This window comes from Mastigoproctus giganteus, chromosome 7 (assembly GCF_048544385.1).
Source record: "Mastigoproctus giganteus isolate SK-2022 chromosome 7, ASM4854438v1, whole genome shotgun sequence".
NCBI lineage: Eukaryota > Metazoa > Arthropoda > Arachnida > Uropygi > Thelyphonidae > Mastigoproctus > Mastigoproctus giganteus.
In genome coordinates, this window is record NC_143581.1 from 162321930 (window position 1) to 162873399 (window position 551470).

At 37.1% G+C, this 551470-nt stretch overlaps 2 protein-coding genes across 2 annotated transcripts; both read right to left on the reverse strand.

Annotated features, from left to right (window-relative positions):
* Positions 1 to 67491: 67491 nt before the first annotated feature.
* On the reverse strand, positions 67492 to 368105 carry LOC150083300 (uncharacterized). The gene is made up of 17 exons (XM_090378469.1): positions 368101 to 368105; positions 367903 to 367954; positions 367438 to 367521; positions 357325 to 357390; positions 333590 to 333642; positions 289581 to 289617; positions 277050 to 277178; positions 254903 to 254948; positions 209743 to 209833; positions 193708 to 193758; positions 178650 to 178737; positions 153520 to 153624; positions 138134 to 138324; positions 129979 to 130068; positions 121288 to 121390; positions 90297 to 90388; positions 67492 to 67665 (listed from the first exon to the last, which is right to left on the reverse strand). The coding sequence occupies exons 1-17, from the start codon at positions 368103 to 368105 to the stop codon at positions 67503 to 67505; spliced, it is 1446 nt and encodes a 481-aa protein (XP_090234595.1). The 3' UTR covers positions 67492 to 67502.
* Positions 368106 to 414558: 46453 nt separating this feature from the next.
* Positions 414559 to 537015, reverse strand: LOC150083301 (uncharacterized). Its single transcript, XM_090378470.1, has 7 exons — positions 536726 to 537015; positions 502750 to 502841; positions 479812 to 479880; positions 438645 to 438696; positions 416454 to 416549; positions 416222 to 416287; positions 414559 to 414701 (listed from the first exon to the last, which is right to left on the reverse strand). The coding sequence occupies exons 1-7, from the start codon at positions 536772 to 536774 to the stop codon at positions 414559 to 414561; spliced, it is 567 nt and encodes a 188-aa protein (XP_090234596.1). The 5' UTR covers positions 536775 to 537015.
* Between the last annotated feature and the right edge of the window lie 14455 nt (positions 537016 to 551470).

Genomic DNA, 551470 nt, shown 5'->3' on the forward strand with positions numbered 1-551470 from the left:
TCGCAACAAGGAGTCTTTTTCTATTTGGACTGAAAACATCCTTCTGTTCCCATGCCCACTGAAACTAATAAACTATGACTCAACAAATGCTCTGTCATTCAGCCAAGCAGTCGCCTACCTACGTCAACTCTGTCAGTAACAGGAGAAACATGTAGTGGGCACGTCTGTTACAGCAAAGCTATGATGAAGTCATATCCACTGACCAATAGGGTTTGTTGTGTCGAGGCTTGACTCCCCCCCCATATCAACTCTAAAGATATTGAACAAACATTTAATCAGGATCTGCAGATAAAGGTGCCTGTTCAGCTGATGCAAACGTAGTTAGACTATTCATCCTGTAAAACTGAATGTGCTGCCCACGTCCTTATAAGACCTAGGAATTCTAATGTGCAGCCGGTCCTCACAATTTAATGACATACAGAGAGTATAAACTCACAAACCACTCGACAAAAATGCACATCTGCGCTTGTCAGGAGGCCCTGCTTCACAACTTGTGTGTTTGTGTGTGTGTATATATATGTATATGTATATATATATGTGTGTGTGTGTGTGTGTGTGTATACACACAGTTATGCTGGACGATGACTACAGAAACGGATAGCTGGTTAATTATGGTTGATACATTGAAAGGGTTAACCCTCGAAAAAGTCCCTTTCAATGTATCTAATTGCCTATAATTAACATTTAATTTTATCTTTTAATGTTATTGATATGTAAGGTTTTCCTTACTGTATTTGGCATATATATATTTTTTCCAGTTTGCGTTGGGCACTTGCATAAGGCGTTGGGTTGCTTGAGATGCTATAACTTACTAGCTTTCGTAATATACATTATAGCCGGCTTAACTTGGTCTATTATTGCACTATTAGTACTTACCTCTACAACTAATATATATATATATATATATATATAGTATTACCAAAATGCATGCAGAACCTATAACAAACCCCGAGTAACTCATCTTATATCGGATGTTGGATAGAAACGGCTTGAATCGGACCGAGAATTACTAGTGCATCCACAGCTGGGTAAAATAAAAATTTGCAAATCCAGAGGAGGTGTGGCGATTTTAGTAAGAAATGGTATTGGACCTTTAGCGAATGCAGTCGTCAGTCACTCCCCATTTTTTGAATCATGAATTTCCACCATTAAGATGAAGACTTCCTTAATATGCAATGGGTCCCTATACATTTCCCCGGCCCCAAAGTGCAGACGCAGTTTGTTGGATTATTAATCAGTTCCATCATCTGCCATTCACTGATCTGTGGTGATTTCAACTAACTCGCTCACTTGCATAATCCTTTGTTAAGGAATTCCACTCCTAGTGGTTTTGATAATTGTTTTTGAAGACCCAACTAGAAATGCCAGCAGACTTGATTTGATCCTGTCGTCAGTGAAACGCAGTTTGGATTCCCGACGTTAGACAGCATTCAGCTTCGATCACTTGCCCGTTGTGATTTTTCTTCAACTTCTTGCATCTACACTGCTCCTCCACAGAATTAACAGAACACGTAGTAAACGTGGTGTAACTCGAGCAGTTTGCGATGAAGCGGGACAACATTTGGTATGGTGGTGTACCATAGAATAACGATGAAATGAGGAGACAGCGAGATACTTTGTACAGGTATAGGCAACATTTATAGGGGTTGTATAAAAATTACCAAAAAGTTAATATTACAGAGGTCAATACAAGATGATCGAAATGTGGTCATATGACATCAGTACAGTGTATAATGCTTTTCAACGGCTAAACAGGCCTGACAGCGGCGAACCATTCTCGACATAAGGATGCTTATACGATTCTTTGGCAACAAATGCCATTCTTCGACCAGCGCAGACCTTAGCTCAACAAGTGGCTGAGGAGTTGCTGTCGGCGTGCAATGCGATGCGATGCCCAAGGGCGTTCCATACATGTTTGATTGGATTTATGTCTTGTCATCGTGCTGGCCACGGTAGTTGCTGGATCGAGATATTCCTCTACCACTTGAGCTCTATGTGCAGTGGTGTTGTCGTGCATGAAAAGGAAATCTGGACCAACTGCACCCCTAAAAAGTCGCGCATAGCGTTCGGGATCTGTTCTCGGTACCTCGAAACCCTCGCTGTACAGGGAAGTCAGGAACAGGTACACAGCAAAAATAAGGAATGTTAGCAGCAATCCTGGGAAGCACTGGTGTCTGCCACAGGGAACACTGACCCTTGGGGAGTGGTGTATAAAGTCACCACCAACAATCTCTCTAGGGTAGAGATTCTTACTTCTACTAGGAACCCACAGGGCACAATTACTACCTCCTGGAAACAATGTTGGTAACATCCTGGATGTGACGTTCCAAAAGCTTGCCAGCTTCTACTGTAGAACAGTTCAAACTATGCCATGAGAACGACCACTATGATATGTATAACCTGGAGACCCCATTTAGTGTTGATGAGCTCCATGACTCAACTGCTCTGATCAAGGCCAGAGCAGCTCCCTGAAAGTTATAATTTAAGCACTGGTCCAGATCCTACTCCAAGAGGCCCAGGATCTGGACCTGTTGGAGCTTGAAATAATGAAAAAGACTGTCGATTATACCCTTGAGATCATTTTTAATCTGCTGTTTGCAAGCTGGAATATTCCGAAGCGATTGGAAAATAACCAACTTGAAACTCACCCTTAAGAACCCCACAAAACCTGCAGAGTTACCAGAATCCTACCGCCCGATCGCACTTATTCCACTCCTTAGTAAACTATTCGGAAGATTACTCCACAAAAGAATTTTACAGCACTATGAAAGTGCCAACTTGCCTTCACCAAATATGGGTTAGACATCGTTCCTCCATGGTTGATGCCTTACAGAATCTTCTCATAGCGGCTGCTGACACAGATAAGCAGCACTTCTTGATTTTTGGTATCAACTTCGCTGTGCCGTTCGACTCACTTTAGTGGCCAAGCCTTCTTTTGAAGAGCTTCCATCCCTAAAAATCTTTGAGACCATCAACTACTGTCCTGATTAATGCTCCCTATCACAAAGTCTCCAGAAACGTCTTCTGCAGCTGCCCGCAGGGTTTGGTCCAGGGACCTTTATTATGGAATATTGTTTTGGATGACTTCCTCAACATTGATCTTGGAGAGGTCAAATATCAAGCATATGCTGATAATCTTATCATCACTGTGGCCACAGACTCTAGGGCCGGGCTTGAGACCTTTGCTGATCATGCCCTTTGCATTCTTAAAAGCTGGTCAAAGGAGAATAACCTTCAAATATCTCTAACCAAAACTAACTATACTTTTGAAAGCAAACTAAATACTAAAGACCACCCCAAATAAAAATAGATGAAAAGATCATTAAATTGTCAACGCAAATGGAAGTACCTTGGAGTAATGCTTGATACCAACCTCTCATTCCAGCCACATCTGAAATACCTCCGAAGCAAAATCCGGAACTATGCTGCTCTTATTGCCATGGTCTCATTTGGGACTGGGGCCTTAAACAAATAACCCTCTCATTATTCTATAAGGCTGTTTTTATACCTATCGTCGCGTATGCTTTAGGGATCCAGTTCACCAAAGCTGTTATGGCCTCCAAGGAAAATATTAGATACTACTCTGCTTGTTATTACCCGCGCCTGGTGTACCGTCAGCACCCATGCCTTCCATATTCTGGCAGGTGCTCTATCCCTTGATTTGGAGATGGTCAGAAGGGCATTGCTATTCCAGATCTCAAAAAGAGTTTCGTGTACAACCTACTCAACTACACAACCAAACCCGCCTAATGGATGTAAGGAAGAGAAGCAACGCCTACTTTAACCACCTTTAGCAGAAGTGACATAGTACGTCGTCGAACTCTACAAAGGGTGAAATCACCCGGATATTCTTGCCGAATGTAAACATGATCTTTCCCAGACCTTCCCAATTATTCTCACAGAGTTTGTACACAACTTACGTACTTATTGGCCATGGATACATTAAAGCCAAGCTAGCGTCGCTGGGCATCATTGAAGATCCATCTTGTGGGAGTGGGGCTGGAAAGCTGGCACAATCTTATATCATACATACACCGGTGTGCAAAACTTAAGGACCAGTACTACTTCTAAAGGTTACAACCACAAAATGAAACGAAACAACCTGTGGCGATTTGCATAACTGTGACCGTTCAGTAGAAAGCTGGTGCACATACAAAAATTTGAATCGTGATGAGAGGGCTCACATAAACAGATGAAAGCAGCAGTTATGTGCAAATTACCGAATGGTGAGCACGATTCTTACAGACTTTCGATTGGTTTCATCTTGTAGGTGGTAGATGACTTTCATCAACCGGTGAAATACCACCACTTTACTTATTGGGGGCTTCAAGTGGTGAAACCCATGTTTAGTCTCTAGAGCAAAGTTTCCGGTATCCCCCCCCCCATACTTCTCCTTCAACCCATGCTTTTTTAACCCAAGCACGGTACTAAGTACTATAGGTTCTAATACCTCTCGTGTTTGGGGTTCACATAAAAAAAAAAAAAAAAAAAAAAAAAAAATGCAGTGTTACAGACAACGAAATGGCCAGTAGACAACATCTGGATGACTTTACCCGGGGTCGAATAATTGGGAAGTTCGAATTGCGAGGAATGTGGCTGCAGAGTTCGATATCTCCCATAGCATTGTCTCACGTATGTGTTCAGCCTTCAGAACAAAAGGTACAGCTGCTCGAAGGACCAGTGGTGGTCGTCCACGAAAAACAACGCCCAATGATGACCGCTGTATACTCCTACAGGCCAAGAGGGACCGACACCAGACAGCGGGATCCATTGTAAACCAGCTGCGCAGGACGCAGGATATCGCGGTTTACTGTGGCCAGGCGACTCCACATAGGTACTGGCCCGACAGCCAGTACGCTGTGTCCCTTTAACACCTGCCCATCGGAGACACCGTTTACAGTGGTGCATCGAACACAAGGGCTGGACAGCAGTGCAGTGGGGTAAGGTACTCTTTACCGATGAGAGTAGATTCAGTCTCAGCAGCGATTCTGGACATCAGCTAATCTGGCGAGAGGTTGGCACACGGTATCACCCTGCAAACATCACTGAAAGAGATCGATATGGCGGTCGGGGTGTTCTCGTCTGGGGAGGCGTTAACTTGGATAACGCCTCCCCAGACGAGTGGCGTAACTGGAACAGATACTGGAAGGCGGTACTCTAACCGGTGCACGCTACTGTAGTGAGGTAATCCTTCCCCATATGCGTTTGTTCCGAGGTGCCATTGGCCCCGAGTTCGTGTTTATGGATGATAACGCTACACCCCATCGCACTGCAGCTCTTGATATGCTTTTGGAAAGTGAGGATATTGTTCATATGGATTGGCCTGCCTGTTTAATTGATCTAAATCGCATCGAACACATATGGGACGCTCTGGGGAGACGCCTAGCGGTCCACACACACACTAGAAAATGTTCACCAGCTGAAGATGGCGCTGGCAGAGGAATGGACGTTGTTACCGCAAGAACTTGATAAGTTCTTGCGGTAACATCATCATATGGACCAAAGAAATGGAACAAAAATGGAACATGATACAGATGCAGTGATGCATCTGTATCATGGCAGCCAGTGCTATGATGCCATTTTTGAATAAAGTCCGTCTGTACCGTTTTGTTTCCGTTGTTATGTCGGTGTTGTTTCCTTTGGTATGTTTTTCCCATATCCAGGCCACTCCTACTAGCAGGTACAGGTGAAAACTTGACTCGTCCTTAAGTTTTGCACACCAGTGTAGTAAGATTGGCCCCCTGTATGAGGAACTTCATTCTGAATTAATCATCAAAATCATGTACAGTACTTACCCAGAAATCAGGAATTCCACCTACTTGACTATATACAGAAGTATAAGGCATTTGCAAATTTTGCCCGGGAGCTCTCTGCAAGATGAAGAAACAATGCTAATATCCATCCTAGGAACATACATGCCGATGAGTAATTACTGAATAGCGAATAATATACACCCAACTGTTGATATATATCGAGACCTACCAATTGTGACAAACACCTGGGTGCAATTAAATACCTTAATGTGACTAAAACCCCTAAACAAGATAGACTGAATCTCCAATTGTGACAAATACCTGGACATGATTAAGCCACTGAGGGGACTTGGTCTCCCGACCGTGACCTGCACATCTTCAGTTGTGACAGTTACTTGGACGTGGCTCACTACAGAAAGGACCTAGCCTCTAGACCATGACAAATACCTAGACATGACTAAACCACTGAGGGGATTTTTTCTCTCAACCGTGACCTGCACGTCTTCAATTGACAGTTATTTGGACATGACCGAAAATCTTGCCTCTCGGCCATGACTTGTGTACCAGATGGCGATCAACATCAAACTCTTGTCTGGTGTCTTTTGACTCCCATTCCCTTTTCCCACTCGCCTAGTGGAGTTTGCTCACCTAATAATTTTGAGGACGCCTTCCTCTACGCCGCAATATTTCTTAATATTTCCCTACACTTGACTTTCATATTCCCCAATCTCTATCTGTTTTTTTTTATTTTTTTAATATAGGTAGGTCCTGTCACTTAAAGCTCAGGCAATTAGGTGGCAGGACCTGCCAGAGAATAATGGGCAGCCTGGCTTACCTCCCAGCGGTGTGTATGGGCAACGTGAGGTCCCATTAGGGGCTCTGTGGCCAAAAGCCAGACCATAACAACAGATCCCAACATAATACTTCTCACATACAACGCACAATACTTTTGTCTGGCTTTTACAGAGTAATATACTTCACAAGAGTACGTATGGCGCAGCTGTGGGAACCACCGGTGACAGCCCCAGCCCCCTCCTCAAACACTATGCCCTCTATGCTCGCTTACGGTACCCCTATCTAAAACAAGAAGAGGAGTGCAGCCGTTGATTATTATTCCGCTCTACACGAGAACACCGCCTCCATCGTAAATGTCCGTTTCTGTGATGTTGGAGGGCTGGTACCACATTCCTCGTTGTCTCCAGATGAAATAGCATCCAGAATCTCTTTGTAGACGAAAATGGGACTCTTCAGAAATCAGAACTGTTCCCCCCATTTGTCAGGGCTCCAAGTTACATGTTCATGGCACTAGTTTCGATGAGCTTTGCGTGGTTTGGGGTTAATGAATTCAAATATTAGGGCCACCCATAATATCTTACATATACCCCTATATGTATTATGTCTGTAAATTACGTTTGTTCTCTGGTCGATTTGCCTGATTTTTGCTGGACGAAAAACCCTGGGGGGGGGGGAAACCTTGCTATCTACGCCTGAAACCGACTAATTCAGCCACGGAGTGAAAAAAGCCCATAAAAGTCCCTCGCGTCATCAATGGGATTCGAACCTGGGGTTTAATGGGATTTAAGTATTTAAAGTATTTGTGTATTGTACGGTGGTCTCCAGGGTTTCCCCTATAAGCCGCTGATGCATTTGACAAGACAGTGCCAATGCTGGCAAGTGTGTATGTGTAGGTATGTACAGAGTTTGTGTGGGTTGTGTTGAATGTTGAGTGCCGGCACCTGGCATTTCGCAGCCAGGGGGCAGAGGACACTTGGTCCCCCACACCCTAATTCCCATCGTAAGCCATGTGGAGGCAGCCAGGATCAACTACCAAAAAGTAGACTCTTACTGGGGCTATCAGGCAAGCATGGGAGAAAGGTAATCAAGGAAAGGGAATAGGATTTGGGTGGAACAGTACGGGGAAGGGAAGGGAAGGAAAGTGGACAGAAAGCAAGGGGAAGAAAGAAAAGACATCCCCTGAGTAATAAGAGAGAAGTGTGAAAAAGTTTACAGGAAAAGAAACATATAGTGGATTAATTTTAACACAGCCTTAAACACCTAAAAACCTTAAAACTACAATGTTTTATGGTGCAGGGCCAGCAACATAACTATTTACATATATATGCTCAAAAACCTTAAAACCAAAACTACAATGTTTATAGACCACAAATTAAACTAAAAGCTCCATAGACCAACAAAACCTCAACATCGATTACAAAAGCCATTCTTTTCCGGCAAACAATCCAGGTGCAGTCCGAGTTCCCAGAAAGACGCAGAAGACACTGACAATTTATTTACAAGTCTAAATAGGCACCATCAACGTTAGTCTGTCTACCATTATCCAACAATCCATCAGTCAAGGATGTCCAACCTTCAAACTATTCATCAAGAACTGTACTGTCTCAGGTCATCACAATTCCCTAAGTTTAGTTTTCTTTTTTTATTATTTTAATTAATTTATTTTATTTTATTTTTTTTATTTAAACGTCCACAACCAGTCTAACAGTCACAATACCTCATTTCAGCACTCATGACAAAACAGCTGTCACATCATTATCCAACTGCAAACAATTTACCGGTATTCAAAGTCAATTACACTCAGTTGACAGAATAGTTAGACTTCAATACAACCCATTTCTAATGCACAAAAAAAATATCCATTTTTTTGTCACTTTACCAAATCACTGCTACATTAATAATCAGTGCAACAGTCTCACTAGGAGCCTTTGACCCTACAGTCTCCAGCTCAGATACAAACATAAAGATCTGCAATTTAACAGTTCTATAATTTATAGAACATAATTTATGTTCCCCTGAATCCAACACCAGTGGTGTTCTAATCGAGCAAAAAACACTAGCTCAAAAGTTTTATTCTGATTCAATTTGTCAGGTAACCCAGAAACTCCAATCTCCAAGACATCAATCACAAAAATTTTCCTTGCAATTTTCAACAAGTATAATGCCTTGGCTTATAAGGACTTTCGTATATATTTACATTTACTACATCTTTTGATATAGTAAAACATAAAACTGAACACTATTCAGCATTAAATTTACTTACTATAAGTTAACCATTTGCATCTAATTCATTATCATAAATTCGCTTTCTTCGTCTATACAATTTATCTGCAAAATCTGATAAAGCATAAAACTTTTCCTTGCAGCTAAGAAACTGAGGCAAATGTAGCCCAGTGGTCAGGAGCGAGAGTGCATAGCACGCGTTCCTTGAGTGGACCGGGGTTCAAGCCCGTGACTACTAAATACGATAAATATTTGTATTGACGATTTATTGTAAACTCTACTGACTTGGTTGTCGTGCCGGAGTATAAACAGAAAATTTATTTATTTAAATCATCCTCATTGCACACATTTGTGAGGAGTTGGAGACTATTTCGTAAATCTAAATACAAATAACATTCAAATATTAAAGGGACAACAGTCTCCTCAGCCCCACATTTACATAATGTCGTGGCAGCCAACCCAAACTTGTATAGCTTAGAGTTAAGGCTACCATGACCAGTCAATAAAAATGACACATTCATACTTGGGTTAAACCAAGCAATTTGTTGTTTAGTGTACTCCCTCACAATTTGGGATAAATTTATTAGTTACTCTACCTTGTTCAGCAGTTGACCAGACCATTTGCCAGTCATTTATAAACTCTGATCTTATTCTAAGACTGCCCTCCTTCACCGGTGTGTCCAAATCAATAGCGAAATTCCCGACTCTAGCCGGCGAGGCTTTCCGCCTGAAATACTGAACATCGTGATACATCACTTCATGATTTATTGGTAGCTTTCCATTTACAACTTGCATGGCAAAAGTGGAGACTGTTCTAAAATTTCTAGTTATAGCAAGTAGAAAAAAAGCGTTGTGCTTGTATTATATATATTTTTTGACTTCGCAATTTGTGATACGATAGCCCCACGCACCTGCAGCATAACATATTATCGGAATAAAGATACATTTGTAATAAATCTTTAAAGTAACAGATTTAACACTCCAGACACATTTTGAAATTCTAATTATTTTCCCTGTAAGTGCCTTAATTTTTGAAGCAAATATTTAGCATGAGTAATAAATCTAAGGCGGTCATCCATCATAATCCCTAAATATTTATAAGATCTTACTATTTGAATAGCATTGTCATTGAGTCTAATATTTGGTGGTCTGTTCAAGTTTAAATAGCTCTTTAGAAGCATCTGTTTTTTTCCTTAGATGTTTCCTTAGACGAAGGTGTGGGAGAGCAGTGCTTCTCATTAGCTTATGAGTTGTGAACCAACAATTTAAATCACTTAGTATGTCATTTGCTCTCATTTCTTACTCGGGTCTAGATTCTCCAAATACTAAGACCATAAGGTCGTCAGCATACGCTATTTTCAGGACCTTCTCATTCTGAACAGCGCGCCACCCATCAAGGACCGCGTTCCAGCAAATTGGACCAAGTACGGATCCTTGAGGGCAGCCCCTAGTAACAGGTCTACATACAAAGCAATAGCCTGATGAGACCAAAAGATGTCTATCATTAAAGTAGTGAGATGTTAGCCTATAGATAGGAGCAGAGACTCCGGCCTCCCGGAACCTCGTCAGGACACTCTGCCACCATAAGGTGTCAAAGGCCCCTTTGAAGTTCATGAAGAGGCCGAGGACATAATTTGATTCCGTAGATGAAACAGAATCGATCACGCGTCTGATATCATAAACCATGCATTTACTCTTGTTAAAACATACTGGGATTGTACCTGCAAATTTTTATCCTGATAATACACCAAAAATCTGCCTGTGATTAACTTCTCTAACACCTTGCCCAACATAGGCAAGAGGGCAATTGGCCGATAGGACGATGCATCATTGGAAGACCTGTTCGAATGATTAAGGAATATTTTGAGATTGGCTCGTTTCCAAATACTGGGGAAAGAACCATCCCTTAGACAAGAATTAAGTAAGTTTTTTAAATGAGCTGTAAACACACGTGCCAAATTCTTTTCAAAATCACAACCTCGATAAGATCCAATCCGTGGCATTTCCCATCCCGCTTTGAATCAATAGCCCGTGTAGTTTCCTCATAAGTATAAGGCTCTTCAAGTGCTAGACCTGAATAAGTCAAGTGTTCAATCATCATATCTGTTTGTGTAGTTTCTAGAACGGTGCTGTCCTGATAGATGATATTATCCAATACAGTATTAATAGAATCTGCCCAGGAAAGGGTCTCCCTTCTATCAATCGTTAACATTGAAAATACCTCGCTGGTGTGAATTTTCTCAAGGTACTATTTTGTAAGGCATGCCCCAGGGTTCGCTGTTTAGTGTCTGCTCAACCATTCGTCCCCAAGCCGATTTTTTGTCTCTATATATTGTGTTAAAATATATACATCTGGCAGAATTGTAGAGTTCGGCCAAACGGCCCACTTCGTTGGCAGGTCCATTACTCCACTTAGGCCTTCGGAAGTTTCTCCTGGTATTCTTAAGACTTCTCAAGTTTGAAAGGTTTAAGGACCACCACGGCACATAGTTCCTGTTTCTTTTCTTCTTTTTAAATGTTGCATCGCATACTTTCCTTTTAAGATTTTGGACGATTCCGCCTGGGACTATGCGGGCCACAGGGCGAGACAATTTAAAATCTCAGGTGTTATTTTCTCTCTCAGATTCCTATCAAAATTTTCCCATGTTGTGCCCTGAGTATTATACCTGGGAAAATCATGTGATGATCTAAAAACAGGGGAATTAGTATCAGTATTGATACTAATTCCCCTGTTTTTAGATCGTTAAAAGTTAACATTATGGTCGCTTGACAGCCAGGAGGTATGTACCCTCCAATCACTAATGTGTCTACCAAAGGCACTGTTCAAAACTGACATCGATGTACGATTGCCCATTAGCTGTAACACAGGTTGGTGGGTGTCCTGCCGTATTCCAAAGGGTAAGATTCTTGGTCAGAATAAATTCTTCTAACAGATCACCTTTCGGGTTAGAAACTCGGCTGTTCCACATTCTGGAAGAAGCGTTAACGTCCATGCACATTATCACCCTCCTTCCAGCAAGCTTATGAAGCGCATTCTCCAAATAGTTTATGAAAGGTTCAATAGGTTGGTGATAGTGGCTACATTGAAAGTAAGTTGAAATAAAATAAATCTGCCCGAAAGACCCTTCAAGGCATGCACATGCCGAATGAGTTGAACAAAGTCCCACAAGTATAGTTACAGTGATGGTAGGATCCAGAACAGCCAAGGCCGCCCAGACCCAAGCCACCGCATTTGCTCTCACCCCGGTTATCTCAGTATTAGATTGAACAATTTTAGATCTAAAAGGTAAATACTTAACTCCTTTGTATGAGTAGGGTTCTTGTAAATTTAGGACCGAAATGTAATGTTTATCAATCAATTTGGAGAGATCATGCATTACCGAGACACTTCTCTGACAATTTAACTGCAGCACTTTAACTTTTACACTAACACTGTTTCCAGTTATGCTGTTATTATACAGGGTGTTTCAGTTAAACGTTTCAGAACTTCTAGGAGGGGTAGGGTACATCCTGACAACTCGAAATCATATAGCAATGTGGGGTCGGAAATGCTTTCCTGAAGCGGTGTTGTACACAGAAGCACCATAAAGAAAAGAGACCGTAAGTGAGAAATCGTTTTAATAATACATGAAAAGAAGCAAAAGGTACATGGATTAAAGTAAGTGTTCGAAGTTTCTTCCACGGGCTACAATGCACGCCTCACATCTCCGACGCATGGACATCCGAACATTCTGGAATACTCCAGGCGAATTTCTTCGGCAGCTACTGCGATTCTTGCAACCAGCTCCTCAGCATTGTCAACAGGGGTGTCATAAACTAGCGATTTCATATGACCCCAGAAATAAAAATCAAGACATGATAGGTCGGGTGACCGAGCAGGCCAACGCACGGGACCACCACGTCCGATCCACTGTTGACCAAATGTGACATCCAGGTAGTTACGAACATCTCCGCTATAATGGGCAGGGGCTCCATCGTGTTGGAACCACATTGTCTGTTGCGTCGATGCAGAAATCTGTTCATCTCTCAAAAGTTGTGGCAATACTTGCTGCAGAAAGATCAAGTAGATAGGTCCGGTTAGACGACACGGTAACAGGTAAGGTCCGATGAGGTGATCTCCTATAATACTGGCCCATTCATTGACCGAAAATCGAATCTGTGCTGCACGACGTCGCACGACGACTTCTGTGTACAATACCGCTTCAGGAAAGCATTTCCGACCCCACATTGCTATATGATTTCGAGTTGTCAGGATGTACCCTCCCCCTCTTAGAAGTTCTGAAACGTTTAACTGAAACACCCTGTATATAACTGATCCTAAGTTTGGTTGATTCTTGTGCCCTTATATATTCGGTACATTTCATGTCTTAATAAGAATGGTCCGCGAGCTTCTTCCTCAGTTTGAAATTTGGGCAAACTGCAGGGGACTCCTTTTTTTTTTTTACAATCATCTATTTTATGTCCTCACTCACCACAGTGACCATATGTATGTTCTGTTTTTTGACGACAGTTTCTTGCAGAGTGGCCATCATTTAAACATTTTTAACAACGCGAAGCGATAAGAAAGTCCTTCACACCATGGGATGACCAGCCTATATATATATATATATTTTCACACACACACACACACACAACTACCATTGTTAAAGATGATTTTCCTAATTATAGTTGGAGCTTCAAATATCAGTTGCAAGTTGTTTTTGTTTTTTGATTTTATCTTAAATCTTATTTTAACTGTATTTTTGAATTCTTCCCTACTAATGCCATGCTCAGCAATATTCTTATCAAACAGGTCATCCAAAAATTCGCCGTCCAAAACTTCCTTACTAATATCGTATGCAATTAGTGTGGGGTTTAATTTCCTTGGGTGGTCAATGTTTAATTTATGTTCTTTGACCTTTTTGACATTCTTTTAATTTTCCTAAGTCACTCTTTGAGGCCGTCTCAATTAAGATGCCTTTATCTCTTATTTTCCTAACAGATATAATTTTAACCTTCTTAAACTCCTCTCTGAAATCCCTAGAGACCACTTGTTTTATTTCATCGCTTGTTTTCAGGTCACAAGTCTCAGTTGCGCCGACCGGGCTAGCCGAGTGGGTAAAGTGCCTGCCTGGCAACCCAAAGGTCGCGGGTTCGATTCCCGCCTCGGGCTTGGATCAAAGTATTGCAAAAACCTTGGGAGGTGCATTATGGCCACAGAAGCCTATGCACCAACAACTACCGAAAAAAAAAAAAAAAAAAAACCAAGTCTCAGTTGCCCTTACAATGACCATATGTTTAACTTGTACCCCCGAAGGGAAAGTATTAACTGTCACCTGTCCGCCCGCATTTGAGGTAGCAACAGTAGCATAATTGGCTGCCATTAAATCTATAGGCGTGGTTTTGCTTTCTAATTTGGTTGTAAGTTTAGTGTTTTCCATGGTAAGGTCTAATAACATTCTTTCCATGGAATTAAATATCTTACTAATTTCTATAATCATTTTAGGTGTGACTTCTGCACCATTTTTAAGCACATCAAGCAAATTGTTCTTTAGTGCAAAAACGAAATAAAATTTTCTGTTTACAATCTGGGACGACCAAACAGTCAGGAGTTAACAAGATAGACAGAATACAAGAAACAGCACCGTATTCAACAGTCACGGACTTGAACCCCGGTCACTCAAGGCACGTGTACTTATGCACCCGCGCGCCTGAACACTAGGCTACGTCGTGAAGCAAACGCATCTGACTAAACTGAGTTGCTAGAATTATTATTAACATTTGGGGTGCTAGGCTCTACCTGAGCCTTTGGCAATGGAGGAAACTGTTCCTCAATATTTACAAGTCGAATAGAAGGTTGCTGTAAGTCTTGCAACTCAGCCTTCAGGACTTCTGGGACTAAAATTAGGTTATTTGGCATTGTAACAGTTGAAGAGGATGAGCTTTCAGCCGACATACTTCAGTTTTTAAATACAAAATTGAGGGATAAAAAATGTGATTGGTTAACGGGATACAATCCACTGGCAGTGAACAGAAAGTGTGATATAAATCGTGAACAGAAAGTTTGGGAACCTCTGCCATAGTGAAAGAACACTTCAAAAATTGCATTAAAGATAACAACTGATTACATTTGTCTTTAATTACGGTACCTTGATCCTCAGAGCACACTTATTAAATGTTTTTGATTACTTTTCAAACAGATGCAGCCCTTTTTAACCCGGAAAGGGACCGTTTTCAGAATTACAGGGAGCGTTTTTACGTCTAATTTAAAAATTAGACGTAAAAACGCTCCCTGCTTATTTATTCCTTAACTTCTGGATCCTTATATTTTTATATTGAAGAGTAGAAAATCAAAAATCCACTGCTCCATCTATCTAATCCACCAAAAGCAAAATAACAAAAAAAAAAAAAAAAAAAAACACCAAGACCCATTTCGAATTTAGGTTAATAGAGATATTTGTGCAAATTTTGCTGGCTAAAAAAAAAAAAAAAGTCGCGTCTGGTCTTCATAATTTATATGTAAATATGCAGGTATTTATTGCTTGACTTCCCGATGTGACTTATTGATACACGTTTGAGTTGAATGCAGCAGTTATGTCAAGCTGAAAGACGCGATGATGCAGTCTTCTCCAAATATAAATTAAGCAAACATAGCAAACTGGCATAGCGCAGCGTGCGGGGGGTGGTTACAACTAGTTCTGAGATATATATTCATATCTTCCGATATCTATGAAATTCTTCTTAAAAACGCAGTTCGCTGTCGATATTTTAGTTCTGTTTTCTTTGCGTGATGTTTTATTCACTGAATTTAAGAAGTTTTGCTGAATACAGTATTTTGTGTTATCACTGCATTCCAATTGATGTAAACTAACCTAATATGAAACTTTAGTAGATTTAAATGAATTCGTACGCTTTCGATTTCCGATCATGAGAATCGTTCTGCTCCCACTGCAGACCGACGCCGAGTGTTTGGCGCTAAAACTTGGGCTTGTATTCAACTTGTAGACAAATGTATTACCCACAGTTCTACCAAAATTTCTTAAAAAAATCAGCATCGCCTGAACAGGTGAATCTGCTAGACTTTTAGAAATCTGAAAAACTTCCAGGACACTGTTTCGAAGCTACTGACTTCTCATCGGCTGACGGGTGGTGACCATTAGGGGAAAAAAAAAAAAAAAAAAAAAATATATATATAGTGCTCAAAACAGAAGGAACTGGAAAGTTGCTGGAGAGGCCTTCATCCTGCAGTGGATTGAAAATGGCTGATGATGATGATATATGTCGAACTGTGAATAATGTACTATGTATAAATGAACAGCCAAGCATTATATTTATTTGATTTCCACTTTTGTGTTCAAATCCCCCCCCTTCCCCCGAAGTCCAATAGTATTGAACTGCATTAGACAGACGCAGCCCACACATAACGATTGTTATGCGTTACACAAAATACATTGTTCACAATTTGGTATACGTTAGAAACTACCCACCTGCCGATGAGGAAACCATAGCTTCAAACAGCTGTCTTGGCAAAATGTGAGGTTTTTAAATGTACAGCAGATTCACCTATTCGGGGTGATGCCATACAATTTTAAAAGATTATATTAGCAACTTAGGCAGGATTGTCGATAACTGTGTTTTTAAAATTATTGACCATAAGCCCAAGTCTTAGCTTTGGTCTTTAATGAGAGCAGGCTGATCCATATGATCGAAAACTGAACTCAGTAAAACGTATTTGGTTTCAACTTGAGCGTTGAAATATGCCCGTGCAATCTATAGTTAATGCCACGATTTTGATAATAAAAGATAACCTTAAATTAAACTAAAAGTACCATAAATTAAACTAAACAAACATTGGTTTTACAATAACTCGGAAAAAATAAGTCAAAATAGAGTAGTTGAAATATCAACTAACTGATTCTAATAAACTCATTAATTTTCAGATTAGCATCCTTGGGCAGTTCTTAATTAGCACGCTGGTCAACAAATTAAGTTTTTGTTGTTTTCCCCCCTCCCAGAATATGGTACACCTCATAGATTTTGATAATATGAGGTGCCTCTCTATAAAATCTTATCGGCGTTCCCCCCCCCAAAAAAAAATAATAAATAATTGTAGACACCATTCACTGATCATTTTCGTAATGATAAGTAAATACATAACAAAATACATGTTGAAGTTTAAAAAATAACTGTGGTCTAACACTGTATAACAAAAAGTTGCTTTTAACATTTGTTTCTTGTAATTTATGGCTGAAAACAAATTTTAGATAATAATGGGGTGGCGGTAATTTTTTTTTTTTTAGTGTTGTTTGTAGGAAAGTACAAACAAAAACTAGAATAATCATTCCCGTTTAATTTTTATGTATTTTAATTTTAAAATTTTAAACTATTAAACTCTGGGATATCATCACAGATTTAGAGATCATTGTAGGTTACGCTTATTGAAAATTTTAATGAAATTTTAACAAGTGTAACAATTTATATAATTGCCTCCACCATCCTCGGTAATGTTTCTCCATGTTCATCGACGTGTTCATGTTTATTTGGGAATAAATGGAGTAAGTGTATTTTCGGAGTCATTGCAACCAAAATGTGGGTACCCTTGTAATAAATTTTCAATCTGGATTTTATAGTTGTCTGTTCTGCTGTTGCCCAGAGAATGTTTTCACAAGCTTTCTTGAAGGATTTCCAAGCTTCCAGTTTTAAAAGGATATAACACACTTTCAAAATGTTCACCTTTCAGAACTCTGATTTGTGGAACAGCTAATACATCTTTGATTTGGCATCATTAATGCGTGAAAAATTTTAGTTTTAAATATTCACGTTAGGCAATCAAATTTTATTTTCGTAATGAATGGGTTTGACTGGACTGTTCCATTCTCTTAAAAACTAATAATATTATATTTTATTAATTTTTATGAGAGGCTACGAATTTTGAAAGTTGTTCATAATAGGTTAGTTTTTTTTTTGAAATGATTCTGAGTTATTATTATTATTTTTTTACTTAATTAGATACTAAAATTTTAGTCATTAAATAATCCTAATCACGTACGTTGGCTTATTTATTTTTTTATTTAGTTAAGGTATTAGTAAGTTACATGTAATATTCAGATAGCCTTTGTTATCGATATTTGGTCAGAAACTTCGTAACTTGACAAGTAAATTGTAGTTTAGCAAACCTTAATAGTAAATTTTAACATTCTGAATTGTAATAATTAGTAAGATATTTTCTAATTTAAAATTTTAATAAGAAGAAATTATGGATTCATCCAGAAAAGTTAGTCTTTTCATGCCAAAGGATGGCGGAATTTTTAGCCACGGTTCTGTAAATTTTTCTTTTTTTTGCACTTTTTTCTCGCATATATTGCAGGCTTTCGCTAGCTGATGGAGGGAGTTTTTTTTTTTTTTTTTCCTGCACAAGATGCAGAGAATGCGAGGAACTAAATTGTAAATTCAACACACTGTCAGGCGCGATTGAGGCTCTAAATAAAGCAGGTTGATTCCTAGAACAAATTCCAGCTGGGAGTGCTCGTCAGAAGCCTAATGCTGCGTCGGGCGACGGCGCTCTGGAATCCAGACCAGAAATGGATCAATCGGTGCACAATGCTTTGGTTCTTGTTTATAGTCCGGAAAGACCAGCAGGTCAGTGGAGTTTACAATAAATCAATCAATACAAACGTTAATCGTATTTAGCAGTCACGGGCTTGGACCCCAATCCACTCAAAGAGCGTACTGCACTCGCGCTCTTGACCACTCGGCTACGTCAGGTTCTGCAGGAGAGTAGTCTTAATTGGGGACTCAAAATAAGAAAGGGAATATATTATGTATGAAAGACTGATGGCACAGAACCAGAGTACGTCCACGGAGAGCAAAAGTTGGTGTAACAAACAATTTATCAGCTTGTAACGGGACAGTGGGTGTATGTGGGGATTAATTATTTAAAGCATAAACGAATTGCTTATGAAATACTGTATAAGGTCATGCTAAATGTCATGAGTTAGAATGTGTTCTTTTATCTGCAGTTCTGCCCAGACTCGACAGGAGGGATTTTATGATAGCCTTGTGGATTAACTTTATGCCTCGCAGAGATTTTCCTCCCACAAGCCTCAAAGGCATTAGAAAACGTTTTTACAAATTTCATTGAGGATGCAATTAATGGTTCAGAGAAACTGCTATTTTGGAGGTTAGGGAAATCGGCACAAGATCGGCTCAGATCAGTGGCATGGAGCAAAATTACATTTTCTCCCGCTCTCAGAGAAGGGTGCAAATGTAAGAATTTGTCCAATAGTTAATAACCTTAAACAATGAAAGGGAAAGTGTAATGGAAGCAAAATCTATCAACAGTCAAGGGCCATATGGAAGAACACTTCTAAGTGACTATTAGGGATGCATCAGAGCTGTCAAAAGCAATAAAGTAAAAAAAAAAAAAAAAAAAAGTTTGTTTGTACGGTAATGCCAGGAGTATTGTAAACAAAATGATTTGAACTTTTGTCAGGTCAAGTAATGCTGATGTTAGGGTTACTTGAAGAGTGTTTCATTTCAGTGAATGCTGTGTTAAGGAGAGATGGGGAAGGAGGGAGGGTGGGGAAGTGATCAAAAAGTTCTTGAAGGCATCAAGACTCTTTCCTGAGTCAGGTCGAGGTAATACAGGTGTAGTGATTTTAAGGAAAGATTGATAGTGGGGTATGTTATAGATGAATTATTCTAAGGTTTATGACAAAAATCCCTTCAGGTAATTCGAATGGGCTAAAGTACAACTGTCTCATTATGGACGACTTCAACCTTCCTCTTGTGGACTGGAAATACTGTATGGTAACAGGTTTTAGAATAAATTGGATGATTGCTACTTATCCCAGAATGCTGAGAGAGTAGAAGAGCACTAATATCCTAGATCTGGTCCTCACTAAGCAACCTAATTGTATCAAAAACTTGACAGTGGGGGAACAGTAGCAGGTGGTGACCACAGCACCATAAAGTGGATTGTTTCTAAAGAAACTTATGTAGTCAGAGGTAAAAGAGATTTAATTTCAAGAGAGGAGACTCAGTGGTCAAATTCCATAAACGTAAGATACCAAAATGTATGACGGTAAGGTTAATAGTTTGATTCTTCTGTTTTTTTTTTTTTTTTTTTTTATGAATCAATGAATCAAAATGTCAATCTCACCTGTCATCCATTTTGACATTTCGCCTTTGTGGAATTCGATATGAATACGTTTGTGGCATTAAGAATAAATTATGTCAGCATTTCACAAAGCGTATTTGTATCCAATCATACACCATACATTAAAAAAAAGAAAGTGAGATGACAAAATGGATAACAAATGAGGTTAAATGTGTGATTGAGCAAAAGAAACATGCATGAGACAGTTGTAGACAATCACGTCATTCTGATTTGTAAGAACATTTTGAGAAAATATGTAACAAAGTCATTGATGGAGTAAGACAGGCGAAACCTGATTATGAGAGCACTAGCAAAGAGTGCTAAGAACAGGGATAAGGAGCTCTTCTCATACGTGAATACGAGAAAGAAGAAAGCAAATCCAATAATCCATTAATTAGTTGCAGCGGTCGGGTTATTAGAAAGCCCAGCATAAACGGCGAATGACTTGAACAGATACTACTTATTGATATTCACAGTCGAAAGCAAGCTTTAAACCGATTAAGGTTTCAAATTGCTCTCGTAAAATACGTGTTCGTGTGGTAGCACAGTGATTATAATCACCGTTCTACCAACACCGGCTTTAAAAGACCCCGGTGCGAATCCCGTCGTGAGGTGAGGAACTTTTATGGGTTCCCGAACTCGGGTTTTTATTCTAGCAAAACGACCAAAGAACAATCAATTTATGGACATATTACACATGGGCAGATGAGTTAATTCTCGGGTGGCACTAATTTGACATTTTTATTTCGTAAAAATAAGTGATATAATGATTTCAGACAAGCGTTTTTTGCAAAAGCTACCGAGATTAAAGGAGGGCAAGGCTCCAGGAGAAGACGGTGTATGTTCAGTTGCATTTAAAAAGCTGCGCATGAGCGTATCAAACTGTTGGGAGTGTTAATGAGAGCATCAGTGGACTCTGGGAAATTCCCTTGGAATGGAGAAGTGTTAATGTCTCCCCAAACAAAAGTAGTAGGAAAGAGGAAATTTGAAATCTGTGGTAGGGAAGGCCATGGAGTCTATGGTTAAAGATGCCATTCAGGCCAATATGGACAAGAATGTAACCTTGTATATATCCCCGCATAGGTTTGTTATGGGGCGGTCATGTCTGGCAAATTACTATGATGTAGTTATTAAACAGTCGGATGCAGGTAACAATTTTGACATTATATATCTGGACTGTAGTAAAGTGCGGTACGTCATGGAAAGCTGCTGTATAAACTAGAATAAGTTGAAGTTATTGATAAGATTCTAGGCTAGGTAAAAGATAGGAGAGAGGACTGTTATAAATAGTCAGTCGTCAGGATGGATCAGTAACAAGTGGGGCACCTCAGGGATCGATGTTGGGTCCCTTTATTTCTGATTTTCATAAATGTTGTTATTATTATTATCAGCCATATGGTGCAATGAAGCTTTAGACTTATGCTGCACCAGCCAAAAAGAAAATTTCCGAGTTACCGTGTGTGTGTGTGTGTGTGTGTGTGTGTGTGAGAGAGAGAGAGAGAGAGGGGGGGGGGGGAGAGGAGTCGTCACCAAGAAAGAAGAATGATGATATCCAGCTCAGGACCCTGGGTGTGCGAAGCCCATATTCACCAGATGTGAGCCCCTGGGATTATTGACAAGGGTATCCAAGGTAAGCTATCATAGTGTGTTGATAATTTAAAGGTGGGAAGGGTGGTTAACGATCCGAACCAGGCCATGTTGCTTCAGAACGTCTTGGATTGATTTGGTTATATGTATGTTCCGAAAAAATGGACACTAAAGTGAGATGCTTCTGAATGTAAGGATATACATTTGGGGAACAGAAATACTGGAGTCGCGTATGAGGTTGTGGGAAGAGGAACTAAAGGTGATTCAAGAGGAAAGAGACTACAAAACAGGCAATTAGGAAGGCTCATGGAATATTGAAAAATTCTTGACGAAACAAACCATGTGCTCTAATTGTATTCACACAGATTTGCATCTTGCAAAATGTTTATTTTTGATACATATTTAGAAAAGTTAATACTGTGATTTTCAAAATGTAATTTCAAGTACGCAAAATATTCTAATTTTCTTTCATTTACTGAGTATAAAATAATCTTGATTTGTTTTAAATGATGAAATATCACTTTATTAAGTTGGTAAATAATTTTCAATTTTTTACTGCCTTGTTTCGTAATTTAAAATTCGATGCAATTAGATAAGTAGTTGTATATTATACCAGTGGCGGTTCCAGGATTTTCTAAAGGGAGGGGCTAAAGCAATGCTCGGTGAATCATTAAGCTTTAATATTATGCAACAGTAAAAAAAAAAAAAAAAAATTCTACATTATTTTGACCATAAGGTGAGGCTTTAACCCCTACATGTGACCGTTTCTGGTTATATTCTTATCTATGATAAGAATTTTTACCCTGGTAATTCCATTCCCCCCCCCCTCCAAAAATTCAAAAACACATTCTTTCAACTGCAAAAAAAAATTTTCAATAAAGCCATTGCAAATCATAATGAAATACTGTAAATAAATTACTATTTATTCTCGATGCAGCCGAGGCGAAAAGAGCTCACATGTTCGTTATGACTGCATACATACCGAATAATTATTTGTGTTAATTTTCGATCATCATCATCAGCCATTTTCAATCCACTGCAGGATGAAGGCCTCTCCAGCAACTTTCCAGTTCCTTCTGTTTTGAGCACTGGCCATCCATTTACTACTCAAAAACTCATGAATTTCATCTATCCATCTCCGCCTCTGTCTTCCAGGTTTTCTTCTAACTCCTCTTGGGTACCATTCTGTTATTTTCTTAGTCCATCTGTCATCATGTCTTCGAGCTATGTGTCCTGCCCAAGACCATTTTAGTTCTTTAGTTTTGATAAGAATGTCCTTTACTTGAGTTTGCTGCCTAATCCATGTGTTTTTCTTCTTATCTAACAGTCTTATTCCCAATATAATTCGTTCCATTCTTCGCTGTTTAGTTCTTAGCTTCTCTTCCATTCTTTTGGTGAGTGCCCAAGTTTCACTTCCATAAGTCATGGTGGGGAGTATACATTGATTCATTATTTTACGTTTCAGACAAACTGGGATATTGCTCTTCAGTATGTGACTATATTTCCTGAATGCTATCCATCCAAACTTTATTCTTCTCTTGACTTCCAGCCGTTTATCATTATTACAGCTAATAACTTGTCCCAGATAAGTATATGACTCCACCTTTTTAATTACTGCTCCTTCAATCATTATTTCCCTTTCCGTGGCATACTTGTTCATCATTACTTTTGTTTTAGCCATATTCATCTTTAGTCCAAAATTATTACTAACTGTGCATAACTGATTAAGATTTTCCTCTAATTCTTTGGGATCGTGGCTTATGACCACAATGTCATCTGCAAATCGTAAATGGTTTAGGTACTCTCCGTTCACATTGACTCCTTTCTGCGACCAGTCTAATCTTCTGAAAGCTTCCTCAAGGGCAGCAGTAAACAGCTTCGGAGATATTGTGTCTCCTTGTCGAACTCCTTTCTCGATTTTAAATTTGCTACTGTCTTTGTCTAGTCTAATAAAGGATGTAGCACTCTCATATACTTTCTTCAAAATCATAATATATGGAGTATCTATGCCTTGTCTTTCCAGTGCCCGAAACATTGCCTTATGCTGTATGGAGTCAAATGCCTTTTCATAATCCACAAATGCCAGGCATAATGGTGTTTTATATTCATTTGCTTTCTCCATTAGCTGTGATATTACGTGAAGGTGATCCATAGTTGAGAATCCTGTCCTAAAGCCAGCTTGCTCTTTCAGTTGATTCTCATCAAGTATTCTTTCTAATCTGTTAGTAATGACCCTTGTGAACAACTTGTAGATATCGGATAACAAGCTAATTGGTCTATAATTTCCAATTTCTGATTTATCTCCTTTCTTATGCAGCAAAACTATGATTGCATTATTCCACTGCTTAGGCATCACACCTTTTCTAATGCACTTTGAGAAGAGCCTTGCCAGTTTTTGTGTTATGTCTCTTCCTCCCAATTTTAACAACTTTACAGTAACTTCATCTTCCCCCGGGGCTTTCTGATTCTTCATTTTCTTCAATGCATGTTCTACCTCATCAGGAAGAATATCGGGTATGTTGTATGTATTGCTACTTTGCAATCCATCTTCCCCACTTCTGGCATCATTCCCCTGCTCCTTGTATAATTCTCTGTAGTAGTCTTCTGCTATTTGAATTATGCCCTCTCTGCTGTTTATAAGTACACCATTGCTATTCTTCAGTTTAAATATCATTTGTCTTTCTGTATTACTGCTCATGGCTGCTGATTTAAATCCTTTGTTTTCCCTTAATGCTTGTTCTACTTTTCTTGTGTTAAATCTTCTTATGTCCTCTCTGAGTCTCTTTCTAATGGCTTTGCATAACTCAGTATACTCAATTTTCTCCCTGTCAGTGTTTTTCTTGCTCTTCATTTGTCGTCTTTGGTTCATCATGACAAGTGTTTCTTGACTGATTTTTTTCTTCTTTGGATTTCTGTTTCCCTATAGGTTTCTTGGGCTTTATCACTTTCAGAAAGTTGTAATATTCCTCATCGATATCTTGGTCCTCAGCAGTCTGCAGAAGCTCAAACTTGTTCTTAAGTTCCAGTACATACTGCTTTTTCTCCTCCTCTGTTATTTCAAAGACCTTTGTATTATTTACTCGAGTCAGTTTTTTCCTTTCCTTTCCTACATCTATATCAAGTGTACATCTTACCATTCTGTGATCACTTCCAACATTTACCTTATTCAGGACGGTAACATCATTCACAATATATCTTCTGTTAGTGAGGATGAAGTCGATTTCATTAGTTGTTAATCCATTTGGACTCTTCCATGTCCACTTTCTGTTCACCCTTTTCTTGAAAAGTGTTCATTACTGACAGTCCTTGAGATTCTGCAAATTCCAGAAGTCTTTCACCTCTTTTATTTCTTTCACCAATTCCAAAATTTCCTATAGTTCCTCTTTCTGCGCTGTTTTGCCTTTTTCCAACCTTAGCGTTGAAGTCCCCCATAATAATAGTGTAGTGGGTTTTCTGCTCATCTAAAAGACTCTCAATTTCAGTGTACATTTCTTCAACCTCTTCATCATCATGGCTCAATGTTGGTGCATAAATCATTATAATCTTTAGCTTGTACCTCTTAGAAATCTTGAATATTAGTCGTGACACCCTTGGTGATGTACATTTGAATTCCAAAATGTTGTTTTTAAAATCTTTATGGACCAGAAACCCAACTCCACCTTCACTCCTTTCACTGTTTCCTGCTGTACAGCAGATTTCCACTTGATAAACTTATAAGTGATTCATTTCTTCTTCTTGTTTCAGCCAAACCGATGATATTCCAATTCACATTTTCTAATTCCTTTTCCAGCTCTAATATCCTGTCTTCACCAATGAGTGATCGTACGTTATACAAAGTACAAAGTACAAAGTATGTTGAGGGTCAAACGGCACCAGGAATTTCTCCCATCTCCGCGAGTGTTCGCTGTATCGAGGGACAGTACTCTGTCAAGACCAGAGATTTAAAAGTGTGTGGATCATGTGTTGTGTAGTATGTTGTGCCCATTGTTCTTCTGGCCTATTGGCCGTCGAGCCCCTGATGAGACCCGACGTTGTCCGTACTATGCCAACGAGGAGGCTGGCCAGGTGTACCTTGAAATTTATTATACTCTGGCAGGTCCCGCCGCCTAATTTCCTGGGATTTCAGCGGATGGGTCCTATAGAAAAAAAAAAAAAAAAAAAAAAAAGATAGATAATCGCGGTGGTATAATTGCAAAATCGCTATTAAGTTGGTATGTGGGGTTTGTTCCCCGAAATTACCATGGGATTGTACGCTAAAATGACAAGTTCTAGAGGCCTAATGGGGCGGGCAATAATTTTGGTGCTAATTTAAATTTGGATGCGTGGGGCTTTCGCGGTGAATAGTCAAAGAGAAGGGTAGGGAGACTGAAGGCTGGGGGGAAGAAAGAGAAGTAAGGGGCCGATAGGGTAGATGGCCCCTACAGTCAGTGGGGCATGCCCATGCCCCACCAGAGGGAAAGGGGGATGGCAGGAGGAGGAGAAGACAGCGAGCCATCTCCCCCCCCCCCTGCCAAGGAATAGGAGTGAAAGCAGGCTGGTCAAGGTTGCCAGCCCAGATCGCCATATGGCTAGGTGGCAGCAATGTGCTGCAATCATTTCTCTGAGCCCTTGCATGGTAGTATCTGGGAAGGTTTCCGTGGTTGTGTAGACATTCTGCTGGCCTGCACGGCATGGTTGTTTACTGCAGTGGTTGAGGCTGTGGGAGCGTCCTTCTCCTTGTGAAGAGGTCCTGGGCCAGCTGCGCGAATGCCTTGTATGTGTCAACTTCAGTTATGGCGAGGTCTTCTTGATTACGGAGGTTAAGCTGTGTTCTAGTAATGAACCTGCAATAGAGGTCCTCATATAGTGGGCAACTGTACATTAGGTGCTCCCACGTTTCACGTTCACCACAGAGGCAGAACGGTGTATCACTCAGTCCAAATCCTTGTAGTTTGTCTCTAATGGCCCCGTGTCCCGTCAGCAGGTAGGTGGTGTAGAGTCCTGGTGAGAGCCACGGTGGATAATTCGGGTATACCAGCCGTATGTTGGGTAGAAATTTTCTAGTTATTGCACCTTTGCTGGAGGTCTCCCAGCGGGCCTGCCAAGTTTGTTGGAGGTAAGCGGAGAGACGGCTCCTTTCTACTTTGGGATCATTTGACAGATCTATGGTGTAGTCGAGGCATGTTGCCGTTCTGCCTTTGGTCAGTTGATAGAGTAGCCCATGCTTAACAATCTCCAGGTCCAGAGGGAGGGATCCCGTTAGAGCCTGGAGTGCGTGGGTACTTACAGTGTTACATGCTCTCGAGATGGTTAAGAGTATGTGTCGCTGTGTAGTCTCCAATTTTTTCCGGTTCACTGCAGTGGTAGCCTTGCGATACCATATTCCAGAAGCATATGTAATCGCTGGCAGGAAAATAGCTTTATAGTAGAGGCTGAGGGTTTTCCGCCTCAAACCCCATTCCTTGCGTGTGATTCGCGCAAAAAGTGCGGAGTATCCTCTAATTTTCTTCCGTAAGTGCACTATATGTGGTGTAAAGCTCAGGTTTTTGTCTAGTACGACTCCAAGGTGCTTTAATTCGGTGGTAAGCTTGATTGTGTTACCTTGTATCTTGATTTGAGGGGGTCGTCTGGTGTCTAGGGCTCCTTTTAATAATATAGATCTTGTCTTCGAGGATGAGATGTTCAAGTTATTGTTGTTAGCCCAGTCCTCTAGAGTTTCTATTGCTCTGTTGGCGGTGTTCTCCAGTTGCGCCCTAGATCGTACGTTATAACAGGCCAAAGTTCAATTTCCGTGCATGGCAGCCTGGTCGTACCCAGAGATTCTTAGCACCCTCTGCTTCCACTCTGATCCTCTCGCTGCCGTAAGAGGGAGAGTGAAAGCTGCTGGGGACTGAGGGCCATTTGTTTCATCGTGCTGTCATATGCTGGAGGGTTTGGTCTTTTCCTCTTCACGCTGACCAGGCGTCTTGAAGAGACTCGATACTACAGGTCAAACTTGCTGTGTCTCGGCGAGACACATTTAGGCCTGACGTACCGAGTGGTCAGAGCAAGGGTACAGTAGCACGCTCTCATTCATTGGTCCGGGGTTCAAGCCTGTGACTGCTAAATACGATTAATGTTTGTAGCGATAAATTTTCTGTTTATACTCCGGCACGACAACCAAGTCAGTAGAGTTTACAATAAATCGTCGTTACAAATATTTATCGTATTTAGTAGTCACGGGTTTCAACCCCGGTCCACTCAAAGAACGCGTGCTATGCACTCTCGCTCCTGACCACTCGGCTACGTCAGGTCTATAATTTAATGTAAACTCCACTGACCTGGTGATCGTGCCGGAGTATAAACAAGGACATAAAGTATACATGTAGCATACAGGCTGTAGTAAATAGGTATAAATGTTTTTATGCCTATTTCAGATGTTTTTTTAAAATTTATTTAGTTTTATAAATCTGTTCCTCGCGTTATATATTTTTTTTTTTTTTTTTTTTAATTTCCTGTTTATGCTGCTGTGTATAATGACGATTACAGTCGGATCTCTTATTATATGTTAACAAAGTCCCACATACCAGTTATTTTGGCTTTGCATTTGGACCTACAATTTACAGAAACCCATCTCTCAGTCTTCTCATTGAATTCACGTTTATCGGCACCTCAGTATGTTTCTTTTATGTTGCTGATTCTTATTCATTTCATGGGCATAAACAGTTAACACCTTGAAAACGCACACGCAAGATCACATACAATAGAAATTATCAAACATTTTTTAATATCACCAACAAACAAGAAGCACAAAATAGAAAAAAAAAAAAAAAAAAAAATATATATATATATATATATATATAAACATGTACCATACATAAATAAATGGGTGAAAGACGAAGCATTAAAGAGAACCCTTGTGCTATGTTTAACCTCTCGTTCTCTTTGCTCACGGGTAACGCTGTTTGGCACCAGATATTGAAATATGATTTTTTTTTTTTTTTTTTTTTTTTTTTGCTTTGGTTTGAAGAATGTTAATGTGTCATTTATAGGGCCTTGATATACCACGACTGGCACATATGCCACATGTTGAACACTCCTGCTGTACATGATGTGAAAAACAAGAAAAATTTGAACATTTTAATTAATGTAATATAACCTTATTCAGATGTCTACTACAATATTAAACAAGAAAATGAAAATTGTAATTTTGCATTGATTGTATGGCGTAGTATAATTATTTTGTAAATTAAGTATGCAGAGTTATTGTATATAGTAGTACACGTGTACATACATTTATGTCAAGGTCTAATCAGAGACAGGGGAATTGCTTTAAGACTTTAAAATAATCTGTTAAAATGTGTTCACTGGAAGAGCATGTTTAAAAAAAAAAATTGAAGGCGCATGGCAGAGGTTAATTCAGTTTTGGCAGTTAGGCTGCGTTTGAGAGAGAAGGAAAAAAAACAAGGACGCACGAGTTCTCTAATCCTTGATGAGATTCCTTCAGCGAAATTTCTTGTTCGCCTACAGTAGGTGCCTCTACTTTATCGCTAAAAATTTCAGATCCCATTGTCTGAAATGAGTTCCTTTTCATTCGAGCACATCCTGAAACACGCACTATTCACATCCACTTCGGCGTGGTCTTCAAAACACGTTTCCTTTTAAGTTTAAGTAATGACATCCACCCTCAAAAATTTCTTTACTATTATTGGACTGTTCTTCGATTCGTAGAGGGAGAAACTTCATTCAAGGCGAGAAATCCAGCATGTTTTCAGCAGTTGGTGAACACTTTTTCTTAACCCCAGGCCGGATTTAAACTTGTTGTGGCCCTAAGCTTAACATGTATGAGGCCCTTCTCTATTACAGTCCACCTATGACAATATTAAAAAAAAAGCATTTTTTAAGATGCAGCGAGGCCCCTTGTAATGTGAGGCCCTAAGCTGTAGCTTGTTTAGCTTAAGTGTTAATTCGTCCCATGCGAAATACAGTACATAAATACATTGCTGCAGCACGTCAATTTTGCATTGCGTCTTGCTGTCGAGACATCGCAGCTTTGTTTAAATAGAATTCTTCGATAGTTCAGATTAAAGCACTGGATTATACCTTGATCAAGTGGCTGAAGAACTGATGTCATTTTAGATGGCAGGTAGTCAACAGTGATTGCAATCGCTTGGCGATGAGAGGCTCAAGTTACAGCAAAATTTTTCTATTCTCTCTTCTCTTGTGATTCAAGTCTCTGATCCATTCTTCGTAAATTTTTGATGAAATTCAAGGGTTTGCTGGATACATAGTCAATGTCTTCAAACCTTTAAAGCACTGGTTTTCAACCGGGGTGCTGCAACAACATTCCAGGGGTGCCATGTAATTTGAGTTTAAGTTATTTAAACTTTTTTTGAAATTTATAGTTATTTCATTATAAAAAGGTGTACGGTATCCATTGTACCGTATCTTTTTAATTTTGTGGTGATCTATAATTGATGTTTATTTAGCACCTCTACATAAAGAATAAAATTATTATATAAGTATATATAATTTGTATTATGAATTGTAATTTTGTTTATATTATAATAACTATAATGTAACATTTTTAAAAATATTAAATACATACGCAGAGAGAATCGGATTATTAAAAGGTCGAAAACCACTGTGTTAGGTATTTCTTTTGGCCTAGGGGTGCCGTGAAAAAATTACTGGGACACTAAGGGTGCCACGAACCGAGAAAGTTTGGGAACCTCTGCTTTAAAGCATTAGGGCTTCCCCAATGTTTAAGAGAGGAAGCTTCTCTGTACCAGGCATGTTTGCCTCTAGAAGAATCGTAGTTGTTTTTTTTTTTTTTTTGCTTTTTCCGCCACTTCATAAGTGTTTAAAAAAAAGAAAAGTTTCTGCGTTGAAGATGTCGTACGTCAAAAAAACATATGATTATCCTATTCCTTCGTAGCTTTAGTGTCGACGGCTACATTTTGTACGCACACTGTTTTGAAAGATAGCCATGACAAGTCTAAATTTTTGGAACCATCCATCGGAAGACTTCATATTCTTAATCACGTGCTGTCTCGAAATATTCATTCGATGCACAAACGATTCGGCCTTGGTTTTAAGATTTTTTATCTAATAGGAACATTTTTTTTTTTTGCACGTATCATCATTAGTCATTCTAAGATAATCTTTTAAAAATCAGCAGACTTTGCCTTTTGTGTTTTGATCCTTTTTTTTTTTTCGATCGATCACAATGGTTAAACGGTGTACTCCTAGGAATGCCGAACTTTTTAGCGCGTGGTCTTAGAACGTACCCCACATTATCTATATATTGTACAATCTTAATTTTGTCTGCCATTGGCAAAGCTACCCGCTTCCTAAGAGCCATCGATAAACAGTCTAAAAGTTAGGGTTCGTTCGTTTTGAAATGAGCTTGTGTTAAAAAAAAAAAAAAAAAGAAAAGAAGATAGTAGTGAAAATTTTTGGGATGTTATAGAGAATATATTCGTCTTTAAGGTCGTTAAAACGAATGTAAAATAGTATTCAAAGATAGCAAGGCTTATGAGAAACGTTCGGAACCTACTACTGTACATAGGTTGCTACGAGTTTCAGGGTTCGTAACTAGAAAGCCCCGTCACCTCGTTTGCTACTGCATCAGTGTGGGTCCAACATAAAACCAAGTGACTTGGATATACGAGGTACTGCAAGTAGGAACTGTACAGTGCTAGTATTATGTTATTATCTTACGCAAATTATCGTGGTTGTAGATTGGTTTAATATGCAATAACTTTTTTTAAAATTATTCAGCTTAAATTCTAATGCTAATAATTTTGCAATAAAGCGCGTTTTTCTTTTTTTTTTGTACAAACATTTAGTTGCTTTTCTTCTGTCAAAGTGAAATTATAAAGACTAAAATCACAAAGTGAAAACAAGTATAAATAAATTAATCTTTTTATTTTATGCAAAGTGTATAAAATAATGAAAATCCTTTAGAATGACATTTGCGCAATTAAGTCAGTAGAAGTGGTGCAAATATTTATAGTTGCATCAAGAGCAATTAATGTTGTCAGTGTAAGGCGCAGATTTAATATATATAAAAAAAAAAAGCTTAGTAATATTTTTGCTGTTTTCTTTTTGAAAAATATCGTAGGGTGGAGAATGGTTAAATTGTCATCTGAAATATTGGTACTTTTCATAACGAAGATTAAATATATATGGACTAAAAATGATTTTTAAAATCTTATTTGTTATGAAATGTTTGTTACATTACTGAAATTTTATTTCCCTCAATTCACTATATTTGCTATAGAAATACAGCAGTAAACCAGCGATTTCCAAACTGGGAGGCGCGGACTAGTGCAAAAGGAGGCGCGAAAAGTTTAACAGAAATGTAATTTTCATAACATATATAAATAAAAAAATATATACATATAAATAAACTTTCATAACATTAACTTTTATAACCTATTTTTTTAAAGAATTTACCGCCACCTATCTCACTCTAACTTCGATATAAACATGAGATAAACATTTATTTGGAAAACAAATATTATATTTTGCTGAAATGGATTGATGAATTATGATTGATATGATGTAACGTAATATATATAATTTAGTGCGTACTATGTATGACATGTATAGGTAGATTGCGTAGTATAGCATTAGCTGCATGGTTGAAAATATGGTTTCAGCGGTGTGCGATTGTGTTTTTTTATTGTTTTTAGCGTGTTTATTACTGATAATAATCGTTAGTAATTTAGAAGTTGTAGTTCTAAATTATTTTACTAACGTAATTTAGAACTACAGATGCTTATTATTTCATGTAGTATGTAGTATTAATAATTATTGTATTAACCTATTAAAAATAAGAAATTGCACAATTATAGATGCTTTACTTCAAGGGAGGCACCGGGAAAATTTTACAGGTCAAGGGAAGCGTGGGCTCAGAAAGTTTGAGAACCGCTGATCTAAACTATTTTTAAAACAAATATCAACGTCATCAATTTCAAAGCGAGGGGACGAGGAGGTTTAATCCCCTCTCCAGGGTACTCCAATGGTTTTCACGGGATTTTAGAGTATCCAAAAAAAAAAAAAAAAGGTTAAATGTTGATATTTGTAGCTTTTAATAAATCAAATCGGTCATCAACCCCAATACTGAAAGTTTATTTCCCTCAATTCACTATATTTGCTATAGAAATACAGCAGTAAATTTTAAAATGTCTATCAACTAAGTGAACAGTACTCGCAATAGGTTGTCAGATATTACCTACTGCGTGATACCGAAACCTACTTTTATGCTTTGTTTCCACAAACATGGACTGGAGAATAAGTTGCGTTCTGTACAACCTGGAAGCATTAACGACACCATAAACAAGATGCATAGAAGAAATGACTGTATCAGATGTTGCTGAAGTTCTCGATAAGATTGAAGAAAAATTTTTATGCACATAAAATATGCATAGGGAGAGTTTTTTTTTTTTTTTTTTTTAATTTAGTCACAGCATATTATTTATTCCGTTTCCTCGGCAATTACAGCCCTATCCCATGAACACCAGCCGCTGATAGAGATGCAGTGTACAACCGTGTTGATATGGAAGCGACCCCATCCAGACACAAGCTCTCAGGGCTGCAAAATGAACTGTATCAACCGTCTATTTTCATTGTTTTGGGCTACGACAAAATTGAATATACAGGTGGTTCCCGACTTGACGAGTTAATTCGTTCCTATCGCGCACTCGTAAAGCGGGAATTTCTTTCCCATGGACATAAGGTTAAAAATAGGGGTTAAGTTCTCAACAGTGAAATTAGTTAGCTAATTAGTTTGTTTCAACAATGATTGATTTATCGAAAGAAATGAAAACGTAGCCTGTAAAATCAAGTAAATTATAATAATAGAGAAATTTACGACTTACAAATGTTAAAGAATGTTTATTTTTCATCGTCATCGACTAAATGCACACTCGTTGATCACTCATTATTGGCTTGGCACTCGTTGGTTTAGGCGCCTCCGTAGCCAGGTGGGAAGGAGCAGCAGTGCGTAGCACACGCTTCTTGATTAGACCGGGGTTCGAGCCCGTCACCACCAAATACGGAGCATGCGGAAAGGTCAGGGAATGACCACCGCACCGGAGCAATATGGCCTTAGTTGCTAATGCTCCTAAAAACCAAATAACAACAACAACTCGTTGGTTTGTTGCACAAGGAGTCTTCTTCAGAAATGTTTCATGAGGCGTTTGTTTCCAAGATAATCTCTTTTAATTATAAATTTCACGATTGCACGCATAAGCATTTTTTTAACGGCACACACAAATTGCAACTAACACGATTCGCGTGGAGTTACAAGCTTACGAAGCATAAAAAAAAAAAGGAATAAAGAGAAGATTCTGAAAATTTATTTATATTTTTTATACGATTGAAGATTTCAGTAAAGGGGAAACACATTTCACCATAATAACGTAAAAAAACTACACAATTCCAGCTATCGGTATTTTCGCAAATGCAAGAAGATCGACTTTACTACCCGTTTATAATTGCTTGCAGTAACAAAAAAGTCCAATAAACTGTAAAGTGCAAATTGTTTTTGTTTTATGGTTGTAACCCAAGGCCTGAAATCCAGAATGAGTCAATAAGCAAGTCTATAGCAGATGAGTTGCAAAGAAATTTCATACCTGTGTTAATAGATAAACTGATGTCTGCTCTTAACGATCTGTATACTAATATGCAAATCAAAACCGGATGCTTCAAAATTCATAAGTTTTCCAAACAAAATGAACCAGTTAACAGAATCAACACCCAATCCACTGCCCAATCCGCAGAGATAGATATTTTGACCTCACACGATTCCGCTGAATTGGAATGTTGCCCAAATACTCAGAGAGCTAATCACCTTTCAGAGGAATCTCAATTCCCTAATGTAGCAAGCAGCGAAGTCCCGGTCATGAATTCGTGTCAAGAAGCTGAACAGAGGTGCGATCCACAAGTGGCAGCCCACCAAATTAGCATCCCACCTCCAAAATTGACCTCAGTTTTACCATCTGTGCTGCTGTCTGAAAGCAGCCATTGCCCACCTGTCATGAACAAACAATCTTGGGCAAAAATCGCTGCTACCCGTCCTGTTTCAGCTCAATTAACAGCTAATCAGAACCCTGATTTCCCCAGGTCACCATTTCAAATCAAGAGCCACCCCGCCAATATCAAGGAGAAGGGTCAGATTAGGATTGGTACTTCCACGTCCTCTATTCTGAGATCGATGAGCAAGCCTTCCACCTCCCAGCACAGAAGTCTTTTTATTTCCCGACTGGGGCCACTGACAACTGCTGAGGAAATTGAAGCTGCAATAAGTAAAGAACTGCATACCAAAGTATCTGCAAATTTACTCAAGAAAACGCAAAATTACTCGTCCTTTAGAGTAGTTTGCGAAAGCCGAGCATTCAGATCAGTTGCATCCACATCTGTATGGCCAGTTGGCACTCTAATCAGGCCTTTTTATGAACCGAAAGACCCAAAACCATCCAATTCCACTTCATCTTATGACCAAAACCGAAGGATGATACAGCTTTCCCCTGCATGACTAACTAATTGTGAAACTACACTAGTGTCTCTCGACTGTCGAAAAACAACGCACCACATGTCCAGCTCCAATCACTATCTTGCCCCAGCTATTGCTTATAAACATACAGATGTGATACCATATAACCCTGCTTTTCGACCACTTTCAATTAATAGTATAATTTCCACCAGGCCTAATCTGCTGAGGTGTTCAAAAGCATCTACAAAGAGATCAGCACTTATAAAAAATTCCCTTTCAACTCACCCTTAGAGTTTTCTACCAAAATGTCCGGAGCCTCCGAAATAAGCTTGAAACTCTCGAACAACTCTTGTTGTCCAACAGCATGGATGTAATTTGTCTATCAGAAACATGGCTTGAACCTGACCAGGAGTCAATAGCCTATGCTCCGGCCGCTGGATTTTCATCGTTCTTCACATCACGATCTGAATCTAGAGGCGGCGGCGTTGCCATCTTCGTCAAGGATTCCAACCTGAAATTTGTGCACGTCACATCTAGCAACTCCTTATTTTATGAAGCAATACTCGTGACTGTGAAGCTTAATGCCTGTTTAATCGATTTAGTGGCCATCTACATACCCCCAGCTCCAGATATTGCAACAATTGACGATGCTACCAGCTGGATAATGAGTAAGTTACACCCTTCTGCTACGCACATTCTCTGCGGCGATTTTAATCTTCCACCTCACCTGAGCCCTCTCCTTCAACGACTAATGAACAATCTCTCACCATTAAAGCTCACGATTATCAGTGAAGAGCCAACGAGAGGCGCCAATCGCCTTGACTTGATTCTATGTTCTGGAATTTGCAGAGTCGACATTCCACCAGAAACGTCCTTCAATTCAGATCATGACCCAATTGCATTACTTCTTGTTCTGCCTATGCCCAGTTTCAATTGCCGTAATACTGTTGAAAAGAAAATCATATTCTCTCCGAATTTTCTGGATCCAAAAAAGTGCCTTGAGGCAGCGCAGTCTATTCCATGGCATGTGCTTGATGGATGTGACCCAATCCTCGCAGTTGACCTAATCACAAGATGGATAAATACAGTCACCCTCTATGCGTCAGCCAAAACCGTACACATTTCTCCAAGAACTAGAGCTTGGTGGACCAAAGATCTAGCACGCAGTTTCCACAACAAGCAGTACCTTCACAGGCAGTGGAAAATCTCTGGCACAACCCAAGATCGAATCCTATACTCCAGAGCAAGAGCCATGTTCAACAGACTCAAGGCATCAGCAATAAAGAGATACACCGATACTGCCTTGTCTAAAGGAAAAGCGCCATACACATCAAGACACAGTTGCATTATTTCAAATCTTGATCTAAATAACTGGATGGACTACATTTCAAGATTCAAAACCAATTCCACTTCTGCTGAAATCCCTCTCCAAAACTTTCAATTTGCCTCTACTGATGACCTCTCCATAATTTCCATCACAAGACAACAACTGATATATGCTATTAACTCCCTGCGTCCATCTAGTACCGCAGGCTGTGATAAGGTACCTCATTTCATAATTAAATGCCTTAGCCCCTATATTCTAGATGCATTACTCTCAATCTACAACTCAGTTCTTTCCACACGAGTTTTCCCTGCTCAATGGAATGAATACTCTGTGAGGACACTACCTAAGGTTAAAGCACCAACAAGCCTAAAAGATTTCAGACCAATCTCAACTTCTTCCACCCTCCTCAAACTTCTAGAAAAGGTACTTCTTCCAGCATTAAACAAACAGCTGATGCCACAGAAGCCAAAACAGTTTCATTTCGCAGTCGAAAGTAGATCCACCATAACAAACCTCATGGCCGCACAGATATCAATTCTTCAAGCCTTCGAAACTAAATCTGAATTAGCTATAGTGTACGCCGATATTGAAGCTGCCTTTGACAGTCTAGATGTCACAGCCCTTCTCAGTCTTCTGCAATTCTTCTTCAGGATTAATGGAGATCTACTAGCTTTCCTCACCGCCTTATTGAAGAATAGAAGTGCCCACCTCACTTTGAAGAAGGCCCACTTTAAAAGAAAAATCAGTGCAGGTGTCCCACAAGGTGGTGTCCTGTCTGGCCTTCTCTTCTCAGCTATTCTGATTCCTTTCATGAGTACTCGTGATGATGCTATAATATATGCCGACGATATAAAGTTCCTTACATTAATCCCACCGTCTGCAAACCCAATGTTTGCAGACGGTGGGATTAATGTAAATTACGTCTTCCATCACAGAGAACTTGACCGCCCTTTCAACTTACTTGAAGATGTTTGGATTAAACCTTAACCCGTCAAAATCTGCAATAATGGCTTACTCATTGAAACAGCAACCAACAATAATTCAACCTTCAGTTTTAGGTACTCCCATCCCAGTAGTTACCTGCCATAAGGATCTCGGTGTCTATTTTGATCCGAAGCTGAAATTTAATGTCCACACAGAATACCTCCGGAAGCGATTTAACACCTTACGCTGGAGAGCGAAACAACACCTACTTCATTCCAAAGATGCCGCAACCACTACCAGATATCTTCAAGCCACTGTTTATCCGGCTATTTTATACGCCGCTGAGATTTGGGCATCTGCGTCGCCCTCACTTCAAAAACCGGTGTTCTCGTGTGAATACTGGACCCTAACATGGGCCACAAATAAGCATCGCCGACCCCCTCAACGGAGAACAACTGACATGGCTGAGCAGCTAAATGTACCCAGGCTTCCGAGGTTAATTGACAACAGGCGTTTAATGACCTCAGTAAAAATGTACACAGGAGTGATAAACACCCCAAACATCTGGGATTTCTGTCAGTGGCACAATCCTCCACCATCCTTGAGGTCAGAGCCCACACTAATCCTCAAACACAACCGGTTGAAACTGTGTAGTCGGTTCCTACCTGCCCAGGCACTCCCCAAAATTCAGGCACTGCTCCGTCTTGGAGTCGACCTACAAAAAATGGCTACCGACTACAAATACCGTCACATGCTCCTCGAGTGGATTACATCGGTGGAACTGGGATAATTCCTCCATATGACGTTCAAGTCCGCATATTTTCATTATTATAATTTCATTATTACATGTTTAATTTTGTGTATCTAATAATTTCTATGTAACGGTAAATTGTTTGCCAATTCATCTCATTTATAATGTAAAACTCCTGGCCATGTCGCCGTGATGAGTATTATTGTTTCTAGTGCATGTTCTGTACTTATCAGCAATAATAAAGAATTTATAACCTCCAGAATGTGCTTTAGAAAAATATCACAAAGGCGGTTAAAATTGATTCATATAACGGAACATATATATAGATAACGATGAAAGTGTAGCGCATTTTAATTATTTGAATTGGTAACTAATATAATTTACAAACCACGCTCACGACCTTTTATATGGCCTTTAGGTCACGCTCGTGACCTTAAAAATGACATTTTAGAGAGATAAATAGCTTAGTTATACAGCGAAAATTTCAACTTCCGAGACCTTGAAACGAATTACCAAAAACGTGTTATTGAGTTCACATTGCGATATTTTAACGATAACGATGGTGTCTCTGCAACTGATTAATATCGTAAAACGGGATACACTTTATTGTATTGTATAGCTACGCACGTGGTTTGGAATGCAGTATTTATGAATGTTTAGCATTCATTTTTTGCAATTAATGTTCATATTTTCGATTTTGTTGATACTTGGGGGAAAAAAAAAAAAAAACTCGTAAACCCGGGAACTCGTAAAGCGAGAACAGCCTGTACGACTTTTTCGTGTAATGAAATAAATTTTCTGTTTATATTTATCGACTGGTGTGGGGAACAGTGATTATATTAACTGTGCTACATGCGAGGGCTCTCGAGATCAAGGATTTTGGAAGTTGCCGATTAAAGTATGTTTGGGGGCTGAGGATTTCGTTAATGCGTAATCCTACACAAAAAATTCCTTAATTTTACAAGATTCATCTTTAAAATTTATTAGATTCAGACTGATTTAAAATCACTGGTTTAAATCAAGCTGAAACTAATACATAAATTTACATACATGCCTACCTAATACATCACTTCTCACAGCTGACACCTTAAAATTATGCACTATTCACGACACCTTTTAAACAGGGCCATAACTTGGGCAGCATGATGTAGGTCCCCAAATTTACGAATGCAAATTTTGAACAGCAGAGCTCAGTTGAGAGACTCATGTCTATTGTAAAAGAAGTCGTATTAAATTTCTTTTACAGTGGAATGATCAGCTATCTAAAGCGTAGTGCTACGCTGGACAAATTCCACAAAGTTTGTCTTTAAACTCAGTTTTATTAGAATAAAAATTCAGTTATGCCGTTACCAATTGTCAAAATAAATTTACATTTACTGAATCCATCAAAAAAATAAATTTTCCGTAATTGTGTTACACTGCTATGAAACATACCTGGCACCCATTTTGTGAATCACTACTAAAATTAAGAGGGTCTCCATCAATAATGCGAGGAATTTTTATGGACTGTATTCACAGAGTGGCTAAGTTAGTCGATTTCAGTTAGCCCCTCCCACGGAAACTCGAGTTTTTCGCCCACCGAAGAATACATGCTATTACAGACGCAATATGGTGATGTACCACAGCTTTAAGTTGCGTCGGCGCGTAACACAATATCAAAATAACAATATATCTCTGAAATCTGACAAGTCTAAATTTTACATCAACATTTTTAGTATTAGCCATGTGGTGCAAGGAAGTTCCAAGCTTTTGCTGCACCAGTTCTTAGCATATGTGGAAGTTTATTTTACCAATGAAAATTTGGTTAGCAATTTGACCTCCAAGGGTGCACAAAGTGTGATTAATTTAGAAAAAAAAATAACACAAATTTTTCACTAATCTTTATTGGTCATTAAATTTCTGTGTCTGTCGTTAATTTCTAATAAGCAATCTAAGGTGGGCATTGTTTCCGATGGGATGTTTACCTCCCAATGGGTGTATCCTTCAAAACTGAAAGAGTTGCTGTGGTTGAGCCTCGTCAAGTCTTTGAATCACTGAATGTAATGCTGATGGACAACCACTTCTTCGAACCCCATAAAATTCTCTCGCACTCCTCTCAAACAAGGAGGGTTTGACATTTTTCTGTCTATAAGTTTCGAGGGTGCTTTATCTGTGGGCAACATTTTAAAATGAACTTTGACTGGATTTGATTACTTATGTTATGGCTAAAACTTAGTGTTGTTTTTTTTTTTTTTTAATTTTAAACTAAGATTAAGGTCATGGTGACCAAGCACTTGAATTCTGCATTTTTATAATGAATGCAAAAGCTAATTGTTTTATTAAAGTAAATAAATTGCTTAGCACCCTGGTGCCAAATTCTGAACTGCTTTTTTTTTTTTGATACAACAGTTTAAGTTTAAAAGAGGGCAAAGGTGTTATAACCAATCTATACCTTGTTTCTTTGATTCGATTAATTTGATTTATATTAAAAGTGTGGGAGCATTCGTAAGCATCTTTAGCTACCTCAGGTGCCTTCATTTTCCTTTTATGCATGTTTACGATATTCGGAAACTTCGATTTCAGATAATGTCCCTTTTTTCCAACTTATATTTTATGGCAACTGTTCTTGTTTATGCGTACGATTTTTCTCCTAGTCTTGGGAATTGCTTCTCTAAAATATTGCCCATTTCGTTTATTGGCTTAAATACATCTATAATCCATATTTGTTACATATTTTGATGGGTTTCCCTGCCTCCTATTCCTTTTATGTATGATATTGCGACTGCTTTCTTTCCTCCTGCATTTGTCTCTGTTCTGTGTTAATTTTCTGGGAAGAAGTGTCCCTGTTATTCATATATTTCCCGATAGCTTTTTTCACTATACCAGTGGTTCCCAAACTGTGCTGCAGCGAGCTCATAGGGGCGCCGCGGGATATTTAATTTTTGAGGGAACCACAGCGATACTCGACATCTGTCGGACATCGTGCGAACTACTAGCTTGAAGTAGTTCGCAGTTTTAACATTACTTAAGTTGTTTGGACTAACTACTTAATAACTGGAAATGTTAGGCATTTCTTTTGGCCTAGGGGCGTCATGAAAAAATTACTGACGCTGTGAACCGAGAAAATTTGGGAACCGCTACACTATGCCCTGGAATCCCATTGTTGGTAAGGGTTGTGGAGATGCTTTAAGTTCATTCATTTTTTTGGATCGGGGAACTCGCTGTTTTGTGCATGTTAGCATTTTGATTATACTTCTTAATATTTGAATTAAAGAGAGTATCATGAAGTCTGGAGTTAATATTTTTTCAGCTGGGTAATATTAATATAATTTTAGGAGTGGCAAACGATGCAAGAAAGCAAGCTAATACAGCATCAACAACAAAAAAAAAAAAAAAAAAACCCTTCTCATATCACCTGTCCATCTGTCTATCAGTTCGTCTAGTTCTTTCTTGAATTTATGCAAACTGCCCACTTCCAAAAACACCACGTGGAAGTTTATTTCAGCTATCTGCCGACTGAACAAATTTTTGCACATCTTGCAACGATCCTTCCTCAATTTGAATTTGTCTCCTCATGTATGCAGTCTGAGCAAGATGACATTAGCATTTAGCTTATCTAATCAATGCCTTAAACATCAGCTTTCTCACAGGTGCCTAGCCTCCAACACAGCAATTTGCAAAATAGAAGCCTTTCCTGATAAAATCTCATTGATGTTCTCTGCACCTCTTCAATCTTTTCTCGCATTCTCCTCTCCAGTATTTTTTCATAGTTTCTCTAAAATACTCGGTGATCTTTCTATAATTCTCTCTTTCCTATCTCATTTTTTTTTTTATGTACAGGCACAATCAGACCTTTTTTTTCCATTCCCCTGGTATCCTGTCCTATACCGTAACAACTTTTGTTACTGTGTGCATTTCATCTCTGCTTGTCCCACACACCTTGCCCTTTCTATAGCCACTTCAGTGCTCCAAGGTAGTTTTTTTTTTTTTTATGAAAACCCCAAACACGAGAGGTATTAGAACCCATAATACTTAGTACCGTGCTTGGGTTGGAGGTTGAGAAGATGAAAGAAGATATTTAATACTAATATTTGTTGACATTAGACTTGAACTTCTGTAGACTGTAATTTTCAGGAAATACGAATGAAGAACGGTTGTTCCAGAAGGCAGTTGAATGAATAAACGAGGAAGATGAAAAGTTAGTTCTGTGAGTTTGAAGTTGGACAGTAAATGGATGTTGGCAGCACATGTTCGGACTGTTTTCAAAGAGAGAGCAGGAATTATAGAAGCCAATTCAGAAGAACAGTGCCCATGGAGGTATCTGTAGAAAATCCTTTTTACGAGATATAAGACAAGACTGAGTTTTGGAAGGATTGAAATCAACTAAGTTGTCTTTGCCCCACTGGAGAATTACCTGGAGATCGGCATTTAAGGAATTGGTAGCAGATATTTGAGAAGTTGAAGCTGATTGAGCAGGGCAAGATTTCTCAAAATGGAAAGTGGAATGCAATGTGCTATCATCGGCAAAACTATTGATAGGATTTCCAGTCAATGGAAGAAGGTCATTAATATACAAGAGGAAAAGAGTGGGGGAAAGAACTGAATCTTGGCGGACACCAGCATTAGTGGAGAAGTTAGAAGACAGAGCCATCTACCATCATCCTCAGTAAGTGATCAGAGAGAAAACTGGATAACCAATTACAAAAAATAGTTGGCAAACCATAAGATGGAAGCTTGTTTAGACCTTTATGCCGAACTCAATCAAAAGCCTTTGAGTTGTCTAGAGAAACTATTTGTGTTTCACCAAATTTGTCCATAAATGGGTACCATAAGCCAGAATATCACCAGTGGATCGACACTGACGGAATCCATACTGGCGATCATTGATCAGACGGAAGGTTTCTAGGTAGTTTAAGAGTTGGCGGTTAATTGATTTCTCCATTACTTTAGAAAGAGTAGAAGTAATTGCAATGATAATTGGATGGGAGGGATTTGTTACCCTTTTTAGGAACTGGCTAGATATGAGCAAATTTCCAAGCAGAAGGAAAAACACCTTTTGGAATAGGAAAGTGAAAAAAGGCAGCAAAGAACAGGAGTAAGTTCAGGAGCACAGGTCTTGAGAACAAGTGGAGAAATACCATCAGGACCTGGAGCTTTCTTTGCATCAAGATTCGTCAAAATCCTTCTGACATCCTTTTGACAGAAGACCACAGGAGGCATTGAACGGAGCGTGTTGGGAATGGTGGGAGGTGTTTTACCAAGATCATAACTACATGAGTTGGAAGAAAAATGGGATGCTAGCAGGTCAGCTTTATCCTTGGCTGAAGTAACAACAGAACCATCTGGTTTTGACAGAGGTGGGAGCAGAGATGGGCAAAAGTTGCGGCCAATAGCTTTGGCAAGAGACCAGAATGCTCGACTACCATTAGAGCAAGAAGCAAGTTTTCTACTCTTAGCCTGTTCAAACTCTAGTTTAGACTGATTAATAACTGCTTTACAATTGTTGCGAGCTTTGGAGTAGGCAGAAAATGAAACTGAAGAATTAGAAACTAGCCAATTACGATATACAACATTTATTTGAAAGCCTTGGCACATTTATTGGAAAACCAAGGTTTAGATAAAGAACGAGATTTTAACGTGGAGCATGGAATAAAGGATTCCATTCCTACTAGAATAATTTCACTCCCACGATCTGAGCAAACGTTGACATCAGAAGTTTTGAAACAGTAATCCGACCAAGGAAAAGAAGGAAAGAATTCTCGCAGGTCATCCCATTTTGCATTGTTCTAATGCCAAACAACACGAGGTTGGAAATAGCCATGAGATATAGGCTCCATTGCAGAAGAGACAATCACCAAGTTGTGATCTGAGGGTCCAAAAGGACCACTCACTTCGACCATGTACTTAGAAGGGTTGTTTGAGAGAAAAGATCAAGTATGTTGGCTGTATGGTTAGGATTGTCTGGTATTCTTGTATGTAAATGAACAATCTGTGGAAGGTCATTAGTAATTGCAAAAGCCTCAGCATCTCGACCAGCTGGGTCAGTGTGACTAGAAAACGGAAGCCAGCTGGAGTTGTGAACATTAAAATCACCAAGGAAAATTACCTCACTGTTAGGAAAGTTGGACTGGAGAAAGTCAAGTTGCAAATAGAGGACGTCAAAGACCTCCAAGTGATTAGTGGAGTTGGGAGAATGGTAGAGACAACAGATGAATTTGACACAATGAGGTAGACAGATTTTAAGCCAGAGATTAAACTGAGAGGAGATTCCAAATTGCCAAGTCTCTGACAGGGTATATCAGAACGGGCATATGCACAAGTACCACCTTTGGGGGGGGGGGGATTTTGTCGGCCTTTCGTCTTTTGAGTTTGTTTTGTTCAGTGTCGTGTGAAGTGCACAATGTCTTCTCGTAAACATTTAACTTTAAAAGATAAAGTCGAACTCACTAATGCCTATGATCGGCAAAAAAAAAAAGTGTTCGCAATCTCGCTGCAAAATTCAAAATCGGGAAGTCGCAGGTAAGCGACATCCTAAAGAAAAAAAAATGAGCTGCTCAAACAATTTTGGCAACACGTAAATGATCAGGTTCAAAAATCATTCCCGAAAACTGTTGGACTTGAAATTGACAATGTTATGTATGAGTGGTTTTGTCGCGCACGTGCTAAAAAAATTCCCATTAATGGGCCTATTATTAGGGAAAAGGCTTTGGAGGTTGCGAAATCTATGGGAGTAAATGAGTTCAAAGCTTCTGTGGGATGGCTAGACAAGTTCAAAACTCGGCATAAAATTTCTTGGAAAACCGTAAGTGGGGAAGGTGGATCTGTTGATACTGGGGTTGTAACAGAGTGGACCGTCAAATTGGAAGATTTATGTCGTGATTTTGAGACTAAGGATATTTACAACTGTGACGAAACAGGGTTGTTTTTTAAAGCTCTTCCTGAAAAAACAATGAGTCTAAAAAACGAAAAGTGCCAGGGCAGAAAATTTCTAAGGAACGCTTGACTGTACTATTGTGTACAAATATGCTGGGAGACTTTGAACAACCTCTTGTTATAGGAAAACCACAAAATCCTCGTTGTTTCAAAGCATAAAGTTGAATCTTTTGAATGTTGACTGGAAGTCTAATAAAAAAGCGTGGATGACATGAGATATCATGAGTGAATGGATAAGTCACTTTAACCAAAACATGATTCGTCAAAACAGAAAAATTATTCTTTTCATCGATAATGCTGCATCTCACCCGCACATTGAATTGTCCAACATTCAAATCGTTTTTCTGCCACCAAACACATCTGCAGAGTGTCAGCCCTTGGATCAAGGGATAATAAAAAAATTTAAACTTCACTACAGAAAACGTGTTTTAAGACATCTCACTGAAAACATGAACGATGTAACATGTGCGAGTGACCTTGCAAAGAAACTCGGCATCCTAGATGCGATTCAATGGATTTCCTCTTCAGTAAACGCAATTAGAAAACAAACTGTCGTGAACTGTTTTGTAAAGTCTGGCTTCTCAAACGCAAAAATTGAAGTTGTGAACAGCAATGTGGAGCACCAAGAAGAACAAGAACTTCAACATCTATTGATAATGTACGATACTTCCGCTACAAGTGACCCTGTCTACAAAGATATAGACTCGAACTACAGAAGATGGTGCTCTAGATATCAACGACATTATCATCGATATTTTTCAAGAAGTTCCTCATGAAGATGAAATGGAAGGAGGTCATTCTGTCGAAGAACATATTAACGACAAACCACCGATGAAAATAGAAGAAGCGCTCATACAAATCAATCGTTTAAAAATGTTTTTCGCCGCCGAAGAAGATACTGAAGGACTTTCGATGGTTTCTTCACTCCAAACAAATGTTGAAAACAAAATTATCAGCCGGAAGAAGGTGCAGAAGAAAATAAGTGATTACTGTATGTATTTTTCTTAAGATAAAGTCATAATATGTATAGCACAATTGTATGTATATTATTTACAAAAATATTGTGCAAAATCTGTATATAATTTATTTTACATTAAACGTTTAACGATTTTTCTTTATCTCTTGTGTATGTAATTGTATATTATTTACAAAAATATTCAAAATCTGTATATATTTTAATTTAATTTTACATTAAAAGTTTAACGATTTTTCTTTTTTTTTTTTCTCCCTCAGACTTCTTGTTAGCGGACACTTCTCTCTAACGGACACATTCTCATTCCCCATGGCTGTCCGTTAAAGGGAAGTTTCACAGCATCTCACTCGCACATTGGGGGTAAGGCAGGACTAAGGTTTAGAAGGACTGCAATTAACTAAATTTTCTTCACTCCATTGGCATATTACCTGGATAATCTCATTTAAGAAATTGGCAGTGAATATTCAAGAAGTTGAACCTGTTTGTGTAGGACAAGGTTTCTCAAACTGAAAGCTGGAATGTAGTGTGCTATCATCTACAGAAACTGAGGACAGGATTTCCAGTCAGTGGAAGAATGTCATTAATATGCAAGAGGAAAAGAATGGGAGAAAAAACTTAATCCTGACTGACAATAACATTACTGGAGAAGTTAGAATACAGAGAGCCGTTTACCATCATCCGCAGTGAGTGGTCAGACAGAAAACTGTATACCCAATTACAAAAAACAGTTGGAAATCCATAAGATGGGAGCTTGTTTAGAAAACCTTTATGCCAAACAATAAAAAGCCTTAAAAGCGTTGAGGGTAACTGTTTGAGTCTCACCAAACTTTTCCACTGAATTTGTTCCAAGAGGAATAACATAAGCTGATATATCACCAGTGGATCAACACTGGCAATCATTGATTAGATGGAAGGTTTCAACATCGTTTAGGAATTGGCAGTTAATGGATTTCTCCATTACTTTGGAAGTAGTAGAGGTAAATGCAATGGGATGATAACTGGTTAGGAGGAACACATTACCCTTTTTAGGAACTGGTTGGATATGAGCAAATTACATCAGGGGGCTCACACCTGGTGAGTATGGGCTTGGCACACCCAGGGTCCTGAGCTGGATATCATCATTCTTCTCTTTCTTGGCGATTCCTTTCTACTTCTCTCTCTCTTTCAGGGTAACTCGGGAATATTTTTGCTGGTGCAGTATAAGCCTCGGGCTTCCTTGCACCATATGGCTATTAATAATAATAATTTCCAAGCAAAAGAAAAAACACCGGTAGGATAAGGAAGTGTAAAAGGTGACAGATCAGGAGCACAGATTTTGAGAACAAGTGGAGAAAAGCCATCAGGACTTTATTTTGATATCATATACTTGGATTTCAGGAAAGCTTTTGACACTGTTGCGCATGGAAGACTACTGTACAAATTGGAGCAGAATGGTATTAAGGGTAAGTTGCTACAATGGATAAAAGGATGGTTAAGTGGGAGAAGACAGAGGGTGGTAATCAATGGGAGCTGCTCTTCGTGGACTAATGTTATTAGTGGAGTCCCACAGGGTTCGGTGTTGGGTCCACTGTTGTTTTGTGTATTTATCAATGATATTGATGAAGGTATATCAGGCTTAATGTCGAAGTTTGCAGATGACACGAAGGTTGGCAGGGTTGTTAATGACAGTAATGGCAGTGTGCTACTGCAACAGGATCTAGATAATTTGGGCAGATGGGCTAAGAAGTGGCAACTGAAGTTCAACCTTGACAAATGCAAAGTATTGCATATGGGGAGAAGTAACCCCAGGGAAACGTACCAACTGTGTGGTACTACACTTAAGGTGGTAGAAAATGAAAAAGACCTGGGAGTAATTGTGCAGTCAGATATGAAGTTTTCTGAGCAGTGCAGACAGGCTGCTAGGGCGGGTCATGGGGTTTTGTCAATGATATATAGGAATTTTGCTAGCAGGGAAAAGGAGGTTATTGTCCCTCTGTATAAGGCAATGGTCAGGCCACGCCTTGAGTACTGCGTACAGGTCTGGAGGCCTCATTTTAGGAAGGATGTAGATTTGCTTGAGCGTGTACAGAGAAGAGCAACACGATTGGTGAGGGGAATGAAGGGATTCTCTTACCAAGAGAGGCTTAAGTTCTGCAAATTGCAGTGGCTGGAGACTAGGCACCTGCGCGGTGATCTGATTGAGGTCTATAAGGCCTTGAATGGGTTGAGCACACTGAATTCTGATGGGATACTTCCACTTGTTCAGATTACGAACCTACGGGGACATAAGTTCAAATTAAGAAAGGACAGATGTAGAATAGATGTGCGGAAATTTGCCTTTAGCCAGCGGGTGGTTAATTGCTGGAACAAACTTCCATCTGTCGTTGTGGAAGTTGATAGGTTAAATAAATTTAAGGAGGAACTAGACAGGTATTTGGAGGGAATGGTGTGATTTTTTTTTTTTTTTTTTTTTTTTTTTTTGGCTGATGCTGCATAAGCTCCTACACTTGCTTTCTTGCATCATGTGCCACTACTACTATTGGCATCAAGATTTTACAAAATTTTTCTGACATCCGTTTGATGGAAGACCATTTTAATTTTTCTGTAGACAGACCTGTGGATGGAGCAATCTTGAAGCAACAGTATATTTCTTGACCTCATTTTTGTCAATGATTCAACTGATATTGCAAATTTTTGTATTAAGGAATGTTTAGCAGTTAGTGAACATAATATATTAACGTGGGGAATATCTAAAGAGGTAACTGTTTTCAAGGGTAATGGGAAGGGCTTTAATTTTTGCAAGGGAAATTATGATGCTTTAGGCATTAGTTTATTTTTATTCATTGGTGTAATGATTCTGACATGTAGAAATGCTAAATTGAACTATTCAAATAAGTAATTATAGAAACTATCTTTTTATAACTTTAAAGCAAAAGTTCCCATTTTTTTTTTTTTTTTGCTGATCTAATTACCAAACATTTACAATGGACAAAAGTACTAAATCACTGTTTCTTCTAATTTTTGTTAACAGAGTTTAAATTTTAAACTTGGTACATTTAAAAACAAGTGCCACTGTTGAACCTAGGCATTTACAAATTACAGGGCACAAATATAGTATAATGTTTTTAAATTTATTTAAGAATGGAGAAAGTTGCAAGAACTATTTTACTTAAAATAAAAATAAAAAAATAAAATAATTTTTTTGTGTTGCTCATCATTAAAGCATTTAAAGTGAGAATGAAAGAAGCAAGCTCAAGACATTTGACAAATAATTTATATCTGTAATTTATAGCAGCATGAACATAAAGGAAAATTTAAAATTTTTCTATTTTGTCCTAATACTTAGAATGACACAAAAATCATTAAGGGTAGTAACTATTGGTTTGGGAACCATTTTTTAAAACATCATCACTATTTCAGACTTACACAAATTGGATGACTGCTAAACTAAGGGAGTTAGTAACAGAAAAAAGGTGCGAGAGATGAATACGAGTAATCAAGAAAAGCTGAATGTTACAAGTATAAATTCTATAATGAATTTACTCAGGGAGTAAGAAATGTTAAGGAAGACTCTCAAAAGAGTGCAAAGGACAATAATAAAGAATTTTTTTTATATATGTAACATAAGAACAACTGGGGTGAACAAAACTGGTCCACTACAGATAGCTTTGGTAACATAATTGATGATCCTAAATCAGAGATTCTGTCTTTTTTCACTCAAGTCACATTTGAAGTTAAAGGATGAATAGTAGTAGTAGTAGAGGCATGTGATGCAAGAAAGCAAGCTTATGTAGCATTAACCAAAAAAAAAAAAAAAAAAATTTCGCACATCCATTCCTTCTAAAAGTTTGTCCAGTTCCTCCTTGAAATTATTTAAGCTATCAACTTCCACAATGATAGATGGAAGTTTGTTCCAAGATCACTACCTGCGTGCTAAAGGCAAATTTCCACGCATCTATTCTACAACTGTCTTTTCTCAATTTGAATTTGTCCCCTCAGGTTCGTAATCTAAGAAAGAGGAAGAATCCCATCAGAATTGAGCCTGCTCAACCCATTGATGGCCTTATAGCCGAGTGATCAGGAGTGAGAGTGCATAGCATGCGTTCCTTGAGTGACCGGGGTTCAAGCCCGTGACTACTAAATACGATAAATATTTGTATTGACGATTTATTGTAAACTCTACTGACTTGTTTGTCATTCCAGAGTATAAACAGAAAAATTATACACCTCAATCAGATCACCTCACAGATGTCTAGTCTCCAGATGTTGCAATTTGCAGAAATTGCACAATTACTTTGTAAGAGCACCCCCTTTGTTTCCCACACCAATCTCAAGCAACTCTACATCCTTACTAAATGAGGCCTCCAGACCTGTATGCAGTCAGTGGCAGATTAAGGATAGTTGGGGCCCTTAGGCAAATTATATTTGGGGCCCCCTCAAAAAATAATAATAAAAAATAAATAAAAGTTAGGTGGCAAATAAATGAAATTTTGTACTTTTGAATTTTTTGCTTAAATTTTCACTTAAATTAATCAAAATTTTTATGATGTTTACTGAAAACATTAATCTATTTTAGAACACTATAGGAAAATGTCTTAGCTTGGGGGCCCCCAAAGCCTGGGGCCCCTAGGCACGTGCCTCATTGCCTTAATGGGTAATCTGCCACTGTATGCAGTACTCGTGGGATAATCTCCTTTTTCCTACTAGAAAAATTCCTGTATATCATTAACAATACCTGATGACCTGCTCTGGCAGCCTGTCTGCACTGCTCAGAAAACTTCATATCTGACTGCACAATTACTCCCAGGTCTTTTTCATTTTATACCACACTAAGTGTAGTACCACACAGTTGGTACGTTTCTCTGGGGTTACTTCTACCCATATGCACTACTTTTCATTTGCAATGTTAAACTTCAATTGCCACTTCTCAGATCATCTGCCTAACGTTTTTAGATCCTGTTGCAGTAGCACACTGCCATTATTGTCATTAACAACCCTGTCAACCTTAGTATCATCTGCAAACTTGGATATTAAGCCTGATATACCTTCATCAATATCATAGAAAAATATAAAAAACAACAGTGGGCCCAATTCCAAACCCTGGGGAACTCCACTAATAACATTAGTCCACTAAGAGCAATCTCCATTGATAACCACTCTGTCTTTTCCCACACAGCGGAATTACTTAACAAGTACAGGCCAATGTTGGAAAAAAAAAAAAAAAAAAGCCGTGAGTTAGGGTTGAATTTGAAAGGGTCTGCAATTCTGTCCAGACATGATAGAGAGAGTATGATGAGAGCCTTGTCGATCAATTTTGTCCTAGAGAGATTGTGCAAGGCTCAAGGGGTAGAATTTTTCTTAGCCTGTTCTGTGCTTGTTAACAGAAGAAACTGCTTCTACAGGGATGGGATACACCTAAATAGAAAGGGTGCAGGAACATTTGTTGATGTTATCGAGGTAGTGTTAGGTAGGTCAGAAAACTGCTAGCTTGGGAGGTTACATGGACTAATAGATTAACAATAGCTGCTGGCAGAGGTGAAAGTGATTCTTGCATTGCTTCTATGGGAATGAGCAGAAGCCTGGAAAACAAGGTGCAGGGGATTTCAGACTGCTGGCAGTCATTGCGGTACAAGTAAACACACGGATTGTGCTAGGGTAGCTAATAATAGGAACAAACAGGTGCATGTATACTTGCATTTACACCAATGCTAGGAGTTTGGTAAATAAATTTGATCAGTTTGAAGTGCTGGTCAAAACATCAAAGGCAGATATTATTGGGATATTAGAGATGTGGTGTCACACAGAATGCAGAACTGAAAATTGGGGAGTAAAATGTGTACAGAAAGGATAGACAGGGTAGGAAGGGAGATGCTGTTAGGTAAGAAATGCAGAAAATCTAAGGAAGTGCATCCAGTTGACATGGGTGAACAGTGCAGTTTTGAGTCAGTTTGGTGTAACGTAAGCTCTGGAAAAATCAAGTTGAGAGCAGGAGTGTGTTTGGCCTAATGACTCTGAGTGCAATGAACAACTGTACAGGAAAATAGAGTGGGCCCGTAAATCAGATTGTCTTATAAAAATTTTAACCCCGAGGACTCACATCTGGTATGGGCTTGGCACACACAGGGTCCTGAGCTGGATATCATCATTCTTCTCTTTCTTGGTGATTCCCTTCTATTGTTGACTCTCTCTCTCTCTCACAGGGTAACTCGGGAACTTTTTTTTCCCGGTGCAGCATAAGCCTCAGGCTTCCTTGCACCCTATGGCTATTAATAATAATAATAAATTGGGGGATTTTGACTTCCCAGATATAGGCTTGAACTTGTGGGTTTAGTCACTCACACTTCAGCAAGACTTTTGTGGATTTATTGGATGACTGTTTTCTACAGCAGCATGTTCGGGAGGCAACCAGAGGCAGTAATACTTTTGATCTGATTATCAGTAGTGATTCTTAATGCATTAAGAAACTGCAGATACAGGAACCACTAGGTGGCAGTGATCACAGTGTGCTGATGTGAGATTTATCAAAGAGGTAGCTACCATCGGGATAAAGGGAAGGGTTTTTGCTTTCAGAAAGGTGACTATGGTGGTCTGAGACGGTATTTAAATTCTATACGGTGGGACCAACTGATGTTACCAACAGAAAATTCAAAATGGGAAGCATTCAAAGAATTAATCTTGGAAACTGCTAGGCTCTTCATACCAACTAAGAAATATTGTTCAAGGTTTAGGCCTAAATGGATATCAGATTAAATAATGAGATCTGGCAGGGAAGAAAAATGCATAGATATAAGCTGGTTTGTAAGCAAGTCACAAAGGAGGTTAGGGAGGCAAAGGCAGATTATGAGAAATCTTTTGCAAAGGATGAAAGAAAAACAGCAAACAGTTCTTTACTTACATACATTCCAGAAGGAAGGAGATGAATCAGATTGGTCCACTGGATATCGATGGTTCAACTGTTGATGATCCTGCTCAGGTAGCTAACAAACTAAATGAGTATTTTACATCTACATTCACACATGAGGAGTTATTCAGGGAGGGGAATGCCAGAGGTGAATTAAATTCTGGCGGTGAGCTAGATGATTTTGTAATAACTGAGAGCAAAGTGGTGGAGAAATTGTTGAAGATAAACATAAGAATGGCACCTGGGTTGACGGGACTATCCAGTTATATTAAAGGAGGTAGCAAACGAAGTAAGCAAATCCTTAACCATAATTAGAGCGCTTCCTTGGACTCAGGGGAGGTACCCATGGACTGGAGATCTGCAAATGTGACCCCAAAGGGTGGCACAAGTAATTACAGACCTGTTAGTTTAATTTTTGTTCCAGGGAAATTAATGGAGGCACTGGTTAAAGGAGCACTGCAGGATTGTCTAGACAAGACTTCAGTTATAGCTCAGACACATAATGGGTTTGTTATTGTTGTCTGACCAACTTGATTGGATACTATGATGTGGTCACAAAGGAACTGGATGCTAAGAATAATTTTGATATATATTTGGATCTTAGAAAGGCTTTTGATACTGTTGCACATGGAAGACTGCTTCACAAATTGGAGTAGTGTGGCAAATTGCTGCTAGGGATAAAGGGATGGTTGAGTGGGAGAAGACAGAGTGGTAATCAATGGACACTGCTCTTTGTGGACTGATGTTATTAGTGGAGTCCCCAAGGGTTTAGTGTTGGGTCCATTGTTGTTTTTCTGTATTTATTAATGATATTGATGATGGTATATCAGGCTTAATGTCCAAGTTTGCAGATGATAGCTAACAAAGTCGGCAGGGTTGTTAATGACAGTACACTGCTGCCACAGGATTTAGAAAAGTTGAGCAGATGAGCTGAGAGGTGGCAACTGAAGTTTAACATTGACAAATGTAAAGTACTGCATATGGGAAGCAGTAACCCCAGAGTAATGTATCAACTGTGTGGGACTATACTGACAGTGGTAGAGAATGAAATGGACCTGGGGGGGGGGGGGTAATTGTTGCAGGCAGATATGAAGTTTTTTGAGCAGTGCAGATGGTCTGCTAGAGTAGCTCATGGTGTCTTGTGAATGTTATACAGATTTATCTAGCAGGAATAAGGAGGTCATTATCCCCTCGTATAAGGCAATGGTCAGGCCATACCTTGAGTATTGTATACAGGTCTGGAGGCCTCATTTTTAGAAGGATGTAGAGCTGCTGGAATGAGTACAGAGAAGGGCAACAAACTTATTTAATGGAACAAAAGTCTTACGCAGAATGGCTTAAGTTTTCCAAATTAGTCTCTGGAGACTAGGCACCTGTGAGGTGATCTGATTGAGGTATTCTGAGCAAGAGGAAGAATCCCATCAGCATGCTAAATGCTGATGGGATTCTTCCTCTTGCTCAGAATAATTGCCTGAGAGGACAAATTCAAGTTGAGGAAAGACAGTTGTAGGATAGATGTGTGGAAGTTTGCCTTTAGCCAGTGGGTGGTTGATTGTTGAAATAAACTGCCATCTTTTGTTGGTAGAAGCTGATAGCAGAACTAGACAAACATGTGGATGAGTGAAATGTGAAGGCTTTTTTTTTTTTTTTGGTTGATGCTATATAAGCTTAGTTTTTGCATATGTGCCTATGCTAATTCAACCGCCCTTTTATTCATTGTAGCAACTTGCCCTTAATACCATACTGCTCCAATTTGTACAGTAGTCTTCCATTAACAACAGTATCAAAAGCTTTCCTGAAATCCAAGTATATGATATCAAAATTATTTTTTGCATCCTAGCCATGCTGTGTTTGAATTATTACTGCAGTCTTGTCTAGATTATCCTCCAGTGATTCCATTATTTTCCCTTGAACACAAGTTAAACATGTCTGTAGATACTTGTCACCTTTTGAACCCCCTTTTTGAATTGGTGATACATTTGCACACCTCCAGTCCATGGATGCTCTCGTAATTATGGCTTAGGGTTTGCTTACTTCCGTTGCTGCCTCCTTTAATATAACTGGATAGATCCCATCCGCCTCAGGTGCTTTTCTTGTTTAACTTCAACAGTTTCTCCTCCACTTTGCTCTCAGTTATTACAAAATCATTAAGCTCCCTGTTAGAATTTAATAAGCTTCTGTCCTCCACTTCCCTACAGAATTCTTTGTGTGTAGATGAAAAATACTCATTCAGTTTGTCAGCTATCTGAGCAGGGTCATCAACAGTCTAACCATCAGTATCAAGTGGGCCAATGTGATTCATCCCCTTCATTCTAGAGTTTTTATAAGTAAACAAGTCCTTGCTGTTCTGCTTAGTATCCTTTGCCAAAGATTTATTGTAATGTGCTCCTTTGCTTGCGTAACCTCCTTTTTGACTAGATTACAGAGTAGCTTTTATCTACCATAGGTTTCTGTGTCTCCTTATAATTCATATGTATCCTGTGCATTTTTCTTCTCCACCACGAGTCTCACTGCCATGACTCCCAGTTCATCTGATATCCATATAGGCCTAAATCTTGAACAGTATTTCTTAATTGGTTGGTATGAAAAGTCTAGTAGCTTCCATGATTAATTCTCTGAATGCTTTCCATTTAGAATTTTCTGTTGGTAACATCATCAGCTGGTCCCACTGTATAGAATTTAAAAACTGTCTGAGATCACTGTAGTAATCTTTACGAGAGCAAAATCCCTTCCCTTTACCCCCGATGGTAGTAATATCTTTAAGTAAATCACATATCAGTACAATGTGATCACTGGCACCCATGGCATGCCTAAATAATGATTTCTATTGAACTCAATGGAGTTTTTCCCAATCTTATGGCACACACTTTGCAAACCACTGTTCTAAATGGATAGCTAAACCTGAGACACAGGTTAAGGACCCCATACCAAGGGATGTTAGTAGTGGGGTTGTTTATGAGATTAGATGCCCGGATTGTGGGGAGTGTTATGTTGGTGAAACGAGGCGGCGATTCAAAGATCGTCTGGGGGAACACACGAATGCTATAAAATCTGTGGATTATGGGAAGTCCGCTGTAGTGGAACATTTTTGGGAGAAGCATCATGAGATCTCCCCGGACGAAGCTCTCATCGTTGACCATGCACATAGGTTTTGGGACCACAAGTGTGGCTTGAGAGCTTGCAGATTTGTTCTTCTGAGAACAATACCATTAACAGAGACAGGGGAATTCGTATTCATCCCCTCTTTGAGGCGGTGATTCTCAGACGGGATGATTGGTTCCACCTGGCACACTCCCGAGCCATTTCCGGTTCCAGTGCGAATGAAGAGAATACTGCCCATGCTCCTGTGGAACCACGTGCTGATAGCCGTGAGCCTGCTGTTATTTAAAGATATATTGTACCATAAAAATCTTACTGTTGAGAAAGGAGACAGATGCCTCTGAAAGCTTTGGGATTTTAGCGGTTTTAGTCTCATTGTTTTATTGATATTTTAGTGGTTTTAGTTTCATTATTTTATCGTTTATTTTCTCATAAATTCTTATATATTTTACATATATTTTTATTTTTATTGTAAATAGATTTTATTTTAATTCTACATTAATTTAAATAAAAGTTTTGTTATTTTAGTTCTATGTATATTTTACAGTATTAAAGTAAATTAAAAGTAATTATTTCAGCAACGGTTGGTGCACGTGTGTAATTTTTGTGAATATGAATTTTCCCAACCCCGGAGGCCTATTTGAAGATGCTTTCAGTGTACATTACCTGATGTTATTGCACTAGCCAACAAAATATTTTTTTCATACTGGCACGAAAATATGTGATTCTGGACAAAATAAACATGCTGATTCTGAGAATCACCATAGAAAGTCTATCACATCTATATCAAAATATGTACCATTTTTAATGTTAAAATAAAGGAATATTGATATTTTCTCTGATATATACAGTCCAGTCACAATATTATGACCTCCTCCAATGCAGACATCACACACGCCTAGCAAATTGTATAGTGTATGTGTGAAATTTTCACATGCTGCAGTGGTGAAAGTGTATCAAGACTGGACGAATGGGACAGCTTTGAAGACCTAATGTGCTAGTTATGGAGATTCATAAGCCATTGATTCCAGAGGTGAATGTCCGCTGAAACAGTTGGTCAGGACTGATCAGTGTGCTACTGTTGCTCAACTGACCATTCAAATGAACCGTGGGACCACCAGAAAGGTCTCCAACACAGCAATGCAGCGAACCCTGTTGCACACTGGGCTCTGGCGCAGATACTTGGTGACGGCACCCATGCTGATGGCCATTCATCACAAACAACAACCTCAGTTTGCACAGCAATACCGATACTGGACCCCGGCTGAGTGGAATTGGGTGGCCTTCTCCAACGAGTCATGGTTTCTGCTCCACTGAGTGGATGGACGGTGGCATATTAGGTGTGAAACCTCAGAGAACCGACACGATTGTTGGCAGAAGGCAGGCTTAAGAAGGCAGGTTAAGATCTGGGGAATGTTTTCATAGCATGGCTTGGGTCCATGATACCCCCTGAGGGCACCCTGAACACAAATGGTTACCTATCGATCAGGTACACTCGTACATGTTGCCAGTGTCTTCGGGAGCAATGGTATCATTCAGCAGGACGATGCGCCATGCCATGTTGCCAGAATTGTCCGTGAGTGGTTTGAGGAGCACAACGAAGACTTCAAGCTACTCCCTTGGCCACCAAATTCCTTGGATCTTAACCCATTTGAAAATCTACGGGACCGCCTTGATAGACACAGCAGACGGACGGATCCTCCACCAAGGAACCTACAAGAACTCTGGGGTGCACTGCAGTCTGCATGGTCACAGATACCCGTAGCAACCTTCCATGGACTTATTTGTTCCTCTCATGGCAGCTGGCTGCATTGCGTTCTGCGAAAGGCGTATATTCTGAATATTAGGTAGGTGGTCATAATAATGTGACTGGACCCTGTATATGTATAATTCAAGTTTGTAATAGAAGTGTAAAAAAAATTGTACGTTCTGTACAACTCATTTAACTTCGAAAAAATATATTATTGAAATAGTTATATTTCAATAATATATAATTAGCATACCTTTAATTGTCCTTAAAAATGTTTGCTACCAAGGGATTTTCTCTTGTAATCCTGCTTACTCTCCCTCACGAGGGACTAGCAGTAATCCCCCATCGTTACAGGATCTCAGTGACCTTGGTACCACTTTTCCATCATGGAAATATCTTGATGAAACTACTCCCCTTGTTCATCACTCATATCTCTCAGATTTTTGGGTAAAAATTCAAGGTGGGAATTGCGAAAATGAATTTTGAGCGACATTCAACAGCTCATGTTTTTGTAGCACTCAAGTAAATGAAACATGAACATTTCCTAGTTTTCTTCTTTCCTATTACCCAAAAAAAAAAACCATGTATTTCCTTAAATGATTGCCAAGCTGCCAGTTCAACCTCCTTTAACTGGGTTTCAAATATGTTGTCTTTCAAGTTTCCTAATTTGGGGTCCTACAAGAATTCCTTCCTTACTTCCTTAAGTTTGGCATATGTTAAATTAGGAAACATTTCTCAAGTATTGAAATCCGTTATCCCTTCTTTATCTAGTCCCTTCATTAAATTTTTTTATCAATCCAAGTCTGATGTGCAGGGATAGAAGGAGAACTTTGATTGCACTAAAGGAATATATTTTACATTACACTGTCTTGGTATGAACTCATCGCAGTGTTATACAACATAATGTTCTTCTGTTGCACGGCTGTCCCACGAACACAAAACAAAATTTTGTGAAACTCCTCTCCCCTGCAAACCAATAACCTTAAGATCACTGCATATGTTCCAACCATAATCCTGGTATTTTATAGCATGCAGAACTCTAGACATGCTTTCATGACAAGTCCAACTGAATGAAACACAGGAACTGATGGAAATTTGTTGGCATTATCAAGCTTGCTGTTGTTGTTTTTTGGTGCAAGGGCTACTTAGGCCATATTTCACTAATCAACGTTATGATTGTTACACATTCATAGTGACTTATGACATCAGTCAACCAAGATCATATAATTTTATCTGTTTAATAAAGTGGAAAGCCATTATGAAGCAAAACTGTTTTTAAACTTAATTTGAGGCATCTATGAATAAACGTCATTCATCTGACTTATGTGTGGCACCTAGTTCTTTCAGATGTCCAATAATGTCTTTGCAAAAACACATAGTATCCTCCGTAGTAAAATATTTCAAACTTTTCATGTCTTTTTCAAAACACTGAAATCTTTGTTCCTGCTGTGAGTATATTCCACTGCTGTAACCTGGAACCTAACAGTTTAGCTTGTTCTTTTGGCAAATTTAAATCTCGAACCAAATCATTCAGCTCATATTTTTTGATTAAATGTACCACACTACTTGAACTTACTGGCCGATAGTCGACATCTTGTGAAGTGGAGGCTTCCGGGGAATCCTAACTTGAACTTGATCAATATTATCTTTGCAACTAGTGTTTGGAGGATAGATTTACAACCCTTAGACTATGTCACGATCAGTTAATACTTGGAAAACCTTGACATAGCCTACAAAAATGCCTAGTATGCTTTCTTCAAATTGTAAATTGTTGCATCGTAATTTGAACCTAAGAACCATAGGTAGAAGTCTGATTATGTTTATCACAAGAAAACCGAGGCCAGAATTGATTGCTAAAATTAAGAGAATTAGCTTATATTTCTTAAAATAAATTAGTATGTCATACATTCTGGCTAAATTATGCAAAACTGGCATATTTTTGGTAAAACAACTCCCTCTATATTTAATAACTGTGACATGATGTGAAATGATCATGGTGATTTTCAAAATTTACACATAAAAATTGGTTAAAAACAGCATTTAAGTTCTTGGAGGTAAAATTGTGTTGGCTAGTGTTATTAGCTTACATTACTGGTGTGGGGAACTAGATGGTGATCACTGAAATTGGATTGGTAGAGAAAATGTCATGCTTGAATGTGAAAAAGGCATGAACTGGTGGGATTTATCCAATGATATTAAAGGAAGCAGAAGGACACAGTGCCATACCTTTGCCTATTATAGACAGATGTATGGCAGTGTGTCCTGTTGCTTTCTCTAATACCTGACTTCACTATAATCTGAGCATCTGAAGAATCGCATGACGTTCCAGTAGGTTGCATAATGTGTAATTAAGATGCCTAAGTTTCATCTATGTGGAAGGGAAAGTTATGGAATCCATGATTAAGGATATGCTTCACTTTAATAATCTGAGTATAAATGGAATTGCACAAGAAACACAGCACAAGTTCATTAAAGAGAAATTATGCTTAAATAATGTGATGAGAATTGAATGCAAAGAATAATTCAGACTTTTGTGAGTTTCAATGTCTTAGCCTTTTGCGTAATTTGCATTGGCCCTCCAACATTTCAAAATAAATACATGCCAAAATTATTCTTTCCCATTGTCTCAGGTTTGCTTAATTTGAAATTATATCATTATAATTTAAAAAATCTGTGAATTTTATTAATTATAAAAAAACTCTACTTTAGTCCATATGTCTAATCCAGCTGGTGAATTAGATTCAGATCATTCTTCAAACTGTATATATGTACTATATGGCATGTACTATATTTCATCAACTGTTTAGTTTCATGTATCAGCTTTATTCTCATTATCTTAGCTCTCTCAATTTGACTTATTTTATACATTTTATTTTCCCATTTTCATTTCTTTATTACTGGTATTAAAAATTTACATTTAAGTTTACACATAATAAACTTAGTAACTTCAGCTCAAGGTCCTTCAGTAGGAATGAGCAAGCATTCCTGGACTTATCTGAACATTACCCTATATCTTTTCTCTCACTTCTAACTATACTATATGCCTCATTTTTATTTCTCCAATATTATTAGGTTTATTAGAGGATGAACAAGAAACTATTTTTAATTAAACCATTATCTCTTTGCCATTTGGAGTGTAGACTCTTTCTTTCCTTTCCTTCAGCTGTTTTTACTACTGTACTATTGTCAAGTTACATTATGCCTGAACTTAATTGCCAAGTTCATATTGGGCTATATTCAGCACAGTATTACGCATTTTACCATGTCCAGCACAAAGGCTGTCCCTATCTTTAAAAAAATAAAAAATAAAAATCCTTAAATGTCACTAATACAGTTTAGCTCTACCTTTCCATTTCTTTCAATCAGCACCTGCAGTCTATGCATGGTTGCTTTCTTGGGCATGGTACTACTTTTTACTTTTGTTTTTAATTATTTTCATTTGGTTCTCTATTGGTCAATGATAACCAATATATAAGCATGTTAATATAATTAATTTAAGGCTTAATAAAAAAAAAAAATTCAGAGATAAAAGCCTCAGACTGTGGAAAAACTTAGACATAAGTTAGTGAAAATGCCTCATGTGTATATGTAGTAAATTAGCTGAAGTTAATTATAGTTATATGGGTGGTTGTATCCAATGAGAATAAGTAACAACAGTCTTCTCTATCAGGGAAGCATTACTTATTTGAAATATAACCAGAGAGGCAACTCACTGTAAAGGCATTCACAACTTGAAATTTAATGAAATTATGCCATTATAATTAACACAGTTAACTTACTATGTATAGACATGATGCATTTGCACTAACTTAATTAAATTTATAATACAGTACAGGTAACCCCCATATAACACTACTTCTACAACACTGTTTAGCTCTAACATGATTAATAAATTGCGGCAATTCTCACACAACACAGCATTTATACAACAGTTTTGCTTATATAAGCACGCTTAGAGAATTGTTGCCAACCTTGCATAACATGGTATTTTTGAGTTTTGAGCAGGGGAAATGCTATATTGGATGTAATTTTTCAGCATTTCCATTCTTTTTTGTGAATCCTCGCTGTTGATCCTCGCTTGTGAATCCGCGCTAGTCGTTATGCAAAAAAAAAAAAAAAAAATTGGAAAATCCTCAGGTTAGGTTCTGTGCTATTGCACTTGTGCTTGTTTGAGACCATAAAAAATTGTAACGTTGAAGCGTGCGGTTCGTGACTTGTAAGGTTTTTTGTAAAGTTATTTTGGTTTTTATTTGATGGTTTATAAATTTTTCCTGGTATGTAATACTTAACTTTGTTCTTATAAATATGGTTGAACTGGCAGAAAACGAAATTGGTGTGATAATAGAACTTGCCAAGTTGGTAGGAGGGGAAGGTTTTCATGATATGACTACTTAAGACTTTCAAGAATTACTAATAGAAAAAGAGGTTGGTGAAGCAAATTTGGTGTAAAATGCATTGGAGGTAAACAAAAATCAATTTAGAGGATGATAGTGCATTTTTTAAAATGGCTATCATTACTATTCTTGGATATAGGAAAACATAGGAAATTTCAAGATCATTAAATTTTTAAGGAACTATTATCGGTCACTGGGAATTATTAGCGGAATAGTTGTGCTACCTAATAGCTTTGCAGTAGAAGTTTTCAGGATACCAAATTATATGTAAAAATACTCATGTATTGCTGAATTATTTATTACTGTTATTTTCAAGGTCACAGTCATTCTACAGAGTCAGCCATTTTCATGAGATAAAAGAACTACAGCAGCGCCACCTGCTTGTTCAGTGGGATTAGAAATTCGGCATAAATTGCGATATCACCATTGTATAAGAGCTACCACTTCTATATAGCTGTGTAAGGCTTGGCAGATCGGTAGCTTAAATCCCTATCCCAGATAAATGGTGAGGGTTGACGTCAGGAACAGCATCCAGTCGTAAAAACTATGCCAAAACAAAAGGTGATTGATGGAAAGTAGATGTGTCAGGGCTACCGAACAAAGGACGGGTCCGGTTAAAGAAGTTAATTCAGCTAGAGATGGAGTTGAAAAGTGTTAGAATAGACATTGAACATTGATGAATGGAAAGAGCAGAGTGCCGACCCCATATGAACGTGGGAAGAAGGCAAGGACAAAGAAGAAGATAGTGCAGATAAATTCTGAAATTCCAAATTTTACACTAAAAAGCATACTGGAAGGCATAAACTTAGCTGAGCAATTAGAATCTTTTTTTTGAATGCAGATCCTTTGACTGAAAGGAGCATAAAGTTCAAAAGGGAGCTTCAAACATGCATAGCTCCATATCATGAAATTTACAAAGATCTATCACACAAAAGCAAACAAATCCAGATTACTGATTTTTTAAAGACAGCAGAAGATGCAGAAGATACACAAAATCTAGATGCTGCAGAAGAAAGTTCAGAATTTGAAGATATTCTGCAACAGAGAAAACATTCTCATTTGATTGTGCTTAGCAGTGATGAAGAGGAAGAAAATTAAATGAACATACATTATCTTACATATACGTATCACAGTTTGTAAGACTACCGTTACTATTTTTAATAAAAATTAAGTTCCGAGTGTTATAAAAAAATGGTGTATGTTTGTTAGATTTTGGAACCTAACTCCCTTTTTGTACTGGTTCTTAGTCCCATATAACACGGTTTCACACTACACGAGATTTTATAGGAACCTAACTACCATGTTATACGAGGTAGTTATAAACTTATGTATATTTCTTAACATAATTTAGGCCAGATTAATTCTTTTTGACATAGCCATGTGGCATATTGATTAATGCAGAAACAGGGAAATCCCCTTTATCGTTGTTTTTCCTTTCACTTTAGGTTGATCCTTGAAAATGTCATCTAGACTGTAGGTATGCAACAATAGGTATTTTGAGTGTAATTTTCAGTATTTTGTATATAGTTTTAAAGATTATCTTACTTGTGTTCACTCCACATTTATACTTCTTTCAGATATGAACTATTCTTTTTCACTGATTCGTATACATACATTTTCTATAATATACTGTAGATTCCATTGCAGTGATAGTGTTCATATTGCTACTGGAATGGCACTAGCCCATAATCTGTCCAATAAATATTATTATTTAGCCATATACTACATTTATTTCACACACGAGAGAGAGAGAGAGAGAGAGAGAGAGAGGTGCGTGTGTGATAGAACTACTTCACTTTTGTGAGATTGCAAAATCTCAAGCTGAGACATTTGCAAGATGGTGACTTGACTGATTTATTTAAGGCTTTAGTAAATTAAATAATGGGGGTATCTTTTTCTTTTCACAAATGGCACAAACTAGAGACCATAGGCTTAAATTGAGGAAGGATAAGTGTACAGTGAACATAAAAAAATTCTCTTGAAAAAAGTTATTAATTAGAATAAATTACTACCTAACCTTGTAGAACTGGAGAACTTATGTAAATTTAATTAAACAAAAATAATTTTTTTTAAGGATGCTAAATAAGTTTGACAGTGGTGACTGTATGTCATCATGAAGCAAGAATAATTCCCTCTGTCAATTCTCACAGCTGCTTGCATTTGATGTGTTAGATGGTTTAAAGTTTCACCAAACAAGCATGATAAAGAGCAAATAAAAGTAAGCAGTTCTTGTTATGAACTAATGTGATAATATATTTAACAACACAGTAATTTCTGCTAAATTCTATAATTTAGCTCGGGCTTTTGTAATGATATAGGACTTTATAAAATCTGGCACCGTACAGTCTAGAATTCTATAAAATCCATCATATTACACACACACACACACACACACACACACACACACACACACACACACACACACACACACACACACACAATTTTTTTACAATCCAGAAATATTGAAATAGATCCAGCACTTGTAATCAACAATTACAATGTTTTAACTTGTGTAGCACCTGACAGGTTGGCCAGCTTCTTTTTTTTTTAAGAATTCTGCTTGAAGTAAACAATGCAGATGGTATTATTTATTAAATATAATTTTTCACACCCTTTTCAATGAAATAAGTTTTATTAGTTCTGCTGGAAAAAAAAAAGTTATAAATATGCAACTAACAGACACTAGTTTTCAGTGCAGAAATTAAGAGTGTGAAAATTCAAACTTGCACATATACTGATTTTTGTCCAAAAATAAAATAGATAAAAAATAATTTTGTACAACAATCTTCTACAAACAAAGAGTATCTAATTTCTGTAGCAGATGCTACGTTAAGACATTATGCTAGTTTTGATTTCAGTAATACTGTTTATGTTTACTATAATTGAAAACAGAATGTTGAAGTGGAAGTTAAAAATAGTAAACAAGCACGAGATCCAACAGGTTCTTTTCATGTATAATCCCAAGTAAACAGTAACTGTTTACTTCCAGAACTGCTCAAATAATAAGCTGACTATGTTTCTTAATGGTTAATGCATAACAGTTATTTTCGACCCGTGTGACCAGTGCTGGGTTAAGAAAAGAGTGATATTTCTCTCTTTTAGTGCTATTGCTTATTCAGTAAACTTCATAACTTAGCATGAACTGCTCTGGCAAATTACAGCCTTGTGGATGTGTAAATGGCACTTTTGTTAGCTGGTGATCAGCTTGACATCAGCTGAGGGGGGGAAAAAAAGAAAAAGAAATAGAGAATGTCATGTGAATACAGCTGGAAAAAAATGTTTCATAAAATCAGTGGTTAATTTTTTCCATAAACAGTGACTTACTAGTGCACCCAAGGGTTTTTGCTAGCATTATAACAAGGTAAAATAACATTGTCAAAAATGGAACTTGGCAATGAATGTTATGTGTGAGAAACACTGAATATTACAGTACATTATTAAAATCAAAATGTCATGTAAGCTGATAAAGACTGCAGATATCTCATAATTTTTCCTTAAAAAGAATTGTTATTCTTCTTATCCTCCAATATGGAAGTATTCTTGGAAAAATATACACAGATACTCTATAGGCATGCATTTAAAACTGATATTACAGTACATGACAACATTTGCTTACATTTAACAAATTGAACTATTATTTACATTTGTAATCACTAGCACTAAATTTTAGTTATTATACATGTTTACAGATGTAAATAAGTTCAGTTGTTTACCTATAAAACTGGTTAGCCTGTCTCAGTTTTTCTCTAAAATTCGAAACATATTAGAGTTTACTGTATATAAGATTCATGATGGCAGCAATTATTTAAAAAGAAAGGAATGATCAACTTTCATAACTTAGTCAATTAAAGCTAGTTTGGAATAATGTAAAAGTGTGATCCACAGACTAGTACTGATGCGTGTGGTGGGGTGGGAGAAACTGATCCTTAGGAAATAGTTCCGTGATATATTATTATTGTAAAACATTTATGCATGCGGCAAGCCACAGCATATAAGTGTAAAACTAGTTTCTCATCTTTGGTGTTCTTCAAAAAGAAGTATAGAAATAGCATGAATGTTGACACATTTAATAATAAAAATTACCTTCTTTTGTTCCTGACATAAGGTTGCTAAGTAATGTTGAAGAATACCACTGTTCATGCTATTCTCTTTTTAGTTATTTAAAAGCTATAATGCAAACACATCAGTGACTTCCTATTATAAAATTAAGTAAAGAGTGAAAATTTATTTTTTGTTTTTTTATATGCACTTATTTTTGGGATGGAGAAAAAAAAATACCCAGTCCAACTATGTAAAATTTTGAAAAACACTACTGGAGAATAATGAATCATTATTGTAGTGTTTTCCAGTAAAACCAGATCAATTCTAATCCAAAAATTTGGGAGGGGGGTGAAAAGGCAAAATATGTAATGTTATTATTTTAAAGGGGAGTATCATATAAAAGGCACTTTGAACATGGTGAACAATTCTTTTTATGTTAATCTGAATCAGTATGGGACATCACTTTTTTTTTTTTTATTTAAAGGCATTTTTGTTGAAAAGCTTGTTGTAAGCAAGATAATTTAAAGGATTGATGCTTTGTTAGCTTAGTAAGAAAAAAGCTTATTTTTTAAGATATAACCACCAGTATACAAATATTCAAAAATCCCACTGAATATGGAATGAAACATGAGGCGCACAACTGTATATGTGTAAATTTGTTAGTCTTTTGTATTAAAATATGTACAGATTTAAATAGACTGCATTTCACTTATAATTTTGAAAAAAACGTTTCCCTTTAAACTTCCATGTTATGAGCAATACATCATCATGTGCAGCAATGATGATGTATTATGAGCAATACATCATCATTACTACACATGGTAAGAAATCTGAGTAATATTTCAGAAGTGTTTAGAAAGGCAATAAAATCGGGAACCTAAAATGTTCAGTTCAACTGACTAATAAAGTTTAGAGACTTTCAGACCTCCACATATTTTTTTACTCTGTCATGTATATCCAACTATCTGTATGAAATAGAAGTTGAGATAAGTTCCACAAGCCTCTAATGTTCTCCTAGTTGCAAATAGCACAAAATTTGGCAAGTCTTATAAGAGAGAGAAAAAAATATATAATAATAATAATAATACAGTAATTGATTATATTTCTTTAATTGAATCCCCATTTATGCAGTGATATATACTTAAACCAGATCAATGATATTTATTTTCCAAAATTGGCTTAAAAATCTATAAACTAATGTATATTTAGAATTAGCAGTAAAAATTTGTTTACATTTAACAAATTAAACCATTTTCTAGAAATAATTTCTCTCAAGAAATCTGAAATAAAGAAAAAATGTATTGTGGTAATATTCTAGGCAACTGAAGAAAATTTACAACCTAGCCTTTCCTAATCTTTATACATCAGTAAAAAATAACTATATACATAAAAATTATTTAACAGTTTCTTTTCTGAATTATTTTGAAAATCTTCAGAAACAGAATTTTCATTTGAAAATATAATAATCTAATTGTAAGGCCTCTCAGATACAATTCAAGAAGTTCTTGTTTCATGCCATGGTCTTTTGTCAATACCTTGATTTTCTTTTACATGTTTATAGCGGCAACGGGATCCATACAAGCATCCTGTAGTTCTCCAGAAATAACATTCATCTCCATTAACAGGCCCTATAACTTTTGCTTTTGGTTCAGACATCCTAGTTTAAAGTAAAACAAAAAAATAATAAATAAAAATAAATAAAATAAATGAATATACATGTAGGCTTTCAACAATCTTGCAGCCCATCTGTGTAACAAGTGGTGTTGCATATTTCACTGTAATATCTACCTGTCAGTTATATGGCATTCAGCAATTTATTAATATTCTGGAGATTGAAAGTGATTCATGGTTTTTGCAAGAGGAAGCAACTGCTCATTGCATTCTTTAGGGAGCATATGGATAAGCATAAATCTTTGATGCCAGTCTCCAGACTTAGTCACCTATTTCCTGTGCATGTACATGAAGGAAAAATTATGCTCTAACAATCCTAGAGATTTCAACATATCACAGTAAAACACAGCACTGGCATTATTCATGTGACCTTGCATCATGTTTCTGCAAGCATATCCATATGGTTGCAGGCAGGCAGTGGTCACTTCTTACAGCTGCTGTGATACTTTTATTCACAGATGAGATGTGTTCCTTCAATATTCAGACAGTTTTTTATAGATACTCTATGTAAATTACTTATATAGGGTTGCACAACTTTTGAAATATCTTGTATGATGGCTATTTATCAAACATGGTTGGAATCTTAGGGTTGCCAGGTACTAGGCTTTTTTGGAATTTGGAGTGCCAGGCTTAAAATATACTAAAATAACATGAAAAAAAAATTGAAAAATAAGAATAACATGCTTTCTAACTCAACTGTCCCTTTTCCACTTTCAAATGAAGGAATTCTGAGTTTGTAAATCAGTTATATGGCATTGTCTGAAGAAAAATCATCACCACTACCTAGAGAAGTTAGGGTAGTTGTGGCAACACACGCTCTGGAGAAGGGTGACACTCGGGCATAGATTTTGCATAGGTTTACTTAGAGGTGATTTGATGACTAAACACATCTTGTAACATATGTTGTTTTGAATATTTTCTTTCTTTTAGCAAAAGTCCTTGAATTTTCTGAGCAGAAATTCCACAAAATGAAATGCCTCTATCCTACCCCACAGTTCTTGTGTAATGCTTATCTTCTTAGTGGAAAATTTTTTTTTTCCCTACAGGTACGTGGCATTCACATTACCATTACTATGTGTGTCATCTGGAGTACCACTGACAATATTGAGGCTCTTTTACCAGTAACAGAGGTTCTCAACATGACAGGTTTTTAGGAAGTTTGACTAAGTGACAATTTCTTCTTCTCTGATACATTAAAGTAAGATTAATCGGGTTATTTTCATCAATAAAAAATGAATAAAAATAATGTAGTTGGCTATGAATTAAAGTGTCCCAATCAAACTCATCCTAGGCCTTTGAAGTGGCAAATATACAAGGCAATTCAAAAAGAATGATATACTTTCATATGTGTATTCCGAAGTTATTACCATTGGGCCTAAAATTATGTAATATACACTGCATGTTAGAAAAATTCAGTTTCATACTTTAAAGTTATGAGCTATCAATATGGGCACTCCATGTTTCTCGACACACACAAAGTCAATAGTTAAATTCCTGCCATACTTTCCCCAGTCTATCCCTGTTTATTGTTGCTACTGCTGTGATGATCTGCTATCTTAATTCCTCAGTTACAGGATGGCTCAGACAACTACATTTTCCAGCTGGGTTGCACTCTCTACCTCATTTTCATGTACAGATTTTCAAAATTTGCCATTACCTCAAGGAAACTATTCCAAACCAATGGATTTTTAGTTTTGTTGTTCTGCATTCTTCAAATAGGTCTCGGGGGTTGGGAAAGTTATGATTCATAATAACAGTAATGTAATACACCAACCATAGAACTGAAACTTTATTAACATAGAAATAATAGTATAATATAAGACCAGATCAAATTAAAAATGATAATTATGGTTTCAAAGAGGAGATGAATACGGATTCCCCTGTCTATTATTAATGATATTATGCTCAGAATAGCAAACCCTTGAGCCAACTGTGTGAACAATTGCTATGATGGCATCGCCAGGTGAAATTTGGTGGTTCTTTTCCCAGAAATGTTTGGCCACAGCAGATTTCCCATAATATGTGGCCTTTATTACATTAATATGCCCCCACCCCCATACTATCTTTGAAATGCTGTTTTGTCTCACCAACATAGCAGTTCCCACAATCTGGGCATTTAATCTCATATATGACCCCACTGGTACCTTCCATGGGTATGGGATTTTTGACTTGACTGTGTGCAATCTTCACCCTGGCAGTTGCACACAGTGTGTCTGGAAAGTATGTAACACTCGGGAGATTCGCTCAGTTAAGCCTGGATAGTAGGGAATGTATGTGGTGGCAATGGGTGTGAACGGCTTTCTTTGTCCATGTTCTGCTTCCGGAACATACTTATCCAAGACTTTCTAGGGTACCTGCATTCCCTAAGATCTACTGTGACCCATTTAATCTCCTCCTTTCTATCCCTGGAGGAACTACAGTTGGACCCAGCTTTATCCAACATTATTCTTGTGATCATTGTCTTGTGCCGTGTTATAATGTGTATACTGCCCCCAGCACATGGGTTTTCTATATACACTTGTTTTTACTCTGGGGCTATCTCTATAAACCAACACATCAAGGAAAGGGAGGGTACAGTCTATTTCCACCTCCGAGGTAAACTGAAATAAAGGGGGAGAAGCCATTAGTAAAACTGAGAACCTAATCCTCTGTACAATGGCGAATGTATCATTGATGCATCGTTTCCATGCACGCATGGGGGGAGCAGACCCATGAAAAATCTTATTCTAGCTCCACGGCTAGAATTACTACAACAGCACTAATTGTAGAGCCCATTGCCGCGCAGCAAACCTGCTTATAAATAGTGTTTTGAAATAGCATAGTATTGAAGAGACATAGTTCTACCCCTCTACAAATATCCTCTATGTTCAAGGGAGTCCTGTCCCTTAAGGTGTCATCCCTCTCTAATGCCATGTGCATGCATTTCTCCCAAAGATTATGGGAAGTCTGCTGTAGCCAAACATTTTTGGGAGGAGAATCACCAAATTTCACCTGGCGATGTCATCATGGTCGATCATTCACACAGATATTGGAACTGCAAATGGCTCGAGAGTTTGTGGATTTGCTCTTCTGAGCATAATACCAATAATGGAGACAAGAGAATCCATATTCATCCCCTTTGAAACCATAATTCTTGGATGGGATGAACGGTTCTCCCGAGCCATTTCCGTGCACATGTGGAGGATACTTCCCATGCTCCTATGATAACACATACTGTGAGCCACGATCGTGTAGTTATTTAAGAATATACTGGGACAAGTTAGGTCATACTGTGTTGATAAAGGAGGCGGTTGCCTGTATAGTATAATTGCTATTCTTTACATTTTATTTTTATATTTTTAATTATTTTACTGCTTTTTATTGTACAATCAGTGTATTCTTTTTTATCATTTTTAATTTCATCCAGTCATATATTATTCTATTTTAATAAAGTTTCAGTTATATGGTTGGTGTATTACATTGCAGTTATGAATTGTCCTTCTGCAATTGGCCTCCCAGGTCTCCAGACCTCATCCACCATAAACAGGGACGTTCTGGAGAAAGTATGCTAGGAATTCGAATATCGATTTGACGTGTGCTGCGTGACACAGGGTGCCCACACTGAATGTATTTCTTTAAGGTAGGAAACTTTGAGAGTTTTACTAATGATTGGTGCATATTACATGATTGTAGGTTTACTTTACAATAAATGTATGAAAGTGTATCATTTGTGAACTGTCCTGTGTAATAAATACATTAACTTAACTTTGGCTTATCAAAGACAGAGTTGTGTATCTGGGTGCACTGTGCAGTTGTTTAAAATAACACACACACACACACACATATATATATATCAATTTATTTCTCTATATTGAATATTGTGTAGCTAATTTTTTTTCTTATCTAAACTGAATAAATTTTTTTTTTTTTTTTAGTGGAAAGGGCAATCATTAAAGTGAAACTTTTCCATTTGTGTAAGAGTAGACTATCAAATATTGCATGATACTATTAGAATTTAATGTCATAGTCACAAATGTACTGTTAACTAATTTATGGGTACTGTACACTGCATAACTGTTGTAATGTATGTTAAGTTTAAAAATCAATATTAAAAATAGTAGTGGCCATCTAATATAACCCATAGATTTGCTTATAAAGTAAGAAAGCTGTAAAATAAATAAAAAAAAAATATAAAGAGAACATCAAAAGTCCAGAACTTTTCTGGAATATTTTTCAGTGTAGTTCACTATACAAGAAGCAAAAGGGAAATTAGTAGTGGCAAATGAAGCAAGATAGCAAGCTTATAGCATCAGCCCAAAAAAAAAAAAAAAAAAACACACTAACCTCACCTGAACAGCTCCTCCAAGAATTTGTAATGTGTTTAATTCTTCCTGAATTTATTCACACTATCCACGTCCACAACAGATGGAAGTTTGTCCCAACAATCAACCACTCACTGGCTCAATTTGAATTTATGCCCTCTCAAGTGCATAATCTGAGCAAGAGGAAGAATTCCATCAGCATTGAGCTTGCTCAAACCATTTAAAGCCTTAAACACCTCAATCAGATCAATCACCTTGCAGGTGCCTAGTCTCCAGATGCAATTTGCAGAACTAAAGCCTCTTTAGTTCTGCAAATCGTGCAGTCTTTAGTTCTTTGCAGAACTAAAGACTGCACGATTACCTCCAGGTCCTTTTCATTCTTCACTACTCAGTGTAGTACCACACTGTTGGTACTTTATTCTGGTGTTGCTGCTACCATATACAGTACTTTTAAATTTGTCATTGTTAAACTTCATTTGCCTCTTCTCAGCCTATCTGCCCAACTCTTCTAGTCCTGATGCAGTAGCATACTGTCTTTACTCTCGTTAACAGTAATGTTATTAAAACCCTGCCAACTTTTGTATTGTCTGCAAACTTGGTCAATAAGCCTGATATATCTTCATCAATATTATTGCTAAATATAGAACACAACAATGGGCCCAACACCAAACCCTAGGGGACTCCACTAATAACATTAGTTCACGAAGAGCAATGTCCAGTGATTACCACTTTGTCTTCTCCCATTCAACCATTCCTTTATGCACAGCAGCAACTTGCCCTTAATGTCGTACTGTTCCAATTTGTACAGCAGTCTTCCATTTGCAACAGTATCAAAAGCTTTCCTGAAATCCAAGTGCATGATATCAAAATTATTTTTTGCATAGTTCCTGTGTGACCACATCATAGTATCCAATGAAACTGGTCAGACAAGATTTCCCCATAATAAATCTATGCTGTTATGTTACTTTTTGCTTTCAGTTATTACAAAATCATTAAGTATCCTGCTACAATTTGATAACCTTCTACCATTTTCAGACCTTAATAATTCCTCATGTGTGAATGCAGATGCAAAATACTCATTCAGTTTGTTTGTTATCTGAGCAGGATCATCAACAGTCGAACCATCGATGTCAAATGGACCAATCAGATTCATCCCCTTCCTTTTAGAGTTTATATAAGTAAAGAAATCCTTGCTGTTTTTCTTAGCATCTTTTGCCAACAATTTCTCGTAATCTGCCTTCGCCTGCCTAACTTCCTTTGTGACCTGATTACAGACTAGCTTATATCTACCATAGGCTTCTGAGTTGCTTGATAATTTATATGCATCCCATGCATTTTTCTTCTCTGTTACGAGTCTCATTAGTTCATTTGATAACCATTTAGGCCTAAACCTTGAACAACATTTCTTAATAGGTATGAAACTTCTAGTAGCATCCACGATTAATTCCTTGAATGCTTCCCACTTAGAATTTACTGTTGGTAACATCGTCAGTTGATCCCACTGTACAGAATTTAAAAACTTTCTGAGACCACTGTACTCACCTTTACGGAAGCAATAACCCTTTCCTTTACCCCTGATGGTAATTAAATCCCACATCAGTACACTGTGATCAATGCCACCTAGTGGTTCCTTTATCTGAAAATTCTTAATACACGAATGATCACTGCTGATAACCAGATCAAGATTATTACTCTCTCTGGTTGCCTCTCGAACATGCTGTTGCAGAAAAGAATCATCCAATAAATCCAAAAGTCTGACTAGTGTGTGAGTGACCAACCCACAAGTTCCAGTCAATATCTGGGAAGTTAAAATCCCCCATTATAAGACATTCCGATTTACTAGCCCACTCTGTTACTCTGAACGATTGTTCACTGTACTCATTAGGCCTATAACACACTCCTACTCGTATTTTTGCTTTCGCAGTGCTTATGTCTCACCAAACTGACTCAACAGTGCACTATTCATCTATATCAACTGGGTGCACTTCTTTTGATTTTATGTTTTTCTTAATTAACAGCATAACACCTCCTCCCTGTGTATCCTTTCTGTACACATTTGTCTATCCTTTCTGTATTCCCCAAATTCCAGTTCTGCATTCCTTATATCTGTGTGACACCACGTCTCTGCTATCCCAACAATATCTGCCTTTGATGTCTTGACCAACACATCAAATTTATTTACTATACTTCTAGCATTGGTATACATGCAAGCATACATATTCCTAGTTACCCTAACACATCCCATATACCCACCTATTTCACGATGACTACCATCCGTCCCTGAAACCCCCAACACCCCTCACTCCAGGTCACTACTTATTCTAATAGAAGTTGTGCAAGAATCGCCTTCACCTCTGCCTGTGGCTACTGTTAAACTATTAGTCCTTGTATCCCCCCCCAAGCTAGCAGTTTTCTGACCCACCTAACACTGCCTCGATAGCATTGGCAAATATTCTTGCACCCTTTCTATTTAAGTGTATCCCATCCCTGTAGAAGCAGTCTTTCCTGTTGACAAGTACAGACCAGGCTGAAAAAATTCTATCCCTTGAGCCTTGCACAATCTTTCCAGGGCCGAATTGATCGACAAGGCTCTCATCATATACTCCCTTCTATCGTGTCTGGGCAGAATTGCAGACACTTTCAAATTCAACCCTAATTCTAGGCTTTTTTTCAACAGTGACCTGTACTTGTTAAGTAATTCTGCTGGTCTCCTACTCTTAATATCATTAGCGCCAACGTGTACAACTATATCATCTTTTGTGCCCTTAAAACATGATATCCACTCTACGTCATCAACCTTTGCCCCTGGCAGACATACCCTGGTCCTGTTCCACCTATCCTTTTTACAAAGCATGTTCCCCATTTTCCTGACAATAGTCACCAACAACAACTAGTTCCTGTGGGACCAACGCATTCTGCCTTGTGGGTTGCCGCTGTGTTGCGTGATGACCAAGTGCAAGCTCTGGCATTGCTTGATGGGTCCCTCAATTTAGATCCTTTGAGGGCATCCACCCTGGCCTTCAAGCTCTCATGTAGGCCCATAGCCACGCTGAGTTGTCGCCTGATTTCCTTACATTGCGCACACATACACAAAGACATCCCCCATGGCAATATCATGTTCCATTCCAGAGAGTTCGGCAAACATTTCACAAGCTGCACATTTTTTTAAGCTGTGATGCTTTGGAGAATTGCCCCCCTCAGTTCTCCCCCGAGTCACAGCACTCCTGCCACTTTGTGCCCGTTGCTTTGCTGCTCTAGTTTGGGGCATGATATTTTAAATTAATAAGATCAATTAAATTAATTAAATGTCAATACTATGCTATCTAATAGAAACAGAAGCGTATTACGCTATAAAATTATACGTTAGAGTTACCTAGTTACCTCAATTAAAAATTTGAATTCTCTACCACTATATACAAAAACAATGGCTGCAAGATTCAAACGAAATAACGGTTTTACGTATAGCATTAGCAGAGGCATTTGATGCAAGAAAGCAAGCTTATGCAGCATCAGCCAAAAAAAAAAAAAAAAAAACCCACTTGCACTTCACCCCTCTGTTCGTTCAAAATACCTGTCCAGCTGAGCCTTAAACTTATTTAGGCTATCAACCTCCACCACAAGGGATGGAAGTCCGTTCCACCAACCAACCACCCGCTGGCTAAAGGCAAATTTCCGCACGTCCATCCTACATCTGTCCCTCCTCAACTTGAACCTATGCCCTCTCAGGTGATTTTTCTGAGCTAGAGGAAGAATCCCATCAGCATTGAGCATGCTTAAACCATTCAAGGCCTTATACACCTCTATCAGATCACCTCGCTGGTGCCCAGTCTCCAGACATTGCAACTTGCAAAACTTAAGCCTTTCTCCGCAAGAGCACCCCCTTGTTCCATTCACCAATCCTGCTGCCCTTCTCTGTACTCGTTCCAGCAGCTCTACATCCTTCTTGAAATGAGGCCTCCAGACCTGTATACAGTACTCTAGGTGTGGCCCGACCATTGCCCTATACAATGGAACAATCACCTCCCTATCCCTGCTGGAAAAACTCCTGTATATCACTGACAACACTCCATGAGCTACTCCTGCAGCCCATCTGCACTGCTCAGAGAACTTCATATCTGCCTGCACAACCACCCCCAAGTCCCTTTCATTCTCTACCACTGTCAGTGTAGTACCACAGAGTTGACACGTTGCTCTGGGGTTGCTGTTTCCCATGTGTAGTACATTTGTCAATGTTAAACTTCATTTGCCACCTCTCAGCCCATCTGCTCAACCTTTCCAGATCCTGTTGCAGCAGCATAGTGTCAGTAGTGTCCTTGACAACCCTGCCAACCTTTGTATCATCTGCAAACTTGGACATTAAGCCCGATATACCATCATCAATATCATTTATAAATACAGAAAACAATAAATAATGGACCCAACACTGAGCCCTGAGGGACTCCACTAATAACATTAGTCCACGATGAGCAGTGTCCACTGATTACCACTCTCTGTCTTCTCCCCCTCAACCACCCCTCCATCCACAGCAGCAACCTGCCTCCAATATCACACTGCTCCAATCTGTGTAGCAGTCTTCCATGTGCAACAGTATCAAAGGCCTTTCTAAGATCCAAGTATATAATATCAAAGTTATTCCCCGCATCCAGTTCTTTTGTGACTGCATCATAGTATCCAATCAAGTTGGTCAGGCAAGACCTCCCCTTAACAAAACCATGCTGTGTCTGAGCTATAACTGAAGTCTTGTCTAAATGATCCTGCAGTGCTTCTCCAACCAGTGCCTCCATTAATTTTCCTGGAACAGCAGTCAAGCTCACAGGTCCACAATTACTTGTGTCAGCCTTTGATCCTCCTTTGTGAATTGGGGTCACATTCGCACATTTCCAGTCCATGGGCACCTCCCCTGAGTCCAAGGAAGCTCTCATAATTATGGCTAAGGGCCCGCTTACCTCCCTTGCTGCCTCCCTTAATATAACTGGATAGAACCCATCCACCCCGGGTGCCTTTCTTGTGTCTATCTTCAACAGTTCCTCCTCCACTTTACTCCCAGTTATTTCAAGATTCTGTAGCTTACTGCTAGGGTTGAATACACCTCTGGCATTCCCCTTGCTGAACAACTCCATGTGTGAATGTCGATGCAAAATATTCATTTAGTCCGTTAGCCACCTGAGCAGGATCATCAACAGTTGACCCATCAATATCAAGTGGACCAATCTGATTCATCCCCCTCCCTCCAGAGTTTACATAAGTAAAGAACTCCTTGCTGTTTCTCTTTGCATCCCTTGCCCAGGATTTCTCGTAATCTGCCTTCGCCCGCCTAACCTCCTTTGTAACTTGGTTGCACATCAACTTGTATCTATCATAGGCTTCTTGTCATGTGTTAATTTGTAAGTATCCCATGCATTTTTCTTCTCTGCCACATGCCTCATTAGTTCATCTGACATCCATTTTGGCCTAAACCCTGAACAATATTTCTTTGTTGGTATGTAAAGCCTAGTAGCTTCCAAGATAAGTTCTTTGAATGCTTCCCATTTTGAATTTGCTGTTGGTAACATCATCAGTTGGTCCCACTGTACAGAATTTAAATACTGTCTCAGTCCATCGCAGTCGCCTTTACGGAAGCAATAACCCTTCCCTTTACCCCTAATGGTAGTTACCTCTTCGAGTAAATCCCACTTCAGCACACTGTGATCACTGCCACCTAGTGGTTCATTTATCTGCAGATTCTTAATGCATGAAGAATCACCGCTGACAATCAAATCAAGAGCATTACTCCCTCTAGTTGCCTCCCGAACATGCTGATGCAGAAAACAATCATCCAACAAATCCACAAAAGCCCCGCTAGTGTGTGAGTAACCAGCCCCCAAATTCCAGTCAATATCTGGGAAATTAAAATCTCTCATTATAAGACTCTCTGATTTACTGGCCCACTCTATTTCCCTGTACAGTTCCTTATTATACTCATCAGAGTCATTAGGCCTATAACACACTCCTACTCTCAATTTTGATCTCCCAATGCTTATGTCACACCAAACTGACTCAACGCTGCACTGTCCAGCGATGTCGACTGGCTTCACTTCCTTGGTTTTTATGTGTTTCTTAACTAATAGCATAACCCCTCCCCCCCTTCCTATCCTGTCTATCCTTTCTGTAGACGTTGTACTCCCCAAATTGCAGTTCTGCATCCCTTATATCTGTGTGACACCACCTCTCTGATATCCCAACAATATCTGCCTTTGATGTTTTGAGCAATACCTCAAATTCATCAAATTTATTTACTAAACTCCTAGCATTGGTGTACACGCAAGTATACCTGCACCTGTTTCTATTCTTAGCTACCCTAACACAACCCATGTGTTTACTTGTACCGCAATGGCTCCCAGCAGTCTCTGAAATACCATGCATCTTGTTTTTCAGGCTTCTGCTCATTCTAATAGAACCAGTGCAAGAATCTCTTTCACCTCTGCCAGTAGCTACTGTCAATCTATTGGTCTTTGTCTCCCCCCAAGCTAGCAGTTTTCCGACCCACCTAACACTGCCTCGATAGCATCAGCAAATATTCTTGCACCCTTTCTATTTAAGTGTATCCCATCCCTGTAGAAGCAATCTCTCCTGTTAACAAGTACAGTCCAGGCTGAAAAAAATTCTACCCCTTGAGCCTTGCACAATCTTTCCAGGGCCGAATTGATCGACAAGGCTCGTATATTAAGTAGTAATCTACAAAAACCCTTTATCTAAATTAAAAATAAAAATAACTAGCGTAACTATAACTATAAGACTACATATAAAGTACAATATAAAATAACAATTATGTAAATAAAAAGGCAAACACTTATCGCTTTTTCGGAGCCTGTAATTCACAACTGTAATTTTTAAAGAGAGTCGGTGCCCTCATATGTTACGAAGTCTGCCCTAAACAAAAGATTTGAACAACTAAAACTACATAGCGATCAGTTTGAGTTTTTCTATGATATACATTAACCCAACAATTATGACCACGAAAACCTTTGACAGAATTATAACAATTTCCAAATACATTTAACAGATGGAGATAACTAAGACATAAATGGAACTGAGTTATTCAACTAATATGTGCATTCAGGGATCTTTTTAAATTATATTTAGATAAATTTAAAAATTGCTATGAAACATTAAAATTAATTTGCATAAATAAATTGCATTTCCCGAATCTGACAATAACCCTAAGAATTTTATTAACAATTCTGGTGTGTTGCAAGCGGGGAGAGATGATTTTAAACCAGGTATGTCACAAGATAGGCTTGTAAATCTGTTTCTTTGGAACCAGATTTATAAGCCTCATATCAATAGAACACGATATTTATGTTTTTGACAGAATTATATCTGAATTTGTATGTGATTTTGTCAATATTAAAGCACGTAAAGCGAGAAAGTAATTGATGTAAATAAAATTGATAAAAAAAAATGTATTTTCATTTCTATTTATTCAATCTTCAAGGGTGCCAAATAAATTTCTGCATAGGGGTACCAAAAACTCTAGTGCCGGGCCTGTCATCAACAGTCAAACTAGGCCTGACATAGCCGAGTGGTCAGGAGCGAGAGTGCATAGCATGTGTTCCTTGAGTGGACTGGGGTTCAAGCCCGTGACTACTAAATACGATAAATATTTGTATTGACGATTTATTGTAAACTCTACTGACCTGGTTGTCGTGCCAGAGTATAAACAGGAAAAAAAAAAAAAAAAAGTCAAACTATCGATATCAAGTGGACCAATCTGATTCATTCCCTTCCTTCTAGAATTTAAGTAAGTAAAGAAGTCTTTTCTGTTTTTCTTTACATCCTCTGCCAAAGATTTCTTGTAATCTTGTTAAGCAAAATCTAAAAGATTTCAATAACCTCCTTTATGACTTGGTTACAGACTAGCTTATATCTATCATAGACTTCTGTGCTGCCTGATAATTTATGTGCATCCCATGCATTTTTCTTCTCTGCTACGAGTCTCATTAGTTCATCTAAAGTTGTTTTAAGCACTATAAATAAATTTCTGTTAGCTGTAATCATAGGTGGACTGAGTCAAATTCTTACCAGAGAAAACTTGTAGCAGCCTCATACTAGTGTTTATGGCCATATTGTGAGGAAGTGTGCATGGGGGTGGGAAATCACAAATAACTAGAGTAATTATTGATCTTTAATTTTTTAATGAATTTTGAATATAAATCACAATTATTTTATAAAAAAAACCATTTTTTTCATTTATTCAACAATACTTAACATAAATAAGCTTTATTGTGGAATGAATGAAAGGGATTAACATTCCACTGAATTGGGGAATGTTAATCTCTTTAATATCTCTTAATTCTTAGGTAATCCAATTAACACAAATTACGAGCTAAAGGTGTTAACATTCTACAATCAGTGGTGTCCGTAAAGCCTATACAACACCTCTCTATACTGTACCGACAAGTCGTGCTTGTCATAGCCACACGTGTGCTACCTTGTATCAGTATGTATGGCAGCCACTAGCCGCAATGGAACCTGGTGTTGCTGCTTTTATCAAAAAAACTCTAACAGCATTGATGCAACTACTATACATTTCCAAACAACTTGACTCATATATTACTGTGGATATTAGTAAATAAATAAGAGGAGTTAACCTCAATATAGTACGTGGAACACTTCCGTATGATACCCTCCAGAAATTAAAACGGAAAAAACGAAAAAAATCGACAACTTACCGGAACATTAAAGTAAAATATAAATAATTAAATAATCAATTTAACACAATTCAAAATCAATTTAAAACAATTAAAATTCAAATTAACGCAATTAAAAGAATCTAACGAAAATATTCAAAACGATTTTCCTTCCTGAAGCTGACAATGCTTTTCGACCGACTGTCGTGATCACAGGAACGAAAATTCTCGTTCCTGTGATCACGACAGTCGGTCGAAAAGCATTGTCAGCTTCAGGAAGGAAAATCGTTTTGAATATTTTCGTTAGATTCTTTTAATTGCGTTAATTTGAATTTTAATTGTTTTAAATTGATTTTGAATTGTGTTAAATTGATTATTTAATTATTTATATTTTACTTTAATGTTCCGGTAAGTTGTCGATTTTTTTCGTTTTTTCCGTTTTAATTTCTGGAGGGTATCATACGGAAGTGTTCCACGTACTATATTGAGGTTAACTCCTCTTATTTATTTACTAATATTATTATCAACGTAGAACATATTGAGTTATTACAGCTCTGATTCATACTATCTAATTACTGTGGATAAGAAAGATCCATATTTTTGTTATTATGATTTTTGTGCATTTAGTTTTCATATATTAGTAAACAAATAAAAGCTATAGGAGGTCAGAGTGCAATACTGAAAATCACACCAGCCTTCACTGGGGAAATCAACATTCAAAATCAAGATTTCCCCCAGTAAGTTTTGTTATGGCCAGTCCACCCCTGGCCGTAATGCTTGTCTTATGACATTAATCATGAGTTGGAATATGTACAAATTGATGTTGCACCATTATTACAAACAATTAGCATTTGTTTCTCCCCCAAAACCATGCTTGCATGCATTGGTGATGGATAGTTAGTGTTGATTTAAGTGTTTTGTGTTGGTTGGTTGTCGGTTGCAACACTGCAAATTAAGTGCAATAATTTTGAATTCTGGCAACATTTATAGTTCTTGGAAGTAAATGGAAAGTATGTGTGTCTCATTTGTAAAGAATTGGTTGCAGTTTATAAAAAGTACATTCTTGAACACAGCCAAGATTATGAAAAACTGAGACAACATTCAGACAAGCTAACATTCACGAAAATACATAGATAATGCAAGCAAGTTATGAAACGTAAGAGCTAACTGCAAAGAAACTGAAACCACATATTGAAGGCGAGTTTATTAAAGAGTGTATAGTTGCTGTTGCATGAATTTTAACTCCAGAAAAAGTCAGATTGAGAATATTTGTTTATTACGGAGGATATTTTTTGGCTGTATAAACGACATGGCTAACGATGTCCAAGTGTCCTTGAAACATCAGAATTTGTGTTTTATTCCATAGCTGTAGATGAGACAACAGATATAGCAAATACAGCACATTTGGCTATATTTGTACACGCGATAACAGCAAACTTTACGATACGAGAAGATTTAATTGCTTTAAAATTGATGCACAGGACTACCACAGGTGAAGATCTCTTTTCTGAAGTGAAATCAGCAATACATGATTTCGATTTACCCTACGAAAAACTGAGCGGTGTAGTTACGGACAGTGACTACACCACTCAAAAAGGACTTGTTGCTTTAATTAAGAATTAAAGAAAGAATTGGAGAGCTATCAACTGTCTTATTCATCAACAAAATTTATTTGCGCATTCTCTAAGAATAACCAATGTGATGAAAGCCGTAACAAAATGTATTAACTTCATAAAAAATAAGGGATGAAGAACAGAGAATTTAAAGAAATGTTAAAGGGCCTTGAAGTTGAATATGGTAATTTATTGTACCATTGTGAGGTTCACTGGCTAAGCAAAGGGCACATGCTCAAGCATTTCTATGAGCTGAAAGATGAAATGAAACTCTTCATGGATATTAAAAGCTCCCCGATTATGGAATTAGAGGACCAAAAGTCATTATGTGATTTGGCATTTTTGGTTGATTTCGCTAGCCACTTAAATGATCTAAATTTGAAATTACAAGGGCCAAATCAGCTTATTACCTCTTTTTTTGTCTATATCAGAAGCTTTGAATTAATGCTGCAATTGTTCATAACTCAACTGAAAAAACACTGCATAGTATATTTTACAACACTGAAAGAACTGAAACCAGAACTGATAGTGGAGTATGTTGCAGAGTGTTCCAATCTTTTGATTGAATTTCAAGAGGTTTCAAGATTTACGAAATCATGAACTAAAACTAAGAATATGGGAAACTCCTTTTGATGTGATGCCAGATGAAGCTCCTGATTCCTTGCAACTAGAATTAATTCATTTACAATCAGATAATACTCTGAAATCCAAATTTAATAGTGTATCTATTTTGGAATTTTATAAATCCTATGTAGATACTGAAAAATATCCACTTTTGAGGAATCATGCATTGAAAATTGTATCATTGTTTTCTACCATGTACCGATGTGAACAGTTTTTCTCAATATTAAATTTAGCCAAGAACCACTTGTGTGCTAGACTTATGGATGATAATCTTGCAAACCAACTAAGAATTGCTGCATCATCAGTGCCATCTAACATCTCTGAGCTTTCTCAAGTAAAGCAGAGCCAACCTTCTCATTAATGTGCAAGGTAAGAAGTTTCATTAAAATTAAAACGTTAACTGTGGTGTCTTTGATGTTTCGGTAATTAAAGCATAACTGTGTAGTTAATTAATACATTATACCATTTTAATTAATATTGCTTAGTGTGATTGCATGCATACTTATGAATTTGTAAAATTTAAGATCCGTTATTTTTCTCAGCAAAAATGCACCCCCACAGGTTCTTATGCACTTGCAGCTTGTCCCTCGTACTAAAAGGTTTCCCCACCCCTGGTCTACAAGGTAAGCAATTTCCATATTCAATCATCTTAAAGCAACTTATTCTCTTTCAATGTTGAAAAAATTAGAACAATTAATTTTGCTGTTAGTCAATCTAAAAAAGTTGGAATTCTGAAAGCAGATGCCATTTACATCTAAGGAATTAGGAAGACGAAAGCAAACTTTTAATGTGTGACATAAAGCATTTATTTTCTGCAGGGAAGAAAAACTGTTCTAATGAGTCATGTATACTGTCAGTGTATTATTTAATATTTTCATATATTTTTGTCTTAAGGACATTTAAAAAGGTGCTAATTTTAGGATGGTAGCCACCTTAGTATTAGTAAAAAAACAAAAAACTTATTTGTAAGAAACATATGTTAAGTTTAAATTTTCAGAACTTGACAAGTTTATTATTTTTTTAAAAGAATGGCTTATGTTTTCTGTAATCAGATTTCATTTTGCAGCTGTGCTCATTCTTGCCAATAATTGTAACTTTGCATTTCAGACTTGTTTTGTTTTGGGAATCCCTTTTTGGTCACTTGGGAATAGCTAAGATATAATTACGATAATTGCAGTTGTTTGTAAGAATCTAATATTTGATTATAACTGTTCCTTGCAAATGATTTTTGTTCTCTTCCCATATGTCTTGATTTGTTTTGTTTTAGAAGAGATTCTGCAATCTATAAGATTTTAATACTGTGGAAACAATTGGTGGGGATTTAATTTATCATCATCCTGAGCCTGTACAAGTCACATCCTGAAGAAGCACTGTTTGGTAGAGCAGTGCTCCTTCAGGATCACTTGAACAGGCTGCAAGAATGGTCAGAAAAGTAGCATCTATATTTTAATGCAGCAAAATGCAAGGTCTTACACTTGGTAAATAGCAATCCCAAACTAATTATACATGTGGTGGGGTTGAATTAAAAAGAGTAGAGAAAGAAAGGGATCTGGGAGTTATAATATGGGCAGATATGAAGCTTTCTGTGCAGTGTAAGCAGGGCAGACAGGAAAGCCCGTGGTGTTCTATCAATGATTTATTGAACATTATACTGTAAAGATATGGAGGTCAAAGTCCCACTGTATAAGGTAATTGTAGGACCACATTTGGAATAATGTGTTCAAGTATGGAGGCCTCATCTGAAAAAAAATACACTGAACTTGTTGAAAGGGTCAGAAGATGGGCAACCATATGAGGAAAGATTCCGAATATGTGAGCTACAGAGCTTGGCAACTAGGCACCTCAGAGGTGACCTGATTGAGGGTTATAAGGCTCTGAGAAGGATTAGTAAAATGAACAAAGATGGAATTTTCACTGTTATGGAGAATTTCAGACCTCATGGGCATAAATTCAAATTACAGGGGAAGAGGTTTAGACTAGATTGCAGGAAGCTTTCTTTTAGTCAGTGAGTCATTGATTGCTGGAACAGGTTGCCTTCATGGGTAGTTGAGGCCGACAGTTTGAATAAATTCACAGGTTAACTTTTGATAGTTACCTATGTGAGGGGGGGGGGGAAGCAAATAATTTGCATTTTCTTACTGCACTCAGGTCTGGAAGCTTCATTTGCAGATAGATGTGAATTTGCTGGAGTGGATACAGACAGGAGCCACAAGATTGGTGAAGGGAACAAAATGGTGCTCTTACCAGGAAAGGCTTCAGTTTTGAAAATCACAGTGTCAGAAGACTAGACACCTGTAACTATAGAAGCTACTAAGTTTTTAATACTAAGAGATACTGTTCAAAGTTTAGACTTAACTGGATGTCAGAGGAACTGATGACACTAGTGGTAGAGGAGAAAAATGCATGGGATGATTAATAAATTAGCAGGGAGGGGTGCAGAAATGTACAGTAAGAATAAACTAGTTTGCACTCAAATCACTAAGGGAATTAGGCAAGCTAGGGCAGATTTTGAGAACTTGGCTAGGCATGTGCAAAGAATTCTTTGCTATTTTAACACAAGGAAAGGGATAAACCACATTAACCTACTAGATATGAATGGCATAACTATTGATGATCATGTTCAGTTGCTGACAAACTGAATAAACATTCTACATTCACCTGAGGTGTTTTAAGGGATGGGAATGCCAAAAGTACGCTGAGTTATAGAATTAAAGGTTTTTATGATAATTGAGAAGAAAGAGGAAGAGAAATTGTTGAGGTTAAAAGTAAATAAGGTTAAGTTAATAAGGTTAAAAGTAAATAATAGATTAACAGTAGCCACAGGCAGAAGAGAAAGTGATTCTTGCACTGCTTCTATTGGAATGAGCAGCAGCCTGGAAAATAAGATGCAGGATATTACAGAGACTGCTGGGAATCATGGGGGTACAAGTAAACACATGGGTTGTGTTAGGGTGGCTAAGTGGAAGAGCAGGTGCATGTATACTTGCGTGTACACCAATGCTTGGAGTTTAGTAAATAAATTTGATGAATTTGAGTTATTGCTCAAAACATCAAAGGCAGATATTGTTGGGATTTCAGAGACGTGGTGTCACACAGATATAAGGAATGCAGAACTGGAATTTGGGGAGTACAATGTCTACAGAAAAGATAGACAGGATAGGAAGGGAGGAGGGGTTATGCTATTAGTTAAGAAACACATAAAATCCAAGGAAGTGAAGCCAGTCGACATCACTGGACAGTGCAGTGTGGAGTCAGTTTGGTGTGACATAAGCATTGGGAGATCAAAATTGAGAGTAGAAGTGTGCTATAGGCCTAATGACTCTGATGAGTATAATAAGAAACTGTACAGAGAAATAGAGTGGGCCAGTAAATCCGAGAGTCTTATAATGGGGTATTTTAATTTCCCAGATATTGACTGGAATTTGGGGGCTGGTCACTCACACACTAGCAAGGCTTTTGTGGATTTATTGGATGATTGTTTTCTACATCAGCATGTTCGGGAGGCAACTAGAGGGAGTAATACTCTTGATTTGATTATCAGTAGTGACTCTTCATGCATTAGGAATCTGCAGATAAATGAACCACTGGGTGGCAGTGATCACTGTTCTGAAGTAGGAGTTACTCAAAGAGGTAACTACCATTAGGGGTAAAGGGAAGTGGTATTGCTTTCGTAAAGGCGACTACGATGGACTGAGACAGTATTTAAATTCTATACAGTGGGATCAACTGATGATGTTACCAACAGCAAATTCAAAATGGGAAGCTTTCAAGGAACTTATCTTGGAAGCTACTAGGCTTTACATACCAACTAAGAAATATTGTTCAGGGTTTAGGCCAAAATGGATGTCAGATGAACTAATGAGACATATGACAGAGAAGAAAAATGCATGGGATACATAAAAATTAACACGTGACACAGAGGCCTATGATAGATACAAGTTGATCTGTAACCAAATTACAAAGGAGGTTAGGCAGGCGAAGGCAGATTACGAGAGATCCTTGGCAAGGGATGCGAAGAAAAACAGCAAAGAGTTCTTTACTTATGTAAACTTAGAAGGAAGGGGATGAATCAGATTGGTCCACTTGATATCGATGGGTCAACTGTTGATGACCCTGCTCAGGTAGCTAACAAACTAAATGAATATTTTGCATCGACATTCGCACATGAGGAGTTATTCAGCGAGGGGAATGCCAGAGGTTTATTCAACTCTAGCAGTAAGCTAGAGAATCTTGTAATAACTGAGAGTAAAGTGGAGGAGAAATTGTTGAAGATAAACACAAGAAAGGCACCTGGGGTGGATGGGATCTGTCCAGTTATATTAAAGGAGGCAGCAAAGGAAGTAAGCATACCCTTAGCCATAATTATGAGAGCATCCTTGAACTCACGGGAGGTACCCATGGAGTGGAGATGTGCAAATGTGACCCCAATTCACAAGGGAGGATCAAAGGCTGACACAAATAATTATAGACCTGTGAGTTTAACTTCTGTTCCCGGAAAATTAATGGAGGCACTGGTTAAAGAAGCACTGCAGGATCATCTAGATAAGACTTCAGTTATAGCTCAGACACAGCATGTTTTTGTTAAGGGGAAGTCTTGCCTGACCAACTTGATTGGATACTATGATGCAGTCACAAAAGAACTGGATGCAGGGAATAACTTTTATATTATATACTTGTTTCTTAGAAAGGCTTTTGATACTGTTGCACATGGAAGACTGCTGCACAAATTGGAGCATTGTGGCATTGGAGGCAATTTGCTGCTATGGATAAAGGGGTGGTTGAGGGGGAGAAGACAGTGAGTGGTAATCAATGGACACTGCTCATCGTGGACTAATGTTATTAGTGGAGTCCCTCACGGTTCAGTATTGGGTCCTTTATTGTTCTCTGTATTTATAAATGATATTGATGATGGTATATCAAGCTTAATGTCCAAGTTTGCAGACGATACGAAGGTTGGCAGGGTTGTCAAGGACACTACTGACACTATGCTGCTGCAACAGGATCTGGAAAGGTTGAGCAGATGGGCTGAGAGGTGGCAAATGAAGTTTAACATTGACAAATGTAAAGTACTACATATGGGAAACAGCAACCCCAGAGCAACGTATCAACTCTGTGGTACTACACTGACAGTGGTAGAGAATGAAAGGGACTTGGGGGTGGTTGTGCAGGCAGATATGAAATTCTCTGAGCAGTGCAGACGGGCTGCAAGAGTAGCTCATGGTGTATTGTCAATGATATATAGGAATTTTTCTAACAGGGATAAGGATGTGATTATTCCCTTGTATAAGGCAATGGTCAGGCCACACCTAGAGTACTGTATACAGGCCTGGAGGCCTCATTTCAAGACGGATGTAGAGCTGCTGGAACGAGTACAGAGAAGAGCAACAAGATTAGTGAATAGAACAAAGGGGTGCTCTTACGAAGAAAGGCTTAAGTTTTGCGAATTACAGTGTCTGGAGACTAGGCACCAGCGAGGTGATCTGATAGTGGTGTACAAAGCCTTGAATGGTTTGAGCATGCTCAATGCTGATGGGATTCTTCCTCTTGTTCAGAATAATCACCTGAGAGGGCATAAGTTCAAATTGAGGAAAGACAGATGTAGGAGAGATGTGCGGAAATTTGCCTTTAGCCAGCGGGTGGTTGGTAGGTGGAACAGACTTCCATCCCTTGTCGTGGAAGTTGATAGCCTAAATAAGTTTAAGGCTCAGCTGGAGAGGTATTTCGAACGAACAGTGGGGTGAAGTGGAAGTGGTTATTTTTTATTTATTTATTTTACTTTATTTTTTTTTTTTGGCTGATGCTGCATAAGCTTGCTTTCTTGCATCAAATGCCTCTACTAATGCTAAAGACTACTGGGGCTTAATGTAATTTATCTGTTTATATATTATAAGCTGTAGCAAGAGTTAAGCAAACCTTAGCCATAATTGTGAGTATCCTCGCACTCAGGAAGGTGCCTATGGATTGGAGATTTGCATGTCTTCCACGTTCACAAGATGGGGGGGGGGAGATTATCAAACTGAGTCACTCCTTAAAGAAGTAATGCAGGACTGCCTAGAGAGGAATTCAATTATACAGCAATACAACATCGATTTGTTAAAGGGCAATCTTGTCTGATCAACCTAATTGGGTATTACGATTCAGTAACAAAGCAACTGAAGGGAAAAATTTAAACAACATATACTTAAATTTCAGAAAAGCTTTTTATACTGTTCCACATGAAAGACTGTTGTATAAATTGGAGATGTGTGGAATAGGGGCAAGCTACTGCTATAGATAAAGGGGTGGTTGAGTGGAAGAGGACCCAGAGTGGTTATCAATGGGTACTGTTCTTGGATTAATGTTACGAGTGCACCTGGGTTCAGTGCTGAGGCCCATTGTTTTCAATATTTATTAATCATATAGATGAGGGCATATCTGGCTTGATATCTAAAGTTTATACAGATGATAAAAAGGTTGTTAGGGTTAATGACAGTAATTGGAATATGCAACTGCAACAGGATCTAAAAAATTAGAGCAGATGGGCCGAGAAGGGGTGGTTGAAGTTCAACATTGATAAATGAAAGGTACCGCATATGGGTAGCAACAAACCCAGATTAACATACCCAGTGTAAGTTACCACACTTGAGGAAGTGGGGAATGAAAAGGATCCAGGTTCAGTCATGTAATTAGATATTAAATTTTCTGAGTAGTACAGATGAATGGGTAGGACTACTCGTGGGGTTTTGTTAATAACAGAGAGGAATTTTGCCTGCAGGGGTAATTGGAGGTGATTGTCCCATTATATAAAGCAACAGTTAGGCTGCAAATTGAGTACTCCATACAAATCTGGAAGCCTCATTTTAGGAAGGAAGGAAGTGGATCTGTTGGTATGGGTGCAGAGAAGTTCAACAAAATTAATCAGTGGTGCAAAGTGTACTTTACCAAAAAAGACTTCGGTTCTGCAAACGGGATCTCTCTAAACTTCCATGGAGTTAATGCCATCCTTATTCTTGCTCGGAACAACACACATAAGTGAGCATAAATTTAAATTGAGGAAGAACGATTGCTGGATAGAAGAATGTAAAATTTGCTCTCAGCCACTGATTATTTGATTGTTGGAACAAACTCCCATCTGGTGTTGTGTAGTGGGTAGTTTGAATAAATTTAAGGAAGGATTAGGCAAACTGTTAGAGATGAATAGATTTTTTTTTGTTGATGCTTGCTTCCTCCTTGCATCATTTGCCAATACAAATACTAATATTATTAGGTAAATATTCATTGCAATTTTAAATCAGTCAGTTGCTAAAATGTAAGTGAATAGAACAGTCCAAGTGTTTATCCACAAAGTACAATAATTTATTAATAGACATTAAAATATATATGTATGTGTGTTTGTACTGATTATCTTCTCTTTGCTGTATATATACGTACGTAGATTTAGTCTTCCGTAATACTGTAACATCTTTGTTCACAGGATTGTCTGGAAATCGTATCACAAGATTTTGTCCAAAAAGTTCCTTGCCCTAAAATAAAATCCAAGGAACAATAATATGAGTTAAGTAAAACTGGGTAGTGAAGAATTATATATGATGTCTGATTAATAAATAAGTTTACTGAGTTTATAGAAAGAGTAAAAATGGAGAGAAATTAAACTTGGAATGCACTTAGCAACAGCTGATAGATGCATTCCTGATTATTAATATCAGCAATTTTCCAAATTGTGTGGTGCAACCCATTAGAATAATAAAAAAAAAAAGAAAAAAGTTCAATTTTTATTAATTGCATTTTTATGTAAAATAGAAACAAAATTACTAAAACTTTTTAACATCCAAGTAACACATAAAGATCATTTAAAAGTTTTTTATATAAAAAAAATCCAATATTTATGGAGAGGAAATAGAAGATACCTGCTAAGCTGGCATGGTCTTGTCCTCCCCACTGTAACAAAAGTAGTTGTGTTACGTAACTACTTTGGGGGCACAACTATCTTTTTTATTTCTAAAAATAAGTTTTTAAATTCTGATCAGGTTAGGCTTGGAGTAGTATACCAATGCATGACCTTTTACTAATGGATTGTATTATTATTAGTCACTTCCATTTTCTACTCCTTAAATTCATTAAGCGTATAAAATTACAAACTCGCACAAGTGCACATATTTCTGTACCCACACATACACATGTGTAATTAGATAATTACTAATAAATAAGAGAAGCTAGTAGATGGGTGTTCAATGTATAGAAGTGTGTGACTTAGTAGAAGAAATAAAGGAAAGTGAGAAAAATAAGAAAATAAGTAAGAAAGTAAAAATCGGAGCATATTATAGCACCTTAAAAAGAAAAGGCAATACATTTCAGTATAGCAAGAGATAAAATGAATTAAAAGGAATGAAAATTTATAATAAATAAGTAGCCATGTTTTGCTATTTACCTATTTTTGTTCTTTTTTAATCAATAGTCTGGATGTTTGAAATGTCCTATCATCCCAGATAGATATAGCTAGGATTTTAACCTCCTGATGAAGTTAGCCATGATAATTTATCCATTTAGTTATTTTCATATTAACATTCCCTATTATTATCTAATTCTCCCTATCTGTTTTGTTTTTGGTCATTCATTTCAAAATAAAATATCCCACCCTAATTAATACTATTACTATTTTACAAATGCAAAGTACTGCATGTGGGTAGAAGTAACCCCATAGAAACGTACGAACTGTGTGGTTACTACACTTAAGGTGGTAGAAAATGAAAAAGACCTGGGAGTAATTGTGCAGTCAGATATGAAGTTTTCTGAGCAATGCAGACAGGCTGCCAGGGCAGGTCATGGGGTTTTGTCAATGATATATAGGAATTTTGCTAGCAGGGAAAAGGAGGTGATTGTCCTTCTGTATAAGGCAATAGTCAGGCCACGCCTTGAGTATTGCGTACAGGTCTGGAAGTTCCTATTCCACACATCTGGAAGCCTCATACAGAGAAGGGCAACAAGATTGGTAAGGGGAATAAAGAGATCCTCTTACCAAGAGAGGCTTAAGTTCTGCAAATTGCAGCAGCTGGAGACTAGGCACCTGCAAGATGATCTGATTGAGGTGTATAAGGACTTGAATGGGTTGAGTATGGTGAATTCTGATGGGATTCTTCCACTTGTTCAGATTACGAACCTAAGGCGGCATAAATTCATATTGAGGAAAGACAGATGTAAAATAGATGTGCAGAAATTTGCCTTTAGCCAGCGGTTGGTTAATTGCTGGAACAAACTTCCTTCTGTTGTTGTGGAAGTTGATAGGTTAAATAAATTTAAGGAGGAACTGGACAAACATTTAGAGGGAATGGTTTTGTAAATTTTTTTTTGGCTAATGCTGCATAAGCTCATATACTTGCTTTCTTGCATCACATGCCACTACTACTACTTAAAATTCATTCATTGTATAACTGGTTTCTTTACCTCCATCCCTGCAGTTAAATATACTTGTCACAGTATACCTTTTATATATATAATAATATGATCATACTAAGAATTTATAAATTTAGTTCCCAGTATGTAGTGTTAATAATGTATTTTAAATAGCCATTATAGCACACACATTATAAATTATAGCACACATGAAATATGCTATAATTTAGGTAGATTTATGTATTAGATATGTCCAACTTAGCATGAGATCAAATAGATTATACAGCTGCATTAAAGGCAGGTTTATGCTAGTTCTTGTTAGCTAATATGTAGGGCTGTTTGGACATTAGAAGGCTTGTCTTTTATGATTCACCTGTCTTCTGAGTGTCTGTAGTTCCCTAGACCACCATGGGTCTGCTCCCAGGAGGGGGTTTTTCTTTTTAATGGCAGCGTCAGTTGCTTGTTTGATTGTGCTGATGATGGTCAGGGTCCTGTTCTTGCAGGTTTTTAGCTTGCAGTTCTAGTTCATTGGCAATGATGGTCTCCCTAAAGTTCTCCCGGTCGGCCTTTTCCACAGCATATCGGTGTTTCCTTTGTCTGTCTGTTGGAATGCGGTTTACAAATCTGTTCAATGTAAAGGTGATGGTGTGGTGATCCAACCCCTCCTGCACAGTCCAGTTTGAAAGGTAGTGTGCAAAGGAATGTATTCCAAGGTCACGTCCAGAGTAGCTTCCCACAGGGTGCTAGAAAAGGTCGGCAGGTTCTTCGGTTGATTTATTCAGTTAATTACTTCTATTCCACTTCTGATCAGAAACTCTACAAGTTGTTGCCATTGTTGGTTCCTCTACGATCAGGGGCTTTAATAATCCAAAGGGGGAAAATGGGAATTGACGTCTGCTGAGACAAGTATCTTGGTGCCAGGCAGATCTGTGATGACTCTCTGGAAGTAATGTGTAGCAGGCAGTATGTCTTCCCCTGGTCTGCAGTAGAGAGACATTACGTAGAACTCCCCTAGTGAACTTATTATGTGAGCACATGCCACCCAGGGAGAGCAGAGACCTTAGTAACTGTAAGGTTGGGGTTACCACCACGGCTGCCCATGTGTCTCACCGCTCACCTGGACAATCTTCTGTGATAGGGGTATCCCCTAACCTTGTTGGCATAGATGCATGGCTCCTGCGGCAGAAGCACATCATAATTCTCCTCGTCGATCTTTTGTCTTAGTTGGGCAGCAACAGCTTTCGCTCTTCACACATTGTGTTGAAGGAATTTCAGTTTGTTGTGATTGTAGGGTTTAAGTAAAGTTCTCACAATCTATTCTGAGTTGATATGCACTCTTGGCTCTGAGGTAGATAGGGCACTTGTTATCACGTAGGGATTGGTATTGTTGCATTTTTTGGCTTTTTGCAGTTGGCGCAAACTGTATCTTTATCTTTGTTTGGGCATGAATCGAATCCATGGCCCTTCTCATTGCAATGGCTGCATGTGGGTGGTGTGGCCAAAGCGGCAACACCTAAAACACTTGGGCTGTCACATGTTCTCTAAAACGATGTGATCCCCAGTTTCTATAAATTCTAGTGCGATGTGATAGGACCTGCCATGCCTCCGGGGCCAGTTCCACCACCTAGTTGTGGGAGTTTTCAATCCATGATTTTTGTCTGATACTTGAGATTAATTAAATCTGCCGGGTCTTGTCAAGGGAGGTCCTGTCGGAGATTCCTTTGGTACAGCTCTTCCTTCAGGGTATTCAAGTAAATATCATTGTCCGTGTTGAGGATTAGGATCGATGGTCCCTTGTCCCATGGCAGTTCCGCCGAGAGCCCTAGAGTGGGTTTTTTTTGTTGTTGATGATTTTTTTCGGCATCCTCTTCGGAGTCAGTTTCTATGATAATCCTGGTGTTATGGGTTTTCCTGATGGATTTGATGTGGAAAACGTTAGATAGATTGGCTATGACTGACTTCTTAACTTCCTTGCTTGTTTTGGGTGCTTTTGGGGTCACTGGTTTGAGTACCACCAGATGAGGCTTGGGGAGAAGAGTTTTCCTTTTCATCAGCCGTCATGTCTGGCAGTTTGGTTGTGTTTTTCCTCAGCATGCTGTGACGCTCTGGCATTTGTTTTGCTCCACCTTCGAGGTATACCTCCAGCTTTGCCATAGCCTTTTCGTATTCTGTGTAGGTTCTGCTGCAGGATGGTTTCTAGTTTTAATCTGGGTGCTGAGGCATGTTGTAACCATATTGTTCTGATCTTTCATCAGGTCTTCCAATTCAGTTCTGAGCTTTAGAGTTTTCTCAGGAATAGTGCCCTCTGGCAGCGAAGGATCCAGAGGGGATTTGGAGAAGGTTGATGCCCTGTGGGTCTTTAAGTTCCATTTGTGAGCAGGTTTCCTGCTCTGATTTTGGCACAGTCATATTTTTGTTTGTTTTTTCTTTTGGTGAATGGGGGGAGGGGTCCTGTACCGGTGTCCTCCACATCCTCATGCTGTTCAGTTAGAGTAATTTCATCATTTTGTGTCTGCTGTGAAGCAATGATGGCTTTTTCTGACTTCCCCTCCATATTTTGTACAGTTTGGATGACCGAGTAAATATCAGATTATCAGGATGTGTCAGTTGAGTTACAGTTCTCCTTAGGAGCTGTAGAAGGCGACCAGTCATGTGTCTGTGCAACTATTTGAAACAGAGCAGTCCTATGCAATTAAAAAGGGGGTTCCCCCTGCAGAGAATTGGAGGGAAACACCCAGGTGGAAAAATGTCCCTAGAAGGTCGGGGCATTTTTCAGGGGTACAGAGAATGATAGTGATAACCGAATTGCTATTTGATGAGTAGAAAACAAGTTGTTGCCCTACCATGTAATGTCTATAGTGGGTGGGGGGGGGAAGACACATAGGTCACGATTTCCTCTGATATCACTTCAAACACAGCCCAGAGCTATTGGAACATTGTCTCTGTCCAAGTTTACACAAAGGGTAATCCTTAAGCTAACATATTACATTCACAGAGCATATCAAAAACTTGACCATTTTGTCGAAACCAGGTCATTTTCAGCGATATAGTCTTGTTCATAGGCTATTGGTACAATTTAGGTAGAGCCCCTTCCTTAATAGTGGAGGCCTTTCCCTATAATTTGGTGTTCTCTGTTCACTTTTATTCTATAGGCATGGAAAAGTAAAGTCCTAAAAATCGGAATTTTGATTTTGAAAATCAAAATCATTTGAGATCGCTGGCCTGGTGCGAGTTACAACCACGTGGTGCTATCATGACAGTTATAGCAAATGAATAAAATGGTAAAGTGCATGTTAAAATACCTAAATGTACAGTAGTCTTCCATGTGCAACAGTATTGACAGGTTTCCAGAAATCCAAGTATATGATATCAAAATTATTTTTTTGCATCCAGTTCCTTTGTAACCACATTATCGTATCCAATCAAATTGGTCAGACAAGACTTCCCGTTAAACCCCTGCTTTGTCTGAATTATTACTGCAGTCTTGTCTAGATGATCCTGCAATGCTTCTTTAACCAGTGACTCCATTAATTTCCATGGAACTGAAGTTAAACTAACTGGTCTGTAATTACTTGTCTCACCATTAATCCCCCCTTTGTGAATTAGGGATACATTTACACATCTCCAATCCGTAGGGACTTCCCCTGAGTCCAAAGATGCTCTCATAATTATGACTAAGGGTTTGTTTACTTCCTTTGCTGCCTCCTTTAATACAATTTGATAGATCTCATCCACTCCAGGTCCCTTTCTTATGTTTAACTTCAACAATTTCTCCTCCACCTTGCTCTCAGATTTGTATGTTGTGTGAGCTGAATAACTCATAGAGAAATGCCCTACTTCCTCTGCCTGAGATCAACAAACTAGTTTTTATTGGAGGACACTTTAGAAATTCCTTCCTTAATTAATGGGAATTGAATCCTCTTAAAACAACTAGTGGTGTCGGAACCTGTCGGTACCGACACCAGACTCGTGATACCTGATCACGCCCAGCTGACTTGTGCTATTGTAATCATTAATATATAATGAAGTACACCATTCGCACACTAGCCGATGAAGAGGCACTCTGCTTCAAAAGCTACTATCTATGTGTTTTAACGCTTTTATTTTATATATTTTAACTCTCTTATCTTGTTGTATTTTAACGCTTTTATATTATTTTATTTCTGTTTTATCTTATGTATATATCATTTTTATTTTAATAAATTTATTTTAACCAGTTAGTCAGCCGTTGCAAGAAACTTTGAAGTAATATTTCAATTTTGATACTGAGGTTTTTGCGCTTTACTGTCCAGCCTTTGTACTGGAGACGTTCTAGGCAGGGCACTGAATAACTGTAAGGCATACCAGTGTAGTAACCCTAGAAGAATCACAAACTGGTGTGCTAGAGTTCAGTCAAGATCTGATTAAATATAGTTGAAGCAATGTTTCTTGACCTGCATCCCAGGTTATAGCAGAAATGACCTTGAGCATATTTTTTAATTTTGTCTTTAGATGTTTAACTCTTAACTGGGTGCAATGGGATCTAGAGAAGCCACACAATTTCAGTGATTTCATGCCCATTGTTTACTTGGTCCACACAGCTTGAAATTGCACTTTCAACAAAAGTGTTTTCTTTGGAAATTCCAGAACTGTCTGTTAATAATTGCATAAACGGGAGGAAATGCACGATCACATTAATCCCATCTTAATAATTATATGCATGTACTGAGAAACACGGAATTAAAAAAATTAGCAGCATATCTTGCATTATTGACGTGCACGCTCTACATTTTATAGGAGCAACTCCAGTCGTTAACACTCTCTGGCTGGCATGAAGGTTTTTTGGTTGACAAGATCTCTTGCTATCAGTCAAGATAATAAGATAGATAATATTCAAAACTATTTGGATAAGAGAGGTAAAATAAAATGGCTACCGTGCATGTCACAGAGGGTGATTTATTTTCTGAAAATGTTTTTAATATTAAAAAAAAGTATTTTTCACAGTTGTGTTAATAACAGATTGAAAATAAAGGTTATAAATGAGATAAATAAACTTTATTATCCATTTTAACCAAGTCCATGCCTCAAAAAAACTGCCATACCCAGTTATGAGTTAATACACTCTAAGGAAGTTATTCTTTATTATCTTATTAACTTATTATCAAAATTAAGTCTAGGCAAATAGAATTTCCATGTGGCATAGGATAATTGGCCAAGTGCAGCTCAGAATCAGGATGCATCTTGTGCTTTTTACAGATGTTTATATCTTTTTGGCTGAACAATTTATTTTGGGCTATTAATAATTTGGTGCTCTTTATTGAAATTTGAAGATGTTGCTCATTGATGCCTGGATTTTGTGAATAACAAGACAGTAAATTCATTAGTGTAAAGTTGTGAATCCACAATGTTTGGAATATTTCTGATCATATGATTTATTCTTATTCAAATAAAGTAGCATTAAGAAGATACCACTGTGAAATTCCTTCTTGGACGTGGAATTAGGAGAAAATATATCAGTAGTGAACCTTGAACGTTTTGTGTTGGAAAAAATATTGGAAGATCTTTTAAGAGACCAAATTTTCATGTGGTGTTGAACACTTTTCTTTATCAAGACATATAATGAAGAGATGTTTATGATAAAATATTTCCTGATGTTTAATTCAGCTTTTACCAAGAGATCTAAGTTTGCCTATCTGTTTTCAAAAGTTATATTATTATTAGTAGTGGCAAATGATGCAAGATAGAAAGCATATTATATTCAGCAAAAAAAAAAAAAAAGCCAATAATTCCCATTTCATGTGGACATTACCTCTAAAAGTTAATCTAGTTCTTCCTTGAATTTCTTCAAACTGCCCACCTCCACAACACCAGATAAGCATTTGTTCCCACATTCAGCTGACTTCTCAGCCTAACTCATTTTGAATCTATGCCCCATGTGTGCAGTTCAAGCAAGAGGAAGGATTCCACTAGCATTAAGCTTACTCAATTCATTCAAGACTTTAAACAGCTCAATCACCTCTCCTTGCGTGGAGTTTGCAAAACTGAAGCCTTTCCTGGTAAGAGCAGCCTTTTGTTCCCCTCACTAATCTTATTGCTATTCTCTATACTCATTCCAACAGATCCTTCCTGAAACAAGGTGTCCAGATATGTATGTATTATTCAAGATGTGGCATTACCTTACACAAAGGGATAATCCCCTCCCTATCCTTGGTAGTAAAATGCTTGTATATCATTGAAAAAAACTCTATGAGCTGTGCTGGCAGCCTAATTGCACTGCTTAGAGAATTTCATATTTGACTGCAAAGTTACCTACAGGTTTTTTTCACTGTCCACTGTCTTCAGTGTGATACCACATAACTGGTACATTAACCTGGGATTACTGCTCCCCGTATGAAGTACCTTGCATTTGTCAATATTAAATTATTCAACTGCCACGTCTCAGTCCATCTGTTTAATTGGCTAGATCTAGTATTTTACTCTCGACAGTACCAAAAAAAATCTTTTCTGAAACCTAAGTACAGTCAGTCCTCGTATAACATGTGTTTACACTACACGAATTCGACCATACACGATTTATAAATAGGGTTGCGATATCATATATAACACAAACCGAATCTGTTTATGCATGATTCGCCTTTGTGTTTATAAGAAATGGCAGTCGAACGCGGAATCACTCCAACTGAACGCAACATGATAGGAATGAAGAAAAGATTCTGAAAATGTATTTTTTTTATATCAGTGAAGGGAAACATTTCACCACAATAACGTAAAAACCCACACAATTCCAGCTATCGGTATTATCGCAAATGCAATTAGATTGAGTTTACTACCAGTTTATAACAGATTAGCAGAAACGCAACTGGAAATTGTTTTTATTGTTTTATGATAGTGACCTCCAGAAATGTGCTTTAGTAAAATGTGAGCTAGTGAGGTGTTAATAGTGTCCCTGCCTTTAGTGTTTTTATTCAGTTGCTACACACGTACAGCTTTGTTTATATCTATCAAGCGTGCCTCCTTATTTTGTAATTGTGCTTTTTTCCCTAAAAATGAGTAAAATACTTAAAAGGTATGAAAAGGAAGCATCCTCGTGAAGACATTACAGATTCAGAGAGAAAAAGAAAAGCCACATCAACAGACTGAGGTGGATTGGGCCAAAAATTCTTACCCTGAAAAATCTGTAGTGGCCTCATACTAGCGTTTATGGCCAAAATCACACCGGTCTCCAGCCCACTGGGGTTTCCCCGGTAAGGCTTATGGCCAGTCTGTTGATAGAGAAAAAATATGAAATTGTGAAACGCTTTGAGCAAAATGAAAGAACATGTCATATTGCATGTGCTACAGGCCTAAATGAGGCAATGCCAAGAATTAGAAAGAATGCAGAGAAAATAAAAACAACTTTCATAGCAGGAACAACTCAAAGTGTAACAAAATCCATTAGATCAAGACACAAAGAATTGGAAGAGATTGAACAGCTGTCATCTGTTTGGATAGAAGATCAAACAAAGAACAAGTTTGCTTATGATAGAAGCAAAAGCATTGGCAATATTTTATTATATAATAGTTGTAATAAAATACTTGCGTATTTTATCACAATTATTTATTGTGTTTGGTAATGTTTTGGTTACAAATGTGTGTTCAATCTTGAGTGGTCAGCACATAACCCTATTTTTCCCAGAGGCCTGTTATTTATATTGCACAAGGGTTTCTAGGGACACAACTATCGTGCTATGCGAGGACTGACTGTATATGAAGTCAAAATAATTTTTTGCATCCAGTTCCTTTCTTACTGAGTCATAGCATCCAATCAGATTGGTCAGACAAGATCTTCCCTTAAAAATCCATGCTGTGAGTATGTTATAACTGCATTCCTGTGTAGACGTTACTACTTACTTTTTTAACCACTGACTACATTACATTCTCTGAAGAGAATGTCAAACTAATAGGTCTGCAATTACTCGTGTTTCTCTCGATCCCTTTTGTGAAATGGGGATATATTGACACATCTCCAGTCCATTGGGATCTCCCCTGAATTCAGGGATGTGCTCATAATCATGGCTAAAGGTTTGCTTACCTCCTTGCTCCCTGCTGGATAGATCTGAAACAAAAGCCTTTTTACATTTAGCTTCAATTTCTCCTCCACTTTTCTCTGTTATCACAAAAACACTCAGCTCACTGTCAGAATTTGATTCACTTATGGCATCACCATCCCTAAAAAATGTATGAATAAAGATGAAAATATCCATCCAGTTTGCCAGCAACCTGAGCAGGATCACCAACAGTTAATCCATTCATATCCAATGTGATTCAATATGTTTCTTCTGTTTGCATAAATTATTAATAATTTATATGCAACCCATGCACTTTTCTTCACTGCCACATGTCTTAAACAGTTTTTCATCTGACATCCATTGAGGTCTATACTTTGAACTGTATCTCTTATTTGGTATGAAAAGCCTATAGCTTCTAATGATAACATCCCTGAATGCTTCCTATTTAGAATTTACTGTTGAAAACTTCATTATTTGGTCCCACACTTCATAGAATTTAAAATCTATCTGAGACTGCTATAGCATTAGTATTATTAGCATTAGTAGAAGCTTATGCAGCATCAGCCAAAAAAAAAAAAGCTCCCATTTCACCCCTCCATTCGATCCAAATACCTGTCCAGCTCAGCCTAAAATTTATTTAGGCTATCAACTTCCACAACAAAAGATGCAAGTCTGTTCCACCAACAACAACTACCCGCTTGCTAAAGGCAAACTTCCGTACTTCTATCTTTCCTCAATTCGAATTATGCCCTCTCAGGTGATTATTCTGAGCAAGAGGAAGAATCCCATCAGCACTGAGCATGCTCAAACCATTCAAGGCTTTATACACCTCAATCAGATCACCTTGCAGGTGCCTAGTCTCCAGACATTGTAATTTGCAAAATTTTAGCCTTTCTTCGTAAGAGCAACCCTCTGTTCCATATTCCATTCAATAATCTTGTTGCCATTCTCTACTCGTTCCAACAGCTCTACATCCTTCTGAAAATGAGGCACCCAGACCTGTATACAGTACTCAAGGTGTGGCCTGACCATTGCCTTATACAAGGGGATAATCACCTCCTTATCCCTGCTAGAAAAATTCCTGTATATCATTGACAAGACACCATGAGCAGACCGTCTGCACTGCTCAGAAAACTTCATATATGCCTGCACAATTACCCCCAGGTCCTTTTCATTCTCTACCACTGTCAGTGTAGTACCACAGAGTTGATACGTTACTTTGGGGTTACTGCTTCCTATATGTAGTACTTTACATTTGTCAATGTTAAACTTAATTTGCCACCTCTCAGCCCATCTGCTCAACTTTTCTAGATACTGTTGCAGCAGCGTACCGTCATTAGTGTCCGTAACAACCCTGCCAACCTTCGTATCATCTGCAAACTTGGACATTAACCTTGATATGCCATCATCAATATCATTTATAAATACAGAAAACAACAATGGATCCAACACTGAACACTGAGGGACTCAAATAATAACATTAGTCCACAATGACTACCACATTGACTACCACTCTGTCTTCTCCCACTCAACCATCCTTTTATCCATAGCAGCAATTTGCCCCCAATACCACACTGCTCCAATTTGTGAAGCAGTCTTCCATGTGCAACGGTATCAAAACCCTTTCTAAGATCCAAATATATGATATCAAAGTTATTCCCTGCATCCAGTTCCTTTGTGACCACATCATAGTATCCAATCAAATTGGTCAGGCAAGACTTTCCCTTAACAAAACCATGCAGTGTCCGAGCTATAACTGAAGTCTTGTCTTGATGATCCTGCAGTGCTTCTTTAACCAGTGCCTCCATTAATTTTCCTGGAACAGAAGTTAAACTAACAGGTCTATAATTACTTATGTCGCCCTTTGATCCTCCTTTGTGAATTTGGGTCACATTTACACATCTCCAGTCAATGGATCCCTCCCCTGAATTCAGAGAAGCTCTCATAATTATGGCTAAGGGTTTGCTTACTTCCTTTGCTGCCTCCTTTAATATAACTGGATAGATTCCATCCACCTCAGGTGCCTTTTTTATGTTTATTTTCAACAATTTCTCTTCCACTTTCCTTTCAGTTATTACAAAATCATCTAGCTCATTGCCAGAGTTTAATTCACCTCTGGCATTCCTCTCCCTGAATAACTCGTGTGAATGTAGATGCAAAATACTTATTTAGTTTGTTAGCCACCTGAGCAGGATCATTAACAGTTGAACCACCAATATCCAGTGGACCTGCATTATGGCCTTAGCTGCCAATGCGCCATTAAAAACCAAACCAATCCAGTGGACCAATCTGATTCATCCCTTTCCTTCTAGAGTTTACATAGGTAAAGAACTCTTTGCTGTTTTTCTTTGTATCCTTTGCCACAGATTTCTCATAATCTGCCTTTGGCTGACTAATCTCCTTTGTGGCTTGGTTACAGACCAGCTTATATCTATGGTAGGCTTCCATGTCGACCATTAATTTATATGTATCCAATGCATTTTTCTTCTCTGCCATATGTTTCAGTTCATCTGACATCAATTTAGGCCTAAACCTTGAAAAATATTTCTAGTTGGTGTGTAAAGCCTAGTAGCTTCCAAGATAAATTCTTTGAATGCTTCCCATTTTGAATTTGCTGTTGGTAACATCATCAGTTGGTCCCACCATGTAGAATTTAAATATATCAGACCACTGTAGTCACCTTTATGAAAGCAAAAACCCTTCCCTTTACCCCGGATGCTAGTTACCTCTGTGAGTAAATCCCATTTCAGCACACTGTGATCACTGCCACCTAGTGGTTCCTTTATCTGCAGATTCTTAATGCATGAAGAATCACTACTGATAATCAGATCCAGAGTAATTACTCCCTCTAATTGCCTCCTGAACATGCTGATGTAGAAAACAATCATCCAATAAATCCACAAAAGCCTGGCCCACTCTATTTTCCTGTATAGTTTCTTATTATACTCATCAGAGTCATTAGGCCTACAACACACTCCTCTCAATTTTGATCTACCAATGCTTATGTCACACCAAACTGACTCGACACTGCAATGTCCAGCTATATCGATTGGCTTCACTTCCTTGGATTTTGTGTGTTTCTTAACTAACAGCATAACCCCTCCTCCCTTTCTGTCCTGTCTATCCTTTCTGTACACATTGTACTCCCCAAATTCCAGTTTTGCATTCCTTATATCTGTGTGACACCCCGTCTCTGATATCCCAACAACATCTGCCTTTGATGTTTTGAGCAATACCTCCAATTCATCAAATTTATTTACCAAACTCCTAGCATTGTTGTATTACACAAGTATACATGCACATGTTCCTATTCCTAGCTACCCTAACACAACCCATGTGTTAGGATACCGCAATGACTCCCAGCAGTCTCTGAAATACCCTGCATCTTGTTTTCCAGGCTGCTGCTCATTCCAATAGAAGCAGTGCAAGAATCACTTTCACCTCTGCCAGTGGCTACTGTTAATCTATCAGTCCTTGTATTCCCCCCTCCCCCAAGCTAGCAGTTTTGCACCCTTTCTATTTAAGTGTATTCCATCCCTGTAGAAGCAGTCTCTCCTGTTAACAAGTACAGACCAGGCTGAAAAAAATTCTACCCCTTGAGCCTTACACAAACTTTCCAGGGCAGAATTGATCGACAAGGCTCTCATCATATACTCTCCCCTATCATGTCTGGGCAGAATTGCAGACACTTTCAAATTCAACCCTAATTCATGGCTTTTTTTCAACAGTGACCTGTACTTGTTAAGTAATTCCACCGGTCTCCTACTCTTAATATCATTAGTGCCAGCGTGTACAACAATATCACCTTTACGAAAGCGAAAGCCCTTTTTCCCTTACTTTTGACAGTAGGGTCACTGCTGATAATCAGAATAATAAAAAAAAAAACCCGAATCAATATATATTAATTCTTTTTGATCAATTCTCAGGTCTCTGGATACCAAGTCAGTCTATGCTGTATAATTTTTTTCTAGAGCTGCTTGAAAAAAAAAAAATAAATAAAATAAATAAACTGCAACTGGTAAAAAAGACTATAGTTGTGTGGAACCAAATGATTTTTCTCTGGTTTTAAAATTATCAGTCCTAAGGAATAAAACCTGGAACAAAGGAATGTACATTAAAAAAAGAAATGATTAAAAAAGATCAGTAATGAAAATAAAAAATATTATATTTCTATCTGTGTGGTATATCACATCAGGCCAAAACAATGTCTTGCAATTCAACAAGTATTAAGTTACTGGTTGTAGGCTAAAGGATTGGCTATTGTGAGACTCACTTTAGATATCTCTGAATCGTTTGTAATGAATTTCTATGTAGCCGAGGCAGACAGTTACAAGAACATGACCCAAACACCCTGGGATGTTTGGGACAGTCTCTTGCTTCTGAACTGGAATAGGCAAAATTCAATTCCATTGGTGGAGAGAACACAGGAGGAAATTTATCATTTAACTGCTTTATTCTTCTCTAGCTTATTCGGATATCTGTACTGTAATAAATCAAGGAAGCAGATTTAAAATTCTGGAGACTTTCTAAGCTCTCTCTCCCCCCTCCATACTGGAGCTAGCTTTGGATCTAAGTCTCTAGTAGTTGACAAGATTTGTAATGACAGGCTGTTTATAGAATAGGTTCTGTGCTTTATTTTTCTCTTTTTTTTTGCAGTATTACAAATTTAATTCCCCCAATAATTATATAACTGTGATATGATCTTTGTTATGAGCTTTGAGGAACAGCTGCCGTTGCTACTATTAGTAATTGAGTAGCAATGTGCTCATTATTCTGTCAATAGGATGGAAATAAATAATACAATCACAAAAAGGGTTACTGGATGTGTAATTTGTCCCATAAACTTTGGAAAATTTCCATTTCATGTACTTTTCCATTATCATGATCAGGATGTTTGAATATTTATATATTAATGGGTAGTGACTGTTATTAAATGGATTGCCAAGTGTTATCTGCTCTGCACGTAGAAAGGAGATGAATGTGAGTTAGGTGTTGTCTGTCAAGAAGCAATTTGATGAACTCTCCTCACTGCCCTGAAAAGGGAGAATACCAAAATGGGTGTAATAAGGAGAAAGGAGATGGTATTTTCTGAGATTTTTGATGAATGGTACATGGATGGTTTGGCAAGGGATAAGTCAAGACAAGAATTAGTGTAATACCAATTACTACATATGTGTCAGTTTCTCAAAACAAAGGTTTGAAGAAGGGTGCATCTGGAAGGTATTTTTGAGTCCAAGTTAATCATTAATTAACTCACAGATGTCATCATTTAGTTTTAAATGAATCTGGTTTTTTGCACAGTGAGCTTGTTAAAACTACTCATGTCATCTGTGTTGAACAATAGGATGGGTACATCTTGAGAGGTTTTCTATGGCATCTATATTTGAAGCTGTAAGTGTTACAAGTGCTATTGGAATTGGAGTATTATTAGTTCTATCTGCTGCCTGATGGCTTAAAGGTTGTTTTCAGGGTCAAGTCCATTCAGTAAAAGAGAATTATGGAACAATAGATCCATCTGTCTCAGATGATACTGAGCAAATTCTTTGGAAAGCCTCAGCATATATAGAGTTTGGCATATTTTATGGCAGTTGCTTTTTTTATTTCTGGGTATGAGACTGTTTTCTGTTTTGTACTTAATTTTTTTCCCCCTCAGACTTCCAGTGTTCATAAGTTTCGGACAAGACTGGATGGTTGACTGCAGCTGACAGCATGAAATATTACAATCTACAAGAGCATGCTCCTTGGTTCCACATTTGGATATACAGAGGTGCCTGGCAGACTGAGAGGGTATAAATTTTTGTAGCTTGTTATTAAGTTAAGGATATATGGATGGATGTGACAGCTTTTTCAACTTTTAATAATAAAAGAAGGTTCAGAGTAATGAAAGTGGGTATAAAGTTATAGCAGGAATAGGCTTACCATTTTTTTACTGCAAGATAGGAATCCCCTCTCCGAGACATTCACAGTAATGTGAAGGATCACTCTAACAGGAATCCCACCAAAGGATGACAGTTTAACCCTGAAGTGCCAGTGCTATGCTGCATAACTATATAAAGTAACTCAAATAATGAGCCAATGTTAATTGTTGGCTGAAGATAAAAATCTGTGACTTTCTTTAGGAAATTTTTACTTTGCATAGTTTTTGAATTTTTTATTTATTGTTTTCCAAGATTTATAGAATGAGTACTCTCATTAAAGAGACAGTATTTAAATTCTATAGGGTGGGACTAACTGAAGATGTTACCAACAGCAAATTCAAAATGGGAAGCATTCAAAGAATTAATCTTGGAAGTTACTAGGAATCTAGGTTTTGCATACCAACTAAGAAATATTGTTCATGGTTTAGGCCCAATAGATAAAAAGGTCAGATGAACTAATGAGAATTCTGCCAGAGAAGAAAAATAATGCATGGGATACATATAAATTAACAGGTGACACTGAAGCCTATGTTAGATATAAGTTTGTTTGTAAACAAGTCACAAAGGAGATTAGGCAAGCAAAATCAGATTACGAGAAATCTTTGGCAAAGGATGCAAAGAAAAACAGCAAAGAGTTCTTTACTTATATAAACTCTGGAAGGAAGGGGATGAATCAGATTGGTCCACCTGTTGATGATCCTGCAAAGGTAGCTAACAAACTGAATGAGTATTTTGCATCTACATTCACACATGAGGAGTTATTCAATGAGGGGAGTGCCAGTTTATCAAATGCTAACAGGGAGCTAAGTGATTTTGTAATAACTGAGAGCAAAGTGGAAGAGAAATTGTTGAAGTTAAACATAAAGAAGGAACCTGGGGTGGATGGGATCTATCCAGTTATATTAAAGGAGACAGTTACATCAAAGGCAGATATTGTTGGGATTTCAGTGACATGGTGTCATACAGATATAAGCAGTGCAGAATTGGAATTTGTGAAGTACAATATGTATGGGAAGAACTGACAGAACAGGAGGGGGAGGAGGGGTTATGCTGTTAGTTAAGAAACACATAAAATCTAAGGAAGTGCATCCAATTAATGTTGGTGGACAGTGCACTGTTGAGTCTATTTGGTGTGAAATAAGCACTGGGAAAGGAAAAATGAGAGTAGGTGTGTGTTATAGGCTGAATGAATCAGATTAGTAATGAGCAATTGTGCAGAGAAATAGTGGGCCAGTAAATCAGAATGTCTTATAATGGGGGATTTTAACTTTCCATATATTGACTGGAACTTGTGGATTGCTCACTTGCACACTAGCAAGGCTTTTGTGGATTTACTGGATGACTGTTTTCTACAGCAACATGTTCGAGAGGCAACCAGAGGGAGTAATACTCTTGATCTGATATACAGAGGATGGGTCCTTTATCTGCAATTTGCAGATAAAGGAACCACTGGGTGACAGTGATCACAATGTATTGATGTGGGAATTACTCAATGATGTAACTACCATCAAGGCTAAAGGGGGGGGGGGCTTTGCTTTTGTAAAGGTGACTACAGAAGTCTCAGACAGTTTTTAAATTCGGTACAGTGGGATCAACTGATGATGTTACCAACATTGAATTCTAAATGGAACTTAAGGCCTTAAGCCTTCAGGGACTTAATTTTGGAGGCTACTAGGCTTTTCTTTCCAACTAAGCAATACTGTTCAAGGTTTAGGCCTAAATGGATGTCAGATGAATTAATAAGGCTCGTGGCAGAGAAGAAGAATGTGTGGGATGCATATAAAGTATCAGGTGACACAGATGCCTATGGCAGGTATAAACTAGTCTGTCACAAAGGAGGTTAGGCAGGCGAAGGCAGATTACGAGAAATTTTTGGTAAAGGATGCAAAGAAAAACAGCAAAGAGTTCTTTACTTATGTAGTCTAGAAGAAAAGGGATGAATCAGATTGGACCACTTAACATAGATGGGTTGACTATTGATGATCATGTTCAGTTAGCTGATAAACTTTGGTCCTTGAGGTTGTCACAGACATTCTCTCAGATATGCCAGACAAGCTGCACTTGCTACCTGGGAGTCTAAAACGCTGATGGAACTGATATTCGGGTGACACTCAAGTCAAGTGGACCCAATTTCGGCAAAGTCCGGACGGTCTGTGACAGCCAAATCCTCTGCTTGCACCTTCACGATGGTGGGATTGTTAGTAATCCTGGGTATAACCTCCATGCACAAATACATGGTGGGTGACCACCCAGGTGTGAACCAACGTAAGCAGGGGTCGAGGTGTGGTGCCCACACCACATGGAGGAACGCCGCCCCTCTATGTTACCAGGCAGTACTAGGTGGAAGATGACTCTCATCAACCGGTGAAATACCACCACTTTGCTTATTGGAGGCTTGAAGTGGTGGAACCCATGTTTAGTCTCTAGAGCTAAGTTCCGGTCAACCCTTCCCTATCTCTTCCATCATGCAGTATGATTGATGACTTTTGAGGTTATGATGAATGTCGTGGCGAGATCCAATATTCCTTACATTTCGCGGGTACAGCTCTAAAACGGTTTTTGCAGGCCGGCCGCTAGTTAGTACACCGGACCGGACCTATTGGTAACTCTCTAGGAGGCTTCCGAATCAGCTAGTGTATAATCTTGCTACCTCTACTCTGCCAGATAGTGACTGGAGGGAGTACGAGTAGTGTGTATGCGGGGAGCATTGTCGAGGCCACGTTATGTCAAGGATCTGGGTATATTCTTACCACATGTACTCCATATCCAAAAATTTCATTACTTCATACAGCATGTCCCACGCACTTTTTCTTACTATTGAATACACCATGAATTGTCAAACTAATAGAGCAAGCTTATCTGCGAAAAGATCTAAACCTCCCAAGGATTCCTAATTCATTTCACAAGTATATGTGGTCTCAATTCTAATCTCATCGATGTCCATTTCCACTTGCAGTCTGCCAAACCTCATGTACTTTTTCTGACAGAATCTCAGTTATCAGTTGATTCAACTACTGCTCATCTCAGATGCCCAAATTATTCGCTGTATGATTCCTTTCGCCTCAAAGGTGGTACTTGTGCATATGTCCGTTCTGATATTCCCTGTCAGAGACTGGCAATTTGGAATCTCCTCTCTTTGATCTTCTCTGGCTTAAAATCTCTCTACCTCATTGTGTCAAATTCATCTGTTGTCTCTACCGTTCTCAAAACTCGACTAATCACTTGGAGCTCTTTGACTTCCTCTCGTTGCAACTTGACTTTCTCCAGTCCAACTCTCCTAACAGTGAGGTAATTTTCTTGGTGATTTTAATGTTCACAACCCCAGCTGGCTTCCGTTTTCTAGTCACACCGACCCAGCAGGTCGAGATGCTGAGGCTTTTGCAATTACTAATGACCTAGCACAGATTGTTCATTTACCTACAAGAATACCGGACAATCCTAATCATACAGCCAATAAGCTTGATCTTTTTCTCACCAACAACCCTTCTAAGTACACTAAGTACACGGTCGAAGTGAGAGCTCCTTTAGGCACTTCAGATCACAACTTGGTGATTGTCTCTTCTCCAATGGAACCTTTATCTCATGGCTATTCCCAACCTCGTGTTGTTTGGCATTACAAGAATGCAAAATGGGATGACCTGCGAGACTTCTTTTCTTCTTTTCCTTGGTCGGAATACTGTTTCAAAAGTTCTGATGTCAACGTTTGCTCAGATCGTGTCAGTGAAATTATTCTTGCAGGAATGGAATCCTTTATCCCACACTCCACTTTAAAATCTCGTCCTTTATCTAAACCTTGGTTTTCCAATAAATGTGCTAAGGCTGTCCAAGAGAAGAATGTTGCATATCGTAATTGGCTTGTTTCTAATTCTTCAGTTTCATTTTCTGCCTACACCAAAAGCTCGCAACAATTGTAAAGCAGTTATTAATCAGTCCAAACTAGAGTTTGAACAGGCTAAGAGTAGAAAACTTGCTTCTTGCCCTAATGGTAGCCGAGCATTCTGGTCTCTTGCCAAAGCTATTGGCCGCAACTTTTGCCCATCTCTGCTCCCACCTCTGTCCAAACCAGATGGTTCTGTTGTCACTTCAGCCAAGGATAAAGCTGACCTGCTAGCATCCCATTTTTCTTCCAGCTCATGTATTAATGATCTTGGTAAAACACCTCCCACCATTCCCAACACACTCCATTCAATGCCTCCTGTGGTCTTCCGTCAAAAGGATATCAGAAGGATTTTGATGAATCTCGATGCTAAGAAAGCTCCAGGTCCTGATGGTATGCAACGTATCAACTCTGTGGTACTACACTGACATTGGTAGAGAATGAAAGGGACTTGGGGGTGGTTGTGCAGGCAGATATGAAGTTCTCTGAGCAGTGCAGACAGGCAGCAAGAGTAGCTCATGGAGTATTGTCAATGATATACAGGAATTTTTCCAGCAGGGATAAGGAGGTGATTATTCCATTGTATAAGGCAATGGTCAGGCCACACCTAGAGTACTGTATACAGGTCTGGAGGCCTCATTTCAAGAAGGATGTAGAGCTGCTGGAACGAGTACAGAGAAGGGCAACAAGATTAGTGAATGGAACAAAGGGGTGCTCTTACAAAGAAAGGCTTAAGTTTTGCAAATTCTAGTGTCTGGAAACTAGGCACCAGCGAGGTGATCTGATAGAGGTGTATAAAGCCTTGAATGGTTTAAGCATGCTCAATGCTGATGGGATTCTTCCTCTAGCTCAGAAAAATCACCTGAGAGGGCATAAATTCAAATTGAGGAAAGACAGATGTAGGATAGACGTGCGGAAATTTGCCTTTAGCCAGCGGGTGGTTGGTTGGTGGAACAGACTTCCATCCCTTGTGGTGGAGGTTGATAGCCTAAATAAGTTTAAGGCTCAGCTGGACAGGTATTTTGAATGAACAGAGGGGTGAAGTGGAAGTGGGTTTTTTTTTTTTTTTTGGCTGATGCTGCATAAGCTTGCTTTCTTGCATCAAATGCCTCTACTAATGCTAATTTCTCCACTTGTTCTCAAAACCTGTGCTCCTGAACTTACTCCTATTCTTTGCCGCCTTTTTTCACTTTCTTATTCTAAAGGTGTTTTTCCTTCTGCCTGGAAATTTGCTGACAAATCCTTCCCATCCAATTATTGTCCCATTGCAATTACTTCTACTCTTCCTAAAGTAATGGAGAAATCAATTAACCCGCCAACTCTTAAACTACCTAGAAACCTTCCGTCTGATCAACGATCACCAGTATGGATTCCGTCAGTGTCGATCCACTGGTGATATTCTGGCTTATGTTACCCATTTGTGGACTAATTCAATGGAAAGGTTCGGTGAAACACAAGTAGTTGCTCTTGACATCTCAAAGGCTTTTGATCGTGTTTGGCATAAAGGTCTTCTAAACAAGCTTCCATCTTATGGTTTGCCAACTGTTTTTAGTAATTGGTTATCCAGTTTTCTCACTGAGGGTGATGGTAGATGGCTCTCTGTCTTCTAACTTCTCCACTAATGCCGGTGTCCCCCAAGGTTCAGTTCTTTCCCCCACTCTTTTCCTCTTGCATATCAATGACCTTCTTCCATTGACTGGAAATCCTATCCATAGTTTTGCCGATGATAGCACATTGCATTCAACTTTCCATTTTGAGAAACCTTGCCCTGTTCAATCAGCTTCAACTTCTCGAAAATCTGCTACCAATTCCTTAAATGCCGATCTTCAGGTAATTCTCCAGTGGGGCAAAGACAACTTAGTTGATTTCAACCCTTCTAAAACTCAGTCTTGTCTTATATCTCGCAAAAAGGATTCTTCTGCTCCTATGCTTATCTTTAGTGACACTCCAATTTCTAGGCAAAAGGATATATCTCTTTTGGGGATTACCCTGACTTCTAATCTCTCTTGGCACAAGCACATTACAAATATTGCTTCCTCTGCATCTAAAAAACTTGGTTTTCTCTTTCGCTCTCGGCGTTACTTTTCTTCCAAACAGCTGCTCACTCTGTATAAATCGCAAATCCGCCCTGCCATGGAATATTGTTCCCACATTTGGGGTGGTGCCCCCAAAACCTCTCTCAGGCTTCTTGATTCCATTCAGAAGAGGGCAGTTAGGTTAGTTAATGATTCATCTCTAACAGAGTCTCTCCACTCGCTTTCTCATAGACGTACTGTTTCTGCTGCATGCCTCTTCTACAGATATTTCCATGGGCACTGTTCTTCTGAATTGGCTTCTATAATTCCCGCTCTCTCTTTCAAAACAGTCCGAACACGTGCCGCCACCAGCCAACATCCATTTACTGTCCACCTTCAAACCCACAGAACCAACTTTTCATCTTCCTCATTTATTCATTCAACTGCCGTTTTCTGGAACAACCTTCCTTCATACGTATTTCCTGAAAATTACAATCTACAGAAGTTCAAGTCCAACGTCAACAAATATCTTCTTTCGTCTTCTCAACCTCCAACCCAAGCACGGTACTAAGTACTATAGGTTCTAATACCTCTCGTGTTTGGGGTTCACATAAAAAAAAAAAAAAAAAAAAAAAAAAAACACAGATATAAGGGATGCGGACCTGCAATTTGGGGAGTACAACGTCTACAGAAAGGATAGACAGGATAGGAAGGGGGGAGGTGTTATGCTATTAGTTAAGAAACACATAAAAACCAAGGAAGTGAAGCCAGTCGACATCGCTGGACAGTGCAGTGTGGAGTCAGTTTGGTGTGACATAAACATTGGGAGATCAAAATTGAGAGTAGGAGTGTGCTATAGGCCTAATGACTCTGATGAGTATAATAAGGAACTGTACAGGGAAATAGAGTGGGCCAGTAAATCAGAGTGTCTTATAATGGGAGATTTTAATTTCCCAGATATTGACTGGATTTTGGGGACTGGTTACTCACACACTAGCAGGGCTTTTGTGGATTTATTGGATGATTGTTTTCTACATCAGCATGTTCGGGAGGCAACTAGAGGGAGTAATACTCTTGATTTGATTATCAGCAGTGATTCTTCATGCATTAAGAATCTGCAGATAAATGAACCACTAGGTGGCAGTGATCACAGTGTGCTGAAGTGGGATTTACTCAAAGAGGTAACTATTAGGGGTAAAGGGAAGGGTTATTGCTTCCGTAAAGGCGACTACGATGGACTGAGACAGTATTTAAATTCTATACAGTGGGACCAACTGACGATGTTACCAACAGCAAATTCAAAATGGGAAGCATTCAAAGAACTTATCTTGGAAGCTACTAGGCTTTACATACCAACTAAGAAATATTGTTCAAGGTTTAGGCCAAAATGGATGTCAGATGAACTAATGAGGCATATGGCAGAGAAGAAAAATGCATGGGATACATACAAATTAACACATGACACAGAAGCCTATGATAGATACAAGTTGATATGCAACCAAGTTACAAAGGAGGTTAGGCAGGCGAAGGCAGATTACGAGAAATCCTTGGCAAGGGATGCAAAGAAAAACAGCAAAGAGTTCTTTACTTATGTAAACTCTAGAAGGAAGGGGATGAATCAGATTGGTCCACTTGATATTGATGGGTCAAGTGTTGATGATCCTGCTCAGGTAGCTAACAAACTAAATGAATATTTTGCATCGACATTCACACATGAGGAGTTATTCAGCGAGGGGAATGCCAGAGGTGTATTCAACTCTAGCAGTAAGCTACAGAATCTTGAAATAAATGGGAGTAAAGTGGAGGAGAAACTGTTGAAGATAAACACAAGAAAGGCACCCGGGGTGGATGGGATCTATCCAGTTATATTAAAGGAGGCAGCAAAGGAAGTAAGCAAACCCTTAGCCATAATTATGAGAGCTTCCTTGGACTCAGGGGAGGTACCCATAGACTGGAAATGTGCAAATGTGACCCCAATTCACAAAGGAGGATCAAAGGCTGACACAAGTAATTATAGACCTGTGAGCTTAACTTCTGTTCCAGGAAAATTAATGGAGGCACTGGTTAAAGAAGCACTGCAAGATCATTTAGACAAGACTTCAGTTATAGCTCAGACACAGCATGGTTTTGTTAAGGGGAAGTCTTGCCTGACCAACTTGATTGGATACTATGATGCAGTCACAAAAGAACTGGATGCAGGGAATAACTTTGATATTATATACTTGGATCTTAGAAAGGCTTTTGATACTGTTGCACATGGAAGACTGCTACACAAATTGGAGCAGTGTGACATTGGAGGCAAATTGCTGCTATGGATAAAGGGGTGGTTGAGGGGGAGAAGACAGAGAGTGGTAATCAATGGACACTGCTCATAGTGGACTGATGTTATTAGTGGAGTCCCTCAGGGCTCAGTGTTGGGTCCATTATTGTTTTCTGTATTTATAAATGATATTGATGATGGTATATCGGGCTTAATGTCCAAGTTTGCAGACGATTACAAAGGTTGGCAGGGTTGTCAAGGACACTACTGACACTATGCTGCTGCAACAGGATCTGGAAAGGTTGAGCAGATGGGCTGAGAGGTGGCAAATGAAGTTTAACATTGACAAATGTAAAGTACTACACATGGGAAACAGCAACCCCAGAGCAACGTATCAACTCTGTGGTAGAACACTGACAGTGGTAGAGAATGAAAGGGACTTGGGGGGTGGTTGTGCAGGCAGATATGAAGTTCTCTGAGCAGTGCAGATGGGCTGCAAGAGTAGCTCATGGAGTATTGTCAATGATATACAGGAATTTTTCCAGCAGGGATAAGGAGGTGATTATTCCATTGTATAAGGCGATGGTCAGGCCACACCTAGAGTACTGTATACAGGTCTGGAGGCCTCATTTCAAGAAGGATGTAGAGCTGCTGGAACGAGTACAGAGAAGGGCAACAAGATTAGTGAATGGAACAAAGGGGTGCTCTTACGAAGAAAGGCTTAAGTTTTGCAAATTACAGTGTCTGGAGACTAGGCACCAGCGAGGTGATCTGATAGAGGTGTATAAAGCCTTGAATGGTTTGAGCATGCTCAATGCTGATCGGATTCTTCCTCTAGCTCAGAAAAATCACCTGAGAGGGCATAAATTCAAATTGAGGAAAGACAGATGTAGGATAGACGTGCGGAAATTTGCCTTTAGCCAGCGGGTGGTTGGTTGGTGGAACAGACTTCCATCCCTTGTAGTGGAGGTTGATAGCCTAAATAAGTTTAAGGCTCAGCTGGACAGGTATTTTGAACGAACAGAGGGGTGAAGTGGAAGTGGTTTTTTTTGGCTGATGCTGCATAAGCTTGCTTTCTTGCATCAAATGCCTCTACTAATGCTAATGCTAATAATTAAAATAATTCATCCTATCAGACAAAGCAGTCAACAATTATAGCAATGTATGTAAAAAAAATTCATACTCCACATTGTTAAATGAGCTCAATAATAGCACAACTTACAAAATGGTAACAACTATAACACTAACACCATCATTAAGAAATTACTGGCCATGCAGTAATTTGCACGGCCAGTAAGTTTTACTTATATTTGTTCTTAAGCCAGTAATCAATTTCATCTTTCACAAAGGAATTTCATTTCTACTTTGTAAAATATTTTTTAAAGGTATTTCATTTCAATTGGACTTGTTACCTGTCATTCTAAAAAAAAATTGAGAACCAACTATTTATTTTCATAGGACATTATCTGTATAAAGTTCAAATTTATAGTGTACTGTTATCTATAATTTCAGTCTATTAGTTAGTCTTAAAGTTACACAAAATTCAGAGGGTGCTGCTTTCATTGGTTTTATAAATTAATAATTATTTTTTAACTTATTTAGTTTGTTGTGCTGTTGTTGCTATTTGTTTTATAATAGGTAACATGAGCTCAAAAAATTCATTCTTTATACAGAATAGGGTGGCAAGCTGCAAATTCTTATTTATTCTTTTTTGGTTGTAATTGGTTATTTTTAATTTAACTGTTCTGTAATGATGATCTGCAATTCATTATTATATCAGATAGGATGAATTATTTTAATTATTATAAAATTCTTATAAATGTCATTTTATTTAAATATTCCTACATTTGGTAATAGTTATTTCTTTTATTTCCTTATTATTATCTACAATTGTTATTCTATATTTCTTCATTATTGTAATCCTGTTTTTGTCCATTAAATACCATCCTTTAACCCTTTGTAGCTATACCAGGATCCCTTACTAAAGGGTCGGGCAGTTACACTCCCGGTATATTTTCTTTGCTTTTTACTGTCTAACTCTAAAATTTTATACCTCAAGATCTATTAGAGCAATTCGAGGGAAATTGAGGTACTATTACTAAACTTATTCCTACCTCCTTTCTTCTTATGTTAGCATAAGCTTTCTTTTGCATATGTATAAAATAAATAAAACACAACACATCTGAAGTGAAAATTATGGTTGGCACTCTTTTTCAGTAGTATATTCTGTATATTTGTTTCAAAGCTATCTGTTGGACTAGCTGTTATCTTGCCTGTTGGCTGTTAAATTAAAATTTAGCATAGATAGCCTTTGTTTAATTATTTGGACCTAGTTAAACAGGCAGATAACAATCAGAAACAGATAGCCTTGCTAATTAGTGGTGGGATACATTGAATGGTGTTAGCCCTCAAAAAAGTGCCATTCAATGTATCCGATTATCAATAATTAGCTGCATCATCATCATCATCATCAGCCATTTTCAATCCACTGCAGGATGAAGGCCTCTCCAGCAACTTTCCAGTTCCTTCTGTTTTGAGCACTGGCCATCCATTTACTACTCAAAAACTCATGAATTTCATCTATCCATCTCCGCCTTTGTCTTCCAGGTTTTCTTCTAGCTCCTCTTGGGTACCATTCTGTTATTTTCTTAGTCCATCTGTCATCATGTCTTCGAGCTATGTGTCCTGCCCAAGACCATTTTAGTTCTTTAGTTTTGATAAGAATGTCCTTTACTTGAGTTTGCTGCCTAATCCATGTGTTTCTCTTCTTATCTAACAGTCTGATTCCCAATATAATTCGTTCCATTCTTTGCTGTGTAGTTCTTAGCTTCTCTTCCATTCTTTTGGTGAGTGCCCAAGTTTCACTTCCATAAGTCATGGTGGGGAGTATACATTGATTCATTATTTTACGTTTCAGACAAACTGGGATATTGCTCTTCAGTATGTGACTATATTTCCTGAATGCTATCCATCCAAAATTTATTCTTCTCTTGACTTCCAGCCATTTATCATTATTACAGCTAATAACTTGTCCCAGATAAGTATATGACTCCACCTTTTCGATTACTGCTCCTTCAATCTTTATTTCCCTTTCCGTGGCATACTTGTTCATCATTACTTTTGTTTTAGCCATATTCATCTTTAGTCCAAAATCCTTACTAACTGTGCATAACTGATTAAGATTTTCCTCTAATTCTTTGGGATCGTGGCTTATGACCACAATGTCATCTGCAAATCGTAAATGGTTTAGGTACTCTCCGTTCACATTGACTCCTTTCTGCGACCAGTCTAATCTTCTGAAAGCTTCCTCAAGGGCAGCAGTAAACAGCTTCGGAGATATTGTGTCTCCTTGTCGAACTCCTTTCTCGATTTTAAATTTGCTACTGTCTTTGTCTAGTCTAATAAAGGATGTAGCACTCTCATATATTTTCTTCAAAATCATAATATATGGAGTATCTATGCCTTGTCTTTCCAGTGCCCGAAACATTGCCTTATGCTGTATGGAGTCAAATGCCTTTTCATAATCCACAAATGCCAGGCATAATGGTGTTTTATATTCATTTGCTTTCTCCATTAGCTGTGATATTACGTGAAGGTGATCCATAGTTGAGAATCCTCTCCTAAAGCCAGCTTGCTCTTTCGGTTGATTCTCATCAAGTATTCTTTCTAATCTATTAGTAATGACCCTTGTGAACAACTTGTAGATATGGGATAACAAGCTAATTGGTCTATAATTTCCAATTTCTGATTTATCTCCTTTCTTATACAGCAAAACTATGATTGCATAGGCGTCACACCTTTTCTAATGCACTTTGTGAAGAGCCTTGCCAGTTTTTGTGTTATGTCTCTTCCTCCCAATTTTAACATCTCTACAGTAACTTCATCTTCCCCCGGGGCTTTCCGATTCTTCATTTTCTTCAATGCATGTTCTACCTCATCAGGAAGAATATCGGGTATGTCGTATGTGTTGCTACTTTGCAATCCATCTTCCTCACTGCTGGTATCATTCCCTCGCTCCTTGTATAATTCTCTATAGTAGTCTTCTGCTATTTGAATTATGCCTTCTCTGCTGTTTATAAGTACACCATCGCTATTCTTCAGTTTCAGTATCATTTGTCTTTCTGTATTACTGCTCATGGCTGCTGATTTAAATCCTTTGTTTTCCCTTAATGCTTGTTCTACTTTTCTTGTGTTAAATCTTCTTATGTCCTCTCTGAGTCTCTTTATAATGGCTTTGCATAACTCAGTATACTCAATTTTCTCTCTGTCAGTGTTTTTCTTGCTCTTCATTTGTCGTCTTTGGTTCATCATGACAAGTGTTTCTTGACTAATTTTTTCTTCTTTGGATTTCTGTTTCCCTATAGGTTTCTTGGGCTTTATCACTTCCAGAAAGTTGTAATATTCCTCTTCGATATCTTGGTCCTGAGCAGTATGCAGAAGCTCAAACTTGTTCTTAAGTTCCAATACATACTGCTTTTTCTCCTCCTCTGTTATTTCAAAGACCTTTGTATTATTTACTCGAGTCAGTTTTTTCCTTTCCTTTCCTACATCTATATCAAGTGTACATCTTACCATTCTGTGATCACTTCCAACATTTACCTTATTCAGGACGGTAACATCATTCACAATATATCTTCTGTTAGTGAGGATGAAGTCGATTTCATTAGTTGTTAATCCATTTGGACTCTTCCATGTCCACTTTCTGTTCACCCTTTTCTTGAAAAAAGTGTTCATTACTGACAGTCCTTGAGATTCTGCAAATTCCACAAGTCTTTCACCTCTTTTATTTCTTTCACCAATTCCAAAATTTCCTATAGTTCCTCTTTCTGCGCTGTTTTGCCTTTTTCCAACCTTAGCATTGAAGTCGCCCATAATAATAGTGTAGTGGGTTTTCTGCTCATCTAGAAGGCTCTCAATTTCAGTGTACATTTCTTCAACCTCTTCATCATCATGGCTCGATGTTGGTGCATAAATCATTATAATCTTTAGCTTGTACCTCTTAGAAATCTTGAGTATTAGTCTTGACACCCTTGGTGATGTACTTTTGAATTCCAAAATGTTGTTTTTAAAATCTTTATGGACCAGAAACCCAACTCCACCTTCACTCCTTTCACTGTTTCCATTGGTGTACAGCAGATTTCCACTTGATAAACTTATAAGTGATTAGCTGCATAATCATTATTTTATTTACTGCTAATTATATGTTTATTTCTAGGGTATAGCAATGTAAACCAATGCGGGCTATCTTAGTCTTTATAGGTTCTTTTGGCCTTATGGCCCACTGAGTACTTTTATGCCAATGTTTTACCTATATAGTACCAATTATACTCTTGAATACCTATATAGTACCAATTATACTCTTACAATAGTAATTACAGACTGATATAATGTTCAATCTACAATTGATGGCATTAAACATCTGACATACATTTTACATCTATTCCAATATTTTATAATAGATTATATCTATACACATACTGTATATACAGTACGACCCTCCCCCCGGTATCCATGGGGGATATGTTCCAAGACCTACCATGGATGGCAAACCGCGGATATAAGCGAACACCTGCTGACTCCATATATAACGTGATTTTCTTGTACATACATACGTATAATAAAGTTTTTAAATGATAAATTATACACACACACACACACACACAGTAAGACATTACCAACATTAAATATGGTAATAATAAAGTATAGTAGACTCGATTTACCGGGACTGGATTAACCAGGCCACTTCAAGACTCCAAATTAAAAAAGAAGGGAAAAAAATCAACCAGAAATCATAAAATTCAAGAAATAACTAGAATAGGTATAAACAGATATTTTGCAAGTTATAAATAAGCGACAAGAAACAGGAGTATTGGGAGATTAGTGTACCTATTATCTTGCAACCCTCGCTGTCTTCACACCTACTGCTCAAAACAAAAAAAAAAAAGAGACCATGTTTAGTTTGATTTAGTGCATAGTGTTCCATTGCACCGCAAAAGGACAAATTTTTGTTTCGTTATTTATGTCAGGTATGTCAGATTTTTTTTTATAGTAACTTTTTTTTTTAGAAATCGCGAAAATGATGGGCAAACGCAAGAGTTGTGCTTTCAAATTAAACAAAAACTTAATTATTCAAAAGTTTGAAAACGGTGCATCCGTTAAATCTCTAAAGAACCCTTATAATGTTGGTGACCAAACCATATGCAACATTATAAAAAACAAAGGGAAGCTATTCGATTTAAAATTGACATTTTAAAAAATAAAGGGAAGCATCGTATTGGACACGCGAGTAGTACATGTTAAGTTTTATTGTTTTTTTTTCCATGATTACCGCGGGTAACTGAATCAGCGAATATGGGGGCACAACTGTAACTTAAAGGGGCCTCTTTCATCCTTAATCTGGCCATGCTTACAAGTAAACTTACCTTAAAATTCTAACAGTAAGCATAACCTTAATTCTAACAGAGAGGATGTCTACATCATCAACATTCTTTATTTATTTATTTCTAATGTTTTCTTGTATTAGTTTTTCTAATTTTCATTAAGTCATATCTTATAAGATATAGTGATAAGTGCAATATGATCTTCATAGCCCTTGTGCTATTAAACAACAACAGAACTGTGCAAATCTATGTATATGTAAAGTCCTTTTTTCTTTCCAAAGGAGTTATATACATAAGCTTGCAAGAATGAATCAATTTTTTCAGTAATTTTGTACAAATAACTCATTCTGATATCATTCTGAAAATAGCAAATGAGGCTCACAAATCAGAAATGGTCAAATAAGTTTTCCAGTTGCAAGTCTCATGCAAAATGATACCGAATAAGCATCAATTTTTATATAGCATTGTACACTATATAATGGCACCTGTTTACATTTATCAAGTAATGAAAAATGAACACAGTTTATTTATAACATATTTTGAATAAGAACCTACTTGTAATGCTTGCATTGCTCGGCCTGCAGCCATTTTATCACTATAGTTGATAAAAGCACAAAACTTATCAGGAAGTGGTCGTATACTAAGTAGTTCTCCATATCTGTAAATTTAGTAATAGTAATTTAGAATTTCTGAAACAATTTTCTAAAACTTTCAGAAAATTCAACCATTCATTTGTTTCGTTGATTTGGAAAAAAAAAAAAAAACGTTCTTTGTTTTTATTTCAATAAATTACTTTATATAATTTTGCAATGCTGATTTCAAAAATAAACAGTTTATATTCTATCACTTCAGGTTTTTGTTCTTAAACCAAAGATGTATTTTTTTAATACTTGTCTATATTTATTGTTATAGTTTTGGGATTTGAAATTTTATATAATGAAATTTTTATATTAATTAATCTCATCTGTCAAATAAAGAAATAAAGCTGGTACATATGTTCAGATGAACATTTCATGAGTTCCATACAGTTAAATATACTTTTTTTTTTGTGTGTGTGTGTGTGTGTGTGTGTGTGTGTGTGTGTGTGTGTGTGTGTGTGTACATTTTTTTAGTGACCAGTAAGCAATCAACCATTTCACCTTCTTTGATATTTCTTCTCTACTGCCTCGTTGCAGTTTACAGATACTAAAACTACCAACGAAATATAATTAGTCCTAATGGGATAAAACAACTTTTGAAATCTAATTGGAATGCTTATGTTTTGGAGGATCATCTTGAAATTTGGATCCACTTCTTCCCCATGAAGTTCTGAATGATGCTTTTTATGCCAACCCACTTCTCTTTCAACCTGATTCACTCTTCCTTCAAACTGTTTGTAACTTACTGATATAAGAACCTATAATGGTGCCTTCTTTAACTGTCTCAAGGACAAGAGCTTAGAATTTACTGTCAGCCTATTTGAGTTATTCTCATCCATTGTTTTCATAATCTGTTCTGTCAAGTCCAATTTTAGGTGAAGTGCAGGTAACAGCACTGTTACCAAATAACAGTCTGACTGATGGCAGATAAATGTTCCAATGCTAGCTTCCTGTTCTGCTCTTTCATTCGTGCAAAAAGACAATTTTCATGTAATAACTGACCAATCGGTATGTACAAAACTTTCAGGTCTACACATAAATTCTGATTGTTTATTAATATTTTGAAAAAACATTGGATTTGCATGCTTGTGTGCATGCACACACACTACCGAGTCCAGTCACAATATTATGACCACCCCCAATAAAGACATCACACACGCCTAGCGAATCATACAGCATATGTGTCAAGTTCACACATCGCAAGCATATAAGGCTTGATGTTTGGCATCCGTGAACGCGGTAACAGCCTCTGCCATGGGCAAAGCACGTGACCTATCAGACCTGTAAAAAGGCATGATCATTGGCTATCGGGCCAGGAGTGCCAGCATTTCCAAAACAGTGCACTTTATGAAAGGCTCACATGCTGCAGTGGTGAAAGTGTACCAAGACTGGATGAATGGGACAGTTTTGATGACCCGACCCAATTGTGGAGCGCCATATGTCACTGATCCCAGAGGTGAACATCAGCTGAAACGGTTGTTCAGGACCGATTGGCATGCTACTGATACTCAACTGGCTGTCCAAATGAACCATGGGGCCACCAGATAGGTCTCCAACATGACAGTGCAGCAAACCCTGTTGCACATTGGGCTCCGGAGCAGACGTTTGGTGACAGCACCCATGCTGATGGCCATTCATCGCAAACGCAGTCAGTTTGCACAGCAATACCGACACTGGATCTCAGCCGAGTGGCCTTCTCTGATGAGTCATGGTTTCTGCTCCACCGAGTGGATGGATGATGGCGTATTAGGCATGAAAGCTCCGAGAACAGACACCCGGACATGATTATTGACAGAAGACAGGCTGGTGGGGGTGGCCTGTCTTCTGTCAATAATCATGTTATGGTCTGGGGAATGTTTTCATGGCATGGCTTGGGTCCGCTGATACTTCTGGAGGGCACCCTGAATGCAAATGGTTACCTATCATTCCTCGCCGATCAGGTACACCCGTACATGTTGACCGTGTTCTCTGGGGATGATGGTATCTATCAGCAAGACAATGTGCCATGCCATTGCCAGAATTGTCCGTGAGTGATTTGAGGAGCACGAGGAAGACTTCAAGCTACTCCATTGGCTACCGAATTCCTCGGATCTATGGGGAATTCTTCAAATTCCCCAATTGAACATCTATGGGACCACTTCGATCGACACATCAGACGGATGGATCCTCCACCAAGGAACCTACAGGAATTCTGGGGTGCACTGCAGTCTGCATGGTCAGATACCCGTAGCAATCTTCTGTGGACTTATTGAGTCCCTCCCATTGCGGCTAGCTGCGGTGCATGCTGCAAAAGGTGCATATTCTGGATACTAGGTAGGTGGTCATAATAATGTGACTGGACCCTGTATACTCAAGCTTTGCAAGATTAAGTTCAGGTATTTTCAACTGTTTATTTCAAATGAACAGAGTGAGATATAGAAAAAAAAAGTTAGGTGGTTATTATTATAAAGAATGCAGCTTATCAAGAAAAACTACAGTTACTCAAGTTGCAGTGTCTGCAAACTAGGCATCTGTGGGTAGATATAATTGAGGTGTTTAAGGATCTGAATGGATTGAGTAAGCTAAGTGTTGATGATGCTCAGACAACACATAAAAGGGCATAACTTTAAATGGAGGAAGGATGATTGGAGGAAAAATGTGCAGAAATTTGCTTTCAACAACCAGAGGGCTGACTGTTGGAACAAATTTCCATTGGGCGTTGTGTAAGTGCATTTCAATAAATTTACGAATGAATTAGAATAAGTTATTAGAGGAGACAGACAGGTGATGCAGGAGGTGGTCCCCCCAACTCACTTGGCTGATGCTGAAGCTTGCATCTTTTTTTACTAATACTACCCCAATGATGAAATATATCCATAATATCTGAGATGGTGTAGTAAGTAAAATAAACAAGTAAATTTAGGAAAAGCTCTTCTGCTATGAGAGAGCTAAAACAATTCCTATCTGTATGGTATTATTTGAAAAAAAAAAAAAAAAAAAAAAAAGGATTTGTCTGCACATTGCAGCTTTGTCCTAAATTTACTTACTGTTAAAATAAACTCACTAAATTTAGGACAAAGCTCTCCTGCTCTGAGAGAGCTAAAACAATACCATACAAATAGGACATAGCCTCATTCTACAAAGGGTACTAGGAAAGTTTTGCAATACAGCTTTGTTTATTTAATTTTTTCAAAGTAATTTCCTCTACATTCAATACACCTCTCCATCCTCCCAAACCAATCTTGAAACCAGTTCTGCCAAGTTTCACTAGGGAGTAAAGCACACTCGTTGTCCCAAGCCCGTAGAAGGTCCTCATCACTGGAAAACCGCCTCCTTTTTAGCTTCATTTTCACATGCGGGAACAGTGCAAAGTCGCAGGGAGCTCGAGAGGTTTCAGTCCTGTCGTGGTCAAATATTCGGTGCAGGCTTTGGCGCGGTGAGCTGCAGCATTATCGTGATGGAGGTACCAGGTGTCCATTCTTGACTTTGGCCGCAGGTTCTTCATAGATCCAATGACTTTAGGCAGGCATTGTTCAGTATACCACTTAGCTGTGACTGTCTTCTGCGTGTCCAAAACAACACGTTCCACAATTCTACTCGATTTGAAAAATACAGCTATCATTTTCTTCTTTACAGATCAGGATTTTCTGACAATTACGGGTGTGTCGTCATCATCAAAGACCCAAACTTTGTTTTGAGCCTTGGTCGGCAGATCGTAATAGTACAGCCAAGTCTCATCACCTGTCACGATGTTGTTCACATACCGAGATTGTCCCTTATCAAACTTTTTTAACATCTCCCGGCACCAAGTCACACGTCATGTCATCTGCTCTTCAGTCAGTTGATGCGGCACCCAGAGAGAACAAAGTTTCTTCACGTGCAAATGATCTTGCAGAATCGAACGAATTGCTGGTGCATTTAGGCCCAAAGTATCCTCTATCTGTTGGTAGGTCACTCGCCTGTTTTCGTCAAGCATTTTCCTCACAGCAGTAACGTTTTCCTCCGTAACTGACGTTCGTGGCCTTCCCGGCCTCTCAGAATCCTCCAGAGTGAAATTTCCCCTTTGGAATTCTCTATACCACCTGAATATCGTTGTACGATGTGGACAATCATCATCTAGTGCAAGAGTCATTTCTTCTAAGCACTGGTCTATGGTTAAACCACGCACAAAATTATACCGCAAAACTGTCCTTATCTCATTTCGTGACCACGATGCCATCGCAAGCACTTTACACTCTCACTACTAATGAATAACTGAGCCCATCGACTTGGTGCGGCAGCTACTATGCACGTATGAACATGTCTCAACATGCACCAACAAGCAGCTTCCTGTGATTCATTGTTGCGTCATATTGCAAAACTTTCCTAGTACCCTTTGTATATCTCACATTTTAAATATAGTGAATATATCTCAATACTGTTGTTCAGGTTTTCACAGGGGCTGAAATCCAAGTATGGGTGGGTAGTGCCATATACTTCTTTAGTGCAATGCTTACACAATATGAGATTTATATTATTAAATAAGCAGCAAGTTTAGTTTGCTCACTGCTAGATATAGAATGAGGTTATATCCAATTTATATAGTAATGTTTCTTCTACAAAGTAATTCTGAAATAAGTTCGGAAACATGTCATTAAATTCTGCTACCTCCATATTTGTTAAATTTCATATATGGGGAACAAGACTATAAGTGCAAAGTTGTAGATTTTGTTTAGGAAAACTCCATTCTGCACAAGTACAATGCATACAATAAAACAAGGCCCCTGAATTATTGCAGTTTTACTGTGTTGGCAAAATGGAAAAAAAAAAAAAGTTTACACTGGTGTTCGAAGAAAGTGCATCACCTATGAATTTCACATTTCTAACCCTTTTTCGCAATGGTATGTTACATTAATGACTAGCATCACATATAGAAATATAAACAAAAGATATTTATTAATAGTTTAGGCAGATCTAAGTAATATTTGACAGCTAAAACAATTCCTATCAGGTGCTCTCAAAATATTCCAAAATGAGCATTTGCAACCTTTATCCAACAGTTTTGGTAAACATGACAATTATGGCTGAAATGTTATCAGAAGCCCTCAATTTGCTTCATTTTAAATGGAAAAAAATGAAAAGTTCACCAGAAGCAAACTAATATTTAGTTGAACTGCCTCCGGCCATGATGACAACAGCACACCATTGAGGCATTGACAAGATCAATTTCTGAAGATAATCAACTAATAGTTCGTGGTTCCAAACACGAATTATGAAGTTCACAAAGGGTCTTTGGTTTCTTTCTGGAAACTGCAGATTCCACACAATGCCAACAGTTCTATAGGATTCAGGTCTGGCCGGGCTGTTTCCTGGTCAGCTAAGAGTTGTAATGGACCATTCTTCCAACCATTTTTTTCACCTGTCACAAATGTACTGTCGAACCTCTAATGCAGAAATGAAGCTAAAGTAACTACAAAAGTACCTACTTGCACTTTTCGCTCGATGACAAGGAGCAGAGTTGTCCTGAAAGATGCAATTACTTGGCAGGTTGAAATGGTCTCTAATGGTTGGCAGCAATTTGCCTTCCAGTATAGCCAGGTATCCATTGGCATTTGCGGAACTTTTTATAAACTGCAGGTGATAAGAAATATACCCCCATATCATTTGGCTGGTAGGAAATTTCACTGTAGACACCATACAGTCTGGATGGTATTCTTCACCACGTCTACGGCGAATCGTTTGTCTCCCATGAGAGCCATGTAGGTTGAATTTCTTCTCATCCGAGAAAATAATTGACTTCCACTGCTTGGGGTCCATTTGACTAGCTACTTACACCAAATTAATTGGGCCTTTTTCATTTTTTGTGTGAGGAGGCACTTCTTAGGACAACAGGCTAAAAGTCCACTTTTGAAGAAACAGTCTTCTGACTGTTCTTCCCATTCTCTTTTCATCTCAGACAAAGAATATTTACAGTTTTTAAGACATAAGCACTTCAAAATGTGGCGGTCCTATTTTGGCGTAGAGGCTCGTTTGCATCCAGTTCCTTTTTTCCTATCAACAGAACAGGTATTCTCGAGTTTGGAAAGAAATCTACTTGCTTTCGACTGATTACAAGACACTCTATAAGCAATATGACGGGAAGAACATCCTTTCTCATGTAAAGCAACAATAGCACTCTTTCTTCGTGGCGTCAACTGCATGTAACTCGCCATCGTGACACAAGCAAGGCATGACTGCAACTCTTGTAGAGTGTGCTTATATAGCTGAAAGTAATGTCTGATGCAATATTACGTCATAATTTACCGTGCCAATCTTATCCGATGCAATCTGTAAGAAATATTGCCATATACTTACGTTATTTAGACGACAATTATAATTTTAAGGGGTGATGCACTTTCTTTGAACACCAGTGTATATATACCACATCAACCAAAAAAAAAAAAAAAAAAAAAACACTTGATTATAACCTTGCTAATAACCTCTCTAATTCTTTAAATTCATTCAGTTTACCCACTTCCACAATACTTGGTGGCAGTTTATTCCAACAACCTTGGAACTTATTTCAACTAAGTCTTACAACTTATTTCAATTCTACAGCCAATTAACAGGCTAATAAATGCAAATCAAAATGCACTGGACTGTTCATGTGTATGAATGAATGCAATATAGGTGCTGGCATTATAACAAACTATCTATAACAAAATGCGTTAATTTAAAAATAATTAATGGGAGGAAGCAGGGAAAGAAAACTACGAAGAAAGTTTAGCATCTTGTTATACCGAGTTTCTAAACATAAGTCTTTCTATTAAACTGTAATTTTTACATTTAAGGGATGGTAGAAAGTTTTTTTTTTACTATACTGAAGTTTCCATTATGGAATGTAATTATAATGTATACACCCCGAGTGATCAGTGAATTGCAACCACCTACCTAATACCATGCGGGACCACAGTTTTCACGGGTAATAGCCACTATTTACCTAGGCATTGACTCTACCAGATGTGTGAAGGTGTCCATGGGGATCTGCAGCCACTTTGCCTGCAAGGCTTTCCAGTGTCAGAATAGATGATGGCTGCGTGTCCACACACCTCACCTCCCATTCCAAAACATCCCATAGGTGTTCAATCGGATTTAGGTCAGGAGAATTTGGAGGCAAATCAAGATGGGTGAGATCTGCACTGTGCTTCTCAAGCCTATAATGGGCTGTGTACTTCTCTAGTACACAGCCCATTACTGTCTTGGAAGATCCCATTTCTCTCCAGGAAAAAAAGCAACATAGAAGAGTGCACATGTTCTCCTAAAAGCTGTCGGTAGCCCCCACCAGTGAAATGTTGGTAGATTTGTACCAGGGTTTCTAGTTCTTCAGCAAAACATGCCCCATATTAAGCAACTACTGCCACTTGCTTGGATAGTGGGCATGATGGTTCCATGGACTGGTGTTGCTTGTGCCACACACAAAGGCATCCGTTGACACGTTGCCCCAGATTTTGGATTCATCCAACCAGCACACTTATTTCCAGTCCTCTACTGTCCAACCAGCATGTTATTGATACCACGGCATTTGCTGTAGATGATGATAAGCAATGAGAGGAGGGCATCACTTGGGTTGTTGCTGCAGAATCTCATATGTTTGATTGTGTAGCACATTGTCATTTAGGATACTGTTCTTGCATTCCCCATACTGTATTGCAATGTCAACTATTGCACCATGACCTGCCGCTGAGCCCATACACCACGAACATCCACCTTATGTAATAAAATAATTATGCAAGGTGGATGTTCTACCAATGGGAGGTGATCTGACCTTCGATACCATTCTTTGTACACATAACCACAATGTGCCATGAGCAACTGACAAGATGTGCTGTTTCTGACAAAAAAATCACCCACTGCACAAGCTCTCACAATTATGCCCCTTTGAAACTCCATGATATCTTTACTACATCCCATAACTGCTACTTTATCACTTTTACTTGCATAACCAGATGCAAAATACCTCTGCTCTAGCGTAAAAAGCTGTTTGGTTTTTTACACTGCGAGCTATGTGGCATAGTTAATTACAGATAGGGTGATCACTGAGTGAATATAAAATCATTTACTGCCATCTAATAAAGTAAGGGACAGGGTTTACATAATTTCAGTGACAATAACAAAATATAAAATTGGTGAATGTGGCTTTAACAAAGGAATAAAATAAAACTGTGACAAGCTCAATGAAACCAGAGATACACAAGTCTGAAGAATTATCAGGGTTACCCTACAGTTGTTAAATTTATCCACAGAATAAATTTGTAGTTAATGCAAATATACTAAATTTTTGAAGAATCATACTCTAAGAGTAACTTATATATAATTGATGCTGAAATAAACTTAATTAGAAAATTAATACAATGTATTATTCAAATATTAAAAAGACAATACAGCAGCGTAAATGAGATATAACAGGAAACTTAGATTAGAAAATGAAAATTGTGCTACTTGTAAAGTAGTGAATCTATGCAACAAGTTGTGCAAAATGCATTTCTCAGATTGTTGTTTATTACATTTTTCAATAAACTGCAGCTTTAATGTCTTACAAAATGAATTATTATAACTGTGTTATCTTCAAAGTCCCTTAATTTTTTTAGGCCAGGTAGAAACAACAACTTACTTGGAAAATATTGCTACTAACATCTTTTCTGTTACTTCCGGTTGAACATTTCCAACCCACAGAGATGTTGCACCTTCTGGATTACGAGGACTATAATTTAAAATGAGTAATTTATCAATAATATTATTGGTTAAAATTAAAGTAATTCTAATTTAATTTTATTAACAATACCTACTGAGAAATTATGAATGGAAAGTCTCCTGCACAATTAACATGGTCATAGCATTAAACTACAGTAGATGACTACCTTTACTAAGAATTTCAGCCACCGACATTCTCTACAAAATGCAGTCTACACATGTTACTTGATAACATGTCTGATTTGGTTAATTTTGTATTATTAATTAATATTAATACTAATTTTACACATATTTCAGGACAACAGCAGATATTATGAGGCCATTAGAAATTAATAAATAGGACAGTGTCAGGTTCCCATGAATTAAAGTCCATGCAACAGTTGATTTACTGGGTAAAACACATGGCAATAAATAAAATTGACATAAAACAATAAAATACAGTCAATTCTGCTATAATGCAGTATATGTGTTCCTAAAAATCTCTGCATTATGGAATTTTGTGCATTAAAAACAGGGCTTACAGGAAAAAATTGGGATAGGGGCAGAGCACCTATCCTGATTTCTATCCCAAAAAAAGTTCAGTGTGGTAAGTAAGACAAAAAAAAGTTAGAAAACCAATAAAATTGCTAATACAGGTTTAAACATCTTAAATTTCTAATAAATAAATACTACAGTAAATATAGCATTGTAATATATACATACTAATTGATATTTCTGTTCCCTGACTTTTTTTTTTTGAAATGTAAAATTTAAAACAGTATAAATGATGAGCAATCTATAACAATGAACAAGGTGCACACAAATTGCACAAGTGAAATGCACATTAAAAATAGGAAGCTTAAAAAATAAGAATGAAGAGAAGATTCTGAAAATTTAAGTTTTTTATATGATTGAAGATTTCATGGAAGGGGAAACACATTTCATCACAATAATGTAAAAACCCAGAGGATTCCAGCTATCGGTATTATCGCAAATGCAATAAGATTGAGTTTACTACCCTTTTATAATTAGACCGCACTAACAGAAAGGCCCAATAAACTGGAAACTGCAAATTGTTTTATGGTAGTGATCCCCAGAAATGTGCTCCTCTGCTCATGCCTCACTAAATTTCTGTTCGGACTGAAAAATGTGAGCTCCTGAAAACATGAGTCAGCCTACAATATTTTGAATTACAGCGAATGACAACGGTGTGACCAACACAACTACAGTAAATGGGAAATATATGACATTTTTAAGCCTCTTAAACTTGTATGCATTGCTGCGCAGGTTGCTACATTCTGCGGTCACCTGATGTTACTCGGAGACGAAATTGCACACGAGCCAATGTGAAAATCACATTATACTTGCATTGTTCCCTAATATATCAGTCGCATAGGAGCAAATTCGCTTGCCAAAATGCATGTTATAGCAGAACTAAGTTTACCAAAAATTAAATCTGTAAAATTGATAAAAACTGTAGTACATGAATAAAATAAATAAAATTGAGAGAAAAAAAAAAACCCGCAGAACAGCTTTACCTTCCTTTATCAACTTTTATAAGTGCAAGACATGTGATGGTTTCTAAACTACAGGGAATATATATACAAATAAAATATGATTTACTCAAAGTACAGAAATAAAAATGGGGGGGGGGACCCCAAAGGAAGAATGCTGCTGATGTTATTAATTACACTTTGAAAGTAGTAACTGATGGCCAGTCAGTGTCCTGGAAATACAGGGTGATTCAAAATTCATGCAACGCAAATTCTAAATTTTAATTGACACTTCAATAGAATTTGATTCTGATTGCTACATTAGCAGCACTGGTCAGCCCAGATGTGTCCAACAGTTGTTTCCAATTACTAACCAATAGTGTTCTGTTTAATAGACAGCACAGTACCTAATACCAGTATTCACATAAATGAATATCTGCAATCCAAGATTTTTTTTTTATCTTTCAAACTACTTAAAAGGAGTGGTGTACACTAACAAACTTGACATATTGGAAGCAATAAAAGTAAATACTGAATCAGAAATTTAAACAGCTGTTCAAACACTATGGTAGTTTATAAGCCATCATTTGTCTTGCACTTATAAAAACTGATAAAAAGGTGCACACAGCTCTGAAAACTACTATATCATTTTACTACGTGTACACATTTGCCACTTCTTTCAATTTAGTTTTCTGATAACTGAACAAATTTTCTAGTTTTTTTTAATAAGTTTATAGGTTTCGTCTTTTTTTTTTTTTTTTAATTAAAGAAAAGAATGGGATAATGGGGAAAAGAGTTTCTGCTTACATTTGGGATGGAGGACACTTTGCATTTATTACAATCTCTATTATATAATTTTGTTAATAATACAACTAAAACTTACTGTAACCTCTATAATAATATACTATAAGTTGCATGTTTTTTTTGAATCAGCCTGTACTGTGCCTTTGGTTGTCATGCTCTAAAATTTATTTGACAGCAGTCAAAGAATTTTTAGCTCCTGGAAATGGATATGTTTTTTGAAAAATTTTGCCACTTTTTTTTTTTTTGTTTTTACTTGACTAACATACTGAATTGTGGTCAGCAAATAGTTTTAATAGTCATAGTCATGTTTATTAGCTTATTTTTAAATTTAGCTAGGGATTTAGTAAGTCATGACAATGTTCATAGAACTTTTGTATCAGTGATTTTGGCATGAATGTTGTATCTTGTAATTAGTAGTTAGAAGATCCTGATCAGAAGACTGGCATATTTTTCTGTTTTCGGCTAAGAAATTAGGATGCCAGCAGCATTAGCATATAATACATTAGCATTAGCATTAGTAGAGGCATTTGATGCAAGAAAGCAAGCTTATGCAGCATCAGCCAAAAAAAAAAAAAACCCACTTCCACTTCACCGCTCTGTTCGTTCAAAATACCTGTCCAGCTGAGCCTTAAACTTATTTAGGCTATCAACCTCCACAACAAGGGATGGAAGTCTGTTCCACCAACCAATCACCCGCTGGCTAAAGGCAAATTTCCGCACGTCTATCCTACATCTGTCTTTCCTCAATTTGAATTTATGCCCTCTCAGGTGATTATTCTGAGCTAGAGGAAGAATCCCATCAGCATTGAGCATGCTCAAACCATTCAAGGCTTTATACACCTCTATCAGATCACCTCGCTGGTGCCTAGTCTCCAGACACTGTAATTTGCAAAACTTAAGCCTTTCTTCGTAAGAGCACCCCTTTGTTCCATTCACTAATCTTGTTGCCCTTCTCTGTACTCGTTCCAGCAGCTCTACATCCTTCTTGAAATGAGGCCTCCAGACCTGTATACAGTACTCTAGGTGTGGCCTGACCATTGCCTTATACAATGGAATAATCACCTCCTTATCCCTGCTGGAAAAATTCCTGTATATCATTGACAATACTCCATGAGCTACTCTTGCAGCCTGTCTGCACTGCTCAGAGAACTTCATATCTGCCTGCACAACCACCCCCCAAGTCCCTTTCATTCTCTACCAATGTCAGTGTAGTACCACAGAGTTGATACGTTGCTCTGGGGTTGCTGTTTCCCATGTGTAGTACTTTACATTTGTCAATGTTAAACTTCATTTGCCACCTCTCAGCCCATCTGCTCAACCTTTCCAGATCCTGTTGCAGCAGCATAGTCTCAGTAGTGTCCTTGACAACCCTGCCAACCTTTGTATCGTCTGCAAACTTGGACATTAAGCTTGATATACCATCATCAATATCATTTATGAATACAGGAAACAATAATGGACCCAACACTGAGCCCTGAGGGACTCCACTAATAACATTAGTCCACGATGAGCAGTGTCCATTGATTACTACTCTCTGTCTTCTCCCCCTCAACCACCCCTTTATCCATAGCAGCAATTTGCCTCCAATGTCACACTGCTCCAATTTGTGTAGCAGTCTTCCATGTGCAACAGTATCAAAAGCCTTTCTAAGATCCAAGTATATAATATCAAAGTTATTCCCTGCATCCAGTTCTTTTGTGACTGCATCATATTATCCAATCAAGTTGGTCAGGCAAGACTTCCCCTTAACAAAACCATGCTGTGTCTGAGCTATGACTAGATGATCCTGCAGTGCTTCTTTAACCAGTGCCTCCATTAATTTTCCAGGAACAGAAGTTAAACTAACAGGTCTATAATTATTTGTGTCGCCCTTTGATCCTCCTTTGTGAATTGGGGTTACATTTGCACATCTCCAGTCCATGGGTACTTCCCCTGAGTCCAAGGAAGCTCTCATAATTATGGCTAAGGGTTTGCTTACTTCCTTTGGTGCTTCCTTTAATATAACTGGATAGATCCCATCCACCCCAGGTGCCTTTCTTGTATTTATCTTCAACAATTTCTCCTCCACTTTACTCTCAGTTATTACAAGATTCTCTAGCTTACTGCTAGAGTTGAATACACCTCTGGCATTCCCCTCGCTGAATAACTCCTCATGTGTGAATGTTGATGCAAAATATTCATTCAGTTTGTTAGCTACCTGAGCAGAATCATCAACAGTTGACCCATCGATATCGAGTGGACCAATCTGATTCATCCCCTTCCTTCTAGAGTTTACATAAGTAAAGAACTCTTTGCTGTTTTTCTTTGCATCCCTTGCCAAGGATTTCTCGTAATCTGCCTTCGCCTGCCTGACCTCCTTTGTAACTTGGTTGCATATCAACTTGTATCTATCATAGGCTTCTGTGTCATGTGTTAATTTGTAAGTATCCCATGCATTTTTCTTCTCTGCCATATGCCTCATTAGTTCATCTGACATCCATTTTGGCCTAAACCTCGAACAATATTTCTTAGTTGGTATGTAAAGCCTAGTAGCTTCCAAGATAAGTTCTTTGAATGCTTCCCATTTTGAATTTGCTGTCGGTAACATCATCAGTTGGTCCCACTGTATAGAATTTAAATACTGTCTCAGTCCATCGCAGTCGCCTTTACGAAAGCAATAACCCTTCCCTTTACCCCTAATGGTAGTTACCTCTTTGAGTAAATCCCACTTCAGCACAGTGTGATCACTGCCACCTAGTCGTTCATTTACCTGCAGATTCTTAATGCATGAAGAATCACTACTGATAATCAAATCAAGAGTATTACTCCCTTTAGTTGCCTCCCGAACATGCTGCTGTAGAAAACAGTCGTCCAATAAATCCACAAAAGCCTTGCTAGTGTGTGAGTGACCAGCCCCCAAATTCCAGAAACTTCTTCGTGGGAAGAAAGAAGTAGTATTACCAAGTGGGTGGAAAGTTAGTTAATCATTGATTATCCCAGTTTTATTTTGAAGGGGATAACTTGTAATGTACAAAATATTTCATTATATTTATTTTATTGAACAGGCTTGTTATTTAATAGCCATACGTTGTATGTAACTTATTGTTAAACTGCATATAATCTGAATTTACTTTCAAAGTATAGTCAACCTTTCTTTTTTAAACTGGTGTGCTCTTTGACTAATAATATTTAGAAATCAACAAAGAGAGAAAACGTAGGCTTTTTTGACCTATAATATTTAACAGGGGATCAAAATTAATCAAAACAAGTAGGAATACAATATAAAAAGTTAAAAGGTAGTCTTTATCCTCAAAACTGCATGTCAGCAATCCTGTCAATTAGCAGATTACTTTCGGAGAAACCACAGTGGGTTCCGCTGTGGTTTCTCCACAAGTATTTCTGCAGTTACAAAATTTAGAAATCTACAAAATTTAGAAATCATAAAATATAAATGGTAACACCTAGACCAATTTAAACATTGAATTCAAAAATTTCAACCCAAATATAACAAAAAATTTAAACACCCTACATATGTAAATATTCTACAGAGCCCAGATGCAGAAAACATATATGTATGTATGTAAGGGATAAAAACATTACACAAATATAAATTTTGACACGTACAGGTGACCCCCGCTTAACGCTGATCATTCATTCCAGAAAAACAGAGCGCTAAGTGAATCCGCGCTAAGCGAGCGCCGCTTTCCCATAAGGTAACATATGTATTTGTGAGCTGCGGTCGGTGCCATAGGATATTTCCTAATCAATAATAAACGGTAATGAAAAGATGCACAAATGTCGGTCAAAATATTTAATATTCAAATATTTGCACATATAAAATATTCTGCATTACATACGTATAATTATGTGGTAACTACTTGCGTATCAAAAGTAAACTTAAAATTCCAATTAAAATAATGAATTTAATTGATTTAATTTAATGGATGAATTTAATCATGAAAAATGTGTGGATTTTGAGTTGAACTTTGGCCCTCTTCCAAATAAACTAAAAGGGGTATTAATTTTAAATGGCCCACAGCGTTACCACCCAGCAATAACGTCAACTGATCCTTCGCCGCTTTGAAACTTGGCATGTTTTTTCTTCTTTCAATATGAAACTTCTTTTAGGCCGTTTCCACAAAAGTCCTGCTTCATCTATGTTAAAAACTTGTTGAGAAGTATAACACACAATACCCCTCTTCAATAATTTTAACAGGTTCTTTTTTAAAAGTTTCGGCTCCTTGATCTGCACTCCCTGGATTCTAAATCTATTCTACCAGCCCTTACCAGTTTTAAATGGTTCCACATTTTTTTTTTTTTTTTTTTTTTTTTTTTTTTAGGCGATTTTCTTCAGATCATCATATTGGCTAATCTCTCTCTCTCTCTCTCTCTCTCTTTTTTGTTAATATTTAACTTAACTGAATTCTGCATTGGACATTATCTTCAATAAAATTAAAGTCTTTCCATTTCAATCCTAATAGCTGGCCTAGTCCTAGTTGCTTGCAGTGGAACAGCTACCTTTCCCGCTGCAAAAATTAATTCTTTATTTTTTTATAATTGTTCTTACAGTTAAAGTTGCAAGTCCTAAATTATGGCACACATCCGCTTGTCGTTGACCGGAATCGATTCGCTTCAAAACGTCTAATTTTCAAATTCAGTCTTTTTCTTACATTTATAGTCTTCGTACTGTGCTCAGACGTTGTTGATTTTTCATTCTTTTTTCATTCTTCGAAAATGTAACTGCGTTGGTTGCATTAATTATGGTACAATGTTCAAGTAAACTGTCTGTTTCGCACGTTGTCTAATACGGTACTGGGTGATGAGTAGACTTCGGATAAATGCATATAACGCAAATATTACAAGCAATATACTTCGTCATTTTTTAAAATATTGATCTAGGAACTACGTAACAAGTCACTGTACTGCAATTAAATTAGCGTGCGAGAAAATTTCACTGAGCGTGGGAAAATTTCTCAAGTCGGCGTGGGAAACGTTTTAATGCTGTTTTGCTATTCATTTTCAAGCTATCGACTTCATCAAATGAAACGATTTCGTTAAATATGTCAAAAATGTAATCTGTAAAAGAGCGTTATAGTGATCTGTGACAGCGTTATAGTCAGACACGGGTTATAATATAATAACAGCGTTATAGCGAATCAGCGTATAGCGAACTGCGTTATAACGGGGGCGTGCTGTATTAACATCTGTGTCTATGTACATGCACAGGGTTGAACTCACCTGTGAGTTCAACCCTGTGCATTACTTCATCCTTTACACACCATCCATTTGACTTATTTCTTGTGGGAAGTCAGCAGAAATTTTCATTTTCCATAGTCTCGTTTTCATATGGTCTTACTATGTATGCTTTAGCCTATTTTCGCCTAAAATTTCAGAATGTATAGTTTGTAAAGTAATTCTATCTTCCCCAATAAATTAAATCCTAACAAAAATGGAGAGAGAGAGAGAGAGAGAGAGAGAGAGAGAGAGATGATGTCATGCAGTTAGTTTGTTGATGTTTTTTGTGAAATAAATTATGGGGGAACTTTATTGCTAACCAAAAAAGTTGTTGATTATGTAAATTTTAAAGTTAGAAATCTTAAAATCATGCCTGCAACCTTTATCAGTTTGACCAAATATCTTAAAAGTTATATAGCATAAATGGTCTTCACATAAAATATCCTAATATCAAACCAAAGCAAATTAGCAGCTGGTGCATCTTGGTATAAAATGTATAATGTATAAAATTAAAACAAGTTTCTAGTAGCAATTAACCACATTACCAGTGAGATTTTATGCATTAAATGAAACTAATATACGTACTCCATTTTGTCAGCAGTTGGTAGGGAAAGTCCTCCAGAAGGTGCATGAACATCTTCATCAGAGTGATATAATTCACCAGCAACAGAAAGCTGATTTAATGTACTTCCTGTTAACAATGAATCAAGTGCTTTCTGTACAGTTCCATAACAATTGATAGCAACTTCAGCTTGCTGCTTAGAAAAGCCCATATCCTGAAAAAGAAAATTAGATTTTGGCATTTCTTTTAGACAGATACACATGAATGAGAACTTTTTGGTTTCAATTTTTTTTTTTTTTTTTTTTTTTTCAAATTGAAATGTGTTAAATGGTAACAAATCCTAATAACTATGCAGTTGTTAATCTAAAATAACAAGCTTATAAAAAAACAAAACAAAACACCATTTAGTTATCCATTGGTTTATTTCTATTTGTTATTGCAGCAAGTAATGAAGGTATGTTTAAAACAAAGTTAATGTATACAGTGCATTATTACATTTCAGTTGCATTGTTTTTTTTTTTTTTTCGTTAAATTTATTGAATTTTTGTTATTTTTCTGATTAATAGAGGCAAAAGTAAATATATTTATCTACTTATCAATTAATTACTAATATTATAACTTTATACTTTTAATAAAGCTCTATAGTTTTATGTTCTCTAAACTTAGCCATTTAATTATAACTGTATATTATTTATTTCTCTTCTTCTATTACTCTTCAGGGGTGGTACACATGGACTGGAGATGTGCTAGAAATCAACTAAGTAATATTGTTCAAGGTTTAGGCCTAAATGGATGTCAGATGAACTAATGAGACATGTGGCAGAGAAGAAAAATGCATGGAATACATACAAATTAATGGGCAACATGGAAGCCTATGATAGATATAAGCTGGTCTGTAACCAAGTCACAAAGGAGATTAGGCAGGCAAAAGCAGATTATGAGAAATCTTTGGCAAAGGATGCAGAGGAAAATCAGCAAAGAGTTCTTTACTTATGTAAACTCAAGAAGGAAGGGGATGAATCAGATTGGTCCACTGGATATCACTGGTTCAACTGTTGATGATCCTGTTCAGGTAGTTAACAAACTAAATGAGTATTTTGCATCTACATTCACACATGAGGAGTTAATCAGGGAGGGGAATCCCAGAGGTGAATTAAACTCTGGCAGTGAGCTAGATGATTTTGTAGTAACTGAGAGCAAAGTGGAGGAGAAATTGTTGAAGATAAACATAAGAAAGGCACCTGGGGTGGATGGGATCTATCCAGTTATATTAAAGGGGGCAGCAAAGGAAGTAAGCAAACCCTTAACCATAATTATGAGAGCTTCCTTGGACTGAGGGGAGATACCCATGGACTGGAGATGTGCAAATGTGACGACAATTAACAAAGGAGAATCAAAGGGTGACACTAGACAAGACTTCAGTTATAGCTCGGACACAGCAGGGTTTTGTTAAGGGGAAGTCTTGTCTGACCAATTTGATATGGTCACAAAGGAACTTCGATATGGATGCAGGGAATAACTTTGATATCATATATTTGGATCTTAGAAAGGCTTTTGATACTGTACACATGAAAGACTGCTACACAAATTGGAGCAGTGTGGCACTGGAGGCAAATTGCTGCTATGGATAAAGGGATGGTTGAGTGGGAGAAGACAGAGAGTTGTAATCAATGGACACTGCTCTTCATGGACTAATGTTATTAATGGAGTCCCCCAGATTCAGTACTGGGTCCATTGTTGTTTTCTGTATTCATGGTATATCAGGCTTAACATCCAAGTTTGCAGACAACACAAAGGTCAGGAGGGTTGTTAATGACACTAATGACAGTACGCTGCTGCAACAGGATCTAGAAAAGTTGAGGGGATGGGCTGAGGGGTGGCAACTGAAGTTTAACATTGACAAATGTAAAGTACTACATATGAGAAACAGTAAACCCAAAGTAATGTATCAACTGTGTAGTACTACACTTACAGAAGTAGAGAGTGAAAAAGACCTGGGGGTAATTGTGCAGGCAGATATGAAGTTTTCTGAGCAGTGCAGACGGTCTGCAAGAGTAGCTCATGGTGTCTTGTCAATGATATACAAGAATTTTTCTAGCAGGGATAATGAGGTGATTATCCCTTTGTATAAGGCAATGGTGATTATCCATTCAGGCCACACCTTGAGTACTGTATACAGGTCTGGAGGCTGCATTTTAGGAAGGATGTAGAGCTGCTGGAGCAAGAGCAGAGAAGGGCAACAAGATTAGTGAATGGAACAAAGGGTTGCTCTTATGAAGAAAGGCTTAAGTTTTGCAAATTACAGTGTCTGGAGACTAGGCACCTGCGAGGTGATCTGATTGAAGTGTATAAAGCCTTGAATGGTTTGAGCATGCTCAATACTGATGGGATTCTTCCTCTTGCTCAGAATAATCGCCTGAAAGGCACAAATTCAAATTGAGGAAAGATAGTTGAAGGATTAATGTGCGGAAATTTGCCTTTAGCCAGCGGGTGGTTGATTGCTGGAACAAACTTCCATCTGTTGTTGTAGACAGCTTAAATAGATTCAAGGCAGAGCTAGACAAACATTTAGAGCGAGTGGATGAGTGAAATGAGAAGAGTGTTTTTGTTTTGTTTTTTTTCTTTTTTTTGGCTGATGCTATATAAGCTTGCTTTCTTGGATCATGTGCCTTTACTAATGCTAATGATGCATACTTTCCTCTGGCTCTTGTCTGTTTCATGTAAGTGCACCAGTTCTACCTTCTCTTGTGGTATATAGTCACTCATTTTTCAATATCTACAAAACAAAATTAAATTATAATAATCATAAAAATAGGTATTAATGATATCAATAATAACATAATATACCTATGAGTATGGACTGCTTATGGAAATTTTTCTAGATAGAGAAAGACATATAAGGTGTGAAGCCTTTCATTATGACTTCATTGCTTTTCTTAGTGATGCTACTGGTTTTTTAAAACCATTTTCCTTACTCATATTTACAATATGAGTTTTATTAACAAAAACAAACTAGTGTAACTTTTGAAAGAAAAAATGTACTTGGAAATAAAGTTTGATGTATCAGTTTTCTATGTATGGTCTAAATAATTCAATACATTTCATTCAGCATGTAACAAGTTTTTGTATGATGTTCAAGCAAAATTCTTTTGGCTGAAGGAGACCAACCATCTTTTCATGGCTGCTTTATGCTTTTACTTCTTCAAAGTAACATCTACTGCTTTTCTTCAAGCTATGGGAACAACAACAAAAAAAAAAAAAAAAAAAAACCAAGACAAAATCAGGACTCTAGGGAGGATGCAGAATAATTACAACTACCAGTGACAAAAAAGCTTACCAATTTTACATGGTTGCAGTGAAATCACACTGTTTTGTGTTAACGCAACATTGCTGTATTGCCAAGCCTTATTTGTTTGAATTTGTCTAAAGTACAAGAATGAAATTATTGTGATCCCTTATCTTTCTAATGTTTTTACACAGATAGCATCCACATAGTCCTAAAAAACAGTCAATATCACATTTCTTGCCAGTGTTTGGACTTCAAAGTTTTTTGGAAATTGAGATGTTACATGGTGAAATTTTTTTGATCATGTCTCTTGCTAATCTTGATCATGTCTCTTAGCCTTCTATACCATGAGAAACAACCCCACACCACTTTCACAATTATGAAAAGATAATGTACTCACGTGGTAAGTGTTATACAGGCATCCTACATATCTATACATAGAGGATGCCGGTACAACATCAAACTTGTTGATCAAATAGCATGACTGGTCACTCCACTGACTTCAGCTAATTCACGGTGTCTTGCACCACGCATAGCTGCAAACCTTTGATATTCAAAAAGTAAGAATGAAAGCAGTGGATTTTTTTTAAAATCCAGACATTGGACTTGAAATTAAATTTCACTGAAAACATATGAATTTCATATTAAAATGTAGTTTTAATATGAAATTCATATGTTTTCAGTTTACTACTGCACTATGCTTTCAAATTCTGGTGCATCTACAATTTTTTCTGTCTGTGGGCATCATGTAGATTATCTGTTAGATATCACCACCAGATTATTATTGCTTCAAGAAAGATACTGATGTTGACTTTGTCCTCTTCAAAAACGTTGAGTAAAAGTCTTGGTTATAGTTTGGTTTTCTTCGGAAAGAGAATATTTGGATGGTATTATTATTATTTTTTACCTATATTTTTTTTTTTTTTTTTTTACCTTTCATACTCATTACTAGGAGGAAATATTGAAATGCCAAAAAATGGCTTGAGCTAATTTATTATATTTCAAGCCGCTTTCTGCACTTGTCAGTTCCTCAACCAGGACCACCAATTCTTTCTTCTTCTTTCATTGATATAGCATCTGGTAGGTTCTCACACTGAAACTCACAGAACTAATACTGCAAAATATCAATTCAATTCAATTCAATTCGCTTCAAAAACCTTGTTCATGAAATAATACTATGGAAGTCCAAATTCAATTATATTTACATTAAAGTTAAATAATATTTAACTTAATGCTTCTGACACTGGATGATAACTTGCTAACTATTAGTTCTGTTTGGAGTCAGCGGACCTTTATACTTCTGTAAGGAAACAAGCTCTGATTTTAGGAATTCATGACAGAAAGTCAGTTAGTCAAACTAAGTTTAAATTTTACCATCTTTATATTCCTAGAGTCATACAGCTTCTGCTGTGAGTATATTAAATATATGAAGTCGTAATACTTCATTGTACTGTATCAGCACACAAATCACCGTGAAGGCTCAACATTGGTAGAAATGCACATTTTTAAAAATTTTGTCAACTAACTGTCAGTTTCACTGACAGTTGCTCATGTTCTTTGAGATCCGTATTTTTTTGCTATTTTACTATCAGGAAACATTTTTGAAGAACATGCCTTTATGATTAGAACAATTCAGAAAATGATTGTCTTACAATAAAAGATAGAATATGCATTTAGCACTGACGACACTATCAGGGATATCTTTGTGGGGAATGTTCCTTGTTTAAACATAAGTCAGGTACTGGTATAACAAAATTCACTAATATACCAATGAGATGTGGGACATTGTAATTTATACACATTATTATATAATTTATAAATAAGTAAATTGTTTTGGAGAGGTTTGACTATTATCTTTTATTACCACCTATGTCATTTAAAAAAAGGAAGGGGGTTGAATCACACTAGTCCACTTGATATTGATGGTTTAACGGTTGATGATCCTGCTCTGGAATGGGTTATCATTTGATGAACTTCTGGCATTCCCCTAAGGGGAGTGCCAGAAGTTCATCAAAGTCTAAGAGGGAGCAAAATGATTTTGTGATAATTGAGAGGAGAGTGGAAGAGAAATTATTGAAGCTTAACATAAAAAAGACATCTGGGGTGGGTAGGATCTATCCAATTATATTAAGGGAGGCAGCAAATGAGGTAAGCCACCCTTAGTCATAACTATGAGAGCATCTTTGGATTCAGTGGATGTGGCTATGGACTGCAGATGTACAAATGTATACCCAGATCAAAAGGTGACATGAGTAATTACAGACCTGCCTGCTTGACATCTGTTCCAGGGAAAATAATGGAGTCTCTGGTTAAAGAAGTAATGCAGGACCACATAGACAGAAATGCAATTATACTACAGTCACAGAATGTATTTATTAAGGAGTGAGCTTGTCTGACCAATCTGATTGGATCTTGTGATGTAGTAAAAAAAGGAACTGGATGCAAAAAATAATACTGTTATCATATAATTTGATTTCAGGCAAGCTTTTGATACCATTGCACATAAAAGACTGCTGTACAAATTGGAGCAGTGTGGCATTAAGGGCAAGCTACTGCTTTGGATAAAGGGATGATTGAGTGGGAGAAGACAGTGGTTATTAACAGACACTGCTTGCTCTTCATGGACCAGTGGAGTCCCTCACAGTTCAGTGCTGGGCCCAGTGTTGTTTCTATATCTATTAATGATATTGCTGAAGGCATATCCTTAATATCTAAATTTACAGATGATACAAAGGTTGACAGGGTGAGGGTGGTCAATGACAGTAATCACGGTAAGCTACTGCAAAAAGATCTAGAAAAATTAGGCAGATGGGCTGAGAAATAGCAGTTGAAATTTAACATTGACAAATGCAAGGTACTGCACATGGGTAGCAGTACTCCCAGATTAACATATCAACTGTGTGGTACTACACTCAGTAGCAGAAAAGAAAAAGACTTGGTGTAATTGTGCAGTCAGATATGAAGTTCTCTGAACAATGCAGACAGGCTGCCAGAACAGCTTATAGCATTTTGTTAATAATATAGAGGAACTTTGCTAGCAGGGATAAGGAGGTGATTACCCCATTGTACAAGGTGGCAGGTAGGCCACATCTTGAGTACTGCAGGCAGGTGTAGAGACCTCATTTTAGGAAGGATGTAGATCTACTGGAATGAGTACAGAGAAGGGCAACGAGATTGCTGATTGGTGAAGGAAACAAAAGGGTGGTCTTACCAAGAAAGGGTTCAGTTCTGCAAACTTCAGCATCTGGAGACTAGGCACTTGTGAAGTGATCTGATTGAGGTGTTTAAGGCCTTGAATGGATTGAGTAAACTAAATGTTAATGGCATGTAAGACTACACACACAAGGGGCATAAATTCAAGTTGAGGAAGGATGGTTGATTGTTGGAAAAGGCTTCCAACTATTGTTGTGGAAGTGGATGGTTTGAATAAATTCAAGGAAAGACTAGACACATCTTTGGAGGGTATGGGTGTGTGTGTGTGTGTGTGTGTGTGTGTGTTTCCTCTTTTGCTGGATGCTTTATAAGCTTTCTTTCTTGAAAGAAATCTCTACTACTAATAATAATGAATGTAATAATAATTAATAATATTGAGCTACAGTCAGATGGCTTCATGTCTGACTGAATCACTGAAGAAAAGAATCAATAACAGTTCAGAGTATAATGGGTAGGGACATTCCATAAACTTTTTTTATTTATTAAAATAGCACCAGACACTATTATCTGCACTCAAATGCTACATCTCCTGCATATTTTTTTTTTCTATACACTACCCATTGTTTTTATGCCTATTTGTTTCCAAACATCTGATTACATTGAGTTTTCTATAACTTAAAACTGAAATTACATCCACATATGGTAACAAAGCAAGTGCATTACCTTTTACAGATATTCTAATACATATAAAATCTTGCCTATATGTCTTTTTAAACACAAACTGTGTTTAAATTTTTGAATGCCATTTAACTGCCTAATGTTCGGTCACAGTGCATTCAGTGCTTCTAAAGATAGAAATCTTGCACACACACAAGATTTTTTTGAGCCTGGGGAATAGATTGTAATCACAATGACTCATACCAGGACTGCGGAGGGATTGTGCTTTGCACTTATGATCAGTGAAAACAAGGTGCACAGACTGTGTGATATGAGCCCTTGTATTGTCATGGAGTATAAGCACAGAAGCTTCCGAAATTTGTGGCTGCTTCAGACAAATTTTGAGCATAATTTATGACAAAAAATGTTGCACAGTAGTCTCCAGTTACTGATCTTCTAAGTGGGACATAATTAGTGGCAATAATGCCCTCATAATCTTAGGCCATGATAACCATTTGTTTCACCTCTGATCACTGTCAGTTACATTTAGAGGGGGCATTGCAAAGACGGATGCTTCCAGTAAGCTGATTGTGATCTCAGTTCAGGTTGAAAATTGCTGTTGTTGTTGTTGTTATTTGGTTTTTAGGAGCATTAGCAACTAAGGCCATATTGCTCTGAGGATATGCGGTGGTCATTCCTCTGACCTTTCCACATCCTCCGTAATTGGTGGTCATGGGCTTGAACCCCGGTCTAATCAAGAAGCATGTGCTACGCACTGCCGCTCCTGCCCACCTGGCTATGGAGGTGCCTTGAAAATTGCATATCCATGTCGCATCAATAGCAACAATGAGTTTTAAAAATACCTCACTGTCTTGTTGGTAAGATGCAAATAACTGTATGTGTTGCATTTACTTTATGCTTTATTCATTGTTCACCTGACAGCAAATGTGGGACATAATGGGTGATGACCTTTTGCTTTTGTAACAAAATTCAGTGAACTGATTATTTTGGTTTTTCAGGTTTCTTGGCTATTTCTTCACAGGTCATATGTCTGTATTCTTCCAAAATGGTGGAAATAATGACTGTTGATGTGTTGTCTGTAAATGTTCTCAATCTATGCTTGCTTGTCTTCAACACTGGTATGGCCTTGATGAAACCTTTGCCAATATGAAATCACTAATTTCCTGCAACAATTTATAAACTTGTGTTAGAGTTCGACCACATAAAGTTTCAATTCTGATAAAAGATCTTTGATCTGAAACTGTAACCTGACCTGAAGCAATATCATCATCAATTTTTTAAAAGCCTCTATATCAGTGTTTTTCAACCATTTTTTGGTAGCGGAACCCTTTTTTTGTCAACTCAGTTTATTTGCAGAACTCTAATATTTAAAAAATAAAATCAGAACATTTGAAGAACCCTAAAGATAATTTTGGGAACATCAGAGTTCTGTGGAATACACTGTGAAAACCACTGCTTCACACAAACATTCAGTGCAGAATTCTGTTTCAAGAAAACTCATATTGAGGCTAAACTTCAAATTATTATCCTGATAATTGTCAGTCATTCAGCCATATGGGATGAGCATGTGCACCTTGTGAATATTACCTGGGATAACCCTTGTACATTCCTCAAAAATATACACTGTTTACTCACCCTTTAAAACCAAGAAGCTACTTATCTTCATTAGATCGAATTTGTCAAATGTTATATTTTCAGGTTTACTTCGAGTTCTCAGACAGTAAATTTAATTTGAGGTTGTCAATTTATATATAATAGCAAATTCGCTTCCATATTGAGGAACTATTTACAGAGAAATCAATTAGTATTATGGGACCAAACAAGGTTGCATAATCAAAGCCTCTAATGTATACACAGCTTTAATATTTGTTGTCATTGTCACCTATGTCTGTAGGTTTGGTTTTGTGGAAAAGAAAAAGATATGCTTATCTTTTTCTTTAGTTTCTGTGTAGTTAATAAAATGTCATAATGTAAACTTTTAAAAGAAAAAGTAGAAATAACTGAATTAAAAAGTAGAAAATAATTCTTTGTGCAGATCTTTCATATAGAAGGATTACTGTAAAAAAAGAATTGACATATGGTGAATATAAGGTGACTAATGGTGACTAAGGATGAATTTCTAAGGCAAAAACTTTGGGTTGACTTATATGCCAAGTTGACCTATTCACCAGAATGTATAGTTGTGGCTATATAAGAGAGTGCATATGCAGCCACTTGTTGAAAATTATGAGTTATGTCAAGTTTATTGGGAGGATTCTATGTCAAGAGCTTGCACATTTGAATGGCATAAAAGATTTTTAGGAGGAGAGAATGTGAAGACAATGAATGACTAGGCCATCTGGTATCCATGAAAACTGATGAAAATGTGGACCAGGTATAGACATTGAAGTGATCGTTGTTTAAGCATTAGAATGGTTGAATCAGAACTCAATATAGATATGAGACAAACAAATTAGACATATTTTAGGTGAAAATTTTGGCATGAGAAAAGTGTGACAAGATGCTGCCAAACATTTTGAATGAAGATCAAAAGATTGAGAAAACTTCAGTTTGTGAAGATGTTTTGAAAAAAACTGAAGATCCAGACTTTCTGAGTACTGTAATTACTTGCAATGAAAGTTGGCTGGTTCAGTACAACCCAGAAATTAAAAGACAGTCAGTACAATGGAAGACAAAATCCACCACAAAAAAAAAAAAAAAAAAAAAAAGCAAGAATGTCAAAATCAAAAATGAAAACCATGCTGCTTGTTTTCTTCAATATTAAAGCAATTATGGCTGAATATATCCCATCAAATCAGACTGTCAATCAAACATATTACACTAAAGTTCTGAAAAGGCTGCATGAAAAAAAATTCAAAAAAAAAAGAGAGACCTGAATTGTGGAAGGATGGTTAGATGCTCCATAAGACAATGCTCCAGCAGACAGTGTGCTCTCTGTTTGCCAGTTTCTGGCCAAAAAACAAATCCCTGTGTGTGAACATGCATGCACCCCATTAGCCAGACCTAGCCACTTGTGACTAGTTATATCAAGGATTTAATGTCTTGCTGGGTGTACATCATATTCAAAAATTTCATTAATTTGTACATCATCTCCCCCACTCACTTTTACTATCTACTGAATGCATCCTGAATAGTCAAACTAACAGAACACATTTATCTGTAAAAAAATCTAAGCCTCCCAAAAACTTCCTCATTCATTCACAAATAAGTGATCTCGATTCCAATCTCAATGATGTTCATTTCCACTGAAACCCGCCACGTCCATTACTTTTTCTGACGGAATTCAATTGCTGGTTGCTTCAACCACTACCCAACTCAGTTTTTTCTGATTATACTGAATAACAAATTTTGGGTTGGGCATGAAAGTAAGTTTACTTTATAGATTTTTCGGTTACATAAACACAGAAACAGTGCTTAAAATGGCAGATTGACTCATGTTTTAAAAAAAAAAATAGTTTTTTATATTTATACAAGGTATTTTTTATTTGTGGCAGTAAGATGTAGCTACAAACATACCTGTATCAAACATGGGACCTTTTTGGTTTTCGCTTGTATTCAGCTTTGGGAGCATCCCTTGTCACTATTCAACAATAATCGGCTAACATAGAAGCACTCCATTTGCTTTTGTATCATTGTTCTATCGCTTCAATGTCTTAATGGAAGCACCCACCACATTCGTTGCTGATGGCACCATGATTTGTGGGAAGAAATGCATCTTCAGTGACATGTTGCACCCCAGTTTTTCTTAAAAAGTAATGAGATCTTCCACAAGCTGCTCATAGTTGCTGGCTTTAACATTTCCTAGAAAACCAGATGAAACATTTCGAAAGACTTTCCACGCTGATTTCTTGCTACGACTAAGGTCACATTTGAACTGTTTGTCTTTGAAAAGTTGCCTTATTTGTGGACCAATGAAAATGTCCACCTTAATCTTCTCTGTACTAAGTTTTAGGAATTTCTCTTACAAGTATGTGAATGCAGGACCGTTCACTTCCAAAGACAACAAAATTTTCATGAGCCCCAGTTTTATGTGGAGTGGTGGAAGCAAAACTTTATTTGGATCTATCAGAGGTTCAAATGCTACGTTCTTCATTCCAAGTGTTAATGATTTTCATCGAGGCCAACTTCTCTTCTCATAGTGCATATCCATGGCACAACTATTCCACTTGCAGAGAAAGCAACAATACTTAGTGTAACCCTTTTATAGTCCTAATAAAATAGCGATTACCTTTAAATCACCACATATCTGCCACTCATACTTCTGATAGTGTACGCCTAAGAGTATGTTCTCCATGTTTGCACATGTTTCTTTTTTGTGGATGGCATATGCAAGAGGTATTGAAGGCAGCATATTTCCATTGTGTAATAACACAGCCTTAAGGTTAATCTTAGAAGCATCTATAAATAGTTGTCATTCTTCGGGAATGTGCCTCATGTTCATTGTTGCCATTAGACCATCAAAATCCTTACAAACAGTGAGTTCTGTTTTATAGAATTTATTGTAGTCTTTATTTTGAGTACGAAATATCACTTTCACAGAATGATCTAGATTCTGCTGTTGTAGCCTTGATGCCAAAAGCTCTGCCTTATTCTTTGGCAGTTCAAGATCCCTGATGAGGTCAGTAAGCCCATTTTCTTAATCTTATGTGGTTCAGAAGGATAAAGGTTTGGATAAAATGGTGGATCCTTTGACGTAGACGGCCTGTATTTCATGAATATCAAGTTGATCTTCATCAGGTATACTTCACTGTGAGGCACAGAATGAATTGCAGATGGTATATTTAGGTATGTCACTGTCCACTTTTCTTCATTGTCATCCCTTTTCTAATAAGAGGCACCATACAGAAGTAACAGTCTGTGACGTGATTTGTTGACTCCCTCCATATCATGTGCGCTGCAAAAAGGCATAAAATGCCCCTTTCAATTCACCCACATGCATTGAGTTGTGACAAACAGGTAATGCAGTAGTTGTGTGGAGCCCAGTTCTTGTCCTGATTGCCTACTTTACACCCAAAGTACAAGGAGTAAGCCTTTTTATGCCTCAAGTTAAGAGATGCTTTCTTGAAGCTAACATGACTTCATATATGTAACAGAAATCATCCAGACTATTCACACGATTACGGGGCATATTAATCTTACACAACAAATACTGTGCGAAAAGTAAGAATCTCACAGAGAACTGTTAACTGAGAACAAATCACCTAGTACCTAACCGTATTCAAGGATTACTGGAACAGAGTTGAAGACACATTTGAGGCGACAACTTATCATGTGATGCAGAGTGAGGTGACAGTTGCAGATCATGTGATAAGAGCATAGTGGTACCGAAACTGCAGTGTTGCCATGTGTTTTGCCGAGAGCCGTAGTTGATAATGTAGGGTAACTCTCTAACATGAGACCAACTGTAATTCAAAAACAAGAGGCAATCGATAAATTTTAATGTGATTTTCGTGTTCAGCAGCATGAAATTATTCAAGATTGGGTATTTTATTTTTGTAACGTTTTACGTGTTCACCAATGTTATTTATTCATGATTCCTTTCTCTTCAAAGGAAGATGTGCATGTATCTGCCCTGATATTCCTTGTAAGACTTCCTAATTTGAAATCTCCTGTTTTTGATCTCCTTTGGCTTAAATTGTGTCTACTCCGTTATGTCAAATTCATCTGTTGCCTCTATTGATTTTTCCAATTCTGATAATTGAAACTCTTTGGCTCCCTTGCTTTGAAACTCTACTTTCTGCAGTCCAATTTTCTTACGAGTGAAGTAATTTTCCTTGGTAATTTTAATGTTCTTTACTCCAGCTAGCTTCAGTTTCCTAGTTACACAAATTCAGCTGGTCAAGATGCTGATGCTTTTGCAGTTACTAATGAACTTATATAGCTTGTTCATTTGCCTACCAGAGAATCCTAATCAGACACCCAACACTCTTGATCTTTTTCTCATCAGCAACTCTTCTAAGTACACAGTCAATGCTACTCTCTCTCTCTCTCTCTCTCTCTCTCTCTCAACCATTTCTCAGCCTTGTGTCATTTGGCATTATAGGAATGCAAAATAGAGTAATTTTAATGATTTCTATTCTTCCTTTCCTTAGTTACTGTTTTAAATCTACTGATCCAATGTTTGCTCAAACAGCATCAGTGAAATCCTTTATTATGTATTCCACCCTAAAATATTATCCTTCATCTAAACCAGTTTTACGATATATGTGATAAACATGTTCAAGATAAGAAGGTAACATATTGTAATTGCCTTGTATCCAAATCTGCAGCTTCATTTTCTTTTTATAGTAAAGCTCGCAAAAATTATAAAACAGTTATAAATCAATCCAAACTTGATTTTGAACAGGCTACACATAGAAAACTTGCTTCTTGCCCAAATGTTAATCAAGCATTCTGATCTCTTGCCAAAGCTACTAGATGCAAATTCTATCCGTCTACACTCCCACTCTGTTACAACTTGTATTAATGATCTTTGTAAACCAGCTCCTACCATAACTAGTATGCTACACTCAATGCCTCTCATGGTCTTCCAACAGATGGATTTTAGAAGAATTCAGAACAATCTTGATGACAAGGAAGCTTCAGGCACTGATGGAATTTCCAAATTAGTTTTCAAAACCTGTGCTCCTGTTTTGCCTCACCTCTTTACACTTACTTTTTCTTATGGTATCTTCCTTTCTACTTGGAAATTTGATCAAATTCATTCAGTTCCTAAAATGTGTGACAAATTCCTCCCTTCCCATTACTGCCTCATTGCACTTACCTCTACTTTTTCCAAAATAATGGAGAAATCTATCAACTGCCAACTCCTCAAAACCTTCCATTTGATCAATGATTGCCAGTATAGATTCTGCCAGTGTCGATATACTGACTCTACTCAATTTTGGCAAATTCAATGGAAAACTTCACTGAAACTCGAGTAGTTGTTCTTGATGTTGCTAAAGCTTTGGCGTAAAGGTCTTCTAAACAAACTACTATGGATTGCTGACACTGTTTTTTGCAATTGATTTTTTCTCTGACCACTCAGTGTAGGTGATGGTAGATGGCTTGTCTTCCAATTACTCCACTAATGCTGCTGTTTTGCAAGGTTCATTTCTTTCTTAAACTCTTTTACTCATATATTAAAGACCTTCCACTGACTGGAAAGTCATTAATATGATTTGCTATCATCAGCAAAACTATGGAAATCCTGTCTATAGTTTTTCTGATGATAGCACTGTGTTCCACTTTACAGTTTGAAAAACTTTGCACCACACAAATGGCATTAATTTCTCAAATATTCACCACCAATTTGTTAAATACCAATCTCCAAAGGGGTGAAGAAAATGATGAAACTCACTTTTCTGGACAAGATCCTATATCTCAGGGATTACCTTGGCATACTAGCATGCACCACACCTTTCTAACTGTTGTGTTTGTAAGATGCTGTCAAGAAACCAAGTCATCACAGTGCATCTGCAGTCCTAAAAACCATTCTCTCTTTAAATAACAAATCAGGCCATGAAGCCAAACTATGTAATTACTTCTACTTTGTATAGTGACTCTCCAGCAGTCTCATGTGGGTCCTCCTTTGTGCAAAGTATCCAGCTATTGCATTAAAACAACAAGTAAAAAGTCTGAAGATGTTAGGCTGCAAACTGCCATGAAATGCTGAATCAACAGGCTCAATAGCTTGTTTTTGCTGAAATCAGTACGAGAATATCCAAAATATCTACAAAGTGGTCTGAAGTAATTTTTATACTGTTAAGACTGGTAGTCTACATTTCAACCAACAGCAAGGGTGCTAACTCTCCCTCAACATCTACAACAGATCACGGTAACTGGTTACTCCCACTTTCAACATGCCCATACATCCCCTATCACATGCACACAAGCTTTTCCTCAGACCACCTCAAGAGGTCAATAGACAGATTGATAACACAATTAAGCTCTTCTGGATACTAATACAGAGTATAATGTCCGGAAGAGATTTCAAAAACCTAGCACTATTTTCCTGGATGTAATATACCATTACAATTTGTTTTCTTTCTTCTTAATAGTATTAGTGTGAGGGAGGAACTGAGTAGACTACTTATTTATATGATGTATGGAAATTAAATTGAAAAAACATGTGAATGTTGTTAGTGCTTGAGAATTCAAAAATTTTAACTGTAACCATTTTGCAATCAGCTTATAAAATTTCATATGTAATGATTTGAGATTTCATAAATGCACCAATTGTGCAATGCCAAACTGCCAGAATTTCTTTGACAAATTTGCCATTATTAAAAAAAAAAAAAAAAAACCACTCACATTTAACTGTAAAATTCTGATATTTGTTAATTCCTGTACTGCATCTTCACAATCTTTATCTAGTAGTAAAACTTCTTTGAAGGATGCCTCTGCTTCGGTGTACTTCTGAAGAAAGGGATGAAAAAATTTGCATTAGTTCCATACATTATGCTGAAGTCATAGTTAGTCATCTTTTTGTAAAATGTATTTTTGTATGATAAAAATCAAACAACATATGAAGAAATACAAAAGTACCACAAATACAGCATTTTTAAAGTTACTGCCTTTTACCAATTGACTACTTTATTGTATCAAACAAAACATGGCATTCACATATGGCTGAATACGTTAACTGCTTTTCCACATAATCACCCAATTTACTTATGCATTTGTTAGCGCATACAATCAAATTGTATATACCACCCAAGTAGAGAGTTACATTCTTCTACCTAAGCCATTTCTCCAGTTCTAGGTTTTCAGGACAGCCTGGGTTTTGGTGCAACATTTGTCTGCCCATGATGGACTGCCATTATATTCTTGCTCTATGCTGACAAAAATACCTAAAATTTTGTTGGGATTGAGTCATTAGACAACACAAAAATAAATGCATGTATTTATCTGTAAGTATATTCTTGTCATTCTCAATAATTACTGCATGAACAAGTTGCCACCTGTAGGTAGTTTCCTCAGAGTTAGTGGTTAATGTTTTAAATGTCAGTAGAGGGCTGTCGTCATTGTAATAACATTAGGGAATCATCAGTGTACCCACTGCTCTGATAAACCTTCAAAGCAGAGCTGCAAACCAACCACGAACCTAACCCATTTTTCTGAACTGCGAACCGAAACCACTGAATGGATTTTTTTTTGAACCGAATGAATATTTTTTGGAAAAGTAGTTGGAGTTTTGGCTGAAACATCGACTACGGCTTACAGGTCAATGAAAACTTGGAAAATTTTCATGGGGAAATCCAGTGAGTAGGAAACATATACTCCTTCCTCTTTCTTTTTTCCATTGTTCATGGCTAGGCTTTTAGAATGGTTATTAAGAAGACGTGCAAAGCACTGTATCGGATTAGGAGCCCATCTCAGGGGGTAGGGAAAGAGTTTTTTTTTTTGCTTTGACCAAGAAATGAATTGCAGAGGGACTCTGTGGCCCACAGGGACCCTGCTGAGCTATTTGAATAGAAGCACTACAGTGGAGCATGTGGGAAGGGATGCTCTCGATGCAGCAGAACACTTACACTAATCAAATCAGTGATAAGGAATTGTTGTTGTTATTTGGTTTTTAGGAGCATTAGCAACTAAGGCCATATTGCTCCGAGAATATGTGGCGGTCATTCCCTGACCTTTCTGCATCCTCTGTATTTGGTGGTGATGGGCTCGAACCCCGGTCTAATCAAGAAGCATGTGCTACATACTGCTGCTCCTTCCCGCCTGGCTACGGAGGCGCCAGTGATAAGGAAGTGAAAGGACGTAGTACTGAGAATCACTCATTAGCGTTTTTCTTTGAAAAGAGTAGCATGTTTCATTTCTGAGGTTTTGTTCTGAGGATTTATCATTCCTATTTCTGCTCTGGCAGAGTGCACTTTGGTTGCGATATTAGGTTATGCATGGGTGTCTTGGAGGAAGGATTCCCAAAAGAAGTGTCTTCAGTAAGTGTATATGTATTATTTTATTGTAACCTTTACTTATTAATTAACTTATAATAACTCCTGGAAATTCTCATTTGTATTGGATGAATTTTTATTTTATTCCGGATATTTTGAGTCGTAATGATGAGAAATTCATACACTGAATTACAGAGAATCTTCAGTATTTCTAAACATGCTTAATATTAATATAGTTCCAATAACTATGTACATAAATGGAAAACTTCTCTGCAGTATTTTTATTATTTATTATTTTTAATGTTTTATTTTATTTAATATTCAATTTTTTTAAAATTGATTATTTGATTTTTTTATTTATTATTACTCGATTTTTAAATTTTATTAATATTCAGTTTTTTTTTTATTTATTATTATTATTATTAAATTTTTAGTTTTAGAGAAAAATAGTGGATTTGAAGGAATCTTTGTATTTATCACTTTTTTGTAGCAGGTAAGCTCAGAAAAAATCAAAAATGTAGCCCCACTGTTAATCAAAGATTATGCACTCTTATTTACTGTAAGTGCTGTGTAATATTTAAGAAATAAAGGATATTCTAAGTAATTTAATGATGATGCTTTTGTTTATTTTATTTACATACTTTGATAGTTTTTTGTTTGGAACATTTGGTAGTTTTTGTTTGGCATGCTTCGACTTTATTCAGTTGAGTTGTTACAACTTGTTAGCGTATGTCTCTTAAATATTTTTGTAACAATTTAAAAATAAATATTTATTTCTGTTTTTCCCTCCCTCACATAACAATGAATGGCAATGGAAAAGGGCATCCTGTCCCCAAAAAATTTCAATATAACAGTGACACGGAAGAGAGTACTGTTTGTAAAATGGACTTGAAGGGGAAACATTCAGAGAACTTACTGAGACATTTAAAAAAGAAAGCATGTCACCAATTATGAGGATGTTTTAAAAAAGAAAGCAAAAATAGTCTCCACAGCTACCTACTATTACAAAATTTGTTATATCTTGTGTTAGAAAAACCGTATAGGTTGAAATATCTGCAGAAATAGTTAAAATTGCATGCGTAGAATTAGTGACTGTAAATGGTAGACCATATTCTCTGCTTGAAGACGTGGGATTCCAAAAATTACTGGATCCAATTGTTATGGGACTTGGTAGTAAACTTCAGCTAAATTGTCAAAACATTGAAGATGAGATAATCATTTGCGTAAAGAACTTACAGCTGTTTTGAAAGGGAAATTAATTTCATTGAAAATAGATACTGAAACTCGATTTGAGAGGTCAATTTTGGGAATAAATGTACAATTTTTTTGATTGTGACAAGATTATTCTAAAAACACTTGAAATGCGAGAAATGAATGATCGGGCTAAGAGTGGTAATTTACGCAAAATAGTTTCAAGTGTCTTGAAAGAATTCAAAATTAAATTAGAACAAGTGTATCCTTTAACAATGGACAATGGAGCTAATATGATAAAGTCATTCAAATTACTTGCTCAGGAACAATCTGGGAAACTTTATATGGAAGATAATGATACTGAAGATATCGAAGAATCTGAGACTATAGACTCTAGTGATATAAATGTATACAGTCAGTCCTCGTATAACACGTGTTTACACTACACAAATTCGATCATACACGATTTATAAATAGAGGAACGATATCTTATATAACACGAACCGAATTCGCTTATGCACGATTCACCTTTGTGTTTACAAGAAATGGCAGTCGAACGCAGAATCATCCCAACCAAACGCAACAAGATTGGAATGAAGATTTGATTTGATTTGGTTTTTTATGGCGCATTGGCAGCTAAGGCCATAATGCGCCAAGTCAAATTTTAAAATGCTATTAAATATTTTGGTAGCCAAGGCTACCACGTCAAACATTTGTGTTAAAAAGGTATAATAGTAAAAGCATAAAACTTAGAGCTTTGTATAAAAATTAACAAATTGTAAAAAATTAAAGACGTCAGACGTATTGTGTCTGTCACCTATAATCTGACTGAGTGTAAATGGCTCAGTCAAATTATTAAAAGCGGTAAAATACAAGCGTCGGGCTTCTATAAAAACAGGACAGTCTATTAAAATATGACGAACGGTTAAAATAACATTACACATCTCGCACATAGGTGGGTCATCCGCCCTCAGCAAGTAGGAATGAGTTAGATGACTATGACCTATGCGGAGCCGAGCAAGAACAACTTCCTCTCTTCGGACCCTGCGTAGACTGGACTGCCATTGCGAAATTACAGGCTTGATTTGATGTAATTTATTTGTGGTCTGTCCGTGCCAAGAATCTTGCCATTGGGAAAGCAGTTTAGAACGTATTATTTGCCTGTAGTCTGTATAGGGGACTGACAGGCAATGATTATCCAGGGAAATGGCTGATTTGGCAGCAGCATCAGCCGATTCATTTCCCCGGATCCCAATGTGGCTTGGGATCCAGCAAAAGCGAATATCGAATTCTAATGTCTTGAGAGAAAAAAGAATCTGCTGGATCCTGGACAGGATCGGATGAGGGTTAAAACCCACCGATACCAGAGCCTGTAACACGCTCGATGAATCGCAATAAATCATATACCTCTGGTAGTCACAATTTTTAATGTGATCTAGGGCTGTTTGTATTGCATGCAACTCTGCAGTATAAATGCTAGTTTCTTGTGGGATCTTATAGGATATTGTTTTGTGAGGGAACACAACAGCAGATCCCACATGACATTCTAACTTTGAGCCATCTGTATAGATTGGCAGAAAGTCAGAATACTGCTGTCGATGTACTGCAAAGAGTTGCTGGTAGACAGATGGCAGTGTAGTAGCCTTCTCCCAGATCTTAAGGGAGAAGTTGCAAGTTGGAAAATGAGCATGCCAGGGTGGAAAGAATTGCCTTGGTGACTGGGCAACATTGTCTACCGTCAAGTTCAGCTCATTCAGCAGCCCTTGAATGCGAATACCAAATGGTTTGTTGGCAGTCCGACGGGTGTTGTAGAGATTTTCCCAACGCGGCTGAAAAACGGATGGCCACGTGGGATGATCGGGCAGGGATTTTAATTTGAATGCATACTGTAAGGACAACTGCTTACGTCGAAGAGACAGAGATGGTTCATTTGCTTCGACGTAAAGGCTTTGGACAGGAGATGTGCGAAATGCTCCAGTGGCTGTCCGGATGGCTTGATGGTGGATTGGATCTAACCACCGAAGGGCACTATCTCTAGCAGAACCATAGACCTGAGACCCATAGTCGAGTTTGGGACAGACAAGTGCCCGGTAGAGACGAAGAAGGGTAGCACGATCTGCGCCCCATGAGGTTGACGAAAGGGCACGAAGGATGTTAAGCCCTTTGACACATCTTGTCCTCAGCTGACGAATATGTTGTAAGAATGTCAGCTTTTTGTCGAAAATAAGTCCAAGGAATTTAGACTATGTATATAAAGTGCTTAGCATCATAATACACAGCCATTTCTGAATAAACAGAAAATTTTTAAGGTGGCATCGTTTTAGGTTATATCTCATATTGTGAATACCTTCACAACGAGTTGCCATGATATTGCACTACTTCGAATAAGTAACGCTTCACCTAAGGAGAAGACTAGTGTTACTTATTCTCAGATAGGTACCACCACCCAGACAGCACTGTTTCAGGGCTATTTGGCCCTTCGTCAGTGAGTGGGTAGGTACCCAAGTGATGCAATGATGGCAAAAACAGTTATGAAGTATAACTCCACAATATGAGAGATGCCTGATGGTGTATGATGTATTTAGACTAAGGCGCATTTAGGGCTAGAGCCTCAAGCTGCGAACAAATTTAGACTATGTATATAAAGTGCTTAGCATCATAATACACAGCCATTTCTGAATAAACAGAAAATTTTTAAGGTGGCATCGTTTTAGGTTATATCTCATATTGTGAATACCTTCACAACGAGTTGCCATGATATTGCACTACTTCGAATAAGTAACGCTTCACCGTCAGTGAGTGGGTAGGTACCCAAGTGATGCAATGATGGCAAAAACAGTTATGAAGTATAACTCCACAATATGAGAGATGCCTGATGGTGTATGATGAAGGGCCTGACGAAGGGCCAAATAGCCCTGAAACAGTGCTGTCTGGGTGGTGGTACCTATCTGAGAATAAGTAACACTAGTCTTCTCCTTAGGTGAAGCGTTACTTATTCGAAGTAGTGCAATATCATGGCAACTCGTTGTGAAGGTATTCACAATATGAGATATAACCTAAAACGATGCCACCTTAAAAATTTTCTGTTTATTCAGAAATGGCTGTGTATTATGATGCTAAGCACTTTATATACATAGTCTAAATTTGTTCGCAGCTTGAGGCTCTAGCCCTAAATGCGCCTTAGTCCAAGGAATTTGAATTCTGCTACAACTGGGATGTTATTTTGCCCTAGCCTTAATTCTGGGTCAGGATGAAGATTACGTTTGCGACAAAAGTGTACGCAAACAGTCTTCTGTGATGAAAATCTGAACCCATTAGCCAAAGACCAAGCTGTAAGATGGTCAATGGTTTTCTGCAGTTGCCTTTCAATGACCCTCATATTGCATGAATGACAAAATATAGCAAAGTCATCAACATAGAGGGCATTGTTTACAGTGGGTGGAAGTTGTTCTGCGATAGAGTTTATTTTGATTGCGAAAAGCGTGACACTTAGAACGGATCCTTGTGGGACTCCCTCTTCCTGAGAGAAAACTCGAGAGAGGGTGGATCCTAAACGGATTTGAAACTGGCGATTCGAAAGAAAGTTTTTAATAAAAAGAGGAAGATTACCTCTAAGACCAAAGTTATAGAGGTCTTTTAAAATCCCAAATCGCCAGGCTGTGTCGTACGCTTTTTCAATATCAAAGAAAACTGCTACCAAATGCTCGGATTTAATAAAAGCATCACGAATGGACGTTTCCAATCGGATTAAATGATCCAGAGTGGATCTATTTCTTCGGAAGCCGCACTGTGTCCTGGAAAGCAGACCATTTGTTTCTAAATACCATACCAGGCGAGAATTTACCATTCTTTCCAGGATCTTGCACAAACAGCTTGTCAGAGCAATAGGACGGTAGTTACTTGGATTTCTAGGATCCTTTCCTGGTTTTGGGAAGGGAAGAACGATTGCCTTCCGCCAGGAATCCGGAAATTGTTTATTAAGAAAAATTCTGTTAAACAGAATTAACAGGTGATCCTTACATTGTGGTGTTTTACCATTTCATAGTGGATGTCATCGGGCCCCACAGCACTTGCATGCGTGAGAAAGAGTGCAGCATTTAATTCCTCCTGTGAAAAGGGCTTGTTATAAGATTCAAGCCCTTTTGAATAGAAGTTCAGGGGGTTTTTCTCATTTTTCTCTTTCAGGGCCAAAAACTCTGCGGGAAAAGATGTTATTGCAGATATTTTTGCAAATGTTTCCCCTAGAGTATTTGCTACTGCAGTTCGATCTGCAATTGGACATCCGTTATGCTCGAGGATCACAGAAGGGCATGGTGGATATTTTCCCTTCATTTTCCGGATCTTATCCCAGACTACTTTTGAGCTAGCAGCCTGAGTTATGGAAGATGTAAAACGAATCCAAGATTTCCTTTGGCTCTGACGTCGTACATAACGTGCTTTTGCACGTGCACGTTTGAATGATATTAAATTTTCAGTGGTGGGATATCGGCGGAATATCCCCCATGCTTTGTTTTGTGCTTTTTTTGCTGCTATGCATTCGGAATTCCACCAAGGTTTCGGAAATAGTGGGAACCGGCTAGATGATTTTGGGATTGCAATTGCAGCTGCTTGGACAATTGTTTCTGTGACGTACATGACTGCATCATTGATCGGCACCTGACTGACTGTAGCGATGTCAAGATTTGCCAGATGGTGAAAGGCATTCCAGTCAGCCTGATCAAGCTTCCACCGCGGTAAACTAAATGGAAGACACGGTCTACCGCTAGTTAATGTGATTATCACAGGGAAGTGATCGCTTCCATATGGGTTCTCCTCTACCTCCCAAGCAAGTGAAGGAAGGAGAGAAGGGGTGCAGATAGAAAGATCAATGGCAGAGAAAGTACGGGTAGGCATGTGGAAGAAGGTGTTTGTTCCCACATTTAGGAGGGAGAGATCATTGTCAGTGAGCATATGCTCTATGACTCGTCCCCTTCCATTGATGTCAGCACTACCCCACAGAGTGTTATGTCCATTGAAATCCCCAAGAATTAAACAAGGGGAAGGCAATTGCATGATAAGATCATCAAGGTCTTTCTGGGGGATATCAATCCCAGGTGGCAAATAAACAGAGCAGACAGTTAATAAGAACCCCACTGTAAGGCGAATTGCTACAGCTTCAATGCTAGTTGTAAGCTGCAAAGGCTGAAATGGGATCTGGTTGCCGACAAGGATTGCGACTCCTCCGTGGGCAGGACCATCCACAATTCTATCCTTACGAATGATGGTAATGTTATGCATGGTGGGGTCATCATTTGCCTTTAAATAAGTCTCCTGTATGCAAAAGCAAGCTGGTTTGTGCTTTTGCAGGAGTGCCTTGATGTCGTCAGTATTTTGCCGGAATCCACGACAATTCCACTGTAGGAATTTAGCCATTATTTCGACTTGGTGGGTCCATCAGGCGGCTTCCGAGGTGCTGAGGGCTTAATTTTGTCAGTCTTGGATTTATCTTTCCTGGGGAAGTATGGACGCTGTCCTGTGTCCATTTCTTCCTCCGCGAAGAGTTCCAAAACTGACTCATCATGTACCTCCTTCTGCTCGACATCCATGTTTTCCTGGGTACTAGGTGTTACTTCCCCTTTCTTATTCTTTTCTTTTGCTTTTGTTACTTGTGGAGCATTAGGAGGTACCGATATAGGAGTGGCAGCTGATTGGTCCTTCTGTGCAGGTTTTTGGGAGCTTAAAAGATAACGTGCAATGGGAGTAAATGATTCTTTTGGGGGGATGGACATGTCCGTCTGAGTCCCAATCGAACATTTCCCTGCTACCTTCTGGGCGTAGGTAGGTTTTTTGATGTTAAGAGGTTTCACTGCTTTTCTTGCCTCCTGGTACGATATGTTTAGCTCTGCCTTCAGCCGTTGGATTTCTTTTTCTTCTTTCCACCTCTGGCATGCCCTTGAATAGGCTGGATGTTCTCCCTCACAGTTAATGCAGGTGGGTTTGGTGGCTGAACATGCTGTTGTTTCGTGGTCCTTTGCACCGCACCGGGCGCATGCAAGGACTCCACGGCAGGCCATTTGAGAATGTGCATACTTCTGACATTTAAAACACCGTAAAGGGTTCGGAATGTATGGACGTACTGGACAGTTGATGTATCCAGCTTTGATCTCATCAGGAGGTTTGGGAGAGTTAAAAGTCAGGATAACACTCCTGGTTTTAACAATTTTCCCATCCCTTCGCGCAGTGATTCTCTTGACGGCAGTAACTCCCTGTGGTTTTAGTTCGGAGCAGATTTCCTCCTCGGTGACGTCAAGAAGGTCCCACTCCGAAATGACACCTCTCGATGAATTTAGTGTTCTGTGTGGTGTCACTGTTACGGGTATACCTCCAATTGATGTTACTCGGAGTAGATGTTCAGACTGCCCGTCATTTTTTGTTTCAATCAAGAGGTCCCCAGAACGGAGCCTCTTAACTGACTTGGGTGTACCTGCTAACCCATCCAACCCTTTTTGTATAAAAAAGGGCGACATTTTACCAATCGGTGTTTCATTGGTGGAATGCATTATTAAGAACCTTGGGACTGGCCCTGATGGTAGTTCGGTTCGCTGCCTCTTTGTAGCAATAATGCTATCTGCCTCTCCGTCGTTATTTTCAGATAGGGACCGGGTTGGGGCCCCTGAAGGAATACGTTTATCAGGATTCATGAAGTTATTTAAATTGTTCAGTGCCCGGACTCCCCACCCACCACGGAGCCCAAAGGGACGCCCACTACCCGGCATGCAATAAATGCGCTCGGGAGTGGGACGCCAGGGCTATCCAGACACTATACCCGCACCGCCGCCAGCCTGAATCCTGTCCCTCGGACCATGAGGGTAGGGGCGTGGCATTGACACGGTTGACCCTCGCAGGCGAGCCTACTAGCCGATTGATCCTAGCCGGGCCTTCCAGGACCACCCGTCTTGTCGAAGCAGGGGCCAAAGTGGTGTATTGAAGCTGGGCCCCTCAACCACCAGGATCCCCCTTTCCGAATTTCCACGGGTCGCAGCGCACGGCAAACACGCCGGATTCCATTGATGTAAGCCCGGAACCTAGGCTGTGGGCGTTGGATCCCAGTGATGCTAGTCTGGAAGTCCAGCAGCGTCACTGGGAGGTCCCCTCACCACGTACAGGTGCCCATGTCGAGGGGATTGGAATGAAGAGAAGATTCTGAAAATGTATTTATGTTTTTTATATCAGTGAAGGGGAAACACATTTCACCATAATAATGTAAAAACCAACACAATTCCAGCTATCGATGTAATCGCAAATGCAATTAGATCGAGTTTACTACCAGTTTATAACAGATTCCACTAGCAGAAACGCAACTGGATTTTTATTGTTTTATGGTAGTAACCCCCTAGAAATGTGAGGTGTTAATAGTGTATCTCTGCCTTAACGGTGTTGTTTATTCAGTTGCTACACGCGTGCAGCTTTGTTTATGTGTATCAGGCGTGCCTCCTCGTTTTGTAATTGTTCTTTATTCCCTAAAAATGAGTAAAATATTTAAAAGGTGTGAAAAGGAAGCGTCCTGGTGAAGACACTGCAGATTCAGAGAGAAAAAGAAAAGCAATATCGATAAACAGAGGCGGACTGGGTCAAAAATTCTTACCCGGGGCCTCATACTATTGGTTTATGACCAAAATCACACCGGCCTCCGGCCCACCCCGGTAAGGCTTATGGCCAGTCCGCCTCTGTTGATAGAGAAAAAATATGAAATTTTGAAATGCTTTGAGCAAAATAAAAGACCATGTGATATTGCACGTGCTACAGACCTAAATGAGGCAACGCCGAGAATTACAAAGAATGCAGAGAAAATAAAAACAACTTTCATAGCAGGAACAACTCAAAGTGTAATTAAAATCCATTAGATTAAGACACAAAGAATTGGAAGAGATGGAACGGCTATTATCTGTTTGGATAGAAAATCAAACAAAAAACAAGTTTGCTTACGATAGAAGTAAAAGCATTAGCAATATTTTATTACGTAATAGTCGTAATAAAATACGTAAGTATTTTATTACGACTATTTATTGTGTTTGTTAATGTTTTGGTTACAAATGTGTGTTCAATCTTGGGTGGTCGGCACCTAACCCTATTTTTCCCATAGGGCCTGTTGTTTATATTGCACGATTTTGCATTGCACGAGGGTTTCTAGGAATACAACTATCGTGCTATACGAGGACTGACTGTATAAGGAAAATTTCCACGATCTACATGTTCAGGGTATTATGGTATCTGTTTGTTGTTTGTTTATTTGGTTTTTAGGAGCATTAGCAACTAAGGCCATATTGCTCCGGGGATATGCGGCGGTCATTCCCTGACCTTTCCGCATCCTCCGTATTTGGTGGTGACGGGCTTGAACCCCGGTCTAATCAAGAAGCATGTGCTACGCACTGCCGCTCCTTCCCACCTAGCTACAGAGGCGCCTATCTGTTTGTTGTGCTGCACTTTCTCTGCAGTTGGCTGTTAAAGATGTTCTGAAAAGTGATGAATTGAAACTTCCCTTGGCTAAAGCACAAGGAGTGGTGAAAAAGCTGTGAACCTCTTCTATCCTTATACACATTAAAAGAGAAAAGTGTAGGAAACCAATACTAGACTTCAAAACCAGATGGAATTCCACTGTTAATATGTTGCAACGTCTTGTGGAGCTAAAACAATTTTGCATCATTTATCTGTGTCCATAAAGGAATTGCATTTGTCAACCAGTATGTGGCAAAAGATTGAAAATATTGTAGAAGTTTTGGAACCTGTTAAGGTAGCATGTGAAGTGCTGCAGTCAACAGTACCTCACGATGACTGATTTTTACTACACACGAATGAAATGTAAAATGGAAGTTAGAAAAATTTAAAATGAATTGTCATCTTCTTTGGTAACCTATCTCATGCTACGAGAAGTAAATTTGATGGAAAGCAAGACTTTTTTTAGCTTGTATGTATCTGGACCCAGGTGCCAAATATTACTAGATAATATCCAAAAACAGAAAGCCAAGGAACATTTATGTGACATTTATGATAGCTTGTGCCAGCTGCAGTCTACAGAAAAAAAATCCTGAAACGAAAAGTTCAGATGAAATTGCATATATCACTGTAATGGGTGAAACCATAGATGACATCAAAAAGATGTTAATTGAAAAAGAAATGAAAAAGAGACAGATAGTGGAAACAAAGAAATTCAACTTAATGGCCCAACTGAACGAAATTCTGATATCGAATTTTGATGATATCGAAAGGGTACCAATGAAAACAAGCATCTTAGGATACTGGAAAGCAAAACAGTTTAGTCACCCAGAACTTTATCAGCTAGCCAAAGTAATCTTTGCAGTTCCTGTCACACAAGCAAATGTAGAAAGATGCTTTTCGACATTAAAGATCATTTTGACTGATAAGAGTAGTTGTGTAAGCTCAAAGTTAATGGAGGACATTTTATTTCTAAAATTAAATAATTAATTTCAAATTACGCATGTAATCTATGTTGTTTTTAAGATTTCATGATCAATTTTCAAAGTAAAATTATTTCGATACATTAATTCCTTATGTCCATTATCTGAGTAACTGATAATATTTTGCTTGTAACTCATGTATGTTTTTTCCGTTCTTAAAGTTTTATTGTCATTTTCTGTGATTTTTTATAATATCTGCCTTACTTAGTAATATTATATTATATTAAAAATTTTGTTTGAATAATTATTTTCTTTCCAAATTAAATGTTTCTTGTATACGTTTATGAGTGCTGAATATGAGAAGAGATTAATATTCAGAGTTAATGTTCTGGTAATTTCTGCTCCTTATTCAATCAGAATATCTCAAAATGTCATAAAAAAAAAAGTCATAAAAACCCAACTATTATAATGGTTGGTTAATTTTTTCTCATTACTTAATTTTTACTCGCCTGTACTGAAAAGACCTTCAGTTATATGTATTTCATTTTTAAATTCAGTTAAATAAAATGTCATTCCTTATTGAATGAATTAAAATCACTAATATACCTCAGAAACCCTTATTTACCACTCTAATCTTATAGCCAAAATAAGAAATGTTTTGTTGATTTTTCTGAAGACGAAAGTCAAGATATCTGTTGGATAAGGCTGTTTAAGTCTATAATTCGGTTTATCATCGAATTAGATCATATTGGAATTTCAGAAATTATGTATTTTCAAAAAGCTTGAACTTTTTATTTCAATTGTGGAAATAGAATGTTCAAGAAAAAAGTGGTTTGCTCATGAATCGAAGAATGGAGAGCAACCACGATGTATTCAAAAATAAAATAAGAAAAATGTTGCTAAGATCTTTAGCTTATTAATTACTCAAGTATTCTTTAGAATGTTAACAACTATAAATTTAATTGAAATATACTTTTTATGAAATAATTTCATAAAAACTGGTATTTTTTCCTACTTTAGTTCGATTTATATTTTGATATCGAGGTCTCATCACTTTAAGCTGAAATGATTAACATGTGATTTTATTACTGGTTAAATATTATTAATATAATTTACTTTTATTTAAAATAAGATTTTATAGTAATATTTTATTATAATGTGATATTATTACTATCATTAACGAACTGAGAAACTATATGAATTATTTCAGATGATACACTTGACTGAACTGAACCGCAAGCTGAACAAAACCACTAGTCAAAATTGCCTTTTGAACCAGACCACGAACCAAACCACTTCAGAAATTTTTGAACTGAACCAGTCCAAAATTTTAGGTGGTTTGCAGCTCTGCTTCAAAGTATAAATACCTGAATATATGATAACATAATTAGGTAATTCAATTAATATTTGATTAAAAAATTCCATACACATTGCAGTACATCAATTTATTATATGAATTTTGGCTGGACCATTTCTCCAGGAGGTGCTATATGCTGCTGATTAATGTTCTGATTAGTCATTATTTGGCACAAGGCATAGCAAATCAATTGGACTAAGAACATGTGAGATACTGCACTAATTAGCTATCATAATTCTAACTATGCTGTGATATTTTTTAATAAATATTTAACATACCAAAAAGATCAGTGCAGAAACAGAGAGATAATGCTATACCAAATGCATGAAAGTCGTGCAACATACCATCAACTATCAACTCTGTTAAATTATATTTAACTGAGAACAGGTTAAGTGTTTTGTATATTGGAGACTATGGTAAATATTTTTATCTATTTTTTTTTTTTTTTAGACTCTACTACTTACCTTTAACTGGGAGTGAGAGAGAGGATCAAATCAGAAATTCATTTTAGTTAATTTGGTTATATTAATGTCTGCTAAACAACTTAGGGTTCCTATTCACCAGAATACAATTGCCACTAATGATTAGATAAGTAGATGGATGTTGGTGTTTTTTTTTTTTTTTTTTTGGTAATTTGACTACTTTGGTCATTATGTGTCAGTTCATATAGTTTATTGTATATTATGTTTATATGCGTGTATTCACAGGCAGGCTAATTTGCATGTTGTGTGGGATGAAAAATTTGGAATAATTCACAGGAAAGCCCTATTCCCTCTCCTTTCAGACCTGATTGAAGAGGTCTTTAAGAATTGCTCCAAGTTTCCGATGGTACATGAACCCAGATCTCTCCAAATGATAAGTAGCAAATTCAGCACACTATCACAGAGGATGAGTGCAGGTGTGACTTGTCGCATTCAAGTTATCACTTGAATGCGAAGTGATAACTCAAAACATTTGTTACAAGCTTAATTAACTAAGCTTAAGTCCAATTCTGAATAACTTCAAAAACTGCTGTAGAAATATAAACTGATTATTATTTAAAAAACAGTATATATACAATAAACATACATGAAATTTATTTGTTGTGAAATATATTTTGATTTATATAATGAAATAACTGTGTGGTATGTTCTTTCTTTATCTCATTTACAGCAAACAGCTTTGGGAGGACCCCACAAATATAAAGTAAATTGTAAAATAATGTAATTACTTTAATTCTATCTTAACAAAGTAACCTTCTTTGCAACTTTTTTATGTATTAATGCATGCATTATAATATTCCAACATAGGAATAAATACTGTTTACACTTTTTAATCTTTATGTGATATCTAAATATCCAAGTTCTTACAGTTCAATTAGGGTATGTATATCCCCGGATGTTTTTCTTCGGATACAATATTATAAACTAGTATAGATTCTGTTCTGAGACAAGTTTTTGTATCTAAAATGCTACCCAACTGTATAGCAACTGTTGAGAGACAGGATTTTGTGTTTTCTGCTTCTCATCAAGAATGGGAAACAACATACAATGTTTCGAGATACAATGATGGAGATGAGACATTTTTGTTAATATATCCAAATGCCTGACAGATATGCTTGTTGCATGGTCCATACACAGACTGGCATGATTTTCCAAATCCAGAGATATACTTCCAGTGTCTAAATATTTCAAAACTAAGTTGTTTGAGAAGGTTGTTTGAAGTGATGGTTTAAATGATTTTGTTTGAAGTGATGCTAAGTACTTGGCACTTGTTTTGATTAAAATAAAATAAATGCTAAGTACTTGGCCTTCTTTGGGGAAAGAAGACCGGTCTCTACGATCATACACTGAATGCAACAAAGTGTACAAAATTTATTTAATTTCAACTATCGCATTGAAATATCTCTCTGCAATCCTATAGACTGTACTGTGTAGAGGAAATGTAGCCCAGTTCCAGTGGTTAAAAGTTCACCTAATGGTTTATGTGTTTCAGTAAAAGTTTTGCTTCCAAACAATCCTTGGCTGTTTTACTTAGGCACAATAGATTATTCATTTCGACATACATTTCATAATAGAGAACACACTCCAGCTGATGACAAGCCAATAAGCTTTGAAACAATGGTGGTGTTTGAGATTTTAAATGTATAATGCGTTTGCCATTTCAGGCGATCCTATACAATTTAAAAAGATTAGCAATTTAAGCAGAACCAGGATAATGCTATCTGTCTCTAAACTGAATATAAGACCAAGCTTTAATGCTGAGTACTCAGCCTCCATCTTCAGTGGGAGCAGAATGATCATCACAATCAAATATCAAGTGCAGTAAGCATAAGAATTTTATTTTATTTTAGATAATGCACTAAACTATTTGCTTGCAGTCTTATAATATTTTTTAAAATCAATCTTTTCTTTTTCTCATATGAACACATTCAAGTTCTAATTCCTTTTTATTATTAATTATAGGTGAGTTTGAAATAACAGATTCAATTAGCTATTCAAACAAAATCAGTGATACTCTCTGAATTTATTTTCTAATAATTTCAGAACATCCCTTTTTTATCAATATTTATACACTAATGTGACATTGATTGAAGGAATACACAGAAAACATTAAAGCCAGCACTACAATCAGAATCACTATAAAAAGCACTTTTATTAGTTATAGGCTGTGGGCTGACTGGTTGGCTGTGGCAGCTTTTTCATTTATATCCCTAGGCAATAATTCAAGAATATTTTAAATGCAACTAGTTCTGAGAATAAAGACTAAAGGTTGTTTTTTGTAAAAGATGTTATGTTAGCTTACATGGAGCTAAACAGGTGTTAATTCTGTGAAAACAACCCCTTTTATCAACAAATCAGATGCACTCACTTTTTACGTGAGATGCCACTTCTCTTTTAGATGATGCTTTGGCTTAGTCTCTTCATTTAATTTGTTACTGACAGATTTTTATGTATATGAATATATATATTAACTGGCAATGAACTACAACATAATGGTTCTCATTTAAGTTTTGCTTATAAAACTATATTAACTTTATTACTGATTGAATTTCAAGCAGAAAAAATAGCTATTTCTGAAACCACAGTTCTTTGAATCTCTAGCAGCTTAACAGAAGTGTTAACTTCTGTTTAGATAACTCTAATTTGAAAAATGAGAGGCATCTAAACAGAAGTTAGAAATCAAACTGTTCTAACTTCTGTTAAACCGATACAAACTTCTTAAACAGTTACACTTCCACACATGCAGTGTCCTAAGAGACCCCAATTTTAAAAACACAGTGGCACATCAGCATTTATGAGATTTCTTAAAACGTTTTTTTTTTTTTAATGATAGTTAAAAATACTATCACAAAACTAAAACATCACATTAATAATCACAGTAATTATTTAAAAAAAAAATCACATTTATTCAATTTCTGCTACATTACTAAATTAATCTTGTTTTTGGAAGTTTATAACACTGCTTTCAATAGAATATGTTCCCCGAAATTTTGTTATTAAGTCAAATATACATTGAAGTAAAGATTCTATAATAATACAAATTCCAAAAAAAAAAAAAAAACCCTTATGGGCAGCAAAATGTGTTAATCGAATAAGTAATGCTTCACCAATAGAGAGGACTATGTTACTTAGTCTCAGTGAGTACCACCACCCAGACGGCACCGTTTCAAGGCTATTGGCCTATCAGTGGATGGGTAGGTATGTTGGTATTGCAGACATGCGACCCAGTTGTGAAGATAATCACACAATGTGAGAGATGCCAAAAGGTGTATATGGCAATATTTAAAAATAACTAAATGCACAAGGCATAATACATTAAGAGTTTATTATCTATATAATATCGGTGTAAATACACCATAGACAACTCTTAAGAAATTATGAAGTATTTGTTGTAGTAGGCATCATTTGCTCTGTTTCTCATATTGTGCTCTTCCTTCACAATGAGTTGCCATGATATTGCACTACCTCGAATAAGTAATGCTTCACTAATAGAGAAGACTATTGATACTTATTCTCAGTGAGTTCCACCATTCAGACGGCACCATTTCAAGGCTATTTGGCCTATCATCAGTGGATGGGCAGGTATCCTGGTATTGCAGACATGACGACCTGTGAAGGAAGAGCACAATATGAGAAGCAGAGCAAATGATGCCTACTACAACAATTACTTCGTAGTTCCTGAAGAGTTGTCTATGGTGTATCTACACCGATATTATATAGATAATAAACTCTTAATGTATTATGCCTTGTGCATTTAGTCATTTTTAAATATTGCCATATACACCTTTTGGCATCTCTCATATTGTGTGATTATCTTCACAACTGGGTCGTCATGTCTGCAATATCAGGGTACCTGCCCATCCACTGATAGGCCAATAGCCTTGAAACGGTGTATGTGCAGCTTAGATGGTAATGATCAGTCTAGGCTAGGGGTGTTACATACCAACCAGATTAGCTTAGTTATTAGGGAATAGGGGCCAAGTCAGCTGCAGGCATTTGGTCTCTCTCCTGTATGTACGGCGGCTAAGCTTTGAAAGCTGTAGGTGGTAAAAGGAGTGTGTAAGAGGGGGATGACCCTAGAACCCATGTAGGGCAAGCCTGCTCCAGGCGGCCGCCAACTTGGTGGTCACATGGACTGGGCCTTCCTCGGAGTGTGTCAGTGGACGCCCAATTGGGTTGAATCATATAGAGATGAGTGAATAAGGGCGCTGTCCCTTTTCGGTTTTTTTTTTTTTTTTTTTTTTTAAGCCATACAGGCCACTAGATAGTCCCAAAGCAGAACCAATAAAGGGTCCCTGAAGGGTTAATTCCATAGAAATATCCGGGAACTGGAAAGCACGTCTGGTCTAACCAGTACGCCTATCTACCCACTGATGAAGGCTAAAGAGCCAGAAACGGCACCAGAGGAAGATCTTAATCATCTTCGCAGGACTCTGGGTAACAACAGTCCCCGAGGGGGACTCATTGTCCAGCCCGGGCATGGAGCTCTGAGTTCGTACGAATTATAACTAATTATCCCTTTCATTCTTCTACGGCATCTTTTCCTCTCCGTCTCTTACTATCACTTTCCTACCTCTTTTTTTCTTTGCTCAGTCTTATAGGGATATTGAGGATAGCTGATATCTTTATCCCATACTATATTTCAAAACGGTGCTGTCTGGGTGTTGGTACTCACTGAGAATAAGTAACAATAGTCTTCTCTATTAGTGAAGCGTTACTTATTCGAGGTAGTGCAATATCATGGCAACTCGTTGCGAAGGAAGAGCACAATATGAGAAACAGAGCAAATGATGCCTGCTACAACAACTACTTCGTAGATTCTTAAGAGTTGTCTATGGTGTATTTACACTGATATTATATAGATAACAAACAGATTCTTATCATATTCATGCAGTCTGTACCACACATCTCATTCTCAGCTTTTCTTTAGCACCAAGTACTGCATGCCATATAGGCAGCTTTTTATAAGTAAAAATCTCTCCATTCTTCTCTGTCCTTTCCGTTGTGCATTCCAAAATGAAACTCATCATGATACCAAGTGGAGTCGCTGTTTAAAGAAGCATTGCAGGATCATCTAGACAAGACTGCGGTAATAGTTCAGACACAGCATGGGTTTGTTATGAGTTTGTCAAATCTGACCAATTTGACTGGATAATACAATGTGGTCACAAAGAAACTGGATGCAAAAAATAATTTTGATATCATATACTTGGATTTCAGTAAAGCTTTTGACTGTTGCACATGGAACACTACTGTACAAATTGGAGCAGTATGACATTAAGGGCAAGTTGCTACAATGGATAAAAGGATGGTGGAGTGGGAGAAGACACATTACTGTTATTAATGACAGTAAAGGCAGTATGCTACTGCAACAGGATCTAGAAAAGTTAGGCAAATGCGCTGAGAAATGGCAACTGAAGTTTAACATTCACAAATGCAAAGTACATATATGGGTAGCAGTAACCCCAGAGAAACGTACCAACTGTGTGGTGCTACACTCAGGGAAGTGGAGAATGAAAAAGACTTTGGGATATTGTGCAGTCAGATATGAAGTTCTCTGAGCAATGCAGACAAGTTACCAGAGCAGGTCATGGAGTCTTGTCAATGATATATAGGAAATTTGCTAGCAGAGACAAGGAAGTGATTATCCCATTGTATAAGGCAATGATCAGGCCACACCTTGAGTACTGCGTACAGGTCTGGAGGCCTCATTTTAGGAAGAATTAGGAGTTGCTAGAATGAGTACAAAGAAGGGCAACAAGATTGGTGAGAGGAACAAGGGGTGCTCTTACCAAGAAAGGCTTAGGTTCTGCAAGTTGCAGCGTCCGGAGACTAGGCACCTGCGAGGTGATCTGATTGAGGTGTATAAGGACTTGAATGGCTTGAGCAGGCTCAATGCTGATGGGATCTTCCGCTTACTCAGATTACGAACCTGAGGGGGCTTTCTTATGTACACCTACCTAAGAGTGAGTGGGTTCAATTTCAGCTGGTTTGGTTTTTTTTTTCAGGAGCATTAGCAACTAAGGCCATATTGCTCCGGGATATGCGGTGGTCATTCCTTGAACTTTCCGCATCCTCCGTATTTGGTGGTGACGGGCTCGAACCCCGGTCTAATCAAGAAGCGTGTGCTGCGCACGCCTGCTGCTCCTTCCCACCTGGCTACGGAGGCGCCGGGTTCAATTTCAGCCCTCCCACCTGCTGGATGGATTCATCACGGACTCAATGAGGTGTCTAACTAGATGACCGGTATGTCTGCTGGTCTGCGTTGACCCAATTATTACTTCTTACAGTTTTTGCAAATCGGTTAGCTGCAGATGTCTATTCCAATCCGTAGCTGAGTAAGGAGCAGAAGTGCAGTAGCACATGCTGTTTGAGTAGACCGGGGTTCAAGCCCCTGAGTGCTAAATATGGCCAACCTGCCAACTCGCACTAAACCAGCATGGCAGATTATTGTCCATTTCCCTCAACACGAATCATTGAGGAGGCTTCTATCCTGCAGTGGATTGATAATGGCTGCTGTTTTTTTTTTTTTTTTTAAATTCAATTCTACCTCTTCCCACGGGAGTTTAATTTGATTGTGACTGGTGACTGAGGAGACCACTGCAGTAGGCTGGATTCACCCTCATGCTCCTGGTACCAGTTATGTAAAATCTAGTTTTCTGAGATGATGCATCTGTTGGGAGAATCCATCTGCAGACAGATACTACTACAGCCATAAAGGATTATGCCTGGTTGGAAACAATTTTCAGATAACCCCGTGGCATCCAAACGTTGCACTGGTATCAAGGGCTCAATGTGCACTATAACTCTTCAGACCAATACACTGCTATCAACAGTCTGCACTGTCGACAGGAAGGATGTGGACTTGTGCTATTTAGCCATATTCTGGGCATCCTATCATTGTGAAATAGGAGGGACCAGGATTCTTCACACCAAGCAATATTTTTCCAATCCTCCATTATCCAATGTTGGTGTTCCTGTAACTATAGCTTCTTGTTTTTTTTTGACAGGATTGTTTGTTTGTTATTTGGTTTTTAGGAGCATTAGCAACTAAGCCATATTGCTCCAGGGATATGCGGTGGTCATTCCCTGACCTTTCCGCATCCTCCGTATTTGGTGGTCACAGGCTCGAACCCCGGTCTAATCAAGAAGCGTGTGCTACATACTGCTGCTCCTGTCCACCTGGCTACGGAGGCGCCTTATGACATGAGTGGGACCTATTTAGTCACTGGCTATGATACCTCGTTGATTAAAATGTATGAGTTGTAAATTTGAAATGCCTCACTGGTTACCATTGTTATGCTGGGCTGTTATTTGATTGCTGTAGCCTTTCTATTACCCTGCACATCTTATCATGCCTCCATTAGCCACTTGCATCAACAAGCTGTTGCCATCAGCTGGATATTATCTGGTTATTATCATGTATGACTGAGATACAGTCATACATGAAATCTCCAGAATGGTAGCAGTTTCTGAGATATTTATACCAGCATATTCGGCGCTGACTCTAATGCCATTCTCAAGGTCACTTAAATATTTCGTCTTGCTAATTCTCAAACTGAACTACAAAAGCACAACATCCCTATGTATCTTTTGACCTGCTTTAAATTGCATGGTACAATTTATGCTGTTACAAAGGGGCACTCCTTTAGTGAAAAAAAAAAAAGAAAAAAAAAGTGGATACTCAGTGTATAACAATGAAAAAAAAAAGTTTTCCTAAGACAGTTTGGTAAGACAAGATTTGGTATTGCAACATATGTGTAACCTGATCATCAACAAAATGAGTTGGGTAACCCCGAATATGCTATATGTGCTTCACCTGGTAAGTTGTGCTCACCAGATCTAAACTTCAGCAAATACCACTGTCATTTCCTCACACATAGTGCTAACCAAATATACTGTATTCTAATGCTTTTTGTGAATGCAATTGTGTTATTTTAAGTTCATAAAATATTATATGCATAATGTGTTCTTCCAAAACCATCTGGTTTTTGTCTAAAAAAACAGAGCACTGTGAACTTCTTAAAACCTACGTGTTCTGTGACACAGACGCCTATGATAGATATAAACTGGTCTGTAACCAAGTCACAAAGGAGGTTAGGCAAGCAAAGGCAGATTATGAGAAATCTTTGGCAAAGGATGCAAATAAAAACAGCAAAGAGTTCTTTACTTATGTAAACTCTAGAAGTAAAGGGATGAATCAGATTGGTCCACTTGATATCGATGTTCAACTGTTGATGATCCTGCTCAGGTAGCTAACAAACTAAATGAGTATTTTGCATCTACATTCACACATGAGGAGTTATTCAGGGAGGGGAATGCCAGAGGTGAATTAAACTCTGGCAGTGAGCTAGATGATTTTGTAATAACTGAGAGGAAAGTGGAAGAGAAATTGTTGAAGATAAACATAAAAAAGGCACCTGGGGTGGATGGGATCTATCCAGTTATATTAAAGGAGGCAGCAAACCCTTAGTCATTATTCTGAGAGCTTCTTTGGACTCGGGGGAGGTATCCATGGACTGGAGATGTGCAAATGTGACCCCAATTCACAAAGGAGGATCAAAGGCTGACATAAGTAATTATAGACCTGTGAGTTTAACTTCTGTTCCAGGAAAATTAATGGAGGCACTGGTTAAAGAAGCACTGCAGGATCATCTAGATAAGACTTCAGTTATAGCTTGCACACGGAATGGTTTTGTTAAGGGAAAGTCTTGCCTGACCAATTTGATTGGATACTATGATGCAGTCACAAAAGAACTGGATGCAGGGAATAACTTTGATATTGTATATTTGGATCTTAGAAAGGCTTTTGATACTGTTGCACATGGAAGACTGCTGCACAAATTGGAGCAGTGTGGCATTGGAGGCAAATTGCTGCTATGGATAAAGGGATGGTTGAGGGGGAGAAGACAGAGTTGTAATCAATGGACACTGCTCATCGTGGACTAATGTTATTAGTGGAGTCCCTTAGGGTTCAGTGTTGGGTCCAGTCTCTAGAGCAAAGTTTCCGGCATCCCCCCCCCCATACTTCTCCTTCAACCCATGCACGGTACTAAGTACTATAGGTTTTGATACCTTTCGTGTTTGGGGTTTTCATAAAAAAAAAAAATAAATAAAAATAAAAAAATAAATGATATTGATGATGGTATATCAGGCTTAATGTCCAAGTTTGCAGATGATACGAGGGTCAGCAGGGTTGTTAATGACATTAATGACAGTGCACTGCTGCAAGAGGATCTAGAAACGTTGAGCAGATGGGCTGAGAGGTGGCACCTGAAGTTTAACATTGACAAATGTAAAGTACTGTATATTGGAAGCAGTAAACCCAGAGTAATGTATCAACCGTGTGGTACTACACTTACAGTGATAGAGAATGAAAAGGACCTGGGGTAGTTGTGCAGGCAGTCTGCAAGAGTAGCTTAAGGTGTCTTGTCAATGATATACAGGAATTTTTCTAGTAGGGATAAGGAGGTCATTATCCTCTTGTAAAAGGGGATAATCATCTCCACACCTTGGGTTCTGTATACAGGTCTGGAGGCCTCACTTTAAGAAGGATGTAGAGCTGCTGGAATGAGTACGTGGAAAGGCAACAAGATTAGTGAATGGAAAGTGAATGGTTTGCTCTTATGAAGAAAGGCTTAAGTTTTGCAAATTACAGTGTCTGGAGACTAGGCACCTGCGACGTGATCTGACTGAGGTGTATAAAGCCTTGAATGGTTTGAGCATGCTCAATGCTGATGGGATTCTTCCTCTTGCTCAGAATAATCACCTGAGAAGGCATAAATTCAAATTGAGGAAAGACAGTTGTAGGATAGATGTGTGGAAGTTTGCCTTTAGCCAAAAGATGGTTAATTGCTGGAACGAAATTCCATCTGTTGTTGTAGAAGTTGATAGCTTAAATAGATTCAAGGCAGAACTAGACAAACATATGGAGCAAGTGGATGGGCGAAATGAAAAGGATTTTTTTTTTTTTTTTTTTTTTGCTAATGCTATTGCTATATAAGCTTGCTTTCTTGCATCATGTGCCTTTACTGATGCTAATGTCGACTGTTGATTAACAACTGCACAAGTTAGCATAGAAATATTCCATATAACATGCACAGATACGCATATAAATAAGATTTATTTATCAATGATCCTTATATGTTCATAGTGCTCACAAAACATTAACTTCTTGGATATAATCATCATTCCGTATAATGTGCTTTTGAAAATGTAGGGTTTCAAAGGGTTCAACTTTGCCCACAAGGTTGAACCCTTTGAAAACCATGCTTTTTGTTTGAGCAAGGTACTGACATCTCAAATTAATGATGGTCCCAGAGGGGCTACTTCCATACAAATCTACTCATGTGCTTAAAGTATGATTCACTGGTTGAGGTCTCACTGGATTACCAATTCTGGCAAACATTTGCATCATTACTCCACTGAGTATCAAGACCGTAGTGGTGATCGGTTTCTAATCTAGAAAAATAACTTGAATTTATGCTTCATGTTCACAAATCTTTTTTAATGATATTTTGGCCATGGTTCATCAGTTCATGTGGCTTATCATGTAATGTGTACATCATTGTGTGATCACAGGTTGATCCCCATGTCATGTAAGCTGAAAAATGTCACAGAGTTATCGCAGTCTGACAATCAGACCTGACTTACACTAATGTGTATACTATTTAGAGAAATTTTTACACTTCAAACCTGTTGAAAGGTAAACTGTATTAAACATTCACCAGTTTCTAAATTTTGGAATGTCAGTATATGGCTTTCTATACCAGAAGCTATATTACCCACTATCTCACGAGAGATCAGTAAATCGTGAAAGAGAATGTTATAATGGCTGTCCCATATTTTAAACAAACGGAATTACATTTTGGTTGTGTTTTCTTTATTATTTTTTTATTTTTAGTGGTACATTTTGAGTGAATAGTGAAAGCCCTTCTGTCATGAGTTTATTGATAGCAAGGCATTTATTGAGAACATCTGAAAACTGCTGGTTGCCAAACAGATAAGTAGACCTGTAGTAGCAAGGTAGTCCCAAGTTACTAAATTTAAATATGACAATAAAAATGAAATACAAAACATTAATAATGCTACGTCTACTTCAAAAACAAAAGTACATTACTTTTAATCCCGCAAGAGCTCGTCCTCTTCGAAAATATCCTTTTGCTGATTGTGATACGCTGAGGGCTTTTTCTGCATCCCTTAAAGCTCTTAATAGAAGGGAATAAAAAAATTACAAGAAACAAATGCAAACACAATAAAGTTAATAAAAATAAAAAAATACATAAACAAACAGTAATACTGTTTTAATGTGATCAGATAAGAAAGGTATATCTTTAGATACCACAGCAATATTATTAAATGGTTTAAAAACAGGGCGTCTGATCCATGACCCACAGTGCTATTTGATGAGGTATGCTAAATCAAGTCCAGTCTAATAACGTGATGTTAAATCAATATATAACTAAGGTATAAAACAACTGGAAATTAATAATCCAGAAAGGGAAAAAAAGTCAAGTGTTAGTTGTCTGATGGCACCAGGTCAGTGGGATCCAGATGGAAATCAAACCTAACTGCAAAAATATTACAGTGAAATAAAGCTAAATGAATTGATGTTTAGTGAGGATCAGCTGGGCAGTGGTGTAGGAATGCCTTGGTATTGGGGCAGGTGCCAAGGGCGCTGACAGGAGAAGGGCTGCACTGACAGACTACATAAGTACAATGTCAAGCTATTTTGACACCGGAGGCTAGCTGACGAAATGGCGCCCCTCGATGATGTCGAATCAAGATGACAGCACAAGGAGGGTGAAAATTAATTTTCACACAGTGGTTCAAGCCTGCATAGCATCCTTACATCTGAGTACATACTGCATAGCATCATAGATCTATTTGCTGTCCAGAATGTAACTTTGAAGGGACCAATCAGGCGATCGCTTCATCAGCGCATGCTCAAATGCATAGTAGTTCGGAATTCAAACATCGTGTACAAACTGAATAAGTTATACGTTTTTGTGATTGCTATATAAACAGGTAATCGTGAATATTGTGATTTATAATTTAAATAAAACAATAAAGGCCAAATTAATTTTAGACATGCCACCAAAGAAAAAAGTGGACATCAGTACCACGTAGAAAGACTGCATAAAGAGGAAATTAGAAAAAAAACATTCCGCTAGTTTACAAAACTGGCTTACAATAAGCCACTCCAAACCTGCAAGTGACAAAGAAAACGAACATGATTCGAATGAAGATGAAACAAAATGATGATGCCACTGAAATGGAAGTCCAAGAAAAAGCTGAAACAGTTGAAGTTATTTTAAAAGAATTAGAAAGTGTGGACAATAACCAACAACAGTTGGCAGAAGAAAATGATGGCAGCAATAATATTAACATGGAACATGTAAGTCTGAATTTTAATGATCCGACCACATGGAACTTTAACATTCACAAAAACAGATCTCTTATGGTGCAACACGGTCCCGAACATATAGTCTTAAATACGAATCCTGTCACTAATGGCCGATGTTTCAATAATTCGTGGAAATACAAAAATGAAGGTATTAAAAAAAAGAGGAAATGGTTATTTTATTGCAAAAAGAAAGATGCAATATATTGTTTTCCGTGTCTCTTATTTGTATCTGGCACAAATAATGTTCCATTTTGCAGCTCAGATGGATTTAAGAATTGGAAACATCTAAATACAAACGTTCTTTTTCCCGAGAATTCATTACAAGAACACAATTTCACAAATTGGAAATTATTAGAAGAGAGAGTCTTCAAAAAGGTGGACTAATTGGCGACACTGCACAAGCAGCACTAAGAAGTGAAATTTCGAAATGGCATCATATATTAAAATGTATATTGTTCTATGCTGAAAATAATTTGGCATTTCATGGACATGCTAGTAATATCGATACCGAAGTAAAAAAATTGTGGTGTATTTTTAACTTGATAAAATTTGTCAACCAATTTGACGTTGGTATGAAAAATGTTCTGGAATTGCATATGAAACACCACACTAATTATTTATCTCCAGAAATTCAGAATGAATTTATTAATTTGTTAGCAACAAAAGTACAAAGTGGATACACCATAGATAACTCTTAAGAAAAAACTATGATAGTAGCGTGGGAGGCATTATTTCCTGTATCTCATATTGTGCTTGTCCTTCACAACGAGTTGCCATGGTATTGCACTACTTCGAATAAGTAACGCTTCACTAATATGGAAGACTATTGTTACTTATTCTTGGCGGACACCATCACCCAGACGGCACCGTTTCAAAGTGTGGGATAATAACTCTACTATCCACTTGTCCCCATTAGACTTATAAAAGCAAAAAGTAGAGGGAAAGTTATAGTAGGAGTGGAAGAAGAAAAGAAACAGTGTAGAAGAATGAAAGGGACAGTAACTCCTTCTACTCACACCACTCAAAAACTCCTCAAATAGGCAATGCTTCCCCAGCAGAGAAGACTGTTGTTACCTATTCTTGGAAACTCCGTGAATATCAGCTCCCCCCCCCGACCATTTCGAGGATTTTTGGCCATTCATCGGTGGGCGGGCAGGTACTGTGGTATTGCAGACATGACGACCCAGTTGTGAAGATAATCACACAATATGAGCGATGCCAAAAGGTTTGTATAGTAATATTTAAAATAACTAAATACAACAAGGCATACTATGTTAAGAGTTTTATATCTACATAATATCAGTGTATATACACACCATAGATAACTCTTAAGAAAAAACTACGACAGTAGTGTGGGAGGCATCATTTCCTCTCTATCTCATATTGTGCTCAATGATAGCCCAATAGCTTCGAAACGGCCGTTTTACTTCCACGAAACAACAGTTGACCGCTTGTCGGGATAAAGGGAAACCACTCTCTTCTAAATCTCTAACAGGGTGATTACAATAGAAGGTTGACCAGAGCCTATTGTCCGAATGTTTAATACACCTTGGTCTGCTCACTGGCTACGGATACACAGAAAGTAGTTGACCAGCTCAACTTCTCGGTATGTGGGACAGGTAGTTGAATATGTTTTATGGGTTCCCACTGAGTTGCAGATGGTAATCTCTTTATCTTTTAATTCGGGCGTAACAACAGCATTATTGCTTGCTTGAAGGCCATGGGTACGAACGATGTGTATCCAGTTAAGTCTCTTAATGCAGTCGTAATATGGAAAATTTTCTTCGTTCTACAAATGAAGAAATTTTTCGTTTCCATAAAACAAAGAAATAAAAAAATTCGGTAAAGAATAAAATTCTATTTAGCAAATTCTAAAAAAATTCTGGAAAAAGAAAACATTTATCTCTAAATAGAAAAATTCGCTATAAAGAAGTTTGTTAAACAGAGGTCCGAATGTATTTATTATTTATTATGATTTTACCAATTATCGAAAAAAGGCGCGTAGCCACAAATTTGCCAAGGGCACCAAAAACATAGCTACGCCTCTGCTTCTGGGTACCTGCATATTATTACCATCACAGACCTTCAACTTGTTTCAGCTTGAAAATCCAATTAACTCATATATTACTATCAAAGTTTCTGGAGATCACATGGCCTTTGCACACTGTTATGCATTTAATAGCCTGGTACAGTGTGTATTTAAGAGGCTGGCTACCAAAATGTTTTATGGTTAACAAAGACAGAATATGTTTTGATTTTATTTCAATAAACCAGTTTGTATATTAGTATACTATTTTTTAATTCAATAGCATGGACAAAAAATTAGAGTGAACTTATCTTTACAGGTTCTTTCAACAATCCTAAAGTTGCATAAGTCACATCAGACAACCTTCACATACCAGATTGTTTAAATTTCACATTAATATTAATATTTCTAAAGTTCTGCACAGGTATCATATTTGTTTTTTTGTAGGCAATGTGTTGTGTAGATAAAAATATAACTTTATATCAGGGTGGGCAACCTTAACAAATTGTGGGCCATAATATTTTATTAGCTTTCCATGATTTTGAGGATTATTAAAATGCTGTATAATGATAAAATTGTCATAAACAGTTTTATGTTATTTATTGTAATATTTATACATACATATAATTAAATTTATTAATAAGTAAAATGTAATACAAATTCAAGATCAAATTACAAAAACACAATTATGTAACAAAAAACAAATACAATTCCAGTAAAAAAAATTTACAATATTTTATTTTATAATATTTAATGATGGATTTGACTGTTTATTTTTATCATTGAATCAATATCTGGATCGATATTTGTCATAGCAATGCACAGAATATTTTCTAAATTACGTCAGAAATTCCATTAATTCAAAAATATATTCAAAAATAGCAAAAGCTTAAATTTCCAGTACTCACCTTTGATCAATCTGCAATTGTTTTGGTTTGAATTATAAGAGATTGGCTATATTTAAGGTAATTGGTTTATTAAAAAATTAAGGGGATGAATAAGTGGTAATTACGATGAAAACGGGATTAAAATATGCGCAAGGAAGTAGAAGTGCACTAACTCCGTCCTTGGTTGTCGTGAAGTTGATTAGAGTTGAAATTCTAAATAGTGAATAAACCAATAGTCGTAACGGTGGACTTTCGTTAAAATGTCTTCAGTTGGCAAGTTAAGTGAAAGGGAAAGCGTACTGCATTTAAGAAGAATTTTGTAATCCCGTGATGCACTTTGCCGCTTGCGGGAATCTCAAATCGGTGAGATTCCAAACCGGAGAAAGATTGAAGGGGAGTTTTGCATTTAAAATGTTTAGATCAGAGTGGTGATGGAACCATTCTATAATGAGGGCTTCGTATTGCAAGATTTTGAAATTGTGTTTTAATTTTAATATGGTGATAGCTGAATCAACTAGGGGGGTATGGTTGTTGCAGCGTACGTGTAAAGTAAGTTCAGTGCTGGATTGTCCTGTTCTGAAGCTATTGTAGTGATAATAAGCTCTTGTATTAGATGACTGGGTTGAATCGAATTTGGTTGTAGTACTGCCAATGTAACAGGTGTTACAATTTTGTTGACATTTAATTAAGTAAATAATATTATTCGTTTCGCTTGTTGGATATTTATGTGTTTCTTTATATTTATTGAAAAGTGATTCAAGTTATTGTAGGTAGAAAAAATAAGTGTAATGTCCGTGCCTGCAAATATTCGCTGAAATTGTCCTGCAAGATTACTATGGTAAGGGAGAATGAGATGTGTTTTGCTATTTGTAATGCGTTTTATAGGGTTATTAATATTTTTTACGATGGAAATAGTGTGTTGAATTAAGTGTTGTGGTTAGTTACTGGCTATGAATTTTTTTGTGAGGTATTGTAACTCTTTGGATAAGTCGTCTTGTGAGGTACTGTATTTAATGGCATTGTGGATTTGGTTATAGAGAACAGACTTTTTTACGTTAAGAGGGTGGTGTGATGTAAAGTGTAGGAATTTCCCTGTATGCGTATGTTTTCTAAAAATCTTAGTTCCTAGTTTAGTACCTGTTTTATGTATGGTGAGATTGAGGAAGTTAATTTGTTTATTAGTTTCTATTTCGAGTATGTATTTTAGTCTGTCGTGAATTGAAGTAAATTTTGTGAAAAGATTATCAATCATAGTTTTATTTCCTATTATGAGTATATCATCAGCATATCTCATGTATAGCTTTATCTCGGAAGGATAAGGTTGTAGGATCTGATTTTCAACTGTAGCTAAGTAAATTTCAGATGGGGGGGCGGAAATGCCTAAGCCCATTGGTAAACCAAATGTTTGTTGAAAAATCTCATTATGAAATCTAAAATGTCTGGCGTCTAATAGTAAAGAGGTGAGTTCTAAAATATCGTTTATAGAAAGGGAGGTACGGTTGATAAGAGTATTGTCGGTGGTTAAGTATTCACGTAGGTAAAAGGTATATGTACATTGGTGTATAGTGATACAACATCGAAGGATGCTAAAATGTCATCGTCAGTGATTATGGCAGTATTAATTTTCTCAAAAGCTTGGTTGGTGTTACTGATTTTAAATTTAGAAAACCTGTTAAGGGGGATATGATTTTAACTAGAAAGGAAGATAGGTTTGCGAAGGTGGATTTACTGAAAGAGATTATTGGTCTTAGAGGGTGGCCTGGTTTATGTAGTTTGGTGATTCCAAACATATGGGGAGAATATTATTTCGTATGCCAATCTGCTGTAAGGTATGTAGAGTAATTTCTTTGTTAGCCCTAAGTTTCCTAAGGATAATGTCAAACTTATTTTTTAGTTTAGATATATTATAAGAATTACTGATTATATAAGTGTCTTGATCTGCGAGGATTTTTTCCATTTTTTCTATGTAAGTAGCTTTATCTAAAATTACTATTCGATCTCCTTTGTCTGCTTTTTGGATAATAATGTCAGAGGTATTACTTAATTTATGTACAGTAAATCTCGCTATTTGCGGTATCTGTATTCGCAGTTGCTGATTTAATATAAAATGAAACCTAAAAAAATGTGAATTTTAAAGCGCTGTGAACATTTTCCGCCATAAAAAAACATGGGCGTGGTTAATTTCCCGATCAAAACAGCGCTCGGTGGGTGTGGGTGAGAGGGATGACAAAATCGCGAGCGTGGATGTTTCTCGCTAATCTTTGTTCAGTATGTGTTATGCGCTTGTCATGGAAGGTTTCGTCGTTTGCTTTTAATTTATACGCTTATAAATTGAATAAATTGATAAATTTATAAACTGCTGATAAATCTACCGTTTTGCAGTGTAAAACAGACTTTTTTCGAGTGTGTTAACGGAAGAAAGTGACTTTTTTGGACAAGTTCTTTCTAACCTGTACAAAAATATGGCTACGAATAAAACAAGGGAAATGTGAAAAGATCAAAGAAGGTGATGACATTAGCGAATAAAATTGAGTTATTAGACAAAATTTCTAATGGTGAAAGTGCCTCCTCAGTGGCAAAACATTATAAAATCAACGAGTCAATGGTACGATCAAACAAAAATTTGGAAGAAAAAATTTGCCGTAGTGACCGTGAAAACGTGCTAATTGCTTCAAAAATTTGCTCTGTAACTCGTGATGTTAAATTAGAAAAAATGGAAAAGGCTTTAAATCTGTGGATAGAAGACTGAACTCAAAATAAAATTCCCTTAAGTTCACTCATCATTCATGAAAAGGCAAAACTCCTTTATCAACACTTTAGCGAAACTGGTGATAGCACTGGTGGGATAAGTTTTTTAGTTGGCAAAGGTGCTGGTTTGAAAGATTTGTTTGAAATTTCTAATAAATATTACATTTAATATTAAATTGTTTCTTATTTTCATTTCGATGCCATATGCTTGCATTTCTAATGGTCATATTATGAAGGTACATATAATACATACATAGACAAAATTTTAGACTAGTTTTTCTTATATATTTCATACTTTGGAAAGGAACTCCTTTATTACTATGGGAGCCATAACTCAGTATTCACGGCATTTCTCAGGAACGTAACCCCTGCGAATAGTGGGGGTTTACTGTATATCGTTGAGCTGTTGTTTGGTTATATTGGATTGAAAGGGGAGTTTTGAATTAATTACGGAGTTAGTTTGATGTAAAATACGCCATTTGTCTGGATGATGTTCATGTTTTGTTTGAATTTCTATGATGCATTCTTTTATGGGATATTGGTGGCTTTTAATAGCAAAATTGAAACCATGTTCTAAACCTGCAAGTTCAGTAGGAGTGAAAGTTTTTGAAGAAGTGTTAACGGTGGAAATTTGTGGAGTGGTTTTTGTTTTTTGGGTTCTTTGGGTAAGTATGATCCATTTCTTAGAATGTCTTTGTTCAACTTCCTTGAGGGCTGCGTTAATACATATACTGTTAAGGTTTGTGAATTCGATCCAAATGTTAGGATGCATGTCTCTCTTAAGTTTAAATTTTAAATAATGTATCTGACGTAAAAGCTGATATTTCTTGTTAAACCTTTTTTGTAGTTCCTCTTGTATAATGGCGATGGAAGTTTGATGTACGAGTATTTTTTATAAATTTTATTTGGGAATATATGGGCAAATTTCAGAATCACGTGATTTAGGCATTTCTGTAGAAACGAAATATGTAATTTGTTGACAAAATGTTTGATAAGTATTCTTAAAAATTGTGTCTTACTATCTGGCAAGTTCAAAGGCATCGGGATAAAAATTAAATAAATAGGCGGTGCAGATTAGGTGTATTTATAATCATTAAGGATATCTAATAATTTGACATTTAGAAGTTATAGTATGTCTTAAAGTACTGTTTTATTGGACTAAATTCAAAAATAGCAAAAGCTTAAATTTCCAGTACTCACCTTTGATCAATCTGCAATTGTTATGGTTTGAATAATAAGAGATTAGCTAAATTTAAGGTGATTGGTTTATTAAAAAGTTAAGGGGATGGATAAGTGGTAATTATGATGGAAACGGGATTAAAATATGCGCAAGGAAGTAGAAGTGCACTAACTCCATCCTTGGTTGCCGTGAAGTTGATTAGAGTTGAAATTCTAAATAGTGAATAAGCCAATAGTCGTAACGGTGGACTTTCGTTAAAATGTCTTCAGTTGGCAAGTTAAGTGAAAGGGAATGCGTACTGTATTTAAGAAGAATTTCGTAATCCCGTGATGCACTTTGCTGCTTGCAGGAATCTCAAATTGATGAGATTCCAAACCGGAGAAAGATTGAAGGGGAGTTTCGCATTTAAAACGTTTAGATCGGAGTGTGACAGAACCATTCTATAATGAGGGCTTTGTTTTTTAATTTTAATATGGTGATAGCTGAATCAACTAGGGGGTGGGGATATGGTTGTTGGAGCATACGTGTAAAGTGAATTCAGTGCTGGATTGTCCTGTTCTGAAGCTATTGTAGTGATAATAAGCTCTTGTATTAGATAACTGGGTTGAACTGAATTTGGTTGTAGTACTGCCAATGTATCACTATACACCAGTGTAATTTTAGCATCCTTTGATGTTGTATCACTATACACCAATGTACATATACCTTTTACCTTACAAGCCCTACGTGAATATTTAACCACCGACAGTACTCTTATCAACCATACCTCCCATTCTATAAACAATATTTTAGAACTCACCTCTTTACTATTAGACGCCAGACATTTTAGATTTCATAATCAGATTTTTCAACAAACATTCGGTTTACCAATGGGCTTAGGCATTTCCTCCCCCCTATCTGAAATTTACTTAGCTACAGTTGAAAATCAGATCCTACAACCTTATCCTTCCGAGATAAAGCTATACATGTGATATGCTGATGATATACTCATAATAGGGAATAAAACTATAATTGATAATCTTTTCCCAAAATTTAATTCAATTCATGACAGACTAAAATACAAACTCAAAATAGAAACTAATAAACAAAGTAACTTCCTCAATCTCACCATATAAAACAGATACTAAACTAGGAACTAAGATTTTTAGAAAAGACGACCTATCCAAAGAGTTACAATATCTCACAAAAAAAATTCATAGCCAGAAACTAACCACAACACTTAATTCAACACACTATTTCCATCGTAAAAAAATAATATTAATAACCCTATAAAACGCATTACAAATAGCAAAATACATCTCATTCTCCCTTACCATAGTAATCTTGCAGGACAATTTTGGCCAATATTTGCAGGCACGGACATTACACTTATTTTTTCTACCTACAATAAACTTGGATCACTTTTCAATAAATATAAAGAAACACATAAATATCCAACAAGCGAAACAAATAATATTATTTACTTAATTAAATGTCAACAAAATTGTAACGCCTGTTACATTGGCAGTACTACAACCAAATTCGATTCAACCCAGTCATCTAATACAAGAGCTTATTATCACTACAATAGCTTCAGAACAGGACAATCCAGCACTGAACTTACTTTACACGTACGCTCCAACAACCATACCCCCCTAGTTGATTCAGCTATCACCATATTAAAATTAAAACACAATTTCAAAATCTTGCAATACGAAGCCCTCATTATAGAATGGTTCCATCACCACTCCGATCTAAACATTTTAAATGCGAAACTCCCCTTCAATCTTTCTCCGGTTTGGAATCTCACCAATTTGAGATTCCCGCAAGCAGCAAAGTGCATCGCGGGATTACAAAATTCTTCTTAAATACAGTATGCATTCCCTTTCACTTAACTTGCCAACTGAAGACGTTTTAACGAAAGTCCACCGTTATGACTATTGGCTTATTCACTATTTAGAATTTCAACTCTAATCAACTTCACGACAACCAAGGACGGAGTTAGTGCACTTCTACTTCCTTGCGCATATTTTAATCCCGTTTTCATCGTAATTACCACTTATTCATCCCCTCAATTTTTTAATAAACCAATTACTTTAAAGTTAGCCAATCTCTTATTATTCAAACCATAACAATTGCAGATTGATCAAAGATGAGTACTGGAAATTCAAGCTTTTGCTATTTTTGAATTTAGTCCAATAAAACAGTACTTTAAGACATACTATAACTTCTAAATTTCAAAAATATATATAATAAACAGCGGGCCCTGTATTTTGAAAACAACCGCAAGCAGGATTACACACTCTCACAGGCTGGAGGTTGTCCACCCCTTCTTTATAAAATTGTAACATTGACTGCAATAGCAACCAATGTTACAATGCCATAACATTGGTTGCTAACCACCCAACGTTATCATGCCATTACAAGCTGGGCCACCAGAAAAGACAATCTTATATTTGTACTGGCATTCAAAGATTTCCTTAAGGAATAGCAAGAAAATAATTATAATCATGTTCTACTTATATCTAATTTTACTTATTTTCCTGGCAAAAGAAGCCAAGTTTCAGTTGTTGGTGATACATGAAGTAGGTAGATTCTAATCCTGAATACTGTGTCACTCGTGAGTCTTACAACTGTGAACATGTCACAGCACAGCCAAGAGTGATGGATATACAATTTATTTACTAATTAGAACCTCCAAATTCTAGCCTTTGTAGTTCAGTGCGGGTAAGTTAGGTATGAGAAGCATTCAAAAAGTTATCTATCTTGGTAATAAAGAAAAAAACATGGCCTAATTTTTTTTTTCTTCTCAATATATATCCTCTTCAATACATGTCCATTTTGCAGGCAAAGAGGGCACAGTGAAAAAAAAGAAGTCTTGTTCTGGCCTCTGAAAAAGCCATTTCACATCTTCCTTGAGAATGTCATCACTTAAATTGATGCCCATGCAGGTGTTTCTTCTGATTTTCAAAAGAGGAAATAATCACTAAGTGCCAGATCTGTACTGTAGAATGGGTGGTTTAGCCCCTGGAATCCACAGTCTCTCAGCAGGAGTGGTAATTGCTTCATGAGACTTGTGCACAGGAGCCTTTTCAAAAATTTAAGAAGGACCTTTAAGGCCTCTCTTGAATATTTGAGGGCAGCAGCAGCAGCAGCATAAGCTTCTCCGCCAGTGATTATTTTCTTATGTGACATAGTCCATAACTTGCTGCCATGGCCATTATTTTCCTTTCCTTTATTTTTTTTTGCCCATGGTACATTCAATAAAGATGTAATTGTTTAGTCTCTCCAAAGAAGTGCAATTTAAAAAAAAAAAAAAAACCACCCATGTGTCTGTAGCAGCTAGATTTAACACTTTATAAAACATTTGTAATTGATACCTAGAACTTACTTTAGCAGAATATTTATTTACCATATAATCAACCACATGTCACATTTGTTGAATTATGAAACTTTACAATTGGATTCTTAATTTTTTTTTTTCTGTCTTCAGATTACTAATTTGAATTCTTAGTAATTCACGAACATTATGTTTCATAATGTTTGTGAAACATTATGAAACAATGTTTCTTAGTAATTTAAGAAATATTATGTTTCATAATTTTAGTAGAATAATGATCACTCTTTTTTTTGCTTTAATACAGGTGGTCCCCAGTATCTGAGTGCTCATTATCCTAGTCCCCGTAGTTATGCGGTTGCAAATAATACATAAAAAATATAATAGTATCTATGTACTTTGTTTCGACTTATATTGACGCACTCCCATTACACACTTGACTATTCCTATGCCACTTTTCCTGCGAGTTACATTATATGATATGACTCCCTCTATCTACAGTCAGTTTCTCGTTTAGTGTTGCTTGTAATAGATGCATCTGATATTTTTGATAATTTTTATGTTAAGTGAATTCTTAGTTTTCTTATTTTTATTAACCATGCATTCAAAGTGAAATGCTGATGATAAAACATCATGAAAAACAAAAGACAATGCAAAAATTATGGTTTAGATGTTAAATTAGAAGTTATATGTTGTAAAAGAAGTGGAGAATAAGTAATATTGTAAAACTGAAAAATAGCATAACTTCAATAAACTTTACTTAACCTTACATTGTTCAACATATTATAAAAAAAAAAAGTCTAATAAAATAATTGTCATATTTTTCAGTTCCTTCAATCCATTTTTAACTATGTACAAGTACATAATTAAAACCAGAGCTACACGGCTCAATAAGTTATACGTTATATAACAATTTATAGTAGAGTAAGAGAAATTTACCTCCATATTGTTCATAGAACACTTCGCTACAATATTCTCCAAAATTTAAAAGGATATAAAACTACATTAAATGAATTCTCACACCCACCAAAACACTGATGATATGACATATCCCAGAATCGATGGCCAAGGCATCATCGTTTCCAATGCATTTGTTTTATATCCTTTAAATTTTTGAGAGTGTTGTAGCAAAGTGTTATATTGAGGTAAATTTCTCTTATTCTACTATATAAAAGTACATAATATAGATTACAAAAATTTGGTCCCCGTTTTAAGTGGAATTCTCTAAAACCCATTATCCTTGGATAACGAGGAACCCCCGGCATCGTTTGATTATATCTCATATTGTGGCTACCTTCACGAGATACCAGGTATTGCACTACTTCGAATAAATAACGCTTCTCTAGTAGAGGAGACTACTGTTATTTATTCAGTAGGCACCACTGCCCAGATGCATTTCGGAGCTTGTTGGCTCACTCATCAGTGGGCGGGCAGGTACCCTGATGATGCAGACATGCCATCACACAATATAAACATCACAACATTCTACTATATAAAAGTACATAATATAGATTACAAAGATTTGGTCCCCATTTTAAGTTGTTGTTGTTATTTGGTTTTTAGGAGCATTAGCAACTAAGGCCATATTGCTCCGGGAATATGCGGTGGTCATTCCCTGACCTTTCCGCATCCTCCGCATTTGGTGGTCATGGGCTCAAACCCCGGTCTAATCAAGAAGCGTGTGCTACGCACTGCTGCTCCTACCCACAGAGGCACCACTCTTAGAATAGTAAAAAGGAATGGAACAGTTTCACAATTTTGCATGAATCCGTATCTTTTACTTTTCTTGGACTCACCTTACCTTAGATTTTTCTAAAATTATTGTCCTACAGTTTCCGTTATTAAATATTTTTAATGAATATAATCACCACTCTTATCTTGAAAAGTAATTTTCTAATATATATTTCCTTGCTTGTTTTTTTGTTTTTATGATTTGTTATATATGAGTAAGGCATGAAATACTTGATGGCATCATATCCATACAAAAGAGAGTTGTTTGTATAAGTTTTATTGTATTTCAAATTATGACAGTTGCTCCAAAACTAATTCCTCTAAACTTTTTTTCAAATACCAGTGCATGTATATAAATTTAAATTATGTTATATACTTCAAGTGTTTAAGTACTTGCATTTATTTTTACATATATTCAATTTTCTCCAACACTGAACCAGAGACTGCATTCCTAGGTTTGAAAAGTCACTTGTTGATGGTAAATATACAGCATTGTCATTGACAAAATGTTCCTCACAAAGGCCATCCTCCAAATGGTAATACAGGTGAAAATCTGAGGGTATAAGGTCAGGATGTAAGGCCCAGAATGGTCTTTGTTAGGATTCTAGTACGGGGTCTTGCATTTCTGTGCTGAAGTAGAAATTTTCGTTTCTTTTCTGTCTCACTTTTACAGTGTGTCTCCACACAGTAAGACAAACTGATTGTGTCCCTCCATTCCAGAAACTTCACAAGGATAACCACACCTTGTCCCAGAAAAGAATGTTATGATTTTTCCAGATAGCCGAGTTTCAATTTTTTTTTATTTTTTATTGATGAAACCTTTTGTCACCATTCCACAGACTGCCATTTTGACTCTGGTTCATAGTGGTGTATCCAGGTCTCATTTTTCGGTGCCAGTGCTGTCAAGAAAATTGTTGCCCATGATCTCATGCCACTCCAAGAGATCGGCACAAGACTGCACTCTCCACTCCATTTTGTCTGGCATTAATGTTCATGGACTCACCTGGCACACAACTTCCTGTAGCCTAGATAATCTAGAATATTTTTTTCAATGCATTAAAGCCACTACCACACTGCAAGGACAGCCGGACATTGACATGTCCTTCAAACCACTACCACCAACTTTGCAATGCCTAACCCAACCTCAAGCTGTGCTTATATCAATTACAGGTACTTATAATAATTCTTCAAACATCACTGAATTTCAACCAGTGCAATGTCTCCTGAATGCAGGAACTCAATAACACACCACTGCTTCATAAAACCATCATCAGTATCACTATCCATTTTCATAGACTACTTATAGCTGTTGTTGTTGTTGTTTGTTATTTAGGAGCATTAGCAACTAAGGCCATATTGCTCCGGGATATGCGGTGGTCATTCCCTGACCTTTCCGCATCCTCCGTATTTGGTGGTGACGGGCTCGAACCCCGGTCTAATCAAGAAGCGTGTGCTACGCACTGCTGCTCCTTCCCACCTGGCTACGGAGGCGCCTACTACTTATAGCTGCATCACCTGGCATGCAGTGCTGAAACTTGTAAGATATTGGTAGTAACATTTAAATTTTCATCTGCTATCATTACATTTTGTATGCAATATCACACAAGCAGAAAAAATATTTGGAGGCAGTTTCATAATGGCTGTAATTAAAAAAAAAAAAAAATTGCATTTTATATCACGTTGATGTGGATAAGAGAATTATTGCATATTTGTTTAGTTACCCTACTAAAAAATACACACAGAATAAAACATAATGTAGAGAGACTAATAAATGAAAAGCAGATATCCATCTGGAAAAATATAATATGAAAGACAACTAGATAAATTCTTTGAAATAATTTTCTTTATGGCAATTTTTTTTTTATTAAAAATAAGTGGATTACCTCTCAAACTGTCCTAACCTGTCATAACAGTATGATCGATTGCCAAAAAACCTAAAAATAAAATTAATAGTGGAATTAATATTATACATAATAAACAAAAAAGCTATATGAACAGCACATATAAATTGAACATCTTTATTTTTGAACAATATGTTAAACTGTTATTTAAGTTGGTCTTTCACAAATATATAATATTTACTTGGATAAATTGCATATTTTTTCATAACATGAATCACATCAGTAACATTCAATAATGCACAATGATTTGCACAAATTGTTTATAAGAAGCTTTCTCAAATGCTAATGGAGTTTTGGTATATATTTTATTTTTGGAAATTCATAAACAAAGTGAACTTAATTTGAAACTAATATTGATTTTCGATGCTGTTTCAGACAATGGAATGTACCAGGTATTATCAAAAATGTTTAAATTGCATAAGGGGTTTATGGCAACACAACGGTAGATGCCAAGTTTGTTTCCTTGTGTTTTTAATATAAATGCAATATCCTCCAAGTGACAGCTGGAAAAATATCCATTTTATACACTGACAGTTAAACTTTTTCCATGTATGCAGTTTTTATTTATTGTTTTATTTTTAAAAACTGGAAGAAGACACAGATAGACATTTGCTCTCTCAAAATAGTGAATCCTCAAAAAATACATTATCCTGAGTTATAAAGACTATATAACCAGTCTCATACCAGTGCACTGTTAGATAGCACTGAACTAATTCATTGTGAGTTAGTATGGTATAATGTATAGTGCTATTTGTAATGCAGCTCTGGGGGTTTCACCCAACTCTGTGATGAATACAACCACTGTAAAGTTTAACTCTGTGATGAATATAAACACTGTAAAGGCCAGACAGTGTAGCTTAGTGTATGTTCGTGTAGTGTCAGTCTGTTGGTCATCCAGTCTGTTAGCCTAGGGGCTTATGGGGAACACAAAAGCCCCTAGTTTACAGCCCATTGCTACGAGGAGGTGGGCCAGGTCAGTAGGGAATGAAAGCTTTGGTGTGGCAAATCCCGGGGTGGCCAAAGCGTCCAGGGAGAGCCCAGAAAAAAAAAAAAAAAATTTCCCCACCCTTCTTCCACCCAGGCAAGGGGAGAAGAGGACTCAACTGCCCCTGGTGGTGGGAATAAAAGAACATAGGGAAAGGGAGCCCTATATGTTAAGCACGTGTAGGCAGGTCCCATACTGGTCTGTGTCGGTATCCCACACCATGCCAGCTAAGAAAAAACAGCATGGTTTTATCATGGGGTCTCTAGGGCTCCCATGGCCATCAGTCTGTCCGGTGAAGAGGCTGAAATAGGACATGCAATTAACAACATCATGGTTTCCCCTCTACATTTTCCATTTTATGCTTTTCTTACATTTTTATATTTTGCAATTTTTTCTTACAATTATATAGACAACACTTTTATATTTTTACCTAATTACAAATTTTTATACTTTTTTTTTTTTTTTTTGCTCATTCATCCATCGACTCTTTCATGTGGGGGTGTCAGTCAATATAATAATAATATAATATATATTTAAAATTAACTAACAACAATATTTAATTTAATATAAAAGGATAACTTACTGTAGATAAATAGTCAACAGAATAAAACTCACTCATTTCTGTAACATTTATATAATAAAACTTCCTTTTGTACCATGATTTGTCACTTCTGTTCACTCATTTAGTTCTTTTGCTCAGTAACATACAAACAACCTCTCATACAATCTTTTTCACTCTTGCGCTTCAACATTCATTCAATTCTTTTATTCATCTACACATCCATTTGTTCACTTACTCAATGCAAGTTTCAGTTATTTACATTCAACACAACATTCTGTCATTCACATTCACCACAACGTTCACTCATTCACATAATCTCACACACACCTCCACTCACTTCATTCACTCTCACATTTAAGTTTTCAAATTTACTCAATCACACAAACTATTCACTCACACCTGGTCACCACTTCTTTCACCCTCACAGCCACATATTCACTCATTTTGTTACATTTATACTTTCTCATTCACCCTAGCACACCACAGTGACTCTCAGCTTACTAATATTTTTTCAGCTGAGGAGAGCTACAGGCACCATTCAGCCTCTTGATGATTATAATAGTTATGTAGTCTGTTTAGTTATGTTATCTGGCCTAGTCAGTGTGAAGACGTGCTATGACTGGGGCAGTACCAGCCTGCCCTAGTTCTCATTCAGGTTATTTTCCTTCTCCCAGAGTCCCCCAACCATAGGCAGGGAGACCACAAAGGCAGGAGATAAATTTTGGTTGTCCAATCCAGTATCAACATCAACATCTTAGCTGTGTGGATCTACTTGTAAATTTTTTTGATAGCCACAGCCAGTGACTGCACAATGACTACAGACTGGGTATTTTTGCTGGCACTGCCTGGCTATGTGACCAAATCTGTGGCAGTGATTGAACTTTGTAATATCATAATATTCCCTGAATCTATTGCTGGTCCAGTCAGCATAGATTCTCTGCTGAATTTTTAAGATTGTCCATAACTTTGGTGAAAGTTCCATGTTTAATGACAAACTCATTTTCCATTTCATCTAAGGTTAGATGTTCACTTCACTAAAATTGTTATAGTAAAAATCCATCATGATGTCTCTCATAGGGGTGGTCTTAGGCATATCAAAAATAATTATATTAGGATTTCTACCCTTTGGCTTTTCAGCATGTAGCCCCAATTTTTTCACTCCAGGGTGATTCTGTATTGTTTCCATATCTTTTTTGGAAGTTGCCTCAATTAAAACTCTATTCTTTCTGAGGATATTAACTTTAACTTCCTTCAGGTGTGGTTTCAATTTTGTAAGAATTGTTTCTTTGACTTCCTCACTGCTTTTGAGTGAGGATTCTTCTGCTGCCTTTAAAATTATAACATTCACATCCTTTTTGGGGGGTTCAGAATTCTTGGTCATTGTTCTTGCCTCCTTCAGTTGTGTCTGTTCCTTGTTTGTTGAAGTTCTGACAGCCTGTGAGTTTTGCACAAATACAACATTGTGCTTTTGTGCAATTGGAGTTTAAGCATGTGTCTGTAGACCAGCATTTCCCAAACTGGGTACCACGGAACACTAGTGTTCTGTGAGATATGAACAGGTGTTCCGTAAAAAATCTTAATTAATAATTAAAAAATAAATAAATAAAAATAAACACTACTTTTAATTAATAACAGCTTTGGAGACTTATGAAATGCTTAAAACAAATATTTGGTGATGGTGCTATGGGTAGAACACAAACTTTTCAATGGTATTCATGTTTCCAAAGAGGCCAAATTTTAGTTGAGGATTTTGAAAAAATTATGTATCATAATTTTTTCGGTTATTAATATACTGGCATAGACTAATAATCAAAGAGACCACGGAATACTTTATTTTGGGTGGGGGGTGCATAGAGAAGTATGTGTAGAGGTAATGACATCTACAAAAAAAGTAGCATTGTAGTGTCTAATATGCCATTCGTATGCGATTTAGCCTGGAGTACATGGGTTAAACTCCAGGAGAGGGAGAAGTGAACCGATATCATAACTAAACTCGCTTCCTTGCATAAATTTTTTTTGATAATTTTCAGTATTTCAAAATATTATTAAAATAAATGATCATGGATTTATGGTTGAAAAAAAGGAACTTTAAAACAAGAAGCAAGAACTTCTGGTATTTGTGGTCAACCATAAACTAACACAATATTATCACACTTCAAGTGAGGATGAACAATCGCAGCCCTTTGTTCCACAGAAATCCAAAGTGAAAAAACAGGAACCAACTAACAAAAGACCAAAACGAAAGTATTATGACAGTCACTTGAATTTCGGCCTTACATGTGTTGAAAATAACGATGCTCCTGATGCACATGCGTTGTATGTAATAAAATATTAGGAAACAGTTTGGCTCCTGCTAAACTTGTGTTTTGTAAGTGTTCCATAAATATATTGTGAGATGAAAAGTGCTCCTTGACTAAAAAAGGTTTGGGAAACGCTGCTGTAGACTGTGTTTTGATTTTTGTGGCCAAGTAAGATGGCCATGTTAAGGAACAGCGAATTTGCATAAAATTGGGAAAAACAGCTTTGGAGACTTATGAAATGCTTAAAACAAATATTTGGTGATGGTGCTATGGGTAGAACACAAACTTTTCAATGGTATTCATGTTTCCAAAGAGGCCAAATTTTAGTTGAGGATTTTGAACACTGAGATCAACTTGTCATCCATTGTCAAGTTGGACTGATGAAGATGTTGAAAAAGTGAAGCTAGATTGGTGTACAATTAATGGTATTTATAACATTCTAGGCCTATTATATAGTATATGCCAATGCACTTTAACCAAAAATTTAAACATGAGGCAGATTTATGCAAAATTTGTGCTCCATTTACTGAGTGACAAACAGAAAAGAGAACCATCTTTCTCTGTGCCGGAGACTGCAAGTACAGGACAGAAACTTCCTTTCCAAGGTCATAAGAGTGGATGAAAGCTGAGTTTATGGTTATGACCCAGAAACAAGGTAGCAGCCCTTTCAGTGGAAAAAATCCATCATCTCTATATCCAAAAAGGCAAGGGAGGTCAGAAACATTAAGAGCATGCTGATTGTTTCCTTCGATAATGAGGGAATCATTCATAAGGCGTTCCTTCCATCAGGCCAAACTGTAAATCACCAATTTCATAAGGGGTTTATGGTTCTACATCAGGATTCTAAGGCATTTGAGGAGGTGAAAATGTGTACTCAGAATTGGTTTCTGCATTGTGATAATGCACCAGTCCACATGGCTTTATCAGTTCAGCAGTTTGTAACAAAGAACAAAATGGTGACAGTCCCACACCCTCTCTATTCTTCTAACCTGGAACCCCCCCACGACTCCTTCCTGTTCCCAAAAATGAAAATCTAATTAAACATATGAAGATTCAAAGACACCATAGAGATTAAATAAACTAAGTGTAGAAAGAGGTGTGTAAGATTAATCAAAAAGATCATACAAGTGAATTTTTTTAAGTAACTGTAGAATTCAATAAGTTAGATCTGGTTCCTATGAGGTGATGTAATGCTATTAGCTAAGCTATATTTCACAAAGATATATACTTTGTCTCAGTTTGCTAGTGCAGGCATTCTATGGGGATAAGTTTCATGGTTAACAAACAGTTCCAAATATATACATGGTGGAAAATCTTTGCCCACGAGAAGAAAAAGATTTCTCATATGCATGGTGAATCCATGTTCTGACATGGACAACTTCTTCATGTCTACTTTTTGATAAACTGGATTTCCATGGTTGTGGCTCATGCTTAAGCTGTAAGCATTTATTGTTAGTTTGAAATTACCATAGGGGCTTGTATTGATTGTTTGATGATTGGTTTATATGGATGATTTTTTTTTATATGCTGCGGAACATAATGTGGAACATTATGTTCCGCAGCATAAATTTTATATAATGTGGAACGTACATTATGAATGCATACTGATGATTGGATGTTTGGCATCTTTATACATTTTCATTTATGGGGCAATCAATGTGCTTAGTGAACCTCTATAAATTATGACCTATGGATCAGGAAAAAATGTTAATGTCATCTAGGGCTAATTTAATTGCATAAAATTATGCAGTGTTGCAGAATTGTATGCAATTAAATTAAATTCTATAGTGTTGCAGAACTATATGAAATTCACCATTACAGGGCTGATTCTGTTGGGATTATGCTAACATGGTGAAAGTAGAAAAATTGCTGCTGAATCTCCATCTGAATCTGTTTTAGTTCAATCAATATTTTTGATATTTATATTTGCTACAGATTACTTTCCCAATTTACAAAAATGGTTATCACAATATGGTGAATATATTAAGGGGGCAGTCAATAAGTATCTTTCCTCACCTAGAAATATTTGAATTAAAGATTTGAATTAAGGATTTGAGTGAAGGGTAACAAGGTTAGTTATAAAAAGAAAAGCATACCTTTTAAGTTTTGTGAGTTGCCAAGTCACAAAACCAGTGTCTATGTGGGGGCTTGACTGAGGTTATTAGTTACTTAACACTTATTAGTGATCCAGTTGTGGCAGCTGCAACATCATAAAACTCCACTTCCCATCTGATGTGGAGAAGAGGCAGTGTGGGTCAGTGTTTCATAAATTTCATAATTTGCTAATTATGAAATTTATGTTCCTGCTGTGTTGATGTAATTATTATACTGCTAACCATTTATACTCCATATACACAATGTGTAAAACTAGACTAATATCTATATTTAATTGTTAGGAGAAGTTTTCAGGCAGCAGTTCCCCCACCCCCATTTCAGAAATCCTACAGTATCTTATATGCTGTGTTAGAACCAAAGTTTTTAGACAGGGTGCCAACATCTTGTAACAGCCTTTCTGATGAAGACATTAAGAAAATGTTAGAACTCTAAATCAGAATTTGAATGGGCTAAAGATGTTTTTTGGTGTTAACATGGGACTAAATGAAAAAACTAATATAAAGGAATACTTGTCTAAAGAATGGATAAACAGAATTCCATTTTTCAGGAATTTAATTAGCATGAAGATATTTCAGCAAATATTTTACATGTTTCATCTTTTCTCACCAACAAAAAAAGTAACAAAATGAATTAAAAATAGGAATCTAATAAGTAAAAAATATTTTTGGTAATCTGAATGAAACATTTTGTGAATAGTTTGTTCTGGGAAGGATTAATGCATTAGATCCATGGTTCTCAAATATTTATCAGCTAATTACAAAAATTTACTGATTTTATCATGTATTTATTTCTGAAACTTGAACATTTATTGTGTTTTGTAAAAACTAAATCAAAACCAAACTGTCTGGCCTATCGTAGTGCTGAAATGAAGTCACATGACTTCTCCATAAATAACTTGTCATATATATTTTTGTTTAGTTTAGTCCTTAGCAGTTTTTTCTATCCTAAGTATAAATTTTATTTGACAAAAGGATATCATATGCTGTTGTTTACAAAAATTTACTTTGTAAATAATGTACTGCACTTGACAAATGGTAGCTGTTTGTAATTAGTGTTCTACTGAAATACTCTTTTAATGCATCTCCAGCTGAGGGGAGAAAGTGGGTATTTACAGTAATTATTCAATGTTGAGTCCTGTTGTTTACAAAAATTACTAGGCAACTGAATATATAGAAGCAAATATACAACTAATTTTTAGCTAATTTCCCCTCTTAGAAATACCAATGTACAGTCAATACAAGTCCCGAAAATGCTTTGTGTTGTGTTTGTGCTGGAGCAACATGGTGGTTTCTCTGCATAACTATTTTTAATATTTTTATTTCACAACATCCAGTCATGTATAAATTTTTAGTTAGAGAAACAAAGAGAAAATTCGATTCACCAAGTCTGTCTATGAGCAAATCAGCTCCAGATAAAAAAAAAAAAAAAGAGAACATCATCAAAATGAATATTTGAAATATGGCTTCTATTATTGTGATGAGCAGAATAATCCCCCACTTGTTTAATATATAAACAGAAACTCAGCAATAACTGTATGAAACCCTCTATGTTGATGAGACATTTTGAAATAAATCATCGAGAACAGCAAGTCCATTGCTTTGAGAAAAAAAAAAGAAGTATTACATAAAAAAAAAAAAAAAAAAAAAAGACTTTGTTGGTAAAATCTATATTTGTGAGTTGCAAAAAAGAATTATTAAAAGCCTCACTGAAAGTGAACTATCACATTACTTATCAAGGAGAGGCCCACACTAAGGGTGAAAATTTGATGATGATGCCATGTGCTACTGACCTGTGCAAGACAATATTCAGACACAATGAATCAGCAAAAATAAAACAGGTGCCACTCTCTAATGACACTAAAAAAGAAGAATTTTACTTTGCTCAGCCAATCTTCACAATAAAGTAGACTTAAATTGTCGGCTTATTTTACCTTGCAGCTCAATGAAAGCACTGATGTCAGTAGCCTAGCCATGCTGTTAGTATTTTTTTGATATCTGTATAATCGTGAGCTATGCAAAGACATTCTTATCTGTGATAATTTGAAAACCGCTACAACAGGAGTTGATATTTCTGAAAAAAACTGACAGCTTTTTTTTTTTTGTGCTCATTAACTTGACTGTTAGAAGCATATTGATGTCTGTACTGACAGTGCCAAAGCTATGCAGTGTCCCATTTCAGGTGTTGTTACGAGAATCAAGTAGTCACTGTATACTCCACAGGGAAAATTTAATTGTGAAAAACATTCCTGCAAAACTGAAACATATTTTTAAAACACTAATAGAAATCATCAATTGCATGAAATCTAGTGGCCTAAATACAGGGCTTTTCTGGCAGATTTGGGATGAAATGGGCAGCAACTACGACTGCTTACTTTTTTACACACTTTTTTTTTACCGAAATGTGCAAAGCAAGTTTTGCACATTTCGGGTGAATTGAGGTAAAGTGCAAAATTACACTCTGAAATTGTGATGTTTCTTACTAACTGTAAAGCTGGAGCCACAAGAGAAAAACAACTTGAGATAAGCTGCAGAGATTCACTGACTTTATGTCTAGTGACTATAATCCACAAGGAGTTGCATACCTTGCCGATATACAGGTCGACCATCACTAATCCGGCAGCGTGGGGACCTGTGAGGTGCCGGATTAGTGAGTTTGCCGGATCACCGGTTTACCGGTAGTTATTTTAGCACATACATTTTACCCAACAGAAAAAAATTCCCCAGGGGCCAAAAATAATTAGGAAATAATTTGATTAGTAATTCTAAAATAAACACTGACTTTTAGTAATTCTAAAATAATGTCAGTGTTGTAGTTTTTTCGCTTAAAATATATATAAAAAAAAAAAAAAATTCTTTTTTTTTTTTTATGTTGCATATATGTGGCCACATATGTTGGTTACTTTATTTCATGAGAAGCCGTGTCGGCCACATATGTGTGATGCTATTACGGCATACATATGAAGGTTGTCTGCGAGCGCTGCAATAAAACTAATTGCGATAAAATAAACTCTCAAATGTCGCAATACGTTTGTCAGTATTGTTAGAGATTTTGTGAAAACAAGTTCGTTAGGGCACTGTATTATCTATCATATTGTGTTGTGTTTTTCCGAAAGTTTGTACAAGTGTGTTGTAAAAAAAAAAAAAAAAAAAAAATCTAAAAAGGAATGGCTAAAAGAAAATTGCTAAGATAAGAGGAACTGAAAGAAGTTGCTGGAATTTACAATTAAGCAGAGTTAAACTTCTCGCAGACACACTGCTGTCGGGTTTTTTTCAGAAGTTCAACTTTATCTGTTATGGACAATGTACGGTGTTTGCATTTTACACCACGAGAGGCAGTTCCTTTATGCACTGGAACCATGGCTGGGACTAAATGTGAGCAGGTTATAATAATAAATGCAGAAAAACAAGTGGGAATGGCTTGCCAGTGTTTATGAGTTTGCGCCAACAGCTGATGCTATAATCAACACCACCAAAACAGTAGCAGCAGGTCGGGTGAACCCGGGAAACTTGAAATTACGTTCGCGGAAATTATGTCCGAATTAGCGGTGGCCGACCTGTATTTGAAAAACTGATTGCACTGAATCTATCAACATAAAAAAACAATACTTTTCAGGACTAATGATAAAATCTCTGCATTCAAAGAAAAATAATTCTTTGGAGAAAGAGAGCTGAACATGACATGATACCTTCGACACTTTTACTACATCTTGTTGAAAAAAATATCTCAGCAGAGTCAGACTTAAAGAAAGCAATAATTGACCACCTGTAATTTTCGATGTCAATACAGACATTGAAAATTACAAGTGGATCATCATCATTAGCCATTTTCAATCCACTGCAGGATGAAGGCCTCTCCAGCAACTTTCCAGTTCCTTCTGTTTTGAGCACTGGCCATCCATTTACTACCCAAAAACTCATGAATTTCATCTATCCATCTCTGCCTTTGTCTTCCAGGTTTTCTTCTAGCTCCTCTTGGGTACCATATTGTTATTTTCTTAGTCCATCTGTCATCATGTCTTCGAGCTATGTGTCCTGCCCAAGACCATTTTAGTTCTTTAGTTTGGATAAGAATGTCCTTTACTTGAGTTTGCTGCCTAATCCATGTGTTTCTCTTCTTATCTAACAGTCTGATTCCCAGTATAATTCGTTCCATTCTTCGCTGTGTAGTTCTCAGCTTCTCTTCCATTCTTTTGGTGAGTGCCCAAGTTTCACTTCCATAAGTCATGGTGGGGAGTATACATTGATTCTTTATTTTACGTTTCAGACAAACTGGGATATTGCTCTTCAGTATGTGACTATTTCCTGAATGCTATCCATCGAAAATTTATTCTTCTCTTGACTTCCAGCCATTTATCATTATTACAGCTAATAACTTGTCCCAGATAAGTATATGACTCCACCTTTTCAATTACTGCTCCTTCAATCATTATTTCCTTTCCGTGGCATACTTGTTCATCATTACTTTTGTTTTAGCCATATTCATCTTTAGTCCAAAATCCTTACTAACTGTGCATAACTGATTAAGATTTTCTTCTAATTCTTTGGGATCGTGGCTTATAACCACAATGTCATCTGCAAAGCGTAAATGGTTTAGGTACTCTCCGTTCACATTGACTCCTTTCTGCGACCAGTCTAATCTTCTGAAAGCTTCCTCAAGGGCAGCAGTAAACAGCTTCGGAGATATTGTGTCTCCTTGTCGAACTCCTTTCTCAATTTAAAATTTCCTACTGTCTTTGTCTAGTCTAATAAAGGAGGTAGCACTCTCATATATTTTCTTCAAAATCATAATATATGGGGTATCTATGCCTTGTCTTTCCAGTGCCTGAAACATTGCCTTATGCTGTATGGAGTCAAATGCCTTTTCATAATCCACAAATGCCAGGCATAATGGTGTTTTATATTCCTTTGCTTTCTCTATTAGCTGTGATATTATGTGAAGGTGATCCATAGTTGAGAATCCTGTCCTAAAGCCAGCTTGCTCTTTTGGTTGATTCTCATCAAGTATTCTTTCTAATCTGTTAGTAATGACCCTTGTGAACAACTTGTAGATGTGGGATAACAAGCTAATTGGTCTATAATTTCCAATTTCTGATTTATCTCCTTTCTTATGCAGCAAAACTATGATTGCATTATTCCACTGCTTAGGCATCACACCTTTTCTAATGCACTTTGTGAAGAGCCTTGCCAGTTTTTGTGTTATGTCTCTTCCTCCCAATTTTAACAACTCTACAGTAACTTCATCTTCCCCTGGGGCTTTCCGATTCTTCATTTTCTTCAATGCATGTTCTACCTCATCAGGAAGAATATCGGTTATGTCGTATGTGTTGCTACTTTGCAATCCATCTTCCCCACTGCTGGTATCATTCCCTTGATCCTTGTATAATTCTCTATAGTAGTCTTCTGCTATTTGAATTATGCGTTCTCTGCTGTTTATAAGTAGACCATCGCTGTTCTTCAGTTTCAGTATCATTTGTCTTTCTGTATTACTGCTCATGGCTGCTGATTTAAATCCTTTGTTTTCCCTTAATGCTTGTTCTACTTTTCTTGTGTTAAATCTTCTTTTGTCCTCTCTGAGTCTCTTTCTAATGGCTTTGCATAACTCAATATACTCAATTTTCTCCCTGTCAGTGTTTTTCTTGCTCTTCATTTGTCGTCTGCGGTTCATCATGACAAGTGTTTCTTGACTAATTTTTTCTTCTTTGGATTTCTTTTTCCCTATAGGTTTCTTGGGCTTTATCACTTTCAGAAAGTTGTAATATTCCTCGTCGATATCTTGGTCCGGAGCAGTCTGCAGAAGCTCAAACTTGTTCTTAAGTTCCAAGTACATACTGCTTTTTCTCCTCCTCTGTTATCTCAAAGACCTTTGTATTATTTTCTCGAGTCAGTTTTTTCCTTTCCTTTCCTACATCTATATCAAGTGTACATCTTACCATTCTGTGATCACTTCCAACATTTACCTTATTCAGGATGGTAACATCATTCACAATATATCTTCTGTTAGTGAGGATGAAGTTGATTTCATTAGTTGTTAATCCATTTGGACTCTTCCATGTCCACTTTCTGTTCACCCTTTTCTTGAAAAAAGTGTTCATTACTGACAGTCCTTGAGATTCTGCAAATTCCAGAAGTCTTTCACCTCTTTTATTTCTTTCACCAATTCCAAAATTTCCTATAGTTCCTCTTTCTGCGCTGTTTTGCCATTTTCCAACCTTAGCATTGAAGTCCCCCATAATAATAGTGTAGTGGGTTTTCTGCTCATCTAGAAGACTCAATTTCGGTGTACATTTCTTCAACCTCTTCATCATCATGGCTTGATGTTGGTGCATAAATCATTATAATCTTTAGCTTGTACCTCTTAGAAATCTTGAGTATTAGTCTTGACACCCTTGGTGATGTACTTTTGAATTCCAAAATGTTGTTTTTAAAATCTTTATGGACCAGAAACCCAACTCCACCTTCACTCCTTTCACTGTTTCCATTGGTGTACAGCAGATTTCCACTTGATAAACTTATAAGTGATTCATTTCTTCTTCTTGTTTCAGCCAAACCGATGATATTCCAATTCACATTTTCTAATTCCTTTTCCAGCTCTAATATCCTGTCTTCACCGATGAGTGATCGTACGTTATAACAGGCAAAGTTCAGTTTCCGTGCATGGCAGCCTGGTCGTACCCAGAGATTCTTAGCACCCTCTGCTTCCACTCTGATCCTCTCACTGCCATAAGAGGGAGAGTGAAAGCTTCTGGGGACTGAGGGCCATTTGTTTCATCGTGCTGTCATAGGCTGGAGGGTTTGGTCTTTTCCTCTTCACGCTGACCAGGCGTCTTGAAGATAACCTCTACACGTTCGTTGCCACCTAAGTGACATAACAGGGCTTACCATCGAGAAGGTGTGCATGAGTGGATTTTAGGGAGGCAGGCCAAACGGACTTCTCCTAAATCTTCTGTAATAGAGAGATATTGGATCCATCAGTGTTTTAGGCTGAGTGTCTGATAACACACAGGATACCTGTTCCCCTCTAAGCCCCTGTGGATAGCTAACCCTTTGTAGAAAAACCAAAGTCCTCTGTCCTATCCACAAAAGAACTGATTGATATTTCTTGTGATACATCACTTCACTCCAAGAAAAGTTTTTTAGTGTTCCACTGTCTTCATTCTGGATTAGTTTTTTGGACACTCGCTAATATATCAAACAAAACTTTTATCATTTGTGATGACTTTATGTGAACAGGTTTGTCAAATATTGATACAAAATCTAAAAAGAGAAACACTTAATGCTTCAGCAGACAATTGCTGTCAATTATCAGCTTTGCACCTAATTTCAGCAAAATCACAGGTCTCTCATTATATTCACTGTCTATTTTTTAATTTTAAGTCTTAATAATACTTACTTTTTTTAGTTTAAAATTATAAGAGTAGTGACTATTTTTTGCTTCCACTATAATACAATACACACATGCAAAAAAACAAAAAATTCCCCTTTCTTAGTGTTTTATGCCTACTATAATCTTAGGGGGTACTTGAGTATTTTGCCAAACTTCCAGGGGTACCTTGGCCAAAAGGTTGAAAATCACTGTATTAGACCAAACTGTTGGTTTCTAGGTTATAATTTCAAATGTTATAACCCTCTAAAGCCAACAAAGTGGCTTTAATTTTAAAAAAATGAAAGCCACTTTGTTGTTTCATTTTAAAAAATGAAATTTTATATATCTTTCCATATTTTGGGAAGCCTATTATGCTCTTGACCTTCACTTCATTTTTCATTTAATCCAAGGTTCATTCTTCATTTAATCCAAAAACTTCTTTACAATAGTGGAAGTACTCTAAAGCAGATTTGGAATGAGTTGGTGGATCAAGTTGTTTTTCTGACCTTTAAAAGACTCGATTGCAAACAGTTTCATCTTGACAAAGGTGGCAGATCCATCTAAAAAGAACCTTCATTCACAAGCAGTTTTGAAAAAAACCACTTGTTCAGCTAGTAAATGTCCGTTCTTTCTTGAAAAAGGATATTTGAGTCAGATGCAGAAGATAAACTGAATGTCCATCCTCATTTTGTAATAACATGAGAATACAAATAAGAAGAAAGACTGTGCAGTATGTAGTAAGAGAATGTCAGAAGTGGAAGAAAAAGACTACCTGGTATTGTGAGACACCCTTGAAAACCAGTACTGCAAGATTTTGAATTAACATATAACTATCAATCAATATCATATAACTATTAATATAACTATACACTATTACACTGCAGTTATTACAGGATAGTGCATGCATGTGATCAAGGAACTGGTAGAAGTTCCAGAATGTGGTGCTAATAAAAAAATAAAAAATAAAAGTAACAATTGTGATGTAATAGTGTATCAATTAGTAGCTATCTCTTAACACATTTCCTGCCACTTATATTTGTGAGGTCCTCTATGTGTGCCTGGAGGCACTTTTCTGGTGCACTGAAACAGGTAGGCACTGATTTTCAGTAAATGGATTTCATCTGCAAAGAATCATTACTCCAAGTAATGCTGCCATCTGCTTTATGTAGCATTCTAACATCAACAGATGCACCTGAATAAGATTCAGAACCTGCATCAGTTGAATAGAATTCTATTTCAGTATCAGATGACATATTATAAAGAGGTGATTCAAGCTACATCAGCTACAACATAGTGTATTGTCCATCTTGTTTCTTTTCAATTCTGATGTCCCAGGCTGTGAATCTATCATTACAACCCTTTAGGAAAGGGGTTGTTATAATGGATCATTTTAGAGGAAAATGCTTTTTTCATAAAATTTTAACAGAAGAAATACACTAAGGATAATGTTTTGTTTTGCACAAACTAAAGAATTAAAATTTAGCAAGCATAATCTTCAAAAATTTTTACCTTTTCTTCTTGTGGAAAATACTAAACTAGATAAAATAACTTCAACATAAGCAAAGAACATATGAAACTGGAATCAAGTATACAGCTTTTATAGCACATCTAGACAGTACGATCAAACCCAAGCAAAATCCCAGCCGTAATGCAAAAGCCCACGGTCCAGTCAGCATGCTGATATTGCTTATTTATTGACTGCAATTGAGTGGATGCATATTTGCATTATAGTTTAAGTCAATTTTTATACATTCTGGCAGTGAACGTGCTAAATGGAAATAACCTGCAAAGACTCTGTACAGTAAATTATTACACATTTGAAAGAAATTGGATCATTTTATCTACCATTTAAAAGTTTAAATTTCCTCATTTATATACTACTCAGATAATTTAATCCCATAATCCCTCTTTGGAACAATTAAGGACTGAAGTTTACTTTATTTGATTTACCCAAAAAACAAACTATAGTTCTTTTTCTACATGGTGGGGTCTCAACAATACTGGCGATATGGTATTACAATAGATTTATTTTCAACATTTCCGACTAATTTATTTTTCAGGTATTGTATACTGTATTAGTTTTCTACATTTATAGGTTTCATATTTAGTGCAGTCTTTAAGTGACAGTAGGAATAGTTTTGCATGTGTGCACATTATTTTATGTCAAAAATTATGCAGCTTCAAAAAAAATAGATATTTTTTTCATTTCAAGGCTTTTTGGAGTGTGACTTAAATTTGGGCAGATATGGCACGCATGAACACACAAAATAGGATATCATGGAAGAAAACTGTGAAAGGAAGACCAATAGCCTAGGAGGATTGAACTGTACACCCACTGGCTAAAACAGATTTAGACAATGAAGATAAATTTTATCAAATATGGGCATAAAGATCCTTATTGGCAAAAATTGTACTTTATAAGCAGTTACAAAGGAAATCATGAGCTATTGAATAACAATAAGTGTTCTTTTACATACATGAGACATGAAAAATAAATGCTCAGCTAAGAAAGAGATATAGGTTGAGCTCTTTAAAATAACTGCTGAAAAATAAGTAATTCAGGCTGAAAGTAATGATTCATTAAGATTAATTTGTATAATGATGTAACTCATAATAAACCTCCAAATAAAGTTTACAGGAAATGCCGATAAAATTAATTCCACTATTATTTTAAAAACTTTTTGCCCTTTTACCTGCAGTCAGAAGGATCTAATTTTATGGCTTCAGAAAAAAGTTCAACTGCTTCTTGATAACGGCCTACATTAGCCATTTCATTACCACGAACTATTAAAAAAAAAAAAAAAACTATATATATATATATTTATACAAACACACACATTACAAACAATACGTAAATTAATTAAAAAATTAAATAGCATAATTTTTCATTAAACAAAATTTACTTTTAAAATTAACAGGTTTAACATTTTCGCTGCTACCAAAATATAAGAAGACTCATTCAATGTGCCATAATTTTTGGAACATTTAAAAAATGAAATGTTTTGGCATCCCCACTATTCCAAAAATTCATACATCTGGTTGGAAATTAAAAGTTTGGAATTCACTGCTAAATGCAAACACTTACTTTTGTGCTGTGCTGTCAATCAGAACTAATCTTAAAATTTTATAAAAAGTTTATTCATGTACATAAACTAACATCAACAGAGACAAAAAACAAATAAAACTGTGCCAAGTCTATAAAAAAATGGCAAGCATTACTGCAAAGCATTCAATCAGTATGCCAATATCAAGTATTGTTGATAAATTCATGTGCCTTTATATTTACAACATTTGTTGGTTGACTGCTTAAGAATGACCACTTGTATACATTATGGCCCACCACTTGGGTGCATTTTCAATGGCAGCACAACATGCAAAGTGCCTTTTTATGCATTATTTTATTGGCAAAAATTGTACTTTATAAGCTGTTACAAAGGAAATCATGAGCTACTGAATAACAATAAGTGTTCTTTTACATACACAAGACATGATTATGCATTGAAGCAGCAACCGTTAAAAATTTTCCTAAGAAAAATATAATATGAGGGGCTTTTGAAAAGTTTGTGGCCTGAGTATGAAGTGTTTATTTTAGGAATCTGGTAGCATGTTACTTTTTCAACATTTCAAGTCAATTTATTTCTTTTTTATTTATTTACCCTTTCTAGTCAACATATTTTTGCCATCGGTGCTGCAGTGCATTCAATCTAGCTGCAAAGAAAGTTTCCCCTTGGATCTGGCCACGCCTTGAGTACTGTGTACAGGTCTGGAGGCCTCATTTTAGGAAGGATGTAGATTTACTTGAGCATGTACAGAGAAGGGCAACAAGATTGGTGAGGGGAATGAAGGGATCCTCTTACCAAGAGAGGCTTAAGTTCTGAAAATTGCAGTGGCTGGAGACTAGGCACCTGCGCGGTGATCTGATTGAGGTGTATAAGGCCTTGAATGGGTTGAACACGCTGAATTCTGATGGGATCCTTCCACTTGTTCAGATTACGAACCTAAGGGGGCATAAATACAAATTAAGAAAAGACAGATGTAGAATAGATGTGTGGAAATTTGCCTTTAGCCAGCGGGTAGTTAATTGCTGGAACAAACTTCCATCTGTCGTTGTGGAAGTTGATAGGTTGAATAAATTTAAGGAGGAACTGGACAGGCATTTGGAGGGAATGGTGTGATTTTTTTTTTTTTTTTTTTTTGGCTGATGCTGCATAAGCTCATGCACATGCTTTCTTGCATCCTATGCCACTACTATTATCTCCAAGAATCCATCTACTGCAGCATTGACATAACTGCTGGTCAGTGGAAAATGGATGCTAACCAGGAATTTTTTCAAAATAGGTAAAAATCTGATATTGCTTCTGGTGAATATGAGGATGGTTCAAGATTTCAAAGCCGTCTCATATAGTGCAGCCATAGCAATGACAGACCCATGAGCAGGCATGTTTTCCTGGTGGAAAAAGACTCCTTTGCTGAGTTCCCCTTGGAGTTTGTCTTTGATGTTTCCACAAAAACACCTAACAAGGTCCACATAATATGTCCTTGTGACTGTATGGTCTTTCTGAGGGCAATCTTTCATCAACATCCCGATAAACCCAGGCATGCTGGTTTTCTTTTTTTTCAACACTTCTTGACTTGACTTCTGTTCACTTGACTTGACTTGACAATTCTTCTGCATTTCTGATCTATTTTGTCAGTCAATTTTGGTACCTATTGTGTGCTGGCACTTTTTTTCATGTTCCATGTAATATTTTCTTCAAAAATATTACATGGTAAACATGTTCATATGAGATGTTCAAGATGCTGGAAATGTACCAAACTGTCACTCGTTTCATCACCCATTGCCAGATTATGCACACTGTCAACAACTTCTGGAATGATGGAGGTTGCAGGTCTTCCACAGCATGGGTCATTTTCCAGACGACTCTCCCTCCCTCATTTGAATTCTGCTGCCCACTTCTTAATCATGGAATAAAATCGAGCATCCTCCCTCAGTGTTGTAACCATTTCCTCATGAATTGTCTTTGCCGTTAGTTCCTTTTTTTCTCAAATATTGCATGGCTGCAACGTGACTGATTTTGTCCGTCTTTCCTCACTCACACAAAACTTTGTTGACTTTAGGCCCTGCAATTTAAAAAAGACGTTATTGAAACTGGATGAAACTTGGTGGGTTACAATTAAAACTGTTATACATTAAGAACAGAAATTTTTAACACTGTGCCACTAGAACAACGTCCCTTTTTGCGTATTACCTGAAAATTACAATCTACAGAAATTCAAGTTTGATGTCAGCAAGTATATTCTTTCTTCTCCGCCTTCAACCCACGCATAGTACTAAGTTCTATAGGTTCTAATACCTTTTGTGTTTGGGATTTTCATGAACTTTTCATACCTCCACCTTGTATATTAGAAGCAATACAATTGTGTTAATTTTTTTATTGAAAAAAAAATTATTTATATATAATAAATTTAAAATAATCATTCTTCTTTAAGAAAAGTATGTTGTTTTCTTATATCTACAAACCATAACCCTAAGAAAAACTTTAACTTATATAAATACCTGAAACATTTTCCAGTTTTGGCATTAGACATCAGAATTTCTGTGTAAGCTAAGAGCTAATGAGGCTTTCAAGCTACAGAAGTTAATATGTAGTACATTCAAAAAAGTTCCCGGAATCACACACTGGTATTTAAATTGTTTGTGCTATGTCAGTAAGGTTTTGTGGGGGGTTGATGTCGTTCTTGGTATGAAAACATGCCAAGTGGAACTGGCTCAACCACTTCACTCCTGTGTCACAGCTGATTGTGGAATGTTGCAGTTTGAACAGCGTGCTAACATCAAATTCTTCTTTAAGCTTGGGAAAAGTGCTACAGAGATACGATACTGTAAGCATTACAGAAAGTTTATGAAGATGACACTTTGAAGAAGACAGCAGTTTATGAGTAGTTTAATTGGTTTAAAAATGGACAGAAAACTCTGGAAGATGTACCTTGCAGTAAATGCCCTTAGAAATGCTGAAAATGTCACGAAAATGAAGGAACTTTTGCAAAATAATAGCTGAATGACTTGTTGAGATTGCTCATGAAGTTAAACTGTCTGTAGGCTCAGTAAACATAATGTTGACACAAGATTTAGGGGTGCTTTGTGTGTGTGTGTGTGTGTGTAAAATTTGTTCTGCACTTGCTGTCAGACAATCAAATGGATTGCAGGGAAGCGATCGCAGGTGATTTGTTTGCAAAATCTATGCATGATTTGAGCTTCTTAAGAAAAGTGGTCACCGAGGATGAGAGTTGGGTGTTTTCCCTGATTTTTACATAAGGGCATAGTGCACCATGAATTTGTGACTGGGGTAAGAAGCATTACTGCTGCTTACTACGCAGCAGTAATGCTTCTTACCTGCTGCTTACTATGTCGAGGTTTTGAAAGATTTGTGTGAAAATATGACGCAAAAGTGACCTCATAAATGGAAGGATTGCTGGATCCATCCTGCATCATGACACAATGTGGCAAGCAAAGGTGACCTCATAAATGGAAGGATTGCTGGATCCATCCTACATCATGACACAATGTGGCCTGGTCACACAGCAATGGCAGTTCAGCAGTTCTTGGTTGTGGGAAAAAATCATAGTCATGCAGCAGCCTCCTTACTCTCCTGACCTTGCACTACCTGACTTCTGGCAGTTCCCTAAACTAAAAATGAGGCTTCAGTGTCATTGTTTCGTTATAGTAGATGACATCGAAGAAAGTACTAAAGCACACTTACGTGCAGTAAAAAAACACAATTTTAAAAAATGTTTGAAATCTTGGGAAGACCGATGGAACAAGTGTGTGCAGGAGGAAGAAACTTTGAAGGTGATTAGGTTAGTAAGTCCAACTGTTCACTCAATAAACTTTTATAGTAAAATTCTGTGAACTTTTTAAATGTACCTCGTATAACAATTATGTACTTGTCCTAAAGTACTAAAGACACTATTTGTATACATAAATAAATCAATAATAAAGGAAAAAAACTATGTGTAAGTTTGTAGTAAGAGGAAGCACTAACCCTGAGAAAGCATTTCAAAGAAGGGCAACAAGCCGTCCCTAAGAAGAGCAACTTTAATGTGGACTGCAGAGATGGCGATCATACATTTTATGGGTGATTTGATCAAGGTGTTTCAAGTGCATTAAAGGAATAAGCAGAATGAATGAGGGAAGTACATTCACAGAGGCAGATAAAAATAAAACAGGGTGACATACAAATAATATTTTGGGAAGCCACTGAATATTAAATCTCATGAAGTTCACCTTCAGGAAACAAGTTGTTATCGCTGTCATCCCTGTTGATTTGGTTTAGACTACAATTAAGCCAGTCTCACAAGGTTATTCTTGTATTTCTCTCTTTTTCTGGTGAACTGTAAAAATAGTTTGAATCAGACGGTAAACATAAGTACTATGAACAGCCAGTTTTTACAGTTTTATCGGTAGTCATTTTGTTTTTGCACCAAAGCAATTAAAGCTATGAAGCAATTTACTATGTCAGTAAACTATAAACTTAGTGTATTTTATGGGCGGTTTGCTCTTTTTATCTTGGAAATTTGAGTGTTTTCAGCTGAAAATTTGAATTTGAGATAAAACTATGCAACCCTTGCCCTGAACTGAATAACTCACCCATGGTGTGAAGAAAATATATGATTTTCTTCACACCATGGGTGAGTTATTCCCTAAAGGTATGTAGGAACAGCAATGATAACTGCTACACCACCAAGTGTTCAGAATGGGGCCCATAATTTTCATACCTTCTGCTAGGTTGGCTGTTTTCCAAGTATTTGACACATTGGCTACTTTCATCACAATGTGCCAGTTCCCATGGTATGCTAGTTCGTATCATCTTTAAAGTGTGTTGTTATTATTATTATTAGCCATATGGTTCAAGAAAGCCTGAGGCTTATGCTGCACCAGTGGAAAAAAAAAAAAAATTTTTTTTTTTTTTTTCTGTGTAACCTGATAGAGAGAGAGAGTCAGAAGTAGAAGGGAATCACCAAGAAAGCAAGAAAAAGAAGAATGATGATATCCAGCTCAGGACCCTGGGTTTGCCAAGCCCATACTCATCAGATGTGAGCCCCTGGGCTTAAGTGCATGTACACAGTCCAATCTGTATGTTGCATGAGATGAAAACCCAAATAAGTTGTGGGGAAGGGTTTTCACTACATCAGCTTTGAAGGAAGAGACCTTCCTTTGAACTCCCCAACAGAATCTGAATCAACTCCTCCAAATAATTGGCAAACCCACTATATTGTTATGAAAACCTAAAGTTATATTTGCAAATTTCATTTTTGGGTTCGAGCCCGTGACCACCAAATACAGAGGATGCGGAAAGGTCAGGGAATGACCACTGCATATCCCCGGAGCAATATGGCCTTAGTTGCTAATGCTCCTAAAAAACAAATAACATATACTGTGTAAAGCGACAAATTGCTTGGGCCTGTTTCTTGTAAGCTGGATAGAACGGCTCCTTGAGGAATGCCTGTTGAGGTTGTGACGAGAATATTGTCAGTACTAGTGGGGAAGAGAAGAAGTCTGCAATTTAGGTTGTATTGAAGATAGGAAATAATCATTGTGTCAACAAAAAAATGATTTTTCAGTATTTCAAAAGCTTTTTTGAGATCTATGTTGTCGAAAGCACCTTTGATGTCAAAATAAAATACATCGCATTGTGCCTTATCTTGAAACGCAGTTTGGATGCGTACAGTGGTGTCAGCTAAGCTTGTTGTTGTGGAGCACCCTCTAGGACCAAAATGCATATTGACAGGTGCATTAGCGAAGATTGCATGTTGAAGATATGGTAACATAGTTTTATCAATAATTTTAGCAATTATTGATGAAACAGCAATTGGTCGATGGCCAGGGTGGTTATTTCTGCAAGCTTTTTTAGGAATCAGCATAATCCTGAAAGTTTTCCATTGTCTTGGAAAGAATGGCTGGGAAATGCACCTGGAAATGATATGCACTAACGAATCAATGATGTATACGCTGAACAATCTAATAATAAAACCAGGGATGCCTTCAAGACCTTCACTACTATCAGGGTGTAATTGGTTAACTGCATGCTGAACTATATCCTTGCTCACAAGTTGGTTAATTAGCAGGGCTTGACCCAGAGACACATCATGTTGCACTCTGTCTGCTTGTTCATAAGAATTAAATACTATAAATCTGTTTTGTATACCTTCAGTGCAAATGTCATAATTGCTTGTTTCCATATTGCATCTTATCCATTCAAAAACAGATCATGCTGTAAGGTAGCTGTTGTTTTTGTAGAAAGTGCTCTTTTATTGTGCTTTAGGGTGGACATAACATAATATTTGTATGACTGAATTTTTTTGAGTTGAAACAATGCTCTGCTCTTTTTATTTAGAAGACTACAAAAAAAAAGGGCAATTTGAATAGGTCTGCCAGGGGCCAAAGTTCATAATATTGTACAACAGTTAATATCTTTTAAGGGCACAAAAGGTAGTTGTTACTGTAGATATAAGTAACAATGATAGTACGCACAGGCAATCTGATTATTTACATTACAGATATGAAGCAATGTTAAGAAAAAGACATGAGTTAGGGGTAAATTTTAAAGTGTCAGGAAATTTGTCCAGGCATGATAGGAGGAAGTATGTGATGAAAGCAATGTCAATAAATTTGACTATGGAGAGTTATACACAACTCATGAGATAAAAGGCAATGGTTAGACCCCCATTGTGAGTTGGCATACAGGTCTGAAAGCCTCATTTTAAGGAAGTTGATCTCTTGGAATGGGTACAAAAAAAAGCAACCAGTTAGTTAAGGACACAAAAGGGCACTCTTGCCATAAAACACCTCAGTTCTGCAAATTACAGTGCTTGGAAACCATGCACCTACGAGGAGACTTCATGAAATATTTAAGGATTTAAATGGATTAAGAAAATAAATGCTGATTAGATCCTTTCTCTTTATCAGAAAACATGTATGGGAGATATAAACTTAAAAAAAACTGGACTTTAATGTTACTGAAACATTACCGTTTCCAGTTACTTTAATGTTTAAGTTTATATGTTCCAGTAATTTATATGTTACTGGAACTTTTAAACTTAAACTGGAAAAAAAAAATAATAAAAAAGGGATAGCTACAGGATTGTGTCTGGAAATTTTCTTTCAGAGAGAGTAATCGACTGTCACAACACACTTTTGTCTGACGTCGTGGAAGTGGATATTTTGAATAAATTTAAGGAAGCATTAAAAAAATTATTAGATGCGAAAGATAGGAGGGTGGTGGTTTTTTTTTTTTTTTTTTTTTGCTGATGCTGTGTCAGATTGATTCCTTGTATAATTTGCTGCTCCCAATACTAATTTCTTAACATGACCTGCCCTCCTTAACAGAAGAGGCTATTTTTTTATACAGACAGAATATTAAATAGAAGAGGTGAAAGAATATTTTCTGACGCTGTCAGGACAGCCTTAGGTGGGTTAGAAAACTGCCAGTATGATAGTTGAATGACAGCCAGTAACAGTGATGAAACTGATTCTTACATTGCTTCTGTTGGAGACATGCAGCCTGCGAAGCAGAGGGGAATGAGGACCTGCTGGGGGGGTGGTCCACATTTATATGGGTTGTGTTAATTACTAAAAACATAAGCAATCAAACATTTACTTGCTTATACACACACTAATGCTAGGAGCACAGAAATAAAGTTTATGAATTTAAAGTATTGGTTAAGTCATCAAATGCTGACATAATAGGAACATCAGAAACATAATCATTCTAATATAGGGGATGAAAGATTTGAATACAGCAAGCCCAATATGTGCAGAAAAGAGTGACAAAACAAGAAGAGGGGAGTTAACCTCTTGCTCAAGAAGCACACATTCAAAAATAGTACATTATGCCCAAATGACAAAGGTTGCCAATATAATATTGAGTTGACATCTGGTGAGTATGGGCTTGGCACACCCAGGATCCTGAGCTGGATATCATCACCCTTCTCTTTCTTGGTGATTCCTTTCTACTTCTGACTCTCTCTCTCAGGGTAACTCAGGAATTTTTTTTTTTTTTTTTTTTTGGCTGGTGCAGCATAAGCCTCAGGCTTCCTTGCACCATATGGCTAATAATAATAATAATAAAATAAAAATAATAATAAATTTCTATTTATTTTTTGTATTAGAAGAGGAAATGTACAAAGCATAATTTCTTATAGGTTTAGCTAACTATGTAATATCAGTGTAGATACACCATGAATACAGCAAGCCCAATAAATTTGAACTATGTATGTAGTGTAAAAGGCATCGTTTTAAAAAATTATTTCGCTCTCGGCTTTACAATGAGATAGCTCATATTGCACTACTTCAAATAAATAACACTTCTGTAGTAGAGAAGACTGGGTGGTGGTATCCTCTGAAAATAAATAACAGCAGTCTTTTCTACTAGAGAAGCGTTATTTATTTGGAGTAGTGCAATACCAACTATCTCGTTGTGAAGGCAACCACAATATGAGATACAATTAAAACGATGCCTTTTGCACTACATACATAGTTCAACTATGGTGTATCTACACTGATATTAAGGCGCCTCCGTAGCCAGGTGGGAAGGAGCAGCAGTGCGTAGTACACGCTTCTTGATTAGACCGGGGTTCGAGCCCGTCACCACCAAATACGGAGGATGTGGAAAGGTCAGAGAATGACCACCGCATATCCCGGAGCAATATGGCCTTAGTTGCTAATGCTCCTAAAAACCAAATAACAACAACAACAACACCGATATTATATAGTTAATTACCTAAACCCATAAGAAATTATGCCTTGTGCATTTCCTCTTCTAATACATTACTATTTATACATCATTTGGCATCTCTCATATTGCTGAAATAACTTTGCAACTGTGATGGCATTACCAAGGTACCTGCCCATCACTGATGATGAAGCCAAATAGCTTTGAAACAATTGTCTAGGTGGTGGTATCCTCTGAAAATAAATAACAGCAGTCTTCTCTACTAGAGAAGCGTTATTTATTTTAAGTAAAACATAACTTTCTGTGGCATATGCATATTTAAAGGCTAGATGGTTAGCTGTGGCAGAATATCACTGGAATATCCCCCCAAGCCTTATTCTGTGTGTTTCTTGCTGCTGTGCATTCTGTACTCCACCATGGTTTGCAAAATGATGGAAACTAGAAAAACGTTTTTGAAATTGCAACAAGAGTAGGATGGGCAATATTTTCTGTGATACATATTCCACTGGGATAGACTTTAATTCAATAAATAATTTATCACAAGGAAGTGATTGCTACCATATGGGTTCTCCTCCACCTCCCAAGTAAGTGGAGGGAGCAGACAGAAAGATCAATGGCAGACAACTTTCAAGTAGGTATGGGGTAAAAAGGTGCTGGTTTCAATGTTTAACATGTTCACTTCCAGAATGCAAACTTGCGTCAAAAAAATATGAATTGCAATTTTTGTGCCCTAATGCAAATATGTGTTCACTCAATTGAAGTCAATAAATGACTGCTGTAAAAGGAATAGCACATGAAATGAACAACTGAGTGATACTGGCACAATGATTGAACCATGGGCTATTGCATTATAGCCGGGATTTTGCTTGGTGTCAATTGCACTGTCTAGACAGCATTATGATAGTTGTATACTTGGTTCATGGTTGCACATGTTCTTTGCTTTGGTTGATGCAATTTTATCTAGTTTAGTATTTTGATGCTAATCTTGATGCTAAGAAAGCTCCAGGTCCTGATGGTATTTCTCCACTTGTTCTCAAAATCTGTGCTCCTAAACTTACTCCTGTTCTTGCGACCTTTTTTTCACTTTCTTATTCCAAAGGTGTTTTTCCTTTCAATTGGTTTGAAATTTGTTCATATCCGGCCAGTTCCTAAAAAGGGTGACATTCCCTACCATACAATTATCGTCCCATTGCAATTACCTATAATCTTTCTAAAGTAATGGAGAAATCAATTAACCGCCAACTCTTAAACTACCTAGAAACTTTCCATCTGATCAATGATTGCCAGTATGGATTCCATCAGTGTTGATCCACTGGTGATATTCTGGCTTATGTTACCCATTTATGGACAAATTCAATGGAAAAGTTTGTTGAAACACAAGCAGTTGCTCTTGACTCTCAAAGGCTTTCGATTGTGTTTGGCATAAAGGTCTTCTAAACAAGCTTCCATCTTATGGTTTGCCAACTGTTTTTTGTAATTGGTTATCCAGTTTTCTCTCTGATCGCTCACTGAGGGTGATGGTAGATGGCTCTCTGTCTTTTAACTTCTCCACTGATATGCCGGTGTTCCCAAGGTTCAGTTCTTTCCCTCACTCTTTTATCTCTTGTGTATTAATGACCTTCTTCCATTGACTGGAAATCCTATCCATAGTTTTGCTGATGATAGCACATTGCATTCCACTTTCCATTTTGAGAAACCTTGCCCTGCTCAATCAGCTTCAACTTCTCAAATATCCGCTACCAATTCCTTAAATGCCGATCTCCAGGTAATTCTCCAGTGGGGCAAAGACAACTTAGTTGATTTCAATCCTTCTACAACTCATTCTTGTCTTATATCTTGCAAAAAGGATTCTTCTGCTCCTATGCTTATCTTTGGTGACACTCCGATTTCTAGCAAGTTGGTATATCTCTTTTGGGGATTACCCTGACTTCTAATCTCTCTTGGCACAAGCACATTACAAATATTGCTCCCTCTGCATCTTAAAAACTTGGTTTTCTCTTTCGCTCTCGGCGTTACTTTTCTTCCAAACAGCTGTTCACTATGTACAAATCGCAAATCCACTCTACCATGGAATATTGTTCCTAAATCTGGGGTAGTGCCCCAAAACCTCTCTCAGGCTTCTAGATTCCATGAGGGCAGTTAGGTTAATTAATGACTCCTCTCTAACAGAGTCTCTCCACTTGCTGTCTCATAAACGTACTGTTTTTTTCTACAGATACTTCCATGGGCACTGTTCTTCTGAATTAGCTTCTATATTTCCCACACTCTCTCTCTCTCTCTCAAAACAATCTGAACACATGCTGTCACCAGCCAACATCCATTTACTGTCCAACTTCAAACTCATAGAACCAACTTTTCTTCTTCCTCATTTATTCATTCAACTGCTTTCTGGAACAATTTTTCTTCATACGTATTTCCTGAAAATTACAGTCTACAGAAGTTCAAGTCTAATGTCAACAAATATCTTCTCTCATCTTCTAAACCCAAGCACAGTACTAAGTACTATAGGTTCTAATACCTCTCGTATTTGGAGTTTTCATTAAAAAAAAAAAAAAAAGCAATGGTATAACTTCCTTTGTTTTGGGCCAAAAACATGCAAAGAATAATAAGAATTGTGTACTATTAGGCACAAGCTTACCAAAGCTATTGGACAAACTCAACTAGGTCAGTTATTAGCTTTCAAAAAAAAAAAACCGAGACCCACCAATCTCCAATCACGAAGAAATAAATGTCATAACTGATAGAAATCCATCAATTATATTAATATATGCAGTGAAAGGAAATAAGACAGATGGGGAAAATACAATACTGGTACGATTTCAAAATTTGGTGACACTTTTTTGGCATGAAGCGACACATCCTTCGGTAAGTCCTGCTGTATCTTCTAATTTTTCAAAAACCAATTGTGGGATTTTTTACATAACGTTTTTCATATTGGGAAGTGGGCCACTAACAAGTGTTGTGCAGGCCACAGGTGGCTTGCATGCCGTGGGTTGGCTACTACTGATATAAATTATCAGAAATTAAAGGGTTTATTTTTTTTCAGTGCCTGGGCTCTTCAACCACCACAGACCCTGAAGTTCAGTGCGGTGTGGGTAGGTGTATGACAGAAATCAAATAATAATAATTTAGCGTTTGACACTACAGCTAACGAAGTTGGAAAATTGTGCTATTTTACTTATTAACATACTAAATTTTGTTCGATAAACAGTTCAATAATCTTAGTTGCTATGTGCTGGGGCTATCCAAGCACATAGCAACACCTGCACCAGCCTGGAACCCGTCCCTTGTACCATGAGTAGGGACATGGCTTCACAATTGACTCTCTCACAGGCAAGCCTACTAGATGACTGATCCTAAGCAAGTCAACACAAGACCACCTGTCTTGTTGAAGCAGGGACCAAAGTGGTGTGGGTTGAAACCAGGCCCCTCAACTACCAGAATTCCCCTTACCAAGTTTCCACAGGTCACAGAGCATGGAAAACATACCAGATTCCTATAGTGTTAGCTGAAAACCTAAGCTGTGGGCACTGGATCCCAGGGATGTTAACATGGAGAGCCAGTAGCATCACTGGGAAGTCCCCTTACTATGTATAGATGCACATTTCAAGGGGTGGAGAAGAGTCAAAGACATTCCAAGGTGCAGTGTAGTGTGGGTAGGTGTATGACAGAAATCAAATAACAATATCTTAGTGTTTGACATTACAGCTAACGAAGTTGGAAAATTGTGCTATTTTACTTATTAACATACTAAATTTTGTTTGATAAACAGTTTAATAATCTTAGTCAAGTTGTGTTCATTAGCTTACATTTAAACTGAGCTAAGGATTTAGTAAGTTATCACTTAATAGTCACAGAGCATTTGTATCAGTGATTTCAATGCAAATATCCTATCTCATAATTGTAATGTTTCAGTTGCAGTAAGTAGCTCAAAGGTTCTAATCAAGTAGCATTAGCATTAGTAGAGTTTCTTGCATTTGATGCAAGAAAGCAAGCTTGTGCAGCAAAGTAAGTTAGTATTTTTTTTTTTTTTTTTTTTTTAGCTAAGAAATTAGAAACTCGGTAGCATTATTTAGTAATGTAATAGCATAACAATACTAAGTAACAAAATCTTGTTACAGTGTGTGTTGTTATACTCTTATCTCTTAGATTGTGCTGTAATTTTAAATTAAATTTAGACTAGAATCATGTCTGAAACCAAAGCAAAAAACCAAAATGCTCAACAGTGGGAACATTAGCTTGGGAGAGAACCATCGATGGCATTCTCTTGTGAATCATAGCTACATTTGTTTTAGTATTAGTATCAGTAGTAGCAAATGATGCAAGAAAGCAAGCTCAAAAAGAATCAGAAAAAAAAAAAAAAAAAAATCTTCCCACATCACCTCCAATAATCTGTCAACAGTTTTGCTAGTTGTGGCCTTTTTTGTAGAGTTAGCTGTAGAGGGACATGGTCCAACCAAGGGTAAGGTCTTTATGTGTTTTTGTTGCAAAGAGTATGAGGCACCAAATCAGCATTCTGAAAGGCTTATATAAGGATTTGAGGAAGAGGGTTAATGTCATTGAAGAAAATAAAAAGAAGGACCCTTTTAGCACTCAACTGCCCAGCACAATGCTGTAAGTTACATTCCTACCACACAAGATACACTGAAATCATGGCAGAGTATGCTGGTCCCATAGGAAGTAGCTATTGTCAGGTCAGGGAAATTGAAAATATGCTTTGTAAAAAGGACAGGTGGAAAAGGACCAAAGTATGTCTGCCTGGAGCAAAAGTTCACGACTTAGTTGATCACACTACTGTACACGCTGGTATTAATGATATTGAATAGTGAGGATTTAATCAACAAGTACCGGGCAATGTTGAGGAAAAAATTGAGCTGGATTAAATTTGAAAGTATATGCAATTCTGCTCAAACACAATTGGAAGGTATACATGAGAGCCTTATCAATCAATTCAGCCAGAGATATGCAAGGCTCATGGGATAAAATTTTTCTCAAGTGTGGTCTGTGCTTGTTTATAGGAGACTGTTTTTAAAGGGATAGAATACACTTAAAAGAGAAGGATGCAAGAATATTTGCTGAGGCTATCAAAGCAGTGTTAGGTGAGTCAAAAAACTGCTAGCTTGGGGGGTGACTGAGCAGAGGGAGGGATTAACTAACCTTATCAATTTAAATACATGTCCCTTAGTTTGTGTTATCTATGAAAGAAAATGACATCCCCATTATTCAATTTACTGAAGCCTTTCAAACCTTAAATACCTCAATCAAGTTTCAATGCAGATGCTGCTCCTGAAACTGCAACAAAAAGAACTGAAGGCACTCACAGAATGATTCTTCACATCAAAAACTAACCTTATTATTCTTATTACACCTTTTCCAGCATATCTATCTCTTTTCAAAAATAGATTCCAAACCTGTATACAATATTCAAGATTTCTTATAATGGAATAATAATTCCTGAACATCACAGATAAACACAATGTGCTTCCATACTGTCCAAAGCTCTTCTTGTCAAATTGCATATTTACACTTAAGTTATTTTTCAATGGCAACTGCTTTGAGTTTGTTACTTCCTGAGAAGTGGGAACGTTTCTAAACAGTGTGAGAGATACAAGTATAATTCTTAAATATTTTATTTTATGTAATTCAGTAAGTATATAATTAATATTCTACAATAAATAAGTTTCTCCGTAAACTTTCAGACATAAATAGTATATCTGACAATTTTAATTTGATTGTATAACCACCCAAAGCAATACTGAAGGAATGCTGTAATGAAATTCAGAAAATAATTAATGTAGAGAAGCCTAACTGTGAAATTGTTCTGTCTATTCATCTGCTTGTTAGAAGAAGAAAGAAAAATTTAATTTTATAATAAAATAATTTTTTTTTTTTTTTTTTTTTTTACGTGAACCCCAAACACGAGAGGTATTAGAACCTATAGTACTTAGTACCGTGCTTGGGTTGGAGGTTTTTTTTTTTTTTTTATGAAAACCCCAAACACGAAAGGTATCAAAACCTATAGTACTTAGTACCGTGCATGGGTTGAAGGAGAAGTATGGGGAGGGGGGGGTTGCCGGAAACTTTGCTCTAGAGACTAAACATGGGGTTTCACCACTTCAAGCCTCCAATAAGCAAAGTGGTGGTATTTCACCGGTTGATGAAAGTCATCTACCAGGTTGAGAAGACGAAAGGAGATATTTGTTAACATTGGACTTGAACTTCTGTAGATTGTAATTTTCAGGAAATACGTATGAAGGAAGGTTGTTCCAGAAAACGGCAGTTGAATGAATAAATGAGGAAGATGAAAAGTTGGTTCTGTGGGTTTGAAGTTGGACAGTAAATGGATGTTGGCTGGTGGCGGCACGTGTTCGGACTATTTTGAAAGAGAGAGCAGGAATTATAGATGCCAATTCAGAAGAACAGTGCCCATGGAAGTATCTGTAGAAGAGGCATGCAGCAGAAACAGTACTTCTATGAGAAAGCGAGTGGAGAGACTCCATTAGAGGTGAATCATTAATTAACCTAACTGTCCTCTTCTGAATGGAATCAAGAAGCCTGAGAAAGGTTTTGGGGGCACCACCCCAAATGTGGGAACAATATTCCATGGCTGGGCAGATTTGTGATTTATACTAATTCTAAAGATTATAAAACTAAATTAAAACTTTTTCACTCTATGGAATTTTTACTGATAACTGCAAAAGGTTATGCATGTAAGGTGCTATTACCACTACAACAAAAGCTGTGATTAAACAAACTAAGCTATTCAAAAGAGAACAAATTAATTAAACAATATGAGAGAATAAATTAAACAGTGACAGTCATCAATCATTCAGGGAAGTACAATAACACAGAACCTTGAAATGTCAAGAGAACCTGCTTATTTTAATTTTGTCTCCTTTTTAATTTCCATATTTGCCTTGTGTTTAGGCTTGATTGTTTGAATGATTCTTGATGACGGTGAAACTTGCACTGGCAATTTTATGTTTTAGAGCAGCATTTCTCAAATTGTGTTCCATGAGATGTGAACAAGTGTTCCACGAAAAATCATAATTAATAATTAAAAAAAAACATAAAATAAATTTTGCATATTTGTAGCACACACCACTTTTATATCATTATAATATTTAACATAATTTTTTTTCAGTTATTAATATACTGGGCATAGACTAATAATTAAATAGACGAGAGAACACTTTATTTTCACGGGCTTTGCACAGAGACGTATGCGTGGAGGTAATGACATTTAAAAAAAAGTAGCAATGTGGTGATCTAGTATGGTATTCGTATGCGATTTAGCCTGGAGTACACGGGTTGAAGGAAAGGAGGAAGTGAACCAATATGATAATTAAACTCACTTCCTTGTATACATTTTTTTTGATAATTATTAGTATTTTGAAATATTATTATTAAAATATGTCACTGTTGAAAAAAAGCCATGAATTAGGGTTGAATTTGAAAGTGTCAGCAATTATGCCCAGACATGATAGAAGGGAGTATATGATGAGAGCCCTGTCGATCAATTCGGCCCTGGAAAGATTGTGCAGGCACAAGGGGTAGAATTTTTTTCAGCCTGGTCTGTACTTGTTAACAGGAGAGACTGCTTCTATAGGGATGGGATACACTTAAATAGAAAGGGTGCAAGAATGTTTGCTGATGCTATCGAGGCAGTGTTAGGTGGGTCGGAAAACTGCTAGATTGGGGGGGATACAAGGACTAATAGATTAACAGTAGGCACAGGTGAAAGTGATTCTTGCACTGCTTCTATTGGAATGAGCCGCAGCCTGGAAAATAAGATGCAGGATATTTCAGAGACTGCTGGGAATCATTGGGGTACAAATAAACACATAGGTTGTGTTAGGGTAGCTAAGAAAAAGAACAGGTGCGTGTATACTTGCGTGTACACCAATGCTAGGAGTTTAGTAAATAAATTTGATGAATTTGAGGTATTGCTCAAAACATCAAAGGCAGATATTGTGGGGATTTCACAGATATAAGGAATGCAGAACTGGAATTTGGGGAGTACAATGTCTACAGAAAGGATAGACAGGATAGGAAGGGAGGAGGGGTTATGCTATTAGTTAAGAAATACATAAAATCCAAGGAAGTGAAGCCAGTCGACATTGCTGGACAGTGCTGTGTCAAGTCAGTTTGGTGTGACATAAGCATTGGGAGATCAAAATTGAGAGTAGGAGTGTGCTATAGGCCTAATGACTCTGATGAGTATAATAAGAAACTGTACAGGGAAATAGAGTGGGCCAGTAAATCAGAGAGTCTTATAATGGGGGATTTTAATCTCCCAGATATTGACTGGAATTTGGGGGCTGGTCACTCACACGCTAGCAAGGCTTTTGTGGATTTATTGGATGATTGTTTTCTACATCAGCATGTTCGGGAGGCAACTACAGGGAGTAATACTCTTGATTTGATTATCAGTAGTGATTCTTCATGCATTAAGAATCTGCAGGTAAATGAACCACTAGGTGGCAGTGATCACAGTGTGCTGAAGTGGGATTTACTCATGGAGGTAACTACCATTAGGGGTAAAGGGAAGGGTTATTGCTTTCGTAAAGGCAACTACGATGGACTGAGACAGTATTTAAATTCTATACAGTGGGACCAACTGATGATGTTACCAACAGCAAATTCAAAATGGGAAGCATTCAAAGAACTTATCTTGGAAGCTACTAGGCTTTACATACCAACTAAGAAATATTGTTCAAGGTTTAGGCCTAAGTGGATGTCAGATGAACTAATGAGACATATGGCAGAGAAGAAAAATGCATGGGATATATACAAATTAACACGTGACACAGAAGCCTATGATAGATACCAGTTGATCTGTAACCAAGTTACAAAGGAGGTTAGGCAGGCGAAGGCAGATTACGAGAAATCTTTGGCAAGGGATGCAAAGAAAAACAGCAAAGAGTTCTTTACTTATGTAAACTCTAGAAGGAGAGGATGAATCAGATTGGTCCACTTGATATCGATGGGTCAAGTGTTGATGATCCTGCTCAGGTAGCTAACAAACTAAATGAATATTTTGCATCGACATTCACACATGAGGAGTTATTCAGCGAGGGGAATGCCAGAGGTGTATTCAACTCTGGCAGTAAGCTAGAGAATCTTGTAATTACTGAGAGTAAAGTGGAGGAGAAATTGTTGAAGATAAATACAAGAAATGCACCTGGGGTGGATGGGATCTATCCAGTTATATTAAAGGAGGCAGCAAAGGAAGTAAGCAAACCCTTAGCCATAATTATGAGAGCTTCCTTGGACTCAGGGGAAGTACCGATGGACTGGAGATGTGCAAATGTGACCCCAATTCACAAAGGAGGATCAAAGGGCGACACAAGTAATTATAGACCTGTTAGTTTAAATTCTGTTCCCGGAAAATTAATGGAGGCACTGGTTAAAGAAGCACTGCAGGAACATCTAGACAAGACTTCAGTTATAGCTCAGACACAGCATGGTTTTGTTAAGGGGAAGTCTTGCCTGACCAATTTGATTGGATACTATGATGCAGTCACAAAATAACTGGATGCAGGGAATAACTTTGATATTATATACTTGGATCTTAGAAAGGCTTTTGATATTGTTGCTCATGGAAGACTGCTGCACAAATTGGAGCAGTGTGGCATTGGAGGCAAATTGCTGCTATGGATAAAGGGGTGGTTGAGGAGGAGAAGACAGAGAGTGGTAATCAATGGACACTACTCATCGTGGACTAATGTTATTAGTGAAGTCCTTCAGGGTTCAGTATTGGGTCCATTATTGTTTTCTGTATTTATAAATGATATTGATGATGGTATATCAAGCTTAATGTCCAAGTTTGCAGATGATACGAAGGTTGGCAGGGTTGTCAAGGACACTACTGACACTATGCTACTGCAACAGGATCTGGAAAGGTCGAGCAGATGGGCTGAGAGGTGGCAAATGAAGTTTAACATTGACAAATGTAAAGTACTACATATGGGAAACAGCAACCCCAGAGCAACGTATCAACTCTGTGGTACTACACTGACAGTGGTAGAGAATGAAAGGGACCTGGGGGTGGTTGTGCAGGCAGATATGAAGTTTTCTGAGCAGTGCAGATGGGCTGCAGGAGTAGCTCATGGAGTGTTGTCCATGATATATAGGAATTTTTCTAGCAGGGATAAGGAGGTGATTATTCCCTTGTATAAGGCAATGGTCAGGCCACACCTTGAATACTGTATACAGGTCTGGAGGCCTCATGTTAAGAAGGATGTAGAGATGCTGGAACGAGTACAGAGAAGGGCAACAAGATTAGTGAATGGAACAAAGGGGTGCTCTTACAAAGAAAGGCTTAAGTTTTGCAAATTGTGATGGGATTCTTCCTCTTGCTCAGAATAATCACCTGAGAGGGCATAAATTCAAATTGAGGAAAGACAGATGTAGGATAGACGTGAGGAAATTTGCCTTTAGCCAGCAGGTGGTTGGTTGGTGGAACAGACTTCCATCCCTTGTCGTGGAAGTCGATAGCCTAAATAAGTTTAAGGCTCAGCTGGACAGATATTTCGAACGAACAGAGGGGTGAAGTGGTTATTTTTTATTTATTATTATTTATTTTTTTTTTGGCTGATGCTGCATAAGCTTGCTTTCTTGCATCAAATGCCTCTGCTAATGCTAATGTGATCATGGATTGGTGGTTGAAAAAAGGAACTTTAAAATGAGAAGCAAAGTACTTCCGCTTTACATGTGTTGGAAATAAAGATGCTCCTGATGCACAGTGCATCAGTAAACCCCCACTATTTGTGGTATCTGTATTCGCGGTCGCTGATTTAATATAAAATGAAACATAAAAAAATGTGAATTTTAAAGCGCCGTGAACATTTTCTGCCATAAAAAAACATGAGCGTGGCTAAAATTATCTTTTTCGGTCAAAACATCGCTCAGTGGGTGGGGAGAGAGGGGGTGACAAAATCGCGAGCTGAACAAGGATTAGCGAGGATGTTTCTCGCTAATCCTTGTTCAGTATGTGTTATGTGCTTGTCATGGAAGGTTTCGTCATTTGCTTTTAATTTATATGCTTATAAATTGAATAAATTTATCAATTTATAAATTGATAAGCTTACAAAAGTGATAAATCTACCGTTTTGCAGTGTAAAACAGACTTTTTCGAGTGTGTTAATGGAAGAAAGTGACTTTATTGTGACAAATTCTTTCTAACCCGTACAAAAATATGGCTACGAATAACAAAGGAAATGTGAAAAGATCAAAGGTGATGACATTAGCGAATAAAATTGAGTTATTAGACAAAATTTCTAATTGTGAAAGTGTCTCCTCAGTGGCAAAACATTATAAAATCAATGAGTAAATGGTACGATCAATCAAGAAATCGGAAGAAAAAATCTGCCGTAGTGTCCGTGAAAACGCGTGAATTGCTTCAAAAATTTGCTCTGTAACTCATGATGTTAAATTAGAAAAAATGGAAAAGGCTTTAAATCTGTGGATAGAAGACCGAACTCAAAATAAAATTCCGTTAAGTTCACTCATCATTCGTGAAAAGGCAAAACTCCTTTATCAACACTTTAGCGAAACAGGTGATAGCACTGACAGGATAAGTTTTTTAGTTAGCAAAGGCGCTGGTTTGAAAGATTTGTTTGAAATTTCTAATAAATATTACATTTAATATTAAATTGTTTCTTATTTTCATTTCGATGCCATATGCTTGCATTTCACTATGTATATAGTCATTATGAAGGTGCATATAATACATACATAGACAAAATTTTAGACTAGTTTTTCTTATATATTTCATACTTTGGAACGGAACCCCTTTATTATTATGGGAGCCATAACTCAGCATTCGCATTTTCGGTATTCGCGGCATTTCTCAGGAACGTAACCCCCATGAATAGTGGGGGTTTACTGTATTAGCAAACAGTTCTTTGGCTCCCGCTAAACTTGTGCTTTGTAAGTGTTCCATGAATATGTTGCGAGATGAAGTGTTCTGTGACTAAAAAAGTTTGAGAAATGCTGTTTTAGAGGATGGCTGCTGTATTTAAGCACAATTTTTTAGTTTATCGGTCTTTCTTGTCTGTACAGTGGTGCCCATAGTCGGTCAGCTTTCTATAAGCAGAACATGACTGAAATATATCAGTTTTTTTTTTCGGAAAGCACAAGAAAAACAAATAATGAGGGTTAGGGGTAAGTTATAAGACAAATGACTGTGATGAGTATAATACACAGACAAATAGAGTGGCCTGGCAAATCAAAATGTCTTATAATGGGAGAAAAACTTTCCAGATATTTACTGGAACTTGTGGGCTGGTCACTCACACAGTAGTAGAATCTTTCCTCAATTTACTGCATAACTGCTTTCCATACCAGAATGTTAGAGGGCAAACAAGGAAAAGCAATACTCTTGATCTGATTATCAGCAGTAATTCTTCATGCATTTAAAGTTTTAGGTGGTCCATACTTAAAAGTCACACCAAATCATCACACCATCTGAGTTCTCCATGACAGCATGGAAATGTTTGTAAATAAAGATAATGAATACTTCTTAATGTATTCATTATCTTGACAGTATAATGGATATAAGAAGAATTAATATATATAATTTGGAATTAATTTTTTTAATAACTTAACATTAAGAAAATGCAGTTAGTAGGTATTTTCAGCAGCATATAAATGAAGACAGTTGTTGTTGTTATTTGGTTTTTAGGAGCATTAGCAACTAAGGCCATATTGCTCCGGGGATATGCAGTAGTCATTCCCTGACCTTTCTGCATCCTCCATATTTGGTGGCTCGCGGGCTTGAACCCCTGTCTAATCAAGAAGGGTGTGCTATGCACTACTGATCCTGCCCACCTGGCTGTGGAGGTGCCAATGAAGACAGAACTATCCTATGGAATAACCCCCAGGGGCTCACATTTGGTGAGTATGGGCTTGGCACACCCAGGGTCCTGAGCTGGATATCATCATTCTTCTCTTCTTTAGTGATTCCTTTCTACTTCTCTTGGGGATTTTTTTTTTTTTTTTTGGCTGGTGCAGCATAAGCCTTAGGCTTCCTTGCACCATATGGCTAATAATAATAATAATAATATCTGTTGAGCATGGATGTCAAAAATTGATTTTTAAAAGTTTTAAAATAAAAGTTTAAGAATAAAACACTAATGAATAAAAATTTTTAAATAAAGAGTCTTATAATAAGTTTTTCATTATATATTTTATAAGGGCTTGTTTTAAAACTTATTTCAAAAAACAAAGAATTTGAGATTCAGATTTGCTCCCACTACTTTCCCATACTTGACTGAATTTCTGCAATCAAGCACATAACATATATGAAGACTACAAATAAAAGTCAACAATAAATCAACAAATAAATAAATCAGCAAATAAAAGACAACAAATGAAATCAATAAACTTGTATTCTGATGTATTTATAAAGATTTAATATTTTATTTTTTAGACTGAATAATAACAAGAGCTGAATGTAGAACTGAAGAACTGTTTGGAAATTTTATGTCATATCAGTGATCCATTAGTGACTTCTGTATTTTGCATGCTTAGCTGTGCTATCTGAATAGTAGCACTAAAAAACTGGCACAACATGAAAATTAAAATAATAATTTCACTTTGTGCAACTAACATGGTTAGCTACACAAAATGTAAATTCTGCTAACAACAGTAAAACAAAAGTTGTCCAAACAACATTAACTAAAAACTTCTAATCAGAATTACATTATCCACCAGAAAATTATAATCCAACTAATACACTTAAAATCGAAACAGTGGCATGTAGGATATGAAATGAAAACCAAAATTAATTAATTTTGGACATCTACATTTCAATTTGTTAATACTGGCCAAAATTTAATGTTTAGATTTGGAAAAAACAAAGTCATAATAATAAAGTCATCGACACCATGAAATTAAATGCTAAATCTCCTGCAGGTTAAAGGTTTCTCAAGTATGGGTAAAATTTTGTTCTATATCAAATAATTTGTAACAAACAGATTTGTAATTACAGAGATGAAAATAACTGTTGTCAGTCTACTGATTACACTGTTTTAGTTTCGTGGATGAGAAACATATGCTAATGTTGACAAGCACAGGAGAGATTGAAAAATACTTAGATGAATAGACACTTCCAAATGTTTTGCTTAAAGGAATTCCATCTTGGGTGAGGACAATGCAAGATGTGACACTTTGTATAATAGATTATTCTGAAAAATATAACTGTTTCACAAGGAACTCATGCTATTGTTAATTTTCTAATGATAACACAAAAATCAATGAAGGCAACCTATTCAGAAAGTATAGTCAGTAATTAGCAAACTTTTTTTAAACTTGGCTTGATACACAACAATATTATAAGCATTTTATAAATATTATGTACTATATAAACATATTGCTACAACAGCTGGGAATAGTATGGTATTATTATATATGGTCATAAAGCATATGACCAGAGTCAATGACTGAAGGGATTCTCAATGAAGACACTTTTTTTTAGAAGAGGGGACTGCAAAGGCATTTCTCATATGAATCAAGATCTTACTGCTAATTAGCCCAGTACACTGCTGTCTATACAGTGCACAGTAATATCAGTCACTTGTCTAGAAAGTGACTCAGTTCAACTGCCATCAACAAATGGAGGAATTTCTAAAGTTCTCTTGAAGCTGCATAAAGCCATCTCAAGTGGAGAGAGCAAGTGCTTCCCCTGCCTGAGTTATTTCAGATTTTTCAGCCCACACAAAGCGAAAATCAGTACATGAACATGCACACTTCTACAAACCAAAACATACAATATGAATGTGACCAACAAGTTCTGGTGGCATTAAAATAATAATTTGAATTTTTAGCTGAACATTGCCAAAGTCCAGATTTAATTCCAGTCAATGACTCAAGGAATTCTCAAGTCCTCTTTAATCAAAGCTATAGTTAGCCAATATCAGAGTGACTAGCTATAGCCATTTTGAGACTGGCTATAGAATGAGTGGGTTTCCCTTGGGAGTTATTCAATTTTTTTCAGCCTGTACAAAAGATTAATTTTTATGTAAACACACGCACTACATAAAAATACACAAATATACTTTCTGAACAACAGAGGAAAACTGATTGTGCCCAATTGTGCCACAGAAAAGATAAGGAGAGGCAATGGTAGGTGACATTGTCCTTACATCAATATCAGTTCATCAGGCTGGCAAACTTACCAATTTCAAGAAATTATCAATAGTTATGCATTACTATACAATACAAAACAACAAATGGAAATTCTCTAACAAATCTACTTTCCAGACCATGTAAAGTTATTGGTTCTGTCAGAGACAACATTAAACATGCAGAAATATGAAAAAAATATATATATATTATAATTATCCTCTTTATAATTTTTTATTACAGTAATACCCCGACTTACGTGAACTCGGAGTTACGCGGTTCTTGATTTTTTCGTTTGGCAACGCTGCCGCCCACTATCTTCAAGGTCGTTTTTCATATGTTATCGATATACGGCGAGACGGCGGAGAATGAGAGCGAAAGATGAACAAAATTCAACTTTGCTGCTTTTATGTTTTTTATATCAGTGAAGGGGAAACACATTTCACCATAATAACGCAAAAACCAACACAATTCCAGCTGTCGGTATAATCGCAAATGCAATTAGATCGAGTTTACTACCAGTTTATAACAGATTTCACTAGCAGAAACGCAACTGGATTTTTATTGTTTTATGGTAGTAACCCCTAGAAATGTGAGGTGTTAATAGTGTATCTCTGCCTTTATGGTGTTGTTTATTCAGTTGCTACATGCGCGCAGCTTTGTTTATGCATATCAAGCGTGCCTCCTCGTTTTGTAATTGTGCTTTATTCCCTAAAAATGAGTAAAATACTTAATTAAAAGGTGTGAAAAGGAAGCGTCCTGGTGAAGACACTGCAGATTCAGAGAGAAAAAGAAAAGCAATTATCGATAAACAGAGGCGGACTGGATCAAAAATTCTTACCCGGGAAAATTTATAGTGGCCTCATACTATGGTTTATGGCCAAAATCACTCCGGCCCACCGGGGTTTCCCCGGCAAGGCTTATGGCCAGTCCACCTCTGTCGATAGAGTAAAAATATGAAATTGTGAAACGCTTTGAGCGAAATGAAAGACCATGTGATATTGCACGTGCTACAGGCCTAAACGAAGCAACGGCGAAAAGCACATGACAATTGCAAACTTGACAGGTTGAAAATTGAAAAGGGCTCAATTGTAAAGGGCTTAAAAATTTTAGAAAACATAGACTCCAACGAAGAACGTGTTATAGCTACAAAGCAAGGAATAAAAAAATTATTAGCTTGCTACGAAGAAATTCTGGGTGAAAAAAAGAACGCGCTGTGTCGTCAGACGAATTTGTTAGATTTTATGAAGCCATCGACATCGAAATAACTTTTTAACGTAAGTCATTTGTTTTTTAATACATATTTTGTATTAATATGTATAAAGAACTGCAATTTTATTAATATTTTTCTTCTAAACTAGTGTTTTTGTTAGTCCTTGGTCCCAATTAAGCAAAATTTATATGTATTTATATGCAAAGTTGTACCCCGACTTACGCGATTTTCGTCGGACCCACCTATCGCGTAACTTCGGGGTATTACTGTATTTTCGCCCTTTTGATGAAAACATTTCATTGGTACGTGAAGATCCATATTCCTCTAGAGCGAAAGTATGGAATGGAATAATGAATAATGGATACAAAACAATGAATTAAAACAGGACAACCCAATGGTGGATCATAGGATATTTTAACAGAAAAATTCTTAGTTATTTTTTACTATGCAACATAAAATAGCATACTGAACTTCTCTAACTTTTTCCTGTACTTTTAAGACCACACAAGGGAAGTGATTGTGCAAGGTACAACATCAAATAAGCAGAAGATATACAGACATCAGCAGGTTTCACATTCATAATGGGGATTTCCAGGACTGCTGGGGTCATAGCAGAACAAGTAAATACATGGGCTGTGTTAGGGTAACTAAGAGTAGAAACAGGAGCATGTATACTTGCATGTACACCAATGCTAGGAGTATAGTTAATAAATTTGATGAGCTTGAAATGCAAGTCAAGACATCAAATGCAGATACTGTTGGCATATCAGAGATGTAGTATCATACAAACATAAGCATTGCAGAATTGGAATTTGGGGAGTACAGTGTGTACAGAAAGGATAGACACGACAGGAAGGGAGGAGGGTTTATGGTGTTAGTTAAGAAACACATAAATCTAAGGAAGTGCATCCAATTCATGTTGGTGGACAATGCAATGTTCAGTCTGTTTGGTGTGACATAAGCACTGGGAAAGGAAAAATGAGAGTAGGTGTGTGTTATAGGCCTAATGAATCTGATGAGCATAATGAGCAATTGTGCAGAGAAACAGAGAGGGCCAGTAAATCAGAGTGTCTTATAATGAAGGATTTTAATTTCCCAGAGATTGACTGGAAATTGTGGGTTGGTCACACACACTAGCAAGGCTTTTGTGGATTTATCGGATGATTGTTTTCTACAGTAGCATGTTCGGGAGGCAACTAGAGGGAGTAATACTCTTGATCTGATTAGCAGTACTGATTCTTCATGCATTAAGAATCTGCAAATAAAGGAACCACTAGGTGGCAGTGATCACAGTGTACTGAAGTGGGATTTACTCAAAGAGGTAACTACCATCAGGGGTAAAGGGAAGGGTTTTTGCTTTCATAAAGGTGACTACGGTGGTATGAGATATTTAAATTCTACATGGTGGGACCAACTGATGATGTTACCAAAAACAAATTCAAAATGGGAAGCATTCAAAGAAATAATTTGGAAGCTACTAGGCTTTTCATGCCAACTAAGAAATATTGTTAAAGATTAGGCTTAAATGTATGTCAGATGAACTAAGCAGACATGTAGCAGAGAAGAAAAATGCATGGAATACATATAAATTAACATGTGACACAGAAGACTATGGTGGATATAAGCTGGCCTCTAACCAAGTTACAAAGGAGGTTAGGCATGCAAAGGCTTATTAGAAGAAATCTTTGGCAAAGGATGCAAAGAAAAACAGCAAAGAGTTCTTTACTTATGTAAACTTTAGAAGTAAGGGGATGGATTAGATTGGTCCACTTGATATCGATGGTTCAACTGTTGATGATCCTGCTCAGGTAGCTAACAAACTAAATGAATATTCTGCATCTACATTCACACATGAGGAGTTATTCAGGGAGGGGAATGCCAGGGGTGTATTAAACTAGCAGAAAGCTAGATAATCTTGTAATAACTGAGGGTAAACATAAGAAAGGCACTTGGGGTGGATGGAATCTATTTAGTTATATTAAAGGAGGCAGCAAAGGAAGTAAGCAAATCCTTAGCCATAATTATGAGAGCTTGCTTGGACTCAGGGGAGGTACCCATGGACTGGAAATGTTCAACTGTGACCCCAATCCACATAGGAGGATCAAAGGGACACACAGGTAATTACAGACCCTGTTAGTTTAACTTCTGTTCAAGGGAAATTAATGGAGGCACTGGTTAAAGAAGCATTGCACGATCATCTAGACAAGAAGCTCGGACACAGCATGGTTTTGTTAAGGGGAAGTCTTGTCTGACTAATTTGATTGGATACTATAATGTAGTCACAAAGGAACTGGATGCAAAGAATAACTTTGATATCATATATTTGGATCTTGGAAAGGCTTTTGGTACTGTTGCACATGGAAGACTGCTACACAAATTGAAGCAATGTAGCATTGGAGGCAAATTGCTGCTAGGGACAAAGGGATGGTTGAGTGGGAGAAGACAGAGAGTGGTAGTCAATGGACACTGCTCTTCGTGGACTAATGTTATCAGTGGAGTACCCCAGGGTTCGGTGTTGGGTTCATTGTTGTTTTCTGTATTCATTAATGATACTGATGATGGTATATCAGGCTTAATGTCCAAGTTTGCAGAGAATACGAAGGTCAGCAGGGTTGTTAATGACACTAATGACAGTACGCTGCTGCAACAGGATCTAGAAAAGTCGAGCTGAGAGGTGGCAACTGGTATTGACATATGTAAAGTACTGCATATGGGAAGCAGTATCCCCAGAGTAACGTATCAACTGTGGTAATACACTGACAGTGGTAAAGAGTGAAAAGGACCTGGGGGTAATTGTGCAGGCAGATATGAATATTTCTGACAGTGTAGAAGGGCTGCAAGAGTAGCTCATGGTGTCTTGTCAATGATATACAGGAATTTTTCTAGCAGGGATAAGGAGGTGATTATCCCCTTTTATAAAGCAATGGTCAGGGCACACCTTGAGTACTGCATACAGGTCTGGAGGCCTCATTTTAAGAAGGACCTAGAGCTGTTGAAATGAGTACAGAGAAGGGCAACAAGATTAGTGAATGGAACAAATGGTTGCTCTTACGAAGAAAGGCTTAAGTTTTGTAAATTACAGTGTCTGGAGACTAGGCAACTGTGAGGTGATCTAACTGAGATGTATAGAGCCTTGGATGGTTTGAGCATGCTAAATGCTGATGGGATACTTCTTCTTGCTCAGAATAATTGCCTTAGAGGGCATAAATTCAAATTGAGGAAAGACAGTTGTAGGATAGATGTGCAGAAGTTTGCCTTTAGCCAGCGGGTGGTTGATTGCTGGAACAAACTTCCATCTGTCATTATAGAAGCTTAAACAGATTCAAGGCAGAACTAGACATGGGATTCTTCTTCTTGCTCAGAATTATCGTCTTAAAGGGCAAAAATTCAAATTGAGGAAAGATAGTTGTAGGATAGATGTGCAGAAGTTTCCCTTTAGCCAGCAGGTGGTTGATTGCTGGAACAAACTTCCATCTGTCGTTGTAGAAGTTGATAGCTTAAACAGATTCAAGGCAGAACTAGACAAACATTTGGAGCGAGTGGATGGGTGAAACGAGAAGGAGGTATGTGTGTTTTTTTTTTTTTTGGCTGATGCTTGCTTTCTTGCATCAGGTGCCCTTGCTAATGCTAATAATAAGTGCAATAATATTACAACTGTATTATTGCAGTTGTAGTATTAGTAAAAACAGGATTAAATTTAAACTGGTAAGAAAATAAAATACACTGTTTATAGAATAAAACCATAAAAATAAAGCATATAAAATGTACAAATGAAATAAAACCCGGTATAAATACCCAATAAAAACACAACCATAGCTTTCAAAGGCATACGCCTCCTTTATCAACAGTAATACTTAACGTGCTATAGTACATCCTTAAATATCTGCAGGATCATGGTTCACAACACGTGTTACTGCGGGAGCATGGGCAGGTTTTACATTTTAGAAGAAGATATGTTTAAAAAAAGAAAGCACTCTGTCAGAATTGACAAATTTCTTAAAAATGAAACCACTATGGAACTAAAGATGTAATATGTAGCCTAGTATAAACATATACATACATCCTTCTATTATAACATTCAGATGCAAACAGCATTTTGCTGGTAGTTAATAGTATTCTTTATTTGAACAAGAAAAGCTCTTTAATCTGTTAAGAGAGAAAATTCTATCCTACCATTCAATTTATTATAATTATCTTCACCCTTTTGATGAAAACACTTAATTGGTACATGAAGATCAATATTCCTCTAGAGTGAAAGTATGTAATGAAATTATCAAAACAGAATGAATTAAACCTGATGTCAGCTTTTAAACGTGCTGAGGATAATTGGCACCAAGAAAAGGTTACTTAAAGTAAATCCATGGGAATCAAAATTCCATACAAAATACATAATGAAAACAAGGATCTTAGATATTACAATAAGAACTAGGATCTTAACACAATAAGTCATCCTTTAAAATAATAGTAAAAAATTTCAGAAAAATAATATTTTTTAACATTTAGGTACTTACTTAAAAATATTTGATATGAATGCAGATGGATGCTATAAGACCACTATGTGGAGGAAGAGGAGGGAGAGAAAGGGTTATTGGGGGGGGGGGGTCCACTCTGTAAAGATCAGCTCAAAGAATGAATTAAATGTTGTTTGTTCTTTGTCATAATTTTTCAGATAAAATTGTATAATAGAAAGACAAAACATTTTTAACTTCATGTTTAGCCTTACCAGCATGATTGTACAGACATTGTTGCAATAATAATCAAGCTTCGTTGATTTTTCTGAGTGCCAGCTCATAAACTGGATTCTTTTTCTTTGAGGAATTTTATCATCCCTGTCAGCTCTCTCCTTCAACAGTTAACTGGCCTAACTGTGCCAGATCTTCATTTGTGAACAGCACTGCATACTATCTGAGCAATTCTCTGATGTCATTTTCATCAAATTCACAGCCTGATGTAGCCCAGTGGTCAGGAGCGAGAGTGCATAGCACGCGTTCCTTCAGTGGACCGGGGTTCAAGCCCGTGACTACTAAATACGATAAATATTTGTATTGACGATTTATTGTAAACTCTACTGACTTGGTTGTTGTGCCAGAGTATAAACAGAAAAAAAAAAAAAAAAAAAAAAACAATTCTACATCTTTTGCAAGATCTGCGATTTCAGTTTGCATTCAATTTACCATTCGAATTCTTCAAAGGCATAAACAGCATCAGGATGTTGTTTTTCAGCAGCTTTTCATCAACTGAATAGAAACTTCCTTCCAAGTCTTCCAGTAATTTTAACACAATCAAGACTACTAAATTTCCTTCAAAAATCTTCTACATTGTTTTCATTGCTCATGTCAGTTTCAGCAATTAATTTCCTAAAAAGTGAAATGTAAATTAGTATTAGTAATGGCCGCATGGTGCAAGAAACCCTATGGCTTATGCTGCACCAGCCAAAAAAAAAAAAAAAAAAAACCAGACCAAAACAATGATAAAAAAAATAATAATAAATAAATAATAATAATTAATAAAAAAAAAGGAAATTAAACCTATCATCCTATGCGCTTCCCTGACTCGAAGGTACTATCCAGATGACCTTCGAATTTCCCCAAATTGTCAGCCTCTACCACCGATGTAGGCAACTTATTCCAGTAATTTATAACTCGATGGCTAAAATAAAACTTCCTGCAGTCCAATCTAAACATTCCCCCCCCCCCACCTTGAATTTATGTCCCCTAGTTCTAGGGAACATAATCTTTATAATCTTGAAAAATTTCATCCTCATTCATTTTACTGATGCCTCTCAGAGCCTTAAACACCTCAATCAAATCTCCTCTAAGGTGTCTAGTTTCCAAACTCTGGAACCCACATAGTCTTTCTTCATAAGGACGCCCTTTTGCCGATCTCACCAGGCGAGTGATCCATCTTTGCATCCTTTCAAGAAGCTCGATATCTTTCTTTAGGTGTGGTCTCCATACTTGAACACAGTATTCCAAGTGTGGTCTAACAAAAGCCTTATATAATGGGATTATCACGTCCCTATCTCTACTTGCAAAAGTTTGATAGATCATCGATAGGACACCATGGGCCTTCCTTGCAACCTGTTTACAATGCTCAGAGAATTTCATGTCTGACCGTATCATAATACCCAAGTTCCTTTCCTACAGTACTGGGTTTAGTTGAACTCCACCAAGTGAATAAGTTATTTTCGGATTACTGTTTCCCAGGTGTAATACCTTACACTTTTTTTGGATTAAAGCATAGCTGCCATTCTCTCTAGGTCTCTCTGAAGAAGTTCAGCTTGACAGTGATCATTAACCACTCTACCAATTTTAACATCATCTGCAAATTTAGACATCATGCCCTCTATCCCTTCATCAATGTTGTTTATGAAAATTAAAAACAACAGTGGTCCTAATACTGATCTTTGGGGAACCCCACTTCTTACATTAACCCAATCTGAGGCATAGCCATTTATTACAACTCTCTGCCTCCTACCCTGAAACCATCCTGCTATCCATCTAAGGATTTTCCCAGCGATTCCAACCTGTTCCAGCTTATAAAGCAACCGCTCATGTGGGACTGAGTCAAAAGCTTTGCTGAAATCTAAATAAACAATGTCGAAATTATTCCCTAAATCCAGCTCGTGAGTGACCCTTTCGAAATAGTGAACCAGATTTGTTAAACATGATTTTCCCTTTACCAAACCATGCTGAGTATCCTTGAGAATTTCAATTTGATCCAAATGATCCTGAATTCCACCCTTGATCATTGCCTCCATGATTTTCCCTACCACTGAAATCAGACTGACAGGTCGATAATTTCCCACTTCACTTTTAGAGCCACCCTTATGTATGGGAGATACATTGGCACTTTTCCAATCCAAGGGAATCTTCCCAGAGTCTAGTGATGCTCGCATAATTAGCCTCAATGGTTCAATGCACTCACTTGCCGCCTCCCTTAAGATTATGGGGTATATTCCATCAACTGCAGAAGTCTTACTGGCTGTCGGCTCGAAAGTTTTTTCATTAAATAATCTTGCGAAATTTCAATATCATTAATTACATATTTTTCAAATTCGCTCCCACAATTTCCCACTGCCACGAACCGCCCTTCACTATGTTAGAGATGAATATGGCTCTGGCTAAAATGAAAGATGGCAAAACGCCAGGTGCTGACTTACTCGAAGTCGACGTAGTCAAGAAATTCGCTGAAGTCTATCCCACCACACTCTTGAGCCTCCTCAACAGGTGCCTTGCTGAAGGAACTTTCCCTGTACCCTGGAAGACTGCTACTCTCAAGCTGATCCTGAAAAATCCAGATAAACCGCCCCAACTTCCTGCTTCCTACCGACCAATTGCTCTGCTCTCCGTTTTGGCCAAGCTTCTAGAACGACTTCTGCTGTATCGCCTTTCCATCTGCTATACCGATAAGCAACTCACCTCACTATGTCAGTTTGGATTCAAGACAGGCTCCAGCACTGAAGACGCTATACACAACTTGATTACCCAGGCCACACATACAACTTCAAAGTATACTCTAGCCATCATGGTGGACTTTGCTGGTGCCTTCGATCGACTGTGGTGGCCCAGTGTCCTTCGGAGGCTTCGGCAGGCAAACACGTCCAAAAACCTATACAATAGTCTAAAATCCTATCTCAGCAATAGAAAATTACAAGTTGTAAACAAATACCAGACTATGACAAGATGCGTTCACTGGGGTTGCCCCCAGGGCTCTGTCTTTGGGCCATTTCTCTGGTCCATTGTTCTGGACGAGTTCCTGGGGTTTGACCTGGGTGGAGCCAGACCCTTAGCCTTCGCTGATGATCTTGTTCTGGTGGTGCAAGGTGACACAAGAGCGGCACTGGAAGCAAAAGCAAATACAGCTCTGGAAAAGCTCCAAAACTGGGCAGCACTCCACAACCTCTCAATTTCTGGTGAGAAAACAAAATCGATTCTCCTCAAAGGAAAGCTACAAATACGCAGGCCTCCAACAATGAAGTTAAATAACATCCCTATACGTCTCTACACAGAAGTCAAATACCTGGGAATCTACATTGACACCGGTCTTACCTTTCACTCTCATCTGAAGTACTTATCCACAAAAATCCGAAAGTATACGGCTATGATAAGAAGAGTCAGCAGAGCGGACTGGGGTTTGAAGCATAAAGCTTTGTCACTCATCTATAAAGCGGCGTTTCTCCCAATTGTGTGTTATGGAGCCTCAGTTTGGTGTACAAAGGCTATCCTGGAAAAGAACAAGCGTAAACTTGACTCAATACAAAGATTCATGATGTTATCTATCTGCAGGGCATGTCGCACTGTCAGCACCCCTGCCCTACAGGCTATTACTGGATGCTTGCCACTCTATCTTGAGGTGATTAAAAGGGGACTTTACCATCGATTAAAGAAGGGAATTCCGACACAGTTGTTAAATCTTCAACTGCAACTTACCAATGACCTGAAACAAGAAAGAAAACGTATCTTCACACACCTTCAAGGAATTTGGCAGCATTCATGGGAAACCACGCCCAAAGGAGAAATTACCAGAAGATTCCTCCCATCCATTGACATGACTTTCCCGAAGTCTCCTTCCTGGTTTTCACCTGGTCTGCAAGTTACATTCCTGATCACAGGACATGGGCCCTTTCAACAAAAATTGACAGCAATGGGAATTGAAAGCAATCCATTCTGCCACTGTGGCGAAGAGGAGTCATGGGGGCATCTCATGTATGAGTGCCCTGCTTACGATGATTGTAGGCTCAAATTTTTAACTGAAATCCAGGAGAACCCTCGTAATCATGAAACATACCTGCTTCAGAATGAAACGACATACAAAGCCTTAACGAGTTACGCACAAGCTGTCTTTACCATCAGACGGGCAAAGTTTGCTGAACTTAGAGCTGCTCAGAACAACGACCTTCAAGTGCAAACACAAACTGGGGTCGGATAGCATTTTCCCAAACTGATAAAAGAGTAAGACTGAAGATTAAAATACTATGCTGGCATCATCATGGTTGGCACTCCTTGAAAAGCTGACTCCCAGAGAGTGCTTGGCCTTTGGCACTCGCACAGTGGCGCCTGCCCCTGTGACTTTTGATCCCTCTACCCATCCCCTATTTCTCCTTACTCGGGTGGACTGCCTTCTCTATCTGTCCACTTTAGCTTGTTCCTCACATTCAGATCCCTCTTCCTCTTGTTCCCCAGACCTTCTCTTCTCTTCTCTTCTTCTCTTTTCTTTTTTCTTTTTTTTTTTTTTTTAACTTGGTCTTCGTCCAGGACGCTCAGGCGACCCTGGCGGAGACTAGCCAGAGAATAATGGGCAGCCTGGCTACCTCCTAGCGGTGTGTGCGGGCAACGTGAGGTCCCACCAGGGGCCCTGCGGCCAAATGCCAGGACACCCAACAGAACCTAACGCAATATGTCATATACAACAGACAACACTTTTCTGGCATTTACAGTAGTTCTGTATTTCTTCACAGCGTACATATGGCGCAGATGTGAGAAATCACAGGTGGCGCCTGACCCTAACACTATGCACACTATGCCACAAAAGGTTTTTCATTTGTAAATATCAATGCAAAATAACTGTTGAATTCATCTGCAACAGCAGCTGGTGTATTTAATAATATCGCCTTTCCCTTACGTAAAAGTCCGATCTGGTTTGTCCTGCTCTTCTTGGCATTTATATATGTGAAGAATTCCTTATCACCCCCCCCCCCTCTTTGCTCTGTTTGCTCGTGATTTCTCATAAACTGCCTTTGCCTGTCGAACCTTTTCTGTGGCTCTATTACAGATCACCTTGTAGCTGTTATAGGCTTCAGTATGAAACCTGCAACCTTTCTATGCCACCTTTTTCTGCTGAAGTAATGTGGCAACTTCACTATTCATCCAACTTGGAACCCTCCTCGTGGAGTATTTTTATAATAGTATATACGCATTCAAGGAAAAGCTGACTCCCAGAGAGTGCTTGGCCTTTGGCACTCGCACAGTGGCGCCTGCCCCTGTGACTTTTGATCCCTCTACCCATCCCCTATTTCTCCTTACTCGGGTGGACTGCCTTCTCTATCTGTCCACTTTAGCTTGTTCCTCACATTCAGATCCCTCTTCCTCTTGTTCCCCAGACCTTCTCTTCTCTTCTCTTCTTCTCTTTTCTTTTTTCTTTTTTTTTTTTTTTTAACTTGGTCTTCGTCCAGGACGCTCAGGCGACCCTGGCGGAGACTAGCCAGAGAATAATGGGCAGCCTGGCTACCTCCTAGCGGTGTGTGCGGGCAACGTGAGGTCCCACCAGGGGCCCTGCGGCCAAATGCCAGGACACCCAACAGAACCTAACGCAATATGTCATATACAACAGACAACACTTTTCTGGCATTTACAGTAGTTCTGTATTTCTTCACAGCGTACATATGGCGCAGATGTGAGAAATCACAGGTGGCGCCTGACCCTAACACTATGCACACTATGCCACAAAAGGTTTTTCATTTGTAAATATCAATGCAAAATAACTGTTGAATTCATCTGCAACAGCAGCTGGTGTATTTAATAATATCGCCTTTCCCTTACGTAAAAGTCCGATCTGGTTTGTCCTGCTCTTCTTGGCATTTATATATGTGAAGAATTCCTTATCACCCCCCCCCCCTCTTTGCTCTGTTTGCTCGTGATTTCTCATAAACTGCCTTTGCCTGTCGAACCTTTTCTGTGGCTCTATTACAGATCACCTTGTAGCTGTTATAGGCTTCAGTATGAAACCTGCAACCTTTCTATGCCACCTTTTTCTGCTGAAGTAATGTGGCAACTTCACTATTCATCCAACTTGGAACCCTCCTCGTGGAGTATTTTTATAATAGTATATACGCATTCAAGGCATCTGTGATTAATGTTTTAAAAGCATACCACAGTTCAAATGTGTTCATTCTCTGCGCGGTATCTACCCAGTTAATAGAGGCAATGTAGTACCTTAAGGCATCGTAATTTCCTTTTCTGAAATTAAAATCCATTCCTTTGCCTTTTACTGCTGCTACCTCTCTCATCATCATCCACCGTAGAACTCCGTGATCACTTCCTGCTACTGGTTCCTCTACTGTCAGCCCTGTTATGTCATCTGATTCATGGGTGATGATGAGGTCTAGGATATTCTTTTCTCTAGTACTTTCCCTGACATGTTGATACAAATAACAGTCATCTGGTTGATTTAAAAATTTTGTTCCCCATTTCGAGTTTCCTTCCCATTTTCTCCAATCAATTAGAGGCAAATTGATATCCATAATAAGACACTGACGCTTGCTGGCCCATTCCATTTGAATGTAGAGGCTTTTGTCATAATTTTCACAATCGCATGGTCTGTAGATTACTCCTACTCGCATTATACCTTTGTTTCCAACTATCTCACACCATACAGATTGTGTACTAGCATGTGAAACGTCTGAATCCAGGAAAGCTATCATCGCACTCAGGCTGCTTCTGATAAGAAGCATTACCCCACCACCCCTTCTATTTACCCTATCCTTCCTAAATACATTATACAAGCCGTACTGAAACTCATCATCCCCAATTTCCAGGTGGCACTATGTTTCCGTAAGCCCTATTATGTCCGCGTTACTTGTTTTAACCAGCAATTCGAATTCGCTCATTTTATTGACGACACTTCTAACATTACTGTATAAACAATTAAGACTTACTGTTCTTGTAACAACCCTAACACAACCCTTGAAGTTTTTTAGGCTCTCTTCCTGGCATTAGCTACCTGCTCACGTGAAACGTTTCTGCCTCCAGAACATCTAGATAATATGTCCAGTTGGAGTAACAGATAAGAACTCTTAAGGTGTGTGCAAGAGTTACTTTGACCAATATTATCAGATAAACGGGTGTCAGTATTACCAACATCCCCTCTAACTAGCAGTGTCCCTGAAACTTTAAGGTATCCTCAATAATACTGGCAAAAACTTTTGCACCACGTTTGTTTAAGTGTATCCTGTCTCTACAAAACAAATTCCTTCTACCTACAAGTGTGGGCCATGCTGACAGAAATTTTCCCCCTAAAGCCTTGCAGAGTCCTTCAAGTCTTGAGTTAATCCACAAGGCTTTTAACATATAATCCCTCCTATCGTGTCTGGACAGAATTGCAGACACATAGACATTGTGGCCTAGCTCGCGGCATTTCCTCAGCATGGTCCTGTAAATAATAAGCACTTAACTACCTAATCCACGAGTTGCATTGTGGATGTTTTATGAGGTGGTAAAAATGCTATTTTAAAGTTAGGACACAAACTATCAGTTGGGAATATGAGCAGTGGCATTGTCTGAAATTAGCATTAGTAGAGCAGGGGCTCACATCTGGTAAGTATGGGCTTGGCACACCCAGGGTCCTGAGCTGGATATCATCATTCTTCTCTTTCTTGGTGATTCCCTTTTGATTTCTTCTCCTCCTCCTCTTCTTCTTCTCTCTCAGAGTAATTCAGAATTTTTTTTTTTTTTTTTAGCTGGTGGAGCATAAGACTCCGGCTTCCTTACACCCTATGCTAATAATAATAATATGATGCAAGAAAGCAAGCTTATGCAGCATCAGCCAAAAAAAAAAAAAAAACTTCCAGTTCACCCCTTTGTTCGTTCGAAATACCTGTCCAGCTTAGCCTTAAATTTATTTAGGCTATCAACTTCCACAACAAGGAATGGAAGTCTGTTCCACCAACCAACTACCCGCTGGCTAAATGCAAATTTCTGCACATCTATCCTACATCTGTCTTTCCTCAATTTGAATTTATTCTGAGCAAGAGGAAGAATCCCATCAGCATTGAGCATGCTCAAACCATTCAAGGCTTTATACACCTCTATTAGATCACCTCGCCAGTGTCTAGTCTCCAGATACTGTAATTTGCAAAACTTAAGCCTTTCTTCATAAGAGAAACCCTTTGTTCCATTCACTAATCTTGTTGCCCTTCTCTGTACTCAAGGTGTGGCCTGACCATTGCCTTATACAAGGGAATAATGACCTCCTTATCCCTGCTAGAAAAATTCCTTTATATCAATGACAAGACACCATGAGCTACTCTTGCAGCCCGTCTGCACTGCTCAGAGAACTTCATATCTGCCTGCACAATTACCCCCAGGTCCTTTTCATTCTCTACCACTTTCAGTGTAATACCACAGAGTTGATACGTTGCTCTGGGGTTGCTGTTTCCCATATGTAGTACTTTACATTTGTCAATGTTAAACTTCATTTGCCACCTCTCAGCCCATCTGCTCAACCTTTCCAGATCCTGTTGCAGCAGCATAGTATCAGTAGTGTCCTTAACAACCCTGCCAACCTTTGTATCGTCTGCAAACTTGGACATTAGGCTTGATATACCATCATCAATATTATTTATAAATACAGAAAACAATAATGGACCCAACACTGAACCCTGAGGGACTCCACTAATAACATTAGTCCACGATGAGCAGTATCCATTGATTACCACTCTCTGTCTTCTCCCCCTCAACTACCCCTTTATCCATAGCAGCAATTTGCCTCCAATGCCACACTGCTCCAATTTATGCAGCAGTCTTCCATGTGCAACAGTATCAAAAGCCTTTCTAAGATCCAAGTATATAATATCAAAGTTATTCCCTGCATACAGCTCTTTTGTGACTGCATCATAGTATCCAATCAAATTGGTCAGGCAAGACTTCCCCTTAACAAAACCATGCTGTGTCCAAGCTATAACTGAAGTCCTGTCTAGATGATCCTGCAGTGCTTCTTTAACCAGTGCCTCCATTAATTTTCCTGGAACAGAAGTTAAACTCACAGGTCTGTAATTACTTGTATCAGCCTTTGATCCTCCTTTGTGAATTGGGGTCACATTTGCACATCTCCAGTCTATGGTTACCTCCCGAGTCCAAGGAAGCTCTCATAATTATGGCTAAGGGTTTGGTTACTTCCTTTGCTGCCTCCTTTAATATAACTGGATAGATCCCATCCACCCCAGGTGCCTTTCTTGTGTTTATCTTCAACAATTTCTCCTCCACTTTACTCTCAGTTATTACAAGATTATCTAGCTTACTGCCAGAGTTGAATACACCGCTGGCATTCCCCTCACTGAATAACTCCTCATGTATGAATGTCAATGCAAAATATTCATTTAGTTTGTTAGCTACCTGAGCAGGATCATCAACAGTTGAACCATCGATATCAAGTGGACCAATCTCATTCATCCCCTTCCTTCTAGAGTTTACATAAGTAAAGAACTCTTTGCTGTTTTTCTTTGCATCCTTTGCCAAAGATTTCTCATAATCTGCCTTTGCCTTCCTAACCTCCTTTGTGACTTGGTTACAGACCAGCTTATATCTATCATAGGCTTCTGTGTCACATGTTAATTTATATGTATCCCATGCATTTTTCTTCTCTGCGATGTGTCTCATTAGTTCATCTGACATCCATTTAGGCAAATAAAAATAACCTTGGAATCAAGATTTTCATCTTCAAAATATTTCTTTACTTTTGGTAGAAAAGCTCAATAAAATCAGTTGCAAAAGGTTTTTGTTTTGTTGTTCATGCTTTAAGCTGTGATTTCCATATTACTTGTAGAAAAGCTTCTGATTTTCTTCAAAGCTCTAGGATTTTCTGCTATTTACTAGCAAAGCTTCAATTTTTGTAACCATTTGCACTACTACCAATAATGATTTGAAACCAGGTTTGGCCTTTTTTTATTTGTACATTCTTGATGTTATTTGTTTCCAACATAGCCGAATCTGATCAACATTTAAAATTTGTTTCAGGCTGTATCTGCCTTCTCCAATATATTTTTTTTAAAATTTGGTAGGATAGATTCAGTTGTTGCTCTATAACTGTGCTTCTCAAAGTGGGCTACATTGTCTCCTGGGGGCGTTAGGCATGAAAGGGGGTGATAGGCATGACGGTGTACGAAAGGGAGGCATTAGGTATGATTGTGTGTAACAGGTGGCTTGCAATAATTTTCTTAATAATTAATGATACGTATATCCTCTTCTTATTATTATTTTTTATTTTTTTAAATAGGAAGAAAAATGGCTGAGCCAGAAAAGAAAAAGAAATGTAGACAATATTCTGTGCAATATCTAAAATATGGATTTATATCAGCACCAGCAAACAATCAACTTCCAATGTGCCTTATTTGTGAAAAGACATATTCAAACGAGACTATGAAGCCTTCCAGATTACTGGAGCACTTAAATAAGGTGCATTCAGATAAGGCAAATAACAACTTATCTTACTTTCAAAAGCTACGTGGCAAATTTGAAAAGCACCCAACATTATCGAGCATGTTTTGTTGTGCGTCGCAACAACAAAACAACAATGGCTTGCGGGCCTCGTACAATATTTCACTGTTGATTGCAAAAGCTGGTAAGCCTCATACAATTGGTGAAAAATTAATTTTGCCTGCAATTTCTGAAGTTATCAGTACTGTTTTACATAAATCACCGAACAATATAATAAAATATATTCCACTTAGCAATGATACAGTTCAGAGACAGATAGACGAAATGGCCAAAAAAACAGAAAATACCCTAAGCATGCTTTAAGCTGTGATTTCCATATTACTTGTAGAAAAGCTTCTGATTTTCTTCAAAGCTCTAGGATTTTCTGCTATTTACTAGCAAAGCTTCAATTTTTGTAACCATTTGCACTACTACCAATAATGATTTGAAACCAGGTTTGGCCTTTTTTTATTTGTACATTCTTGATGTTATTTGCTTCCAACATAGCCGAATCTGATCAACATTTAAAATTTGTTTCAGGCTGTATCTGCCTTCTCCAATATATTTTTTTTAAAATTTGGTAGGATAGATTCAGTTGTTGCTCTATAACTGTGCTTCTCAAAGTGGGCTACATTGTCTCCTGGGGGCGTTAGGCATGAAAGGGGGTGATAGGCATGACGGTGTACGAAAGGGAGGCATTAGGTATGATTGTGTGTAACAGGTGGCTTGCAATAATTTTCTTAATAATTAATGATACGTATATCCTCTTCTTATTATTATTTTTTATTTTTTTAAATAGGAAGAAAAATGGCTGAGCCAGAAAAGAAAAAGAAATGTAGACAATATTCTGTGCAATATCTAAAATATGGATTTATATCAGCACCAGCAAACAATCAACTTCCAATGTGCCTTATTTGTGAAAAGACATATTCAAACGAGACTATGAAGCCTTCCAGATTACTGGAGCACTTAAATAAGGTGCATTCAGATAAGGCAAATAACAACTTATCTTACTTTCAAAAGCTACGTGGCAAATTTGAAAAGCACCCAACATTATCGAGCATGTTTTGTTGTGCGTCGCAACAACAAAACAACAATGGCTTGCGGGCCTCGTACAATATTTCACTGTTGATTGCAAAAGCTGGTAAGCCTCATACAATTGGTGAAAAATTAATTTTGCCTGCAATTTCTGAAGTTATCAGTACTGTTTTACATAAATCACCGAACAATATAATAAAATATATTCCACTTAGCAATGATACAGTTCAGAGACAGATAGACGAAATGGCCAAAAAAACAGAAAATACCCTAAGCATGCTTTAAGCTGTGATTTCCATATTACTTGTAGAAAAGCTTCTGATTTTCTTCAAAGCTCTAGGATTTTCTGCTATTTACTAGCAAAGCTTCAATTTTTGTAACCATTTGCACTACTACCAATAATGATTTGAAACCAGGTTTGGCCTTTTTTTATTTGTACATTCTTGATGTTATTTGCTTCCAACATAGCCGAATCTGATCAACATTTAAAATTTGTTTCAGGCTGTATCTGCCTTCTCCAATATATTTTTTTTAAAATTTGGTAGGATAGATTCAGTTGTTGCTCTATAACTGTGCTTCTCAAAGTGGGCTACATTGCCCCCTGGGGGCGTAAAATTTGTAAAATGTTGTAAAATGTTGGCTAAGCAACATTTTACGAACAACAGAATTTGCCTTACAAATAGACGAATCAACTCTGCCTGGTAACGAATCTTTACTACTAGCATACGTACATTTTATAAAAGGTGAAAAGTTGAACGAAGAATTATTATTTGCAAGATATCTAGAAACGTATACCAAAGGCGAGTCTACATTTCAGGTTACTGAAAAGTTTTTTAAAGACAGGGAAATTCCACTTACAAATGTACTTGCTTGCGCAACGGATGGAGCACCATCAATGATTGGCCGTTACAAGGGTTTTATGGCTTATTTAAAAAATGCTGTGCCAAATATTATTACTGTTCATTGTGTGATTCACCGTCACCATTTAGTTGCAAAAAAACTTGGTGATCAACTGCACAATTCTCTACAAACTGTTATTACTGCTATAAACAAAATTAAAGCACATTCATTGAATGATCGTATATTTCGAAAGCTTTGTGATCAAAACAGTGAAGATTTAGAACGATTGCTACTTCACTCCAAGGTTCGGTGGCTGTCAAAAGGCAACTGTCTCAACAGATTTTATGAACTCTTTGATACAGTTGTCGAGTTTTTTGAAGATAGGAACAACGACCTTAGTAATGACCTCAAGAAAATGAAAACTGATATTGCTTATCTTGCAGATTTATTTACTAGATTCAACTCAATGAACCTACATTTACAAGGACAAGATGTAATTCTTATTAAGGCAAAAACTCAAATTTCAGCATTTATTTCAAAATTAAAGCTTTTTATGCGCAACGTAGGATGATGTGAATTGTATCAATTTCCAAATCTGTTGGAAATAGAGAAAAAGAAAAAAATAGCTGATGAAACTCTACTAACTTTTTGTAATCATCTAGAAATGTTGCACAGAGATATGCAGGAAAGGTTTGAAGATCTCCTTAATTTGAAAATTCCAGATTGGGTTATAAATCCTTTTTTAAATAATGACGATGGTGAACGTTTTGTAGAAGAAGAATTGATTGAGTTACAAAATGAAGTTGAACCGAAGCCAAAATTTCAAAATTCATATCAGAAATTTTGGTTACAAAAGAAAATCCCTGACCATTATCCTGCATTGTGGGGAATTGTCAAAAAATTACTTATTTCTTTTCCAACATCATATCTACTTGAAACGGGTTTCAGTGCTGTATCTCAATTGCTGACAAAACAAAGAAATTGTCTGGATTGTTGTTAAACGTGGCGATTTACAACTTCTACTTACAGATATTAAACCTAATATTGATAAGCTAATAAATCTCCACCAAGCTCATCCATCACATTAAATATTAAAATATAATTAACTATTTCCATTAATATCATGACTTATTTATGTAATTAACTTTAATTTTTATGACTTAATTTAAGTGACTATAACTGACTTTATTTATGTAGTTGTAATTTTTTACGAAGAAGGAATAAAGTGCAGTAAATAGTTTTCTTTATAATTCACACACATATATGGAGGGCTGCATTTACGTTTTTGGAGGCAAACAGACAAATATTCATTTCAGTTATTTAGCTTCACTTTATATTGGTGGGCTAAAAAAAAGCCCTGGCGAGGGCGTTTTTTTTAGGGGGGGGCGGTGATTCAAAAAAGTTTGAGAAGCACTGCTCTATAAGCTTCCCTTGAATCTTAACATTTTTGAAACAAAGCATACCACTTTTGGAAGAGATGAAATGAGCCATTAGAGGCAGTGAAATTCTCAAGGTTCCCAGTTTTGTCCTCCCCAACTCCCGAATATCTTTGTGTAAGCTTAACGCTTTCTCTTGGATGAAGGTCAAGCTTAACTTGCCAGGCAGTCGTGAAAAGGACTGTTCTTCCTCTAAGCATGTGGAATCACTTTGACCCCACATATGTACATTTGAAAAATTAGCAAAAAATAATTCAAAATTGTTCATGCTTTTGATGCCACCTTTATTTTCAATCTTTTCTGAAGAAAACTGAAACATTCATATTTTATAATAAAAGCATATATTTTTAATTAATTTTTGAAATCAAAACTCCCTTTAGAAATGTCTGCAAGTGAAATGCAAATTGAAAAACCTGCACACGTCAATGAACACGTGCAATCAAACACCAGCCTGTCAATAAATGGAGCACCTGCTACATGAAATATGAAGCAAATTTGTCAAAAGTTTGATTCCAGACAACACTTCAATGCCATGAAGTCAAAAAGTGTTACTGACTGGAGGAAAGTGAGTCAGTAAAGCCAACTTTATGAATAATTGTAAATGACAGATGCCACTCAACATGGATATAATTACATTTAACTTTATTCTTGAATTTTTCTTAATTTTGTAGCAATTAACAGAGACGACTAGCATTTTCAGTGGAGAAATGAAAGAAAATATTTTTTAAAATGGCTTTTATGAGTTATGAGTTTTAAGAAGTTTCATGTGGATGGAGTAGACGCAGAACACAAATTGTTGAAATATTATCTGGGATCTCACTGACTGCACATGACAGGTTCATAGTTAAAGGTATATGTTGCTTATAAAGATCTATCCATGTTGCTAACTGTCTTTCCATAATCTCCACTGCATCATTCCTTCTATACATCAACATCGGGGTGTCTTACCATTGTCAAAGCTCTGTTTTCTAAATCTGCTACATTTTTACGTATTGTATGAATAGTTGTCTTTGGCATGTTAAGAAAACATGTCAAATACTTGTTTTAAATTTTTTTTTTTATGACCAGTAACTTTTGATTTCACATCAAACACCTATAGTTTGTGCACTTTTTTTTTTAATGATTGAGAGGTGCTCTTCTACTAGCATTTCACTTGGAACTCATGATCATAAATATTCACAAAAAAAAAAAAAAACAACATTCAAATTATGCTGTCCATTACAATAAAATCGATAAAATTTAAATTTTTAAGAAATATAACAAATGATACTCACTGGCTACTTGTCGGCTACGTAAAATCTGAGGATTAATCTCTGTTCCCTAGAATAAGATAAAATTTCTAGGAGATTAAACTGTTACTATAATTAGTTTTACTATACAATAAAAAATGTATTATAAAAACTGTTTTGTTAACCTAAGTAATGAAAATTGCACATTTCAACATCAATTTTATAATTTTTATATAATTTTGTAAGCTAAGTGGTTGAAAATAATTTTCGACCACTGCCAAATAATTTTCAACCATTATAATACTGCCATGTGCAAATATTTCTCAATGAAATTATTTTTCTGTCTGTAGTAGTAGAGGCATGTGATGCAAGAAAGCAAGCGTATGAGCTAATGTAGAAAATATGTTTTTATTTTATTCGGTATTTTCATTTACAATCAACAATAAAGGTTTGTGGTAACTTTTATTGTTGCATGTTTACACTAGGGCTTGCATAAAACCGAGAAATTTCAAAACCGAGTTTAACTGAAGTTTACTCATAAAACCGGTTTTAAAACCGATTTTCTCAGACTTAGGGAAAATAATTAAAAGCTTATAACACAGGTATTTATTTTATCTTGGGTAGATTGTACAAATCGCAATCAAATCTTTTAAACAAAATCTATCACCTCATAAAGTAAAAAAAAATAAAATAAATTAAAATGCTCCGAAAAAGTAACCAGCTTGAGATTATACAAAATTACAAATTGTATTCAAATCCTTTGAATAAAAACTATCTTCTCGTATAGTAAACAAAAAAATAATAAGCCCTATAATAATAATAATAATAAATAAATAAAAATAATGTGAAAAAAAAAACAGATTAAAGTATTTGTAAAATACTTTACAAATAGTAAAGTATTTAAAAATAAATACTTCACTATTTATTGCTCAGCTGTTTTCTGAAAATTATCCTTAAAAAAAGTAGTATATTAATCATTTTTCCTGATAGACTTGACCTTATTTTTGTGTTAAAGAGACCAGTGATCGAAAACACTCTCTCAGATTGGACACTTGTTGGTTTAATGGTCAGCAGTGCTCAATAAACTTTCTCCAGCTTTTCACTTCTACTGCTAGTTGCCTCCAAAATTTTAAATTCTTTGCTGATTTCCAATTCACTTGGATATTTTGAAGGCTCTTCAGTTAATCTCTTTATTACACTATCATACTCTCGCATGAGTGTATCTCCAACATCGGAACTAGACGAGTCTTCGTTTTCTTCTAAAAGAACAGTTCGTTTATTTTCAGTTTCTTCATTCAACGCTGACTCCTTTGGAATGTTTTGCAAATAATCTCTGATAAATCTCTTCAGCATGCTTTTTCAAAACTTGCTTACTTGAAAAATCAAAAGTTCTTGAACCTGAATCTTCTTTCCTAAACTTTTTGGGGTTGTGTAGATAGCTCAGCAAAGCCACAGTTGGGCAATTTCGTCTTGCATTGTAATGCTGCAAAAGGCTTTGGTGAAATTTTAAAGCAAATGGGTTTTCTGCTGTATCAAGCTTAGTAAGCAGAAATTCTATTGAAGACTCTGCTTTAAGTAAGTCTGTATCTTCTGAGGTTATAGCCTTCAGAATCATTTCAACTGGTCGCAAAGTTTCACATAACAATTCAAGTGTTTTCCAGTCATCGTCAGACACAGCTTCAGTTGACAGTACTGCACATAGAGCATTTGGAATGCAATTTTTCAATTTCAAAAATCTCTCAATCATACAGAATGTGCTATCCCATCTAGTCTTGCAATCTAATATAAGTTTATATTCTTTCCTATTAAATTTTGCTTTAACAAAATTTTGTAATATGTCATTTTTGGTAGGTGATTTTCGAAAAAGCTTGCAAATTTTTCTGACTTTGTTAATAGTTTGTGCAATATTGGCCATTGGATTGAAGAAATCAATGAGCTCATCGGTAAAGTTGGTTTGATAAAGCATGCCTTTCTGTCTTTCTTCAACTTCTTCATCATCACTACTGTCTTCATTATTTTCATTTTCTTCATTGTCTTTGGAAGACTCAGAGACTGTGGCACCATAATTGATTGCTTTTCATAAAGTACATCTATAACTGACAGATGTATACAATGGGCTATACATTGTTGATGATTAGGCATAATTTACTTGCCAAACTTAATCATCATTGCTGCTCCATCGGTGGTGCAGGCAACAATATCCTCATCCAAATTCAAACCAAATTCCTTCAAGTGTCCATTCACAATTTGCTCAGTTCTTCTGCTATCAAGTGAACCATTAATCTCAATAAGACCTAACGACCAATGATTGTCTTCTGAATGCGCATTTATATTCATATAACTTTTATTTTGTATAGACGTATATTCGTCTAGAGTCAATGAATACCGTGCACCCAAAACCAATGAATTTTTGAAATTCTGAATGAGTTCTTCTTTCTTAGTTTTATAATAATTCAGAACCATATTTTTAATTCCATTCACTGAGGCTGGTGGTAATTTATCGTATTTATTTCTCTGAAGGTGAAGGCTTGATTGTATAAACTCACTCTTGGCAATTGAATTAAAAGAAAATCCATCTAAAGCAGCTAATTTTGAAATCTCTTCTTCCATAGATTTTTTAACGATAAAGTTTTTTTAATGTTCTTACCATTTTTACGGGAGGTTCACTGTTATCTTGTTTAATGTCAATCTGATGCATTTTCTTTAAATGCAACATCAAAGATGATGTTGATCCTCCAGACGACTTCATTATCTTCTAACATTTCGAACATTGTGCTTCATCTTTGCTTTTTCGAGCAAAATAATTCCATACATTTGATTTCATCTTAGACATATTAAGAGTAATAAATATTAATTAGTAGGAATTTATATCACCGACAATTTTAAATAAAAATATTGAAGATAACACAATACTATGAGTCACTCCCGCAAGCACTGAATGAAGGTCTAAACGAGGCAAGTTTCAAAATTTTCACAAGAGAAATTTTTTATTTATTTACTTGCAATTTTTTTTTACTCAATTAAATCTATTGTATTTTCAAAATTACATAAAAGCCAAATTTGGTGAAGCTGCTTTTTGGAGAACATTTGATCGCAAATTTAATAGGAATAAAGAAGAAAAAAACTTTCTACGATTGAAATTTGATGCAATATTCAGCGAATCTGTTTCTAGTTGGTAACCATCAATAAGGCGCGTTCCATAACTTGCCTGGCGAACAAGATAGATGGAACGGAGAAATGTTGAGCATTTTATTTTACGCTATCGGTCCGACTCAGTCATAATGAGTACACCTGCATCGTGATACAGGTGGGAAGATAAAAGGTACTGCTCCTAGATTTGGGCCACTTGCCCATGAGATTCGTACCTAACCATAAAATAAAATAAAAAACATGTTTAAAACATAAAGCAGTTGAACGATCCAGACAAACGAACAAACAATAGAAAATGTGCGCAACAAAAAACTATATTCAAGGGCTAACTAAAAAAATATTCGAATCCGGTTTTAGAAGCTCGGTTTCGGTTTTTACAACTCAATATGAAAACCGGGTTTAACCGGTTTATAAAACCGGTTTGCAAGCCCTAGTTTACACTGTTCTTTTCAATGTGGATGGCTGGACATCTGTCTCTAATTGATCTTGCTCGCATTTACACTTACGACTCTCTCTCTCTTGCATTCCACCACCAACTTTGGTGCTTGCTTTTTAACGTTAGATTTGTGATTTTGTCAAAATCTTTGAACACGTTTAGTTGATGTAATTTTCGGCATCGTCACAACTTAACTAAATGAAACACAACCGCACTGCTCGACAAATGCGAAGTAACTGAATAAAGCAGTTATTTAAAGAGTTGCTCAACTCTCGAAAACTAAAAACACAATTTGAAATCTAGTTTTTTTTTTCTTGTAGGGCTCTCAAAGGGCAACAATATTGTTGCTTACTGGTTTTGTCTAATATTTACAGTTTTCAAGATATTGTGAAAACAAACTTGAAAATGCCTGAATTTTTCAACTCTCTCAACTTTGCATTGCTATTACTCGGGAACCATAAGAGCTACATCAAAACTATTTATGGATGTAAAAACTACATTTCTTACTAAACAATTTTGTCACTTACTGTTTGTATCTATCTGTCATAGTTTAGAAGTTATTGAGAGTGAAAATAACCAAGGTGCAACAACAAATGACCAAATGTGAACCTTCTAGTTTTTTCGAAAAAAATTATATTAAATATCAAAATTTCTAATTTTTTTCTTGCACATTCGTTGACGGAATTATATACCTGAAAAAAATAAGTACAAATTGTATATACTGTTGTCTATTAGTTTCGGAGATATAACAGCAGTTAGACGTTTTTCACTCTTCGTGAAAGACTGAGCGCTGTAGGGTACCCCCAGCATAGACTTTATTTGCATCAAAAATTTCACACATCCATTCCCTCTAAAAGTTTGTCCAGTTCCTCCTTGAATTTATTTAAGCTATCAACTTCCACAACAACAGATGGAAGTTTGTTCCAGCAATCAACTACCTGCTGGCTAAAGGCAAATTTCCGCACATCTATTCTACAACTATTTATCTTCAATTTGAATTTATGCTTCCTCTGAGCACGAGGAAGAATCCCATCAGAATTGAGCCTGCTCAACCCATTCAAACCTGATACACCTCAATCAGATCACCTCGCAGGTGCCTAGTCTCGTCTCCAGACGATGCAATTTGCAGAACTTAAGCTTTTCTTGGTAAGAGAAGCCCTTCGTTCCCCTCACCAATCTTGTTGCTCGTCTCTGTACTCACTCAGGCAACTCTACATCCTTCCTAAAATGAAGCCTCCGGACCTATGCAGTACTCAAGGTGTGGCCTGACCGTTGCCTTATACAAAGGCATAATCACCCCCTTTTCCCTACTAGCAAAATTCCTGTATATCATTGACAATACACCAATGACCTGCTCTGGCCGCCTGTTTGCATTGTTCAGAAAACTTCATATCTGGCTGCACAATTACTCCTAGGTCTTTTTCATTTTTTACCACCCAAAGTGTAGTGTTAACATTATAACTATTTTAAAAATAACACTGTTAAGTTCATTAGAGTTTAAATTTTTAAAATCGCTTAAAAAAACTGATTTTTTGTCATTTTTCCGATATTCACAGTATAGCCCTGAATTACTGAAAATTCCAAATACAGAATATAATTATATGCATATATTTTAAAGTTACAGTTAAAAAAGTTAATTCATGTTGTTTCTCTTAAAAAAAAAAAAGAAATTTATTCACAATCCAGAAACATTTTAATTTAGCTGGTATTAGGATACAAATATGATGAAAAGAAAATAGCTTGCTCCATCAACGCTTCTCCATTTCATAAATGCAGATCTGGCTGAATTGTGGAACATCTCTAACAGAATTAAACTGGTAATTCCTTTCTCCATGGTTCCACCTCGTATTTGGGTCATATAAGAGCTTCTGCCACCTTGAAAGTCCATGTTTTCAGCATTAAAAGACATGGAGGCATAAAGATTGTTGTAGACTTGAACATTTTTGCAGAAGTGTCTCTCTTTTTCTGTGTTGTCAAACAACAAGGTCTTTAAAGCATCTGGATATCTGCCATCAGCAACTGTGACAACACGAATGTGTGGCTCTTCCAAGTTCGCCATGAAAAGATAATCCGCCACAATGTTGAAGTATCATATCGCAATATGATACTTCAGTGGTTTCTTCATTATCAGTATCGTGTGAAGATCTTGCATTACGTCTGAGTCGTTTAACGGTTCGTTGAGTTTCTGCCTGTTTTTCATCCATATTTAGGTACCTGCTTCATGTATCTAAATATGGATGAAAAATCTTCCACTTGCTCCATCGTCATTGAACTTATTCTATGATTAGTTCGTAACCTTTCAGCAAGTTTCTCTCTATACTTCCTTAAGACTCATGATGGTGTCATTTTCTCTCTGAATCAGTGACTGCCAATTTAGAATGTGGCATTGTGTTAATTATTATGTTAATACGTATAATTAGCAAATCAAACATCACAGATTCCACACACACCTGTCGAAATGCACTGATCGATATCTAATCAGGAAATGACCTATGTAATGCATGAGCAATATTGTTGCATCCAAAAGAGCAGAGCAGGACAAAAATATTTACAAACCATACAAATATTTAAAATATTTACAAAATACTAAACTATTTACATATATACAAAATATATCGAATCCGTTCATCAGCTAAGATTACAATGCCGGGCGTGGTCACGTATTAGACAGTGAATCATAACTGCCTCCATAACGTTCACCAACCACATGCACGAGGTTGGTTAACGTTATGGATGCAGTTATGACTAAATAAGCAACGTAATTGCCTCGCCCTCTTCTCCCATTGGCTCGAATAAATATCACTAGGAGGAAAACTTTTTTAATGTATAGAGAGATAATAAATAAAATTTACAATAGAAATAAAAAGAAAATATATAAAAAGTAAAATGAAAATAAAAAAAATCACACGTACCCTGTATGCATGAAAGATGTTTTAGGCGTAAACATCTTTGACGACACCTACTAATTTCGAACAGCTAGAACCGAAATCATGAACAATGTAATTTATGCTCATACCCGCTATTACTCTACCAAATCAATGTTAGTGATAAATACATACGCCCACTGCTTACTCTAATGAATCAACATTTGGAAGAGGTTAGGCCAATAGCTTAATTACCCATTTGATTGTAGCCATTTATTGAATAGTATGATTAAAACAGTACAAGTATCTATATTGTTATAATCATACCATCATGTAACTCTGTCATGCTTTGTTGCAAATTACACATGCAGCGCTAACGAGATTTGTAAAGAAACAACAGTATCCATGCATAATACACTATCGAAACTTTGACTTGGCTCAGGATCTGAACAAGTACAAGTGCGAGATGGTAACGCTGCCCATTCCATTTCGCAATGAGGAAATGGAGATACTGTAAGAGATGAAATATGTCAAGATCTACGACGACAACGAAGAGCTTATACTAGATTGTAAATTCTTTGAATTGGACTTGGACATTCACAAAACTATTGAAATATGTAAGACAATGTGTCAATACAATGACCCTGATGAAGCATGCGGTAAGGACCTGCATAGCCTTGTAATGTGACTGCAAGAAGGACACCCCTTTTGAAACTTTTACAATCATCCAAACAGCAAGATGAATGAGGATCTAAAGCTCACTACGCTCAACCGACTCGGTGCAATTGCAAAGGAACGTGAAAACTTGATAACCGATGAGGACTTCTGCAACTTAATGAGAATAGCCAATAACAAGCAAAAGATTCTACTCATTAGCATTAGTTGAGGCATATGATGCAATAAAGCAAGCTTATACAGCATCAGCATCAGCAAAAAAAAAAAAAAAAAATTTCATTTTCACCAATCCCGTCACTCCAAATGTTTGTCTAGTTCAGCCTTAAATTTATTTAAGCTATCAACTTCCACAACAACAACAGATGAAAGTCTGTTCCAGCAATCAATTACCCACTGGCTAAAGGCAAACTTCTGCACATCTATTCTATAACTATCTTTCCTCAATTTGAATCTATGCCTCCTCAGGTTCTTAATCTGAGCAAGTGGAAGTGTTCCATCAGCATTGAGCTTGCTCAAACCATTCAAGGCCTTATACACCTCGATCAGGTCACCTTGCAAGTGCATAGTCTCCAGATGCTGCTTTTTTTTTTTTTTTTCCTTTGGTAGTTATTGGCACATCGGCTTCTGTGGCCATAATGCACCTCCCAAGGTTTTTGCAGTACTTTGATCCAAGCCCGAGGCGGGATTCAAACCCGCGACCTTTGGGTGCTTTACCCACCCGGCTAGCCCAGTCGGCTCCAGATGCTGCAACTTGCAAAACTTAAGCCTTTCTTCATAAGGGAACCCCTTTATTTCTCTTAACAATCTTGTTGCACTTCTCTGTACTTGTTCTAGCAGCTCTACATCCTTCCTAGAATGAGGCCTCCAGACCTGTATACAGTACTCAAGGTATGGCCTGACCATTGCCTTATACAAAGGGATAATCACCTCCTTGTCTCTGATAGCAAAAGTCCTATATATCATTGACAAAACTCCATGACCTGCTTTGGCAGCCTGTCTGCACTGCTCAGAGAACTTCATATCTGACTGCACAATTACCTCCGGGTCTTTTTCGTTCTCCACCTCCCTAAGTGTAGTACCACAGAGTTGATACATTTCTCTTGAGTTTCTGCTACCCATATGGAGTACTTTGCATTTGTCAATGTTGCCACTTCTCAGCCCACATGCCTAACATTTCTAGATCCTGTTGCAGTAGCATACTGTCTTTACTGTCATTAACAACCCTGCCAACCTTTGTATCATCTGCAAACTTGGACATTAATAAGCCTGATATACCTTCATCGATATCATTGATAAATACACAAAACAACAATGGGCCCAGCACCAAACCCTGGGGGACTCTGCTTATAACATTAGTCCATGTAGAGCAGTGTCCATTTATTACCACTCTCTGTCATCTCCCACTCAATCATCCCTTTATCCATTGCAGTAACTTGCCTTTAATACCATACTGCTCCAATTTGTACAGCAGTCTTCCATGTGCAACAGTATCAAAGCTTTCCTGAAATCCAAGTATATGATATCAAAATTATTTTTTGCATCCAGTTCCTTTGTGACCACATTGTAGTATCCAACCAAATTTGTCAGACAAGACTTCCCCTTAATAAACCCATGCTGTGTCTGAACTATTACTGCTGTCTTGTCTAGGTGATCCTGTATCACCTCTTTAACCAGTGACTCTATATATTATTTTCTCCGGAACAGCAGTTAAACTAGCAGATCTATAATTATTTATGCCACCCTTTGAACCTCCTTTGTGAATTTGGGATACATTTGCACATCTCCAGTTCATGGGGACCATACATGTAATTTGGAGTTTGTTATCTCCCAATCGCAAACTGATTTGAATATTCTTGACGTCATGTTGTATATTTCAACCAGCCCAGCTGGTTGAAATATACAACAGCTTCAGTAATACAGATGGTACTGTACTGTAATGCCTACATTACATGAGTGTCAACTGGTAAATCTGAAGCGCATGTAATGTAATGATCTTGGATGTGCTCAGAGCTGGTTTATGCCAGCGCTGAGCACATCCAAGATCACTACTCTCAAGATATACATTTCTTTGTTTAGCAAAAAGTTTCTGCCACGAGTGGCAATGATTAGCCCAAAACCACCTAAGTGGTATACCCTAAATCATAAATGTTTTTTCGCAATGAACTAGTTTATGCCAGCTCTGAGCATATCCAAGATCACTTCCTATGATCCTTTGCATGATCTCCTCTCCTGACTTCATTTTTCTTTGTTATGAAATGGAAATGGCGTCAAATGCTGTCATTTCTGCGTCGTAAAATCGTTACAAATTGATTTTACTACCATCTGAAATTTATTAGGTGCAACCAAAGATGTTTACACATCAAAAAACAAAATGAACTACCTATATTTCTCTCCTCATGAAGATAACCATTCAGCTGCCTTTTAATTTACCCAAGATGTCAGCCCCAAATATACATATTTTATTTTGGTAACTAACAAAATAATAATAATAATAATAAATAAATAAATAAAATTTCTATAATCCAGTCTAAACCTTTCTCCATAATTTTAATTTACGGATCCTACTTCTGGAATCATTTATGACAGTGAAATTTTGGCTTCATTCACATTTTACTATTCCCTCTCAGGGCCTCACAGACTTAAATTAGGTCTCCCCCTCCTCTTAGATGCCTGGTTGCCAAGATCTGTATCCCACACAGTTGAAGTTTTTTCTCATGTATGCATCCCTCTTCAGACTGCACATACTGGATTACTTGCCTTTTGACCCTCCCAAGAATCTCAGTCTTTTTTTTTTAGATATGGTATACATACAATTTTAATCTAATTATAATTAATATTTTAACTGGTATTTGATGTTTCTGGCTTATATATTTTGATCTCTGTAATATTTATCAAATTCAGTCTTCTGAAGTCACCATTAATAGTCAGAAAATATTTTCATGCTGGCATTTAAAACAAAATAAAAATGTATCAATATCATACTGTGAAAGAAGCCACCATGAGCTACTTCATGGTTATGGCAAATCAGGTGACTTGCTTTGCTAAATGAGAATAATGCATTCTGCAGCAAACTTAGTTTGATCTTTCCTACAAATACAAATCCAGCACTTGCCAATCCCTGAACAATTGCTTTTTAGTTATTATATGCATGAAGCTATTGCTGAAAACTATAATCCACTTTGACATTCCTTTGGCTTTTATATATATAAAAACAACCACAAAAAGTTCATCAATTATAACCAATCAGCAATGGTGTGGTGCCAATTTCTGCAATGCAAAGTGCTAGGGGTGAGGTGGAAAATTAATTCCATCTTAAAATGTTTTTAAAACAAGCAGTTCTGGATATTTTAGACTGAATTTTTTTTCAGTAAACAATTTTTCCCTGTAACTTTAAGATATTATAATCATAACTGCAGGAGTTATATTTTTACGTAGTTTTGTAATTTAAGCGGTTGAAAATGATGATTTTTGCATATGCCATAATTCAGAAGTTTATAATACTGCTATGTGCAAATATTTCTGAATGAAATAATTTTTCTGTTTGTTAATGTTATAACTATTTTAAAAATAATACTGTTAAGTTCATTAGAGTTTAAATTTTTAGAATCATTTAAAAAACTGATTTTCTGTAATTTTTCTGATCTCTACAGTACAACCTCACTAATTTGGACAAAAGGGGTAAAGGGATTAGTTCTGAATTAGTGAAAATTCCAAATACAGAATATAATTATATGTAAACATTTTTAAATTGTAGTTCAAGTTGCATTTGTCTTAAAAAAAAAACAAAAAAAAACAGGCAAATTTATTCACAATCCAGTAACACATTATTTAGATGGTACTAAAATACAAATATGATGAAAAGAAAAATGAAAATTTTATAAAAATGTCTATATTCAAAGCAACTATATACAAAGAGTATTCTGCTGCCTCACTGTTTCATTTGTTTTTCTTTTCTCTTAAAGTGTAGGAATATTTTTCCAATTCCTCATCAGAATTTCCAAATTTAATAATACTAATTGAGATGACTTCTAATTTTTACCTACAGATTTTTCTCCTGAAATAGTATTACTGTTTCATCTTCTTCCAGCCATGTTCTTACATTGCCCAAATTACCTCCCTTTTTGACACCGTTTAAAACACATTTTGATAATATATATCACTGATTCCTCTAAACAAATAAGAACATCATCATCATTCTTACTTGCAACTCAGTTGAAATTAGCACATTTTAAGTTACAATTTTTATGATTGGCCAATGTCTTATCACCCTTTGTCAGAATCATCAAAGCAATTAAACATTCTTCAATGATTCTTTTGATATAAGTATTTACAGCTGAGTCCATTACCATTATCACTTGATAAAATGCATCAGAAAGACGTGCAGAGACATTATTTAACAATAAAAATGTCAATGTTTTCATTTGCATTTAAGTTTTCCTTTTGAGTGATTTTTCTTCTTTTACAAAGTGATTGTAAAACCATTATAAAATACTTATATAACTTTTTAAAAACTTCCATAAATTAAAATAGGCTTAAAAACTGAGTTCTTTTTTACTCCAACTGAACTTATACGAGTACAACTAGCTTTCTAGACTTCTTGTTTTAATTAATAAGTAAATAAATAAGGAATATTTACTATATTCCCAATGCAATACAGAACAGCAGTGTATAATCACCACATCCTGCAAATGCTAGGGATCTTACAAAATATAAAAACTAATTATAAAAGAATAGTTGTCATACAAGCTAATTACAACATTATAATAATAACATAATATAAAATATAAAATAAAATAAGCTACAGTAGAACTTCGATTGTCCATCAACCTGTTTACTGTCAGTCTCTGTTAACGCACTGTAATATTGGTGCCATGTGTCACTCAGTCTTCGTTTACAACTCACTGTATATGGTTGTACTTTAACTTCTTGTTTCATATTTTAATAATTTTTATTTAGTAAACCCATTGAAATGACAGAGAAATGTGAGCGAGCAGTGTTGGGATTATCACAAAAAACTGAAATAATCGATCGTCAAAGAAAAGGTGAAAGTGCTGTAAGTATAGCATCACTTTATGGAATAGGAAGAACAACAGTAAATGATAGAAAGCATGATGCAGCTAAAATTGAAAACCACATGTTGAAAATGAAAACTAGTGATGGTAATGTTAAAAGTAGTAAAACAATGAAGCTTGCTAAAAATGAACAACTGGATTTTTCAATGGTTTGTCCAAAAAACGTAGCCAAGGAATTCCATTGTTGGGACCTATAATAATCGAAAAAGCCATTAGGCAGAGATCCTTCATTCAAGGCTAGCATAAGATGGTTGGACAAATTTAAGTTTTGCTATGATATTCGACAGTTGTCAATCCAGGGTGAGAAGCTAAGTGCAGATAGCACAGTAATTTCTATTTACTGTGAAAAATTACAGAAGGAAATAGCTGATTGAAGTTTGGTTAAAGATCAAATATACAACTGTGATGAGACTGGCATTAATTGGAAGGTACTATCTCAAAAGACACTGGTCTCAATGACTGAACATATGGCATCAGGATATAAGATGCAAAAAGATCGCATCACTATAATGGTATGTGCTAATACCAGCAGTAGTCAAAAATTTGATTGTTATAGAAAAACCAAAAAAGCCTAGATCATTTAAAAATATTAATTTAAATGCTTTGCCAATTAAATATTTTTCACAAAACAATGTGTGAACGAGCCAAGATTTATTTCATGATTGATTTCATAAAATATTTGTACCATGTGTAAGATCACATTTGGCATCAAAAGGTTTACCACAATATGCAATACTACTGATTGACAATGTGCCTACTCATCCCATACACGTATGTGATTTAAAAAGTAATGACAGCAAAATATCATACCACTTTCTGCCAACAAACACATCTCTCATTCAAATGATGGACTGATGGATGGCATGACTGAGAGTATGAAACATCTTTATCGCAAAATGTTCATTCAAAAACTTCTTTCAGCAGAAAATAAATTAGATATGATAGAGTTTTCGAAAAGTTACACTATAAAAGATGCAATTTTCAATGTTGCTGATGCCTGGAATGATTTTATATATTCAAGTGATACAAAAACTAATCCAAAAGAAACTGAAATTTTGTGGATTTATTGGATGATTGTTTTCTACATCAGCATGTTCGGGAGGCAACTAGAGGGAGTAATACTCTTGATCTGATTATCAGTAGTGATTCTTCATGCATTAAGAATCTGCAGGTAAATGAACCACTAGGTGGCAGTGATCACAGTGTGCTGAAGTGGGATTTACTCAAAGAGGTAACTACCATTAGGGGTAAAGGGAAGGGCTTTTGCTTTCATAAAGGCGACTATGGAGGTCTGAGACAGTATTTAAATTCTATATGGTGGGATCAACTGATGATGTTACCAATGCAAATTCAAAATGGGAGGCATTCAAAGAATTAATCTTGGAAGCTACTAGGCTTTACAAACTAACTAAGAAATAGTGTTCAAGGTTTAGACGTAAATGGATGTCACATGAACTAATGAGACATGTGGCAGAGAAGAAAAATGCATGGGATACATAAAAATTAATGGGCGAAATGGAAGCCTATGATAGTTATAAGCTGGTCTGTAACCAAGTCACAAAGGAGATTAGGCAGGCAAAGGCAGATAATGAGAAATCTTTGGCAAAGAATGCAAAGAAAAACAGAAAAGAGTTCTTTACCTATGTAAACTCTCTAGAAGGAAAGGGATGAATCAGATTGGTCCACTGGATATTGATGGTTCAACTGTTGATGATCCTGCTCAGGTGGCTAATAAACTAAATGAGTATTTTGCATCTACATTCACACAGGAGGAGTTATTCAGGGAGGGAATGCCAGAAGTGAATTTAACTCTGGCAGTGAGCTAGATGATTTTGTAATAACTGAGAGGAAAGTGGAGGAGAAATTGTTGAAGATAAACATAAAAAAGGCACCCGGTGCGGAAGTTTGCCATTAGCCAGCGGTTAGTTGATCAGTGGACAGACTTCCATCTTTTGTTGTGGAAGTTGACAGCCTAAATAGATTTAAGGCAGAGCTGGACAGGTATTTGGAATGAACGGAGGGATGAAATGGGAGTTTTTTTTTTTTTTTTGGCTGATACTGCATAAGACTGCTTTCTTGCCTCGTATGCCTCTACTAATGCTAATGCCAATAATGTAAAAGTGATATGACAGGTTAAATACTCTTTATCATACTTTATGGAACCTAATAGGCCAATATAAAAAAAAAAAAAAAAAAATTATTTTGGTGTATCAAGAGTCAGTTTCCTGAATGAATTTTTGGGAAAAAATTTTTACCATAGTATAACAGACTCACCGAATAATAATTCATTCTAAGAAGAAGGTTGGATGGGATCAATCCAATTACATTAAGATAAGCAGTAAAGGAGGTAAGTAAACCCTTAACCATAATTACGAAAGCAACCTTGATTCAGGGGGAGTCCCAGTAGACTGGCAATGTGCGAATGTATCCCTAATTCACAAAGGGAGATCAAAGGGCAATGCGAGTAATTAGACCTGTTAGCTTAACTTCTGTTCCAGGGAAAATTATAGTCACTGATTAAAGAAGTAATGCAGAGCTATCTAGATGGCAGTGTGGTTATACTTTAGCCATGGTATGGGTTCGTTAAGGAGAGATTGTTTGGCCAATTTAATTGAGTACTATGATGTGGTCACACACCAGATGCAAAATATAATTTTGATATACTTGGACTTTAGGAAAGCTTTTCATACTGTTGCACATAAAAGACTGCTATACAAACTGGAGCAGTGTGGCATTAAGGCAAAGTTACTGCTATGGATAAAGGGATGGTTGAATTGAAGAAGACAGAATGGTTATTAACGGACGCTATGCTCTTCATGGACAGGGTTCAGTGCTGGGTCCACTGTTGTTTTCTGTTTTCATAATGTCTAAGTTTGCAGGTGATACAAAGATTGACAAAATGGTTAATGACAGTAATGACTATGGTATTGCAACAAGAGCTAGAAAAAATTAGGCAGTTTGGATTAGAAATGGCAATTGAAGTTTAACACTTGCATTTACAAATGTAAAGTACTGTATATGGGTAGCAGTAATCACAGAGCAATGTACTGTGTGATACTACACTCAGGGTAGTGGAAAATGAAAAAACTTGCGGGAAATTAAAAAAATATGACGTTTCCTGAGCAGTCCAGACAGACTGACACACCTTATGGGGTTTTATCAATGATATACATGAATTTTGCTAGCAGGGATAAAGAATGATTATTCCATTGTATAAGGCAATGGTGTCAGGCCACATCTTGAGTACTGCATACAGGTTTGGAGGCCTCATATTTAAGAAGGAAGTAAAGCTGCTAGAATGAGCTGCTGATAGTGTCGAGTTCGAGTGTAGCCTGTGCGGACGTACATTTTTGCCGCTTCTGGAACAGAGAAGTTTTTTCTGATTTATTTTCTGTTTTATTAGCTTAAATTGGCATATTAACTTATTTTCTAGAGTAGCTTTATATTCCTATTTACGATACCCAGATTAAAGTAACTTAGATAGAGATTTTGTAGGTATTACTTAGTATCGGTAAGGGTATCAAATCCACGTGTTTACCGTTCGTAAAAGCCGCCATTGTTATGCGATACAAAATATCTCGAAATAGATAGCATAAGCTTAATATAGTATAGTATAGTACATAATATTGTCAATTAATTAGATAATTAATCTTGTTGAACTTCATTGTCAATTAAATTGTACTTTTAACTATACATATAACGAGTTGCGTTACGTAACATAAATAATTAGTAAAAAATAAATAATTAATACTTAACTTGATATGGAAGTTATATAAAGGGATTTCGTAGATAACACTCGATACTGAAACATAAATATAGCATTATAACTGTGTTGGGATATAAGTTTAGGGTTTTAATTTTGTACTGAAATTGAAATTTTATTGAAATTAAATCGAAATCATGACTCAGACCAGAGCAGCAAAGCAAAAGGCTCAAGCTAATGGGAGTGCTGTGGCTCAGGGGAGAACTGAGGGGGCAGCAGTTGACCTCTGAATCACAGCCTATTAAAATGCACTACTTGCTTGATGTTTGTGGAGCAGTCGGGTACGGGACATGATACTGCCATGGGGGATGTGTGCACGATGCAAGGAGTGTAAGGAAATCAGGCGACAACTCAGCATTGTTATGGACTTATATGAGAGCTTGAAGGACAGGGTGGATACCCTCGAAGGATTAAAAGTGAGGGCCCATCAAGCTCTCAGCTGCCCACACCAATGCCAGAGCTTGCACTTGGTCATCACGCAACACAGCGGCAGCCCCCAAGGCAGAATGCGCTGGTCCCAAAGGAACTAGTAGTTGTTGGTGACTCTATTGTCAGGGAAACAGGAAACATGCTTTGTAAAAAGGATAGGTGGAACAGGACTAGGGTATGTCTGCCAGGGGCAAAGGTTGATGACGTTGTAGAGCAGATATCATCTTTTAAGGGCACAAAAGGTGATATAGTTGTACACGTTAGCACTAATGATATTAAGAGTAGGAGACCAGCGGAATTACTTAACAAGTACAGGTCATTGTTGAAAAAAAGCCGTGAATTAGGGTTGAATTTGAAAGTGTCTGCAATTCTGCCCAGACACGATAGGGGGGAGTATATGATGAGAGCCCTGTCAATCAATTCGGCCCTGGAAAGATTGTGCAAGGCACAAGGGGTAGAATTTTTTTCAGCCTGGTCTGTACTTGTTAACAGGAGCGACTGCTTCTACAGGGATGGGATACACTTAAATAGAAAGGGTGCAAGAATGTTTGCTAATGCTATCGAGGCAGTGTTAGGTGGGTCGGAAAACTGCTAGATTGGGGGGATACAAGGACTAATAGATCAACAGTTGCCACTGGCAGAGGGTGAAAGTGATTCTTGCACTGCTTCTATTGCACTGAGCCGCAGCCTGGAAAATAAGATTCAGGATATTTCAGAGACTGCTGGGAATCATTGGGGTACAAATAAACACATAGGTTGTGTTAGGGTAGCTAAGAAAAAGAACAGGTGCATGTATACTTGCATGTACACCAATGCTAGGAGTTTAGTAAATATATTTGATGAATTTGAGGTATTTCTCAAAACATCAAAGGCAGATATTGTGGGGATTTCAGAGACGTGGGGTCACAGATATAAGGAATGCAGAATTGGAATTTGGGGAGTACAATGTCTACAGAAAGAATAGACAGGATAGGAAGGGAGGAGGGGTTATGCTATTAGTTAAGAAATACATAAAATCCAAGGAAGTGAAGCCAGTTGACATTGCTGGACAGTGCAGTGTCGAGTCAGTTTGGTGTGACATAAGCATTGGGAGATCAAAATTGAGAGTAGGAGTATGTCATAGGCCTGATGACTCTGATGAGTATAATAAGAAACTGTACAGGGAAATAGAGTGGGCCAGTAAATCAGAGAGTCTTATAATGGGAGATTTTAATTTCCCAGATATTGACTGGAATTTGGGGGCTGGTCACTCACACACCAGCAAGGCTTTTGTGGATTTATTGGATGATTGTTTTCTACATCAGCATGTTCGGGAGGCAACTAGAGGGAGTAATACTCTTGATTTGATTATCAGTAGTGATTCTTCATGCATTAAGAATCTGCAGGTAAATGAACCACTAGGTGGCAGTGATCACAGTGTGCTGAAGGTGGGATTTACTCAAAGAGGTAACTACCATTAGGGGTAAAGGGAAGGGTTATTGCTTTCGTAAAGGCGACTACGATGGACTGAGACAGTATTTAAATTCTATACAGTGGGACCAACTGATGATGTTACCAACAGCAAATTCAAAATGGGAAGCATTCAAAGAACTTATCTTGGAAGCTACTAGGCTTTACACACCAACTAAGAAATATTGTTTGAGGTTTAGGCCTAAGTGGATGTCAGATGAACTAATGAGACATATGGCAGAGAAGAAAAATGCATGGGATACATACAAATTAACACATGACACAGAAGCCTATGATAGATACAAGTTGATCTGTAACCAAGTTACAAAGGAGGTTAGGCAGGCGAAGGCAGATTACGAGAAATCTTTGGCAAGGGATGCAAATAAAAACAGCAAAGAGTTCTTTACTTATGTAAACTCTAGAAGGAAGGGGATGAATCAGATTGGTCCACATGATATCGATGGGTCAACTGTTGATGATCCTGCTCAGGTAGCTAACAAACTGAATGAATATTTTGCATCGACATTCACACATGAGGAGTTATTCAGCGAGGGGAATGCCAGAGGTGAATTCAACTCTGGCAGTAAGCTACAGAATCTTGTAATAACTGAGAGTAACGTGGAGGAGAAATTGTTGAAGTTAAATACAAGAAAGGCACCTGGGGTGGATGGGATCTATCCAGTTATATTAAAGGAGGCAGCAAAGGAAGTAAGCAAACCCTTAGCCATAATTATGAGAGCTTCCTTGGACTCAGGGGAAGTACCCATGGACTGGAGATGTGCAAATGTGACCCCAATTCACAAAGGAGGATCAAAGGGCGACACAAGTAATTATAGACCTGTTAGTTTAACTTCTGTTCCTGGAAAATTAATGGAGGCACTGGTTAAAGAAGCACTGCAGGATCATCTAGACAAGACTTCAGTTATAGCTCAGACACAGCATGGTTTTGTTAAGGGGAAGTCTTGCGTGACCAATTTGATTGGATACTATGATGCAGTAACAAAAGAACTGGATGAAGGGAATAACTTTGATATTATATACTTGGATCTTAGAAAGGCTTTTGATACTGCTGCACAAACTGGAGCAGTGTGGCATTGGAGGCAAATTGCTGCTATGGATAAAGGGGTGGTTGAGGGGGAGAAGACAGAGAGTGGTAATCAATGGACACTGCTCATCGTGGACTAATGTTATTAGTGGAGTCCCTCAGGGTTCAGTATTGGGTCCATTATTGTTTTCTCTATTTATAAATGATATTGATGATGGTATATCAAGCTTAATGTCCAAGTTTGCAGACGATACGAAGGTTGGCAGGGTTGTCAAGGACACTACTGACACTATGCTACTGCAACAGGATCTGGAAAGGTTGAGCAGATGGGCTGAGAGGTGGCAAATGAAGTTTAACATTGACAAATGTAAAGTACTACGTATGGGGAACAGCAACCCCAGAGCAACGTATCAACTCTGTGGTACCACACTGACAGTTGTAGAGAATAAAAGGGACCTGGGGGTGGTTGTGCAGGCAGATATGAAGTTTTCTGAGCAGTGCAGACGGGCTGCAAGAGTAGCTCATGGTGTATTGTCGATGATATATAGGAATTTTTCTAGCAGGAATAAGGAGGTGATTATTCCCTTGTATAAGGCAATGGTCGGGCCGCACCTAGAGTACTGTATACAGGTCTGGAGGCCTCATTTCAAGAAGGATGTAGAGATGCTGGAAGGAGTACAGAGAAGGGCAACAAGATTAGTGAATGGAACAAAGGTGTGCTCATACAAAGAAAGGCTTAAGTTTTGCAAATTACAGTGTCTGGGGACTAGGCACCAGCGAGGTGATCTGATAGAGGTGTATAAAGCCTTGAATGGTTTGAGCATGCTCAATGCTGATGGGATTCTTCCTCTTGCTCAGAATAATCACCTGAGAGGGCATAAATTCAAATTGAGAAAAGACAGATGTTGGATAGACATGAGGAAATTTGCCTTTAGCCAGCGGGTGGTTGGTCGGTGGAATAGACTTCCATCCCTTGTCGTGGAAGTTGATAGCCTAAATAAGTTTAAGGCTCAGCTGGACAGGTATTTCGAACGAACAGAGGGGCGAAGTGGAAGTGGTTATTTTTTATTTATTTATTTTATTTTTATTTTTTTTTTTTTGGCTGATGCTGCATAAGCTTGCTTTCTTGCATCAAATGCCTCTACTAATGCTAATGAGTACAGAGAAGAGCAACAAGATTGGTGAGGGGAAGAAAGGGGTGTCCTTACTAAGTAAAGCTTTAGTTCTGCAAATTGCAGCATCTGGAGACTAACACCTGCAAGGTGATTTGACTGAGGTGTTTATGACAGTGGGTGGATTGAGCAAGTTCAATGTTGTTGGGATTGTTCCGCTTGCTCAGATGACACACACACACACACACACACACACACACACATGAGGAGGCAAAAATTCAAATTTAGAGGGATGTTTGCACAATAGATTTGTGGAAGTTTGCCTTTAGCCAGCAGGTGGTTGATTGCTGAAACAAACTTCCATCGTTTGTTCTGGAAGTGCTTGAATAAATTCAAGGAAGAACTAAACTATTGGAGGGAATGGATAGGTAAAATGGGAAGGTTTTTTTTTTTTTTTTTTGGCTGGTGCTGTACAAATTTGCTTCTTTGCGTCATTTGCCACTACTAATACCAATATTAATAAAATTATAGAATAAATTATAAATAAAACAATAAGACTAAACATTATATTGTAAACTATGTGAAATTAAATGAAACTGACTGCATAGAGCATTATAATCTCTACAATGGAACTCTTTGTGTTCCTTGAAACAAAGGATCCAAATAAATTTGATTTGAATACATTCAATTATGGTTGAAAGGTACATGCTGGGAAGAAGACCAAATAATGGCAATAACAGTAATAACTCATAAAAGTAATTTCTTAAAAAGGATCAAAACAATAACCTCACTATTTAAAGTTGAGGTAATTCATTTAATGAGACCAAGAAGTTCAAAATGTTTTAAGAAAAATGGCATCTATATCAGCAAATGAATGAGACCATGTCACATGGTAACATTAAGATCTTCAAGAGGATCAACAACTTCGATCCATTCTTGTGTATAATTTATATATACTAATTTTAGCCAATGTTTGAGAAAAAGCTGAGAGAGCTTACACATACTTGTATTTAAACGCATATTGTTTTCACTAAGCCAAGATGAGATCAGTTTGAGACAAAACTGTAAAATATGAGAATCAGAAATCAAATCAATAACCCTGTAATGTTTAAGGTCATCAAGAGCACCTGCCATTGCCATTTGACACTGAAAGTTTGGAGTGTTGTTGCAAGGTCATTGAAGTATTGTATATGACGAACAGTCCAGGACCCAGAGAGAGGTGGGGGAGGGGACCCATGGCACTCACAAGAGCTAAAAAAAATGAAGGGTAAAGCTCCTTTGACAACATTTACTGATCTGTTATTTAGATGAATTATACAGTCATGTAAAAGTGTATGGTGTAATACTCCATAAGACAATAACTTACACCAAAGCACTGCAGAATAAGAAGAGTCAAAAGCTTCGGTTAAGTCTAAGAACAGAGAATCAATCTAGGAATCCTTTTCTAAATTAACAAGTGTAGAGTGCAAAAACAAGGTCAAATTTAAGCAGATTAAGAATCGAGATGGGTTGTTAATTATAGAGATCAGATTTATCTCCATTATTTTTGAAATCTGTATTTCCTCTAGTCACTAGAGGAAATACAGATATTGAACAATTTAGTAAAACTGGAACTAATGTATTTTAGCATTTTTTTAAACAGCATGACTTATAGCTCATCAGGGCCTGTGACAATGTAGTCACTGACTTTAAAATAGCAGTTAAAATATTGTTGGGCTGAAATTCAAATGAACTCAAACAACATTGAGCACCAACTATAACTGTGAATAATGGTCAGGATCAAAGTCACAACTCAGGGAGGAAGCTGAAAAAACTTTTGCACCACAGAAAGGTTTGACATCGGAATTATGTAAAACATATACAGTGGATTTAAGATATTGACTGAACTGGAACTGGTTAATTTTTTAACATCTTGTCTTATGAGTTTCAAGGAAACTGCTCAGAATGTCTAGACACAGTCCCTTAATAAAATGTTTGTGTAAAAGATTCTTGGATTATATATTTATAAGCCTATTAGATATCCAGTAATAAAAGACTTCCCACTTTGAAATTAGATTCTCTTAATGTAAGAAATTACCAAATTCTATCATAGAGCTTATCATAAAAATAATCAATGTAACAATCAATTACAATGTTGCTGGATTTACAAGAATCCACTGTATATAAGTTAGATATATTTAGGAAAATTAATACATACTTCATAATCATCTTCAGGAATTGCTTTTATATGTTTTTCTTGATTCTTCTTTTTATTTTGAGCAGAAAAGTTTGACTTTTTATTTTTATTAGCAATTACAGATACAAAAGCACTACTGGGATCTAAATCCTGAAACATAAAAAGAATTTTAATGAAATTCTAATGAAATGGGTTAATGACCAAACATCTTTAAGCCTGATTATAATACCTAAGAGTTGGTAAAATCTTATTTCTTCATAACACTCACTGTACAAAACTGCATACAGATTTAGAAGGAACAGTTTTTAAAGTATAATGTAAATTCTGTGAAATTAGCTTTGCAATAACAATAAATAATTAAAATTTCTTAACCAAAATATTTAGAAAACCCATGCACATTAGCCATAATTTCATTATCATGAAAATATTCAAGTAAAAAAATTGGTTCTCTGTGACTAAGTTTTTAATGAGTTCTTATAAACTTTCAATTTAAATGACCTTAACACAGCAATTACTTATATTAAAAATAGGTTTGGAGAATGAAATATCCTATCAGTCCAATTAATAAAAAAATAATTATGTTCAAATGTAGATTTTCTAGAACTTTCATAATTTCATTTATTTGGAGAAGTCTGGTTTTGACCTAATCATAGACTGTGGAATTTCTATCGGTCTCTTCAACCATGGCTACAGTTAGATGATCTCAGGCAGGAGCAGAGCCACCCTCCCCCAAAGAGTTATTCTGGGGTTTTCTAGCTTCTGTAAAGTTCAACTTGGTCTGTGAATACTTGTGCAGAGACATAATACACAATGGAGCAACATGGCCAAAGTCACAGATGAGCCTAAAAACCCAACAACCAAGCAGTAAACTGGATAATAACAAAAATACATATTATATTATGTTACATATTTTTTGATAGCTCAACACTTGAGGGAAGTCTTTCTTTTGTTTCATATGGGAACTGAGTAAAGTGTTTAATTTCATTAAAAATTTAAATGGTATGGACATACAAAAACTGCAGAATCTGGGCAACCACAACAAGACCTGACTGAAGTATTAAAAGCTTTAAATGGATTGAATAAACTGAATGGTGATGGCATCCTTAATTTTGCTGAGTGACACGCACACACACTTAAACTAAAAAAGGATAATTGTAGGATAGGATGTGCAGAAATCTGCTTTCAGTAAGAGAGTAATTAATTGCTGGAATAAATTGTCACTTGGTGATGTGGAAGTGAATTGTTTGAATAAATGTAAAAGAAGGATTGGACAATTTTTAGAAGAGATGGGCAACTGATATGGGTAGTTTATTTTTTTTTTTTTTTTTAGCTGATGCTATAGTAGCTTTCTTCTTTGCATCATCTTGCCACAACTAATATTAATTAAACGATACTGTATATATTACTGAGAGTAGTTACCCACAAAAATACACAGGTAATACTTAAAGTTACAAAAGGAGAGCAAATTACCATATGATTGTAACTGGCGGTTTTTTTTACCTCCAGTTATGCACAATAAGAGTTTAGTGGGCATGCATGTCAAACTCATGAGGCATACTCCTGCAGACTGGCAAAGCTAGTATAGTCCTTAAACTCCTTTCTGTTTACAAATTAAAAATATACACAACATTAGCCATTAAAATATTTCAATCCCACACATTTAATTTTTTTAATTACTAAACATGATATAACTGGCTAATGTTTCTGATTCATTGACAATAGAAAACATTATGTTTCCACAAAAGGCATTTGCAAAGAGAAATCACACTGGCACTATGAGTAGTGCCAGTGTGATTTGTCACAATGAGGAAGCTCATGGCAAAGTACATGACTTTGGCATTAGCTTCCATTTTCTCACTTTTGCTCTGTTTCATATTCGTTTCAGTTAAGAAACTAAAACATTTAATATATTGACCTTACAGGTTTATGACCTTAATGCAATTTTTTTAATTTTATTATCAAAAATTACTCATATTATACTATTTAGGTAAATAGCAATAGAATTGTAAAATGACAGTGCAATAGAAATTTCTCTTCCTTAACTATCAAATAGTCACATTCAAAAACAAGTTTTGCAACAATCATGTTGGAGTATAAAGTGCAAAAAAAAAAAAAAGACCAGAAATAATTTAAAATTTTGCACTTTGCAGAGCCATCCCTTATTTTAACTATATAAAAGATATAATTATCTCTTAGAGCAGAGTGTGGCAAGAAATGCAGGAACCAGCATTTCTTGACACTCTCAGTTGGCTCACTCCAGCAGACTGTGCCAACCATACTAAGTGGAAGCATTCCATCCATGCCACTGACCCCTAACTGGGACAAACAGCATGGATAAAGTAAAGTAAGAGATATAATTATGAAAAATTTATTTATTTTTAATTGAAACAGTGTAACAGGATGCTAAGAATAAAAATACTTCTTTCTCTGATTGAAACATGTTACATAAGCAAGAAAGGTGAAATGATGTATGAAGTATGTCACCAATGAAAGATTTATGAGATTTTTTTTTATTATGGAGATACTTATTAAATTTTAATATAAATAATAATACAGATCAAAAGATCAAAAGATAAACTTGTGGTAAGCACTTTATAACAGAAATTTTTTTCCTTTTTTTTTCTTTCTTATTTGCTGAAATCATCACTGGTGCAGTGATGATTTCAGCAAACACCTGCTTGCTGTTCCAAAATGTCACTCCTATAATTTCAGACCACATAATTTATTTGCTATATTCAAAAATAAACTACCTAAATTTTTCAACTACATCAAAATAGATACCTAAAGTTTTCTGTATTATCATTTTCTTAGTGTGTGATTGACTAACATGTGAGCTAATAATAGTGCAAGAAGTTTCCTGGTTGCTGACCAAGTTTACATCCCGTGGCCACCAAATACGGAGGATGCAGAGAGGTCAGGGAATGACCACCGCATATCCCCGGAGCAATATACTTGTTTGTTGGTTTTTAGGAGCATTAGCAACTAAGGCCATCTCATCATTGCAACAATGATACAATGATGATGTATCAACCTGAATATCTGGCCTTTCTTTTGCTGTCTCAATTACCACCACAAAGACTGAAATTGAACATAAAGTTATTATTATGTTGATATAAAATATGGTATATTTATATCATATTAACAATGGCCTCTGTAGTGGGACCTGTTTGATTGGTTAGAAATCGACAATTTGATCATCTGCTGTTCAATTTTAACTGAAGAGGAACAGAGCAGCATCATCGTTATTTCACATATAATACCATGTACAAAGGATGGCCACGACTTTCACTTCACTCTTAATAGAAAACAGTTTCCTGTATAGCTGCTTTTGCTGTAATAATCAACAAATATCAGGGGCAAACATTTAATCAGTTGATCTTTGCATAGACCAAGGTAGGCCACTCTTTGTTCATGGTCAGTTGTACATGGCTATGTCTTGATGTAGAAATACAGCTGGCATGGAAATACAAATTATAGATGCCAAAGGTCTCATAGAGATCAATACAATTTACAGCACCACATATAAAGAAGTTTTCAGCAATGTAGCTACAGGTTACGAAACAGCTTATATACATTTTTACTTTTTCAATTTATCCTTTAATTAATAGTGACAAATGGGCCTGGAGTACTGGGGTCCATAGTTTAACAGATATTTATTTAAAGTATACCCAGTAAAATAAAATAAAATAAAATATTTCCAGAAGCTTTCGGAACTCGTGTCCCTTTCTCAACTGACAGAATTTTTAAATACATTACAAGCAAACTGTGGCACGTTACTCATTCGTCATTGTTGTAGCACGGACGTGTGCTGCCTTGCGCCAGTGATCTGGCGCAAGGCAGCACACGTCCGTGCTACAACAATGACGAATGAGTAACGTGCCACAGTTTGCTTGTAATGTATTTAAAAATTCTGTCAGTTGAGAAAGGGACACGAGTTCCGAAAGCTTCTGGAAATATTTTATTTTATTTTATTTTACTGGGTATACTTTAAATAAATATCTGTCCTTTAATTAATATTTGATTGATCCCACCAAATATAAAATTCAATGAAGATCATTGATCAAGGTTTAAAATACATTTTTTTTTGTTAACTATTTTACAGATCTAGGATTTGATGAACAAGGTGTGAAGTACTCAAACTCATTATAGAATTTTACCCACTCTTTCTAATGCAAATCTTCACCTAACGTTTGCAAAAATAAAAATAAAAAAAAACCTTCAAATACTGAGGCAGGACTTTTCCTAATTTGATAACACACTCAAATTCTCATCCTTAATTCAATCATATTAATTTAAGGATTATGCAGACTTTTAAAAGCTAAACATTAATAAAGCTTGCAAGTGGACCATCTCTTAAAGAGTTTCTTTAAAATTAAAGGGTGTAAGATAAAAAAAAAAAGGAACTGTTAATTGAAATTTCAAACATTATTAAATCTTTCTGTTTTTCAGATGATACAAAGGTTGGCAGGATGGTTAGTGCAACAGGATCTAGAAAGGTTGGGCAGAGAAATGGCAATTGAAGTTTAACATTGATAAATGTAAAGTACTGCACATGGGTAGCAGTAACCCCAGAGTAACATACCAGTTGGGTAGTACTACCCTCAGGATAGTGAAAAATGAAAAAGAACTGGGAGTACAGGCAGTTCTCACTTTACGAGTTCCCAGGTTTATGAGTTTTTTCCCCAAGTATCAAGTATCAACAAAATCGAAAATATGAACATTAATTGCAAAAATTAATGTTAAACATTCATAAATACCGCATTCCAAACCACGTGTGTAGCTATACAATAGAACTTTACGATATTAACAGTTCCAGCGACACCATCTTATCGTTAAAATATAATGTGAACCCAATAACACTGTTTTTTGGTAATTTGTTTCAAGATCTCCGAAGTTGAAATTTTCGACGTATAACTAAGCTATTTATCTCTCTAAAATGTCATTTTTAAGGTAACGAGTGTGACCTTAAGGCCACATAAAAGGTCATGAGTGTGGTTTGTAAATTGTATTAGTTACCAATTCGAATCATTAAAATGACTATACTTTCATCGTTATCATATGTTCCGTTATAAGAATCAAAAGTCTTTGTGATATTTTTGTAAAGCACATTTCTGCAAGTCACAATCATAAAACAATAAAAACAATTTTGCACTTTCTGGTTTATTGGGCTTTTGTTACTGCAAGCAATTATAAACGAATAGTAAACTCGATCTTCTTGCATTTGCGAAAATACCGATAGCTGGAATTGTGTGGTTTTTTACGTTATTATGGTGAAATGTGTTTTCCCTTAACTGAAATCTTCAATCGTATAAAAACCATAAATAAATTTTCAGAATCTTCTCTTCATTCCTTTTTTTTTTAAGCTTCGTAAACTTGTTACTCTGTACGAATCTTGTTAGTTGCAATTTGTGTGCCATTAAAAAATGCTTATGCATGCAATCATGAAATTTATAATTAAAAGAGAAGATTATCTTGGAAACAAATGCCTCTTGAAACATTTCTGAAGAAGACGACTCCTTGTGCAACAAACCAAGAGTGCCGAGCAAATAATGAGTGATCAAGGAGTGTGCATTTAGTCAATAATGATAAAGAATAAACATTCTTTAACATTTGTAAGTCATAAATAATTTCTGTATTATTATAATTTGCTTGATTTTACAGGCCACATTTTTATTTCTTTTGATAAATCAATCATTGTTTAAACATAAACTAATCAGCTAACTAATTTCATTGTTGAGAATGTAACACCTATTTTTAACCTTATGTCTATGGTAAATAAATTCCTGCTTTACGAGCGCACGCTAGGAATGAATTAAATTGTAAAGTCAAGAACTACCTGTAATTGTGCAGTCAGATATGAAGTTTTCTGAGCAATGCAGACAGACTATCAGGAAGCGCATGGGATTTCGTCAATGATATACAGAAATTTGGTTAGCAGGAAAAAAGAGGTGATTATCACATTGTACAAGGCAGTGGTCAGGCCACACCTTAAGTACTGCATACAGATCTGAAGGCTTCATTTTAGAAAGGATGTACAGCTGCTGGAATGGGTACAGAGATTGGTGAAGGAAACAATGGGGTGCTCTTACTAAGAAAGCCTTCAGTTTTGAAAATTGCAGCATCTGGTAACTATGCAAAGTGATCTGACTGAAGTATTTAAGGCTTCAAATGGCTTGAGAAAGCTCAATGCTGATGGGATTTTCCTCAAACTATGCACACAAGAGGGCATAAATTCAGATAGAGAAAGGATGGTTGCAGAAAATATGTAGAAGGCCTTTAGCTAGTGGTGGTTGATTGCTAGAACAAACTTCCACCTGTTGTGGAAGTTGATAGCTTAAAAAATTCAAGGAAGAACTAGACAAACTATTGGAGTGAATGATAGGTGAAATGAAAAGTTTTTTGTGTTTTTTTTGCTAATGCTGTATAAGCTTGCTTTCTTGCATCATTTTCCACTGCTAATGCTAATGCTAATAGTGTTTTAATTTTTTTTTTTTTAATTAAGGTTTCACACATGCTATTTAAGTGGGTTGTGGTTCAAGCCTGCATGACTACTAAATTCGATTAATAATTGTATTCATGAATTATTGTAAACTTCTCTGGCCTGGTAGTTGTGCTGGATCATAAACGTTTTTTTTTTTTTTTTTTTTATATATACCACTCCACTGGATTTCACTCTACTACATAATCTTTTTCTCATATTTGATAATATGCACATTTTACTACCAATGGAGCCATAAAACATTAGATTCCAAACCTTTGAAAGTTTTAAAAATTCAGGAAGGATCAAGTTCAGATATTGCCAGATTTATGGGGTCCCATTATACATAAATCTATTAATTACTTTATAATTTTTTTTGAAGTTTGGCATTCTAAATATGGTAAAAAGACATGTTTCTTAGCACATTTTTTTACCGGGTTATACCTATTATTCAACTTTTAGTTGTAAATTTGTCTTCAATAAATATTATCAAGTAATTTTCATGAAAATTACTTTATAATCATACCTAATACTTGATTACCATACTAATATTCAAGCAAATATTAGTACAAGTAGTTCTCGACTTCACAAGTTAATTCGTTCCTAGCATGTGCTCATAAAGCGAAAACTCTTAAAGCAGGAATTTATTTCCCATAGACATAAGGTTTAAAATAGGAGTTACATTCTCAACAATGAAATTAGTTAGCTAATTAGTTTATGTTTAAACAATGATTGATTTATCGAAAGAAATGAAAACATAGAATGCAAAAGCAAACAAATTATAATAATAGAGAAATTATTTACGACTTACAAATGTTAAAGAATGTTTATTCTTGATCATCATCGACTAAATGCACACTGGTTGATTACTCATTATTGGCTCGGCACTCGTTGGTTTGTTGTACAAGGATTCGTCTTCTTCAGAAATGTTTCAAGAGGTGTTTGTTTCCAAGATAATCCCTTTTAATTATAAATTTCACGATTGCATGCATAAGCATTTTTTAACGGCACACACAAATTGCAACTAACAGGATTCGTGCAGAGTAACAAGTTTTCGAAGCTTAAAAAAAAGGAATGAAAAGAAGATTCTGAAAATTTATTTGACACTACGACTGAAGATTTCAGTGAAGGGAAAACACATTTCACCATCCATAATAACATAAAAACCCACACAATTCCAACTATCAGTACTTTCGCAAATGCAAGAAGATAGAGTTTTCTATTCGTTTATAATTGCTTGCAGTAACAGAAACACCCAATAAACCGGAAAGTGCAAATTGTTTTTATTGTTTTATGGTAGTGATCTCCAAGAATGTGTTTTAGAAAAATATTACAAAGGCATTCAAAACTGATTCTTATAATGGAACATATGATAACGATGAAAGTGTAGTGCATTTTAGTGATTTGAATTGGTAACTAATACAATTTACAAACCACGCTCACGACCTTTTATATAGCTTTAGGTCATGCTCGTGACCTTAAAAATGACATTTTACAGAGATAAATAGCTTAGTGAAATTTTCAACCTCCAAAGATCTTGAAACAAATTACCAAAAATGAATTTGTTATTGGGTTCACATTACGATATTTTAACGATATGATGGTGTCTCTGGAACAGATTAATATCGTAAAGTGGGGTACACTCTATTGTATAGCTATGCACGTGGTTTGGAATGCGGTATTTATGAATATTTAACATTCAATTTTTTGCAATTAACATTCATATTTTCGATTTTGCTGATACTTGATACTTGGGGGGAAAAAACTCATAAACCCGGGAACTCGTAAAGCAAGAACTGCCTGTACAGCAATACCCTGCATAGCACTAATAACTGGTACCGAAACTGTTCCGTGTTACGTGAAACCGTGCTGATTGAGGTATAATTATAATGGGTTTTAATTGAATGCATACCAGAGAAACAGTCTATAAACAAATTATAATAAATCTATAAACAATTTGCGGTTGATAACCAATTAAAAGAATTAATTAAAAATATTGCAAAAATTTTATTAATGAAAGGTAACATCATTAGAGATGAGAAAAAAACTTTATTGCTTATTTAGGTATTTCAATAATAAAGTCTGGTGGAATGGTCTCTTCTTTTTCTCGGTGTACAAGTTTTTGAATGCACCTTAAGGTGCAGTCAAAAACTTGTACGCCGAGAAAAAGAAGCACAAAAGAAGCATTTTTGTAGCATCAAAACTCATCTTGTAAAATTTGCCATATCTTGATGCTATGTTCAACATTCTGACCTCCATTCATAATTGCCTTGCAGGACATGTCAACCCCTCCGAAAAACTTTCTCCAATTCTTCTGCTGAAAATTTTTTTGGTGACACTTCAGTGTTATCCACTTCAGAATTGTTTTCCTCTTCTTCACATGCAGTTTGCTCGTCAATTGTGAGGATACTTGCATCATCTAAGTCATTTGTATGTGAGTCAATGCAGTCAAGTACAGTGGCAATGTAAAAAATTTAAAAAAAAAAAAAGTCTCTTCTGATCTTCACAATGTCTTTGGCAATTGTCTGAATTCATAATTCAAAACCAGTGAAATAATTTGCCAAATGGGGAAAAACATGCTGCTAAACAGAATGCATGTTGTTGGCAGAAATTTCTACCCAAAATGCAAATATATTTTTGATCGTATTTAAAGGAGTAAAAAATAAATTGTGAAATGAAAAGCTATCATGTCATCTTGTCAGGATGGAATTAAGAATACTGAACACTGTTGCACTTTGCCAGCGACTGCCTAAGGGAAGCTATTGGCACATGTGCATGTGAGACAAGAGTGGGCACTGCAGCATATATGTATGCATTCCTAGGCTACAACAATGTAGCATATATGTAGAGTACATGTCTAGACTTTTGAATGAGTTTTAATAGGTACAGTAAATTTTTGACTTAAACTTAATTGAAAACCGTGTTATAGTGAAACCCATGTTAAGCGACATATTGCTGTATTATAATCTCCATAATTAGTAATGTGATAAAAAAATGCATGCAGATCATTTGCTATTTTGTTATTTGTGTTTATTCGGTATAATTATTAATTAGTGTGATACATATAGTGAAATAGTGAAACCCATGCTAAGCGACATATTGCTGTATTATAATCTCCATAATTAGTAATGTGATAAAAAAATGCATGCAGATCATTTGCTATTTTGTTATTTGTGTTTATTCGGTATAATTATTAATTAGTGTGATACATAGAAACATATATAAAAAATTTCACTTTGTTGTTTCATAAATGTTTTTAAGAAGATGAGGAATGTGATATTATCAACCACATGGTTGATAATACCACATTCAAGCCACAACAAGGTTGATTTTTACCACAACAAAGTTGATTTTTACCACATGGAAAATTGCTGCTCTTGCTCAAGCAAATAAAATTAAAGGTAAAATAAATAAACAAATATAAATAAATTTAAATTAAGATAATCAATGCCCACCCTGGGAAGTGCTTCAGTACAGAATTCTGCTATAAAAGGCATAACTAAAGCTTGGATAAATGTGAGAAGACAAATACATATCAGCCAAGCCAAAGATGAATTTGTGTTTATGTCTTAATATAAATTTATGAAAATAATAAAACTTTGTCTTAATGCTAATCCCATTAAAAAAAAAAAATTAATAATAACACAAAAGAAGAAAGGTGAAGGAATCAGGAGGTATTTACCACTATGAGTTCCTCCAAAGGTCAGATTTCCATTGTGACTACTGTTCATTAAAAGAGTTCACAGATGCCTCTATACAATCATTCAATTCCATTCAATGCTTCCTGTGGTCTTCTGTCAAAAGGATGTCAGAAGGATTTTGACAAATCTTGATGCTAAGAAAGTTCCAGGTCCTGATGGTATTTCTCCACTTGTTCTCAAAACCTGTGCTCCTGAACTTACTCCTGTTCTTTGCTGCCTTTTATCACTTTCTTATTCCAAAGGTGTTTTTCCTTCTGCTTGGAAATTTGCTCATATCCAGCCAGTTCCTAAAAAGGGTGACAAATCCCTCCCATCCAATTATCGTCCCATTGAAATTACTTCTACTCTTTCTAAAGTAATGGAGAAATCAATTAACCACCAACTCTTAAACTACCTAGAAACTTTCTGTCTGATCAACGATCGCCAGTATGGATTCTGTCAGTGTTCCATACTGACATATGGAAAAGTTCGGTGAAACACAAGCAGCTTCTCTTGACATCTCCAAGGCTTTCGATCGTGTTTGGCATAAAGGTCTTCTAAACAAGCTTCCATCTTATGGTTTGCCAACTGTTTGTTGTAATTGGTTATCCAGTTTTCTCTCTGATCGCTCACTGAGGGTGATGGTAGATGGCTCTCTGTCTTCTAATTTCTCCACTAATGCTGGTGTCCCCCAAGATTCAGTTCTTTCCCCCACTCTTTTCCTTTTGAATATTATTAACCTTCTTCCACTGAATGGAAATCCTATCCATAGTTTTGCCGATGATAGCACATTACATTCCACTTTTCATTTTGAAAAACCTTGCCCTGCTCAATCAGCTTCAACTTTTCGAATATCTGCTACCAATTCCTTAAATGCCGATCTCCAGGTAGTTCTCCAGTGGGGCAAAGACAACTTAGTTGATTTCAATCCTTCTACAACTCATTCTTGTCTTATATCTCGCAAAAAGGATTCTTCTGCTCCTATGCTTATCTTTGGTGACACTCCGATTTCTAAGCAAAATGATATATCTCTTTTGGGGATTACCTTGACTTCTAATCTCTCTTGGCACAAGCACATTACAAATATTGCTTCCTCTGCATCTAAAAAACTTGGTTTTCTCTTTTGCTCTCGGCGTTACTTTTCTTCCAAACAGCTGTTCACTCTGTACAAATCGCAAATCCGCCCTACCATGGAATATTGTTCCCACATGTGGGGCGGTGCCCTCAAAACCTCTCGCAGGCCTCTAGATTCCATTCGGAAGAGGGCAGTTAGGTTAATTAATGTCTCATCTGTAACAGAGTCTCTCCCCTCTCTGTCTCATAGATGTTCTGTTTCTGTTGCATGCCTTTTCTATAGTTACTTGCATGGACATTGTTCTTCTGAATTGGCTTCTATAATTCCCACTCTCTTTCAAAACAGTCTGAACACGTGCCACAACCAGTCAACATCCTTTTACTGTCCAAGTTCAATTCCACAGAACCAATTTTTCTTCTTCCTCATTTATTCATTCAACTGCCATTTTATGGAACAACCTTCCTTCATACGTATTTCCTGAAAATCACAGTCTACAGAAGTTCAAGTCTAATGTCAACAGATATCTTCTTTCATCTTCTCAATCTTCAACCCAAGCAGTACTAAGTACTATAGGTTCTAATACCTCTCATGTTTGGGGTTTTCATAAAAAAAAAAAAAAAAAAGAATTAAAGTAAAAGAAAATATAAAATGAAAATTTAAATGTCATCCAGACCATATTGGCTAACCTAAATGAAATGTAAATATGCAAATAAATTTATAAACAAATCACAAAAAAATCTAAAAAGGGAGTATACCAAATAATTAAATCAATGTAAATTTTTGAATAATTAATCACAACTTCATTCAGTGAGAGCAAAAACATACAAATATAATTTTATTGTTTTCTTATTTTATTTATTATTATTTTTTTTGTGTAAAAGGGACATTACTACTGATCTCTGGGTTAATATGTGGGTGTAACTTCTTGTACGAAACCAGGCTGCAGTTGCACCTTTCATAACAGAATTCTGTAGCACAGTGCTTTAAAGGTGAGTGGAGTGCTGGCTCTATTAATTTCAATTAATTTATGTTTATTTTGTTTTAAATTTTATTTGCATGAGTATAGATAGCAGTGAAAACTGGAAAGCATTGCAGTTGCAGCAATTTTTCATGTAGTAAAAAAAGTGCTTAATTTAGTTTAATCATTTAAGTGTTTTATTTTTTTAACTATAATTCAAACTTATGGTGCAACAATTTAATATGGAAACAACAACTTGCAACTCTGGCCTTTATGATTATAATCAATTGAATGTGAGAGGGTTATTTTTAATTAAAAATTTCAATTTAACTAAATACAAAAGAATGGAGAATACCATTACCTCTTCTACATCATCTGATAAACTGCTTTCAGTTATTCTAAAACAAATATCAAAATAAAAATACATTAGTACAAAATAATACATAATCATCTTTTTAAGAAGCAGTACTTAAGAAAGCTCTTTCTTGTATGAAATTTTGTCATACTGTAATATCTGCACTGAAACATCTGCCTTCCTCAACAATATCTAACAATCAAAAATATCAAATTTAATGTTCTATTAAGAGATAACTATAATTTAAATAAAGAGCATCACATTCTGGAACTTATACTGGTCCCTTGATCACATGCACATCTCCTCTCTCAGTGATCGGGATGTCCAGGGAGGTAAGAGAAGGGAAATGACATCATAAGAGAGTAACTAACTCCTGACCAGTCAATCAGAGAGACCCAATAACCTATCCTATCCTCTAAAGATCAGTTCTCTTGTATTTAAATACATGGACTGTAACTCCCCCACCCCAAGTTAAAAAGCACACACATGCACACATTTTTCATTGTAAATTTATATTCTCTGCAGCCATGTAAGTGACTTACACAATCTTTGAACTTTATATATTAAATACACCACTCATGGCAGAAGCTGTATGGCTTACGAATGATGATAAACTGTGGACTTAGTTTGGTGGCCAACTGACCTCCTATCAATCATTCCTAAGACCAAAGAATATTTCCCTAGAGTAGTTGAAAGTATGGTGGCTTGAAACAGAATTTATATTTTTCGAAAGTCTAAAGTTAGCCAATTCAAAAGTAATTGATCCAGTGCACTAACTGAAGCAGTCAATACAAGTAATCTTCACTTTATAGATTATGGAGGAATGTAATGGAAATTGTGTAGTTGCAGTGTTATGCGGCAAGATTAACAATGAATATGCAGTTTAGTTTAACAGAATAGTAATTATGACTTTAAATGAGTTGCTATCTTTGTGGGTTATTCCAATTAATTCATAACTACAATTTAAACCACTGTTATTCTGTGATAATTAACGCTATAAAGAACATCATGTAAAAAAAAACAAATTTTCATTATAAATTTATATTCTATTATAAAAAAGATGCATCCACAATGCAACTATATCTTTCTCCCTTAACTTTAAATTTTCTTATGTAGATAGCTTCTTTAACTTTTCTTTTAATAAAATCTCCTGGCCTCAGATAATTTCTAAATTTTTTTACATTAAAAGCATGGGAGCATCTGTAGATGTGCTCTGCTATCTTGGATTTCATGGTTTTCCTCTTTCTACATGTCTATAATATTCTCCAACCCTCATTTCAAATAACCATCCTGTCTCACCAATGTAAATTTTCCCATAGAAATGCATTTTTTGTAATTAACATGTCTAGTGTCTAAGCAGGGAAATTGTATCTGTAGAAAATTAAATTCCTCAACTAGATGCGGACAAATTGGTTAAGTGCGAGAAGACAGAGGGTGGTAATCAATGGGTGCTGCTCTTCTTGGACTAATGTTATTAGTGGAGTCCCACAGGGTTCGGTGTTAGGTCCACTGTTGTTTTGTATATTTATCAATGATATTGATGAAGGTATATCAGGCTTAATGTCGAAGTTTGCAGATGATACAAAGGTTGGCAGGGTTGTTAATGACAGTAATGGCAGTCTACTACTGCAACAGGATCTAAATAATTTGGGCAGATGGGCTAAGAAGTGGCAACTGAAGTTTAACCTTGACAAATGCAAAGTACTGCATATGGGTAGAAATAACCCCAGAGAAACATACCAACTGTCTGGTACTACACTTAAGGTGGTAGAAAATGAAAAAGACCTGGGAGTAATTGTGCAGTCAGATATGAAGTTCTCTGAGCAATGCAGACAGGCTGCCAGGGCAGGTCATTGGGTTTTGTCAATGATATATAGGAATTTTGCTAGCAGGGAAAAGGAGGTGATTATCCCTCTGTATAAGGCAATGGTCAGGCCACGCCTTGAGTACTGCGTACAGGTCTGGAGACCTCATTTTAGGAAGGATGTAGATTTACTTGAGCGGGTACAGAGAAGGGCAACAAGATTGGTGAGGGGAATGAAGGGATCCTCTTACCAAGAGAGGCTTAAGTTCTGCAAATTGCAGTGGCTGGAGACTAGGCACCTGCGCGGTGATCTGATTGAGGTATATAAGGCCTTGAATGGATTGAGCACGGTGAATTCTGATGGGATCCTTCCACTTGTTCAGATTACGAACCTAAGTGGGCATAAATTCAAATGAAGAAAAGACAGATGTAGAATAGATGTGCGGAAATTTGCCTTTAGCCAGCGGGTGGTTAATTGCTGGAACAAACTTCCATCTGTCATTGTGGAAGTTGATAGCTTGAATAAATTTAAGGAGGAACTGGACAGGCATTTGGAGGGAATGGTGTGATTTTTTTTGGCTGATGCTGCATAAGCTCATACATTTGCTTTCTTGCATCACATGCCACTACTACTATTTCCCTTACTAGACAGACACAGGCACAGTATATTAATAAAGGCTGAATTCCTTGTCAATCACAATTTCAAAAGACAAGTAAGTAGTGCCTATAAATAGCATAATTTCACCTTCTTCCAGCAAAACTTCTCTGGTGCATAGAGGTAGTACATCATGAACATGAAAACAGGTTGATGGATGATGAACTGATCATTAGTACCCAACAACATTCACGACAAACTTTACTGAAAGTGCTTTATACATATGGTAAAAAATGTCATTGCCATTTACAGGAAAGAAAGAGATCTTATATAGTATTCAGCAAAAAAAAAAAAACCTTCACTTATTATTATTATTATGTTATTTGGTTTTTTTTAGGAGTAGTAGCAACTAAGGCCATATTGCTCCGGGGATATGCGGTAGTCATTCCCCGACCTTTCCGCATCCTCCGTATTTGGTGGTCACAGGCTCAAACCCTGATCTAATCAAGAAGCGTGTGTTACGCACTGCTGCTCCTGCCCACCTGGCTATGGAGGGGCCAAAAATCTTCACCAGATGGAAATTTGTCCTAACAATCAACTACCTGCTGGCTGAAGGTAAACTTTCACACATCTATCATGCAACTATCTTTCCACAATTTGAATTTGTGATCAGCCAAAAAAAAAAAAAAACAAAAAAAAAAACCACTTATTTCACCCATCGCCCCAAATGTTTGTCAAGTTCTGCCTTGAATCTATTTAAGCTATCAACTTCTACGACAGATGGAAGTTTGTTCCAGCAATCAACCACCCGCTGGCTAAAGGCAAAATTCTGCACATCTATCCTACAACCTTCTTTCCTCAATTTGAATTTATGCCCTCTCAGGTGATTATTCTGAGCAAGAGAAAGAATCCCATCAGCATTGGGCATGCTCAAGCCTTTATACACCTAAATCAGATCACTTCACAGGTGCCTAGTCTCCAGACACTGTAATTTACAAAACTTAAGCCTTTCTTCGTAAGAGAAACCCTTTGTTCTGTTCACTAATCTTGTTGCCCTTCTCTGTACTCATTCGAACAGCTCTACGTCCTTCTTAAACCAACGCCTCCAGACCTGTATACAGTACTCAAGTTGTGGCCTGGCCATTGCCTTATACAAGAGGATAATCACCTTCTTATCCCTGCTAAAAAATTCCTATATATCACTGACAAGACAACATGAGCTACTCTTGCAGACCGTCTGCCTGCACAATTACCCCAAGGTCCTTTTCATTCTCTACCACTGTCAGTGCGGTAGCACAGAGTTGATACGTTACTCTGGGATTACTGCTTCCCATACACAGTACTTTACATTTGTCAATGTTAAACTTCATTTGCCACCTCTCAGCCCATTTGCTCAACTTTTCTAGATACTGTTGCAGCAGTGTACTGTCATTAGTGTCATTAACAACCTTGCCAACCTGCGTATCGTCTGCAAACTTGCACATTAAGCCAGATATACCATCATCAATATCATTTATAAATACAGAAAACAACAATGGACCCAACACTCAACCCTGAGGGACTCAACTAATAACATTAGTCCACGAAGAGCAGTGTCCATTGATTACCGCTCTCTATCTTCTCCCACTCAACCATCCCTTTATCCAAGCAGCAATTTGCCTCCAATGCCACACTGCTTCAACTTGTGCAGCAGTCTTCCATGTGCAACAGTACCAAAAGCCTTTCTAAGATCCAAATATATGATATCAAAGTTATTCTTTGCATCCAGTTCCTTTGTGATTACATCATAGTATCCAATCAAATTAGTCAGACAAGACTTCCCCTTAACAAAACCATGCTGTGTCCGAGCTATAACTGAAGTCTTGTCTAGATGATCGTGCAATGCTACTTTAACCAGTGCCTCCATTAATTTCCCTGAAACAGAAGTTAAACTAACAGGTCTGTAATTACCTGTGTCTCCCTTTGATCCTCTTTCGTTGATTGGAGTCACATTTACACATCTCCAGTCCATGGGTACCTCCCCTGAGTCCAGGGAAGCTCTCATAATTATGGCTAAGGGTTTGCTTACTTCCTTTGATGCCTCCTTTAATATAACTGTATAGATCCAATCCACCCCAGGTGCCTTTCTTATGTTTATCTTCAACAATTTCTCTTCCACTTTACTCTCAGTTATTACAAGATTATCTAGCTTACTGCCAGAGTTGAATTCACCTCTGGCATTCCCCTCCCTGAATAACTCCTCATGTGTGAATGTAGATGCAAAATATTCATTTAGTTTGTTAGCTACCTGAGCAGGATCATCAACAGTTGAACCATCGATATCAAATGGACCAATCTGATTCATCCTCTTCCTTCTAGAGTTTACATAAGTAAAGAACTCTTTGCTGTTTTTCTTTGCATCCTTTGCCAAAGATTTCTCGTAATTTGCCTTTGCCCGCCTAACCTCCTTTGTAACTTGGTTAGAGACCAGCTTATATCTGTCATAGTCTTCTGTGTCACATGTTAATTTATATGTATCCCATGCATTTTTCTTCTCTGTCACATGTCTAATTAGTTCATCTGACATCCTTTTAGGCCTAAATTTTCAACAATATTTATTTGTTGGCCTAGTAGCTTCCAAGATTAATTCTTTGAATGCTTCCCATTTTGAATTTGCTGTTGGTAACATCATCAGTTGGTCCCACCATATAGAATTTAAATACTGTCTCAGACCACGGTAATCGCCTTTGCGAAAGCAAAAACCCTTCCCTTACCCTTTATGGTAGTTAATTCTTTGAGTAAATCCCACTTCAGCACACTAAGATCACTGCCACCTAGTGGTTCCTTTATCTGCAGATTCTTGATGCATGAAGAATCACTACTGATAATCAGATCAAGAGTATTACTCCCTCTAGTTGCCTCCTGAACATGCTGCTGTAGAAAACAATCATCCAATAAATCCACAAAAGCCTTGCTAGTGTGTAAGTGGCCAACCCACAAATTCCAGTCAATCTCTGGGAAATTAAAATACCCCATTATAAGACACTCTGATTTACTGGCCCACTCTATTTCTCTGCAGAATTGTTCATTATATTCATCAGATTGATTAGGCCTATAACACACACCTACTCTCATTTTTCTTTTCCCAGTGCTTAAGTCACACCAAACAGACTGAACATTGCATTGTCCACCAACATCAATTGGATGCACTTCCTTAGGTTTTATGTGTTTCTTAACTAACAGTATAACCCCTCCTCCCTTTCTGTCCTGTCTATCCTTTCTGTACACATTGTACTCCCCAAATTCCAGTTCTGCACTGCTTATGTCTGTTTGATACCATGTCTCTGATATCACAACAATATCTGCTTTTGATGTCGTGACTAGCATTTCAAGCTCATCGAATTTATTAACTATATTCCTAACACTGGTGTACATGCAAGTATACATGCATCTGTTTCTACTCTCAGTTACCCTAACACAGCCATGTATTTTCTTGTTCCACTAGCAGTCCTGGAAATCCCCATTGCCTTGCTTTTCAGGCTGCTGCTCAATTGCATTTCAATAGAAGTAGTGCAAAAATCACTTTTACCTCTGCCAGCGGCTACTGTTAATCTATTAGTTCATGTAAGAAACGGTGCAAGAATATTTGCTGACGCTATCGAGGCAGAGTTAGATGGGTCGGAAAACTGCTAGCTCGGGGGGATAATTTAAGTGTATCCCATTGCTGTAGAAGCAGTCTCTCCTGTTAACAACACAGACCAGGCTGAGAAAAATTCTACCCCTTGAGCCTTGAAGAATCTCTCCAGGGCCAAATTGATCGACAAGGCTCTCATCATATACTCCCTCCTATCGTGTCTGGGCAGAATTGCAGACACTTTCAAATTCAACCCTAACTCATGGCTTGTTTTCAGCACTGACTTGTACTTTTTAAGTAATTCCGCCGGTCTCCTATTCTTAATATCATTAGTGCCAATGTGTACAACAATATCACCCTTTGTGCCCTTAAAAGATATCAACCTACAATTTCATCAACCTTTGCCCTTGGCAGACATACCCTGGTCCTGTTCCATCTATCCTTTTTGCATAATATGTTCCCCGTTTCCCCTGACAATAGAGTCACCTACAACAACTAGTTCCTTCGAGACCAGTGCATTCTGCCTTTGGATTTGTCGCTGTGTTGCTTGATGTTCAAGTGCAAGCGCTGGCATTGATCTGGGCAGCTGAGAGCTTAATGGGCCCCTCGATTTAAATCCTTCGAGGGCATCCACCCTGTCCTTCAAGCTCTCATATAAGCCCATAACAATGCTGAGTTGGCATCTGATTTCCTTGCACTTCTTACATCGCACACACACAAAGACATTCCCCTTGGCAATATCATGTCCCATTCCTGATTGCTCCACAAACATCAAACAAGCAGTGCATTTCAATAGACTGTGATTCAGAGGCGAACTGCTCCCCTCAGTTCTCCCGAGTCACAGCACTTCCATTAGTTTTAGCCTTTTGATTTGCTGCTCTGGTCTGAGTCATGATTTCTATTCAAGTTCAATAAAATTCCAATACAAAATATAACCCTAAACTTATATCCCAATGCAGTAATAACACTATATATATATGTATTTCGGTATCGAATGTTATCTCCGAGTTAAGTTATATGATTTTCTTATCCCCTGTCAACTTATATGTATTAATTTATGATGTTACGTTTTTTTTACATTCATTTAGTTAAAGTACAATTCAACTGACAATGAAATTTAATAAGATTAATAAATTTTAGTGATGAATTGATACTACTATACTCGCTATCTAGTTTTCCGTTAAACATTATGCTATCTAGTTCGGTGCACACGTATCGTATAACAATGGCGGCAAGTTACGAACGGTTAATCTACGGCCATGAGGTATTATTTACTTTCCAAATTGAGCTATCTAAATTCAAAATAAATCACGGAGCTTGACTAGGTCTATAAGCTACTTATAGAAATAATTTAATCTAACAATTAAGTCAATAAAGTTGCTAAGTATAATTAAAAACTTGGTGTTTGTGGGAGCTGCAAAACCTGTGCAACACGTGGATTTGATACGCTTACCGATACTAAGTAATAACCTACAAAATCTCTATCTAAATTCAAATTAAACTAAAGTATTGTTACTAGGAATATAAAGCAGCTCTAAAAAATAAATTAATATGCCAATTTAAGTCAATAAAAAAGCAAAACTTCTCTATTTGCTGGAGCCCGTAAAAACTTCGCCTGTTCACTTGTACTCTCGCACCCCAATGGTTCTGGCTCATATTTCCAGATTCTTATCAGCAACAAGATTCATAGGGATTTGCCAGCCCATACATTTATTTTATTTGAAAATAAACTTGTATGATATATCTTTAGTTTATAATAAACTTTTAAGATCTTTTATTATTCTTTATTGCTTTCTGAATTGAGAGAATTTATCATCACTGGGCTATATTGTATGCACTGTGTTGGAAATTAAAAATCTGCAGAATAAAGTTTGCTTTTTTTATGGCTAACTGAACAATTACAGTTAAACTACTCTCAGATGATTTTATTCATTAACAAAAATAAGAAGAAATTCAGAGAAAAACATGTTATTGCAAAAAGACAGAGGAAACTATGTTACAATGCTGAGACAGAGAAGGGCTCAAATTAAGTCAGAACAATGGTTTCTCTGTGGAGAGTAGGCAGCAATAAGTATGGGTTATTGTGTATTGTCTATATAAGTGCATGTCCACAGGCTTAAATATTTGCATGCTGTGTGGGCTAAAAAAACCCAGAATAACTTATAGGGAAAAAATTACTTCCTCTGGATAAGGTCAGCTAACTACAGCCCGAAATGAAGAAATCTTCAAGAAATCCTCCACAATTCTTATTTAAGAATTCTTTGATATTTGAAAGAATTCAAATCTCTTGAAATTTACAGATGGAAATTTCTCTTCTTGAATCAGGTGCTAGGAACAGCTATTTCCAAATTTATCAGATTCTGTCAATCCAGAAGATGCCAATGAAGATGATTTTAGTGCAAGTATACAATTTTGTACTCTAAATCAAGTGTCATAAATTTTATTTTTGATCGGAGTGGAAATAGAAGAGTTTCAAACAGACTGCACCTATATTTTGAATTCTGACCATTATTTCAAAATGGCAGATCAAAACAGAACTATCCCCATCAGGGTGCACTCTTCCCCCCGCAAATATTGGAAATTTGGTTTGGATTAGATTTTCTGTGGCAACCTAGTTTACATTATACATTACCATCTTCCAGCCATATAAAGAGGTCTAAGGGTGGTTCCCACTAACAACTAGAGGAATTCCTAAATTCCATTTCAACTGGGGCTGTAATTAACTAATTTCAGGTGGAGGGAGTAAAGTTTTCCTCCATAGTGTGTTATTTCAGGTTTTTCAGCATGCACAACATGCTAATCAACTTATGAACACACGCTTTTAGAGACAAAATAAACATACGGAAAGGAATGACAAGCTCTGATAATGTTAAAATATTCGCTATATAACTAAGCTATTTATCTCTGTAAAAGGTCATTTTTATAATGGAAATTGCACTACACTTTCATCGTTATCATGTGTTCCGTTATAAGAATCTATTTTGAATGCCTTTGTGATATTTTTCTAAAACACATTTCTGGAGGTCACTACCATAAAACAATAAAAATAATTTGCACTTTCCAGTTTACTGGGCTTTTCTGTTCGCGCAATCTATTATAAACGGGTAGTAAACTTGATCTTATTGCATTTGCGATAACTGGAATTGTGTGGGTTTTTACGTTACAGTTTTATGGTGAAATGAGTTGCCCTTCACTGAAATCTTCAATCATACAAACAAACATAAATAAATTTTCAGAATCTTCTCTTCATTCCTATTTACTTATTACAATGGTGAAGGGAAAGGGACCAATGGAAAGTGCAAGTGCTGGCAGTGCTAGCAAACGAAACAAAATTGATTTAGAAATGAAGATGATTAATTAAGTACGAAGCAGGACAAAGTTTGTCATCTATTGCACGGAATTAGGTCTTGCTGCTTCAACAGTGAATACTATCTTAAGAGACAGTGCGCATATAAAATAACATGTTAAAGGATCAAAGCTTGGTTTTTGGTTTTTTTTTTTAGGAGCATTAGCAACTAAGGCCATATTGCTCCGGGATATGCGGTGGTCATTCCCTGACCTTTCCGCATCCTTCATATTTGGTGGCGACGGGCTCGAACCCCGGTCTAATCAAGAAGTGTGTGCTATACACTGCTGCTCCTTCCCACCTGGCTACGGAGGCGCCAAGGATCAAAGCATTTAAGATCAAAAGTGATCACAAAACAGCATTCAGGTGCTATATCGAAGATGGAAAAGCTATTAATAATATGGATGGAAAATCAGATTCAGAAGCAAGTGCCCCTGAGTCCAATTGCCGTTCAAGTAACAACAACAAGTATTTATGAAGATATTAAGGATAAGTATGGCGAACCCCAAGCCAAGTTCGTGGCAAGCAATGAGTCGTTTAATCGGTTCAAGCATCGCGCTGGTTTCCAAAACATTAAAGTATGCGGTAGAGTCGCAAGTGCCGATTCTGCAGCTGCAGAGAAATTTTGTGATGTGTTGGAAAATACCCCTTCTAAATCTCCACAGCTCTCAACTTCTGCAGCAGCATGCTTATCAGCTGGAGAGTTAATTCTGGCAACAAGGCTCAAAAGGTAAAACTTGCTGACATTATGCCTGTCTCCTCTCTCTTTTTGTACACTTTTGTAATTTTTCCTGCGAATGAGATAAAAAAATTGAATAAATAATTCTATTTACATGTTCGTCACACATTTCTTTTTTGCTTCAATCAAATATGCGAGTACTGCATAAGCATTTAGGGAAATTCCGACTTACATAGAATTTTGTGGAACACAACCATTACATAAGTCGGGGAGTGGCTGTACAGGCATCTCCCTACTTACTGCTCTCAACAGGAGCAATAAAAAGAGCATGTTAAGTGAATCTGCATCATGCAAAGAAGCTTTGTCCACAGGAAATAATGTAAATAATTTAAAATGGTTTGCGCAAATAGCATTTCTGGCTAATTTTAAGGCAGTGTTTCTCTATATAACAATATTAAATATAAACTTTATGTATGTTTTATATAAACAAAATTATTAACTATGCAATACAACATAAACATATATTCAAGAAAATGGAACAAACTTAATTCAAAATTATGGAACTTTATATACCGATTTACAATAACAGCCTGTGCTATGTACTGTTAATTTTGAGAACACTCAAAGTCAGTAAATATCGTGCAAGAGCTTGAAGATGGGCAAGAATATTTTCTCACTTGGGTATTTGCAGCAGCAAGCAGATGTTGAACGTTAATTTCCTTTAGAGCTGAAGAAGGAATGCATAGAGAGTTGTATGAGGGCTGTTCAATAAAGAATGATCATAATTTCTCATGAACAACCATACTGCTTGCTATTTCTAGCTGAACTGTAGAATTTAAGACCAAACCAAGCTGCATCACATAGCAACTGTGCAATTTACTCATTTACGACCTTGGCAGTCTGTCAAGTTTATGTCTGTTCAGTTTCGCCTATGTAACAATGGACGTGACATGCGAGGAACAGCATGTTGCCCTCAAATTTTGTTTCTTTTTCAAGAAAATATCAACTGAAGCATATGAAATGTTAAAAGATGCTTACAGTGAATCTACACTTCCATACAGAAGAGCTTGTAGGTAGTTCAGAACGTTTAAAGACGGATGTGATTCAATCATAAAAATTGCCGTTCCCAGGGCAATTCCAACCACTGGTGTCACCACAGAAACCATAAACATTGCTTCTGTAATCATGAGAGAAGATCATCAAATAACAGTAAGCCAACTGGCAGAGATGTTGAGAATACCAGTAGGAAGCATTCATGATATTCTCCATGACCATTTGCACATGACACATGGTTGTGCACGGTAGGTTCCAAGCCCATTCACACGTTACCAACAGTTCACATGGAGGTTTGTCAGAAACTACAACAGATGGTTGCAGTTTCTGACAAACCTCCATGTGAAAAACTACAACAGATGGTTACTAAATACGGTGGGGTTCTGCACATGATGATAACGATGGATGAGACATGGCTTCATAATTTTGACACAGAGAGTAAGCAACAAAGCTCTTTTTGGAAGCCAACACCAAAAAAGCAGATTTGTGGCTTCTGCAGGAAAGGTTATGGTCACCTTTTTTTTGACATTCAAGGAATGGTTTACCAGCATGTTGTGCCACATCATACAACTGTTATAGGACCTTACTACAGAACTGTACTGAACATTTTGAGGGATCACATTTGCCACAAACAACCACAACTGAATGCTGGTGGATGGATGTTGAATCAACAATGCGAGACCTCACACTGCTCATACTGTCATCAAGCACTTAGCCAGCATTAATGTCAAATGTGTTGTTCATCTTCCCTACAGCTGTGACCTTGCACAGTGCAAAATTTTTTTTTTTATTTCCAAATTTAAAGAAAGGAGGAGCTGTGAGAAAAATGTTTCCATTCAATAAATAAAGTTGCAAAGCCATCAGAGGCAATAAATAGCTTCTGCCATGTTTTTTTAAGAATTCCATTTTTAGGAATTTTTAAGACCACCCAGAACCACAGTGTGCTTCTGAGTGGTCACCCACAAGCACACTGTGGGTGACCACCCAGGTGTGAACCAATGTAAGCAGGAGTCGAGGTGTGGCGCCCACACCACTTTGCTTATTGGTGTAATTGCATTTCATCAAATGGGGACTATTTTGCAAAAGGACCATCAAATTATGAATGATTAGTACAGATTTGTTGTGAAAAAAAATTATGAGAAGCCCTCGTAGTTTGTTTTTTTCTTGTTGTTAAAGATTGCCCTGCAACAGCTCATAGCATTTTCAACCATTCTAGACAGTGAGAGAACATCACTCTACTTGATACTCTGTATCCACATCATTATCTCTGAAGTAAGAAAGGCATCCATCAAGCTTCTGAAAAGCCTGAGCCAGGCCTTTGGTCATCAGGTTTGGGAACCCATGTTTTTCTTGTATGCCTTCAGATTCTACATAATACCCTTGGCACTGTGCACACAGGTATTTTGCAATTAGTATATTGGTTGATATATAATGATGGTGTCTGCTACAGAAAGTAGTTCCTCTTAGTTTCCTGTTTAACTTCATCCTTGAGGTTGTTACAGATATTCTCTCAGACAGGCCAGACAAGCTGTACTTGCTACCTGGGAGTCTAAAACGCTGATGCAACTGATATTCGGGTGACATTCAAGTAAAGTGGACCCAATTTTGGTGAAGTCCGGATGATATATGACAGCCAAATCCCCTGCTTGCACCTTCATGATGGTGGGATTGTTACTAATCCTGGATATAACCCCCATGCACAAGCACATTGTGGGTGACCACCCAGGTGTGAACCAATGTAAGCAGGAGTCCAGGTGTGGCGGCCACACCACATGGAGGAACGCTGCCCCTCTGTGTTACCAGGCAATACTATGGGGTAAATGACTCGTCAACCGGTGCAATACCACCACTTTGCTTATTGGAGGCTTGAAGTGGTGGAACGCATGTTTAGTCTCCGAGCTAAGTTCTGGTCAACCCTTCCCCATCTATTCCATCATGCAGTATGACTGATGACTTTTGAGATTATGATGGATATCACGGCGCGATCCAATATTCCTTACATTTCGAGGGTACAGCTCTAAAACAGTGTTCGCAGGCCGGCTACTGGTTAGTACACCGGACCAATTGGTAACTCTCTGGGAGGCTTTCGGATCAGTGTATAATCTTGCTACCTCTACTCTGCCAGACTGGAGGGATTCTGAGTAGTGCGTGTGCGGGGGGGGGGGGGGACATTGTCGAGGCCATGCTATGTCAAGGATCTCGGTATATTCTTACTATGTGTACGCCATATCCAAAAATTTCATTACTTCATACAGCATGTTCTCCCCCCCCCCCCCGACTTTTTCTTACTATTGAATACACCATGAATTGTCAAACTAACAGAGTAAGCTTATCTGCGAAAAGATCTAAACCTCCCAAACACTGCCTAGTTCATTTCACAAATATACGTGGTTTCAATTCTAATCCCAACAATGTCTATTTCCACTTGCAGTCTATCAAACCCCATGTACTTTTTCTGACAGAATCTCAGTTAGCAGTTGATTCAACTATTGCTCATCTCAGTTGCCCAAACTTTTGCTGTATGATTCCTTTTGCCTCAAATGTGGTACTTGTGCATATGTCCGTTCTGATATTCCCTGTCAGAGACTTGGTAATTAGGAATCTCCTCTTTTCGATCTTCACTGTCTTTAAATCACTCTACCTCATTGTGTCAAATTCATCTGTTGTCTCTACCATTCTCCCAACTCCACACCGACCAGCTCTTTGAGATGCTGAGGCTTTTTCAATTATTAATGACCTCGCACAGATTGTTCATTTACTTACCAGAATACCAGACAATCCTAACCATACAGCCAACACACTTGATCTTTTTCTCACAAAAAAACTATCTAATTACACGGTCGAAGTGGGTGGTCCTTTAGGCATCTCAGATCACAACTTGGTGATTGTCTCTTCTCCAATGGAGCCTTTATCTCATCGCTATTCTCAGCCTCACATTGTTTGGCATTACAAGAATGCAAAATGAGATAACCTGCGAGATTTCTTTTCTTCTTTTCCTTGGTCACATTACTGTTTCAAAACTTCTGATATCAACGTTTGCTCAGATTGTGTCAATGAAATTTATTCTTGTAGGAATGGAATCCTTTATTCCACATTCCACTTTAAAATCTAGTCATTTTTCTAAACCTTGGTTTTCCAATAAATGTACTAAGGCTGTGCAAGAGAAGAAAGTTGCATATCGTAATTGGCTTGTTTCCAATTCTTCAGTTCCATTTTCTGCCTATAGCAAAGCTAGCAACAATTGTAAATGAGTTATTAATCAGACCAAACTAGATTTTGAACAGGCTAAGAGTAGAAAACTTGCTTCTTGCCCTAATAGTAGCCAAGTATTCTGGTCTCTTCCCAAAGCTACTGGCCACAACTTTTGCCCATCTCTGCTCCCACCTCTGTCAAAACCAGATGGTTCTGTTGTCACTTCAGCTAAGGATAAAGCTGAACTGCTAGCATCCCATTTTTCTTCCAACTGATGTATTAATGATCTCGGTTAAACATCTCCCACTATTCCCAACACGCTCCAATCAATGCCTCCTGTGGTCTTCCGTCAAAGCTCCAGGTCCTGATGGTATTTCTCCACTCGTTCTCAAAACATGTGCTCCTGAACTTACTCCTGTTCTCTGTCGACTTTTTCACTTTCTTATTCCAAAGGTGTTTTTCCTTCTGCTTGGAAATTTGCTCATATCCAGCCAGTTCCTAAAAACGGTGACAAATCCCTCCCATTCAATTATTGTCCCATTGCAATTACTTTTTCTTTTTCTAACGTAATGGAGAAATCAATTAACCGCCAACTCTTAAACTACCTAGAAACCTTCCGTGTGATCAACGATCGCCAGTATGGATTCCGTCAATGTCGATCCACTGGTGATGGATTATGTTACACATTTATGGACAAATTCAATGGAAAAGTTCGGTGAAACATAAGCAGTTGCTCTTGACATCTCAAAGGCTTTCAATCATGTTTGGCATAAAGGTCTTCTAAACAAGCTTCCGTCTTATGGTTTGCCAACTGTTTTTTGTAATTGGTTATCCAGTTTTCTCTCTGATCGCTCACTGAGGGTGATGGTAGATGGCTCTTTGTCTTCTAACTTCTCCACTAATGCTGGTGTCCCCCCAGGGCCGGTTTTACCATTAGGCAACCCTAGGCGACTGCCTAGGGGCACCAGAACAATGGGGCGCTTGTCCATCAGACGAAGCTGCCGTTCGTTCGTCGGACTTCCGCCCCTGAGCCGTGAAAAAAACGAAAATTTCTAATTCACTTATTTACCGGTCAATTTTCGCGTTTTCTTTACTTTTGAATAGGACTGTACTGAATGCGTGTGCTGTCCGCTGTGCCGCTACCATCGTCGTCCGGCTACGAGTGTGAGGCTTAACTAACCTATAAACAAGCTGTAGTATATCTACTCTTTTCCACAATCTTTTTGTATCAATCAGTCTCATATTATTGTGTCTTGTGCTTTGTCTTGTGTTGATATAAAACAAATCGGTAAGTACCTATAAAAGTTCAAGTTCAGTACTGATTTTTTTTAACGTAGAATATGTTGTATCGGAGGACCATCGACATATAGAATGGACTGCGCATCATGCGGTTTGATCTGTTCCCGGTTTAGATAAAGAGGGTAAAACTGTAGGGCACATACCGCTCTTTTTTTACATCTTTTTATTGGTGCAAATCGTTTCCAGGGTCACATATTATCAATGTACAGTACTGGAAAAGAGAGCGACATATGCTCCACAGTTTTACCCTCTTTATCTAAGCCATGAACAGACCAAACCGCATGATGCACAGTCCATTCTATGTCGGAGCGGAGGACCAACCTGGAATATCCGTTACATTATGTTTTTCATGTTATATTTTTCACGTTATGTTTTTCTTTTTTATAATTGTCCATATCTAGTAACAGCATATACGCAGGGATGAGGTAGGCATATGCAATCTTCAACTAATATTATCATTAATATTTAAATTAAACAGTTCAAGTTTTTGACCGTGTAGATAGCGGATCTTCCCTTGCGTGCAATCGAAAGTTATATTGCTTATATGCTAACTGCATACAGTGTGCGGTGCAAAACTTTTAAATTACTTAAAAACTGTCAAATTAATTTTTATCTGTCAAAATTTGGAAAAATCTTCTACAATATTGATTAACATATTTTTAGTCAACTACACATCTTAATTATTATTACATTAATATAAACTTAACTTAAATATTTTAATATAAAAATAATTATTAAACAAAATAATACATACCGGATCGCGGCCAGCTGATTGTGTAATCGGTAATCAGTTATATAAAATAATTTCGGTTCGAATCTCGCATCTGTTTAATTTTTTTTATTTCTGTTGATTCTCTATTATTTTACAATAATTATATCTCAAAAAATATTTTTTAGAGACCTTCAAAATGAACAAAAACTATCTTGTTACCAATATAGAAAACAAAAAGCTGAAAAAGACAATGTTTTGAAAAAACAAGAAGGTGCTTTCTTAAAATATTTGTCAAGAAGATCGTCAAAAAGAAAATTTGAAACTCTTAATACAATATCTAAGGAGACAGTGACCAAAACAACAACTGAAGAGGTGAAATCTTCATCAATTGTTCTGGATATTGTCGAGGTCGATTCCGAAGCTGAATGTTCGGCAGGTAGTACTGTTGGTACTGAAGAAATCAATTTTCAAAATTTAAGGTATGATGATCCAGAAACATGGAGTAAATTAAAGATTTTAAATGTTGATAAATTATGTCAACTGTTTGTTGAACATGGACCAAAACAAATTTATAATTTCGACTTTCCAAAAGATAACAACAATCAAAGATTTTCAACAACACACTATACTCGAAAGTTATTTAATGGCGAGACAATACAGCATTCGTGGTTAATGTATTCGAAATACACAGATTCTGCATTTTGCTTTTGTTGCTTGTCATTTGATCATTGGAATATTAACATTGCTGATTCTGGCTTAAAAAACTGGAAAAATATTTCGTCAATTATAAATGCTCATGAGAAAACCCAAAGGCATGTCAAAAATTATCATAAATGGAAAGAACTGGAGATAAGAATTAAAAAACACACAACCATCGATGAACAAAACTTAAAAGTTATTAAAAAATAAGAAAAACATTGGTTGCAAGTTCTAGAACGACTGTTTACATTAGTTCAAACAGTGGCTGTACAGAATTTGTCTTTTGAGGACAAATGAAACATTATTTGCTCATGGAAATGAAAATTTTTTGAAATTCGTTGAATTCTTAGTGAAATTTGACCCAATTATGAATGAACATTTGAGAAAAATAAAAGATAAAAAAACATATCTGCATTATCTCGGAAAACATGTGCAAAATGAAATAATAAAGATTATTTCTGATGCTGTGAAGAAAAAAATTTTGGATTTTGTTTCTGTCGTCAAATACTTTTCTATTATTACAGACTGTACTCCCGATATTGCTCACACGGAGCAAATGAGTATAGTAATACGTTTTGTGGACACCACTAACAATAAAGTTTCCATAAATGAACACTTTTTGTGATTTGTAGACATATAAAGTACTACTGGAGAAAGTAGGGCAAATGAAATAATATGTTTTTTATAAAATTTATGTTTACCTATCCAGAATCTACAAGGTCAAGGATACGACAACACCAGCAACATGAAAAGAGATATAAAAGGTGTGCAACGAAGAATTTTAAATATAAATCCAAGAGCAACATATGTACCTTACAGCTCACATTCACCGAATTTAGTAGTGAATTGTACTACTAATAGTTTAGATGCCACTGTATTTTTCGATACAATACATCGTTTGCATGTATATTTTTCCGGCTCAACTCGTTGATGGGAATACTCGAAAAAGCACATATCTAATTTTACTCTTAAACCAGTCTGTGACACACAATGGGAAAGTCGAATTGAGTCACTGAAACCTTTGAGATATAATTTGTCCGGTGTTTGCGATGCATTGGAAGAGATATCTCAAGATGATCATTTGTCGGGGTTAAATGGCAATACTATGAAAGTAGAAGCAAATGGACTTCTTTGAAAATTTTTTTTTTCCTTTTTTGTGCAATTTAAATACTGTTTTGTTAATTAAAACAAAAAAAAATCAATAATTTTTTTTTTTATATCAAATTTGTTTATATTTGGCTATGTCATGTTTGGCTATGCATGTGAATATGTAAATACGTATTGATAAGGGGCACATGAATTTTTCTTTGCCTAGGGGCACCAGGTACCCTTGCACCAGCCCTGTGTCCCCCAAGGTTCAGTTCTTTCCCCCACTCTTTTCTTCTTGTATATTAATGGCCTTCTTCCATTGAGTGGAAATCCTATCCATAGTTTTGCCGATGATAGCACATTGCATTCCACTTTCCATTTTGCATATTGAGAAACCTTTCCCTGCTCAATCAGCTACAACTTCTCAAATATCTGCTACCAATTCCTTAAATGCCGATCTCCAGATAATTCTCCAGTGGGGCAGAGACAAATTACTTGATTTCAATCCTTCTAAAACTCAGTCTTGTCTTATATCTCGCAAAAAGGATTCTTCTGCTCCTATGCTTATCTTTGGTGACACTCCAATTTCTAGGCAAGTTGATATATCTCTTTTGGGGATTACCCTGACTTCTAATCTCTCTTAGCACAAGCAAATTACAAATATTGCGTTACTTTTCTTCCAAACAGCTGTTCACTCTGTACAAATCACAAATCCTCCCTACCATGGAATATTGTTCCCACATCTGGGGCGGCGTCCCTAAAACCTCTCTCAGGCTTCTAGATTCCATTCAGAAGAGGGCAGTTAGGTTAATTAATGACTGATCTCTAACAGAGTCTCTCCACTCGCTGTCTCATAGACCAGTGGTGTGCAAACTTATTTCGCTCGTGACCCCCTTTATTAAATATAAAATTGACGCGACCCCCCCATATAAATACAGAGGTGGGATGACCAGATTTTTAGAGAAAAAATAGCATTTTATAAATTATAGAGTACACAATTTTATTCGAGTACCGAGAAAGGAATAAAACATTTCTTTATTTTTAATTTACACATTAAATAATTGTTTAATGGAATACAATAAAAACAACAAATCAAATTCTTATTCTTCAATTAAAATTATAAACCAATAAAAAATGAACAATTACAAAACAAAACAATAAAAAAATGAATAATAGCAAAACAATAAAAAATTAACAATAACAAAACAATTAATGAGAAGGATGAGCCTGAATAACCGATAATATTTGGTACATATTTGGCTCAATATTTGAAATTGCTAATCTCATGTCATCTTCTGGATCAGGTCTGAAATGCTGTTTTGTTTTTATAGCTGTTAATTTTGAGAAACCAACCTCACATAAATATGTAGACCCAAAAGGTAGCAATGTTTGTATCGCCATTTTTGATAATTCTGGATACTTGTCTCGAAGAGAAAACCAAAAATTTTCACAAGTAGTAATGTTGAAACGAGCACGTAATGCTTCATCACACGGCAGGTCAATAAGATCTTCCTTTTGCTCAATGGTAATTTCGTGGCATGAAGAAATATCAAAAGCAAAGGGATCGTGAATCCAATACAATTTTTTTTCTGGAGAAACATGAAATCGTTTGGAAAATTTCTTAATTAGCATTTTCAGGTGGGTGACAATGATATCTCTAAATTGTAAAATGTCAATATTACTGCTATTAACAAAATCAGAAAAACATGGGAACATTTCGATGTTATTACGCTCAAATTCAGTTTTCCAAAGATTAAGCTTCTTTTTGAAAGCTTCTATTTTATCACTGAGTATTAATATATTTGTTCCCTGTCTTTGAAGACTTAAATTTAAATCATTAAGTTTTTCAAATATATCAACAAGATAACTAAGTTTTCCAAGCCATTTTTGATTTGTAAACAATTGGGCAAGGTTCTGATTTGTATCTGATAAAAACAATAAAACTTCATGTTTGAGGTCAAAAAGACGTCACAACACTTTACCACTGGACAACCACCTCACTTTTGTATATAAAAGAAGCGTTTCATAAGCAGATCCCATTTCATTACAAAGTATAGTGAAAATTCTGCTATTTAAGCTTCTACTTTTAATAAAGTTGATCACACTTACTACATCTTTCAAAACTTCGTACAAATCAGTTTGCATTTCCTTCGCTACTAATGCTTCCCTATGTATAATGCAATGATTAAAAACTGTATTTGGAGCAAATTCCTTTACTTTGGCCTTTAAACCTTTATTTTCTCCTGTTAATGCAGCCGCACCATCAGTACAAATCGCAACACAGTTCTTCCACGTCACATTATTTGTTTGAAAGAAAATATTTATAACATCAAAAATATTCTCACCCGTCATTCTTCCTTCCAAAGCTTTTCAAAATAAATAAATAAATCTTTATTTATTTATTTTGATAAATAAAGTGACAAATTCCCTTCACGGCAGAAAATGCCAGGGGATTACCATAAAATGTGAATAAAAGAATGTCTAAAATATACAAGAAAGGTTAAATATACACGAAAAGATGAAATATAAACTGCATTACTCATCACTACATTTCTGTCTAGAGTCCTGGCAATTGTAATACAAAAGTTCATCTTAATATCACATCCACTGAATCAAATTGTGCGACATATACATTATTTGATTGCTATATAATATCGGTGTAAATACACCATAGTTAACCCATAGATTTGAGCTACAATTGTAGCGTAGAAGGCATCGTTTTAATTGTATCTCATAATGTGGTTGCCTTCACAACAAGATAACTACTATTGAATTACTTCAAATAAATAACGCTTCTCTAGTAGAGAAGACTACTGTTATTTATTTTCAGCGTACCACCACCCAGACGATCGTTTCAAAGCTTTTTGGCTTCGTCATCAGTGGGCGGGTAGGTAATACAACAAGCCATCTCAGTTGCGAAGTTATATCCACATTATTTTGCATTTAATTTTGATGATGTTGATGATGAGCAACAAAGGATGTTGCTCATCATCAACAACACTGTAGGTGAAGCCATACTTCATAAATTCCTCTTGATATTTTCTATTCTTTTTCGTTCCTTTGATTTGGAATATAATGGCTCTCTACCAGAAACTGGTGGTTGCACTTCACTTGAAATAACGTTAGTGTCCAAATTTTCACATGATATAATATTTCTTACCTTATTAGCTTCTGAAGTACCTGTAGCAATATTATTATCATCACTCCTCGGCCTTTTTGTTCTGATTACCCAGTTGTCCATGGTAAAATATGTATTTTTTTCTTCTTAAAAACAATGATAATAATAATGAAACGTTCAACAGTAAAAGTAGCAGAAGAATGAAAAACACATCCAAGTTGTATGAAAGCACCGAATTACGAAGCAGAATAAAGCGCAGGTGCAACAACACTTGCTATATATATTTACTGCTACCGCATATTCGCACCTCTGGCCTTAGGCAATTTGAGAATTTGTGCTGTAGCATAGCAAACACAAATTAAGAGCTAAAGGGATTACAGCAAAGGGATTAATCGAATAGTACTTCTCAGTACTATTCGTTGCTGAGTTTTACTGAGAAGTATTAATATATTGTATACTGAGAAGCTGCATCAGTCAGCCGCTTTTTGTGTCCATGGTCAGTGAACAAATTAAGGCAAATTGCAGAAGCAGTAGGGTTCATTCGTATCTCAGACTTAGTCCAGTAGTAAGATTTCTACACATACAGTATTGAAAAAGTAATTTTAACAACAGCTTTAGTAACAACAATAGCTTCTATATGCACAAAAAAATAAATTTATTTAAAAATTTCCACAACCCCTTTCATTTATCCGGCGACCCCTCTAGGGGTCGCGCCCCACAGTTTGTGCACCACTGTCATAGACATACTGTTTCTGCTGCATGCCTTTTCTATAGATACTTCAATGGGCACTGTTCTTCTGAATTGGCTTCTATAATTCCTGCTCTCTCTTTCAAAACAGTCCGAACACGTGCTGCCACCAGCCAACATCCATTTACTGTCCAACTTCAAACTCACAGAACCAACTTTTCATCTGCCTTGTTTATTCATTCAACTGCAGTTTTCTGGAACAAACCTCCCTTCATACGTATTTCCTGAAAATTACAGTCTACAGAAGTTCAAATCTAATGTCAAAAAATATCTTCTTTCATCTTCTCAACCTTCAACCCAAGCATGGTACTAAGTACTATCGGTTCTAATACCTCTCGTGTTTGGGGTTTTCATGAAAAAAAACAAAAAAAAACAAAAAAAAACTGTTGTATAAACTCTGTATTTGGCCTGATTATTATAGTTTCTTGCATGATTATTATTATAATTTGTATGTTTATTCTTTTATTTATTTGATAAAGGAAATTACTATGTATGCAATTGTAAATGTAATTTGAAAATTTGCACTCTTAATGGTTCTTTGAACAGGAAAGTGTAAGACTATTTCATGTTGATATTTTATGAATGTAAATTTGTTTTTTCATTTTCAGCAGAATAAAATTTCTTTAAAAAAATAATGTGTAAAAGAACAGTTTTTTTTAAATATTTAAAATTTATGTTAAAAAGTAAAAAATTACATACAAAAAATGAACGTAATACATTAAGATAAGAAATATTGGCATACTGCAAGAATTAAAAAAATAATAATAAAAAAATAAACTTTTTTCCAGAAATAAAAAAATAAAGTTGGGCACCTGTCAGGTTCTACAAGACTGTGTTTGTAACAAACTGAGGCATGACTGCTGGCAGACTAATATTGTATGCTTTCCAAAATTCCTTTAGGCTTGGTATATTCCCACCTCTCATTCACCGGCTTAACAGCCTGAGAGAATATCTGATGTAACAGGCCTTTAAAGCTGCTATTATACCATAATCCATCAGGTAGATGAGGGAGGTGGTATTGAGCAGCACAAAAATAAATTTCACGTTAGCACTAAACTCAGTGAGAGAGGTAGGTTGTCCTAGTGCATTACCCAATATCAAAATAGTTTTACTGGATATGTTATTAGCTGCACAATGCTGTTCAACTGCTGGACAAAAATAATCTGGAAAACGTGTTTGGAAGTGACTTCTACTGAACCGAGCCTTCCTATTATATTTCAACATGACTGGAAAAACTGCTTTAATTAATCAATTTTTCCAGTCATGTTGAAATTAAGAATCCTAGGGTTCCTGAGTGGTACACTAGCAGGTGCTTCAACTTGAAGATGCCTGCAGCATTCCCAATTCAGCATCACACTAATCTACTTTTTGATAATTTAGATGTTTCTCCCCTGGAAATACAAGTTCTATTTGGCATTTCCAAAATAAGCCACATTTATCAACATTAAATACCTGTTGAGAGATGTAGTCTCCTTCTTCAATAATGTCTAAAAGTGGCTTCTTCAGCACCCCCACATGGCTGCTTTCCCACAAGAATTCGATCATACATGATTTATAAATAGAGGAACGATATCTTATATAACATGAACCGAATTCGCTTATGCACGATTCGCTTTTGTGTTTACAAGAAATGGCAGTGGAATGCAGAATCATCCCAAACGAATGCAACACGATAGGAATGAAGAGAAGATTCTCAAAATGTATTTATGTTTTTTATATCAGTGAAGGGGAAACACATTTCACCATAATAACGTATAAACCACCACAATTCCAGCTATCGGTATAATTGCAAATGCAATTAAATCGAGTTTACTACCAGTTTATAACAGATTCCACTAGCAGAAATGCAACTGGAAATTGTTTTTATTGTTTTATGGTAGTAACCCCTAGAAATGTGCTTCAGTAAAATGTGAGGTGTTAATAGTGGCCTTTACGGTGTTGTTTATTCAGTTGCTACACGTGCGCAGCTTTGTTTATGTGTATCAAGCATGCCTCCTCGTTTTGTAATTGTGCTTTACTCCATAAAAATGAATAAAATACTTAAAAGGTGTGAAAAGGAAGCGTCCTGGTGAAGACACTGCAGATTCAGAGAGAAAAAGAAAAGGAAAAGCAATATCGATAAACAGAGGCGGACTGGATCAAAAATTCTTACCTGGGAAAATTTATAGTGGCCTCATATTATGGTTTATGGCCAAAATCACACCGGCCTCCGGCCCGCCGGGGTTTCCCCGGTAAGGCTTATGGCCAGTCCGCCTCTGTCGATAGAGAAAAAATATGAAATTGTGAAACGCTTTGGGCGAAATGAAAGACCATGTGATACTGCATGTGCTACAGGCCTAAATGCGGCAACGCTGAGAATTAGAAAGATGCATAAAAACAACTTTCATAGCAGGAACAACTCAAAGTGTAATTAAAATCCATTAGATCAAGACACAAAGAATTGGAAGATATGGAACGGCTGTCATCTGTTTCGATAGAAAATCAAACAAAAAACAAGTTTGCTTACGATAGAAGCAAAAGCATTAGCAATATTTTATTACGATTATTTATTATGTTTGGTAATGTTTTGGTTACAAATGTGTGTTCAATCTTGGGTGGTTGGCACCTAACCCTATTTTTCCCATAGGGCCTGTTATTTATATTGAACGATTTTGCATTTCACGAGGGTTTCTAGGAACACAACTATCATGCTATTCGAGGACTGACTGTATCAATGTTATGTAGGTTAAAACACTAACTATCAAACCAGCAGTTTGCTGGTACTGAAAGGTTCAGCTGTGGTTCCATTCAGCAAATTGTTCTTCAAATTTCAAGCACACTACTTACCTTCTCTTGAATTATCGTAGAATTTAAGGGAATTCTATGCTACATATTGTCCTACAATTTGCCATCTGAATCATGACTGACGGTCTAGATCAATTTAATTTCGTTGCACTTAAAGGAGTTGCTACCTTACATCAAATGTTCTACCAAATCAAATGTACTGCACAGGTCAGTCTGGTTCCAGAATCCAGTCATTTCAGAATGGCCAATTTAGTTTCTAACAACATGCTTTTCCAGTGATTTTATCTTTTTTTGCATTATTAGCATTTGCTAACTTGATCACTTTGAAGCCATTAAAAAAAAAGAAGTTGAAACTACCTACATGGTAAACTAAAATCAATCACACAGACATAAAATGTTCATAAACGATATGTAAACCAGAACTGGCTGGAAACCAAAACTAAATTTAAAGTGACATTGCTAAGTGATGTCTGCATAGGTGTGCAGCTCTAAGCAATTTATTGTGGGTAAGTGCAGAGGAACAGTACAGTTTTAATTGTGATAAATAAGTAGCTCGAAGGTTCTGATCACTTGTTGGACATATATCTTTTTAGTGTATAGTATGGATACAACTAATTTAACATTGTGGTCATTACAGTATAATCAAACGTACATCTCAAACTTGATAGCATAAGGTATAACATAAAATTAGATAGTGTAACACATATCACTGCATTTAGGAATCTATTAGCTTAGTGAAGTATTATCAATTAATCAATTAAATCGTATTTGAATGGAAATCATGCCCCAGACTAGAGCAGCAAAGCAACGGGAGTGTTGTGGCTCGGAGGAGAACTGAAGAGGGTGATTCTCCAACACATCACAGTGTAAAAAGTGTGCCACTTGTGAAATATTTGCAGACCTTTATGGAGCAGGACATGATCTAGCTAAGGGGGACCTTTTTATGTGGGCTAGGTGCAGAGTGTGTGAAGAAATTAAGCACCAACTCAGCATTCTAATGGGCATCTAAGAGAGTTTGAAGAGTCAAAAGAATTAAAATGGTGGACCGATTAAGCTCTCAGCTGCCCAACTCAATGCCGAGTTCACTCTTGTGCATCAGGCAATACAGCAGCAATCTTCCAGGCAAATGAGCTGCTTCCACAGTAGCTAGTTATTGTCGGTGACTCTATTGTTGGGAAAAATGGGAAATATATTATGCAAAAAGGATAGGTGGAATAGTACCAGAGTATGTCTGCCAGGTTCAAAGGTTGATGAAGTTGTAGAGCAGATATCTTTAAAGGGTACAAAAAGTGATACTGTTGTACACTGTGGCACTAATGACATCAAGAATAGGAGATCTGCGGACTTACTTAACGAGTACGGGTCAATGTTGAAAAAAAGTTGTGAGTTAGAGTTCAATTTGAGTGTCTGCAATTCTGCCTAGACATGATAGGAGGGAATATATGATGAGTCTTTCAATCAATTCGGCCCTGGAGACTCTGTGCATGGCTAATAGGGTAGAATTTTTCAGTGTGGTCAGTGTTGCTAACAAGAGAGACTGCTTCTACAGGGATGAGATACACTTAAATAGAAAGGATGCAAGAATATTTGCTGATGATATCGAGGCAGTGTTAGGTAGGTTGGAAAACTGCGAGCTTGAGAGGATTCACAGACTAATAGATTAACAGTAGCCGCAGGCAGAGGTGAAAGTGATTCTTGCACTGCATCTACTGGAATGAGCAGCAGCCTCAAAAGCAAGGTGCTGGGGATTTCAAGATCTGCTGGGGGTCATCATGGAACAAGTAAATACATGGGCTGTGTTAGGATAACTAAGAGTAAGAACAGGTGAGTGTATACTTGCATGTACACCAATGCCAGGAGTAAATATATTTAGTATTAGTAATGGCCACATGGTGCAAGGAAGCCTATGGCTTATGCTGCACCAGCCAAAAAAAAAAAAAAAAAAAACATATATATATATATATATATATATATATATACAGGGTGTTTCAGTTAAACATTTCAGAACTTCTAAGAGGGGTAGGGTACATCCTGACAACTCGAAATCATATAGCAATGTGAGGTCGGAAATGCTTTCCTGAAGCGGTGTTGTACACAGAAGCACCATAAAGAAAAGAGACCGTAAGTGAGAAATCGTTTTAATAATACATGAAAAGAAGCAAAAGGTATGGATTAAAGTAAGTGTTCGAAGTTTCTTCCACGGGCTACAATGCACGCCTCACATCTCCGACGCATGGACATCCGAACATTCTGGAATACTCCAGGCAGCGTGTCCAGACACAGCAACCGGAGGATTATGCACCTCGTATTGCTTTCGCACAGTGGTACCTTGGAAAATGTGCTACAAATCCCCTTTTTCCTGCTGAAGTGTTGTTTTCCGATGAGGCATCCTTCACAAGGGAAGGAATTTTCAACACGCATAACGACCATATCTGGGCGGTCGAGAACCCGCATGCAATACGACGTCGTGCAGCACAGATTCGATTTTCGGTCAATGTATGGGCCGGTATTATGGGAGATCACCTCATCGGACCTTACCTGTTACCGTGTCGTCTAACCAGACCTATCTACTTGATCTTTCTGCAGCAAGTATTGCCACAACTTTTGAGAGATGAACAGATTTCTGCATCGACGCAACAGACAATGTGGTTCCAACACGATGGAGCCCCTGCCCATTATAGCGGAGATGTTCGTAACTACCTGGATGTCACATTTGGTCAACAGTGGATCGGACGTGGTGGTCCCGTGGTGGACGTGGTGGTCCCGATTTTTATTTCTGGGGTCATATGAAATCGCTAGTTTATGACACCCCTGTTGACAATGCTGAGGAGCTGGTTGCAAGAATCGCAGTAGCTGCCGAAGAAATTCGAAATTCGCCTGGAGTATTCCAGAATGTTCGGATGTCCATGTGTCGGAGATGTGAGGCATGCATTGTAGCCCGTGGAAGAAACTTCGAACACTTACTTTAATCCATGTACCTTTTGCTTCTTTTCATGTATTATTAAAACGATTTCTCACTTACGGTCTCTTTTCTTTATGGTGCTTCTGTGTACAACACCGCTTCAGGAAAGCATTTCCGACCCCACATTGTTATATGATTTCGAGTTGTCAGGATGTACCCTACCCCTCTTAGAAGTTCTGAAACGTTTAACTGAAACACCCTGTATACATACATACATGGTGTCTCAAAAATATTGGTACAAACGTTAAGGGGAGGTAGGTAACATCTAAAGGAATGTGAATCGCATAGGAACCCATAACCGGAAACGTCAACGTAAGTCGGTACAGGGCACTGTTCATCACTTCGCGAGAGGGAAAATTTCTGGTTTACTCAATTCAAGCAGTAGTCGTCGCACAAAGGGCATGCATCGATATACAAACTGTGAGCTGGCAGACATGCATCTAGTGTATGGATTAGCAGAGGGCCCACACGGTGTGCGCCCCCATGTGGCACAACATCGCTTCGCAATAAATATGTGGGCAGGTATGGTCAGTGACTCCTTAGTTGACCCATACCTGTTACCATCCTGCATGAACTGCACTAAATATCGAATCTTTCTTGAACAAGTTCTACCAGGGTTACTTGACGATGTTCCAGCGAATGTGAGATGCAACATATGACGGGGTGCCTGCCCATTATGGAAGGTGTGTTCGTGACCATTTGAACAGGCATTTTGGGCGTTGATGGATTGGCCATGGTGGACTCGTTGCCTGGCCCCCACGCTCACCTGATTTATCGAGCCTTGATTTCTTGCTGTGGGGGGGGCCCTCGAATCTATTGTGTATGAATCGCCTGTGGAGACGGAAATGGATCTCGTGGCGAGACTCATCTGCACTGCTGCTACTGTCTAAGAAACTCCAGTTGTGTGTTCGACCGTGTCCGCCAATACATGCTGCATTGGTGTTATGCATGCATCGCGTCTCATGGTGGAACCTTCGAGCATCTGTTGTAACATCATGAAATGCATCCATCTCGTACTCCATTGTTAATATTATGTCAAATAAATGTTTGCCACTAATTACTGTCTTGTGTCATTTCTGCTTCTTGTGCCTCTGCTACTACTTTCCCATGGCGTTTCCGGTTATGGGTTCCTATGCAATTCACATTCCTTTAGATGTTACCTACTTCCCCTAAACGTTTGTACCAATATTTTTGAGACGCCCTGTATATATAAAAATTAAATAATAATAATAAGAAGAAAATTAAAATAAAATAATAATAAGAGAAAAGGAAATAGACAACCTATGCATTTCCCTCCTCCCGTAGATAATTATCCAGCTGACATTTGAATTTCCCTAAACTGTCAGCTTCTGCCACCCATGTAGGAAACTTATTCCAGTAATTTATAACTCGCTCGCTAAAATAAAACTTCCTGCAATGCAGTCTAAACATCTCCCCTCATAACTTGAAATTATGGACTCTTGTTCAAGTATCATTTATAAACATAAAAATTTTGTCTTCATTCATTTTGTTTATGCCTCTCAGAGCCTTAAACATCTCAATCAAGTCTCCTCTAAGGTGCCCAGTGCCGAGCTCTGCAACCCACATATTCAAAGTCTTTCCTCACATGGACACCCTTTTGCTGATCTCACCAGGCAAGTTACCCGTCTTTGGACCCTTTCGAGAAGCACAGTGTCTTTCTTTAGGTGCGGTATTCCAATTGTAGTCTAACAATAGCCTTGCATAATGGGATTATGATATCCTTATCTCTACTAGCAATTGTTCGATAAATCATTGATATGACACCATGGGACTTCCTTGCAGCCAGTCTACAATGTTTGGAGAACTTCATGTCTGACCGTATCGTAACACCCAAGTCCCTTTCCTCCACTACTGGCTTTAGTTCAACTCCATCAAGTGTATAAGTTATTTTGGGGTTACTGTTCCCCAGGTGCAATACTTTCACTTTGCTGGATTTCACTTTGCTGGCAGAGCTGCCATTTTTCTGACCATTCCTGAAGTCTATCTATGTCATTATGACGAAGCTCTGCTTGGCGGTGATCAGTAACTACTCTACCAATATTTACATCATCTGCAAAGTTTGACATCATGCCCTCTATCCCTTCATCAATGTCATATATGAAAATCAAAAACAACAGTGGTCCTAATACTGATCTTTGGAGTATCCCACTTCTTACATCAATCTAATCTGAGGAATAACCATTTATCACAACCCTCTGCCTCCTGCCCTGAAGCCATCCAGCTATCCATCTAAGGATTTTCTCTGTGATTAGAACCTGTTCCAGCTTATAAAGTAACTGCTTATGTGGGGCAGAGTCAAATGCATTGCTGAAATCCAAATAAACTATGTCGAAATTATTCCCTAAGTCCAAATCTTGAGTGATTCTGTCAAAATAACTAAGTAAGTTAGTTCAACGTGATTTTCCCTTTACAAAACAATGCTGAGTATCCTTCAGAATTCCATCTCTATCTAAATGATCTTGTATTCCACCCTTGATCATTGTCTCCATGATTTTCCCTACTACTGAAGTTAGACTACTCGGCTGGTAATTTCCCACTTCACTCTTAGAACCGCCCTTACTTTGGAAATATACTGGCACTTTTTCCAATCCAACGGAATCACTTCTGAGTTCGGTGATGCTCTCATAATTAGCCTCAATGGTTCAATGCATTCACTTGCTGCCTCTCTTAAGATTATAGGGTATATGCCATCAACCCCAGGAGCCTTACTGGCCTGTAGGCTCAAACGTTTTTTCATTAAATAAACATGTGAAATTTCAACATCATTAATTACATTTTTTTCAACTTCCCTCCCATAATTTCTCATTGACATAAAAGGTTTTTCTTCTGTAAATATCGATGCAAAGTAACTGATGAGTTCATCTGCAACTTCAGCTGGGTATCTAATACTATCCCATGTCCATTACATAAGGGTCTAAGTGGTGTGTTCTCTTGTTCTGTTCTTTGCATTTATATATGTGAAGAATTTCTTATTCCCTTTCTTTGCTCCCTTTGCCAGCGATTTCTCATAATCTGCCTTTGCCAGCTTAACCTTTTCTGTGGCACTATTACAGTTCAGTTTGTAGCTATTATAGTCATATAACAGCTACAAATCAATGTCAAAGGAGACTAGAAGATTGTCATTATTGATGTTAGTATTTTCTAGCTGGTTGAGTAAATATTGCGAGGTTTTTTTTTTATCATTTTAAGATTTATAGGTAAGCCTGGTGTGATGTTTTTTAGCCATTGGGCTACATTTCACCCTGGGTGGTTTCTACTGTTAATTATGGGTCTGATGGGAAAGTTAGCGATGTGTACTTTGATATTTCTGAACAAGGATGGGGACTCAGGATTTGATAGAAGTTGTTTGTAAGTGGTATCATTAATTTTATTCTGTGTGAGTAAGTTTTAATTTTGTTTTTATCCTTTCAGCTATGGAATTAATAGGGTCCGTTTTCATCTGCTAATAGGAGTACAGTAAACCGCCGCTATTCGCGGGGGGTTACGTTCCTGAGAAATGCCGCGAATGCCGAAAACGCAAATACTGAGTTATGGCTCCCATAGTAATAAAGGGGTTCCGTTCCAAAGTATGAAATACAGTATATAAGAAAAACTAGTCTAAAATTTTGTCTATGTATGTATTATATGTACCTTCATAATATGACTATGTACACAGACAGTACATAGTGAAATGCAAGCTTATGGCATCGAAATGAAAATAAGAAACAATTTAATATTAAATGTAATATTTATTAGAAATTTCAAACCAGCGCCTTTGCTAGCTAAAAAACTTATCCCACCAGTGCTATCACCAGTTTCGCTAAAGTGTTGATAAAGGAGTTTTGCCTTTTCACGAATGATGAGTGAACTTAACGGAATTTTATTTTGAGTTCGGTCTTCTATCCACAGATTTAAAGCTTTTTCCATTTTTTCTAATTTAACATCACGAGTTACAGAGCAAATTTTTGAAGCAATTAGCGCATTTTCACAGACACTACGGCGGATTTTTTCTTCTGATTTCTTGATTGATCATACCGTTGACTCATTGATTTTATAATGTTTTGCCACTGAGGAGGCACTTTCACCATTAGAAATTTTGTCTAATAACTCAATTTTATTCGCTAATGTCATCACCTTCTTTGATCTTTTCACATTTCCTTTGTTATTCATAGCCATATTTTTGTACGGGTTAGAAAGAACTTGTCCAAATAAAGTCACTTTCTTCCGTTAACACACTCGAAAAAGTCTGTTTTACACTGCAAAACGGTAGATTTATCACTTTTGTAAGCATATCAATTTATAAATTGATAAATTTATAAGCATATAAAATAAAAGCAAACGATGAAACCTTCCATGACAAGCGCATAACACATACTGAACAAGGATTAGCGAGAAACATCCATGCTCGTGATTTTGTCACCCCTCTCCTCCCACCCACTGAGCGCTGTTTTGACCGGGAAAGATAATTTTAGCCACACCCATGTTTTTTTATGGCGGAAAATGTTCACGGCATTTTAAAATTTTTTTAGGTTTCATTTTATATTAAATCAGCAACCGCGAATAGCGGGGGTTTACTGGATTTAACAAATCATATGTTGAAGTGATGTATTTAAATTCTCTTATATTCCTAATTCCATAATAATAATAATTACTGTCTTTGCAGTCACTGAAGAAGTGGTAAGAAAATATCACAAAACATTTGACTCCATTATATACATATTTCCAGTTCACAAATAAACATAATAATACCAGTAGTTTTATAAGATTTTGAGAGCTTTATTATCTTCAAAAACACAGTTTACTTACATATCATGCAGCTGAAGGTACATGTTTGCTGTTTGCATATTCTGATTATTTTTTTTATTGTTGAAAACTCCATTGTCAATTTTTAAAATTCAAACAGACATAGCCCTATAATTATTTGGAATCCAACACATTTATTTGAGCTGGTTTTTTTTTTTTGGTCCTGAATTTATCTGAAAGTGACCCACATGTTATGAAACATGGATCACTTATCACTTTCAGACTTTCAAATATATACAGACAATATTTCATACCAGCTGTACCTGATATAACATAGCCATCTTTCTGATTATGGAGTAAATAGTTTAATCTAGATCCCTCAGTCTTCACCACTTTTGTTTAGCAATGAAACAGTTCTACAGTAGTCACTTGTAGGATATATGCATATGTCTCTATTTGCAGGTGGTTCCCCGTCTTCACCAATAAATATTGCAGTAACCTCCGTTTTGCATATAGGTGCATTATATCGTTTCCTATCTAAGTCCGGATTTTTTATAAATGCCATGCACACATTCATTGTTGGATTGGCCTGGATTATTTGATGCATTTGTCTATATGACTCAGAAAATGGGTTAACTTGTCACAGTACCTTGTCCAATTGTTGCATTACTTCAGCCTTACACCCTTGGTTTGATTGTTTTCAAGCTGTTTTGTTGTTGCTTCAGCAGAATTGAAAATATCAAGTTGTCCATATCCTGGCTTATTTGTCTTGTTTGGATATAGCAGTGAGACCAAATGGTAAAACAGTATGGGCTATTTCCAAGTGGTGATTTAATCTCTGCACCTGTTGATGCGAATGCCATTGCTGAGTTGTACGACGAGACTATTACGAGAGCTGCTTCACGTGTATCCCCTTGTAAGCAGCTCTCGTAATAGAGTAGGTGTCTTAGACAATGGGTCAAGTGAAACCTTTCGTCACGACAGCATTTAGTGTATTTATTCAATGTGTTTAACTCATGTCCCCAATATCTTGCATTGCAATACTCACAGTTATAACATATTTCCTAAGTCATGCTCTTCCACATTAATTACAGCTTGTTGATTATTTGCATCCAGTACTTCTATTTGATTAATCCTACGGCGTTTTGCCCGTCTTCTCATTTCCAATCTTGCTTCTCTTTCTTCAATATTTTCTGTCCTTCTTTGTAGTTATAGAGTCTAGTAGATCTCTCCTCTGTTTCATTAGCATTTCTTCTACATTTTCTCAAAGTTCTTGCACTGTTCAGCCATTTTTACACTTCTTAAAACCTAGAACAGTTTATTAAAATTGAAGACAGATAAAATAAACATACATTGATAGCTTTCAGGCATTTCTTCATTCGAAAAACGTTAGTACAAAAATTCATAAAGAATGCCCGGTATTATGGTGGTCATGCAAGGTGAACCAAGTGAATGGGTGCTGGCAACAATTAGCAGTTGGAAAAATTTGGCAGCATACCTAAGCATTTTATATATATAGATGTGGGCTGTTACATGACTCACCTGTGTATATTTGTACACGTGCACATGCACTTCATGTATACTTACTATTAATAGTATTTAACAAACCATATGTTGAAATGTGCTTTTAATTTACTTGAAAAAAACAATTGTTTCTCATATCTTAGTGATAATTTTTGAAATAGTGGATGGGGGAGATTACTGTGTACCATGTATTTACTGGAATAAAAGAATATAAAAAAATTGAATCAGGGTACATGTAATCAATAGAAATCTTTAAAATAGAAAAAGGACAAAAATACTATTTTTTAAATAAAAGGTAAAAAAAATGCTCTTGCTTTTGATGAATTTGAAGTGCTTGTCAAGGCATCAAAGGCAGATATTACTGGAATACCTGCAAGGTGGTGCCACACAGCTATAAGGAATACAGAACTGGAATTGCGGAAGTACCATGTGTACAGAAAGGATAGTCAGGATACAAAGAGAGGATAAGTTATGCTGTTAGTTAAGAAACACAAAAACTAAGGCAGTGCATTCAGTTGATATGGGTGAACAGTGCAATGTTGAGTCAGTTTAGTGTGACATAAGTGCTGGGAAAGCAAAAATGAGAGGAGTGTGTTACAAGCCTAATGACTATGATGAGTACAATAAACAACTGTGAAGAGAAATAGTGGGCCATTAAATCAGAATGTCTTATAATGGGAATTTTAACTTCCCAGATATTGACTGGAACTTGTGGATTGGTCACTTGCACACTAGCAAGGCTCTTGTGGATTTATTGGATGATTTATTTTCCACAACAGCATGTTTAAGAGGCAACCAGATGGAGTAATACTCTTGATCTGATCATCAGCAGTCATTATTTGTGAATTAAGAATCTGCAGATAAAGGAACCACTAGGTGGTAGTGATTACAGTGTACTGATATAAGATTTACTGAAAGATGTCAGGGGTAAAGGGAAGGATTTTTGCTTTCATAAAAGTGACTACAGTGGTTTCAGACAATTTTTAAATTCTATACAGTCGAACCAAATGATGATGTCAACAACAGCAAATTCTAAATGGGAAGCATTAAAGGAATTAATCTTGGAGGCTACTAGGCTTTTCATACGAACTAACAAATACTGTTCAAGGTTTAGGCCTAAATGAATGTCAGATGAACTAATGAGACTTGTGGCAGAGAAGAAAAATGCATGGAATGCATATAAATGATCACGCGACAAAGAACCCTATGGTAGATATGTTAGTCTGTAATTACGTCACAGGAGAGATAGGCAAGCGAAGGTAGATTATGAGAAATCTTTGGCAAAGGATGCAAAGAAGAAGAGCAAAGGCCTCTTTGTGTGTGTAAACACTTTTTTTTTGAAGGAAGGGGAAGAATCAGATTGATTCACTTCATATCAATGGTTCGACTGTTGATGACCCTACTCAGGTAGCTAAAAAACTAAATGAGTATTTTGCTTCTACAGTCTGAGGAGTTATGAGGAGTTATTCAGGGAGTGGAATGCCAGAGGTGAATTAAACTCTTGCAGATGATTTTGTAATAACTCAGAGCAAAGTGGAAGATATTTGCTGAAATTAAACATAAGAAAGGCACTTGAGGTGGATGGGATCTATCCAGTTATATAAAAGGAAGCAGCAAAGGAAGTAAGCAAACCCTTAGCCATAATTATGAGAGCACCCTTGGATTGAGGAGAGGTCCCCACTGACTGGAGATGTGCAAATGTATCCCCAATTCACAAAACAGGATCAAAGAGTGACATGAGTAATTACAGACCTGTTAGTTTAATTTGTATTCTGGAGAAAATAATGGAGTCACTAATTAAAGAAGCATTGCAGGATCATCTAGACAAGACTGCAGTTATAGTTCAGACACAGCATGGGTTTGTTAAGAGGAAGTCTTGTCTGACCAATTTGATTGGATACTACGATGTGGTCACAAAGGAACTGGATGCAAAAAATAATTTTGACATCATATACTTTGATTTCAGGAAAGCTTTTGACATTGTTGCACATGGAAGACTGCTATACAAATTGGAGCAGTATGGAATTAAGGACAAGTTACTGCTATGGATAAAACGATGGATGAATGGCAAAGACAGAGATGGTAATCAATGGACACTGCTCTTTGTGGACTAATGTTATTAGTGGAGTTCCCCAAGGTTCAGTGTTGGGCCCATTGTCGTTTTCTGTAGTTATAAATGATATTGATAAAGGTGTATCAGGCTTAATGTTGCAGACAATACAAAGGTTGGCAGGATTGTTAACAACAGTATGCTACTGCAACAGGATCTAGAAAAGTTGGGCAAATAGGATGAGAGGTGGCAACTGAAGTTTAACATTGACAACCGCAAAGTACTGTATAATGGTTTCAGTAACCCCAGAGTAACGTACCAACTGTGCTGTACTACAGTCAGGGTAGTAGGGAATGAAAATGAATGACCTGGGGATTAATTGCAGATAGACTGGCCCTGAAATTACTCCTGTTTTGTGTTGTCTTGTTTCACTTTCTTCCAGTGGTATTTTTCCTTCTGTTTGGAAGTTTGCTCATATCCAGCCAGTTCCTAAAAAGAGTGACAAATCCCTCCCAATCAATTATCATCCCATTGCAATTACTTCTACTCTTTCCAAAGTAATGGAGAAATCAACGATCGCCAATATGGATTCAGTCAGTGTCGATCCACTGACGATATTCTGGCTTGTGTTATCCATCTACGTACAAATTCAATGGGAAAGTTTGGTGAAACTCAAGCCACTGCTTTTGACATTTCAATGGCTTTCGATAGTGTTTGGCATAAAGGTCTTCTAAATAAGCTTCCATCCTATGGTTTTCCACCTGTTCTTTGTAATTGGTTATCCAGTTTTCTCCCTGACCGCTCACTGCGGGTGAGGGTAGACGGCTCTGTCTTCTAACTTCTCCACTAATGCTGATATTCCCCAAGGTTCAGTTCTTTCTCCCACTCTTTTCCTCTTGTATATTAATGACCTCCTTCCATCGACCGGAAATCCTATGTTTTGCTGATTTTGTGGTGATAGCACATTGCTTTTCACCTTCCAGTTTGAGAAACTTTGCTCAAACAGCTTCAACTTTTCGAGTATCCACTGTCAATCCTTAAATGCCGATTTCAAGTAATGCGACAGTGGAGCAAAGAAAACTTAATTTTAATTCTTCCAAAACTCAGTCCTATCTTATATCTCACAAAAAGAATTCCTCTGCTCCTATGCTTATCTTCGATTACACTCCGATTTCTAGGCAAGGTCTTGGGGATTGCCCTGACTTCTAATCTCATTTGTCATAAAACATAATAAAAATATTGCTTCCTCTGTATCCAAAAAACTGTGTTTTGTCTTTCGCTCTTGGTGTTACTTTTCTTCCAAACAGTTGACTCTGTAGAAATCTCAAATCCATCCTACCATGGAATATTGTTCCCACATCTGGGGTGGTGCCCCCAAAACCTCCCGTCTTGGTGGTGGTATCCGCCGAGAATAAGTGACATTAGTCTTCTCCACTGGTGAAGTGTTACTTAATAAAAGCAGTACAATACCTCGGCAACTCGTTGTGAAAGTATTCACAATATGAGATATAATCAAACGATGCATACATACTACCTGGGTAGTAGAAAAGATGAAAGTGTAGTACCCATGCATAAACAACCTTTTTCATACTCTTAGGCATTTAATAGAGAAATAATTTTAGATATTTATTTAACATGATATACTGTAAGATAGTAAAGTAATTATAAGGAATTGTGGAAGATGTGGTTTCTTTCCTTGGCAATTCTTTAATTTTTATTTAATTTTATTTCACATTATTGTTTATTATTAATTATATTTTGTAGTTTACAATAATATACCTATGTAAATCTAAGCACATGCTATTACAGAATTTTTAGTGCGAACTACCGGTTGGGAACCGCTGCTATAGAGGAATTTTGTTAGCAGGATCAGGAGTTGACATCCCTTTGTATAAGATAGGTCAATGGTCAATTTCTCTACTAACATAAGATCAGGACAAGGCACACCTTGAGTACTACATACATGTCCGGAGGCCTCATTGTAGAAAGGATGTAGAGCTGCTGGATAAATTACCCCCAGGGGCTCACATCTGGTGAGTATGGGCTTGGCACACCCAGGGTCCTTAGCTGGATATCATCATTCTTCTCTTTCTTGGTGATTCCTTTCTACTTCTCTCGCTCTCTTTCAGGGTAATAGGGAAATTTTTTTTTTTTTTGGCCGGTGCAGCATAAGCCTCAGGCTTCCTTGCACCATATGGCTAATAATAATAATAATAAGTACAGAGAAGGGTGACAAGATTGGTGAGGGGAACAAATGGTTGCTCTTACCAAGAAAAACTTCCACAAACTGCAGTTTGTGGAAGGTCTGGAGACTAGGGTCTAGAGTTTGTGCAGGGTCTGGAGACTAGGCATCTGCGTGGTGATCTAATTGGGGTGTATAAGGCCTTGTGTTTGAAAGCTCAATGCTGATGGGATTCTTCCTCTTGCTTATATTATGTACTTGAGGGGACATAAATTCAAACTGAGGCAAGACAGTTGCAGAATAGACATGCAAAAATTTGTCTTTAGTCAGCAGGTGGTTGATTGCTGGAACAAACTTCCACCTGTCATTGTGGAAGTTGACAGCTTAAATAAATTGAAGGAAGAACTGGAAAATCTTTTGGAATGAATGGAAGTGTGAAATAGGAAGGTTTTTTTTTTTTTTTTTTTTCCGTTGATGCTGTATAAGTTTGCTTTCTTGCATTATATGCCTATACTAATACTAAAGTTAGTTTCTAAAAAGCAATTTTATACCCAACATTTGAATAAACTTCAAATAATCAGAACCCTCAAGCGGCTGCACCCTTTTCCATAACACAAACAGGTAGAAAGATGAATAAGAGAGAGAGAGAGAGAGATCTTCATAGCAACAGTATAGAAAAGAGGGAATTAGAGCAGGATTAGTGAAGTAGAGCAGGATTTTAAAGGTTATTTAGTAAAGTTTAATTTAATAAGTTTTTTTCCTGTAATAGTTTGTTTTTTAATATTATAAATATAACTCTTTGAAAGTTTTATTAATAATTAGTAAATTTTAAAATGGTTATTACAAGATCCACCTTGAACACTTCGTCAGAGGGTGCCATGACTCTTCCAGAAATAACTGATGGCAATTTCTGTGTGAGTCATGATTTTATCCTTTGCAAAACCTGTGGCAAGGTTGACCTAGTAGATAATCCTAGCTCACTTGGAGATTATTTTCTTTGTCACTGCTGTAAGAAGTGCACCGATCTTAAGTTACAATTTGGTGCATTGCTAGAACAATGAGTCACTGTAAAAACGGGTGCTTGCCCTCGAGAATAATGTAACTGGGAACTCGTCAGGGACTCAAACTCTAGTAACCTACCACGTGATGCACTCTCAATTTGGGCCCCAGAACACAATAACCAAGTGTAAACTATTCTGGTTCTAAGGGACCTAGTTTTATTAGGAGACTCCATTGTCAGGGAAACAGGAAATATTTTTTGTAATAAGGATAGGTGGACTACAAGAAGGGTATGTCTGCCAGGAGCAAATATTAATGATGTCACCAACAAACTGTCAGATTTTAAGGGGGTAAAGAGAATATTATTATTCATGTGGGGACTAATGACATTAAGCATACATGATCTGACAATTTGTTAGACAAATATAGGACCATGCTGAAGAAATTCCGCGAGTTAGGTCACAATGTCTATGTGTCTGCAATTCTCCCCAGGCACGATAAGAGGGATTATATGTTGAAAACCTTGTGGATTAACTCAAGACTTGAAGGACTCTGCAAGGCTTTTGGGGGGGGGGGGATTTCTATCAGCTTGGCCCGCACTTGTAGGTAGAAGAAATCTGTTTTGTAGAGACGGAATACATTTAAACAAAGGTGGCGCAAGGGTTTTTGCCAGTATTATTGAGGATACCTTAAAGGTTCAAGGAACCTGCTAGTTTGGGGGACAAGGGTAATATAGATACATATTTATCTGATAATATTGGTCAAATTAACACTTGCGCATACCTCAAGAGTTCTTGTTTGTTAATGCAACAGAACATATTATTAAGATGTTCTGAGGGCAGAAACATTTCAAATGAGCAGGTAGCAAATGCCAGGGAAGTCAGCTTAAATAACTTTAAGGGGTGAGTCAGGGAAGTTAACTATACAAGAACACTAATTCTTAATTGTTTATATAATAATGTCAGAAGTGTTGTTAATAAAATGAGTGAATTCAGACTGCTGGTTAGGACAAGTAACGCTTACATAAATAGGGCTTACGAAAACGTGGTGCCATCCTGAGATAGCAGATAATGAGTTTCAGTACAGTATGCATAATGTATTTAGGAAGGATAGGGAAGATAGAAGGGGATGCTGGGGTCATGCTTCTTATCAAAAGGAGCCTGAGTACGGTGAAAGCTTTCCCAGATTCAGACATTTCGCATGTATAGAATCTGTATGGTGTGAGATAGTTGGAAGCAAAGGCATAATGACAGTGGGAGTAATCTACAGGCCAGGTGATTGTAAACATTACGATGAGAGCCTCTATATGCAAATGGAATGGGCAAGTAAGCGTGAATGTCTTATTATAGGTGATTTTAATTTGGCTCTAATTGATTAGAGTGGAAGGAAACTCCACATGAGGGACAAAATTTTTAAATCAACCTAGATGATTGTTATTTGTATCAATATGTCAGGGAAAGTACTAGGGAAAAGAATACTCTAGACATCATCATGAATCATGAACCAGATGACATAATAGGGTTGACAGTACAGGAACCAGTGACAGAAAGTGATCACAGAGTTCTACGGTGGAAGACAAAGAGAGAGACAGCAGTAGTTAAAGGCAAGGGAATGGGATATAATTTCAGGAAAGGAAATTATGACGGCTTAAGATGCTACATGGCCTCTATTAACTGGGTAGATATCTCACAGAGAACAAATACAATTGAATTATGGTATACCTTTAAAACATTAATCACAGAAACCTTGAATGCATATATACCATTAAAAAAATACTCCATGAGGAGGATTCCAAGTTGAATGAATAATGAAGTTGCCAGATTACTTGAGCAGAAAAAGACAGCATGGAAAAGTTACAGAGCAATAAAAAGTACTGAAACCTATAACAGCTACAAATTGATCTGTAATAGTGCCGCAGTAAAGGTTAGGCTGGCAAAGACAGATTATGAGAAATCGCTGGCAAAGAGAGCAAAGAGTGGGGATAAGGGATTCATCACATATATAAATGCAAAGAAGAGAAGAACAAATCAGATTGGACCCTTATGTAATGAATGTGGGATAGTATTAGATATGTCAGCTGAAGCTGCAGATGAACTCAACAGTTATTTTGCATCAATATTTACAGAAGAAAAACCTTTTATGTCAACGAGAAATTATGGGAGTGAAGTTGAAAAAAATGTAATTAATGATATTGAAATTTCACATTTATTTAATGAAAAAACTTTTGAGCTTATAGTCCAGTGAGGCTCCTGGGGTTGATGGCATATACTGATAATAATCTTAAGGGAGGTGGCAAGCGAATGCATTGAACCATTGAGGCAAATTATGAGAGCTTCACTGGACTCGGGAGCGATTCCAATTGGATTGGAAAAGTGCCAATGTATCTCCAATACATAAGGAAGGTTCTAAGAGTGAAGTGGGAAATTACCAGCCAAAAGGAGCTGGTAATTTCCCACTGCCAAAAGGAGCTGGTAATTTCTAACTTCAGTAGTAGGGAAAATCATGGAGACAATGATCAAGGGTGGAATTCAGAATCACTTATAGAGAAATGGAATTCTAAAGGATACTCAGCATGGGTTTGTAAAGGGAAAATCATGTTTAACTAATCTGGGTAGCGATTTTGAAAGGTCACTCAAGAGCTGGACTTTGGGAATAATTTCGACATTGTTTATTTGGATTTCAGCAAAACATCTGACTCAGTCCCACATGAGAGGTTACTTTATAAGCTGGAACAGGTTGGAATCACAGGGAAAATCCTTAGATGGATAGCTGAATGGCTTCAGGGCAGGAGGCAGATGGGTATGTGATAAATGGATATTCCTCAGATTGGGTTGATGTAAAAAAAATGGGGTTCCCCAAGGATCAGTATTAGGACCACTGTTGTTTTTGATTTTCATAACTGATATCGATGAAGGGATAGAAGGCGTGTTGTCTAAATTTGCAGATGATGTAAAGATTGGTAGAGTAGTTAATGATTGCCGCCAAGCAGAGCTTCATCAGAATGACCTAGACAGACTTCAGGGATGGTCAGAAAAATGGCAGCTATGCTTTAATCCAGGAAAGTGTAAGGTATTGTACCTGGGGAACAGTAAAACTAAAATAACTTTTACACTTGGAGGAGTTGAATTAAAGCTGGTAGTGGAGGAAAGTGACTTGGGGTATTATGATACGGTCCGATATGAAGTTCTCTGAGCATTGTAGACTGGTTGCAAGTAAGGCCCTGGTGTCCTATCAATGATTTATTGAACAATTGCTAGTAGAGATAAGGATATCATAATCCCATTATATAAGGCTATTGTTAGACCACACTTGGAATACTGTGTTCAAGTATGCACCTAAAGAAAGACATTGTGCTTATTGAAAGGGTCCAGAAACAGGTAACTTGCCTGGTGAGATCAGCAAAAGGGAGTCCATATGAGGAAAGACTTTGAATATGTGGGTAGCAGAGCTTGGAAACTAGGCACCTTAGAGGAGACTTGATTGAGGTGTTTAAGGCTCTGAGAGGCATAAGCAAAATGAATGAGGATGAAATTTTTATGTTTATAAATGATTCTTACAAGGTGCCATAATTTCATATTATGGGGGAAGGGGATATTTATCTACGGATGGTAGAGGCTAACGGTTCAGGGAAATTCAAAGGTCAGCTGGATAATTATCTTCGGGAGGAAGGAAACGCATAGGTTGTCCATTTCCTTTTCTCTTATTATTATTTTATTCTTATTATTTTCTTTTATTTATTTTTTTGTTATTTTATTTTTTATTTTAATTTATTATTATTTATTTATTTTTGGCTGGTGCACAGCATAAGCCATAGGCTTCCTTGCACCATGGTGCCATTGCTAATACTAATAAAGTGTATGTAAGAAGTGGCACAGGTTCACTTTGATATATTTTCTCCCTTAGAGCACTGAATGAGTGTAGTATTTTACAGCCATGGACACATGGCTATAAAACAAGCCATTGCTACCTCTTCTTTCTCTACGTGTACAATTTCACCAATAAAACTTGCTAATTTTGTTCTTCCAGAATTGTATTTTTTTGCTATCTTACTATTGGATGTACTATTAAGGCATTTCTGAACAATACACCTGCATGATTAGCACAACACGGAGAAAGATTAAGTTCTGTGATAAATGATGGGAATAAACATTTGGCAGGTAAGACAGCATCACTGTCACTATGAACTTCTATATTTATTTTTGAATTTTTTTCCTATATAATATGTTTTCCTTATGATTATTTGTCTACAAATGTCTCATGACACTCCATTTCCCACCACTTGAAATCAAAAAATCACATCTACGTAGAGTACACAAAGAAAATGTGTTACCTCTTCCAGATTTTAAGATACATGGAAAATCTTGTAATCTTGTATATGTCTTCTAAAATTTTACACTGCATTTTCTTGGCATCTTACTGAAGGAATACAATGAAATAGTTGCACATTGCAGAGAACAATGCTGTTAATCCTGCATTCCCATTTTGCAATGTAATCTAGCACATCTGATAGCCAATCTGTTAACAAAAACAAGCAGAAATTTATAAATATATTTTTTAAAAATCATGATTTTAGCATAGTTTTACTATGAAAAAAGATGGAGAGAAACTGTTACTAATTTTGTTATGATGGTGAAATGAAGAGGGGATCAAATCAAGTATCAAAAAAATGGATTTTCTGTCGTAAACCTAGAGAACTGGCAGCCTATGGTATATTAAAACTAACAGAATGAAGAAGGAATGCAATATATAAATTATATATATGCAACATTCTTATTAATATTTTGTCTCAAATAAATATACATGGTTGAGGACATGAAATCTTACCCTTTATCTGCTTCTAATTCACTTTCAGCTAATATATTTGATGCACCATTTACCTATAAAAGAAGGAAATAAATAACTGATAGCTAATAATTGGCAAAGGTTTAATAAAATAAAATGTATTCTATATATTAATAGGATAGCTAAAAATTTGTCTCTTATTTGTACAATTTGACATTTGTTGTAGAAGGTCTTAACAAATAACCAGAATCATGTAAATAAGTGTTTCTCAACCAGTGGACTGTGAAAGCATTTAAGATGAGTCCAAAAAAAAACTTTCTGGTGTTATTTGTAATTTGTATTCACTATATAGCAATTCATGTTAAATTAGTGTTATTTATAGTTCAGATAAAATCCGTTACAGATTTATTCTTAACTACAAATAACACTAATAAAGCCACATGAACTGTTAAACAGTGAATTGGATTGTGCACAAAGGTTTAGTTTATTTATAATTTACTATAAATAAGCTCATCAGATATAAATATTGGTATATCAAGCTTAATGTCCAAGTTTGCAGACAATACGAAGGTTGGCAGGGTTGTCAAGGACACTACTGACACTATGCTGCTGCAACAGGTTCTGGAAAGGTTGAGCAGATGGGCTGAGAGGTGGCAAATTAAGTTTAACATTGACAAATGTAAAGTACTACATATGGGAAACAGCAACCCCAGAGCAACGTATCAACTCTGTGGTACTACACTGACAGTGGTAGAGAATGAAAAGGACCTGGGGTGGTTGTGCAGGCAGATATGAAGTTCTCTGAGCAGTGCAGACGGGCTGCAAGAGTAGCTCATGGTGTATTGTCAATGATATATCGGCGTCTCCGTAGCCAGGTGGGAAGGAGCAGCAGTGCGTAGCACATGCTTCTTGATTAGACCGGGGTTCGAGCCCGTCACCACCAAATACGGAGGATGTGGAAAGGTCAGGGAATGACCACCGCATATCCCGGAGCAATATGGCCTTAGTTGCTAATGCTCCTAAAAAAAAAACCCAACAACCCAACTCAATGATATATAGGAATTTTTCTAGCAGGGATAAGGAGGCGATTATTCCCTTGTATAAGGCAATGGTCAGACCACACCTAGAGTACTGCATACAGGCCTGGAGGCCTCATTTCAAGAAGAATGTAGAGCTGCTGGAACGAGTACAGAGAAGGGCAACAAGAGTAGTGAATGGAACAAAGGGGTGCTCTTACGAAGAAAGGCTTAAGTTTTGCAAATTACAGTGTTTGGAGACTAGGCACGAGCAAGGTGATCTGATAGAGGTGTATAAAGCCTAGAATGGTTTGAGCATGCTCAATGCTGATGGGATTCTCCCTCTTGCTCAGAATAATCACCTGAGATGGCATAAATTCAAATTGAGAAAAGACAGATGTAGGATAGACGTGCGGAAATTTGCCTTTAGCCAGCAGGTGGTTGGTTGGTGGAACAGACTTCCATCCCTTGTCATGGAAGTTGATAGCCTAAATAAGTTTAAGGCTCAGCTGTACAGGTATTTCAAACGAACAGAGGGGTGAAGTGGAAGTGGTTATTTTATTTATTTATTTATTTTATTATTTTTATTTTTTTGGCTGATGCGGAATAAGCTTGCTTTCTTGCATCAAATGCCTCTACTAATGCTAATGCTAATATTCTAAAAACAGATTAAATCACACAAGCATAGCATACATCTTAAGTATAGAGACTGCAAAAGAATCCTGTGATGAGATGGCAGTCAAACTGAGAACTGCATTCCTATACTTGCAGTACATAACTGGGCAGCTGTAGCATACAATTCATCTTCCATGTTATTATCAGATCCTATTGTAAACTCAGTATGTATGCAAACTTCGTGTTTGTCTCATTGATAACCCAATCCTCAGAGCTGCTGATAGGATTTAACACAATGATCAGAAACATCACCAATTAGTAAGTAGTTGTGTTATGTGGGAATTTTAGCTTAATAGCAAACTGTTAACTTTAACACATGATAACACTTTATAATAATTCAAGTGGATTAAAATTAATTGATTAAGTAATTAAAATTAATCACATTTCTAAATATCTTATTATATACATTAATTCTTAGATAACACAAAAATTTCAAAAGTCCCAAAAAGGGACTTCAGAATTTTTTAATTCTGAAGTCCTTTTTGGGACTTCAGAATTAAAAAATTAATGGCGGTGAGTAGCAATGTAAAGTAATAATGCTAACAGAATAATGAAAATACAATTCACTGCATGGAGACAAAACATTAATGGCTTTCTTGTAAGCCCTTGCGCCAAAAATAACAACAACAACAGCCTTCTTGTACAGTCCAATTGAAATAATTACAAAGCTATTCATTATGTACTTTTATTTTGGGAACTTCTTAAGTAGTCCATTGCATTAAAATCAGCATTAGCAATTTAGCATTAGTAGAGGCATATAATGCAAGAAAGCAAGCTTATGCAGCATCAACCAAAAAAAACCACTCCCATTCCACCCCCTCTGGTTGTCCAAATACCTGTCCAGCTGAGCCTTAAATTTATTTAAGCTATCAACTTCCACAACAAGGGATGGAAGTCTGTTCTACCAACCAACTACCCGCTGGCTAAAGGCAAATTTCCGCACATCTGTCCTACATCTGTCTTTCCTCGATTTGAATTTATGCCCTCTCAGGTGATTATTCTGAGTGAGAGGAAGAATCCCATCGGCACTGAGCATGCTCAAACCATTCAAGGCTTTATACACTTCTATCAGATCACCTTGCCAGTGCCTAGTCTCCAGACACTGTAATTTGCAAAACTTAAGCCTTTCTCCTTAAGACCAACCCTTTGTTCCATTCACTAATCTTGTTGCCCTTCTCTGTGCTCATTCCAGCAGCTCTACATCCTTCTTGAAATGAGGCCTCCAGACCTATATACAGTACTCAAGGCGTGGCCTGACCATTGCCTTATACAAGAGAACAATCACTTCCTTATCCCTGCTAGAAAAATTCCTGTATATCATTGACAAGACACCATCAGCTACTCTTGCAGCCCATCTGCACTGTTCAGAGAACTTCATATCTGCCTGCACAATTACCCCGAGGTCCTTTTCATTCTCTACCACTGTCAGTGTAGTCACCACAGAGTTGATACGTTGCTCTGGGGTTGCTGTTTCCCATATGTAGTACTTTTCATTTGTCAATGTTAAACTTCATTTGCCACCTTGAAGCCCATCTGCTCAACCTTTCTAGATCCTGTTGCAGCAGCGAACTGTCATTAGTGCACTTAACAACCCCGCCAATCTTCGTATCGTCTGCAAAGTTGGACATTAAGCTTGATATACCATCAACAATATGATTTATAAATACAGAAAACAACAACGGACCCAACACTGAACCCTGAGGGACTCCACTAATAACATTAGTCCACGATGAGCAGTGTCCATTGATTACCCCTCAACCATCTCTTTATACATAGCAGCAATTTGCCTCCAATGCCACACTGCTCCAATTTGTGCAGTAGTCTTCCATGTGCAACAGTATCAAAAGCCTTTCTAAGATCCAAATATATAATATCAAAGTTATTCCCTGCATCCAGTTCTTTTGTTACTGCATCATAGTATCCAATCAAATTGGTCAGGCAAAACTTCCCTTTAACAAACCCATGCTGTTTGTTATGTTGTTTGTTATTTGGTTTTTAGGAGCATTAGCAACTAAGGCCATATTGCTCCGGGATATGGAGTGGTCATTTCTTGACCTTTCCGCATCCTCCGTATTTGGTGGTGACGGGCTCGAACCCCGGTCTAATCAAGAAGCATGTACTACGTACTGCTGCTCCATCCCACCTGGCTACAAACCCATGCTGTGTCCGAGCTATAACTGAAGTCTTGTCTAGATGATCGTGCAATGCTTCTTTAACCAGTGCCTCCATTAATTTTCCTGGAACAGAAGTTAAACTCACAGGTCTATAAGTACTTGTGTCAGCCTTTGATCCTCCTTTGTGAATTGGGGTCACACTTGCACATCTCCAGTCTATGGGTACCTCCCCTGAGTCCAAAGAAGCTCTCATAATTATGGCTAAGGGTTTGCTTACTTCCTTTGCAGCCTCCTTTAATATAACTGGATAGATCCCATCCACCCCGGGTGCCTTTTTTATGTTTATCCTCAACAATTTCTCCTCCACTTTCCTCTCAGTTATTACAAAATCATCTAGCTCACTCCGAGAGTTTACTTCACCTCTGGCATTCCCTCCCCAAATAACTCCTCATGTGTGAATGTAGGTGTAAAATACTCATTTAGTTTGTTAGCCACCTGAGCAAGATCCTCAACGGTTGAACCATCAATATCTAGTGGACCAATCTGATTCATCCCTTTCCTTCTAGAGTTTACATAGGTAAAGAACTCTTTTCTGTTTTTCTTTGCATCCTTTGCCAAGGATTTCTCATAATCTGCCTTTGCTTGCCTAATCTCCTTTGTGAATTTGTTACAGACCAGCTTATATCTATCATAGGCTTCCATGACACCCATTAATGTATATGTATCCCATGCATTTTTCTTCTCTGCCATATGTCTCATTAGTTCATCTGACATCCATTTAGGCCTAAACCTTGAACAATATTTCTTAGTTGGTATATAAAGCCTAGTAGCTTCCAAGATAAGTTCTTTGAATGCTTCCCATTTTGAATTTGCCGCTGGTAACATCATCAGTTGGTCCCACTGTATAGAATTTAAATACTGTCTCAGACCATCACAGTCGCCTTTACGAAAGCAAAAACCCTTCCTTTTACCCCTGATGGTAGTTACCTCTTTGAGTAAATCCCACTTCAGCAAACTGTGATCAGTGCCCCCTAGTGGTTCCTTTATCTGCAGATTCTTAATGCATGAAGAATCACTACTGATAATCAGATCAAGAGTATTACTCCCTCTAGTTGCCTCCTGAACATACTGATGTAGAAAACAATCATCCAATAAATCCACAAAAGCCTTGCTAGTGTGTGAATGACCAACCCACAAATTCCAGTCAATATCTGGGAAATTAAAATCCCCAATTAAAAATTATAAAAATAAAATACCATTACAAAGAATACTGTTTTAACAGAACTTTTCAGTATAACGAAAATACATTTCTATGTCCCACACAACTACCCTTACTATAAGTGATGGTCCATCTTGTTTGAAAAAAACAGTTTTGAGAAAAATTTCAATACAATTTTGTCCAAAGTACACATATACCTAATATGTACTTGTTTCATAATGAAAGAAAAATTTTAGTGAAGGTTTATAAATGGCATTATGTAATCCATATTCTAAATACAGTCATGGACACATTTTTTTGAAGGGAAAAAAGTGTGAGTTTTAAAAAGGTGTAGCAAAAGAATTTGGTATCATGCTGTCTAATATGCTTTGCACATTTTTAAATCTTTGCACTTAGTTCAGCTTTATCAGTATCCCCCCTCCCAAACTGGACAACATGATGATGAATTCAGATACTGGTAGTTATTTATAATCATTTTTTTTTTTGGAAAAGAAATTAATAAATGTTCAAATCAAAGAAAACATATGAAAAGCAATTATACAAACATAATAAAGGAGGTGTTTTCATGATTTGTCTTTTGCTCTAGAAATATTTCCATAAGCAGTTCACTCAAATCAGCAGGAATAATGCCGGAATTAGTAATCAAATTGAATTTATTTCAATCTAAGTCCACACATTTTCAATTTTACTAAAGTTAAATTTTCTTATTAATGCAGAAAAAAAATAAGCATTAAAATCAAAAATTAACTATTAATATGGAGAAAATAACAATAAGCTGTAGCTACTGTACTGTATTTCTGAAAGTATGCAATTTCTTTTAAATAAAATATGCTTTCAAAATCCAAACAAAATATTTCTATTCTGCAATATATGTATTTGGTCATCTTATTTATTTATTATTGATTTTAAAGTATATAGTTAAGTAAAATTAAACCAGAAATTATCATTTCTATATGTTAGAGAAGTGCAGCAGAATTTATTTGAACAAATAATGATTTTTGAATTAATTTCCAGTGATATTCATTACAAAGAAAGAGCAAGAGGGAAGGTTTGAAAGGAAGAGGTATAGTATAGTATATCTAATGAGAGAGAATTGGTTTCCCTCCACTTATCAGAGGTTGCACAGGACCTTGAAAGCTACAATGACGTCTCTTCCTTTGGCAGCACTTAGGATTTTTGTCTGCATTGCTCAGAAAACTTCATATCTGCCTGCAAAATTACTCCCAGGTCTTTTTTATTTTCTACCACCCTAAGTGTAGTACCACACAGTTGGTACTTTTCTCTGGAGTTACTTCTACCCATATGCAGTACTCTGCATTTGTGAATGTTAAACTTCAGTTGCCACTTCTCAGCCCATCTTCCTAAATTTTCTAGATCCTGCTGCAGTAGCACACTGTCATTAACAACCTGGCCAACCTTTGTACTACCTGCAAACTCCGACACTGAGCCTGAGATACCTTCATCAATATCATTGATAAATATACAAAACAACAGTGGCCCCAACACTGTACCCTGTGATACTCCACTAATAACATTAGTCCACGAAGAGCAGCACCTATTGGTTACCGCCCTCTGTCTTCTCCCACTCAACCATCCTTTTATCCATTGTAGCAACTTACCCATAATACCATTCTGCTCCAATCTATATAGTAGTCTTCCATGCGCAACGGTGTCAAAATCTTTTCTGAAATCCAAGTATACGATATCAAAATTATTTTTTGCATCCAGTTCTTTTGTAACCACATCATAATATCCAATCAAATTTGTCAGACAAGACTTTCCCTTAACAAATTTCCCTTAACATATTGATGGGTCAAGTGTTGATGATCCTGCTCAGGTAGCTAACAAACTAAATGAATATTTTGCATCGACATTCACACATGAGGAGTTATTCAGCGAGGGGAATGCCAGAGGTGTATTCAACTCTAGCAGTAAGCTACAGAATCTTGAAATAACTGGGAGTAAAGTGGAGGAGAAACTGTTGAAGATAAACACAAGAAAGGCACCCGGGGTGGATGGGATCTATCCAGTTATATTAAAGGAGGCAGCAAAGGAAGTAAGCAAACCCTTAGCCATAATTAATGAGAGCTTCCTTGGACTCAGGGGAGGTACCCATAGACTGGAAATGTGCAAATGTGACCCCAATTCACAAAGGAGGATCAAAGGCTGACACAAGTAATTATAGACCTGTGAGCTTAACTTCTGTTCCAGGAAAATTAATGGAGGCACTGGTTAAAGAATCACTGCAGGATCATTTAGACAAGACTTCAGTTATAGCTCAGACACAGCATGGTTTTGTTAAGGGGAAGTCTTGCCTGACCAACTTGATTGGATACTATGATGCAGTCACAAAAGAACTGGATGCAGGGAATAACTTTGATATTATATACTTGGATCTTAGAAAGGCTTTTGATACTGTTGCACATGGAAGACTGCTACACAAATTGGAGCAGTGTGACATTGGAGGCAAATTGCTGCTATGGATAAAGGGGTGGTTGAGGGGGAGAAGACAGAGAGTGGTAATCAATGGACACTGCTCATCGTGGACTGATGTTATTAGTGGAGTGCCTCAGGGCTCAGTGTTGGGTCCATTATTGTTTTCTGTATTTATAAATGATATTGATGATGGTATATCGGGCTTAATGTCCAAGTTTGCAGACGATACAAAGGTTGGCAGGGTTGTCAAGGACACTACTGACACTATGCTGCTGCAACAGGATCTGGAAAGGTTGAGCAGATGGGCTGAGAGGTGGCAAATGAAGTTTAACATTGACAAATGTAAAGTACTCCACATGGGAAACAGCAACCCCAGAGCAACGTATCAACTCTGTGGTACAACACTGACAGTGGTAGAGAATGAAAGGGACTTGGGGGTGGTTGTGCAGGCAGATATGAAGTTCTCTGAGCAGTGCAGACGGGCTGCAAGAGTAGCTCATGGAGTATTGTCAATGATATACAGGAATTTTTCCAGCAGGGATAAGGGGTGATTATTCCATTGTATAAGGCGATGGTCAGGCCACACCTAGAGTACTGTATACAGGTCTGGAGGCCTCATTTCAAGAAGGATGTAGAGCTGCTGGAACGAGTACAGAGAAGGGCAACAAGATTAGTGAATGGAACAAAGGGGTGCTCTTACGAAGAAAGGCTTAAGTTTTGCAAATTACAGTGTCTGGAGACTAGGCAGCAGCGAGGTGATCTGATAGAGGTGTATAAAGCCTTGAATGGTTTAAGCATGCTCAATGCTGATGGGATTCTTCCTCTAGCTCAGAAAAATCACCTGAGAGGGCATAAATTCAAATTGAGGAAAGACAGATGTAGGATAGACGTGCGGAAATTTGCCTTTAGCCAGCGGGTGGTTGGTTGGTGGAACAGACTTCCATCCCTTGTGGTGGAGGTTGATAGCCTAAATAAGTTTAAGGCTCAGCTGGACAGGTATTTTGAACGATCAGAGGGGTGAAGTGGAAGTGGTTTTTTTTTTTTTTTTTTGGCTGATGCTGCATAAGCTTGCTTTCTTGCATCAAATGCCTCTACTAATGCGAATGCGAATGCTAATGCAAACCCATGCTGTGTCTGAATTATTGCTGCAATCTTGTCTAGATGATCCTGCAATGCATTTTTAACCAGTGACTCCATTATTTTACCCGGAACAGAAGTTAAACTAACTAGTCTGTAATTTCTTGTGTCACCCTTCGATCCCTCTTTGTGAATTTGGAATACATTTGCACATCTCCACTCCGTGGGGACCTCCCCTGAGTCCAAGGATGCTCTCATAATTATGGCTAAGGTTTTGCTTAGTTCCTATAATTGGATAGATCCCATCCATCCAAAGTGTTTCTTATGTTTACCTTCAATTTCTCCTCCACTTTGCTCTCAGTTATTACAAAATCATTAATCATCCTGCTACATTAGCATTATGCATTAGTAGAGGCATATGATGCAAAAAAGCAAGCTTATTCAACATCAGCCAAAAAAAAAAAAAAACAACCACTACTCCCATTTCGCTCCTCCGTTCGTTCGAAATACCTGTCCAGCTGAGCCTTAAATTTGTTTATGCTATCAACTTCAACAACAAGCGATGGGAGTCTATTCCACAAACCAACTACCCGCTGGCTAAAGGCAAATTTCCGCACATCTATCCGACATCCGTCCTTCCTCAATTTGAATTTATGCCATCTCAGGTGATTATTCTGAGCAAGAGGAAGAATCCCATCGCCATTCAAAGCCTTATACACCTCTATCAGATCACCTCGCTGATGCCTAGTCTCCAGGCTCTGTAATTTGCAAAACTTAAGCCTTTCTTCGTAAGAGCAACCCTTTATTCCATTCACTAATCTTGTTGCCCTTCTTTATACTCGTTCCAGCAGCTCTACATCCTTCTTGAAATGAGGCCTCCAGACCTGTATACAGTACTCAAGGTGTGGCCTGACCAATGCCTTATACAAGGGAATAATCACATCCCTGTCCCTGCTAGAAAAATTCCTGTATATCATTGACAAGACACCATGAGCTACTCTTGCAGCTCGTCTGCACTGCTCAGAGAACTTCATATCTGCCTGCACAATTACCACCAGGTCCTTTTCATTCTCTACCACTGTCAGCGTAGCACCACAGAGTTGATACGTTGATCTGGGGTTACTGTTTCCCATATGTAGTACTTTACATTTGTCAATGTTAAACTTCATTTGCCACCTCTCAGCCCATCTGCTCAACCTTTCCAGATCCTGTTGCAGCAGCATAGTATCAGTAGTGTCCTTAACAACCCTGCCAACCTTGGTATTGTCTGCAAACTTGGACATTAAGCCTGATACACCATCATCAATATCATTTATAAATACAGAAAACAACAATGGACCCAACACTGAACCCTGAGGAACTCCACTAATAACATTAGTCCACGTTGAGCAGTGTCCATTGATTACCACTCTCTGTCTTCTGCCACTCAACCATCCCTTTATCCATAGCAGTAATTTGCCTCCAATGCCACACTTCTCCAATTTGTGCAGCAGTCTTCCATGCGCAACAGTATCAAAAGCCTTTCTAAGATCCAAATATATAATATCAAAGTTATTCCCTGCATCCAGTTCTTTTGTGACTACATCATAGTATCCAATCAAATTGGTCAGACAAGACCTGCCCTTAACAAAACCATGCTATGTCTGAGCTATAACTGAATTCTTGTCCAGATGATCCTGCAGTGCCTCCATTAATTTTCCTGGAACCGAAGTTAAACTAACAGGTCTATAATTACTTGTGTCAGCCTTTGATCCTCCTTTGTGAATTGGGGTTACATTTGCACATCTCCAGTCCATGGGTACCTCCCCTGAGTCCAAAGAAGCTCTCATAATTATGGCTAGGGGTTTGCTTACTTCCTTTGCTGCCTCCTTTAATATAACTGGATAGATCCCATCCACCCCGGGTGCCTTTTTTATGTTTATCCTCAACAATTTCTCCTCCACTTTCCTCTCAGTTATTAGAAAATAATCTAGCTCACTGCCAATGTTTACTTCACCTACGACATTCCCCTTCCTGAATAACTCCTCATGTGTGAATGTAGATGCAAAATACTCGTTTAGATTGTTAGCCACCTGAGCTGGATCCTCAACTGTTGAACCATCACCATCCAGTGGACCAATCTGATTCATCCCTTTCCTTCTTGAGTTTAAATAGGTAAAGAACTCTTTTCTGTTTTTCTTTGCGTCCTTTGCCAAGGATTTCTCATAATCTGCCTTTGCTGCCTAATCTCCTTTGTGAATTGGTTACAGACCAACTTATATCTATCATAGGCTTCCATGTCACCCATTAATTTGTATGTATCCCATGCATTTTTCTTCTCTGCCATATGTCTCATTAGTTCATCTGACAACCATTTAGGCCTGAACCTTGAACAATATTTCTTGGTTGGTATGTAAAGCCTGGTAGCTTCCAAGATTAGTTCCTTGAATGCTTCCCATTTTGAATTGGCTGTTGGTAACATCATCAGTTGGTCCCACTGTATAGAATTTAAATACTGTCTCAGACCATCATAGTCGCCTTTACGAAAACAAAAACCCTTCCCTTTACCTCTGATGGTAGTTACCTCCTTAAGTAAATCCCACTTCAGCACACTGTGATCACTGCCACCCAGTGGTTCCTTTATCTGCAGATTCCTAATGCATGAAGAATCACTACTGATAATCAGATCAAGACTATTACTCCCTCTAGTTGCCTCCCGAACATGCTGGTGTAGAAAACAATCATCCAATAAATCCACAAAAGCCTTGCTAGTGTGTGAGTGACCAACCCACAAATTCCAGTCAATATCTGGGAAATTAAAATCCCCCATTATAAGACTCTCTGATTTACTGGCCCATTCTATTTCCCTGTACAGTATCTTATTATACTCATCAGAGTCATTAGGCCTATAGCACACTCCTACTCTCAATTTTGATTTACCTATGCTTATGTCACACCAAACTGACTCGACACTGCCCTGTCCATCAATGTCCACTGGCTTCACTTCCTTGGATTTTATGTGTTTTTTAACTAATAGCATAACCCCTCCTGTCCTGTCTATCCTTTCCATACACATTGTACCCCCCAAATTCCAGTTCTGCATTCCTTATATCTGTGTGGCACCACGTCTCTGATATCCCAACAATATCTGCCTTTGATGTTTTGAGCAATACCTCAAATTCATCAAATTTATTTACTAAACTCCTAGCATTGGTGTACACGCAAGTATACATGCACCTGTTTCTATTCTTAGCTACCCTAACACAACCCATGTGTTTACTTGTACCGCAATGACTTCCAGCAGTCTCTGAAATATCCTGCATCTTGTTTTTCAGGCTTCTGCTCATTCCAATAGAAGCAGTGCAAGAATCTCTTTCACCTCTGCCAGTGGCTACTGTTAATCCATTAGTCTTTGTCTCCCCCCCAAGCTAGAAATTTTCCGACCCACCTAACACTGCCTCGATAGCATCAGAAAATATTCTTGCACCCTTTCTATTTAAGTGTATCCCATCCCTGTAGAAGCAATCTCTCCTGTTAACAAGTACATTCCAGGCTGAAAAAAATTCTACCCCTTGAGCCTTGCACAATCTTTCCAGGGCCGAATTGATCGACAAGGCTCTCATCATATACTCCCTCCTATCGTGTCTGGGCAGAATTGCAGACACTTTCAAATTCAACCCTACTTCACGGCTTTTTTTCAACAGTGACCTGTACTTGTTAAGTAATTCTGCTGGTCTCCTACTCTTAATATCATTAGTGCCAACGTGTACAACTATATCACCTTTTGTGCCCTTAAAAGATGATATCTGCTCTACAACGTCATCAACCTTTGCCCCTAGGAGACATACCCATACTACAATTTGATAACCTTCTGGCATTTTCAATCCTTAATAACCCCTCATGTCTTAACAATATTTTTCAACCTCGGGAATGAAGCAGCATTAAAACCAATCCTCAATGAGAGATATTGTTATCCATGCTCTCTGGTTTGTTCGGAAATGCACAGGTAGAGTGGCTTTATTGATACCCTTAAATGCACAAGGATTTCCAGAATGGTACACAAGCAGTGGTTTTAATCTGTAATTGGTCATTTAATCTGTAATCTCCTGCTGCATTAGCCCCAAGCAAGAGTGTGGCACTATCTTTTGAAGCCTTGAAAACTGGCATTGTCTCTTCCTCTTTGGCAATGTATGTTCGATCCGGTATTTTTTCCAATACAGAGCAGTCTCGTCAAAGTTAAAAATTTGCTGCATTGAATAGCTGCCTTCATCAATAATTTTTTTCCAACACATTACAAAATTTCTCTGCAGCTGCAGAATTGGCATTGGCAACTTCACCACATACTTTAATCTTGTGGAAACCAAGCAATGCTTGAACCTATTAAACCACTCGTTGCTTGCCACAAACCTGGCTTGGGGTTTGCCGTACTTATCCCTAATATCTTCATAAATACTTCTTCCTTTTGCTTGAATAGCCATTGGACTCAGGGGCACTCACTTCTGAATCTGATTTTCCACCCATTTATTAATAACTGTTCCCTCTTTGATATAGCACCAGAACGCTGCTGACCATAAGTGCATTGATCCTTTGACATGTTCATTTATACGTGCACTGTCCTTTAAAATAGTATTCCCTGTTGAAGCAGTGAGACCTGTTGTTGTTATTTGGTTTTTAGGAGCATTAGCAACTAAGGCCATATTGCTCCGGGGATATGCAGTGGTCATTCCCTGACCTTTCTGCATCCTCCGTATTTGGTGGTCATGGGCTTGAGCCCCAGTCTAATCAAGAAGCATGTGCTACGCACTGCTGCTCCTGCCCACCTGGTCAGTGAGACCTAATTCCTTTGCACTAAATGACAAACTTTGTCCTGCTTAGTACTTCTTAATCATTTTCACCTTAATTTCTAAATAAATTCTGTTTGGTTTCCTAGCACTGCCAGCACTTGCACTTTCCATTGGTGGCTTTCCCTTCATCATTGTAATAAGTGGCGACCAGGCTAGCCGGGTAGGTAAAGTGCCTGCCTGGCAAACCAAAGGTCGTGGGTTTGATTCCCGCCTCAGGCTGGATATCACGATGCCGAACCAACCGGTTGGTTGGATATCCCGGCCACGATACAAGGAAGCAAGAAAAATCTGGTTCCTTCATGTATTGATCACATCATACGAAATAAATAAATAAATTGTAATAAGTAAATAGAAATGAAGAGAAGATTCTAAAAATTTTTTTTTTATATGATTGAAAATTTCAGTGAAGGAGAACGCATATCTCCATAATAACATAAAAACCCACACAACTGCAGTTATCGGTATTATCGCAAATGCAATAAGATCGAGTTTACTACCCGTTTATAATTAGATGCACTAACAGAAAAGCCCAATAAACCGGAAAGTGCAAATTGTTTTTATTGTTTTATGGTCGTGACCTCCAGAAACTTGCTTTACAAAAATATCACAAAGGTGTTCAAAATTGATTTTTATAACGGAACATATGATAACGATGAAAGTGTACTGCAATTTTCATTATAAATATTACCTTTTATAGAGTAAATAGCTTAGTAATATAGCAAAATTTTCAACTTCCAAGTACTTGGAACGAATTATAAAAAAAAAAAAAAAACAAATGTGTTATTGGGTTCACATTATGATATTTTCACAATACCTCCATTTATCTCTACAGATGCAAAATACGTTTCCATTTTTTTTTTTTTTTTTTTTTTTCGGTTTGCACCAGCCGACAAAAACTTACGTAAAGTCAAATTTTCGTAAGTCGAATATTATGTAAGTCGGGGAGTTCGTATATCTTTCTAAATGATTTAGCCCTATTTTCTTTCCAGTGCTTTTCTCATCCTCAGTTCTTTGTAAGTGGTTCTGTACTTAAAAGATCTTGAGTAAGAATCCAGAAAGGAAAATCACCTTTCTTTTCCTGGTATATTTATTAATTTTTACATTAAAAAAACTAACTTCTCCTGCTGCTTGGTCATTAGGTAGCACCGCTCCTGCCTCCCCATGGCGGGGCCAGAAACCTAAGAGGAAAAGTTCTCACTCCCAGGTCTAAAAGGAGCAACAATGAACTGCAATTCATATCAACCACTACAGCCCAACAGGCTCTCAACATACTGAGATCCACAGAATTGAAGATGATCTCAGTCTTCTGAAAAGAATGAAAAAGGACTCTAACAAATCAGAACCACCAGCTTTTCTGATATTGCATTTGTTACCGACTCAGCTGGTAAGCAAACTCTCTCCCTCTGTCATCCAGAGGTGTCTCGAGAATTCAGCAGACACACTAAAAATGGTGAAAAGGCTCCAGTAGAGATCTTTTAATTGAGATCATGCAAGCACAGCAATCTGAATTATTATTAAAAATGTCCTCTATAAGCAGAATCCCAATCAAAGTCACACCACATAACACACTGAACTCCACAAAGGTAGCGATAAGTGAGCAGGATTTATTTAACGTCACCGAAAAGGAGATAGTCATGGAATTACTAGAAAGAAAGTAAGTCAAGCAAAGAAAATCATGATACGGAAGCACGATAAGCTTGTCCCAACACGTAATATTATATTGACCTTTAGTACACCAAATTTGCTGACCTCAGTTAAATAAAGCAGGCTACCTCCACTGCCGTATCCGACCATACAATCCAAACCCTTTAAGATGTTTCAAGTGCCATAAGTTTGGTCACACCCAGATAACATGTAGAGGTGAAACTATTTGTCCTAACTGTGGGTCAAAAAATAATTCACAAACAGATTGTACTGCAAAGGCTCCAGAATGTCCAAATTGCAAGAGCAACCATCCAGCATATTCAAAATTATGTGACCTCTGGAAAATTGAAAAAAGAATATAAAAGTATAAGATTGAGAACAAGGTCATATCAAGAAGCAAGAAAGCGAATAAAGCCAACAGTCCCAATACGCAAGTACGCTTCCACTACACAAAAGCGTCAAGCTGTTTCAACCCAAACTGAAGTATCAATTCCGTCCAATACATCCATTGCAGAATGGGCACGATCTGTACTATCAACACATCAGCCTACCATCAAACCTGTTCTAGTTGATGAAATAAGTAATACCCCTATCACAGTTCCGCCTAAAATTTCATCATGTGATAAAATGTCTAATAAATCATGAAGCCAACAAGCTACTGAATTGTAAAAGCCAACCTCAAATAGAATGGACTCTGAAAATATAACTGCACACAATGAAACAGTTTTTGATCTTCATGCAGAAGATGATATGGAGACTGGATTTTCACCTGGTCAAACTGATGATGTTGAAGAGAGTACAGATTCCAGATGTCCCAATTTTCCCAGAAAAGATAAAACAAAATATGACCATCAAAAGCAAACCACTCACAAGAAACAGACACACTCACCTTCCCTCCTCAAACCCAGATAATGCAGCACATTGTACAATGGAATTGTAGAGGTTTATTGTAGAGGCAGCAAACCTCAGACATCTATGATTTAATCTCCCCATATAATCCTGTAGCCACTTGCTTACAAGAAAGTAATCTAACTCCAAAAGTAACTCCATAAATCAAAAATTATACCATTTACAAAAAAGATAGAAACTCTTTGGATGCCGCAGGGATCATCTGCTGGTATAGACCATACGTGCGAGCGTACGACACATGGTCATGCTAGATATTGTTCCAGGTCGGCCCATGTTGTATTAGGTAGTCAATTGTTCAACAGTGCTGCGCCTGTTCGCCTGTACGAGTCATCAGACCCAGCACTCACCTCTAACATCAACCTTTCGTCGACCTTTGAAGTTTTGCCGTCGGGTTATTGTTTGACCATTTTGACACCAGTCCTGGTACACTTTAACTACGGTGGTTCTCGAACACCCTACCAGTTCAGCCATTTGGGAAATCGAGGCACCAGCTCATCGAGCACCCACAATCTGCCCTTCATCAAAGTCTGATAAATCCTTCCTCTTATCCCTGACGCTTGGAATTTTACTACCTACTGAAACACTACACCTTATCTATGCTATGTAGGTTGACTAATTGCACACTCTCATACCTCACGTGGTTAACGGGTCGCATTCAGTTTTCATAGGGGTGGTCATAATTCAGTGATCACTCAGTGTATATCTTTGTGAATGAAATCCAATAAAAAAACTCCACCTGATATACTTAATTGCCATAAATATCTTCCCAAAGGGTAAAATGCATAATTAATGGAAATATGAGAAATTATGCGAATGGCAATCATGACAACCAAACATATTTTATTGCATTTATGTGTACAAACTGAAATGACAAGTTAACATAATAGTATTATGTACTATAAATCAGCAAAATAAGTCCTCAATATTTTGTTGTTCCTCCTTGAGCTGCAATTACAGCCTTGCAACGATCTGGCGTAGAGATAACCAACTTCTGGATATTGGTTGCCCAATTTCGTGGTACCACATCCTTATAATGCTCTCCTGCAGCTGAACCTTACTCGTTTCTTTAGAGCAATTTTAGACAACATTATGTACCAGCAATTTTCAACAGGCTTCAAATCTGGACTGTTGCCGGGTCACTGTAATCTCAGCATTTCTGAGGTATGTCTGCACCTTAAGGGAGAAAAATGAGGGAAAACACTGGTAAGTATGTTTTAAGCCTTGTGATACAAGAAGACAAACTGATCATTAAATCTAAATAGCATAACAACTTACCAATTTTGCCGTGTGGCAAGGTGCTGAGTCCTGTTTAAAAATGCATTTGGACATCTGTGTGGTGATCAATAATAACGGGTTTCAGACACTCCTCCAAGATAGCAGTGTAGGTTTCTGCATTCATCGTTTCATTAATAAACTTAATTTGCTCGACCCCTTTATTGTTATGCATCCTCAGACCATCTGACTGCCGGGGAACTTTATAATTGATGTTATGCAGTCAGGATGGTATGCCTCCAATTTTTGCCGAATCTGGAAAAAGATTCGGCAATTATCTACCTCCTCCTCCAACCTTAACCAAAAATGGACAGGAAATATCTTCTTCTGAAGAAATAGCTAACACCCTTGCAGCGACTTTCTACCAAACATCTTCCACTTCAGCATATGGCAACTCTTTTCTTCAATCAAAGCTTCTGATGAAAGGTACAAGATAAAATTACATACTACCCAATATCTTGCCTATAATCAACCATTTAACTTATTTGAACTGCCAACAGCATTAAACAGATCATCCGCCAGTCAGCTGGACCTGATGGAATATATTATGTAATGCTGAAACATATAAACAGTACAGCCTTGAATTTACTATTAACATTCTATAACCGAATTTTTCTTGAAGGTACATAGCCAGCTTCCTAGCACCACTCTGTTATTTTAGCCTTTACTAAACCACAAAAAAATCACTCACTTCCAGAAAATTACCGATATCTCTCTAACTAGCTGCCTAAGCAAAATCCTAGAAAGAATACACAGACAGCTTACCTGGGTTCTTGAAACTAAACAATCAGTTTGGATTCTCACAAAATAGATCTAATGGTGAAAGCTAAGACTAACATCCGCAATGCTTACTCAAAAATGAATATCTTGTAATGGTAAGTTTCGATATAGAAAGGGCTTTCAACACTACCTGGAGGTATTGCATATTGAGAAAACTTTATTCCATAGGATTGCAAGGGCACTTACCAGAATTCATTAGAATTTTTCTTCAACACAGCACCTTTCAGGTCTGTTATCAATCTGTACTTTCTCAGTTCTAAACTCAAGAAGGTGTCCCATAAGGATCAGTATTTAGCTCTACCCTTTTTTTCACTTAGACTGAACACCATAACACAGAACATCCCCAATACTGTAGAACTATATATGCATGCTGATGATCTTACTATATCTTGCCATTCACAAAGTATTCATACCATTGAAAGACAGCTGCAAATTTCCATAAATAGGTTGAACACATGGACATTTATCAGAATGAAAAACAATTGCAGCTCACTTCTGCAAAATGTGCAAGATACACTCAGAACCAGAACTCAGATTAAAAAACCATTTGATCTCTCTTGCTAGTAATCTTTGTTTCCTAGGTTTAATATTGGTCACCAAACTTAACTTTGTTTCAGATATATATCACATACCTCCGAACTGTTTGTTTCAAGAAACTTAATATACTCAGGTCCATTTCTGCTATGATATGGGGTGCTGATGGATACACTCTATTACATTTGTATCGTGCCTCTTATCAGGTCTCATTTAGATTATGGTGCTGTTGTATATGACTCAGCTAGGAAAAGTGCATTAATCAGTCTTAATACCATCCAACAACAGTGCCCTTCATACTGATCTGGGCGCGTTTAGAACATCCCCTGTCCAGAGTCTGTATGTACAGGCACACGAACTTCCACTTTACCTTAGAAGGAAAATGCTGCTTCTAAATTATGCAGCTAAAATTCAAAGCTTTCCACAATCCACCCTGTTCGACCGTTGCTTTCCAACCCTGAATGGACAACGATCTATAACAGTAAACCGATTGAAAATAAACCACTGGCATTAGAATAAAAGATTTCCTTCACATCTGGAATATTGATTTTGATAACATACTTCAAGAAACCAATGTTCCTGATCCACCCTGGTCTGTATATCTCCCCCAGTGTGATACCCACACTGGGGGAGATGGGGTAAGAAATGGGGTAAGAAATCCCTGGCAGACGAAAATATTAAACAATTACATAAAGACCATGCCCTCAACAATATACAAAGCTGCCAAATATATATAGTTGGCTCAAAAACAGGTTCTGCCATTGGTGCTGCAGCTGTCTTTCCTTCTTTTACAGTCTCCGTATCACTACCAGTTGATTGTAGCAGTTATACTGCCGAGTTAGCATTAGCATTTAGCATTAGTAGAGGCATATGATGCAAGAAAGCAAGCTTATTCAGCATCAGCCAAAAAAAAAAAAAAAAACACACCACTCCCATTTCACCCCTCCGTTCGTTCGAAATACCTGTCCAGTTGAGCCTTAAATTTGTTTAGGCTATCAACTTCAACAACAAGTGATGGAAGTCGGTTCCACCAACCAACCACCCGCTGGCCAAAGGCAAATTTCCGCACATCTATCCGACATCCGTCCTTCCTCAATTTGAATTTATACCCTCTGAGGTGATTATTCTGAGCAAGATGAAGAATCCCATTGGCACTGAGCATGCTCAAACCATTCAAAGCTTTATACACCTCTATCAGATCACCTCGCCGGTGCCTAGTCTCCAGACACTGTAATTTGCAAAACTTAAGCCTTTCTTCATAAGAGCAACCCTTTGTTCCATTCACTAATCTTGTTGCCCTTCTCTGTACCCGTTCCAGCAGCTCTACATCCTTCTTGAAATGAGGCCTCCAGACCTGTATACAGTACTCACGATGTGGCGTAACCATTGCCTTATACAAGGGAATAATCACCTTCTTATCCCTGCTAGAAAAATTCCTGTATATCATTGACAAGACACCATGAGCTACTCTTGCAGCTCATCTGCACTGCTCAGAGAATTTCATATCTGCCTGCACAATTACCCCCAGGTCCTTTTCATTCTCCACCACTGTCAGTGTAGTACCGCAGAGTTGATACGTTGCTCTGGGGTTACTGTTTCCCATATGTAGTACTTTACATTTTACATTTGTCAATGTTAAACTTCAGTTGCCACCTCTCAGCCCATCTGTTCAACCTTTCCAGATCCTGTTGCAGCAGCATAGCGTCAGTAGTGTCCTTAACAACCCTGCCAACCTTTGTATCATCTGCAAACTTGGACGTTAAACTTGATATCCCATTATCAATATCATTCATAAACACTGAAAACAACAACGGACCCAACACTGAACCCTGAGGAACTCCACTAATAACATTAGTCCACGTTGAGCAGTGTCCATTGATTACCACTCTCTGTCTTCTGCCACTCAACCATCCCCTTATCCATAGCAGCAATTTGCCTCCAATGCCACACTGCTCCAATTTGTGCAGCAGTCGTCCATGTGCAACAGTATCAAAAGCCTTTCTAAGATCCAAATATATAATATCAAAGTTATTCCCTGCATCCAGTTCTTCTGTGACTACATCATAGTATCCAATCAAATTGGTCAAGCAAGACCTGCCCTTAACAAAACCATGCTACGTCCGAGCTATAACTGAATTCTTGTCTAGATGATCCTGCAGTGCTTCTTTAACCAGTGCCTCCATTAATTTATATGGAACAGAAGTTAAACTAACAGGTCTATAATTACTTGTGTCAGCCTTTGATCCTCCTTTGTGAATTGGGGTTACATTTGCACATCTCCAGTCTATGGGTACCTCCCCTGAGTCCAAAGAAGCTCTCATAATTATGGCTAGGGGTTTGCTTACTTCCTTTGCTGCCTCCTTTAATATAACTGGATAGATCCCATCCACCCCAGGTGCCTTTTTTATGTTTATCCTCAACAATCTCTCCTCCACTTTCCTCTCAGTTATTACAAAAACATCTAGCTCACTGCCAATGTTTACTTTACCTACATCATTCTCCTTCCTGAATAACTCCTCATGCGTGAATGTAGATGCAAAATACTCGTTTAGATTGTTAGCCACCTGAGAAGGATCCTCAACTGTTGAACCATCAATATCCAGTGGACCAATCTGATTCATCCCTTTCCTTCTTGAGTTTAAATAGGTAAAGAACTCTTTTCTGTTTTTCTTTGCATTCTTTGCCAAGGATTTTTCGTAGTCTGCCTTTGCCTGCCTAATCTCCTTTGTGACTTGGTTACAGACCAACTTATATCTATCATAGGCTTCCATGTCACCCATTAATTTTTATGTATCCCATGCATTTTTCTTCTCTGCCACATGTCTCATTAGTTCATCTGACAACCATTTAGGCCTAAACCTTGAACAATATTTCTTAGTTGGTATGTAAAGCCTGGTAGCCTCCAAGATTAGTTCCTTGAATGCTTCCCATTTTGAGTTTGCTGTTGGTAACATCATCAGTTGGTCCCACTGTATAGAATTTAAATACTGTCTCAGACCATCATAGTTGCCTTTACGAAAACAAAAACCCTTCCCTTTACCTCTGATGGTAGTTACCTCCTTGAGTAAATCCCACTTCAGCACACTGTGATCACTGCCACCCAGTGGTTCCTTTATCTGCAGATTCTTAATGCATGAAGAATCACTACTGATAATCAGATCAAGAGTATTGCTCCCTCTTGTTGCCTCACGAACATGCTGATGTAGAAAACAATCATCCAGTAAATCCACAAAAGCCTTGCTAGTGTGCGAGTGACCAACCCACAAATTCCAGTCAATATCTGGGAAATTAAAATCCCCCATTATAAGACTCTGATTTACTGGCCCACTCTATTTCCCTGTACAATATCTTATTATACTCAGAGTCATTTGACCTATAGCACACTCCTACTCTCAATTTTGATTTCCCTATGCTTATGTAATACCAAACTGACTCGACACTGCCCTGTCCAGCGATGTCCACTGGCTTCACTTCCTTGGATTTTATGTGTTTCTTAACTAATAGCATAACCCCTCCTGTCCTGTCTATCATTTCTATACACATTGTATTCCCCAAATTCCAGTTCCGCATTCCTTATATCTGTGTGACACCACGTCTCTGATATCCCAACAATATCTGCCTTTGATGTTTTGAGCAATACCTGAAATTCATCAAATTTATTTACCAAACTCCTAGCATTGGTGTACACGCAGGTATACATGCACCTGTTTCTATTCTTAGCTACCCTAACACAACCCATGTGTTTACTTGTACCGCAATGACTCCCAACAGTCTCTGAAATATCCTGCATCTTGTTTTTCAGGCTTCTGCTCATTTCAATAGAAGCAGTGCATGAATCACTTCCACCTCTGCCAGTGGCTACTGTTAATCTATTAGTCCTTGTATCCCCCCAACTAGCAGTTTTCCGACCCACCTAACACTGCCTCGACAGCATCAGCAAAAATTCTTGCACCCTTTCTATTTAAGTGTATCCCATCCCTGTAGAAGCAATCTCTCCTGTTAACAAGTACAGTCCAGGCTGAAAAAAATTCTACCCCTTGAGCCTTGCACAATCTTTCCAGGGCCGAATTGATCGACAAGGCTCTCATCATATACTCCTTCCTATCGTGTCTGGGCAGAATTGCAGACACTTTCAAATTCAACCCTATTTCACGGCTTTTTTTCATGTAGCAGAGAAGAAAAATGCATGGGATACATATAAATTAATGGGCGAAATGGAAGCGTATGATAGATATAAGCTGGTCTGTAACCAAGTCACAAAGGAAATTAGGCAGTCAAAGGCAGATTATGAGAAATCCTTGGCAAAGAAAAACAGAAAAGAGTTCTTTACCTATGTAAACTCTAGAAGAAAAGGGATGAATCAGATTGGTCCACTGGATATTGATGGTTCAACAGTTGAGGATCCTGCTCAGGTGGCTAACAAACTAAATGAGTATTTTGCAACTACATTCACACATGAGGAATTATTCAGAAAGGGGAATGCCAGAGGTGAAGTAAATTCTGGCAGTGAGCTAGATGATTTTGTAATAACTGAGAGGAAAATGGAGGAGAAATTGTTGAGTATAAACATAAAAAAGGGACCTGGAGTGGATGGGATCTATCCAGTTATATTAAAGGAGGCAGCAAAGGAAGTAAGCAAACCCTTAGTCATAATTATGAGTGCTTCTTTGGACTCAGGAGAGGTACCCATAGACTGGAGAAGTGCAAATGTGACCCCAATTCACAAAGGAGGGTCAAAGGCTGACACAAGTAATTATAGACCTGTGAGTTTAACTTTTGTTCCAGGAAAATTAATGAAGGCACTCACTGAATTTAAGATAAATCTTGTTAATGGAGTAGCAATAAGGACACACATATTAATGATACAAAAATAGAACAATGGGATCTTATTTTAACCCCAGGGGCTCATATCTGGCGAGTATGGGCTTGGCACACCCAGGGTCCTGAGCTGGATATCATCATTCTTCTCTTTCTTGGTGATTCCCTTCTATTTTTGTTTCTCTCTCTCTCTCTCTCTCTCTCTCTCTCTCTCTCTCTCTCTCTCTCTCTCTCAGGGTAACTTGGGAATTTTTTTTTAGCTAATAATAATTATACAAAGGATATTATGGGGTTAAGTCCAATAATCCCCTTTCTCAATATCTGAAGTGCATAGCAGAATCCTACTTATAAATAATAATTTCATGAAATTAAGTAAATTTTAAAATCTACATTTAATGTCTAAAAATATGCAATGGATAAAAAACATTATGACGGAATATCATTTGTGTTATAAACTCACCTGGTTGCTTTCTAATTTATCCTTATTGTCTAATTCTTTTTGCAACTTTCTTTTTAATTTTTGCCTCTAAAAGAAAAATAACTGAAATTGAATAATTATACATCTACACAAGACAGTTATAATGGAAGTATATTATTCACAAAAATATATGGGACACTAGATGAAAAAAAGAAACTGATTATGATAAGAAGTTTTTCATATTAGGTATGATCCCCCTTCCATGGGGCAATAGATTTAAAATCTGTCGTGCTTAATGATTTCAATAACCCTCTGGAGGACACTTTATATGAGTTTTTAGTATTTGAAGGCTGGAATCTTGCTCTACCATTCCATACAGCTGTGGTTTGGTCTGGCCCTCTGTTGTTCCGAACATCCATCTGAGGTTTTTCTGGTGATTATTGATCCTGCAGATAACTCAGTTCTGTTGGCCAATCTCTCAAGTCAGCTCATTAAGAGTGTTCTTCCAGTTTTCTCTTAGTATCTGTTTCAACTATGATATGACCTGGGAGACATTAACCCAGCAGTAGTGGCAGGTGACCCTTGAAAATTGATGATTAAAAATCTAAAAATTTTCCTACTTTCTTAAATATAGTCAAACTCTTAATGAATAGGCTCTGAAGTGTTTTTTTTTAATGATTTTCCTACAGAAATTAAGCACGAGAACCTGCCAAGTTACCTGCTACCATCTTTGCAGCAATTTGGCTTTTTTGATTGAAGAGAAGCGCGATACTGAACAAGTTCCAATGCTGTGTCTGTTTAAAGTTTCAGGTTACTGGCTTTTCTTTCTCCCACTAGCTCAATAAACATCTACATTTCTAGTTGTTTTTGAAAGACTTATTATTATTTTCATAGAGTAAAGATGATATAGTATAGTGTATGGAGTAATGAGGCACTGGAAGCTCCCCTCCAACTCTGAGAAGATTACAAAACTCTCTAAAGGCCAGATTGTATGGGTTAGTGAATCTTTGTGTAGTTTTAATGTTACATTGTGATGATATGTTGTTCTGACCTCTTAGTCTCGGGAGAAAGGGAACACCATCAACCACTAGTTACTGTTGAGCACTATGGGGGAGGCAGGCCAGGTAGCAGAGATAAAGGTTCTAGCAGAGGAAACCAGCAAATTTCTAAATTATTTTAGGAACATTGCTTCAACAGTATCCTCTTCTTCTTTATTTCACCCCCCCCCCATTTTATTTTTGTTATTTTATTGGTTAAGTTCATTTTCACTCTACTGGTTTGGGAGGCTACTGGCATATACAGGCAGTTCTGACTTTACGAGTTCCTGGGTTTATGAGTTTTTTTTCTTTCAAAGTATCAAGTATCAACCAAATCGAAAATATGAACAAATTTTCGAAAATATTTGAATAAATAAAAAAAAATGAAAAAATATAATTGCAAAAAATGAATGTTAAACATTCATAAAACTGCATTTCAAACCACACGCGCAGTTATACAATACAGTGTACCGTGATTTACAATATTAATCTGTTACCATCGCAAAAATATCGTAATGTGAACCCTATAACACTAAAGATAATTCCGTGGGAACTGTTCATCTGAATTGGCTTCTAATCTCAACGATGTCCATTTCCACTTGCAGTCTGCCAAACCCCATGTACTTTTTCTGACAGAATCTCAGTTATCGGTTGATTCAACTACTGCTCATCTCAGATGCCCAAATTATTTGTTGTGTGATTAATTTTGCCTAAAAGGTGGTACTTGTGCATATGTCCGTTCTGATATTCCCTGTCAGAGACTTGGAAATTTGGAATCTCCTCTCTTCGATCTTCTCTGGCTTAAAATCTCTCTACCTCATTGTGTCAAATTCATCTGTTGTCTCTACCATTCTCCCAACTCCACTAATCACTTGGAGCTCTTTACAACTTGACTTTCTCCAGTCCAACTTTCCTAACAGTGAGGTAATTTTCCTTGGTAATTTTAATGTTCATAACTCCAGATGGTTTCCGTTTTCTAGTCACCAACCCAGTTGGTCGAGATGCTGAGGCTTTTGCAATTACTAATGACCTTGCACAGATTGTTCATTTACCTACAAGAACACCGGACAATCCTAATCATACAGCCAACACGCTTGATCTTTTTCTCACAAACAACCCTTCTAAGTACAAGGTCGAAGTGAGAGGTCCTTTAGGAACTTCAGATCACAACTTGGTAGGCGCCTCCGTAGCCAGGTAGGAAGGAGCAGCAGTGCGTAGCACATGCTTCTTGATTAGACCGGGGTTCAAGCCCGTCACCACCAAATACGGAGGATGCGGAAAGGTCAGGGAATGACCACTGCATATCCCCAGAGCAATATAGCCTTAGTTGCTAATGCTCCTAAAAACCAAATAACAAACAATAAAACAAACAACTTGGTGATTGTCTCTTCTCCAATGGAGCCTTTATCTCATGGCTATTCCCAATAGTGTTGTTTGGCATTACAAGAATGAAAAATGGGATGACCTGCGAGATTTCTTTTCTTCTTTTCCTTGGTCGGATTACTGTTTCAAAACTTCTGACGTCAATAATAGCTCAGATCGTGTCAGTGAAATTATTCTTGCAGGAATGGAATCCTTTATCCCATACTCCACTTTAAAATCTCGTCCTTTATTTAAACCTTGGTTTTCCAATTGGCTTGTTTCAAGTAGAAAACTTGCTTCTTACCCTAATGGTAGCCGAGCATTCTGGTCTCTTGCCAATGCTACTGGATACAACTTTTGCCCATCTGTGCTCCCACCTCTGTCCAAACCAGATGGTTCTATTGTCACTTCAGCCATGGATAAAGCTGACCTGCTAGCATCCCATTTTTCTTCCAATTCATGTATTAATGATCTTGGTAAAACACCTCCCACCATTCCCAACACGCTCCATTCAATGCCTCCTGTGGTCTTCTGTCAAAAGAAGGTCAGAAGGAATTTGATTAATCTGATGCTAAGAAAGCTAACTTTAACATTGACAAATGTAAAGTACTACATATGGGAAACAGCAACCCTAGAGCAATGTATCAACTCTGTGGCACTACACTGACAGTGGTAGAGAATGAAAAGGACTTGGGGGTGGTTGTGCAGCCAGATATGAAGTTCTCTGAGCAGTGCAGACGGGCTGCAAGAGTAGCTCATGGTGTCTTATCAATGATATATAGAAATTTTTCTAGCAGGGATAGAGAGGTGATTATTCCCTTGTATAAGGCGATGGTCAGGCCGCACCTTGAGTACTATACAGGTCTGGAGGCCTCATTTCAAGAAGGATGTAGAGCTGCTGGAACGAGTACAGAGAATGGCAACAAGGTTAGTGAACGGAACGAAGGGTTGCTCTTACGAAGAAAGGCTTACGTTTTACAAATTACAGTGTCTGGAGACTAAGCACCGGCGAGGTGATCTGATAGAGGTGTGCAAAGCCTTGAATGGTTTGATCATGCTCAATGCTGATGGGATACTGCCTCTTGCTCAGAATAATCACCTGAGGGCATAAATTTAAATTGTGGAAAGACAGATGTAGGATAGATGTGCGGAAATTTGCCTTTAGCCAGTGGGTAGTTGGTTGGTGGAACAGACTTCCATCCCTTGTTGTGGAAGTTGATAGCCTAAATAAATTTAAGGCTCAGCTGGACAGGTATTTTGAACGAACGGAGGGGTGAAGTGGAAGTTTTTTTTTTTTTTTGGCTGATGCTGCATAAGCTTGCTTTCTTGCATCACATGCCTCTACTAATGCTAAGCTCCAGATCCCGATGGTATTTCTGCACTTTTCTCAAAACCTGTGCTCCTTAACTTACTAATATTCTTTGCAGCCTTTTTTCATTTTTTATTCCAAAGGTGTTTTTTCCTTCTGCTTGGAAATTTGCTCATATCCAGCCAGTTCCTAAAAAGGGTGACAAATCCCTCCCATCCAATTATCGTCCCATTGCAATTACTTCTACTCTTTCTAAAGTAATGGAGAAATCAATTAACCGCCAATTCTTAAACTACCTAGAAACCTTCCATCTGATCAATGATCGCCAGAATGGATTCCATCAGTGTCGATCCACTGATATTCTGGCTTATGTTACTCATTTATGGACTAATTCAATGGAAAGGTTCGGTGAAACACAAGTAGTTGCTGTTAATATCTCAAAGGCTTTCGATCGTGTTTGGCATAAAGGTCTTCTAAACAAGCTTCCATCTTATGGTTTGCCAACTATTTTTTATAATTGGTTATCCAGTTTTCTCTCTGATTGCTCACTGAGTTTTTTCCTTGTTAGTTGTTGGCGTATCAGCTTCTATGGCCATAATGCACCTCCCAAAGTTTTTGCATTTTACTGTGATCCAAGCCCGAGGCGGGAATCGAACCTGCGACCTTTAGGTTGCCAGGAATGCACTTTACCTACCTGGCTAGCCCGGTCGGCTCGCTCACTGAGGGTGATGGTAGATGGCTCTCTGTCTTCTAATTTCTCCACTAATGCTGGTATCCCCCAAGGTTCAGTTCTTTCCACCACTCTTTTCCTCTTGTATATTAATGACCTTCTTCCATTGAATGGAAATCCTATCCATAGTTTTGCCGATGATAGCACATTGCATTCCACTTTCCATTTTGAGAAACCTTGCTCTGCTCAATTAGCTTCAACTTCTCGAAAGTCTGCTACCAATTCCTTAAATGCCGATCTTTAGGTAATTCTCCAGTGGGGCAGAGACAACTTATTTGATTTCTACCCTTCTAAAACTCAGTCTTGTCTTACATCTCACAAAAAGGATTCTTCTGCTCCTATGCTAATCTTTGGTGACACTCCTATTTCTAAGCAAAATGATATATCTCTTTTGGGAATTACCCTGAATTCTAATCTCTCTTGGCACAAGCATATTACAAATATTGCTTCCTCTGCATCTAAAAAACTTGGTTTTCTCTTTCGCTCTCAGTGTTACTTTTCTTCCAAACAGCAGCTTACTCTGTAAAAATCGCAAATCCGCCCTACTATGGAATATTGTTCCCACATCTTGGGTGGTGCCCCCAAAACCTCTCTCAGGCTTCTTGATTCCATTCAGAAGAGGGCAGTTAAGTTAATTAATGATTCATCTCTTACAGAGTCTCTCCACTCGCTGTCTCATAGACGTACTGTTTCTGCTGCATGCCTCGTCTACAGATACTTCCATGGACACTGTTCTTCTGAATTGGCTTCTATAATTCCCGCTCTCTGTTTGAAAACAGTCCGAACACGTGCAGCCACTAGCCAACATCCATTTACTGTCCAACTTCAAACTCACAGAACCAACTTTTCATCTTCCTTGTTTATTCAATCAACAGCCATTTCCTGGAACAACTTTCCTTCATATGTATTTCCTGAAAATTACAGTCTACAGAAGTTCAAGTCCAATGTCAACAAATATCTTCTTTCGTCTTCTCAATCTCTAACCCAAGGATGGTACTAAGTAGTATAGGTTCTAATACCTCTCGTGTTTGGGGTTTACATAAAAAAAAAAAAAAAAAACACACACCATTGTTTTTTGGTAATTCATTCCGTGAGCTTGGAAATTCAATTTTTCGCTATATAACCCCCTAAAAGGTCGTTTTTATAATGTAAATTGTATTAGTTACCAATTCAAATCATTAAACGCACTACACTTTCAACGTTATCATATAAGAACCAATTTTGAACGGCTTTGTGATATTTTTCTAAAGCACATTTCTAGAAGTCATGACCATAAAACAATAAAAACAATTTGCACATTCTGGTTCATTGGGCTTTTCTGTTACTGCACGCAATTATAAATGGGTAGTAAACTCGATGTTATTTCATTTGTGAATATACCGATAGCTAGAATTGTGTGGGTTTTTACATTATTATGGTGAAATTTGTTTGTCCTTTACTGAAATCTTCAATCATATAAAAAACATAAATTAATTTTCAGAATCTTCTCTTCATTCCTTTTTTTTTTTTCTCTCTCTCTTCGTAAACTTGTTACTCCGCACAAACCATGTTAGTTGCAATTTGTGCATTCCGTTAAAAAATGCATATTAATGCCATTGAAATTTATAAAGAAAAGAGAAGATTATCTTGAAAATAAGATAAAGCATTTCTGAAGAAGACGACTCCTTGTCCTTCAAACCAAACAGTGCCGAGCCAATAATGAGTGATCAACAAGTGTGCATTTAAACGATGATGATGATGAAGAATAAACATTCTTTAACATTTGTAAGTCATAAATAATTTCTCTATTATTATAATTTTCTTGATTTTACAGGCTAGGTTTTAATTTCTTTGGATAAATCTATCATTGTTTAAACATAAACTAATTAGCTAACTAGTGTTAGCGTAACGTAACTCCTATTTTTAACCTTATGTCTATGGGAAATAAATTCCCGCTTTACGAGCGCACGCTAGGAACGAATTAACTCGTAGAGATGAGAACTAGAGAACTACTGTACTTTATTTTAGTGTATTATACCCAACATGTAGTGGTTTGTGCTTTTCTGCTGCCACAGATGTTAGCCCTTCTACTATTTTATCTTATTTATTTTTTATTACTTTACTTTTTACTTCTTTATTTAATTTTTGGATTACAGGTAGCACTCATTTTGCACTGGTGCAGTTTGTGCCGATTCACAATAGCGCCAATCACTAACCACAACGCCATTTTTATTTTTATTTATTTATTTTTGCAAATTTTTTATTTTATTTTATTTTTTTTTATGAAAACCCCAAACACAAGAGGTATAAGAACCTATAATACTTAGTACCGTGCTTGGGTAGGAGGTTGAGAAGAGGAGAGAAGATATTTGTTGACATTAGACTTTAACTTCTGCAGATTGTAATTTTCAGGAAAGATATATGAAGGAAGGTTGTTCCAGAAAATGGCAGTTGAATGAATAAACGAGGAAGATGAAAAGTTAGTTCTATGAGTTTGAAGTTGGACAGTAAATGGATGTTGGCTGATGGCTGTACATGTTCGGACTGTTTTGACAGAAAGAGCAGGAATTTTAGAAGCCAATTCAGAAGAACAGTGCCCATGGAAGTATCTGTAGAAAAGGCATGCAGCAGAAACAGTGGGAGAGACTCTGTTAGAGATGAGTCATTAATTAACCTAACTGCCCTCTTCTGAATGGAATCTAGAAGCCTGAGAGAGGTTTTGGGGGCACCACCCCAGATGTGGGAACAATATTCCATGTTAGGGTGGAGTAGTGATTTGTACAGAGTGAACAGCTGTTTGAAAGAAAAGTAATGCTGAGATAGAGAGAGAAAACCAAGATTTTTAGATGCAGAGGAAGCAATATTTGTAATTTGCTTGTGCCAAGAGAGATTAGAAGTCAGAGTAATCCCCAAAACAGATATATCAACTTGCCTAGAAATCGGAGTGTCGCCAAAGATAAGCATAGGAGCACAATCCTTTTTGCGAGATATAAGACAAGACTGAGTTTTAGAAGGATTGAAATCAACTAAGTTGTCTTTGCCCCACTGGAGAATTACCTGGAGATCGGCATTTAAGGAATTGGTAGTGGATATTCGAGACGTTGAAGCTGATTGAGCAAGGCAAGGTTTCTCAAAATGGAAAGTGGAATGCAATGTGCTGTCATCGGCAAAACTATGGATGGAATTTCCAGTCAATGGAAGAAGGTCATTAATATACAAGAAGAAAAGAGTGTGGGAAAGAGCTATACCTTGGGGGACACCAGCATTAATAGAGAACTTAGAAGACAGAGAGCCATCTACCATCACCCTCAGTGAGCGATCAGAGAGAAAACTGTATAACCAATTACAAAAAATAGTTGGCAAACCATAAGATGGAAGCTTGTTTAGAAGACCTTTATGCCAAACACGATCGAAAGCCTTTGAGATATTAACAGCAACTACTTGTGTTTCACCGAACCTTTCCATTGAATTTGTCCATAATTGGGTAACATAAGCCAAAATATCACTAGTGGATCGAAACTGACGGAATCCATACTGGCAATTGTTGATCCGATGGAAGGTTTCTAGGTAGTTTAAGAGTTGGTGGTTAATTGATTTCTCCATTACTTTAGAAAGAGTAGAAGTAATTGCAATGGGACGATAACTGAATGGGAGGGATTTGTCACCCATTTTAGGAACTGGCTGGATATGAGCAAATTTCCAAGCAGAAGGAAAAAACACCTTAGGAATAAGAAAATTAAAAAAGGAGGCAAAGAAAAGGAGTAAGTTCAGGAGCACAGGTTTTGAGAACAAGTGGAGAAATCCCATCAAGACCTGGAGATTTTTCAGCATCAAGATTCATCAAAATCCTTCTGACATCCTTTTGACGGAAGACCACAGGAGGCATTGAATGGAGCGTGTTGGGAATGGTGGGAGGTGTTTTACCAACATCATTAACACATAAGTTGGAAGGAAAATGGGATGCTAGCAGGTCAGCTTTATCCTTGGCTGAAGTGACAACAGAACCATCTGGTTTTGACAGAGGTGGGAGCAGAGATGGGCAAAAGTTGCAGCTAATAGTTTTGGCAAGAGATCAGAATGCTCAGCTACCATTAGGGCAAGAAGCAAGTTTTCTACTCTTAGCCTGTTCAAAATCTAGTTTGGACTCATTAATGACTGCTTTACAATTGTTGCGAGCTTTGGTGTAGGCAGAAAATGAAACTGAAGATTGGAAACAAGGCAATTACGATATGCAACATTCTTCTTTTGAACAGCCTCAGCACATTTATTGGAAAACCAAAGTTTAGATAAAAGACAAGATTTTAGAGTGGAGTGTGGGATAAAGGATTCCATTCCTACAAGGATAATTTCACTGACATGATCTGTGCAAACGTTGACATCAGAAGTTTTGAAACAGTAGTTCGACCAAGAAAAAGAAGAAAAGAAATCTCTCAGGTTATCCCATTTTGCATTCTTATAATGCCAAACAATATGAGCTAAATTGGGAATAGCCATGAACTTAGCTCTGGAGACTAAACATGGGTTCCAGCACTTCAAGTCTCCAATAAGCAAAGTGGTGGAATTGCACCAGTTGATGAGAGTCATCTACCACCTAGTATTGCTGGCAACACAGTGTGGCGGCATTCCTCCATGTGGTGTGGGTGCTACACCTCGACCCCTTCTTACGTTGGTTCATACCTGGATGGTCACCCACAGTGTGCTTGTGCATGGAGGTTATACCCAGGATTACTAACAGTCTCACCATCGTGAAGGTGCAAGCAGAGGATTTGGCTGTCACAGACTGTCCGGACTTCACCGAAATTGGGTCTACTTGACTTGAATGTCACCCGAATATCAGTTCCATCAGCGTTTTAGACACCCAGGTAGCCAGTACAGCTTGTCTGGCATATCTGAGAGAATGTCTGTGACATCCTCAAGGACCAAATCTAAAACAAATCTAAGCAATGTGCACGCATTGTTTGATTATATCTCGCATTACCTATGCATAAACAAGAAATAATTTTAGATATTTATTTAACATGATATACTGTAAGATAGTAAAGTGATTATAAGGAATTGTAGGAGACATGGTTTCTTTCTTTGGCAATTCTTTACTTTTTATTTAATTTAATTTTACTGTTTATTATTAGTTATATTTTGTAGTTTACAATAATATACCTATGTAAATCTAAGCAGATGCCATGATAGAATTTTTAGTGTGAACCCCCTGGAACACTTTCGCAAACCCCTGGGGGTTCGTGAACCACCAGTTGGAACTGCTGCATTAGACAATGCATTTTGTAAGGAAATTAAACCTGTGGAACCTGCCATTTGACTCATTCCAGCCCTCTTTTGCAGCCCTTTTTTCAGACTACTTGGAAAAACTGTACTTCTAAGTGACTGTCCAACACATGCTGAACACTTATATTTTCAGCTGTACTATGCTGACATGTAAATCAGGATGACAATAGCTCAACTCATAGCAAGCTTCTTTTTGACTTATCTGACAGGTGATAGTGACTTAATAATTTCAGTTTCTGTTAAGATGTATCACTGGTCATTCTGTTTAAATGCTAGTTATCTCAAAAAGAAAAAAAAAAGTAAAAAGAGATATCAGCAAATTATATGGAACCACATTTTCTTTACAACTTAGAAATAGTACAAAATATATCAGTAAATTATATGGAGTTGGATTTTATTACTTTATGTCAGTAACTATGCCTTTTACTAAAAAAAATAAAATCGTATATCACATTCACCTTTTTCTTTGCTCTTCTCCTTTCTGCTCTTTTCTTTTCCTTTTCTTCCTCTGCAATTAAGGCTTCACCATTATTATATGCCTCCTGCAATCAACAAAACTACATGACATACATAGAGAAACACAAACATCATGTTTTCAAGTACTGTCTCATTTGAAATAAGCTTGTTTGACTAAAAGCCTCTACTTTTTTTATAGATACATAAACAAAATGGGAGTTTTAGTTTCCCATTCCATGCAAGAAATAAAAAGTCTGCCATTGTGTGTTCTATTGAGAAGTGAGAATCATAGTAAACATGCACAGGATACACATGTGAATGTTCAGAGAGCTAAATAAGTTTTGATGGTGAAATTCATATAAGATGAAGCATAATCTAATTTTTTTGGTTTATCAAGCTGAGTACTGAAGCAACAAAATGCTGTAAATTTTCTTATTTACAGGAGTGTCATAAGTATGTATGCATACTTTAAATATCCATATTTTGTAGACAGAATGACTAGTTTGAATACAAAGTTCACTTTAAAGATAAAATAAACAATTAGATTTAAAGTTTTCATTATTTTGCAGTTTATCATTATATTTGCATTAGCAGTGGCAAATGATGCAAAAAAGCAAACTTATACAGCATCAGCAAAAAAAAAAAAAAACAAAAAAAAGACATACCTCATTTCACCTATTCACTCTCTCCAATACTTTTTCTAGTTCTTCCTTGAATTTATTTAAACTATCAACTTCCATAACAACAGATAGAAGTTTTTTCCAACAATCAACCACATGTTGCCTGAAGGCAAACTTCTGCACATCTATTCTGCAACCGTCCTTCCTCAATTTGAATTTGTGCTCCCTCGTGTGTGTGGTCTGAGCAAGAGGAAGAATCCCATCAGCATTGAGCTTTCTCAATCCATTCAAAGCCTTAAACACTTCAAACAAATTACCTTGCAGTTGCCTAGTCTGTAGACCAGGGTTTCTCAACAGTGTTTCTTTCCCACGGAACCCTAGGGTTCCACAAGACGTCTCTAGGGGTTCTGCAAGAAATCATGATTGAAAAAAATTTGTGGTCTGTTGTTGTCTCTGGCTGCTTGGCTGCAGGGTCCCTAGCTGGATCCTACATTGCCTGCCACCACCACTGGGAAGTGAGCCAGGCTGCCCATCATACTCTGATGGTCTCTGCCAGGGTCACCTGGGCTTCCTGATGGAGTATGGCAATGTGTAGTAGGACCGTGTTCATTTGGTTGAGTCCATTCTCAGTTTTTGATGCGAGATAGGGGAGACTGTTGATAATTGGTGAGCACCGTATTACATGGAGGGGAGGATGATAGGCTGATGACATCGGTCTTCTCTCTCCCGAATTATCTCCCTCAACTGCTGTTGTTGTAAACTTTGAAAAATGTGGATATTGTGGGTGAGAAGTGAATTGTATTGTAAAGTTTTCGTATTTTTTGCGATTTTCTGATTTAGTTATTTCTTATGCCCTTATGTTTTATTAGCGTTTGTGTTTTGCAAACATGACTGAGGGTCCGATGTGGTGATTTTTGAAGAGGTGTGAGATGGAAGAGAAGGATTTTAGGTCTAGGCCTATGGACAATTCTTCTAAGTCATTTCACTGCACGAATGCAACAAGGGACAGAAAAAAAAAGTTGGTCTTTACAATGAAAGCTATCAATGGGTTTTACATCAACTGGTGATCAAAGACGTCCTATTCCATTGTGCGTTGTCTGTGCCAAACAACTTACAAATGCAGCAATGGCTCCAGCAAAATTGAAAAGACACTACAAATCACAGCCATTGGAATCTTAAAACAGAGTAAAGCTTTTATTAAAAAAGTCACATTCAGTGAAAAGGCTCATGAAGCAAGTATTTAGTAGCAGAACTTATTGCCCAAAAAGGAAAAGTCTCATTAGGTGAGAACCTAATAATGCCAACATGTAAAATTATAGTCAGTATAATGCTAGGACAAGATGCATTATGAGAAATTGAAAAGGTTCCACTCTCAAACAGTACAATAAGTGGACATATTGATGACATGTCACATGATGCTGAAGAGGTTTTGCATAATAAACTGAAAAACGACAGTTTCTTTATCAGGTTGATAAGTCAACAGATTTCACCAATAAATGTCATGTTGTAGCATTTGTAAGATTTGTAAATGATGGTGAAATTCAAGAAACCATTTTCTGTTGCAAAGAGCTGCCCAAAACAAGCAAAGGTCAAGATATATTTAATGCTTTGCCTTCATATCTGGAAACAAAAGGTCTGTCTTGGAGGGACTGTGTTGGCATCTGTACTGATGGCACCCCATCAATGGTTGGTTGGCTCCATGAAAGGTTTCACCGCTTTTGTAAAAAAAAAGAAAATCCTGACGTTGTCACAACACACTGCTTTCTTCACAGAGAGGTGCTGGTGTCAAAAACTCTTGGAGACGAAATGAAAAAAGTTCTGGATGATGCTACAAAAATGGTTAATTTTATTAAACAAAGACCAGTTCAATCGAGAATGTTTGAAAAACTGTGTGAAAACCTGGTGGCTTAGCAAAGGAAGAGTTCTCAACAGGGTGTTTCAAGAAAATAGTAGGCCAGATTTTGCTAAGTGCTTTGAAGATGAAGAATAGCCGCGGAAACTAGCCTACTTAGCAGATATTTTTCATCACATGAATCAGTTGAACAAGTCTCTGCAAGGCCCTGGAGAAAATAGTAATAGTGGCATGTGATGCAAGAAAAGAAGTTTAAAATAAATAAATGCACATGGCATAATACTTTAAGAGTTTAGTATCTATATAATATCGGTGTTTTGATACACCATAGACACTCTTAAAAAAACTACAAAGTAGTTGTTGTGGGCATCATTTGCTCTTTCTCATATTGTGCTCTGCCTTCATGACGAGTTGCCATGATGCTGCACTACCTCGAATAAGTAACGCTTCACTAATAGAGAAGGCTATTGTTACTTATTCTCAGTGAGTACCACCACCCAGACATGTTTCAAGGCTATTGGCCTATCATCAGTGGGTGGGCAGGTACCCTAGTATTGCAGACATGACGACCCAGTTGTGAAGTTAATCGCACAATATGAGAGATGCCAAAAGGTGTATAAGATAATATTTAAAATAAATAAATGCACATGACATAATACTTTAAGAGTTTAGTATCTATATAATATTGGTGTTTTGATACACCATAGACACTCTTAAAAAAACTACAAAGTAGTTGTTGTGGGCATCATTTGCTCTTTCTCATATTGTGCTCTGCCTTCACGACGAGTTGCCATGATGCTGCACTACCTCGAATAAGTAACGCTTCACTAATAGAGAAGGCTATTGTTACTTATTCTCAGTGAGTACCACCACCCAGACATGTTTCAAGGCTATTGGCCTATCATCAGTGAATTATTAGTGAAGCGTTACTTATTCGAGGTAGTGCAGCATCATGGCAACTCGTCGTGAAGGCAGAGCACAATATGAGAAAGAGCAAATGATGCTCACAACAACTACTTTGTAGTTTTTTTAAGAGTGTCTATGGTGTATCAAAACACCAATATTATATAGATACTAAACTCTTAAAGTATTATGCCATGTGCATTTATTTATTTTAAATATTATCTTATACACCTTTTGGCATCTCTCATATTGTGCGATTAACTCCACAACTGGGTCGTCATGTCTGCAATACTAGGGTACCTGCCCACCCACTGATGATAGGCCAATAGCCTTGAAACATGTCTGGGTGGTGGTACTCACTGAGAATAAGTAACAATAGCCTTCTCTATTAGTGAAGTGTTACTTATTCGAGGTAGTGCAGCATCATGGCAACTCATCGTGAAGGCAGAGCACAATATGAGAAAGAGCAAATGATGCCCACAACAACTACTTTGTAGTTTTTTTAAGAGTGTCTATGGTGTATCAAAACACCAATATTATATAGATACTAAACTCTTAAAGTATTATGCCATGTGCATTTATTTATTTTAAATATTATCTTATACACCTTTTGGCATCTCTCATATTGTGCGATTAACTTCACAACTGGGTCGTCATGTCTGCAATACTAGGGTACCTGCCCACCCACTGATGATAGGCCAATAGCCTTGAAACATGTCTGGGTGGTGGTACTCACTGAGAATAAGTAACAATAGCCTTCTCTATTAGTGAAGCGTTACTTATTCGAGGTAGTGCAGCATCATGGCAACTCGTCGTGAAGGCAGAGCACAATATGAGAAAGAGCAAATGATGCCCACAACAACTACTTTGTAGTTTTTTTAAGAGTGTCTATGGTGTATCAAAACACCGAAAAGAAAAGAAGTGCATGAACTTATGTAGCATCCGCCAAAAAAAAAATTCACACAACCATTCCTTCTAAATGTTTGCCTAGTTCTTCCTTGAATTTATTTAAGCTATCAACTTCCACAACGACAGATGGAAGTGTTCCAGCAATTAACCATCCGCTAGCTAAAGGCAAATTTCTGCACATCTATTCTACAACTGTCTTTCCTCAATTTGAATTAATGCCCCCTTAGGTTTGTAATCTCAGCAAGTGGAAGAATCCCATCAGAATTCAGCATGCTCAACCCATTCAAGGCCTTATACACCTCAATCAGATCACCTCGCAGGTGCCTAGTCTCCAGCCACTGCAATTTGAAGAACTTAAGCTTCTCTTGTTGCCCTTCTCTGTACATGCTCAAGCAAATCTACATCTGTCCTAAAATACGGCCTCCAGACCTGCACGCAGTACTCAAGGCATGGCCTGACCATTGCCTTATACAGAGGGACAATCACCTCCTTTTCCCTGCTAGCAAAATTCCTGTATATCATTGACAAAACCCCATGACCTGCTCTGGCAGCCTGTCTGCATTGCTCAGAAAACTTCATATCTGACTGCACAATTACTCCCAGGTATTTTTCATTTTCTACCACCCTAAGTGTAGTACCACACAGTTGGTACGTTCCTCTGGGGTTTTGACTTCAAGTGACAAGATTCTTGGATAAAAGGAAATTTAATCTTTGTAAAAATCATGTTGCAAAAGGAAATCTTGAAATGTTTCCACTGCTCAGAAAACTTCATATCTGACTGCACAATTACTCCCAGGTCTTTTTCATTTTCTACCAACCTTGGGCTTGAGAGTGAGGAAGGATATCAGCAAGTCTCAAGTCTTATTGATTACCACCTGGAACAACTTTTTTTAAAATTTTTTTGTTAGTTGTTGGCACATTGGCTTCTGTGGCCATAATGCACCTCCCCAAAGTTTTTGCATTTTTACTGTGATCCAAGCCCGAGGAGTGATTCAAACCCGCAACCGTTGGGTTGCCAGGCAGGCATTTTACCCACCTGGCTAGCCCAGTCAGCACCTGGAAGAACTGCAGAACAAAACTGAACAGTATTTTCCCTCCCTTTCAACATGTGTATGACTGGGTGAGGGACCCTTTCTCTGAATCTTCTGTTCGCCCTGAGAATTTGACTTTGAGAGAAGAGGAAGAACTTTGTGAGCTGCAGCCTGATTGTACACTCAAGATGGGGTTTACTGGTCTGCCCCTAGACAAGTTCTGGATTTCTTTGAAAGAAGAGTATCCTGCCATTCATTGAAAAGCAATGAACATTATGCTGTAGGTTTCAGCTTCTTACATGTGTGATCAAGCTTTTTCTTGTTTAACTAGCATCAAGGGCAAGGACAGAAATTGTCTCATTTCAATTGAAGATGAAATCTGTGTGCTTGTCTCAGGTTTGACCCAGAATTTAGTATTTTTGCAGCAGAAAACAGTTTAGTATTTAGTATTTTTGCATCACAAATTTCACATTAAAGAGGTAAATTTCATTCTTTATTTTAGTTTCAAATATAACACTTTTTACCTATAAAAAAGATCAAGAAATCAACATGTGTATATAATAATTTTGTAACTGCTAGGCCTATATTTGAGCCTGATCATGCCACTCAGTAAGAAAACGTTTTTACAAAATCTTGAATAAAATTGTGTCTTAGGGTATATTTTTATTCATATTGCTTTGGCTTATGGTTTTAATAGCTTTACTGTTCAACACTGTCAATAAATTTTCATGTTGTAAATAACATTAATTAAAATAAATTTACAACCTTTATTTAAATTAAATCTACCACACCTACCTTTAGAAAAATTAAATCCCGTTTTGGCTTAAGCCAGTTATTTAACAGAAATTTATTATGTTTGAATTGTGAATTTTTAAAATTTATGAAAAGGAAAGAAAGATTAATTTCGAGAAAGATAAGCTAACTTAACCAGCTGTTTTTTTTTTTTTCCAAGAAAGGTTGGCTAAAAGGTCATTTTTAGTTTTAAATAAATGAAAAAACTACTCTTGCACATACCGCACCTCATTAGTATCTTGTATAGCAGAAATTTGTGATAAGACTTTTAGGTCTATTGGGATAAAGTAAAAAAAAAATTCAAGTAGAAAATTAAAAAAAAAAAAAAAAAAAAAAAAGGATAAACTGAAGTTTCCTCTACCTACACTACTGATTTGCATTACAGCTGATATCCTTTGTGAGGAGGGGAGGGGGGGGGGGACCACACAAAAATAGTAGGCTAATAAGTTGGCCAAAATAAACAGATTCACAGAAAAATATCATTCTCTACTCAAAAGAGCACTGACAATTATTATTTTTATTATTACATCTACAAATTACTGATCACTCTAATGTACCGTGAGCTGTAGATATAATAATATTTATGCAGGGATTCCTTCAGAGTAAAAAGGTTTAGAAAGGCTGTTCCAGACACAACAATTTGCAGAAGTGAAGCCTTTCTTGGTAAGAGCACCCCATTGTTCTGCTCACCAATCTCACTGCCCTTCTCTGTACTTGTTCCAGCAGCTCTACAATGGGATAATGACCTCCTTATTCCTGAAAGCAAAATTCCTGTATATCATTGACAAAATCCCATGAGCTGTCATGGCAGATTGTCTGCATTGCTCAGAAAAATTCATATCTGATTGTACAATTACTCCCAGGTCTTTTTCATTTTTCACTACCCTGAGTGTAGTACTACAATGTTGGTATGTTACTCTAGAATTACTGATACCCTTATGCAGTACTTTGCATTTACCAATGTTAAACTTCAACTACAATTTCTCAGCCCATCTGCCCAAATTTTCTAGATCCTGTTGCAGTAGAATACTTCATTAACCACCCTGCCAACCTTTGCATCATCTGTAAACATGGACATTAAGCCTGATATGCCTTCATCAATATCACTGATAAATATAGAAATTAATTGGAAATATGAATTAATATGAAAAGATTTGGGAGGGAAAAGAAATCAAGAAGACAATGTTCCTGAGAAACTTACTTAAATCAATTGAGTAAAGCCACTACCCAACTTATGTAAGAGTTGCGTTCCGCAGAACTCTACATAAATCGAATTTTAGGCAAGTAGGAATTCCCTAAATGCTTATGCAGCACTCACAACTATGTGCGCTGAATTTGATTGAAGCAAAAAATAAATGTTTGACAATCATGTAAATAGAAATATTCAATTTTTTATCTCTTGCGCAGGAAAAATTACAAATATTTTATTTCAAAATTACAAAAAGAGAGAGGAGACAGGAATAACATCAGCAAGTTTTACCTTTCAAGCATTGTTGCCAAAATAACTCTTCAGCTGATAAATACGCCACTGTGGAAGTTGAGAACTGTGGAGATTTAGAAGGTTTTTTTTTTTTTCCAACACATCACAAAATTTCTCTGCAGCTTCAGAATCGTCACTGGCGACTTCACCACATACTTTAATGTTGTGGAAACTAGCATGATACTTGAACCTATTAAACCACACATTGCTTGCCATGAACTTGGTTTGGGGTTCGCCATACTTATCCTTAATATCTTCATAAATGTTTCTTGCTTTTGTTACAATGGCCATTAGATTCAGGGACACTTGCTCTGAATCTGATTTTCTATCCATATTATTAATAGCCTTTCCATCTTCGATATAGCACCTGAAAGCTGTTTTGTGATCACTGTTGATTTTAAGTGTGTTGATCATTTAACATGTTCTTTTATACACTCATTGTCCTTTAAAAATAGCATTCACTGTTGAAGCAGCGAGACCTAATTCCCCTGCAACAGATGACAAACTTTGCCCTGCTTCGTATTTCTTAATCATTTTCATCTTCATTTCTAAATCAATTTTGTTTCGTTTCCTAGCACTGCCACCACTTACACTTTACATTGGTCGCTTTTCCTTCACCATTGTAATAAATAAATAGAAATGAAGAGAAGATTCTGAAAATTTATTTATGTTTTTTATATGATTGAAGATTTCAGTGAAGGGGAACATATTTCACCATAATAACGTAAAAACCCAAACAATTCCAGTTATTGGGAAATTGCAATAAGATTGCGTTTACTACCCGTTTATAATTAGATGCACTAACAGAAAAGCTCAATAAACCGGAAAGTGCAATGTGCAAGATGAAAGTGTAGCACAATTTCCATTATAAAAATGGACCTTTTAGAGAGAGAAATAGTTTAGTTATATAGTGAAAATTTCAACTTCCAAGGTCTTGGGGGGGAAAAAAAAAAGTGCTATTAGGTTCACATTACAATATTTTCATGATACCTCTATTTATTCTTACAGATAGAAAATACGTTTCCATGATTTTTTTTAAGTTTGCACCAGTCAGCAAAAACTAATGCAAAGTCAAATTTTCTTAAGTCGAGTAGTACGTAAGTCGGGGAGTGCCTGTATTATGAGAACCTAGGACAAACTACAAAATTTTCATATCTTTGCTACTACATGCTATTCAATAAGACAATCCTAATCAATGAGCATACCTTTGGAATTGAGTTGCCAACGGAACAGAAAGCAGGTGATTTACAAAATGTAATTATATAGTCGGATGACGTAATGTTCAAATTAAACAGTTATTAAAATCATCACAACTTTGTTTATTGGGCCAGCAACAGTTCTCACCTCTATCTACAGAAAGATGTTAACTGCCGAGCATCAGTGAGTGGATGGACCTATCTTTTTGTGGATCATATCTTACAGATTCAATGATAATGTTACTGGACAAAGTTAGGAATTGTTGGATATCCTTTGGAGTTGCTAAGCCGTATCATGGGAACCATGCATGGAAGATTAGAAGAATGCCAGTACAGACACAAAGGTTGCCTCAAGGATATCATCTTCAAAAAATAAACTTTAAGATGACATATATTAAAGGCCTCCGTAGCCGAGTGGGCAGGAGCGGGAGTGCAGTAGCACACGCTCTTTGAGTAGACCGGGGTTCAAGCCCCTGACTGCTGAATACGGTCGATCTGCCAACCCGCACTGGACCAGCGTGGCAGATTATGGTCCATTTCCCTCACCATGAATTGTTGAGGAGGCTTCCATCCTGCAGTGGGTTGATAATGGCTGCACTTTACTTTTTTTTTTTTTTTTTTTTTTATCTTAAAGTTTAAACATTAAAAACTTTAAGATGGCATATCTGTAATTTGACAAACACAAATTCTTTATTTAATTATCGAGTTTTTAAAATCGCCTGCTTCCCTGCCTCACCCTGTATAAGTATGTATTCCTGTGATCCCAATAACATATATTAGAATATATTACTTACTCTTCAGTAAATTAAGAAATCTTCCAGTGCTCAATGGGATGCAAACTCATATCTTTCTAAATGAGTGACAAGTGGCAAAACCAGTATATACTATCATGACCAATAAACAATGATTTTGAAAGGAGATTCTCATCAGTGCGGCAAGCTGAGAAAAGAATGTTAACTCTCCCTCTGGAGGCAACATGAATGGAATAGAGAAGCTACTTGGTGTCTAAAAAATACTCAGAGTTGCAATGTTTTCCTGGTATAAAAATACTCCCTAAGAAATATGCTGCAAATCATAAACTTGATGACAGTCAAATTTTATTTTCTAACTGGCCACAGAAGTTAGATTGCATCATAGCAAATAATAAAAGAAATTATTTTGTTTGTTGATAACTGCACAACTCACAATGTTAATCCAACATCAAATGCTGTTTCAATTAAATTCCTATCACCAAACACATTAAAGCTTCAGCCCTCAGACTACGGAATTATTCTGAATTTTTAAAAAAAATAATGGAAGTCAATTTATTGCAAGCAACTGGAATAGAGAAAGGAGAGCAGGGCACATTATTATTATTATTAAAAACACAATTGCGAACTCATTTCAGTTTGGCTGGATTTCCAATAATAAGTTCTACTATAGAAGATGAGGAAGATATAAATTTTTCAGGTAACAGCTGGAATGCTGTCATTTCTACTTGGGGAGTAAATGACATGTTTTCATTTGATATTTCAAAAATAATTATTTTAATATTGAACTCTGTGGATTGCATTTAACTGATGTAGAGGTAGTTTCCCAGACAGAAACACAAGATGAACAATAGATTCAATCGGAAGGTGATGACAATGTAGAAGGAATTAATGTGCCTGGATGCTGAAAGCTCAGAAGAGTCCAACTGGAGAACCTTCTGAGCTTGTTAGCAAGTAGGCATATTAATTCCCATTCCACAATATGGTTATTGCAGAGAAAATAATTTCTCTGCAAAATATTAGGATGTTGCAGAATGGGAATCAATGAAGAAAATGCACTAGATCAGCAGTTCCCAAACTGTGTGCCAGGGCGCCGCAGCTAACTCACAGGGGGTGCCACGGGATATTTAAATTTTTGAGGGAACCACAGTGATACTCAACATCTGTCAGAAACTGCGCGAACTACTAGGTCGAGGTAGTTCACAGTTTCACCATTACTCATTAAGTTGTTTGAACCTAACTACTTAATAAACAGAACTGTTAGGTATTTCTTTTTGACTCAGGGTGCTGTGAAAAAAATTACTGAGATACTAAGGGCACCATGAACCGAAAAAGTTTGGGAACCTCTGCACTGGACCCGTGTTACTGAATAACTTTATCTAACAGAAACTTAGCAAAATTTAACAAGTTGAATTTTCAATAATTCAAAGTGACATTAATTTTCCTCGAATTAAGAAGTCTATTATTTATACAAAGTAAAAAGTACATAATCATAAAATTTCATATAACAAATCAATACTGAATAGCAAGATCTTCATTTTATATAACAAAATGATTGTAAAATAAAAATAAAGAAAGAGAAAGGCAAGCAAAATTAGTATTAATAACAAGCAAAATTACTTAATTATATTAATTGGTATTAATAATAATTAGTATTAATTTTAATAGCATTTAACAGTTGTAATCAAAATTATAATGAAATATATTTTTCACCTGTAATATAAAGTTAAATCATCAATAAGAATTCACTCACCTCTGCAGAAACTTCATTGAGTGCCCCAATTGAGGAGAGGAGAATAAAAGAGAGAAAAAAAAATTGTTAAAATATTCATTTATACGCAAGCCCTTCAAATTTTTATATAATAATTTACATAAATATAAAAGCACTCCATCCCATTGCTATGTAATAAACATTAGCAATGGCAAATAATGCAAGAAAGCAAGATTATATAGCATCAGCAAAAAAAAAAAGCCCATTTCACCTATTCATTCTCTCTGATAGTTTACCTAGTTCTTCCTTGAATTTATTTGAACTATCAACTTTCATAACAGCAGATGGAAGTTTGTTCCAACGATCAAACACCTGTTGGCTAAAGGCAAATTCTACACATCTATTCTGCAACTGTCCTTCCTCAATTTGAATTTGTGCCCCCTCGTGTGTGGTCTGAACAAGAGGAAGAATTCCATCAGCATTGAGCTTGATCAATCCATTCAAAGCCTTAAACACCTCAATCAGATCACCTTGCTGGTGCTTAGTCTCCAGACGCTGCAATTTGCAGAACTGAAGCCTCTTCTAGGTAAGATCATTCTACTCACCAATCTTGTTGCCCTTGTCTGTACTCGTTCCAGCCGTTCCACATCCTTCCTAAAATGAGGCCTCCAGACAGTACCCAACATGTAGCCTGGCCATTGTTTTATACAATGGAATAATCACCTCCTTATCCCTGCAAGCAAAATTTCTGTACAGTGCCTCCTGCTTAACGCTGATAATTCGTTTCAGAAAAACAGAGCGCTAAGTGAGTGAGATTGCTTTTCTTCTTTCCCTTGGTTGGATTACTGTTTCAAATCTTCTGATGTCAATGTTTTCTCAGATTGTGTGAGTGAAATTATTCTTGTAGAGATGAAATCACCATAAAATCTCATCCTAAACCTTGGTTTTCCAATAAATGTGCTAAGGCTGTTCAAGATAAGAATGTTGCATATTGAAACTGGCTTCTATCCAATCTCCAGGTTCATTTTTTGCCTACACCAAAGATTGCAACGATTGTAAAGCAGTTATTAATCAGTCCAAACTAGATTTCGAACAGGCCAAGAGAAGAAAACTTGCTTCATGTCCAAATGGCATCAAACATTCTGGTCACCTGCCAAAGCTACTAGTGCAACGTTTGCCCATCTCTATTCTCACCTCTGTCAAAACCAGATGGTTCTATAGCCACTTCAGTCAAAGATAAAGCTCATCTACTAGCATCCCAACTCGTGTATTAATGATCTTGGTAAACCACCTCCTACCATTCCCACTACACTCCATTCAATGCCTCCTGTGTTCTTCTGTCAAAAGGATGTCAGAAGGATTTTGAATAATCTTGATGCTAAGAAAGCTCCAGGTCCTGATGGATTTCTCCATGTGTTTTCAAAACCTGTGTTACGGAACTTGCTCCTGTTCTGTGTTGCCTTTTTTTTTTACTTTTTTATTCAAAGGGTGTTTTCCCTTCTGCTTGGAAATTTGCTCATATCCAGTGTTCCTAATAAGGATAACAAATCCCTCCCATCCAATTACTGTCCCATTGAACTTACTTCTACTCTTCCTAAAGTAATAGAGAAATCAATTAACTGCCAACTCAAACTATCTAGAAATCTTCCATTTGATCAACGATTGCCATTATGGAACCCAGCAGTGATCCACTGGTGATATTCTGGCTTATGTTACCCATCTATGGACAAATTCAATGGAAAAGTTTGGTGAAACTCAAGCAGTTGCTCTTGACATTTCAAAGACTGTTGATCGTGTTGGGCACAAAAGTCTTCTAAATAAGCTTCCATCTTATGGTTTGCCAACTGCTTTTTGTATTTGGGTATCCAGTTTTCTCTCTGGCTGTTCACTGAGGGTGATGGTAGATGGCTCTCAGTTTTCTAACTTTTCCACTAATGCTAGTGTTCCCCAAATTTCAGTTCTTTCTCCCACTCTTTCCTTCTTGTATATATTAATGACCTTCTTCCACTGACTGGAAATTCTATCCACAGTTTTGCTGATAATAGCACATTGCATTCCACCTTCTTCCAGTTTGAGAAACCTTACCCTGCATAAACAGCTTCAACTTCTCAAATATCCATTACCAATTCATTAAATGCTGATCTCCAGGTAATTCTTTAGTGGGTCAATGATAACTTAGCTGATTTCAATCCTTCTAAAACTCTGACCTGTCTTATATCTCACAAAAAGAATTCTTCCTGTCCTACACTTATCTTTGATAACACTGATTTCTAGGCAAGGTCATATATGTCTATTGGAGATTACTCTGACTTCTAATGTCGCTTGGCATAAGCACATTACAAATATTGCTTCCACCACTGCATCTAAAGAACCGTTTTTTCTCTCGCTCTCGGCATTACCTTACTTTCAAACAGCTATTCACTCTGTACAAATCGCAAATCTGCCCTACCATGGAATATTGTTCCCACATCTGGAGTGACACACCCAAAACCTCTCTCAGACTTCTAAATTCCATTCAAAAAGGGCTGTTAGGTTAATTGATGACTCATCATTAACAGAGTCTCTCCATTCTCTGTCCATAAACATTCTGATTCTGCTGCATGCCTTTTCTATAGATACTTCCATGGGTATTGTTCTTCTGAATTGGCTTCTATAATTGCCACTTTCTCCTCAAAAGCAGTTCAAATGTGTGCCGTAATCCGTCAACATCCTTTTATTGTCCAGCTTGAAACTCACAGGACTCACTTTTCTTCTTCTTCCTCATTTATTCATTCAATTTCCGTTTTCTGGAACAACCTTCCTTCATACATATTTCCTGAAAATTACAATCTATAGAAGTTCAAGTCTAATGTTAACAAGTATCTCCTTTAATCTTCTCAACCTTCAGCCCATGCACAGTACTAAATACATGTACTGAAAGTTCTAATACCTCTTGTGTTTGGGGTTTTCATTAAAAAAAAAAAAAAAAGTTGGATTTTTATGCCAGAGAGGTTAACAAATGAGATAACTTATTGAATTGCATCAACAAAGCTGCCACTGCTATTAAAAAAATGCTACTTGCAGTACACAGGATTTCTTCTTGTGTCGTGTTGAAGCCTGTCTCATTTTGAACATCTTTTGTGATATATTTTTTTCAATCATGCTTCAATTTGATTGCAGTACTAATAAAATTCATTTACTCCTGCTGTACAACATTACTGAATTTCTGAATGCACTTCAATTCATAGCTAAATTTTAGTCAAAGAACATCTGGATTTATTGATAACTATGCACGGTACAAGTAAAATTACTCAGATACTTAGTAATGATTAAAATAAAAACGTTTTTACATAAATAAAGCCTTTTGAATTAAAGTAAGCTTTTCATAATGAGTGCTCTTCATAAATTTACTATTATATGCAAAAAGCTAGAAGTGGAAATGATGTCACTAATCTGTTTAATGCTCTAATTCAATTGAAGTATTGTACCTACTTCAAACTGAGTGTAGGCTTCCCTTCTTATATTTTAATGTACCATTCCCTCAATAAATATCAACTTCAATTTCAAGAACACTCTGTATATATTAATATATATAATAATAATATAATAACACTATAATACTATGTGAAAATTCTTAACACAAGTTTTTATCAAACTCATATATAAATAAGCTCATTAACAAACTATTTTTTTAGCAAGTAACGTTTCAGAATTTTTTTTTTTTTTTTTTTGTTAGTTATTGCCGCATCGGCTTCTGTGGCCATAATGCACCTCCCAAAGTTTTTGCATTTTACTCTGATCCAAGCCAGAGGCGGGATTCGGACATGCGACCTTTGGGTTGCCAGGCACGCACTTTACCCACCTGGATAGCCCAATCGGCTCAGAATTCTTACTGAACCCCATCTTCAGACCATAAATGCTAAGGGAGAATATAAGAACATTCTTAAAACATGAAAATTGCTATGAAATTAATTAAGAAATTACAACTAACATTAAGTGTAGTAACAAATTTGGCCCTGGAGAGATTGTGCAGGGCTCATGGGATAGAATTTTTTTTCAGCGTGGTCTGTGCTTGTTAGCAGGAGAGATTGCTTCTATAGGTATGGGATACACTTAAATAGAAAGGGTGAAAGAACATTTGCTGACACTATTGATGCAGTATTAGCTATGTCGGAGAAACTGCTAGCTTGGTAGGATTTACAGACTAAAAGATTAACAGTAGCCACATGCAGAGGTGAAAGTGATTCTTGCACTGCTTCTATTAGACTGAGCAGCAGCCTAGAAAGCAATGTGCTCAAGATTTCAAGGATTGGTGGGAGTCATCATGGAACAAGTAACAGGCCTGACATAGCCAAGTGGTCAGGAGCGAGAGTGCATAGCGTGCGTTCCTTGAGTGGACCGGGGTTCAAGCCTGTGACTACTAAATACGATAAATACTTGTATTGACGATTTATTGTAAACTCTACTGACTTGGTTGTTGTGCCGGAGTAGTAACAGAAAATTTATTTATTTATTAAAATATATGGGCTGAATTAGGTTAACTAAGCGTAAGAATAGGTGCATGTATACTTGAATGTATGCTAATCCTAGGAGTATATAAATAAACTTGATGAATTTGAAGTGCTGGTCAAGACATCAAAGGCAGATATTGTTGGGATATCAGAGACATGGTGTCACACAGATATAAACAGTGCAAAATTGGAATTTGGTATAATGCATACAGAAAGGATAGATGGGATAGGAAGGGAGGAGGGGTTATGCTGTTAGTTAAGAAACAAAATCTAAGGAAGTGCATATAGTGAGCATAGATGGAATGTGCAATGTTGAGTCAGTTTGGTGTGACATAAGCACTGGGAAAGCAAAAATGAGAGCAGGAGTGTGTTATAGGCCTACTGACTTTGATGCAGAGTCGGATTTAACGGCAGGTGAACCGGGTATGTGCCCTGGGCCCCGACTTCTGAAGGGCCCACGCAAAACCCCAACAAATTAGTTGAACTAATATGTTCAACTATTAGTTCAAAACTTTGTGATTATTATTATGCTATTATTAATTATATTATACATATATTATATTCAAATTTTATTGGAAATAAAACATTAATAGTACCTAATATTTTTTATTTATTTAAAAAACATGGTTAACATGTATCTTTATTTTCCCTGTCTCTCTTGTTTTTTTAAGGGGCCCAATATTTTCTTCTGCGCCCAGGGCCTCAACCAACCTTAATCCGCTACTGCTTTGATGTGTTCAATCAACAGTTATACAGAGAAACAGAGTGGGCCAGTAAAGCCAGTAAATCAGAATGTCATATAATGAGAGATTTTAACTTCCCAGATATTGACTGGAATTTGTGGGTTTGTCACTCACACGACTTTCGTGGATTTATTGAATGATTGCTTTCTACAGCAGCATGTTCAAGAGGCAACCAGAGAGAGTAATACTCTTGCTCTGATTATCAGCAGTGATTATTTGCAGATAAAGAAATCACTAGGTGGCAGTGATCACAGTGTACTGATGTGAGATTTACTTAAAGATGTCACTACCATCAGGGGTAAAGGGAAGGGTTTTTGCTTTCGTAAAGGTGACTACAATTGTCTCGGAAGGTTTTTAAATTCTATACAGTGGGATGATGTTACAAACAACAAATTCTAAATGCGAACCATTCAAGGAATTAATTTTGGAAGCTACTGGGCTTTTCATACTAACAAAGAAATACTATTCAAGGTTTAGGCCCAAATAGATGTCATATGAACTAATGAGACTTGTGGCAGAGAAGAAAAATGCATGGGATGCATATAAATTATCGGGTGACACCAAAACCTAGGGTAGATATAATCTAGTCTGTAATCAAGTCACAAAGGAGGTTAGGCAAGTGAAGACAGCTTACAATAAATCTTTGACAAAGGATGCACAGAAAAACAGCAGACTTCTTTACTTATGTAAACTCTAGAAAAAATGAGATGAATCAGTTTGGTCCACTTGATATCGATGGTTTGACTGTTGATGATACTGCTCAGAGAGCCAACAAACTGATTGAGTATTTTGCATCTACTTTCACTTATAAGGAATTCTGTAGAGAAGTGGAGGACAAAAGCTTATCAAACTGTAACAGGGAGCTAAATGATTTTTTAATAACTGAGAGCAAAGTGGAGGAGAAATTGTTGAAGTAAATCATAAGGAAGGCACCTGGGGCGGATGGGATCTATCCAGTTATATTAAAGGAGGCGGAAAAGGAAGTTAAACCCTTAGCCATAATTATGAGAGCATCCTTAGACTCAGGGATGGTCCCCCACGGACTGGAGATGTGCAAATGTATCCCCAATTCACAAATGGGGATCAAAGGGTGACATGAGTAATTACAGACCTGTCAGTTTAACTTCTGTTCTGGGAAAATAATGGAGAGTCACTGGTTAAAGAATCATTGCGGAATTATCTAGACAAGACTGCAATAATAATTAAAGCAGTCTGGATTTGTTAATTCATTGAAGAGGCCACTGAAGCGAGAAACTCTATGATTCATCTATGATGCTACTAATACACTAACTCAAATCGCTAAAATGCCTTTATTAAACAAAAATTAAAAATAAAATAAAAATACACATACTGACTGTATAAACTGTATATTAAAATAAAATTAAAATGAAATAAAATGATATATAACAAGAATAAAATATAAAATTAAAAGCACTAAAAAGATATTTAAATCACTAAAAACCACTAAAACGAGCTTTCGGCAGCAACGGCCACTTCATCAGCAATAATGATTGCAGGTTATCCGACAATCTATATATGTATACATATACACCCCAGCAGATCCGTGACATGAACTATGGCACCTGTGCAGGGTCCACTTCTCGTGCGTTGGAACTGGAAATGGAACGAACCACTCTAAACCGTTTGTCTCGCCTTAGGATAAGGGCTTCAAAGAGTGGATGAATGCGATAGACCTCATCATTATTAAGACTATAGTGTCCAGACAAACATATCCTTAAACTCTCCAGCCATTTCCGGTTCCAAAAGCAATGCACTCTATCCACGATCACAGCTTCTTTAGCTGTAATGCCATGCCCAGTTTCCCAGGCATATTCAGCTATGGCTCAACCCACGTAATTGGCTGTCTTGAGGGCCCTATCGTGTTCCCCCAGGCGATCACGCAGCCTACATTTCGTTTCCCCCACAATCCGGACACTCAATTTCATATACAACCCCACTAGCGTCATTACCAGCAATAGGATTGTTGATTGCAGACACTACTGCGTGCCATCTCCGACCGGGCAGCTGCACACACACCGTATCTTACACGAATGTAAAATACGGGAAATTGGTTCTGAAATGCCCGGATAGTGGGGAATGTATGCGGTGGCAACAGGTGTAAAAGCATCCCTGAGACTGTTACTTGTACCTCTTAAACACTCCTCAATAATTCTCTGGGAGTAACCGCACATTACTAGATCACCTGTAACCCATTTAATCTCATTGCCCCTCTCCTCAGATGAAGAGCAATAGGACCCCACCCTTCCCATTAAGGCCTTAACCACACTATTTTTGTAGCAACCGGCCTGAGCAGTTTTAAAGCGTGTGTATTGGCCACAACACATAGGTTTTCTATAAACCTTAGTTTTCAAGTGTCGGCCTTCTCTGTATACACACATCATATAATGGAGTCACTGGTTAAAAATGCATTGCAGGATCATCTAGACAAGACTGCAGCAATAATTCAGACACAACATGGGTTTGTTAAGGGAAAGTCTTGTCTGACAAATTTGATAGGATATTATGATGTGGTTACAAAGGAACTGGATGCAAAAAATAATTTTGATATCATATATTTGGATTTCAGGAAAGCTTTTGACACTGTTGCGCATGGAAGACTATTGTACAAATTGGAGCAGAATGGTATTAAGGGTAAGTTGCTACAATGGATAAAAGGATGGTTAAGTGCGAGAAGATAGAGGGTGGTAATCAATGGGTGCTGCTCTTCTTGGACTAATGTTATTAGTGGAGTCACACAGGGTTAGGTGTTGGGTCCACTGTTGTTTTGTATATTTATCAATGATATTGATGAAGGTATATCAGGCCTAATGTCGAAGTTTGCAGATGATACAAAGGTTGGCAGGGTTGTTAATGACAGTAATGGCAGTGTGCTACTGCAACAGGATCTAGATAATTTGGGCAGATGGGCTAAGAAGTGGCAACTGAAGTTTAACCTTGACAAATGCAAAGTACTGCATATGGGTAGAAGTAACCCCAGAGAAACGTAACAACTGTGTGGTACTACACTTAAGGTGGTAGTAAATGAAAAAGACCTGGGAGTAATTGTGCAGGCAGATATGAAGTTTTCTGAGCAATGCAGACAGGCTGCCAGGGCAGGTCATGGGGTTTTGTCAATGATATATAGGAATTTTGCTAGGAGGGAAAAGGAGGTGATTATCCCTCTGTATAAGGCAATGGTCAGGCCACGCCTTGAGTACTGCGTACAGGTCTGGAGGCCTCATTTTAGGAAGGATGTAGATTTACTTGAGCGTGTACAGAGAAGGGCAACAAGATTGGTGAGAGGAATGAAGGGATCCTCTTATCAAGAGAGGCTTAAGTTCTGCAAATTGCAGTGGCTGGAGACTAGGCACCTGCGCGGTGATCTGATTGAGGTGTATAAGGCCTTGAATGGGTTGAGCACGCTGAATTCTGATGGGATCCTTCCACTTGTTCAGATTACGAACCTAAGGGGGCATAAATTCAAATTACGAAAGGACAGATGTAGAATAGATGTGCGGAAATTTGCCTTTAGCCAGCGGGTGGTTAATTGCTGGAACAAACTTCCATCTGTCGTTGTGGAAGTTGATAGGTTGAATAAATTTAAGGAGTAACTGGACAGGCATTTGGAGGGAATGGTGTGATTTTTTTTTTTTTTTTTGGCTGATGCTGCATAAGCTCATACATTTGCTTTCTTGCATCACATGCCACTACTACTACTACTACTATTACATCCGTAATGGGGGTGGACTAGAGCTCCCCAACATCCTGTCTTCGAACTCTTTCATGGCTAAATTGGCTATAATTGCACTAATAGATGAACCCATGGCCACTCTATGGAACTGCTGGTATATAACATTTTGAAACAACATGGTGGTACTAGATAAACATAAACTAACACTTTCACAAATGTCTTCACCACTTAGGGCTATCCTAAGGAGGTTTCCTGGAGGTTGCACGCGTCGGGTTTTAATTTGCCTAGATTTTATGGTCTGACTAAAGTGCACAAGGCTGAGGTACTTCTCAGACCCATTGTGTCGTTTGTGGGCAGTCCGACACATGCACTATCCAGGTTTTTGGCTGAACTTGTATCCCCCTTAGTGGGGCACTCAGATTACACCATTAAAAACTGCAGGGAGTTTGTGCAGTTCGTCCGAGCTCAGGAGGTAGAAGAGGGTGAGATTATGGCATCTTTCGATGTTGTTTCCTTGTTCACATGTATACCCGTTGAACATGGCTTGGCTTGTGTGCAGAAGGCTTTGAGTAGGAATGATACTTTGAAGGATAGGACGGTCCTAAGTGGTGAAGACATTTGTGAAGATGTTAGTTTATGTTTATCTGGTAGCACCATGTTGTTTCAAAATGTTATGTACCAGCAGTTCCACAGAGTGGCCATGGATTCACCTATTAGTGCAATTACAGCCAATTTAGCCATGGAAGAGTTCGAAGACAGGATGTTGGGGAGCTCTAGTCCACCCCCATTATGGGCATGGAAGAGGTATGTTGATGACACTTTCACCGAAATACAAAGGGGATACAAAACAGAAGTACTTAATTAGTTGAATAACGGTTCCGCCCTATATTCGGTTCACCTCGAAGGTTAAACAGGGGGGGGGGGGACCTTCCATTCCTAGATGTGTGTGTGTGTGTGTGTACAGAGCAGAGAAAGCCGACACTTGTAAACCTATGTGTCGTGGCCAAAACACACACACTTTAAAACTGCTCAGGCAAGTTGCCACAAAAATAGTGTGATTAAGGTCTTAATGGGAAGGGTGGGGTCCCACTGCTCTTCACCTGAGGGAAGGGGGTGACGAGACTAAACGGGTTATGGCTGACCTAGTAATGTGTGGTTAACCCCAGAGCATTATTGAGGGGTGTTTAAGAGATATGAGTAGCAGTCGCAGAGATGCTTTTACACCTGTTGCCACCGCATACATTCCCTACTATCCGGGCATTTCAGAACCCATTTCCCATATTTTACGTTCATGTAAGATACGGTGTGTGTGTGTGCAGCTGCCAGGTCAGAGACTGCACACAGTAGTGTCCACAATCAAAGATCCTATTGCGGGTAATGATACTAGTGGGGTTGTATATGAAATTGAGTGTACGGATTGTGGGGGAAACAAAATGTAGGCTGCGTGATCGCCTGGGGGAACACAATAGGGCTCTCAAGACAGCCAATTACGTGGGTTCAGCCGTAGTTAAACATGCCTGGTAAGCAGGGCATGGCATTACAGCTAAAGAAGCTGTGATCGTGGATAGAGCGCATGGCTTTTGGAACTGGAAATGGCTAGAGAGTTTAAGGATATGTTTGTCTGGATGCTATAGTCTTAATAATGATAAGGGCTGTCGCATTCATCCACTCTTTGAAGCCCTTATCCTAAGGTGAGATGAACGGTTTAGAGTGGTTCATTCCATTTTCAGTTCCAATGCACGAGAAGTGGACCGTGCACAGGTGCCATAGTTCCTGTCGCGGACCTGCTGGGGCATATATGTGTACATATATAGATTGTCGGATAACCTGCAACCATTATTGCTGATGAAGGTGGCCGCTGCTGCCAAAGCTCCAGTTTTAGTGGTTTTTAGTGATTTTAAACATCTTTTTTTTAGCACTGTTAATTTTATATTTTATCGCATTTTATTCTTGTTATATACCATTTTAATTTTATTTTAATATACAGTTTATACAGTCAGTATGTGTATTTATTTTTTGTTTAATAGAGGCATTTTATCAATTTGAGTCAGTGTTTTAGTAGCATCATAGATGAATCATGGATTTGTTAAGGGAAAGTCTTGTCTGACCAATTTGATTGGATACTATGATGTGGTCACAAAGGAACTGGATGCAAAAAATAATTTTGATATCATATACTTGGATTTCTGGAAAGCTTTTGATACTGTTGCACATGGAAGACTACTGTACAAATTGGAACAGTATGGCATTAAGGACAAGTTGCTACAATGGATACAGGACGGCTGAGTGGGAGAAGCCAAAGGATAGTAATCAATCAACACTACTCTTCGTGGACTAATGTTATTAATAGATTCCCCAGCATTCAGTGTTGGGCCCATTGTTGTTTTGTATATTTATCAATGATACTGATGAAGGTATATCACGCTTAATGCCCAAGTTTGTAGATGATATAAAGGTTGGTAGGGTTGTTAATGACATAATGACAGTATGTTACTGCAACAGGATCTAGAAAACGTGGGCAGATGGGCTGAGAAGTAGCAACTGAAGTCTAACATTGACAAATGCACAGTACTGCATATGGGTAGTAGCAATCCCCAAGAAATATACCAACTGTGTGGTACTACACTTAGGATGGTAGAAAATGAAAAAGATCTGGGAGTAATTATGCAGTCAGATATGAGGTTTTCTGAGCAATGTAGACAGGCTGACAGAGCAGGTCATAGCGTATTGTCAATGATATATAGGAATTTTGCTAGTGGGGAAAAGGTGATTATTCTTTTGTATAAGGCAATGGTTAGGCCATGCCTTGAGTACTGAGCACAGGTCTGCTGTTGTTGTTGGTTTAGGGATTTATTAGGCGCATCGGCAACTATGACCATAGTGCACCATACAGATCAGAGAAGGGCAACCAGATTGGTGAGGGGAATGAAGGGGGTCCTTTTACCAATAAAGTCTTAAGTTCTGTAAATTACAGCATCTAGAGACTAGGCACCTGTGAGGTGATCTGATTGATGTGTGTAAGGCCTTGGTTTGAGCACTTTCAATGCTGATGGGATTCTTCCTCTTACTCAGATTACGAACCTGAAGGGGCATAAACTTAAACTGATGAAAGACAGTTGTAGAATAGATGTGTGGCCTTTAGCCAGCGAGTAGTTGATTGCTGGAACAAACTTCCATCTTTGTCATTGTGGAAGTTGACAGCTAAAATAAATTCAAGGAAAAACTGTACAAACTTTTAGAGTGAATGAATGGGTGAAATGGGATTTTTTTTTTTTTTTTTTTTTTTTTTTTTTTGGCTGTATAAGGTTGCTTTCTTGCATCATATGCCTCTACTAATGCTAATGCTAAAAATCAGTTTAATAAAACCTATTTGTTAAGAAAAAATCAGTTTAATAAAACCTATTTGTTTCTCGTGGTATAATAGTGTTATTTTATTGTTATTATTATTATTATATATAACTGATATTAATTATTAAATTAAAATTAATGCCAGTAGCATGACAAAAAATATATTTATTTTCTTAATTTTCGTATTATATTTTGTACCATTTTTTATTTTTAACTACTTCATTATGCTAATATATATATATATATATATATATATATATATTATATATACATATATATATATATATATATCCAATATTTTAAATTAAATAAAATAAAACATTTCGCTGCATAAGGACCACCGCCGTGCAAATCCTCTGCACTGGTGGATCGATCGGAGGAGGGAGGGTGAATTGGTACTTCGATATTTTCACCATGGCGACGATTTGTATAGCGATTGAAATGCAGCGATTCCATGACCATTATTGGCCTTGTGGTCCTCTGTCGATATGGGGCATAATGGTCAGTCTATTTTATTTTAATTTATTTTGATTTTGTTATCGTTTGGTAGTTCCTTTAACCCTCTTTTGGTGATATTTCACGTCTTTCGGAACTGGTACCTCTCGGGGGGGGGGGGGGTTACCGCTAAATTATTATATAATTGGCATTATTCTAAAATTTGTATAGTTTTTGTTAATCGGATTTAAAACTCGAAATTATACAAGGGTTTCCGGGCTACTATTATGTCTATTCTTTTTTTCGTTCGTTTGTTTATTTGGGTTATTTTTATGTTAATTTTCGCTCTACAGTTTTTGCCATACTACTGGCTTATGTTTTATTTTATTTAATTTAAAATATGGATGTATTTCAGCTTCATATGGAGGAATTGCATGTCGCTGCCTCTAATGAACGCCTAATTATTTATTTATTCATTTATTCACTTTATTATAATTTAACTTATGTTAATATTTAATAAATTCAATGATAGCATATATATATATATACACACACACACATTAAAAAAGTTTTCCTCTTAGTGATATTTATTTAAGCCAATGAGAGAAGAGAGAGAGGCAAATACATCACTACAAACATGATTAATTATTAACAACTGCCTCCATAATGTTCACCAACCTCGTGCACATGTTCTCTGTCTAACATTTGATGTTCCATTGTAACGTTTTTTGTATATTAATGAATATTGTATATTTGTAAATACTGTGGTTTAGTATTTTGTAAATATTTTAAATATTTGTATAGTTTGTAAATATTTCAGTGAAATATTTTAGTCCTGTTCTTTCGGATGCAACAATCCGAAAGTTCCATAATGCGTGGAACCCGAAACAAAAGGCCTTTTCCTAAGTGACTTATGTAAATGCAGGTAAATAATTAAATAGTGATATTGGCTGAAGTCCAGGATAGTATACACCAGCAGGAAGTTCGATGAAAGTGAGGAAGACTGTGATAATTGACCCTTTTCTGATTGTTTTGTGTCGTTGAGGAGGGGGAGGCTTATCTTAGGTAGGGTGTTTATCACTCCATCCTGCTGTTTTAAAATGGGAAAACAAGTTCCCAATTTAAAAACAGTGGCAAATGTGGGGTAAAACACCCTAGGCATATCAGCCTAAGATGGGTGGGGAAACCAGTGGCATCTGCCAATCACTGCTTTGTTGCTGTCCGTCTGTTGAAATATGGGAGTCAACTTGTCAATCACTGCTTTCCCACTGTTTTGCTTGCTGCCATATTGGAGGGTGTACACCGTTCTGGAGATTTACTGTGATATTTATTTTACTTTAAGAATGCCGTGCACTACAAATGCACAGGTAAATAATTACATATGTCATTTCTTGATTAGATATCGATCAGTGTGTTTCACAACAGGTGTCTTTTACGTAGAAAATATTTGACTTACTCCATATACCTCTACATTTTATGTAGAGGTATACGGAGTAAGTCAAATATTTCCTACCGTGTGTGAGGGTAGGTGAGCAAAGCCCCCTAGTATATATTAATATACAGGTCGACCATCGGTAATCCGGTTCCAACGCTAATTCGGACATAATTCCCGCGAACGTAATTTCAAATTTCCCGGGTCAGCGCACCGACCTGCCGCTACTGTTTCAGTGGCGTTGGTTGCAGCATCAGCTGTTGGCGCGGACTCGTAAACACTGGCAAGCCATTCCCACCTGTTTTTCTACATTTATTATTATAACCTGCTCACATTTAGCCCCAGCCATGGTTCCAGTGCATAAAAGAAGTGCCTCTCGTAGTGTAAAGCGCATACACCGTACATTGTCCATAACAGATAAAGTTGAACTTCTGAAAAAACTCGACAGCAGTGTGTCTGTGAAAAGTTTAACTCTGCTTAATTGTAAATTCCAGAAATTTCTCTCAGTTCCTCTTATCTTAGTAATTTTCTTTTATCCATTCCTTTTTAGATGTTTTTTTTTTTACTTATACTGTACTTAATGAAGGAACACATTAAGTGTTCCTTCATTAAGTACAGTTCCTTCATTAAGTAAGAACACATTATACAAACTTGCAGAAAAACACAACACAATATGATGGATAATACAGCGTGCTAACAAACTTGCTTTCACAAAAACTCTAACAATACTGACAAACTTATTGCGATGTTTGAGAGTTTACTTTATTGCAATTAGTTTTATTGCAGCGCTCGCTGTGCGTGCAATAAACTAATCACAAACAACCTTCATATGTATGCCGTAATCACAGAGTAGTATCTTACTTCTCTGTGGCCGTAATAGCGTCACACGTATGTGGCCGACACGGCTTCTCAAGAAATAAAGTAACCAACATATATGCGACATTAAAAAAAAAAACTTTTTTTATATACAGGGTGTTTCAGTTAAACGTTTCAGAACTTCTAAGAGGGGTAGGGTACATCCTGACAACTCGAAATCATATAGCAATGTGGGGTCGGAAATGCTTTCCTGAAGCGGTGTTGTACACAGAAGCACCATAAAGAAAAGAGACCGTAAGTGAGAAATCGTTTTAATAATACATGAAAAGAAGCAAAAGGTACATGGATTAAAGTAAGTGTTCGAAGTTTCTTCCACGGGCTACAATGCACGCCTCACATCTCCGACGCATGGACATCCGAACATTCTGGAATACTCCAGGCGAATTTCGAATTTCTTCGGCAGCTACTGCGATTCTTGCAACCAGCTCCTCAGCATTGTCAACAGGGGTGTCATAAACTAGCGATTTCATATGACCCCAGAAATAAAAATCAAGACATGATAGGTCGGGTGACCGAGCAGGCCAACGCACGGGACCACCACGTCCGATCCACTGTTGACCAAATGTGACATCCAGGTAGTTACGAACATCTCCGCTATAATGGGCAGGGGCTCCATCGTGTTGGAACCACATTGTCTGTTGCGTCAATGCAGAAATCTGTTCATCTCTCAAAAGTTGTGGCAATACTTGCTGCAGAAAGATCAAGTAGATAGGTCCGGTTAGACGACACGGTAACAGGTAAGGTCCGATGAGGTGATCCCCCATAATACCGGCCCATACATTGACCGAAAATCGAATCTGTGCTGCACGACGTTGTATTACATGCGGGTTCTCGACCGCCCAGATATGGTCGTTATGCGTGTTGAAAATTCCTTCCCTTGTGAAGGATGCCTCATCGGAAAACAACACTTCAGCAGGAAAAAGGGGATTTGTAGCACATTTTCAAAGGTACCACTGTGCAAAAGCATTACGAGGTTGAAGAAACTTCGAACACTTACTTTAATCCATGTACCTTTTGCTTCTTTTCATGTATTATTAAAACGATTTCTCACTTACGGTCTCTTTTCTTTTTATGGTGCTTCTGTGTACAACACCGCTTCAGGAAAGCATTTCCGACCCCAGATTGCTATATGATTTTGAGTTGTCAGGATGTACCCTACCCCTCTTAGAAGTTCTGAAACGTTTAACTGAAACACCCTGTATATATTTTAAGCGAAAAAATGACAACACTGACATTACAATATTTATTTTAGAATTACTAATCAAATTATTTCCTAAATATTTTTTGGCCCCTGGGGAATGTTTTTCTTAAACTAGCTTGGCAGTCAACATGTTAAAGGTAGAAGGATATGGTTAGCTGTTGGGTAAAATGTATGATGCTAAAATAACCACCAGTGATCCCACAAACTCACTAATCCGGCACCCCACAGGTCCCAACGCTGCCAGATTAGTGATGGTCGACCTGTATACAGTATAAATTTTATTCTCGTGTTTATCTTACAATTATGGGTAAATAGTTGCATATGTACCAATATATCTTTTTCATTACTGACTAACAATATTATCTTATACTTGTAGGTAATTGGCTTATATCATCATTTTCATTTCCAGAATTTAAAACAAATACACCAACCGTTTAACTATAGTGGTTTAATACTGAATGTACCAAACAATACTACACTGTAAAATAATATATGCATAAAACTGATTTACAAAATAAAATTTGAGATAAAAATTTTAAAATATACAATAAAATATAAAATATTTAAAATACAATAAAATTAAAAGCGATAAAACATTGACTGAAGCTTTTGGGGGCTTCCGCCTCCTTTCTCAACAACAATGATGTTTAAGCGACACATCCTTAAGTAACAGGCTCACAGCACACGTGGCTGACCAGGCGCATGCTCAATATTTCTTCCATGTGAACCAGAACCGGAAGTGGCTCGGGAGCGTGGAAATATAAAACGCTCGTCTTTTGCCAGGACCACGGCTTCCAGCAGGGGGTGAAATCGAACACCCCTGTCCCTATTCATACTATTGTTCTCAGACGAGCCTATCCACAAACTCTCCAGCCACTTACGGTCCCAGAACCTATGCGCCCAGTCAAGGATGACAGCATTCACAGGGGAGACCTGATGATGTTTCTCCCAATAATGCTCAGCAATGGCGGACTTATTGAACTCTGCGGTCTGTATAGCTCGCATGTGCTCCCCCAGACGGTCTTTTAATCGCCGTCCTGTCTCCCCCACATAACATTCCCCACAATCCGGGCATTTGATCTCATATACGACCCCACTACTGGAATCCCCAGGAATGGGGTCTTTGACCTGTGACAACACTGTGTGCAACCTCCGGCCCGGAAGTTGCACACAGCGTGCCTGAAAGTCACGAAGCATTCTTGACATTCGATCTGACAAGCCCGGATAGTAGGGAATATAAACTGTGGTGACTGGAACGGACGGTGTTCCATGATTAGGCTCCACGCCTCTATTATATTTATCAATGACCCTCTGGGGGGTAACTGCATTTCATAAGATCCGCCCTAACTTGCCCAATTTCTCTCTCTCTCTCTCTCTCCTCAGAGGTACTACAATGTGTCCTAACCCTACCCAAAAGTGCCCTGGCCACACTGTTTTTATGCTGCGCAGTCTGTGCTGACCTATAATGGGTGTACTGGCTCCTACACATGGGCTTCCTAAACACTGTAGTACTTAGCCTGGAGCCTTCTCTATACACCATTACGTCCAGGAATGGGAGGGAACCATTCACTTCTACCTCTGAGGTGAACTGTATAAAAGGAGAGAAATCATTGAGAAAACTAACTATATCCTCTTCTCTCCCCTTTTGCACCAAAGTGAACGTGTCATCTACGTATCTCTTCCACTTGTGCATAGGGAACTCCAAATTTGTAAAAACCCTATTCTCTAACTCTTCCATTGCCAGGTTTGCGACAATGGCGCTAATAGGAGAATCCATAGCTGTGACGTGAACCTGTTTGTACATCACTCCTTTATATAACAAAGTCGTACTCGAAAGACATAATTCTACGCCACAGCATATATCCTCTACACTTAGGTGCGATCTAGTACTTAGGGTATCATCTCTTTGTAGTGCCACCTTTACACATTCCACGCCATGGGCTATGGGTATACAAGTAAATAATGACACCACATCTAGCGACACCATTATTTCATTCTCCCCTACATTTTGACTTTTAACGAAGTTCACAAAGTCCACACTGTCTTTAACAACAAACATGGACCGTCTCACTATAGGAGAAATCAGCTGCGCCTAATAAGTGCAATTTTGCCTAATAAGTGCAATTTTGCCTAATAAGTGCACTTATTAGGCAATATTTTGCCTAATAAGTGCAATCAATAAGCTTTAACATATTATTATGAAAGCAGCATTTATTCAGCTGTCATTAACAACAGTGTATATATAAATATAAAGTTGTGCCCCCATTTCTGAATTGACCACGGTTAACAATGGAAAAAAAACGAAAAACTTAACATGTACTACTTGTTTGAATTTCAAGTTTGTGTTTAATTGAAAGCGCAACTCTTGCGTTTGCCCATCATTTTCGCAATTTCTAAACAAAAACGAAAAAAAAAAAAAAAAAACAGTTACTATAAAAAAAAAAAAAATTCCGATATCCGACATATATAATGAAACAAAACTTGTCCTTTTGCGGTGCAACGGAACACAACAACTGACGCGATACACTAAATCAAACTAAACATTTGGTCTCTCTTTTTTTTTTTTTTATCTTGAGTGGTAGGTGTGAGGACAGCAGGGGTTGCAAGATAATAGGTATACTAATCTCCCAATGACGACTTATAAGGCCGGTTCTTGTCGCTTATTTACGACTTGCAAAATATCTGTTTATACCTCTTCTAGTTATTACTTGAATTTTATGATTTCTGGGTTGGTTTTTTTTTTATTTTTTTTTTATTTGGAGTCTTGAAGTTTCCCGGTTAATCCAATCCCAGTAAATCAAGAGTCTGCTGTACTTTTATTACTATTTACTTTTACTATTTACTATTTACTATTACTTTTATTGTATTATTACCGTATTTAATGTTGATAATGTCTTACTGTGTGTTTAATTTATCAATTAAACTTTATCATACGTATGTATGTACAAGAAAATCACATTATATACGGGATCAGCAGGTGTTTGTTTATATCTGCGGTTTCAGCCATCCACAGTAAGTCTTGGAATGTATCCCCCATAGATACTGGGGTCTTACTATATATACAAAATGGGATTAGAAAGTTGAAGGGACTGAACTAACATTTGGGAAATTAATTTTTTACCAGCTTTTCATTCAAACAGCCAGATGTTTACTGGCTATTTGAATAGATCTTCTTCAAAGTAGTCTTTGTGACACTACATGCTAATTCCAATGCTTCTGGAAGTGTTTCTGATATCCTTCTTTGGGAATTGTTAATAGTCATAATTTCCACATTCATTGCAAATTTGTAATCTTTCAAGGAAGCTTAAAATTACTCTATGAAAACCACAGAATAATTTTTTTCACTGCACCTGAATAGCATAGCACAACCACACCTAAGTTAATGATGTTGTCTATGCATACTCCTCAGCTAGTGCTTTTGAGTATTGGAAACATCATCAATAATGTAAAAAGTGCAAGGGGTTAATACTGTGGTCTTCTTGCTAGAAATGATCTGTGACTGCTGAATCAAAAATTTTAGCATCAAGGATAGCTCTGGCAAAATCCTTCAACCTATCTTCTAAAACAATGATTAATAGCAACAATAGCAATGCAATTTAAGACAGTTTTCAGAGGTTTCCAGAAAACTGGATTGCTTCACATCCATCCAAGTTTCTGGATAGGAGGCAATCCTACCCAGGCCATGGAGGATTCCATTGTGCCTTGTGTTGCTGAGTGCTTGTAGGGTCCCTCTTTTTAATTGTTTCGAGGGCATCCCTTTCTGTTTCTCAAGCCATATAAGACCATTGGAGTGTGCTGCTCCCACAGGAGGCATCTGTTGTTGATGATTACATTATTAGAGAAACAGGAAATATGCTTTGTAAAAAGCATAGGTGGAAGGGGACTAGGGTATGTTTGCCTGGAACAAAGGTTGATGACATTACAGAGCACCTATCATCTTTTAAGGGCACAAAAAAGTGATATTGTTGTACAGTTTGGTACTAGTGATATTTAGAGTAAGAGATTTGAGGATTTAACAGGTACACAGTAATATTGAACAGTCAAGCATTAATATTAAATTCGAAAGTGTCTGCAATTCTGCCCAATGTGACAAGATCCCCAACAATCAGTTTGGCCATTGAGAGACTGCACAAGGCTCATGAGGTAGAAATTTTCTAAGCATGGTCTCTGCTTGTTAACAGAAGACTTTCAACTTTCCTATGATATTTGGTGGTTGTACAAACATAAGCAGCTTCTATATAATGATGATCCATCATACAACTATAAGAAAATACGAACGAATGTTTATGTGGATGTTAAACCGGTGTCACATCATGAAGTCCAGAGCTGCAATTGTATTAAGCCTAAACATATATTTGAAAGAGGGTGTGGAGCAGACTGCTTAAACAGAATGATGTATGTTGAATGCTCACCACAGCTCTGCCCATGTGGTGAACAGTGTTCAAATCAGAGAATCCTGAAACATGAATGGGGTCCTGGATTGCAGCGCTTTATGACAAGTGATCGAGGTTGGGGAATTCGAACAACTGAATCAATTAAATCATGTGTGGATGTTAAACCGCACTTAAATAGAGAGGGTGCAAGAATATTTACTGATACTATCAAGGCAGTGTAAGGTGGATTGGAAAACTGCTAGCTTGTGGGGGGATACAGTCTAGTACTTTAACTGCAGGAACAGGCAGAGGTATAATTCTTACACTGTTTCTACCAGAACATGCAACAGCCTGGAAAGTAGGATGCTGAGGGTTTCAAGGCCTGCTGGCAGTCCTAATGGGACAAGCAAATAAACATTCTTGTTAAAGTTACTATGGGTAAAAACAGTTGCACCTATATTTGCATGTACACTAATGTTAGGAGCATAGTTAATAAATTTGATGAATTTAAAGTACTGGTTAAGTTATGAAATGTGAACATTGCAGGATTATTGGAGACATGACACCCTCAGACATATAAGGGGAATGCAGAATTTGAATATGGGAAGTACAATGTGTACAGAAAGGACAAACAGAACAGGTGGAAGGGAGAGAGGAGTAATGCTCTTGGTTAAGCACACACAAAATCTAAAGCAATGCACCCAGATGATGAGGGTAGCCAGTGCAGTGCAATGTCGAGTCAGTCTGTTGTGACATAAGCACTGGACAAACTGAAATGAGAATAGCAGTTTGTTATACGCCTAAAGACGGTGATGAGTACAACAAACAACACAACAGTTAGTCCCCAATTTACGTAATCCCAAGTTATGTAACTTTAGACTTAGATAAATTTTTTTTGGTAAAATCTTAAAGATACTTTCTGTATAGTTTTTAAGAGTGAAGTCAAATGAAGGAACAATAAGTATAAGTTTTTATTTTTGTTCCCAAACTATGTTGGATAATAACCTGCAGTATAACTAAAATCTAGTTAAATAACTAGAGTTAACATTTCACTTTCTGCTTTAAAAATTCTGAAGAAAAATTCAACAATGTGTTTGAGACAGGTGAACTGCGTAGAAGCACTTCAGAGAAACCCCCACAACGTTCAAGTCACATGGACTGTGTACCATCAGCTATTTCTTAGGAGAATTACACTCTAGCCCTTTGTCTCTACATCCTTTCCTTCCTTTCTTTCTTTCTTTCTGGATTGTAGAGTCAGTTCAGTTTTGTTTGTGAGCGAAGTGGGAGCTTTTGTTTGCATTTTGTATGTAATATTTGTTACATATCTTGTTATTGTGATGAAGTTGAAATTCACGTTGTCCAACCATTTTCAACGACTTCACGTTAAACTATCATTGTTTAGTGCATGCTACATTCACATGTCACAAGGTATGACAGCATCGCTTGTAACTTAACCCTCTGAAGTTCTTTAAAGGAAATGTCATTTTGACTGTTATCATGGTGCTGCCTACGAGAATAAGTGAAAGCGGTACTGCTTCACTGCTGTCCCACAGAAAAATTTTTTAATTGTTATGGTATATAACTATTTTTCTTCATTCTTCTGAGGATATTATGTGGTATAGTTGCAATATTTTATTAGTCATTCCCAAGTTACGTAAAACCCGACTTATGTAAGAAGTTCTGTAACGTATCTCTTACGTACATCGGGACAGGCTGTACAAAGAAATAGAATGGGCCAGTAAATCAGACTGCCTTATAATAGGGGATTTTAACTTTCTAGCATATCCAGATAAAGGAACAATTAGATGGCAGTGATTATAATATAATGATGTGGGATATACTTAAAGATATAACTTCTGTCAAGGGTAAGGGGAAGGGATTTTTATTCCGTAAAGGCAACTACGGTTGTCTAGGACAGTTTTTAAATTCCTTTCAGTGTTAATGTTAAGGTTACCATCAGTTAATGTTAGCAAATTCTATATGGAAGCATTCAGAAGTAGTCCTGGAAGTTACTTGGCTTTTTATTCAAACTAAGAGATACTTGTTCAAGCCTTGGAACAAAATGGGTGTCTGAATAACCACGAGACTCATGGCACAGAAGAAAAATGCATGGGATGCATATGAATTATCAGAAGATAGAGAAACCTATAGTAGATAAAAACAAATCTGCAATCAAGTCACAAAGGAGGTTAAGCAAGTTAAAACATATGAGAAGTCTCTAGCAAAGAATGCAATGAAAAGACTTCTTTACTTATGTAAAGACCAAAAGGAAGGGTATGAATTTCATTGGTCCACTAGTTATAAAATGGTTTAGCTGCTGATGATCCAGCAGGGGTTGCTGATAAACTGAATAGGTATTTTGCATCTACATTCACACATGAAGAATTTTTTATCAGTGCGGATGCCAAAAGTTTACCAAATTTAAAAGAGAAGTGTATAATTTTGTGATAAATTAGAGGAAAATGGAAGAGAAACTGTTGAAGTTAAACATAAAAAAGGTTCCTGGGACAGATGAAATCCATCTAATTATATTAAGCAAAGTAGGTAAGAAACCTTTATACATAATTATGGGAGCATTCTTGGATGTGGGAAGGGCACTATGGACTGGAGATGTGTGAATATATACCCAGTTCAGAAAGGAGGATCAAAGAGTGACATGAGTAATTAAAGACCTCCAGCCACAGTACCCTTCCCACATCCAAGAATGCTCTCATAATTATGTATAAAGATTTCTTACCTACTTTGCTTAATATAATTAGATGGATTCCATCTATCCCAGGAACCTTTTTTTATGTTTAACTTCAACAGTTTCTCTTCTCAACTACTGCATAGCTGCCTTCCTATATAGATAGTTCTGATTAAAGAAGTAATGCAGCACTATCTATATAGGAAGGCAGATATGCAGCAGTTGAAGAATCAATTTGTTAAGGGGTTATCCTGTCTCACCAATCTAATCAGATATGATGACTCAACAACAAAGCAACTGGATGCAATAAATAATTTTGACATCATATACTTAGTTTGAGAAGAGTTTTTGATACTGTTGCACATAAAATATTGGTGCACAAATTGGAGCATACAGCATTAAGGGCTAATTATTGCTATGGATATATGGATTATTGGGTGGGAGAAGACAGCGAGTTGTTATCAACAGTCACTGCTCTTCTTGGATTAATGTTATTGAGTCCCAGAGGGGACATCACTAATAACACTGATCCAACAGATCCACATCCTTCCTAAAAAGAGGTTTCCAGACCAATATTCAGTACCCAAGATGTGGCCTAACCATTGCCTTATACAATGAGAAAAATCACCTCCTTATCCATGCTGAAAAATTCTTGTATCATTGACAAAAACCCCATGAGCTATCCTGGCAGCCTGTCTGCACTGCTTAGAGACCTTCATATCTGACTGCACAATTATCTCCCCCAGGTATTTTGGTGCTGTATGCTTCCATCCTCTCTAATAGTTTGTCTAGTTCTTCCTTGAATTCATTCAAACTACTCACTTCTACAACACCAAATGGAAGTTTGTTCCAAAAATCAACTACTCACTAGATGAAGGTAAACTTCTACACATCTACTATGTAACAACCCTTTCCTAATTTGAATTTATGTCCCCTCATGTATGTCTTAGCAAGAGGATGGATTCTATCAGTATACTGTGCTTACTCAATTCATTCAAAGCCTGAAACAACTCAATCAGATCTCCTTGTAGGTGGCTAGTTTCTAGACACAGCAATTATAGAACCGAAGCCTTCCTGGTAGAAGCACCCTTCTGTTTCTCACTTCAGTGCACAGACTGGTATTGTGGCACTTCTCTGCACCCATTCCAACAACTGTGTCTCCATATCTGCTTAATATTTTATATTTTTCCCTTCAGTTTACCTTTACATGTTCACTTTTTCTTTATTTTTCAACACACACACACTATATATATATATATATATATATATATATATATACCTAACACTTGGTTACCATATGTCCAGTTAACATACACATGACATGTACATTCCATACTAATATATATGTGTACATTTCATACTAATGCAGTGGTTTTCGACCTTTTTTTTAATAACGGCACCCCTAAATAATTTATTTTATTTTGCGACACCCCTACAAAATTTTCTGCCTATTAGATCTGATTCTCACTCTGTGTATATATAATTTTATTCTTTATATAGAGGAACTAAGTAAATATTAATTATAGATCACCACAAAAAGATACTATACATCTTTTTATAATGAAAAAAATATATATAAATTTAAAAAAAAAAAAAAAGTTTAAGTAACTTAAATCCGAATTACGTGTCACCCCTGGAATGTTGTTGCGGTACCCTGGTTGAAAACCACTGTACTGTCTGTCTGACATTATTATTATTATTAGCTATATGGCACAAGGAAGCCCGAGGCTTATGCTGCACCAGCCAAAAAAAAAAAAAAAAAAATCCCTCCCCAAGTTACTCTGAGAGAGAGAGAGAGAGAGAGAGAGAGAGAGAGAGAGAGAGTGTCAAAAGTAGAAGGGAATCACCAAGAAAGAAAGAGAAGAATGAAGATATCCAGCTCGGGACCCTGGGTTTTATATGTACATTTATCCATATTTTCACACACTTTCACATCTCTGGTGCACTATGCTAGTAAATGATTACAGTAATTGTACACTCCTCACTCCACAATTGTACACTCCTACAGTCAATTACTATAGGAGTGTATAATTGCTGTGTCTAGTCAGAGTAGGAGCAAACAATTTATTTATAAGATTAGATACTAATGTGCCTTATAAATCTGAAAGTGAAACTAAAACATATGTTTTGGCTTCACTTTCAGTATCATTCCAACAGTCTCACTCACCTTGCTGCTCTGGTTGTTTTCTCAGTTTTCATAGTTTCAGCAGAACAAACTTGTACAAGTGCTTTTTACTGTGTGATTCACATGAGTGAAAAGAGAAAAGAAAGTGAGAGGGCCCTAGGAACTAGTGGAGCAAAAAAGAAAAATCTATAGATCAAGGGGTCATTTTCACCTTTAAGCAATATTATCTAGTGGGATGGGGGGTTTAACTACTATGCAGTTTTGGAAAGGGTGTAACATCCTTATGGCAGTGGGAAACAAAGCTGAAATGATATCAAGCAATCAACTATGAAGAGTTCTTTGGAGAAAATTTTGCCTGTAGTTTGATTATAGCTATGATGATTTACAAAAAAAAGTAAGAAAATGTCACAGAGGAAATTTTAGTCATAGCAAGAAACCTTAAAGTGGAAGTGGATACTGAGGATGTGAATGAATTGTTAGGGTCTCATAGAGAGCCTCATGACCAATGATTTGATTAAGCTGCAGACGTCGACCGGGCTAGCCAGGTGGGTAAAGTGCCTGCCTGGCAACCCAAAGGTCGCGGGTTCGAATCCCGCCTCGGGCTTGGATCAAAGTACTGCAAAAACCTTGGGAGGTGCATTATGGCCACAGAAGCCGATGCACCAACAACTACAAAAAAAAAAAAAAAAAAAAAAAAAAGCTGCAGACACAAATACAGATTGAAGAAAGGGATGACAGTGATGACGAAGTCTCCAGTATTCCTTCAAAGAGCCTGAACCTCAAACATTTAAGAGAAATCATGATGAACATGAAAGAGACAATAGAAGTCATAGGTGAGAGACCTTCATGACGTCACCATTTGCTATGAGATTCTTTATAATGAAAAGAAAACAACTCACCGGCTTTCTTATCAGGTACATAGAGTAATCATATTTATTTATATTTCATTTTAAAAAATCAAATTATTTGCAAATCTTCAAGAACATCCTTGGCAAATTAAATGAGTTTATATGGAAATTTAATTAACATATGGTTTCAAGAATGCATTTTGTACATTAACCGAGTATTAGGTGTATATATATATTTAAATATCTATATAGTTACATATAAATATTTAATACATTTATATCAGCCACATAGAAAGAATGAATCCAGACCGGATCCCAAAATTAGCCTTTAACCACAAACCTACAGGCAAGAGAGATGTGGGTTAAGAAAAGACAATGATGGTGAGATCAAGACCACCTCCAAGAGGTACAACAGAACAGATCTTAAAAGACCTAAGCCGGACCAGGTTCATGATGATAATATTTTATATATATTTATATATTAAATAGTTCTTTTCTGTTTATTATATTATTTAATTTTTTATATATATAATCATTTGTGTTTAGTCATAAAGCAAAGTATGTGCAGTTTTCCAGGCAAAACTGTTACATTTAGGGAAAATGAAATTAATTTATTTATTTACACATTACACAATTCTCCCAATTGCAGCATGTAAAGTCATATTTACAAAATTAAATGTACAATGATAAATAATAATTACAGTTTAGAATGAGAAAAAACAATAATGTTAAATAAATAGGAGCACTATGCTACATCATGAAATATGTTATTTAAATTAATATGAAAAGAAAAACACCTAAAATCCATTAAAAATCAAGAATATAATTATTTATAGCATAATTATTTATATTTATAAAATTATGCTCATGTAACAAGGCTCTTTACAATTTCACAAATCAAACACAGTAGCCTCTATTTGATTTTGGAAAGAGGTAGAGCTGAAAAAGGAATCAAGATCATAGCATTTAATTAGCATAAGAAAGTCTTATGCTAATTAACTGGGGAAAGTCTTACATATTATGTTCTAAAATTTATTTTAAATAAATATGCCTGCATGTATAATGTTGGGGGATATTAATTGTTATGTTAGATAACAAACAGAGATTAAATGTGATTATTATTCTGATTATTCTATATATAAGTTGCTTCTGTAGGGAAAGATAAGATCCTGTTTCAAAATCATGCCTATATTTTATCATTATGGTTTAAATTCATTAAATCAACTTCAACTGACTCTATTTAATAAATTTGCTTATACAAATTTAAAGGCAGCTTTTTTAAAGTTGTCTGTGTTTTATTATTTTCAATATTAGAATATTATTTTAGTAGCACAGGAAAAGAAGGAGAGGAAATTTATATGCTTAAAACATTTGATTTCATTTCAGAACAATTAATTAATTTCTTTTAATTTCATAAAAATCATTATTTGATCCCACCACTTTTTATTTCCAGCTTTTATTGAATGAATTAAGTTGTTATGAAAGGCATAAAAAAATTAAAAAAATAAATTTTCTGTTTATACTCCGGGACGACCAAACGGTCAGAGGAGTTCACAAGATAGACAGAATACAAGAAACGGCACCATATTTAGCAGTCACGGGCTTGAACCCCAGTCACTCAAGGCATGTGTACTATGCACCTACGTGCCTGACCACTGGGCTAAGTAAGCTGCCACTGCACATTATCTCTGTTGGTTTGTAAAGATTAGCATGTCTGTTTGTTTGTTATTTGGTTTTTAGGAGCATTAGCAACTACGGCCATATTGCTCCGGGGATATGTGGTGGTCATTCCCTGACCTTTCCGCATCCTCTGTATTTGGTGATCACAGGCTCGAACCCTGGTCTAATCAAGAAGTGTGTGTGCGCACTGCTGCTCCTGCCTACGGAGGTGCCATCAGAGAGAGATTAGCATGTAATGTAGATAATGGACATGTGGTATAAGTGTTTCTTTGAATTCCAAGAAAATTTACTGTACATATTTATGAATGAATCTATTCATTCTGTTTAAAACCTAGGTCAACTAATCACAAGTTTTAGGAACTTCCTTAAATGCTGTAGTATAACGCCTAATGCATTAAGATAGCATAGCTTAATTTTCAGCATTCACCTCTTGAATGATCCGCTTGGATGTAATGTGATTATAGAAGACGCATAGTTAATGTGAATAAGAAACTTATTTATATATAATCATAGCTATAAACACGATTACAATTTGGAATTTATTAAGGATTTGAAATAATTAATTAAAACTATTAAAATATGTGCGAGAATGAGAAAGAGGGAATGCACATTCCATTTCATGGTTGTCAATTAAAATCATTAAGATAAATAGTTCTGAATGGATTAATAAACAAGCTAATAGTTGCACACGAGCAACTTTCGATTTATGTCCTCAGTTAGCATTGCGTGAAGAGAAAAACGCGAGCAGATTTATAAGAAAAAAAGTCGACTCCCAAAATGCAATTCAGTGCACATAGAAACTTTATTGATGTGAAATTCCAAATAGGGGAAAGGTTGATTGGGAGTTTTGTGTTTAGTATGTTAAATGACGCATGTCACCGAAAACCGTTCAATAACTAGTGCTTCATTTTGAAGAATTTTGTAATTAGACTCTAATTTAATTATTGTTATAGCTGAATCTATTAGTGGGTTATGATTGGAGGAATGAACGTGTTGTGTTAACTCTGTATTAGATAGGTTAGATTTAAAACTATTAAAATGGTAATATATGTGCATATTAGCGATTTTAGAAGTACCAAATTTTGCCATAGTGATCCCAATGTAACAGGCCTTACAGTCCAATTGACATCGAATTAAATAAATGATATTATTGTAATCCTGCATAGTGTATTTGTGTGTTGTTCTATATGAATTAAATTTGGAGCCTAATTTATTGTATGATGAAAAAATTATGGTTATGTTTGTGTTTGTAAAAATCTGTCGGAGTTGTTTTGCATATCTGTGATAAGGGAGGACAATGTGGGTTCCTTGTTCTTTATCATGATGATTGTTGCGATGATGGGGTTATTAATTCTGTTTTCAACTCTGGAAATGGTCACTTTTATTAACTGTAATGGATATTTTTTAGCTATGAATTTTTCTGTAAGGTATTTTAGTTCTATAGATAAATCATCTTGTGTATAGCTATATTTAACGGCATTGTGAATTTAGTTAAAAAGAATTATTATTTATAAAGTTGGTACAAGGTTAGGTACCAAGATTTATAGGAAGAAAACACATATGGGTAAATTTTTACATTTTTATTCACATCCTCTATATATTAAAGAAGCAGTTCTTTTTAACCAAATTCACAACGCTGTTAAATATAGCTATACACAAGTTCTATATCAATAGAACTAAAATACCTTACGGAAAAATTCATAGCTAGAAAATATCCATTACAGTTAATAAAAGAGACCATTTCCAGAGTTGAAAACAGAATTAATAACCCACATCATTGCAACAATCATCATGATAAAGAACAAGGAACCCAAATTGTCCTCCCTTATCACAGACAATACACAAAACAACTCCGACAGATTTTTACAAACACAAGCATAACCATAATTTTTTCATCATACAATAAATTAGGCTCCAAATTTAATTCACATAGAACAACACACAAATACGCCATGCAGGATTACAATAATATCATTTATTTAATTCGATGCCAATCGGACTGCAAGGCCTGTTACATTGGGAGCACTACGGCAAAATTTGGTACTTCTAAAATCTCTAATACGCACGCATATTACCATTTTAATAGTTTTAAACCTAACCTATCTAATACAGAGTTAACACAACACGTCCATTCCTACAATCATAACCCACTAATAGATTCAGCTATCACAGTAACTAAATTAGAGTCTAATTACAAAATTTTTCAAAACGAAGCATTAGTTATTGAACGGTTCCGGTGACATACGTCATTTAACGTACTAAACTTTCCACTTTCCCTTCTGAGAAACCTTGCCATGCTCAATCAGCTTCAACTTCTCGAAAATCTGCTACCAATTCCTTAAATGCCGATCTTCAGGTAATTCTCCATTGGGGCAAAGACAACTTAGTTGATTTCAACCCTTCTAAAACTCAGTCTTGTCTTATATCTCGCAAAAAGGATTCTTCTGCTCCTATGCTTATCTTTGGTGACACTCGGATTTCTAGGCAAAATGATATCTCTTTTGGGGCTTACCCTGACTTCTAATCTCTCTTGGCACAAGCACATTACAAATATTGCTTAGTCTGCATCTAAAAAACTTGGTTTTCTCTTTCGCTCTCGGCGTTACTTTTCTTCCAAACATCTGTTATTATTAAAATCATTAAGATAAATAAAAATTATTTATCTTAATGATTTTAATTGACAACCATGAAATGGAATGTACATTCCCTCTTTCTCATTCTCGCGCATATTTTAATAGTTTTAATTAATTATTTCAAATCCTTAATAAATTCCAAATTGTAATCGTGTTTATAGCTATAATTATGTATAAATAAGGTTCTTATTCACAATAACTATGTGTCTTCTATAATCACATTACATTTAAGGCGATCATTCAAGGAGGTAAGTGCTGAAAATTAAGCTATGCTACTTAATACATTAACCTAGGTCAAATTAAGTCAACTTAGAATTTCATCCAAACACTTCTTCTTCTGGCATTATAACCCAGAGTGGGTCTTAGCCTTATCAACAATGTTCCACCACTAAGCCCTCCCAGAAGTCAAACTTCTCCAACTTCTTATTCTCATGATCTAAGTCCTCTACTATGTTATCCATCATCCATCCATCTTTTCTGCAGTCTTCCTCTTTCCCTCCTACTGGTAGGTTTCCATTTCATTATCCTCTTAGTTGTTCTGCTGTCATCCATTCTCATGACATGTCCCAACCACACAAGTCTCTGGCTCTTCACAAATCTGACATGTCTGCACCCTGAATAAGATTGTCAAGTTCATGGTTCATTCTGATCCTCCAGGATCCATCAACATCTTGTACGGGCCCAAAGGTTGTTGCTTTGTGGGTGCCACCCATGAGAGAGAGCCTTCATTAGATCATAGATATTCACCAATACTGCTTAAATTTAATGCTTTTACAATTCCCACATACGACATACCTTATTTTAACAGAAGAGGTTCAATCAGATCGTTCTTTTGGAGGCAGACTGCTTATTATCGATTTTTGACTTTGTAATCTAGGAAAGACTGGTCATCTATTATCTATTATCTACTACATGTAATTCTACTACAGATTCATGCTCATTTGGGGGAAAGGAGTGACAGCAACATCCATGCATGAAGCATCAAGTTTAGTTAACTTTAAAAGATCAGAGCCTCTCAGTTTTCCAACTTTTGAAGGAGTGAACAAAATTATCAATGGATTTATACCCAGGGAGTTTTTGGTATGTTCAGTTATTCACTGTTTAGAAACCTGAGTGGCTGGAAGTAGGGTTCAAGCTCATTCATTAAGTGATATGTTGAGTAGTACTGAGGCATCTATTTGAATTACAGATAATTGACATTTCTGAGTAAATGCTAAATAAAGTTTAAGTTCTGAAGCACTTATCATGAGTTATTTTCTTGCTTCTAGATATGCCAGTTTGTTGTCTATTTTATACTTTTGTATCTTATTCCCTACTTCCAATGTTCACAAGATTTGGAGGACTGCATGATTTATCTTCAGAATATGAACAAGATGGTGACAGCTTGGTAGTCTGTCTGCACCCATAGTTTGAATAAACTGCATCCTCTTGACAGGCAGTTTGGGTTTAGCCAAATTTTTGGCATTTAGAGTACCTTATGGGATTTGGGATGTATAATTATATGCAAAAGCCTAAATAACCAGCCTTGACGGTGGTCAGCATTTTTAGTGTGCCAAATGTAAGAAAGATACAACATGTATCTTTCTTAACCTTGTTTTCTGGTTCTGCAGGTCACCAACTATTTTTCTGTGTATCAAAGATAGGATCTCTTAAGAGGTATTCAATGTAGTGTGAGGAATAATTTTGATAGCATTAACAGAAAAGATTGAGTTTGAATAATGATTATTTTGGGTGTTTGTGATATGTAGTTTCTATGAGAAGAAAAACTGACCACAGTCATTTAACCATTTCAAGTGGACCGGCAACATTTTCAGCATTTTTAGATAAGCAACAGCAAGAGATTGCTCTTAGACTCAATTATAAAGGTGAGAAGTCTTTCTGAATTCTTTTCTCAAACTTCTGTAACAAGATGTTGCATATTTGATTTGAAGGAGATCGCAGAATCGTCCAGAGCATGTGCAAGTGGTGGAAAACTTTTACAGTCTATAAATGCTTATTCTGGTTCTTGGGGGGGGGGGGGGTTCTCTTTACCTCTCAGGTTTTTGGAGGCAGGAGCAGTGCCAATTCATGACCAGTGAACAAGTGGTAGTTAACATTAATGGAGTTAGTAGTAACAATTAATCTGGAGTCAGGAACTCTGTAATTCATCTGTAATGCTACTAAATATAGTAGCATTACAGATGAAACTAGTGGTATCATATATGAAATCGAGTGTCCTGATTGTGGGGGGTGTTATGTGGGGGAAACGAAACACTGACAGCAGGATCACCTGGGGAACACAATAGAGCCCTTAAGACTGCAAATTACGGAGGTTCAGCTGTAGCGGAACACGCCTGGGAAACTGGGCATGGTATTACTGCTAAAGAAGCCGTGATCGTGGATAAAGCACATGGCTTTTGGAACCGGAAATGGCTGGAGAGTTTAAGAATATGTTTGTCTGAGAGCTACAGTCTTAATAGGAATAAGGGCTATTGCATTCATCCGCTCTTTGAAGCCCTTATACTACGAAGAGACAAACGGTTTAGAATGGCCCGTCCATTTTCCGGTGCCAATGCATGAGAAATGAGCCATGTGCAGATGCCATAGTTCATGTCGCAGACGTGGTGAGATGTGTGGTACACATAGATTGTTGGTCATCCTGCAACCACTATAGCTGATGAAGGCGGTCGCTGCTGCCGAAGGCTCCTGTATTAGTGGTTTTAAACAACTTTTATCACGTTTAATTTTATATATTTTATTGAATTTTATTCTTGTGATACAACATTTATTTTATTTTGTTTTAATATTTTAACATATAGTTATACAATCAGTACGTATGTATTTTATTTTATTTTATTTTATAATAAAGATGTTTTACAGATTCGAGTCAGTGTTATTTAGTAGCATTACAGATGAATTAGTAGTAACAAATTTTTAAAAGAATAGTCATTTCCTTTTCTGGACTTCTACTTGCTGCTTTCAAAGTAAGGAACTTCGTAAATGAACAAATTTAATATCAAGAAAAAAAAAGAAAAAAAAAAAAAGAAAGAAGTAAATTCTGATCATGCTTAAAATTGCTGGATCATTTGTTTTTGTCAGTTTTGATGTTCACCTTACACAAGGTAATTATCTTTCTTTATCTTTTACAAGATAAAATTCTGCAGAAGATGATTGTTCAGAATCTGTTTCTTTCATTCATTTTTTAATTATAATTTCTTCATCTTCACTTTCATTGCTAGTTGTGAGCTCCCTGATTTGGAAATGTTATCAAATAAGTTCTCAAATAATCAGCATCTTCCTCCAAAAACAGCTTTTTTTTTTTTTTTTTTTTTTCTTTCTTTTTACCATTGCCATTTCAGATCAAAAGACAGATACAAAGCTATGACTATCTATAAAGTTTTGAAAAACACTCACTGAGCACATTCATCATTCACTTAACATTTGTTCCACTTTGACTAAACAGGAAAGTATGAATTAGTAGTAACCTGCAAGACAACCAATTACTTACAGAGTAATTAAGAACTTTAGCATATAAGTAAAAGAAAACCAAAACTAAAATATTATGTCACAAGATAATCTCTCCTCCTCAAATTTATTGACGTAATAGACAAAACTAGACTAAAATACTCTCTCTGGTGTCATGTGGGATCTAGAGAGGAATATAAATTATACAAACACAATCACTCATGTAGCATCTATTTAGATGCCAAAAAAACAATTAACTCTCATAATCAACAGTAAACTGAAATGAAAACAGAAAATACTGCATCATTATTTATAAAAAAAAAAAAAAAAAAGGTTATATATATATATATATATATATATATATATATAAATAAAAGTAGTGGAATGTCTTAGACTTCATATGATTCATGGAAGGTTAAAATTAGTGTCACTCAGAGTGACCAGACACAAATCATCATTCTATTGAGAATACTAAGACCACAGTGCTCATTTATGCCACACAAATAAGCACAAAAAGGTTGTGATAGTCCTCAGTTTAGTGAATTTATTTTTAAGGCCACATAGTTTCTGCTATTAATATTAGCAGCGTAAGGCAAGGAAGCAAAGCTTATACAACACCAGTCAAAAAAGAGAACACTCCCTTTCCCCAATTATTTTCAATAATTTGCCTAAACCTTCTTTAAATTTATTCAAACTGCCTACCTCCACAACAAAAGGTGGAAGTTTACTCCAACAATTGATTATTCTTTGACTGAAGCAAATTTCCATACATATTCTGCAATCATCCTTTTCCAATGTAAATTTATGTCCCCTTCTGTGTTTCATCTGAGGACAAGTAAAGGATGTCATCAACATTTAGTTTACTTAAACCTCTTAAAGCCTTGTACACTTCAATTAGATTACCATGCAGATGCCTATTTTCTAGACACTACAATTTACAGAAACCCAGTGTTTCTTGGTAAAAATATCTTTTTGTGCTACAAATCATTTACTCTTCTCTTCATTCTTTCCAACAGATCTATATCCTTCCTAAAATGGGGTTTCCAAACCTAATGCAATATTCCAGACAAAGGATCCCCTCCCCCCACCTTGTTCTTGATGGTAAAGTTCCTAATTAATGACAAGACCCACAGCCTGTTCTGGCAACTTTCTCAGAGAATTTCAAATCAGACAGTACAATTACCTAGATTTTTTTCATATTCCATTATCTTAAGTCTGGTACCACTCAAATAGTTTGCTCTGGGATTATTGCTGCTCAAGTGCAGTACTTTCCATTTATCACTGCTAAACCTGTTAACCTCTGTGCCTACCTTTGTATCATTAAACGTCAAACTTGAAATACCTACATTAATATCAGTAATAAATATTAAAAACAGTAATGGATCCAACACCAACCCCTGTAGACCCCCACTCATCATGTAAGTCCAAGAAAAGCAGTGGCCATTTATAAACAGTTTGTGTCCTGCCACTAACCACACCTTTATCCATAGTTGTAAATTTAACCCTAACGTCACATTGCTACAATTTATATAAAAATTGTACATGTAGTACAGTATCAAAGGATTTACTGGAATCTAAGCACACAACATTAAAATTATTCTTTACATACAGTTCTTTGTAACAACGTCACAATAGTTAATTAATCAGGCTGGTGAAGCATGATTTCCCTTCAAAAAAATGATGCTTCATATTATGATTGCCTTATAGTTCCGCTCCTATCAAGACAATCTTGCATTACTTCTTTACCTATTGATTCCTTTAGTATTTTCCCTGGAACAGAGGTAAAATTTACAGGTCTGTAGTTACCTACCTAACCTTTGAACCACCCTTGTGAATAGGAGATATATTTGCAAATCTCCACTCTGCAGATACTTCTTAATTTAAAGATGCTATCATTATTATGGTTAAAGGCATAACTACTTCATTTGTGGCTTCTTTTAATATAAGTGGAGAGATTCCATCAGTTTGAGTGTGTTGTTCACTTTTAGCAGCACCAATTTTCTTTTCCACTTTACTTCCTGTAATTATAAAATAGTTTAATTCCCAATCAGTATTAGACAGACTTCTGATAGTCCCCAACCCGAAAAACTTCTTCATGAATCAAAACAGATGCAAAATATCTATTCAGTTTATCAGCAATCTGTACAGGACCATCAACACCTATGCCATTCATATCAATGGGCCAATGTGATTCATCTGTTTCTTTCTATTGTTAACCTACACAAATAATTGCTTGCTGTTTTTCTTTGTAAGCTTAGGGAAAGACTTCTCATAACCTGCCTTAGCCTATCTACCTCTCAGAGTAACTTTATTATATGCTGGTTTTTACTTATAAGACTCTGTATCCCCTAAAATCATACTATATATTTTTCTTCTCATCACAATATCCTTAATCAGTATAACACACTTAGTGGCCTCTATGATTATCTCTCTGAGCACATTTATGAAACCCATTTGACATTTACATTTTTTAACATCCATTGTCCCAATGAAAAAGAGTTTAAAATACGTGTGAGCTCATTATAATCACTTTTGCAAAAATAAAACTCTTCTCTTTATGCTTAGCAGTATTTATTTTTTTGAATAAATCATCCTGTGATCACAGTCACCTAAAGGTTTCTTCACTTGAAGATTTTTATTATATGATGAATCACTGCTGATAATTAGGTTTTGTTGCCCTTCTAACTTGGTGTAGAAAGCAGTCATCCAGCAAATTGAGAAAAGTTTTGCTACAAATGGGCTGCCGACCCACGAGGTCCAGCTGATACCTGAAAAGTTAAAATCCCCCATGACAACACATTCTAATTTGCTGGCCCACTCTATTTGTCTGTATAACTGTTCATTATACTCATCACAGTCATCTGGCCTACAACACACTCCAACTTTCGCTTGTTTTTCCAGTGTTTATGTCACATCAGACACAGTGCCTATTACACTCTGCTTGGTTGTACTGTTTCTATGCTGTACTGAGTCTATGTGCCTTTTACCCAAATTCTTCACTTCCCTCTAAGTCCGATCATGTCTGTACACATTATAATCACCACACTAGAATTCTACATCTCCAGTATCAGAGTGACACCTTGTTTTTGTTATACCTCTTGATGACTTAACCAATTGAACTGCTTGAATACCAGCACTTGATGACTTAACCAATACTTAAAACTCATCAAATTTATTTATGATATTCATGCCATTAGTGTGTAAAGAAATAAATGTGTGCCTTCTTTTGTTTTAATAACTCTTACACAGCCCACAAGAGCCTCATCAGGAGGCCTTGTAATCCCACCCTTCCTGCTTTTCATGCTACAGCATGCCAAAATAGAGCAATGTAAGAATCAATTTCACCTCTGCTTATAGCTGTAATTAAATTATTAGTCTGTGTATCCCATCCTAACAAGCTAACTGTTTTCTGACCACTAAAATGCCTTGACAACATCAGCAAATATTGTTTCAACCCTTCAATTTAAGGGTATCAATCCTTGTAAAAACAACTCCTAACAAGCACTGGCCATACCAAGAAAAATTCTACTGCACAAACCTTGCACATTTTCTGGAGGGCTGAATTGATGGCAAGGTTCTATCATAAACTCCGTCCTACTATGTCCTGGGGAAATTTTTTGAAATTCAATTATTATCAGTATTTCATTATTTATAAATATTTATATTTGCTCAATTATTATCAGTATTTCATTATTTATAAATATTTATATTTGAGAAAAAGCAGTTTTCTTATAAAAGATTATAAATTGGTAAATATAAACTGAACTTACTTTTCCTGCTTACTTCAAAGTCAAAAGTAGTAAAATCAATTGCATCATCTGTTTCACTATCAAACGAGCCACTTTCTGAAGCATCACTTTCTTCATCTAAAAATAAGATAATCTCTTTTTATTTTTTAATCTTTTAAATAATACGGGGATGTATGTATATATGTATGTACACGTATAAACACACACACACACACACACACACACTGGCCAATAAAATATGAATCTTTCTATTAAGGCAGTCACAGACAGAAGAAATGCAAATAGATGCAAAGAAAACTGTGACATGACGTGTTGCCTTGTTGAGTAAAAAGACTGCACGGCTGTTCAACTACAGTAAGCAGAAACCAGAATGGGGAAAATGCAGATCTATCAGACTTTGAAAAAGGTCTTATCATGGATGTATGTTTAGCAGGAACCACGATTCAAGAAGCAAAAGACAACCGGTTTCACAAAAGCATCCATCTCAAATGTTTTTAATGACTGGAAAGCAAGCAGTTCTACCACATTTCAAAGGCATAAATGTGACAGAAAAACAAAACTTCAAGAGCAAAGTCGTTGAATTCAAGGAGGACTGTATGGATAAATAGGACATCCGGTGTGCAACATACAACATCAGAATTCAAAAAAGCCCAAAATTGTCAGCAGTGGTACCATGGTACGGGGATGTTGTGTTGGCAGAGACTGGGCCCATTGATACCAATGGAAGGTCAAAATTCAGGTACTCCCTGGAACACCTCAATTTTGTATCAGATCTACTGCACCCTGAATTATTACACTTTTAGCCCAAAGGTGAAGGCCACTTTATGGGTGACAATACAACAGTGCATCATATCAGATTCACACAAGAATGGCTTGGACAAAGTGATGTATTTTCACCATCTTCCCTGGCCCCCCACATTCACCTGATCTCAATCCTATTGAGAATGTGTGGGATATACTGGAGAGAAAGCTATTTGGCAATGAAGCCCTCTTCCTTCAAATCTGTTGCAGCTGCACAATATTTTGCTGGAAGAATGGTTACAATTAGACCAAAACACTAAAACATCTTATAGAACTGTGCTATGCTGCACACTTGCCGTCATTCAAAAAAAAAAGAAAAAAAGCAGCCTAATTCAATACTGAATGAAGGTTCATATTTTTTTTGCCAGTGTGTGTGTGTGTGTGTGTGTGTGTGTGTGTGTGTGCGCGTGCGTGTAATGATAAAAGTTGTTGAAAAGAAAAAGTAAAATGGAGGAAGACAAAATGGAAAGATAAGAGGAGGTAACTGAAAAGTAAAAAGCATAATAATAATAAAAGAAAAAAAAGTTTCCTCCTCTATCTTCCTTTTTCCTTTCCAAACAATTTTATATATATATATATATATTTTTTTTTTGTATTGACTTTTCTAAGTGTAGGTTGTTTCCATAAGCAGTCCATGTCTGGCTATATAGCTAATGGGAGGCGAAGTTAGGAAAGTACTTAGGATAGCAATAGACACTCCTGCCCTCGTATTGCACTAATAGCTCAGAGTGTTGAAGAATTTTAGGGGAAGGACAGTGGATAGAATATGATTGTAGAAAATACAGTTGGTGCTCAGGAAATCCGGGAGCGCAAGTTCCCGTCCGGATTAGTAATGGCACTGGATTGGGTAAGTATTTGCAATTTGGAAAGAGTTGTCTTTGTCTCTCTGTATATCCAAAAAGTTATGTCAACTCTAATGTTTAAAATAACTACAAGCTTTTAACAATAATAGATTCACTAGCATTAAGAGCTCAATTTTTAAATTTAAAATATTACCCATTAAAATTACATTCTGAATTGTATTAAACATGAAAATTAAACGTAAAAATTAACCTAAAATTAGAAATTAGCAGGTAACTGGCAGATATATGTGAAACGGTATCTCTTCAGGATGCCACACCGTTTCACTATTTCCAAATATGCCGCCATTAACGTTTCAATAGTTTCCTGTCCATATAATTTAGTGTTGGGGCCAAAAGTTTAAAAATGTAGATTTATTTGATGTACAAGAAACTGTGGCATTGACTGTAAGTTACCTATACTTTTAAGTTGTTGACGGTAGCTGCAGTTATAATTAAAACAAAAAGACCAATTATCAAGTTAACTTCCTGCTAGACTTCCTTCTTTACACGCTGTAAAGAGAACACCCTCTGGGAGGGCAGCTTCATGGTGGCTTATTTCTTTGTTGTATTTAGTTTCATCTTAGTAAGTTTGGTTTATTTTGTAATTTTTTTTTTTTTTGCGAACATTATTGTGAGTGCCTTTACCACATTGGTAGGTCTTGGACCATGAGAGGTCACCACCATTTGCCCTTGACTAGGGCAGCAAACTCAAACAATCATTCTGACTTTTTGGTTCTGTTTGCCACGTGCAGATTGGTAAGTCCTAGTAGGAAGTTAACTTGATAATTGGTCTTTTCATTTTAATTATAACTACACCTACCGTCAACAACTTAAAAGTATAAGTAACTTAACATTGATGCCACAGTTTCCTGTACATAAAATAAATCCACGTTTTTAAACTTTTGGCCCAAACACTAAATTATATGGACAGGAAACTATTGAAACATTAATGGCGGCATATATGGACTATTTCAGTATATGTACTGAAATAGTGAAACAGTGTGGCATCCTGAAGAGATACCATTTCAAATGTATCTGCCGGTTTCCTGCTAATTTCTAATTTTAGGTTAATTTTAACGTTTAATTTTTATGTTTAATACAATTCAGAATTTAATTTTAATGGGTAATATTTTAAACTTAAATATTGAGCTCTTAATGCGAGTGAGTCTATTATTGTTAATAGCTTGTAGTTATTTTAAACATTAGAGTTGACAAACTTTTCGGGTATACAGGGAGACAAAGACAACTCTTTCCAAATTGCAAATACCTACCCAATCCAGGGCCGTTACTAATACGGACGGGAACTTGCGCCCCCGGATTTCCTGAGCACCAACTGTATTTTCTACAATCATATTCTATTCACTGTCTCTCCCCTAAAATTCTTCAACACTCTGAGCTATTAGTGCAATATGAGGCAGGAGTGTCTACTGCTATCCTAAGTACTTTCCTAACTTCGCCTCCCATTAGCTATATAGCTAGACATGGACTGCTTATGGAAACAAAGAAAAGTCAATACAAAAATATTTACTTACCAACTCTATCTTTGCAGCCTGTGCAAGATAGGTAAGTATTTTCGAACAATTACAATTAGAATTGATATAAAATAATAGCTAATAAACCACTTGAATATATATATATATCGATCATGTCGACAAATTGATATGTGTCGATCAATTCGGCCCTGGAAAGATTATGCAAGGCTGAAGGGGTAGAATTTTTTTCAGCCTGGTCTGTGTTGTTACCAGGAGAGACTGCTTCTACGGGGATGGGATACACTTAAATAGAAAGGGTGCAAGAATATTTGCTGATGCTATCGAGGCAGTGTTAGGTGGGTCGGAAAACTACTAGCTTGGGGTGATACAAGGCCTAATAGATTAATAGTAGCCACTGGCAGAGGTGAAAGTGATTCTTGCACTGCTTCTATTGGAATGAGCAGAAGCCTGGAAAACAAGATGCAGAGTTTTTCAGAGACTCGGGGGGGGGGGGGGGGGGTTGTCATTGCGGTAGTAGAAAACACATGGGTTGTGTTAGGGTAGCTAAGAATAGGAACAGGTGCATGTATACTTGCATATACACCAATGCTAGAAGTTTGGTAAATAAATTTGATGAATTTCTGGTATTGCTCAAAACATCAAAGGCAGATATTGTTGGGATATCAGAGATGTGGTGTCACAGATATAAGGAATGCAGAACCGGAATTTGGGGAGTACAATGTGTACAGGAAGGGTAGACTGGATGGGAAGGGAGGAGGGGTTATGCTATTAGCTAAGAAACACATAAAATCCAAGGAAGTGAAGCCAGTCGACATCGCTGGACAGTGCACTGTCAAGTCAGTTTGGTGTGACATAGGCAAAGGGAGATAAAAATTGAGAGTAGGAGTGTGTTGTAGGCCTAATGACTCTGATGAGTATAATAAGAAACTGTACAGGGAAATAGAGTGGGCCAGTAAATTAGAGTGTCTTATAATGGGTGATTTTAATTTCCCAGATATTGACTGGAATTTGGGGGCTGATCACTCACACACTAGCAAGGCTTTTGTGGATTTATTGGATGATGGTTTTCTACATCAGCATGTTCGGGAGGCAACTAGAGGGAGTAATACTCTTAATCTGATTAGCAGTAGTGATTCTTCATGCATTAAGAATCTGCAAATAAAGGAACCACTAGGTGGCAGTGATCACAGTGTGCTGAAATAGGATTTACTCAAAGATGTAACTATCATCAGGGGTAAAGGGAAGGGTTTTTGCTTTCTTAGAGGCGACTACGGTGGTCTGAGACAGTATTTAAATTTTATATGGTGGGACCAACTGATGATGTTATCAACAGCAAATTCAAAATGGGAAGCGTTCAAAGAATTTATCTTGGAAGCTACTAGGCTTTACATACCAACTAAGAAATATTGTTCAAGGTTTAGGCCTAAATGGATGTCAGATGAACTAATGAGACATGGCAGAGAAAAAAAGGATGGGATACATATAAATTAATGGGTGACATGGAAGCCTATAATAGATATAAGCTGGTCTGTAACCAAGTCACAAAGGAGATTAGGCAGATTATGAGAAATCTTTGGCAAAGGATGAAAAACAGCAAAGAATTCTTTACCTATGTAAACTCTAGAAGGACATGGATGAATCAGATTGGTCCACTGGATATTGATGGTTCAACTGTTGATGATCCTGCTCAGGTGGCTAACAGACTAAATAAGTATTTTGCATCTACATTCACACATGAGGAGTTATTCAGGGAGGGGAATGCCAGAGGTGAATTAAACTCTGGCAGTGAGCTAGATGATTTTGTAATAACTGAGAGGAAAGTGGAGGAGAAATTGTTGAAGATAAACATAAAAAAAGGCACCAGAGGTGGATGGGATCTATCCATTTATATTAAAGTAGGCAGCAAAGGAAGTAAGCAAACCCTTAGCTATGATGTGAGAGCTTCTTTGGACACAGGGGAGGTACCCATGGACTGGAGATGTACAAATGTGACCTCAATTCACAAAGGAGGATCAAAGGGCAACACAAGTAATTATAGACCTGTTAGTTTAACTCTTGTTCAAGGCAAATTAATGGAAGCACTGGTTAAAGAAGCACTTCAGGATCATCTAGACAAGACTTTAGTTATAGCTCAGACACAGCATGGTTTTGTTAAGGTAAATTCTTGCCTGACCAATTCGATTGGATACTATGCTGTGGTCACATAGGAACTGAATGCAGGGAATAACTCTGATATCATATATTTGGATCTTAGAAAGGCTTTTGATACTGTTGCACATGGAAGGCTGCTGTACAAATTGGAGCAGTGTGGCATTGGAGGCAAATTGCTGCTATGGTTAAAGGGATGGTTGAGTGGAAGAAGACAAAGAGTGGTAATCAATGGACACTGTTTATTGTGGACTAATGTTATTAGTGGAGTCCCTCAGGGTTCAGTGTTGGGTCCATTGTTGTTTTCTGTATTTACAAATGATATTGTTGATGGTATATCAAGCTTAATGTCCAAGTTTGCAGACGATACGAAGATTGGCAGGTTTGTTAAGGACACTAATGAACAGTACGTTGCTGCAACAAGATCTAGAAAAATTGAACAGATGGGCTGAGAGGTGGCAAATGAAGTTTAACATTGACAAATGTAAAGTACTACATATGGGAAGCAGTAACCCCAGAGTAACATATCAACTCTGTGGTACTACACTGACAGTGGTAGAGAACAAAAAGGACCTGGGGGTAATTGTGCAGGCAGATATGAAGTTTTCTGAGAGTTGCAGACAGTCTGCAAGAGTAGCTCATGGTGTCTTGTCAATGATATACAGAAAGTTTTCTAGCAGGGATAAGGAGGTGATTATCCCCCTGTATAAGGCAATGGTCAGGCCACACCTTGAATACTGTATACAGGTCTGGAGGCCTCATTTTAAGAAGGATGTAGAGCTGTTGGAACGAATACAGAGAAGGGCAACAAGATTAGTGAATGGAACAAAGGGTTGCTCTTACGAAGAAAGGCTTAAGTTTTGCAAATTATAGCGTCTGGAGATTAGGCACCGGCGAGGTGATCTGATAGAGGTGTATAAAGCCTTGAATGGTTTGAGCATGCTCAATGCTGATGGGATTCTTCCTCTTGCTCAGAATAATCACCTGAGAGGACATAAATTCAAATTGAGGAAAGACAGATGTAGGATAGATGTGTGGAAGTTTGCCTTTAGCCAGCTGGTAGTTGGTTGGCGGAACAGACTTCCATCCTTTATTGTGGAAGTTGATAGCCTAAATAAATTTAAGGCTAAGCTGGACAGGTATTTGGAATGAACGGAGGGGTGAAATGGGAGCTTTTTTTTTTTTTTTTTTTTTTGGTGATGCTGCATAAGCTTGCTTTCTTGCATCATATGCCTCTACTAATGGTAATGGTTATTTATATATATATATATATAGAAAAAAGGTAAATATCAGTGTATTTGTGTATTTGGTAGTGGAGTTGAGCTATCAGGTGTAATAACCATGGAAGAATTGAGAGAACCTGTATGCTAAAAAACAAATTACCTGAAATAAAATGCAATTAATATATGCATAATTATTGTAACTACCTAAAGCTGTGGATTCTAGGACTTTAACTACTTCGTCTGGGGGTCGGCAGTGAAAATCATAGGAGCCACAGCAATAAGCCAGGTCTCTGTTTCTGTTATGATGTATACGTAAAAAGTATACATATACATCATAGCCTACCCGACAGAGACCAGAAGGAAAAATAAAAGAATAAATAAACTTTAAAAAATAAAAATAATAATAAATAAATAAGTTCATGCCGATAGAATCCTGTGGGAAAAGAAGAATGAGATACAAAATCAAAGAAATCTAAGAGATGGGGGCAAAACAAGAAAACTTACTGTCTGTATGGTGACCAAAGAAGAGAGTAGAGTGTTTACGTGCAGTGTATATATATCAGTTCACAGAGAAGTAAGACACAGAGTGGACACTTGCTCAATTACTCCTAGCGCCCTCACTTTCAGGACATGAAACTAACACGGCTATCTGTGGCCATCAAAACTCACTGAGTAATAACACGCATGCCCAACACTAATAAAGTTGCTACCACGTGGTTGCTTCTGTGTCTTGAGTTCTAATGTCCATTGAACGTAGCAATTTTGTTTTACATAGCTTTTTTTGTACTATTATAATTATTTGTGCTTTTTTTAAACTATTATTATAATTATCTGCTGACATCATGCACAGAAATAAGTGTATCGTGTGCGATAAATCTGGAGTTCAATTGTACCAATTTCAGAAAGAACATTTAAGGTAATTTATCAGAATTGATAGAACCTGGAAATGTTTAAAAAAAAATTCTGAATAGCTAATTAATAACTAATTCATAACTTATTACATTAATTCATATGAATAGTGTATTGATATTAATCAAAGTAATAGTTTATGAAATAATTAAATTATTCCATAAAAAACTTCCTGAAATATGTTATAGCATCTTTACTGTTTCTGAAATCAAGTCAGCCAGAGTCTCACTAACAAAGTGAGAGTTATAATCACCCAGGTACTGTGAGGATATGGATATTTATGAAAAATGTACTGGCATATGTCTCAGGTTACCTAACTAGAAATATTTTAAAGAGCAATAATTGTGAAACAAGTACAGATTTATTATTAGGCCCAAAAGATTGTGATATGGGCAAATAGTTGTATTAAAAATGTTAATGTGAGAGAGAGAGTATGGATTAAAATGGCCATCAAAGTAATTGTTGAATACAATGAGAAGTGTATCAAATATTTTGTTTTTCTGAAGTCTATTTGGTATTTTATAAAGAAAAAGTTCAACAAAATCTTTATGCTAAAACAAGTTTTATTTTAGTGGTTTGGGAACCAGGAATACCAAGCACATGTGCAAAAAGTGCTTATTCAGTCTATCTTATAAATTATGGGAAAACAAAAAGTAAAAAATATGAATTTGGCTTGCCTGTCCAGTCAAGCATAAAACTCCCTTAAAAAACTATTTAAACATGTTAAACACATGTAACTGGGAAATGTTAAGCATGTGCTGTGAAAGATAGAGGGGAAAATTGTGTCATGATTTCTCTTTTTATAGAGATCACTTGTATCAAAGCAATATTAACTGATCAATACTGGATTAACTGACCATTCTGAACTCCATATACCTTAATAATAAATAACATATAGCTCCATAATCCAGTTTGAATTCTATTGTCTGATGAATTCCACACCGCTGAAGTATTTGCCAAACATTTGTCAAGGATTGAGACTATTGATACGGAGCCTTTGGTTTCATTTCCTGGTTGAGATCTGTTGATCGATGAGGATGACCAAAACTCAGCATCAAAGAATATGAAAAATGACAATACAAAAGACCCAGATGACTCACCAACCGTATTTTGGAAAAAGTCTGTCACTACTCTTAATCCTGTCATGCTTCATATTTGCAACTTATCTCTGAGACTGGGCATTTACCCAAAGCATTTCAATCAGGTTAATCTCTCTCAGGGTAACTCAGAAATTTTTTTTTGGCTGGTGCAGCTTAACCCTCAGGCTTCCTTGAACCATATGGCTAATAATAACCATAACATACTTCTGGTATTCAAAAAAGGTGACAAGTGGTCTGTATAAGATTTCAGACCACTCCCCAGCAAAAAAAAAAGCCTTTCTAAACTATTTGATACAGTAGTGCATAAACAACTCTTCAATTTTTTTCAAGCCATACATACATCAAAATCAACATGGCTTTGGTTGTGGAAAATCAGCATGTGTATGTAAGTTTTCTCTGGGAGTCCTATTGCTGTTATCTAGGGTCACATTGCTGTTGTGGCTAAGGAGCTGTATAATACAATGTTCCAACAGTGTCATCATCCACCAAGTGAAGCCTGAACCATTTATCTAACTCTCTGTATATGTATGTATGTGTCCTCTGTGAACATATTGCTGCTGACTGTTATGTAGGGTCACATTGCTCTTGTGTCTGAGAAGCTATATAATGCAATGTTCCTGATTGTCATTAACAATCAAGTGAAGTCAACTTTTTATCCAACTCAGTGTATATGTTTGTGTGTGTTCTCTAGGAGCCCTATTGCTGTTAGGTTGGGTCACATTGCTCTCTGGAGTCTGAGGAGCTATATAATGCAATGTTTCCACATTGTCATTAACAATCAAGTGAAGTCTGAACCTTTTATTCAACTCTGTATATATATACGTATGTTCATAATGATTACACAATACACCAACCGATGTTATAAATAGTGTTATGTTTATTAAAATAACATTGTAAATAAAATAAAATAAAATAAAATTCCAATAAAAACTGACAGTACAATATAATATGAATTTAAACTGCAAAGAATTATTTACAATAAAACAATGTAGATGAAACACAGGATGATAAAAGCGTTAAAATACCGTGGCTTTCAGAGGCATCCGTCTCCTTTTTCAACAGTGAGGCTTAATAAATAGTACCAATAGCTTAATTTTTGGTACTTACCTTAATATAATCTGCAGTTGGGCTTAGAGTGAAAAAGCTGGAAATAGGCTAAAAATTGAATTTAATGTGGATGAGCTTAAATTTTTGAATGGAGTTAAAATATGCTCAAGGAAATAGAAATGCACGTCTTCATCCTTGGTTTTCATGAATTAAAGTTGAAAAGAATTGGAACTATGAGAGTATAATCAAGAGACCAATAGCCGTAACAATAGGCTTTCGTTATTAACGTCTTCAGTTGGTAATAGTAAAGAAGGAGAGAGCGTGTGTATTTAAAAGAACTCTAAGTTCCTGTGATGCTCTTTGATGCACGTGGAAATCTCAGGTGCGTGAGATTCCAGACCGGGGAGAGGTTGTAGGGTAATTTTGCATTTAATACGTTTAATTTAGATTGATGCCGAAACCATTCTATGATAAGGGCTTCATGCTGATAAATTCTGAAACTAGATTGTAATTTAATAATGGGGATCATACATGTAAAATTAGTTTTGTATTTGCTTGTCCAGTTCTAAAGCTATTATAATGATAGTATGCTCGCGTATTTGATGTTTTTGTAGAGCCGTATTTTGAAGTAGTGCTTCCGATATAGCATGAATTACATTTTTGCTGGCATTTTATTAAGTATACTATGTTGTTTAAATCACAGATTTGGTACGTATAAGTTTCTTTATAAGAATTAAACATGGATCCTAGTTTATTGTATGTTGAAAATGTGAGTGCAATGTCGGTATTTGCAAATATTCTCTGAAACTGTCTAGCAAGGTCACTGTGATAAGGAAGAACTACACGTAAATTGTTGTGTGTTATGTTTGGATGGATTATTAATATTATTTTGGACACTGGAAATTGTTTTTTGAATTAGCTGTAAAGGGTATTTCCTGGATATAAATTTTTCTGTAAGATATTGAAGTTCATTAGATAAGTCATTTTGTACTTTTGTCATTTTGTACATTAGATAAGTCATTTTGTCATTTTGTAGTTTTGAACTGTATTTGATGGCATTATATATTTGATTGTACAGGACAGCTTTTTCTGTGCTAAAAGGGTAGTGTGACTCATAATGTAAGTATTTTCCGGTGTGGGTGTTTTTTCTGACAATTCCAGTTCGGAGTTGAGTATCAGTTTTATATATGGTAAGTTAAGAAAATTTAATTGTCCATTTTCTTCTAATTCAAGAGTGTACTGTAATCTATAGTGAAAGGAATTAAATTTAGTAAAAAGGTTATCAATTATAGTTTTATTACCAATTATAAGGATGTCATCAGCACAGCGAATGTATAATTTTAACTCTATAGGGTAAGGTTGTAAAATTTGGTTTTCTATGGAGGCTAAGTATATTTCGGATATGGGGGCTGAGATCCCTAATCCCATAGGTAAACCGAATGTTTGTTGATATATTTGGTTATTGAAACGGAAATGTCTAGTAGTATCTAAGAGAAATTAAGTAATTTCCAATATGCTATTGATCGAGAGAGAGGTACGATTGATTAGGGTGCTATCATCGGTTAAGAAATCACATAGAGCCTGTAGAGCGGTTGGTAAATGTACATTGGTGTATAGGGATACTATATCGAAGGATGCTAAATTATCTGTGTTGGAAATAGTAATGGGATTTATTTACTCAAATAATTGAATGGTATTATTAACTTTAAATCATCCTTATCACAGTGACCTTGCTAAACAGTTTCGTCGAATATTTGCAAATACCGACATTACACTCACATTTTCAACATACAATAAATAAACTAGGATCCATGTTTAATTCTTATAAAGAAACTTATAAATACCAAATCTGTAATTTAAACAACATAGTATACTTAATAAAATGTAATTCAGCAAAAATGTAATTCATGCTATATCGGAAGCACTACTTCAAAATACGGCTCTACAAAAACATCAAATACACGAGCATACTATCATTATAATAGCTTTAGAACTGGACAAGTAAATACAGAACTAACTTTACATGTACAATCCCATAACCACACACCTTTAGTAGATTCAGCAATCCCCATTATTAAATTACAATCTAGTTTCAGAATTTATCAGTATGAAGTCCTTATCATAGAATGGTTTCGGCATCAATCCAAATTAAACGTATTAAATGCAAAATTACCCTACAACCTCTTCCTGGTCTGGAATCTCATGCACCAGATTCCCACGTGCATCAAAGAGCATCACAGGAACTTAGAGTTCTTTTAAATACACGCACTCTCTCTCTTTCTTCACTATTACCAACTGAAGACGTTAATAACGAAAGCCTATCGTTACGGCTATTGGTCTCTTGATTATACTCTCATAGCTCCAATTCTTTTCAACTTTAATTCATGACAACCAAGGATGAAGACGTGCACTTCTATTTCCTTGAGCATATTTTAACTCCGTTCAAAAATTTAAGCTCATCCACATTAAATTCAATTTTTAGCCTATTTCCAGCTTATTCACTCTAAGCCAAACTGCAGATTATATTAAGGTAAGTACTGAAAATTAAGTTATTGCTACTATTTATTAAGTCAATTAAATCGGTACCAAGGAATCCTACAATTTATTTAATTGTCAGTGAGGCTTATCGTACGGCACATCCTTAAATATCAGCAGGCTCACGGTTCTCAGCACGTGGTTCCACAGGAGCATGGGCAGCACTCTCCCCATGTGCACTGGAACTGGAAATGGCTCGGGAGCGTGCCAGGTGGAACCGCTCATCCCGTCCAAGAACCACTGCCACGTCCACGTCCAAGAACCACCCCCAGACGATTCAAAGATCGTCTGGGGAGCATATGAACGCGTTAAAGACCGCAGATTATGGAAGATCTGCTGTGGCAGAACATTTTTGGGAGGAGCACCATCAAATCTCCCCAGATGAAGCTGTTATCGTGGACCGGGCACATAGATTTTGGGACCGCAACTCGAGAGCTTGCAGATTTGTTCCTCTGAGAGCAATAGCATTAATAGAGACAGGGAATCCGCATTCATCCCTTCTTCGAGGCAGTGGTTCATGGACAGGATGAGCGGTTCCGCCTGGCACACTCCCAAGCCATTTCCAGTTCCAGTGCACATGGGGAGAGCGCTGCCCATGCTCCTGTGGAACCATGTGCTGAGAACTGTGAGCCTGCTGATATTTAAGGATGTGCCGTACGATAAGCCTCACTGTTGAAAAAGGAAGCGGATGCCTCTGAAAGCTACAGTATTTTAGCGCTTTTATCATCCTGTTTCATCTACATTGTTTTATTGTAAATAATTCTTTGCAGTTTAAATTCATATTATATTGTACAGTCAGTTTTTATTGGAATTTTATTTTATTTTATTTACAACATTATTTTAATAAACATAACACTATTTATAACATCGGTTCGTGTATTGTGTAATTATTATGAATATGAATATTCCCTACCCCAGAGGCCTATTTGAAGATATATGTATGTGTTCTCTGGAAGCCCTACTGCTGTCATGAAGGGTCACATTGCTCTTGTGGCTCAGGAGCCATAAATTGCAATGTTACCACAGTGTCATTATCAATCAAGTGAAGTCTGAACCATTTATCTAACTCAGTGTATTTGTATCTGTTCCCTGTGTACATATTGCTGCTAGGCTGTTATGTAGGGTCACATTGCTGCTGAGGCTATATAATGCAATGTTCCCAAGTGATTTCTAAACCTTTTATTCCATTCAGTGCAATACTTCACAAAACATGTGATGTCATCTCTACAGATTATGGACTGGGATACAGTGCTTTATTAGTAGTAGTATTGTTGTTCTTACATTATTACTGATTGGGTGGATCCACCCCACGATGGGTATTACCACCAAGTGCACAGGGTGGCTGTTATGTGTTGCGTTACTGTAGATCCAGGAACTCTGACTATCCTACAGGTATTCAGGATTGCAACTTTCTGGAGTTCCTTGTATATGTTCTCTGGGAGACCTAGTGCTGCTAGGGTCTTTGGCACCATACAATTAACACTATACACTACATTCAGCTATTATGTTCTGGCTGATATCTTCTTGGTTATGCAGTGGCGTGATATCTTCTTGGTTATGCAGCTGGTCATAATCTTGTATATCATTGGGATACAACTGATAGGCCTGTCTGGGTTCTATTGGATCTCTGTGGGGTTATTATTTTTATTATTAATTAATTTATTTTTGTTTCTTGTACTGGGCATATAAGTCTTTAGTCTTGCTTTTAATTTTATGAATTAAATCAGCATGCCCTTTTTATATATATTACAGGACATTTCACGTGAAGATATTACTAATTCAATTTGCATTGAACTACACATAATTCAAATATCTTTCATATGAAACGTGAAAATTCAATTCATAAATAAAAAGAATTTCAATTACATAGTGTGATTTTTTTTTTTTTTTTTTTTATTGTAATGCTAACTCAAATAGTGATTTAAATGAAAGAATGCTAAACTCCTTTTGTTAAAGAAAATAACTAACTCAGCAAAAAAACAGTCAAAATTTAGTCACAGAGTAGAATTGTCTTCCAAATTTTTCATTCATTCCAAATTCTTTGTATTTCTGTGAAGTATTAAAAAAAAAAAAATGTATTAGTGGCTCTGGTTAGCAGGTAAATGATGCAGTGTTCATAGGATGCCAGACATAAAACAATAAATAAATAAAGGAAAAGAATTAAATAAAAATTAGAACTGAAGTTAAATGCAGTTCAATTCATTCATTACATCAAAACCTAAAACAACAGTTGAGATCAGTCAAAATGACTGATGTAAATTTATGGAGTTAAGGTCAAAAAAGTAATATTTAAAACTATAATGGCCAGACATTGCCTAAAATGCAGCCTAAGGATATTAAGATGACAGTGATGTGTACCATTTGCAATAAGCATTAATAAATACAGAATTTTATGTAAACACTACTGGATTGAGGTGGGTGAAAATAAAAGGTTTTAATAAAATGAGACAGATGTACTGGCCTCATTGTACTCACAGAATTGTACTGAAACCTGCTATAATTAGCCACCTGAACCCAGTAGTGTGTATATAAAAATCTGTATTTATTAATGTTAATTGCAACTGGCATCTTAACCTCCTCCTCCTAAGCTACCTTATGGATGTTTGACCATGACTTATAAAAATATTAAAACTTATTACTAATTAAATAATTTTATTCATGTGAAAACATGAATAAAATTATTTAATTATTTTACCAGAGAAATGAATTGAAAGTATAAGTGGGGAGATAAAAGGGGAAGAAGAAAATACCAAGGGCTAAAAACAAGGGATTCAAACCAAGGAAAGAGAAAATGCCAGCATTTGATATTACCACACGGCTACCATAACTGTTAATATATGCTTCCTGAAACCTTTACTTATGTTATATTTGCTATTCTTCCGCCGTTCTTAGTGTTCTTATTTTTGTATTGGAATAACAATTAATTATGGAAATCTCATACTAATAATCAGCAAATCGATATATTGTCCAACGGAATTACAAAACTTTAGAAAGTGCTCCAGGAACATTGCGAATTTCTTCGCAATGTTCCGGCCACTGTCTATGCATTTTAACATATAACCGGAATTAACATTGTCGTCTATGGGAGTGTCCACTCTGTATGTTACTACTCTGTGTGTCAGTTGAAGTGACTCCGTGTGTGTGTGTGGGGGGGGGGGGGGTAAAGGTGTGAATTAATAAACAGGAACTGTACCCGTGTGACGGAGAAGTGAGCAATTAAACAGATGAGGCAAAAAGCCAGCAGAAGGAGAAATAAAAACTAACAAAGTAGTGTAGAAAAGACACTAAACTTTGTAATAGAAGAAACAAGTAGCGATAGTAGAGAAATAGCATCTCGATATTGCTTTCAGCCAGCCTAATTGCTCACAAGAAATAAAATGTAGTAAAAAGAACAGCATAAAGTAATTGGAATGGAAGTGAATAAAGTAGTGCTCGGGCTATCTGGAGTTGCAAACCCGTACCACAGTTGGTCCCTGGACAGATGACTGGACAACTGCCTCATGTGTTTAAGTCAATAATTGTAATGTTAGTGAAATTAAAATCAAAATAATATTTTTAAGATAAAAAATAACATAAAATAAACAATACCGAAGAGAGGACACGACAAATAACATAATAACCCCGTATATAGACAATCCGTGGGCACGAGCTTTCCACACTGTGTGACACGACAGAGTCTTGGGGGTATAAAACTATACAATATGTACAGGCCTAAATGTAAAGGAAGTCAGTCTACTAGCATGATGTTTAGAACTAAGTCGTAGTTTGTAATGTTTTTAAATTTAATAATGTTAAATGCTTTTTTTAAAGTGATGGTAAAGCAGCCAGGAATTTATTTTGTAGTAATTTATTGTAGAGTATTTTAATGTTGTCTGAAAATAGACTGATGCTATTGCATATTGTTGCAATTCTTATACATTGGGAAATAATTATGTTTGCATGAACTTTTTTAGAAATGTTAGAATGCGAATAGCCTGACTACATTAAAGCTAAAAACATCTCTTTTGTTGTATATATTGATAGCCGAATGAGGGCTGTCGATATTTATGTCTAGGTAGTTGGCTGAAAGGTCATTATTATTTGTTTTATCCAGAGTCAGTTCTGAGGGGCTTAAAATTATCAAGTCATCAATGTATCTATAAAGCTGTATGTCTGAGGGTAGAGCTGTCTTGGATCAGTATAGGTATATGTTAGCTAAGATGCAGCTAGCAGGGCTACCCATGGGGGTACCTATGGTTCGTAAGTAGATAGATTTACCATCAAAAATGTAATTGTTGGAAACACAAAGATTAATGAGGTTGTTCCAAAAGACAGACTTACAACCAATAATATCTATGTAGTTGACGTAAATTATATTTAGCACGGATTTTAAGTTAGTTTGGTTTATGCTGGTGAATAGACTATTGAAGTCAAAGGTTTGCACATGAAAGATGTTATTTGTTTTTAGAGCATTTATAACTGTAAGATTGTTATTAATAAATCTGCTCTCGGGAAGGATATCCATGATAGGTTTAAGTAACCGTTCCAGTGTTTTTCCGGGTTTATGGGCATAACTGTATTTACAGGAAGTGATAAACCTGAAGCCTGTGGGATTTTTATGGAACTTTGGAATGAGATAAATATAGGGGAATTTGTAATTGTTAAAGCTGATATTGAGTTTCTTGCTAAAAGCAAGTCAACTTTTTTGTAATGATGCTGCTATTGTTGGTGATGAACTTGTAGATGGTACTGGAATTTAATTCTGCATTTAATGTATAGAAATAAAAGGTTTTGCAGATAATGGCATAATTGCATGCAGCTTTATCAACAGGGGTGATAATGAAGTGTTTCTGTAGGTCGGCCAATTGCTGTTTTAAAATGGAAGAATTGCATTTAATTCCTGAAGGTGGTTGTACCTGTGGAAAAGATAGACATACAGCTTTACAGATACATTGATGACTTGATAATTTTAAACTACCAACTTTTAAACAGGACTTTGCTGGTTTTTACCCCTCAGAACTGACCCTGGATAAAACAAATAATAATGACCTTTCAGCCAACTACCTAGACCTAGACATAAATATTGATGCGAAATTTACCAAAAGATGTAACTATTCTGAAGAATAAAGCAATAGCTTTTGCTTTTGTAAAGACGACTACAATGGTCTCAGATAGTTTTTAAATTCTATGCAGTGGGACCAGCAGATGATGTTGCCAACAGCAAATTCTAAATGGAAAAAATATAGGAAAGTAATTGTAGAAGCTACTAGGCTTTTCATATCAACTAAGAAATATTGCTCAATGCTTACACCTGAATGGATGTTAGATAAACCGATGAGAATTGTGACAGAAAAGAAAAATGCATGGGGTGCATAAAAAAATCAAGTGATATAGAAGACTATGGTAGATATCAATTACTCCATAATCAAGTCACAAAGGCAGTTAGGCAAGCTGAAGTAGATTACGAGAAGTCTCTGGCAAAGAAGGCAAAAAAAACAGCAAAGACTTCTTTACTTGAATTAACAATAGAAGGAAGGGACTGAATCACATTGGTCCACTTGATGGTTTAAGTGTTGTTGATCCTGCTCAGGTTGCTGACAAACTAAATAAGTATTTCGCATCTATATTCCCACATGAGGTGTTCTATAGGAAGCGGAATTCCAGAATTTCATCAAAATCTAACGGGGAGCTAAATTATTTTGTGATAACTGGGAGCAAAGTGGAAGAGAAATTGTTGAAGCTTAACATAAAAAAGGCACCAGGGTTAGATGGGATCTATTCAATTATATTAAAGGAGGTAGCAAATATGGTAAGCACCCCTTAGCCATAATTATGAGAGCATCTTTGGATTCAGGGGAGGTCTCTTTGGAATGAAGATGTGCAAATATATCCCCAATTCACAAAGGGGAACCAAAAGTCATGAGGTAATTACAGACATGTTAGCTTACTTCTGTTCCAGAGAAAATATTGGAGTATCCGGTAAAAGTAGTAACGCAGGAACATCTAGACAGGAAAGCAATTATACTGCAGTTACAGCATGGATTTGTTAAGGAACAATCTTGTCTGACCAATCTGATTGAATACTGTGATGCAGTAACAAAGGAACTGGATGTAAAAAATAATTTTGATATCACATACTTAGATTTCTGGTAAGCTTTTCATACTGTAGCACACAAAAGACTGCTAAAAAATTGGAGCAATGTGGCATTAAGGGCAAGTTACTGCTCTGGATAAAGGGATGGTTGAGTGGGAGAAGACAGAGTGTTTATGATGTTATTATCATTTTACCCTGTATTGGGTTCATTTTACATTTATTAGTGATATTGATGAGAGTAGATCAGGCTTAATGTCTAAGTTTGCAGATGATACAAAGTTTGGCAGTTTGGTTAATGACAGTAATCAGGGTACTGCAACAAGATAAAAAAAAATTAGGCAGATGGGCTGAGAAATGGTAGTTGAAATTTACATTGACAAATGAAAGGTACTGCATATGGTAGCAGTAATCTCAGATTAATGTACCACGTGTTACTACACTCAGATTAGTGGAAAATGAAAAGACCTACAGTAATTGTGGAGTCAGATATGAGGTTCTCTGAGCAATGTAGACAGGCTACTAGGACAAGACATGGGGTTTTGTGTATGATACAGAAATTTTGCTAGCAGGGATAAGGAGATGATTAACCCATTGTATAAGACAATTGTCAGGCCACATGTTGAGTACTGCATACAGATCTGGATGCCTAATTTTAGGAAGGATGTGGATCCGTTTGGAATAAGTACAGAGAAGGACAATGAGATTAGTGAGGAGAACAAGGCTCTGCTCTTACCAAGAAAGACTTCAGTTCTGGAAATTGCAGTGTCTGGAGGTGAGGCACTTATGAGGTGATCTGTTTGAGGTGTTTAAGGGCTTTGAAATGATTGAGCAAGCCTAGCACTGATGGCATTTGTCCTCCTGCTCAGACTACACAAGGGAAGCATAAATTCAAATTAAGGAAGAATGGGTGAAGAATAAATGTGTGAAGGCTTGCTTTCAGCCATCAGGTGTTGATTGTTGGAATAAACTTCCATCTGCTGTTTTGGAAGTGGGTAGTTTGAATGGTGATGTGAGAAGTTTTTTTTTTATTATTATTATTTTCTTTTTTGCTGATGTTTTATAAGCTTGCTTTCTTGCATCATATGCCACTATTACCACTAATAATAATAATGTCCAATGAACATTAAAGACAAGCCAGCAGTAGACTGAAATAAAGTACAGTTACCTCCTCTGCACATAAAGCTAGGTTTAACGAAACAGTTCATCCAAGCCCTGAATAAAGAAGAAACTGTTTTATGTATGTTTGACCTAAATTTTCATTGCTTACATATAAAAAACCAAAGCAGGAATTTTTGTTGGACTTCAAATCTGTAACTAGATTCTGTATATGAAAAATCCATGAACGAAACTGAAAGAGATGTTTGGATGGGCTTTAAAAACATGGTATGCAATTTTTTGGGGATCAGTAAACACCATATCAGGATTGACATGCTGGAGACGTACGTACATATATACATGTGTGTGTGTGTGTGTGTGTGTGTGTGTGTGTGTGTGTTAAGATACACTTCTTACCATCTCTCACCTCAACTAATTCTACAAAATTTAGGCAGTTTAAGTGAAGAGCAGGAGGAAAGATTCTATTAGAATTAAAAGAAATAGGAAAAAAGTACCCAAGGGGATGGAATTTCAATATGATGGCTGCCCACTGACTAGATGGTAAAAAGAGTAACAGCCACCAAAACTAATTGTCTGAGGACATCAAAAAGAGAAGTTTTACCTAAATAAACAGAAGCGTAAAACAAATCCGGTTTGCAGCCACTTGTGCTTGACAAGGAGGATGTAGTCTTTGATATTTCTGTTTTTATATTTTTAATATAAAAATAACCTATTTGTAAAATCTGTAAAAATATAATATAAAACAGTTGCTCCTCCACCAAAAAAATTTTTTTATTTGTAAAAAATTTTGACATGATATAGCAAATAGTAGTAGTGGCATATGATGCAAGAAAGAGTAAGAATACAATCATCATGAAGTTTACTCGATTCATTTAAAACTTTGAACACTCCAATTGCAAATTTAAAGTAACTTTTGAAATTTCCATTAAAAATATAGCTCAGATCACTCAGATCACTAGTAAAACATTAGAGAACTTTACTTAAAATGCAGACTGGTGTTATTATAATTCTTTATACATAATGCCTTGTATATATTTCAGGAGTGGGAGTGCAGTAGCACACGCTCTTTGAGTAGACCGGGGTTTAAGCCCCTGACTGCTGAATACGGTCAACCTGCCAACCCGCACTGGACCAGCGTGGCAGATTACAGTCCATTTCCCTCAGCATGAATTGTTGAGGAGGCTTCCATCCTGCAGTGGGTTGATAATGGCTGCACTTTACTTTTTTTTTATATATATTTCATGCCTTGCATTTATTAATGTTAAACTTGCTATATAGGGCAATGGTTACGTTGCAGTGACTGGAATTCTCATTTCAAGAAGGATGTGGATATGCTGGAACGAGTACAGAGAAGGGCAACAAGATTAGTTAGGGAAACAAAAGGGTACTCTTATCAAGAAATATTTCAGTTCTGTAAATTGCATCATCTGGAAACCAGACACCTGCAAGGATATGCAATTGGAGTGTTCAAAGTTTTAAACGAATCGAGTAAACTTCGTGATGATTGTATTCTTACTCTTTCTTGAACAACAAAAGCAAGGAGACAAATTGGAAAAGGATGGTTCCAAAACAGACGTGCAAAAATTTGCTGTCAGTGAGAGAGTAACTGATCGTTGGAATAAACTTAACTGATGTTGTGGAAGTGAGTAATTTGAACAAATTTAAGAAAATTTATTTTTGAATACATATTTTGCATACCCTCTAACAATTTGGGTAAACAAATTGTTAGATCGGATATAGATGAGGTGGATGATGCTGTATAAACTTGTTTCCCTGCAACAAGAATGCAATATGATGCTGTATAAGCTTGTTTCCTTGTAACAAGAATGCAAGATGATACTGTATAAGCTTGTTTCCTTGCAGCATTTGCTACTATAATGAAAAAAATAATGCTTTAGCTTTTCATCTGAGAGTAGGAACAAATCTTATATTGATTTGTAGGGAAAGATAATCAGATAACAGCAATTCAAAAAAAAAAAAAAAAAAAAAAAAAAAATACAACAAATTCTGTGTGAATCTCTGATTCTGGGTCAGCAAATATTTCCAGTTTATCAGATAATACTAGTTTAGAAGATGATGAAGATAATAAAATGCAATGATACAATTTTGTATTGTAAATTTTGTTTCAATTGGACTAAAAGCAGAAGAATTTCCAACAAATTGGACTTGATTTCAAGGTGGTCATCCTGTATCAAGGATATTCTGTTTTGATCTAACAGAAGTACCCTGTCAAGGTGTACTCACCCCCCCCTCCCCAAAATTAATGTAAATCTGGGTCTCAGACTAAATAAATGAGTTATAAACAGGCAACGTTTAATCAAACAGTGGGTGCATTCTGGGTGAATAAGTACCCCCAACTTGGGCATTTATTCACCCAGATGAAAATAGCAGTTGTGTGTGTGAACACAGGTATACACATGACAATCTCATAAGCTAATGTGTTTTTGGGAAAAAAATGGGGGGGGTGAGAAGATGGACAGAATGGAAAACTCTTGTGAAGCGCAGTATAATATTTGTCTCTAAGGCTCCATCATTAATTCTATCACTTTGATGATACAGAAGTGTCAAGGGCATTTGGGGTTCCGGGTATCAAATGGTCCATTATGTTTATGTTATCTCATTGGTGATAGCTTCTAGGACACTTTCTTGAAAAAAGAAAAACAACAAAAACCTGATTGTTAAAGTGTTAAGAAAATCCAAATATCTAGTTCAGTATACAGATTGGAAACATTTCATTTCAGCTACTTAATATTTCTAATATTAAGGCATATATTTATATACTTCATGGCTTTTTAATAAATTAGCTTCATTTTCTAAGGGCAGAATGTTCAATTAGATTGGCAAGTTTAAAAACAAGATCTCTCTCTCTCTCTCTCTCTCTCTCTCTCTATATATATATATACATAAGCATTAAAATTTACTTACAAAATCTTTCATTTCCAAAAAATACCTCTTGAAAAAGTGTTAACATGTCCCACTAAATGAAAAGAAATATTATTGAAATGAAAAGATACATACACTGTGTGTGTGTGTGTGTGTGTGTGTGTGTGTGTGTGTGTGTGTGTGTGTGTGTGTGTGACAGAAACATACATGTTGTTTGTTATTTGGTTTTTAGGAGCATTAGCAACTTAAGGCCATATTGCTCTGGGATATGCGGTGGTCATTCCCTGACCTTTCCGCATCCTCCGTATTTGGTGGTGACGGGCTCGAACCCCGGTCTAATCAAGAAGCATGTGCTACGCACTGCTGCTCCTTCCCACCTGGCTACGGAGGCGCCCAGAAACATACATGAATGTGTGTGCACATGCACACGCAAATGACCACAAATCTCTGACAGTCTTAAATGACTGATCCCATTTCCACAATATCTTTCTGTTGTTTTGTTTTTTCAATGTTGATCAAAAAGGCAAATTTTTCTGACACCTAGATTGATTTTTGATTTTGGTAGTTGTTGGCGCATCGGCTTCTGTGGCCATATTGCACCTCCCAAGGTTTTTGCAGTACTTTGATCCAAGCCCGAGGCGGGAATCGAACCCGCGACCTTTGGGTTGCCGGGCAGGTACTTTACCCACTCGGCTAGCCCGGTCGGCTCTGACACCTAGAAATGAATGGCTGATGGTTTTGAATGAAATTTATTAATGATAACCTTGAATTTCTATACACCGTAATTTGGAATACACATGAATAAATATTGTTCCAAAAATGTGAAGCAGAAAGAGTGAATGAAGAATAAGAAAAGTTGGTAAATTTAAAGTTGAACTGTGAATGCTGACTGTCTGATACCAATGTTCTTACTAGATTAAAGAAGGGAGTTGGAATTACCGATGCCAATTTAGAATAACACTGTCTGCAGAAAAGGCATACAATGAAAGCTCACTGCCTATGAGAGAGATATCAGCATTTAAGTTACTGGCAAACTATGAATATGGCTCTGTTAGATCATTCTTTTTGGTGTTAGTTAATTTTTCAGTGAAGAGTTAATAAAACTTAATGTCTAGTGCATACGTTTGAAGACCATTTTTTTCCATACTATGTACTAAGGTAATCTGAAAAGTAAGGACAAATATTTTTCAGAAGATTTTTAATTATACTGGTCCTACTGCTTGTTGTTTACATCTGAAAGGTAAAGGCAGTTCCACTACACACATGATCCAGTGTGGAAGTGCATTCAGTAATTTGATTTTTGCTTACAAATGGAACTACGAGGGGGGGTATCAAAAAGTTTGTACCCTGACCCATATAAAACATCAGTAGAAAGATGCCATTTTTAATAAGTTGTCTACATATTCAGTAACTAACATGAAATTTCATTCCCGTAGGTGATCATACACCAGAGGTGGGGCCCGGAATCTGGGGAAGGATGCTATAGTTGACAAAGTGGAGTACAGTATTGAGCAGTGATCAAGTTCCTGCATTTGGAGGGCAATAAAACTCAGGAAATTGACCAAGAAATGAACGCTGTGCATGGGCAGCATTGTCCATCCTATCACACTGTGCAATAGTGGAAATGTGAGTGCAGTCATACAAGCGTCTTTGACGAGCCAAGAGAAGGCAGGCCATCAACATCCACAGACAGTGAGACGGTTGCAATGGTTGAGGAGCTGGTGCTGAGTAACAGACATGTGACAGTTCATTTCATCGCAAATCCAGTGGGAATTAGTTATAGGTCTGCCCACGGCATTCTACATGACCATCTGCATATGTCTAAGGTCTCCACATGATGGGTTCCAAGATTGCTGATGCCTTCGCAGAAGCAATGTCGAATGCAATGTTCTTGCCACCTGTTGGATTTGTGCAATGCAGACGTTGAGAACTTTTTTAGGGTGAACCACCCTATTCTCCTGACCTGGAACCATCAGACTTCTTGTTTCGAGAAATGAAAAAACCATTGCGTGGATGCTGCTTTGATTAGTCTCAGGAAGTCATCAATAAAGTGGAATTGTGATTTCAGACAAAAAGTGCAGACTTCTATGATCAAGGTATTAAACTGACCCATAGATGGGAGAAATGTGTTACTGTACATGGAGAGTACAGAGAAAATGATTAAAGTTCCTGTGAAGTTTCACCATTCTAGGACTATTATTTCTAGGTAAGGGTACAAAATTTTTTGATACCCCCTTGTACATCAAGTGAAATTCATCAAGACCTACTGACTGTCAATGGAAAAAAATGTTAGAGAAACAGGTATGTTTTTGGTGTAATGAATTCAAGTGGCACGTGAACTTTTCTGATCCTTCAACAAGATTGATTGATTTTTTGGTTTTTATGGTGCAAACCTGCAACGAGACAAAAATCAGGAGCACTAAATAGCATCCAGACTTTGCCCCTTCAGAATCTTGCGTTTTTGGACTTCCATAGTGACATCATTTCAAAACACAGACAATGACATTCAATGTAAAGTGCATTGTTAGTAATTTGTTGATAGGTGGCAACAGCAGCAATGATGGTATGCTATGGCAACAAAATCTAGTAAAATTAGGCAGCTGGGAAAAATGGCAATTGAGGTTTAACATTCAGAAATGCAAAGTACTGCACATGGCTAGCAGTAATCCCATATTAATGTATCAACTACATGGCACTACACTCAGGTTAGTGGAAAATGAAAGAGACTGAGTGTAATTGTGCAGTCAGATATAAAGTTCTCTGAGCTATGCAGACAGGCTGCCAGGACAGCACATAGGGTTTTGTCACTGATATACAGGAATTTTGCTAGCAGGGATAGCAGGTGGTGATTATTCCATTGTATAAGGCAAGGATCAGACCACATCTTAAATACTGCATACAGGTCTGTAGTCTTAATTTTAGGAAGGATGTAGAGCTAGTGAAATGGGTACAGAGAAAGGCAACCAGACTGGCAAAAGGGTGGTCTTACCAAGAAAGGCTTCATTCTGAAAATTGCAGCGTTTGGAGACTAGGCACCTGCAAGGTGATCTGTTTAAGGCTTTAAAAGGATTGAACAAGCTCAATGCTGATGGCATTCCTCCTCTTGCTCAGACAACACATGAAGTGTGCATAAATTCAAATGAAGGAAGAATGGTTGCAGGATAAATGTGCAGAAGTTTGCCTTCAGTCAGCATGTGGTTGATTGTTGGAATAAACCTCTATCTGTTGTTGTGGGAGTGAGTAATTTGAATAAATTCAAGGAAGAACTAGATAAACTGTTGGAGGGGATGGATAGGTTGACGGGAAGTTTTTTTTTTTTTTTTTTCTGATTCTGTATAAGCTTGCTTTCATGCATCAATTGCCACTACTAATACTAATAAGTGTTGAATCCGACTTCTTCTGGAAGGGTATAGATAAGCTCATCCCACATTGGGATAAATGCTTTAATATGCATGATGACTGCGCTGAATAGCAGAGATATGTACCTTTATTGTTATGTAATTTTATAACTGTAAAATTAAGTATTTTCAAAAATATCACGTTCCCTTACTTTTCAAACCATCCTCATTAACTGATATCAACAGCATAATGCAGGGGCCACTTTAACACTGAAAGTGATTACAACATATGTAGAACATATGTGTAGTAGTTTCATTTTCAGATAGAGTTTGGCTTTTTAATTTTTTTTTGCCTCATTAAAGTGTACCATTTCGATAAGAATTTCAAAAATATCCTAAAAGTCACTCAAATTCCCTCCCCCATCACAATTCATTACTTAAATAATAACAAGAAATAAATTTAGAATTTGCAGCCACTACATTTTGGAATCGATTCCTAGAAAAGTGTACCATATTCTTTTTGATTCATAAATGCCACTGAGTTTTTCCCCCTTGACAAGAGTCCTTCAAGTTATTGTGAATTGGCAGCTAAAATGAGAGACATCCAGCTCTCAATTGTAATTAACGAAAGCCAATGAAGCTAAAGTTGACAGAGGCTAACATCATATGACTAATTAAGAGATTTAAAACAAAGTTATCTACAACAGTAAAAAGGTTGCTTTCAATACTTGCCACAAGTCAAGAATGGAGAATGTCAACTGTGAAAAATAATTACAGAAAGCCAAAAAAAGTTAATATCACCAAAATCACATTATGAATAGTGCAAGATCGATCTACAACAGACTTTTCTGTAGCAATAAAAGAGTCACTTTTGATACTCTTGACTTTGTTTCTTACTTTCCCTAACCAACATTATTCTCTTAAAGTCAGTTAGTTCACATCCATTTAGTTCAGGAAAATGGAGATAACTTAATAAATTTTTATTTCTAATTTGCACCACACATCTGAGAACAGTTCTCAAAACTTACTGCATTTCTTTGAATAATTTACTCTATTTACAATGCCTGGCCACTTAATTAGGACACTGAGCTAACAGATTGTGGATCACTGTGGGCCCAAATCACTACCCAAACATGACATGGCATGGAGTAAACAACGTGCTGAAAAGTGGCATGAAGAATTTTGGACTATTCATATAACAAAATTAAGGAACTGACCTCAAATTCAGGAGTGATGTGGGCTGAGGATTATGCTGATGAACACAACTCTGAAATGTAAAGGCCAAAGGACATTACTATATATGCAGGAATCAACAGTTTTGGGTATGACAACACTGTACTACATCACACAAGAATAATTTAGCACATTTAATATATCATAAATATATACATTAAACTAACCAACTTTTCAGAGCTCTGTGTGTGTGTCTCTCTCTCTCTCTCTCTCTCTCTCTCTCTCTCTCTCTCTCTCTCTCTCTCCCAAAGTCAACACATTAACAAGAGATAAATTTAGAATTTGCAGCCACTACATTTTGGAACACAGTCAGAAGCACAGTGAATTGTAGCCCAATGGAATCGAAGGAGAACTGTATTATGCAAACATGCTGTAAGTCTCCAGCTCTGCAGGATTAGTTGGTTGGATTAGCTTAACGATTACACACTGGAAGATGCCTTTTTGCTGCTAACTAAACTGATCATTAAGTGGAGGGTTGGAGCAGTGTGGATACTCTCTTTAGCTGTTTCTTTTTGGAGCAATGTACATTGTAATATGTTCTCTTATGATGGTATTATTCATACTTCCTAGAGATGCCCTGGTGGTTCTATGATGATGGTGCAGTTCTGTTACATCTTGGAATGCAGGGGATTGTCACCCTACCAAGATTTAATATGTAACTGTATTGGTATAGTGCTTTTGGATGTGGAAGACTTCAATGAAATTCCTTCTTTTTTGATGGTAGGTTATGGCTGAGAATGGAACTGTATTATGCAAACTTGCTGTAAGTCTCCAGCTCTGCAGAATTAGTTGGCTGGATTAGTTTAACGATTGCACATTGTAAGATGCCTTTTTGCTGCTAACTGAACTGATCATTAAGTGGAGGGTGGGAGCAGTGTGGATACTCTCTTTAGCTGTTTCTTGTTGGTTGGGAGGTGCTGTTCCTCTTTTGCTGTTATCAGACGTTGTATGTTCTCTTATGATGATATTCTTCATACTTCCTAGAGATGCCCTGGTGGTTCTATGATGATGGTGCAATTCTGGTTCTGTTGTAACCTTGTACATCTTGGAATGCAGTTATCCATGCTGGAGGATTGTCATCCTACCTAGATTTAATGTGTAACTGTATTGGTATAGTGGTTTTTGGATGTGGAAGACTTCAATGAAATCCTTTCATTTTTGATGGTGGGTTATGGCTGAAAATTTTTGGATTTCTGGTGTTAAACGTGTATTTTTTGATATGGGATGATGTTCTACATTTCATTGTTGCCTCTTCTTGTGTGGCAGACCTCACAACCACACAAAAAGAAGTGTGGTAGTCAGTTCTACTAGTGTTTGAAGGTTCTGAAGTGTAGAAGTTCTACCTCTGTAGAACTTGTTGCAATCACAGTCAAGTTGGTAAACAATGTCTTTTAGAATGGGGAGAGTGAAGATCAGTAGAATGTAGCAGTTGCTTTAGGTTTCTATTGCCAATGAAATGCATGTCCACATTGTGTTGTTTTGGCAAGTATATTAATGGTGCCTAAGTAATAGGGTGTGTTATGAGAACTGTTATCCTGGGATGGGGTGGTTCTCTGCATTATTTTTTATAATTAAGGCTCTCTGGATATTGGTTATTTTTACAGAGCTGAATTCTTGTTTTTAGGTATCTTCTGAGCAAATCCTGAGGGCTATTACCCTTAATTATATCTGTTTTAACTGCTGATGGATGGTAAGGGTATTGATGTGTTTTCTGTAGGCTTTTTTTTAATGAGGCAGTTGTCATGACATTGATACCAACATTGAGGAAAGGGACAACTTTGCTTTAAATTGAGAATTTGATATCATTACAATCATTTAGATAGTCATGGGAAAAGAGAAGGCTACTTTCTTTCTGTTCTCAGATGATGAAAATATCAACAAATCTGAACAAGACTTGGGAGTTGAGGGATAGTTATGGCTGTATCTTCAAATTCACCTATGTCTATATCTGTCAAGAAAGGAGGAGGGATTACCCATACTGAGGCCCCACTTCTGTATGTAGTGCTGACCTCGGAAAGAGAAATAAGCTTGTCCAATGGTGAGTTCCAGATCACTGATATCAACAGTAGTTCAGGGGCTGAGATGTGTTAATGGTGATGGGAGAATTTAATTTATTAAGGAGGGTGTTGCTTGTTTCTGGAAGAGTGACACTGGTAAATACTAACTCTATATCAGAGTTGACCAAGTCCTCTTCAGGAAAGGGACTTTCCAAAAATCATTAACTAAAGTTCTGCGTGTTTTTTTTTTGGGGGGGGAAAGAGTACTGGAGTCGAGATAATACCAATGGGCATGCCAAGTTTTGTCCTTAGTGGTATTTTTCATTATGGGGCAAGCTGGAAGGTACACTTTATAACTCTTTTTTTCAAGGTGTTAGGGTCTTTAAAAAGGTCTGACATTCTCTTAAGATTAGTATTTTTGTCTAGTGTGACAAGATCACTTCCTTAATCAGCTTTACTGATGTGGATAATGTTATCATTTTTTGGGTTGTCAAGAGCTTTCCTTTTCAGGGACCATAAGGTGTGTGTATGGATCCGGTTGTTTTTTTTGTTGGACTGCAGTTATATTTTGGGACTTCAACTAAATTAAATGTCAGGACTTCTCATGTTTTGAAGTTTTTAATATTTTTTACTGAGGTGCCCAGAAATTAGAGCATTTCTAAAAAAGAAATTTTTTTTAGGGACTTGTGAAAATTGTACACTTTTAAAGAATAAATTACTTTCTTCATTAATTAGGATCCTACTATTAGAAATAGGAATTAAAGCACTAGGAAAGGGGTTTAGTTGGATCCTCCTGTATAAGTAGGGTGACTTTCTGCCTGTTTTGGAGGTTTAAGTTACCTTGGGTCATGAATTTACATATCCATGGTATATAACTGATTGATCTAGTAGTGCTCAATAAAGGAAGCAATGTTTGTCAAAAGTCTTATGTTAGTTTTGTCTGGATTGCATGTTTGTGCAGTGGGAAAGTGGACAAAGAGAGAGAGAGATGTTGGCAATGCACCTAGAAAATATTCTCTGTAGGTTATGCATGTCTGTTCTGTCTGGATGTCTGCTAAATTTCTCTAGGTTTATTGCAGGACCTCAGTATGGGTAGTCACCTCCCTCCTACTCCAGATAGATATATATACATGGGTGAATTTGAATTAACAGCCAGCACCTCCTCCACCCTTCCACCAAACAAAGTCTGGCTCAGATTTATTGATGATACTTTTGTGGCCTGGAGGTGGGAAGAAAGTGCCCTTATCATTGAAGCCTCCCACAATCAAAATAACTACAGCAATACAGTTCATAGTAAATCTATGCAGAATGACAATCTTATCCCCACACCACAACCATGGATAACTATTCCAAGGTGCACAAGGTGTATGCAAATAAGAATTGCACTCTCATCACAAAACTGCTCAGGCATTATATCAGAGACTATGCAAAACCACCATAAGAGAGAACAAGCTGAAACACTTTATAATGGCAAAAGAACAAAGAACCAAAAAAGGCAGCTGAAGAGCAGGCATCCACACAGCTTTCCACCCTCCAACTAAATGGTTAGAATGGTTGGCCAAATCTAACAAGGTAATCCTGCAGAGCTAGAGACTTAGTGACTTCCTATGACACAGTTTACCCTAAATGTCTCCCTTGATTCCATTGAGCTACAGTTCACCATATTTCTGACTGTGTTCCAAATTGTAGGAGCTGTAAATTGCAAACTCATTTTCTGTTATTATTTACTGATGAGTTCATCTTTCTGAAATGTAAAGTAATTTAATGTACAGTCAGTTCTGCTATAACGCAGTACACATGTTCCTAAAAATCTCCACATTATGATATTTCATGCATTAAAAACAACAGGGCTTATGGGAAAAATAGGGATAGCGGCAGAGCACTCAAAAAAAAAAAAAAAAAAGTTCAGTCTGGTAAGGAAAACACTAAAAAAAGTTAGAAACCCAATAAAATTGCTAACACAGCAATTTTAATTGGGTTTCTTAAATTTCTAATAAATAAATAAATATTACACTAAATAATGGCACTTTACCTTGACAAGATATTTCTTTTCACTGACATTTTCTTTTTTTTTTTTTGGATTGTACAATTTAAAACAGTAAAAAAGATAAGCAATCAATAACGACGAACACGGTATGCTCAAATTGCACAAATGAGACAAGTTTATGAAGCTTAAAAAATAGGAATGAAGAGAAGATTCTGAAAATTTATTTATGATTGAAGATTTCATGAAAGGGGAAACACATTTCACCATAATAACGTAAAAACCCACAGAATTCCAGCTATTGGTATTATTGCAAATGCAGTAATATCGAGTTTACTGCCCGTTCATAATTAGATTACACTAACCGAAAAGCCCAATAAATCAGGAACTGCAAATTGTTTTTATTGTTTTACGGTAGTGACCTCCAAAAATGTGCTCCTCTGCTCACATTATCATGCCTCATGAAATTTCTTTTTGAACAGAAAAATATGAGCTCCTGAAAACATGAGTCAGCCTACAATATCACGTGTTATCTTGTGAATAGAGCAAATGACAGTGTCTCTGACCAATACAACTACAGTAAATGGGAAATATAGCTCTCACACATTTGACGTTTGACATTTTTTTAGTTTCATAGACTTGTATGTATTGCTCCGCAGGTTGTTATGTTCAGCTTGGTGCGGAGTTTTTCATTCACCTGGTGTTACTTGCAGATGAAATCGTGCAGGAGCCAACGCAAAAATCGCGTTATACTCGCATTGTTCCTAATATATCAGTCACGTTGGAGCAAATTTGCATTGCGGGTATATAAATTAATTTCTGCTACTTACCCATAGAATTTAAGGTAAGTTTGCCTCTCAGAAAATTGATTATTATTATTATAGTTTATCCAAATGCTAAAAGTGAATACACACTGCTTCAAGTTTAATACAAGTGTATATGAAAAGTGAGACTTATATATGACTTATTTTTGAATTTGAATAAATTAGTGTTTCTTTAAACAAATACAAATTTATGAGCTTTACAACAGATTATGTATTCTGTTTCCCTCAAGAAAGAATGAAGTCAAGCCAGTACATTTTGATATATAAATGAATTACTATTAATATCATTACTGTTTTATAATCAGTGAATTATTACTGCTAATGGTAATAATCTGTTTTCTCATAAGAAAGAAATCATAGCATATGTACAATAAATTTCTGTCCATCAATAAGGCAGAGTGCTGGGTAAGATTTAGTTATCTGTAAATCTGTTTTAGTTTGGTACCAACTTAAAAACAATCTCTATTAAATATTTATTTCTGAAAGGAAGGAAATACTTTCAACAGTAAGAAAACACATTAGTTCTCACATATTATAATAAGTAATTCATGTACATTGTATGATGTAATGGAAAAATTATACCATTAATGAACTATAAGAAACCATAATTAGAAATAATTTGCTTCAATTATATGATCTAAAAACAGGGTCAGATTAATCATTATGCAAAACACACATGTACGCAGGGTGTCCCACGATTAAGCTATGGGCTGTCATACTAAAAAAAAGAGGGGGAGTAGGCCTTCATTATGACTCTGATACAGATAATGATACTGAACTGAACTTCCACTTTCAGAATCACTTGACAGTTTCAATTTCAGTGTCTGTTTCAGTTTAGGATTTAAACTGGTTTCAGTTTAAGTCTGCAATTAAATTTACTTTTAGTTTCATTTAGGGGGTCTCCTCATACAGTGCAGCAATACTGATCACAGACCTCATTTGTAAGTTGTTTCAATGCCATACAACTAATTCAAGGCTAATTCAGCCTTATATTGTTTATATGAAGCAAGTACATATTGATTCAGAAAAGTCATTATGTCCAATTGAATCAAATCAAAAATCCCAATGATGTCTTCAAAATGTAAATGTGATGAACAGAAACAAAGGATGGTCACAAAAAAAAATTGAAAGGAAGAAAAACTTCAAGTTAGATAACATTTTGAAACTCAGTTTATGACAGTAAATGTGATACACAGGAAATTAATGTCCAAGAATTCATTTACACTTCTGCTGTTAAGAACAACACACAACTTCTTGAACCTGAACTAATTAGCCCAGATGTACACCCCAAAGCATTAGAATATTCTAATGATCCCATTTTTTTTTTTTTTTTTTTTTTTTTTGGTTGTTGGTGCATAGGCTTCTGTGGTCATAATGCACCTCCCAAGGTTTTTGCAGTACTTTGATCCAAGCCCGAGGCGGGAATCGAACCCGTGACCTTTGGGTTGCCAGGCAGGCACTTTACCCACCCGGCTAGCCCGGTCAGCAATGATCCCATTAATTGGATTAGAGAGAGAGAGAGATGGTGAATTATCAAACTGTGTAGGACAGCCTTATGATAATATGGTAAAATTGCTTTATTTTCATAATGGAGCTCAGGAATTTATTACAGAAGGAGGGCCGACCGGGCTAGCCGGGTGGGTAAAGCACCTGCCTGGCAACTCAAAGGTCGCGGGTTCGAATCCTGCCTCGGGCTTGGATAAAAGTACTGCAAAAAAAAAAAAAAAAAAAACTTGGGAGGTGCACTATGGCCACAGAAGCCGATGCGCCAATAGCTACCAAAAAAAAAAAAAAAAAAAAAAACAGAAGGAGGATGTAAGATACAAGGATCACTCTAAAATTAAAGCCTCTAAATTTTTTTTAGACATCAACTGCAGGTATGCCAATACTCCAACTGTATGTACTTCAAGAACTTATATTTATTTTTCTACTAATTCACTACCACTTTACATATATATTCCCCAATGCTGAACCACAACCTGCATCCCTCCCTTTATAAACTTGCTGTCAGCCTCTAAGAGCCCTTCTTGATGGCTGAAATGACAGAATCATCATTGGCAAAGTGTTCCCACAAAAGCTATCCATTCATAGAGTCAAACCGGTGAAGGTCTAATGGCTAAGGTCAGAACTGAACAAAGAATGTGACAGAACAGTCCATCCAAACTGCACAATGGTCTCCCTTATTAGGATGCTGGTATGGAGTCCAGCATTGTTGTGCTGAAGAAACAATTTTCCTTACATACTTTACTGGCCTCACTCTTGCAATTTGTCTTCAGCATCTCCACCTGGCGACTATGTGACCTCATTCCAGGAAATCCACAATTTCTCCAGAAGATGGCTGAGCTTTGAATTTCTGCTTCATTGGTGAATCCTTGTGTCATGACTCCACAGATTGCCACTTTGAGTCCATATGGTGCATTGAGATCTCATCTCCAGTGATTATGTTGTTAAGAAAACTGTTAACTACGGTCTCATACTAATTTAGAAGATTGATACATGCCTGCACTCTCTGCTCTGTGTGATGTTGCATTAGCATTTTGTGGAATCCACTTGACACACACGATTTCCTATATATCAGTTGTTGTTATTATTTGGTTTTTAGGAGCATTAGCAACTAAGACCATATTGCTCCGGGGATATGCGGTGGTCATTCCCTGACCTTTCTGCACCCTCCGTATTTGGTGGTCACGGGCTCGAACCCCGGTCTAATCAACAAGCGTGTGCTATGCACTGCTGCTCCTGCCCACCTGGCTGCGGAGGCGCCCATATACAGGGTGTCTCACAAATATTGGTACAAACGTTTAGGGGAGGTAGGTAACATCTAAAGGAATGTGAATCGCATAGGAACCCATAACTGGAAACGTCACTGTAAGTTGGTACACGGCACTGTTCATCAGTTCGCAAGAGGGAAAATTTCTGGTTTACTCATTCATGCAGTAGTCGCCGCACGAAGAGCATGCATCGATATACAAACTGTGAGCTGGCAGACATGCCATGGATTAGCAGAGGGCAATGGACAAGCCACTCAATGAATTTATGGAGAACGCTTCCCAGACAGACATGTACCGGACCACCATTTGTTTGTGCGTGTGCATCAAAATTTGTGCGATTATGGGTCATTTAGAGGTAACAGGAGTAGTGCGGGAAGATCACGTTTGATGCGAACTCCCACCATGGAAGAAAGTGTGTTGAATGCCGTCCAGAATAATCCTACTACCAGCACACGTGCTGTTACCTCTGCCTTAGGAGTGTCTTGTTGCAGTGTACAGCGTGTCTGGCACAACGATTCCTTACACCTCTTTCATCTCCAAAGGGTTCAGTTACTGCTTCCCCAAGATCATCCTGCACGTATGGCTTTTGTGCAATGGTTTCTCCAAGAAAGTGTTCAAGACTTGAATTTTCCAGCCTATGTTTTGGTCACGGATGAGGCTTATTTCACTCGGGAAGGCTTATTCAATCAGCACAATGCTCATGTGTGGGTTCATGACAACCACACAGTGTGCGCCCCCATGCGGCACAACATCGCTTCGCAATAAATGTGTGGGCAGGTATGGTTGGTGACTGCTTAGTCGGCCCATACCTGTTACCAACCAGCATGAACTCCGCTAAATATCGGATCTTTTTTGAACAAGTTCTACTAGGGTTACTTGACGATGTTCCAGCAAATGTGAGACGCAACATTTGGTTTCAACATGACGGGGCGCCTGCCCATTATGGAAGGTGTGTTCGTGACCATTTGAATAGGCGTTTTGGGCATTGATGGATTGGCCGTGGTGGACCCGTTGCCTGGCCCCCACGCTCACCTGATTTATCGAGGCTTGATTTTTTTCTGTGGGGGGGGCCCCTCAAATCTATTGTGTATGAATCACCTGTGGAGATGGAAATGGATCTCGTGGCGACTTCTGCGCTGCTGCTACTGTCAAAGAAACTCCAGGTGTGTTTGACCGTGTCCGCCAATCCATGCTGCGTCGGTGTCACGCATGCATCATGTCTCATGGTGGAACCTTCGAGCATCTGTTGTACTATCATGAAATGCATCCATCTTGTACTCCATTGTTAATATTATGTCAAATAAATGTTGGCCACTAATTACTGTCTTGTGTCATTTCTGCTTCTTGTGCCTCTGCTACTACTTTCCCGTGATGTTTCCGGTTATGGGTTCCTATGCGATTCACATTCCTTTAGATGTTACCTACCTCCCCTAAACATTTGTACCAATATTTTTGAGACACCCTATATATCAGATCATATGTTAAGCCAGAATTGTTTTTAATGCATTAAAGCCTATTCCCACTCTCACAAACAACATTTCCTAGGTCTCAATGCGTCAATCTTCATGAATTAGTTTATCCACTCTCCACATATTCCACCACTGTTGTACCATGAGGAGGGCCTGAAGAACGTGCCATTAGCATGTCCTTTTTACCACTATCATTAGCATTAGTAGAGGCATTTGATGCAAGAAAGCAAGCTTATGCAGCATCAGCCAAAAAAAAAAAAAAAAAAAAACACCACTTCCACTTCACCCCTCTGTTCGTTCAAAATACCTGTCCATCTGAGCCTTAAACTTATTTAGGCTATCAACTTCCACGACAAGGGATGGAAGTCTGTTCCACCAACCAACCACCCGCTGGCTAAAGGCAAATTTCCGCACGTCTATCCTACATCTGTCTTTCCTCAATTTGAATTTATGCCCTCTCAGGTGATTATTCTGAGCGAGAGGAAGAATCCCATCAGCATTGAGCATGCTCAAACCATTCAAGGCTTTATACACCTCTATCAGATCACCTCGCTGGTGCCTAGTCTCCAGACACTGTAATTTGCAAAACTTAAGCCTTTCTTCGTAAGAGCAACCCTTTGTTCCATTCACTAATCTTGTTGCCCTTCTCTGTACTCGTTCCAGCAGCTCTACATCCTTCTTGAAATGAGGCCTCCAGACCTGTATACAGTACTCTAGGTGTGGCCTGACCATTGCCTTATACAAGGGAAAAATCACCTCCTTATCCCTGCTAGAAAAATTCCTATATATCATTGACAATACACCATGAGCTACTCTTGCAGCCCGTCTGCACTGCTCAGAGAACTTCATATCTGCCTGCACAACCACCCCCAGGTCCCTTTCATTCTCTACTACTGTCAGTGTAGTACCACAGAGTTGATACGTTGCTCTGTGGTAACGTATCAACTCTGTGGTACTACAGAGTTGATACGTTGCTCTGGGGTTGCTGTTTCCCATGTGTAGTACTTTACATTTGTCAATGTTAAACTTCATTTGCCACCTCTCAGCCCATCTGCTCAACCTTTCCAGATCCTGTTGCAGCAGCATAGTGTCAGTAGTGTCCTTGACAACCCTGCCTACCTTTGTATCGTCTGCAAACTTCGACATTAAGCTTGATATACCATCATCAATATCATTTATGAATACAGAAAACAATAATGGACCCAACACTGAGCCCTGAGGGACTCCACTAATAACATTAGTCCACGACGAGCAGTGTCCATTGATTACCACTCTCTGTCTTCTCCCCCTCAGCCACCCCTTTATCCACAGCAGCAATTTGCCTCCAATGTCACACTGCTCCAATTTGTGCAGCAGTCTTCCATGTGCAACAGTATCAAAAGCCTTTCTAAGATCCAAGTATATAATATCAAAGTTATTCCCTGCATCCAGTTCCTTTGTGATTAAATGGTTTACATTGCTGTTCACTATGTATAAGCTGAGCGAGGGGGGTTGGGGTTATGAGGCTATGCACTATCAATAATGTTACTAGATTGTGTCTGGTGAAGAACAGTTTGTCTATAGTGAAATGTTGCTTTTCATCACTATGACATGCTTTCCATTATCCAAAAGCTTCTCAAAGTTTACAAGTTGCCTATGTGGGTATTTATCATGGAAAAGGACAGAAATTCCTGTAGAGATTGTGGCCATGAACAGTAAATCAGCTAACCCAAGATTATTCGCATTCCGGGAAGGTATCAAAATAATATCATACATTCCCAAAAAAGTCGAAGTGGGTGCGAGAGTACAAGTGAACACGCGAAGTTTTCACGGGCTCCAGAAAATAGAGAAGTTTTGCTTTTTTATTGACTTAAATTGGCATATTAATTTTATTGACTTAAATCAGCATTTTAGAATTGCTTTATATTCCTAGTAACAATACTTTAGTTTAATTTGAATTTAGATACAGATTCTGTAGGTTATTACTTAGTATTGGTAAAGGGTATCAAATCCACGTGTTGAACGGGTTTTGCAGCTCCCGCAAACGCAAAGATTTTAATTATACTTAGGCACTTTATTGACTTAACTGCTAGATTAAATTATTTTCTATAAGTAGCTTATAGACCTAGTCAAGCTCTGTTGTTTGTTTGTTGTTTTTTTGGTTTTTAGGAGCATTAGCAACTAAGGCCATATTGCTCAGGGATATGCGGTGGTCATTCCCTGACCTTTCCACATCTTCCGTATTTGGTGGGATCACGGGCTCGAATCCCGGTCTAATCAAGAAGCATGTGATACGCACTACTGCTCCTTCCCACCTGGCTACGGAGGCGCCCAAAGTCAAGCTCCGTGGTTAATTTTGAATTTAGATAGTACGATTTGGAAAGTAAATAATACCTTGTGTCTGTAGATTAACCGTTCGTAATGTGCCGCCATTGTTATATGATACAACATGTGCACCGAACTAGATAGCGTAAGGTTTAACGGAAAACTAGATAGCGAGTATAGTAGTATCAATTAATCAGTAAAATTTATTAATCTTATTAAATTTCATTGTCAATTGAATTGTACTTTAACTAAATAAATATAGCACCTAGTTTTTCCAAACATAACATCATAAATTAAACATATAAGTTGACAGGGGATAAGAAAGTCATATAACGTAATTCGGAACTAACATTCGATACCGAAATACATATATATATAGTGTTATAACTGCATTGGGATATAAGTTTAGGGTTATATTTTGTATTGGAATTTTATTGAACATGAATAGAAATCATGACTCAGACCAGAACAGCAAAGCAAAAGGCTCAAACTAATGGAAGTGCTGTGGCTCAGGGGAGAACTCAGGGGGGCAGCTGTCCTCTGAATCAAAGTCTATTGAAATGCACTGCTTGTTTGATGTTTGTGGAGCAAACATATAAGTTGACAGGGGATAAGAAAGTCATAACGTAATTCGGAACTAACATTCGATACCGAAATACATATATATATAGTGTTATAACTGCATTGGGATATAAGTTTAGGGTTATATTTTGTATTGGAATTTTATTGAACATGAATAGAAATCATGACTCAGACCAGAACAGCAAAGCAAAAGGCTCAAACTAATGGAAGTGCTGTGGCTCAGGGGAGAACTCAGGGGGGCAGTTGTCCTCTGAATCAAAGTCTATTGAAATGCACTGCTTGTTTGATGTTTGTGGAGCAATCGGGAATGGGACATGATATTTCCAAGGGGAATGTCTTTGTGTGTGCGCGATGCCCATCAAGCTCTCAACTGCCCAAATCAATAGCAGAGCTTGCACTTGAACATCAAGCAACACAGCGGCAAACCCCAAGGCAGAATGCGCTGGTTCTAAAGGAAATAGTTGTTGTAGTGACTCTATTGTCAGGGAAATGGGGAACTACTGTGCAAAAAGGATAGACGGAACAGGACCAGGGTATGTCTGCCAGGGGCAAAGGTTGATGACATTGTAAAGCAGATATCATCTTTTAAGGGCACAAAGGGTGATATTGTTGTACATGTTGGCACTAATGATATTAAGAGTAGAAGACCGGTGGAATTATGTAACAAGTACAGATCAATGCTGAAAAAAAGCTGCGAGTTAGGGTTGAATTTGAAAGTGCCTGCAATTGTGCCAGACACAATAGGAGGGAGTATATGATGAGAGCCTTGTCAATCAATTTGGCCCTGGAGAGATAGTGCAAGGCTCAAGGGGTAGAATTTTTCTCAGCCTGATCTGTGTTGTTAACAGGAGAGACTGCTTCTACAGGGATGGGATACACATAAATAGAAAGGGTGCAAGAATATTTGCTGACGCTATCTAGGCAGAGTTAGATGGGTCGGAAAACTGCTAGCTTGGGGGGATACATGAACTAATAGATTAAAAGAAGTCGCTGGCAGAGGTAAAAGTGATTCTTGCACTACTTCTATTGAAATGCAATTGAGCAGCAGCCTGGAAAGCAAGGCAATGGGGATTTCCAGGACTGCTGGGAGTCATAGTGGAACAAGTAAATACATGCGCTGTGTTGGGGTAACTAAGAATAGAAACAGGTGCATGTATACTTGCATGTATACCAATGCTAGGAGTATAGTTAATAAATTCGATGAGCTTGAAATGCTAGTCAAGACATCAAAGGCAGATATTGTTGGGATATCAGAGACATGGTGTCACACAGACATAAGCAGTGCAGAACTGGAATTTGGTGAGTACAATGTGTACAGAAAGGATACACAGGACAGAAAGGGAGGAGGGGTGATGCTGTTAGTTAAGAAACACATAAAATCTAAGGAAGTGCATCCAATTGATGTTGGTGGACAATGCAATGTTTAGTCTGTTTGGTGTGACATAAGCACTGGAAAAGGAAAAATGAGAGTAGGTGTGTGTGTTATAGGCCAAATGAATCTGATGAGTATAATGAGCAATTGTGCAGAGAAATAGAGTGGGCCAGTATATCAGAGTGTCTTATAATGGGGGATTTTAATTTCCCAGAGATTGACTGGAATTTGTGGGTTGGTCACTCACACACTAGCAAGGCTTTTGTGGATTTATTGGATGATTGTTTTCTACAGCAGCATTTTTAGGAGGCAACTAGAGGAAATAATACTCTTGATCTGATTATCAGTAGTGATTCTTCATGCATCAAGAATCTGCAGATAAAGGAACCACTGGTTGGCAGTGATCACAGTGTGCTGAAGTGGGATTTACTCAAAGAGGTAAGTACCATCAAGGGTAAAGGGAAGAGTTTTTGCTTTCGTAAAGGTAACTACGGTGGTCTGAGACAGTATTTAAATTCTATACGGTGGGACCAACTGATGATGTTAACAACAGCAAATTCAAAATGAGAAGCTATTAGGCTTTTCATACCAACAAAGAAATATTGTTCAAAATTTAGGCCTAAATGGATGTCAGATGAACTAATTAGACATGTGACAGAGAAGAAAAATGCATGGGATACATATAAATTAGCATGTGACACAGAAGCCTATGATACATATAAACTGGTCTGTAACCAAGTCACAAAGGAGGTTAGGCAGGCAAAGGTAGATTATGAGAAATCTTTGGCAAAGTATGCAAAGAAAAACAGTAAAAAAAAGAGTTCTTTACTTATGTAAACTCTAGAAGGAAGAGGATGAATCAGATTGGTCCACTTGATATCGATGGTTCAACTGTTGATGATCCTGCTCAGGTAGCTAACAAACTAAATGAATATTTTGCATCTACATTCACACATAAGGAGTTATTCAGGGAGGGAAATGCCAGTGGTGTGTTCAACTCTGGCAGTAAGCTAGATAATCTTCTAATAACTGAGAGTAAAGTAGAGGAGAAATTGTTGAAGATAAACATAAGAAAGGCACCTGGGGTGGATGGAATCTATCCAGTTATATTAAAGGAGGCGGTAAAGGAAGTAAGCAAACCCTTAGCCATATTTATGACAGCTTCCCTGGACTCAGGGGACGTACCCATGGACTAGAGAAGTGCAAATGTGAACCCCACTCCACAAAGGAGGATCAAAGGGAGACACAGGTAATTACAGACCTGTTAGTTTAACTTCTGTTCCAGGGAAATTAATGGAGACACTGGTTAAAGAAGCATTGCAGGATCATCTAGACAAGACTTCAGTTATAGCTCGGACACAGCATGGGTTTGTTAAGGGGAAATCTTGTCTGATCAATTTGATTGGATACTATGATGCAGTCACAAAATAACTGGATGCAGGGAATAACTTTGATATTATATATTTAGATCTTAGAAAGGCTTTTGATACTGTTGCACATGGAAGACTGCTGCACAAATTGGAGCAGTGTGACATTGGAGGCAAATTGCTGCTGTGGATAAAGGGGTGGCTGAGGGGGAGAAGACAGAGAGTGGTAATCAATGGACACTGCTCGTCGTGGACTAATGTTATTAGTGGAGTCCCTCAGGGCTCAGTGTTGGGTCCATTATTGTTTTCTGTATTCATAAATGATATTGATGATGGTATATCAAGCTTAATGTCGAAGTTTGCAGACGATACAAAGGGGGGGGGGTCATAAATGTTAACTTAATTGGAGCAGTGTGGCATTAAGGGAAAGTTGATACAGAGTGTTTATCAATGGAATCTTTGTGGACTAATGTTATTAGGGGAGTCCCTTAGGGTTCAAGTGCTGGGCCCATATTTTCTATATTTATTAATGATATTGATGAATATACACCAGGCTCAGTAGTAGTAGTAATGGAGATATGTGATGCAAGAAAGCAAGCGTATGAGCTTATGTAGCATCAGCTAAAAAAAAAAAAATTTTCACACATCCATTCCATCTAAAATTTTGTCCAGTTCCTCCTTGAATTTATTTAAGCTATCAACTTCCACAACAACAACAGATGGAAGTTTAAGTTTGTTCCAGCAATTAACCACCCGCTGGCTAAAGGCAAGGGAGTATTCCGCACATCTATTCTACAACTGTCTTTACTCAATTTGAATTTATGCCCCTTCAGGTTCATAATCTGAGCAAGCAGAAGAATCCCATCAAAATTCAGCGTGCTCAACACATTCAAGGCCGTATATACACCTCAATCAAATCGCCTAACAGGTGCCTAGTCTCCAGCCACTGCAATTTGCAGAACTTAAGCCTTTCTTGGTAAGAGAACCCCTTCATTCCCCTCACCAATCTTGTTGCCCTTCTCTGTACATGCTCAAGCAACTCTACATCCTTCCTAAAATAAGGCCTCCAAACCTGTAAGCAGTACTCAAGGCATGGCCTGACCATTGCCTTATACAAGGGATAATCACCTCATTTTACCTACTAGCAAAATGCCTGTATATCATTGACAATACCCCATGACCTGCTCTGGCAGCCTGTCTGCATTGCTCAGAAAACTTCATATCTGACTGTACAAATACTCCCAGAACCTTTTTCATTTTCTGCCACCCTAACTGTAGCTATCACACAGTTGTTACATTTCTCTGGGGTTACTTCTACCCATATGCAGTACTTTGCATTTGTCAAGGTTAAACTGCAGTTGCCACTTCTCAGCCCATCTGCCTAAATTTTCTAGATCCTGTTGGAGTACAACACTGCCATTACTGTCATTAATAACCATGCCAGCCTTTCGATCATCTGCAAACTTTGACATTAAGCCTGATATACCTTCATCAATATCATTGATAAATATATAAAACAACAGTGGGCCCAACACTGAACCCTGGGGGACTCCACTAATAACGTTAGTCCATTGATTATCATTCTGTCTTCTTCAACTCAACCACCCTTTTATCCATTGTAGCAATTTACCCTTAATACCATACTGCCCCAACTTGTACAGTAGTCTTCCATGTGAAACAGTATCAAAAGCTTTCCTGAAATCCAAGTACAGTAAACTCTCAATTTTCCGGGATAGATGGTAAAAAACAAATCCTGGATAATCAATTTCCTGGTGAATCTAAAAATACAGAAGTCCCCAACATACGTAAGAGATACGTTCCAAGAATCCTTACTTCGTCGAGTTTTACGTAACTTGGGAATGACTAATAACATATTGCTACTATATTATTATTGACAAATCTGAATTCAGCGCGATACTTGTTAATGTTTGACCATTTTCATACATCTTTATTAGTTTAATTTTCTGATCCAAATCGATCGCTTTCCTTTTCTTGGTAGATTTACTAGTAGCGCTGTACATTTATTCTCTTAGTCGGCACCATGATAACGGTCAAAATGAAATTTTCTGTAAAGAACTTCACAGGGTTAAGGCGAAAACCCACTATTATCACCCCGCACGAGCTCACATTTTGCTAAAGCACATTTCTAATTATAAAGAGGTAATAAACTCGACCTTATTGCATTTGCAAAAATACTGATAGCTGGAATTCTGTGGGTTTTTACGTTATTATGGTGAAATGCGTGTCCCTTTCACTGAAATCTTTAGTCATATAAAAAAAAAACCATAAATAAATTGTAAGAATCTTCTCTTCTTTCCTATTTTTTTGCTTGTTACTCTGTGTCTCACTTGTGCATGCCGTGATCATCGTTATTGATTGCTTATTTTATTTATTTATTTATTTTTGTTTGTTTTAAATTTTACAATCCTAAAAAAAAAAAAAAAAAAATTTGATCGAAAAAAAATTTACGTAAATCCATAGTTGCATAAGTCGGGGACTTACTGTATTGAAAAATGTTCAGCAACCTATGTAAAAAATTATGGCGATAGATAAAAAACAAAAAACTTACCACGCACTACTCACGTGTCCAAATATGATGCTTTAGTTTTTACAATGTCGATTTTAAGTCTAATAGCTTTCATATATTTTTTACGATGTTGCGTATGGTTTGGTCCCCAACATTATAATGGTTCATTAGAGATTTAATGGATGCACAGTTTTCAAACTTTTGAATAATTTCAAGTTTTTGTTTAACTGAAAGCGAACAAAAAAAAAATTCGACATCCCTGACATAAATAATGAAACAAAATTTGTCCTTTTGCGGTGCAACGGAAAACAATCGACACAATGCACTAAAACAAACTGAACATTTGTTGGTTTTTTTTTTTTTTTTTTTTTTTTTGAGTGGCGGGTGTGAAGACAGCGGGGGTTGCAAGATAATAGGTACACTAATCTCCCAATGACGACTTATAATGCCTTATTTACGACTTGCAAAACATCTGTTTATACCTTTCTATTTATTACTTGAATTTTATGATTTCTGGTTGATTTTTTTTTTTTTTTTAATTTGGAATCTTGAAGCGTCCCGGTTAATCTGATCCCAGTAAATCGAGAGTCTGCTGTACATGATATCAAAATTATTTTTTGCATCCGGTTCCTTTGTAACCACATTATAGTATCCAATCAAAGTGGTCAGACAAGACTTTCCCTTAACAAACCCATGCTGTGTCTGGATAATTAATGCAGTCTTGTCGAAATGATCCTGCAATGTGGTAGATGACTCTCATTAACCGGTGCAATACCACTACTTTGCTTATTAGAGGCTTGAAGTAGTGAAACCCATGTTTAGTTTCTAGAGCAAAGTTTCCGGCATCTCCCCCCCCCCCCCCCCCCTCCATACTTCTCCTTCAACCCATGCACGGTAGTAAGTACTATAGGTTTTGATACCTTTCGTGTTTGGGGTTTTCATAATAAAAAAAAAAAAAAAAACCATCTTTAACCAGCGACTCCATTATTTTCCATGGAACAGATGTTAAACTAACTGGTCTGCAATTACTAGTGTCACCTTTAGATCCCCCTTTGTGAATTGGGGATACAATTGCACATCCTGAGCCTGTAAGGACTTCCCCTGAGTACAAGGATGCTCTCATAATTATGGCTAAAGGTTTGCTTGCTTATTTTGCTGCCTCCTTTAATATAACTGGATAGATCCCATCCACCTCAAGTGCCTTTCTTATATTTAACTTCAACAATTTCTCCTCCACTTTGCTCTCAGTTATTACAAAATCATTAAGCACCCTGTTACAATCTGATAAACTTCTGGCATTTTCCTCCCTCAATAACTCCTCATGTGTGAATGTACATGCAAAATACTCATTCAGATTATCAGTTATCTGAGCAGGATCATCAACAGTCGAACCAATCTGATTCATCCCCTTCCTTCTTGAGTTTATGTAAGTAAAGAAGTCCTTGCTGTTTTTCTTAGCATTCTTTGCCAAAGATTTCTTGTAATCTGCCTTCTCTTGCCTAACCTCCTTTGCGACCTCATTACAGACTAGCTTATGTCTACCATAGACTTCTGTGTCACCCGATAATTTATATGAATCCCATGCATTTTTCTTCTCTGCCACGATTCTCATTAGTTCATCTGACATCCATTTAGGCCTAAACCTTGAACAATATTTCTTAATCAGTATGAAAAGCCTAGTAGCTTCCACAATTAGTATTATTATAAGCCATACGGTGGAAGGAAGCCTAACATATGCTGCACCAGCCAAAAAAAAAAAAAAAATTTCCCAAGTTACCCTGAGAGAGAGAGAGAGTCAGAAGTAGAAAGGAATCACCTAGAAAGAGAAGAATGATGATATCCAGCTCAAGACCCTGGGTATGCCAAGCCCATACTCACCATATGTGAGTCCCTGGGGTTCCTTGAATCTTCCCACTTAGAATTTGCTGTTGGTGACATCACCAGTTGATCCCACTGTACAGAATTTAAAAACTGTCTGAGACCACTGTAGTCACCAGTGTCACTAATGTCTACGTTTGCAGGTGATACAAACATTGGCAGGATGGTTAATGACAGTAACCAAGGTATGATACTGCAACATGGTTACAAAAAATTATGCAGGACTTAGAAATGTTAACTGAACTTTAACATTGACAAAAGCAAGGTATTGAATATGGTAGCAGTAATCCCAGGTTAATGTACCAACTGTGTGGTAGTACACTCAGGGCAGCAGAAAACAAAAAAGACCTGGGGCAGCAGAAAACGAAAAAGACCTTCATATCAGATCAGTCTGATATGAAGTCCTCTGAGCAATGCAGAAAGGTGGCTAAGACAGCTCATGGTGTTTTGTCAATGATATACAGGAATTTTGGCATCAGGGATAAGGAGGTGATTATCCCATTGTATAAGGCAATAGTTGGGTTGCATTTTGAGTACTACATACAGGCCCGGAGGCCTCATTTTAGGGAAGGATTCAGAGCTCCTGGAATGGGTACAGAGAAGGGCAATAAGATTGGTGAGGGGGAACAAAGGGGTGCTCTTACCAAAAAAAGGCTTCAGTTTTGCATTTGTAGAATATGGAGACTAGGCACCTGTGAGGAGATCTAATCAAGGTGTTTAAGGCTTTGAATGGATTGCATAAGCTCAATGCTGATGGTACCCTTTCTCAGATTACACATATGATGAGGCATAAATTCAAATTGAAGAAGGATGGTTGTAGGACAGATGTGCACTAGTCTGCCTTCAGCTAGTGGGTAGTTATTGCTGGAACAAACTTCCATCTGTTGTTGTGGAAGTGGGTAGTTTTTTAATAAATTCAAGGAAGAACTTGATAAACTATTGAAGGAGATGTACAGGTGATGTGGTAATTTTTTTTCTTTTGCTGATGCTGTATAAGCTTGCTTCTTGCATCATTTGCCACTAATCTGTTTTGCTAGAGTATTGCAAAAGTTTTGTGCAATTAATACCCCCACAAACTTAAATTTGGCAGAGATGTTGTTGTTATTTGGTTTTTAGGAACATTAGCAACTAAGGCCATATTGCTCCGGGATATGCAGTGGTCATTCCCTGACCTTTCCACATCCTCCGTATTTGGTGGTGACGGGCTCGAACCCCGGTCTAATCAAGAAGCGTGTGCTACGCACTGCTGCTCCTTCCCACCTGGCTACGGAGGCACCTGTTTGGCAGAGATTAATTGTTTCATATTTCTATTTTGTTACCAACACTTTTCTGAAAATTTAAGTATAATTCATAAACTTTTTTTTTCATTAAAACTAATGCGTATTTTTAGTCACCAAGAGACAAACAATGTAGAATGTTCAGTTATGATTAAAAAAAAAATGAAAAAATAAAATTAATAAGAACTGCAATCCACTGGTAAAAGGTCAAGCCTTAGTATGTTTCCAAGCATGATCCCAAAAACCATATATGTTTTTCAAAGATTAAAGTGTTAAATCTGGAGCCTGTCAGACTATGTGCTATTACTCGTGTTACAAAATAGGGCACTACTACTGCCATGTTAATTTAGCAAGCAAAAAAAAAAAAAAAAAAAGAAAAAAGTTATTAAAATCTTATGCATTATTCATCCTCACATCCACTGCTTGGATAACCTTACACATGACTCCTGAATCAGAATATGGAATCAGAAGAATGGAACTAATTACATTAACAAAACTTTAATGTAATTCTTTCTTTGTGCAATAGCACAAAGCACTTCTCTCTCTCTCTCTCTCTCTCGCTCTCTCTCTCTCTTCTTAATTATTGAAAATATTAAATAATCTGCTGACAAGGACTGATGCAGTCAGTACTATTTCATACAAAACACAAAAAACTAATCTAAATCAAAGTTATTCTAATATGAAATACTAATGCTTTTTTGATAATGAAATCACCTACACTGCAAGTTCATGAAGATAATTTACACAATTTAATTAACTAATAACTGTATATTATAATATTTAAAACGTTGAAGAACACTTAGTTCTTTTTTTCTGTGGATGAATAATTAAAAAAAAAAAAAAAAACTTGTTCTTATATCGACATAAGAATACAGTCAGTCCTCGTATAACACGTGTTTACACTACACAAATTCGATCATACACGATTTATAAATAGGGGAACAATATCTTATATAACACGAACCGAATTCGCTTATGCACGATTCGCCTTTGTGTTTACAAGAAATGGCAGTCGAACCATTTTTACAAGAAATGGCAGAATCACCCCAACCGAACGCAACACAATAGGAATGAAGAGAAGATTCTGAAAATGTACAGTATTTACGTTTTTTATATCAGTGAAGGGGGAACACATTTCACCATAATAACGTAAAAACCCACACAATTCCGGCTATCGGTATGATCGCAAATGCAATTAGATCGAGTTTACTACCAGTTTATAACAGATTCCACTAGCAGAAACGCAACTGGAAATTGTTTTTATTGTTTTATGGTAGTAACCCCCAGAAATGTGCATTAGTAAAATATGAAGTGTTAATAGTGTATCTCTGCCTTTATGGTGTTGTTTATTCAGTTGCTACACGTGCGCAGCTTTGTTTATGTGTATCAAGCGTACCTCCTCATTTTGTAATTGTGCTTTATTCCCTAAAAATGAGTAAAATACTTAAAAGGTGTGAAAAGGGAGCATCCTGGTGAAGACACTGCAGATTCAGAGAGAAAAAGAAACGCAATATTGATAAACAGAGGCGGACTGGGTCAAAAATTCTTACCCAGGAAAATTTATAGTGGCTTCATACTATGGTTTATAGCCAAAATCACTCCGGCCCACCGGTGTTTCACCGGCAAGGCTTATGGCCAGTCCGCCTCTGTCGATAGAGAAAAAATATGAAATTGTGAAACGCTTTTAGCGAAATGAAAGACCATCTGATATTGCACGTGCTACAGACCTAAATGAGGCAACGCTGAGAATTACAAAGAATGCAGAGAAAATAAAAACAACTTTCATAGCAGGAACAACTCAAAGTGTAACTAAAAACCAACGGTGAATTAGATTAAGACACAAAGAATTGGAAGAGATGGAACGGCTGTCATCTGTTTGGATAGAAAATCAAACAAAAAACAAGTCTGCTTACGATAGAAGCAAAAGCATTAGCAATATTTTATTACGTAATAGTCGTAATAAAATACATATTTTATTCGTAAAAATACGTATTTTTTATTATTTATTATATTATAATAAAATATAATATAATAATAATAATAAATATTATAAAAAATTATAATATTATTTTTTATTACATATTTTAATCGTTATAAAATACGTATTTCATTACGACTATTTATTGTGTTTGGTAATATTTGGTTACCAATGTGTGTTCAATCTTGGGAGGTCGGCACCTAACCCTTTTTTTCCCATAGGGCCTGTTGTTTATATTGCACGATTTTGCATTGCACGAGGGTTTCTAGGAACACAACTATCGTGCTATACGAGGACTGACTGTATTGCAAGAATATCTGCTGATGCTATTCAGGCAGTGTTATGTGGGTCGGAAAACTACTAGGTTAGGGGTATTCACAGACTAAAAGATTAACAGTAGCCACGTGCAGAGGAAAAAGTAAATTCTTGCACTACTTCTATTGAAATAAGCAGCAGCCTAGAGAGCAAGTTGCTGGGGATTTCAAGAGCTACTGGGAGTCATCACGGAACAAGTAAATACATGGGCTGTGTCAGGGTAACTAAGGGTAAGAACAAGTGCATGTATACTTGAATGTACACCTTTGCTAGATGTATAGTAAATAAATTTGATGAATTTGAAGTGCTGATCAAGGCATCAAAGGCAGATATTGTTGGGCTGTCAAAGACATGGTGTTACACAGATATAAGCAGTGCAGAATTGGAATTTGGGGAGTACGATGTGTATAGAAAGGATAGACAGGGAGGAGGGGTTAGGCTGTTAGCTGAGAGAAACAAAATCTAAGGAAGTGCATCCAGTTGACATGGGTGGACAGTGCAACGCTGAGTCTGTTTGGTGTGACATAAACAGTGGGAAAGGGTTTTTGGGTTTTTTTTTTTTTTTTTTTTTTTTTTTAGGAGCATTAGCAACTAAGGCCATATTGCTCCTGGATATGCGATGGTCATTCTCTTGACCTTTCCGCATTCTCCATATTTGGTGGTGACGGGCTGAAACCCCGGTCTAATCAAGAAGCGTGTGCTACGCTGCTGCTCCTTCCCACCTGGCTACGGAGCCGCCACTGGGAGAGGGAAAATGAGAGGAGTGTGTTATAGGCCTACTGACTTTGATGTGTTCAATCAACAGTTATACAGAGAAACAGAGTGGGCCAGTAAATCAGAATCACCCCGGGGGCTCACATCTGGTGAGTATGGGCTTGGCAAACCCAGGGTCCTGAGCTGGATATCATCATTCTTCTCTTTCTTGGTGATGCCTTTCTACTTCTCTCTCTCTCTCTCTCTCACACACACACACACACACACACACACACACACACACACACACACACACACACACACGGGTAACTCAGGAATTTATTTTTTTTTTGGCTGGTGCAGCATAAGCCTCAGGCTTCCTTGTACCATGTGGCTAATAATAATAATAATAATAATAATAATAATAATAATAATAATGTCTTGTAATGGAGAATTTTAACTTTTCCAGATATTGACTGGAACTTGCGCTTGGCCACTCACATGCTAGCAAGACTTTTGTGGATTTATTGGAGGATTGTTTTCTACAGCAAAATGTTTGAAGAGCAACCAGAGAGAGTAATACTCTTGATCTGATTATCAGCAGTGATTATTCATGCATTAAGAATTTGTGACAGTGTGACAGTTAAGAACTAAGTGACAGTGATTACAATGTACTGATGTGGGATTTATTTAAAGATGTAACTATCATCAAGGGTAAAGGGAAGGGTTTTTGCTTTCGTAAAGGTGACTACAGTGGCCTCAGGCAGTTTTTAAATTCTATATAGTGCGTTCAACTGATGACGTTACCAACGGTGAATTAGTATTAGTATTAGTAATGGCCGCATGGTGCAAGAAAACCTATGGCTTATGCTGCACCAGCCAAAAAAAAAAAAAAAAAAATCCGAACAAAACAATGATAAAAACAAAAAAAAATAATAATAATAATAATAATTAATAAAAAAAAAAGGAAATTAAACCTATCATCCTATGCGCTTCCCTTACCTGAAAGTACTATCCAGATGACCTTTGAATTTCCCCAAACTGTCAGCTTCTACCACCCATGAAGGCAACTTAGTCCAGTAATTTATAACTCGCTGGCTAAAATAAAACTTCCTGCAGTCCAATCTAAACATTTCCTCCCGTAACTTGAATTTATGTCCCCTAGTTCTAGCATCATTTATAATCTTGAAAATTTCGTCCTCATTCATTTTACTGATGCCTCTCACAGCCTTAAATACCTCAATCAAATCTCCTCTAAGGTGTCTAGTTTCCAAACTCTGCAACCCACATATTAGAAGTCTTTCTTCATAAGGACGCCCTTTTGCCGATTTCACCAGATGAGTTACCCGTCTTTGCACCCTTTCAAGAAGCTCGATGTCTTACTTTAGATGCGGTCTCCATACTTGAACACAGTATTCCAAGTGTGGTCTAACATAATCTTATATAATGGGATTATCACGTCCCTATCTCTACTTGCAAAAGTTCGATAGATCATCGATAGGACACCATGGGCCTTCCTTGCAACCTGTTTACAATGCTCAGAGAATTTCATGTCTGACCGTATAGTAACACTCAAGTCCCTTTCCTCCAGTACTGGGTTTAGTTGAACTCCACCAAGTGAATAAGTTATTTTGGGATTACTGTTTCCCAGGCGTAATACCTTACACTTTGTTGGATTAAAGCATAGCTGCCATTTTTCTGACCATTCCTGAAGTCTATCTAGGTCTCTCTGAAGAAGCCCAGCTTGACAGTGATCATTAACTACTCTACCAATTTTAATATCATCTGCAAATTTAGACATCACGCCCTCTATCCCTTCATCAATGTCGTTTATGAAAATTAAAAACAACAGTGGTCCTAATACTGATCCTTGGGGAACCCCACTTCTTACATCAACCCAATCTGAGGAATAGCCATTTATCACAACCCTCTGCCTCCTGCCCTGAAGCCATCCTTCTATCCATCTAAGGATTTTCCCAGTGATTCCAACCTGTTCCAGCTTATAAAGCAACCGCTCATGTGGGACTGAGTCAAAAGCTTTGCTGAAATCTAAATAAACAATGTCGAAATTATTCCCTAAATCCAGTTCGTGAGTGACCCTTTCGAAATAGCGAACCAGATTTGTTAAACATGATTTTCCCTTTACAAAACCATGCTGAGTATCCTTGAGAATTTCAATTCAATCCAAATGATCCTGAATTCCACCCTTGATCATTGCCTCCATGATTTTCCCTACTACTGAAGTCAGACTGACAGGTCAATAATTTCCAACTTCACTTTTAGAGCCACCCTTATGTATGGGAGATACATCTGCACTTTTCTAATCCAAGGGAATCTCCCCAGAGTCTAGCGATGCTCGCATAATTAGCCTTAATGGTTCAATGCACTCGCTTGCCACCTCCCTTAAGATTATAGGGTATATTCCATCAGCTCCAGGAGTCTTACTGGTCTGCAGGCTCGAAAGTTTTTTCATTAAATAATCTTGCGAAATTTCAATATCATTAATTACATATTTTTTAACTTCGCTCCCACAATTTCCCATTGCCACAAAAGGTTTTTCATTTGTAAATTTCGATGCAAAATAACTGTTGAGTTCATCTGCAACGGCAGCTGGTGTATTTAATACTATCCCCTTTCCCTTACGTAAAGGTCCGATCTGGTTTGTGCTGCTCTTCTTGGCATTTATATATGTGAAGAATTCTTTATCCCCCCCTCTTTGCTCTGTTTGCTAGTGATTTCTCATAAACTGCCTTTGCCTGTCGAACCTTTTCTGTGGCTCTATTACACATCACCTTGTAGCTGTTATAGGCTTCAGTACTTTTTATTGCTCTGTAACCTTTCCATGCCACCTTTTTCTGCTCAAGTAATGTGGTGACTTCACTATTCATCCAACTTGGAACCCTCCTCATGGAGTATTTTTTTAATGGTATATACGCATTCAAGGCATGTGTGATTAATGCTTTAAAAGCATACCACAGTTCCACTGTATTCTTTCTCTAAGCAATATCTACCCAGTTAATAGAGGCCATGTAGCACCTTAAGGCATCGTAATTTCCTTTTCTGAAATTATAACCCATTCCTTTGCCTTTTACTACTGCTACCTCTCTCTTCATCATCCACCATAGAACTCCGTGATCACTTCCTGCTACTGGTTCCTCTACTGTTTGTTATTTGGTTTTTAGGAGCATTAGCAACTAAGGCCATATTGCTCCGGGATATGCGGTGGTCATTTCCTGACCTTTCCGCATCCTCCGTATTTGGTAGTGACGGGCTCGAACCCCGGTCTAATCAAGAAGTGTGTGCTATGCACTGCTGCTCCTTCCCACCTGGCTATGGAGGCGCCCTGGTTCCTCTACTGTCAGCCCTGTTATGTCATCTGATTCATGGGTGATGATGAGGTCTAGGATATTCTTTTCTCTAGTACTTTCCCTGACATGTTGATACAAATAACAGTCATCTAGTTGATTTAAAAATTTTGTTCCCCATGTCGAGTTTCCTTCCCATTTACTCCAATCAATTAGAGGCAAATTGAAATCACCCATAATAAGGCATTGACGCTTACTTGCCCATTCCATTTGCATGTAAAGGCTTTTGTCATAATCTTCACAATCACCTGGTCTGTAGATTACTCCTACTCGCATTATACCGTTGTTTCCAACTATCTCACACCATACAGACTCTATACTAGCATGTGAAATATCTGAATCCGGGAAAGCTATCGTCACACTCAGGCTGCTTCTGATAAGAAGCATTACCCCACCACCCCTTCTATCTACCCTATCCTTCCTAAATACATTATACAAGCCGTACTTAAACTCATCATCCCCAATTTCCGGGTGGCACCACGTCTCTGTAAGCCCTATTATGTCCGCGTTACTTGTTTTAACCAGCAGTTTGAATTCGCTCATTTTATTGACAACACTTCTAACATTACTGTATAAACAATTAAGATTTACTGTTCTTGTATATTTAACAACCCTAACACAACACTTGAAGTTTTTTAGGCTCTCTTCCCTGATATTAGCTACCCGCTCACGTGAAACGTGTCTGCCCCCAGAACATCTAGATAATACGTCCAGTTGGGGTAACAGATAAGAACTCTTAAGGTATCTGCAAGAGTTACTTTGACCAATATTATCAGATAAACGCGTGTCAGTATTACCCACATCCCCCCTAACTAGCAGTTTCCCTGAACCTTTAAGGTATCCTCAATAATACTAGCAAAAACTTTTGCACCACCTTCGTTTAAGTGTATCCCGTCTCTACAAAACAAATTCCTTCTACCTACAAGTGTGGGCCATGCTGATAGAAATTTCCCCCTAAAGCCTTGCAGATTCCTTCAAGTCTTGAGTTAATCCACAAGGCTCTTAACATATAATCCCTCCTATCGTGTCTGGGCAGAATTGCAGACACGTAGACATTATGGCCTAGCTCGCGACATTTCCTCAGCATGGTCCTGTATTTTTCCAACAAATCGTCAGATCGTGCACGTTTAATATCATTAGTCCCCACATGAATAATAATATTCTCTTTACCCCCTTTAAAATCTGACAATCTGTTGGTGACATCATCAATAGTTGCTCCCGGCAGACATACCCTGGTTCTACTCCACCCATCCTTATTACAAAAAATATTCCCCGTTTCCCTGACAATGGAGTCTCCTAATAAAACAATGTCCTTTTTAAACAGAGTAGTTTGCACTTGGATTTTCTGTTTTGAGGCTCGAATCGGGTGTGCATCACTTGGCAGATTTCTGGAGTCTTGAGTCCCTGACGAGCTCCCAGATGCATTATTCTCGAGGGCAAGCACCCGTTTTTTCAGGGACTCAAATTGTTCCATCAGTGCACCAAATTGTAATTTAAGATCGGTGCACTCCTTACATCGATCACAAAGAAAAGAATCCCCAGGTGAGGTAGGATTAGTCACCAGGTCGACCTTGGAAAACATTCCACAGGTTCCACAACAGATTAAATCATTACTCACCCGTAAATCGCCATCGGCTATTTCCGTGTGAGTCACGATACCCTGTGACGTGTTTAAGGCAGATCTCGTAACTACCATTATAAAATTAAATAAATATCAATGAAAGTTAACTTTAAAAAATTATATCTATAATATTATTAAAATCAAACTTTTACAGGAAAACCTATAACAAAATAATCCAACAATATCTAAATAAATCAAATATTTAAAAGCACTATCCAAAAGTAAACCACTTAACTGAGGAGCCCTGACTAAGCGCGTCCGCTCACCTCGAATGCCAACACTGAATTCTAAATGAGAAGCCTTCGGGGACTTAATCTTGGAGGCTACTAGGCTTTTCATACCAACTAAGAAATACTGTTTAAGGTTTTGGCTTAAGTGGATGTCAGCTGAATTAATGAGGCTCGTGGCAGAGAAGAAAAATGCATGGGATGCATATAAATTATCAGGCAGGCGACACAGAAGCTTATGGCAGATATAAGCTAGTTTGTAATCAAGTCACAAAGGAGGTTAGGCAGGCAAAGGCAGATTATGAAAAATCTTTGGCAAAGAATGCAAAGAGCTCTTTACTTATTTAAAGTCTAGAACAGCGTTTCCCAAACTTTTTAAGTCACGGAACACTTTTCATATCACACTATATTTACGGAACACAAGTTTAGCGGGAGCCAAAGAACAGTTGGCTAATATTTTATTACATATGATGCACTGTGCATCAGTAGTATCTTTATTTCCAACACATGTAAAGCCGAAATTCAAATAATTGTCATCATACTTTTGTTTTGGTCTTTTATTAGTTGGTTTCTATTTTTTCACTTCAGATATTTGGGGAACAAAATTCCCTGCAATTGTTCATCCTCACTTTGAAGGGTAACAATATTGTGTTCGTTTTCATCAACCACAGTTGCAATATTAGAAGTACTTGCTTCTCATTTTAAAGTTCCTTTTCTCAATCACAAATCCATGGTCATTTATTTTAATAATAACAAGGGGGGCTTCGCCCCCTGCTTGCTGTGCTCGCTTCTTTTGATAAATAAAATACTTACAGAAGCTTTCGACTGTATCTCTTCTGCAGCTAAGATTACATAAATACGTTACTATATCTATATAATATCGGTGTAGATACACCATAGACAACTCTTAAAGAAAAACTACGATCGTAGTGTGAAAGGCATCCACCAATGAAAAGCCAACTAGTTTTGAAACGGTGCCATCTGGGTGGTGGTGCCCACTGATAAGTGACAATAATCTTCTCTATTAGTGAAGCGTTACTTATTCGAGGTAGTGCAATACATGGTAACTAGTTGTGAAGGATGAGCATAATATGAGAAACAGATGAAATGATGCCTTTCACACTACGATCGTAGTTTTTCTTTAAGAGTTGTCTATGGTGTATCTACGCCAATATTATATACACTGGTGTTCAAAGAAAGTGCATCACCTAGGAATTTCACATTTCTAACCCTTTTTCGCGATGGTATGTTACATTAATGACTAGCATCACAAATAGAAATATAAACAAAAGATATTTATTAATAGTTAAGGCAAAAAAAGCTAAATAATATTTGGCACATGCTCTCAAAATATTCCCAAATGTGCATTTGCACCCTTTATACAAAAGTTTTGGTAAACACGACAATTATGGCTGAAACGTTATCAGAAGCCCTCAATTTGCTTCAGTTTACCATCAGAAAGTTCACCAGGTGCAAACTAATATTTAGTTGAACCGCCTCTGGCACTGATGACAACAGCACACCGTCAAGGCATTGACAAGATCAATTTCTTAAGATAATCAACTGATAGTTTGTGGTTCCAAACGTGAATTATGGCTTCCTGAAGTTCACAAAGAGTCTTTGGTTTCTTTCTGGCAACTGCAGATTCCACATGATGCCAACAGTTCTCTATAGGATTCAGGTCCAGTCGGGCTGTTTCCTGGCCAGCTAACAGTTGTAATGGATCGTTCTTCCAACCATTTTTTTCACCTGTAACAAATGTAAACACATTACTGTCGAACTTCTAATGCAGAAATGAAGCTAAAGTAACTACAGAAGTGCCTACTTACACATTTTGCCCGATGACAAGGAGCAGAGTCGTCCTGAAAGATGCAGTTACTTGGCAGGTTAAAATAGTCTCTAATGGCTATATTGGAAGGCAGCAATTTGCCTTCCAATATAGCCAGGTATCCACTGGCATTTACAGAACCTTTTATAACCTGCAACTAATACGAAATGCACCCCCATATCATTTGGCTGGTAGGGAATTTCACTGTAGACACCATACAGTCTGGATGAGATTCTTCACCACATCTATGGCGAATTGTTTGTCTCCCATCAGAGCCATGTAAGTTGAATTTTTTCTCATACGGGAAAATAACTGACTTCCACTGCTTGGGGATCCATTTGACATGCTTCTTACACCAAATTAATCGGGCCTTTTTAATTTTTTGTGAGGAGGGGCTTCTTCTTAGGACAACGGGCTACAAGTCCATTTTTGAAGAGGCATCTTCTGACTGTTACTGCACTTGCTACCACTCCTGTATGTTCTCCCCAGTGGCATAGCTAAGGGAGGGCAGAGGTGGCGGTTCACCCCGGGCGGCACTTTTTTGGGGGAGGCACTTTTCATGTGAGACACAATTTTATTTTTCGATGATTCTTTTATTTATGTTAACTTAGTAATTTCTATTACTTAATGAACAGAAAAGCAAGAAAAATAACATTTAGAATGTTGGAATTAAAGTTTTACTTCAAAAATAAACAGTGTTGTTTTAATTTATTTCCCTATATGTTGTTTTGACTTTTTGTAGTATTTTTGGTGTGTATTGAGAGGGGTGGTATATTCAGGTACCGCTCCAGGCAGCAAAAGCTCTAGCTATAGTACAGGTTCTTCCCATTCTCTTTTCAGCTCAGGCGAAGAAGCTTTACGGTTTTTAAGGCATAAGCGCTTCAAAACGCGGTCCTGTTTTGGCGTAGAGACTCATTTGCGTCTAGTTCCTTTTTTCCTATCAGCAGAACCAGTATTCTTGAGTTTGGAAAGTAATCTACTCACTGTCGACTGATTACAAGACACTCTATAAGCAATATGATGGGAAAAACATCCTTCCTCATGTAAAGCAACAATAGCACTCTTTCTCTGTGGCGTCAACTGCACGTAACTCGCCATCCTGACACAAGCAAGGAACGACAGCAACTCTTGCAGAAAGTGTTTATATAGCTGAAAAACAGCTGATGCAATATTACGTCACCACCTTCATATGTAAATCTTATCTGATGCAATCTGTAAGAAATATTGCCATATACTTACGTTATTAGGACGACAATTACAATTTTAAGGGGTGATGCAATTTCTTTGAACACCAGTGTAGATATAGAATCTTAAAATATTATGCCTTGTTGCATTTAGTTTATTGAAATAAATACGTTACATATGGAAATCAAGAATGGTACCATGTGGTCATGTTAGATAAACATAGCATGCAACCACGCTTAAGCAGAAGCTTGTTTTACCACAGTAAAACAAGCGTCTGTTACATATTTTAGTATTTGTTACGTATTACCACGTAACCTGCATCTCTCTTCTCCCAAGGCACCTCCATAGCCAGGTGGGCAGGAGCAGCAGTACGTAGCACACGCTTCTTGATTAGACCGGGGTTCAAGCCTGTGACCACAAAATACGGAGAATGCGGAATGACCACCGCATATCCCCGGAGCAATATGGCCTTAGTTGCTAATGCTCCTAAAACCCAAACAAACAAACAACAACTCCTCTCCCATTGGCTGAATAAATATCACTAGGAGGAAAATTATTTTAATGTATAGAAAGATATTTAGAAATATTGATGATTATCAAAATAGATTTATACAAGGAAGTGAGTTCAGTTATGATATCGGTTCGCTTCCCCCTGTCTATCAATCCGTGTACTCCAGGCTAAAGCGCATACGAATAGCATATTACATCACTACATTGCTACTTTTTCGTGGACGTCATTACCTCTATGCAAATCCCGCCAACATAAAGTGTTCCACAGTCTATTTGATTATTAGTCTATGCCAGTATATTAATAATTGGAAAGAAAAAAAAAATGGAAAAATTATAATGATACAAAAGTTGTGTACGCTATAAATGGGATTTACTCAAAGTGGGATTTACTCAAAGAAGTGGGATTTACTCAAAGAAGTAACTACCATTAAGGGTAAAGGGGAGGGTTTTTGCTTTCATAAAGGTGACTACGGTGGTCAGACAGTATTTAAATTCTATACAGTGGATACAACTGATGATGTTACCAACAGCAAATTCAAAATGGGAAGCATTCAAAGAATTAATCTTGGAAACTACTAGGCTTTTCATACCAACAAAGAAATATTGTTCAAGATTTAGGCCTAAATGGATGTCAGATGAACTAATTATACATGTGACAGAGAAGAAAAATGCATGGGATACATATAAATTAACATGTGACACAGAAGTTTATGATAGATATAAGCTGGTCTGTAACCAAGTTACAAAGGAGGTTAGGCAGGCGAAGGCAGATTACGAGAAATCTTTGGCAAAGGATGCAAAGAAAAACAGCAAAGAGTTCTTTACTTATGTAAACTCTAGAAGGAAGGGGATGAATCAGATTGGTCCACTTGATATCGATGGTTCAACTGTTGATGATCCTGATCAGGTAGCTAACAAACTAAATGAATATTTCGCATCGACATTCACACATGAGGAGTTATTCAGGGAGGGGAATGCCAGAGGTGTATTCAACTCTGGCAGTAAGCTAGATAATCTTGTAATAACTGAGAGTAAAGTAGAGGAGAAATTGTTGAATATAAACACAAGAAAGGCACCTGGGGTGGATGGGATCTATCCAGTTATATTAAAGGAGACGGAAAAGGAAGTAAGCAAACCCTTAGCCATAATTATGAGAGCTTCCCTGGACTCAGGGGAAGAACAATGGACTGGAGATGTGCAAATGTGACCCCAATCCACAAAGGAGAATCAAAGGGAGAAAAGTAATTACAGACCTCTTAGCTTAACTTCTGTTCCAGGGAAATTAATGGAGGCACCGGTTAAAGAAGCATTGCAGGATCATCTAGACAAGACTTCAGTTATAGCTCGGACACAGCATGGGTTTGTTAAGGGGAAGTCATATCTGACTAATTTGATTGGATACTATGATGTAGTCACAAAGGAACTGGATGCAAAGAGTAACTTTAATATCATATATTTGGATCTTAGAAAAGCCTTTGATACTGTTGCACATGGAAGACTGCTGCATAAATTGCAGCAGTGTGGCACTGGAGGCAAATTGCTGCTATGGATAAAGGAATGGTTGAGTGGGAGAAGACAGAGAGTGGTAATCAATGGACACTGCTCTTCGTGGACTAATGTTATTAGTGGAGTTCCCCAGGGTTCAGTGTTGGGTCCATTATTATTTTCTGTATTTAAAAATGATATTGATGATAATATACCAAGCTTAATATCCAAGTTTGCAGATGATAATCGAAGGTTGGCAGGGTTGTTAATGAAACTAATGACAGTACACTGCTGCAACAGGATCTAGAAAAGTTGAGCAGATGGGCTGAGAGGTGGCAAATGAAGTTTAACATTGACAAATGTAAAGTACTACATATGGGAAGCAGTAATCCCAGAGTAACGTATCAACTCTGTGGTACTACACTGACAGAGAATGAAAAGGACCCGGGGGTAATTGTGCAGGCAGATATGAAGTTTTCTGAGCAGTGCAGACGGTCTGCAAGAGTAGATCGTGGTGTCTTGTCAATGATATACAGGAATTTTCCTAGCAGGGATAAGGAGGTGATTATCCCCTTGTATAAGACAATGGTCAGACCACACCTTGAGTACTGTATACAGTTCTGGAGGCCTCATTTTAAGAAGGATGTAGAGCTGTTGGAACGAGTAGAGAAGGGCAACATGATTAGTGAATGGAACAAAGGGTTGCTCTTACGAAGAAAGGCTTAAGTTTTTAAAATTACAGTGTCTGGAGACTAGGCACCTGCGAGGTGATCTAATTGAGGTGTATAAAACTTGAATGGTTTGAGCATGCTCAATGCTGATGGGATTCTTCTTCTTGCTTAGAATAATCGCCTGAGAGAGCATAAATTCAAATTGAGGAAAGACAGTTGTAGGATAGATGTGCAGAAGTTTGCCTTTAGTCAGCAGGTGGTTGATTGCTGGAACAAACTTCCATCTGTCGTAGAAGTTGAAAGCTTAAATAGAGTCAAGGCAGAACTTGACAAACATTTGGAGTGAGTGGATGGGTGAAATAAGGGTTTTTTTTTTTTTTTTTTGGCTGATGCTATATAAGATTGCTTTCTTGCATCATGTGCCTTTGTTAATGCTAATGCTAATGCTAAATATGCAAAATTTATTTATTTTATTATTATTTTTTAATTATTAACTAGGGGTCTCTGCCCCCACTCATGCTTTTCTACATAATATGTAGAGGTATGACAGAGTAAGTCAAATCTTTTCTAAGTAAAAGACACACCTGTCAAAACACACTGATCGATATCTAATCTAATATATAAAAGAAAATAGAAAGTGTAAAGAAAATGGAAGGTCCACTACCCAGCAAACTGATAAATGCACTCAGGAGTGGGGTGATAGGGCTATCCAGACAATGTACCCGCACATCTACCAGTCTGAACCTTGTCCTCAGACCACAAGGGTAATGTCATGGCATTGACACAGTTAACCCTTGTAAGTGAACCCACTAGCCAATTGATCCTGGGAGAGCCATCCCAGGACTACCTGTCTTATCAAAGGATGGGAGCCAATGTAGTGTATTGAAGGTGGGTCCCCTCAACCACCAGAATCCCTCTTTCTAAACTTTCCCAGGTTGAAGTGTAGGGCAAATGCGCTGAATTCCTATGGCATGGAACACAGGCTACGAGTGCTGGATCCCAGTGATGCTACCGGACCTCCAGATTAGCATCACTGGGAGGTCCCCTCACCACATAAAGGTGCTCACATTGAGAGGGACACGTTTATTTTTAATTGTGTTTTCACAGCCTATGTTAATGAAGTTGTAAAAAGAGTATTCCATATCCAGACCCTCAACTACAGGATCATATAATCCTGTTTGAAAGTAGCACGCGATTCACTAATACCAGATTATAAAAACTTACATTTCTGGCACATATAAAGAAAATCTAAACCAACTTTCTGGAAAAGAAGAATATTCTTTGAGCAATAGCTGCCAAAAACTTTGGCATTAAATGTCCTAGCCTTCTCAATGTCTATTGATTTCTAATCAGATTAAGTCTAGACTATAGCTCTCCAGTCTATGACCATGCCAGAAGCTCATGAATCACCATTGCATCTCAGAAGGAAAATGCTAGTAGTAAACAATGCATCCAAAGTTTGGAGCCTGCCAACTCACCTTATTTGTCCATATCTCTTTGAACCTCAATGGATTGTGCTATAAAGAAATGAACCTCTTAGCACAAACCTGCAGGCATTAGACTTCATGAGATCACTTCAAATTCAAATCTACACATTGACAAAATCTATCAAGATGTGGAATCGTGGTTTCATATCTCGATCCATATTTGAAAGGCTGCCATTCAAACAAGTCAATATACAGCCTGGTTGTCTAGTTCACAAAATACTTCTTGCCAGTCATGGATCTAGCAGTTTTCTGTTGAGTATGGATTGGTGGCTAATATTCCTTCTTATTTCATTCTTCCATTACTACTATGTTGTACATGCGATATTTCAGTATTTAGACCATGGCTTATTTCAAATGGTTCTATCTCTGCAGTAGGCAAAATTTGTGTTTAGATTTCAGCCATGATGGGCATTAATATTTTACCTTCCAAGTCATTAATTTATTTCATATGCTTTATTTTCATTTACTTTTGCTATTTCTGTTCCTATTGCTTAGGATTCTTGTACAAATTGGCATATATTTTTCTCTTGTAATGTTTGATATTTTGCACTTTAGGATTTTCGGGTAGTCTCTTCAGTAGCTTCAAAATTATTTTTTTAATTATTTAATTTTTCTTTTGCTTGGCCTTTGTCCTTTGATTTCTTAATTATTAATATTTCATGGTTTCTGTACTTTCATCTTACATTGCTACCTCTGTCACAGTTACTAGTATTACTATTATTTGCTGAGTGGATACATACATCTATACATGTACATACTGCTGAAAGGGTTAAGTAGATGAACACTATACATAAAAGAATTACACTTAAATATATATAAAAAAATGCATCCTAAGCAAAAACTTTGTTTTGTAGAGGTAGAACTTAAATGCTAAATGGTGAAATCAGATTATAACACAGGAGTTACAAATTTAGTACTTACCATAGACAACTGTTCCTTCTCAGCACGATTTGTTAATAATATAAATGCTTGGCTGATTTTCTTAAATTTCTAAAAATAAAGTGAATATCAGAATCATACATAGGCATATTTGATATTATTTGAAGTAATGACAATTAAACAAAAACAAACAAAAGAAAAAAATAAATCTCTTTTAAAGAAAAATAAGTAATTTTAGAAAATTCCAATGTGCTAAATTTAAAACTAAGCTTGAAAATTTTGTATCCCCCACCATTTGCAATGGTAATAAAATTGAAAACTTATATATGAATAATATTTTCCTGCAATTAGTAAGGGAGTAAATATTATCATCCTTCTGCACCTGCACTCTGTTTTAACTGGAAAATCAACTGGTACAAATCTCCTTGAGACCGTTTACTGGATGCAAAAAGCTCTTAACAATAAGGAACAGCTCGATATTATCTTCCTTGACGTTCTGCGTTATCAAGACAATATCAAGACTTCCTATCTGTGTTATCAAGACAATATCTCGATAATGGCTCTTGAACAAATTCTTACTACCAAAGATTTTATGTAACATTCTGAAGAAAAGACACCTCAATCTCTCATGACAATTTTATTGCTCATTACACCATTTTCGCAGGGAGTGCCACAAGGAGGGGTTCTCTGCTCAGTATTATTTTCTGCAGCTCTCGAACCCTTTTTTTGCATCCCATAAAGATAACTTTATAACATATACTGATGACCTGAAATTATTTGTCAGATCTCAAGATCAACAACAAGTTAAGCAAACAAATCAACAAGCTAATAACACAATAAACGAACTGGAGTATTACCTCGACTGTATAGGACTACATTCACACCCAAGCAAATCTGCCCAGATGATAAATAAAAAGAAAAAGAGCAGGAACAATATCACTATACTGGTAAGCGAATGTGATATACAAAAGCTTAAATCGTACGTAGACCTTGGCCTAAAATGGGATGAGGGACTAACGTCCTCTGAGAACTTTGATTACATCAAAGCAAAAACGTATTTGGTGCTGTGGGCTGCCAAACAAGAGTTATTTGCCATTAGAAACCCAGACTGCATTAAAAAGTATATCCTGAAATGTATACTTCTCATCCCACTGTACACTTCACAGATTTGGTCCTCTGCCCCACTGACCATCCTGAAAGCTTTTCTCAGCAATGAATACTGGCTCTTGAGATAGCTGAACAGGATCTTGAATCATTCACCCATTTACTATTTTCAGAGCCATCCTACTTTCCAATCTCAGTATTTCTACTTGGAAATAGACAATAAACACAAGAAACATATTCACATTAGCCCAACTGCTAACAGGAAAATTAGATGTTCCCAGAATTGACGGTTTGTTTCACTCTCATCAAGAAGCCCCCAGGAATGCTAATACAAGACATCCTCTCCAAAGTAACTTAAAAACCTGGGCAGCCTCAGTCGCTTTTTAGCATTAGTAGAGGCATATGATGCAAGAAAGCAAGCTTATGCGGCATCAGCCAAAAAAAAAAACAAAAAAAATCCTCCCATTTCACCCCTCCATTCATTCCAAATGCCTGTCGAGCTCGGCCTTAAATTTATTTAGGCTATTAGCTTCCACAACAAAAGATGGAAGCCTGTTCCACCAATCAACTACCCGCTGGCTAAAGGCAAATTTCAGCATAATCTATTCTACAACTATCTTTCCTAATTTGAAACTGTTCCCCCTCAGGTTCTTAGCAAGAGGAAGAATCCCATCAGCATTCAGCTTGCTCAACCCATTCAAGACCTTATACATCTCGATCTTTTTCCAGAAAACACAATTAAGCTCTTTAATCAACTAAGAATTGAACCGGAAAAACTCTTGCAATGACAATGCCTACAAATAGCAGGTCTTTGCCTACTATCATCTCGTGAAACTTTAGTGGACATCTATTCAGCTCAAAACTGCATTAAATTGACATCCCTTTTAACTATATCTTCTAATTTTTCTAAATGTCAATCTAAGTTGTCAAAATATAAAATTTATTAATAGAAAACAAAATTTTGACATACATGTAAAATTATGATTTCTATTAGTAAATTTTATATTTACTAATAGAAATCATAATTTTACATGTATGTACATAGTAACTCACACTCTTCTAGCCAATGGATATCCCAGGATTTCTCCTTGTCGGAGAAAGAAATTGATAATAATAATAATAAATACAGAATGTTTCCCATCTTCTATAACTGATATCTGGAGTTTCTATGATCTATTCCAACAACAGTGGGCCAACATATTTTGATTCCACCTTCCCTGATAACAATGTTCCACAGCAGATATCTCTTAAAACCTTTGCACATTCATCAATTTGCGAGAAAAAAAATCTAAGTGCAACAAGTGAAATAAATAAAGAAATAAGAACATACTTGCAATCCATTTTTAAAAAAGGATTTCCAGCATAATATCACCATAATTTTCTAGAATTTCTCTACTCATAAAGAAACATAAAACCAAATCTTTCTGATATTTACACAACTAAGTTATCTTAGTATCTTTCTTCTAGATTCCACCACTGCAATAAGGAATAATGCAATGAAACTATAATCCAAGGGAAAAAATGGACAAAATATAAATTTCATATGTAAATTCTGGTTGATGGCAATTTTTACCTTTCACCCTTTAGTTTGTTTGAGCTATTTCTTGTTTAGACAGGGATGACCATATTTAAGCACTTGTTTTTCGTTTGAGCTACCTTAATCATTCGCACCGGGGCATCCACAATTGGTTCTCTGATAATAAGCAGGCCATGAAAGAAATGCAAAAGTTCCCTAAAAACTTTTATTATCAAGATTATTGCTATATTTAATACCAACTCATATACCATGTGAAACTAATAATATAGTTTATTAAGCTATTCGCCTAAACTACTATACATTAAGGCAGTGGTTCTCAAAGTGGGTGCAGCGACATCAAATTTAGCATCGGCTTATATCGTGGCTGTCACTACAAAAGGTCGTTGATTTTCATGCAACTGTGTAAATTAGAAGTCGTCATGAAATAATTGCTGACTACATCGCAGTGTTTATGTACATACACCTACATATACGGAACAGCCGAGCTATCCATCGCGTACACTGTATTTGAAAAAGCACAGTGCAGCTGGAACGCTCATATTCGCTTAGCAGATTTTAGCCCTTAGCTTGCATCCTTCTCTGGTGTATCAGTGTGCCTATTTGTGCATATAGTCGAGCATGTTCTGCACGTTAAAGTTTTAGTTAATATTTCTATTTCAAATACTTTAAAACAGTGGCCATGGAAAACTTTATTAAAAAGAGAAAAAATCAAAATAGCAATGAACATTTGATTCAAGAAATAGTGGCATACAACGAAGATACTTCACAGAGCAGCAGAAAAACTGAAGCACAAGTTCAACTATAAAAAAGAAAAAAACTTGTATGTATCAAGACAGTTACTTATAAATGGGGTTTATATGGTGTGGTCATAGTTTTGCACCTAATCCTATGTGTATTGTTTGTGGAGTAATATTAGCAAATGACGCTATGAATCCAAGCAAATTATCGCGACATTTCACTACAAAACATAGTAACCTTTCTAATCAGACACCAGATTACTTCAAAAGATTACTAAAATCGCAAGAAAAACAAATTGCTAGTTTTATAAAAAAATTTAAAGTTGCTGAGCCAGTTATTTAGTGGCAGAAATAATAGTGAAAGAAATGAAACCGCATACTATTGCAGAGAAAGTAATTCTCCCCGCCTGTGCAGTAATTTGTGCAGTGGTTGGGATAGAAGAAGAATTAAAGAAAATTCCTATGTCTGATGATACGATGTGCAGACGTATTTGCGATATGTCAGATAATATTGAAAAAAATTGTTTCTTCTAAAATGAAAGAATCTATATTTGCATTACAAGTAGACGAATCTACAGATATTGGAGGTAAAGCCCAACTACTGGCATTTGTTCGTATTATTGAAAATGATAAAATAATAGAACAATTTTTATGTTGCAAAGAATTAGAACAAACCATGACAGGTAAAAATGCTTTTAATGTTTTAAATGAATATTTAAAATCTATAGATGTATCATGGGAATCATGTGTGGGAATATGCACAGATGGGGCACTGTCCATGGTTGGGTCATTAAAGGGTTTTCTATCACTAGCCAAAAAAGAAAATAAGAATATCATATCTACTTGTTGTTTTTTACATCGACAAGCTTTAATCACAAAAATACTAGGAGAGGAATTACTAACTGTCCTAAATGAAATAATTAAGATGGTTAATTATATTAAGAGCAGGCCTCTAAAATCATGTTTGTTTGCAAAACTGTGTGAAGAACTTGGATCTGCGCATTTGAACCTTCTTCATACTGTCAGATGGCTGTCCAAAGGATGAGTATTGAGTCGTGTTTACAAATTAAAAATAGACTACTCACTTTTTTTGAACAAGAAAACAAGCATGAATTTTATTGTAAAAAAATGATTTTTGGTGTACAAAATTCGCTTATATAACAGATATATTTGAACAATTGAATAATGTAAATTCCAGTATGCAAGGAAGAGATGAAAAATTATTAAAATCTGATAAAATTGCCACTTTTAAAGACAGAATAAAATTTTGGAAAATTAAAGTTAACGAAGCCAACATGGAAATGTTTTCAAAGACAGCTGCAACAAAAAATAAAAATATAAAGAAGTTCATTCATGAACACTTAACATCACTAGAAGAACAGATTTGTCATTATTTTCCTGATATATCTATCGACAGTTTTGACTGGATATGAAATCCGTTTGTTGAAATGACATCTAATAAAATGGAGTTAAGGGAAATCATCTAATAAAGTGGAGTTACTATATTAAAGAAGAAGAGGAATTAATACAAATTCGCAATGACCATACGTTGCCTTTTGGATATTAATTAAGAATCCCTTTGGATATTAATTAAGAAGGAATATCCCAACATAGGAGCCAGAGCACTTCAAGTTTTGGTACAATTTTCTACCTCGTACTTGTGCAAACTCAGGTTTGGTTTTCTACACTTGTTAATATCAAAACTAAAAAGAGGGATAGACTGAAGTCGGTTGAAAATGAAATGCGAGTATGTTTGTCTAAAATACACCCAAATTTAAATGAATGAACTATGTAAATCGCATCAAGCACATGATTCACATTAATTGTTTTATGTTTTGTTCTCTTTTTAAGAATATATTTTTATTGTAATAAGCATTTTTTCCTAAAATTAATAAAATTTCAATATAATTTTGCATTTTTTTTTTGAATTATTTTAGTTTGGATATAAATTAGAAAATGTACTTATTGTTCTGAAAACATTAAAATAAGTATGAAAAAACAATTGAATATTATTTCTTTAATTTAGATTTTTTCATACAATTTATTATTCTTAGAGATTTAGAAATTTTGCAATTTTTAAATAAAAAAAAATTTTGTTTAAAAATCCTGTACCTAAAAAAAAATTTTGTTTAAAAATCCTGTACCAAAAGCCAAAATGTTTTTTTTCATGCATTTTTCAAAAAAAAAATTCCCTCATTGCCCTTCCACATGCAGCACCTTACAAAATATTCTGCCAGTGTACATGCACCCAGTGCTGGGATTGCCGGGAATTTTTCATAATGGATTTAGGGTGTCTTCACATTAAAAAGTTTGAGAACCACTGCATTAAGGTGATGTTTTGGGCATCTTACCAATATCCATCATCAGACCATGCTGCTGACAGAGTCCTCTTACTGACGCTCCCAGAAGCCTGATGTGCATACAATGATGTTTCTGGAAGCATCGGCAAGAGGTGTCTGTCAGCAGCATGGTCTGATGATGGGTATCGGCAAGATGCCTGAAATGTCACCTTAATGTATAGTAGTTTAGGTGAATAGCTTAATAAACTATATTATTAATTTCACGTGGTATATGAGTGGTATTAAATGTAGTAATAATCTTAATGGAAAACAGGGAAGTAACATCCTTCCCTAACTATATTATCATGTTATTATTATTCCTCTCATATAAGTATTAGTACTTGCTTTTGGACTGGTGCATAAGTATAGTTTCCTTCCATTATTTCACATAGCAGTTTGACTTTTCAGGATTCATTACTGCTGTGCTTTCATGTTATTAGCTGTGGGCTCTTGCTTAATAATTCAAAAAAAAATTTTTTTTTTTTTTTTCTTTCATAGTTTCACTGTTTCATCTAATTTGGTTTATTTAATAACTGCTTTGATGCAGGTAGCATTAACACCATAACCTATTGCAGTTAGCAGCAATTTCCCCATGTGATAAAAAAGGGGGGAATTTAATCTCACAAAGCAGGATATATGAATCAAACAAAATAGCAATGACTTACATGGAACCTCAACTCTCCCCATACTGTCAGAATGGCATTAATGAATGCTAACTCTGAAAATCTCCTCTCAGTAACCTAGCACATGAACTGCAACATGACTTGGGAGTCTGGCTTTTATCCTGACTTTCAACTTTACATCAGAAATATAATGGATACTCCTTTTTAATCAATAGATTAAACACTTGTTTTGAGATTTCTTTACACATAACAAAATGAATCAGGACTATTAACACACTTTTGGGAAATTACGTGCAACATTAAACAGCAAACAATTTCTGCAGGGCAACAGAGAGCAATTAAACAGATTAAGAAAGATTACCAATGAAACAGATTAAAACTAATATACAAAAGGCAGTAAGAAAGCCCCAAAACAGGCTGACCAAATATGACACGCCAGTTTAACAATCAGTGCACTACAGAACACTCACTTAATGAACGGTTAAGTGACTTTTAGCATCATATTAATTTAATCAAAATCTGCATGCTTGACACTCTCCAAAGCAAATTTATGGGAGATGTTACATTTATGTAGTTTTTTCCCCCAAATGAATCAAATATGTAGTTTTTCAAAAAAAAAAAAAAAAATGGTGGGGGTGACGGAATATTTTTATAATTAAACTATAAAAATATACTAAAATCACCCAATATTATACAAGAGAAGAGAATCAACTTTATAAAATGTAAATGAAGAAAAAAATTTGTTCAGTACTATTGAAGTAGTGCTTGTTTGAGACCATAAAAAATTGTGACTTTGAAGCATGCAGATTTTTGTAAGGTTATTTTCATTTTTATTTGATCGTTTATAAATTTTTCCAGGTATGTATTACTAAACTTTGTTCTTAAAAACCGTATTGGAATAATTTCTTTGTTGTGAATTAAATTCCAGCTCTAAATTAAGCCTAAGGAAAAAAGAATATTTCTCTGGAGTCAAAGATACAAATTTTGGATTTGTCTTAAAAAAGGGGAAAAGGTATCATACGTTGCAAAAAGTTTAAATTTAAATGAAGCAACGATTCAGACCATAAAGAAAAATGAACAAAAAATTAGAACTGCTGTTGCTGAAGGATCTTTAATTTCCACAAATACGACAGTTTGTCCCCGAGAACCAATAATTGAGAAAATGTAAAAAGCACTCAGTATTTGGATTGACATTAGCAGTAAAAATCAGATCGCATTAGACAGCAATATAATTAAACAAAAGGCACCAAAATTTTATAACCATTTAAAAGAAAATGGAGAATCTTCTGTTAACCTGGAGTTTTTTGCCAGTTAAGGTGGGTTTGAGCGATTTAAAATCGCTCCTCATTACATAACATAAGAATTCAAGGGGAAAGTGCATTGGCTGATAATGAAGCTGCCGAGGAGTATGCAGAGGGATTTCAAAAAATTATTGATGAGCACGGATACACACCACATCAAGTTTTCAATGCCGATGAGAAAAGACTTTGGTGGAAAAAAATGACCAACAGAAAGTTTATTTCAAAAAAAGAGAAAACTGCACCGGGTTTTAAGGTATCAAAAGATCGTATAACATTACTTATGTGCAGTAACGCATCAGAAGGTTACATGATAAAACCTATGCTAGTTTATAGATCCTCTAATCCTCGTGCAATGAAAGGTGTGAATAAAAACACGTTACCAGTATATTGGAAAGCAAATAAAAAAGCTTGGGTAACTGCTGATTTATTTAAAGAATGGTTTCTAAATTGTTTTGTGCCAGATGTGGAAAAATATTTAAAGCAGAAAAATCTAGATTTCAAAATTTTATTACTATTGGGATAATGTGCTAGGATATTCAAAAGATTTAAGCCATCCAAACGTTCAAGTAATGTTCCTGCCACGTAATGCAAACTTCTCTAATTCAGCCATTTGAACAAGGCATTATATCTACCTTTAAAACTCATTACATCAGAAAATCATTACAATGGATTTTGGAAAATACTGATTCTGAATCTATTGAAGTGACGGAGGCATGGAAACATTTTTCAATTTTGAACTGTTTTGGAATCATAGCTTTATCACTCAAAGAAGTAAAATCATCAACATTAAATACGTGTTGGCAAAATGTATGTCAAGAGTTTCATTCAGGAAATATGGCTGAACTGGCAGAAAACAGAATTGGTGCGATAGTAGAACTTGATAAGTCAGTTTCGATGATATGACTACTGAAGAAGTTCAAGAATCACTGCTAGAAAAAGAGGCTGACAAAGCGGATGTGGAAATAGCATCGAAGGTAAAACAAATAAATTCAGAGGATAATGGCACAGATGAAAATTTTGAAGTTCCAAATTTTACACTAAAAAGTATATGGAAGTCAAACTTAGCCGAGCAATTAGAATCTTATTTTTTGAATGCAGATTCCTTCGAATGAAAGGAGCACAAAGTTCAAAAGGGAGCTTCAAAAATGCTTAGCTCCATACCATGAAATTTAAAAGATCAATCAAGCAAACCCAGATTACTGATTTTTTAAAGAGAGCAGAAGATACATAAAATCTAGATGCACAGAAGAAAGTTCAGACAGTGAAGATGTTCTCATTTGATGAATGTACATTATCTGACATATATAAATCACAGTTTGTAAGATGTTTGCCCAGTTATTACTATTTTTAATAAAAATTAAGTTTCCAATAGTTATAAAAAAAAAAAAATGGTGTATTTTTGTTAGCTTTTGGAACGTAACCCCCTTTTTGCACTGGTTCTTAGTCCCATATAACACGGTTTCGCACTACACGAGATTTTGTAGGAACCTAACTACCATGTTATACGAGGGTTATCTGTATTTTATTCATTGGTGAAACTGGTTATGTTTATTTTTTTTTTCTTTTACTTCTGAATTTGTCCAAATATTTGTTTTGTCAGTTATGCCAAGCAATTCTGTTTGTTGCATCAGTTTTGACACACATACAAAAATTTGCCAAATCCATTCACAATTGGTGTTGGTAAAACAGGTAAAAAGGTAAAGTGCAACCATTATCAATCTAATGCAGGATGGAAGTCTCCTCAAAGATTCATGTTGAGGGAAATGGACTATAATCTGCCACGCTGGTCCACTGTAAGTTGGCAGAGCAATCATTAACAGTTAGGGGCTTGAACCCCAGTATACTCAAAGAGCATGTGCTACTGAACTCCCACTCCTGATCACTTGGCTATGTAAAACTTTATTATTACTAGAAAATTCAGCTTATTATGCAGGCAAATTGCTTATATGTAACTTAATTGTTGACCAGCTGTGTTGGCAAACTGTTTTCCAATTATCTCTTTGATAGTTTAATGCTAAGTGTAAGATTAAAACAGTTTGTTAATATAAGCAGTGTGTTACATTTCAGGTGCATTAAATTTTTTTTCCATAAATTATTTTTTCTTTTTCTGAGATTAATAAAAATGAATGGTAAATATAGTTATTTCCTCATCAATTGATTACTAAGATTTTAACTTTACAGAACACTTAATAAAACATTAAATAAAACTAAAGTGACCAGATTATTCCAGACAGTGCCGGATTTAAGTTGTTTGCCCCACATTGCAAACTGTCCCGGATTGGACATATATCCTTCATACCTACATCATGAATCATGATTTTAATGTCATGAATCACGATAAAATTAAGTTAATTGATGCAAATGATGAAGAAAGTGGGCTTTTTGACAAGAAATATCATATTTAAAAAATATATATGCAAATGTTTTAAAAATAAAAGAATGGAACGATTAAAGAATGCCAACAAATATGAGGTGGGTTGAAATATTTAAACATTTTGACATAAGATATATACCATGCAGGCATCTGGAAAGAATAAATGGATTTGCATTATGTTTGCCGGGAACCAATGGTGCAACGGAAAGAGTTTTTTCAATAGTAAATAAGTTGTGGAAGTCAGAACTGAACACAGAAACGGTGAAAGCGATACTACAAGTTAACATTGAAAAAATACTGAAAGCAATACTACAAGTTAAATGCAATTTTGCTAATTCTTGTGAAGAATATTACAAAGAAATAGCAAATAATGAAAAATTATTAAGAAAAATTCACTCGACGGAAAAATATATTTAATTTCTATTGTTTTTATTGTTAAAAGATGTATTTTTAGTATTATTTCATAGAAATACCTATATAATATAGGTATTTCTGTGAAATAAAACAATATATGTGAAAAAAATATATATATATAGATATAATTTTTTTTTTTTTAAGTGTATGATATTTTATTTTATAAGTTTAGTTCAAAGAAGTATATGTATTTAATTTATATTTTGTATGTGAATATATTTTTATAAATAAAAAATTTAAAAATATATATGTATATAGTGTTTTTAGGAGGGGGGGGGAGTGAAAAATCAATGTCCCGCACTGGAATACTACAGATCTGGTCACTTTAAATAAAACAGTATATGGGAGAAGAGTCTCTTTTCCCTCTATACAGTAAACACTTGATTTAACGGTCCCCGATATAACAGATTTTGGATTTAACGGATTGGGCAAATAATAATACAGTAATGTACATATTAATCTCAACCATATTATTTTTTTTAGGTTATACAAAACTTCAGTGTTATTATTAATTAAAAATTAATAATAATTACCTATTTACAGTATTGTTTTGATTATTACCTATTTTTATAATCAAATTCAGGAAACTGATTTTTATTCTTTCTGAAAACTGTTCAATTAGCTGTTTTCCTAGATTACAGATAAGAGCAGGTGGTGACTTGCAAGCTGAATGTGGCTTGGGACACTAAACTGCAGGTCTACCGACTTGCTTTGTTTCAGTCTCAGTCTGCCTCAACCTATCGTATGGTCAGGTTGTATACAGAGTGTTTCGGTGATTTCTGAATTGTGACATTATTTATTAAATAATTTTGCAATCCTTACAATTTAAAATGGCATCAAGTGATAGAGGAATTGCCGACCGGGCTAGCCAAGTAGGTAAAGTGCATGCCTGGCAACCCAAAGGTCGCAGGTTCGATTCCCGCCGAAGGCTTGGATCACAGTAAAATGCAAAAACTTTGGGAGGTGCATTATGGCCATAAAAGCTGATGCGCCAACAACTAACAAGAAAAAAAAAAAAGATAGAGGAGTTAAAAGAAAGCGTGTAAATTTAAATGTGGCACAGAAATTAGAGCTAATTGAGAAATTAGAACAAGGCATCTCAGTAACACGTGTTTGTGAAATTTACGGCGTAAAAAAACAAACTGTTTTTGATATCCGTAAATCAAAGGCGAAATTACAACGTAATTTTATATTGTACAGTACTGTATACTGTATTCAAGCTTATTTTTTACATTAAGAACAATAAAAAATGCAAGTTTCCTACTCTTAGCCTGTTCAAACTCAATTTATTCCTAAGGGATACAAAATACATTTCCTTTTTTTTTTTTTTCAGTTTGCACCGGCTGGCAAAAACTTACGTAAAGTCGGATTTCTGTAAGTCAAGTATTACATAAACCTACACCACAAAAATATGTGATATTTTTGATATTTTTGTGGTGTAGGTCATACATTGCCATCAAAATTTCCATAGACCATAATAGCATAAAAAACAGGGTTTAAAGAAGTTCTGTAGACAAGTCTGTAATAAATTGTGTATATTATAATATATTATCTATTATTGAGAATATTATTATTCGTGTGGGGACTAACGACATTAAGCATACATGATCTGACAATTTGTTAGACAAATACAAGACCATGCTGAAGAAATGCTGAGAGCAGGAGCGGATTAAGGTCGGTTGAGGCCCCGGGCGCAGAAGAAAATATTGGGCCCCTTAAAAAACAAAGAGAGAGAAAATAAAAATACATGTTAACCATTTTTTTTAAATAAATAAAAAATATTATGTACTATTAATGTTTTATTTCCAATACAATTTGAATATAATATATGTATAATATAATTAATAATAGCATAATAATAATCACAAAGTTTTGAACTAATATGTTCAACTAATTTGTTGGGGTTTTGCGTGGCCCCTTCAGAAGTCGGGGCCCAGGGCGCGCGCCCGGTGCGCCCGCCATTAAATCCGCCTCTGGCTGAGAGTTAGGTCATAATGTTTATGTGTCTGCAAATCTGCCCAAGCATGATAGGAGGGATTATATGCTGAAAGCCTTGTTGATTAACTCAAGACTTGATGGACTCTGCAAGTCTTTTGGGGAGAAATTTCTATCAGCTTGGCCTGCACTTATAGGTAGAAAGAATCTGTTTTGTACAGATGGGATGCATTTAAATAAAGGTGGGGCAAAACAGTTTTTGCCAGTATTATTGAGGATACCTTAAAGGTTCAGGAAAACTGCTAGTTTGGGGGGGACAAGGGTAATACAGACACGCATTTATCTGATAATACTGGTCAAAGTATTATCTGATTTTTTTTTTTTTTTGGCTGATGCTGAATAAGCTTGCTTTCTTGCATCATACGCCTCTGCTAATGCTAAAGTAACACTTGCACATACCTCAAGAGTTCCTGTTTGTTACCACAAAAGAACATATTAGAAAGATGTTCCGAGGGCAGAAACGTTTCAAATGAGCAGATAGCAAATGCCAGGGAAGTGAGCTTAAATAACTTTAAGGGGTGTGTCAGGGTAGTTAAATATATGAAAACACTAAGTCTTAATTGTTTATACAGTAATGTCAGAAATGTCATCAATAAAATGAGTGAATTCAAACTGCTGGTTAGGACAAGTAAAGCTGACATGATAAGGCTTACGGAAACATGGTGCACCCGCAGATAGGGAATGATAAGTTTCAGTATGGTATGTATAATGTATTTAGGTAGGATAGGGAAGATAGAAGGGGTGGTGGGATCATGCTTCTTATCAAAAGGAAGCTGAGCGTGATGAAAGATTTCCCAGATTCAGACTTTTCACATGGAAGTATAGAATCTGTATGGTGTGAGATAATTGGAAGCAAAGGTATAATGAGAGAGGAAGTAATCTACAGGCCAGGTGATTGTGAAGATTATGATTTGATTTGGTAGTTGTTGGCGCATCGGCCTCTGTGGCCATATTGCACCTCCCAAGGTTTTTGCAGTACTTTGATCCAAGCCCGAGGCGGGAATCGAACCCGCGACCTTTGGGTTGCCGGGCAGGTACTTTACCCACTCGGCTAGCTGAAGATTATGATGAGAGCCTCTACGTGCAAATGGAATGGGCAAGTAAGCGTCATATTATGGGTGATTTTTACACTTAGATGATTTATAGAGCTTCTTAATGTACCATTGTATAATTGACTTAATGGTGTTAATAACAGTAAAGCTTAATAGACGGTACTCACCTTGATTGAACTGCTTATTTATATGAAGTTGAGGTGGAAATGAAGTTTAAGTTGAAGTTTAAAATAAGTTGAAATAAGTTAATTGAATGAATATGGAACTGTTAAAATTTGCTCAAGAAAGTAGAAGTGCACTTCTACTTTCTTGAGCAAATTTTAACAGTTCCATATTCATTCAATTAACTTATTTCAACTTATTTTAAACTTCAACTTAAACTTCATTTCCACCTCAACTTCATATAAATAAGCAGTTCAATCAAGGTGAGTACCGTCTATTAAGCTTTACTGTTATTAACACCATTAAGTCAATTATGGGTGATTTTAATTTGCCTCAAATGGGAAGGAAACTCCACATGGGGGACTAAATTTTTAAATCAACTAGATCATTGCTATTTGTATCAACATGTCAGGGAAAAGAATACTCTACACTTCATCATCACCCATGAACAAGATGACATAATAGGACTGACAGTACAGGAAGTGATCACAGAGTTCTACGGTGGACGATGAAGAGAGGTAACAGTAGTTAAAGGCAAAGGAATGGGTTATAATTTCAGGAAAGGAAATTATGACAGATTGAGATGCTACATGGCCTCTATTAACTGGGTAGACATGTCACAGAGAGCGAATACAATTGAATTATGGTATACCTTTAAAACGTTAATCACAGAAGCCTTGAATGCTTGTATACCATTAAAAAAATACTCCACGAGGAGGATTTAAAGTCGGATGAGTAATGAAGTTGCCAGATTACTCGAGCAGAAAAAAGACAGCATGGAAAAGTCACAGAGCAATAAAAAGTACCGAAGCCTATATCAGCTACAAATTGATCTGTAATAGTGCCACAGAAAAGGTTAGGCTGGCAAAGTCTGATTATGAGAACTCGCTGACAAAGAGGAGAGGGAGTTAAGGAATTTTTCACATATATAAATACAAAGAAGAGAAGGACAAACCAGATCAGACCCTTATGTAATGGATGTGGGATAGTATTAGATACCCCAGCTGAAGTTGCAGATGAACTCAACAGTTATTTTGCATCGATATTTACAGAAGAAAAACCCTTTACGTCAACATGGGAGTGAAGATGAAAAAAATGTAATTGATGACGTTGAAATTTCACATGTTTATTTAATGAAAATAACTTTCAAGCCTACAGGGCAGTAAGGCTCCTGGAGTTGATAGCATATACCCTATAATCTTAAAGGAGATGGCAAGTGAGTGCATTGAATCACTGAGGCTAATTATGACAGCATCACCGGACTCAGGAGTGATTCCGTTGGATTGGAAAAGTGCAATTTGTGACTCCAATACATAAGAGTGAAGTGGGAAATTGCCGGCCAGTTAGTTTAACTTCAGTAGTAGGGAAAATCATGGAGACAATGATCAACGATGAAATTCAGGATCAATTAGATGGAAATGGAATTCTGAAGGATACTCAGCATGGTTTTGTAATGGGAAAATCATGTTTAACTAATCTGGTTAGCTATTCTGACAGGGTCACTCAAGAGCTAGACTTGGGGAATAATTTTGACATTGTTTATTTGGATTTCAGCAAAGCATTCTAATCAGTCCCATATAAGCAGGTACTTTAAAGCTGGAACAGGTTGTAATCACAAGGAAAATCCATAGATGGATAGTTGGAGGGCTTCAGGGCAGGAGGCAGGAAGGTTGTGATAAATGGTTATTCCTCAGATTGGGTTGGTGAAGAAGTGGGGTTCCCCAAGGATCGGTATTAGGACCACTGTCGTTTTTAATTTTCATAAATGACATCGATGAAGGGATAGAGGGCATGATGTCTAAATTTGCAGATGATGTAAAGATTGGTAGAGTACTTAATGATCACTGCCTAGCAGAGCTCCTTCAGAGTGACCTAGATAGACTTCAGGGATGGTCAGAAAAATGGCAGCTATGTTTTAATCCAGCAAAATATAAGGTATTGCACCTGGTGAACAGTAACACCAAAATAATTTATACAGAGTTGAACTAAAGCCGGTAGTGGAGAAAAGCAACTTGGGTATTATGATACGGTCAGACATGAAGTTCTCCGAGCATTGTAAACTGGTTGCAAGGAAGGCCCATGATGTCCTATCGATGATTTATTGAACAATTGCTAGTAGAGATCAGGATATCATAATCCCATTATATAAGGCTATTGTTAGACCACACTTGGAATACTGTATTCAAGTATGGAGACCACACCTAAAGAAAGACTTTGTGCTTGTTGAAAGGGTCCAAAGACTGGTAACTTGCCTGGTGAGATCAGCAAAAGAGCACCCATGTGAGGAAAAACTTTGAATATGTGGGTTGCAGAGCTTGGAAACTAGGCACCTTATAGGAGACTTGATTGAGGTGTTTAAGGCTCTGAGAGAGCCTTAACATAAGCAAAATGAATGAGAATGAAATTTTGCTGCGGGTCTTCAAATGAAACCAAGTTGCAGGTCTTCAAACACTTTTCATACGCTATAAAATATGTTTTCACCAGAGGTTCTATTCTTCAAGCTTTCAAGTGCAGCCAGTTCTTCTGTGACTTCAAAATTTTGATTTATACCATGTATGTAAATGAGTAACTGTGCTGTGTTGGTAATATCTTCACTTTCATCAATTGCAATCGAAAAATTTATAAAATCTGTAACTTTTTGTTTCAGCTGATCTTTAACATTAGCAGACAAGTCTTCAATTCTTCCTGCTAAAGTTGACACTGATAAACTTACAGAGCAAAGTGCTTAACTTGATCAGGGCATATTTCTTCTGCAATTGATAGGCACACTCGTTTCACAAACTCGCCATCAGTAAAAGCCCTCCCTTCTTCCACAATGATTTGAGATGCTTGCAAACTAACTCTAATTAAATTTAAATTCTGATTAGTGAAACATGTCATCTGTTGTTGTTGCCTCTTGAAATTTTAGCTCAGCTCTTGTAATTTCTTGTTTCGCAACTCTCCTTGAAGTTTATCGTAAGTTGAGGCATGTTTTGTTGTATAATGCCGTTTCAAATTATATTCTTTCAATACAGAAACTGCTTCCTTACATATAAGGCAGGTACATCGGTTATTGTCCCTTATAAAAAAATAATTAATCGACCAAAGTTCATTGAAGACACGACATTTGGAATCAATTTTTCTTTTCTTGACATCTTGATCCACTAAAATTAAAAATTCAAAGTTAAATAAAATTAAAAATAATACACATTTATATAAACAGCACCAATAAATTGTTGTACATGATAATCGGTGCAGCGGCCCGACAACTACGGTCTGAATGAGAACAGCTGACCAGGAGAAAGATTAATACGTGTACTTGTCTTTACATTGCAAACTGCAAAGAATGCATTGCATACAATTCTTTCACTAATACTTACTAGATTAATATTTAGATTAGTGTTTAGCAATTGTTTTAACAGGCCCTTATTTTATATTTTACTATTTCACTTTTTGACACAACACTCGTGTTCGCCGGAAATACTCAAGGCTATAAACTTATAGCCTTGGGCACTCACACTGTTGGGATTTCCGACATCGCAAGAATTAAGTCAGGACAAACAGGATTATATCAATTGAAAGTGTAAAGAAATCGAATACCACGATAAACGAAACAACACTAAAATGTATGATGCAATTAAGTCCTAAAGGCAAAAGTTCCGACCAAAACTTAATGTAAGGACTCCAAAGGGGAAATTTTAAGAGAAGAACACAATTAAAGGAAAAGTGGAAATACTGTGAGCAGCTCTTCCGAGCACCTGCTGACACTAATGATTTGCCACCCCCTTTTCAAGAGTGTGATCATGAAAAAGTTCCCAGGAAAAAGCCATCACAGAACTGACATGTGGCAAGTCACCTGGAATCGATTGTAAAAATTTGGGAAACGGGACGGTGGCCATCAGATTGGAAGAAATCAATTTTCATTCCCTTACCAAAAAAAGGAGATCTGAAAATCCACTCAAATTGCAGGACTATAAGCCTAATTTCTCATGCTAGCAAGATTCTTCTTAAAATCATATTAAACAGAATCTCAAGAAAACTTGAAGAAGAAATGCCAGAAGAGCAAGCTAGTTTCAGAAGGGGCAGAGGAACCAGTGATTAGATTTGATTTTAAGTCTATGACTGATTATCGAAAAATGCAAAGAATTCAATATTCCAGTCGTTTTGTATTTTACAGATTATGCAAAAAATATTTGATTGTGTTCAACATGAGAAACTATGGGAAACAATGACTAATATGGGTTTCCCCAATCCACATAATTCAGCTGATTAAGCTACTCTACCAGGAACAGGGAGGAACTGTGAGAATCAACATGGAAAATGTGGACTTTTTCACAATAGGTAACAGTGTCAGGCAGGGCTGTATTTTGTCGCCTCACCTTTTTAATCTTTATGCCAAAGACATCATGCGTGAAGCTTTGGAAGATTTAGAGATTGGCATCAAAATTGGAGAACTGAAGATAAACAACCTTCGTTATGCAGATGATACTGTGCTAATTTGCAATTCTAAGGATCATCTTAAAGAAACTCTGAGGAGAGTATGTGTAGCAAATAAGAAAAAAGGATTGTTTCTGAATGTGTGTAAAACTAAAATTATGGTAATAATCTTGGTTCCAGTAAAGTGATGGTTAATGGGCAAGATATCGAAGAAGTTGATGAATTTGACTACTTAGGGTCAAGAATAAATAAAAACAATGACTGCTCAAATGATGTAAAGGGATGACAAGCAATTGCTAAAACGTTGGTCACTGATCTGACAAACAGGAAGAGATCAAGATCTGCCCCTAAAGACAAAACTGAGAATCACTGATTCATTAATTTTTCCAGTTGCCACTTATGGATGTGAGGAATGGAATCTGAAAAGAATTGGCAGGAAGAAAATGAGGCATTTGAAATTTGGTGTTACAGAGAGGACATAAGAAGATTTAACACAAGAAAAGTAGAACAAGCATTAAGGGAAAAGAAATGATTTAAATCAGCAGCCATGAGCAGTAATAGAGAAAGACAAATGATACTGAAACTGAAGAATAGCGATGGTACTTATAAACAGCAGAGGAGGCATAATTCAAATAGCAGAAGACTACTATAGAGAATTATACAAGGAGCGAGGGAATGATACCAGCAGTGGGGAAGATGGATTGCAAAGTAGCAACACATACGACATACCCGATATTCTTCCTGATGAGGTAGAACATGCATTGAAGAAAATGAAGAATCGGAAAGCCCCGGGGGAAGATGAAGTTACTGTAGAGTTGTTAAAATTGGGAGGAAGAGACATAACACAAAAACTGGCAAGGCTCTTCATAAAGTGTATTAGAAAAGGTGTGACGCCCAAGCAGTGGAATAATGCAATCATAGTTTTGCTGCATAAGAAAGGAGATAAATCAGAAATTGGAAATTATAGACCAATTAGCTTGTTATCCCACATCTATAAGTTGTTCACAAGGGTCATTACTAACAGATTAGAAAGAATATTTGACGAGAATCAACCGAAAGAGCAAGCTGGCTTTAGGACAGGATTCTCAACTATGGATCACCTTCACGTAATATCACAGCTAATGGAGAAAGCAAATGAATATAAAACACCATTATGCCTGGCATTTGTGGATTATGAAAAGGCATTTGACTCCATACAGCATAAGGCAATGTTTCGGGCACTGGAAAGACAAGGCATAGATACCCCATATATTATGATTTTGAAGAAAATATATGAGAGTGCTACCTCCTTTATTAGACTAGACTAGACAAAGACAGTAGCAAATTTAAAGTTGAGAAAGGAGTTCGACAAGGAGAGACAATATCTCCGAAGCTGTTTACTGCTGCCCTTGAGGATGCTTTCAGAAGATTAGACTGGTCGCAGAAAGGAGTCAATGTGAACGGAGAGTACCTAAACCATTTACGATTTGCAGATGACATTGTGGTCATAAGCCACAATCCCAAAGAATTAGAGGAAAATCTTAATCAATTATGCACAGTTCGTAAGGATTTTGGACTAAAGATGAATAATTCTAAAACAAAAGTAATGATGAACAAGTATGCCACAGAAAGGGAAATAATGATTGAAGGAGCAGTAATTGAAAAGGTGGAGTCATATACTTATCTGGGACAAGTTATTAGCTGTAATAATGATAAATGGCTGGAAGTCAAGAGAAGAATAAATTTTGGATGGAGAGCATTCAGGAAATATAGTCACATACTGAAGAGCAATATCCCAGTTTGTCTGAAACGTAAAATAATGAATCAATGTATACTCCCCACCATGACCTATGGAAGTGAAACTTGGGCACTCACCAAAAGAATGGAAGAGAAGCTGAGATCTACACAGCGAAGAATGGAACGAATTATATTGGGAATCAGACTGTTAGATAAGAAGAGAAACACATGGATTAGGCAGCAAACTCAAGTAAAGGACATTCTTATCAAAACTAAAGAACTAAAATGGTCTTGGGCAGGACACATAGCTCGAAGACATGATGACAGATGGACTAAGAAAATAACAGAATGGTACCCAAGAGGAGCTAGAAGAAAACCTGGAAGACAAAGGCGGAGATGGATAGATGAAATTCATGAGTTTTTGGGTAGTAAATGGATGGCCAGTGCTCAAAACAGAAGGAACTGGAAAGTTGCTGGAGAGGCCTTCATCCTGCAGTGGATTGAAAATGGCTGATGACGATGTTACAGGATAATACTACGTATTTCTTACTTGGATCGAAGAACAAACGGGTGGTATTGAATAAAATTGGAAGGCCTAAAATTCTTCTTCGTGGTATCAACAAAAGAAAACTCAAGTTTTTTGGTCATATAGTAAGAAAGGAAAACTTTCTGTTGAAGAATAAAATGGAAGGAAAATCGAGGGGAAGACGTGCAGAGCAAGACTTGCAACTAGGTGGAAGGATGGGATCACTGAACTTCTGGGCATGACACTTTGCGATGCCGCTCATAGAGAACATGATCGATGCAGTTGGAGGAATTTGTTGGTGGCCACAACAGCTCCTCAGGGAGCTATGTGACTGGAAGAAGATGTATGAAAAAATAATAATTGCCAGATTTCTATTTGCCCAATTTTAATAAAATATGAGGTGGTTTGACTTATCTTTCTAAAACAGCCAAATATAAAATTTCACAAAAATCTGTCCACTAGAAGTCTAGTTGCTAGATGCGGATGGGACATGGTGCTTTACACATATATGTCAACGTGCTTAAAAAGGGATTTTTTTCAATCCTGAATTATGCTTCCTTCAATAATTTAAAGAAAAAAGCAATTTTTTTTGAGTTTAATAGGAAAATAATATTAATGACACAACCAGGAAGTCTGTCCTTTACCAAAATTCCATGAATATGTGCAGTGTATGTTCTGGCACCATTCTGTTGAAACCAAATTTCCTCTTGAAGGTTACAAGTCTCTAGAGCAAAGTTTCCGGCATCCCCCTCCCCCCATACTTCTCCTTCAACCCATGCATGGTACTAAGTACTATAGGTTTTGATACCTTTCGTGTTTGGGGTTTTTTCATAAAAAAAAAAAAAAAACACAATTTCTTGTCAAAAAATTTTTGCAACATGTTGAAGTAGAGAAGTCACTGCAAAGAAATAGTTGCAACATGTTGCAGTAATCAATAGAGGCCACTGCAATACTTACATGTTACATCCTCAAAGAAGTATGGCTCAATTAGCTTTGATGAGCAAATTTTGCACCAAATAGTAATTTCTGGCAAACTCAAAGGTATCTCACAGCATTTTTGGTTAGTCTACAGGCTCCACAGAATTTAAAGTTCTGGGTATTGAGCAAACCATGTAAATAAGCAAGATATTCATCTGTAAAAAGCACATCATCTAAAGACAGGCCACCGTTGTCACACATTTCAAGTACTGTTTTTCAAACCTCATTCACCTTCTTTATCCTCATCAGTTAATGTCTGAAGGGTTTGAATCTTGGTTGGAATGGGGTGAAGGGTGACATGTAGGATCCCTTGAATTGTTTTTTCGTTTATTCCTAGGGCTGCCAATAACTTTCTGGTGTATTTTTCTATGACTATTTCTGATGGCAATCCTTACCTTGTAAGTTGCTTTTGGTGTTTGGCATGTTGTTCGATGGCCATTATTTTCTTTTTAGATTTAAGACAGTTCCCTTTTCTTTTCTTGAATTTTTTTTTGCAATCTTCTTAATAGTTGCAGTTGTGGAAACCCTTGAAACTGTCATTTCATATGAAATTCACTAGAAATTTATTTTCTATCAGGGTCTATACAAAAAAAAACTGTCTTGATTGAGCAAATTGTGGTTGAAGAGTTTGACTTAATGTGAACTGATAAGCTATTTCTTTAGCTACTTAACTATTTAAAAAATGCACAGAAAAGCTGAATTAGCTGCTGTCTACTAAACTTGGAAGTGTGAAGTGTATGCATCATATACTTTTAAGTTTAGAACAAACTTTTGCACAAATTTTGAAATGTGATATATGTTTGTGCCCCACCCTGTACAAATAAATTAATCTAATAAAAATAATTATTTTCTTTTCAAGTACAGTCCTCACCACATATTTCTGTTTAAAGGTGTAGGCTTCACCACACATTTTTACAATTTGATGTGGCCTATCGTATAAAAAGGCTGGGAACCACTATCTATGTACAAAATGTATATTCCACATTAAGTTTTGTTTAAGTAAGTTGAGAATTGAATGAAGAGTTTAAATTAAGAAATAAGGTAACAAATGAAATTAAGGGTGGCTAACAGAACTTATATGTCAATTCCCATGATATGGGAGACACAAATTGTGTATCTTGAAAACATAAAGGAATTAACTAAACTAAGAATTTGAGGCTACAAAGGATGGACCAGCCATTTCAAACATGTAAAATGACACAAATTGCTGCAATTTTTTAATAAATCGTTAATTTTTTTATACAACTGAAGAACTGATTATGTGCAGCAACACTAACATCATAACTACAATATACTAGAGATAATATTTTATCTCTAGTATGTTGTGGTGACGTTAGAGCCAGATTACTATCTGGCAGGAAGTCAACTCTAGATAATTTCTGTTGTTATATGGTTTTAGCCACATCAGAAACTTAGATAAAATTATGCCAAATTATAGACAGATGATGACATGAAGAAGATTATACTGCAACATTCCCAAAAGAAATACCCAAAATACAACATACAATGGGGGGGGATATAAAAAGTAAACAGATATGTCCCTGAACAGTTAAGGAAATTACTTTGAAAACTAATGTATTTCTAGTTAGTAATAAAATTAAACTTGCTTCTTTGGCACAATAACTGTTATTAGCCAGAAAGACAAAACCAATAAGAAAATATCAATTAATTTTGCTAAAACCATGCATATTTATTTAAAATCTTACAGAAACTGCTACAGGTTTATTTTCGTGTTTGTCTGGATACCACTGCAGCGCAAGTCTTTTGTAGCTTTTCAGAACATTTTCAAGACTGGCATCTAAAGAAATTAGTCAACACAAATAAGACTGATGATGAAATAAATATGAAACAAAACTGATGTAATAATAATATAACTGAAGCAAATTTGTAACAAAATTTCCTTAAATGAAAATATGTCAAATATTTAAGAACACTTGCATTATTAGTAAACATGCATCATTCAGTGAGAACAATAACTAAGTTCTGATCACAAGAGTTTGCTATAATATATAATGCTAATGGAGGCAATGCTCTTTATTCACTCTGTGAATAAAGAGCATTGCCTCCAAAGAAGTACAGGCACTTCAACTTATGAACTTAATTGGTTTTTTCATGTACGTAAGTCCAACTTCGGTTTGTTTGTTATTTGGTTTTTAGGAGCATTAGCAACTAAGGCCATATTGCTCCAGGGATATGCGATGATCATTCCCTGACCTTTCCGCATCCTCCCTTTTTGGTGGTCACAGGCTCGAACCCCAGTCTAACCAAGCGTGTGCTACGCACTGCTGCTCCTGCCCGCCTGGCTACAGAGGCACCCATAAGTCCAACTTCGGTCTTGTAGATGCTAAATACATGTACAGTACTGAGCTCTATCATATTTTTCAAGACTGACTCTACCTCTTCAAATGTATAGAAGTCATGAGAAAATTGTGGAATGAGTTTCTTCCAGATCCCATTCATATTTGATGATGCTATCTCATGCCAGGCAGCATCCATATTCTTGATTGTGTTGTAGATGTCCTTAAACTGCTTTAAGGTCATTCCACCCTCTCTTTATGTTGCTGTTAAGGCTTCCTTAAAAGTTCTTCATGTGTAATAAACCACGAATGTAGCAATAACTCCCTAAATCCATTGGCTGTAAGAGAGAGGTGGTATTGGGAGGTAGTTACACCACTTTAACATTAGAATTAAAATTAACCAAGTGAGGCGGATGGCCAGGAGCATTGTCCAGTACTAACAAGATCTTGAATGGAAGGTTGTTTTCAGCATAGTACTTTTCTACTTGTGGTATGAAATGTTTGTGGAACTACTCCTTGAAGATTTCGAGGTAGCCGGTCCTTTGCAGTAGAGTTAGCTAGTCCTTTGCTGCCTTGTACCCAGGCATTTTCTTTTCCTCCTTCATAATACAGTAAACCCCCGCTATTCGCGGGGGTTACGTTCCTGAGAAATGTCGCGAATACCGAAAACGCGAATACTGAGTTATGGCTCCCATAATAATAAAGGGGTTCCGTTCCAAAGTATGAAATATATAAGAAAAACTAGTCTAAAATGTTGCCTATGTATGTATTATATGTACCTTCATAATATGACTATGTACATAGACAGTACATAGTGAAATGCAAGCATATGGCATCGAAATGAAAATAAGAAACAATTTAATATTAAATGTAATATTTATTAGAAATTTCAAACAAATCTCTCAAACCAGCGCCTTTGCTAGCAAAAAAACTTATCCCGCCTGTGCTATCACCAGTTTCACTAAAGTGTTGATAAAGGAGTTTTGCCTTTTCACGAATGATGTGTGAACTTAACGGAATTTTATTTTGAGTTCGGTCTTCTATCCACAGATTTAAAGCCTTTTCCATTTTTTCTAATTTAACATCACGAGTTACAGAGCAAATTTTTGAAGCAATTAGCGCGTTTTCACGGACACTACGGCGGATTTTTTCTTCCGATTTTTTGATTGATCCGTTGACTCATTGATTTTATAATGTTTTGCCACTGAGACACTTTTACCATTAGAAATTTTATCTAATAACTCAATTTTATTCACTAATGTCATCACCTTCTTTGATATTATCACATTTCTCTTGTTATTCGTAGCCATATTTTTGTAGGGGTTAGAAAGAACTTGTCCACAATAAAGTCACTTTGTTCCGTTAACACACTCGAAAAAGTCTGTTTTACACTGCAAAACGGTAGATTTATCATTTTTTTAAGATATCAATTTATAAATTGATAAATTTATTTAATTTATAAGCATATAAATTAAAAGCAAACGACGAAACCTTCCATGACAAGCGCATAACCCATACCGAACAAGGATTAGCGAGAAACATCCACGCTCGCGATTTTGTCACCCCTCTTCCCCCACCCACTGAGCGCTGTTTTAACCGGAAAAGATAATTTTAGCCACGCCCATGTTTTTTTATGACGGAAAATATTCACGGCGCATTAAAATTCACATTTTTTTAGGTTTCATTTTATATTAAATCGGCGATCGCGAATACGCGAAACCGCGAATACAGATACCGCGAATAGCGGGGGTTTACTGTATATGTGCGATCAGGCACTTTTTTTTAAATGTAGACACTCTTCATTATAAGGTAACTATTTTTTAACCCCTTAATCGTTTATTCTACTTATACTTGGACTCGGGGGGGGGGAAGAGTCTCCACGGACTGGAGACATGCAAATGTATCTGCAACTCACAAAGGGGGAACAACGGGTGACACGAGTAATTACAGACCTGTTAGTTTGTCTTCTGTTCCAGGGAAAATAATGGAACCACTGGTTAAAGAAGCATTGCAGTATCATCTAGACAAGACAGCAGTAACAATTCAGACACAGCATGGGTTTGTCAAGGGGAAGTCTTGTCTGACCAATCTGATTGGATACTATGATGTGGTCACAAAGGAACTGGATGCAAAAAATTATTTTGATATCATATACTTGGATTTCAGGAAAGCTTTTGATATTGTTGCAGTTAGAAAACTACTGTACAAATTAGAGCAGTATGTCATTAGGGGAAATTTGCTACAATGGATAAAAGGATGGTTGAGTGGGAGAAGACAGACCGGTAATCAATGGGTACTGATCTACGTGGACTAATGTTATTAGTGGTGTCCCTTAGGGTTCGGCGTTGGGCCCATTGTTGTTTTCTATATTCATCAATGATATTGATGAAGGTATATCAAGTTTAATGTCAAAGTTTGCAGAGGAAACAAAGGTTGGCTGGGCTGTTAATGACACTAAAGACAGTATGCTGCTGCAACAAGATCTGGAAAAGTTGGTAGATGGGCTGAGAAGTGGCAACTAAAGTTTAACATTGACAAATGCAAAGTACTGCATATGGGTAGCAGTTTTTGGTTTTTTTTTTTTTAGGAGCATTAGCAACTAAGGCCATATTGCTCCGTGAATATGCGGTGGTCATTCCCAGACCTTTCCGCATCCTCCGTATTTGGTGGTGACGGGCTCGAACCCCGGTCTAATCAAGAAGCGTGTGCTACGCACTGCTGCTCCTTCCCACCTGGCTACGGAGGCGCCTGGGTAGCAGTAATCCCAGGGAAATGTACCAACTGGGTGGTGTTACACTCAGGATAATGGAGAATGAAAGAGACCTGGGGGTAACTGTGCAGTCAGATATGAAGTTTTCTAAGCAGTGCAGACAGGCTGCCAGAGTAGGTCACGGGGTCTTGTCAGTGATATACAGGAATTTTGTGAGCAGAGATAAAGGTGATTGTATAAGGCAGTGGTCAAGCCACACCTTGAGTACTGCGTAGAGGTCTGGAAGCCTCATTTTAGGACGAATATAGATGTTTGTTTGTTATTTGGATTTTAGGAGCATTAGCAACTAAGGCCATATTGCTCCGGGGATATGCAGTGGTCATTCCCTGACCTTTCCGCATCCTCCGTATTTGGTGGTGACGGGCTCGAACCCCGGTGACGATGAATATAGAGTTGCTAGAACGAGTACAGAGAAGGGCAACAAGACTGGTGAAGGAAACAAAGGGGGTGCTCTTATGAAGAAAGGCTTAAGTTCTGCAAATTGCAGCTTCTGGAGGCTAGGCATCTGCAAGGCGATCTGAATTGAGGTGTATAAGGCCTTGAATGGATTGAGCAGGCTCAATGCTGACAGGATAGTTCTGCTTACTCAGACTAAGAACCTGAGGGGGCATAGATTCAAATTTAGGAAAGACAGTTGTAAAATAGATGTGTGGAAGTTTGCCTTTAGCCAGCGGGTAGTTGATTGCTGGAACAAACTTCCATCAGTTGTTGTGGAAGTTGAGAGCTTAAATAAATTCAAGGCAGAAGTAGACAAACATTTAGAATGAATGGATCAGTGAAATGGGAAGGGTTTTTTTTGGCTGATGCTGTATAAGCTTGCTTTCTTGCATCATATGCCTCTGCTAATGCTAATGCAATACTGCATTTGTACACTGTACAGATTTCAGTGTGAATCCTATTTTAATTGAGATGTACCAAACCCACATTTTAACCTACTTTGAATTATAATGATGAACACTATCATAATTAAAGACTACCGGATAAAGTAATGTTAGTAATAAATCAATTAGAATAATTCCATTTTTTGCAGAAAAATCACTTAAATGGTCAATAATATATGATTTGAGTCTAGTGAAGAATAAATCTTCAATGGCCATCTAAAACTTGTTTTTTTTTTTGAAAATTTTCATTTACACCCAGTTCTGGTATAGTGAATTTTCAACCATTATGACTGCTATGGAATAAGCAAACATTGAATAGTATTGAATTTATTTTTAAATATCTGATATAACCTACATATGAGTAGAAACAATATCACAAATAACAGTAGTCAACATTGAAGAGAAATCAAATGTATATAACCAAATATCAAAAATACTTACATTTATTTGAATATCAATTAATATATTATAATACCTCTCTATAATGAAAAGCATATATTATTTATAAGTTAAAATTAACTGAAGATGACTCTTGGAAAACTAAACATTTTAAACAAACATCATTACCATATAAATTGAAGCAAATGTATCAACTGCAAATATTTTATTTCCTTATCTACAAATATAATCTCCATTATGACTGCTCATAGATGCTCTTCAACATATCTACTTTATTTGTTTTTTAACCCCTTAAATGTTATTCACTAAAACAATGCTTATAACCTTTTATTCTAGGTGTATTGTATTTGTACACTATATGGGATTTATAGTGAATTCTGTTTTTACTTCAGATGTACCTCATCCACATTTTAACCTATTCCGAACTTTGATTATACATGAATTACTAATCAACCATTCTTGAATATCCCTTAATTCATAAATAAATTAAAATAAAAACAAAGCAGCTATTTCAGTGATAATATTTTCTAGGAATGTCATCTGATATGGAATTACATAACAGTATTATATTAGACTCTTGTAAGTTTTCATTTGTGTTATGGGATTTAAAATAATTTGAATATTTAAGTAGTTTCACTTACGCTGTTTATACATATAGTAAAATATGCATTACACTGGCTGATTAGGCTAATGTAAATGTACATTTACTTTTATAAACAATATCTATATTAGGACACTATCCAAATATAATTTCTCCAATATCAGTATACACTGTATTCTTCTGTATATATTCATATACAGAAGAATTATTTTTTGTCTCTTATATAGGAAAGAAAATGATATATCTATATAAGAAATTCTATACTGAAAATTTTCTCCAATACTATATTGTGTTGTATTGATTTAGTGGTAGCGAGTGATGCCCATATTTAATTTTAATGGTATATACCAGGGGTGGGCACGCATGAGATCAATGAGAGCCGCATTCTGGTGTTTCATATATTATAAAGAGCCACACCATAGTTATCTAGTTTTAAATACACAAATTCAAATTTAATTTAATTTAATTTATATGATTACATATTCTACACAAGTCTTAAGTGCTATGTAAAATATACATATATAAGAAAATATAAATAAGAGAAAGAAAATATAAAATAATTATTTCAAAATTTTAATAATAAAAATTAAATATAATAAAAATGCATTAATAAAAAGTATAACGTTTAACGAAGACCTTTGGTCAAATCTTTGAAATTTGGCGTAAAATTCGTTAAAGCCATTCGCAGCAATTCAATGAGATGATGATTGGTCAACTGTGAGCAATATTTCGACTTCACGAACTTCATTGTGGAGTACAAAGATTCACAGAAATATGTTGTACCAAAAATTGAAATTAGACGGTAAGCAGCTTTCTTTAAATGTAGATATTTTGATTTTGACATGAGTTTCCAAAATTCAATTATAGAAGTAGATTTGTGCTGCATTTGCAATGCCTGATCGTCTTTCATCTCTAATAACTCCAATTCCCCAGCCGCTTTTTCAACAAGTATTATTTCAGAAATTGGAAATCCATCTTCAATAATATCACAAATAAATGGGTTCACAAAATATGCAAATGTAGATTTCAAACTTTTCAAACCTATGTTCGAAATCTGCTTGCAATTCTTCCAATTTTTCTTTGTATCCGTCTAACTTGTCTTCTTTTATATTAATTATATTTGCTTTTACTCGTGGAAAATTATTAAATATTTTGTTCTTAAGATCGTACACAAAAAGCCGAAGTTTAGCTTCAAAACTAAATACAGTTTGTGACAAATCAATAATAATTTTTTCCTTTACTTGTAAAGCCAAATTAAGTGTTTGCAAATGTTCTGTAATGTCTGTAAGGAACATTAAGTCAGAAAGCCAAGTTTCATTTTCTAATTCTGGGTATTTTTTTTCTTTTTCTTTTGTAAATGTTATGATAGGATTTATGAGTTCCACAAAACGGCTCAAAACATTGTAAGTTGACAGCCATCTTACAACACACCATAGGGATAAATCACTGGGCAATTCATCTGTTTCGTCATTCACCCGCAACTCTTCTAAAAAGTTCTTAAATTGATGATGTGTTTTGGCATTTGTTCTAATTAAATTCACAATCTGCAAAACATCTTCCACACATTGTCATATTTAAAGTACTTCGCTATGAGATGCTCACGGTGAATTATACAGTGAAGAGGTAAGAAACATGGAATTTTAGGATCGTTGTTTAAAAGACTAATGAGACCTTGGTTTTTCCTTATCATTGCAGGCGCTCCATCAGTCGCAACACTTACAAGTTTATCACGAGGCAATTCAAACCTGTTCATTACTTCATCAAGCGCATTTCTAACATCGATTCCGCAAGTTGTTTCGATAAGAGCTACTAGGTCTAACATTTCTTCCTTCATATTTACATCTACAGAAACATAGTGGACAAAAACGGCCAATTGTGGAACATCCTGAATGTCTGTATAGACTCGTCGAGAGCTAAACTAAATGCTGTACAATTTTTTAAATCACACATCAAACTATTTTCAACATTTTTACTAATTGCACCAATACAACGCTCAGTTGTACGGTGTGACATAAGAACCTTTGTCATCAATTTATGCAGTTTTGTGTTATCTGGATCCAAAACTTTAACCACTTCTTCCAAGTTTCTTTTAATAAATTCTCCTTCTCCATATGAACGTTTGGCACGAGCAATATTCCAAGCTATCAAAAAACTAGCTTTGTTTGCTCTGTCATTTTCACAACTAAAAGAAGACAAGAGTCCTTGTTGCTTATGAAGACCAGATTGCAAGGACTTAAGTTTCTCTGTTCGCAATTTTGAATTCAGTGGATATTGAGTTGAAAAGTGGCGATGACTTACTTCGTAATGTCGACGTAAATTGCTTACTTTGTAGTTTGCAATTGTAACTTTACAAATAAGACATGACTTTCCATTATTGTCAATAAAAGCAAAATTCTCTACCCATTCTTCTTGAAAGATTCTACTTTCTTGTTCGTGTTTTCGTTTTTTGATATTTTCTGAGGTCATGTTATCAAAAAATTTAAATAAATTTAATTCCAAAGTCTGAAATTGAAACTGTTATGGGAGGTTTGGTCACATTTTCTACCCACTCCCGGTTTAGTGTTGCACAAGTCCGCTGATGGCGCCAGCAGTGTAAATGCGCACAGATTTATTTATAATCAAAATAAAAATAGAAAAATATCTAGACATAAAAAAAAAAAATAAAATAAACACAGCATAAAATCCATATAACAAAATATTAGTTACTTAGTTAATTTAACAACATTCAGTGAAAGAAGTTCTGAATTAATAAAAAAAATGGATTTAAATTTTCAATGCGAGCCGCACTTAACTCAACGAAGAGCCGCATGCGGCTCTGAGAGCCACATTTGCCCACCGTTGGTATATACATTGATGACAATTACTTGTTTTGTTTTCCACTGACATTTTGATAAACACTGAAGTGACAGTATCAGCATGTTCATCAATCATAGAACTTTTGCTTTATAAAAGAAATAAATGATTTGCTAATGCTTATATTAGAAGGGGTGGAGGGGTCACGCTTCTTATCAAAGGTAGCTGAGTACGAAAAGAGCTTTTGCTGAGTCTAAAGTTGTCTGCCAGCACACAATCTATGTGGTGTGAATTAGTCAGAAGTAAAGGAACGATGAGAGTGGGAGTAATCTACAGACTAGAAGATTGTGAAGAATACAATGAGAGTGTAAATGCAGATGGATTGGGTAAGCAAGCGTGAATGTCTTATTATGGGCAACTTTAATCTGCCCCAGATTGATTGGAATAAGTGGGAGGGAAACTCACCATGGAGAAAAACTTTTTTAGATAAACTAGATGATTATTATTTGTACCAGCAGGTTGGAGAAAGTACTAGGAGTGAGAATATTCTTGACCTCATCATTACTAATGAATCAGATGACATCACAGGACTTAAAAGTACAGGAACCATTGTCAGGAAGTCACCATGCAATCGTCAGCTGGAAGATGAAAAATGATGTTGCAGTAGTTAAAAGTAAAGGCACGGGCTTTAACTTCAGAAGAGGGGACTTTGACAGTTTAAGGCACTGTATAGCATCTGTGAACTGGGCAGATTGCTGAAAGACGGCAATTACATTTGAACTATAAAATACTTTTAAAGCAAAAATCACAGAAGATTACATATTTTTAAGAAAATATTGCAGAAGAAGGATGCTGAATGGATGATTGCAGAGGTGGCTGGTCAAATATAGCAGAAAAAGATAGCATGGGACAGTTACAGAGTGATCAAAAGTATTGAAGCCTATAACAGGTACAAGTTGATCTATAACAGTAGCACAAATAAGGTCAGGGAGGCCAAGGCTGCATATGAGAAAGCATTGGCTAAGAGATCAAAGAATGGAGATAAGGAATTTTTCATGTATGTGAATACAAGAAAAATGTGATCAGATTGGACCCCTGTGCACAGTCTTAGACAACCCAGCTAACGTGGTTGAATTGAACAAGTACTTTTCATTTGTCTTTACTGATGACAGACCCTTCGTTGTTGTTGTTGTTTGTTACTTGGTTTTTAGGAGCATTAGCAACTAAGGCCATATTGCTCCGGGGATATGCGGTGGTCATTCCCTGACCTTTCTGCATCCTCCGTATTTGGTGGTGATGGGCTCGAACCCCGGTCTAATCAAGAAGCGTGTGCTACGCACTGCTGCTCCTTCCCACCTGGCTACGGAGGTGCCTGAGTTTCTATGCAGTAAGAAAATTAAACTTCAGTTCTCACCAGATGAGTGAATCTGGAAGATGCTAATTACCAACGTGCAGTGTGAAACTATGAAACTATCACATGCATCAGACAACACAGCAGCAATCTCCAATGCAGAATGTGTTGGTCACACAGGAGGTAGGTGTTGATGATTTGTCAGGGAAATGGAAATATATTGTGCAAAAAGGAGAGGTGGAATAGGACCAAGGTATGTTTGCCAGGGTCAAAAGTTGATGTTGTACAGCAGATATCATCTTTTAATGGCACAAAAGATATTGTGTACATGTTGGCATTAATGACATTAAAAAAGGTCTGTGGACTTAACTGACAAGTAGGGGCAATGTTAAATAAAAGTTGCGAGTTAAGGTTAAATTTGAAAGTGTTTGCAATTCTGCCTAGAAGCAACAGGAGGGAGTATAAGATCAGAGCCTTGCCAATCAATTCGGCCATGAAGAGACTATGCACGACTTGTGATAGAATCTTTCTCAGTGTGGTCAGTGCTTGTTAACAGGAGAGACTGCTTCTACAGGGATGAGATACACTTAAATAGAAAGAGTGTAAGGATATTTGCTGATGCTATTAAGGCAATGTTAGGTGGGTCAGTAAACTGCTAGCTTGAGAGGAGACAGACTAATAGATTAACAATGGCCGCAAGCAGAGGGTAAATTGATTCCAGCACTGATTCTAATGGGAATATCGGCAGCCTGGAAAGCAAGGTGCTGGGGATTTTAAGGCCTGCTGCGAGTCAATATGAAACAAGTAAATATATGGGCTGTGTTAGGGTAACTAAAAGTAAGACCAGGTGCATGTATACTTGCACATACACCAATGTTAGGAGCATAATAAAAAATTTGATAAATTTTGAAGTGCTGGTCAAGTCACAAAATGCAGACATTGTTGGGACAACAGAGATGTGGTGTCACTCAGATATAACGGATGTGGAATCTGAATATGGGGAATACAATGTGTAGAAATGACAGACAGGATAGGAGTTTGTTTGTTTGTTTGTTATTTGGTTTTTAGGAGCATTAGCAACTAAGGCCATACTGCTCCGCGATATGCGGTGGTCATTCCCTGACCTTTCCGCATCCTCCGTATTTGGTGGTGATGGGCTCGAACCCCGGTCTAATCAAGAAGCATGTGCTATGCACTGCTGCTCCTTCCCACCTGGCTACAGAGGCCCCCGGATAGGAGTGGGGAATGTATGTTCTTAGTTATGAAGCACATGAAATCTAAAGCAGGGCATCCAATTGACATGGGTGGCCAGTACAATGTTGAGTCAGTTTGGCGTGCCATGTTCACTGGGAAAGCAAAAATGAAAACAGGGGTGTATTTTAGGTATAATGACTGTGATGAGCACAATGAAAACGTTTACAGAGAATAGAGTGACCCAGTAAATCAGAATGTCTTTTAATGGGGTTTTAACCTCCCAGATATTGTGTGGATCTTGTCAGTTGGCACTCACACACTAGCAAGACTTTTTGCTGATTTCTAGGATAACTGTTTTCTACAGCAGTATTTTAGAGGGGCAACAAGAGGAAGCAATGCTCTTGATCTGATTATCAGCAACGATTCTTCGTGCATTAAGAATCTCAAGTTAGAAGACCCACAGGGTAACAGTGATCACAGCGTACTGATATGGATATACTTAAAGCAGTAACTACCATCAAGAGTAAAGTGAAGGATTTTTGCTTTCGTAAAGAAGATTACAGTGGTCTCAGACATTTTTTAAATTACATACAGTGGAACCAATTAATAATGTTACCAACTATAAATTTGAAATGGGACGTATTCAGGAAAAAAATTATTGAAGCTACTAGACTTTTCATACCAACTAAGAAATATCATTTAAAGATTTGACCTAAATGGATGTTACATGAACTAATGAAATACAGGGCAGAGAAGAAGAACGCATGGGATTCATACAAATTATCGGGTAATACAGAAACTTACGGTAGATAAAAACTAGTCTGTAATCCAGTCACAAAGGAGGTTAGGGAAACCAAGAGAAATCTTTGGCAAAGAATGCAAAGAAAAACAGCAAAGACTTCTTTACTTATGTAAGCACTAGAAGCAAGGGGATGAATCACATAAGTCCACTTGATATTGATGGTTTGACTGTTGATCATCCTGCCCAGGTTGCTGACAAACTGAATGAGTATTCCGCATCAATATTCACACATGAGAAATTCTATAGGGAAGGGGACGGCAGAAGTTTATCAAGCTTGAATAGAGAACAAAATGATCCTGTACTAACTGAGAGGAAAGTGGCAGAGAAATTGTTGAAGTTACACATAAGAAAGACACCTTAGGTGGCTGAGATCTAACCGATTACACTGGCCAACAAGTAAAATGATAAGAAAAGAAAAATATCCAATCTTGACTAACTTTATGCTGCTGAACATGAAAATGCATTAAAATTTGTCAACTGGCTCTTGTTTTCGGTTGGGGTTTCATATTAGCAAGTTACTCTACATTATCAACTATGACTCGGCAAAATGCACGGCAACGTCGCAGTTTCGGTACCACCATGCTCTTTATCACATGATCAGCAACTGTCACCTTGCTCTGTCTGCACTACATGATAAGTTGTTGTCACCTCAAATGTCACTTCAACTCTATTGCAGTAATAATCGAATATAACTAGATACTGGGTGATTTGTTCTCCATGAGATTCCTACTTTTTGCACAGTATTTGTGTTGTGTAAGATTAGTATGCCCTTAATTGTGTGAATAGTCTGGATGACTTCTGTTACGTATGTGAAAGCGTAACAGAACATATGTAAAAAGTATAAAAAGGGAAGGGTAAGAAAGCATCCCTTACCTGGAGCCATAAAAAAGGTCTACTTCTTGTACTTTGGGTGTAAAGTAGGCGACCAGGACAAGAACTGGGCTCCACACGAATGCAGCACTGCCTGTTCATCAAACTCAATGGGTGAATCGAAAGAGATGTTTTATGCCTTTTGCAGTGCTCATGATATGGAGGGAGCCAACAAATCACGTCACAACTGTTACTTTTGTATGGTGCCTCCTTTTAGAAAAGGGATGACAATAAAGAAAAAGTGGTGCTACTATAGCATGTGATCAGTGGTGAGCTCGCAAGAGCCCATTGTTATTTTTTTTTGAAAATTTGCAAGCCCATTGTTGAAGCGATTACAGGTAGGTCCCATTTTACGATAGTCCATTTTATGACTTTTCACATTAAAGACTGTTTCAAAATATTACCTGAAAAAATTGAAAATAACAAAAATATCACAACTCAGTAACACGTTGCAGCAACACCTGCAAGTCCAAACATGCACTAGGCGTTTCTTTTGTTTTTTGTGGTGCATTTTGGTTGGAATGTTTCTTCTTCTTCTTATTTGGTTTTTAGGAGCATTAGCAACTAAGGCCATATTGCTCCAGGAATATGCGGTGGTCATTCCCTTGACCTTTCCGCATCCTCCGTATTTGGTGGTGACGGGCTCGAACCCCGGTCTAATCAAGAAGCGTGTACTACGCACTGCTGCTCCTTCCCACCTGGCTACGGAGGCGCCCTTGGTTGGAATGATAGCTATGCCAAGAGTTATTATTATTATTATTAATAGCCATTTGGTGCAAGGAAGCCCAAGGCTTATGTTGCACCAGAAAAAAAAAAAAAATTCCCAAGTTATCCTGAGAGAGAGAGAGAGTCAAAAGTAGAAGGGAATCACCAAGAAAGAGAAGAATGATGATATCCAGCTCAGGATCCTGGGTGTGCCAAGCCCATACTCACCAAACGTGGGCAGTGTTATTTCTCATTAATAATAATTTGAATTTGAGGTATTGCTCAAAACATCAAAGGCAGATATTGTGGGGATTTCAGAGACGTGGTGTCACACAGATATAAGAAATGTAGAACTGGAATTTGGGGAGTACAATGTCTACAGAAAGGATAGACAGGATAGGAAGGGAGGAGGGGTTATGCTATTAGTTAAAGAACACATAAAATCCAAGGAAGTGAAGCCAGTCGACATCGCTGGACAGTGCAGTGTCGAGTCAGTTTGGTGTGACATAAGCATTGGGAGATCAAAATTGAGAGTAGGAGTGTGCTATAGGCCTAATGACTCTGATGAGTATAATAAGAAACTGTTCGGAGAAATAGAGTGGGCCAGTAAATCAGAGAGTCTTATAATGGGGGACTTTAATTTCCCAGATATTGACTGGAAATTGGGGGCTGGTCACTCACACAGTAGCAAGGCTTTTGTGGATTTATTGGATGATTGTTTTCTACATCAGCATGTTCGGGAGGCAACTAGAGGGAGTAATACTCTTGATTTGATTATCAGTAGTGATTCTTCATGCATTAAGAATCTGCAGATAAATGAACCACTTGGTAGCAGTGATCACAGTGTGCTGAAGTGGGAGTTACTCAAAGAGGTAACTACCATTAGGGGTAAAGGGAAGGGGTATTGCTTTCGTAAAGGCGACTACAATGGACTGAGACAGTATTTAAATTCTATGCAGTGGGATCAACTGATGATATTGCCAACAGCAAATTCAAAATGGGAAGCATTCAAAGAACTTATCGTGGAAGCTACTAGGCTTTACATACCAACTAAGAAATATTGTTCAAGGTTTAGGCCTAAATGGTTGTCAGATGAACTAATGAGGCATATGGCAGAGAAGAAAAATGAATGGGATACATACAAATTAACACGTGACACGGACGCCTATGATAGATACAAGTTGATCTGTAACCAAGTTACAAAGGAGGTTAGGCAGGCGAAGGCAGATTACGAGAGATCCTTGGCAAGGGATGCGAAGAAAAACAGCAAAGAGTTCTTTACTTATGTAAACTCTAGAAGGAAGGGGATGAATCAGATTGGTCCACTTGAGATCGATGGGTCAACTGTTGATGACCCTGCTCGGGTAGCTAACAAACTAAATGAATATTTTGCATCGACATTCACACATGAGGAGTTATTCAGCGAGGGGAATGCCAGAGGTGTATTCAACTCTAGCAGTAAGCTAGAGAATCTTGTAATAACTGAGAGCAAAGTGGAGGAGAAATTGTTGAAGATAAACACAAGAAAGGCACCTGGGGTGGATGGGATCTATCCAGTTATATTAAAGGAGGCAGCAAAGGAGGTAAGCAAACCCTTAGCCATAATTATGAGAGCTTCCTTGGACTCAGGGGAGGTACCCATTGACTGGAGATGTGCAAATGTGACCCCAATTCACAAAGGGGGATCAAAGGCTGACACAAGTAATTATAGACCTGTGAGTTTAACTTCTGTTCCCGGAAAATTAATGGAGGCACTGGTGAAAGAAGCACTGCAGGATCATCTAGACAAGACTTCAGTTATAGCTAGGACACAGCATGGTTTTGTTAAGGGGAAGTCTTGCCTGACCAATTTGATTGGATACTATGATGCAGTCACAAAAGAACTGGATGCAGGGAATAACTTTGATATTATATACTTGGATCTTAGAAAGGCTTTTGATACTGTTGCACATGGAAGACTGCTGCACAAATTGGAGCAGTGTGGCATTGGAGGCAAGTTGCTGCTATGGATAAAGGGGTGGTTGAGGGGGAGAAGACAGAGAGTGGTAATCAATGGACACTGCTCATCGTGGACTAATGTTATTAGTGGAGTCCCTCAGGGTTCAGTATTGGGGCCTTTATTGTTTTCTGTATTTATAAATGATATTGATGATGGTATATCAGGCTTAATGTCCAAGTTTGCAGACGATACGAAGGTTGGCAGGGTTGTCAAGGACACTACTGACACTATGCTGCTGCAACAGGATTTGGAAAGGTTGAGCAGATGGGCTTCGAGGTGGCAAATGAAGTTTAACATTGACAAATGTAAAGTACTACATATGGGAAACAGCAACCCCAGAGCAACGTATCAACTCTGTGGTACTACACTGACAGTGGTAGAGAATGAAAGGGACCTGGGGGTGGTGGTGCAGGCAGATATGAAGTTCTCTGAGCAGTGCAGACGAACTGCAAGAGTAGCTCATGGTGTATTGTCAATGATATATAGGAATTTTTCTAGCAGGGATAAGGAGGTGATTATTCCCTTGTATAAGGCAATGGTCAGGCCACACCTAGAGTACTGTATACAGGCCTGGAGGCCTCATTTCAGGAAGGATGTAGAGCTGCTGGAACGAGTACAGAGAAGGGCAACTAGATTGGTGAATGGGACAAAGGGGTTCTCTTACGAAGAAAGGCTTAAGTTTTGCAAATTACAGTGTCTGGAAACTAGGCACCAGCGGGGTGATCTGATAGAGGTGTACAAAGCCTTGAATGGTTTAAGCATGCTCAATGCTGATGGGATTCTTCCTCTAGCTCAGAAAAATCACCTGAGAGGGCATAAATTCAAATTGAGGAAAGACAGATGTAGGATAGATGTGCGGAAATTTGCCTTTAGCCAGCGGGTGGTTGGTGGGTGGAACAGACTTCCATCCCTTGTCGTGGAAGTTGATAGCCTAAATAAGTTTAAGGCTCAGCTGGACAGGTATTTCGAACGAACAGAGGGGTGAAGTGGAAGTGGTTATTTTTATTTATTTATGTTACTTTTTTTTTTTTTTTTTTTTGGCTGATGCTGCATAAGCTTGCTTTCTTGCATCAAATGCCTCTACTAATGCTAATGCTAATTTTTGTGTAACCATGAGCTCTAAGCGTAGGGCTGTTTCTGTGCCGGGGGGGGGGTGCCAAAAAGAATATAAAACACTAACAGTTAAGGAGAAAACGGATGTGATCACATTGAGTCTGGTGAGCATCGGTCAGATGTGTGTAAGGCGTTGAGTTTAGTACCTTTTACTGTATCAACGATTATGAACAATGTTGATAAAATAAAATAAAGCGAACAATGTTGATAAAATAAAGCGCCACAGGGATAACAAGTGTGTCATCCTCCAGAACAACTTATTCATGCAGTTAGACAATGGAAAAAAATGGAGAAATTGTTAGTGTTGTGGGTTGATGATATGAACCAAAATAACATTCCTGTTACACAGGTGGTAATTCTGGACAAGGCAAAGTCGTTATTTGACGAAATATGTGAAGAGTCTGGTAGTACTGAAACATTTACGGCCAGCAAAGGGTGGTTTCATCAGTTTAAAAACTGTTGTAAAATTCACAATGTGAAAGTGTCTGGTGAGGCTGCTAGTGCTGACGTTGCAGTGGTGGAAAAGTATCCTTCCAAATTTAAACGCTTAATAGACGAAGATTTAGTTTTTAATGTGGATTTAGTTTTTAATGTGGATGATTTAGTTTTTAATGTGGATGAAACAGGAAGTGGAGTCATCACTTGAGTAAATACATAATCAAGTGATGACTCCACAGGACCAAAGTAAAATTTTATTTTATTAATTATTTTATATATAAGTATAAACTTATATTATACTTATGTGCATTAAATGTTTAAAATATTTAATTATTTATAGAGAACAGAAATATTAGTGCATACTTGGAAAAATTTTGGGAATTTTGGAACCTATCTCATTCAATTACATTATAATTTGGTCTTGTTTTACGACTTTTCATTTTACGACCCTGTTTTGCTGGAACCTATGTCGTAAAACGGGTCCAACCTGTATTTGTTTTACAAATGAAATCCTGAATTTAATTATTGAGTATCTAGAGCCAGAACTACGGTGGGGTGAGCTGGGCCCTATCACCAGAATTTTAATGGCACAATCAACCAGTTATGTATTTTAAAACTGCTTTATTTTTGAGTTAATTACAGTCGGACCTCTGTTTAACGAACTTCTTCGTAGCGAGTTTTTTTAATTCCCCTTAATTTCTACGGAAACATTTAAAATAATTTCCGTAGAATGAACGGATTGTGATAGACAACTCTGTGCGCATTGTCCTCACCTCTGGCCTTTAGGTAATTAGAAAGCGAGAATTAAGGGTGAAAGGGATTACCGTCCCACAACGTAAATGGTGTCCGTAAAAGCTATGCAGCCAAATGCCGAAAAGTTGCACTAGTTAATATGCTTTCCATAGCCAGTCAGAGGATTAAGAAGATTCCCAATGCAGATAACAGCCTCTGGTCAACCTGTGTTGTGGTTCCCTTTTACTCCGACAAGAAGTTATGTTTTTCGGAGAAGTGAGTGATCCACACATTTCAGTAAATTTCTCCGTCTATGTTTACGTGGTCACAGCAGCTAAATATCTGAGCGATTCTGATATTTTGCACAGTATTCAAAGAACTAGTGACAGTAGCAACGTGTTGGGATGAGGCTACTAAGATATTAAGTAAACTGTTGTAGATGAAATGTTGGCAGATTTGGAAACCGCGCCGAGGCTTTCATTGTGAAGAAAATGTTCCAAAATATAATGGCATACAGGCAATAATTTAAAAAAAAAAAAAAAAAAACTATTACCAATCTCCAAGAAACCAGCGCAATTTAATAACTTGATGTGGAAAGAACATGGCTAAGGAACTTGATGTGAAAACTATAAAGATCGGTCATGTGTTCGGGCCACGATGGGCAGCTTGTAGCTTATGGACGGCAATTGAGGGTTGGAGGAATTATCCTGCTTTGTGCAAACATTTTGAATCAGAAAGTTAATTAAATATTCTGGATTATTAAACCGACTTTTCAATCTGGAATTTCTTAATGATTTAGCACTAATGATCGACATCCTGCAGGAGCTCTCTTACCTTTCAGAAGCTTTACAGAAAAACTATGGTAAAAGAAGATAAATTAATTATTCTAACTATCAATGCTATGGCTAATTTGAAAAATTCTGAAGGAAATTATGAAGCTAAAATTGAGAGCATGTTGAAGTTGAAAGAAATTGAAGGAATCGAAAGTAAGAACACGTTTAAAAAATTACCTCGTGACACGTTATTAAGGATAAGTTATTAATGCAACACAGTAATTTTAAATTAAATAAATAAAATAATGATAATATTGATGATGAGGAATTGAAAAAAATTTTAAACATATGCTACCTGGAATCGTGGAATGTGAAGGAACTTTCATCTCCATGGCAAGACAGTGAAAAATGAATAAGAAATTTAAGTTTTCTGATAAAATATGAAATAAAAATTAATGATTTTAAAGATTTTGTCGAAGACAGTTTATCTTTAAAATCGAGTGAAATTCCCTCTTCAATTAAGAAAGCCTGAAATATCTTTGAAACCATTGTGATTAGCAGTGCTTTCAGCATAATGAATAATGCTGACAATTAAACACATTGCAGATTATGATGACCATACATCTAAATGGAAAACCACTGCTTCAATTTGATCCGGATCGTTACGTCAAATCATTCCTCTGTAATCATCACTCAGCGATTGGGCAAAGCAGAAGATCAACAACAAATATTAATAAAGAAGTAAATTGCATATGGCGATTTTTAGAATAAAATTTTCTTGAATATTTGTATAATAATTTTTTTTATGTAATCTGTGATATTGTGCACCTTTTCTAGAAGAATTTGTTTTTTATGTAATATTTATTTTTATATTGTAGAATGTTTTGTGATAGTTTTTGTGAAATGGGAAATATTTCATGTTATTTTTTATTCACAAAATAAGAAATTAAAATTTTATCATGAAAAAAAAATTTATCCATTATATTTCCCTAGTTGTAAAAAAAAAAGAGACAAATAAAAAAGTGGCGCATGTACCGAGCACATGTGGTAGATGGTTTTATGTGAATCCTTCACATTTCTTTTAGGTATTTTGATTTGTATATTGATTACAAATAAAAGAGCTTTTGTATTGTAAATATTTTATTGAACATTCGCAAATTTTTATAATTTCTGGAAGACAAGATACAATGGATTTATGATAACTAAAGTAATTGATGTGTACCTGTGATTGCAATGTATCTAAATGTCTAGAAAACAGCATCAATTTAAGTACCAATCTTGTAGTTGAAACGACATACGCAGCTGTTCAGGGCAACTAACAATGGAATGTTATGAAAATGCGAGACGAAAAAAATAAATTGCTGACAAATATTTGTATTGTTGCAGTCATACTTACTTCAGGAAGTATGATTGTGATATCATACTATTAAAAAATTCTAAAAAGTTAGAACTTGAGATACTATCTTTTCCAGGTATCACGTAAAGAGGAGGGGGGGAGGGGGCATGATGACCAGGCTGACTTGAGATATAATACCTGTCACGAAAAATGCATCACGCACTCTAATCACACTACTAGTGAGTGCTTAGCACAGACTAGTAGTGTGAATGCAAACTAGTAGTGTGATGAAATCACTTCCATGAAGTCATCCGTGACAGGAATCCCCAAGGATGTTTCACATCAAAAAGTCGGCAGAACTGTGAGCCCATTGTTAAAATATTCACAGCCCACCACTGCATGTGGTCTACTACGTCTACCAGATGCTAAAGAGTGAGAATACACTACCAGCACTATAGCGTGCAGTCTACAGGCACTAAATATATGATATATGAATGTGATAAAAAAACAAAAGACTAAATATTAGCTTAAATATTAGCTATTCTAATTTTATGTAGTGCAGTATTATGATAAAAACACAGCTATGTGCTGAATGATTTTTGATGCGACATTTACACTATAACGTGTGGTCTACTTTCAGCTAAAAATAAGAAACCTGGAGTTCAAGAATAGAAGTCTAAAAATTTTACCCTATGCAATGCTGTTTAAACATTTCTACAGAAGTGTCATCTTGACAGAAGACACTGCAGTTTCATTTCAATGTGAACACCATATGGGCATACTTCAAGACATAAGGCCTTGTCATCAATGTCGTAGCTTCATGCAAGAAAAAAGAAAACATGACAGAGGTGGAGAATAGAGGCCTATACTTCGTTGTCCATGTAAAAGTGTGCCAAACTTCATGTTCTGTCCGGAAAGGCAATGCATTCTTCCATTACAGACATGAACAGCAAATTACACTGCAATCTGAGTTTGTGGGAAATTTTAAAACTGGTGTTCTTTTTCACGCAGGAAATACCAATGGATACAGCGGTTACTCTAACAGGAAAGTCTTACAATACTATAACTGACTGGAATAACATGTGCAGAACCACTGTTTCTCATAATGCACGAAGCAAGATGGTTGATACAGCGCCTAACACCATTCAGACTGACAAGGCAAGACTTGCTGGTCGATGGAAATATAATCGTGGAAGAATGCTAAATGGCAACCAAGCTCCTCTTTCCAAAGATAGTAATGAAGTTGTACAAAACAACAGGCACTATAGACCAAGAATTGATGGCCTGTGGGTTTTTGGTCTCAAGTAATACCCTGATTGTCGGTATTTCTATGTGCAATGGCGTGACAGAGGCACCTCAATCCCAATCATTGAACAGGAATGTGAATCTGGTTCAGTGATTAATCCCAATGAATGGCCTGCGTATAGCAATCTAAATGTCACAGGTTACCACAATTTTATGATGAACCATCAAGAAAATTATGTGGATCCAGTGACAGGAGCAAACACACAAACAATTGAATGGTCACAGTTGGATTCCAAAACAAGTATTCTAAAGAAAATGAGAGGCATTAACAGTAAGCTTTCTCAATCTCACCCTGATCACTTTTGTGGAAAGTGCTAAGAAAATTTGAAGATGATTTATTTGTGACATTTTTAAATGATATTCAAAGTGTATGTCATTAAAAAGCATAAGAAGTTAAGGTAATGGTAAGCCATTAATTTAAATTATGAAACAACAGGGATTACCTTTATTTTAGATATAGGAAGCTTCTTTTCCAATCAACTCTCCTATATAGGAGAGTTGGTTGGAAAACAAGCTTCCTATATCTAAAATAAAGGTAATCCCTGTTGTTTCATAATATAATAGAATATAGGAATTATCGAACACTTAATAGCTCTCTATTATCAAATTACAGTAATTTAAATGCATTATTTAACCTGTTTGTGTATAATTCATAAAGGATATCATTTAAGCTAATATTTAGTCTTTATTAAAAATCATTTAGTGCATAATTTTGTGTTTTTAACTTATTCATATTTTTCACATTTATTCATATATATTTTTAGCATACACTATAGCATCAGGTAGACTGCATGCTATAGTGCTGGTAGTCTGCACACTGTAGTATATTCTCACACTATAGCATTTGGTAGACTGCACACTATAGTGGCACCGAAAAAGTGGACAGTGACACACCCAAATATACCGTCTGCAATTCATCCCACACCTCATGGTGAAATACCACCTATTCCTGAATCACCCAACCGTTTTTCTGTACACTCTGATGAACATTAACTTGATATACACGAAGTACAGCAAGGGATCCCCCATTTTATCCAAACTTTTACCCTTCTGAACCATATAAGATCACAGAAAGTAAGCTTAATGAGGCCTGTGGAGTTTTTGGTCTCAAGCAAGGCCCTGATTGTCGGCAATTTTATGTGCAACGGCGTGACAGAGGCATCTCGATCCCCATCATTGAATGGGAATGTGAATCTGGTTCAGTGATTAATTCCAATGGATGGCCTGCGTATAGCAGTTCATTCATTGGAATTCATCGTATAGCAGTCCATGAACATGAGGCATGTTCCCAAAGAATGCTGACTATTTACAGACACTTCTAAGGGATCTCAAACTGCTGAAGAATAAGGCAGAGCTTTTGGCCTTGAGGCTATAACAGTGGAATCTTCGAGATCATTCTGTGAAAGTGAAATTTTGTACTTGAAATAAAGACTATGATAAATTCTATTAAACAGAAGGTGAACTCACTGTTTGTAAGAATGTTGATGGTCTAACGGCAGCAATAAACATGAGGCATGTTCCCGAAGAATGCCAACTATTTATAGATGCATCTAAGGTTAGCCTTAAGGCCGTGTTATTACGCAATGGAAATATGCTGCCTTCAATATCTCTTGCGTACACTGTCCATAAAAAAGAAACATATGCGAACATGGAGAACATGCTGTTAGGTGTACACTATCAGAAGCATGAGTGGCAGATATGTGGTGATTTAAAGGTAATCACCATTTTATTAGGACTACAAAAGGGTTACACTAAGTAGTGTTACTTTCTCTGCGAGTGGGATAGCCATGCCAAGGATATGCACTATGAGAAGAGGAGTTGGCCTCAACGAAAATCATTAACACCTGGAATGAAGAACGTAGCATTCGAACCTCTGGTAAATCCAAATAAAGTTTTGCTTCCACCACTCCACATGACACGGGTCTCCTGAAAAATTTTGTGAAGGCTTTGGAAGTGAATGGTCCTGCATTCACATCAAGAAATATTCCCAAGACTTAGTACAGACCAGATTAAGGCAGGTGTTTTCATTGTCCACAAATAAGGCAACTTTTCAAAGACGAACAGTTTGAATGTGTCCTTAGTGATAGCGAGAAATCAGCGTGGAAAGACTTGAAATGTTTCAAGTCTTTCCACATTACTTCTTACGAAAAACTGGGGTGCAACATGTCATTGAAGATGCATTTCTTGCACTCATGACTAGATTTCTTCCTGCCAAACTGTGGTGCTGTCAGCAACAAATGTAGTGAGCACTTCCATCAAGGCATTGCAGCGATGGAACAAAGATACAAATGTAAATGGAGTGCCACTATGTTAGCCGATTATTGTCGGATGGTGAAAAAGGATGTTCCCGAAGCTGAATACAAGCAAAAGGGTCTCAAGTTTGATACCGGTATGGTTGTGGCTACATCTTACTATCATATAAATAAAAAATACCTTGTATCAATAAAAAAAAAACTATTTTTTTCGAAAACAAAAGCAAATCTGCCATTTTAAGCACCTCAAAATCTATAAAGTAAAAATACTTTCATGCCATAACAAGATATGACCCAAAAATTTGTTGTTCAGTGTTATGTATAAGGGAGACAGCCAAAGAGGAAAACAAACACTTAGTTATAATTATGACAGCATCTTCAGTTTCAGGGCCAGTCCCCACAGACTAGAGATGTGTGAATATATCCCAAATTCACAAAGGGGAATCTAGAGGTCAAACGAGTAATTGCAGACTTGCTAGTTTAATTTGTGTTCCAGGGAAAATATTGTATTCACTGGTTAAAGAAGTAATGCAGGACTATCTACACACAGGACTGCACATATACTTCTAACACAGAATGAGTTTAAGGGAAAATCTTGTCTGACCAATTTGACTGGATACTACAATCCAGTCGTGAAGGAACAGGATGCAAAAAAAAAAAAAAAAATTTTTGATATCACATACTTTGATTTCAGGAAAGCTTTTGATACTGTTGCACGTAAAAGAGTGCTGTACAAATTGAAGTAGTGTGGAATAAAGGGCAAGTTACTGCTATGGATAGAAGGACGATTGAGTAGAGAAGACAAAAGTGGTTATCACTGGACACTGTTCTTCATGAACTAACGTTATTCGTAGAGACCCCCAGGGTTTGGTGCTGGGTCTGTTGTTGTTTTCTATATTTATTAATGATACTGATGAAAGCATATCAGGCTTAATGTCTAAGTCTGCAAATGACACAAAGGTTGACAAGGTGGTTAATAACAGTAAGCAGGATAAGCTACTGAAACAAGATCTAAAAAAATGAAGCAGAAGGGCTGAGAAATGGCAGTTAAATTTTAACACTGACAAATGCAAGGTACTGCATATAGATACCAGTAATCTCAGATTAATGTACCAACTATATGGTACCGAAGCATAGCTTCGGTACCATAGCTCGTACCATGGACACATAGCTCGAAGACATGATGACAGATGGACTAAGAAAATAACAGAATGGTATCCAAGAGGAGCTAGAAGAAAACCTGGAAGACAAAGGCGGAGATGGATAGATGAAATTCATGAGTTTGTGGGTAGTAAATGGATGTCCAGTGCTCAAAACAGAAGGAACTGGAAAGTTGCTGGAGAGGCCTTCATCCTGCAGTGGATTGAAAATGGCTGATGATGATCATGATATGGTACCACACTCACAGTAGTGGAAAATGAAAAAAACTGGGGTAATTGTGCAGTCAGATATGAAGTTTTCGGAGCAGTGCAGACAGAATGCCAGGGCTGCTCATGACGGTTTTGTCTGTGATTTGCAAGAACTGTGCCAGCAGGGGTAAGGAAATGATTATCCCATTGTATAAGGAAATAGTTATACAACATCTTGAGTACTGCATACAAGTCTGGAGGCCGACTGGGCTGTTTGTTGTTTGTTTGTTATTTGGTTTTTAGGAGCATTAGCAACTAAGGCCATATTGCTCCGGGATATGCAGTGGTCATTCCCTGACCTTTCCGCATCCTCCATATTTGGTGGTGACCGGCTCGAACCCCAGTCTAATCAAGAAGCGTGTGCTACGCACTGCTGCTCCTTCCCACCTGGCTACAGAGGCACCTGACGACCAAGCTAGCCGGATGGGTAAAGTGCCTGCCTGGCAACCCAAAGGTCGCGGGTTCGATTCCCGCCTCAGGCTTGGATCAAAGTACTGCAAAAACCTTGGAAGGTGCATTATGGCCACAGAAGCCTATGCACCAACAACTACCAAAAAAAAAAAAAAAACAAGTCTGGAGGCCTCATTTTAGGAAGGATGTTTATCAGCCAGAACAGGTGTAGAGAAGGATAATGAGATTGGTAAAGAGTATAATAGGGTACTCTTACCAACACAGGCATCCGTTCTGCAAACTGCAGTATCTAGAGATTAGGCACCTGCGAGGAGATCTCAACGAGGTGTTTAAAGCCTTGAATGGATTGAGTAAGCTGAATGTTAATGGCTTTCTTCCTCTTGCTCAGTCTGCATAAGAGGGGGCATAAATTCAAACTGAGGAAGGATGGTTGGAAAATAGGTGTGCAAAAGTTTACCTTCAGCCAACAGGTTTTTGATTGCTGAAACAAGCTTCCATCCATTGTGGAAATGGATAGTTTGAATAAATTCAAAGAAAAAGTAGCCAAATTATTAAAGGGGATGAACAGGTGGTATAGGAGTTTTTGTTTTTTGTTTTTATTTTTTGGCTGATGTATTATAAGCTTGCTTTCTTGCATCATATGCTACTAATAATAATAAGTTTAAATGACTGCAGTGGGCACTGCATAAATTACATGATTGAATCCATTGCTTAGACTCCAATGTAATTACATAGCAAATCGCAAACAAAATGAATTAAAACAGCTGAAAATATAAATAATGGTTGTGTAATCTGACAGCTTTAAAGTTTGCTCACTTCAAATTATAACTCACGTTGAGCGCATATTGCTATTGGTACTGAATGCTCTTTAACATTTTTCCTTCTCTCATAGTTAATTTAACAAACATGGCTCACATCCGGTGAGTATGGGCTTGGCACATCCAGGGTCCTGAGCTGGATATAATCATTCTTCTCTTTCTTAGTGATTCCCTTCTACTTCTGACACACACACACACAGACAGAAGCCACATGTTGCATGGGATGCATATAAATTTTCAGGCGACACAGAAGCCTATGGCAGATATAACCTAGTCTGTAATCAAGTCACAAAGGAGGTTAGGCAGGCTAAGGCAGATTACGAGAAATCTTTGGCAAAGGATGCTAAGAAAAACAGCAAGCATTTCTTTACTTATATAAACTCTAAAAGGAAGGGGATGAAATCAGATTGGTCCACTTGATATCAATGGTTCGACTGTCGATGATCCTGCTCAGATAGCAAACAAACAATGAGTATTTTATGATTAAAGAGGCCTGTGTGCTCTGGATTCATTATTATTATTAAATTACAGTTGCTCAGAGTGAAACGGATACAAAAACATAGATTGTGACAAGTTTAATAATAGGAAATATACATATATTAGATTAGATACATACAAATAAGCTTTCGGTTGCTTAGTCAACCTTGTTCAGTTAAACTGACAGTTCGAATGGAGCATGAGGGCGTGTACTGCCAATCTTGTATGTGAAGTGCGTGATTAATTGTTGGATGTTGAAGCCTGTGGCTGTCATGTATGTGGACGTGGCCAGTGTTTGTCAATGGACAGAATTGCTGTTTTGGTGATAGGGTGGACTTGACAACCACTGTTCCTGTTCACTGAGGTATTGGAGCATTTGATGTTTAACGAGTCCAACCAGGCACATCGCCGATAATGGCAGGACTTATCCACAATCATGACTTCGCGGTGTGGGTCAATGTCGTGGTGGGTTGCCCAAACGTGTTCGGCAATAGCTGAATGCTCCACATCCACTAAGCGGATTGCTCTTTTGTGTTCGGAAAGGCGTTTTTCGAGTATGGTATGGACAACACCATACCATATTCAGACACCCTTGTCCGGCACGAGGGCACGTGCTTGAAGACAACTGTCCATCGTAAACCTATGTGTGCTGGCCAATTTACCAACTTCCAGTCAGCACACGCACGTAGTCATCTTCTTGCCACTTCACGAACCTTGCTAACTCGTGCCTGGACACACTCTAGCTCTGTAAATGAGAGGCGCACCGAAATCGCTAAAGTCAAGGCGGATCTTACGAGGTGTGACTATCCCATCAATACCCTTGACAGGTGTGACCTACAGACACGCAACAACGTAGCGACCAACAGAAACACCCAAGGTGATGACTCAGCCACGAGCACCTTTATCCCATACTACCCAAACCTATCACAACAGGTTTGTGGAATCTTAAAATCACATGGGATAAAATGCGTACAACTCCCAGGCAGAAAATTATGATCCCTCATCTCTAAGGTAAAAACACCTGTCCCAACCCTACTACAAAGCAGATTGGTCTACCGCATCTCTTGCCGTGACTGCACTAGCTGCTACATTGGGGAAACAGGGAGACGGCTCGAAAAACGCCTTTCTGAACACAAAGAGCAATCCGCTTAGTGGATGTGGAGCACTCAGCTATTGAAGAACACGTTTGGGCAACCCACCACGACGTTGACCCACACCGCGATGTCATGATTGTGGATAAGTCCTGCCATTATCGGCGATGCGCCTGGTTAGTCGTTAAACATCAAATGCTCCAATACCTCAGCGAACGGGAACAGTGGTTGTCAAGTCCACCCTATCACCAAAACAGCAATCCATTAACAAACGCTGGCCACGTCCACATACATCACAGCCACAAGCTTCAACATCCAACAATTAATCACGCACTTCACGTACAAGATTGGCTGTACACAACCTCATGCTCCATTCTAACTGTCAGTTTAACTGAAGAAGGTTGACTAAACAACCGAAAGCTTTTATTTGTATGTATCTAATCTAATCTAATATATGTATATTTCCTTTTATCAAACTTGTCACAATCTATATTTTTGTATCCGTTTCACTCTGAGCAACTGTAATTTAATAATAATAATGAGTATTTTTGCATCTACATTCACACATGAGGAGTTATTAAGGATTGAAAATGCCAGAAGGTTATCAAATTGTAATAACTAAAAGTGCAGGAGAAATTGTTGAAGTTAAACATAAGAAAGGCACCTAGGGTGGATGGGATCTATCCAGTTATATTAAAGGAGGTGGCAAATAGGGCTTGCAAACCGGTTTTATAAAACCGGTTAAATAGGTTTTCATATTGAGTTGTTAAAACCGAAACCGAGCTTCTAAAACCGGATTTGAATATTTTCTTAGTTAGCCCTCAAATATAGTTTTTTGTTACGCACATTTTCTTTTGTTTGTTCGTTTGTCTGGATCGTTCAACTGCTTTATGTTTTAAATATGTTTTTTATTTTATTTTAAGGTACGAATCTCATGGGCAAGTGGCCCAAATCTAGGAGGGGTACCTTTTATCTTCCCACCTATATCATGGCACAATGCAGGCGTACTCATTTACGACTGAGTGAGTCGGAGCGATAGCGTAAAAGAAAATGCTCAACATTTCTCCGTTCCATCTATCTTGTTTGCTAGGCAAGTTATGGAACGCGCCTTATTGATGGTTACCCACTAGAAACAGATTCGCTGAATATTGCATCAAATTTCAATCGTAGAAAGTTTTTTGCTTCTTTATTCCTATTAAATTTGCGATCAAATGCTCTCCAAAGAGCAGCTTCACCAAATTTAGCTTTTATGTAATTTTGAAAATACAACAGATTTAATTGGGGAAAAAAAATTGCAAGTAAATAAATAAAAAATTTCTTTCGTGAAAATTTAGACTCGTCATTCAGTGCTTGTGGGAGTGATGCATAGTATTGTGCCTTTGTTATCTTCAATATTTTTATTTAAAATTGTCGGTGATATAAATTCCTACTAATTAATATTTATTACTCTTAATATGTCTAAGATGAAATCAAATATATGGAATTATTTTGCTCGAAAAAGCAAAGATGAAGCACAATGTTCGAAATGTCAGAAGATAATGAAGTCGTCTGGAGGATCTACATCATCTTTGATGTTGAATTTAAAGAAAATACATAAGATTGACATTAAACAAGATAACAGTGAACTTCCTGTAAAAATGGTAAGAACATTAGAAAACTTTATCGTTAAAAAATCTATGGAAGAAGAGATTTCAAAATTAGCTGCTTTAGATGGATTTTCTTTTAATTCAATTTCCAGGAGTGAGTTTATACAATCAAGGCTTCACCTTCAGAGAAATAAATACGATAAATTACCACCAGCCTCAGTGAATGGAATTAAAAATATGGTTCTGAATTATTATAAAACTAAGAAAGAAGAATTCATTCAGCATTTCAAAAATTCATTGGTTTTGGGTGCACGGTATTCACTGACTCTAGACGAATATACGTCTATACAAAATAAAAGGTATATGAATATAAATGTGCATTCAAAAGACAATCATTGGTCGTTAGGTATTATTGAGATTAATGGTTCACTTGATAGCAGAAGAACTGAGCAAATTGTGAATGAACACTTGAAGGAATTTGGTTTGAACTTGGATGAGGATATTGTTGCCTGCACCACCGATGGAGCAGGAATGATGATTAAATTTGGCAAGCAAATTATGCCTAATCATCAACAATGTATAGCCCATTGTATACATCTGTAAGTTATAGATGTACTTTATGAAAAAGCAATCAATTATGGTGCTACAATCTCTGAGTCTCGCAAAGACAATGAAGAAAATGAAGAAAGTAGTGATGATGAAGTTGAAGAAAGACAGCAAGGCATGCTTTATCAAACCGACTTTACCGATGAGCTCATTTATTTCTTCAATCCAATGGCCAATATTGCACAAACTATTAACAAAGTCAGAAAAATTTGCAAGCTTTTTCGAAAATCGCCTACCAAAATTACATATTACAAAATTTTGTTAAAGCAAAATTTAATGGGAAAGAATACAAACTTATATTAGTTGCAAGACTAGATGGGATAGCACATTCTATATGATTGAGAGATTTTTGAAATTGAAAAATTGCATTCCAAATGCTCTATGTGTAGTACTGTCAACTGAAGCTGTGTCTGACGATGACTGGAAAACACTTGGATTGCTATGTTAAACTTTGCGACTAGTTGAAATGATTCTGAAGGCTATAACCTCAGAAGATACAGACTTACTTAAAGCAGAGTCTTCAATAGAATTTCTGCTTGCTAAGCTTGATACAGCAGAAAACCCATTTGCTTTAAAGTTTCACCAAAGCCTTTTGCAGCATTACAATGCAAGACAAAAGTGCCAAACTGTGGCTTTGCTGAGCTATCAACACAACCCCAAAAAGTTTAGGAAAGAAGATTCAGGTTCAAGAACTTTTGATTTTCCAAGTAAACAAGTTTTGAAAAAGCATGCTGAAGAGATTTATCAGAGATTATTTGCAAAAAATTCCGAAGGAGTCTTAGCGTTGAATGAAGAAACTGAAAATAAACAAACTGTTCTTTTAGAAGAAAACAAAGACTCGTCTAGTTACGATGTTGGAGATGCACTCATGCGAGAGTATGATAGTGTAATAAAGAGATTAACTGAAGAGCCTTCAAAATATCCGAGTGAATTGGAAATCAGCAAAGAACTTAAAATTTTGGAGGCAACTAGCAATAGAAGTGAAAAGCTGGAGAAAGTTTATAGAGCATTGCTGACCATTAAACCAACAAGTGTCCAATCTGAGAGAATGTTTTCGATCACTGGTCTCATTAACACAAAAATAAGGTCAAGTCTATCAGGAAAAATGCTTAATATACTGTGTTTTTTAAAGGATCGTTTTCAGAAAACAGCTGAGCAATAAATAGTAAAGTAATTTCCCCAAGCTGTTTTTTTTTCACATTATTTTTATTTATTTATTATTATTATTATAGATCTTATTATTTTTTTGTTTACTATACGAGAAGATAGTTTTTATTCAAAGGATTTGAATACGATTTGTAATTTTGTATAATCTCAAGCTAGTTACTTTTTTGGAGCATTTTAATTTTTTTTATTATAAGAGGTGATAGATTTTGTTTAAAAGATTTGATTACGATTTGTACAATCTACCCAAGATAAAATAAATACCTGTGTTATAAGCTTTTAATTATTTTCCCTAAGTCTGAGAAAATCGGTTTTAAAACCAGTTTTAAGAGTAAACTTCGGTTAAACTCGGTTTTATGCAAGCCCTAGTGGCAAAGGAACTAAGCAAACCCTTAGCCATAATTATGAGAGCATCCTTTGATTCAGGGGAGGTCCCCACAGACTGGAGATGTGCAAATGTATCCCCAATCCACAAAGGGGGGGATAAAAAGGTGACACGAGTAATTAGAGACCAGTTAGTTTAACTTCTGTTCAGGGTAAAATAATGGGGTTACTAGATAAAGATGCATTGCAGGATCATCTAGACCAGAGGTGACCAACTTAATTTGTGATGCGATCTATTTTTTTTCTTCAAAATGTGCCGCGATCTACCATCTCAAGAATTTCTTTGAACATGGTTAAAAAAGTTAATCAACACATACTGAAAAATGTTGTTTATAAATTTTAAAATTAAATACAATTCAGAATTCTTATTTTAAATTCTTAATTTATGTGAAGTATGTGTCTTCATGTCATCTGCCAAGTTTTCAAAATGGATATATATTGTGATAAGAATCTTCTGTATGCAAGTCCGTAAGAGTACAGCGATTTTTCGTTTTTGTTTGTTTCAAATATGAAGGGGCTGATTCACATAGAGATGTGGAACCAAAACAGGAATTTAAAAGTTCAATTAATTTTTTTACATTTGGGTGCTTTCCTCGGCAAACATATTTCCAAAAGTCTTTTTCCGATGATCTGGCTTTTAAGAAGTTATCATTTTGGAGTGTAATAATTTCATTTTCAAGTAATATTTTCTGCATGTGAAAAATATCAGCGATTTTTTCTGCAATTTGTTTCGTACCTAAGTGGACATTAAATGGAAAAGAAATATATTGAACAATGTCTTCAATTGTTTTAAAATCATTGAATCTGGTTTTAAAATCATCAACAACTTTCTCAATTTCAGAAACATATTTCCCACTATTAAATTCAAAAACACGATATTTTTGTAAATGATCTTGATATTTGCAAAATGACCGATTTTTTTTCTTTGAGAACGTTAGCCATTGCGAAAATTGATATTTATATGCAGAAATACTACTAATCATGTCAACCACATTTTTATTTTTTTTCTTGTAATTCTAAATTCAGATTACTAAATTTACTGGTAAAATCTGCCAAAAAGGCCAGATCACACAACCACTCCGTATCCTGTAGCTGCTGATAATCATCTCTCTTTTGATCAACAATTTTTTTTAATTTCATTCAGCAAATTTCGAAATCTCTGTAGAACCAACACTCATCTGTGTGTAATATCAGATCTGGTTCATTTTCATTGAGTTGCATTTTGAAAAGTCTCCTTTGAAGAGATTGTATCCTCTGATGAAATTCATGATATTTAAAGCTATGTCCATAACACTTTCAGTATTTAATCTTTTGCTAGCTAACACTTGATGGTGGATGATACAGTGGTAACTCAAAAAATCTGGGAATTCATTTGGCACAATGCAATGAATCCGTTAAGATTCCCCATCATTGCTTTAACTTCATTTGTTGCTATTTTTATATATATTTAAAATTTGTTGTGATCGACCAAAATTAAAGCCGCGATCAACTTGTTGGCCACCCCTAATCTAGACAAGACTGCAGCAATAATTCCGACACAGCACGGGTTTGTTAAGGGAAAGTCTTGTCTGACAAATTTGATTGGATATTATGATGTGATTACAAAGGAACTAGATGCAAAAAATAATTTTGATATCATATACTTGGATTTCAGGAAAGCTTTTGACACTGTTGTGCAGCATGGAAGACAACTGTGCGAATTAGAGCAGAATGGTATTAAGGGTAAGTTGCTACAATGGATAAAAGGATGGTTGAGTGGGAGTACACAGAGGATGGTAATCAATGGGTGCTGCTCTTCGTGGACTAATGTTATTAGTGGAGTCCCACAGGGTTCGGTGTTGGGTCCACTGTTGTTTTCTGTATTTATCAATGATATTCATGAAGGTATATCAGGCTTAGTGTTGAAGTTTGCAGATGATACAAAGGTTGGCAGGGTTGTTAATGACAGTAATGGCAGTGTGCTACTGCAACAGGATCTAGAAAATTTGGGAAGATGGGCTCAAAAGTGGCAACTGAAGTTTAACATTGACAAATGCAAATTACTGCATATGAGTAGAAGTAACCCCAGAGGAACGTACCAACTGTGTCGTACTACACTTAGGGTGGTAGAAAATGAAAAAAGACCTGGGAGTAATTGTGCAGTCAGATAAGACGTTTTCTGAGCAATGCAGACAAAGCAGGTCATGGGGTTTTGCCAATGATATACAGGAATTTTGCTAGAAGGGAAAAGGGGGTGATTGTCCCTCTGTATAAGGCAATGGTCAGGCCAAGCCTTGGGTATTGCGTATAGGTATGGAAGCCTCATTTTAGGAAGGATGTAGATTTGCTGGAGCGTGTAAAGAGAAGGGCAACAAGATTGGTGAGGAGAATGAAGGGATCCTCTTACCAAGAGAGGCTTAAGTTCTGCAAATTGCAGCGGCTTGAGACTGGGCACCTGCGAGATGGTCTGATTGAGGTGTATTAGGCCTTGAATGGGTTGAGCATGCTGAATTCTGATGGGATTCTTCCACTTGTTCAGATTACAAATGTAAGGGGGCATAAATTCAAATTGATGAAAGACAGCTGTAGAATAGATGTGCGGAAATTTGCCTTTAGCCAGCGGGTGGTTAATTGCTGGAACAAGCTTCTATCTGTCGTTGTGGAAGTTGATGGGTTAAATAAATTTAAGGAGGAACTGGACAAACATTTAGAGGGAATGGTTGTATGAATTTTTTTTTTTTTTTTTTTTTTTGGGTGATGCTACCTAAGCTCATATGCTTGCTTTCTTGCATCACATGCCATGATTAGTACTACTACACACTCTCTCTCTGGGTAATTGAGAATTTTTTTTTTTTTTTTTCCTTTTTGGCTGGTGCAGCATAAGCCTCAGGCTTCCTCGCACCGTATAGCTAATGCTAATAATAATAATAATAAATAGTAATATGTATATAATACTCATTACGTTCAATGTCTACAAACACGTATCAATACATGATACTACAGATACATATCAATAAGTTGGCCAACTGAAGATTATTCAACTCAAAGGCATTCAGATCCACGTTACCAATAATCAAACAGGTATTAATGCTTGTTGTTGAAACGATACTACTGAATTAAATTGTCAATAATGATATAATACATACCATTTGGTAGTCCGAGAATGCCATACGCTTCCTCTCTACTTAGACCCATTTTCACGTCTGATACATCGATGAATGAGAAAAAAAACGCTCTTCAGGCATGTTCAATGTCCGATACATGTTTCCCGTATATCACAGTTATGCCTATACATATCAAATTCCACAAATAATTAATAAGTAATACTTAAGGAACTTATAATCACTTATAGTAAATTCTAACATAAGTTAATTATTTGTGGTAGAAAGAATCTCTATTGCGCCCCCAGTGAGATGTATTCGTCCATGTTATTTTCTACTTCTCTCAAAACTAGTCTTTTTTAAAATGTCTAGGTTGAAATCGAAAATATAACTAAGCACACTGACAACGGTAGTTACGTAAACCTTTTTTTTCAAAACCAGAAAAAATGAATAAATTTCGTTTATCAAAAATTATCAGCTTCGTATATCAAAGTAACACCAAAATCATACGTCAGTCCGAATCGATTAAGCTGTCATGTTTGATAATAACACAAATTATTTCATAATGCGAGTTTGGTTTTTGAGGATTGTCATGGACAACCCTCCAGTGAGAAGGAAAAAAGTGCTGCATGGCAGTCTAAAGCATTGATGGAGCTGATATTCAGGACCTAGCTATAAGTCAAGTCAGTCGCATTACAGCAAAGCCAGGCCGCTGCTTGTCAGTGGCGTATCCAGGTATTATCGTAAGGAGCAGCATAGCGACCTGGTCCAGGTATCACAGTAACTCGGGGGGGGGGAGTCTAGCGATCGGACTTTTGAGTGTTTTTTTTTTTTTTTTTTTGCATACTTGGATTCCAGGAAAGCTTTTGACACTGTTGCGCATGGAAAGTTCGCGTGGGTAACACAGTGGTAAAGTCACCGTCCCACACTGAGCGGAAAAGGCCCCAGTTCGAATCCCGTCGATGACTTGAGGGACTTTAATAGGCTTTTTTCACTCCGTGGCTGAGTTAGTCGATCTCAGGCGTAGATAGCAAGGTTTTTACCCCCAAGAAAGTGGGGTTTTTAGTCCAGCAAAACAGTCAAATCGACCACAGAACACACGCAATTTACAGACATAACATATAAACGGGTATATGTAATGATTTACGGGAAACCCTAATATAATAATTTGATTTTTTTTTTTTTTTTTTGTGTTGCGCAAGGAAGAGTCTGCGCGAGTAGTACAGTGGTATCGTCACGGTCATCCCAACACCGGATGGAAAAAGCCCGGGATCGAATCCCGTCGATGACGCGTGTGAACTTTAGTGGACTTTTTTTCACTCCGCTGAGCTGTTCGGTCTCACGCGTAAATGGTAAGGTTTTTTTTCAGCAGAAACTAGTTTTTCCGTCCAGCTAAACGGGTAAATTAATAATTAGCATTAGCATTAGTAGAGGCATTTGATGCAAGAAAGCAAGCTTATGCAGCATCAGCCAAAAAAAAATAATAAAAATAAATAAATAAATAAAAATAACCACTTCCACTTCACCTCCTCTGTTCATTCGAAATACCTGTCCAGCTGAGCCTTAAACTTATTTATGCTATCAACTTCCACGACAAGGGATGGAAGACTGTTCCACCAACCAACCACCCGCTGGCAAAAGGCAAATTTCCGCACGTCTGTCCTACATCTGTGTTACCTCAATTTGAATTTATGCCCTCTCAGGTGATTATTCTGAGCGAGAGGAAGAATCCCATCAGCATTGAGCATGCTCAAACCATTCAAGGCTTTATACACCTCTATCAGATCACCTCGCTGGTGCCTAGTCTCCAGACACCGTAATTTGCAAAATTTAAGCCTTTGTTCGTAAGAGAACCCCTTTGTTCCATTCACTAATCTTGTTGCCCCTCTCTGTACTCGTTCCAGCAGCTCTACATCCTTCCTGAAATGAGGCCTCCAGACCTGTATATAGTACTCTAGGTATGGCCTGACCATTGCATTATACAAGGGAATAATCACATCCTGCTAGAAAAATTCCTATATATCATTGACAACACACCATGAGCTACTCTTGCAGACCGTCTCCACTGCTCAGAGAACTTCATATCTGCCTGCACAACCACCCTCAGATCCTTTTCATTCTCTACCACTGTCAGTGTAGTACACAGAGTTGATACGTTGCTCTGGGGTTGCTGTTTCCCATGTGTAGTACTTTACATTTGTCAATGTTAAACTTCATTTGCCACCTCTCAGCCCATCTGCTCAACCTTTCCAGATCCTGTTGCAGCAGCCTAGTGTCAGTAGTGTCCTTCACAACCCTGCCTACCTTTGTATCGTCTGCAAACTTCGACATTAAGCTTGATATACCATCATCAATATCATTTATGAATACAGAAAACAATAATGGACCCAACACTGAACCCTGAGGGACTCCACTAATAACATTAGTCCACGACGAGCAGTGTCCATTGATTACCACTCTCTGTCTTCTCCCCCTCAGCCACCCCTTTATCCAAAGCAGCAATTTGCCTCCAATGTCACACTGGTCCAATTTGTGCAGCAGTGTTCCATGTGCAACAGCAGAGGCGGATTTAACGGCGGGCGCACCGGGCGCGCGCCCTGGGCCCCGACTTCTGAAGGGCCCACGCAAAACCCTAACAAATTAGTTGAACATATTAGTTCAACTAATAGTTAAACTAATATGTTCAACTATTAGTTCAAAACTTTGTGATCATTATTATGCTATTATTAATTATATTATACATATATTATATTCAAATTTTATTGGAAATAAAACATTAATAGTACATAATATTTTTTATTTATTTAAAAAAATGGTTAACATGTATTTTTATTTTCCCTGTCACTCTCATTTTTTTAAAGGGCCCAATATTTCTTCTGCGCCCGGGGCCTCAACCGACCTTAATCCGCTCCTGTGCAACAGTATCGAAAGCCTTTCTAACATCCAAGTATATAATATCAAAGTTATTCCCTGCATCCAGTTCCTTTGTGACTGCATCATAGTATCCAATCAAATTGTTCAGGGAAGACTTCCCCTTAACAAAACCATGCTGTGTCCGTGCTATAACTGAAGTCTTGTCTAAATGATTCTGCAGTGCTTCTGTAACCAGTGCCTCCATTAATTTTCCTGGAACAGAAGTTAAGCTCACAGGTCTATAATTACTTGTGTCAGCCTTTGATCCTCCTTTGTGAATTGGGGTCACATTTGCACATCTCCAGTCTGTGGGTACCTCCCTGAGTCCAAGGTAGATCTCATAATTATGGCTAAGGGTTTGTTTACTTCCTCTGCTGCCTCCTGTAATATAACTGGATAGATCCCCTCCACCCCGGGTGCCTTTCTTGTGTTTATCTTCAACAATTTCTCCTCCACTTTACTCTCAGTTATTACAAGATTCTCTAGCTTACTGCCAGAGTTGAATACACCTCTGGCTTTCCCCTCGCTAAATAACTCCTCATGTCTGAATGTCGATGCAAAATATTCATTTAGTTTGTTACCTACCTGAGCAGGAACATCAACAGTTGACCCATTGATATCAAGTGGACCAATCTGATTCATCTCCTTCCTTCTAGAGTTTACATAAGTAAAGAACCCTTTGCTGTTTTTCTTTGCATCCCTTGCCAAAGATTTCTCGTAATCTGCTTTTGCCTGCCTAACCTCCTTTGTAACTTGGTTACAGATCAACTTGTATCTATCATAGGCTTCTGTGTCATGTGTTAATTTGTATGTATCCCATGCATTTTTCTTCTCTGCCATATGTCTCATTAGTTCATCTGACATCCATTTTGGCCTTAACCTTGTACAATATTTCTTAGTTGGTATGTAAAGCCTAGTAGCTTCCAAGATAAGTTCTTTGAATGCTTACCATTTTGAATTTGCTGTTGGTAACATCATCAGTTGGTCCCACTGTATAGAATTTAAATACTGTCTCAGTCCATCGTAGTCGCCTTTACGAAAGCAATAACCCTTCCCTTTACCCCTAATGGTAGTTACCTCTTTAAGTAAATCCCACTTCAGCACACTGTGGTCACTGCCACCTAGTGGTTCATTTATCTGCAGATTCTTAATGAAGAATCACTGCTGATAATCAAATCAAGAGTATTCCTCCCTCTAGTTGCCTCCCGAACATGCTGATGTAGAAAACAATCATCCAATAAATCCACAAAAGCCTTGCTAGTGTGTGAGTAACCAGCCCCCAAATTCCAGTCAATATCTGGGAAATCAAAATCTCCCATTATAAAACTCTCTGATTTACTGGCCCACTCTATTTCCCAGTAGAGTTTCTTATTATACTCATCAGGGTCATTAGGCCTATAGCACACTCCTACTCTCAATTTAGATCTTCCAATGCTTATGTCACACCAAACTGACTCGACACTGCACTGTCCAGCGATGTCCACTGGCTTCACTTCCTTCGATTTTATGTATTTCTTAACTAATAGCATAACCCCTCCTCCCTTCCTATCCAGTCTATCCTTTCTGCAGACGTTGGGCTCCCCAAATTCCAGTTCTGCATTCCTTATATCTGTGTGACACCACGTCTCTGATATCCCAACAATATCTGCCTTTGATGTTTTGAGTAATACCTCAAATTCATCAAATTTATTTACTAAACTCCTAGCATTGGTGTACACGCAAGTATACATGCACCTATTTCTATTCTTAGCTACCCTAACACAACCCATGTGTTTACTTGTACCGCAACGACTCCCAGCAGTCTCTGAAATATCCTGCAACTTGTTTTTCAGGCTTCTGCTCATTCCAATAGAAGCAGTGCAAGAATCTCTTTCACCTCTGCCAGTGGCTACTGTTAATCTATTACAGAGAACACACGCAATTTAGAAACACTAATACTGGTTAATGTAATCATTTACGGATAACCCTAATATAATTTTTTTTTTTTTTTTTTTTTTTTTTTTGCGCATGGAAGAATATTGTACAAATTGGAGCAGAATGGTATTAAGGGTAAGTTGCTACAATGGATAAAAGGATGGTTGAGTGGGAGAAGACACAGAATGGTAATCATTGGGCGCTGCTCTTCATGGACAAATGTTATTGGTGGAGCCCCACAGAGTTCGCTGTTGTGTCCACTGTTGTTTTCTATATTTATCAATGATATCGATGAAGGTATGTCAGGCTTAGTGTCGAAGTTTGCAGATCATGCAAAGGTTGGTAGGGTTGTTAATGACAGTGTGATACTGCAACAGGATCTAGAAAATTTGGGAAGATGGGCTGAGAAGTGGCAACTGAAGTTTAACATTGACAAATGAAAAGTACTGCATATGGGTAGAAGTAACCCCAGAGAAACGTACCAACTGTGTGGTACTGCACTTAGGGTGGTAGAAAATGAAAAAGACCTGAGAGTAATTGTGCAGACAGATATGAAGATTTCTGAACAATGCAGACAGGCTGCCAGAGCAGGTCATGGGGTTTTTTCAAGGATATACAGGAATTTTGCTAGAAGGGAAAAGGAAGTGATTGTTCCTCTGTGTAAGGCACTAGTGAGGCCACGCCTTGAGCACTGCGTACAGGTTAGGATGGCGCATTTTAGGAAGGATGTAGATTTGCTTGAGCGTGTACAGAGAAGGGCAACATGATTGGTGAGGAGAATGAAAGGACCTTTTACTAAGAGAGGTTTAAGTTCTGCAAATTGCAACGGCTTGTGACTAGGCACCTGCGAGGTGATCTGATTAAGGTGTATAAGGCCTTGAATGGGTTGAGCACGCTGAATTCTTATAGGATTCTTCCACTTGTTCAAATTACGAACCTAAGGGGGCATAAATTCAAATTGAAGAAAGACAGCTGTAGCATAGATGTGCAGAAATGTGCCTTTAGCCACAGCGGGTGGTTAATTGCTGGAACAAACTTCCATCTGTCAAACTGGAAGTTGATAGGTTAAATAAATTTAAGGAGGAACTGGACAAACATTTACAGGGAATGGTTGTGTGAATTTTTTTTTTTTTTTTTTTTTTGGCAATTGCTCCATTCGCTCCTACGCTTGCTTTCTTGTTATCACCTGCCACGATTACTATTACTATTCTTTTTCTTTAATTTCAAATTTTTAGTTAAGGTCGAAAATATGCCCTCACTGCCCTCACCTGCACACGTTGCTGCTGTTTGTAATGGTTTAAGTACGACTCGGCTTGTGCTATTAGTGCCCTCATGAGTAGCACGGTTTGTGTAATCACTGTCCTCAATGCATCTGATAGAAAAGACCTGATTTCGAATCTCGTCAAAGACGCTAGGAATTTTTATGGTTTTTTTTTTTTTTTTTTTTTTTACAACGTAGCTGTCATAGAAACCCATAAGTTGAGTTAACCCGTCTCACGTAGAGGAACGATACCCATAAATATTGGATAAAAACCATTTTACACGCAATTTACAGACATTATATATGCAGACAATGTAGAGACAATTACAGACAATATATATTTTCGGCAACAAGAGTAGCTCCGTGGGGGAAAAGTTTTTAAAGCTCCAGCTAATAGAGAAGGAGGTTTTTCTTCAATTTTTGTCATTTTATTGACTTAAATTGAAACATAAATTTATTTTCTAGAAGTAACTTGATATTCCTAGTTACGATACCTAATTTAATTTGAACTTAGATAGAGATTTTGTAGGTTATTACTTAGTATCGGTAATGCTGACCACTCCAGTGTTGGACAAGATAAAGAAATGCTTGCTGTTTTTCTTAGCATCCTTTGCCAAAGATTTCTCGTAATCTGCCTCGCCTGCCTAACCTTCTTTGTGACTCGATTAAAGACTAGCTTATATGTGTCACAGGCTTCTGTATCGCCTGATAATTTATATGCATCCCATGCATTTTTCTTCTCTGCCACGAGTCTCATAGGTTCATTTGACAACCATTTAGGCCTAAACCTTGTACAATATTTCTCAATAGGTATGAAACGTTTAGCAGCTTCCACTATTAATTCCTTGAATGCTTCCCACTTAGAATTTGCTGTTGGTAACATCATCAGTTGGTCCTACTGTACAGAATTAAAAAACTGTCTGAGACCACTATAGTCACCTTTACGGAAGCAAAAACCCCTTCCTTTACCCCTGATGGTAATTATTTCTTTAAATAAATCCCACATATGTACACTGTGATCACTGCCACCTAATGTTTTATTTATCTGCAAATTCTTAATACACTAATGATCACTGCTGATAACTAGATCAAGAGTACTGCCCTCTCTGGTTGCCTCTCGAACATGCTGCTGCAGAAAACAATCATCCAATAAATCCATAAAATTCTTACGAGTGTGGGAGTGACCAATCCATAAGTTCCAGTCTATATCTGGGAAGTTAAAACCCCCCATTATAAGACATTCTGATTTACTGTCCCACTCTATTTCTCTGTACAATTGTTCATTGTACTCATTCAAGTCATTAGGCGTATAACACGTTCCTACTCTTAATTTTGCTTTCGCAGTCCTTATGTCACACCAATCTGACTCAACAGTGCACTGTTTATCTATATTAACTGGATGCTCTTCTTTCGATTCTATGTTTTTCTTAATTAACAGCATAACACCTCCTTCCCTTCCTATCCTGTCTATCCTTTCTGTACACATCGTAATCTCCAAATTCCAATTCTGCATTCCTCATATCTGTGTGAGATAACGTCTGTGCTATCCCAACAATATCCACCTTTGATGTCTTGACCAATACTTCAAATTCATCAAATTTATTTACTATACTTCTAGCATTGGTATAATGCAAGTATACACGTACCTATTCTCATGATTAGTTACCCTAACACAGCCCATCTACCCACCTGTTTCACGATGACTGCCATCAGTCCCTGAAACACCCCTCGCTGCACGCCCCTGCTTATTCTAATAGAAGTATTAGAATAAGCAGCGAGAATTACCTTCACCTCTGCCTGCAGCTACTGTTAATCTATTAATCCTTGTATCCCTCCCACCAAGCAGTTTTCGGACCCACCTAATACTGCCTCTATAGCATCAGCAAATAAACTCGCACCCTTTCTATTTAAGTGTATCCCCTCCCTGTAGAAGCAGTCTCTCTTGTTAACAAGCACAGATCCGGCTGAAAAAAATGTTACCCCTTCACCTCTGTATGTCTGCCAAGGGCAAAAGTTGGTGACATTGTTGACCATATATCATCTTTTAAGGGCACAAAGGGTGATATTGTTTTAGACGTTGCACTAATGGCCTTAAGAATAAGAGATCTGCAGATTTGCTTAAGAAGTACAAGTCAATGTTGAAAAAAAGTCGCGAGATAGGGCTGAAATTTAAAATGTCGGCAATTCTGTCCAGACAGGATAGGAGGGGGTATGTGACGAGAACCTTGTCAGTCAATTGACTGACATGGCCGAATTGACTGACTGACGAGAACCTTGTCAGTCAATTCGGCCATGGAGAGGCTGTGCAAGGCACATGGGGTAGAATTTTTTTGAGCGTGGTCTGCGCTTGCTAACAGAAGAGACTGCTTATACAGGGATGGGATTCCTTTAAATAGAAAGGGTGCAAGAATATTTAAAAGTGTTTCTTGCACTGTTTGTACTGTAATAAGCAGCAGCCTCGAGAGCAAGTTTCTGGGGATTTCATTAACTGCTGGGAGTCACCGTGGAACACGTAAATATATGAATTCTGATTGGGTAACTCAGAGGAAGAACAGGTGCATATATACTCGCATGTACACCAATGCTACAAGTATAGTAAATAAATTTCATGAATTTGTAGTGCTGATCAAGGGAATCAAAGGCAAATATTCTTGGAATATCAGAGACGTGGTGTCACACAGATATAATGAATGCAGAATTCCAATTTGGGGAGTAGTAATTGTAGTAGTAGTAGCAGTGGCATTTGATGCAAGAAAGCAAGTGTATGAGCTTATGCAGCATCAGCCAAAAAAAAAAAAAAAAAAAATCAAACCATTCCCTCCAAATGCCTGTCCAGTTCCTCCTTAAATTTATTCAACCTATCAACTTCCACAACGGCAGATGGAAGTTTGTTCCAGCAATTAACCACCCGCTGGCTAAAGGCAAATTTCCGCACATCTATTCTACACCTGTCTTTTCTTAATTTGAATTTATGCCCCCTTAGGTTCGTAATGTGAACAAGTGGAAGGATCCCATCAGAATTCAGCGTGCTCAACCCATTCACGGTCTTATATACCTCAATCAGATCACCGCGCAGGTGCCTAGTCTCCAGCCATTGCAATTTGCAGAACTTAAGCCTCTCTTGGTAAAAGGATTCCTTCATTCCCCTCACCAATTTGAACAGAATGGATAGACAGGGTAGGAAGGGGAGAGGGGTTATTCTTTTAGTTAATAAACACACAAAATTTTAGGAAGTGCATTGCGTTGACATTGGTGGATAGTGCAGTGTTGAGTCAGTATGGCATGACATAAACAGTGGGAAAGGAAAAATGGGACTAGAAATGTTTTATGAATCTAATGACTCAGATGAGTGCAACGAACAATTGTGCAATGAAATAGAGTTGGCCAGTAAATGAGTATGTCTTGTAATGGGGGTTTTAACTTTCCAGATATTGACTGTAATTTGTGGGTTGGTCACTCATATTCTAGCAAGACATTTGTGAATTTATTGGAGGTGTGTTTTTATAGCAACATTTTCGAGAGCCAAGCAGAGGGGGTAATACTGTTGATCTGATTATCATCAGTGAGGACTCATGCATTAGGAATTTGCAAATAAAGGAACCACTAAGTGGCAGTGATCACAGTGTACTGATCTGGGATTTACTTAAAGATGTAACTACCATCAAGGGAAGGGTTTTCGTTAAGGTGACTGCAGTGTTCTCAGGCAGTTTCCGAATTCTACACTGCGGAATCAACTGATGTTGTTAAAAACAGTGAATTCTAAATTGCAGGCTTTCAGGAAATTATACTTGGAAGCTAGTAGGCTTTACATACCAACTAAGAAATATTGTTAAAGATTTATACCTAAATGAATGTCAGATGAACTAATGAAGCTCGTCGCATTAAAGAAAAATGCATGGGATGCATGTAAATTAGCAGTTGACACAGAAACCTATGGCGATATAAACTTGTCTGTAATCACATCACAAAGGAGGTTAGTCAACATCGAAGGCTGATTACAAGAAATCCTTGGTAAAGGAGGCAAAGAAAAACAATAAAGATTGTTTTAATTATGAAAACTCAAGAAGGAAAGAGATGAATCAGATTGGCCCACTTGATGTTGTTGGTTCCATTGTTGATGATCCTTCTCAGAAATATTACGAATTGAATGAGTATTTGCATCTATATTCACACATGAGAAATTCTGTAAGGAGGGGGACAACAGAAGTTTGTTAAACTCTAACGGGGAGCTGGATGATTTTGTAATAACGGAGAGCAAAGTGGAAGAGGAATTGTTTCCGTTAAAAATAAAAACACCTGGGGCAGATGGAATCTTCACTCCTTAAATATAACTCTATCAAGTTATATTGGAGGAGGGAAGTAAGCAAATTCTTAGCCATAATTATGAGAGCATCCTTATTTTCAGGAGAGGTGCCATGGACTGGAGATGTGAAAATGTATCTATAATTCACAAAGTGTGATAAAATAATTAAAGACCTGTTGGTTTAACTTCTGTTCGGGGAAAATAATGGAGTCACTGGTTAAAGAAGTGAGGCAGGATTACCTAGACAAGAATTCAGTAACAGTTCAGACACAGCATGCGTTTGTTAAATGGAAGTCTTGTCTGACTAATTTGATTGGATACTACAATGTGGTCATAAAGGGAATAGATGCAGGAAAAACAAACTGATATCATATAGTTCGTTTTCCGGAAAGTTTTTGATATTGCTGCACATTGAAGACTGCTGTACAAATTGGAGCGGTATGGCATTAAAGGCAAGTTGCTGCAATCGATAAAGTGATGGTTGAGTGGGATACAGCAGAGAGCGCTAATAAATGGACACTACTCTTCGTTGACTGATGTTATTAATGGATTCCTTCAGGGTTCAGTGCTGGGCCCATTGTTATTTTGTGTATTTATTAATGATATCGATGAAGGTATATCAAGGTTAATGTCTAAGTTTGCAGATGAAAGAAAAGTTGGCGGGGTTGTTAATGTCTGTAAAGACAGTATGCTACAGCAACAGGATTTATAAAAGTTAGGGAGACGGGCTCGGAAGTGCAACTGAAGTTTATTGTTGACAAATGCAATGAGGTTGCTGCACACGATCCTGCTGGACGCAACGAAACTTTAGGCTTCAGCTACCTTAAAATAAAAAAGGCATTTAAAATTTCTCTCGCCTACACATTCGAATTCGAAGCGGTGTTGGACCTACAATGCATATATGCACTGCGCTACCGAGACGACTTCTGCTTGGAGCGGCATGCTTCCTTGTGCTCCATGCTCACCACATCTGTCAATGATCGGAAGTTTCCAAACATCAGACACCAAGCACTGTAGCCCATCTTACATACTAATTTAAGAAGCATGGTTGAGGGTTCAACAAAATGACATTGATGACATCCTCAACGACCTACCACGTCGTTTTTCCGATTGCATCAATGTTTATAGCGGTCATACTTATATTGAGGAGCATTGTATTTTTAAATAAATTTAATACTTATTGTGATAGTATAAACCAGAGCTATGATGCTCAATACGTTCTACATTGATTTCAATATTTGTAGAAGAATAAGAGAAATTTACCTGAACGTGTTACGTTGAACACTTCCGTATGCTACTCTCCAGAAATTAAAAGGAATATAACATTAATGCAAAATGATTGCAGCAAAAAATATTAAATTGTAAACAATTAAAAATCAATTAGACGCAATTAAAAATCAATTAGACGCAATTAAAAATCAATTAGACGCAATTAAAAATCAATTAGACTCAATTAAACACAATTAAAAAATAAAAGGAAGGAAAATCGTTTTTCAAAATTTGCTTTAACTTTTTAAAATTGTTTTTTAATTGTGTTCAATTGATTTTTTAATTGTTTTCAATTTATTATTTTTTAATGTAACATTTTGCATTAATGTTATATTCGTTTTAATTTCTGGAGAGTAGCATACGGAAGTATGCTTAGTATCCTAATAAGGTAAATTTTTCTTATTTTTCTTCAAATATTTATTGTGGTAAGTCAAACTAGACAAAAATCCTTTCACTGCTAAAGAACATTAGCATTAACATTAGTAGAGGCATATGATGCAAGAAAGCAAGCTTATGCAGCATCAGCCAGAAAAAAAAAAAAAAAAAAAAAACTTCCACTTCATCTCTCCATTCGTTCGAATTACCTGTCCAGCTGAGCCTTAAATTTATTTAGGCTATTAACTTCCACAACAAGGGATGGAAGTCTGTTCCACCAACCAACTAACCGCTGGCTAAAGACAAATTTACGGACATCTATCCTACATCTGTCTTTCCGCAATTTGAATTTATGCCTCTCAGGTGATTATTCTGAGCAAGAGGAAGAATCCCATTGGCATTGAGCATGCTCAAACCATTCGAGGCTTTATACACTTCTATCAGATCACCTCGCCGGTGCCTAGTCTCCAGACACTGTAATTTGCAGAACTTAAGCCTTTCTTCGTAAGAGCAACCCTTTTTTCCATTCACTAACCTTGTTGCACCTTCTCTGTACTCGTTCCAACAGCTCTACATCCTTCTTCAAATGAGAACTCCAGACCTGTATACAGTACTCAAGGTGTGTCCTGACCATTGCCTTATACAAGGGAATAATCACCTCCTTACTCCTGCTAGAAAAATTCCTGTATATCATTGACAAGACACCATGAACTACTCTTGCAGCCCGTCTGCACTGCTCAGAGAACTTGATATCTGCCTGTACAATTACCCCAGATCATTTTCATTCTGTACCACTGTCAGTGTAGTACCACAGATGTTGATACGTTGCTCTGGGGTTGCTGTTTCCCATATGTAGTAGTTTACATTTGTCAACGTTAAACTTCATTTGCCACCTCTCAGCCCATGTGCTCAACTTTTCCATATCCTTTTGCAGCAGCATAGCGTCAGTAGTGTCCTTAACAACCCTGCCAACTTTTGTATGGTCTGCATACTTGGACATTAAGCTTGATATGCCATCATCAATATTATTTATAAATACAGAAAACAATTAAAGGAATTAAAACAATCAAATGGAAGTTAATAATGGACCCAACAGTGAAACCTGCGGGACTCCACTAATAACATTAGTCCACGATGAGCAGTGTCCATTGATTACCATTCTCTGTCTTCTCCACCTCCACCATCCCTTTATCCATAGCAGCAATTTGCCTCCAATGCCACACTGCTCCAATTTGTGTAGCAGTCTTCCATGTGCAACAGTATCAAAAGCCTTTCTAAGATCCAAGTATATAATATAAAAGTTATTCCCTGCATCCAGTTCTTTTGTGACTGCATCATAATATCCAATCAATTTGGTCAGGCAAGACTTCCCCTTAACAAAACCATGCTGTGTCTGAGCTATAACTGAAGTCTTGCGTAGATGATCCTGCAGTGCTTGCTTAACCATTGCCTCCATTAATTTTCCTGGTTACACAGGAAAACTCACAGGTCTATAATTACTTGTGTCAGCCTTTATCCTCCTTTATGAATTGGGGTCACATTTGCACATCTCCAGTCTATGGGCCCCTCCCCTGAGTCCAAGGCAGCTCTCATAATTATGGCTAAGGGTTTGCTTACTTCATTTCCTGCCTCCTTTAATATAACTGGGTAGATTCCATCCACCCCGGGTGCCTTTCTTGTGTTTATCTTCAACAATTTCTCCTTCACTTTACTCTCAGTTATTACAAGATTATCTAGCTTACTGCCAGAGCTGAATACACCTCTGGAATTCCCCTCGCTGAATAACTCCTCATGTCTGAATGTCGATGCAAAATATTCATTTAGTTTGTTAGCTACCTGAGCAGGATCATCAACAGTTGAACCATCGATATCAAATGGACCAATCTGATTCATCCCTTTCCTTCTAGAGTTTACATAAGAAAATAACTGTTTACTCTTTTTCTTTGCATCCTTTGCCAAAGATTTCTCGTAATCTGCCTTCGCCTGACTAACCTCCCTTGTAAGTAACTTGGTTACAGATCAACTTATATCTATCATAGGCTTCTGTGTCACGTGTTAATTTATATGTATCCCAAGCATTTTTCTTCTCTGTCATATGTCTCATTAGTTCATGTGACATCCATTTAGGCCTAAACCTTGAACAATATTTCTTAGTTGGTATGTAAAGCCTAGTAGCTTCCAAGCTAAATTCTTCGAATTCTTCCCATTTTGAATATGCTGTTGGTAACATCATCAGCAGTGGCGGATTACCGATTAAGGCAATGAGGCTCTTGCCTTGGGCCCCAGGCTTTGGGGGATCCCAAACCAAGACAGTGTCCTATAGTGTTCTAAAATAGATTAATGTTTTCAGTAAACATCATAAAAATCTTAATTAATTTAAGCGAAAATCTTGATTAATTTAAGCAAAAAATTCAAAAGTACAAAATTTCATTTATTTGCCACCTAACCTTTATTTATTTTTTATTCTTTTTTTATTATTATTATTTTTTCGGGGCCCCCAAATATAATTTGCCTAGGGGCCCCAACTATCCTTAATCCTCCACTGATCATCAGCTGGGCCCACTGTATAGAATTTAAATACTGAACGCCAAGGAGTTAACAATTTGGGTGTTGCAGTTAGAAATTACCACATAACAATTAGCTTAATTGGAAATACGTCTATATGATAATATGTTAATTAGAGTAACAAATAACAATTATATAAGATAATTACAACATGTGAGAATAATCATAGACACATATAACTTATTCTATG

Bases quoted from the DNA above. Each gene is read 5' to 3' on its own strand.
- LOC150083300 (XM_090378469.1), bottom strand. The intron at 277,179-289,580 runs GTAATGGTATTC...TTTATGTTTCAG, and splicing joins TATCAGATGATGTAGAAGAG to GATTTAGATCCCAGTAGTGC. The intron at 67,666-90,296 runs GTACGTATATAT...ACTTTAAACTAG, and splicing joins TTACGGAAGACTAAATCTAC to GATGTCTGAACCAAAAGCAA.
- LOC150083301 (XM_090378470.1), bottom strand. From the start codon at position 536,774: ATGGGTCTAAGTAGAGAGGAAGCGTATGGCATTCTCGGACTACCAAAT. The intron at 416,550-438,644 runs GTAAGTAAATTT...TCTTATTTTTAG, and splicing joins TTTTGGAAATGAAAGATTTT to ATGAAGAAAGTGATGCTTCA. The intron at 414,702-416,221 runs GTTTGTGCAGTA...TTATAATTACAG, and splicing joins CCCTCCAGAAAATGTGCAAG to GAAGTAAAGTGGAAAAGAAA.